A 527,775-nucleotide genomic window follows, 5' to 3' on the forward strand; every position below is an offset into this window, starting at 1 on the left:
TGTTAAGGCTTGCTGGGCTTTATGTCCCCCGTGTGGCCAGGTGTCACCCTATAGATGGCAGCCTTTAGAGATGGCCCGAGCGGTTTGACCGTGAACCAATTCGCGCAAACTTCGGTGGTTCGTGTCCGTGGTGAACCGTGAACTATATGCGAGTTCCACCCGCCCCCTATACTACATCATTAGGCTCAATTTTGACCCTCTACATTACAGTTAGCAGGCACATTATAGCCAATCAGGCTACACTCTCTCCTGGAGACCCTCCCCCCTTATAAAAGGCAGGCAGCGTTTGCAATTTCCCTCACTCATGTGGCTGTAGTAATTAGAGAAGGGAGAGGAAGCTGCTGTAGACATAGGGAAAGCTTAGTTAGGCACTTGTTAGGCTTGTTAGCTTGCTCCTTGCTGATACTTAATGCTAAAAAGCACCCCTCAACAGCTCTTTTGAGAGCTAATGTTGTTCTTGTGATCTATTTTTTTTTGTGTGTCCCCCACTGACACTTGCATATACAGCCCTGTCAGTCAGTCGCAGCTGGCCCTTGGCCCCTTGCTAATTCCTACTGTGCCACTGCCAGGCCCAGCACATTCAGTGCCTACCTTTTCACTGCATGTGTGTGACAGGCAGCGGCACATTTGTAATACCAATCACTGCATACCTGTTCATGTTTACTGCACCTGCATGACAGAAGCACGCAGTGTTATATATCAGTCACTGCACCTGTTCACGGTACCTGTGTGTGTGACAGCTGCACCTTGTATTGATACCAGTCACTGCATACCTGTTCAGTGCACCTATGTGACTGCACACAGTGTTATATTATATACCAGTCACTGTACCTGTTCACTGTTAGAATTTAAGTATTATATGATTGAATTTGTAGGCCTCAGTTACTTTAACCGAGGTTAGTTAAAAGACTTGATTTGCAGAGTATACATTTAAAGAGGATTTCTAGAAGCACTGAAGAACAGTGTGATTCGGAACTCCCAAGGCTGTGTCAGAGATATCCAGTGCAGAGGCCAGACCAGCTGGCGACGAACAACATAAACATGAACCATTGTTATGAAAATATTCTCACAAGAACATTAAACAATGGCCTCCTCAGAACACAATGACAGTTCCTTGGAAAATGGAATTGTCAGGCCATGCGCAGTAAAGACAGTGCTTGTCATGATTGTCATGTATAAGAAGAGCTAACGTTTCTCCAGGGGGACTACTTCTGCTGCTTCTTACTTCTGGCTGATGACTTCCACCCTCTACTCTTTTTGTAATGTATTGTCATCTTATCTAACTGTATGCTGTATATAGGCCTAAGGGCAATGTAGTATAGATGTAACCTAAGAGAAAGCCTGGTCGCAATTCAAAAGGAATGGACCAAGAAGCCTGTAACGCAAAGAAGACTTACTACAGACCAATTGCTTTGCTGAGTTGTAACAACATGTAGAGATAAGCATCTGTATACCTGTTTACGGAATAAACTCCTGAAACTTTGATGACGTCTGAGAAGTCTATCTCCTATGCTGTTGCTGTGATGCGTCGAGTTATCACACTTCCTGTGATATGATGCCGAACCAAGGTGTAGTGGTGTTGCCCATAGCAACCAACGTATAGATTCTTACAATTGGTGCCGAAACCCGGGACCTTCTTCTGGCTACACTATTCCCTGTGGAATGTGCCCATGACATAAAAGCCTGTACCAGGGTGGCAGCGACAGTGCTGCAGTTAGGGTAGATATTAGATATTACCCACTCTTCTAAGTTAATCTGCCAAGTGATCAATTAAAGCTGGGCCTTCATGATAACTGGAGTCGCCCTCAGTTGATTTAACTGAAAAGGGCAACTTTTTACAACTTAATGTGTATCACATGATGGTAGGTGGGGTTCCTGGGTAGTCACTGGCAGGGTGACTACCTGAGCTTTAGGAGTCGTGGCAACCCCCTCTTTTACTGTCACGGTTCCCCTTCTCATTATGCAAGATCTATTTGTACCTTTAAACTCTAGGGACTGTGGGATGCAAAAACCGTATGTCCATGGTCCTACATCCTCCCGGACTAAGGGCGCTATTTTTAAACTCCCTTTTTTAGTCCCATCACCCTTCCATCATAGAGTCCCTTGGGTGCTACCTGCTTTATCCCAGGATTCTACCTCTCTACTCCAAAAAGTCCCCTGATCCATTAAACTCACATCTCATGCTAACTCTTGTGGCCCTCCCCCAAAGAATACTGTTGGTACTCTTTCTTCTGGGAAATTGATTACATAAACAAGCCTATGGAGTGCCATCATTTTCATTTATGGTGCAACCACCTATTCAGTGTGAGCCAAATTGTGGTAAACTATTAGAAAGTAGCAAAAGCAAAAATCTCACAATTGTCTCCTTTGCACATACAAGATTAACCACTTTAATATTGCCATAGCTGGGTATTATATCACTACATTAAAAACAATTAAAATCGCTTTTTTGGCATAACACGCTCAAAGAAACACCAAAAGCTTTGCAATTACTACGTGTTGCGATCGCCCGGCGCTAGCCTATGCAAAATGCCCACACCACTGCAGCAAGAGCTTTTGGATGGCCCACCACCATAAACTTACACCCCACACTGTGGCTTGCAACTATCCCTCCTCTATCTATAGGGGCAATATCCCTTCAGCAAGCCTCTAAGATTCTATGCAGTCCTGATGCGCTCAGACATATTCCTCAGCTTAAACCCAATGGGGTAAGGTCCGCTTTAAGAAAACTTCCAGGCAACACTCTTTTCTTTCTCCAACAGGTGATCTTACCCCCACCTTCCTTGGTGTTCAGTATGGGCTGTCCTATGCTTTAAGTTGCACCTGCTGAGCCTTCACATCTGCAGCCTCCGCCAGGGGGAAGGGGTGCGCTGTCATCAAGGGTATTTTCCGCTGTCCCCATCAACCGAGGGGAGTATGCCAGCGGTCTCTAGTGTGGATGCTGCTGCAGCGTCATGGGTTTCCTACCTGACGCTCTGCATTCTCATGTAGCGGTGGTGTGGAGCTGCGCGTCCTTTAAGCCACGCCTACCAATGTTTCGCCCCGCCTAGGGGCTTTCTCAAGGCACGGATTGGCTTGATTAGCATCTCAATGACAAGAGATGTTCCCAACTATCCGGATTGGACCTTTGTTGTACCCTCTGACAGTGCATCAGTAAAATGTTTGCCATAGGACTACCTACCTACTGGGCATTCAGTGATTCTCATGCAGGCATATGAAGCTGGCATGCGTAGCCCTGAACCCTGTGTAGTTAAAGTGCAAAGCACACCTTCCTACAGGGAGGTAGCCATTTTTGGGCAAGTATAGAGGTAGTAGCATTGGCAAACATTGGTCAGAGGGTACAACAAACAGGACTTCTAGCAGAGCTGGTTGCGATCAATGAAGTTCTAGGTAAGTAAAAATGAAAATGAGTAAGAGCATTGCAAGCTCAGTACATACTGCGGCTGAGTATGTACAGGGGGGATGAGGTAAGAGTTTCAATGAGATAAGAGCTTCCAAAGGGGAAGTCCGTGGGAGCATATTTTAAAAAGGTAAGTACCTATGACATTGTAACATAAGGTAGGGGAGAGGAGTGTAGCTCCAGTCTACCAAAAAGAGTAAACATAGTTCATGAGAACTATAAAGAAACGAGATCAATGATGGTATATATTGATCAATCTAAGGTGTACAAGCCACAGGGCGAAACCCAAATCATTAATAAGAATTTGCTGACTCGCGGCGTAGCATACGCCACATACGAGGGTAGAGGGCAGGAAGGGGGCATTGGGCACAGCGGTGGGGAGGGGGGTTGGACCCCCCCCTCAACTGGGTCCCCCATGTGTGCTCTACCTCCAGCTTAAGCTCAGCAGGAACCCCACCCCCCTCAGCTGGGTCCCCCATGTGCACTCCCCCTCCAGCTTAAGCTCAGCAGGACCCCCCCCCTCACCTTGGTCCCCCATGTGCACTCCTCCTCCTGCTTAAGTACAGTAGCTGCCGCCACTATTAGTAAGGGGCAGGGGGCGGGGATGACTCACCTCTTCCGTGTTCCATCGTGCATTCCACTGTCGTCACTTCCTGCAATGCCGCACACTGTATTGGTGTAATTTGCCTTTTTAAAACAGAAGGAAATCTGCAATAATTCAGCTATAAGTGAACATTTGTGGTTACCCTCAATGCACTGCTGCTAAATATGAAAATGACCCCTTTTCCCCCTTGGTAAGCCAAGCAAGCATTCAGAGCTGCTGGTGTATAGCAAGCATATAGCTTTACATTTTACACAGTCTTATCAAACCCACATGTAGACAGCCTGTTTCAGACTTTTGGTCCTCATCAGTACATGGCAGGGATTGATACGGCTGTATGAGATAGGGCTTGGACCAGTACAACAGAGTAACCAAGCAGCTCAGGGTGACCCAAACCACTTGTAATGTATAGGGGGATAAAAGGGACCAAAAAGACCTCCTACTAAAAAAGCAAAGCTTGGTGTAATTTACCTTCCTAAAACAGAAAGAAATATGCAATTATTCAGCTATAAGTGAACATTTGTGGTTACCCACAATGCACTGCTACAAAATATGCAAATAATTCCTTTCTCCCCTTAGTAAGCCAAGCAAGCATCGGGAGCCACTGGTGTATAGCAAGCATATAGCTTTAAATTTTACACAGTCATATCAAACCCACATGTGACAGCCTGGTTCAGACTTTTGTTCCTCATCAGTACATGGCAAGGATTGATACAGCTGTATGAGATAGGGCTTGGACCAACAGAGTAAGCAAGCAGCTCAGGGTGACCCAAACTACTCGTAATTGGTAAAAGGGACCAAAAAGACCTCCTACTAAAAAAAAGCAAAGCTTGTTGTAATTTGCCTTCCTAAAACAGAAAGAAATATGCAATTACTCAGCTATAAGTGAACATTTGTGATTACCCACAATGCACCGCTACTAAATATACAAATTATTCCTTTTCACCCTTAGTAAGCCAAGCAAGCCTATAGCTTTAAGTTTTACACAGTCATATCAAACCTATTTCAGACCTTTGGTTCTCATCACTACGTAGGCTATCATTCATAAAGCATTTCTGCATGCGGAAATGCTTAAAACAGCTGACTTTCCCGCACACGTAGCAAAATCTGCATTCATACAGGCTCCTTCCGCATCAAAAGCTGACATTACCGAGCAGAGCGATAAATCACCGCCTTGTGCGGTGATTGTTGTAAAAAATATAGCAAAATGTTCATTCATAAAGATCACCGCAAGCGGTGTGAGGTCGGGAAGTACTGCTCCCTCTGATGTGGTGATAACAATGTTAAATAAATGGAGACACAGCTCCCAGGCAGCTGCAGTAGAGCGGAACACTGAGAAATGTATCAACTCGGCAGCTTCCGTGTCTCCGCAAGCCTACCGCCTGCCTACCACCAGTCTAGTTCACGGATTCTCCACACTGCTACCGCACCTGGATACTTTTTTATGAATCAGCAGCCAGAAGTCTAAAACACCATCAGTGGTGTTTTCCCACACTGATTCTCCATACCAACTGCACTTTCATGCATGATAGCCATAGCAGGGATTGATACGGCTGTATGAGATAGGGCTTGGACCAGTACAACAGAGTAACCAAGCAGCTCAGGGTGACCCAAACTACTAAGAATGTATAGGGGGATAAAAGAGACCGAAAATCCCTCCTACTAAAAAAAGCAAAGCTTGGTGTTATTTTCCTTCTTAAAACAGAAGCAAATCTGCAATAGTTCCGCTATAAGTGAACATTTGTGGTTACCCACAATGCACTGATACTGAATATGCAAATTATCCCTCTTTGCCCTTGGTTTGATATGACACTACTTCTTCTTCTTGCTTTCTTGCTTGGACCAGCCACCTCTTCTTGCTTGGACCGGCCCTGGGGGCAGGGCGCTACTTCTTCTTCTTGTTTGAAGGTTGAGACTTACTCTATTATATATATAGATTGATTTGTTTGTATTTCGGTTTCAAGAGTTTGGCAACATGCAATTGAGAAAGCAGTGGTGCTCACCGCCAGGTCGTGATCACGCTTACGCGTGGATTCACGACCATTTTGACGCATTCCGCCTCGGACACGCTAAGCCGTGAATAGATTTTCAACCACGAAAATCTACTTCGGCTTCGCGTGAATGCGGACAGAAATCCGCATTCACGCTCGTGAAACCCGGTGCTGAAGTCGTGGTTTGAGGAAATGCGTCAAACTATGCGGAAGTGACACATTGCAGGCCAATCAGAGTGCCCCAGCCAGGCCCTAGCAACCAATCACAGGAGGGGAGCTATGCCCTCCCCTCCTGAATATAAAGCGGCGGCCATGATGGAAAAGCTCTGTCCTTGCTAGACTGTGGTGCTGAGAGGATTATCTCCAGGCCATTGTTGTTTGAGCAAGTGCATTTATTGTGTTAAAAACAAAGCGTTTTTTTTTTGCTAACACTGCTCTTATACTGTACACAGTTAGCTAGTCAGTGAGTGATTGCTGTAGTTAGTTGTAGTCAGTGTAGTGTAGTGGGAGTGTGGGAGTCTAGTGATTATTTAACTGTGTGTAGTGCAGGCAGGTTCAGTTCTGCAGTGTAGTCAGTGTAGTGGGAGTAGGGATTATCTGTGTGTAGTGCAGGCAGGCAGGTTAGTGCAGCTGCAGTGTTCACTTGCATATTCCAATGACAGTTATACACTTGTACTATTTGCAGGCAGCCAGTCACACCGCCGATGCCGCCACTCTCTGCCAGCGCTGTTCATTCATTCTGTCAGTGACCTTGTGCCGTGCCCAGTGCCCACTGCTCGCTCGCTGGCATATGAGCATCTGATTACACAGTGTGACATCATTGTGTGCCCACTGCATCCTTCAGTGACCTAGTTGTATATCCAGTGCCCACTGCTGTGCCCACTGCATCCTTCAGTGACCTTGTACTGTGCCCACTGCATCCTTCAGTGACCTAGTTGTATATCCAGTGCCCACTGCTGTGCCCACTGCATTCTTCAGTGACCTTGTACTGTGCCCACTGCATCCTTCAGTGACCTAGTTGTATATCCAGTGCCCACTGCTGTGCCCACTGCATCCTTCAGTGACCTTGTACTGTGCCTACTGCATCCTTCAGTGACCTAGTTGTATATCCAGTGCCCACTGCTGTGCCCACTGCATCCTTCAGAGACCTTGCACTGTGCCCACTGCATCCTTCAGGGACCTTGTACTGTGCCCACTGCATCCTTCAGTGACCTAGTTGTATATCCAGTGCCCACTGCTGTGCCCACTGCATCCTTCAGTGACCTTGTACTGTGCCCACTGCATCCTTCAGTGACCTAGTTGTATATCCAGTGCCCACTGCTGTGCCCACTGCATCCTTCAGTGACCTTGTACTGTGCCCACTGCATCCTTCAGTGACCTGGTTGTATATCCAGTGCCCACTGCTGTGCCCACTGCATCCTTCAGTGACCTTGTACTGTGCCCACTGCATCCTTCAGTGACCTAGTTGTATATCCAGTGCCCACTGCTGCGCCCACTGCATCCTTCAGTGACCTTGTACTGTGCCCACTGCATCCTTCAGTGACCTAGTTGTATATTCAGTGCCCACTTCTGTGCCCACTGCATCCTTCAGTGACCTTGTACTGTGCCCACTGCATCCTTCAGTGACCTAGTTGTATATCCAGTGCCCACTGCTGTGCCCACTGCATCCTTCAGTGACATTGTACTGTGCCCACTGCATCCTTCAGTGACCTAGTTGTATATCCAGTGCCCACTGCTGTGCCCACTGCATCCTTCAGTGACCTTGTACTGTGCCCACTGCATCCTTCAGTGACCTTGTACTGTGCCCACTGCATCCTTCAGTGACCTAGTTGTATATCCAGTGCCCACTGCTGTGCCAACTGCATCCTTCAGTGACCTTGTACTGTGCCTACTGCATCCTTCAGTGACCTTGTACTGTGCCCACTGCATCCTTCAGTGACCTAGTTGTATATCCAGTGCCCACTGCTGTGCCCACTGCATCCTTCAGTGACCTTGTACTGTGACCACTGCATCCTTCAGTGACCTTGTACTGTGCCCACTGCATCCTTCAGTGACCTAGTTGTATACCCAGTGCCCACTGCTGTGCCCACTGCATCCTTCAGTGACCTTGTACTGTGCCCACTGCATTCTTTAGTGACCTAGTTGTATATCCAGTGCCCACTGCTGTGCCCACTGCATCCTTCAGTGACCTTGTACCGTGCCCACTGCATCCTTCAGTGCCGTTGTACTGTGCCTGGTGCATCCTTCAGTGACCTTGTACTGTGCCCACTGCATCCAGTGATTCATTACTAGCAACATGTCTGGCAGGGTTTCGCGGGGTGAGAGGAAAGGGAGTTCAATTGCCTCAGCCACTTCTGGGACTGCTCCACGTCCAGGGAGAGGACGCCCAGCTGTACGTGGTCGTGATGCAGCAGAAAGGGGGGCAGCAAAGCCTGGGCCGAGTCAGCGGACACCATTGTCCAATTATTTTAAAGTTTCTGGTCCCCGTGTGGTGGTTGAGCAAATGGAACCTGACGTACTCATGGAGATCATGACTTCCTCCCAGACCTCTACTGTGAGCACCACTCCAAGCAGCAGCAGCAGCCAACGTCCCACGCTTGTTGTGACATCCACCCCAGCACCCACTGGTCAGCAGCCCTCCCAGGATGACAGCGTTCTGTCCCTCAGTCCGGCTTCTGGGAACCTGCTGATGCAAGAAGCTCAGGACTTACTGGGGACTGATGTGGCAGAGATTGAGATCGGGCCACAATCACAAGCGTTGTTGAGTTCTGGTGATGAAGAAGAGGGGTCTGTGTCTGGGGATGTAGGGACAGAAGAGGAGGCGGGGGAGTCAGAGGAAGAGCTGGATTATGATGATGCTGCTGATGATGACGACGTTGTGGACCCTAACTATGTGCAGCCTGCTGAGTCCGTGGAAGAATGGTCAGAGGCAGAGCAGGATGACAAGTCACCTCGGCCTAGGCAAGGATATCGCCATATGTCAGGCAGGGGCAGGGGCAGGGGCATCGGCAGCAGTGGGCGTGGAGGAAGTAGACAGGACACTGCTTCAGCCGGCACCACCACCATGCAACCCCCGGCAACTACTACCACACATTGTTCCGCTGCACCCTCTGCTAGTGGGGGCCGCAGTAAATTAAAGTCACCAGTGTGGGATTGCTTTGAGGAATGTACTGATGACAAAAGGTATGCGGTGTGCAGGTTATGCAGCAAAAGATTGAGCCGTGGGAAAAGTCTGAGCAAGATGGGTACCTCATCCCTCCAGGGCCACCTGAGAAGCCGCCACTGCCGCGAGTATGCGGACTTTAAGAGGAAGCAGGCACTGCTGGCAGGGGTTCCTGAGAGCAGAAGGCCCACCAGCGCAGCAGCATCATCCCTCCCTCAGGGTCGTGAATCCCCCACAGCAGCAGCAGTAGTAGCACGCAAGCGCTCTTCCACCTCGGCTACTCAGGACACAGACATTGAGGCTGGCAGCCAGTGTTCGTCTCTCTCCTCTGTCTCCCCTGCATCCCAGCGTCGTCAGACCCTGCTGAGCGACACCTTTCAGGGTCTGACCAAGCCTCTGCCTCCAAGCCACAGGCGGATCCGCAAACTAAATGGCTTGCTGGCCCGGGCCATGGCATCACAGCTGCTTCCCTACTCCCTGGTGCAGGAGGGGAGCGCCATGCGGACGCTGCTCCAATTTGGTATCCCCGAGTGGCAAGTCCCCAGTCGCCACTATTTCAGCAGGAGCGCGATCCCAGCACTCCACAAGTTTGCGGTGGAAAACGTGGCCCGTTCCCTGGACTACTCTGTGGGCAAGCGGGTCCACGTGACCATGGACTCGTGGAGTAGCAGATTAGGGACAGGTCGCTACCTGTCCTTTACGGGTGACACTGATGGAAGGGAGGGAGGACAAGAGCGCATCAGCCCAGCTAGTGGTGCCACCACGCGGGATCAGGGGGGATGCAGAAGGGTCCTGTCACGACACTCCCTTTGTACCCGGAAAGCAAGCCCGCCCCGGCAGCAGCAGCGCCAAGCCTCGGCACTACCAAGCCCTTTTAAAATTGGTGACCCTGGGGAAGGAGAGGCTTACGGCCACCAACGTCCTGGCCGCCCTTAGGAAGCAGGAGCGGAGGTGGCTGACCCCCAGAGGCCTGGAAGTGGGGTATGTGGCAGCCGATAACGGGGCCAACCTGGTGGCAGCAGTGCAGCAGGGAAACCTCCAGCACATCCCCTGCTTGGCCCACGTGCTCAATCTTGTGGTGCAGCGCTTCTTGCGCACCTACCAGGGGATGAGCGAGCTGCTGCAGGATGCCCGGGCGGTGCTACGCTTTTTCCGCCTGTCAGCCACTGCCTCTGCACTCTTGTCCACCTTACAGCAGCAGTATGGAAGGCCACAACACCGGATGATCATCGACATGCCAGTTCGCTGGAATTCGACTCTTGCCATGTTGGAGCGGCTGTGTCAGCACAGGCTAGCTCTTAGGGCCTACATGCCAGACCTAAGTGTCCCCAGCAACCAGCAAGTCCCCATGATTACTGCCACTCAGTGGACACTGATGCAGCAAGTATGCCTGGTGCTGAGTCCCTTCCTGGAGGCAACCAAGATGGTCAGTGAGGAGCGGGCCTCTGTGTGCCAGTGGGTGCCCTTGGTTTGTCTACTGGAGCAGGCAATGGACAAATTAATTGAGCGTGGGGATGAAGCCCTGAGGCAGTTGGAAGAACAGGAGCAGATGGCAGCACAGTCCAGCTCAGAGGAGGGCTCACAGCAGGTAGTGGAAGAGTTGGAGGTCCCTAACCTGAATGAGGAGGAGGAGCAGAGTGCAGCAGGCGTTGTACGTGGATGGCGGTTTGAGAAGGACAACGACATGGCACAGGAAGAGGACAGGCATGCGTTATGGGACAATGGCGAGGACGAGGAAGATCTTGCTGGCAGGGCCCACTTGTTTCCCATGGCTGTGCACATGTTGCGCTGCCTTCGCAGGGACCCCCGGGTGATCCAGATGCGTTCAAGGAAGGACATCTGGATTACCTTGATGCTTGATCCCCATCTGAAGGGGAAGCTGGGAGACTTAATGATGCCATCCACCACCGAGCAACGCACAAGGGAGTTGAAGGAGGCCCTTGTGCGCAGACTACTGGAAGCATTCCCCCAGCCTTCCACCCCCACTGTAACTGCTCTGCCAAGCCAGCAAGAGGTGCCTGCCATTGCCACTAGCAGCACAACAACAACCACCAGCAGCAGCAGCAGCAACTGGCGCCCCGGAGACCTGAAGAGCCTAAGCAAGAGCCTGTATGCAGTGCAGCAGCCCAGAACAGAGGTGCCCGCCACAGCATCCACCACCAACCAGCACAAGCAACGACTGACCACCATGGTGTCTGACTATATGGGGTCATCCAGCGTGCTCAATGACACCGACAGCCCCGTGGACCCCTTGGAGTACTGGGTCAAGAGACTGGACATCTGGAGCGAGCTTTCCCAGTACGCCCTGGAACTCCTATCCTGCCCTCCTTCCAGTGTCCTCTCAGAGAGATGCTTTAGTGCGGCCGGTGGCGTGGTCACAGAGAAGCGCTCTCGGCTCTCCCACGCCTCTGTGGACAAACTCATCTTCCTGAAAATCAACCAGGCTTGGGTGGAAGGTGAGTTCCTGGCCCCTATTGTCGGACACAGGGGGACATGAAGTGGCTGCTGCATGTGCTGTTGTTAACTATGCCTGCCTTTATAAAGACAGTTACTACCTGCCTAGTGCCTACCTTGGTTAATGTTTTGGTGTTATGGTACTACTACCAGTAAGTTGCCATGGTCCTCCTTCTGAGCTGCTGAACTGACCGTCCGCTTTGTCCTCCTGACTCAGTCGCTACTACACTCTGCGTTCACACTGCCCGGGTCACTGGGTGCATTTAATTTTTGGCCAGCACTATGACGCTGTGATACTACTACTACCACCAGTATGTTGCCATGGTCCTTCTGTGCTGCTGAACTGACCGCCCACATTGTCCTCCTCCTCCTGACTCAGTCACTTCCACCAATGTACTCTGTCTGCGTTATCACTGCCCGGGTCACCGGGTGCATTTAATTTTTGGGCCAGCACTATGACGCTGTGCTGCTACTACTACCACCAGTATGTTGCCATGGTCCTTCTGTGCTGCTGAACTGACCGCCCGCATTGTCCTCCTCCTCCTGACTCAGTCGCTTCCACCAATGTACTCTGTCTGCGTTATCACTGCCCGGGTCACCGGGTGCATTTAATTTTTTGGCCAGCACTATGACGCTGTGCTGCTACTACTACCACCAGTATGTTGCCATGGTCCTTCTGTGCTGCTGCTGCTGCTGCTGAACTGAACGCCCGCTTTGTCCTCCTCCTCCTCCTGACTCAGTCGCTACCACGGTACCACCAATGCACTCTGTCTGCGTTATCACGGCCCGGGTCACTGGGTGCATTTAATTTTTTGGCCAGCACTATGACACTGTGCTACTACTACTACCACCAGTATGTTGGCATGGTCCTTCTGTGCTGCTGCTGCTGAACTGACCGCCCGCATTGTCCTCCTCCTCCTGACTCAGTCGCTTCCCGCTGCTGCATTCTGCGTTCACACTGCCCGGGTCACCGGGTGCATTTAATTTTTTGGCCAGCACTATGACGCTGTGCTGCTACTACTACCACCAGTATGTTGCCATGGTCCTTCTGTGCTGCTGAACTGACCGCCCGCATTGTCCTCCTCCTCCTGACTCAGTCGCTTCCACCAATGTACTCTGTCTGCGTTATCACTGCCCGGGTCACCGGGTGCATTTAATTTTTGGGCCAGCACTATGACGCTGTGCTGCTACTACTACCACCAGTATGTTGCCATGGTCCTTCTGTGCTGCTGAACTGACCGCCCGCATTGTCCTCCTCCTCCTGACTCAGTCGCTTCCACCAATGTACTCTGTCTGCGTTATCACTGCCCGGGTCACCGGGTGCATTTAATTTTTTGGCCAGCACTATGACGCTGTGCTGCTACTACTACCACCAGTATGTTGCCATGGTCCTTCTGTGCTGCTGCTGCTGAACTGAACGCCCGCTTTGTCCTCCTCCTGACTCAGTCGCTACCACGGTACCACCAATGCACTCTGTCTGCGTTATCACGGCCCGGGTCACTATGTGCATTTAATTTTTTGGCCAGCACTATGACACTGTGCTACTACTACTACCACCAGTATGTTGGCATGGTCCTTCTGTGCTGCTGCTGCTGAACTGACCGCCCGCATTGTCCTCCTCCTCCTGACTCAGTCGCTTCCCGCTGCTGCATTCTGCGTTCACACTGCCCGGGTCACCGGGTGCATTTAATTTTTTGGCCAGCACTATGACGCTGTGCTGCTACTACTACCACCAGTATGTTGCCATGGTCCTTCTGTGCTGCTGAATTGACCGCCGGCATTGTCCTCCTCCTCCTGACTCACTCGCTTCCACCAATGTACTCTGTCTGCGTTCACACTGCCCGGGTCACCGGGTGCATTTAATTTTTTGGCCAGCACTATGACGCTGTGCTGCTACTACTACCACCAGTATGTTGCCATGGTCCTTCTGTGCTGCTGAACTGACCGCCCGCATTGTCCTCCTCCTCCTGACTCAGTCGCTTCCACCAATGTACTCTGTCTGCGTTATCACTGCCCGGGTCACCGGGTGCATTTAATTTTTGGGCCAGCACTATGAAGCTGTGCTGCTACTACTACCACCAGTATATTGCCATGGTCCTTCTGTGCTGCTGCTGCTGCTGAACTGAACGCCCGCTTTGTCCTCCTCCTCCTCCTGACTCAGTCGCTACCACGGTACCACCAATGCACTCTGTCTGCGTTATCACTGCCCGGGTCACCGGGTGCATTTAATTTTTTGGCCAGCATTATGACACTGTGCTGCTACTACTACCACCAGTATGTTGGCATGGTCCTTCTGTGCTGCTGCTGCTGAACTGACCGCCCGCATTGTCCTCCTCCTCCTGACTCAGTCGCTTCCCGCTGCTGCACTCTGCGTTCACACTGCCCGGGTCACCGGGTGCATTTAATTTTTTGGCCAGCACTATGACGCTGTGCTGCTACTACTACCACCAGTATGTTGCCATGGTCCTTCTGTGCTGCTGCTGCTGCTGAACTGAACGCCCGCTTTGTCCTCCTCCTCCTCCTGACTCAGTCGCTACCACGGTACCACCAATGCACTCTGTCTGCGTTATCACGGCCCGGGTCACCGGGTGCATTTAATTTTTTGGCCAGCACTATGACACTGTGCTACTACTACTACCACCAGTATGTTGCCATGGTCCTTCTGTGCTGCTGCTGCTGAACTGACCGCCCGCATTGTCCTCCTCGCTCCTCCTCCTGACTCAGTCGCTTCCACCAATGTACTCTGTCTGCGTTCACACTGCCCGGGTCACCGGGTGCATTTAATTTTTTGGCCAGCACTATGACGCTGTGCTGCTACTACTACCACCAGTATGTTGCCATGGTCCTTCTGTGCTGCTGAATTGACCGCCGGCATTGTCCTCCTCCTCCTGACTCACTCGCTTCCACCAATGTACTCTGTCTGCGTTCACACTGCCCGGGTCACCGGGTGCATTTAATTTTTTGGCCAGCACTATGACGCTGTGCTGCTACTACTACTACCAGTATGTTGCCATGGTCCTTCTGTGCTGCTGAATTGACCGCCGGCATTGTCCTCCTCCTCCTGACTTACTCGCTTCCACCAATGTACTCTGTCTGCGTTCACACTGCCCGGGTCACCGGGTGCATTTAATTTTTTGGCCAGCACTATGACGCTGTGCTGCTACTACTACTTCCAGTATGTTGCCGTGGTCCTTCTGTGCTGCTGAACTGACCGCCCGCATAGTCCTTCTCCTGACTCAGTCGCTACCACCACTGCACTCTGCGTTCACACTGCCCGTGTCCACTGACAACTCTGCTGCGATGTCATTGCTAATTGCTGCAAAAAAAAAAAAAAAAAAAAAAATTACAAAAACCTCTCTGGGGCCTTTTTGGCGTCAGCCACTCATCCTCCTCCAGTGGTACCTTCGCCGCCAAGTGCCATTGGAACTCGCCTTCACCTCTTTGACTGCTTAACGCGTATATCCCTTTTTAAAACCAATTATTACCAATTAATAGCCCCATTTAAAGTGTTGATTTCACTTTAAAATCCATTTTCTCTAGAAAAAAAAAAAATTTGGAATTTTTTATGTTGAAGTTATGTTGCCCCTTATCACCTCGATAATCCATGCAATTTGGGGGATTGTAGCATGTATGGGGGCTTTGTTATTAACGTTAAAAGAAAATCCACCTCCGGGCGGGAATCCACGCGTGATTACGCCATTCACGGCAGAAAATCCGCGTGGTTGCGTGGACGCGGACGAAAATCCGCATGCGGCGGGGCCGAATGCGGATTTTTTTTTTTGCAACCACGCGGATTGCCGAATTCGTGGTGTAACACCTCTATAATGCTTGAACTGCAAAGAAATCCTCCAGACACCAATTAAGTTATTTTTAAGAAATATTTGTATTAAATCATATGGATAAAAAAAGTTTAGTGACAAAACACATTCATAAACTTCTTCTTAGCAGATGAGTATAGGTAGGCCTCTGTATACATCCGCCTGCTAGGATCAGGGCTAGTTCAGGAAACATATATGTGATACAGTTTATTTGCATGAACTTGCCAGAATTTTCCTCACACAGCGCTCCGCTAGCTGACAGTTCTTCACCACTGTCTTTTTAAAGTGGACCTGAATTCTTGCACAGGACAGAAGGAAACTTAGAGAAATGTCTGGCGGTTACCTAGCAACATCCAGGATAGGACAGAATATGTGAAATTGATGATTGTGAATGATCACTTAACATATAAGAAGCACCGCTCTCTCCACTGTATTTTGTCTGACAGCTGTTGTCACACAATCTCTTCAGACACTGCACTGCAGTCTTCACTGCTTTTCTTTAATCCTGTCACTTGTTTCTCTGTCTCACTCTTGTATGCTTTGCTGTCCTGCTGTCTCTGTGTCACTGTAATGTCTCTGCTGGTTTCTGTTATCTCTCTCTGTTACAGGTACATTTTAATATCCTTGTCTTTCATTCTTATTGCTTACTGTTTCTCTTCTGGCTTATCTCTCCAGTATTGTTGCTCTTTACCCGTCTGTAGTTGTGAATGATCTCTCTCCTCTCATGTAATGTCTCTGCAGCTCTCTCTCTTCCTTATTTTAGTTTTCAGTAGTGCTCACTTGTCTGTGGCTCTGCCTTGCTCAGACTGTCTCACCAATAGCTGGTCTCTTCTTGTCTCTCTCCTATATCTCCTCACAAATCAAGCTTATATCTTGCTGCCTCATCAGCTCAGTCTCCACGGCTACTTGACTCCTCCCCCTCACTAGCCTACAACTGCCAAAAACCTGTTACTTCCACCCTGCACATGCCCAGCTTCTCTCTCCTCTTTCCTGCTCATGGGCTCCCCCTGGCGGCACCTGCAGATTCCCCTTATAGCAGCCCTCCCCACAAAAAGTTAATGCATATTTTACCCTTGGTGTGTGTGTCCGTTGCAATGACACGCACACAGGGTTACAGTGGATGAGGCACATCCGAGCATCCCTACGAGAAAGCTGAGGTGCTGGCAGCAGAGCCAGAGATAGACATGTCAGTCGGATAAGCGAAAGTTTCCAGAGGCCAATCCTGGTTTGGAGAAAAGCGAGATTTCCGAGATCAGAAAGAGACTAAAAAAACTGACTGAGCAAAGCATAATGCAAATTGCTAATGTTTTTCTTTCCCAAGGAGGTGCTCTCATAATGAAGAGCAGTGGTGCTCAACAGGATTCAGGATATCCGGGTAACCCGGATCTCCAAACTTTTTTCAGCTATCCGACCGGATGCGGATTCCGGATACCTGGGCCAAAATCCGGATAGCTATCTGCCGATAGTTGGGCGCATAACGCGGATATCCACGGATATCTGACCATTGAACTTAGGAGATGACGTCCTGGAGCCAATCAGAGGGCTCCCAGCAGAAGCCCTACCAACCAATCACAGAAGGGAACCCTGGCCAGCCCCACCTGACCTCATTGAGCCAATCAGAGGGCTCCCAGCCTAAACCCTGGCACCCAATCACAGAAAGGAGCACTGGCCAGCTCCCCTGTATAATAAGGAGGGCTGCCATGACAAGATATATCGTCCCTTGCTTGCTAAATGCTCACTGAGAGACATGCTCCAGTGGTGGCCTAGCAGCAAGGGGGCTGTGTACACAGTGATAAACATAAAGCTGTTCAGTGATTAACCCCTTCACTACTATCACTACTCTATTGTTAAATCATTCATTAGCTTGATTGATGTCATAGTGTGACAATCAGAGTGTGCTGCAGGCAGCTGCTAGCTATGTGTCTGTGTGTGCTTTGCAAAGACCAGGCCAGCTGCTGCTTGCTGTTGTGGTAGTACTACTGTGTTAGCTTTCTACAGAACTGCTGTGCTGTGAACAGTGCCAGTGTGATAGTTAGTGTCTTCTCCTCTGCTGTCTGGCTGTCACGTGGCACTTGCCAAGTGTCACGTGGCACTTGCAAGTGTCACGTGGCACTTGCAAGTGTCACTTGGCACATTTCACGTCTCATGTGTCACGTGGCACTTGGCACGTGTCACGTGGCACTTGGCAGGTGTCACTTGCCCCGTGTCACTTGCCAAGTGTCACATGGCACTTGCCAAGTGCCACGGGTCACGTGGCAAGTGCCACGGGACACGTGGCAAGTGCCACGTCACACGTGGCTTGTGACACTTGGCAAGTGCACGTGACATGTGCTAAGTGCCAATTGCCACGTGCCACGTCCGGAATGCTCCTCGCACACTTTACACCTGCTGCTGCTGCATTGCCCTGCTCCTGCTGCCTGTGCAGCTCCCACCGCCACGCCAGGGTGCCACAGGCCACTGATACCACCTATATTTAACCCAAAACATAATTGCTGCATATTTTGTTGCCTTTAAACGCTCTCTAAAAACACACTTGTTCCGACAAGCATATGCGCTACCTAAGGCCACTTCCCTTTGTCCTAAGACCAAATTGCATTCCTACTAGGTGTCCTAAAACACACAGCCTCTATATTTGCTGCATACTACCCCTCCTTTTGTTTCCCCCCATTCCCTTTAGATTGTAAGCCCGCAAGGGCAGGGTTCTCTCCCACTTTTGTGTTTTGGTAACCATTATACATTTTATTCATCATGTTAATTGTATCACTGTCATTACCAATGCTATAATTTGCTTTTGTATCATTCTTTGTATTTTGTCACTAATTATGTATCTTGTATTCTGGTGTATAGCATTGTCTGTATTATTATGTACCCCATGTTTGTTTCTTACTTTGTACAGCGCCACGGAATATGTTGGCGCTTTATAAATCAATAATAATAATAATAATAATAATATTTTTTTGGAGGTGTCTAGGCTGAAAACTGTCATGTCCCATGTTAATTGACAGCCATTTTTTTTATTTTAAGTTCCCACATCATCAATTAGTGTTCCCCTTTAAAAAATAATGATGCTACATGCCTCATTTACCCTTAAAACCGTTTTTAAAGCAATTTAAAGGGCACTTCTGGTTTTCCTATCCAGATATCCGAATAGGTCAGATATCCGCGGATATTGCGTTCGGATATCCGCGTGAATATTACACAGTCCATATTCAGCCACTTATCCTGCTAGATAGGTAAGTGAGGAGGTACTCTTAATTGAAAGATTGCAGAGAGTACATTCTTCCCGACCTAAAGTACGCATTTTGCCTCAGGACATAAGGGGGGCAAAGGTCCAATCCGGACAGTTGGGAACATCTTTTGTCATTGAGATGCTAATCAATTTCCCAGAAGAAAGAGTACCTACCGTATTCTTCTGGGGAGGGCCACAAGGGTTAGCTTGGGACGCAAGTTTAATGGATCAGGGGACTTTTTGGAGTAGAGAGGTAGAATCCTGGGATAAAGCAGGTAGCACCCAGGGGACTCTCTATGAGGGAAGGGTGATGGGACTAAAATGAGGGAGTTTAAAAATAGCGCCCTTAGTCCGGGAGGATGAAGGACCATGGACATACGGTTTTTGCATCCCACAGTCCCTAGAGTTTAAAGGTACAAATAGATCTTGCATAATGAGAAGGGGAACCCTGACAGTAAAAGTGGGGGTTGCTACGACTCCTAAAGCTCAGGTAGTCACCCTGCCAGTGACTACCCAGGAACCCCACCTACCGTCATGTGATACCAGTGGTGCTCAGCAGAGCTCGAATATTCGAGTAGCTCGAATATTCAAGCTCTTTTTTCAGCTATTCGAGCTCGAATACCGAGCTCAAATAGCTGCAGCTATTCGAATGGGCTATTCGAGTTAATTCGAATAGCCCATTCACTATTCGCGCTATTCAAGCAAACAGCGCTATTCGAGCTCGAATACCGAGCTCGTATAGCGTCATAGCCCAGATTGATGTCCTTAGAGCCAATCAGAGGGCTCCCAGGCCCTCTGACGGCAGCCAATCACAGAGGGGGACCCTGGCCAGCCCCTACCCTATAAATAGCGGCCGCCATTTTAGGTTTTTCCGTCCTTGCCTGACTTTGTACAGAGAGAGATCTGCTCCTTTGTGCTTTGGCTTAGCAAGAGCTTTATTGTGGTCAATCACCTAGCGTTTTTGCTCACATACACCTCCTATATACACCTATATTGCTGTTAGTTAGATAGACATTGTATTTTAGTTAGTAGCTTGTGTGTTACATAGAGACAGCCAGCTGCTGCAGGCAAGCTTACACAGCTTTAGGCCTCAGGGCCTTGCCTGTGTGGGCACTGCTGTCCTCCTGTCCTCTGTTAGTTTATTTCTCATCTATACCAGTGTTTCTGCTGTCCTTTACTACTGAGTGATTGTATTTTGTAGTATACTGTAACTGTACTAGGACACTCACTGTCACTGTTTGTTCGTTCATAGCTCCTGCGTGTGTGCGTGCACTGTCTGTACAGTACACACACTCTATTTTCTTCTGATTACTACTGATTATTGTAATTTCTAGTTGTACTTACTGTTACTACTTACTGTACTAGGGACACTCAGTCACTGTTCATAGGCTAGCTCCTGCATGTGTGCGTGCGTGCACTGTCTGTAGTGTACACACACTCTATTTCCTTCTACTGAATCTGATTACTACTGATTATTGTATTTTCTAGTTAGTGTACTAAGGGACACACTCACTGTTCACTGTTCACACTTACTGATTACTGAATTATTGTATTTTGTATTAGTACTGTACTAGTAATCACTTAGCGATCTAATCACTTAGTGATTAGTGTCACCTCACCCACCAACCCACTCCATTAAAGTACCCCACTTTTTCACCCGCCCTTTTAAAAAACTTTTTTGTTTACGCCCAAAACATCAAAGATGTCTGGAAGTGGCAGCCAGCGCGGTTTGGGCAAGGGGAAGGGCATCAAGGGAATCAGGAGGAGAGGGAGCAGCACTGTGGTAAGCCGCAGCCGCGCCACCATGCACAGTTCCGCAGTAGCAGCAGCTGCGTCAGTGGCTAACATTCCGTCTCTAGCCACTGGCCGTGGACGCCTTGGGCGCCACCCAGCAGGAGCATCTGCAACTCACGCTGCAGAGACTCAGCAGCAGCAGCAGCGTGTAGTACCTGCTCCTATTTTCCTCCAGCCGGGTCGGAAACGTCCCATTGAGGAAAAGGATGCAGCCACTGTGGTGCAACTGATGACGGAGGAAGATCAGCCCGCCATCAGCTCTGCATCCGAGGCCTCCACCCTCACTACCACCACCACCCCTGTTCGCAGCAGCCGCCCAGCAGGGCCTGGGGAGGAGGCCAGTTCACCGTCACTTGGCGATCTGTCATTCAGCAGTCTTTTGACCCCAGGCATCATGAGTAAATTGTCTGCTGTTGTTGGCGATTTTGAGGAGGAGATGCTGATGGGCACTTTGGGGGAGGAGGGATTGGACAGCAAGACTGTGGCGACAGTCAAGCAGCCCATCCATGCATCAGGAGAGGAGTTTGGGGGGTCATCATCCCAACAGGACATGTTTCAGGAGGGGGAGGATGATGATGACACGGTGACAGACAAAGACTGGGTGCCACCAGCTCCTGGGGATGTCGTCGTCAGCAGCTCTGAGGAGGAGGATGCACTTGTGGGCCTTGCAAGGAGGCGCATCATTGCAAGCATTGGCAGCAGTAGGCAGGTCCCACAGCCTGCTGGTGTCTCAGGCTCAGCAGCAGCAGCAGCAGCAGCATCTGACAGTACCACCACCAGCCGCACCCAAGCCCCCCCCCCCCCCCAACCACCACAGGGAGACAGGCAGCAGCGCGGCTCCAGGCCGTAGGGGGTTGTTCTTGTCACCAATCTGGCGATTTTTCACAATGCCCACAGTGTACAGCAATTACGCCACTTGCAACCACTGTCAGCGGACGTTGAGCCGAGGTGCAGACCCCTTAAAGTTCAGCACCAGCTCGCTCATCAACCACCTTGCTGCTAAACATTTCCACCAGCATGAGGAGTTCCAGAGGCTGAAGGCATCTGGTGCTGGTGTGGCACCACACCCATCACTGCACAGCCTTCAGCAGCAGCAGCAGCAACAGCAGCCACCCGCCCTCCTGCTCCTCCAGCAGCACCAGCATGAGTGTGGAAACGCACTGCTCCTCCCCCCTCTGCAACTCCTGCCGCCGACACTGAGGCCTGTTCTGGCAGCCAGTCCTCAGTGGCCTCTTCTGCTGTGTCCGCTGATTCCCGTGCTAGCAAAAGGCCACGCCAGAGCCTTTTGAGCGAGTCCTTCCAGGGGGTGGTTAGGGCTTTGCCTCCCAGCAGCCGTCGCGTGCGTCAGCTGAACGGCTTGCTGGCACGGGCCATGTGCTCCCAACTCCTGCCGTACACGCTCGTGCAGAAGGGGAGCGACATGCGTGCGCTGCTTGCTTGTGCAGCCCCAGACTGGCAGCTCCCCAGCAGACACTACTTTGCCCGCAAGGCCATTCCTGCACTGCACCACTTTGTGATGGCCAATGTGGAGCAAGGGCTGGAGCACGCGATTGGTGAATGGGTCCACGTCACCATGGACCCCTGGAGCAGCCGCTTCGGGACAGGCCGCTACCTGTCCTTCACTGTCCACTGGATCAGCTTGGTGGAAGGGGGTGAGGATGGGAGAGCAGCAGCGGGCACAGCAGCAGCAGCAACACAGTGGGTGGTGCCACCCCGCAGGGTCAGGGGAACTGCAGCAGGTTCCTCCGATCCTCTGCCATCCTCCGGCACACCTGGCCAAACCCCCCGCCTCAGCAGCAGCGTGAAGGCCCGCCACTGCCAAGCGCTGCTGCAGTTGGTCAGCCTTGGGAAGACCAAACTGACGGCAACCCATGTGTTGGCCAAACTCCAGGAGCAGGAGAGGATTTGGCTGACCCCCAGACGCCTCAGAGTCGGAGAGGTGGTGGCCGACAATGGGGCCAATCTGGTTGCCGCAATTGACAGGGGAAACCTGACCCACATCCCCTGTCTTGCCCACGTGCTGAACCTGGTGGTGCAGAAGTTCTTGCGCACCTACCAGGGGATGGGCGAACTGCTGGAAATGGCAAGGAACGTTGTGCGTCACTTCCGGCACTCGGCTGCAGCCTGTGCGAGCCTGGAAGACGCGCAAAAGGAGCTGGAGCTGCCACGCCATCGGCTGATCCTTGACGTTCCAACTCGCTGGAACTCCACCCTGGCGATGTTGGAGCGTCTGGTTGAACAGAAGCACGCTGTCAACCAGTACCTTGCCCTGGCCACTGTTTCCTCCGCTCAGAGAAGGGACAAGACCAGCAACATCCCGTCCATCGTCCCCGATGACGACTGGAGGCACATGCAGCAGGTGTGCTTAGTGCTGGCTCCCTTTCTGCAGGCCACTAACATGGTGAGCAGGGGCCATGCTATGGTCTGCGAGTGGGTGCCCCTGGTTTGTCTGCTGAACAGGGCCCTCGATGCTTTGCTGGAACAGGGAGCAGCAGCCTTGGACCAGCAGGAGCGTCAAGCAGCTGCACAGTCCACCTCTGAGGGGGAGGAGGACTTGGTGGAGGTCCCTGACCTTGCTGCTGATGAGGGGGATCAGCACAGCGCAGCTGAGTTGGTGCGGGGGTGGAGAGAGGACGAGGCGGCAGAGGAGGAGGATGAGGACAGCACTGCCGTCGATGTGCCAGCACACGTGGCCCGCCTCTTCCCAATGGCAGCGCACATGCTGACGTGCCTGCGCAAGGACCCCAGGGTGATCCAGATGAAGCAGAGGGAGGACATCTGGATCAGCATGATGTTGGACCCACGCCTCAAGGGGAAGTTGAGCCAGTTCCTGCCGCCTGCAGGAGGAGACCCAGCGCAACAAATAAGGAGCTTGCAGCAGGCCCTTGTTGAGCGCTTGGAGGAAGCCTTCCTCCAGCCTTCCACCCCCACTTTCCAGCCAGCACAGAGGCAGCAGCAGGTGCCTGCATCCAGCAGCAAGCGCCCCACAGACCTGCTGTCTCTCAGCAACGAGCTCTACAGGACTGTAGAGGCTCCGGCAGCAGTTACTAGAGAGGAGGTGCATGCAGCAGCATCCTCCTCCGGTCACAGCCAGCGCCTGACCCGCATGGTGGCTGACTACATGGGGTCCTACAGCGGGCTTGACAGCGATGCCCCTGTTGATCCCATGGAGTATTGGGTCAAGCGCCTGGAGATCTGGAGCGAGCTGGCGCAGTACGCCCTGGAAGTGCTGTCCTGCCCCCCTTCCTGTCCGAGCGCTGCTGCAGTGCAGCTGGTGGCGTGGTCACCGAGAAACGCTCACGTCTTTCTCACAAGTCTGTGGACAGACTGACGTTTCTCAAGATGAACCAGGCGTGGGTGGAAGGCGAGTTCCTGGCCCCTGTTGTCGGCAAGAGGGGGACATGAACTGGCTGCCGGAAGAACCATCGTTAATGTGCCTTACCACCCTTTACCACCTCCTGGCTCCTGCTCACTAAGCCAGCCTGGTTCACTTTGACTATTACGTCGCCTGCAGCCACACATTTTACATCTACAGTGGACTGCTGTGTACTGCCCTTCTGCTGTCTGTCTGTCTGTGTTTCCCACTGCCAGGGTACACAGATTTACCTTCTGCTGCCACTCTGCCACCAGCTATTACGTCAAACAATAGCTATATCTGTGTAATTTGCTGTATAAAAAAAAAAAAAAAGTAAACCATTAAAAAAAAAAAAAGGTTTAATTTTTCTGAGGTGCCCGGGTTGAAAACTGTGCTGTCCCAGTTGTGTATTGGACACGATGTGGGCTGCACGACCGCTGTCTGGAACCTCCTGTTGTATTTATTTAAAGCCCTGGTATCAACGCTAGGTACCAGGGCTATTATGTCATGCTGCCTACCTACCTGCTGCCACACTCACACTACTCCTCCATTCCTCCTGCTGCTGCTGCTGCCTGTCTGTGTTTCCCACTGCCAAGGGTACACAGATTTTACCTTCTGCTGCCACTCTGCCACCAGCTATTACGTCAAACAATAGCTATATCTGTGTAATTTGCTGTAAAAAAAAAAAAAAAAAAAAAAGTAAACCATTAAAAAAAAAAAATAAATTAATTTTTCTGAGGTGCCCGGGTTGAAAACTGTGTTGTCCCAGTTGTGTATTGGACACGATGTGGGCTGCACGACCGCTGTCTGGGACCTCCTGTTGTATTTATTTAAAGCCCTGGTATCAAAGCTAGAGATGTCGCGAACCTCCGATTTTCGGTTCGCGAACCGGGTTCGCGAACTTCCGCAGAAGGTTCGGTTCGCGGAAAAATTCGCGAACCGCAATAGACTTCAATGGGGAGGCGAACTTTGAAAAATAGAAAAAATTATGCTGGCCACAAAAGTGATGGAAAAGATGTTTCAAGGGGTCTAACACCTGGAGGGGGGCATGGCGGAGTGGGATACATGCCAAAAGTCCCGGTGAAAAATCTGGATGTGACGCAAAGCAGCGTTTTAAGGGCAGAAATCACATTGAATGCTAAATTGCAGGCCTAACGTGCTTTCAAACATCTTGCATGTGTATACATCAAACAGGGAGTGTAATTAGAGTACTGCTTTACACTAACACACCAAACTCACTGTGTAACGCACCGCAAACAGCTGTTTGTGTAGTGACGGCCATGCTGGACTACTGCGCAACATGGCGTGATTGCTCTTCCTCACTCAGTGATGTCAGGTAATGTGTGACTTCCTTCTCAACTTTCCATGGCATTGTTAAAAAGCTTACGTTTTGTTTTTAATTTACATTTTCTACTTGCTGTGTACTTGTTCAGTACCGCTACAATGAGAATCCTGTGGAGGCGGGCAAGTCTGCCATTGTGACCCCGGGTAATGGCCGGGGAATGAGAGGTTTGAATCCGGTGTGGAGCCTGAGCAACGGCTACCACTACACATCCAAGGAGGGCAGCGGGCAGGCATGCATGCCCGCCCCGAGGTAGTGACCAAAAATAACAATACAGGAGGAGGACTTTCGAGGCCCTGCTGTGTATTTGAAATGAATGTACTTTAAATCCTTTAACGAGAACCAGTTATGGCGGGCAAAGATGACACCACATTCCTTTCACGAGAATCATATGGAGGCGGGCAAGTCTGTCATTTGTGACCCCGGGTAATGGCCGGGGAATGAGGGATGGAATCCGGTGTGGAGCCTGAGAAACGGCTACCACCACACATCCAAGGAGGGCAGCAGGTAGGCATGCACGCCCGCCCTGAGGTAGTGACCAAAAATAACAATACAGGAGGCGGACTTTCGAGGCCCTGCTGTGTATTTGAAATGAATGTACTTTAAATCCTTTAACGAGAACCAGTTATGGCGGGCAAAGATGACACCACATTCCTTTCACGAGAATCATATGGAGGCGGGCAAGTCTGTCATTTGTGACCCCGGGTAATGGCCGGGAAATGAGGGATGGAATCCGGTGTGGAGCCTGAGAAACGGCTACCACTACACATCAAAGGAGGCCAGCAGGTAGGCATGCACGCCCGCCCCGAGGTAGTGATCAAAAATAACAATACAGGAGGCGGACTTTCAAGGCCCTGCTGTGTATTTGAAATGAATTAACTTTAAATCCTTTAACGGGAATCCGTTATGGAGGGCAAGTCTGCCATTGTCACCGCGGGGAATGAAGGTTGGATTGCGGCCCGAAGTGGGAGCCTGCTGAGACCCATGCTGTAGCTGCCCTGACCGTGCTTTGCAGACCAGGCATCTGTGGTCAGATGGACCCTTGAGCCAGCGGAAGACAAACCAAGTCGAAAGCATTTGCCAAGAATGTTTAACGGAGGGCAAGTTTTTTTGCCCTTTTTTTAAATTTTTTGAAAATGATAGATGGTTGTATTTTTAAATTGTTTGAAAGTTTAGATGGTTGTATTTTTAAATTGTTTGAAAGTTTAGATGGTTGTATTTTTAAATTGTTTAAAAGTGTATCCATTCTTCCTCCCCCCCAGCCACGAACAATACCATGGGAACGTGGAGCAGCAGAAGCCCCCTGCCACGGTTGTTCTCCGCTGCTTGTCTTTTGAGGGGTGCTTCTTTTCCTCAGGTGTTCTTGCCATAGCTGTTTGTGCCTTCTCTCCAGGTGCCTTCGTAAAGCACTTGTCCCTACGTGACAGTTGGCCTTTCCACGGCTCAATTTTTGCTGGCAGAGACAACAGATGGCTTTGCTCCGATCTGAGACACACAAGTGAAAAAATTTCCAAACCGCTGAGGCCCCCTGGGGTGATGGCGCTACGGTGGCATCAGCAGCAGCTGACGTTGAAGGGCATGTGTGCTCCCTGGCCATAGCTGGCGATACATGGCACCGGACACTGCCCCCAGCTGTTTCTGAGGACGAGCTCCCTCTGCTTCTATCATGGAGTCGTCTCCTCCTACTCCTCTCTGACTCCTCCTCTGAACTGTCCCCCTGGTCATCTCCTCTACCGGGAACATATGTGGTATCCGTATAATCGTCATCATAATCCTCCTGGCCAGCTGCGCTTTCCTCAGACACCTCCTCAAGTGCACCAACTTCAGGTGGTCCACCATCATCCCCATCCACACACGTTACGTCCATACTATCGCCACCTAACTCAGACGTATGAGGTGGTGTACCTGCGCCTTCTTGATGTTGTTGCAGTAGTGGCTGGGAATCAGTGATTTCACCACCACCACCAAATAACTCCTGCGAAGTGTCAAATGCAGCGGATGTGGTGCTTGTTGTAGCGCTGGTGGCTGCGGGAGATGAGGTGTTCTGTGTTAAATACTCAACCACCTCCTCACGATTTTGGGAAGTGATGGCACGTGCCTTCTTCTGAGCACTGTATTTTGGGGCAGGTCCGCATGAAATCACAGCAACACCACCTCGCACAGCCACAGACCTGCCGGTGCCTGGTGGCCTTCCTCTGGGTCTGCCTCTACCTCTTCCTCTACCTGGTTTGTCCATTTTGTCCATCTCGGGGGTATGCTAGCTATATGCAGTGAGGTAGGTTCTCACTCAACACAACAGGTAGTTAGATGCAGTGAGCTGGGTTCACTCAACAGTAAAGGTACTTAAGATGCAGTGAGGTGGGTTCTCACTCAACACAACAGGTAGTTAGATGCAGTGAGGTGGCCAGGTGGGTTCACACTCAACACAACAGGTAATTAGATGCAGTGAGCTGGGTTCACTCAACACAAGGCTAGGTATATGCAGTGATGAGGTGGGTTAAGTAAACACAACAGGTACTGGGTAGTTAAATGCAGTGAGCTGGGTTCACTGAACAGTATACAGTAAAGGTACTTAAGATGCTGTGAGGTGGGTTCTCACTCAACACAACAGGTAGATAGACTTAGATGCAGTGAGCTGGGTTCACTCAACACAACGCTAGGTATATGCAGTGATGAGGTGGGTTAAGTAAACACAACAGGTACTGGGTAGTTAGATGCAGTGAGCTGGGTTCACTCAACAGTAAAGGTACTTAAGATGCAGTGAGGTGGGTTCTCACTCAACACAACAGGTAGTTAGACTTAGATGCAGTGAGCTGGGTTCACTCAACACAACGCTAGGTATATGCAGTGATGAGGTGGGTTAAGTAAACACAACAGGTACTGGGTAGTTAGATGTAGTGGTGCTCAAATACCCCTTTTCAAAATTCAAGTTAGGTCGAATTCGAATAGTAAATTATTCGAGATCAGTCGAATATTCAGGTCGAATAATTTTTACTATTCGATTCGACCTCGGAATTCGAGCTCACTATTCGAGTCGGTATTCGAGCTCATTATTCGAGCTGTCTATTCGAAATGGCCTTAAATAGCTTCCAACACTTGTTTTGAGGGTGAATGATGCAAGAAACCTCTTTTTTTCCAAGTAACAACAGCAAGTGATTATGTGGGGATGTTCCTTTAAAAAAAAAAGTTGAAAAGAGAAGTTGTGTCCAGAAATTTGTTCAGTACTGTATATACTTCTTCTTCTTCTTCTTTATCTTCTATATTTTCTTCTTCTTCTTCTTCTATATCTTCTTCTTCTATATCTTCTTCTTCTATATCTTCTTCTATATCTTCTTCTTCTTTTATATTGTCTTCTTCTTCTTCTTCTTCATCTTCTTCATCATCATCTTCTTCTTCTTCATCTTCTTTTTCTTCATCTTCTTCATCTTCTTCTTCATCTTCTTCTTCATCTTCTTCATCTTCTTCTTCATCTTCTTCATCTTCTTCATCTTCTTCTTCTTCATCTTCTTCATCTTCATCTTCTTCATCTTCATCTTCTTTATCTTCTTCTTCATCTTCTTCTTCTTCTTCATCATCTTCTTCTTCTTCATCTTCTTCATCTTCTTCATCTTCATCTTCATCTTCTTCTTCTTCATCATCTTCATCTTCTTCTTCATCTTCTTCTTCTTCTTCATCATCTTCATCTTCTTCTTCTTCATCTTCTTCATCTTCTTCATCTTCTTCTTCTTCTTCATCTTCTTCATCTTCTTCTTCATCTTCATCTTCTTCTTCATCTTCTTCTTCATCTTCATCTTCTTCTTCTTCATCTTCTTCATCTTCATCTTCTTCATCTTCTTCATCTTCTTCTTCTTCATCATCTTCATCTTCTTCTTCATCTTCTTCTTCTTCATAATCTTCATCTTCTTCTTCTTCATCTTCTTCTTCTTCATCTTCTTCATCTTCTTCATCTTCTTCATCTTCATCTTCTTCATCTTCTTCTTCATCTTCTTCTTCTTCATCTTCATCTTCTTCTCCTTCTTCTTCTTCATCTTCTTCTTCATCTTCTTCATCTCATCTTCTTCTATATCGTCTTCTTCTTCACTTATTTCTCTTTTCAAATTTTTTTTTTAAAGAAATGCAGCTATTTTTGAGCGTAACAAATAGCTGGTGGCGCACGCATGTTGGAAGCGCCATTGTATGTGCTCCCTGGCAGTGGAAACACACAGACAGCAGGAGGTAAATTCAGCAGCAGGAGGAGGAGGATGAGTGTGTGGCAGCAGGCAGTCAATGAGGCAGGCAGCGTGACATAATAGCCCTGGTACCTAGCGGTGATACCAGGGCTGTAAATAAACACAGCAGGCAGGAGGTCCCAGACAGCGGTCGTGCAGCCCACATTGTGTCCAATACACAACTGGGACAACACAGTTTTCAACCCGGGCACCTCAGAAAAATTAAACCTTTTTTTTTTTTATGGTTTTGTAGTTTTGTTTTTACAACAAATTACACAGACAGATATAGCTATTTTTTGACGTAATAGCTGGTGGCAGAGTGGCAGCAGAAGGTAAATCTGTGTACCCTGGCGTTGGGAAACACAGACAGACAGACAGCAGCAGCAGCAGCAGGAGGAATGGAGGAGTAATGTGAGCAGCTATTGTTTGACGTAATAGCTGGTGGCAGAGTGGCAGCAGAAGGTAAATCTGTGTACCCTGGCGTTGGGAAACACAGACAGACAGCAGCATCAGCAGGAGGAATGGAGGAGTAGTGTGAGTGTGGCAGCAGGCAGGCAGCGTGACATAATAGCCCTGGTACCTAGCGGTGATACCAGGGCTATAAATAAACACAGCGGGCAGGAGGTCCCAGACAGCGGTCGTGTAGCCCACATTGTGTCCAATACACAACTGGGACAACACAGTTTTCAACCCGGGCACCTCAGAAAAATTAAACCTTTTTTTTTTTTTATGGTTTTGTAGTTTTGGTTTTACAACCAATTACACAGATATAGCTATTTTTTGACGTAATATCTGGTTGCAGAGTGGCAGCAGAAGGTAAATCTGTGTACCCTGGCGTTGGGAAACACAGACAGACAGCAGCATCAGCAGGAGGAATGGAGGAGTAGTGTGAGTGTGGCAGCAGGCAGGCAGCGTGACATAATAGCCCTGGTACCTAGCGGTGATACCAGGGCTGTAAATAAACACAGCAGGCAGGAGGTCCCAGACAGCGGTCGTGTAGCTCACATTGTGTCCAATACACAACTGGGACAACACAGTTTTCAACCCGGGCACCTCAGAAAAATTAAACCTTTTTTTTTTTTTATGGTTTTGTAGTTTTGGTTTTACAACCAATTACACAGATATAGCTATTTTTTGACGTAATATCTGGTGGCAGAGTGGCAGCAGAAGGTAAATCTGTGTACCCTGGCGTTGGGAAACACAGACAGACAGCAGCATCAGCAGGAGGAATGGAGGAGTAGTGTGAGTGTGGCAGCAGGCAGGCAGCGTGACATAATAGCCCTGGTACCTAGCGGTGATACCAGGCCGTAAATGAACACAACAGGAGGTCCCAGACAGCGGTCGTGCAGCCCACATCGTGTCCAATACACAACTGGGACAACACAGTTTTCAACCCGGGCACCTCAGAAAAATTAAACCTTTTTTTTTTTTTTTTTATGGTTTTTTGGTTTTGTTTGTAAAACAAATTACACAGATATATAGCTATTGTTTGACGTAATAGCTGGTGGCAGAGTGGCAGCAGAAGGTAAATCTGTGTACCCTGGCAGTGGGAAACACAGACAGACAGCAGAAGGGCAGTACACAGCAGCCCACTGTAGGTGTAAAATGTGTGGCTGCAGGCGACGTAATAGTCAAAGTGAACCAGGCTGGCTTAGTGAGCAGGAGCCAGGAGGTGGTAAAGGGTGGTAAGGCACATTAACGATGGTTCTTAGCCAGTTCATGTCCCCCTCTCGCCGACAACAGGGGCCAGGAACTCGCCTTCCACCCACGCCTGGTTCATCTTGAAAAACGTCAGTCTGTCCACAGACTTGTGAGACAGACGTGAGCGTTTCTTGGTGACCACACCACCAGCTGCACTGAAGCAGCGCTCGGACAGCACGCTGGAAGGGGGGCAGGACAGCACTTCCAGGGCGTACTGCGCCAGCTCGCTCCAGATCTCCAGGCGCTTGACCCAATACTCCATGGGATCAACAGGGGCATCGCTGTCAAGCCCGCTGTAGGACCTGTAGTCAGCCACCATGCGGGTCAGGCGCTGGCTGTGACCGGTGGAGGATGCTGCTGCATGCACCTCCTCTCTAGTCACTGCTGCCGGAGCCTCTACAGTCCTGTAGAGCTCGTGGCTGAGAGACAGCAGGTCTGTGGGGCGCTTGCTGCTGGATGCAGGCACCTGCTGCTGCCTCTGTGCTGGCTGCTGGACAGTGGGGGTGGAAGGCTGGGGGAAGGCTTCCTCCAAGCGCTCAACAAGGGCCTGCTGCAAGCTCCTTATTTGTTGCGCTGGGTCTCCTCCTGCAGGCGGCAGGAACTGGCTCAACTTCCCCTTGAGGCGTGGGTCCAACATCATGCTGATCCAGATGTCCTCCCTCTGCTTCATCTGGATCACCCTGGGGTCTCTGCGCATGCACGTCAGCATGTGCGCTGCCATTGGGAAGAGGCGGGCCACGTGTGCTGGCACATCGACGGCAGTGCTGCTGTCCTCATCCTCCTCCTCTGCCTCGTCAGCCTCATCCTCTCTCCACCCCCGCACCAACTCAGCTGCACTGTGCTGCTCCCCCTCATCAGCAGCAAGGTCAGGGACCTCCACCAAGTCCTCCTCCTCCTCCCCCTCAGAGGTGGACTGTGCAGCTGCTTGCCGCTCCTGCTGGTCCAAGGCTGCCGCTCCCTGTTCCAGCAAAGCATCGAGGGCCCTGTTCAGCAGACAAACCAGGGGCACCCACTCGCAGACCATAGCATGGTCCCTGCTCACCATGTTAGTGGCCTGCAGAAAGGGAGCCAGCACTAAGCACACCTGCTGCATGTGCCTCCAGTCATCATCGGGGACGATGGACGGGATGTTGCTGGTCTTGTCCCTTCTCTGAGCGGCGGAAACAGTGGCCAGGGCAAGGTACTGTTTGACAGCGCGCTTCTGTTCAACCAGACGCTCCAACATCGCCAGGGTGGAGTTCCAGCGAGTCGGAACGTCAAGGATCAGCCGATGGCATGGCAGATCCAGCTCCTTTTGCACGTCTTCCAGGCTCGCACAGGCTGCAGCCGAGCGCCGGAAGTGACGCACAACGTTCCTTGCCGTTTCCAGCAGTTCGCCCATCCCCTGGTAGGTGCGCAAGAACTTCTGCACCACCAGGTCTACATGTGGGTCTTATCAAACCCACATGTAGACAGCCTGTTTCAGACTTTTGGTCCTCATCAGTACATGGCAGGGATTGATACGGCTGTATGAGATAGGGCTTGGACCAGTACAACAGAGTAACCAAGCAGCTCAGGGTGACCCAAACCACTTGTAATGTATAGGGGGATAAAAGGGACCAAAAAGACCTCCTACTAAAAAAGCAAAGCTTGGTGTAATTTACCTTCCTAAAACAGAAAGAAATATGCAATTATTCAGCTATAAGTGAACATTTGTGGTTACCCACAATGCACTGCTACAAAATATGCAAATAATTCCTTTCTCCCCTTAGTAAGCCAAGCAAGCATCGGGAGCCACTGGTGTATAGCAAGCATATAGCTTTAAATTTTACACAGTCATATCAAACCCACATGTGACAGCCTGGTTCAGACTTTTGTTCCTCATCAGTACATGGCAAGGATTGATACAGCTGTATGAGATAGGGCTTGGACCAACAGAGTAAGCAAGCAGCTCAGGGTGACCCAAACTACTCGTAATTGGTAAAAGGGACCAAAAAGACCTCCTACTAAAAAAAAGCAAAGCTTGTTGTAATTTGCCTTCCTAAAACAGAAAGAAATATGCAATTACTCAGCTATAAGTGAACATTTGTGATTACCCACAATGCACCGCTACTAAATATACAAATTATTCCTTTTCACCCTTAGTAAGCCAAGCAAGCCTATAGCTTTAAGTTTTACACAGTCATATCAAACCTATTTCAGACCTTTGGTTCTCATCACTACGTAGGCTATCATTCATAAAGCATTTCTGCATGCGGAAATGCTTAAAACAGCTGACTTTCCCGCACACGTAGCAAAATCTGCATTCATACAGGCTCCTTCCGCATCAAAAGCTGACATTACCGAGCAGAGCGATAAATCACCGCCTTGTGCGGTGATTGTTGTAAAAAATATAGCAAAATGTTCATTCATAAAGATCACCGCAAGCGGTGTGAGGTCGGGAAGTACTGCTCCCTCTGATGTGGTGATAACAATGTTAAATAAATGGAGACACAGCTCCCAGGCAGCTGCAGTAGAGCGGAACACTGAGAAATGTATCAACTCGGCAGCTTCCGTGTCTCCGCAAGCCTACCGCCTGCCTACCACCAGTCTAGTTCACGGATTCTCCACACTGCTACCGCACCTGGATACTTTTTTATGAATCAGCAGCCAGAAGTCTAAAACACCATCAGTGGTGTTTTCCCACACTGATTCTCCATACCAACTGCACTTTCATGCATGATAGCCATAGCAGGGATTGATACGGCTGTATGAGATAGGGCTTGGACCAGTACAACAGAGTAACCAAGCAGCTCAGGGTGACCCAAACTACTAAGAATGTATAGGGGGATAAAAGAGACCGAAAATCCCTCCTACTAAAAAAAGCAAAGCTTGGTGTTATTTTCCTTCTTAAAACAGAAGCAAATCTGCAATAGTTCCGCTATAAGTGAACATTTGTGGTTACCCACAATGCACTGATACTGAATATGCAAATTATCCCTCTTTGCCCTTGGTTTGATATGACACTACTTCTTCTTCTTGCTTTCTTGCTTGGACCAGCCACCTCTTCTTGCTTGGACCGGCCCTGGGGGCAGGGCGCTACTTCTTCTTCTTGTTTGAAGGTTGAGACTTACTCTATTATATATATAGATTGATTTGTTTGTATTTCGGTTTCAAGAGTTTGGCAACATGCAATTGAGAAAGCAGTGGTGCTCACCGCCAGGTCGTGATCACGCTTACGCGTGGATTCACGACCATTTTGACGCATTCCGCCTCGGACACGCTAAGCCGTGAATAGATTTTCAACCACGAAAATCTACTTCGGCTTCGCGTGAATGCGGACAGAAATCCGCATTCACGCTCGTGAAACCCGGTGCTGAAGTCGTGGTTTGAGGAAATGCGTCAAACTATGCGGAAGTGACACATTGCAGGCCAATCAGAGTGCCCCAGCCAGGCCCTAGCAACCAATCACAGGAGGGGAGCTATGCCCTCCCCTCCTGAATATAAAGCGGCGGCCATGATGGAAAAGCTCTGTCCTTGCTAGACTGTGGTGCTGAGAGGATTATCTCCAGGCCATTGTTGTTTGAGCAAGTGCATTTATTGTGTTAAAAACAAAGCGTTTTTTTTTTGCTAACACTGCTCTTATACTGTACACAGTTAGCTAGTCAGTGAGTGATTGCTGTAGTTAGTTGTAGTCAGTGTAGTGTAGTGGGAGTGTGGGAGTCTAGTGATTATTTAACTGTGTGTAGTGCAGGCAGGTTCAGTTCTGCAGTGTAGTCAGTGTAGTGGGAGTAGGGATTATCTGTGTGTAGTGCAGGCAGGCAGGTTAGTGCAGCTGCAGTGTTCACTTGCATATTCCAATGACAGTTATACACTTGTACTATTTGCAGGCAGCCAGTCACACCGCCGATGCCGCCACTCTCTGCCAGCGCTGTTCATTCATTCTGTCAGTGACCTTGTGCCGTGCCCAGTGCCCACTGCTCGCTCGCTGGCATATGAGCATCTGATTACACAGTGTGACATCATTGTGTGCCCACTGCATCCTTCAGTGACCTAGTTGTATATCCAGTGCCCACTGCTGTGCCCACTGCATCCTTCAGTGACCTTGTACTGTGCCCACTGCATCCTTCAGTGACCTAGTTGTATATCCAGTGCCCACTGCTGTGCCCACTGCATTCTTCAGTGACCTTGTACTGTGCCCACTGCATCCTTCAGTGACCTAGTTGTATATCCAGTGCCCACTGCTGTGCCCACTGCATCCTTCAGTGACCTTGTACTGTGCCTACTGCATCCTTCAGTGACCTAGTTGTATATCCAGTGCCCACTGCTGTGCCCACTGCATCCTTCAGAGACCTTGCACTGTGCCCACTGCATCCTTCAGGGACCTTGTACTGTGCCCACTGCATCCTTCAGTGACCTAGTTGTATATCCAGTGCCCACTGCTGTGCCCACTGCATCCTTCAGTGACCTTGTACTGTGCCCACTGCATCCTTCAGTGACCTAGTTGTATATCCAGTGCCCACTGCTGTGCCCACTGCATCCTTCAGTGACCTTGTACTGTGCCCACTGCATCCTTCAGTGACCTGGTTGTATATCCAGTGCCCACTGCTGTGCCCACTGCATCCTTCAGTGACCTTGTACTGTGCCCACTGCATCCTTCAGTGACCTAGTTGTATATCCAGTGCCCACTGCTGCGCCCACTGCATCCTTCAGTGACCTTGTACTGTGCCCACTGCATCCTTCAGTGACCTAGTTGTATATTCAGTGCCCACTTCTGTGCCCACTGCATCCTTCAGTGACCTTGTACTGTGCCCACTGCATCCTTCAGTGACCTAGTTGTATATCCAGTGCCCACTGCTGTGCCCACTGCATCCTTCAGTGACATTGTACTGTGCCCACTGCATCCTTCAGTGACCTAGTTGTATATCCAGTGCCCACTGCTGTGCCCACTGCATCCTTCAGTGACCTTGTACTGTGCCCACTGCATCCTTCAGTGACCTTGTACTGTGCCCACTGCATCCTTCAGTGACCTAGTTGTATATCCAGTGCCCACTGCTGTGCCAACTGCATCCTTCAGTGACCTTGTACTGTGCCTACTGCATCCTTCAGTGACCTTGTACTGTGCCCACTGCATCCTTCAGTGACCTAGTTGTATATCCAGTGCCCACTGCTGTGCCCACTGCATCCTTCAGTGACCTTGTACTGTGACCACTGCATCCTTCAGTGACCTTGTACTGTGCCCACTGCATCCTTCAGTGACCTAGTTGTATACCCAGTGCCCACTGCTGTGCCCACTGCATCCTTCAGTGACCTTGTACTGTGCCCACTGCATTCTTTAGTGACCTAGTTGTATATCCAGTGCCCACTGCTGTGCCCACTGCATCCTTCAGTGACCTTGTACCGTGCCCACTGCATCCTTCAGTGCCGTTGTACTGTGCCTGGTGCATCCTTCAGTGACCTTGTACTGTGCCCACTGCATCCAGTGATTCATTACTAGCAACATGTCTGGCAGGGTTTCGCGGGGTGAGAGGAAAGGGAGTTCAATTGCCTCAGCCACTTCTGGGACTGCTCCACGTCCAGGGAGAGGACGCCCAGCTGTACGTGGTCGTGATGCAGCAGAAAGGGGGGCAGCAAAGCCTGGGCCGAGTCAGCGGACACCATTGTCCAATTATTTTAAAGTTTCTGGTCCCCGTGTGGTGGTTGAGCAAATGGAACCTGACGTACTCATGGAGATCATGACTTCCTCCCAGACCTCTACTGTGAGCACCACTCCAAGCAGCAGCAGCAGCCAACGTCCCACGCTTGTTGTGACATCCACCCCAGCACCCACTGGTCAGCAGCCCTCCCAGGATGACAGCGTTCTGTCCCTCAGTCCGGCTTCTGGGAACCTGCTGATGCAAGACGCTCAGGACTTACTGGGGACTGATGTGGCAGAGATTGAGATCGGGCCACAATCACAAGCGTTGTTGAGTTCTGGTGATGAAGAAGAGGGGTCTGTGTCTGGGGATGTAGGGACAGAAGAGGAGGCGGGGGAGTCAGAGGAAGAGCTGGATTATGATGATGCTGCTGATGATGACGACGTTGTGGACCCTAACTATGTGCAGCCTGCTGAGTCCGTGGAAGAATGGTCAGAGGCAGAGCAGGATGACAAGTCACCTCGGCCTAGGCAAGGATATCGCCATATGTCAGGCAGGGGCAGGGGCAGGGGCATCGGCAGCAGTGGGCGTGGAGGAAGTAGACAGGACACTGCTTCAGCCGGCACCACCACCATGCAACCCCCGGCAACTACTACCACACATTGTTCCGCTGCACCCTCTGCTAGTGGGGGCCGCAGTAAATTAAAGTCACCAGTGTGGGATTGCTTTGAGGAATGTACTGATGACAAAAGGTATGCGGTGTGCAGGTTATGCAGCAAAAGATTGAGCCGTGGGAAAAGTCTGAGCAAGATGGGTACCTCATCCCTCCAGGGCCACCTGAGAAGCCGCCACTGCCGCGAGTATGCGGACTTTAAGAGGAAGCAGGCACTGCTGGCAGGGGTTCCTGAGAGCAGAAGGCCCACCAGCGCAGCAGCATCATCCCTCCCTCAGGGTCGTGAATCCCCCACAGCAGCAGCAGTAGTAGCACGCAAGCGCTCTTCCACCTCGGCTACTCAGGACACAGACATTGAGGCTGGCAGCCAGTGTTCGTCTCTCTCCTCTGTCTCCCCTGCATCCCAGCGTCGTCAGACCCTGCTGAGCGACACCTTTCAGGGTCTGACCAAGCCTCTGCCTCCAAGCCACAGGCGGATCCGCAAACTAAATGGCTTGCTGGCCCGGGCCATGGCATCACAGCTGCTTCCCTACTCCCTGGTGCAGGAGGGGAGCGCCATGCGGACGCTGCTCCAATTTGGTATCCCCGAGTGGCAAGTCCCCAGTCGCCACTATTTCAGCAGGAGCGCGATCCCAGCACTCCACAAGTTTGCGGTGGAAAACGTGGCCCGTTCCCTGGACTACTCTGTGGGCAAGCGGGTCCACGTGACCATGGACTCGTGGAGTAGCAGATTAGGGACAGGTCGCTACCTGTCCTTTACGGGTGACACTGATGGAAGGGAGGGAGGACAAGAGCGCATCAGCCCAGCTAGTGGTGCCACCACGCGGGATCAGGGGGGATGCAGAAGGGTCCTGTCACGACACTCCCTTTGTACCCGGAAAGCAAGCCCGCCCCGGCAGCAGCAGCGCCAAGCCTCGGCACTACCAAGCCCTTTTAAAATTGGTGACCCTGGGGAAGGAGAGGCTTACGGCCACCAACGTCCTGGCCGCCCTTAGGAAGCAGGAGCGGAGGTGGCTGACCCCCAGAGGCCTGGAAGTGGGGTATGTGGCAGCCGATAACGGGGCCAACCTGGTGGCAGCAGTGCAGCAGGGAAACCTCCAGCACATCCCCTGCTTGGCCCACGTGCTCAATCTTGTGGTGCAGCGCTTCTTGCGCACCTACCAGGGGATGAGCGAGCTGCTGCAGGATGCCCGGGCGGTGCTACGCTTTTTCCGCCTGTCAGCCACTGCCTCTGCACTCTTGTCCACCTTACAGCAGCAGTATGGAAGGCCACAACACCGGATGATCATCGACATGCCAGTTCGCTGGAATTCGACTCTTGCCATGTTGGAGCGGCTGTGTCAGCACAGGCTAGCTCTTAGGGCCTACATGCCAGACCTAAGTGTCCCCAGCAACCAGCAAGTCCCCATGATTACTGCCACTCAGTGGACACTGATGCAGCAAGTATGCCTGGTGCTGAGTCCCTTCCTGGAGGCAACCAAGATGGTCAGTGAGGAGCGGGCCTCTGTGTGCCAGTGGGTGCCCTTGGTTTGTCTACTGGAGCAGGCAATGGACAAATTAATTGAGCGTGGGGATGAAGCCCTGAGGCAGTTGGAAGAACAGGAGCAGATGGCAGCACAGTCCAGCTCAGAGGAGGGCTCACAGCAGGTAGTGGAAGAGTTGGAGGTCCCTAACCTGAATGAGGAGGAGGAGCAGAGTGCAGCAGGCGTTGTACGTGGATGGCGGTTTGAGGAGGACAACGACATGGCACAGGAAGAGGACAGGCATGCGTTATGGGACAATGGCGAGGACGAGGAAGATCTTGCTGGCAGGGCCCACTTGTTTCCCATGGCTGTGCACATGTTGCGCTGCCTTCGCAGGGACCCCCGGGTGATCCAGATGCGTTCAAGGAAGGACATCTGGATTACCTTGATGCTTGATCCCCATCTGAAGGGGAAGCTGGGAGACTTAATGATGCCATCCACCACCGAGCAACGCACAAGGGAGTTGAAGGAGGCCCTTGTGCGCAGACTACTGGAAGCATTCCCCCAGCCTTCCACCCCCACTGTAACTGCTCTGCCAAGCCAGCAAGAGGTGCCTGCCATTGCCACTAGCAGCACAACAACAACCACCAGCAGCAGCAGCAGCAACTGGCGCCCCGGAGACCTGAAGAGCCTAAGCAAGAGCCTGTATGCAGTGCAGCAGCCCAGAACAGAGGTGCCCGCCACAGCATCCACCACCAACCAGCACAAGCAACGACTGACCACCATGGTGTCTGACTATATGGGGTCATCCAGCGTGCTCAATGACACCGACAGCCCCGTGGACCCCTTGGAGTACTGGGTCAAGAGACTGGACATCTGGAGCGAGCTTTCCCAGTACGCCCTGGAACTCCTATCCTGCCCTCCTTCCAGTGTCCTCTCAGAGAGATGCTTTAGTGCGGCCGGTGGCGTGGTCACAGAGAAGCGCTCTCGGCTCTCCCACGCCTCTGTGGACAAACTCATCTTCCTGAAAATCAACCAGGCTTGGGTGGAAGGTGAGTTCCTGGCCCCTATTGTCGGACACAGGGGGACATGAAGTGGCTGCTGCATGTGCTGTTGTTAACTATGCCTGCCTTTATAAAGACAGTTACTACCTGCCTAGTGCCTACCTTGGTTAATGTTTTGGTGTTATGGTACTACTACCAGTAAGTTGCCATGGTCCTCCTTCTGAGCTGCTGAACTGACCGTCCGCTTTGTCCTCCTGACTCAGTCGCTACTACACTCTGCGTTCACACTGCCCGGGTCACTGGGTGCATTTAATTTTTGGCCAGCACTATGACGCTGTGATACTACTACTACCACCAGTATGTTGCCATGGTCCTTCTGTGCTGCTGAACTGACCGCCCACATTGTCCTCCTCCTCCTGACTCAGTCACTTCCACCAATGTACTCTGTCTGCGTTATCACTGCCCGGGTCACCGGGTGCATTTAATTTTTGGGCCAGCACTATGACGCTGTGCTGCTACTACTACCACCAGTATGTTGCCATGGTCCTTCTGTGCTGCTGAACTGACCGCCCGCATTGTCCTCCTCCTCCTGACTCAGTCGCTTCCACCAATGTACTCTGTCTGCGTTATCACTGCCCGGGTCACCGGGTGCATTTAATTTTTTGGCCAGCACTATGACGCTGTGCTGCTACTACTACCACCAGTATGTTGCCATGGTCCTTCTGTGCTGCTGCTGCTGCTGCTGAACTGAACGCCCGCTTTGTCCTCCTCCTCCTCCTGACTCAGTCGCTACCACGGTACCACCAATGCACTCTGTCTGCGTTATCACGGCCCGGGTCACTGGGTGCATTTAATTTTTTGGCCAGCACTATGACACTGTGCTACTACTACTACCACCAGTATGTTGGCATGGTCCTTCTGTGCTGCTGCTGCTGAACTGACCGCCCGCATTGTCCTCCTCCTCCTGACTCAGTCGCTTCCCGCTGCTGCATTCTGCGTTCACACTGCCCGGGTCACCGGGTGCATTTAATTTTTTGGCCAGCACTATGACGCTGTGCTGCTACTACTACCACCAGTATGTTGCCATGGTCCTTCTGTGCTGCTGAACTGACCGCCCGCATTGTCCTCCTCCTCCTGACTCAGTCGCTTCCACCAATGTACTCTGTCTGCGTTATCACTGCCCGGGTCACCGGGTGCATTTAATTTTTGGGCCAGCACTATGACGCTGTGCTGCTACTACTACCACCAGTATGTTGCCATGGTCCTTCTGTGCTGCTGAACTGACCGCCCGCATTGTCCTCCTCCTCCTGACTCAGTCGCTTCCACCAATGTACTCTGTCTGCGTTATCACTGCCCGGGTCACCGGGTGCATTTAATTTTTTGGCCAGCACTATGACGCTGTGCTGCTACTACTACCACCAGTATGTTGCCATGGTCCTTCTGTGCTGCTGCTGCTGAACTGAACGCCCGCTTTGTCCTCCTCCTGACTCAGTCGCTACCACGGTACCACCAATGCACTCTGTCTGCGTTATCACGGCCCGGGTCACTATGTGCATTTAATTTTTTGGCCAGCACTATGACACTGTGCTACTACTACTACCACCAGTATGTTGGCATGGTCCTTCTGTGCTGCTGCTGCTGAACTGACCGCCCGCATTGTCCTCCTCCTCCTGACTCAGTCGCTTCCCGCTGCTGCATTCTGCGTTCACACTGCCCGGGTCACCGGGTGCATTTAATTTTTTGGCCAGCACTATGACGCTGTGCTGCTACTACTACCACCAGTATGTTGCCATGGTCCTTCTGTGCTGCTGAATTGACCGCCGGCATTGTCCTCCTCCTCCTGACTCACTCGCTTCCACCAATGTACTCTGTCTGCGTTCACACTGCCCGGGTCACCGGGTGCATTTAATTTTTTGGCCAGCACTATGACGCTGTGCTGCTACTACTACCACCAGTATGTTGCCATGGTCCTTCTGTGCTGCTGAACTGACCGCCCGCATTGTCCTCCTCCTCCTGACTCAGTCGCTTCCACCAATGTACTCTGTCTGCGTTATCACTGCCCGGGTCACCGGGTGCATTTAATTTTTGGGCCAGCACTATGAAGCTGTGCTGCTACTACTACCACCAGTATATTGCCATGGTCCTTCTGTGCTGCTGCTGCTGCTGAACTGAACGCCCGCTTTGTCCTCCTCCTCCTCCTGACTCAGTCGCTACCACGGTACCACCAATGCACTCTGTCTGCGTTATCACTGCCCGGGTCACCGGGTGCATTTAATTTTTTGGCCAGCATTATGACACTGTGCTGCTACTACTACCACCAGTATGTTGGCATGGTCCTTCTGTGCTGCTGCTGCTGAACTGACCGCCCGCATTGTCCTCCTCCTCCTGACTCAGTCGCTTCCCGCTGCTGCACTCTGCGTTCACACTGCCCGGGTCACCGGGTGCATTTAATTTTTTGGCCAGCACTATGACGCTGTGCTGCTACTACTACCACCAGTATGTTGCCATGGTCCTTCTGTGCTGCTGCTGCTGCTGAACTGAACGCCCGCTTTGTCCTCCTCCTCCTCCTGACTCAGTCGCTACCACGGTACCACCAATGCACTCTGTCTGCGTTATCACGGCCCGGGTCACCGGGTGCATTTAATTTTTTGGCCAGCACTATGACACTGTGCTACTACTACTACCACCAGTATGTTGCCATGGTCCTTCTGTGCTGCTGCTGCTGAACTGACCGCCCGCATTGTCCTCCTCGCTCCTCCTCCTGACTCAGTCGCTTCCACCAATGTACTCTGTCTGCGTTCACACTGCCCGGGTCACCGGGTGCATTTAATTTTTTGGCCAGCACTATGACGCTGTGCTGCTACTACTACCACCAGTATGTTGCCATGGTCCTTCTGTGCTGCTGAATTGACCGCCGGCATTGTCCTCCTCCTCCTGACTCACTCGCTTCCACCAATGTACTCTGTCTGCGTTCACACTGCCCGGGTCACCGGGTGCATTTAATTTTTTGGCCAGCACTATGACGCTGTGCTGCTACTACTACTACCAGTATGTTGCCATGGTCCTTCTGTGCTGCTGAATTGACCGCCGGCATTGTCCTCCTCCTCCTGACTTACTCGCTTCCACCAATGTACTCTGTCTGCGTTCACACTGCCCGGGTCACCGGGTGCATTTAATTTTTTGGCCAGCACTATGACGCTGTGCTGCTACTACTACTTCCAGTATGTTGCCGTGGTCCTTCTGTGCTGCTGAACTGACCGCCCGCATAGTCCTTCTCCTGACTCAGTCGCTACCACCACTGCACTCTGCGTTCACACTGCCCGTGTCCACTGACAACTCTGCTGCGATGTCATTGCTAATTGCTGCAAAAAAAAAAAAAAAAAAAAAAATTACAAAAACCTCTCTGGGGCCTTTTTGGCGTCAGCCACTCATCCTCCTCCAGTGGTACCTTCGCCGCCAAGTGCCATTGGAACTCGCCTTCACCTCTTTGACTGCTTAACGCGTATATCCCTTTTTAAAACCAATTATTACCAATTAATAGCCCCATTTAAAGTGTTGATTTCACTTTAAAATCCATTTTCTCTAGAAAAAAAAAAAATTTGGAATTTTTTATGTTGAAGTTATGTTGCCCCTTATCACCTCGATAATCCATGCAATTTGGGGGATTGTAGCATGTATGGGGGCTTTGTTATTAACGTTAAAAGAAAATCCACCTCCGGGCGGGAATCCACGCGTGATTACGCCATTCACGGCAGAAAATCCGCGTGGTTGCGTGGACGCGGACGAAAATCCGCATGCGGCGGGGCCGAATGCGGATTTTTTTTTTTGCAACCACGCGGATTGCCGAATTCGTGGTGTAACACCTCTATAATGCTTGAACTGCAAAGAAATCCTCCAGACACCAATTAAGTTATTTTTAAGAAATATTTGTATTAAATCATATGGATAAAAAAAGTTTAGTGACAAAACACATTCATAAACTTCTTCTTAGCAGATGAGTATAGGTAGGCCTCTGTATACATCCGCCTGCTAGGATCAGGGCTAGTTCAGGAAACATATATGTGATACAGTTTATTTGCATGAACTTGCCAGAATTTTCCTCACACAGCGCTCCGCTAGCTGACAGTTCTTCACCACTGTCTTTTTAAAGTGGACCTGAATTCTTGCACAGGACAGAAGGAAACTTAGAGAAATGTCTGGCGGTTACCTAGCAACATCCAGGATAGGACAGAATATGTGAAATTGATGATTGTGAATGATCACTTAACATATAAGAAGCACCGCTCTCTCCACTGTATTTTGTCTGACAGCTGTTGTCACACAATCTCTTCAGACACTGCACTGCAGTCTTCACTGCTTTTCTTTAATCCTGTCACTTGTTTCTCTGTCTCACTCTTGTATGCTTTGCTGTCCTGCTGTCTCTGTGTCACTGTAATGTCTCTGCTGGTTTCTGTTATCTCTCTCTGTTACAGGTACATTTTAATATCCTTGTCTTTCATTCTTATTGCTTACTGTTTCTCTTCTGGCTTATCTCTCCAGTATTGTTGCTCTTTACCCGTCTGTAGTTGTGAATGATCTCTCTCCTCTCATGTAATGTCTCTGCAGCTCTCTCTCTTCCTTATTTTAGTTTTCAGTAGTGCTCACTTGTCTGTGGCTCTGCCTTGCTCAGACTGTCTCACCAATAGCTGGTCTCTTCTTGTCTCTCTCCTATATCTCCTCACAAATCAAGCTTATATCTTGCTGCCTCATCAGCTCAGTCTCCACGGCTACTTGACTCCTCCCCCTCACTAGCCTACAACTGCCAAAAACCTGTTACTTCCACCCTGCACATGCCCAGCTTCTCTCTCCTCTTTCCTGCTCATGGGCTCCCCCTGGCGGCACCTGCAGATTCCCCTTATAGCAGCCCTCCCCACAAAAAGTTAATGCATATTTTACCCTTGGTGTGTGTGTGTCCGTTGCAATGACACGCACACAGGGTTACAGTGGATGAGGCACATCCGAGCATCCCTACGAGAAAGCTGAGGTGCTGGCAGCAGAGCCAGAGATAGACATGTCAGTCGGATAAGCGAAAGTTTCCAGAGGCCAATCCTGGTTTGGAGAAAAGCGAGATTTCCGAGATCAGAAAGAGACTAAAAAAACTGACTGAGCAAAGCATAATGCAAATTGCTAATGTTTTTCTTTCCCAAGGAGGTGCTCTCATAATGAAGAGCAGTGGTGCTCAACAGGATTCAGGATATCCGGGTAACCCGGATCTCCAAACTTTTTTCAGCTATCCGACCGGATGCGGATTCCGGATACCTGGGCCAAAATCCGGATAGCTATCTGCCGATAGTTGGGCGCATAACGCGGATATCCACGGATATCTGACCATTGAACTTAGGAGATGACGTCCTGGAGCCAATCAGAGGGCTCCCAGCAGAAGCCCTACCAACCAATCACAGAAGGGAACCCTGGCCAGCCCCACCTGACCTCATTGAGCCAATCAGAGGGCTCCCAGCCTAAACCCTGGCACCCAATCACAGAAAGGAGCACTGGCCAGCTCCCCTGTATAATAAGGAGGGCTGCCATGACAAGATATATCGTCCCTTGCTTGCTAAATGCTCACTGAGAGACATGCTCCAGTGGTGGCCTAGCAGCAAGGGGGCTGTGTACACAGTGATAAACATAAAGCTGTTCAGTGATTAACCCCTTCACTACTATCACTACTCTATTGTTAAATCATTCATTAGCTTGATTGATGTCATAGTGTGACAATCAGAGTGTGCTGCAGGCAGCTGCTAGCTATGTGTCTGTGTGTGCTTTGCAAAGACCAGGCCAGCTGCTGCTTGCTGTTGTGGTAGTACTACTGTGTTAGCTTTCTACAGAACTGCTGTGCTGTGAACAGTGCCAGTGTGATAGTTAGTGTCTTCTCCTCTGCTGTCTGGCTGTCACGTGGCACTTGCCAAGTGTCACGTGGCACTTGCAAGTGTCACGTGGCACTTGCAAGTGTCACTTGGCACATTTCACGTCTCATGTGTCACGTGGCACTTGGCACGTGTCACGTGGCACTTGGCAGGTGTCACTTGCCCCGTGTCACTTGCCAAGTGTCACATGGCACTTGCCAAGTGCCACGGGTCACGTGGCAAGTGCCACGGGACACGTGGCAAGTGCCACGTCACACGTGGCTTGTGACACTTGGCAAGTGCACGTGACATGTGCTAAGTGCCAATTGCCACGTGCCACGTCCGGAATGCTCCTCGCACACTTTACACCTGCTGCTGCTGCATTGCCCTGCTCCTGCTGCCTGTGCAGCTCCCACCGCCACGCCAGGGTGCCACAGGCCACTGATACCACCTATATTTAACCCAAAACATAATTGCTGCATATTTTGTTGCCTTTAAACGCTCTCTAAAAACACACTTGTTCCGACAAGCATATGCGCTACCTAAGGCCACTTCCCTTTGTCCTAAGACCAAATTGCATTCCTACTAGGTGTCCTAAAACACACAGCCTCTATATTTGCTGCATACTACCCCTCCTTTTGTTTCCCCCCATTCCCTTTAGATTGTAAGCCCGCAAGGGCAGGGTTCTCTCCCACTTTTGTGTTTTGGTAACCATTATACATTTTATTCATCATGTTAATTGTATCACTGTCATTACCAATGCTATAATTTGCTTTTGTATCATTCTTTGTATTTTGTCACTAATTATGTATCTTGTATTCTGGTGTATAGCATTGTCTGTATTATTATGTACCCCATGTTTGTTTCTTACTTTGTACAGCGCCACGGAATATGTTGGCGCTTTATAAATCAATAATAATAATAATAATAATAATATTTTTTTGGAGGTGTCTAGGCTGAAAACTGTCATGTCCCATGTTAATTGACAGCCATTTTTTTTATTTTAAGTTCCCACATCATCAATTAGTGTTCCCCTTTAAAAAATAATGATGCTACATGCCTCATTTACCCTTAAAACCGTTTTTAAAGCAATTTAAAGGGCACTTCTGGTTTTCCTATCCAGATATCCGAATAGGTCAGATATCCGCGGATATTGCGTTCGGATATCCGCGTGAATATTACACAGTCCATATTCAGCCACTTATCCTGCTAGATAGGTAAGTGAGGAGGTACTCTTAATTGAAAGATTGCAGAGAGTACATTCTTCCCGACCTAAAGTACGCATTTTGCCTCAGGACATAAGGGGGGCAAAGGTCCAATCCGGACAGTTGGGAACATCTTTTGTCATTGAGATGCTAATCAATTTCCCAGAAGAAAGAGTACCTACCGTATTCTTCTGGGGAGGGCCACAAGGGTTAGCTTGGGACGCAAGTTTAATGGATCAGGGGACTTTTTGGAGTAGAGAGGTAGAATCCTGGGATAAAGCAGGTAGCACCCAGGGGACTCTCTATGAGGGAAGGGTGATGGGACTAAAATGAGGGAGTTTAAAAATAGCGCCCTTAGTCCGGGAGGATGAAGGACCATGGACATACGGTTTTTGCATCCCACAGTCCCTAGAGTTTAAAGGTACAAATAGATCTTGCATAATGAGAAGGGGAACCCTGACAGTAAAAGTGGGGGTTGCTACGACTCCTAAAGCTCAGGTAGTCACCCTGCCAGTGACTACCCAGGAACCCCACCTACCGTCATGTGATACCAGTGGTGCTCAGCAGAGCTCGAATATTCGAGTAGCTCGAATATTCAAGCTCTTTTTTCAGCTATTCGAGCTCGAATACCGAGCTCAAATAGCTGCAGCTATTCGAATGGGCTATTCGAGTTAATTCGAATAGCCCATTCACTATTCGCGCTATTCAAGCAAACAGCGCTATTCGAGCTCGAATACCGAGCTCGTATAGCGTCATAGCCCAGATTGATGTCCTTAGAGCCAATCAGAGGGCTCCCAGGCCCTCTGACGGCAGCCAATCACAGAGGGGGACCCTGGCCAGCCCCTACCCTATAAATAGCGGCCGCCATTTTAGGTTTTTCCGTCCTTGCCTGACTTTGTACAGAGAGAGATCTGCTCCTTTGTGCTTTGGCTTAGCAAGAGCTTTATTGTGGTCAATCACCTAGCGTTTTTGCTCACATACACCTCCTATATACACCTATATTGCTGTTAGTTAGATAGACATTGTATTTTAGTTAGTAGCTTGTGTGTTACATAGAGACAGCCAGCTGCTGCAGGCAAGCTTACACAGCTTTAGGCCTCAGGGCCTTGCCTGTGTGGGCACTGCTGTCCTCCTGTCCTCTGTTAGTTTATTTCTCATCTATACCAGTGTTTCTGCTGTCCTTTACTACTGAGTGATTGTATTTTGTAGTATACTGTAACTGTACTAGGACACTCACTGTCACTGTTTGTTCGTTCATAGCTCCTGCGTGTGTGCGTGCACTGTCTGTACAGTACACACACTCTATTTCCTTCTGATTACTACTGATTATTGTAATTTCTAGTTGTACTTACTGTTACTACTTACTGTACTAGGGACACTCAGTCACTGTTCATAGGCTAGCTCCTGCATGTGTGCGTGCGTGCACTGTCTGTAGTGTACACACACTCTATTTCCTTCTACTGAATCTGATTACTACTGATTATTGTATTTTCTAGTTAGTGTACTAAGGGACACACTCACTGTTCACTGTTCACACTTACTGATTACTGAATTATTGTATTTTGTATTAGTACTGTACTAGTAATCACTTAGCGATCTAATCACTTAGTGATTAGTGTCACCTCACCCACCAACCCACTCCATTAAAGTACCCCACTTTTTCACCCGCCCTTTTAAAAAACTTTTTTGTTTACGCCCAAAACATCAAAGATGTCTGGAAGTGGCAGCCAGCGCGGTTTGGGCAAGGGGAAGGGCATCAAGGGAATCAGGAGGAGAGGGAGCAGCACTGTGGTAAGCCGCAGCCGCGCCACCATGCACAGTTCCGCAGTAGCAGCAGCTGCGTCAGTGGCTAACATTCCGTCTCTAGCCACTGGCCGTGGACGCCTTGGGCGCCACCCAGCAGGAGCATCTGCAACTCACGCTGCAGAGACTCAGCAGCAGCAGCAGCGTGTAGTACCTGCTCCTATTTTCCTCCAGCCGGGTCGGAAACGTCCCATTGAGGAAAAGGATGCAGCCACTGTGGTGCAACTGATGACGGAGGAAGATCAGCCCGCCATCAGCTCTGCATCCGAGGCCTCCACCCTCACTACCACCACCACCCCTGTTCGCAGCAGCCGCCCAGCAGGGCCTGGGGAGGAGGCCAGTTCACCGTCACTTGGCGATCTGTCATTCAGCAGTCTTTTGACCCCAGGCATCATGAGTAAATTGTCTGCTGTTGTTGGCGATTTTGAGGAGGAGATGCTGATGGGCACTTTGGGGGAGGAGGGATTGGACAGCAAGACTGTGGCGACAGTCAAGCAGCCCATCCATGCATCAGGAGAGGAGTTTGGGGGGTCATCATCCCAACAGGACATGTTTCAGGAGGGGGAGGATGATGATGACACGGTGACAGACAAAGACTGGGTGCCACCAGCTCCTGGGGATGTCGTCGTCAGCAGCTCTGAGGAGGAGGATGCACTTGTGGGCCTTGCAAGGAGGCGCATCATTGCAAGCATTGGCAGCAGTAGGCAGGTCCCACAGCCTGCTGGTGTCTCAGGCTCAGCAGCAGCAGCAGCAGCAGCATCTGACAGTACCACCACCAGCCGCACCCAAGCCCCCCCCCCCCCCAACCACCACAGGGAGACAGGCAGCAGCGCGGCTCCAGGCCGTAGGGGGTTGTTCTTGTCACCAATCTGGCGATTTTTCACAATGCCCACAGTGTACAGCAATTACGCCACTTGCAACCACTGTCAGCGGACGTTGAGCCGAGGTGCAGACCCCTTAAAGTTCAGCACCAGCTCGCTCATCAACCACCTTGCTGCTAAACATTTCCACCAGCATGAGGAGTTCCAGAGGCTGAAGGCATCTGGTGCTGGTGTGGCACCACACCCATCACTGCACAGCCTTCAGCAGCAGCAGCAGCAACAGCAGCCACCCGCCCTCCTGCTCCTCCAGCAGCACCAGCATGAGTGTGGAAACGCACTGCTCCTCCCCCCTCTGCAACTCCTGCCGCCGACACTGAGGCCTGTTCTGGCAGCCAGTCCTCAGTGGCCTCTTCTGCTGTGTCCGCTGATTCCCGTGCTAGCAAAAGGCCACGCCAGAGCCTTTTGAGCGAGTCCTTCCAGGGGGTGGTTAGGGCTTTGCCTCCCAGCAGCCGTCGCGTGCGTCAGCTGAACGGCTTGCTGGCACGGGCCATGTGCTCCCAACTCCTGCCGTACACGCTCGTGCAGAAGGGGAGCGACATGCGTGCGCTGCTTGCTTGTGCAGCCCCAGACTGGCAGCTCCCCAGCAGACACTACTTTGCCCGCAAGGCCATTCCTGCACTGCACCACTTTGTGATGGCCAATGTGGAGCAAGGGCTGGAGCACGCGATTGGTGAATGGGTCCACGTCACCATGGACCCCTGGAGCAGCCGCTTCGGGACAGGCCGCTACCTGTCCTTCACTGTCCACTGGATCAGCTTGGTGGAAGGGGGTGAGGATGGGAGAGCAGCAGCGGGCACAGCAGCAGCAGCAACACAGTGGGTGGTGCCACCCCGCAGGGTCAGGGGAACTGCAGCAGGTTCCTCCGATCCTCTGCCATCCTCCGGCACACCTGGCCAAACCCCCCGCCTCAGCAGCAGCGTGAAGGCCCGCCACTGCCAAGCGCTGCTGCAGTTGGTCAGCCTTGGGAAGACCAAACTGACGGCAACCCATGTGTTGGCCAAACTCCAGGAGCAGGAGAGGATTTGGCTGACCCCCAGACGCCTCAGAGTCGGAGAGGTGGTGGCCGACAATGGGGCCAATCTGGTTGCCGCAATTGACAGGGGAAACCTGACCCACATCCCCTGTCTTGCCCACGTGCTGAACCTGGTGGTGCAGAAGTTCTTGCGCACCTACCAGGGGATGGGCGAACTGCTGGAAATGGCAAGGAACGTTGTGCGTCACTTCCGGCACTCGGCTGCAGCCTGTGCGAGCCTGGAAGACGCGCAAAAGGAGCTGGAGCTGCCACGCCATCGGCTGATCCTTGACGTTCCAACTCGCTGGAACTCCACCCTGGCGATGTTGGAGCGTCTGGTTGAACAGAAGCACGCTGTCAACCAGTACCTTGCCCTGGCCACTGTTTCCTCCGCTCAGAGAAGGGACAAGACCAGCAACATCCCGTCCATCGTCCCCGATGACGACTGGAGGCACATGCAGCAGGTGTGCTTAGTGCTGGCTCCCTTTCTGCAGGCCACTAACATGGTGAGCAGGGGCCATGCTATGGTCTGCGAGTGGGTGCCCCTGGTTTGTCTGCTGAACAGGGCCCTCGATGCTTTGCTGGAACAGGGAGCAGCAGCCTTGGACCAGCAGGAGCGTCAAGCAGCTGCACAGTCCACCTCTGAGGGGGAGGAGGACTTGGTGGAGGTCCCTGACCTTGCTGCTGATGAGGGGGATCAGCACAGCGCAGCTGAGTTGGTGCGGGGGTGGAGAGAGGACGAGGCGGCAGAGGAGGAGGATGAGGACAGCACTGCCGTCGATGTGCCAGCACACGTGGCCCGCCTCTTCCCAATGGCAGCGCACATGCTGACGTGCCTGCGCAAGGACCCCAGGGTGATCCAGATGAAGCAGAGGGAGGACATCTGGATCAGCATGATGTTGGACCCACGCCTCAAGGGGAAGTTGAGCCAGTTCCTGCCGCCTGCAGGAGGAGACCCAGCGCAACAAATAAGGAGCTTGCAGCAGGCCCTTGTTGAGCGCTTGGAGGAAGCCTTCCTCCAGCCTTCCACCCCCACTTTCCAGCCAGCACAGAGGCAGCAGCAGGTGCCTGCATCCAGCAGCAAGCGCCCCACAGACCTGCTGTCTCTCAGCAACGAGCTCTACAGGACTGTAGAGGCTCCGGCAGCAGTTACTAGAGAGGAGGTGCATGCAGCAGCATCCTCCTCCGGTCACAGCCAGCGCCTGACCCGCATGGTGGCTGACTACATGGGGTCCTACAGCGGGCTTGACAGCGATGCCCCTGTTGATCCCATGGAGTATTGGGTCAAGCGCCTGGAGATCTGGAGCGAGCTGGCGCAGTACGCCCTGGAAGTGCTGTCCTGCCCCCCTTCCTGTCCGAGCGCTGCTGCAGTGCAGCTGGTGGCGTGGTCACCGAGAAACGCTCACGTCTTTCTCACAAGTCTGTGGACAGACTGACGTTTCTCAAGATGAACCAGGCGTGGGTGGAAGGCGAGTTCCTGGCCCCTGTTGTCGGCAAGAGGGGGACATGAACTGGCTGCCGGAAGAACCATCGTTAATGTGCCTTACCACCCTTTACCACCTCCTGGCTCCTGCTCACTAAGCCAGCCTGGTTCACTTTGACTATTACGTCGCCTGCAGCCACACATTTTACATCTACAGTGGACTGCTGTGTACTGCCCTTCTGCTGTCTGTCTGTCTGTGTTTCCCACTGCCAGGGTACACAGATTTACCTTCTGCTGCCACTCTGCCACCAGCTATTACGTCAAACAATAGCTATATCTGTGTAATTTGCTGTATAAAAAAAAAAAAAAAGTAAACCATTAAAAAAAAAAAAAGGTTTAATTTTTCTGAGGTGCCCGGGTTGAAAACTGTGCTGTCCCAGTTGTGTATTGGACACGATGTGGGCTGCACGACCGCTGTCTGGAACCTCCTGTTGTATTTATTTAAAGCCCTGGTATCAACGCTAGGTACCAGGGCTATTATGTCATGCTGCCTACCTACCTGCTGCCACACTCACACTACTCCTCCATTCCTCCTGCTGCTGCTGCTGCCTGTCTGTGTTTCCCACTGCCAAGGGTACACAGATTTTACCTTCTGCTGCCACTCTGCCACCAGCTATTACGTCAAACAATAGCTATATCTGTGTAATTTGCTGTAAAAAAAAAAAAAAAAAAAAAAGTAAACCATTAAAAAAAAAAAATAAATTAATTTTTCTGAGGTGCCCGGGTTGAAAACTGTGTTGTCCCAGTTGTGTATTGGACACGATGTGGGCTGCACGACCGCTGTCTGGGACCTCCTGTTGTATTTATTTAAAGCCCTGGTATCAAAGCTAGAGATGTCGCGAACCTCCGATTTTCGGTTCGCGAACCGGGTTCGCGAACTTCCGCAGAAGGTTCGGTTCGCGGAAAAATTCGCGAACCGCAATAGACTTCAATGGGGAGGCGAACTTTGAAAAATAGAAAAAATTATGCTGGCCACAAAAGTGATGGAAAAGATGTTTCAAGGGGTCTAACACCTGGAGGGGGGCATGGCGGAGTGGGATACATGCCAAAAGTCCCGGTGAAAAATCTGGATGTGACGCAAAGCAGCGTTTTAAGGGCAGAAATCACATTGAATGCTAAATTGCAGGCCTAACGTGCTTTCAAACATCTTGCATGTGTATACATCAAACAGGGAGTGTAATTAGAGTACTGCTTTACACTAACACACCAAACTCACTGTGTAACGCACCGCAAACAGCTGTTTGTGTAGTGACGGCCATGCTGGACTACTGCGCAACATGGCGTGATTGCTCTTCCTCACTCAGTGATGTCAGGTAATGTGTGACTTCCTTCTCAACTTTCCATGGCATTGTTAAAAAGCTTACGTTTTGTTTTTAATTTACATTTTCTACTTGCTGTGTACTTGTTCAGTACCGCTACAATGAGAATCCTGTGGAGGCGGGCAAGTCTGCCATTGTGACCCCGGGTAATGGCCGGGGAATGAGAGGTTTGAATCCGGTGTGGAGCCTGAGCAACGGCTACCACTACACATCCAAGGAGGGCAGCGGGCAGGCATGCATGCCCGCCCCGAGGTAGTGACCAAAAATAACAATACAGGAGGAGGACTTTCGAGGCCCTGCTGTGTATTTGAAATGAATGTACTTTAAATCCTTTAACGAGAACCAGTTATGGCGGGCAAAGATGACACCACATTCCTTTCACGAGAATCATATGGAGGCGGGCAAGTCTGTCATTTGTGACCCCGGGTAATGGCCGGGGAATGAGGGATGGAATCCGGTGTGGAGCCTGAGAAACGGCTACCACCACACATCCAAGGAGGGCAGCAGGTAGGCATGCACGCCCGCCCTGAGGTAGTGACCAAAAATAACAATACAGGAGGCGGACTTTCGAGGCCCTGCTGTGTATTTGAAATGAATGTACTTTAAATCCTTTAACGAGAACCAGTTATGGCGGGCAAAGATGACACCACATTCCTTTCACGAGAATCATATGGAGGCGGGCAAGTCTGTCATTTGTGACCCCGGGTAATGGCCGGGAAATGAGGGATGGAATCCGGTGTGGAGCCTGAGAAACGGCTACCACTACACATCAAAGGAGGCCAGCAGGTAGGCATGCACGCCCGCCCCGAGGTAGTGATCAAAAATAACAATACAGGAGGCGGACTTTCAAGGCCCTGCTGTGTATTTGAAATGAATTAACTTTAAATCCTTTAACGGGAATCCGTTATGGAGGGCAAGTCTGCCATTGTCACCGCGGGGAATGAAGGTTGGATTGCGGCCCGAAGTGGGAGCCTGCTGAGACCCATGCTGTAGCTGCCCTGACCGTGCTTTGCAGACCAGGCATCTGTGGTCAGATGGACCCTTGAGCCAGCGGAAGACAAACCAAGTCGAAAGCATTTGCCAAGAATGTTTAACGGAGGGCAAGTTTTTTTGCCCTTTTTTTAAATTTTTTGAAAATGATAGATGGTTGTATTTTTAAATTGTTTGAAAGTTTAGATGGTTGTATTTTTAAATTGTTTGAAAGTTTAGATGGTTGTATTTTTAAATTGTTTAAAAGTGTATCCATTCTTCCTCCCCCCCAGCCACGAACAATACCATGGGAACGTGGAGCAGCAGAAGCCCCCTGCCACGGTTGTTCTCCGCTGCTTGTCTTTTGAGGGGTGCTTCTTTTCCTCAGGTGTTCTTGCCATAGCTGTTTGTGCCTTCTCTCCAGGTGCCTTCGTAAAGCACTTGTCCCTACGTGACAGTTGGCCTTTCCACGGCTCAATTTTTGCTGGCAGAGACAACAGATGGCTTTGCTCCGATCTGAGACACACAAGTGAAAAAATTTCCAAACCGCTGAGGCCCCCTGGGGTGATGGCGCTACGGTGGCATCAGCAGCAGCTGACGTTGAAGGGCATGTGTGCTCCCTGGCCATAGCTGGCGATACATGGCACCGGACACTGCCCCCAGCTGTTTCTGAGGACGAGCTCCCTCTGCTTCTATCATGGAGTCGTCTCCTCCTACTCCTCTCTGACTCCTCCTCTGAACTGTCCCCCTGGTCATCTCCTCTACCGGGAACATATGTGGTATCCGTATAATCGTCATCATAATCCTCCTGGCCAGCTGCGCTTTCCTCAGACACCTCCTCAAGTGCACCAACTTCAGGTGGTCCACCATCATCCCCATCCACACACGTTACGTCCATACTATCGCCACCTAACTCAGACGTATGAGGTGGTGTACCTGTGCCTTCTTGATGTTGTTGCAGTAGTGGCTGGGAATCAGTGATTTCACCACCACCACCAAATAACTCCTGCGAAGTGTCAAATGCAGCGGATGTGGTGCTTGTTGTAGCGCTGGTGGCTGCGGGAGATGAGGTGTTCTGTGTTAAATACTCAACCACCTCCTCACGATTTTGGGAAGTGATGGCACGTGCCTTCTTCTGAGCACTGTATTTTGGGGCAGGTCCGCATGAAATCACAGCAACACCACCTCGCACAGCCACAGACCTGCCGGTGCCTGGTGGCCTTCCTCTGGGTCTGCCTCTACCTCTTCCTCTACCTGGTTTGTCCATTTTGTCCATCTCGGGGGTATGCTAGCTATATGCAGTGAGGTAGGTTCTCACTCAACACAACAGGTAGTTAGATGCAGTGAGCTGGGTTCACTCAACAGTAAAGGTACTTAAGATGCAGTGAGGTGGGTTCTCACTCAACACAACAGGTAGTTAGATGCAGTGAGGTGGCCAGGTGGGTTCACACTCAACACAACAGGTAATTAGATGCAGTGAGCTGGGTTCACTCAACACAAGGCTAGGTATATGCAGTGATGAGGTGGGTTAAGTAAACACAACAGGTACTGGGTAGTTAAATGCAGTGAGCTGGGTTCACTGAACAGTATACAGTAAAGGTACTTAAGATGCTGTGAGGTGGGTTCTCACTCAACACAACAGGTAGATAGACTTAGATGCAGTGAGCTGGGTTCACTCAACACAACGCTAGGTATATGCAGTGATGAGGTGGGTTAAGTAAACACAACAGGTACTGGGTAGTTAGATGCAGTGAGCTGGGTTCACTCAACAGTAAAGGTACTTAAGATGCAGTGAGGTGGGTTCTCACTCAACACAACAGGTAGTTAGACTTAGATGCAGTGAGCTGGGTTCACTCAACACAACGCTAGGTATATGCAGTGATGAGGTGGGTTAAGTAAACACAACAGGTACTGGGTAGTTAGATGTAGTGGTGCTCAAATACCCCTTTTCAAAATTCAAGTTAGGTCGAATTCGAATAGTAAATTATTCGAGATCAGTCGAATATTCAGGTCGAATAATTTTTACTATTCGATTCGACCTCGGAATTCGAGCTCACTATTCGAGTCGGTATTCGAGCTCATTATTCGAGCTGTCTATTCGAAATGGCCTTAAATAGCTTCCAACACTTGTTTTGAGGGTGAATGATGCAAGAAACCTCTTTTTTTCCAAGTAACAACAGCAAGTGATTATGTGGGGATGTTCCTTTAAAAAAAAAAAGTTGAAAAGAGAAGTTGTGTCCAGAAATTTGTTCAGTACTGTATATACTTCTTCTTCTTCTTCTTTATCTTCTATATTTTCTTCTTCTTCTTCTTCTATATCTTCTTCTTCTATATCTTCTTCTTCTATATCTTCTTCTATATCTTCTTCTTCTTTTATATTGTCTTCTTCTTCTTCTTCTTCATCTTCTTCATCATCATCTTCTTCTTCTTCATCTTCTTTTTCTTCATCTTCTTCATCTTCTTCTTCATCTTCTTCATCTTCTTCTTCATCTTCTTCATCTTCTTCATCTTCTTCTTCTTCATCTTCTTCATCTTCATCTTCTTCATCTTCATCTTCTTCATCTTCTTCTTCATCTTCTTCTTCTTCTTCATCATCTTCTTCTTCTTCATCTTCTTCATCTTCTTCATCTTCATCTTCATCTTCTTCATCTTCTTCTTCTTCATCATCTTCATCTTCTTCTTCATCTTCTTCTTCTTCTTCATCATCTTCATCTTCTTCTTCTTCATCTTCTTCATCTTCTTCATCTTCTTCTTCTTCTTCATCTTCTTCATCTTCTTCTTCATCTTCATCTTCTTCTTCATCTTCTTCTTCATCTTCATCTTCTTCTTCTTCATCTTCTTCATCTTCATCTTCTTCATCTTCTTCATCTTCTTCTTCTTCATCATCTTCATCTTCTTCTTCATCTTCTTCTTCTTCATAATCTTCATCTTCTTCTTCTTCATCTTCTTCTTCTTCATCTTCTTCATCTTCTTCATCTTCTTCATCTTCATCTTCTTCATCTTCTTCTTCATCTTCTTCTTCTTCATCTTCATCTTCTTCTCCTTCTTCTTCTTCATCTTCTTCTTCATCTTCTTCATCTCATCTTCTTCTATATCGTCTTCTTCTTCACTTATTTCTCTTTTCAAATTTTTTTTTTAAAGAAATGCAGCTATTTTTGAGCGTAACAAATAGCTGGTGGCGCACGCATGTTGGAAGCGCCATTGTATGTGCTCCCTGGCAGTGGAAACACACAGACAGCAGGAGGTAAATTCAGCAGCAGGAGGAGGAGGATGAGTGTGTGGCAGCAGGCAGTCAATGAGGCAGGCAGCGTGACATAATAGCCCTGGTACCTAGCGGTGATACCAGGGCTGTAAATAAACACAGCAGGCAGGAGGTCCCAGACAGCGGTCGTGCAGCCCACATTGTGTCCAATACACAACTGGGACAACACAGTTTTCAACCCGGGCACCTCAGAAAAATTAAACCTTTTTTTTTTTTATGGTTTTGTAGTTTTGTTTTTACAACAAATTACACAGACAGATATAGCTATTTTTTGACGTAATAGCTGGTGGCAGAGTGGCAGCAGAAGGTAAATCTGTGTACCCTGGCGTTGGGAAACACAGACAGACAGACAGCAGCAGCAGCAGCAGGAGGAATGGAGGAGTAATGTGAGCAGCTATTGTTTGACGTAATAGCTGGTGGCAGAGTGGCAGCAGAAGGTAAATCTGTGTACCCTGGCGTTGGGAAACACAGACAGACAGCAGCATCAGCAGGAGGAATGGAGGAGTAGTGTGAGTGTGGCAGCAGGCAGGCAGCGTGACATAATAGCCCTGGTACCTAGCGGTGATACCAGGGCTATAAATAAACACAGCGGGCAGGAGGTCCCAGACAGCGGTCGTGTAGCCCACATTGTGTCCAATACACAACTGGGACAACACAGTTTTCAACCCGGGCACCTCAGAAAAATTAAACCTTTTTTTTTTTTTATGGTTTTGTAGTTTTGGTTTTACAACCAATTACACAGATATAGCTATTTTTTGACGTAATATCTGGTTGCAGAGTGGCAGCAGAAGGTAAATCTGTGTACCCTGGCGTTGGGAAACACAGACAGACAGCAGCATCAGCAGGAGGAATGGAGGAGTAGTGTGAGTGTGGCAGCAGGCAGGCAGCGTGACATAATAGCCCTGGTACCTAGCGGTGATACCAGGGCTGTAAATAAACACAGCAGGCAGGAGGTCCCAGACAGCGGTCGTGTAGCTCACATTGTGTCCAATACACAACTGGGACAACACAGTTTTCAACCCGGGCACCTCAGAAAAATTAAACCTTTTTTTTTTTTTATGGTTTTGTAGTTTTGGTTTTACAACCAATTACACAGATATAGCTATTTTTTGACGTAATATCTGGTGGCAGAGTGGCAGCAGAAGGTAAATCTGTGTACCCTGGCGTTGGGAAACACAGACAGACAGCAGCATCAGCAGGAGGAATGGAGGAGTAGTGTGAGTGTGGCAGCAGGCAGGCAGCGTGACATAATAGCCCTGGTACCTAGCGGTGATACCAGGCCGTAAATGAACACAACAGGAGGTCCCAGACAGCGGTCGTGCAGCCCACATCGTGTCCAATACACAACTGGGACAACACAGTTTTCAACCCGGGCACCTCAGAAAAATTAAACCTTTTTTTTTTTTTTTTTATGGTTTTTTGGTTTTGTTTGTAAAACAAATTACACAGATATATAGCTATTGTTTGACGTAATAGCTGGTGGCAGAGTGGCAGCAGAAGGTAAATCTGTGTACCCTGGCAGTGGGAAACACAGACAGACAGCAGAAGGGCAGTACACAGCAGCCCACTGTAGGTGTAAAATGTGTGGCTGCAGGCGACGTAATAGTCAAAGTGAACCAGGCTGGCTTAGTGAGCAGGAGCCAGGAGGTGGTAAAGGGTGGTAAGGCACATTAACGATGGTTCTTAGCCAGTTCATGTCCCCCTCTCGCCGACAACAGGGGCCAGGAACTCGCCTTCCACCCACGCCTGGTTCATCTTGAAAAACGTCAGTCTGTCCACAGACTTGTGAGACAGACGTGAGCGTTTCTTGGTGACCACACCACCAGCTGCACTGAAGCAGCGCTCGGACAGCACGCTGGAAGGGGGGCAGGACAGCACTTCCAGGGCGTACTGCGCCAGCTCGCTCCAGATCTCCAGGCGCTTGACCCAATACTCCATGGGATCAACAGGGGCATCGCTGTCAAGCCCGCTGTAGGACCTGTAGTCAGCCACCATGCGGGTCAGGCGCTGGCTGTGACCGGTGGAGGATGCTGCTGCATGCACCTCCTCTCTAGTCACTGCTGCCGGAGCCTCTACAGTCCTGTAGAGCTCGTGGCTGAGAGACAGCAGGTCTGTGGGGCGCTTGCTGCTGGATGCAGGCACCTGCTGCTGCCTCTGTGCTGGCTGCTGGACAGTGGGGGTGGAAGGCTGGGGGAAGGCTTCCTCCAAGCGCTCAACAAGGGCCTGCTGCAAGCTCCTTATTTGTTGCGCTGGGTCTCCTCCTGCAGGCGGCAGGAACTGGCTCAACTTCCCCTTGAGGCGTGGGTCCAACATCATGCTGATCCAGATGTCCTCCCTCTGCTTCATCTGGATCACCCTGGGGTCTCTGCGCATGCACGTCAGCATGTGCGCTGCCATTGGGAAGAGGCGGGCCACGTGTGCTGGCACATCGACGGCAGTGCTGCTGTCCTCATCCTCCTCCTCTGCCTCGTCAGCCTCATCCTCTCTCCACCCCCGCACCAACTCAGCTGCACTGTGCTGCTCCCCCTCATCAGCAGCAAGGTCAGGGACCTCCACCAAGTCCTCCTCCTCCTCCCCCTCAGAGGTGGACTGTGCAGCTGCTTGCCGCTCCTGCTGGTCCAAGGCTGCCGCTCCCTGTTCCAGCAAAGCATCGAGGGCCCTGTTCAGCAGACAAACCAGGGGCACCCACTCGCAGACCATAGCATGGTCCCTGCTCACCATGTTAGTGGCCTGCAGAAAGGGAGCCAGCACTAAGCACACCTGCTGCATGTGCCTCCAGTCATCATCGGGGACGATGGACGGGATGTTGCTGGTCTTGTCCCTTCTCTGAGCGGCGGAAACAGTGGCCAGGGCAAGGTACTGTTTGACAGCGCGCTTCTGTTCAACCAGACGCTCCAACATCGCCAGGGTGGAGTTCCAGCGAGTCGGAACGTCAAGGATCAGCCGATGGCATGGCAGATCCAGCTCCTTTTGCACGTCTTCCAGGCTCGCACAGGCTGCAGCCGAGCGCCGGAAGTGACGCACAACGTTCCTTGCCGTTTCCAGCAGTTCGCCCATCCCCTGGTAGGTGCGCAAGAACTTCTGCACCACCAGGTTCAGCACGTGGGCAAGACAGGGGATGTGGGTCAGATTTCCCCTGTCTATTGCGGCAACCAGATTGGCCCCATTGTCGGCCACCACCTCTCCGACTCTGAGGCCTCTGGGGGTCAGCCAAATCCTCTCCTGCTCCTGGAGTTTGGCCAACACATGGGTTGCCGTCAGCTTGGTCTTCCCAAGGCTGACCAAGTGCAGCAGCGCTTGGCAGTGGCGGGCCTTCACGCTGCTGCTGAGGCGGGGGGTTTGGCCAGGTGTGCCGGAGGATGGCAGAGGATCGGAGGAACCTGCTGCAGTTCCCCTGACCCTGCGGGGTGGCACCACCCACTGTGTTGCTGCTGCTGCTGTGCCCGCTGCTACTCTCCCATCCTCACCCCCTTCCACCAAGCTGACCCAGTGGACAGTGAAGGACAGGTAGCGGCCTGTCCCGAAGCGGCTGCTCCAGGAGTCCATGGTGACGTGGACCCTTTCACCAACCGCGTGCTCCAGCCCTCGCTCCACATTGGCCATCACAAAGCGGTGCAGTGCAGGAATGGCCTTGCGGGAGAAAAAGTGTCTGCTGGGGAGCTGCCAGTCTGGGGCTGTGCAAGCAAGCAGCGCACGAATGTCGCTCCCCTCCTGCACGAGCGTGTACGGCAGGAGTTGGGAGCACATGGCCCGTGCCAGCAAGCCGTTCAGCTGCCGCACGCGACGGCTGCTGGGAGGCAGAGCCCTAACCACCCCCTGGAAGGACTCGCTCAAAAGGCTCTGGCGTGGCCTTTTGCTGGCACGTGAATCAGCAGACACAGCGGAGGAGGCCACTGAGGACTGGCTGCCAGAACAGGCCTCAGTGTCGGCGGCAGGAGTTGCAGAGGGGGGAGGAGCAGTGCGTTTCCGCACTCCTGCTGGTGCTGCTGGAGGAGCAGGAGGGCGGGTGGCTGCTGTTGCTGCTGCTGCTGCAGCTGAAGGCTGTGCAGTGATGGGTGTGGTGCCACTGCCAGCACCAGATGCCTTCAGCCTCTGGAACTCCTCATGCTGGTGGAAATGTTTCGCAGAAAGGTGGTTGATGAGCGAGCTGGTGCTGAACTTTAAGGGGTCTGCACCTCTGCTCAACTTCCGCTGACAGTGGTTGCAAGTGGCGTACTTGCTGTACACAGTGGGCATGGTGAAAAATCGCCAGATTGGTGACAGAAACATCCCCCTACGGCATGGAAGCGCTGCTGCCGCCTGTCTCCCTGTGGTGGTTGGGGGGGGGGGGCTTGGGTGCGGCTGGTGGTGGTACTGGCAGATGCTGCTGCTGCTGCTGCTGAGCCTGAGACACCAGCAGGCTGTGGGACCTGCCTACTGCTGCCAATGCTTGCAATGATGCGCCTCCTTGCAAGGCCCACAAGCGCATCCTCCTCCTCCTCCTCAGAGCTGCTGAGGACGACATCCCCTGGAGGTGGTGGCACCCAGTCTCTGTCTGTCACCGGGTCATCATCATCCTCCCCCTCCTGAAACATGTCCTGCTGGGATGATGACCCCCCAAAATCCTCTCCTGATGCATGGATGGGCTGCTTGACTGTCGCCACAGTCTTGCTGTCCAATCCCTCATCCCCCAAAGTGCCCATCAGCATCTCCTCCTCAAGATCGCCAACAACAGCAGACAATTTACTCATGATGCCTGGGGTCAAAAGACTGCTGAATGACAGGTCGGCGAGTGACGGTGAACTGGCCTCCTCCCCAGACCCTGCTGGGCGGCTGCTGCGAACAGGGGTGGTGGTGGTGGTGGTGAGGGTGGAGGCCTCGGATGCAGAGCTGATGGCGGGCTGCTCATCCTCCGTCATCAGTTGCACCACAGTGTCTGCATCCTTTTCCTCAATGGGATGTTTCCGACCCGGCTGGAGGAAAATCGGAGCAGGTGCTACACGCTGCTGCTGCTGTGTCTCTGCAGCGTGAGTTGCAGATGCTCCTGCTGGGCGGCGCCCAAGGCGTCCACGGCCAGTGGCTATGGGAGGAATGTTAGCCACTGACGCTGCTGCTGCTGCTGCGGAACTGTGCATGGTGGCGCGGCCGCGGCTTGCCACAATGCTGCTCCCTCTCCTCCTGATTCCCTTGCTGCCCTTCCCCTTGCCCAAACCGCGCTGGCTGCCACTTCCAGACATCTTCGATGTTTTGGGCGTAAACACAAAAGTTTTTGAAAAGGGCGGGAGAAAAGTGGGGTACTTTAATGGGGTGGGTTGGTGGGTGAGGTGACTGAGTGAGTGTCCCGACTCCCTAGTACAGTAAGTAAGTAGTAACAGTCAGGAAGTACAACTAGCAGCAGGTACAATAATCAGTAGTAATCACAAGGAAATAGAGTGTGTGTACACTACAGACAGTGAGTGCACGCACGCGCAAACACGCGCAGGAGCTGGCCTATGAACAGTGACTGAGTGAGTGTCCCTACTACAGTAAGTAAGTAGTAACTGTCAGGAAGTACAACTAGCAGCAGTTACAATAATCACTATCAGTAGTAATCACAAGGAAATAGAGTGTGTGTACACTACAGACAGTGAGTGCACGCACGCGCAAACACGCGCAGGAGCTGGCCTATGAACAGAGAGTGAGTGAGTGTCCCTAGTACAGTAAGTAAGTAGTAACAGTCAGGAAGTACAACTAGCAGCAGTTACAATAATCAGTAGTAATCACAAGGAAATAGAGTGTGTGTACACTACAGACAGTGAGTGCACGCACGCGCAAACACGCGCATGAGCTGGCCTATGAACAGAGAGTGAGTGAGTGTCCCTAGTACAGTAAGTAAGTAGTAACAGTCAGGAAGTACAACTAGCAGCAGTTACAATAATCAATATCAGTAGTAATCACAAGGAAATAGAGTGTGTGTACACTGCAGACAGTGAGTGCACGCACGCGCAAACACGCGCAGGAGCTGGCCTATGAACAGTGACTGAGTGAGTGTCCCTACTACAGTAAGTAAGTAGTAACTGTCAGGAAGTAGAATTTACAATAATCAATCAGTAATCAGAAGGAAATAGAGTGTGTGTACAGTACACAGACAGTGAGTGCACACACACACGCAGGAGTCCGAGCTAGTAGCCTAGTATGAACAGTGACAGTGAGTGTCCTAGTACAGTTACAGTAGTATATAACTACAATACAAAATACAATCACTAAGTAGTAAAGGGACAGCAGAAATACTGTCTAATACTATCTAATACTGTCTAATACTAATGAGAAATAAACTAACAGAGGACAGGAGGACAGCTGCCCACACAGGCAGGCCCTGAGGCCTAAAGCTGTAAGCCTGCAGCAGCTGTCTGAGTCTCTCTCTATGTAACACAAAAGCTACTAACTAAAATACAATGTCTATCTAACTACACAACAATATAGGTGTGTATAGGAGGTGTATGTGAGCAAAAACGCTAGGTAAATGACCACAATAAAGCTCTTGCTAAGCCAAAGCACAAAGGAGCAACTCTCTCTCTATGCAAGTCTCAGGCAAGGACGGAGATACGGAACATGGCGGCCGCTATTTATAGGGTAGGGGCTGGTCAGGGTCCCCCTCTGTGATTGGCTGCCGTCAGAGGGCCTGGGAGCCCTCTGATTGGCTCTAAGGACATCAATCTGGGCTATGACGCTATTCGAGCTCGGTACCCGAGCTCGAATAGCGCCGTTTGCTCGAATAGCTCGAATAGTGAATGGGCTATTCGCGTTTACTCGAATAGCCCATTCGAATAGCTGCAGCTATTCGGAGCTCGAATACTGAGCTCGAATAGCTGAAAAAGAGCTCGAATATTCGAGCTACTCGAATATTCGAGCTCTGCTGAGCACCACTGGTTAGATGCAGTGAGCTGGGTTCACTCAACACAAAGCTAGGTATATGCAGTGATGACGAGGTGGGTTAAGTAAACACAACAGGTACTGGGGTATATGCAGTACTGGGTAGTACAATGTGCATCTCCCTGTCACACACACAGGCAGTCAGTCACTGAATGTGCAGGCCTGCTGGCAGTGGCACACACACTATCAATTAGCAAGGCTGTGCATGCAACAAAAGTGTCAGAAAAAAAAAATGTACAGGTTGAGCTCTGAAAAGAGCTGTTGCTGGGTGCTTTAAAAGCAATATTAATCAGTCAGGAACAAGCAAAGCAGCCTAGAACCTAACTAATCTGTCCCTAAGAGAAAAAGTCTGCAGCAGCTGTCCCTTTCCTCTCTCTAGCAGGCACACGAGTGACTGTAATGGCCACCGGAGGCTGCCTTATATAAGGGGGGGTGGGGCTCCAGGGCTTACTGTAGCCTGAATGGCTACAATGTGCCTGCTGACTGTGATGCAGAGGGTCAAAGTTGACCCTCATAGTGCATTATGGGGCAAATCGAACTTCCGGAAAAGTTCGCCTGGCGCAGGCGAACGCGAACCCCCAATGTTCGCCTGGAACCGTTCGCCGGCGAACCGTTCGGTACACCTCTAATCAACGCTAGGTACCAGGGCTATTATGTCACGCTGCCTACCTACCTGCTGCCACACTCACACTACTCCTCCATTCCTCCTGCTGCTGCTGCTGCCTGTCTGTGTTTTCCACTGCCAAGGGTACACAGATTTTACCTTCTGCTGCCACTCTGCCACCAGCTATTACGTCCAACAATAGCTATATCTGTGTAATTTGCTGTAAAAAAAAAAAAAAAAAAAAAAAAAGTAAACCATTAAAAAAAAAAAAGGTTTCATTTTTCTGAGGTGCCTGGGTTGAAAACTGTGTTGTCCCAGTTGTGTATTGGACACGATGTGGGCTGCACGACCGCTGTCTGGGACCTCCTGTTGTATTTATTTAAAGCCCTGGTATCAACGCTAGGTACCAGGGCTATTATGTCACGCTGCCTACCTACCTGCTGCCACACTCACACTACTCCTCCATTCCTCCTGCTGCTGCTGCTGCCTGTCTGTGTTTCCCACTGCCAGGGTACACAGATTTACCTTCTGCTGCCACTCTGCCACCAGCTATTACGTCAAACAATAGCTATATCTGTGTAATTTGCTGTATAAAAAAAAAAAAAAAGTAAACCATTAAAAAAAAAAAAAGGTTTAATTTTTCTGAGGTGCCCGGGTTGAAAACTGTGCTGTCCCAGTTGTGTATTGGACACGATGTGGGCTGCACGACCGCTGTCTGGAACCTCCTGTTGTATTTATTTAAAGCCCTGGTATCAACGCTAGGTACCAGGGCTATTATGTCATGCTGCCTACCTACCTGCTGCCACACTCACACTACTCCTCCATTCCTCCTGCTGCTGCTGCTGCCTGTCTGTGTTTCCCACTGCCAAGGGTACACAGATTTTACCTTCTGCTGCCACTCTGCCACCAGCTATTACGTCCAACAATAGCTATATCTGTGTAATTTGCTGTAAAAAAAAAAAAAAAAAAAAAGTAAACCATTAAAAAAAAAAGGTTTAATTTTTCTGAGGTGCCCGGGTTGAAAACTGTGTTGTCCCAGTTGTGTATTGGACACGATGTGGGCTGCACGACCGCTGTCTGGGACCTCCTGTTGTATTTATTTAAAGCCCTGGTATCAACGCTAGGTACCAGGGCTATTATGTCACGCTGCCTACCTACCTGCTGCCACACTCACACTACTCCTCCATTCCTCCTGCTGCTGCTGCTGCCTGTCTGTGTTTCCCACTGCCAAGGGTACACAGATTTTACCTTCTGCTGCCACTCTGCCACCAGCTATTACGTCCAACAATAGCTACTCTCATTACTCCTCCATTCCTCCTGCTGCTGCTGCTGTCTGTCTGTGTTTCCCACTGCCAGGGTACACAGATTTTACCTTCTGCTGCCACTCTGCCACCAGCTATTACGTCAAACAATAGCTATATCTGTGTAATTTGCTGTGAAAACAAACCAAAAAAAACATTTAAAAAAAAAAAGGTTTAATTTTTCTGAGGTGCCCGGGTTGAAAACTGTGTTGTCCCAGTTGTGTATTGGACACGATGTGGGCTGCACGACCGCTGTCTGGGACCTCCTGTTGTGTTTATTTACAGCCATGGTATCACCGCTAGGTACCAGGGCTATTATGTCACGCTGCCTGCCTCATTGACTGCCTGCTGCCACACACTCATCCTCCTCCTCCTGCTGCTGAATTTACCTCCTGCTGTCTGTGTGTTTCCACTGCCAGGGAGCACATACGATGGCGCTTCCACCATGCGCCACCAGCTATTTGTTACGCTCAAAAATAGCTGCATTTCTTTAAAAAAACAAAAAATATATATATACTTTTTATTAATACTTTGTGATATTATTTTTAGAGGTGTCCGGGTTGAAAACTGTGTTGTCCTAGTTGTGTATTGGACATGATGTGGGCTTCACGACCGCTGTCTGGAACCTCATGCTGTGTATTTACGGCCTGGTACCACACAGCCTATTATGTCTCGCTGCCTGCCTCATTGACTGCCTGCTGCCACACAATCATCCTCCTCCTCCTGCTGCTGCTGCTGAATTTACCTCCTGCTGTCTGTGTGTTTCCACTGCCAGGGAGCACATACAATGGCGCTTCCAACATGCGTGCACCACCACCTATTTATTACGCTCAAAAATAGCTGCATTTCTTTAAAAAAAAATATATAAAAGAGAAATAAGTGAAGAAGAAGAAGACGATATAGAAGAAGAAGAAGAAGATATAGAAAAAGAAGAAGAAGAAGGAAAAGAAGAAGAAGATATAGAAAAAGAAGAAGACGAAATAGAAAAATAATAATAAGAAGAAGAGGATATAGAAAAAGAAGATATAGAAGAAGAAGATGAAGAAAAAGAAGATGAAAAAGAAGATGAAGAAGATGAAGAAGATGAAGAAGAAGATGAAGAAGATGAAGAAGAAGATGAAGAAGATGAAGAAGAAGATGAAGAAGAAGAAGATAATAAAGAAGAAGAAGAAGAAGATATAGAAGAAGAAGAAGATATAGAAGATAAAGAAGAAGAAGAAGAAGAAGAAGAAGAAGAAGAAGAAGAAGAAGAAGAAGAAGAAGAAGAAGAAGAAGTAGTATATACACTACTGAACAGAATTTTGGACACAACTTCTCTTCTCTTTCCACCTTTCTTTTTTTTTTTTAAAGGAACATCCCCACATAATCACTTGCTGTTGTTACTTGGAAAAAAGATGTTTCTTGCATCATTCACCCTCAAAACAAGTGTTGGAAGCTATTTAAGGCCAATTCGAATAGTCAGCTCGAATAATGAGCTCGAATACCGACTCGAATAGTGAGCTCGAAGTCCGAGGTCGAATCGAATAGTAAAAAATATTCGACTCAAATATTCAACCGAATTCGATTAATTTACTATTCGAATTCGAACAAACTCGAATAATAAAAAGGGGTATCCGAGCATCACTATGTGATACACATTAAGTTGTAAAAAGTTGCACTTTTCAGTTAAATCAACTGAGGGCGACTCCAGTTATCATGGAGACCCAGCTTCAATTGATCACTTGGCAAATTAACTTAGAAGAGTGGGTAATATCTACTATCTACCCTAACTGCAGTACTGTCACTGCTACCCTGGTACAGGCTTTTATGTCATGGGCACATTCCACAGGGAATAGTGTAGCCAGAAGAAGGTCCCGGGATTTAGCAGATACAATCTTGGGAGGCATGGGTTCTGGAATGGGGGTAGCAAACAGTGTAGACATAGAAGGTATGACAGAGGTCATTCAACAATTAGGCACATTGGGACACCAGAATATGGGTACCCAACATCATCTGAACTTGGTTTTGGAACAGTTAACGCGCAACACATATAGGGCCTGATTCACAAAGCGGTGCTAACAGTTAGCACGCTGGTGAAAAGCCCTTTATCACGCCTAAACTCAGTTTAGGCATGATAAGTTTAGGTGTGATAAGTTTAGGTGTGATAAGTCTAGGCATGATAAGTTTAGGTGTGATAACTATAGCACCAACGTGTTAGCACCGCAGTGCACAGCTGATCAGAAGTTTTGGCTAGCAAAGTCTGGTGCACTTCGCATAGAGTTTAATGGCGCTGCTTTGCGTGCGGGATTTTTTGCACAATCTAAACTTATCTAAACTTATCATGCCTGAACTTATCACACCTAAACTTATCACGCCTAAACTTATCACGCCTAAACTGGCTTTTCACCAGCGTGGTGCAATGGTTATCACGCCTAAAGTCTCTAACTGGTTTAGCACTGTCACAGACCGCTAGGCCGGTCTGCGGATGGGGTAAATCGATCAGCGTCAGAAATCCTCTTACACGGTCATTTGTTCATCACGAAGGGTAACCCGCATTCGCAATTTGATGAACTGACTCGCGAAGGGAGCGTTCTGATACCAACCGAATCACTCCACACACATATAATTCAAAGATCTGCCACCAAGCGAGTTACACAGCCCGCTACTGTAATTTTACTAGGACTTGGAGAACGCTATATTAACCCTTAGAAGTATGCAAGAATCTGGGTCAGATCGTTATATCTGGGCCGGGTTCCCGCATACGGGTTATAAATGTATACTTCTATTAAACACAGGGTAGCGAGTTCAGGAGAATAGGTACGATTGTGTACGTTCAGCAACAGGTCATAATCGCTAAACGATTTTTAAAACGTTTAATAACACAAATGCATTACATACAGTTATATACACTTATTAACATATAAAACACAGAGCTTAAAAATAAAAAGGAATAAAATCAGAAAGTTCTTACTTAGTTAGCTGAGCAGTCCATTTGAAGGATGAAGAAAATAGTCCAGTTTAAAGTAGGCATTCAGGTTAAAGTCTTTGTACACAACATGCGCCCGGTTCTCCTTGAGCACATGTCTAGACCTTCCTGGTAGATGGAAATTGAAGAACTGGGAGGAGTTCCTTGCAAACGCTTTTTACTGACCAGAGTTTTGGGGCGGTCACTACCTGGAAAGTAGGTGTGTTTGAGGCAGGGTTAACTCCTGGCAGGCAAGTTACCACCCACAGACTTGGAGCAAGGAATGTACCAATTATTAATAATTTGTGTAATTCCGCCCCGGATGGGTGCAACGCAAATCCGAGACCGTATTCATGAGCAGCATGCGACTCTGTATTAAATGAGTCTATACACGCCTAGTCTGTCGAATTTGCTCTACGCAGGCCGGATAAAGTGGTTTCTATATGGATCCCTGATAGCTAGAAACGTGCACTTTAGGTGAACGATAGAACTGTTTCCTAGGTATCAGAAAATGTAATTTTGGTCTTGCTGTGCCAAACCTATTTTGAATTATTAATAAAGTAAATGTTCCCATTGTGTGAAGCTATGAGTTTTTGGAGGGAAATTTGAATCTCAACCAGTTTGAGGAGGTTTTCCTTTTGGGGAAAGATGAGCTGTGTAACCAAATGGCCTCTCGGCAGGGAAGCTAGCCACGTGTGACTTTCTCTCCTGACACAGGATGTGGGGGGAAGGCTGTACTCCTGCCATGCTCTCAGAAGAAGAGCAAAGAAAGGCATTTTTTATTCTACCCAGGACTGACAGGAACTGTGCACGACCATGCGAAAGTCGATGGCGATTTTGCGCAAAATGTCCGTCACATCTCCCCCCCTACCAGTCGGACGCACAGAGTGGGTCTGCATGACCCGCTCTACGCGCCGCTTAGCTACTGAACGGGTTCTCGACTTCTTATCTGACTGCCCGTTAGACAACTCACCAGAAGCATAAGGCCTCATGGTCCGGTGTGTCCCAGTGTCCGCTTTGCAGACGGTGCGATGCACACCAACAGGCTGACCTCTAAAGGCTTGGCTGGGTTTGCGTAGCGCTTCCTGTAAGGGAGAGAGTCGTTGGCTGACATCCGGGTCACTTCCTGACTCTCGAGTGTCAGCCTGCGAATCTGGAAGCAGCGTGGCATACCCCTGCTCTAACTGACTACACCTTGGCACAACATTTTGGTCAGCACAACCTAGGTGGACATTAGAGCACATTTTAAAAAACGAATCAGTCTTTACCGGGGTGGCGAGGCTTGCCCCTTCTCCAGGAAGGATAGAGGGTGGACCTCTGGGCAGTTTTGCACTGGGTTGCTTCTGCAAGGGGAAAACATGCAAGGGTGAGACAGGGAAGGCATGGCCTGTCTCCACCAGCTGTTTGTTAACAGCAGGCAATGGTGGAGCACTCTGGCTGTCATAGCAGGAGGGGAGGTCTAGGCCCCCTGCTGCCTGCTCTGACACCTGGCCTGCTTCCACTGCCAAGCACGGATATGACCCAGACAACACAAGACTGTTACCTCTTAGGTTAGAAGCAATCACACTTAAACATAAATCATTTTTAGTAATAGGAGATTCGGCATGAAATCTATTAGCAACATCTGGTACAACATTAACGTCACAGTTACGTTCATTTTTCACATCATGTACACAGGTATCTGGAACAACAGTGACAGGTTTAGAATCAGACAAACCGTGATTAGACAGCTGTCCATTAGAAGCAGGTACCGCTTCCTGGCCTCCTTCCCTAGGAGGGCTAGGTACCATTACCCTTGCTGCCTCCCTCTGTCCCACCCCAAGCTTGTACAGTACCTGAGTGGGTCCAGACTGGCAATCCGGGGTGTTGATCACAGGTTCATAAAAGGATCGTAGGGTGCCAAGATCGGTGCCCAACAGCACAGGCACTGGGATGTCATCTGTCACCCCCACAACTTTTGACTGGCGGCCCCTTCCCCAATCGAGAACAACACGAGCTTTGGCGATGCGTGCGTGTGCGCCACCAACTCCCAAAAGTGTGACACGCTCATTAGGCAGGAAATTCTCCCTGGCTACAAGATGAGAGCGAACCAAGGTAAGCTCTGCGCCTGTGTCACGGAAACCAACAGCGATCTGGTCGTTAACTTCCACGACTTGATGATTTCCGGAAAGTCGAGGATTTGCTGCTCCCATGACGAGGTAGGCGTGTGCAGTAGAGGATGCGCTAGCCACTTCTGCGCTAGGCTCTGGAGACGGCGTCCTCACCTCGGGGCAGGCAGACTTGAGGTGTCCTCGCTGTCCACAGTGGTAACACTTCGGAACATATGTGGCATCAGGCGGATGAGTAGCAGGTGCAGCATCCGGCCTCTGTGGCTGTGGGACCCGATTCCCACGGTTAGCAGGGGGAGGAGAGCTGGGTTGCATAGGTCTCCCCCCTCTCCAGCTCTGGGCTGGAGGTTTGCGGCTGTCCGGCACACGGGTGGCCACAAAAGTGTCTGCAAGTTCTGCTGCAGTTTTGGCGGAGTCCGGCTTCCGCTCCAAGACAAACTGCCGGACGTCTGGAGTGCAGCAGTTCAGCAACTGCTCCTGCACGATGAGGTCCTCCAGACCTTGGTGAGAGTCTTTTTTGAGGCCCCGTGACCACTGCCTGAACACAGTCAGCAGGCGACTCTCCAGGTCGGTGTAAGAGTCGGTGTGGCCTTTCTGCAGGGAGCGAAACTTTTTGCGATAGACCTCTGGGGTCAACTGGTATTTGGCGATAATTGCAGCTTTTATCGCCTCATAGTCATTGTCTTTCTCAGCGGGTAAGTCCACAAACGCCTCAAGCGCTTTGTCCCGCAAGTTGGGTGTCAGATATCTCGCCCACTGCTCCTGGGGCAGATGATGCTGACGGCAAGTCTTTTCAAATGAGTGTAAATAAGTGTCCGGGTCGGTTCCCTTCTCCATTTCTGGGAACTTAAATTTTGGAGTCCCAAACGGGCCTGCTGTGGGCCGGGGTTCCGGAGCACTTTGCGAGGGATTTTGGCCTTGCGCTCGAAGTTTGGCCATTTCAAGGTCGTGTCGGCGGGCGGATTCTCTCTCTGCCGCCTCTTTCTCAGCAAGCCACCGGCGCTCTGCACGGTCCGCTTCCCGTTCCGCCTGGCGTTCTGAGGCTTCCATTTCCGCCTGGCGCTGGCGTTCTGCACGGTCAGCATTTTCTCTGACAATCTGCATGTACAGCTCAGGATTTGTCTCCAACAGCCTTTGTAATCCAGGTTGCATTCCAGCATCAGGAACACAGAACAGGTTGGCATGGGCGGGCTCCTGCCGGCCACCATGCTCCTCAGCAGTTACAGCGACCGGTTCAGATGCGGTACCGTTTTCCTCTGGGTCTGGAAGTGGGTTGCTTTGCTCCAACCGCTCACTTTCCTCTGCCCCAGTTACAGCACCGTCTGAACCAGGAGTGTGCTCTCCCAGCATCTGCTCCGGCTGGGTATTCAGTCGCAACAAGTCCTCGATCAATTGCGATTTCTTTTTTCTATACGTCATAATGCCTTTTTCCTCACACAAGTTTTCTAGGTCTGCCACTGACATTTTCTTGTATCTTGCTGCAGCCATTTTTGCCAAATAAAAGATAGGATAGCAAAAGAGATTGGGGGGGAACTCTGTGCTACACGTTTAGTCTATATAAATGGTAATGCACCGGTTATCGACCACAGATTTTTGATCTGTTCTGGCAGGTTAATCAAATAACGTTGCCGTTGATGTTCTGAACATACACAAATCCCAAAAAGCTGCCAAACAATGTCACAGACCGCTAGGCCGGTCTGCGGATGGGGTAAATCGATCAGCGTCAGAAATCCTCTTACACGGTCATTTGTTCATCACGAAGGGTAACCCGCATTCGCAATTTGATGAACTGACTCGCGAAGGGAGCGTTCTGATACCAACCGAATCACTCCACACACATACAATTCAAAGATCTGCCACCAAGCGAGTTACACAGCCCGCTACTGTAATTTTACTAGGACTTGGAGAACGCTATATTAACCCTTAGCAGTATGCAAGAATCTGGGTCAGATCGTTATATCTGGGCCGGGTTCCCGCATACGGGTTATAAATGTATACTTTTATTAAACACAGGGTAGCGAGTTCAGGAGAATAGGTACGATTGTGTATGTTCAGCAACAGGTCATAACCGCTAAACGATTTTTAAAACGTTTAATAACACAAATGCATTACATACAGTTATATACACTTATTAACATATAAAACACAGAGCTTAAAAATAAAAAGGAATAAAATCAGAAAGTTCTTACTTAGTTAGCTGAGCAGTCCATTTGAAGGATGAAGAAAATAGTCCAGTTTAAAGTAGGCATTCAGGTTAAAGTCTTTGTACACAACATGCGCCCGGTTCTCCTTGAGCACATGTCTAGACCTTCCTGGTAGATGGAAATTGAAGAACTGGGAGGAGTTCCTTGCAAACGCTTTTTACTGACCAGAGTTTTGGGGCGGTCACTACCTGGAAAGTAGGTGTGTTTGAGGCAGGGTTAACTCCTGGCAGGCAAGTTACCACCCACAGACTTGGAGCAAGGAATGTACCAATTATTAATAATTTGTGTAATTCCGCCCCAGATGGGTGCAACGCAAATCCGAGACCGTATTCATGAGCAGCATGCGACTCTGTATTAAATGAGTCTATACACGCCTAGTCTGTCGAATTTGCTCTACGCAGGCCGGATAAAGTGGTTTCTATATGGATCCCTGATAGCTAGAAACGTGCACTTTAGGTGAACGATAGAACTGTTTCCTAGGTATCAGAAAATGTAATTTTGGTCTTGCTGTGCCAAACCTATTTTGAATTATTAATAAAGTAAATGTTCCCATTGTGTGAAGCTATGAGTTTTTGGAGGGAAATTTGAATCTCAACCAGTTTGAGGAGGTTTTCCTTTTGGGGAAAGATGAGCTGTGTAACCAAATGGCCTCTCGGCAGGGAAGCTAGCCACGTGTGACTTTCTCTCCTGACACAGGATGTGGGGGGAAGGCTGTACTCCTGCCATGCTCTCAGAAGAAGAGCAAAGAAAGGCATTTTTTATTCTACCCAGGACTGACAGGAACTGTGCACGACCATGCGAAAGTCGATGGCGATTTTGCGCACAACTTTCCGTAATGTCCGTCACAAGCACCGCTTTGTGAATCGAGCCTATAAAGTTCAGGGGTACACTCAAAGGCACATTCAAATAATTCTTCAGAATATGATTGCACATGCTAGGGGTATGGCATGGGAGACAGCATGCCTGTCTATGCAGACCAAGTTAACCGCAGATTTTAAGATAATGGTTCAAGCCTTATCAGAAGGTAAAATTCCTTTACAACTGAGACTTGACAAGGAGGGATTTATCGATTTTCCTGGGGAAGGATCTTTTTCATGGAGGCACCGAGATGTCTGGATAAACAGGTGGAAAGGGTGCAACAATAGTTTATGCACCGCTACTTCCTTAGTTCCTATTGATGGAAAAACCCAGGTAGTTTTTCTAGTAGTATCACTGGGGACACCTGTTTCTTCCACACATGTCTTACACCATGACCTGAGAGGTCAACATTTTTTTGGTGCTAGACGGGGAGGTGAAACAAGTAGATTTGTCGTTATGCTGGCAATTCTCAGAGAAGTACCTGTGTTTGCCGGGGCAAGTCAGATTTAGTGAGGAAGCATGCTGGCTCAATAACACAGAATGTGCAGCTGCCAGTCAAAAGATCCACCCTAAAGCCAAACCAATATCTCCGGTGGCTGAAGGAAAAATTTGTTTTTTAAACATGATGTCTACTGACTAGTGCTGCTCGGATACCCCTTTTCACTATCTGGATCTGATTCGGATCTGGATACCCAGATATCCAATTCAGTTCGGATATCTGGATTCAAAATTTTCCAATCCGAATCTGAATCGGATATCCGACCTCAGTATTTGGGGTATCCGGACGGATTCGGATATCTGGATCAAAAAAATGGAAGGGCCCTTTACATTGCTTTAAAAAACATTTTTCATGGTCAATGAGGCATGTAGCATCATTATTTTTTAAAGGGGAACACTAATTGATGATGTGGGGACTTTAAATCCCCCCCCCCAAAAAAGGCTGTCAACTAACATCAGGCCTAGGTCCTAGACAGCGGTCGTGCAGCCCACATTGTGTCCAAAATCCAACCGCACAACTGGGACATGACAGTTTTCAGCCAAGACACCTCCAAAAAATTACTCAGCAATTGTGTTTTGGGTTAAATATAGGTGGTATCAGTGGCCTGTGGCACCCTGGCCTGGCGGTGGGAGCTGCACAGGCAGCAGGAGCAGGGCAATGCAGCAGCAGCAGGTGTAACGTGTGGCAGGAGCATGCCGGACGTGGCATTTGGCACTTGGCACATGGCACTTGGTAAGTGACACTTGGCAAGTGCCCGAGCCAAGTGACACGTGCCAAGTGACACGTGCCAAGTGACACGTGCCAAGTGACACGTGCCATGTGCCAAGTGACACATGCCAAGTGACACGTGCCAAGTGCTGAGTGACAGTCAGACAGCAGAGGAGAAGACACTAGTGCACACTAACTGTCACACTGGCACTGCTCACAGCACAGCAGTTCTGTAGCAAGCTAACACAGTAGTACCAGGGGTGCTCGGATAGTGCTTTTTAAAATCCCAATTGATCTGGATTCGGATACCCAGATATCCCGGATATCCAAATCCGACCGTTTAGATATCCGCGTTCACGCGGCTATCCGAACGCAATATCCGCGGATATCCGACCTATTCGGATATCTTGATAGAAAAAAACGGAAGTGCCCTTTAAATTGCTTTAAAGGGAACCAGAGAGGTTGGGAGGAAAGGTTTTATACATACCTGGGGCTTCCTCCAGCCCCATAAGACTGGATCGCTCCCACGCCGCCGAATGTGCGCAGCATTCACCAGAAAATAATCGTTATGTGCGCAACATTCATCAGAAAATAATCGCTATGTGGGGAGCATTTACCAGAAAATAATCGATATGTGCGCAGCATTCACCAGAAAATAATCGCTATGTGCGCAGCATTCACCAGAAAATAATCGCTATGTGCGCAGCATTCACCAGAAAATAATCGTTATGTGCGCAGCATTCACCAGAAAATAATCGTTATGTGCGCAGCATTCACCAGAAAATAATCGCTATGTGCGCAGCATTCACCAGAAAATAATCCTGTAAAGAAAAAAAAAATTCACTCACCTGGTCGGCCTCACATGCGCAGCTCCCTGATGATCCTCCAGTGACGATCCTCTTGCAGCCAATGCAAATCTCCCGCACTGACAGGCAGAGTGCAGGGCTACGGGAAGATGGCGCCCGAAGCCCTGTACTGGAGACACAAATAGTCTCCAGTGCAGGACTTCGGCAGCCATCTTCCTGTAGCCCTGCTCTGCCTCTGGGAGGCAGTCCCCGCAGTGGGCTGCGGGAGATGAACCGGGCGCGAGCGGGCAGCAGCGGGGGAGAGAGGCAGAAGGAGGGGACCCAGGTGAGGGTGGGGGGGATCTTTCCCCCCCTCCCCGCCGCTGTCCCCCACCCCTCCTTCTAGTGCTGCTCTTCCCCTTCCATGGGGGGTCGTGGCGACACCCCCTTGGGTGTCAGTCACCCGGGGCACCACGTCCCCCTGCGCCCAATGGTAGGGACGCCACTGGCCAGGAGCATGCCAGACGTGGAACGTGGCAATTGGCACTTAGCACGTGGCACTTGGCAAGTAGCACGTGGCACTTGGCAAGTAGCACGTGGCACTTGGCAAGTGTCACGTGACACGTGACATGTCACGTGACATGTGTCACGTGACAGTCAGACAGCAGAGGAAAAGACACTAGTGCACACTAACTGTCACACTGGCTTTGCTCACAGCACAGCAGTTCTGTTGAAAGCTAACACAGTAGTACTACCACAACTACCAGCAGGCAGCAGCTGGCCTGGTCTTTGCAAAGCACACACAGACACATAGCTAACAGCTGCCTGCAGCACACTCTGATTGTCACACTATGACATCAAGTCAAGCTAATGAATGATTTACCAATAGAGTAGTGATAGTAGTGAGGGGGTTAATCACTGAACAGCTGTAGGTTTATAACTGTGTACACAGCCCCCTTGCTAGGCCACCAGCACTGGAGCATGTCTCTCAGTGAGCATTCAGCAAGCTAGGGTGATATTTCTCATCATGGCAGCCCTCCTTATCATACAGGGAGGGTGTAACGATCGGTGTAACACAGAGAGGATCTGATTACCGGTGATCTGCAGTATCACCGAGAATACAGATATATACCCGATTATTAATGATCTGCAGTATCACCGATAATCAGATATATCTCCAACCTCTGGACACCAGGTAATATGAGTGTTTGGTGCAATAGTAATACTTTGAGGAGAGCACCTGTATAGAGAGTGCAAAGCAGTAAAGGGTCCTGCCCAGAGAACAGGCTCCTTCCCAAGGCCTGAGGCTCCCCAAGGGGCGGAGTCAGGCTGAGAGTGGGAAGGACCAGAGTATGAGTGACACCAATGGAGGGATGTCGCAAACAGACTGTGAACTATCTCTAAATGAGGGAGATAGTTATCGAGGTCGGACAAGCCAGGTCGGCAACACACGGACAGATCAGATACAGAGACAGGAGACAGATACGGAATCCTAAGGCAAGCAGAGTTTGGCAACAGAGTATCAGATAAAGCGAAGTACCTAATCAGAGGTCAGAAGAGTAGTCAGGAAAGCAGAAGGTCATAACAAATAATCAACAATGCCTAGTCTTGGGTGTGAGCTCCTTGATCATCAACACCCCGGAACTGGTCTGAGTATAACTGGATGGTAAAGCTAATTCCTAGTCTGGGGTGTGAGGTCCTTGGTCATCAACACCCAGGAACTGATCTAGATAATAACACAGATAATATACAGATTTCCTAGTGTGAGGTGTGAGGTCCTTAGTCATCAACACCCAGGAACTGATCTAGATAATAACACAGATAATATACAGATTTCCTAGTCTGGGGTGTGAGGTCCTTGGTCATCAACACCCAGGAACTGATCTAGATAATAACACAGATAATATACAGATTTCCTAGTGTGAGGTGTGAGGTCCTTAGTCATCAACACCCAGGAACTGATCTAGATAATAACACAGATAATATACAGATTTCCTAGTCTGAGGTGTGAGGTCCTTAGTCATCAACACCCAGGAACTGATCTAGATAATAACACAGATACTGACAAAAGGTCTGAGTGCTACCATGTAGTGATCGCAACGCCAGACACCAGAGAAATGACCACCACCCAGTATATATACCAAAACGCTCTTCAGCGCCTTCCCTAAGTGCTGGACCAATGTAAACTGAAAGAATTGTCAGCTGACCGGCTTGGTCAGCTGACACCCTTCTGGCTGTCATAAATGCTCTGCCTCTCTGCGCGCGCGCGCGCGTCCTTCTGAACCGGTGTGGACTATCAGTCCCAGCCACACCAGACATGTGTTGTAATGCTTCCGCTGTGTTGGATGCGGAACCAGCCGCAGCGCTGTCCGAGCATGCGGCGGTTTCTCCGCGTTCAGCAGTACTGACAGGAGTAGGCCTATGCGTGCAAACATCCGCGTCTGACGCGGAATCCGCCGCCTTGTTCTTAAGAAATGCGACGGTTTCTCCGCATTCCGTCATGCTAGTGGATGCAGGCCCACGCGCGCAACCTGCCGCGTTGGACGCGGAATCAGCCGCCTTGCTCTGAGCACCCGCGGCGGCTTTTCCGCGTTTTCTTACAGAGGGATGGCCAGGGCTGCTTTCTGTGATTGGGTGCCAGGGTTTAGGCTGGGAGCCCTCTGATTGGCTCAATGAGGTCAGGTGGGGCTGGCCAGGGTTCCCCTCTGTGATTGGTTGCTAGGGCTTCTGCTGGGAGCCCTCTGATTGGCTCCAGGACGTCATTACCTTAGTTGCAGTATTTCAATGGTCAGATATCCGCAGATATCCGCATAGCCCAGCCAACTGTCCGCGGAATCCGAATCCGGGCGAATAGCTGAAAAAAGTTCGGATATACGGGTTACCCGGATATCCGGAATCCTGATGAGCACCACTGAGTAGTACTACTACTCTAACAAGGACTAGCACTAACTGTAGTACTACAGTACTAACTACACACAATAACACAGTAATCCTATCCCCTAATCCCTAACCTAACCTACCTATACATAAGGCTAATAGCTGGGCAGCAGGCAGCAGCTGGCCTGGTCTGTGCACAGCACACACAAAGACACATAGGTAGCAGCTGCAGCAGCACACACTCTGACTGTCAGACAATGACATCAAGCTAATTAACAATAGTGTAATGATAGTGAAGGGGTTAATCACTGAACAGCTTATCACTGTGTGTACACAGCCCTTGTTAGGCCAGCAGCAATGGAGCACACACTCTGACTGTCATACAATGACATCAATCAAGCTAATTAACGATTTAACAATAGAGTAGTGATAGTGAAGGGGTTAATCACTGATCAGCTTTAGGTTATCACTGTATACAGCACTAGGCCAGGCCACCACTGGAGCATGTCTCTCAGTGAGCATTCAGCAAGCCAGGGCGATATGTCTCATCATGGCAGCCCTCCTTATTATACAGGGGGGCTGGCCAGTGCTCCTTTCTGTGATTGGGTGCCAGGGCTTAGGCTGGGAGCCCTCTGATTGGTTCAATGAGGTCAGGTGGGGCTGGCCAGGGTTCCCCTTTGTGATTGGTTGCTAGGGCTTCTGCTGGGAGCCCTCTGATTGACTCCAGGATGTCATCACCTTAGTTACAGTCTATTTCGGATCCGGATATTTGCAATATCCGCGGATATCCGCGGTATGCGCCCAAATATCCGCAGATAGCTATCTGGATTTTGGCCCAGGTATCTGGAATCCGAATCCGTTCGGATAGCTGAAAAAGTTCGCATTATCCAGGTTACCCGGATATCCGGAATCCGGATGAGCAGCACTGCTACTGACACATTCAAGGTACATTTTCATAATTGTTCCGACAAGGTTGATCTTCCAAGGGGAACTTATTGTAGAAGTGGAAATCCCATATGGATCCAGTCATCAAGGTTGGACTACGTTATTCCTCAAATTGTTAAGTTCTAAAGTTCAAAGCTCCACAGGAAGTGCCTATCCTGAGAGATAAAACGCCATGGGACAAATGGGTACAGGTTTTGACACAAGACCACACTTTGTTACAACGGTTAAACAAACAGAACACTAAACTAGAGTTGATATTTCATCATGATCAAGGGGATCTTAAAGAGGATTTCTAGAAGCACTGAAGAACAGTGTGATTCGGAACTCCCAAGACTGTATCAGAGATATTCAGTGCAGAGGCCAGACCAGCTGGTGACAAACAACCTAAACATGAGCCATTGTTATGAACATATTCTCACAAGAACATTAAACAATGACCTCCTCAGAACACGATGACGGTTCCTTGGAAAATGGAATTCTCAGGCCATGCGCAGTAAAGGCTGTGCTTGTCATGATTGTCATGGGGTCTTATCAGCCAATAGTTGGCGATGAGCTATTGATCCGTCCCTGCTCAGATGATGTCACATTTAACGCTTCAGAGGTTAGTATAAGAAGCGCTAACGTGGCTCCAGGGGGACTACTTCTGCTGCTTTTTACTTCTGGCTGATGACTTCCACCCTCTACTCTTTTTGTAATGTATTGTCATCTTATCTAACTGAATGCTGTATATAGGCCTAAGGGCAACGTAGTATAGATGTAACCTAAGCCTGTAACACAAAGATGACTTACTACAGACCAATTGCTTCGCTGAGTTGTAACAACATGTAGAGATAAGCATCTGTATATCTGTTTACGGAATAAACTCCTGAAACTTTGATGACGTCTGAGAAGTCTATCTCCTATGCTGTTGCTGTGATGAGAGTCGAGTTATCACACTTCCTGTGATATGGTGCCGAATGAAGGTGTAGTGTTGTTGCCCATAGCAACCAACATATAGATTCTTACATTCACTGTACTTGTGTGTGTGACAGCTGCACATTTTTAATACAAGTCACTGCATACCTGTTCATGTTTACTGCACCTGCGTGACAGAAGCACGCAGTGTTATATACCAGTCACTGCACCTGTTCACAGCACCTGTGTGTGTGACAGCTGCACATTGTATTGATACCAGTCACTGCATACCTGTTCACTGCACCTACGTGACCGCACGCAGTGTTATATTATATACCATTCACTGCACCTGTTCACGGTACCTCTGTGTGACAGCTGCACATTTGTAAAACCAATCACTGCATACCGGTTCACGTTTACTGCACCTGCCTGACAGAAGCATGCAGTGTTATGTACCAGTCACTGCACCTGTGCACGGTACCTGTGTGTGTGACAACTGCACATTGTATTGATACCAGTCACTGCATACCTGTTCAGTGCACCTACGTGACCGCACGCAGTGTTATATTATATACCTTTCACTGCACCTGTTCACGGTACCTGTGTGTGACCAGTGCTGCTCATCCGGATTCCGGATATCCGGGTAACCCGGATAATCCGAACTTTTTCAGCTATCCGACCGGATTCGGATTCCGGATACCTGGGCCCAAATTCGGAATGCAAACCACAGATATTTGGTCGCATGCCCGGATATCCGCTGATATCATGCGGATATCCGGATCTGGGTACTGTTACCATGGATATGATGCCCAAGATGTCATTCAAATCATAAAACACTGCGCCAAAGTTCACACACTGGTTACCACTTAGTACAATCAACAGTCAATGGGTTCACTGCAGAAAGTCCAGTTCTTGGATAACAGAGTTCAATTATACTGCTGTGCTCTCCACTCCTGTAATTAGAAAACAGACTCCACATAGGGCAATATTGTTCAGTCTTTTTGTTTACACTACTCCAACCCCTAGAAGTCACTCGTGTCTTGTGCTCCCCAAGTGATATATCACATCTATCTCCCTCGTCCCTTCTCACTATATGCTCACCAGATATATCCACCTCAGTTGTCAGGTGGGTCTTAGACATATCATTATAACTTGCTTCTGTAGAAAGAGAAAAATCTCCACATAGGGTAATACAGTTCAAGCAGCAATACAGTTGAATTATTGCAAACACTGTGCTTCCGTATTCACACCTGTGACCAGTGCCAATCCACCACAATACATGCCACACTGCTCACCAGATGTAGTGTTGGGCGAACAGTGTTCGCCACTGTTCGGGTTCTGCAGAACATCACCCTGTTCGGGTGATGTTCGAGTTCGGCCGAACACCTGACGGTGCTCGGCCAAACCGTTCGGCCATATGGCCGAACTAAGAGCGCATGGCCGAACGTTCCCCGAACGTTCGGCTAGCGCTGTGATTGGCCGAACGGGTCACGTGGTTCGGACCCGAACGCGCTCTGATTGGCCGAACTGTCACGTGGTTCGGGTAAATAAATACCCGAACCACGTCATATCTCCGCCATTTGTCTGTGGGTTTAGCTTTGGGTAGGCAGGCAGGGTAGTTCGCGCTCCAGCCACGCTAGCCAGGGTCCCCCCCAGTCATTGTGTGTCGCTGCTGGGAACAGTAGTACACCGCTCGTTCAGCCACACTATATAGCATTCTGTGTACTGTTCTGTGTCTGCTGGGAACAGTAGTACACCGCTCGTTCAGCCACACTATATAGCATTCTGTGTACTGTTCTGTGTCTGCTGGGAACAGTAGTACACCGCTCGTTCAGCCACACTATATAGCATTCTGTGTACTGTTCTGTGTCTGCTGGGAACAGTAGTACACCGCTCGTTCAGCCACACTATATAGCATTCTGTGTACTGTTCTGTGTCTGCTGGGAACAGTAGTACACCGCTCGTTCAGCCACACTATATAGCATTCTGTGTACTGTTCTGTGTCTGCTGGGAACAGTAGTACACCGCTCGTTCAGCCACACTATATAGCATTCTGTGTACTGTTCTGTGTCTGCTGGGAACAGTAGTACACCGCTCGTTCAGCCACACTATATAGCATTCTGTGTACTGTTCTGTGTCTGCTGGGAACAGTAGTACACCGCTCGTTCAGCCACACTATATAGCATTCTGTGTACTGTTCTGTGTCTGCTGGGAACAGTAGTACACCGCTCGTTCAGCCACACTATATAGCATTCTGTGTACTGTTCTGTGTCTGCTGGGAACAGTAGTACACCGCTCGTTCAGCCACACTATATAGCATTCTGTGTACTGTTCTGTGTCTGCTGGGAACAGTAGTACACCGCTCGTTCAGCCACACTATATAGCATTCTGTGTACTGTTCTGTGTCTGCTGGGAACAGTAGTACACCGCTCGTTCAGCCACACTATATAGCATTCTGTGTACTGTTCTGTGTCTGCTGGGAACAGTAGTACACCGCTCGTTCAGCCACACTATATAGCATTCTGTGTACTGTTCTGTGTCTGCTGGGAACAGTAATACACCGCTCGTTCAGCCACACTATATAGCATTCTGTGTACTGTTCTGTGTCTGCTGGGAACAGTGGTACACCGCTCGTTCAGCCACACTATATAGCATTCTGTGTACTGTTCTGTGTCTGCTGGGAACAGTAGTACACCGCTCGTTCAGCCACACTATATAGCATTCTGTGTACTGTTCTGTGTCTGCTGGGAATAGTGGTACACCGCTCGTTCAGCCACACTATATAGCATTCTGTGTACTGTTCTGTGTCTGCTGGGAACAGTAGTACACCGCTCGTTCAGCCACACTATATAGCATTCTGTGTACTGTTCTGTGTCTGCTGGGAATAGTGGTACACCGCTCGTTCAGCCACACTATATAGCATTCTGTGTACTGTTCTGTGTCTGCTGGGAACAGTAGTACACCGCTCGTTCAGCCACACTATATAGCATTCTGTGTACTGTTCTGTGTCTGCTGGGAATAGTGGTACACCGCTCGTTCAGCCACACTATATAGCATTCTGTGTACTGTTCTGTGTCTGCTGGGAACAGTAGTACACCGCTCGTTCAGCCACACTATATAGCATTCTGTGTACTGTTCTGTGTCTGCTGGGAACAGTAGTACACCGCTCGTTCAGCCACACTATATAGCATTCTGTGTACTGTTCTGTGTCTGCTGGGAATAGTGGTACACCGCTCGTTCAGCCACACTATATAGCATTCTGTGTACTGTTCTGTGTCTGCTGGGAATAGTGGTACACCGCTCACCCGTCACTGTATAGCATTGTGCTCTGTGTCGCTGCTGGGAATAGTGGTACTGTATAGCATTTCTGTACTGCCACTGTACTGCTGCCAGTCAGCGTGTACTGTAAGGATAAGTGAAATGAGGAAGAAATCCGGTGAAAGAGGGAGGGGCAAGGGAAGAGGTGTTTCCCCTGACGGTTCACGTACAGGCCACAGGGGAGCACCCAAGAAAACCCACTCAATACCGCCCATGTTGTCCAGGACAACAACCCTCACAAATCCAAAAGAACAGGACCAGATAATTACTTGGATGACCTCTCAAGCGTCCAGCAGTGGGTTAAGCAGCACCAGCACATCACGCACGAGGTCCGAGTCCTCAGCCAGTTACAAGGAGCCAGTGGGCACAAAGCTGACACAACCGGCAGCGACACCACGCACACAACTGCCAGATAACCAGTCCGATGAATTACCTCAGGACACAATGGGGTATTCGCAGGAGCTATTCCCAGCCCAACAAACTTCCACCTTTCAAAGGTCAATGGAGGAACAGCCAGAAATGTTGTGCCTGGATTCACAACCGTTAACTGTGGGAAATGCACCGCGCACTGAAATACAAGGCGAGTCCGAAGAGGACTCGGAAACCCAAATCCCAGAGCAATTTGGGCAGGAGGGGTTGCAATTGCAGGAGGTCGGCCGACAAGATCTGGAAGACGACGTTGGAGTGTGCTGCGCAGAGGTTGTTGTGGGGAGCTCTACTCCACGGCGGTGGCCCACAATGACATATGACGAGTTTGAGGAGATGGAAGAGGAGGGTATGGACAATGTGGACAGAGACCCAGATTTTGTTTGTGAACGAGAACATCGCCGTCGTAGCAGCAGCACAGATGAGTCTGTTGAAGAACACACTGCTGCACGAGTTCGCCTTGTGCCACAAGGTAGGCGGCGCGCAATTTCAGGCACCACAAGCGTGGAAGTTCAAGTGAGAGGCAAAAGAGGAGCAAACAGAAATCGCCAGCAAGGAGGCAGGTGCTCCAAAGTCTGGGCTTTCTTTGAAGACTGCACTGAGGATGTTACCATGGCGATTTGCAAGGTGTGCAAGACCCGCCTGAGCAGGGGGAAAAATATTAACAACCTCTCCACCACCAGCATGAGCCGTCACATGCTATCCAAACATCCCACTCTTTGGGCAAACGCGTCAGGACAGGGTACCAGAAACAACACTGCCTCCCTTGGGTTCACCAGACCCGCCTCAGCAGCAGCAGTAGCCCAGCCATTGCGTGGTTCACAACATTCACAAACATCAGACGACGCTGACACTGTCACTTTCCGGAGTAGTGCTCTTGAGGTCTCCCAGTGTTCATCAAACACAACAACCAACAGCCCTTCCGTGTGCAGCGCTACGGTTCAGTTGTCTGTGTCGGAGATGTTTGAGCGCAAGAGGAAATTGCCAGCAAATGACCCCCGGGCCGTGGCAGTAACAGCCAGCATAGCCAAGCTTCTGGCCTGCGAAATGCTGCCATATCGATTGGTGGAGACAAACAGCTTCAAGGGCATGATGTCAGTGGCCATCCCACGTTACGTGGTTCCCAGCCGCTACCACTTTGCACGCTCTGCAGTGCCTGAGTTGCATGAGCACGTGGTCAGCAAAATAACCCGAAGCTTGAAGAATGCCGTTGCCTGCAAGGTTCACCTCACCACTGACACCTGGACGAGTGCGTTCGGCCAGGGTCGATACATCTCCCTTACCGCGCACTGGGTGAACCTTGTGGAGCCTGGCAGCGATTCCTCACCTGCTACGGCACGGGTGTTGCCCACGCCACAAACAGCTGCACCGCCGTCCCTCCCACTGGATAACAGCAGCACCTACCTCTCTGACTCCTTCTCCTCCAACGCATCTCAAAGCTGTACCTCATCCGGAAACGCTAACCCAGCAGCAGTAGGATCGTGGAAGCAGTGCAGCACAGCTGTTGGCATGCGTCAGCAAGCGTTGCTGAAGCTAATCTGCCTTGGGGATAAGCAGCACACAGGGGAGGAAATTTGGAGGGGAATAAAGGAACAGACGGATTTGTGGCTGGCACCGCTGGACCTGAAACCGGGCATGGTTGTGTGTGATAATGGGAGTAATCTCATTCGCGCTTTAAGGTTGGCTAAGCTGACACACATCCCTTGCCTGGCGCACGTGATGAACCTAGTAGTTCAGCGGTTCCTGAGGACATACCCAGGCGTGCCCGATCTGCTGTTGAAGGTGCGTCGAGTGTCCAAACATTGTAGAAATTCCAGTACTGCTTCTGGGGCACTTGCCAAGATGCAGGAGCGCTTCAATCTCCCCCACCATCGCTTGCTGTGTGATGTCCCTACGCGCTGGAATTCTACGCTGCACATGCTAGCCCGCTTTTGCGAGCAGAAGAGTGCAGTGGTCCAGTACATGACGGCGCAGTACCGAGGCGCATCCGGCCAGCTGCCAAGCTTCTGTGGATCCGATTGGGCCAACATGTTGGACCTCTGCCAAGTCCTCCAAAATTTTGAGCAATCCACGTTGCTTGTGAGCAGTGACAACTCTTCAGTCAGCATTACCATACCACTGCTGTGTTTACTGAAGAGGTCGATGTTAAAAATCAAGGAAACAGCTGTCATGATGCAACTGGGGGAATCTGAAGGAGAAAACGATCAGCGTGATGGTACCAACATCAGGCCATCCGCCTCAGGGAACGCTGGCCCCAGCAGCTATGACGAAGAAGAGGAGGAGGAACAGCTGGAGTTGGAGCAGGAATTTCATGCCACCACTGACGAGGGCCAGAGCGGTGCACGTTGGACTTCCACAATTCAACGCGAATGGTCAGCAGAAGCAGACCAGGAGGAAGGTGACGACTATGATGCATCACAACAACTATCACAACGCTCACAAGAGGATGATGAGGATTCTGGTAGGACTCTGGCACACATGGCTCAATTCATGCTAGACTGCATTGAACGTGACCCACGCATTGTGCGCATTCTGGACAACACCAATTACTGGGTTTATACCCTTCTGGATCCACGGTACAAACACAATGTTCCAAAACTGCTTGAAGAAAGAGTCAGACAGGTCAAAATGGAAGAATACCAGCAGGCCCTTGTGGAGACTTTAGAGAGGAGATTGACATCCTCCCCCTCCTCTAGCCAGTTGTACGCAGACAGACTGACTTCCGCAAACCCAGGACGACCAGGAGGGCAGCAAACAACGCAAGCCGCAGCTAGTACCCAAAAGGGAATGGTATCGGCAGTGTCCTTGGAGTGGGAAAATTTTCTGACACCCATGCAGCCGCAGCCCACTGAACAGCAAGCGTGCAGATCCACCTCCAACACCGATCGCCTGGAGAAGATGGTCAAGGACTACATGTCAGATGGCGTAGCTGTGTCGAACCATCCATCTGCACCCTTCAACTATTGGGTATCGAAGCTAGACACCTGGCACGAACTGGCAATGTACGCAATAGAGGTGCTGGCTTGCCCGGCAGCCAGCGTTATGTCGGAACGCTGTTTCAGTGCTGCCGGAGGCATCGTCACAGATCGGCGTATCCGCCTCTCTACAGAAAATGCAGACCGTCTGACTCAAATTAAAATGAATCAATCCTGGATTGGAAATGACTACGCAACACTCCAGGACCCCAACCAAGTAACATGACCAATGAACATCTGGGATGGTGTTGCGTTTCCGGGCCCTGTTTATTGAACCTCTCATCTGTATTACATTTATGACTGCATGGCGGCAAAAAGCATTGCTGCTATATCCGCACGCTTTTTGTCCACATGCAAGGCCTGGGTTGTTGTGTCTCACAAAGCGTGGCCTTCTCCTCCTGCGCCTGCTCCTGTTCCATCACGTCTGCTGCTGCTGGGTTAGCGTTGCCGCGTGGTCCCTGTTTATTGAACCACTTATCTTTATTACATTTATGACTGCATGGCGGTACAAAGCATGCTATCCGCACGCTTCTTGCCCTCATGCAAGGCCTGGGTTGTTGTGTCTCACAAAGCGTGGCCTTCTCCTCCTGCGCCTGCTCCTGTTCCATCACGTCTGCTGCTGCTGGGTTAGCGTTGCCGCGTGGTCCCTGTTTATTGAACCACTTATCTTTATTACATTTATGACTGCATGGCGGTACAAAGCATGCTATCCGCACGCTTCTTGCCCTCATGCAAGGCCTGGGTTGTTGTGTCTCACAAAGCGTGGCCTTCTCCTCCTGCGCCTCCTCCTGTTCCATCACGTCTGCTGCTGCTGGGTTAGCGTTGCCGCGTGGTCCCTGTTTATTGAACCACTTATCTTTATTACATTTATGACTGCATGGCGGTACAAAGCCTGCTATCCGCACGCTTCTTGCCCTCATGCAAGGCCGGGGTTGTTGTGTCTCACAAAGCGTGGCCTTCTTCTCCTCCTGCGCCACCCTCCTCCTGTTCCATCACGTGTGCTGCTGCTGGGTTAGCGTTGCCGCGTGGTCCCTGTTTATTGAACCACTTATCTTTATTACATTTATGACTGCATGGCGGTACAAAGCATGCTATCCGCACGCTTCTTGCCCTCATGCAAGGCCTGGGTTGTTGTGTCTCACAAAGCGTGGCCTTCTCCTCCTGCGCCTCCTCCTGTTCCATCACGTCTGCTGCTGCTGGGTTAGCGTTGCCGCGTGGTCCCTGTTTATTGAACCACTTATCTTTATTACATTTATGACTGCATGGCGGTACAAAGCCTGCTATCCGCACGCTTCTTGCCCTCATGCAAGGCCGGGGTTGTTGTGTCTCACAAAGCGTGGCCTTCTTCTCCTCCTGCGCCACCCTCCTCCTGTTCCATCACGTGTGCTGCTGCTGGGTTAGCGTTACCGGTCCCTTTTCCTGGAACCTCTTATATGTATTACATTTATGACTGCATGCCGACAAAAAACATGTTACCTGTGCAAAGAAAACAGACATTTCCCGCATTTAAAAGACAGTTTTCCCTTTGAAACTTTAAAATCGATTTTCTCAAAAACTATAAGCTCTTTTTGCTAATTTTTTTTTCCTCTTGTACCCACTCCCAAGGTGCACATACCCTGTAAATTTGGGGTATGTGGCATGTAAGGAGGCTTTACAAACCACAAAAGTTCGGGTCCCCATTGACTTCCATTATGTTCGGAGTTCGGGTCGAACACCCGAACATCGCGGCCATGTTCGGCCTGTTCGGCCCGAACCCGAACATCTAGATGTTCGCCCAACACTAACCAGATGTAGCCCACCTCTTTGCATAGGTAGAAACTGCACTTTCTGTCAATCCAATCAACAGCCCGATTCTCAGAAGTGTGCAAAAAAGCCTCTTACAGGGACTTTGCTTTATTCTCACTGTTAAAATCACTCATAAAAACATAAAAGAGAAAAAAAGACGCATATAGCGTAACACTGTTGAGAATGCCTCTGTGCGCAATAACAGAATCTCACTTACGCTTTCAGAAGCACTCTGCGCATATCATTATACAGATGACTGCCAATGCCCATCCGTCTGGCTCCCGAGTGTGCCTCTATCAAGCCCACGCTCCCCCGTTCCGCCTCCTCGTCCAGTCGCAGGGTTTACTTCCGTGCGCCTCTCGCTTGACCGGCCGGTCCGTGCGCTTCCTTGATCCTTACGACGTCAGACGTTTAACTCCGGATCAAGTAAGGATCAAGGAAGCGCACGGAAGCGCTAGTGTGTAGCACCTATATAGACTATGTAACTGTCAGGTTAGCTGCTCCCAGCCCCTCCTCCTGAGTTTCCTGTTTGCATGATAAGTAGTAGCAGATTTGCATATGATTTGCATCTGAATTGAATGCGAAGTGTGCAGAAAGTCTATATAGGTGCTACACACTGAGCTGGTGGTCATTTCAGATGCAGCCTTAGTGTTATGCGCTGGCGTTCTCCTCGCTGTTCTACCAAACGTAAGTTACACATTTTTTTTTGCATAGCTGCTCCCGAGGTTTTAAATTCAGGTTAGGTCACTTGCCCGGAGGTCTGCCTCACCGTGGCGCAAGTGTCTAGTATAATATACTTTGCATGCAAACCATATTGGAAGCTAAAGTACCTTCTAGTTTAATAAATGTTAGCACTTGTCTTGGATGCAGGGCATGCATTTTTCAGTCTGGCAGAGGCGGTCTATGCCTGTGCGATTAACCATTCAATCGCAGCATGTGTTTAGGGATGCGCAGCCTTTCCCCCCCCCACCTTTTCTTAACTTTGTAACTATGTAACTGTCAGGTTAGCTGCTCCCAGCCCCTCCTCCTGAGTTTCCTGTTTGCATGATAAGTAGTAGCAGATTTGCATATGATTTGCATCTGAATTGAATGCGAAGTGTGCAGAAAGTCTATATAGGTGCTGCACACTGAGCTGGTGGTCATTTCAGATGCAGCCTTAGTGGTATGCACTGGCGTTCTCCTTGCTGTTATCACTTGCAATGTATGCCATGTGAAGCTGAGCAGAGGGTCTAACCCAGGCATGAGCAAACTTGGCCCTCCAGCTGTTAAGGAACTACAAATCCCACAATGCATTTGCCTTTATGAGTCATGACTGTGGCTGTCAGACTCCTGCAATGCATTGTGGGACTTGTAGTTCCTCAACAGCTGGAGGGCCAAGTTTGCCCATGCCTGGTCTAACCCCTCCACTTATGGCACCTCCAGCTTCATCGACCATCTGGCCAATAAACACCAAACGGAGCATTTGGAATTCAAGAGGCTGAAGGAAGCTGGCGCTGGCCCTTGCAGAGGTCAGAGCACCATAACCCCCGTTGCCACTCCTGCTGACACTGAGGCCTGTTCAGGCAGCCAGTCCTCCTCAGTGGTCTCCTCTGCTCTCTTCTCAGCTTCTCGTGCAAGCCTAAAACGCCACCACCACCAGACCCTGCGGAGTGACTCTTTTGTGGTCAGCTGGCACTACTTTGCACGGTTTTGTAAAGGCCAACGTGGAACGTGGGCTTGACCATGCGGTGGGTGCGCGCGTCCATGTGAAAATGGACTCATGAAGCAGCCGGTTCGGGACAGGCCGCTATCTATCCTTCACTGCACACTGGGTCAGTTTGGTGGAAGGGGGTGCAAATGCTAAGAGTGTTTTAGGTTAAACACTGGAGTGTTTAACTAATTTAAACAAAATCTGGCCATATGATGACATGTTTATTTTATGACAAGAAAATAAATTGTACAGTTTTGACTAATGTGGTCCATTTTGCAAATAATCTGAGGTGTTGTGCTACTTGTGTGTGGTGTTGTGTAAATTGTGTGAAGTATTTTGAAAAATGAGCAATGTTTTTAAAATTGCGCTTAAGCAATTGAAAAAAAAAAACTGTACGAATGCTGGCGGGCTCTGGGCCTACTGTGTACCTACTTACGTTTTAATATTGTTGCAGTTCTTGTTTCTACCACTAGATGGTAATGTACTACTTCTAATTCAGCACAGTTAGTTGTGTTGCGTTATCTAAGTTAATGAATAATTGACAATGTATGCAACAGAAACTTGGGTTATACTTTGAAGACTAGAATGCAGAGCAGAGATGGAATTAGCGCAGCTGCTGGTCTGCTTTTTTCTGCTCCTTCCTAATCTAGGTAATGTACTAGATTAATCATTTTTACATTTATTATTTATTTAAGGAATTATATATAACGGCGAATGTATTATGCAGCTGTACAGAGTATATTGTCTTGTCACTTAACTGCCCCTCAGAGGGGCTCACAATCTAATGCCTACCATAGTCATATAAGGCCCCATTCACATCACAAACGCGGATGGCCATGCGTGCGGAACGCAATGCGTACGAACGCACGCCATCCGCGTTTGTGTGCGTTGCGTGGCTGATCCCATCACTGAAAAGTGAATGGGACAGCCACGCGTTTTTACAATGCGTGCAGCATGCATTCCCGGACCGCACAGGTCCGGAACGCATGCAGTGTGAGCATCAGACATTGCACTCTATGCAATGTCTGATGTCGTGCGTGTCGGACACCTGCACGCATTTCCAAAACGCGGCTGGAAACGCATGCAGTGTGAACGGGGCCTAAATGTTTTTTAAACAAGATAACCGATAAATACATTTACATCTCTAGAAGTGTTGTAAAGAAATATTCCGCACAATACTTGAAGGAAGCAAATGTTAAAATAGCCATAATGGCTTCCACAGTCTGTTCGTCCAACACCAGCTATTCTAAGAATTCAGGATTTTACTTTTGTGTAATTGGAAATGAGTTCGGATCCGTCAATTCTCCAACCTTCTCTTGGAGGACAGCAACAAGTTCAGCTAAAATGAAAACGTGTCCTCTCGTCCAGGTCCTGGATAATGAACTTTGTTCCTAAGGCATTTGTTTCATCCAAATATAGAAGGAACTGCTTCATTGGTCACACTCTACAACAGTGATGGCTAACCTTGGCACTCCTGCTGTGGCGGAACTACAAGTCCCATGAGACATTGCAATACACTGACAGCTCTAAGCATAACTCAGGGAGGCAGAGGCATGATGGGATTTGTAGTTTTGTCACAGCTGGAGTGCCAAGGTTAGCCATCACTGTTCTACAAGCACTCCTTTGAGTACATTCACCATTTTGACAGCGTGACACTGAAGATGTGGTCAGTATCTGGCTATGACTTCACTTTACGAGTATTGTCCTGTCTTTGGCAATGAGATATTACTGCTAATGAAATGCAGATCTCTGATAACCATCCCTCTTCATTGAACTCATGAGGTCTCTCTGATATCTTCTGCATGTATTCTTTTTGAGAGCGATGATCAGTCATTATGGTTATTTTAACATTTGCTTCCAACTGTTACCTGCAAGTATTGTGCAGAATATTTCTTTACAACACTTCTAGAAATGTAAATGTAGCATGGTCATAATGTCTATGTATGTATCGTGTAGTATAAATATCGCAGTCTAGGGCCAATTTAGGGGGAAGCTAATTAACTTATCCGTATGTTTTTTGGGGATGTGGGAGGATACCAGAGTGCCTGGAGGAAACCCACACAGACACCAGGAGAACATACAAACTCCTTGCAGATGTTGACCTGGCTGGGATTTGAACCGGGGACCCAACACTGCAAGGTGAGAGCGCTAACCACTACACCACTGTGCTGGGTTCACATATGACATAGCGTGCCGTGAAAGGCTGCGTTTTAGGTCATGTTGTATGTTAATGTTGAGTGCGTTTTTTGGTGTCTTTTTCTACATTTTTGCTGCATTTGCGATGCGTTTTTCATGCGTTTTGCGTGTTTTAATGTGTTTGCGGTTTGCATGTACAAAATGCATATGCGTTTTGTATGCGTTTTTACTAGCATAATGAACAACATTTAAGTAGGGCAGCAAGGTGCTTAGTGGTTGGTATTACTAGCATAATGAACAACATTCACGCTGGGTGCAGTGATCGGCCGAAATTTCACATGTGCGAAATTTCGCATCAAAATTCGCATTTTCGCATAGTATTCGTAATGCAAAATTTACGAACAACAGGAAACAAAAATACAGAAAAAAATATATATATTGGAAAAAACGCATATAAAAACGCATGAAAAACGCATACCATTGCGTTCCCATTGACTTTCATTATGTGCGCTTTGGCAGCTTTCCTGCATAATATACATCAAAACCAGCGTTTTTAAAAATGCAGGTTTGAAAACGCATGGAAAACGCATACAGTAATCATTTTTATATGTGTTTTTTCCTGCGGCCCATAGACTTCCATTAGTGGCAAAAACGCAGCCTTTTATGCAACGCTAGCGTTTCTGCTATTTGTGCACCCAGCCAGTGATGATCGTAATCAGCAAAATTACGATTTTGCAAAATTTTTTATACATTTTCACAATTACGCCTATACGTAATTACGATTTGAAAACTAAATTGATTTCGTAGTCATTCGTAATTTTGCATAAAAATTTGCTGAATTTTTTTTGTGAAATTTCGCATAATTTTGTGCCAACTTTGGAGGTTAATAGCAAAGCACCCACACATGCTATTGACACCAAAATTGCTACCTATGTTAAAAGGAATAGTGGGTACAAAGGAAAAAAATAATTTTCCTAATAGCCCCATCCATTTGATGCCGGGTGTGAGGAGGAGCCGACGAGGCAGGCCAGGGACAGGTGCTACTGTGGAGCGGGACTGCGGGAGTAAGTTAGAGTGCCGAGCGGAGCCATCAGCCAAATCCAACTTGTCTCTGCAGAGACAAGTAATATGTATGTAAAAGCTCCTTCACCCTCCCAGGAAAAGAAAGAATGATCCGGACCAGAAGAATTCAAAGAGGTGGGGGGCATGTGCTGTATTCTCCTCGCCTCGCTGGAAACCCCGCCCCCGCAGCCTGTCTCGGTGGAAGAGGCATGTTAAAACTGCCTGCTTCCTGAAAACTGGCCCATGCTGCAATGCCCGGCCCACCCACATGTCACAGGAACACCACGGAGATTCTGGAGATGTACGAGGAGGAGTGCAACCCCCTGCCCAGCCCTGCTGCAGCCCCTGACAGGAGAGGTCACCGAGCAACAGCACAGTCACAACTTCCAGGTGATCTCTCCTCATCATCCTTCACTGCTTTTTCCACCACATCATCTTCATCCTTGACCATTTGGTCCTCATTTTCCCACTTCACTGCTCTATCCTCATCCTTCTGCTTCACTGCTCTGTCCTCCTCATCTTCCTGCTTCACTGCTCTGTCCTCATCCTTCTGCTTCACTGCTCTGTCCTCATCCTGCTTCACTGCTCTGTCTTCATCCTTCTGCTTCACTGCTCTGTTCTCCTCTTCCTGCTTCACTGCTCTAGCCTTATCCTTCTGTTTTACTGCCCTCTCCTCCTCATCCTCCAATGCTCCATCCTCATGCTTCTGATTCACTGCGCTGTCCTCCTCATCCTTCTGCTTCACTGCTCTGTCTTCATCCTTCTGCTTCACTGCTCTGTCTTCATCCTTCTGCTTCACTGCTCTGTTCTCCTCTTCCTGCTTCACTGCTCTAGCCTTATCCTGCTTCACTGCCCTCTCATCCTCCAATGCTCCATCCTCAGGCTTCTGCTTCACTGCTCTGTCCTCATCCTTCACTGCTCTGTCCTCCTCATCCGCCAGCTTCCCTGCTCTGTCCTCCTCATCCACCATCTTCACTGCTATCTCCTCCTCATCTGTCATCTTCATTGCTATCTCCTCCTCATCCACCAGCGTCACTGCTCTCTTCTCATCTGCCAGCTTCATTGCTCTCTCCTGATCCGCCAGCGTCACTGCTCTCTCCTCCTCATCTGCCAGCATCACTGCTCTCTTCTCATCCACCAGCGTCAATGCTGTCTCTTCATCCGCCAGTGTCACTGCTCTCTCCTCCTCATCCGCCAGCGTCACTGCTCTCTCCTCCTCATCTGCCAGCGTCACTGCTCTCTCCTCCTCATCCGCCAGCGTCACTGCTCTCTCCTCCTCATCCGCCAGCGTCACTGCTCTCTCCTCCTCATCCGCCAGCGTCACTGCTCTCTCCTCCTCATCTGCCAGCGTCACTGCTCTCTCCTTCTCATCCCCCAGCGTCACTGCTCTCTCCCTCTCATCCGCCAGCGTCACTGCTCTCTCCCTCTCATCCCCTGCTTCTCTGCTCTCTCCCTCTCATCCGCAGTGTCACTGCTCTCTCCTCCTCATCCTCCAGAGTCACTGCTCTTTCCTCCTCATCCCCTTGTGTCACTGCTCTATCCTCCTCATCTGCCAGCATCACTGCTCTCTCCTCCTCATCCGCCAGCGTCACTGCTCTCTCCTCCTTATCTGCCAGCGTCGCTGCTTTCTCCTCCTCATCCGCCAGCATCACTGCTCTATCCTCCTCATCCACCAGCGTCACTGCTCTCTCCTCCTCATCCCCTGCTTCTCTGCTCTCTCCCTCTCATCCGCCAGCATCACTGCTCTCTCCTCCTCATCCCCTGCTTCTCTGCTCTCTCCCTCTCATCCGCAGTGTCACTGCTCTCTCCTCCTCATCCGCCAGCGTCACTGCTCTCTCCTCCTCATCCCCTGCTTCTCTGCTCTCTCCCTCTCATCCGCAGTGTCACTGCTCTATCCTCCTCATCCTCCAGAGTCACTGCTCTCTCCTCCTCATCCCCTAGTGTCACTGCTCTATCCTCCTCATCCGCCAGCATCACTGCTCTCTCCTCATCCGCCAGCGTCACTGCTCTCTCCTCCTCATCTGCCAGCGTCACTGCTCTCTCCTTCTCATCCCCCAGCGTCACTGCTCTCTCCCTCTCATCCGCCAGCGTCACTGCTCTCTCCCTCTCATCCCCTGCTTCTCTGCTCTCTCCCTCTCATCCGCAGTGTCACTGCTCTCTCCTCCTCATCCTCCAGAGTCACTGCTCTTTCCTCCTCATCCCCTTGTGTCACTGCTCTATCCTCCTCATCTGCCAGCATCACTGCTCTCTCCTCCTCATCCGCCAGCGTTACTGCTCTCTCCTCCTCATCTGCCAACGTCACTGCTCTCTCCTTCTCATCCCCCAGCGTCACTGCTCTCTCCTCATCTGCCAGCGTCACTGCTCTCTCCTTCTCATCCCCCAGCGTCACTGCTCTCTCCTTCTCATCCCCCAGCGTCACTGCTCTCTCCTTCTCATCCCCCAGCATCACTGCTCTCTCCTTCTCATCCCCCAGCTTCTCTGCTCTCTCCCTCTCATCCGCAGTGTCACTGCTCTCTCCTCCTCATACGCCAGCGTCACTGCTCTCTCCTCCTCATCCCCTGCTTCTCTGCTCTCTCCCTCTCATCCGCAGTGTCACTGCTCTATCCTCCTCATCCTCCAGAGTCACTGCTCTCTCCTCCTCATCCCCTAGTGTCCCCTAGTGTCACTGCTCTATCCTCCTCATCCGCCAGCATCACTGCTCTCTCCTCATCTGCCAGCGTCACTGCTCTCTCCTCCTCATCTGCCAGCGTCACTGCTCTCTCCTTCTCATCCCCCAGCGTCACTGCTCTCTCCCTCTCATCCGCCAGCGTCACTGCTCTCTCCCTCTCATCCCCTGCTTCTCTGCTCTCTCCCTCTCATCCGCAGTGTCACTGCTCTCTCCTCCTCATCCTCCAGAGTCACTGCTCTTTCCTCCTCATCCCCTTGTGTCACTGCTCTATCCTCCTCATCTGCCAGCATCACTGCTCTCTCCTCCTCATCCGCCAGCGTTACTGCTCTCTCCTCCTCATCCGCCAACGTCACTGCTCTCTCCTTCTCATCCCCCAGCGTCACTGCTTTCTCCTCATCTGCCAGCGTCCCTGCTCTCTCCTTCTCATCCCCCAGCGTCACTGCTCTCTCCTTCTCATCCCCCAGCGTCACTGCTCTCTCCTTCTCATCCCCCAGCATCACTGCTCTCTCCTTCTCATCCCCCAGCGTCACTGCTCTGTCCTCATCCTTCACTGTGCTGTCCTCTATCCCTGCCTTGCATCACTGACCTCATGATCTTAGAGTCTAATCCCTGGCTGATATCGCTGACCTCAGGAGCTTACACCCTAATCCTTAAAATAAATATTCTGAACTCTAATCCCTGTGTCATGTCACTAACTGTCCTTTGGATCTTACACTCTAATCACTCTCTAATGGCATCTTGACCGTTAGTGACATGATGCAGTAATTAGAGTTCAGAATATTGGGGGTGTGGCCTGTGTTAAGGGTCAGGGTTTTGGGCGCCAGTACATTTGTGCCTATAGACTCTTAACTTGTAAATCCAGCCCTGCCCCCCTATATCATTATTACATATTTATATAGCACCAACATCTTCTGAAGCACTTTACAGAGTACCCAGTAATGTCGCCATGTGTTCTCACGGAGCTCTAATACTACCATACTCCTAGTCTAATGTCCTACCATATTATTTTTATGTATTTATACAGTAATGATATCTTCTGCAGCACTTTACGGAGTACATGGTCATGTCACTGACTGTCCCTCGGAGGAGCTCACACTCTAATCCTACCATAGTCATAGTCTAATGTCCTGCCATATTATTATTAAGTATTTACATAGCACTACCATCTTCTGCAGCACTGTACACAGTACATAGTCCATAGTCATGTCACTGACTGTCCTCAGAGGAGCTCATGATCTAAACCTACCATAGTCATAGTCTAATGTCCTACCATATTATTATTATGTATTTATATAGCACTGACATCTTCTGCAGCACTTTACACAGAGTACATCGTCATGTCACTGACTACTGTCCTCAGAGGAGCTCACAATCTAATCCTACCATAGTCATAGTGTAATGTCCTACCATATTATTATTATGTATTTATATAGCACTGACATCTTCTGTAGCACTTTACAGAGTACATAGCCATGTCACTGACTGTCCTCAAAGAATTCAGAATCTAATACCTGTCAAAGTCTTAAGGTGGCCATACACTGGTCGATTTGCCATCAGATCCGACCAACAGATAGATCCCTCTCTGATCGAATCTGATCAGAGAGGGATCGTATGGCCACCTTTACTGCAAACAGATTGTGAATCGATATCAGCCTGAAACCGATCACAATCTGTGGAGCTGCTGCTGCCGCCCGCCCGCATACATTACCTGCTCTGGCCGGCGTGAGTCTCCTGTCACCGCTGTCTTCTTCTTCTCCGCTCCGGCTCCTGCTACTGAACTTCCTGTCCAGGGGAAGTTTAAACAGTAGAGGGCACTCTACTGTTTAAACTTCCTGCTGGGACAGGAAGTTCTGTGTAGCTCTGGAGCCCGAAGCGGAGAAGAAGACCAGGGGACTTGCGCCGGCTGGAGCAGGTAATGTATTACCCGCTGTATTGCGTCGGTCATCGGGCATTCGAACGTCGCTAACGACGCACTCCCGACCCGCCGACGACTGAGAAAAATCTTCCGCACAGATGGGTCAACGGGAACAATCGATTTCGGACGGAAATTGATCGTTCTGTCAGCGGTGTGCGCGGCGATTTCACAGCCGGTTTGATCACTGTGATCGAAACGGCTGTATATCGGCGGGAAAATCGTTAGGTGTATGGGCCCCTTTAGTCTGATGTCCTACCATACTATAATTAGTATTTATATAGCACGGATCTCTCCTGCAAGCACTTTACAGAGTACATAGTCATGTCACTGACTGTCCTCAGAGGAGCTCACAATCTAATCCTTGCCATAGTCATAGCTCCACCCATGACCACACCCAAATTCTGATACGTGGCCAGGGCCATTTTTTTTGTACGGCGCTGGACTGGGAAATAGGGGGCGCAAAATCTTTTTTTGTCCCCGGGCGCTGAAAACCCTAGCTACGCCTCTGCCTGGGCTGTCTCTTGTCCATCCTAATGTGTAAACATCAATATTCAGCAGAGAGACTTCTAGCTGTATACCAACCAAGAAATATTTATCCAGTTGACAAATCAACAATAATTCTACTTAAGTCTGTTGGAATCTTCAGAAATACAACAAGAGGATCCAGAGGACGTGGGAAAAGACGTTCTTCACTGCAGAACCAAAATAACTCTGTGACAAAATCTACAGAGTACACCCAGGCAACAACCCTAATAGCTCCAGCACAATCCAGCAGAGATGACAGCACATCTGGAAACTGTTCTGTCCTGGAGCCCTCAATCTCAGACCCTAGCTCCCAGGGTAGCCCCATCAAGGCTGTCCTCTGCGACGTCAGATCAATAAACAACAAAACAGCAATCATACATGATCTAATAGTCTTCTGATCTGGCCTGCCTGACTTAAACCTGGCTTTCTGAACCAGTTGGCCTCACCCTGGAAGCCGCCGTGCCAACAAACTATTCTGTGATCTACTGCAACAGGAAAGAACGCAGGGGTGGAGGGGTTGCTCTTTGCTTTAGATCAGTTTTGAAAATCAGACCACTTACTGTAGGACCTACCAACTCGTTTGAATGCTTGGGGGTGCAATTTTCAGCTGAGAAAAACATTAACATGTTGCTGATCTACCGCCCACCAGAAAAACGCTCAGACTTCCTTAAGGAACTTGTAGACCTCCTATGCAACCTAACACTGGAACACCCCAGATGGATTGTTCTTGGAGATTTCAATACATGGGTGGATGACTCCTCTTCATAATTTGGAATAGAGCTACCTCGTGCCTTACATGAACTGGGCTTCCTCCAATCAATCAGCTCTGCTACTCACAGGAAAGGTCACACTCTGGACCTTATATTCCATACTGGGCTGTCAATAGCCAATGTGGAAATGAATCCTGTTGCCTGGTCAGACCATCACACTATCCACTTCTCCCTCTCAATACCAGCTGTCAAACACCAGGTCAAGAATCAAATAAAATACCGCCGCTTAAAAGGGCTAACACCTCAACACATCCGAGATAACCTTAGCTTTGATGAATTGACTGACTCCAGCTTGGACCCTGATACTCTGGTGTTTAAATACAACAAATGTGTGCCCTCCACCTTTGAGACCATTGCTCCTCTGTGCACCAAATATCTTACTCCACACCATCATGCACAGTGGTTTAGCGGCTGACTCCGCGTCCTACGCGGCGGTTTGCACGCGTTTGGTTGTGTGGTGGAACGCGGAGAAGCCGCCGCATGTCCTGACAGCAAAGCGGCTGTTTGCATGCAGCAGCATGTGCTTGGTGTGGCTGGGTCTGTTAGTGCATCTAGGCAGATGGAGAGCTATGCTCGCGCGGGCCTGAATTCAGGACCTTTATACCTGCAGAGGAAGTGTCAGCTGATCAGGAAGGTCAGCTGATTCCTGCAGGACTCATGATTGGCTGAATGGTTCGGGCGGGGCAGCAGAGTCCAGCAACTATATATTCTGCTGCTTATTCAGTTGCTGGTTGTCTGGCGTTGTGATCACATATGTGGGAGCACCCAGATCCGTAGTCAGATCCGCAAGTGTGCCGGGACCAGCTGGAGCTGTAATCCTACACTTAGCTAGATTCTGTTGATAGCTAAAGTACTAGTTTGATTGTGATTATCTGTTATGACTTTTTGCCTGCCTGACTATCCTCCTGAACTCTGACCTTGTACCTCGATATTTCTGATACTCTGTTGCCGAACCCCGGCTCGTCCTTAGACTCTGTTTCTGCCTCCTGATCTTGTACCTCGATATTCTGATACCCTGTTGCCAAACTCTGCCTGTACCTAGACTCCGCCTCTGCTTTATGATCTTGTACTTTGTCTGTCCGTGTGTGTACGACCTGGCTTGTCCGACCTCGAGAACCGACCTTACCCTTGGAGGCGGTTCCCCATCCTGTCAGTGACATCTCCTCCTGAGGGTCACTTTCAGACAATCCTTCCTACTGTCAGTCTGACTCCTCCCGTCTTGGAGAGCTCAGGTCTGCAGAAGGAATCTGTGCAGTACTCCTTGCTGCACTAAGGCCTAGTCCTCTAAGTGTTACTGTTACACCAAACACTACACTCTACTCAGGTGAACAGAGGTTAGCTAGTATATCGGATTATCGGTGATACTGCAGATCACGTATAATCTGGTATACATCTGTATTCCCAGTGATACTGCAGATCACCGGTAATCAGATCCTCTCTGTGCTTCACCGATCATTACAAAAAGAACAGAAAAGACAAGGCTGAAAACTTGAGAGACTGTGGCGCAAATCTCAGTCCCCAGAAGACAAACATGCCTTAAAGAGAACCCGAGGTGGGTTTGAAGAATGTTATCTGCATACAGAGGCTGGATCTGCCTATACAGCCCAGCCTCTGTTGCTATCCCAAACCCCCCTAAGGTCCCCCTGCACTCTGCAATCCCTCCATAAATCACAGCCACGCTGCTGACAAGCAGCTTGTCAGAGCTGGCTGTGTTTATCTCTATAGTGTCAGTCTGCTGCTCTCCCTGCCTCCTGCAGAACTCCAGTCCCCACTAGTGTTGGGCGAACACCTGGATGTTCGGGTTCGGGAAAGTTCGCCGAACATGGCCGCAATGTTCGGCATGTTCGGGCCGAACCCCGAACTCCCCGAACATCCCGCTTTTGGGGGCCCTATGGGGTCGCAGGCATAAGGGGGGAGCATGCCCCGATCGCGGGGGGGGTCGGAAATTCCCCCCACCCCCTCCGCTAGCGCTCCCCCCTCTGCCCGCTTCCCCATTCAAAAGTTAGGAAGTGAAACTGTACCTGTGCGGCCGGTAGTGGGTGACTGGCAGTGGGCGGCACTATGGAGAGACTGAGGAGGAGGAGGAGTCCGGAGAGTGACGCGTTGAGGGAGGCAGGGCAGTGGGCGGATCAGCAGTAGTACCGTACTACTGCTGATCCGCCCACTGCCCGGCCTCCCTCAACGCGTCACTCTCCGGACTCCTCCTCCTCCTCAGTCTCTCCATAGTGCCGCCCACTGCCAGTCACCCACTACCGGCCGCACAGGTACAGTTTCACTTCCTAACTTTTGAATGGGGAAGCGGGCAGAGGGGGGAGCGCTAGCGGAGGGGGTGGGGGGAATTTCCGACCCCCCCCCGCGATCGGGGCATGCTCCCCCCTTATGCCTGCGACCCCATAGGGGGCCAGTATTCGGGCGAACAGGGCCCTGTTCGTGCCGAACAGGGGCCCTGTTCGGCCAGGCAATGAGCCGTTCGGGCGAACCCGAACAGTTTGGCCGAACACCACCAGGTGTTCGGCCGAACGCGAACATCACCCGAACAGGGTGATGTTCTGCAGAACCCGAACAGTGGCGAACACTGTTCGCCCAACACTAGTCCCCACCTGCATTGCTTCCCTCCCTGCTGATTGGAGGGAAGGGACGGGGGCAGGGACCTGAGCTCTGCAGGAGGCGGGGGAGCAGCCGAGACTGACACTACAGATGTCAACACAGCCCGCTGTGATTTATGTCTGATTGCAGAGTGCAGGGGGACATTAGTGGGGTTTGGGATAGCAACAGAGACTGGGCTGTATAGGCAGATCCAGCCTCTGTATGCTGATAACATTCTTCAAACACACCTCGGGTTCTCTTTAATCCTCCACTTGAACAACTACCAAAAGATAATCACGGGAAAAAAACATCCTTTCTATCACAAGAGATTGCAAAATGCAGTTAACAAACCAGCCCAATTGTTCCGCACAGTGGAAAAACTCTGCAACCCGGCATGTCAAAAACGTAATATCGAGTCTTCAAAGGACCTCTGTGACCAATTTGCCCATTTCTTCACAGACAAAGTCTCCGCTATAAGGTCCGCCATCCAACTTACAGCATCTGAGCCTAATATAGCGCCGGAGACCATTAGCAGAGACAACGTAACACCTTGGTCAAACTTCAAAGAAATTGATGAAGAAGTCACATCAATCATCCTCCTTCACCTCCGCCTAACTACCTTTGACCTGGATCCTGGCCCAACACAGTTCATGTTGAACTGCCCCGACCTGTTCGTACCAGTATTCGTCAAAATTGTTGTTCCTTACAATCAGGGATATTTCCTGCTTTACTGAAGGAAGCAATCATCAGGCCTCTCCTCAAAAAACCCTCCCTGGACCCAGATGCAATGACCAGCTTCAGACCTGTCTCTAAACTCCCCTTTCCTGGCAAGCTAATTAAAAAAGCTGTTTACCTCCAGCTAGAAGCCAAAATCCTACAAAACAACAATTATGACCCATTCCAGTCTGGCTTCAGGAAACACCACAGCACTGAAACTGCCCTCATCCAGTGGCGTAGCTAAGGAGCTGTGGGCCCCGATGCAAGTTTTACAATGGGGCCCCCCAGGCACTCTATACATAACAATTGAGACGGCGCACCAAAACCTGCCAATGGCAACTACAGTGTCAGAGGTGCAAGAAGGGGATGGAGAAGAACTTGTTAATGTTTGCCACTACTCAATGTATATATAGAATTGATTATTATGAGCACAGGACCAATAGAGAGCTAATACTGTAGTTGAGGGAGGGCCCTTCGGGGCCCCTCTGGCCCAAGGGCCCCGATGCGGTCGCTACCGCTGCACCCCCTATTGCTACGCCCCTGCCCTCATCCAAATATGCAACCACCTGCTTATGGCAAGAGAAAGAGGAGAGTGCTTGATCCTCATACTGCTAGACCTTTCTGCAGCCTTTGATACAGTTGACCATGACATCTTGATAAACAGGCTACAGGAATACTGCGGCATTGATGGCATAGTTCTTCAGTGGTTCCAATCCTTCTTGAGTGGCAAAACCCACAAAGTGTCTATGGGGCCCTTCCTGTCCACCCCTCTATCACTTAAGTATGGGGTGCCCCAGGGCTCAATCCTCTCTCCCCTGCTTTTCACGATTTACATGTTACCGCTTGGAAAACGAATCCAAAAACATGGCCTGACATACCACTGCTATGCAGATGACACCCAACTATATCTTTCCTTCAAGCCTGGTGTGACAGACCCAACTCTAACTATAAACGTCTGCTTACGTGAACTACAGCAATGGATGAATGACAACTGGCTGAAACTAAATGCAGACAAAACTGAAGTCCTTTTGACTGGAGGGCAAAGCATGATAACAAAACAATTTAACGTGCAGTCTTCATCACTGGGAATAGGAGGCACGGATCTACGCAGCTCTGATCATGTGCGTAGCCTGGGAGTTCTAATTGATGGGAATTTAAACTTTAGAACTCAAATCTCTGCTGTGGTGAAATCATCCTATTTTCACCTGAAGAACATTGCAAAAATCAAGCACCTCATCCCCCCAGAAGATCTGCCAACCTTAGTCCATGCCTTCATCACATCCCGACTGGACTACTGCAATGCTCTCTACACTGGCCTTCCAAAAAAGGTCTTGTACCGCCTACAGCTGATACAGAATACTGCTGCCAGACTGCTAACCAACCAACCCCGTCTCTGCCACATAACGCCAGTCCTGCACTCCCTTCACTGGCTACCTATAGAATGGAGGGTCCTATTCAAGATCGGCCTACTGACTTTTAAATCCCTGAATAATCTGGGCCCTGGATACATGAAAGATATGTTGCAGCTGCGTAGCAATCCCCGCATTCTCAGATCCACAGGTTCTAATAATCTAGTCACACCCAGAGTCCACTTGGAAACTTTTGGTCCCAGAGCCTTCTGTCATGCTGCCCCTACGTTTTGGAACTCCCTACCTCAACAGATCAGGACAGCTCCATCCCTGGCCATGTTTAAATCCAGACTGAAAACCCACCTGTTCAGTTTGGCATTTGCAGAATTATAACTTTTGTTGTGTGAATACTTCATCCTACTACCAATTAATGAATCTGAGAGAGCCTAAGCGCTTTGAGTCCTATGGGAGAAAAGTGCTATAGAAATGTTATTGTATTGTATTGTATTGTATTAAATCAGCACCTACATACATCAATGATTCATCTCGGATTGTGCCTGCTGCATGTCAATCAAGTACCCCAGGGTAAGAATCTTGTTCCTAAGTCCTTACGTCAACATATCTTGTCCTGGGCACATAATTCTAAGCTGGCGGGTCACCTAGGCATTCACCAGACTTTTGAATGACTATCCCACAGTTACCAGTAGCCTTCTGCAACCCCTTCCTGACATCCTAACGCCGATAGGCATTGGGAAGGTGGCAGCCCCAGGACCACCTAACACCGAAAGGCGCCAAGAGCATTGGGCAGAGATAATCCCCGCTTGATTGACAGAGCTCTGCTCCCTCAACAGTCTGCCAGTGGCGTTTGGCGCTAGCAGACTGTTAGACGCCGTAAACGCCGTCTATTTTCATTGTACAGTTCTGTGATCCACTGCAGTTCTGCACAGGGGACAGCCATATAACTCGGTTTTCTGCTGGAGAGGCTTGATGCCTATGAGAGAGGATTGCTGTGATTGGCTGTAAGGGGAGGGAGGGGAGGAAAAAAAAAGCCATTTATATTAATAAAAAAATACAAATAAATACAAATAAGTTAATAAAAAAATAAACATGGCACCTGTGACCAGAGCCCACCAACTGGGGGGGGGGGGGGGGGGATCCATTATCTATTTATGTATTAAGTTGTAAGTTTGTATGGCTCTGCAGCGAGCTATTAAAAATGCAGGGCACTAAATTGTAAAAAATAGCCTGACCACTAGGGGGTGTAAGCCTATGGTCCTGAGCTGGTTAAAATATGCCTGCTCTTGTATGCCCAGAATAAAATTGCTAGGAAGGCACCTTCTGGTCCTCTGCTCCTTCTGTCTAGTCCAGTAGTACCTTGAACACATATATCGAAGGACGTTATCACTGATCTACACCTTCCAGTGGTCGCACTATAGTATGAGTGGTTATTGATTATTTTCTAAAATGGCTCAATTTGTTGCCTTCTGCTTCAGAAATGTCTAAAAAAATTTAATGAGAATTTTTTGACATCATGACCTTCCAGGATATATTGTGTCCAACAGAGGGGTGCAATTTACATCTCACTTCTGGATGGCTCTCTGTTATATCACCCTCAGTCCAATGAACAAACAGAATAAATCAAGTCTTACTTGGAACAATTCCTGTGCTTTTTCCTTTCTTTCAGGCAGTATAACTGGACTAATCTGCTTCCTTGGGCTGAGTTTGCACATATCAATCACGTTTCTGAATACATTGGCCTCGGTCCTTTTTTCATTACTTATCGACTTCAGATACATCTTCCAGTTCCTTTAAAGTGTAATGTCCCAGCTGCATCCTCTGTCCGGATTATCCAGTCGCATTCAGCAGTCACCTTTGGGTGCATCCAGTGTGTGTGTGTGTGTGTGTGTGTGTGTGTGTGTGTGTGTGTGTGTGTGTGTGTGCGTGTGCGTGCGTGCGTGCGTGTCTTGGAACTGTGAAACCTGGTTAATTTTTTGATTTTTTTTTACCACAGGTCTCTTTACCTGTACTTGGAGGCCTGTACAAAGTCTAGCATGTTTCCTTGTAAACCCCATGAAATAGCCTTGCCATCAGCATAAAACGGCCCCTTACTTTTATTGGCTTTTTCAGTACTATGGAGAGCTTTGGGAGTCTTGCCATGTCTTTTTAAGTGTATTTGGAGGCTGTACAAGCTCTACACAGTTTTAAATTAACCCAAATTTTCCTCCCATTAATTTTAAAGATGTTCAAATTTGCTTTTCAATAGACCAAAAAATGTTTTCGATTAAAAAAAAAAGTTTTATTTTTTTCGATGAAATATGGTAAAATGCTTTATTACTCTTTTGAATATATAATGATTTTGGCATCTTTATAGTTTATACCTAACATATACTGTAATCTACTTCAGGCTGGGTTTCTACTGCAAGGAGTTTGTATGATCTCCCCATGACTGCATGGGTTTCCTCCAGGCACTCCGATTACCTCCAGCATCCCAAAAACATACAGATAAGTTTATTGGCATCCCTCTTAAAAATTGTTCCTACGATGGACATAGATATGACTATAATCGGGATTAGATTGTAAGCCTCTCTGAGAGGCAGTTAGTGACATGACTATATATTATGTACAGTGCTGCAGAAGATGTCAAGGCTATATAAATACTAAATAATAATAAATATTCTGTTTGCAGAGGAAATCCCCTGAGTCATCTGTAAAGTCTTCACTGCGGCCAGTACCAACAATGACATACCTAGACACAAACCAAGCCTGGGGGGCTGGACCTTGCTTGGCAGTCCTGTCTTTGTATTGTATTTGTAAAGGAGTTGTAGTATTCTGTCAGGATGTGTTCTTTAATCTCAGATTGCTTATGTACAATGATTTGGACACTGGCTTTTAACAGTAAATATGAAGCAAAACATCTGTGTGTGGGGAGTCTGGGGACTATGTCCAGCAGTCATTTCTTTATTTGGGACAATAAAACTGCAGGTTATACTTCAGGAGACTCTTATATATAACTTTCATGAAGCCCATTCAGTTGTTTTTACATGTGTACAGGCATGCATAATCATTTACCTTTTCCTGCAGGTGGTGTATCTGCTCAAGTAGTGATTGAAGCAAATGGAGTATATGGAGGATCTGTTTCTTTAAATGAGTCCATTCCATTCACCAATCCAATAACCACATGGAGTTTTAATCAAACCGTGGTAGTTGCAGTACGAGCTGCGGATAGAGAACCTGAATGTGTGGGTACATATAAAGGAAGGTGCACACTGCTTATAAATGGAACGCTGATACTGGACAGCCTGACAAATATTGATGATGGAATTTACACGATGACTGCACAGCCTCCAGACTTAACTGCTATAAGGGCCGCCACATACCAGCTCAAAGTTTACCGTAAGTAGTAATGTACTTTGTGTTACAATGTACCAGTTGTAGAGATGTGCAGATTGACTTCTATTATCTCAGAAGCGTTTCTGTCTGAATTAATGCCAGCTTTCCTACAGTGACCACAATAGATTATTAATATAAGGTGTTTCAAATCCAGAACAATTTTGATAAATCAAATTGAGAGAAAAGTCTAGCCCCAGTATTTTGTAAATACTCACACTTGACCTACCTGTAGGCCTCTTTCACAGTGGGACGTTGTGTTTGATGCGACGTTAAGGTCGCATAACGTGCCTCTAATGCAACACATTGAAAGACTATAACTTTGACGTTATAGTACCTTCTTTAGCCCTGCGTTTGGTGCGCCGTTTTCATCGCACAGTGATGGAACAAAAGCGGCGCATGTGTTACATTTAAAAAAAAATAATTACTGAGCATGTGCAACACACAACGCAGCAAATGTATTGCTAAACGCACAGCATGCAGCACTGGCTAAATATTGCTACACGTTACACACAACGCAACGTGTGCACTGTGAATGTCGCAAAGACTTTGTATTGCTGTGGGTTAGTCTGCGTTAGAACATTTTCTAATGTGTGACTTTAATGTCACAATGTGAAAGAGGCCTTATACCAACTTTCAAGTATAGCTTCAACACTACCATTCACCCCCTCACAACTCTGAAAGTGGCCAGTGTCACGTTACAATTTTTCTGTTCGATTTTTTTCCAAATTCGATTAAAACAGTTGTTTGTTTTTTTTTTCATGTTGGAAAGTTCAGACCATCTTTACCAAGAACTGTATGGTGTGTAATGGAATGTCAGATTGTATTCAAACAGAATACATTTTATACTCTTCTTAGCAAATAATGTATCTCTCCACTTCTCCACCTGTGTGCACTCATTGTGCGAACAAAGCAAACAGGGATGATTTCAATGGTTTATACAAGTTCATTTTTTTCTGGATAAAAGGCAGTACTACCTTTTATCCAGAAATAAATGAACTTGTATAATCTACTGAAAGCATCCCTGTTTGCTTTGTTCGCACAATGGGCTTGATTCACAAAGCGGTGCAAAGTGTTTGCACGCCTGTGAAAAGCCCTTTATCACGCCTAAACTCAGTTTAGGCGTGATAAGAAGAAACTCGCGCGATCTCCCGCGCGCAAAGTTTTGCGCGCGTAGCGCACCGCGCTGCACGCGCAGTGTACCGTGCTTCGCGCGCAGCGTCCATTGAGCCCTATGGGACTTTGCGCGGCAGCTTCGCGCGAAGAGCAGCACAAATCAGTGATAACTCAGCTTTGCACGGCTTATCACGCCTAAAGTCTTTTAGGCGTGATAACTGAGTTATCACCGCTTTGTGAATCAGGGCCAATGAGTGCACACAGGTGGAGAAGTGGAGAGATACATTATTTGCTAAGAAGAGTATATCTGCGCTGTGCAACTTTAATACTTCTGACTATCTGGATGTTAGGATTCATCCCCACACAGCAGCAACTTACTCTCAGCTAATTGGGGCGCCACGGTTTCTATTTTGAGAATACATTTTATATAAGTATTCAGTACATACAAACCTTTGTTTTATATTGTTTGTATAAACAAGAAAAAGGATGGAATTATGAAATATTGTGTGTGTTGAGACACGAGGGGAGAGGTAGCGGGTGTTTTGCCTTCTGGGACAGGCATGGTGCAAGCAAGTACAATATGAAACAATTTTTATATTTCACCAACTCCAAGTGTATTGCATAAAAGTGCATAAAATAAACACCTTGCCACTTAATGGGCTCTAACTAAACTTAGGCCTCTTTTCCACAGACAGTTGAACTGTGTGATCAGCAAGCAGTTGTCAGGCAGCAGTGAGCAGTTATCAGGCAGCAGCAAGCAGTTGCCAGGCAGCAACAAGCAGTTGTGAGAGTTTGAAAGGCATTTCACTGTCTATCAACTGTCCGTGGAAAAGAGACCTTAAAAGGAACCTGTACTGAGTAAAATGATTTAAAATAAACACATGAGGTAACTTCAAATGAACATTAAATAGTTACCTTGCCATCAGTTCCTCTCAGAAGCTCACCATTTTCTTCTGACAATAATCCCTTCCAGTTCTGACAACATTTTGTCAGAACTGAAATATATCAGTTGCTGTCAGTTCTAGCTGAGTGGTCATCTGATGTGCCCGGTAATGTCCATGTTTCCCTATGGCTCAAGTGGACGATGTTACAGTTTAACAGTGTGCTGACCAGAGAGCTGTTATGGGGTAATGGCCATTTTTTCAAAATGGAGGACGGAGAATTCCCTTGATCACAGTGGACAAATGGGACGTGGGAGAGGAGAAAGGAGTTGAGGAGTAGACTACATGGGAGGTAAGTATGACTTGTGTATGCTTATTTTGACTTTTAATTTTCAGTTCAGGTTTTCTTTAATGGGAACCTGAACTGAGTAAAATTATTTAAAATTAACGCATGAGGTAAATTGAAATGAACATTAAATAGCTACCTTGCCATCAGTTCCTCTCAGAAGCTCACCATTTTCTTCTGACAATGATCCCTTCCAGTTCTGACAACATTTTGTCAGAACTGAAATATATCAGTTACTGTCAGTTATGTATCAGTTGCTGTCAGTTATAGCTGAGAGGACAACTGATGTGCCAGTTAATGTCCATGTTTCCCAATGGCTCAAGTGGGCGGTGTTACAGTTTAACAGTGTGCTGACGAGAAAGCTGTTAGGGGCGCGCGCGCAAAGTCCCATAGGGCTTAATGGGCACTTCGCACGCGCGCCTGCGCGATTGTGCGGGAGCTTCGCGCGAGTTGCTTCAGATCACGCCTAAACTAAGTTTAGGCGTGGTGATAAAGGGCTTTTCACAGGCGTGCAAAGTGTTTGCACCGCTTTGTGAATCAGGCCCCATGTGTGTGGATGTGTGAAAACATGCCAATTTTATCACAGAAGCTAATGTAATTGGTAGAGAAAATGCGTGCAGTGCTTCACTGCTGTCTGTTTTTATCCGCATGGGGAAAACACATTGAAGTGTGCACTAGCCAATTGAATAACATTGGTTCTCAGTTTACCTGTGCAGAAAGAGAGGGGAAGGGGGAAGATGGGACCCATCCAAAGTTTTGCAGGGGGGCTGTGAAGAAACGTGGAAAAGCCGCCGTCCCTCAAGGTGAGGCGGCTGTCTCCGCGTCCAGCATGGCGTCACAACGCGGAAAAACCGCTGCATGCCGCATAGGCAGAGCGGCGGAATCCGCATTGGGAACAGCGGAATCCGCATTGGAACTGGATACATTGCAAGACAGTTCTAGTGTGGCTGGGACTGATAGTCCACCAAGATTCAGACTTGCGCGCGAGCACAGAGGCAGAGTTTAAATAGCAGTTAGAAGGGTGTCGGCTGACCAGCTGGGTCAGCTGACAAATTCCACTGCTCTCATTGGACCAGCAATTAGGGAGGTCCTGGAAAGGTCCTAGAGTATATATACTGCTGGTTGTTCACTTGCTCTTTGTCTGGCGTGCGATCACATATGTGGGAGCACCCAGATCCGTAGTAAGATCCGCAAGTGTGCCGGGACCAGCTGGAGCTGTAATCCTACACTTAGCTAGATTATTGATAGCTAAAGTACTAGTTTGATTGTGGTTATCTGTTATGACTTTTGCTTGCCTTGACTATCCTCCTGAACTCTGACCTTGTACCTCGTTATTTCTGATACTCTGTTGCCGAACCCCGGCTCGTTCCTTGACTCTGCTTCTGCCTCCTGATTTTGTACCCCGATATATCTGATACCCCGTTGCTGAACCCTGCCTGTACTATTGATTCCGCCTTTGCCTACTGATCTTGTACTTTATCTGTCCGTGTGTATACGACCTGGCTTGTCCGACCTCGAGAACCGACCTTACTGTTAGAGGCGGTTCCTCGCTCTGTTAGCGACCCTTCCTCCTGAGGGTCACTTCCAGACATCCTTCCTACTGTCAGTCTGACTCCTCCTGTCTTGGAGAGCTCAGGTCTGCGGAAGGAATCTGTGCAGTACTCCTTGCCTGCACTGAGGCCTAGTCCTCAAAGTGTTACTGTTACACCCAAACACTACACTCTACTCAGGTGAACAGAGGTTAGCTAGTATATCGGATTATCAGTGATACTGCAGATCACGTATAATCTGGTATACATCTGTATTCCCAGTGATTCTGCAGATCACTGGTAATCAGATCCTCTCTGTGCTTCACCGATCGTTACAGGGGCTCAGTGATTTCTAGTTACGGCCCTGGTAGTGTTACTGTTCCTGCTCAGGTTGTTGTTTTTTTTATGCCTGATTAGCATGTTCTCTTGTACTGAAGACAATCCTGCAATCAATGATGCTTTAATGGTAAAATAATAGTTGTGCAAACCCTGAGATTGGAGAGATTAAAGCGGACCCAAACCAAAAATGTTTTTAATTAAAAATATTTAGTTGCACCACTCTGAAACATACAAAGATAAATAAACACTCCTTCAAGCCTATGAGCATTTCAGTGCATGCTTTTTACCCTTCTCTTTTCATAACCAGGGTTATACAGAGGGCAGCCATTAGCAATTCTTCTCTTGCCGGACACCACCTACTTCACCAGTTTGCCGGATTATGTCCCGGCAATATGAAAGGAAGGTAGGGGTTCCACCAATAAATGTAAAATATTTTATATTTTTCATCATGCAGCCAGTGTTGATCGGATACCTCATTAGAGTTGGGCCGAACGGTTCGCCTGCGAACGGTTCCATGCGAACTTCAGTGGTTCGCGTTCGCGTCCCGCAGGCGAACCTTTGCGGAAGTTCGGTTCACCCCATAATGCACATGGAGGGTCAACTTTGACCCTCTACATCACAGTCAGCAGGCCCAGTGTAGCCAATTAGGCTACACTAGCCCCTGGAGCCCCACCCCCCCTTATATAAGGCAGGCAGCGGCGGCCATTACGGTCACTCGTGTGCTGCCTGCGTTAGTGAGAGTAGGGCGAGCTGCTGCAGACTGTCTCTCAGGGAAAGATTAGTTAGGCTTAACTTGTTCCTGTCTGGCTGCATACCTGTTCTGTGAACCCACCACTGCATACCTGTTCTGTGAACCCACCACTGCATACCTGTTCTGTGAACCCACCACTGCATACCTGTGCTGTGAACCCACCACTGCATACCTGTGCTGTGAACCCACCACTGCATACCTGTGCTGTGAACCCACCACTGCATACCTGTGCTGTGAACCCACCACTGCATACCTGTGCTGTGAACCCACCACTGCATACCTGTGCTGTGAACCCACCACTGCATACCTGTGCTGTGAACCCACCACTGCATACCTGTGCTGTGAACCCACCACTGCATACCTGTGCTGTGAACCCACCACTGCATACCTGTGCTGTGAACCCACCACTGCATACCTGTGCTGTGAACCCACCACTGCATACCTGTGCTGTGAACCCACCACTGCATACCTGTGCTGTGAACCCACCACTGCATACCTGTGCTGTGAACCCACCACTGCATACCTGTTCAGTGAACCCACCACTGCATACCTGTGCTGTGAACCTGCTACTGCATACTTGTTCTGTTCAGTGGACCCGCCACTGTATACCTGTGCTGTGAACCCACCACTGCATACCTGTTCTGTGAACCCACCACTGCATACCTGTTCTGTGAACCCACCACTGCATACCTGTGCTGTGAACCCACCACTGCATACCTGTTCAGTGAACCTGCCACTGCATACCTGTTCTGTTCAGTGGACCCGCCACTGTATACCTGTTCATTGAACCCACCACTGTATACCTGTTCATTGAACCCACCACTGCATACCTGTGCTGTGAACCCACCACTGCATACCTGTGCTGTGAACCCACCACTGCATACCTGTGCTGTGAACCCACCACTGCATACCTGTGCTGTGAACCCACCACTGCATACCTGTGCTGTGAACCCACCACTGCATACCTGTGCTGTGAACCCACCACTGCATACCTGTGCTGTGAACCCACCACTGCATACCTGTGCTGTGAACCCACCACTGCATACCTGTTCAGTGAACCTGCCACTGCATACCTGTTTTGTTCAGTGGACCCGCCACTGTATACCTGTTCATTGAACCCACCACTGCATACCTGTGCTGTGAACCCACCACTGCATACCTGTGCTGTGAACCCACCACTGCATACCTGTGCTGTGAACCCACCACTGCATACCTGTGCTGTGAACCCACCACTGCATACCTGTGCTGTGAACCCACCACTGCATACCTGTGCTGTGAACCCACCACTGCATACCTGTGCTGTGAACCCACCACTGCATACCTGTGCTGTGAACCCACCACTGCATACCTGTGCTGTGAACCCACCACTGCATACCTGTGCTGTGAACCCACCACTGCATACCTGTGCTGTGAACCCACCACTGCATACCTGTGCTGTGAACCCACCACTGCATACCTGTGCTGTGAACCCACCACTGCATACCTGTGCTGTGAACCCACCACTGCATACCTGTGCTGTGAACCCACCACTGCATACCTGTTCTGTTCAGTGGACCCGCCACTGTATACCTGTTCTGTTCAGTGGACTCGCCACTGTATACCTGTTCTGTTCAGTGGACCCGCCACTGTATACCTGTTCTGTTCAGTGGACCCGCCACTGTATACCTGTTCAGTGAACCCGCCACTGCATACCTGTTGTGTTCAGTGAACCTGCCACTGCATACCTGTTCTGTGAACCCGCCACTGTATACCGGTTCTGTTTAGTGAACCCGCCACTGTATACCTGTTCTGTTTAGTGAACCCGCCACTGTATACCTGTTCTGTTTAGTGAACCCGCCACTGCATACCTGTTCTGTTTAGTGAACCCGCCACTGCATACCTGTTCTGTTTAGTGAACCCGCCACTGCATACCTGTTCTGTTTAGTGAACCCGCCACTGCATACCTGTTCTGTTCAGTGGACCCGCCACTGTATACCTGTTCAGTGAACCTGCCACTGCATACCTGTTCTGTGAACCCGCCACTGTATACCTGTTCTGTTTAGTGAACCCGCCACTGCATACCTGTTCTGTTCAGTGGACCCGCCACTGTATACCTGTTCAGTGAACCCGCCACTGCATACCTGTTCTGTTCAGTGGACCCGCCACGATAATAAGGTTGTTGCCTCATTGTGGTCAGACCAAATTTGATCAGCTGGACAGTCACTGTTCTGTCATTCAGCTACATCAGCCAGGCGACCATATGGGCTGTAAAGCCACCAAAACCTGCACTCTCGCCATGGTGCGCACCAGTCCAGCACGGCCGTCACTACACAAACAGCTGTTTGCGGTGCGTTACACGGTGAGTTTGGTGTGTCAGTGTGAAGCAGTACCTTAATTACACTACCTGATTGATGTATACACATGCAAGATGTTTGAAAGCACTTTAGGTGTAAGGAAGCGTGGAAGAGCCGCCGCCATGAGCCAGCGGTCGGCGGCTCTTCCCGCATACAGTGGCCGCACACACGGGGAGGCAGCCGCCTCCTCCCAGCGTGAGGCGGCTGTCCCTGTCCCCGTGGAGAGGCAGGCGGAACGCGGAGAAGCCGCCGCGTTAGACGCGGCGGCTGGTGCACACTTCCCCGCTGCGGAGACTCCGCAGAGCGGGGCTGGGACTCGTAGTCCCCTAGAGTTCAGAGTGACGCGCGCGCACTCAAGGGAAACTTATGACACTCTGAGGGGAGTCAGCTGACCAGGCTGGTCAGCTGACCCGGACTCTGCACCTCATTGGCCCATCACTGAGGGAGGTGCTGGGGGAATACTTGAGTATATATACTGCCGGCTGGTCACTTCTCTGGCGTCTGGCGTTGCGATCACACACGTGGGAGCACCCAGATCCGTAGTTAGATCCTGAAGTGTGCCGGGACCAGCTGGAGCTGTAATCCTACACTTAGCTAGATATTTGATAGCCAAAGTACTATTTTGATTGTGATTATATGTTATGACCTATTGCCTGTTTCGACCATTCTCCTGAACCCTGATCTTGTACCTCGATATTTCTGATTCTCTGTTGCCGAACCCCGGCTCATACCTAGACTCTGTTTTCTGCCTCCTGATTCTGTACCCTGATTATATCTGATACCCAGTTGCCGAACCCTGCCTGTACCTTGACTCCGCCTTTGCCCCGAGTGAGCCATGGACCCACTTGTCCATGGATTTTGTGGGGGAGCTTCCGAGGTCGGAGGGCATGTCGGTCATCTGGGTGGTAGTCGACCGCTTTAGTAAAATGGCCCATTTCGTGCCCTTGAAAGGACTCCCCTCGGCCCAGGAATTGGCCGACCTGTTCATCACTAGTTTCCGATCGGGGAGTCCAGTTTGTCTCAAAATTTTGGAGGGCATTCTGTCACCAAATGGGCATGGGACTGTCATTTTCGTCGGGTTACCACCCACAGACTAATGGCCAAACTGAGAGGGTCAACCAGTCTTTAGAGCAATTCTTACGATGTTACGTGGCTGAAGCGCAGAATGATTGGGTCAAATTCTTACCTTACGCAGAATTTGCGCACAATAACTTAAAGAGCTCTTCCTCGGGGTTCTGTCCGTTCCAGATAGTGACCGGGAAGTTACCTAAGTTTTCCCCGTTGCCGGTTGCGTCCAGTCCGTTCCCAGCCTTGGAGGCCTGGCAGAGGACATTTAGGGTCATGTGGAGGACCATAAAAGACAACCTTGTGAGAGCATTTCAGAGTCAGAAAAGTCAGGCTGACAAGAGACGCTCGTTAGAGTGGAAATTCCAACCAGGAGATTTGGTTTGGGTATCAACCCGTCACCTGACCCTGAAACAACCCTCTGACAAACTTGGTCCCAGGTTCGTGGGTCCATTCCCAGTTACCAGGAAGATCAACAATGTCACATACACCGTTGATCTCCCCACCAGCATGCGCGGAGTAAGGTCTTTCCACGTATCACTTCTCAAACCCGCAGTCATTAGGCCTGTCATTTAGTATTCAATGTGATTTCTGCCCTTAAAACGCTGCTTTGCGTCAAATCCAGATTTTTCCCCGGGACTTTTGTCATGTATCCCACTCCGCCATGCCCCCCTCCAGGTGTTAGACCCCTTGAAACATCTTTTCCATCACTTTTGTGGCCAGCATAATTATTTTTTTTTTTTCAAAGTTCGCATCCCCATTGAAGTCTATTGCGGTTCGCGAACTTTAACGCGAACCGAACCTTCCGCGGAAGTTCGCGAACCAGGTTCGCGAACCTAAAATCGGAGGTTCGGACCAACTCTATACCTCATTATCCTATTCGAGTTTGGTCGAATTTGGATAGTAAACTATCCGAATTCACTCGAAGTTCGATATTCAAGTAAATCGAATATCCGATTCGAACTCGGATATCCGACGTCACTATCCGAATCTGTATTCGAGTAAAATATTCGAGCTGGCCTTAAATAGCTTTTAAAACTTTTATTGGAGGTCAATGATGCATGAAACCACCTTTTTTATGAAGAAAAACATCAAGTGATTATGTGGTGATGTAGTAGTTATAAAAAAGGTATCAAAAATAGTAAATTAACTTCATAAAAAGTGTTTGCATGAGAAGGTGTGTCCAAAATGGTTGTAAGTTGGAAGTCTTCATTTACGTCGTCTTCATCTTCTTCTATATCTTCTTCTTCTTCTTCTATATCTTCTTCTTTTTCTTCTTCTTCTATATCTTCTTCTACTTAAATCTTCTTCATCTTCTACTTCTTGTATCTTCTTCAATTATCTTTTTCTTCTTCTATATCTTCTTCTTCTTCTTCTTCTTCTTCTTCTTCGTCTTCTTCTTCTTCGTCTTCTTCTTCGTCTTCTTCTTCTATATCTTCTTCGTCTTCTTCTTCGTCTTCTTCTTCTTCTTCCTCTTCTTCTCTATCATTATATTATGTGCCTTGGTTTTCCTTTCTTTTGTAATATTTGTGGAAATATTTTATTTTAATAACACCATAGTTATATTTGTGTTGATGGCATAATAGGTACTAGTGGCACATTGCAAGCCACAGCGCCTTTTTCTGTGTACCTTGGCGGTGGTAAAACACAGACATCAGCAGGAGGTGGAAGTAGTTGCAGCTATTGTAGTGTGGTAATAGCTGGTAGGAGAGTGGGTGGCAGCAGAAAATAGTTCTTCTTCTGTTCTCCCTGGCAGTGGTACTAGCAGCACACAGACAGCAGAAGCTCAATGCAGCTACAGGAGGAGGAGGAGTGTGTGTCAGGCAGTGTGATGTGACTGACATAATAGGCCCTGGGTCCTAGCGGTGGTTCCAGGGCTGTAAACAAACACCATGAGGTTCCAGACAGCGGTAGTGAAGCCCACATTGTGTCCAATACACAATTGGGACAGCACAGTTTTCAACCCGGACACCTCTAAAATATTTTTTTTTTCAAAATAATGCAGCTTTTTGTGAGCGTAAATAGCTGGTGGCGCATGGGCAGCAGCACCTTGTAATGTGTTCCCTGGCAGTGGAAACATACAGACAGCAGGAGGAAATACAGCAGCAGGCAGCGTGAGGAGGTTGAGTGTGTGGCAGACTGGCAGCAGGCAGGAGGGCAGGTAGCGAGACATAATAGGCCCTGGGTCCTAGCGGTGGTTCCAGGGCCATAAATAAACACCATGAGGTCCCAGACAGCGGTCGTGAAGCCCACATTGTGTCCAATACACAATTGGGACAGCACAGTTTTCAACCCGGACACCTCTAAAATAATTTAATTTTATTTTTCAAAATAATGCAGCTATTTTTGAGCGTAAATAGCTGGTGGCGCATGGGCAGCAGCACCTTTTAATGTGTTCCCTAGCAGTGGAGACACAGACAGCAGGAGGAAATAAAACACGCAGGCAGCGTGAGGAGGATGAGTGTGTGGCAGTGGCAGCAGGCAGGCGGGCAGCAAGACATAGCTGGTGGCGCATGGCAGCAGCACCTTTTAATGTGTTCCCTGGCAGTGGAGAGACAGACAGCAGGAGGAAATACAATGCAGCTATTTGTGAGCATAAATATCTGGTGGCGCATGAGCAGCAGCACTTTGTAATGTGTTCCCTGGCAGTGGAAACATACAGACAGCAGGAGGAAATACAGCAGCAGGCAGCGTGAGGAGAATGAGTGTGTGGCAGACTAGCAGCAGGCAGCGGGCAGCGGGCAGGCAGCGAGACATAATAGGCCCTGGTTCCTAGCGGTGGTACCAGGGCCGTAAATGAACACCATGAGGTTCCAGACAGCGGTCGTGAAGCCCACATTGTGTCCAATACACAATTGGGACAGCACAGTTTACAACCCAGACACCTCTAAAATAATTGAATTTTTTTTTTCAAAATAATGCAGCTATTTTTGAGCGTAAATAGCTGGTGGAGCATGGGCAGCAGCACCTTTTAATGTGTTCCCTGGCAGTAGAGACATAGACAGCAGGGAGAAATACAGCAGCAGCAGGTGTAATGTGTGTGTGCCACTTCATGTCCCCCTCTCGCCGACAACAGGGGCCAGGAATTCGCCTTCCACCCAAGCCTGGTTCATTTTGAGAAATGTAAGTCTGTCCACAGACTTGTGAGACAGACGAGATCGCTTCTCAGTGACGACTCCACCGGCTGCACTGAAGCAACGCTCTGACAGTACGCTGGAAGGGGGGCAGGAGAGCACTTCCAAGGCGTACTGCGCAAGCTCGCTCCAGATCGGCAGGTGCTTGACCCAATACTCCATGGGATCAACAGGGGCAACGCTGTCAAGGCCACTGAAGGACCCCATGTAGTCAGCCACCATGCGGGTCAAGCGCTGTCTGTGACTGGAGAAGGATGCTGCTGCAGGCACCTCCTCTCTAGTCCCTGGCAGCTCTACACTCATGTAGAGCTCGTTGGTCAGAGACAGCAGGTCTGTGGTGCGCGTGCGCTTGCTGCTGGTGGATGCAGGCACCTGCTGCTGCCTCTGTGCTGGCTGGACAGTGGGGGTGGATGGCTGAGGGAAGGCTTCCTCCAAGCACTCAACAAGGGACAGCTGCAAATCCCTCATTTGTTGCGCATGGTCTCCTCCTGCAGGCAGGAACTGGCTGAGCTTCCCCTTCAGACGTGGGTCCAGCATCATGCAGATCCAGATGTCCTCCCTCTGCTTCATCTGGATGACCCTTGGGTCCTTGTGCAGGCACCTCAGCATGTGCGCTGCCATTGGGAACAGTCTTGCCACGTCTGCTGGAACATCATCGGCAGCCCCAGAGCCGACAGTGCTTTCCTCCTCATCCTCTGCCTCCTCCACCTCATCCTCTCTTTACCCCCACACCACTCCAGCTGCGCTCTGCTGCTCCCCCTCATCAGCAGCAAAGTCAGGGACCTCCACCAACTCCAAGCCCTCCTCCTCAGAGGTGGCCTGTGAAGCTGCATGCAGCACCCGCTGGTCCAAGGCTGCCGCTCCCTCTTCCAGCAGTGCATACAGGGCCCTGTCCAGCACACACACCATGGGGACCCACTCGCACACCATTGCATGGTCCCTGCTTACCATGTTGGTGGCCTGCAGGAAGGGTGCCAGCACTGAGCACACCTGCTGCATGTGCCCCCAGTCCTCCGTGGAGATAATGGACGGGAGGTTGGTGGCGGCACGCCCAGTTGCAGTGATGGCGGCAACTGTTGCTTGTGCAACGTACTGGCTGACAGCCTGCCTCTGTTCAACCAGACGCTCCAACATCGCCAGGGTGGAGTTCCAGCGAGTTGGAACATCGATCATGAGTCGGTGCTGTGGCAGGTGCAGCTCCTTCTGCACCTCTTCCAGGCTCGCTACGGCTGCAGCCGAGTGCCGGTAATGACGCACAACCTTCCTTGCCACCTCAAGGAGTCGGTCCATCCCCTGGTAGGTCTGCAGGAACTTTTGGACTACCAGGTTCAGGACGTGCGCCAGGCAGGAGATGTGGGTCAGGTCTCCCCTGCTGATTGCAGCAACAGGTTTGCCCCATTGTCGGACACCACCTCTCCGACTCTGAGGCCTCTGGGGGTCAGCCAATTCCTCTCCTGCTCTCGGAGTTTGGCCAGGACATGGTTCGCCGTCAGTTTGGTCTTCCCCAGGCTGACCAATTCCAGCAGCGCTTGGCAGTGGCGGGGCTTCACGCTGCTGAGGCGGGTGGTTTGGGCTGGTGTGCCAGAGGATGGAAGCGGATCAGAGGAACCTGCTGCAATTCCGCTGACCCTGCATGGTCCAGAATCCTGTGGAGGCGGGCAAGTCTGCCATTGTGACCCCGGGTAATGGCCGGGGAATGAGGGGTTTGAATCCGGTGTGGAGCCTGAGCAACGGCTACCACTACACATCCAAGGAGGGCAGCGGGCAGGCATGCACGCCCGCCCCGAGGTAGTGACCAAAAATAACAATACAGGAGGAGGACTTTCGAGGCCCTGCTGTGTATTTGAAATGAATTAACTTTAAATCCTTTAACGGGAATCCGTTATGGAGGGCAAGTCTGCCATTGTCACCGCGGGGAATGAAGGTTGGATTCCGGCCCGAAGTGGGAGCCTGCTGAGACCCATGCTGTAGCTGCCCTGACCGTGCTTTGCAGACCAGGCATCTGTGGTCAGATGGACCCTTGAGCCAGCGGAAGACAAACCAAGTCGAAAGCATTTGCCAAGAATGTTTTACGGAGGGCAAGTTGTTTTGCCCTTTTTTTAAATTTTTTGAAAATGATAGATGGTTGTATATTTAAATTGTTTGAAAGTTTAGATGGTTGTATTTTTAAATTGTTTAAAAGTGTATCCATTCTTCCTCCTCCCAGCCACGAACAATACCATGGGAACGTGGAGCAGCAGAAGCCCTCTGTGACGGCTGCCGCGGTTGTTCTCCGTGGCTTGTCTTTTGAGGGGTGCTGCTTTTCCTCAGGTGTTCTTGCCATAGCTGTTTGTGCCTTCTCTCCAGGTGCCTTCGTAAAGCACTTGTCCCTACGTGACAGTTGGCCTTTCCACGGCTCAATTTTTGCTGGCAGAGAAAACCGATGGCTTTGCTCCGATCTGAGACACACACGTTAAAAAATTTCCAAACCGCTGAGCCCCCCTGGGCTGATGGCGCTACGGTGGCATCAGCAGCTGACGTTGAAGGGCATGTTGGCTGTCTGGCCATAGCTGGCGATACATGGCGCCGGACACTGCCCCCAGCTGTTTCTGAGGACGAGCTCCCTCTGCTTCTATCATGGAGTCGTCTCCTCCTAGTCCTCTCTGAATCCTCCTCTGAACTGTCCCCCTGGTCATCTCCTCTACCGGGAACATATGTGGTATCCGTATAATCGTCATCATAATCCTCCTGGCCAGCTGCGCTTTCCTCAGAAACCTCCTCAACTGCACCAACTTTAGGTGGTCCATCATCCACATCCACACACGTTACGTCCATACTATCGCCACCTAACTCAGACGTATGAGGTGGTGTACCTGCGCCTTCTTGTTGTTGTTGCAGTAGTGGCTGGGAATCAGTGATTTCACCACCACCACCACCAAATAACTCCTGCGAAGTGTCAAATGCAGCGGATGTGGTGCTTGTTGTAGCGCTGGTGGCTGCGGGAGATGAGGTGTTCTGTGTTAAATACTCAATCACCTCCTCACGATTTTGGGAAGTGATGGCACGTGTCTTCTTCTGAGCACTGTATTTTGGGGCAGGTCCGCACGAAATCACAGCAACACCACCTCGCACAGACCTGCCGGTGCCTGGTGGCCTTCCTCTGGGTCTGCCTCTACCTCTTCCTCTACCTGGTTTGTCCATTTTGTCCATCTCGGGGGGATGCTAGGTATATGCAGTGAGCTGGGTTTACTCAACACAACAGGTAGTTATGTGCACTGATGAGGTGGGTTAAGTAAACGCAACAGGTAGTAGGTATATGCAGTGAGCTGGGTTCACTCAATACAACAGGTAGTAGGTATATGCAGTGAGCTGGGTTCACTCAACACAACAGGTAGTAGGTATATACAGTGAGCTGGGTTCACTCAACACTACAGGTAGTTATGTGCAGTGATGAGGTGGGTTAAGTAAACGCAACAGGTAGTAGGTATATGCAGTGAGCTGGGTTCACTCAATACAACAGGTAGTAGGTATATGCAGTGAGCTGGGTTCACTCAACACAACAGGTAGTAGGTATATGCAGTGAGCTGGGTTCACTTAACACAAAGCTAGGTATATGCAGTGATGAGGTGGGTTAATTAAACACAACAGGTACTGGGTATATGCAGTACTGGGTAGTACAATGTGCAGCTCCCTGTCACACACACAGGCAGTCAGTCACTGAATGTGCTGGGCTGCTGGCAGTGGCACACACACACTATCAATTAGCAAGGCTGTGTATGCAACAAAAGTGTCGGTTTGACACACAGTAAAAAAAAAAAAGTACAGGATAAGCTCTGTCAAGAGCTAGGGTGCAGGCATGGTCGGAATAGCCCATTTCCGTTTCAATTACGCCATATAGAAATTCCGTTACCGTTCCATTCTGACGGTTTACCAGGTCAGTTCCATGGAATTCCGTCGGAAAAATTTTAATCTCTCTCTCTCTCTCTCTCTCTCTCTCTCTCTCTCATTTTCAAAACCACTTATATACCATAGCTGGGATTTGAACCCAGAACCTAGTGTGTAGTAGGTATCTGTCTTAACCTCTAGACCATGAACCACACTGCATGGTAGTAGGTATCTGTCTTACCCACTAGTAAGGCTGAGGCTGGAGAGGCTGCAGCCTCAGGGCGCAGTGTAGGAGGGGGTGCACAATTCATTCAGCTGTCATTCCCAATTGTGTTTGAAGCAGAAAGAAATAAGAAAAGGTGATACATGGCAGCGACTGCAAGCCAGATAAGTAGAGATTAAGGTGTTGGGGGTGGGGTGGGGGGTGGGGGGGGGGGGGTGGGGGGTGGGGGCCCTGGGGCACCTCTTAGTGTAATAGCAATCAGTGTGTGACAGCTGGGATGGGGGGGCGCACTTTGCTGTCTCAGCCTTGGGTGCTGAAGGACCTTGTCGCACCTCTGACCACACTACATGCTAAAGCCTGGCCCTGAGTGTGGTTGATGGTCTAGGGTAAGACAGATACCTACTACACACTAGGTCCTGGGTTCAAATCCCAGCTATGGTATATAAGCATGCTTTTCAAAAAGTACAAATCCTTAATCATACTACTTTTTCTATCGAATTGATCATAATGGAAGTATGGTTTATGCTACCGCCAGCTTTAGCATGTAGTGTGGGTCATGGTCTAGAGGTTAAGACAGATACCTACTACACACTAGGTTCTGGGTTCAAATCCCAGCTATGGTATATAAGCATGCTTTTCAAAAAGTACAAATCCTTAATCATGCTACTTTTTCTATCGAATTGATCATAATGGAAGTATGGTTTATGCTACCGCCAGCTTTAGCATGTAGTGTGGGTCATGGTCTAGAGGTTAAGACAGATACCTACTACACACTAGGTCCTGGGTTCAAATCCCAGCTATGGTATATAAGCTGTTTTGAAAATCTGCAATTCCCTACTTGGATGGATGGAAGAGGAAGAGGAAGAGGAAGTTTTTGTGCTATTCCGGAAAATTCCGTCGGAATTATAAAATTTCCGCGGAATTCCGTTTGAGAGGTATAGGAATTCCGATTTGACTACCGGAATCGGAATTAACCTAATTCCGGCCGGAATCACGGAATTTATAATTCCGCGGAATTTTCCGAGCATCCCTACTAGGGTGCTATAAAAGCAATAACAATCAGCCAGGAGCAAACTAAGCAGCCAAGAACCTAACTAATCTGTCCCTAGAAGAACAAGTTTGCAGCAGCTGTCCCTTTCCTCTCACTAGCAGGCACACGAGTGAGTGTAATGGCCGCCGGACCGTGCCTTATATAAGGGGGGGTGGGGCTCCAGGGCTTACTGTAGCCTGAATGGCTACAATGTGCCTGCTGACTGTGATGCAGAGGGTCAAAGTTGACCCTCATAGTGCATTATGGGGCAAATCGAACTTCCGGAAAAGTTCGCCTGGCGCAGGCGAACGCAAACCCCCAATGTTCGCCTGGAACCGTTCGCCGGCGAACCGTTCGCTACATCTCTAATCGGGACCATCTGTATGTGCCTCAGACCCCGTAAAACATGTTGTATCGTGTGTGTTTTTAGGTACTAAAATCTGCGTTCCCACTAGTGTTGGGCGAGGGATGGGGGGGGCACACTTTGCTGTCTCAGCCTTGGGTGCTGAAGGACCTTGTCGCACCTCTGACCACACTACATGCTAAAGCCTGGCCCTGAGTGTGGTTGATGGTCTAGGGTAAGACAGATACCTACTACACACTAGGTCCTGGGTTCAAATCCCAGCTATGGTATATAAGCATGCTTTTCAAAAAGTACAAATCCTTAATCATGCTACTTTTTCTATCGAATTGATCATAATGGAAGTATGGTTTATGCTACCGCCAGCTTCAGCATGTAGTGTGGGTCATGGTCTAGAGGTTAAGACAGATACCCACTACTCACTAGGTCCTGGGTTCAAATCCCAGCTATGGTATATAAGCATGCTTTTCAAAAAGTACAAATCCTTAATCATGCTACTTTTTCTATCGAATTGATCATAATGGAAGTATGGTTTATGCTACCGCCAGCTTTAGCATGTAGTGTGGGTCATGGTCTAGAGGTTAAGACAGATACCCACTACTCACTAGGTCCTGGGTTCAAATCCCAGCTATGGTATATAAGCATGCTTTTCAAAAAGTACAAATCCTTAATCATGCTACTTTTTCTATCGAATTGATCATAATGGAAGTATGGTTTATGCTACCGCCAGCTTTAGCATGTAGTGTGGGTCATGGTCTAGAGGTTAAGACAGATACCCACTACTCACTAGGTCCTGGGTTCAAATCCCAGCTATGGTATATAAGCATGCTTTTCAAAAAGTACAAATCCTTAATCATGCTACTTTTTCTATCGAATTGATCATAATGGAAGTATGGTTTATGCTACCGCCAGCTTTAGCATGTAGTGTGGGTCATGGTCTAGAGGTTAAGACAGATACCTACTACACACTAGGTCCTGGGTTCAAATCCCAGCTATGGTATATAAGCATGCTTTTCAAAAAGTACAAATCCTTAATCATGCTACTTTTTCTATCGAATTGATCATAATGGAAGTATGGTTTATGCTACCGCCAGCTTTAGAATGTAGTGTGGGTCATGGTCTAGAGGTTAAGACAGATACCTACTACACACTAGGTCCTGGGTTCAAATCCCAGCTATGGTATATAAGCTGTTTTGAAAATCTGCAATTCCCTACTTGGATGGATGGATGGAAGAGGAAGAGGAAGTTTTTGTGCTATTCCGGAAAATTCCGTCGGAATTATAAAATTTCCGCGGAATTCCGTTTGAGAGGTATAGGAATTCCGATTTGACTACCGGAATCGGAATTAACCTAATTCCGGCCGGAATCACGGAATTTATAATTCCGCGGAATTTTCCGAGCATCCCTACTAGGGTGCTATAAAAGCAATAACAATCAGCCAGGAGCAAACTAAGCAGCCAAGAACCTAACTAATCTGTCCCTAGAAGAACAAGTTTGCAGCAGCTGTCCCTTTCCTCTCACTAGCAGGCACACGAGTGAGTGTAATGGCCGCCGGACCGTGCCTTATATAAGGGGGGGTGGGGCTCCAGGGCTTACTGTAGCCTGAATGGCTACAATGTGCCTGCTGACTGTGATGCAGAGGGTCAAAGTTGACCCTCATAGTGCATTATGGGGCAAATCGAACTTCCGGAAAAGTTCACCTGGCGCAGGCGAACGCAAACCCCCAATGTTCGCCTGGAACCGTTCGCCGGCGAACCGTTCGCTACATCTCTAATCGGGACCATCTGTATGTGCCTCAGACCCCGTAAAACATGTTGTATCGTGTGTTTTTAGGTACTAAAATCTGCGTTCCCACTAGTGTTGGGCGAACAGTGTTCGCCACTGTTCGGGTTCTGCAGAACATCACCCTGTTCGGGTGATGTTCGAGTTCGGCCGAACACCTGACGGTGCTCGGCCAAACCGTTCGGCCACATGGCCGAACTAAGAGCGCATGGCCGAACGTTCCCCGAACCTTCGGCTAGCGCTGTGATTGGCCGAACGGTCACGTGGTTCGGGTAAATAAATACCCGAACCACGTCATATCTCCGCCATTTGTCTGTGGGTTTAGCTTTGGGTAGGCAGGCAGGGTAGTTCGCTCTCCAGCCACGCTAGCCAGGGTCCCCCCCAGTCATTGTGTGTCGCTGCTGGGAACAGTAGTACACCGCTCGCTCAGCCACAATATATATAGCATTGTTTACTGCCACTCTGTACCTCGCTCAGCCACGCTATATATAGCATTGTGTTTTCTGACACTCTGTGTACACGGCTTAGCCTGGCTATATAGCATTGTGTGTACTGCCACTGTGCACCTCGCTCAGCCACGCTATATATAGCATTGTGTTTTCTGACACTCTGTGTACACGGCTTAGCCTGACTATATAGCATTGTGTGTACTGCCACTGTGTACCTCGCTCAGCCACGCTATATATAGCATTGTGTGTACTGCCACTGTGTACCTCGCTCAGCCACGCTATATATAGCATTGTGTTTACTGCCACTCTGTGTACACGGCTCAGCCAGACTATATAGCATTGTGTGTACTGCCACTGTGCACCTCGCTCAGCCACGCTATATATAGCATTGTGTTTTTTGACACTCTGTGTGCACGGCTTAGCCTGACTATATAGCATTGTGTGTACTGCCACTGTGCACCTCGCTCAGCCACGCTATATATAGCATTGTGTTTACTGCCACTCTGTGTACACCGCTCAGCCAGACTATATACCATTGTGTGTACTGCCACTCTGTGTACACGGCTCAGCCAGACTATATAGCATTGTGTGTACTGCCACTCTGTGTACACGGCTCAGCCAGACTATAGCATTGTGTGTACTGCCACTGTGTACACCGCTCAGCCAGACTATATATAGCATTGCGTACTCTACCAGTCAGTGTGTATATTGCTGGGATCAGTAATACTCCACTCACCGCCAACCACTATATGAGCTCACCATGAGTTCCTCAGAGACCTCCGCTGTGAGCAGCACTCCCAACAACAGCAACAGCCAACGCCCCACGCAAGCTATAACATCCACCCCAGCAGCCAGTGGTCAGCAGCAGCCCTCTCCGGAGGAGAATGTTGTGTCCATCGGTCCGTCGCCAGAACGATTAATGAGGGCTGCCATTGAGGAGATGATGGGGCCTGATGTGGAGGAGGAGGTCTGGCTCAGGCCAGCATCCCAAGTTAATGTTGAGGACGATGAGGGGTCTGTGTCTGGGGATGTTGGGGTGGCAGAGGTGGTGGGTGGGTCAGACTCAGGAGAAGAGTTGTATGATGAGGATGATGATCGGGACCATCTGTATGTGCCTCAGAGTCCGACCCCGGAAAACATGTTGTATCGTGTGTTTAGGTACTAAAATCTGCGTTCCCACTTCCCAGTACTGCCCGCAGTGCCCGGGTCCACGGATCCATATAATTTTTTGGGCAGCACTATCAAACTGTGGTACTATGAGTGAGTTGCCATGGTCCTTCTGTGCTGCCTGTCACACTCACCGTCTGTCTGCAGATGGATTGTTCAACACAGCTACGCCATCTGACATGTAGTCCTGGACCTTGACCATCTTCTCCAGGCGATTGGTGTTGGAGGACGTGGAACTGCCCGATTGCTGTTCTGTGGGCTGCTGCATGGGTGTCAGAAAATGTTCCCACTCCAAGGACACTGCCAATACCATTCCCTTTTGGGCACTAGCAGCAGCTTGTGTTCTTTGCTGCCCTCCTGGTCCTCCTGGGTTTGCTGAAGTCAGTCTGTCGGCGTACAACTGGCTAGAGAAGGAGGAGGATGTCAATCTCCTCTCTAAAGTCTCCATCCTCAAGGGCCTGCTGGAATTGTTCCATTTTTGACCTGTCTGACACTTTCTTCAATCAGTTTTTTAACATTGTGTTTGTATAAACTGGGTATAAACCCAGTAATTGGTGTTGTCCAGATTCCAGAATAATGAATAATAATGAATAGTGAATAATGCGCGGGCCGCGTTCAATGCAGTCTAGCATGAATTGAGCCATGTGTGCCAGAGAGTCCTGCCAGACTCCTCTGTCTTCATGTTCTTGTAAGCGTTGTGATTGTTGTGATGCACCATATTCGTCACCAGCATCACTTTCTTCCTCTTCTGCTGTCCTTTCCCGCTAAATTGTGGAAGTCCAACGTGCACCGCTCTGTCCCTCGGCAGTGGGGGCATCCAATTCCTGCTCCAACTCCAGCTGTTCCTCGTCCTGTTCTTTGTCATAGCTGGGACCAGCGTTTCCTGAGGCAGGTTGCCTGATGTTGGTATCATCACGCTGATCGTTTCCATTTTTTTCCTTCAACAGAAGATCTGCCACGTTGGAGTGAGGAGGACGCCGCCGACCCCGACACCAAGCTGAACCCCGGCGAACTCCAAGCAGAGGATCTTCAGGAACCCTCAAGGCTTTGAGCAAGCTGAGGAGGATCAGCAGTCCCGACGAGACCTCTCCTCATATGCGACTGAGTGCAGTGGAGCTCCCCAGAACAACCTCTCAGTTGTCACTTTGTCACTGGTCACTTTGTCACTTTGTCATTTTGTCACTTTGTCAGTTGTCACTTAGTCACTGGTCACTTTGTCACTTCTCACTTTGTCACTTGTCACTTTGTCATTTTGTCACTTGTCACTTGTCACTTCTCACTTTGTCACTTGTCACTTTGTCATTTTGTCACTTGTCACTTTGTCACTTGTCACTTGTCACTTTGTCATTTTGTCACTTTGTCATTTTGTCACTTGTCACTTTGTCACTTGTCACTTTGTCATTTTGTCACTTTGTCACTTGTCACTTGGTCACTTGTCCAGATGATCTCGGTACACCTCCTGAGATTCAAATTCCTGCACACATTGCTCTGGGATTTGGGTGTGATGAATGATGCATCTAACTGGCCACCGGAGGCAATTAAGGCCTTCAAAACATTGAAAGCAGCTTTCTGTTCCGCCCCCATTTTGCATCATGTTGAGTTGTTGACGTCATGTTCATCCTCGGCCTCGCCTTGCATTTCAGTGCGAGGTGCATTTTCCACAGAAAAAGGTTGTGAATCCGGGCACAACATTTGTGGCTGTTCCATTGACCTTTCACAGGTAGAAGATTGTGGGGGTGGGAATAGCTCCTCCGAATAGCCCATTGTGTCCTGAAAACTACTCATTGCATTGCTTTGCGCACGCATTTTTTTGTCCTCATGCAAGGCCTGAGTTGCACCTGAAAGCGTGGCCTTCTCCTCCTGCGCCTCCTCCTGTTCCATCACGTCTGCTGCTGCTGGGTTAGCGTTGACGCCCGGTCCCTGTTTATTGAACCTCTTATCTTTATTACATTTATGACTGCATGGCGGTAAAAAGCATGCTATCCGCACGCTTCTTGTCCTCATGCAAGGCCTGGGTTGTTGTGTCTCAAAAAGCATGGCCTTCTCCTCCTGCGCCTGCTCCTGTTCCATCACGTGTGCTGCTGCTGCTGGGTTATCGTTACCGGTCCCTTTTCCTGGAACCTCTTCTCTGTATTACATTTATGACTGCATGGCGACAAAAAGCATGTTACCTGTGCAAAGAAACATGACATTTTCCACATTTAAAAGACAGTTTTTCCTTTGAAACTTTACAATCAATTTTCTCAAAAACTATAAGCTCTTTTTCAAATTTTTTTTTTCCTCTTGTACCCACTCCCAAGGTGCACATACCCTGCTAATTTGGGGTATGTAGCATGTAAGGAAGCTTTACAAAGCACGAAAGTTCGGGTCCCCATTGACTTCCATTATGTTCGGAGTTCGGCGCGAACACCCGAACATCGCGGCGATGTTCGCGAACCCGAACATCTAGGTGTTCGCCCAACACTAGTTCCCACTGCCCGGGTCCACGGATGCATATAATTTTTTGGGCAGCACTATCAAACTGTGGTACTATCAGTGAGTTGTCATGGTCCTTCTTTGCTGCCACACTGACCATATAAGTACAAGGATATATAGTAAATAAATATTTTTGAAGAGACAAAAAAGTTTCAAGATGATAGTAATTTTTAATGTATCAAAGTCCTGGTCGGTTCTTTCTTTTACTCCCACATTAAGGACCAGTGTATCCCCTTCCGTGTCTGCTGCCTTCCTTGTGGTAGCCGTTTCTTAGGTTCTAACTCCGGAACGGAATCGAAGTAGGATTCCCCGGTGTAACGTTTGTGGAATCGTTTCCGTGGTCAGCGCACAAGATGCGCGCTGACACAGCGGAAATCCTCCACAGACATGTAATTTGGAGAACCCAGGTTAGGTGCAATGCACCAGTAGAGGGCAATTCCCACCAGCAGATGGTGGGTCTCCGATCACTAAGTGCTTTATGGAACTTCCTGTTTACACAGGAAGACCGGCCAGAAGGAGGTATATGCTCAGCTTGCCTGCCGCCGCGGCTGCCACGAGCACCACCAATGATTGCTTGCAGGAGGGGAGTGCTGAGAGGAGTGCCCGAGGTGAGGGAGGAGGGGGGGAATTTCCTCCCTCCCCACCGATCTGCTGCCACAGCTTTCCTCTTATGCTGCGACCCCTCCTGCCCCCAAAAAGTCTCCGAGCGGGCTCTAGGGGGCCCTGGGCCCCCCCGCGACGGCAGGGGTCGCATCCTCTATTGTTACGCCAGTGTCCCTGCCGTGCCTGCTGCCTTCCTTGTGGTAGCCGTTTCTTAGGTTCCAACTCCAGAACGGAATCGAAGCAGGATTCCCCGGCCTGTTCGTTACCTGCCGTGGACACCATGGTACTGAGAAAGTACCAAAGAAAGTTTATTGCACAGTTGAATGGATGCCAGACTTGCCCTCCCTAACATTTTCATTGAAGGTACTGTAGAGCCAGCTGAAAAAGTAATTTAAAAAAAATAGATGTAAGCTTTAACTATGGTAGAAAAAGAACCATGGACAGTTGATAAGGCAGTCAGACATTACCTGACATCACTGAGTGAGGAAGAGCAATCTCGCCAAAGATGGAGAGAAGAAAAAGTAGAAGGTGAAGAAGAATAGAAATGCAGGAAAAAAGTTTTTCATCTTTTTTTTTTTTTTTATTACACCTATTTAATAATGATTTCCCTATTTAAAAAAAAATAGCTATAAGGCCATCCGAATTTGTGATCACCAGTTCGAAACCCATATCGATCACGGTCCGAATTCGATTTGAATTGTACTGGTCGTATCACGGCCAAACCCGAATTTGACCCGGACCCGAATTCAAGAGTACTCAAATCGAATTTGGGTACATTTGTGCATCCCTGCTCATGCAAGGCCTGGGTTCATGTGTCAGAAAGCGTGGCCTTGTTCTGCTGTATTTCCACTTCCATCCTGTGTGTTGGGTTAGCGTTGCCGGTCCCATTGGTACTAGGACAGCTTTTCAGGAATATCTCATTTCTATTATATTTATCAATGCATGGCGATAAACTGCATTGGCCTTAAACGTGTAGTTTTTCCCCATACACGTATGCCTTGTTTGGGAGTTTTATGTGTTTTATTGGCAGTCAAGTATGCTTGGAGCGGAATCGTATATTGAAGTCGATTTGCATGAATATATTAGATCCCTGCCGACCAAGCAGGATCTTGAGAACTGTGTAATGCGTATCATGGACAATTACAAACAGGAAATGGCGGAATTTCGCCATGATTTCAGCCATATGACTAAGAGGGTGGAAGATGTGGAAAAACAACAGGAAGAAACTAACACCACCCTGAAAACTCAGCAAAACACCATCAATGCACACTCGGGCCACATCTCCGCCCTATACATGAAAATAGATGACTTAGAGAACCGTCAAAGACGGAACAATATCCGCATCAGAGGGGTCCCCGAGTCTACCCGTGCCCCTGACATAATGGCATCGGCCGAGGCCATCTTTAATCTGTTCCTAGATGCACCGGCTGGGAACAAAATTGAAATAGACAGAGCCCACAGAACGGCTGGGCCCACAAGCACTGACCCGGCCAGGCCCCGAGATATAGTGTGCAGAATCCACTTCTTTAAAGAAAAAGCAGCAATTATGCAGGCTGCTCGCACGAAGGGTGAAATAGATTTTGATGGCGCGAAAATACATCTAATGCCTGATCTCTCAAGCCTAACCTTACAACTACGGAAAGCCATCAAACCGCTGCTTGAGGCCCTCAGGGAACGCAACATTTTATACCGATGGGGATATCCTTTCTCTGTTCACATAAGCAAGGATAGAAAATCCGCCACTCTTAACTCCCCTCAAGACCTGCAAAAAGTCAGAGATACTTTTGATCTCCCAGAAATAGAGCTTGACGAGTGGCCAATCCAAACATCAACTCTGGCCTTGCCGCAGAGAGAGAAATGGAAGAGAGTACCGAACAGAAGCAGGCCGCGAAGACCTAACACAAACCGCTAAGCTAATTAATACCCTCCTGTATTACACTACTGTATTGTTATCCTATGCAAAAAAATGTTAAATAACATTCCCAGCCTTAATATCTTAAAACATCATATTCCCTAGATTCCCCTGACCACAGGGCTGGAACTTTTAGCTGCCACGTACCCTAGCTACCTAGGGTGCAAACTGTTATTCTAGTTCTCTCAAAATGTTACAATAGCATTCCAGGGGGTAAAAACTGGATAGCTGGGTATTTGAACCCAGTGACAAAACTCCCATACGGGTCCATGAACCTATATCAGTCCTTATCACCCACCGCTCCCCCTAATTTTCACTGTGTCACCACGCTACTCAGATATCTGTTTATTGAAGCGGGATCTCATTCCCCATTACAATTACACTTGACATTCGGCTTCGGATGAAGCACCCGACAGTAATGCTGCCCGGTCTTAATTGAGCATCCCTACGACTGACTTGCTAAGGCTCTCCCCAGGGAAAGCGGACCTTAGATCACCTACACCCAAGGTACCATCAGCCCCTACAGGGAACCAGTGTCTTTCCCCCCTGGATATGCTAGGTTTTGGTTCAGTTTATATCAGTATATACCGTTATAATTTCAAATAAGAGCTGTTTAAGATTTCATGTTTTACATTGGAGTCACGGCTTGGTGGGAGTGTCTGACCCGGACGACATGCTTCCACCTCCCACCAAATTGTTCACTGCATCGGTGTTGCTCGCAATACCTATGTGGTGTTCTCCGAAGTTTACTTCACCACAACTCAGGCTGATCTTTTGCCTGATTTTTACGTTGATTGTTATCTGTTGTTGCTTTATCTTTCCTATTACTGAAACTCTTTGGTTACCTCCCCCCCGTCCTCTCCCCCACCCACTGCAGCGCCTACACCCGCATGTATATCTCAAAGATATGTCTCCCACTACCACCAATAATGGAACACTCCGAACCACATTCCCCATAGATACTAAAAATGGATAGATGCCAGATAGCCTCGTATAATGTTAAGGGATTTAATTCCCCCACTAAAAGGGCACAAGTTCTGCACCACATGCACAAGCTCAAAGCTTCCATCTTGTTCCTGCAAGAAACGCACTTCAAAGAAGGCTGTGTTCCCACATTCAAATCAAGATACTATAACAGATGGTACCACAGCACCAGCCCCCTCAATAAAGCCAAAGGGGTCTCTGTAGGTTTCCACAAAAACCTTAACATAACCATCCTAAAAGATCTCTCTGACGCACAAGGAAGATATCTCTTTCTTATAGCTCAAATAAATGAAACTAAATATACCTTAGCAAATCTCTATCTCCCAAACTCAAATCAAGGTCGCACACTCTCATCCTACCTAACTAAATTAACCAACTTTGCCGAAGGCATCACTATACTAGGCGGAGACTTCAACCTCTGCTTTAACCCTCAACTGGACTCTTCCTCACAATGACCATCCCTCCCTAAATCTATCATCCTAGACCTAAAAACTAAATTAGGCTCTCTTTGCCTGGTGGACGCCTGGAGGGTCCTCCACCCTGTAGAAAAAGATTACTCATTCTTCTCCTCTGTTCATCATACCCATAGCCGAATTGATTATATCTTCATTTCTCAAAGGCTTCTAGAGGAGGACATCCAGGCGTCCATAGGCAACAGAGTCTGGTCTGACCATTCGCCCATCTTCTGCTCGTTCGCCATAAACAAGCGAGCCAGACCCCAGAACCAATGGAGGTTAAACAATAATTTATTAAAAGACCCCACCTGTGTCGCAGACATTAAAAAATCTATTGAAAACTTCTGTAGTGACCACTCATCCGACGACACCTCCGACACTATCAAATGGGAAACTTTAAAATGCGTCCTTAGGGGAGTATTTATCGCCCATGGCGCCAGACTTAAAAAAGAGCGAACGGCCCAAATTACCCAACTCCTTCAAAAAGTGAATGCATTAGAACAGGAGCTTAAGGATAACTATACTCCCTCGAAAGACCTCGAACTATCCAACACCCGAAATTCCCTCTTAACTATTCTTGACCAACAAACTTTATCTGCCAGAGAGAGACTTCGCAGTACCCTATTTCACCAAGGGGGGAAATGTGGTACTCTCTTGGCTAAATATTTACATCCCAATCCCTCCTCCACAAATATATTCTCCATTAGGGACTCCAAAGGCCAGACCAAACATAAGACATCAGACATTGCCAAAGAATTCCATACCTATTACTCCACCCTTTATAACATCAAAGGCAGATACCACAACATGGATCAGGCTCACCTAAGGGAGAAAATAACTGAATACATCAACTCTACCCCCCTTCCCTCACTACCCGCAGAAGCCCTCCAGACACTGGACGAGGAATTTACGGAAGATGAGGTGATTTCCGGTATAAGAGCGCTTAAAAAAGGGAAAAGCCCTGGCCCAGATGGTCTCACCGGTCCCTTCTATAAACAATTTTGCTCCCTGCTATCCCCAATCCTACTCAAAACTTTCAACTCCATTGATGATTCCCACACTTTCACACCACAAACATCAACTGCACACATCACCGTCATTCCCAAACCTGACAAAGACCCCACTAGCTGTACTAATTACAGGCCTATTTCGCTCATCAATATTGACTTAAAGCTTTTTGCAAAGCTCCTGGCTGAAAGGTTGAAACCCTTGCTCCCTGAAGTCATTCACACGGATCAGTCAGGTTTTGTTACAGGAAGGGAAGCCAGGGACAACACCCTGAAAACGGTATCTCTAATCCACCATGCCAAAAAAACAAACTCCCCTCTATGCATCATGTCAGTCGATGCTGAGAAGGCATTCGATAGGGTCCACTGGCTCTTCCTTGAGCTATCACTAGAGCAGTTGGGACTAGGCGCCAATTGTAAAAGTAAAATAATGTCTCTATACAAGAACCCTAGCGCAAAAATCAAAATAAATGGGACCCTATCGGATGCCTTCAAAATAGCAAATGGAACCAGACAGGGCTGCCCCCTTTCCCCACTACTCTATGTGATCTGTATGGAACACTTAGCCATCGCACTCAGACAAAACTCATCGATCCAAGGCCTGCATATAAATAATCAGCATTATAAACTTTCCCTATTTGCTGACGACCTTTTAATATATATCTCAAACCCACATATTGCACTCCCTAACGTCCTAACAGAGCTAGAGAAATTTGGGAACATCAGCAATTTTAAAATTAACATTAGTAAGACAGAAATACTTAATGTCAACTTACCTGTACGCACCATAAAAAACCTCCAGAGCTCCTTCACATTCCGATGGCAACTCAACCACATTAAATACTTAGGAGTGCTTATCCCTAACGACCTAACACAGCTCTATCACCTTAATTATCCCAAACTGATAACCAAACTTCAACATGAACTGGACAATTGGTCTAAGCTCAAACTCACCTGGTCCAGCCGAATCAATGTTATCAAAATGGACACCCTACCCAAAATTCTTTACACCTTACAAGCCCTACCCATCAGTCTGCCTACAATATACCTAAAAAAACTCCAATCTCTAATGTTAAATTTCATATGGCACTGGAACACACACAGGACAAAATTCAAAATCCTTACCAGACCTAAGTCCGAGGGGGGTATGGGTATGCCAGACATAAAAGCCTACTACAATGCGGTCGTACTTACTCACATCTTAAACTGGTTCCAGGACAGGAAAAGCAAACAATGGGTCACCCTTGAAGCAGACCTATCCCACCTAGATCCCAGGGCCTTACTGTGGGCGCCCCGATCCGTCAACCGGGGGGTAGAAAGCTCGGCCTATTGGTCATTAATTGTCATTAAAAGATGGAATGACCTCAGAGAAGGCCTGAAACTATCCAATGAATACAGTCCACTCATGTCTCTACTAGACAACCCTCTCCTTGCTGTGGGTGTCAGGGAACGCTCCATATTGGGGTGGGATCGAAATTATTGGCCCCAACTTAGACACATCTTAGCAGGAGGCACTCTCATCTCCAAAGACAATCTGGGCAATCCCGAAACTCCTCCTCGTATAGATTGGCTGCTCTGGATGCAACTCTCCAGGTTCTACAATTCCCTGATAACCAGAGCCAACATCCACAGAAATTTAACCCCCTTTGAACGCCTCTGTGCAACACCTAACTCAATAGAACACAAAGTCTCTCTCATTTACACGCACTTGGTATGTGCCAATAGCGAAAAAGATCTCCTGAAATTAACAGATGACTGGGACGGGGACCTGGGGCAGCCCCTGCCTGCAGAGGACTGGGAAAAAATATTCCTTTTAACTCACAAAACCTCAGTCTCCCTAAATTTTCAGGAAAGAAATTTTAAAATATATGCAAGATGGTATCGGACCCCAGTACAGGTAGCTAAATTTAACAAAAGTTCTTCAAACCTATGCTGGAGATGCTCTCGAGCAGTTGGTACATACTTCCACATGTGGTGGGCTTGCCCCCTAATTCAGGTTTTCTGGGAAAAGGTATTCGGGATCCACCAATTCCTCTACTGCACATCTCTGCCCCTGAAGGCCTCAACAGCATTACTTACTTTACTTCCAGGAAGATCGTCTACCATTAAAAAATCCCTAACCCCACAGTTATTAATATCAGCTAGACTATTAATAGCTAGATACTGGAAATCTACCACAATCCCAACCATTACTGAGCTGTTCAAGGAGCTCAACAACATCATGCGTATGGAAGACTTATATACACCTATACAAGACAATGCTGAGGCCTTTACTAAGAGATGGGCAGTTTGGATAGACTTCAGGGATTCCGAAAGAGGTCGGGCCTACATCTCCTCCTGACTGGAAACAGTCAATGATACATGACCCAATTGTATGTGGCCTTGGGAAACCCCTAATTTCGACAGAAAGTTTCTAGGCGCAGCAGAACCCCCTCCCCCCCCCCCTTCTACCCACACCCTATCCCCTTCCTTCTTTCTGTCTCCTTTCTATCCCTTGTTTCTCTTCCATGAGCACCCGCACACAAAGCACGACTAAACTGAAACTCCGTGCACTAGGGATGAACCACAGTTACCTGCAACTTAAGCTGAAATACTCTGCATAGATCCTCCAATTCCAGCCATCGGGATTTTATACCTCTTGGTCCCACTCAAATGGACTGCACGTGCAGGACCACCTCTTATTTGACTGTCACCGCGGAGAGAGCCTTACCATTCCTTATTTCCTATTGACGATAGTCTGCTTGTTTTTTATTACACCAGCGTAATAACTGTGAATCTAATGCTCTATACTCTTCCTTCGGTTTATTGTCTTGTTATATATGATAAAAAATTTCAATAAAAACTTATTTGACAAAGTCCACAGTCTGTGAACAGTTTCGCCTTAAGCGGAGGTACTGGCCCATAGGGATCCCCCTGATCGTATGGTCAGGGTGGAAACTATCGGCCCGTAGCAATGAATTGGTTGAAGTATCCTTACGGAAAAGCTGGGTGAAAAGGTATCCCCGCTCATCAATGCCTACCCTAATATCCAAAAACGGGATGCTGAATGCATCCCATTGTAGCGTGAATCTAAGATTGCGCTCGTTTGCGTTCAAACGAGACACAAACTTCTGCAAAAGATCCACGCCTCCTGTCCATAAAAGGAAGATGTCGTCAATGTACCTGTGCCACGTCAAAACGTGGCACAGGTACATCGAGAGCCCATCATCCGAAAAGATAATACGTTCCCACGCCCCCAGGTACAGGTTAGCGTACGACGGGGCGCACGTAGTGCCCATCGCCGCACCCCGCACCTGGAGGTAGTGGGACTCCTCAAAAACAAAAACATTGTTGTGTAACAGAAAGCATAGGAGGGACGAGAGGAAAAGATTGTGAGGCACATGTTGTATCCCTAATTCGCTCAGAAAAAGATCAATGGCGTCAATACCCAACCTGTGCGGGATGCTCGAGTATAAGGCCTCCACATCGAGAGCCACAAGCAGCGTGCCTTCTGGCACCTGCATCCCGTCCAAAATTTGGAGGAGGTGCAAGGTGTCCCGAATGTATGAGGGAAGAGACTTAACATGAGGCTGCAGATGACGATCAATATATACACTCACTCTCTCTGTTAACGAGCCCCTACCCGAGACGATAGGACGCCCCGGTGGTTTAGTGGGGTTTTTGTGCACTTTAGGAAGTGCATAGAAAGTTGGAGTGATCGGATCTGCAACCTTGAGAAAAGTACCCACATCACTGTCGATGACATCACGTGCCACAGCCTCATCAATAATAGAAAAAAGTTCATTCTGGCAACGAGTGGCCCTCGAGGAGGAGACCACAACATAGCAATCACGCTCATTGAGGACGTCCATACACATCTCCCTATATGCTGCGGTGGTCATGACCACCACATTACCGCCTTTATCGGCAGGTTTGATGGTCCACCGATTCTGAGTTGACAACTCAGTAAGTGTAGCCAACTCCTCATCACTCAAGTTACTGTGCCTCAGAATCCCTCCATCCAAGCCCCTCAGATCCTTCTCCACAACCGATATGAATGTTCTTAAGTTAGGGCAGAGCGTGAACGGAGGGAACCTCCTCGACCTATTAAAGAGTCCAAAATCCTGTAAACGGGGGTGATAGCCACCGGGTGGAGGAGGACATATCCATGTCTCCTCGTCACCCATGTCCGACTCACCCTGTAGATCAAAAAGATTTCGAAGTGCCACAAGGTCATTGTCTGACCATTCACGAGAAACCGGATCAGGGGCTACCTTTCCTTTAGGGTTCTGTCTCAGCAGTTGCATCAAGACGCGTCTGCCGAACAGGTGCAAATCAACAACCGTTCTAAAAACATCAATATTATTCATGGGGCAGAACCCCAAGCCCTTGCTTAAAATTCTTGTTATAGTATCAGATAATTTTTCTCCAGTGAGATTGACTATCTGTGGAGCACCGGAGGCATGGTCAGGATTCACCAGTGCAGTGTTGTCCTGAGCTGAACAGTCACCCCCACCCACGGTGGGGCCTACAAGTTTAAAGAGGAGGATGATGACGCAGAGGATAGCGTCTCGCCCCCAACTGCTGCAGGTGATCCCCGCGGCTCGCCTATTTCCCCTTTTGTTTTTCCACCACCACATCCTTGGCCCTTTTTGACTATTTTGTCAACCTTTTTCTGCTGACTTTTTTTTCTTTATCAGCCCTGGAACGTGTATAATGGTCTTTATTGGTATTTTTCTTAGAGCCCAAACTTGCTACACTGACTGAGCTTGCGCTACTAACTGAAGAGTCAGACTCCTCCACGTCAGTGGCTGGCTGAGGGGGTTGATCAGGGGTCTCAACCGGCCGGGCACCCGGCCTCCCACCCTTTGGTTTTGGGCCTTGTTTTCTTACTCCCCACCTATACGCAGTCCCAATCCTATAGGAGGTTCTATCTCTCACTAGTTTTTGATCACGCTGAATAATTAGCCCCTTATTAAATTTTTTGATGTGGTTCTCAAGCTCTTCATTACGCTTTTTGTACAAAGGGTCCTCCTGAAATGCCTCCAGTGATCCACACACTGCGTCAATCTCCTTTTCCACCAATTCAAGATCACCCCCATCGAGTTCACTCATTAGGGTAAGACACACCTGGGCACATGTTTCAAAATTCGATTCCCATTTATTCTTGAACTCCTGTGAAATATTGCTCCTATGGGGAAACACTTGAAAGTGCAGCCACATAGGTGCAAAATGATCATCCAAATATCTTTTGTTGTATTTAAGATTCCAGTGAAGTCTGGATTTCCTCTCATACAACTTAGTAAGCTTCCTAAAGCCTCCGTTTATCAACTGTTGAGCCTCTCTGTCGCCGCACGACTGTGAACAATCCCTCTCCACCTGCGACACCAATGCATCCCAGCGCAGCATCCCCAACACTAAATAGGTTCACCATAAAAGGTTTTGTGAACCCCAGACCGAGGCCCCGGGAGTAAATCCCAATTAACCCACACAAATAGGGTATTGCCTCCTATGGGCGACGGTCTGGTCACAATAATAAGAAATTAGTTGGAGTATTGCCTCGCAAACCAAATAGCCCAAAAACAATTAAGGAGGTGCTAATGCGGGGCATATACTCCAAGCAATAGAGACAAATGTAATGAAAAAATATCAAAATATACTTTATTGATTATCAAAGAAAAAAAAGATGCATAAAAAATAGTTTCACACATAAAAACATAGAATAATCTGATAACTGTCAACATACCGCTCATTCATGCCACACACGCAAACCACCATACACACTTAACCCCATAGATGTTATTGCTGACAATTTAACCATAAGGACTCGTACATGGGCAAGCCCAATGTGTTTGAAGCTGGATGACAGTTCCAAGGTCAGAATTCCGCTAGACTGCAGTGGCAGTGAGGTGTCCCGTTACCCCCAATAGCCACGCAATCCGCAAATCACATATACGATGAGGAATAAATGCTCCAAGCGGCACAGGTTTCAGCGCTACTCTGCGTTCACTCTTCCCGCGTCACCGGACGCATCTAATTTTTGGAGCAGCACTATTACACTGTGGTACTGCTACCAGTGAGTTGCCATGGTCCTTCTGTGCTGCTTAACTGACCGGCCTCTTTGTCTTCCTGACTCGGTCGCTATTAGTGCTACTCTGCGTTCACTCTCTGCCCAGGTCATGGGGCACATCTAATTTTTGAGGCAGCACTATTACACTGTGGTACTACTACCAGTGAGTTGCCATGGTCCTTCTGTTCTGTGCTGCTGAACTGACCGGTCGCTGCCATGGTCCTTCTGTGCTGCCGCACTGACCGGCCGATTCTGACTCCGTCGCTACTAAAGTGTGTGTTCACACTGCCCAGGTCCACTGACAACTCTGCTGTTATGTCATTGCTAATCGCTGCAAAAAAAAAACCCAACAAATTACAAAAACCTCTCTGGGCCTTTTTGGCATCAGCCACTCATCCTCCTCCAGTGGTACCATCACCGCCAAGTGCCATTGGGACTCACCCTCACCTCTGTGATTGCTTAACGTGTATTTCCCTGTTTAAAACCACTTATTAAAAATCAATAGCCCCATTTAAAGTGTTGATTTCACTTTAAAATCCATTTTCTCAAAAAAAAATTTTTATGTTGAAGTTGTAGCCCCTTATCACATTGATAACCCATGCAATTTGGGGGATTGTAGCTGTAGCATGTATGGGGGCTTTGCTATTAATGTTAAAAGAAAATACGGATCTGGCCATGGATCCGGCCGTGATTGCGTGATTCCGTGGGCGTGTATCGAAATACGGATCCAATCACGTCGGAGGCAGATTTTTTATTGGGCAACGGCCGTGGTTTCTGAATTTGTGGATCGGGACATCCGAACACCACTGGTGCACACCATGGCAGGAGTGCAGGTGATAGCGGTTTTCAAGCCCATATGGTCGCCGGGCTGAGGTAGCTCCATGATAGAACAACAGTGACTTTCCAGCTGATCAAATTTGGCCTGTCCACAATGAAGCGACCTTATTATCTTGGGCGTGCCCCCCAACACTTTCATACAGCCGGCGGCCATTGCTTCATTGTGATACGCAAGCCCCTTCACCGCAGAAAGGTAACGATTACGAAGGGGAATTGATACATGTGCATGCCTTTTGTTTTGTTGTTGCAGCCGCAGTGCAGCCATAGGCAGGCATGAACACACACCAGAAAAATTATTATAGCGACCGTTGCTAGCAGCGGCCTTAAAATTCAGGAATCCACCTGGAGTCCTGGACCCTGTTGCAGATGGTGGAGAAGGCAATCTAGCGGCCTGCAGGCAGAGATGCTGTGTGGGAACCGACTTAGTCTTGGGGCAGGCCTGACCGTGCTTTGCAGACCAGGCATCTGTGGTCAGATGGACCCTTGACCCAATGCTGTGTGCCAGAGAAGACACCACTTTTAACTTCATGGTATAGTTTGGGTATCGCCTTTTTTGAGAAATAATTGTGGCCTGGTATCTTCCACTGCGGTGTCCCAATTGCCACAAATTTTCGGAAGGCCTCAGGGTCCACCAGCTGGTATGGTAACAGCTGGTGAGCTAACAGTTCCGCCAAGCCAGCTGTCAGACGACGGACAAGGGGATGACTGGCAGACATTGGCTTCTTCCGCTCAAAGATTTCCTTCATGGACACCTGGCTGCTGTGGGCAGAGGAGAAGGAACCGCTCAAGGTGAGAGGCTGAGTGGAGGAGGGTGGCTGTGAAGGTGCAAGGGAGAAAGCGGCTGAAGATAATGTACCTGAAGGAGGGAGAGGACACGGAGGGTGGCTTCGCTTTTGTGTGTTGCTTTTCCTCAGGTGGTCTTCTCATTGCAGTTTGTGCTTTCTCGTCCTCTGCCTTCGTAAGGCAGTTGTCCCTACGTGGGTGTTGGCCTTTCCATTGCTCAATTTTTGGTGGCAGAGAGTACAGATGGCATTACTCTCATCTGAGGAAGACACACACAAAAAAAAAAATGTCCACACCGCTGAGCCCTGGGGTGATGGCACTATCGTGGCGTCAGCAGCTGACGTTGAAGGGCATGTTGGCTGGCTGTCCATAGGTGGCGATAAATGCCACCGGACACTGCCACGAGCTGTTTCTGATGATGAGCTCCCCCTGCTTCTTTCAGCAACTCGTCTCCTCTTGCTCCTCTCTGACTCTTCCTCTGAACTGTCCCCCTGGACTGGTCATCATGTCTATTAGGATCCCACTTGACATCTATGCCAGTATCATCATCATCATCATCGTCATCATCATCATAATCATCCTCCACAGCTTCGCTTGTATCAGAAATCTCATAAACTGCACCAACAGCAGGTCCTTCATCATCCTCCTCACACCTTACGTCCATAGTGATGCCTAACTCAGACATATGAGGTGGTGTAATTTTCTTAGCGCCTTCATCTTGTTGTAACAATAATGGCTGCGAATCAGTTAATACCCCACCAAATAACTCTTGCGAAGTGTCAAATGTAGCGGATGTGGTGCATGTAGTAGCGCTGGTGGCTGTGGAAGATGAGGTGTTCTGTGTTAAATAGTCAACTACGTCCTAACAATCTTGGGAGTTGATGGCATGTGCCTTCTTCTGAGCACTGTACTTTGGTCCAGGACTGCATGAAATCACGTCAGCATGACTTCGAACAGACCTGCCGAGTGGCCTGCCTCTGGATCTGCCTCTGGCTCTGCCTCTGCCTGTTTTGTCCATATTGGGGGGATGAAGTGAAAGGTATGCACTGACTTGACTAATGCAATGTGCAGTCACACAGGTGCAGTGAAAGGTATGCAGTGACTGGTATTACAATACAATGTGCAGTCACACAGGTGCAGTGAAAGGTATGCAGTGACTGGTATTACAATACAATGTGCAGCTGTCACACAGGTGCAGTTAACAGGTATGCATGGACTGGTATATAAAACAGCATGTGGTCACACACGTGCAGTGAACAGGTATGCATGTACGGGTATTACAAATGTGCAGCTGTAACACACTCAGATACCGTGAAGAGGTATGCAGTGACTGGTATACAACACTGCGTGCTGTGATACAGGTGCAGTGAGCATGAACAGGTATGCAGTGACTGGTATCAATACAATGTGCAGCTGTCACACACACCAGTACCGTGGACAGGTATGCAGTGACTAGTATATAACACAGCGTGCGGTCACACAGGTGCAGTGAACAGGTATGCACGTACTGGTATTACAAATGTGCAGCTGTCACACACTCAGGTACTGTGAACAGGTATGCAGTGACTGGTATATAACATTGCGTGCTGTCACGCAGGTGCAGTGAACATGAACAGGTATGCAGTGACTGGTATCAACACAATGTGCCGCTGTCACACACAGGTACCCTGAACAGGTATACTATGCAGTGACTGGTATTACAAATGTGCAGCTGTCACACACAGGTGCAGTGAAAAGGTAGGCACTAAATGTGCTGGGCCTGGCAGTGGCACAGTAGAAATTAGCAAGGGTCAGCTGCGACTGACAGGGCTGTATATGCAAGTGTCAGTGGGCCACACACACAAAAAAAAAAACAGATCATAACAACATTAGCTCTCAAAAGAGCTGTTGTGGGGTGCTTTTTAGCAATAAGTGTCAGCAAGGAGCAAGCTACCAAGAGCCTAACTAAGCTCTCCCTAATCTCTGCAGCAACTCTCTCCCTTCTCTCACTAACTATAAGGATGGGGGGGGGGGGTTCGGCTCCAAGAGGGTGTGTAGCCTGATTGGCTACCGTGTGTCTGCTGACTGTGATGTAGAGGGTCAAAGTTTAGCCCAATGGTGTAGTATAGGGCGTGGATCGAACTCGCATAAAGTTCGCAACTGGATGCAAACGCGAACCACCGATGTTCGCGCGAATAAGTTCGCATGCGAACAGTTTGGGCCATCTCTAGAGATGAGCAAAAAAAAATGTGTTACTAACATCCGTTTCATTTCCTTTGTAAGATTTCACAGCCTTAATTTTATCTCACAATTTAAAAGATTTAACAGCCATAAGCAGAAATTCACATTATTTTAGAGCCTAAGTATGTGTGTAAAAGAATATATCTATTCATAAATTAACAAATTTTGCATTAACAAGTAAATGAAGAAAAGTTACACCTGCCTTGTATGCATAGCTTAAAGAGACTCCGTAACAAAAAATGCATCCTGTTTTTTATCATCCTACAAGTTCCAAAAGCTATTCTAATGTGTTCTGGCTAACTGCAGCACTTTCTACTATAACAGTCTCTGTAATAAATCAATGTATCTTTCCCCTGTCAGACTTGTCAGGCCTGTGTCTGGAAGGCTGCCAAGTTCTTCAGTGTTGTGGTTCTGCTATGAACTCCCCTTTATGCACACTGCCTGTGTGTTATTTAGGATTAGAGCAGCTTCTCTCTTCTCTCTCTTATCTTTTACAAGCTGGATAAATCGTCCTCTGAGCTGGCTGGGCTTTCACATACTGAGGAATTACAAACAAGGGCAAAGCTGTTTGCAGGAAGAAAAGAGCAGCCTGAAACTTCAGTGCATGGGGGAAAGAAACACACAAATGATCTCTTGAGATTCAAAAGGAAGGCTGTATACAGCCTGCTTGTGTATTGATGTATTTTCTATGTGTGGACATACTGTACATCAACCTACTTCCTGTTTTGGTGGCCATTTTGTTTGTTTACAAACAAACTTTTAAAAACGGTTTCTAACCACTTTTAATGCGGCGAGGAGCGGCGAAATTGTGACAGAGGGTAATAGGAAATGTCCCCTAACGCACTGGTATGTTTACTTTTGAGCGATTTTAACAATACAGATTCTCTTTAAAGTGTACCTGAAGTGAAGAAAAGTATCTCTATGGAGTACTCACCTCAGGAGAGGGGAGCCCCTGGATGCCAAAGAGGCTTCCCCCACCTTACTTTGCAATCTCATTCCAGTAGTGAAACCCCAAAAAATCTGAGATTGTTGGCGCTTCACGCATGCGCACTAGCTCCATCTCACTCGGCTCTCTTCAGAAATAGACAGTAAGGATCAGATCTGTGCTACTGCCCAGGTGCAAGCTATCTGCACCTGCGGAGTATCACAGACCTTATCGGGCTCGGCTATTTCCACTGGAGCCCCAGTAGGACGGAGCTAGTACATAGTGATGAACGTAATGACCTCATTATGATTACGCTAAATTTTACGTAGTTTGAACTTACAATTATGGCCATAATAGTAAATTCATGAAATTACGTGACATTTCGCATTTGTGCAGAATTTCGTAATTACAAAGACAAACACTTATATAGCGTTTTTCTCCTGGCGGACTTAAAGCGCCAGAGCTGCAGCCACTAAATTGCGCTCTATAGGCAGTAGCAGTGTTAGGGAGACTTGCCTAAGGTCTCCTACTGAATAGGTGCTGGCTTACTGAACAGGCAGAGCCAAGATTTGAACCCAGGTCGCCTGTGTCAGAGGCAGAGCCCTTAACCATCCAGCCAGCAACATTACAACCAATTTCTGAATGGAAACGAATCAGAATTTCATGTTTAATGCGGACATTCATCCGTTCTCGAAATTGTGTTCCAGTCCAGAGCCTCCTCATAGATTTAAAGTGACAGCACATGCAGGGACCTTTGCATTATCAGATACTGCAAGGCACAAAATCAAGTGCCTCAGCATGCATGACCACTAAGTGCACCTTGGCAAAGAGCACCTGTCTTAGAAGTGGCTACAAGTAGAGCCTCATGATACATTTAAAGCGACATCACATGCAGGGTCCTTTGCATTATCAGTAATGGCAATCAGTAATTGCAATCAATGAGTGACTTTCCTGAGTTTAATAATGACTTAAATTTGCATAATTACTATTAAAAACAAAGTTACATCCATTTTCATAATTAAAGTAACTCTATAGAAAACACAAAATTACAAAATTTTGCGTTAAACACGAATTTGCGCCGAAATGCGAAATTACGTGAAATTTTGCTTACGGAATTGTGAATTATTGTTTGTATGGCAATTACGAATTCACGACGTAGCGGCAAAATTCGGATCTGTAATTACGGAAACATGAAATTAAGCAAATTTTGGCTCAACACTACTAGTAGATACCACACTTCAGGGGTCCCAGTGATGAAATGAGACTGCAGAGGACGAAGGAGGAAGCCTTTTTAGGATCCAGAGGCTTTCCCCTCTTGAGTGAGTACCCTGTAGGGGCACTTTCATTTCTTACAGGTTTACATTACAGAGGAAGAATAACACCATGTAATAGAATAGAATGCAGATAGCCAAAAGAGACAGGAATGGGCACAGGATCAAACAGTAGAGATGAAGCGAACCCGCGGATTTTGGATCGCAAACCGCAAACATGAACTTGCAAAAAAGTTAGCGAACCGGCGAATCATTGCGAACCGCAATAGACTACAATGGGCAGGCGAACTTTCAAAACTACGAAGACTAATTCTGGCCACAAAAGTGACGGAAAAGATGTCTCAAGTGGTCTAACACCTGGAGGGGGGCATGGCAGAGTGGGATACACGCCAAAAGACCTGCAGAAAATTACGGATTTGACGCACAGCAGAGTTTTAAGTGCAGAAATCACATTGCAGTGCTACATTGGAGGCATAAAGTGCTTTAACCCTCTGGGCGATACAATTGCATCGCCCAGGAGAGGGCGCAGCACTTTTTTTTTTAAATTTTTATTATTTTGTAAATCATGTAGCGAGCCCTGGGCTCGCTACATGATAGCCGCTGCGCAGCGGCATCCCTCCACCCACTCCGATCGCCTTCGGCGATCAGAGTAAGCAGGAAATCCCGTTCAGAACGGGATTTCCTGCTGGGCTTCCCCGGTCACCATGGCGACAGGGCGGGTTGACGTCACCGACGTCATGGACGTCGGGACATCAGAGGGAGTCCCGATCCACCCCTCGGCGCTGCCTGGCACTGATTGGCCAGGCTGCGCAAGGGGTCTGGGGGGGGGGGGCTGCGCGGCATGGCGGGTAGCGGCGGATCGGCGGCGATCGGAAGTTACACGCAGCTAGCAAAGTGCTAGCTGCGTGTAACAAAAAAAAATTATGCAAATCGGCCCACCAGGGCCTGAGAAATCCTACTGCGCGATATACCCCGAGCTCAGCTCGGGATTATCGCCCAGGAGGTTAAAATATCTTGCATGTGTATAAATCAATCAGGTAGTGTAATTAGTGTACTGCTTCACACTGACAGACTAAACTCACTGTGTAACGCACGACAAACAGCTGTTTGTGTAGTGATGGCCGTGCTGGACCGGTGCGCACCATGGCGAGAGTGCAGGCGATGGCGGTTTTCAAGCCCATATGGTCGGGCTGAGGTAGCTCAATGACAGAACAGTGACTGAGTGTCCAGCTGATCGAATTTGGTCTGTCCAAAATGAAGCAATGACCTTATTATCTTCTTGGGTCAGGTGTGCCCCTCAACACACTCATATAGCCGATCATTGCTTCATTGTGATTCACAAGCCAATACACAAGCCCCTTCACCGCTGCAAGGTAATGATCACGAAGGGGAATTGACACATGTACATGCCTTTTGTATTGTTGTTGCAGCTGCAGTGCAGCCAGAAAAATTAGGCAGGCATGTACACGCACCAGAAAAATTATTATAGTGGCCGCTGCTAGCAGCGGCCTTAAAAATTCAGGAATCCGCCTGGTGTCCTGGACTCTGTTAGTGGTGACGGAGAAGGTAGTCAAGCGGCCTGCAGGCAGAGATGCTGTGTGGGGACCGACTTAGTCTTGAAGCAGGCAGTCACATGGTGTGCAGGCAGAGATGCTCTGTGTGGGGACAGACTTAGTCTTCAGGCCTGACTGTGCTTTGCAGACCAGCCATCCGTGGTCAGATGGACCCTTGACCCAACGCTGTGTGCCAGAGATGACACCACATGCCTTTCAATATCACGGTACAGTTTGGGTATCGTCTTTTTTGAGAAATAATTGCGTGATTGTATCTTACACTGTGGTGTGTGGCTTTGCTTTTGTGTGCTGCTTTTCCTCAGGTGGTCATGTCATTGCAGTTTGTGCTTTTTCATCATGTGCCTTCGTAAGGTAGTTGTCCCTATGTGGGTCTTGGTCTTTCTACTGCTCAATTTTCGGTGGCAGAGAGTACAGATGGCTTTGCTCTCATCTGAGGCAGACGCACACAAAAATTCCCACACCGCTGAGCCCTGGGATGATGGCACTTTGGTGATAGCTGATGACGGAGAGTTTTATATACCAGTGGGGTGTCAGAATCAGAGCAGGAGGAGGAAGATATGTCACCCTTCCATGCGGAACCGGAGGAAGATGAGGTGTTCTGTTTTAAATAGTTAATTACGTCCTGACAATATTGGAGGTTGATGGCACGTGCCTTCTTCTGAACACTGTACTTTGGTCGAGGGCCGCATGAAATCACATCAGCACGACCTCGAACAGACCTGCCTCTGGCTCTGCCTCTGCATGTTGTTTTGTCCATATTGGGGGGATGAAGTGAAAGGTATGCACTGACTTGACTAATACAATGTGCAGTTACACAGATGCAGTGAAAGGTATACGCTGACTGCTATATAAAACAGCGTGCGGTCACACAAATGCAGTGAAAGTCATGCAGTGACTGGTATATAAAACAGCGTGCGGTCACACAGATGCAGTGAAATGTATGCAGTGACTGCTGCTATATAAAACAGTGTGCGGTCATACAGGTGCAGTGAAAGGTATGCAGTAACTGGTATTATGATACAATGTGCAGCAGTCACACTACGCACTGAATGCGCTGGGCCTGGAACAGTGTAGCAATTAGCAAGAACCAGCTGTGACACACAGGGCTGTATATCCAGTGTCAGTGGGCCACACACAAAAAAAAAACATATCACAAGAATATTAGCACTCAAAAGAGCTGTTTTGGTGGTACTTTTCAGTAACAAATATCAGCAAGGTGTAAGCTAACAGACCTCCTAACTATCGCTTTCTCTATCTCTCCAATGTCTCTCCCTTCTCTCACTAAACCAGGCAGCAGCACACAGAGTGAGAACATGGGTGACGCTGCTGCCTTATATAAAGGGGGGGGGGGGGCTCCAAGAGGGAGTGCTACCTGATTGGCTGCCATGTGTCTGCTGACTTTAGAGGGCCAAAGTTTAGCCCAATGATGTAGTATAGGGGGGCAGGTCGAACCCACATGAAGTTGTTGTTATTGCTGTTCGCGCGAATAAGTTTGCGAGCAAACCGTTCAGGACATCTCTAACTAATACCGGACCACACGCAACCAGCAATGTAAACACAGAGGACGGGGAACACACATCTGCAGAATGACTGGTGATCTCTCTCCTGCCTAATCTTAACTCATCTGCAGCAGGGCTGGGGGTCTCTCTCCTCCTTGATCTCCTCTTCATCGGCAGCACCTGGGGGTCTCCTTTTGGTTGCACTGGCGGATGGCTGAGCAGCATGGGGTCACCCTTCAGATGTAACAATACTTGCAGGCAACATTATATCATCTGAGCGGCATGTCTTTTTTAAAGATTGTCCCTCCCTCCTTTATGATTTGATGGCCACAGATGCACCAGCATTGGCTAATGGGAAGCAGGTGCTGCTGCTACTGGCCAGTCTCCCCCTGCTTGCTGCTCCATTGTAACGATTGGTGTAGCAACACAGACGTCTGATTATGTGTGATCTGCAGAATCACCAATAATACAGACGCTATACCTGATTATGTGGTGATCTGCAGAATCACCAATAATACAAGTATAGCTAGCAGGATAATAAGGTGTATAGTGCTTGGTGCAACAGTAACTGAATAGTTTGGCTAAACCTCACCAGAGGAGCTGGTGGGTACTATTAGTACACAGTAACTGAATAGTTTGGCTAAACCTCACCAGAGGAGCTGGTGGGTACTAACAAAAGAGCACCTCACCAGTGACAAGGGCTCACTGGTGAGTAGAATGGTCAGACAGACTAGGATCAGCAACAGGCGGGCAGGTACAGTACTGAATCGGCAGGCAAGAGAATAGTAAAATATCAGGCAGAGTTCAGTAACAGAGTCAGATGGGCCGAAGTACAGAATCGATCAGCAAGAGCAGGGTCAGAGGTTAGCCAGAGTCATACACAGAATATCAAATATACAAATAATACAATAATCCTAGTCTTGTGTGAAATCCCTGGTTTCCTCCCAGATCAAAGCACACCAGATACTTTTTAAGGTCTGAGTGCTAACACATAAGCATTCGCAACAGCAGACAGGTTGCGAGTGAACACTGAAGGCTTATGAAGCAGAGGAGACCCCCACGGCAGCGCCCACAACAATCAGCCAATCTGGAGCGCCATGAGTCTCCTCTGACAGCAGCCGACCAGCCGGTCAGCTGACGCGCCTCCTCCCCGCATAAAGGTCCTGTCTTCGCGCGCGCCCGCGTAATACAGCAACCCCATGAGCAAATGACAACCCCGTCCTCTGCGTACTAGACGCCAGAGGAACGGGCAAGGTCCCTGAGTAGGAAAACGAGGTGGCTGCGGAAATACCCTGCGTGCCCGCAGCTGCCGCTTTTGTGGGTGTTACAGTAACCCCCCTTGAGGCGTGGACTCTGGACACGGTCCACCAGATCTGTCCTGCATCCTTTCCTTAGGTTCTTCTGTATCCAACATCCCAGGGAGGGAGGGAGAGGAACCCCCCTGCACAACAGATTCAAAGAGAGACGTGTGAGAAGTTTTTACCCTTCTCATTCTGGACGGCAGGGCCCACATTATGTCATCTGGCACAACCCGCCACTCCTCAGAGCGTCCCCTATCTTTCTGCTGAAGTTGATTTAAAGTGGGGACTAAATCCTCCCGAATTACCGCAGCCGCAAGGACTACCTTCTCGGGAAGGATGCCTATCGGGGTAATGGGCTGTACTGTCTCGGGCTCAAAACATATAAACAAAGCATCTGCTTTAATGTTTTTACTACCCGGCCTGTAAGTAATGATGAACCTGAACCTTGCAAAAAATAAGGACCAGCGAGCCTGTCTGGGATTGAGTCGTTTAGCTCCTTCAATATACTCTAAGTTCTTGTGATCAGTATAGACTGTGATAGTATGCTCAGCACCCTCAAGCCAATGTCGCCATTCCTCACAGGCGAGTTTGATGGCCAACAGCTCTCGAGTCCCGATGTCAACATTTCTCTCGGTGGGAGAAAATTTCCGGAAGAAAAATGCACATGGGTGCAACCTGCCCTGAAGCCTGGAGTGCTGAGACAGTACAGCCCCCACCCCTATTTCCGAGGCATCCACTTCAACAATAAACGGAAGAAACACATCCACATGCCTCAGAATGGGGGCGGAGCAAAACAATTGTTTCAGTGATGAAAAAGCAGCTTGCGATTCCGACGACCAATTGTAAGTATCTGCCCCTTTCTTGGTAAGCTCAGTAAGAAGTGATACCACAGAAGAAATGAACCTTAATGAACCTCCTGTAATAATTGGAAAAGCCAAGGAATCGCTGAAGTGCCTTCAACCCCAAAGGTTGCGGCCACTCCAGGACGGCAGATACCTTTCTGGGGTCCATTGACAATCCCGTGGTAGAGACTATGTACCCCAAAAAAGGAACCTCTGAAACTTCAAAAAGACACTTCTCAATCTTGGCATACAAGGAGTTCTGTCTTAACTTTCTCCAGACATATTTCACGTGTTATCTGTGTTTTGACAATTTGGATGAAAAAATGAGTATATCGTCTAAGTAGACGAGAATGAACTGCCCAAGGACTTCCCTGAAAACCTCATTAATGAGCTCTTGGAAGACGGCGGGTGCGTTACACAACCCGAAGGGCATGACACGATACTCGTAGTGCCCGTCGGGTGTGTTGAACGCTGTCTTCCACTCGTCACCCTCTCTTATGCGAATCAAGTTGTATGCCCCTCTGAGATCTAGTTTGGTGAAAACCAGTGGTGCTCATCAGAGCTAGGATATCCGAGATACTCGGCTATCCTAGCTCTTTTTTCACTATTCGAGCTCGAATACCGAGCTCGAATAGTATTAGCTATCCGGGCTGTGCTATCCGAGCGCACTCGGATAGCAAGCAGCTATCCGGAGATATCCTAGCTATCCGAGCTCGGATAGCGTCACGAGCTCGGATAGCATCACAAACTCGGATAGCGTCACGGCAGACGTCACCTCGAGTCCTCACAAGCGAATCAGAGGGCTCCCAGCCCTCTGACTGCAGCCAATCACAGATGGGGAGCCTGGCCAAGCCCCCCTCTATAAATAGCGGACGCCATCTTGCCTCACTCGTCCTGCTTGCAACTTACTGACTGATAGTACTGAAAGACTGCTCCAGTGCTTTTTGTCTTGTGTGCAAGTGCATTTATATTGTTCTAAACCAAGCGTTTTTACACTCCAACACTTGATATTCAACTGTATTGCTTTGTGTTGTAGGTAGATTGTATTTTAGGCAGTTTAGTTTGTGTGATTAGGGACTAGGGAGGGAGACAGTCTGTCACTGGTGATGCTGCAGGCCTGCAGCCAGCAGCTAGGCCCTGTGCCTAGGCAAGGCAGCCTGCCCTGCTCTGTGCTCTAGTCTCTACTAGAGACACATCCACATGCCTCAGAATGGGGGCGGAGCAAAACAATTGTTCAGTGATGAAAAAGCAGCTTGCGATTCCGACAACCAATTGTAAGTATCTGCCCCTTTCTTGGTAAGCTCAGTAAGAAGTGATACCACAGAAGAAATGAACCTTAATGAACCTCCTGTAATAATTGGCGAAGCCAAAGAATCACTGAAGTGCCTTTAACCCCAAAGGTTGCGGCCACTCCAGGACGGCAGATACCTTTCTGGGGTCCATTGACAATCCCGTGGTAGAGACTATGTACCCCAAAAAAGGAACCTCTGAAACTTCAAAAAGACACTTCTCAATCTTGGCATACAAGGAGTTCTGTCTTAACTTTCTCCAGACATATTTCACGTGTTATCTGTGTTTTGACAAATTGGGTGAAAAAATGAGTATATCGTCTAAGTAGACGAGAACGAACTGCCCAAGGACTTCCCTGAAAACCTCATTAATGAGCTCTTGGAAGACGGCGGGTGCGTTACACAACCCGAAGGGCATGACACGATACTCGTAGTGCCCGTCGGGTGTGTTGAACGCCGTCTTCCACTCGTCACCCTCTCTTATGCGAATCAAGTTGTATGCCCCTCTGAGATCTAGTTTGGTGAAAACCAGTGGTGCTCATCAGAGCTAGGATATCTGAGATACTCGGCTATCCTAGCTCTTTTTTCACTATTCAAGCTCGAATACCGAGCTCGAATAGTATTAGCTATCCGGGCTGTGCTATCCGAGCGCACTCGGATAGCAAGCAGCTATCCGGAGATATCCTAGCTATCCGAGCTCGGATAGTGTCACGAGCTCGGATAGCGTCACGACAGACGTCACCTCGAGTCCTCACAAGCAAATCAGAGGGCTCCCAACCCTCTGACTGCAGCCAATCACAAAGGGGGAGCCTGGCCAAGCCCCCCTTTATAAATAGCGGACGCCATCTTGCCTCACTCGTCCTGCTTGCAACTTGTTATAAACTGTTCTTATCACCTTGCTTCGACACCACCGTCTCACAGATTGTGAGATCACTTGACTCTCCACACAGCAAGCAGGAGATAGACTTTTCTCAGGCTTCTTCAATGTTTACGTAGTTTATTCAGGAAACAGAAATACAGATAGATACATTCATCATATCCTAGCCATGCCAATCTTCATGTTGCGTTACAAGCTCTTGATTAGACTTCCTGCTGAAGTCAATCAGGTACCTTCTTCCTAACTACGTTACACTAAACTACCTATGTACAGCATACATTATATCAGATTACAGAAAGGAAGAACATGCTTAGAGGTCCCAGTCAGCCTTGCGAGCTAGGGCGAGAGTAAGAAGCAGAATGCCCTCTCCATCGCTCACTCCGGGTTTAATACCGACTAGGAAAGAGTTAAATATGACATCATCTTCGCCACCCCCTAGATCAGACTATTGGTGGACCCACTCGTGGTGTCATCATACCCACCTACTTGATTAATAATCAATGAGGCATTTGACCTATATGCAGGAATGTGGATGTTTACAAAACATAGCTGATGTTTATTGTTCCATGCCCAGGTCAGGGAGACCTGCGGCCTTGTTCAGAGAACAGCTTCTTGGTATGTTCTAGTTCTGCTGACAGAACTGCAGATTTTCTCTGTAAGAGAAAATCCCCTTAAAGGGCCGATCTGCACTCCAAGCCTTTTTGACTAACTCAGTCCCAATAACTGAGGCCTACTTAAATTATAACAATCCCCCCTAAAAAGGCTTGATCTGCAGATCCCAACTTCTGAACCCACCCGTACCTGGTTTCTTTTCTTTATGTTTCACTTTTCGATGTTCGTGCTCACACACCTTCTCTGCTCTCGGTGGTTACCCCTTGAAGAGAGAGAGCACGACCTCTTGGTCTTCCTGTAACCAGGCTCTCTGGGGAGGCCCTACTTCTAAATCCCTCTATACCACATGCTCAGCATTTGCGTCACTTGCGTATCACTCACAAACTTGCATGACCACAGAAAAGTGAAACTTGTGTGTTTGTTACTCAATGGAGCAGTGCCAGGTGCCTTCTAAAAGAGCGCCTTTATACAATCAGCTCCATCACAGGTACTACTAAACCTATACCCGTAACCCTGTATATCCCTTAATTTGAAAATCGGTTCATGAGATTGTTTATGAGGCACCAATCTCTGGACCAGGTTAATTTGTTTTACGTAATTTTTTTTTTCAATTGATTTTTATTGAAATTTTTCACAGTTTACAAATCCAAAATAAAGGTAATGAGTATCATTCATTTTCAATAATTATTTAGTTGAACAATGAATTGGAAAACCAAAACAGCTATTTACTGTATAGCAATTCAGAAATACTGTATTATAGAACAGTTCTAAATCAGGTGGAATAAGCACCTTCAACTGAGTTAGTCCTTGAAGCTCTAATCTTAATATATTTATAAAGAAACAACAATCACCCACGTAAAGTGGGAATATGCCAAACTAATAACATCAACACAACTAGTAGAGAGTGCATAGTGCCTTAATAGATGCGTAGGGCCGATGGTTACAGCCCGTGCCGAATAGTCAATGAATTTACAGAGGTCTAGAGCTAGATCTCAGACTTGAAGAGGTTCAAGTAGATCTAGTCTGGCCTGATAGTGGGACCTGCTAAGTCAAGCGGAAAGGAGATGGGGGGGGGGGGGGGTTATCATTAGTTTAGGATCTCCATGACTGCCCTTGGGACCAGCCTATTCTGTGGAAGGGAATTCTAGTATTAACTATTTAGTTACGTATTGTTAGAGGGTGACCTTATGGGTTTAAGTTCCAGTCAAAGGACCATGTGTGTTGCCATACATTTTGATTGTTTCTGGATCTTAACAGGTATTCCATTTTGAGGTTATATTCTGTTAGGTGGACTACCTGAGTGATGGAAGGTGTGTCAATTGTGTTCCAGTTCGTCAGGAGTAGATGTCTAGCTGCACATAGGATGTGCGTTATTCCTAATCTGAGATGTGGCTGAAAATTATCTATGTTGAGAAGAAATAAAGCTAGGGTTGGTGAGGGGAGTACTTGTGTTTTGGTGATTGAGGATATTATTTTGAAGATGGCTGACCAGTATGTGGTGAGTTTGGGGCAATCCCATAGTACATGGGAAAGTGTGCCTGTCTGTGAACACTCTCTCCAACAATTTGGGGAGTGTTGTGGGCTAGGATTCTGGGTGTAAGATACCATTTGCATAGTATTTTTTTTTTTGTGGTTTCTGTGTGGGTGACACATTTAGAGTATTTTTTTAGATTGCTTAGTGCTCTTTTGAGGTCTGTTATAGGAATCGCTTCTTTTAGGTCGTATTCCCATATTTTAAGATATTTCAGGATGGGAGAATGTGTTGGGGTGTTTAGTAGATTGTACCAAAAAGATATCCCCCCCTTGGGTGAGGATTTGGGTTTAAACAAAAAGTCCCATACTGCTTGAGGCAATGATTCGTTGGGTAGAGTATGAGAGGTTAATAAATGGTTAAGTTGGAGGTATGTGAAGTAGTCCTTGTCTGATAATTTGTACTTCCACTTTAGGAATTCAAAAGGTTCCAGTCTTTTCCCAGTCATTATGTCTTCAATATTATTGATACCTGCTCTTATCCAGCTATTGAGATTAATCAAAGGAATATGTGACTTTATTGCTGACATGGGAAGGGGGGATTTCACCGTATTGAGATCTAATGGGGAGAGACTTTTGAAGAGTTCCCATGAGGTTAAGGTTTGGTGGATGATTGGGTGTGAGGTTTTATATGGTGGTAGGTTGGCCCATGTTGAATATAGTAAATCAATTGGATCTTCTTTGATTAGGGATTTTTCCAACTGTGCCCAGTATTTATCTTGAGAGTTTTTGGCCCAAAATTGGGACATGTCTAAAATTGAGGCATGATGATATAGGAGGGGGTTGGGGAGCCCAAAGCCTCCTTCTGAGGGGTTCGCAGTTAGAATTTTAAATGCGAGCCTGTGTTTTTTGCCTTTCCATAGGTATTGATTAATTATTTTATTTAATTTTTGGAAGAACTGTGCGGGAAGGGGTACCGGGAGAGTTCTAAAGTAATATAACATTTTTGGGAATATTGCCATTTTGTATGTCGCTATTTTTCCAGATATGGAAAGATCTATAGGGGTCAGTTTTGACAGTTCTGTTTGAATTACTGATAATAGAGGTGGAAAATTTACTTCATAAAGCTCCTTTGTAGTGGATGGTATTTGTATTCCTAAGTAAGAAATGCTTTTTTTGGCCCAGGGGAAGGGGAATTCCCGTGTTATTTTTTCTTTTAATGTTCTGGATATGTTAATACCTAAGAGAGAATATTTACTTTCATTAACTTTATATAGGGATACTTTGGAGAAGTCATTTAGGGTGTTGGAGATATGCCGCAGTGATTCTATTGGGTTGGTGATTGATAGGAGGACATCGTCTGCAAAGAGACTGATTTTCGGGGACATTTGACCTATCTGGACTCCTGTTATCTTTGGATTCGAACGAATAGCTTCTGCCAGGGTCTCCATAATTAGCACAAATATTAAGGGAGATAGGGGACAGCCCTGTCTTGTGCCATTAGATATGGCAAATTGTTTGGATATGAAGCCAGAGACGTTTACTGATGCCGATGGAGTTTTATAGAGGGCCATGGTAGCTTGGTGGAAGGAGCCTTGAATTCCAAATTTTAGAAGAACTTCACCCAGGAAGTCCCAATGGACTCTGTCAAAGGCCTTCTCCGCATCCAAAGCCAGAAGCAGAGAAGGCCTTCGACACAAATCCAAGGAGTGAAGTATATTAATGATTCTTCTGGTTCCATCCGAAGCTTGGCGTCCCCCCGTAAAACCCACTTGATCCAAAGCAATAACCGTAGGTAAAATGTTAAATAGCCTATTGGCTAGAATCTTCGCATATAACTTGAGGTCGCAGTTCAATAATGAAATGGGTCGGAAGTTGGAGGGACTGGTTTGATCTTTGCCCGGTTTGGGGATGACTGTGATTATGGCTTTGGTGTACTCAGGGGGGATCTGTCCTGACGATTGGAAGGAGTTAAATAGGGAGGCTAATTTGGGGGAAAATATATGGGCAAAAGTTTTATAGTATTCATTTGGAAAGCCATCCGGTCCCGAGGCCTTATTGGGTTTGGATTTAAGGATGGTGTTTAAGACCTCCGAGACTGTTATCTTCCCATTTAAGATGGATTGTTGTTCTTCTGATATTTTGGGTAGCTTAATTAGTGACAGGAAGTCTTTGATCAGTGCCGGTGTCGGTTGGGGTGTAGCTTTATCATCCTTTAGGTTATATAGGGCTTTATAAAAGTCACTAAAGGCGTCAGCAATGTCTTGTGGGTTGGTTAAGGGGATTTTTGTGAATGGGTGTATAAGTTTGGGAATTTTTGCTTTGGATTGTTTGTTTTTAATGATTTTGGCCAGCAGCGGGCTGGCTTTGTTATTCTGGTGATAGTGGTTAAGTCTGAGTCTAGCTAGACTGAAGTCGTATTCCTCTGTTAATACTATCTTTAACTTTTGTCTTAAATCAAATAGGGATCGGGCAGTAGTTAGGGAGGGGTCTTGCTTATGTGTAAGTTCCAGGGACTGGATGGCTTTTAGAATGTCGTTGACTTCTTGTTGTTTGATTTTTTTGGTTCGGGCTCCTATTTTAATTAGACAGCCTCTTACAACTGCTTTATGGGCTAACCAAATTGTAGCCTCTCCAACTTCCTCCCCAGAATTCAGTTTAAAGTATTCATTAATTTGATCAGCAATTATTTGTTTGTTCTCCTCTGAAGATAGAAGAGAAATATTTAATCTCCAGGGGGTCTCGCATTTCTTAAATTTGGGCCAGTGATGGTGATGGAGACCGGGGCATGGTCTGACCATGTAATGCTGTGGATCTTTGCATCTTTAATCTTCTGTAGGGAGTATCTGTCAGTGAGGAAGAAGTCAATTCTCGAGTAAGACTTGTGAACTTGGGAAAAGAAGGTAAAGTCTTTTTCATTTCCATGGGTAGCTCTCCAGGGGTCGTATAAATCTAATTTGTTGAATAATTTTGCCAACTGCGGCGAGGATTTTTGTTTGCTGGAAGAGTCCATCTTGCTATCATATATACAGTTAAAGTCCCCTCCTATGATAAGGCCCGGAGGTTTGGAGTTAGTTATTCTGGAGAGAAGTTGACGTAGAAATTTCATCTGACCTTGATTCGGGGCATAAAGGTTAAGGAGAGTGTATGAGGATCCATTAATTATGCAATTGAGAAGAATGTATCTGCCTTGTGAGTCTTTCTCCTGGCTAGTGACTTTTACATCTAGGTCTTTGTGGAAAGCTATTAGGACTCCACACTTCTTTTTGGGATTATTACTGCAATAGATTTGTGGAAAGCCATTATTATAGAAGATGGGGGCTTTCCCTTCTTGAAAATGGGTTTCTTGAATGAACAAGATGTCCGATTTTAAACAAGATGCTTCCTTCCACAAGGAGTGTCTTTTGACCGGGATATTTAAGCCTTTCACGTTAAATGATGTGCAGAGAAGCATTGTGATGAGAAGAGTGAAGGAGCATGTGTGTGACATTGATGTTTGAGGTGAGCTGGTAAGGTCACTGGGTGGCCATAGAGATCTATTTTGACTCGAAGGAGGTAGAGAGGGGGGGGGAAGCAGGTCTGTCGAGTGTTGAGGCTGAGCATGGGTGCTGAAAATTGGCTATGCAACTGTAATAACAAAACAGGTAAAATAAACCAGTAAGTCAGGCTACCAAGCACTGCCCCAAACGAGGGGTGAGTGTGAGGTATTATCCTCAGTGGGAGAAAGCTTGTCTTCATTTAGAAGAGAGATTTAGTGTGGTGGCTCGTGAATCCCTTCACGATACTAGTTTCCAATCCTGCTGGATTTTTGTTGATTGGGCGGGTTTCCTGGGTCTGGTTGCGATTTCTGCTAGTTTTATATTCTAGGACGCTAGCAGTTTGGCGCCTTCTGCGACATTGGATACGATGTATTGGGAACCTGCCTTTTTGATAATTAGCTTGATGGGGAAGCCCCAGTTGTAGGGTATGTTATGATCACGTAAGGCTTTGGTTACTGGCAAAAGAGACTTGAGTTTGGTTAGTGTGGCCTGAGAGAGGTCAGCAAATAGACTGATACCTTTGTATGGCTCAGGAAGTGCTCCATTCTGTTTCAGATATTGGAGGAGAGCTTCTTTTGTGGGATAGAAGAGAAATTTACAGATGACGTCTCTCGGTATATTTTCAGGCAGGAAGGAGGGTTTGGGGAGCCTGTGGATGCATTCTATTGCCATCTCTAGCTCTGTGCATTGTGAAAAGACAGTACGTATTATGGTCTGCACGTATTGCTTAAGCTGTGGCTGTGAGATCGATTCCTCAATGCCTCTAAACTTCAAGTTAGACCTGCGGTTCCTGTCTTCTAGGTCAGCAGCTTTTGCTTTCAGCCAGGCTATCTCACTCTGTGTGTCTTCCATACAGTCTACCATCTTATTATGTTCAGTGTTCAATAGAATCACATTAGTTTCCACATCTGCAATCCTGTCACCCAGCAGGCTTACTGATTGCTGTAAGTGATTAGTGACTGCATTAAACTCTGAAGACAAGGAGGCTTTTAGTGTGAGAATCAGCTCTTTCATGTAAGCCTGTGTGGGGTTTTGATCTGTGACAGGAAAGGCTGCTAATGCATCCTCTTGTGGGGGGAGAGACTGAGACAGTATAGCTGCTGGCATGTGAGGTGCTGTGATGGCTGCAGCTCCTACCTGATCTTCTGCTGGTGATATCTTCTGTCGTGATTAGTGGTGCTCAAATACCCCTTTTCAAAATTCGAGTTAGGTCGAATTCGAATAGTAAATTATTCGAGATCAGTCGAATATTCGAGTCGAATAATTTTTACTATTCGATTCGACCTCGGAATTCGAGCTCACTATTCGAGTCGGTATTCGAGCTCATTATTCGAGCTGACTATTCGAAATGGCCTTAAATAGCTTCCAACACTTGTTTTGAGGGTGAATGATGCAAGAAACCTCTTTTTTTCCAAGTAACAACAGCAAGTGATTATGTGGGGATGTTCCTTTAAAAAAAAAAAGTTGAAAAGAGAAGTTGTGTCCAGAAATTTGTTCAGTACTGTATATACTTCTTCTTCTTCTTCTTCTTTATCTTCTATATCTTCTTCTTCTTCTTCTATATCTTCTTCTTCTATATCTTCTTCTATATCTTCTTCTTTTATATTGTCTTCTTCTTCTTCGTCTTCTTCATCATCATCTTCTTCTTCTTCATCTTCTTTTTCTTCATCTTCTTCATCTTCTTCTTTATCTTCTTCTTCATCTTCTTCTTCATCTTCTTCATCTTCTTCTTCATCTTCTTCATCTTCTTCTTCTTCTACATCTTCTTCATCTTCTTCATCTTCTTCATCTTCTTCTTCATCTTCTTCTTCTTCATCATCTTCATCTTCTTCTTCTTCTTCATCTTCTTCTTCTTCTTCTTCTTCATCTTCTTCATCTTCTTCATCTTCTTCTTCTTCATCATCTTCTTCTTCTTCATCATCATCATCATCATCATCATCATCATCATCATCATCTTCTTCTTCTTCATCTTCTTCTATATCGTCTTCTTCTTCACTTATTTCTCTTTTCAAATTTTTTTTTTAAAGAAATGCAGCTATTTTTGAGCGTAACAAATAGCTGGTGGCGCACGCATGTTGGAAGCGCCATTGTATGTGCTCCCTGGCAGTGGAAACACACAGACAGCAGGAGGTAAATTCAGCAGCAGGAGGAGGAGGATGAGTGTGTGGCAGCAGGCAGTCAATGAGGCAGGCAGCGTGACATAATAGCCCTGGTACCTAGCGGTGATACCAGGGCTGTAAATAAACACAGCAGGCAGGAGGTCCCAGACAGCGGTCGTGTAGCCCACATTGTGTCCAATACACAACTGGGACAACACAGTTTTCAACCCGGGCACCTCAGAAAAACTAAACCTTTTTTTTTTTTTTTATGGTTTTGTAGTTTTGGTTTTACAACCAATTACACAGATATAGCTATTTTTTGACGTAATAGCTGGTGGCAGAGTGGCAGCAGAAGGTAAATCTGTGTACCCTGGCGTTGGGAAACACAGACAGACAGACAGCAGCAGCAGCAGGAGGAATGGAGGAGTAATGCGAGCAGCTATTGTTTGACGTAATAGCTGGTGGCAGAGTGGCAGCAGAAGGTAAATCTGTGTACCCTGGCGTTGGGAAACACAGACAGCAGCATCAGCAGGAGGAATGGAGGAGTAGTGTGAGTGTGGCAGCAGGCAGGCAGCGTGACATAATAGCCCTGGTACCAAGCGGTGATACCAGGGCTGTAAATAAACACAGCAGGCAGGAGGTCCCAGACAGCGGTCGTGTAGCCCACATTGTGTCCAATACACAACTGGGACAACACAGTTTTCAACCCGGGCACCTCAGAAAAATTAAACCTTTTTTTTTTTTTTTTATGGTTTTTTGGTTTTGTTTGTAAAACAAATTACACAGATATATAGCTATTGTTTGACGTAATAGCTGGTGGCAGAGTGGCAGCAGAAGGTAAATCTGTGTACCTGGCAGTGGGAAACACAGACAGACAGCAGAAGGGCAGTACACAGCAGCCCACTGTAGGTGTAAAATGTGTGGCTGCAGGCGACGTAATAGTCAAAGTGAACCAGGCTGGCTTAGTGAGCAGGAGCCAGGAGGTGGTAAAGGGTGGTAAGGCACATTAACGATGGTTCTTAGCCAGTTCATGTCCCCCTCTCGCCGACAACAGGGGCCAGGAACTCGCCTTCCACCCACGCCTGGTTCATCTTGAGAAACGTCAGTCTGTCCACAGACTTGTGAGACAGACGTGAGCGTTTCTCGGTGACCACACCACCAGCTGCACTGAAGCAGCGCTCGGACAGCACGCTGGAAGGGGGGCAGGACAGCACTTCCAGGGCGTACTGCGCCAGCTCGCTCCAGATCTCCAGGCGCTTGACCCAATACTCCATGGGATCAACAGGGGCATCGCTGTCAAGCCCGCTGTAGGACCCCATGTAGTCAGCCACCATGCGGGTCAGGCGCTGGCTGTGACCGGTGGAGGATGCTGCTGCATGCACCTCCTCTCTAGTCACTGCTGCCGGAGCCTCTACAGTCCTGTAGAGCTCGTGGCTGAGAGACAGCAGGTCTGTGGGGCGCTTGCTGCTGGATGCAGGCACCTGCTGCTGCCTCTGTGCTGGCTGCTGGACAGTGGGGGTGGAAGGCTGGGGGAAGGCTTCCTCCAAGCGCTCAACAAGGGCCTGCTGCAAGCTCCTTATTTGTTGCGCTGGGTCTCCTCCTGCAGGCGGCAGGAACTGGCTCAACTTCCCCTTGAGGCGTGGGTCCAACATCATGCTGATCCAGATGTCCTCCCTCTGCTTCATCTGGATCACCCTGGGGTCTCTGCGCAGGCACGTCAGCATGTGCGCTGCCATTGGGAAGAGGCGGGCCACGTCTGCTGGCACATCGACGGCAGTGCTGCTGTCCTCATCCTCCTCCTCTGCCTCGTCAGCCTCATCCTCTCTCCACCCCCGCACCAACTCAGCTGCACTGTGCTGATCCCCCTCATCAGCAGCAAGGTCAGGGACCTCCACCAAGTCCTCCTCCTCCTCCCCCTCAGAGGTGGACTGTGCAGCTGCTTGCCGCTCCTGCTGGTCCAAGGCTGCCACTCCCTGTTCCAGCAAAGCATCGAGGGCCCTGTTCAGCAGACAAACCAGGGGCACCCACTCGCAGACCATAGCATGGTCCCTGCTCACCATGTTAGTGGCCTGCAGAAAGGGAGCCAGCACTAAGCACACCTGCTGCATGTGCCTCCAGTCATCATCGGGGACGATGGACGGGATGTTGCTGGTCTTGTCCCTTCTCTGAGCGGCGGAAACAGTGGCCAGGGCAAGGTACTGTTTGACAGCGCGCTTCTGTTCAACCAGACGCTCCAACATCGCCAGGGTGGAGTTCCAGTGAGTCGGAACGTCAAGGATCAGCCGATGGCGTGGCAGATCCAGCTCCTTTTGCACGTCTTCCAGGCTCGCACAGGCTGCAGCCGAGCGCCGGAAGTGACGCACAACGTTCCTTGCCGTTTCCAGCAGTTCGCCCATCCCCTGGTAGGTGCGCAAGAACTTCTGCACCACCAGGTTCAGCACGTGGGCAAGACAGGGGATGTGGGTCAGATTTCCCCTGTCTATTGCGGCAACCAGATTGGCCCCATTGTCGGCCACCACCTCTCCGACTCTGAGGCCTCTGGGGGTCAGCCAAATCCTCTCCTGCTCCTGGAGTTTGGCCAACACATGGGTTGCCGTCAGCTTGGTCTTCCTAAGGCTGACCAAGTGCAGCAGCGCTTGGCAGTGGCGGGCCTTCACGCTGCTGCTGAGGCGGGGGGTTTGGCCAGGTGTGCCGGAGAATGGCAGAGGATCGGAGGAACCTGCTGCAGTTCCCCTGACCCTGCGGGGTGGCACCACCCACTGTGTTGCTGCTGCTGCTGTGCCCGCTGCTGCTCTCCCATCCTCACCCCCTTCCACCAAGCTGACCCAGTGGACAGTGAAGGACAGGTAGCGGCCTGTCCCGAAGCGGCTGCTCCAGGAGTCCATGGTGACGTGGACCCTTTCACCAACCGCGTGCTCCAGCCCTCTCTCCACATTGGCCATCACAAAGCGGTGCAGTGCAGGAATGGCCTTGCGGGCAAAGAAGTGTCTGCTGGGGAGCTGCCAGTCTGGGGCTGCGCAAGCAAGCAGCGCACGAATGTCGCTCCCCTCCTGCACGAGCGTGTACGGCAGGTGTTGGGAGCACATGGCCCGTGCCAGCAAGCCGTTCAGCTGCCGCACGCGACGGCTGCTGGGAGGCAGAGCCCTAACCACCCCCTGGAAGGACTCACTCAAAAGGCTCTGGCGTGGCCTTTTGCTGGCACGGGAATCAGCAGACACAGCGGAGGAGGCCACTGAGGACTGGCTGCCAGAACAGGCCTCAGTGTCGGCGGCAGGAGTTGCAGAGGGGGGAGGTGCAGTGCGTTTCCGCACTCCTGCTGGTGCTGCTGGAGGAGCAGGAGGGCGGGTGGCTGCTGTTGCTGCTGCTGCTGAAGGCTGTGCAGTGATGGGTGTGGTGCCACTGCCAGCACCAGATGCCTTCAGCCTCTGGAACTCCTGATGCTGGTGGAAATGTTTCGCAGCAAGGTGGTTGATGAGCGAGCTGGTGCAGAACTTTAAGGGGTCTGCACCTCTGCTCAACTTCCGCTGACAGTGGTTGCAAGTGGCGTACTTGCTGTACACTGTGGGCATGGTGAAAAAGCGCCAGATTGGTGACAGAAACATCCCCCTACGGCATGGAAGCGCTGCTGCCTGTCTCCCTGTGGTGGTTTGGGGGGGGGGGGGGGGGGCTTGGGGGGCTTGGGTGCGGCTGGTGGTGGTACTGGCAGATGCTGCTGCTGCTGCTGCTGAGCCTGAGACACCAGCAGGCTGTGGGACCTGCCTACTGCTGCTGCCAATGCTTGCAATGATGCGCCTCCTTGCAAGGCCCACAAGAGCATCCTCCTCCTCCTCCTCAGAGCTGCTGAGGACGACATCCCCTGGAGGTGGTGGCACCCAGTCTCTGTCTGTCACCGGGTCATCAACATCCTCCCCCTCCTGAAACATGTCCTGCTGGGATGAGGACCCCCCAAACTCCTCTCCTGATGCATGGATGGGCTGCTTGACTGTCGCCACAGTCTTGCTGTCCAATCCCTCATCCCCCAAAGTGCCCATCAGCATCTCCTCCTCAAGATCGCCAACAACAGCAGACAATTTACTCATGATGCCTGGGGTCAAAAGACTGCTGAATGACAGGTCGGCGAGTGACGGTGAACTGGCCTCCTCCCCAGACCCTGCTGGGCGGCTGCTGCGAACAGGGGTGGTGGTGGTGGTGGTGAGGGTGGAGGCCTCAGATGCAGAGCTGATGGCGGGCTGCTCATCCTCCGTCATGAGTTGCACCACAGTGTCTGCATGCTTTTCCTCAATGGGACGTTTCCGACCCGGCTGGAGGAAAATCGGAGCAGGTGCTACACGCTGCTGCTGCTGTGTCTCTGCAGCGTGAGTTGCAGATGCTCCTGCTGGGCGGCGCCCAAGGCGTCCACGGCAAGTGGCTATGGGAGGAATGTTAGCCACTGACGCTGCTGCTGCGGAACTGTGCATGGTGGCGCGCCCGCGGCTTGCCACAATGCTGCTCCCTCTCCTCCTGATTCCCTTGCTGCCCTTCCCCTTGCCCAAACCGCGCTGGCTGCCACTTCCAGACATCTTCGATGTTTTGGGCGTATAGACAAAAGTTTTTTAAAAGGGCGGGTGAAAAGTGGGGTACTTTAATGGAGTGGGTTGGTGGGTGAGGTGACTGAGTGAGTGTCCCTAGTACAGTAAGTAAGTAGTAACAGTCAGGAAGTACAACTACCAGTTACAACTTCCAATAATCAGTAGTAATCACAAGTAAATTTAGTGTGTGTACACTACAGACAGTGAGTGCACGCACGCGCAAACACGCGCAGGAGCTAGCCTATGAACAGTGACTGAGTGAGTGTCCCTAGTACAGTAAGTAAGTAAGTAGTAACAGTCAGTAAGTACAACTAACTAATTACAATAAGCAATCAGTTATCAGAAGGAAATAGAGTGTGTGTAGTGTGTGCACAGACAGTGAGTGCACACACGCAGGAGCTAGTAGCCTATGAACAGTGACTGAGTGTCCGAGACTCCTAGTACAGTAAGTAGTAACAGTAAGTACAACTAACTAATTACAATAATCAATCAGTTATCAGAAGGAAATAGAGTGTGTGTAGTGTGTACACAGACAGTGAGTGCACACACGCAGGAGCTAGTAGCCTATGAACAGTGACTGAGTGTCCGAGACTCCTAGTACAGTAAGTAGTAACAGTAAGTACAACTAACTAATTACAATAATCAATCAGTTATCAGAAGGAAATAGAGTGTGTGTAGTGTGTACACAGATAGTGAGTGCACACACGCAGGAGCTAGTAGCCTATGAACAGTGACTGAGTGTCCGAGACTCCTAGTACAGTAAGTAGTAACAGTAAGTACAACTAACTAATTACAATAATCAATCAGTTATCAGAAGGAAATAGAGTGTGTGTAGTGTGTACACAGACAGTGAGTGCACACACGCAGGAGCTAGTAGCCTATGAACAGTGACTGAGTGTCCTAGACTCCTAGTACAGTAAGTAGTAACAGTAAGTACAACTAACTAATTACAATAATCAATCAGTTATCAGAAGGAAATAGAGTGTGTGTAGTGTGTACACAGACAGTGAGTGCACACACGCAGGAGCTAGTAGCCTATGAACAGTGACTGAGTGTCCTAGACTCCTAGTACAGTAAGTAGTAACAGTAAGTACAACTAACTAATTACAATAATCAATCAGTTATCAGAAGGAAATAGAGTGTGTGTAGTGTGTACACAGACAGTGAGTGCACACACGCAGGAGCTAGTAGCCTATGAACAGTGACTGAGTGTCCTAGACTCCTGGTACAGTAAGTAGTAACAGTAAGTACAACTAACTAATTACAATAATCAATCAGTTATCAGAAGGAAATAGAGTGTGTGTAGTGTGTACACAGACAGTGAGTGCACACACGCAGGAGCTAGTAGCCTATGAACAGTGACTGAGTGTCCTAGACTCCTAGTACAGTAAGTAGTAACAGTAAGTACAACTAACTAATTACAATAATCAATCAGTTATCAGAAGGAAATAGAGTGTGTGTAGTGTGTACACAGACAGTGAGTGCACACACGCAGGAGCAGCTAGTAGCCTATGAACAGTGACAGTGAGAGTCCTAGTACAGTTACAGTATATAACTACAATACTAATACAATCAGTAGTAAAGGGACAGCAGAAATACTGTCTAATACTATCTAATACTAATACTGTCTAATACTAATGAGAAATAAACTAACAGAGGACAGGAGGACAGCTGCCCACACAGGCAGGCCCTGAGGCCTAAAGCTGTAAGCCTGCAGCAGCTGGCCTGTCTCTATGTAACACAAAAGCTACTAACTAAAATACAATGTCTGACTAACTAACTAACAACAATATAGGTGTGTATAGGAGGTGTATGTGAGCAAAAACGCTAGGTAAATGACCACAATAAAGCTCTTGCTAAGCCAAAGCACAAAGGAGCAACTCTCTCTCTATGCAAGTCTCAGGCAAGGACGGAGAAACGTAACATGGTGGCCGCTATTTATAGGGTAGGGGCTGGCCAGGGTCCCCCTCTGTGATTGGCTGCCGTCAGAGGGCCTGGGAGCCCTCTGATTGGCTCTAAGGACATCAATCTGGGCTATGACGCTATTCGAGCTCGGTACCGAGCTCGAATAGCGCCGTTTGCTCGAATAGTGAATGGGCTATTCGAGTGTACGCGAATAGCCCATTCGAATAGCTGCAGCTATTCGGAGCTCGAATACCGAGCTCGAATAGCTGAAAAAGAGCTCGAATATTCGAGCTACTCGAATATTCGAGCTCTGCTGAGCACCACTGGTCGTGATTTGACGGGGCTGAGAGAGCCTGGAGAGGCTGTGTTGGAGGATGACTCACCCCCGGGGACTGCTTGTAGAGGTGATGAGTCATCTTGTGTAGAGGAATGTTTCTCGGAATGTTGCAGAGGGAGGGCTGTGGGCACGCTGGAGCCTGCGCCATCTTTGCCTGTTGTTCTGGCCTGTCTCCCTCCAAACATCTCAGGGATTTTTTGCAGCTTCGGCTTCCCCATCTTCCTCTTGAAGGATGTCTCCTGTTCCATCTGTTCCTCCGGCATCTGGAGAGTAGGGGGGTGAGGATTGGAATGCTTTCTAGTAGCTTTTAATTGCTGGGAATCACTGAGCTCTGGAGTTATGCGTCCAGCTTGTCTAAGCAGCAGACACGCCCCCCCGTTTTACATAATTTTAACACGCAACCTCACCTGGATAATGATGCCTAAAGTTGTCATCCCCATCCAGACGACCAGTGGGTGTAGAAAGAACTTTGGAACTGCAGAGGCCCAGTCCGAGTGTCCCTGTAACATCACCGGAACCTTGGTCCACCAGGTCAGACTGGAACTCACCTGCTCATTTTTGTGTTCTACCTCATTAAGATCACCTGTATCATGGTGAAATCTTACCTCTAACTTAGTGTACTGTTTGTTTAACCTTTGTAACAAAATGTGGTCGTCTTGGATCAAAACCTGTTCCCCTTTGTCCCATGTCTTGTTATCTTTCAGGAAGGGAACTTCACGTGAAACTTTGAACTTTAGAGTTCTCTTAACAATTTGAGAAACAATGTCATCAAACCTGGATGACTAGATCCATATGGGATCTCCGCTCACCCAATATGTTCCCCTTGGAAACTCCCCCTTATCGGAACAATTATGAGAATATACCTTGAATGTATCATTAGACCTTATGTTAAAAAACCAAACCTTTCCTTCAGCCACCGGAACTATCGGTTGGGCTTCAGGTTGGATCTTTTGAATGGTAGCCTCGCATTCTGCGTTATTGAGCCTGCAGGCTTCTTCACTAAATTTGACTTGCCCCGGCCACCGCAGGTACTTCTGCAAGAATTGCCCGCATGAGGACAACTCTACTGGTTTCACCTCCCCGTCTAGCACGAAAAAAGGTTGACCTCTCAGGTCCTGGTGTAAGACATGGGTTGAGGTGGGAACTAAGGAAGTGGCGGTGCCTAAAGGAATGTTGCACCGTTTCCATTTGTTCACCCAAACATCTCGAAGCTGCCATGCAAAAGATCCTTCTCCAGAAAAATGAATATACCTCCCCTTGTCCAATCTCAGTTGCACAGGATCTTTAAGCATCTCCCTGACAAAATATGCCCCCAACTGTCCTGATTGGACCTCTTCCCCCCCTTATGTCCTGAGGCACCATATGTACCTGAGGTCGGGAAGACTGTACTCTCTGCAATCTTTCAATTAAGAGTACCTCTTCACTTACCCAACTAGCATGAGGATAAGCGGCTGCATATGGACTGTACTATAGTCCCCTGTGGTGACCCGTGTAGTGTGAATGGGGTTCCCTGTGTTGGCTTTCCCTCCCCCGGGACCGCTCTCCCCACCCTCTTTGTCACCTGGAAATGTGGCTTGATCTCGATTTTTACTTCTTGTTTCGAGAACCACCAACCCTCGGCTTTCCAGCCTTTACGTGTGTATAGTTGTTTCAGAGGCACTCTCTGTTGGTAGCTCCAGAGTGTGATGTTGTCCCCTGCGTATCTCTGGTATGAGAATTGACGCCTCCTGCTCGTTCCTCTCCAATCTGGAACAATCTCACTCTGCATAACCAAGACAAGGTACCCCTGAATCACACACTCCACCTTTTGCATGTACCCATTGTACTGCAATGTACCTTTTAACAAAACTTTGGATCGGTGCATCGATTCTGGGAGTGTGACATTCAATAGCAGATTTACACTGCCGTTCACGTCACACTTCCAGCACACCTGACCCTTCAGACCTTTCACCCACATTGTGCCATGAAATTTGTCTGCACCTGGCACTTGTGTTCTCATTAACCCCTTATTATACACGAGAATGTCCTCTCTTCGTTCTCCTAGTACGAAATGACAACCTAGGATCACCTAGGGATGAGCGTAATGACCTAATTACGAATTTCCGAAATTTTGCGAAATTACTACAATTACGATTTTAACAGTAATCGAAATTTCGTAATTTTCGCAAATTACGCAAATTTTCGTAATTACGATTACGAAATTTAGTATTTTAAAGTTTGCAAAGGTTTCTATCCCTCTAGATGCCTAAAATGAATAACCAACCAACCAACCACTCCTCCTCCTCCTCCTCCTCCTCCTCCTCCTCCTCCTCCTCCTCCTCCTCTCTCCCTCTCTCTCTCTCTCTCCAGAGATCTGTAGTATTTCAAAACCATACTCACATTCATGACATGTCCAGGGATCAAACCCAGGCCAACCACATGGAAGACAGCTATGCTCACCACCATACCACCAAACACACACTAAATAGACTGCTAACCTAAATCTTACTTGTAGACAGTCATATGAGACACATGCTGGGTGCAGGGCTTTGTGATTGGACCATGCGATAGAGTGAGGTGCAAAAATGAAATCATGCCTAGCAGAGGATGGTTTCACAGTGCTAAATGCTAGGCTGGCTGTGGTGCAATTGGTTAGTGTGTCTGGCTGGTAACAGCAAGGTTACAGGTTCGATTCCATCCAGGCATGTCTTTTCCTTTTGCGTTCAACAGTTGTCCAAACAGAGCCAACAGAGCCCCAGATAGCCATGTAGAGTTAGGTCACAGCTAGCCTGGCTGTGGTGCAATTGGTTAGTGTGTCTGGCTGGTAACAGCAAGGTTACAGGTTCGATTCCATCCAGGCATGTCTTTTCCTTTTGCGTTCAACAGTTGTCCAAACAGAGCCAACAGAGCCCCAGATAGCCATGTAGAGTTAGGTCACAGCTAGCCTGGCTGTGGTGCAATTGGTTAGTGTGTCTGGCTGGTAACAGTAAGGTTACAGGTTCGATTCCATCCAGGCATGTCTTTTCCTTTTGCGTTCAACAGTTGTCCAAACAGAGCTAACAGAGCCCCAGATAGCCATGTAGAGTTAGGTCACAGCTAGCCTGGCTGTGGTGCAATTGGTTAGTGTGTCTGGCTGGTAACAGTAAGGTTACAGGTTCGATTCCATCCAGGCATGTCTTTTCCTTTTGCGTTCAACAGTTGTCCAAACAGAGCCAACAGAGCCCCAGATAGCCATGTAGAGTTAGGTCACAGCTAGCCTGGCTGTGGTGCAATTGGTTAGTGTGTCTGGCTGGTAACAGCAAGGTTACAGGTTTGATTCCATCCAGGCATGTCTTTTCCTTTTGCGTGCGCGCGCTGCGCCATTGAACCCCATGGGGTATTTTGCGTGCGTAAAACTTTACGCATGCAAAACTTTGTGCTCGGTGTTTGGACAACTGTTGAACTCAAAAGGAAAAGACATGCCTGGATGGAATCGAACCTGTAACCTTGCTGTTACCAGCCAGACACACTAACCAATTGCACCACAGCCAGGCTAGCTGTGACCTAACTCTACATGGCTATCTGGGGCTCTGTTGGCTCTGTTTGGACAACTGTTGAACGCAAAAGGAAAAGACATGCCTGGATGGAATCGAACCTGTAACCTTGCTGTTACCAGCCAGACGCACTAACCAATTGCACCACAGCCAGCCTAGCATTTAGCATTGTGAAACCATCCTCTGCTAGGCATGATTTCATTTTTGCACCTCACTCTATCGCATGGTCCATGGTCCAATCACAAAGCCCTGCACCCAGCATGTGTCTCATATGACTGTCTACAAGTAAGATTTAGGTTAGCAGTCTATTTAGTGTGTGTTTGGTGGTATGGTGGTGAGCATAGCTGTCTTCCATGTGGTTGGCCTGGGTTTGATCCCTGGACATGTCATGAATGTGAGTATGGTTTTGAAATACTACAGATCTCTGGAGAGAGAGAGAGAGGGAGGAGGAGGAGGAGGAGGCTGGCTGGCTGGCTGGCTGGCTGGCTGGCTGTGCTATTCATTTTAGGCATCTAGAGGGATAGAAACCCTTACAAACCTGAAAAAGTAAAATTTCGGTTGGAGACACGAAATTTGTTCTTACGGGAGTGAAATTTCGATTACGAAATTGTAAATTACGATTTGAAAATTAATTACGAAATTACGAATTTGGGTCGTAATGTTAAATTTCGCATTCGTAATAAAAGCAGTTCGAAATTTCGAAAATTTCGGCTCATCTCTAGGATCACCATCAGCACGGTACTCTTCATTATAAAAGCACCACCTTGGGAAAGAAAAGCATTAGCAATTTGAACTATGCTTTGCTCAGTCAGTTTTTTTAGTCGTTTTCCGATCTCAGGAACCTCGGTTTTTAGTCTCTTTCCAATTTCAGGAATCTCGTGTTTTTCCAAGCTTAGATTGGCATCTGGAACCTTTCGCTTATCCGACTGACATCTCCATCTTTGCTGCCAGCACTGCAGCTGTCTCAATTCCATATTGCCCAACTCCTGAAATCAAAATACAAACAAATCAATTCTTATTAATGATTTGGGATTCGCCCTGCGGCTTGTACTCTGTACACTTTAAATTGATCAATATATACCGTAACTGATCTTGTTGCTTTATGGTTCTCATGAACTCTGTTTACTCTTATTGGTAGATTGGAGTTAAACTTCACCCCCCTACCTCAGTACTATCCTCAGTACTTACCTGTTTAAAATATGCTCCCGCGGACTTCACCTCTGGAAGCTCTCACCTCATTGCAGCTCACTCCACATCCCCCCTTATCTGTCCATGCGCGGCCGTCGCATGCACAGATTACGGATGCCACACCTGTTGCTGCTTTGCAGGTGAACCTGCAATGCTCTTACTCATTTTCGCATTAACTTATCTAGAACTTCATCGCGATACCAGCTCTGCTCGAAGTTCTGTGTGTTGTACCCTCTGATCAATGTTTGCCGTGCCACTACCTAAACTACAAAAAAAATGGCTGCCTCCCTGTAGGAAGGAGCACTTAACACTTAAACTACACAGGGTGCAGGGCTAAGCATACCAGCGTCACATGCCTGTATGCAGATCCCTGAATGCCCACGTGGTAGGTAGTCACATGGCAAACACTGTACTGATACTGTCACTCTGTAAACGGCAATTCTATCATCTGTATAATTGCCCCATGAACCGCTGTCAGTTCTTGTTCTATGTGCTACAATTGATAGGAGCTGGAAAAAACATATTTGACCAATCAGTGGACGAAAAAAACGCACAAAAAAACAGCCCCAGCCCAGCATAGACCTCTTAGTCCAGCTCTGGCCCTGTCCACGACAAAAAAACGGAAAAAAACGTTACCGCTCTGCAGCAGCGGCGACGGAAACCCGGATTGGTTAACTCCCTTTTTTCCAACTCCGGCACCCCCTTGCTGCACTGTTGGGAACTCATGCAACACCCATCAAGGTGCCCCACTTACAGGAATAATCCCATAAGCAACTCAGTACAGACCCTTTCGTGATCTGCGCTGTTCCTTGTCTCCCTGCACCTAGCTGGGAAACATTTCCTATCCGTGACCCTGCTAATCTTACAGTAATAGCTTAGCGCACGTATTCTGGCATTCCTTTCCCTGGACTCAGGCCCTGGGGAAATATTTTGAAATCCGAGACACACAGTAGAATGTCTCTGTATTTCTACCCCCCTTCCTTTCAGCTGCTCTGCCCGGAGCCGCGAGCACAGCCTGACGTGACGTGGATCCCCCAGCCCCTCCTCCCCCCTGCCATGAAGTGTGGGAGCCATGACTCTTGGGGGCAGGCCCTCTCCACTGCTGCCATTTTGAGTCCTGGACTGCCAGCTAAGATGGCTGCTCCCATAGCAGCCTCTTGATCCTATAAACTTTAGGAGAGAAAACAAACTCACACAGAACATACATTTTTTATGCATAGTTACACACAGCATCGATACATTTTACCGAGAGTCAGCCTTCCGCTACCTATACTCTCTGGGATGCATGCCAAACTTGAGACAAACCGCGTCACAGCTGCAATGCTAAATATTTTACATCGTAGCATCACCCAGGGACGAAGAAAGCTCTCTCTCTCCTCACAAATCATCTGCAGCATATCTCCGCCATAACTCAGAACTACTCAAGTGCGCAGCGTAACTCTAAACCATATTAACAGCTAGTACTTCTGAGACGCACATTTATCAGTCCGACATGACTAAACAACATTAAACCTACGCATACATTTATAACTTTTAGCGGCCCTGACTGGAACTAGATAAGCTTGCACCTCTCACTACACTTTTCCACTACGGAGAGAGAGAGGAAAAAAAACACACTGATCGGGCTCTGGAAAAACGCCAGCTCACCGAAGAAAAACCTTACTTCTAAGTTTAACAACTGTCTCAACTTCCCTCTCCTGTCTACTCAGCTACCTCTCTCTCCCCCATCTACTACTAACAGAGTGACACACAGCTGGCTTCTCTCTGCCGCGGGGGACCCCCCCCCCCCACACACACCTCTGACCCATTTCCCAGAATCAGTACGCTGGTCAGACCATAACATACTCTTGTTAACAAGCCAGAGAGAAGAGAGAGAGAAAAAAAACCTCTGCAACACAGGAACATTGCATCCTAAGAAAAATCAAAGCACATAAACTCTGAAAACAGCACTACGTATCTACAACGGAGCTGCTCCTAACCTCACCCCTCCCACCACACACAGGAGAGATGAGAAGCCCGCAGCCTCCACACTGCAATTAACACCGAATGTACATATTAACACATTATCCTCTCCTTGTTATAACACCAAATACAACACAGATAATGCCATATAACAACGTAAATCATACATGCCTGAGCCGCAGATTCTATGCAATTCATCAGCATTCCGCAACGGTTCTCCCACGAAACTGAATGGACACCGGAATTTTCTGTGGGGGCTCTCTCTCCCCCCACAGCGGATCCACCTCTCGCAGCACGTTGCCAGCTGGCCACAGAGGAGTCCGTTCGATCCATATTGAGGCTGGTAACTGCAGTGCACAATGCAGTCACAGTGTAACGTCCAAGAGTTTCGCCGCTGATTTTCTCGAATTGCTGCCGTGTGCTTGGCTCCCGCACACTCTCCACACCACTTATCAGTATCTGCTTGATAAGCTTTACAGTCCGCGTCCATCTATTCCGCTTGTTTTGCTGTGGAATATCTTGAAACTTCTTCTTTGGCCCCGGCCCCTTTAATCAGGGTTTAAATCGGCACCATTGTTATAAACTGTTCTTATCACCTTGCTTCGACACCACCGTCTCACAGATTGTGAGATCACTTGACTCTCCACACAGCAAGCAGGAGATAGACTTTTCTCAGGCTTCTTCAATGTTTACGTAGTTTATTCAGGAAACAGAAATACAGATAGATACATTCATCATATCCTAGCCATGCCAATTTTCATGTTGCGTTACAAGCTCTTGATTAGACTTCCTGCTGAAGTCAATCAGGTACCTTCTTCCTAACTACGTTACACTAAACTACCTATGTACAGCATACATTATATCAGATTACAGAAAGGAAGAACATGCTTAGAGGTCCCAGTCAGCCTTGCGAGCTAGGGCGAGAGTAAGAAGCAGAATGCCCTCTCCATCGCTCACTCCGGGTTTAATACCGACTAGGAAAGAGTTAAATATGACATCATCTTCGCCACCCCCTAGATCAGACTATTGGTGGACCCACTCGTGGTGTCATCATACCCACCTACTTGATTAATAATCAATGAGGCATTTGACCTATATGCAGGAATGTGGATGTTTACAAAACATAGCTGATGTTTATTGTTCCATGCCCAGGTCAGGGAGACCTGCGGCCTTGTTCAGAGAACAGCTTCTTGGTATGTTCTAGTTCTGCTGACAGAACTGCAGATTTTCTCTGTAAGAGAAAATCTCCTTAAAGGGCCGATCTGCACTCCAAGCCTTTTTGACTAACTCAGTCCCAATAACTGAGGCCTACTTAAATTATAACACAACTTACTGACTGATAGTACTGAGAGACTGCTCCAGTGCTTTTTGTCTGTGTGCAAGTGCATTTATATTGTTCTAAACCAAGCGTTTTTACACTCCAACACTTGATATTCAACTGTATTGCTTTGTATTGTAGATAGATTGTATTTTAGGCAGTTTAGTTTGTGTGATTAGGGACTAGGGAGGGAGACAGTCTGTCACTGGTGATGCTGCAGACCTGCAGCCAGCAGCTAGGCCCTGTGCCTAGGCAAGGCAGCCTGCCCTGCTCTGTGCTCTAGTCTCTACTAGTTACCTTACCTGTGCTCTCACCTGTCCTATTCTATCTACTGTACTACTTCTGTGTTAGATAGATTATTGTCCTATTTTGTAGTTAGCAAGGCCCAGCTTTACTGCTATACCTGTCCTGCTGTATCTGCTCTCTGTAATCTAGTCACACCTGTTCTATTATTTAGCTAGATTCTTCTATTGTTTAGTTAGTAGTACTGTAGTGTACTGTACTCTAGGCTGTGTATAGGGACCGTCCGGCGTCCGTCACCGCGTTACCTAGGGTCTTTGTGTGCGCAGTGCACGTCTGCGCTGTCCGCATCCTCTCGTTAGTGCTACACCCGTCCTATTGTTTATATTACTTCTATTGTGTATTCACTGAATTGTACTGTAGTCTGACACCGTCAGTCAGCGTCAGCTAGGGTCTTTGTGTGCACAGTGCACATCTGCGCTGTCCGCACCCTCCAGTTAGTGCTACACCCGTCCTATTGTTTATATATTACTTCTATTGTGTATTCGCTGAATTGTACTGTAGTCTGTGTATAGGGACACCGTCAGTCAGCGTCAGCTAGGGTCATTGTGTGCGCACTGCGCACTCTCTCGTTAGCGCTACACCGATCTCTGCTGTAGAATACACCTATCCGTCACCTCACACACCCACCACCACCACCAGTCCCACCCCATTAAAGTACCCCACTTGTCCCACCCGTCTTTACATACATACGTTTTTTTTTATTTGTATAATATTAAAAATATACGATGTCTGGCACTGGCAGCTGCGGTTTGGGCAGGGTCAGCAAGGGCATCGCCAAGAGAGGAGGTCGTGGGTGTGGCAGCCGTGCCACCACCACCATGCGCAGTTCTGCGTCTGTACCAGTGGCTATTTCGCCATTAGCCACTGGCCGTGGATGCCTTGGCCGCCCATCAGCTGGGAGTCACACTGCAGAGACACAGCAGCAGCAGCAGCGTGTGGCACAGATGTTCCTCCCACCATCAGGTCGTAGCCGTCCTATTGAGGAGAAGGACGCAGACGCTGTGGTGGAACTGATGGTGGATGAGCAGGCCACCATTAGCTCTGGAACCGAGTCCTCCACCCCTGCCACCTCTCCTGTTCGCAAGAGCAGCAGCAGCCGACCAGCACTGCCTGGGGAGGAGGAGGAGGAGTGCAGTTCTCCAGCCCCAGCGGGCGACACCAGCACCCTGTCACTCAGCACCTTCTTATCCCCAAGCACAGCAGGGTTATGGAGTGCTGTTGCGGCAAAATTGGAGGAGGAAATAATGCTGATGGGCACTTTGGGGGATGATGCTTTGGACAGTCAGACAGTGGTGACTGTCCATCCGCCCATGCATGCAGAAGGGGTGTTTGGGGGATCCCAGCAGGAAATGTTTGCGGAGGGGGAGGATGATGATGACAGGGTGAAGGACACAGACTGGGTTCCAGGTCATGGGAGTGGGGATGTCATCAGCTCTGAGGAGGAGGAAGAGGATGCCACTGTGGGCCTTGCTAGAAGGATCAGCATTGCAGGCATGGGCAGGATCACAAGCGGGCGTGCTATGCAGGCCACACAGCGTGCTGATCCGGAGATGAGTTCTGCCAGTGCCACCACCAGCCGCACCAAGAACCCCCCCCCCCCCCCCAACCACCACAGGGAGACCAGCGGCAACAGCACCTTCCAGCCGAAGGGGCAACTTCACCTCCCCAATTTGGAATTATTTCACCCTGCCATATGTGGAGTGCAAGTATGCCACCTGCAACCAGTGCTGAAACCAGCTCAGCAGAGGGAAGGAGCCCTCTGTGTTTGGCACCACCTCTCTGGTCAACCATCTTGCAGGGAAACACTTTCATGAGCATGAGAAGTTCATGAAGTTGAAGGAAGCTGGCAGTGTAAGACCCGCCACCACAGCGAAGCCATCGGCAGCAGCCACCCGCCCTCCTCCACCTCCTCCAGCAGCACCAGCAGGAGTTTTTCAGAAACACACTGCTCCTCCTCCCTCTGCAACTCCTGCCGCCGACACTGAGGCCTGTTCTGGCAGCCAGTCCTCAGTGGCCTCCTCTGCTCCCTCCAGTGATTCCCATGCCAGCAAAAGGCATCGCCAGACCCTGCTCAGCGACACCTTCCAGGGGGTGGTCAGGGTTCTGCCTCCCAACAGCCGTCGCGTGCGTCAGCTGAACGGCTTGCTGGCATGGGCCATGTGCTCCCAACTCCTGCATTATTCCCTTGTGCAGGAGGGGAGCGACATGCGTGCGCTCCTGATGTGTGCAGCCCCCGATTGGCCAATCCCCAGCCGACATTATTTCGCACGCAGTCATCCCTGCACTTCACCGCTCTGTGAAGGCCAATGTCGGGAGAGGGCTTGATCACGCGGTGGGCCAACGGGTCCACGTCACCATGGACTCGTGGAGCAGCCGGTTTGGGACAGGCCGCTATCTGTCCTTCACCGCGCATTGGGTCAGCTTGGTGGAAGGGGGTGAGGAGGGGGGAGCAGCATCGGGCACTGTCAGAGCAGCAGCAGCAGCATCAACAATGCAGTGGGTGGTGCCACCATGCAGGGTCAGCGGAATAGCAGCAGGTTCCTCTGATCCGCTTCCATCCTCCGGCACACCAGCCCAAACCCCCCGCCTCAGCAGCAGCGTGAAGCCCCGCCACTGCCAAGCACTGCTGGAATTGGTCAGCCTGGGGAAGACCAAACTGATGGCAAACCACGTCCTGGCCAAACTCCGAGAGCAGGAGAGGAATTGGCTGACCCCCAGAGACCTCAGAGTCGGAGAGGTGGTGTCCGACAATGGGGCAAACCTGGTTGCTGCAATCAGCAGGGGAGACCTGACCCACATCCCCTGCCTGGCGCACGTCTTGAACCTGGTAGTCCAAAAGTTTCTGCGGACCTACCATGGGATGGACCGACTCCTTGAGGCGGCAAGGAAGGTTGTGCGTCATTTCCGGCACTCGCCTGCAGCCGTAGCGAGCCTGGAAGAGGTGCAGAAGGAGCTGCACCTGCCACAGCACCGGCTCATGCTCGATGTTCCAACTCGCTGGAACTCCACCCTGGCGATGTTGGAGTGTCTGGTTGAACAGAGGCAGGCTGTCAGCCAGTACGTTGCACGAACAACAGTTGCCTCCCTCACTGCAACTGGGCGTGCCGTCCATCATCTCGCCAGAGGACTGGGGGCACTTGCAGCAGGTGTGCTCAGTCCTGGCACCCTTCCTGCAGGCCACGAACATGGTGAGCAGTGACCATAAAATGGTGTGCGAGTGGGTCCCCTTGGTGTGTGTGCTGGACAGGGCCCTGTATGCACTGGTGGAAGAGGGAGCGGCAGCCTTGGAACAGCAGGAGCTGCAGGCAGCTTCACAGGCCACCTCTGTAGAGGAGGGCTCGGAGTTGGTGGAGGTCCCTGACCTTGCTGCTGATGAGGGGGAGCAGCAGAGCGCAGCTGGACTGGTGCGGGGGTGGAGAGAGGATGAGGTGGAGGGGGCAGAGAAAGAGGAGGACAGCACTGTTGGCTCTGGGGCTGCCGATGATGTGCCAGCAGACGTGGCCAGATTCTTACCAATGGCAGCGCACATGCTGAGATTGGCTCAGATTGGTCTGCTGGGAGGGATTCTTTTGGCTGAACAACTGGCATTGCTTACTTAGGCACTTGCCTGGTAATAAATAGTGTTTCCATTTACCACCCCTTTAACCAACCTATACTGTGAAGACCTCTTCTGGTAGACATGGGTCTGCAGTTACCACGGGCTTTTTATTCTTTTTCTTTTTTTTAAAGCTGAATGTTCAAATTCAGGGAATTGCAGTATTTGCTGCATTCCCACCATAAATGAAAAGAGAACAATACTATGTTTATACCAGTAAACTCTTCCTGGGAAATCTCTCCTTTTTTAAAAGTCAGTACTTGTGTTCTTCTCATGTGATTTTTATGGTTGGGTTTTCCTCTTGGCACTGGAAGCAAGTGAAAAAATACTGCTTATCAAAGCTGCCTAGTTGTTTATATAGCTGACTTTGAGTTGGTGGAGGTCCCTGACCTTGCTGCTGATGAGGGGGAGCAGCAGAGCGCAGCTGGACTGGTGCGGGGGTAGAGAGAGGATGAGGTGGAGGGGGCAGAGAAAGAGGAGGACAGCACTGTCGGCTCTGGGGCTGCCGATGATGTGCCAGCAGACGTGGCCAGATTCTTACCAATGGAGTTGTACTTTGTACTGGTTGAACTCGATGGACGTATGTCTTTTTTCAGCCAAAATAACTATGTAACTATGTAACTATGTGCCTGCGCAAGGACCCAAGGGTCATCCAGATGAAGGAGAGGGAGGACATCTGGATCTGCATGATGCTGGAGCCACATCTGAAGGGGAAGCTCAGCCAGTTCCTGCCTGCAGAAGGAGACCGTGCTCAACAAATGAGGGATTTGCAGCTGTCCCTTGTTGAGCGCTTGCAGGAAGCCTTCCCTGAGCCATCCACCCCCACTGTCCAGCCAGCACAGAGGCAGCAGCAGGTGCCTGCATCCACCAGCAGCAAGCGCACACATACCACAGACCTGCTGTCTCTGACCAATGAGCTCTACATGAGTGTAGAGCTGCCAGGGACTAGAGAGGAGGTGCCTGCAGCAGCATCCTTCTCCTCCAGTCACAGACAGCGCTTGACCCGCATGGTGGCTGACTACATGGGGTCCTTCAGCGGGCTTGACAGCATTGCCCCTGTTGATCCCATGGAGTATTGGGTCAAGCATCTGCCGATCTGGAGCGAGCTTGCGCAGTACGCCCTGGAAGTGCTCTCCTGCCCCCCTTCCAGTGTACTGTCAGAGCGTTACTTCAGTGCAGCCGGTGGAGTCGTCACTGAGAAGCGATCTTGTCTGTCTCACAAGTCTGTGGACAGACTGACGTTTCTCAAAATGAACCAGGCTTGGGTGGAAGGCGAATTCCTGGCCCCTGTTGTCGGCGAGAGGGGGACATGAAGTGGCGCACACACATTACACCTGCTGCTGCTACTGTTGTATTTCATCCTGCTGTCTGTGTCTCCACTGCTAGGGAACACATTACAAGGTGCTGCTGCCCATGTGCCACCAGCTATTACGCTCAAAAATAGCTGCCTGCCCTGCATTATTTTGAAAAAAAAAATTGTAATTCATTTAGAGGTGTCCGGGTTGAAAACTGTGCTGTCCCAATTGTGTATTGGACACAATGTGGGCTTCACGACCGCTGTCTGGAACGTCATGCTGTTCATTTACGGCCCTGGAACCACCGCTAGGACCCAGGGCCTATTATGTCTCGCTGCCTGCCCTCCTGCCTGCTGCCAAATGCCAGTCTGCCACACACACTCATTCTCCTCACGCTGCCTGCTGCTGTATCTCCTCCTGCTGTCTGTGTGTTTCCACTGCCAGGGAACACATTACAAGGTGCTGCTGCCCATGCGCCACCAGCTATTACGCTCAACAATAGCTGCATTATTTAAAAAAAATATATATATTTTAGAGGTGTCCGGGTTGAAAACTGCTGTCCCAATTGTGTATTGGACACAATGTGGGCTTCACGACCGCTGTCTGGAACCTCATGCTGTGTATTTACGGCCCTGGAACCACCGCTAGGATCCAGGGCCTATAATGGCTCACTGCCTGCCTTCCTGCCTGCTGCCTGCTGCCAGTCTGCCACACACTCATCCTCCTCACGCTGCCTGCTGCCGTATTTCCTCCTGCTGTCTGTGTCTCCTCTCCACTGCCAGGGAACACATTACAAGGTGCTGCTGCCCATGCGCCACCAGCTATTACGCTCAAAAATAGCTGCCTCCTGCCTGCATCAATTTGAAAAAAAAATTGTACTTAATTTAGAGGTGTCCAAGACACATAATATAATGATAGAGAAGAAGAGGAAGAAGAAGAAGAAGAAGATGATATAGAAGAAGAAGAAATAGAAGAAGAAGAAGATATAGAAGAAGAAGAAGAAGAAGAAGAAGAAGAAGAAGAAGAAGTGTGAGGAAACGCGGAAAGGCCGCCGCATGTGCTAACGGCAGGACAGCTGAGTCCGCGTTCAGCACAGCGGCTGGCATGCGGAGACGTCCGCCAGGCTTCACGAGATAACGCGGAAAGACCGCCGCAGGTACTGTCATCAGAGCAGCTGTTTCCGCGTCTAGCGCGGTGGTCTGTATGCAGCGGCGTGCGTTTGGCGTGGCTGGGTCGGTTGGTTCACATAGGCGGATGGAGAGCTACACACGCGCGGCCCAGATGTCAGGACCTTTATGCCAGCAGGGGAAGTGTCAGCTGATCAGGAGGATCAGCTGATTCCATCAGGACTCAGGATTGGCTGAGTGGCTTAGGCGGGGCGGCAGACTCCAGCGACTATATATTCTGGTTGCTTGTCATTTGCTGGTTGTCTGCCATTGCAAATGCTTTATGTGTTAGCACACAGACCTCAGTCAGATCCCACAGTGTGTTAGAACCAGGAGGACCTGGGAATTCACACTGAGCTAGATTATTCTCGCATTGCTGTGTTATGCTATAGACTAGTTCCAGGATGTTGTGACTACGGACCTCACACCCAAGACTAGGATACTGTGTCATTACTGTGTTATGCTATAGACTAGTTCCAGGGTGTTGTGACTACGGACCTCACACCCAAGCCTAGGATACTGTGTCATTACTGTGTTATGCTATATACTAGTTCCAGGTGGTGTGACTACGGACTTCACACCCAAGACTAGAGATGAGCATAATGACGTAATTACGATTTCGCGAAATTTCGCGTAATTAGTGTAATTACGATTATGGCCGTAAGTACATAATCGTAATGAAGGATTTCGCGAAATTTCGCGTAAGCGTAATTTTCGCGTAATTTTCGCATTACAGTGGGTATTACGAAATTAATGCGTATGGCCATGCTCCCAAGCGGAAAAGTTGACGCATGGATCAATGTTAGGTAGCCGCCGACTTTAAGGGTTAATAGCAAAGCCCCCGTAAATGCTAAGAGCCTCAAATTTGGAGAATATATTAAGGAGATCAGGAGGAATAAGAGGAAAATTTTTTTTTTCAAAAAGACCTTATAGTTTTTGAGAAAATCGATGTTAAAGTTTCAAAGTAAAAATGTATACATTTAAAAACCCGCCAACTTTAACGGTTAATAGCAAAGCCTGCTTAAAGTTGAGGAACACCAAATTCCCAGGGTATATTAAGGGGATCAGTGGGAATAAGAGGAAACATTTTTTTTTCAAAAAGACCTTATAGTTTTTGAGAAAATCGATTTTTAAGTTTCAAGGGCAAAAATGTCTTTTAAATGCGGAAAATGTCAGGTTTTTTTTGCACAGGTAACAATAGTGTATTATTTTCATAGATTCCCCCAAGTGGGAAGAGTTTTACTTACTTCGTTCTGAGTGTGGGAAATATAAAAAAAAAAAACGACGTGGGGTCCCCCCTCCCAGACCTCTTTAACCCCTTGTCCCCCATGCAGGCTGGGATAGCCAGAATGCGGAGCACCGGCCGCGTGGGGCTCCGCACCCTGACTATACCAGCCCGCATGGTCCATGGATTGGGGGGTCTCGGAAGGGGAGGGGCAGCCAAGCTTTCCCCTCCCCCTCCGAGCCCTTGTCCAATCCAAGGACAAGGGGCTCTTCTCCACCTCCGATGGGCGGTGGAGGTGGAGGCCGCGATTTCCTGGGGGGGGGTTCATGGTTGAATCTGGGAGTCCCCTTTAAAAAGGGGTCCCCCAGATGCCCACCCCCCCTCCCAGGAGAAATGAGTATAGAGGTACTTGTACCCCTTACCCATTTCCTTTAAGAGTTAAAAGTAAATAAACACACAAACACTTAGAAAAAGTATTTTAATTGAACAAAAAACATAACCATGAAAAAAGTCCTTTAATATTCTTTTTTTTTTTTTAAACCAAAATAAAGGTTTATTGAAAACCTTGCATGTCATATACAAGGCACAAATAGATTACAGTATTATAGTCATGGTGTAATTTTAGCAGTTGTAGTACATAGGGATTCACATGGATAAGCAGGAGGGATCTGCACACAGAAATCAAATAGACATATATAGCGAAGTCCGTGTATAGGTTATCCTAGCTTCTACATATATGAGATGTGGACCCATCTTGTAGCCTAACCGAAACAATATGGTTCAAGGGGTTTCACATAGAGCTTTCCCTACCATCTTAAATCACCGGTTTTTCCACCTGTCCCATATCAAGTGGAATTTCTTTTGTGATCCCCTGTGAATGTGTACCAGTTTTTTGTAGGGTATTGCAGTGCTGATACGTTTGATCCAATTGTCGTAGGAGGGTGGCGTGGGCGCAAGCCATCTGCACGCCACCTCTTGTCTTCCTATGAATAGCACTTCTGTCAGAAATGATTTAAGTGTACTTTCCAATGCTTCATCCTGGATAACTCCAAAAAGACACAGTAGGGGATCATAGCTTATGGGACAGCCCATCTTATCATGCAAGAATTTAACAATTTGGGCCCAGAAGGATGCCACAGCTGGGCAACTCCAGATAAGGTGGTAGAATGTGGGAGATGGTTCTTGGCATTTGGGGCAGTTATTTGAGAATTGTGGGTTATATTTACAGAGCTGTTTAGGGGTTAGGTAGGCCTGGTGAGGTGTATATATATTTGTGTGATACGTTCTCGGATACATGGGGATACTTTTTTAGGGGCAAACAGGGCATCATCCCAGTCTTCATCTGTGATATCTAGACCGCATGTAACCCATCTGTTGCGTGATTCGATGGTGAGCTCCTCAGCACCAAATTCTAGAAGTGTTTTGTATAGCTCTCCTATCATATGTCTGGTTGGTCCATTTTTAAGCATTTCTGTAATAGGGGAGCCATATAATGTAATGGGTGTTTTAGGGAATTGCTTGCAGAAGGCGTGCTTTAACTGCCAGTATCTAAATTCTTGTTTAGCGGGGATAGAATAGGTGGAGATTAAGTAGGTAAAGGATACTATCTGGCCTTTAGTCGTAATATTTTCAAGGAATACTATCCCTTTAGTTATCTAAAAAGAGGGATCGGGAATGGTTTTAAATTCTGGGAGGTTAGGGTTATTCCATAAGGGTGTGTGCTTTCCTATACCTTTGGTGCTGTATATTTTGGTAATAGCTTTCCATACTCGGGCAGCCTGTAACATAATAGTGTTTCGCTTTCTTTCTTGGGGTATATAGCATCTCAGAGTGTCCATTGCAGGGCTCTCCAGAGCAGGGTCTAAGGGGTATCCAAGTGGTTCTACATTGGTGGTTGAAGGGACTGTAAACCAAGCCGAAATATGTTGCAGTTGTGATGCAAAGTAGTATTTTTGAAATACTGGAAATGCAATTCCTCCTAGGTTCGTTGGGTTTTGCAATAATGCATTCTTAAGTTTAGCCCTGCCCTTGCCCCATAAAAAGCTCAGAAGTGCTGATTTCAATTTTTTAAAGAATACGCTTGGGATGTATATAGGGGAGTGATGTATTATATACAGTATTTTGGGGAGTAGAATCATTTTTATTAAGCTATTCCTGCCCATCACAGTTAGAGGCAGTTTTGCCCAGGTGTTGCATCTGGAGTGCACAAGGGGTAGCAGGTTATATACTTCTTGCTTTAAGTATTGTAGTGGATCAATGTGGATTTGCACACCTAGGTATTTAAAATCAGTGACTATTTGGAGAGGCGGTGGGGTATTTGAGTTGGAGGGAGACCAGGGGTCTAATGGAAGTAGGACTGACTTGGAGACATTGACCCGTAGCCCAGAGTAGTAGCTGGATTCCTCTAAGATTTCAAGGGCACGAGACAGGGATGAAGCCCCATCTGCCAGGAATAAAATAGTGTCATCAGCATACAAGCTAATTTTATCCTCCGTGGATTTAGTCTTAAATCCAATAATATCAGGTGATGCTCGGATACGACAGGCCAAGGGTTCCGCCACTAGAGCATATAGTAGTGGAGACAGGGGGCATCCCTGTCTCGTGCCCCTACCCAGGGGGAAGGATCTGGAAATCCAACCATTAGTACTGACTCTAGCTGAGGGATTTGAATAAAGAATACGAACCCATCTCTGGAAGTCTTCACCTATACCAAACCTGGCAAGGACCGCTGAGAGAAACGACCATTCAACTGTATCGAAGGCTTTGGCCATATCTAATGAGGCGATAACTCGTGCCCCTTTATTCATATGATTGGCTTGTATATTGGTGAATACCCATCTGATGTTTATTGCCGTGTTTTTCCCCGGCATGAAGCCTGTTTGGTCTTCATGCACAAGGGTCAAAATTACCTCATTAAGCCTTATAGAGAGTACTTTTGCTAGTATCTTAACGTCTGTAGGTAGAAGTGAAATTGGTCTGTAGGAATCACAGTGAAGCGGGTCCTTGCCAGGTTTAGGTAGTACGACTATTAATGCCTCGTTCATAGAGGAGGGGAGACTCAGCTTCTCAAAGGCTTCTGTGAATACCTCTAGGATGGGCTGGGCTAGTATTTCTGAATATTTTTTATACAGATCTATAGGAATGCCGTTCAATCCCGGGGCCTTTTTTGAAGGGAAACTAGCTATGGCCGCTTCTATTTCTTCTAAAGTAATAGGAAGGTCTAATTGAGTGCGCTGGGCTTCCGATAATCTAGGGAGATTGATTTCAGCCAAATATATTTCTGAGTCTGCTTGAGAGGCTAAAGTGTGACTAGTGTATAAGTGTTGATAGTAATCCGCAAATGTGGAGTTTACCTCTTGAGGGGTACTAACTAAAATACCTTGGCTAGAGGTAATTTGAGGGATAACTGGTGGGGAGGAGTAGGTTTTGGCCATTTTGGCTAGTAATGTACCTGCCTTTTCACCTTGTTCATAGAACCTTTGCTTATTAAAGAACATTTTACTTAAGGTTAGTTCTTCAATTAGTTCCTTATGGGCACACTGGGCAGCTTTCCATGCCTTTTTGTTAAGGGGGGAGCTGTCATTGTGATATATGGTTTCCGCTTGGGTGGCCTGAATGGCCAAGGAGTTCAATCTAGCTTTGGTGTCGCCCTTGCATCCAGCCATTGCCTGTATCAGAGCACCCCTCAGGAATGCCTTAAAGGTATCCCATACCAGGGCTCGATTTTCTTCATCTCTATGGATAAAAAAGAATTCTGTGATTTGCTTTATAAGCGGGTTATCATTAGGTAGTAGATCAAGCCAAAAAGGATTGAATTTCCAAAATTTAAAGGGGGGCGAAATGCCCCATTGCATCTTGAGGCATAACGGGGAGTGGTCCGACACCAGGCGCGGCAAGATGGAGATATCAATCACCAGGGGAGGGAGAAATCTGGTAAGTAGGAACATATCTAGGCGGGAGAAGGAGTTGTAGGTGCTAGATTCACATGTATAGCCAGGATTTTGCGGATGCTTGATCCTCCAAATGTCAGTTAGATCTATTTCTTTTAAAAACTGGGAGAATTGAGTCTGTTTGTTAGCCTGTGGGGGAGATCTGTCTAGAGCTGTATTGCAGACATTGTTAAAATCTCCCATCCATATTGCGGACACACCTGAGTGCTTGAGCATAAAGTTTAGACCTTCTTTCAATACTTGGGAGCTGTATGGGGGAGGTATATATATTGCCAAAAGCAAAATAGACTCGCTGGCTATAGTACAGTGAATAAATATATAACGACCCATGGGATCCGTCACCACTTCCAGTGCCCTGAATAGGAGATGTCTCCCAATAAGAATCGATACCCCACGTGAATACTGTGAATAAGGAGCATGGAAAGACCAACCAATCCAGCCTCGGCGTAGGGCTAGTAGTTTAGTGCCTGTAAGGTGAGTTTCAGTAAGGGTAATAATATCAGGTTTATGCCCTTTTAAGTATTGCAATACAATATTTCTCTTGATTTTGTCATTGAGCCCACGTACATTCCAATTGATTACGCTAAGTGACTGCATTTTTGCCTATTTGTTGAGGTAGTAGTGACAGATCCCACTGTGTCCATGCTATCCCATTTAAACTGCAGTGATTTGTGTTCTGATGCTTCTTGCCTTGTATTATTGCATTCAAATACAGTTTAGCCCGAACAGTGCCCACCCTGCTCAGCCACAAAACTAGGCCGAGCTTAAACCCAAAACCCAAACAGAACCGAAATACAACTAGGAACAGGTGCAAAGGCACACCTACATACACCTGCTGGGGAACCGGTCGATGTGTGGCAGCCACATCTCCTTTTTGCATTAACAAGCGAGTGTGGCAAGGAAATGGAGAATGCAGAAGCACATGTCTACCGGTGCAGGACACATATTATAGTACATGAATCATTAATTATATTATTTCAACCTTTAACCTGGGATACATTCAGATGGTAGCGTGAGTCTAAATGAAACAAAAGGGAAGAGGGAAAAAGGAGTCCAGTGACGGCAAGAGATTACAAGATCTCTGCGGTGTAGACAAATGGATAGGGAACATGGAGGTTCGACATAGGGTAAATAGCATAGGATTATTATAATGTACCTTATACAACAGAGTTATCATGTATAGTTTCCCATTGTAGTATTTAGAACATATTTCGACATTATTGCAAGGTCAGCCCAATATCCTGAGTAATAGTAGTGTCACAGCAGCAAACTCCATCACCCCCTCCCCCTCCATCCACAAACAGAGCACGGGACCTGCAGCGTTCTTGTTGCCGATTATGTGCTGTGTACACGCCACTGTACTTTCCCTCCCCCCCAACACCTGCCACGTAGTGTATGTTATATAGCTTTGCAGGGATTAAATGCAGAAAAGCGTCACAGATCGTGTCCACTGTCATTTGTACATCCTGGGAGCATTTTCGTGCTGTGTTTATAGTGGAGTATGCGGATCTATGAGAACCTCGCATTTCTTAACATATATTTGAAAGTCACATGGCGCATTTACGGGGGCAGTTCGGAGAACACAGCGCCTTGGGAGTGTGGGGTGGACATCCCATGTGTAGATAGGTATAGAAAGGGACGCTGACTTGGTAGTTCCACGGGTGTGGAGGGGGGGGGGTCCCTCTATAGAACAAGTGGGGGAGGGCTGGGGCGATAACACGTGGATACGCTGCACGGCCTACAAGGCCTTTTCAAATACTCAGGCACGGGTGGAAACTCACGATTAGTGTTCAAGTATGGAGGATGCATCAGTCTTCTTCCCTGGTTGGAGAGCGGCGAGCCTTGGGTTGTGCTTCCAGCCATTTGGAAACGTCTTTAGGGTGCTCAAAGAAGTGCGTTTTACCTTCCACTTCTATACGCAGCTTGGCGGGAAACAACATGGCGTAAGAGATGGAGGAATCTCTTAGAGAACGCTTCACAGAGGCAAACTGCGCACGCCGCTTCTGAACTTCAGTTGAATAATCTGGGTAAAAGGAAATCCTGGTATTTTGGTAAGTAATGTCGCCCTTCATTCTTGCTGCTTTTAGGATAGCATCCCGGTCACGGTAATTCAGAACTTTGAATATAAAAGTTCGTGGAGGTAGGCCGGGAGCCGGTACTCTTGGAGAAATGCGATGGGCCCGTTCCACGACGAACACCGCGGAGAAACAGTCACGTCCAAATGTATCTATTAGGAGCTTTTCGGTAAATTCTTCCGGTGCCGTTCCCTCTGCTTTCTCTGGCAGCCCGACTATACGTATATTGGATCGACGGTTACGGTTTTCAAAGTCCTCCTGTCTAGCGCTTGCCATCTTGGCGTCTTGCTGTATAGTACGTATAGCAGAGGGGATAGGTTTTACCTCATCTTGCAGCTTCCCAATGCGGTCTTCCGTGTCCGTCACGCGGGAACGAAGGGTGGACATATCTTGTCTTAGGAGAGACACATCGGTCCTTACCTCCTCCAGTTCAGTATTTATTTTAGCGAGGGTAGTTTGGCAACCCGTGATGGCCTCCATTATTTGCCGGAGGGAAGGCATGGGCGGCTCCTCTTCCGAGGAATCTTCACTGTCTTGGCCGTGCTTACATTTTTGAAGCTTGGAGGCGGCCTCGGTGTTGCGTATCCGTGACATCTTGGTATCAATTTGTTCAGCGGGGCGAGCGGGGTGCAAATCCAGGATGTTTTACCAGGTAGAGGAGAGATTTAGAGGAATATTTCAGGATTTTGAGTGTCCTGCATGGGAGCTCTCTGGGAAAGCGTCCTCACATCCCGACTTCCGGTCACGCCCCTTCCTTTAATATTCTTAATTAACCATTAATACTTACCTGTCCCTTTAAATAAATGATTCCTCGCAATAGCCTCGGAAATGTTCTATCAGTTACAATGTAACAAAGTTATTACAATGTGACAACTTTGTTACATTGTAACTACGCCGCACCCGACGTCACTCGCCGCTCAGCCGCCGCAGCAATTACGCGTCCGTGCAGGACGCTAAGTCCCGCAGCTCCCGCTGTCCACCCCGCCCACATCTGTCACCCACATGTCACCCACATGTGGGTGACATGTGGGAGAGGCGGGGAGGGCAGCGGGGCCGGCGGGGACTTAGCGTCCTGCACACCCGACAGAGCTCTGAGCTATATAGCTCAGAGCTCTCTAAGCATCTTTGTATTTGGGCTCCAAGGAGCCCCATTGGTCCTTAGCAGACCAATGGGGTTCCTTCAAATCAGAAGGAACCCCATTGGTCTGCTAAAGACCAATGGGGCTCCTTGGAGCCCAAATTCAAAGATGCTTAGAGAGCTCTGAGCTATATAGCTCAGAGCTCTGTCGGGTCCGTGCGGCGGCTGAGCGGCGAGTGACGTAGGGTGCGGCGTAGTTACAATGTAACAAAGTTGTTACATTGTAATAACTTTGTTACATTGTAACTGATAGAACATTTCCGAGGCTATTGCGAGGGATCATTTATTTAAAGGGACAGGTAAGTATTAATGGTTAATTAAGAATATTAAAGGACTTTTTTCGTGGTTATGTTTTTTGTTCAATTAAAATACTTTTTCTAAGTGTCTGTGTGTTTATTTACTTTTAACTCTTAAAGGAAATGGGTAAGGGGTACAAGTACCTCTATACTCATTTCTCCTGGGAGGGGGGGTGGGCATCTGGGGGACCCCTTTTTAAAGGGGACTCCCAGATTCCACCATGAACCCCCCCCCCCAGGAAATCGCAGCCTCCACCTCCACCGGCCATCGGAGGTGGAGAAGAGCCCCTTGTCCTTGGATTGGACAAGGGCTCGGAGGGGGAGGGGAAAGCTTGGCTGCCCCTCCCCTTCCGAGACCCCCCAATCCATGGACCATGCGGGCTGGTATAGTCAGGGTGCGGAGCCCCACGCGGCCGGTGCTCCGCATTCTGGCTATCCCAGCCTGCATGGGGGACAAGGGGTTAAAGAGGTCTGGGAGGGGGGACCCCACGTCGTTTTTTTTTTTATATTTCCCACACTCAGAACGAAGTAAGTAAAACTCTTCCCACTTGGGGGAATCTATGAAAATAATACACTATTGTTACCTGTGCAAAAAAAAACTTACATTTTCCGCAAAAGACATTTTTGCCCTTGAAACTTAAAGATCGATTTTCTCAAAAACTATAAGGTCTTTTTGAAAAAAAAAATTTCTCTTATTCCTCCTGATCTCCTTAATATATTCTCCAAATTTGAGGCTCTTAGCATTTAAGGGGGCTTTGCTATTAACCCTTAAAGTTGGCGGTTTTTTATATTATACGGAGCGTTACGGTTTAACGCGAAATTACGGTAGCGTTTAATGCGAAATTACGGCATGAACGAAACACGAAATTACGCGTTGAAAATTACGCTTACGGTATTTTCAATTACGATTTTAATGGCAATTACGCTACCGTAATTTCGCATCGTAATCGCAAATTTCGCATGTGTAATTATAGTAATGCGAAATTACGAAAATTTCGGCTCAACTCTACCCAAGACTAGCACTGTGTACTTGTATTACTTTAGCCCGCTTCCAGGGTATAGAGAGCTAGTATCTCATATCCAGTTAGGGCAAGTTTGTTCATATTGGCAGCAGGGCATCCTGCAACCAAGCCTAGGCCCCTCTCCTAGGGAGCCTTTAGGTTATAGGGATTCACCCACAGTCTGGGGTGAATTCCCTTCTTCTCCTAACCTCCAGCTCCTCTGGTGGTCTTTACTCAAAGTGTTACTGTTACACCAAACACTCATATCTCAGGTGTCCAGAGGTTAGACATACCTGGATTATTGGTGATTCTGCAGATCATCCATAATCTGGTGTATATCTGCATTACTGGTGATTCTGCAGATCACCAATAATCAGATTCTCTCGCTGCGGGTTGACACCAATCGTTACAGAATGGCAGACCAAACCAAAATGGATGCACTATATAGACATGTTGAAGTCCTGACCACCGCGGTGAACCAGCTTTCCGGGACAGCCTTGAACCAGCAGAACCAGATCGGTCAGCTATTTGGGGCTATTCAGGAACTTCAATCTGCTATAAACCTAGTGCGATCCCCTCTTGTTACAGACTTACGTATGCCTTTGCCCGAGAAGTTTTCTGGTCACAGTTCTGACTTTCGAAACTTTAAAAATCGAGTGTTGTCTTACTTTGAGTTAAGACCTAATTCTTCAGGTACTATCGCACAGAGAATCTCTTTCATTAAGACACTGTTGACGGGGGATTCTCAGACCTAGGCATATGGCATTCAACCTGGGGATGAGGCCTTGACTTCGGTTGAGGAATTTTTTAAAGCGATGGCTATAATTTATGATGATTCGGACATCGCTTCCACCGCTGAGAGGAAGCTCAAATTGCTCAGACAGGGTTGTAAATCGGTAGAGGTTTACGTCGCTGAGTTTAGGAAGTGGTCTGCTTCAGCGAGATGGGGAGGTTATGCCTTGTTAGATTGTTTTATAGCAGGATTGTCAAATGAAATTCACGATGTGATGATTGGATATCCTGAGCCTGAATCTGTGGACCAGGCAATTTCTTTGGCCATACTGATAGATCGCCGTTTGCGATACCAGAGACAGATTCGAGGTAGATATTCTGGTAGGACTACCTTACACGACTCTTCTCGCTCTCCTTCACCCCCAGATGAACCAATGCAAATTGGGTATACAGGTAGAGATGTCGCGAACCTCCGATTTTCGGTTCGCGAACCCTGTTCGCGAACTTCCGCAAAAGGTTCGGTTCGCGAAAAAGTTCGCGAACCGCAATAGACTTCAATGGGGAGGCGAACTTTGAAAATTTGAAAAAATTCTACCAGCTAGAAAACATTGTTTCAAGAGCTCTAATACCTGGAGGCACACCTGATTGAGTGAAATACACATCACTGCTGGAGGACCCGCCCTCCCTCCCTCCAAGCTAGGTCCTTTATACCATTTGACTCAGTTATCTGCCTACACTAATTAGTTATGGGACAGCTGCTACACACTCTGCTAGGGAGATTTTAATTGGCCTCCTCCCTCCTCTACCCTTGTACCCTCCTACCCTTCTACCCTTCTACCTATTCCCTCCTCCCTCCTACCAGAGGGAGAAGGGTCTCATCTGCCAGGGAATTCCAGTATTTCAAAAACCAGCTTATATACCATGAAAGGGATTTGAACCCAGGCCTCAGTGTATGGTAGGCAACTAACATATCCATTGTACCACCAACACTACTAGCTGAAAGTAGCTGAAAGTAGCTGAAAGTAGCTGAAAGTAGCTGAAAGTAGCTGAAAGTAGCTGAAAGTAGCCTAGCATGTACCATTTATGCTTAATGCAAGAGAAAAATTAGACAAGACAAATAACATTTATATCACACTTTTCTCCTGGCAGACTCAAAGCACCAGAGCTGCAGCCACTAGGGCACGCTCTATAGGCAGTAGCACAGATATGTAGCCAGACATGGCCTTGTATTTTGTGTTCAACAGTTGTCATGAGAAAAATTAGACAAGATAGCAGTGTTAGGAAGACTTGCCTAAGGTCTCCTACCGAATAGGTGCTGGCTTACTGAACAGACAGAGACGAGATTCAAACTCTGGTCTCCTGTGTCAGAGGCAGAGCCATTCACCATTACACCATGCAGCCACTGCTTCCCGACATGTAGCCAGGCATGGCCTTGTCTTTTGTGTGGAAGCAGTGGCTGCATGGTGTAATGGTGAAAGGCTCTGCCTCTGACACAGGAGACCAGTGTGATATAAATGTTATTTGTCTTGTCTAATTTTCTCTTGCATTAAGCATAAATGGTACATGCTAGGCTACTTTCAGCTAGTAGTGTTGGTGGTACAATGGATATGTTAGTTGCCTACCATACACTGAGGCCTGGGTTCAAATCCCTATCATGGTATATAAGCTGGTTTTTGAAATACTGGAATTCCCTGGCAGATGAGACCCTCCTCCCTCCGGTAGGAGGGAATAGGTAGAAGGAGGGTGGAGGGAGGACCACAAACAGGCTAATTAAAATCTCCCTAGCAGAGCGTGTAGCAGCTGTCCCTTAACTAATTAGTGTAGGCAGTATAAGGACCTTACGAGGAGGAGGAGGAGGGGGGTGGGCCTCCAGCATTGAGAGCAGTGTGTATGGCAATAATGTGTCTGCTGGCTGTATTATAAAGAGTCAAAGTTTTGCTCAATAGAGCTTTATGGGGCGAATCGAACTTCCGGGAAAGTTCGCGTTTGGTAGGTACTGTGAGGAAATGCGGAAAGGCCACCGCATGTGCTAACGGCAGGACGGCTGAGTCCGCGTTCAGCACAGCGGCTGGCATGCGGAGACGTCCGCCTGGCTTCACGAGAGAACGCGGAAAGACCGCCGCAGGTACTGCCATCAGAGCGGCTGTTTCCGTGTCTAGCACGGCGGTCTGTATGCAGTGGCGTGCGTTTGGCGTGGCTGGGTTGGTTGGTTCACATAGGCGGATGGAGAGCTACGCGCGCGCGGCCCAGATGTCAGGACCTTTATGCCAGCAGGGGAAGTGTCAGCTGATCAGGAGGATCAGCTGATTCCTGCGGGACTCATGATTGGCTGAGTGGCTTAGATGGGGTGGCAGACTCCAGCGACTATATATTCTGGTTGCTTGTCAGTTGCTGGTTGTCTGCCATTGCAAATGCTTTATGTGTTAGCACACAGACCTCAGTCAGATCCCACAGTGTGTTAGAACCAGGAGGACCTGGGAATTCACACTGAGCTAGATTATTCTCGCATTGGGGGCGTGGCTTGGCGCTCGGATGAGATGGCTGCGTGAGAGTGAAGCTCCTCCACTGAACCCCTCTATACGGCCTAACCCAAGCACCTCGCACGATGCAGAAAAGCCAAAACAAGTCTGCAGGAACCTCTAAACAACCCGGCGACCAAGGAACACTCCCTTATCACCAGACGCCAGATACCTAGCATCTTCAAGCCTCAGAAATCGGGGCCTACTGCAACGGCGGCATCCAATATGGCGCCCGCCCCTGCTGATACTTCAGACCAGAGCTGCGCAACACAGCAAGGAGCGACTCCGGCAGGAGGAATAGTGGTCGACATGCTCAAAGATATACCCACTACCTCAATTATGCAGGACATAGAGGCGGACATCAAAAGAACATTTACCGCCGCCATCTCGGATCTGAGGGAGGAGGTGACGAGCATCGCATCCAGGGTAAGCTCACTGGAGCAACGCGAAGTAGACCTCACCAAACAAGTTGGAACACTCCAAACCTCCTCTGACAAGCAAGATCTCCGCATGATGGAGTTTAACAGAAAGCTTGAAGATCTCGACAACAGAGGCCGGAGACATAACATTAGGGTGAGAGGTCTCCCTGAAACCGTCGCATCAGAACAAGTAAGATCAGCTTTATTATCCATCTTTAATAACCTCCTTGGTAGAGACTTAGACTCTCCCATTACAATGGACCGCGCTCATCGCGCACTGAGACTTAGAAGATTCGATGATGATCCACCTAGAGATGCAATTTTCTGTATCACAAACTTTAGCTTGAAAGAAGAAATTATGCAAAAAGCACGCGGCCAAGACGCAATCTTTTTTAACGAGTCTGAGATAAAGCTCTTCCAGGACCTGTCTCCAATAACTTTACAAAACAGGCGCATACTCAAACCTCTCCTAGAGGAACTTAGACGCCGTAGCATTGTTTACAGATGGCGTTTTCCTTTTTGCCTCTCAGCCACAAAAAATGGTAAGACGGCAAACTTACGTCTACCGACCGACCTGTTTGATTTCTGCCAAACCCTACAACTACCGTCCATGAAAATCCCCGACTGGTACACAGATGCGGATCCGCCTCCTACTCCGGATCGTCGTAGGTCAAGACAGCAATCGTCCTCTGACTCCGATGACGAACAAACACACTCAAATCATACGGGTTAAACAAGATCGCAGTTCTCCAAGCCGGAAAAAAGAATCCTACGCTCTACAGCTCGAGCTAATGTCCCTGATAAGACACCTCTTCAGAACCAACAAGAAGATGAGGACTCTTGAAGATGTGGTAACTGTGATATTTCCCTGTTTTAGCACATAAATGTGCGATACACTCATCACTCCTGTAGCACCCACTCCTGTGTCTGATATTAACACCTTCTCGCTTCAGCATACTGTGACTTTACCTCTGAGTTTCATCAAACCACGTTAATAATTTTCTTTTTTAGTAGTATCCGCTTTACACTTCAGTGGATTAATACTCTTTTCTCCCACACCAGCAACAGATTTAGCCAACACCACTTAGTAAAAGATATAACAGTATGCACTAACCAAAGTTTTCTCTTTTTTAGAAGGACTATTTGATATCTGATACTTGATACTTGATGTTTATGCCAATCATTTATTCTTTTGTTGCACTGTTAAAAGCCTTCCTGGCCTGGAATGGTTTATGAGATAGCACATTAATGTGCATCACACTCAAGTTACTCCTGTAATACCCAATTCAGTGTTTGATATTAGCACCTTCTTGCTTTAGCATACTGTGACTCTACCTTTAAATTCCATCAAACCACGCATATATTTCTTAGTAGTATCTGTCTTACACTTTAGTGGATAATTTTTTTCCCCCCCATATTAGTAATAGATCCAACCAAACCCACCTAGTAAAAGAAAAAACAGTATGCACTAAACAAAGCCTCCTCTTCTTTAGAAGGACTGCTTGATATCTAATACTTGATACTTGATGTTTTTGCCAATCGCTCATTCCTTTATTGCACTGTTAAAAACCTTCCAGGCCTGGAGAGGTTTCTGTTTAACTTTCATGAGATAGTGATTAAGGTTGAAATTAACCCGTAAAATACCCTCTCCCTAACTGACAAGGTTCCATACACTGTTCTAAAAAAAATTCTGCATAATACGCTATAAGCCGTGGGGTTGAGTGGTTGATAGGTACTCTCTCCTCCTGACCGACTGTCCCAGACCTCCACCCCAATCAGTGAGTGAGCCTTTGACTCCCTCACTGAATCTCACCGGACTTAGTGTTCAGTCAGAAACACATACATAACTGACTGATCCGAATGTGTTTTAGATCCCAGTTTTTCTATACCTGGCTGGTAAGCTCTCTCCTTGTAGAACTTCCTCATTGTCCCACCTCCAAAATGTCCTCTCCCCCCACCCAACCACAAGAAAGCCAGGTACCATGGAGAATATGCTCCTTTTAACGTTAACGGCCTCAACACCCCTCAAAAACGCTCCCTGCTTTTCTCCAAACTACACAAGGAGAATATATCACTAGCCCTCCTACAAGAGACACACTTCAGAGCAGACTCCATTCCCAAAATGTCCTCCAAGCACTACACTACCCACTTTTATGCAGCGTCTCCTATCTCCAAATCTAAGGGTGTCTCTGTCCTTGTTCACAAAAATTGCTCTTTTGTTAAGCCCGGCATGAAGATCGATCCGGAAGGTCGATATATCTTCTTAAAGGGTACTGTTGAATCAAGAGATGTCACTATTGCCAATGTTTACGCCCCCAATATGGGCCAAATAAGCTATTTACTAAAAATTCTTAACTCCTTACAATCCTTTGCTAAAGAAATGATTATTTTTGGAGGTGATCTAAACATCTCGCTCTTGCCATTGATGGACACATCAACAGGGCATTCAATTCTTCCCTATAAAGCGCTACATGCTCTCAAAATAAAGCTCACAGAATTGTCACTGACTGACACATGGCGTCTTCTCCATCCTAAAGGACGCGACTATACATACTTTTCTAACCCCAATCAAAGATACTCCAGATTAGATTACCTCTTTCTAACGCAGTCTGACCTTGAAATAGTACATGATGCCTCCATAGGCAATATTGACATCTCGGATCACGCCCCTATCTTTTTAACCTTACAGATCTCAACACCTAGACAGGGACAGTTCCGTTGGAGATTAAATCCTCAACTTCTAACTGATGACGAAACACGTGACTCTGTCACCAAGTCACTCACCAACTATTTTAAAGATAATTCCAATACCGAAGTCTCCCCCTTGACAATATGGGAAGCACACAAGGCTGTCATCAGAGGCGATCTTATTAGAATAGGAGCCAGAAAGAAAAGAGAAAAAAAGACACGATATCTGCAGCTAATCACCAAAATTCAGAATGTAGAGCACCAACACAAGCAGACTCTACTAAAATCTATGTTGAATGAAGTAACTCATCTCAGAGAGGAACTTCTAAACTTACTCCATAGTAAGGGCAGGAGGAAATTCATGTTACAGTCCAAGCTATTCTATGAATATGCTAACAAAACAGGACCCCTACTAGCCAGACTCCTCCGGAAAAAACAAGCCTCCCGTCAAATACAAAAAATTAAAGACACCACTGGTAAACTGCACTACTCATTCTCAGATATAGCTAAGACATTCTGCACCTACTATTCACAACTCTATAACCTCAACCCAAACCATACCACTGCAGAAGGACGGGATATTGAAATAGCCAAATTTTTATCAAACTATGGCCTCTCCCCCATTGATCCAGAGATAGCTAAGGAGCTGAACAAGGAAATCACACCCCTAGAATTTCTTGCTGCAGTAAAATCCCCAAAATCAGGCAAAAGCCCTGGCCCTGATGGCTTAACCTCGCAATATTATAAAACCTACTCCTCTCTTCTGGCTCCTGCTTTTATAAAGGCCTTTAATAAATTATCTCCTGGAACTGTCCCTTCTAGCCAATTTCTAGAAGCCCACATCACAATTATTCCTAAAACTGGCAAGGACCCCACCCTCTGACAAAGCTACCAGCCAATATCCCTGCTGAATTTAGACGCAAAAATATTAGCAAGGATATTGGCCATACGCCTGCAAGAAACTGTACAAGAGAAAGTGGGGACTAACCAAGTGGGATTTGTTTTGGGAAGGGAAGCACGAGACAACGCGTACAAAACAATTGGAGTGCACGGCATTCCGTGGAGGGCATGTTTCTCTCCACGGATGCCGAGAAGGCCTTTGATAGAGTGGCATGGGACTACATGTTCGCAGTCCTATCAAACCTGGGACTGGGTCCCTCCATGATGACCTGGCTTCATTTAATGTACTCCAACCCAAACGCCAGAGTTCTAGCCAATGGATTCCTCTCAGAGCCTTTCCAGTTAAAAAATGGAACTCGGCAAGGCTGCCCACTATCACCCTTGCTATATATACTGACCCTGGAACCCTTCCTGAACATGGTCAGAGCAAATAACAACATTAAAGGTGTCACAATAAACAATAGAGAATATAAGATTGCAGCATTTGCTGATGATCTATTATTCTTTATAACTGACCCCATAACATCACTTCGCAACCTTATGGTGGCCTTTAACATCTTTGGCCATATCTCAAACCTGAAAATCAATTATTCCAAATCGTGCGCTCTAAACTTAACCTTAAACCCTTACACCTTAGACAAGTGTAAAGACCTGTTCCCTTTTGGATGGGAACCAGAGTCACTAACCTATTTGGGTCTAAAACTTCCAAATAAACTGGAAAATCTCTACAACTTAAACTTCGCACCATTGGCTCAGAACCTCTCTAAACTGTTTGAAGACTGGAATGGTCTGACCTCCCTGTCCTGGTTCGGGAGGGCAGCAGCAGCTAAGATGACAGTCCTACCTAAGTTTCTCTACATCAGTCAGGCACTACCCATACAACTACCCTCCTCATTCTTCAAAGAGATCCACAAACAACTTCATCAATTTATTTGGGCCAAGAGAAAATCACGCCTGGCAGTGAACATTTTAAAACCTACCACTTGGCCGCTCAACTCTCTAGAATCATAGATTGGTCTGCACACGCAGAGACGAAAGACTGGGTGAAACTTGAACAAAGTTTCGTAGGTTCAGATCTGAAAACTTTCCCTTGGAATCCTGGCTTAGCATCACAAATTAAAGGGACCCATCATCCCCTCATCAAAGCAACAATTAAAACATTTAATGTCTCCTGTAAATACTATGCCCTATTTAACTTGCCAGGCCCAATGACTCCAATACTAAACAATCCCAACTTCCCACCGGGGCTAGATAAAAACTACTTAAGGGGATGGATCCCCCCACACCCCCCACGCCTGAGTGACTTTGTGTGCCAAACGCAAGTAATGAACCACAAATTACTTAAAGCTCTAACTTCTCCCACCCCAATTTCCGCCTGGAAGTACAGGCAACTTTCACACTTTCTCAGATCCAGCGAAATTGCCCCCGCCCTCAAAAAAACATACACCCTTTTTGACCAAAAGTGCAACTCACCAGGCCCACACCGCCATACAGTGTCATGGCTATACAATCTTCTTAGCCCTGTAGACACCACAAAACTTCTCCCTTTCCAAAGAGAATGGCACCAAATGTTGGGTAAAGAATTTACCGATGACCAATGGGAACAACTTTTCCTTAAATCACATAAAACCACCTTAAACACCTATGCACAAGAACAAAATTATAAATTCCTCACATCTTGGTACCGTACCCCAGCTAAATTGCAGAAAATATTCCCTTCTTCTCCCAATCTCTGTTGGAGATGCCAGCAAAATAATGCAGACTTAAAGCACATAACATGGGAATGCCCCAAAATTCGCCCCTTTTGGAGGAAAATTCATGAACTTATAAACACAATATCAGGCGAATCACTTCCATTTCTACCCGAAATTTTCCTGCTTCATGCCTCCTCAGATCATTTGAAAGCCTATAAAAATACCTCTATCTCTCACTTAACGCTGCTAGAGCATTAATCCCATCTATGTGGAAATCCCCCTCCATCCCAACCATCCTTCAGTGCAAACAGAGAGTTGAGCGGACCAAAGAAGTAGAAGAAGCTATTTTAATAGCCCAAGATAAAGCTGACAAAATCACACTCCTCTGGGCAACTTGGTACGACTTCCAAGATACAGACGCCTACAAATTAATCAAGCAACTTGCCTGACAACCCAAACTTTCAGGATGATAATAATGACTGCCAACAGCGAAATGACACATGATATACTGAAGAATCTGATTCCTCTTCAGACATAGGCCTCACCCCCCTAATTTAACCTATAAGGTGACACTGACGATCTTATCCATCACCCTACTTGGGAAACATACAGTACTAGCCAGGTACCAACATTGTTACTCCTCTACCACACTGGGATACACCCACCTGCAGCCAATTCTTCTTTAAACTGATGGTAAATATCCACACTCTCTCTCGTGCCTCCTTAAAAGCTACCAGCTGATCCTAAAACTTCAAACTTTAACCTCTTAATATTGAACTCCTGTAATTCACGAGTGCCTTGAATAATACTACCATCAACCTCCTTTATCAATAAACTGTATAAGTAAGCTGCATTACACTTGTTTAAATGTTTAAATGTTGAATGCTATTGTACTGCCACTTGAAACCTTCAATAAAACGTATTGAATCAGATTATTCTCGCATTGCTGTGTTATGCTATAGACTAGTTCCAGGGTGTTGTGACTACGGACCTCACACCCAAGACTTGGATACTGTGTCATTACTGTGTTATGCTATAGACTAGTTCCAGGGTGTTGTGACTACGGACCTCACATCCAAGACTAGGATACTGTGTCATTACTGTGTTATGCTATAGACTAGTTCCAGGGTGTTTTGACTACGGACCTCACACCCAAGCCTAGGATACTGTGTCATTACTGTGTTATGCTATATACTAGTTCCAAGGTGTTGTGACTACGGACCTCACACCCAAGACTAACACTGTGTACTTGTATTACTTTACCCTACTTCCAGGGTATAGAGAGCTAGTATCTCATATCCAGTTAGGGCAAGTTTGTTCATATTGGCAGCAGGGCATCCTGCAACAAGGCCTAGGCCCCTCTCCTAGGGAGCCTTTAGGTTATAGGGATTCACCCAGTCTGGGGTGAATTCCCTTCTTCTTCTAACCTCCAGCTCCTCTGGTGGTCTTTACTCAAAGTGTTACTGTTACACCAAACACTCATATCTCAGGTGTCCAGAGGTTAGACATACCTGGATTATTGGTGATTCTGCAGATCATCCATAATCTGGTGTATATCTGCATTACTGGTTATTCTGCAGATCACCAATAATCAGATTCTCTCGCTGCGGGTTGAGAAGAAGAAGAAGAGGAAGAGGAAGAGGAAGAGGAAGAGGAAGAGGAGGAAGACGACTTCCAACAACCATTTTGGACACACCTTCTCATGCCAACACTTCTCATGAAGTTAATTTACTATTTTTGATACCTTTTTTACAACTACTACATCACCACATAATCACTTGATGTTTTTCTTCATAAAAAGGGTGGTTTCATGCCTCATTGACCTCCAATACAAGTTTTAAAAGCTATTTAAGGCCAGCTCGAATATTTTACTCGAATATAGACTCGGATAGTGACGTTGGATATCCGAGGTCGAATCGGATATTCGATTAACTCGAATATCAAACTTTGAGTTAATTCGGATAGTTTACTATCCGAATTCGACCAAACTCGAATAGGATAATGAGGTATCCGAGCAACACTGGTGAAAACACCAGCATCGGTAATCTGGGCAGATAAATCATCAATCAGGGGAAGAGGGTAACGATTTTTTACAGTAATCTTGTTCAGACCTCTGTAGTCAAAAAATGGCCGCAGGCCACCGTCCTTTTTCTGCACAAAAAAGAAGCCTGCCCTGGCCGGGGACCTAGATGGACAGATGAAGCCTTTGGCCAAGTTCTCTTTGATGTATTCTTGCATGGCCAGCTTCTCGGGCCTGGAAAGATTATATAAGTGGCCCCTAGGGGGGCATACAACCTGATCTCAACTCAATAGGGCAGTCAAAAGCCCGATGAGGAGGAAACTTGTCTGTTGCCTTAGGGCAAAAAACATCGGCAAAGTCAGAGTACTGAGTAGGCAACCCCTCCACTTGAACCTTGGTGGCACATACCGTGACTTTCTCCAAACAATGATGATGACAATAGGGGGACCAATTTAACAATTGTCTGGAACTCCAGTCAATCTGAGGGGAGTGTTTTTGAAGCCACGGCCTAACAAGGATCACAGTGGAGGTAGCCATTTTGAGGACCAGGAATTGTATTTGTTCTTTATGCAGAACCCCAATCTGACATAACAATACAGGAGTCTGAGAGAGAGATCGTTTCCCCTGTAGTGGTGAATCATCCACTGCGGTAACAACGAGCGGATGTTCCAAAGGAGTAAGAGGGAAACCAAACTTGACTGCAAAATCATAATCCATAAAATTGGCCGCAGAGCCCGAGTCTATAAAGGCCTGAGTGGCCTGTACCTGACCTTTCCACGTAATAGAACACGGAAGAAGTAGGCGGCTCTCCCTTAAATATAAGGCTGGGTCGCCTACAGTGGCACTACCGACTACCACTGAACGATGTAATTTCTCTGTCTCAAGGGGACAATCCAGGACCATGTGTCCTGTCTCTGCACAATGTACCTGCTTCTCATCTTTCTTCACCTCAATGAACCTAGTCTGACCAATTTGCATCGGCTCATCCTGAGGAGGAGAAGAGGCAAGAAAGGTATTATCAGAAGATCTCCCTAGGGCTCTACTGCGAGTCTGCTTGTGACACCGGACTCGCCGATCAATTTTAATGGCTAGAGAAATTGCCTCATCCATAGTCCTGGGCTCTGGATGACCTAGCATTAACTCAGCAACTGCATCAGATAACCCCGATAAAAAACAGTCAAGAATAGCATACTGCCCCCATCTAGCTGATACCGCCCATCTTCTAAACTCTGCGGCGTAAGCTTCAACGGTGTCATGTCCTTGTCTGAGGGTCTTAAGTTTCCTTTCTGCTGTTATAGCTAAATCGGGATCATCATATATAACAGCCCTTGCCTTAAAAAAAATTCTTGGACAGATGCCAAGGCTTCGTGATCATCTGGGAGGCTGTAGGCCCAGGATTGCGAATCTCCAGATAATAATGTCTTAATTAATACTCTCAGACCCTAATGAACTGGGACATAACGCAAAGTATGAAAGGCACCAATTTTTAAAGGTCAGAAAATCGGCCCTATGCCCAGAGAACCTCTCCGAGAGAGGCAGTCTGGGCTTCAAGACCAGAGGGGATAGCACTGGTGCATCAGGTGCTTTAATGGTGTGCACCTTCTCAGATAATTGACTAATCTGAGTCTGTTGGGTGTTAAGCATATGAGACAACTGGTTAACAGCCGAGATTAATATCTAGAGATGAGCGTAATGACCTAATTACGATTTCGCGAAATTTCGCGTAATTAGTGTAATTACGATTATGGCCGTAAGTACATAATCGTAATAAAGAAGGATTTCGCGAAATTTCGCGTAAGCGTAATTTTCGCGTAATTTTCGCATTACAGTGGGTTCATGCCGTAATTTCGCATTAAACGCTACCGTAATTTCGCGTTAAACCGTAACGCTCCGTATAGTATAAAAAAGCCGCCGACTTTAAGGGTTAATAGCAAAGCCCCCTTAAATGCTAAGAGCCTCAAATTTGGAGAATATATTAAGGAGATCAGGAGGAATAAGAGGAAAATTTTTTTTTTCAAAAAGACCTTATAGTTTTTGAGAAAATCGATGTTAAAGTTTCAAAGGAAAAATGTAAACATTTAAAAACCCGCCGACTTTAACGGTTAATAGCAAAGCCTGCTTAAAGTTTAGGAACACCAAATTCTCAGGGTATATTAAGGAGATCAGGAGGAATAAGAGGAAAAAATTTTTTTTTCAAAAAGACCTTATAGTTTTTGAGAAAATCGATTTTTAAGTTTCAAGGGCGAAAATGTCTTTTAAATTCGGAAAATGTCAGTTTTTTTTGCACAGGTAACAATAGTGTATTATTTTCATAGATTCCCCCAAGTGGGAAGAGTTTTACTTACTTCGTTCTGAGTGTGGGAAATATAAAAAAAAAACGACGTGGGGTCCCCCCTCCCAGACCTCTTTAACCCCTTGTCCCCCATGCAGGCTGGGATAGCCAGAATGCGGAGCACCGGCCGCGTGGGGCTCCGCACCCTGACTATACCAGCCCGCATGGTCCATGGATTGGGGGGTCTCGGAAGGGGAGGGGCAGCCAAGCTTTCCCCTCCCCCTCCGAGCCCTTGTCCAATCCAAGGACAAGGGGCTCTTCTCCACCTCCGATGGGCGGTGGAGGTGGAGGCCGCGATTTCCTGGGGGGGAGGTTCATGGTGGAATCTGGGAGTCCCCTTTAAAAAGGGGTCCCCCAGATGCCCACCCCCCCTCCCAGGAGAAATGAGTATAGAGGTACTTGTACCCCTTACCCATTTCCTTTAAGAGTTAAAAGTAAATAAACACACAGACACTTAGAAAAAGTATTTTAATTGAACAAAAAACATAACCACGAAAAAAGTCCTTTAATATTCTTAATTAACCATTAATACTTACCTGTCCCTTTAAAAGCCAGTTCCCACGCAATATCCTCGGAAATATACTAAACAGTTACAATATAACAAAGTTATTACAATGTAACAACCCGACGTCACTCGCCGCTCAGCCGCCGCACCCGCACGCACCCGACAGAGCTCTGAGCTATATAGCTCAGAGCTCCCTAAGCATCTTTGTATTTGGGCTCCAAGGAGCCCCATTGGTCCTTAGCAGACCAATGGGGTTCCTTTAAATCAGAAGGAACCCCATTGGTCTGCTAAGGACCAATGGGGCTCCTTGGAGCCCAAATACAAAGATGCTAAGAGAGCTCTGAGCTATATAGCTCAGAGCTCTGTCGGGTGCGTGCGGGACGCTAAGTCCCCGCCGGCTCCCGCTGTCCACCCCGCCCACATCTGTCACCCACATGTCACCCACATGTGAGTGACATGTGGGTGACATGTGGGAGAGGCGGGGTGGACAGCGGGAGGCGGCGGGGACTTAGCGTCCCGCACGCACCCGACAGATCTCTGAGCTATATAGCTCAGAGCTCTCTTAGCATCTTTGTATTTGGGCTCCAAGGAGCCCCATTGGTCCTTAGCAGACCAATGGGGTTCCTTCTGATTTAAAGGAACCCCATTGGTCTGCTAAGGACCAATGGGGCTCCTTGGAGCCCAAATACAAAGATGCTTAGGGAGCTCTGAGCTATATAGCTCAGAGCTCTGTCGGGTGCGTGCGGGTGCGGCGGCTGAGCGGCGAGTGGCGTCGGGTGCGGCGTAGTTACAATGAACAAAGTTGTTACATTGTAATAATTTTGTTATATTGTAACTGTTTAGTATATTTCCGAGGATATTGCGTGGGAACTGGCTTTTAAAGGGACAGGTAAGTATTAATGGTTAATTAAGAATATTAAAGGACTTTTTTCGTGGTTATGTTTTTTGTTCAATTAAAATACTTTTTCTAAGTGTCTGTGTGTTTATTTACTTTTAACTCTTAAAGGAAATGGGTAAGGGGTACAAGTACCTCTATACTCATTTCTCCTGGGAGGGGGGGTGGGCATCTGGGGGACCCCTTTTTAAAGGGGACTCCCAGATTCCACCATGAACCTCCCCCCCAGGAAATCGCGGCCTCCACCTCCACCGCCCATCGGAGGTGGAGAAGAGCCCCTTGTCCTTGGATTGGACAAGGGCTCGGAGGGGGAGGGGAAAGCTTGGCTGCCCCTCCCCTTCCGAGACCCCCCCAATCCATGGACCATGCGGGCTGGTATAGTCAGGGTGCGGAGCCCCACGCGGCCGGTGCTCCGCATTCTGGCTATCCCAGCCTGCATGGGGGACAAGGGGTTAAAGAGGTCTGGGAGGGGGGACCCCACGTCGTTTTTTTTTTTATATTTCCCACACTCAGAACGAAGTAAGTAAAACTCTTCCCACTTGGGGGAATCTATGAAAATAATACACTATTGTTACCTGTGCAAAAAAAACTGACATTTTCCGAATTTAAAAGACATTTTCGCCCTTGAAACTTAAAAATCGATTTTCTCAAAAACTATAAGGTCTTTTTGAAAAAAATGTTTTCCTCTTATTCCCACTGATCCCCTTAATATACCCTGGGAATTTGGTGTTCCTAAACTTTAAGCAGGCTTTGCTATTAACCGTTAAAGTCGGCGGGTTTTTAAATGTTTACATTTTTCCTTTGAAACTTTAACATCGATTTTCTCAAAAACTATAAGGTCTTTTTGAAAAAAAAAAATTTCCTCTTATTCCTCCTGATCTCCTTAATATATTCTCCAAATTTGAGGCTCTTAGCATTTAAGGGGGCTTTGCTATTAACCCTTAAAGTCGGCGGCTTTTTTAGATTATACGGAGCGTTACGGTTTAACGCGAAATTACGTAGCATTTAATGCGAAATTACGGCATGAACGAAACGCGAAATTTCGCATTGAAAATTATGCTTACGGTATTTTCAATTACGATTTTAATGGCAATTACGCTACCGCAATTTCGCATCGTAATCACGAATTTCGCATGCGTAATTATAGTAATGCGAAATTTCGAAAATTTCAGCTCAACTCTATTAATATCTCCACATGATTGCACAGTGTATCCATTGACGTTTTTGGTCTTTTGTTCTGTAACAATTGGTGTAGCAACACAGACGTCTGATTATGTGTGATCAGCAGAATCACCAATAATACAGACGCTATACCTGATTATGTGGTGATCTGCAGAATCACCAATAATACAAGTATAGCTAGCAGGATAATAAGGTGTATAGTGCTTGGTGCAACAGTAACTGAATAGTTTGGGTAAACCTCACCAGAGGAGCTGGTGGGCACTATTAGTACACAGTAACTGAATAGTTTGGCTAAACCTCACCAGAGGAGCTGGTGGGTACTAACAAAAGAGCACCTCACCAGTGACAAGGGCTCACTGGTGAGTAGAATGGTCAGACAGGCTAGGATCAGCAACAGGCGGGCAGGTACAGTACTGAATCGGCAGGCAAGAGGGTAGTAAGATATCAGGCAGAGTTAAGTAACAGAGTCAGATGGGCAGAAGTACAGAATCGATCAGCAAGAACAGGGTCAGAGGTTAGCCAGAGTCATACAAAGAATATCAAATATACAAATAATACAATAGTCCTAGTCTTGTGTGAAATACCTTGTTTCCTCCCAGATCAAAGCACACCGGATACTATCTAAGGTCTGAGCGCTAACACATAAGCATTCGCAACAGCAGACAGGTTTCGAGTGCAGACTGAAGGCTTATGAAGCAGAGGAGACCCCCACGGCTGCGCCCACAACAATCAGCCAATCCGGAGCGCCGTGAGTCTCCTCTGATGCAGCCGACCAACCGGTCAGCTGACGCGCCTCCTCCCCGCATAAAGGTCCTGTCTCCGCGCGCGCCCGCGTAATAAAGCAACCCCATGAGCAAATGACAACCCCTTCCTTGGCATACTAGACGCCAGAGGAATGGGCAAGGTCCCTGAGCAGGAAAGCAAGGCGGCTGCGGAAACACCCCGCGTGCCCGCAGCCGCCGCTTTAGCGGGTGTTACATTCATGAAAATAAATTTGAGGCCCCTGCAGAGGGTGCGGGGCCCCCTAGAGGTGCGGGGCCTGGGGCGATTTCCCCACTCCCCCCCCCCCCCCAAAGGCCGCCTCTATCTATTGGTATCCCCATTAATGAGTGTGTGTATAGGAAATTTAGGATAGAGTACGCAAACAAACTCCTTATCCTTGCCCAGTTCCTATTGCACATGTCTGTGTTTTAAATATCGACGAGGGCAGGTCTTGCTGATTAAGCCATATTTATTATTTATTAACCCCTCCATGTTCTATAAGTCTTATATTTATCTGAATTGTATGCAAGTGTGTGGCTGCCTGCAATACATGGCCGGATTTACAGCTCAGGATCTTATAGGCACAGAAGTTCTGGTGCCCTAAACCTCACCCCCTCAGCACAGGCCACCCCCCCAAATCATGCCCCTTTTTCTTATGAAATAAAACCATGCAATGTAATACAGATATTACTATGTATCAAACAGTGCAACATTGCGGTTGGATAGATTTTCAGTAGATTTCATGGTGACATCTACTGTATTGTAAATCTGTGTGCCATGTGAGTGGTTGGGGGTGGGGAACAGATTCAGATCAGAAAGGAATCGATCTGTTTGTCACATTGGGCAAAAACCTAAGCATGTATGACTACTTTTAGTGATAAATTTAAACTTACCTCCAGCCCCCTGTAGTCCATCTGCACAATCAGTCCTTCGAGCTGCTCTGTTCTCCCTCAGGAGACTGGGAACCAGCCCACTTGTGCTCCACTGCTCACGCACAGTCCCAGCTGCATGTGCCCCCTGATCATGCTCCCAGCCATGGGAGCCAAAGGGGGGGGGGGGGGTGCATGTGAGTGGGGCTGCACATGTGTAGTGGAGCACAATGGGGCTGGATCGCATGCTCCACTGCAGAACAACAGAGCGTCCCAGGTAGTGTTGGGCGAACACCTAGATGTTCGGGTTCGCGAACGTTCGCCGAACATCGCCGCGATGTTCGCGTGTTCGCGCCGAACTCTGAACATAATGGAAGTCAATGGGGACCCGAACTTTCGTGCTTTGTAAAGCTTTCTTACATGCTACATACCCCAAATTTACAGGGTATGTGCACCTTGGGAGTGGGTACAAGAGGGAAAAAAATATTTGAAAAAGAGCTTATAGTTTTTGAGAAAATTGATTGTAAAGTTTCAAAGGAAAAACTGTCTTTTAAATGTGGAAAATGTCATGTTTCTTTGCACAGGTAACATGCTTTTTGTCACCATGCAGTCATAAATGTAATACAGAGAAGAGGTTCCGGTAAAGGGACCGGTAACGCTAACCCAGCACCAGCAGCAGCACACGTGATGGAACAGGAGGAGGCGCAGGAGGAGAAGGCCGTAGCTTTTTGAGACGCAACCCAGGCCTTGCATGAGGACAAAAAGCGTGCGGATATAGCAATGCTTTTTGCCGCCATGCAGTCATAAATGTAATACAGATAAGAGGTTCCATAAACAGGGACCAGAAACGCTAACCCAGCAGCAGCACACGTGATGGAACAGGAGGAGGCGCAGGAGGAGAAGGCCATGCTTTGAGACACAACAACCCAGGCCTTGCAGGAGGACAAGAAGCGTGCGGATAGCATGCTTTTTACCGCCATGCAGTCATAAATGTAATAAAGATGAGAGGTTCCATAAACAGGGACTGGCAACGCTAACCCAGCAGCAGCAGACGTGATGGAACAGGAGGAGGCGCAGGAAGAGAAGGCCACGCTTTGAGACACAACAACCCAGGCCTTGCATGAGGACAAGAAGCGTGCGGATAGCATGCTTTTTACCGCCATGCAGTCATAAATGTAATAAAGATGAGAGGTTCCATAAACAGGGACCGGCAACGCTAGCCCAGCAGCAGCAGCAGCACACGTGATGGAACAAGAGGAGGCGCAGGAGGAGAAGGCCAGGCTTTGAGACACAACAACCTAGGCCTTGCATGAGGACAAGAAGCGTGCGGATAGCATGTTTTTTACCGCCATGCAGTCATAAATGTAATAAAGATGAGAGGTTCCATCATCAGGGACCGGCAACGCTAACCCATCACAGATGGTCATTGTTTATGTTACTTGGTTGGGGTCCGGGAGTGTTGCATAGTCGTTTCCAATCCAGGATTGATTCATTTTAATTTGAGTCAGACGGTCTGCATTTTCTGTGGAGAGGCGGATACGCCGATCTGTGACGATGCCTCCGGCAGCACTGAAACAGCGTTCCGACATAACGCTGGCTGCCGGGCAAGCCAGCACCTCTATTGCGTACATTGCCAGTTCGTGCCAGGTGTCTAGCTTCGATACCCAATAGTTGAAGGGTGCAGATGGATTGTTCAACACAGCTACACCATCTGACATGTAGTCCTTGACCATCTTCTCCAGGCGATCGGTGTTGGAGGTGGATCTGCACGCTTGCTGTTCTGTGGGCTGCTGCTGCATGGGTGTCAGAAAATTTTCCCACTCCAAGGACACTGCCGATACCATTCCCTTTTGGGCACTAGCTGCGGGCTTGTGGTGTTTGCTGCCCTCCTGGTCGTCCTGGGTTTGCGGAAGTCAGTCTGTCGGCGTACAACTGGCTAGAGGAGGGGGAGGATGTCAATCTCCTCTCTAAAGTCTCCACAAGGTCCTGCTGGTATTCTTCCATTTTGACCTGTCTGACTCTTTCTTCAAGCAGTTTTGGAACATTGTGTTTGTACCGTGGATCCAGAAGGGTATAAACCCAGTAATTGGTGTTGTCCAGAATGCGCACAGTGCGTGGGTCGCATTCAATGCAGTCTAGCATGAATTGAGCCATGTGTGCCAGAGTCCTGCCAGAATCCTCATCATCCTCTTGTGAGCGTTGTGATAGTTGTTGTGATGCATCATAGTCGTCACCTTCTTCCTGGTCTGCTTCTGCTGACCATTCGCGCTGGATTGTGGAAGTCCAACGTGCACCGCTCTGGCCCTCGTCAGTGGTGGCAGGAAATTCCTGCTCCAACTCCAGCTGTTCCTCCTCCTCTTCTTCGTCATAGCTGCTGGGGCCAGCGTTTCCTGAGGCGGATGGCCTGATGTTGGTACCATCACGCTGATCATTTTCTCCTTCAGATTCCCCCAGTTGCATCATGACAGCTGTTTCCTTGATTTTCAACATTGACCTCTTCAGTAAACACAGCAGTGGTATGGTAATGCTGACTGAAGATTTGTCACTGCTCACAAGCAACGTGGACTGCTCAAAATTTTGGAGGACTTGGCAGACGTCCAACATGTTGGCCCAATCGGATCCACAGAAGCTTGGCAGCTGTCCGGATGCGCCTCGGTACTGCGCCATCATGTACTGGACCACTGCACTCCTCTGCTCGCAAAAGCGGGCTAGCATGTGCAGCGTAGAATTCCAGCGCGTAGGGACATCACACAGCAAGCGATGGTGGGGGAGATTGAAGCGCTCCTGCATCTTGGCGAGTGCCCCCGAAGCAGTACTGGAATTTCTACAATGTTTGGCCACTCGTCGCACCTTCAACAGAAGATCGGCCACGCCTGGGTATGTCCTCAGGAACCGCTGAACTACTAGGTTCATCACGTGCGCCAGGCAAGGGATGTGTGTCAGCTTAGCCAACCTTAAAGCGCGAATGAGATTACTCCCATTATCACACACAACCATGCCTGGTTTCAGGTCCAGCGGTGCCAGCCACAAATCCGTCTGTTCCTTTATTCCCCTCCAAATTTCCTCCCCTGTGTGCTGCTTATCCCCAAGGCAGATCAGCTTCAGCAACGCTTGCTGACGCATGCCAACAGCTGTGCTGCACTGCTTCCACGATCCTACTGCTGCTGGTGCTGGGTTAGCGTTTCTGGATGAGGTACAGCTTTGAGATGCGTTGGAGGAGAAGGAGTCAGAGAGGTAGGTGCTGCTGTTGTTATCCAGTGGGAGGGAAGGCGGTGCAGCTGTTTGCGGCGTGGGCAACACCCGCGCCGTAGCAGGTGAGGAATCGCTGCCAGGCTCCACAAGGTTCACCCAGTGCGCGGTAAGGGAGATGTATCGACCCTGGCCGAACGCACTCGTCCAGGTGTCAGTTGTGAGGTGAACCTTGCAGGCAACGGCATTCTTCAAGCTTCGGGTTATTTTGCTGACCACGTGCTCATGCAACTCAGGCACTGCAGAGCGCGCAAAGTGGTAGTGGCTGGGAACCACGTAACGTGGGATGGCCACTGACATCATGCCCTTGAAGCTGTTTGTCTCCACCACTCGATATGGCAGAATTTCGCAGGCCAGAAGCTTGGCTATGCTGGCTGTTACTGCCACGGGCCGGGGGTCATTTGCTGGCAATTTCCTCTTGCGATCAAACATCTCCGAGACAGACAACTGAATCGTAGGGCTGCACACTGAAGGGCTGTTGGTTGTTGTGTTTGATGAACACTGGGAGACCTCAAGAGCACTACTCCGGAAAGTGACAGTGTCAGCGTCTGATGTTTGTGAATGTTGTGAACCACGCAATGGCTGGGCTACTGCTGCTGCTGAGGCGGGTCTAGTGGTGAGTCTGGTGACCCCAAGGGAGGCAGTGTTGCTGGTACCCTGTCCTGCCGCGTTTTCCCACAGAGTGGGATGTTTGGATAGCATGTGGCGGCTCATGCTGGTGGTGGAGAGGTTGTTAATACTTTTCCCCCTGCTCAGGCGGGTCTTGCACACCCTGCAAATCGCCATAGTACCATCCTCAGTGCAGTCTTCAAAGAAAGCCCAGACTTTGGAGCACCTGCCTTGCTGGCGATTTCTGTTTGCGCCTCTTTTGCCTCTCACTTGAACTTCCACGCTTGCGGTGCCTGAAATTGCGCGCCGCCTACCTTGTGGCACAAGGCAAACTCGTGCAGCAGTGGGTTCTTCAACAGACTCATCTGTGCTGCTGCTACGACGGCGATGTTCTCGTTCACAAACAAAATCTGGGTCTATGTCCACATTGTCCATACCCTCCTCTTCCATCTCCTGAAACTCGTTATATGTCATTGTGGGGGGCCGCCGCCGTGGAGTAAAGCTCCCCAGAACAACCTCTGCGCAGCTCACTCCAACGTCGTCTTCCAGATCTTGTAGGCCGACCTCCTGCAATTGCAACCCCTCCTGCCCAACTTGCTCTGGGATTTGGGTTTCCGAGTCCTCCTCGGACTCGCCTTATATTTCAGTGCGCGGTGCATTTCCCACAGTTAATGGTTGTGAATCCGGGCACAACATTTCTGGCTGTTCCTCCATTGACCTTTGAAAGGTGGAAGTTTGTTGGGCTGGGAATAGCTCCTGCGAATACCCCATTGTGTCCTGAGGTAATTCATCGGACTGGTTATCTGGCAGTTGTGTGCGTGGTGTCGCTGCCGGTTGTGTCAGCTTTGTGCCCACTGGCTCCTTGTAACTGGCTGAGGACTCGGACCTCGTGCGTGATGTGCTGGTGCTGCTTAACCCACTGCTGGACGCTTGAGAGGTCATCCAAGTAATTATCTGGTCCTGTTCTTTTGGATTTGTGAGGGTTGTTGTCCTGGACAACATGGGCGGTATTGAGTGGGTTTTCTTGGGTGCTCCCCTGTGGCCTGTACGTGAACCGTCAGGGGAAACACCTCTTCCCTTGCCCCTCCCTCTTTCACTGGATTTCTTCCTCATTTCACTTATCCTTAAAGTACACGCTGACTGGCAGCAGTACAGTGGCAGTACAGAAATGCAATACAGTGGTGGGTGAGCGGTGTACCACTATTCCCAGCAGCGACACAGAGCACAATGCTATACAGTGGTGGGTGAGCGGTGTACCACTATTCCCAGCAGCGACACAGAGCACAATGCTATACAGTGGCGGGTGAGCGGTGTACTACTGTTCCCAGCAGACACAGAGTGGCAGTAAACACAATGCTATATAGTGTGGCTGAGCGAGGTACACAGAGTGGCAGTAAACACAATGCTATATAGTGTGGCTGAGCGAGCGGTGTACTACTATTCCCAGCAGACACAGAGTGGCAGTAAACAGAATGCTATATAGTGTGGCTGAGCGAGCGGTGTAGTACTGTCCCCAGCAGACACAGAGTGGCAGTAAACACAATGCCATATAGTGTGGCTGAGCGAGGTACACAGAGTGGCAGTAAACACAATGCTATATAGTGTGGCTGAGCGAGCGGTGTACTACTATTCCCAGCAGACACAAAGTGGCAGTAAACAGAATGCTATATAGTGTGGCTGAGCGAGGTACACAGAGTGGCAGTAAACAGAATGTTATATAGTGTGGCTGAGCGAGCGGTGTACTACTATTCCCAGCAGACACAGAGTGGGATACATGCCAAAAGTCCCCGGGAAAAATCTGGATTTGACGCAAAGCAGCGTTTTTTAAGGGCAGAAATCACATTGAATGCTAAATGACAGGCCTAAAGTGCTTTCAAACATCTTGCATGTGTATACATCAATCAGGTAGTGTAATTAAGGTACTGCTTCACACTGACACACCAAACTCATTGTGTAACGCACCGCAAACAGCTGTTTGTGTAGTGACGGCCGTGCTTTACTGGTGCGCACCATGGCGAGAGTGCAGGTTTTGGTGGCTTTACAGCCCATATGGTCACCTGGCTGATGTAGCTGAATGACAGAACAGTGACTGTCCAGCTGACCAAATTTGGTCTGACCACAAAGAGGCAACGACCTTATTATCGTGGGTGTGCCCCCCGAGACACTCATCTAGGCGCCGGTCATTGCTCCATTGTGATACGCAAGCCCCTTCACCACGGCAAGGTAATGATCACGAAGGGGAATGGGCGCATGTACATGCCTTTTCTTTTGTTGTTGCAGCTGCCCGCAGTGCAGCCAGAAAAATTAGGCAGTCATGTACACGCACCCGAAAAATTATTACAGCGGCCGCTGCTAGCAGCAGCCTAAAAAATTCAGCAATTCGCCTGGAGTCCCGGACCCTGTTGGTGGTGGCGGAGAAGGTAGTCAAGCGGCCTGCAGGCAGACATGCTGTGTGGAGGGACTGGGAGCAACTTAGTCTTCTTGGGGCAGGCCAGGCAGCCAGTCACACGGCGTGCAGGCAGAGATGCTGTATGTGCGGGGACTGACTTAGTCTTGGGGCGGGCAGCAGCCCTCCGGGATCCATGCCTCATTCATTTTGATAAAGGTGAGGTACTTAACACTTTTGTGACTTAGGCGACTTCTCTTCTCTGTGACAATGCCTCCAGCTGCGCTGAAGGTCCTTTCTGAGAGGACGCTTGCGGCAGGGCAGGAGAGAAGTTGGATGGCAAATTGGGACAGCTCTGGCCACAGGTCAAGCCTGCGCACCCAGTAGTTCAAGGGTTCCTCATCGCTGTTCACAGCAGTGTCTACATCCACACTTAAGGCCAGGTAGTCGGCTACCTGCCGTTCCAGGCGTTGGTGGAGGGTGGATCCGGAAGGGCTACGGCGAGGCGTTGGACTAAAGAACGTCCGCATGTCCGACATCACCATGAGATCGCTGGAGCGTCCTGTCTTTGACTGCGTGGACACGGGAGGAGGATTAGTGGCAGTGGTACCTTGCTGGCGTTGTGCCGTCACATCACCCTTAAAGGAATTGTAAAGCATAGTTGACAGCTGGTTCTGCATGTGCTGCATCCTTTCCACCTTCCGGTGAGTTGGTAACAGGTCCGCCACTTTGTGCCTGTACCGAGGGTCTAGTAGTGTGGCCACCCAGTACAGCTCATTCCCCTTGAGGTTTTTTATACGGGGGTCCCTCAACAGGCAGGACAGCATAAAAGACGACATCTGCACAAAGTCGGATCCAGTACCCTCCATCTCCTCTTGCTCTTCCTCAGTGACGTCAGGTAAGTCAACCTCCTCCCCCCAGCCGCGAACAATACCACGGGAAGGTTGAGCAGCACAAGCCCCTTGCGATGCCTGCTGATGTTGTTCTCCTGCCGCTGTCCCCTCCTCCTCCTCCTCCTCCTCCCCCAAAGAAACACCTTGCTCATCATCCTCTGAGTCTGATTCGTCTTCTGCACACAACTTCTCTTCTTCCTCCTCCTCCCCCCTCTGTGCTGCCGCAGGTGTTGAGGAAACAGCTGGGTCTGATGAAAATTGGTCCCATGCCTGTTCCTGCCGTAACGGTTCCTGGTCACGCTCATTCACAGCTTCATCCGCCACTCTACGCACAGCACGCTCCAAGAAGTAAGCGTAGGGAATTAAGTCGCTGATGGTGCCCTCACTGCGGCTCACCAGGTTGGTCACTTCCTCAAACGGCCGCATGAGCCTGCATGCATTCTCCATCAGTGTCCAGTTGTCGGGCCAGAATATCCCCATCTTCCCAGACTGTTTCATTCTACTGTAGTTGTAGAGGTAGTGGGTCACGGCTTTCTTCTGTTCTAGCAGGCGGGAGAACATGAGCAGGGTCGAGTTCCAGCGAGTCGGGCTATCGCAAATGAGGCGTCTCACCGGCATGTTGTTTTTGTGCTGAATTTCCGCAAAGCGTGCCATGGCTGTGTAAGACCGCCTCAAATGCCCACAGAACTTCCTGGCCTGCTTCAGGACATTCGCTAAGCCAGGGTACTTTGCCACAAATCTTTGAACCACTAGATTCATGACATGTGCCATGCAGGGTATGTGTGTCAGCTTCCCCATATGCAAAGCGGCAAGCAGATTGCTGCCGTTGTCGCACACCACGTTGCCTATCTCCAGGTGGTGCGGGATCAGCCACTCATTCACCTGTTTCTTAAGAGCAGCCAGGAGAGCTGCTCCAGTGTGACTCTCCGCTTTGAGACAAGCCATGTCTAAGATGGCGTGACACCGTCGTACCTGGCATGCAGCATAGGCCCTGCGGAGCTGGGGCTGTGTAGCTGGAGAGGAGAACTGCCACTCAGCCAAGGAGGAGGAGGACAGCGAAGAGCATGTAGCAGGAGGAGAGGAGGTGGCAGGAGGCCTGCCTGCAAGCCGTGGAGGTGTCACAATTTGGTCCGCTGCGCCCTGCTTGCCATCGTTCACCACCAGGTTCACCCAATGGGCTGTGTAGGTAATGTAGCGGCCCTGCCCGTGCTTGGCAGACCAGGCATCCGTGGTCAGGTGTACCCTTGACCCAACACTCTTCGCAAGAGATGACACCACTTGCCTCTCAACTTCACGGTGCAGTTGGGGTATGGCCTTTCTCGAAAAATAAGTGCGGCCTGGCATCTTCCACTGCGGTGTTCCGATGGCCACAAATTTACGGAAGGCCTCAGAGTCCACCAGCCGGTATGGTAACAGCTGCCGAGCTAACAGTTCCGCCACGCCAGCTGTCAGACGCCGGGCAAGGGGGTGACTGGCCGAAATTGGCTTCTTCCGCTCAAACATTTCCTTCACGGACACCTGACTGCTGCTTTTGGCAGAGGAGCAGGAACCGCTCAAGGGCAGAGGCGGAGTGGAGGAGGGTGCCTGTGAAGGTGGAAGGGAGAAAGCGGCAGAAGCAGATAATGCACCTGATGGAGGAGGAAGAGGAGAAGGAGGGTGGCTTTGCTTTTGTGTGCTGCTGCTGCTTTTGCTCAGGTGGCCATCCCATTGCTGTTTGTGCCTTTTCTCCAGGTGCCTTCGTAAGGCACTTGTCCCTACGTGAGTGTTGGCCTTTCCACGGCTCAATTTTTGTTGGCAGAGCGAACAGATGGCTTTGGTCCGATCTGAGGCACACACATTAAAAAATTTCCACACCGCTGAGCCACCCTGGGATGTGGGCACTATGGGGACCTCAGCAGCTGATGCTGAAGGGCAAGTTGGCTGGCTGTACATAGGTGGCAATACATGGTGCTGGACACTGCCACCAGCTGTTTCTGACGAAGAGCTGCCCCAGCTTCTTTCAGCAACTTCTCTCCTCCTCCTACTCTCTGACTCCCCCTCTGAACTGCCCCCCTCTTCATCTCCTCTATTGGGTACATACAGAGGATCCCTATCATCGTCATCATCGTAATCATCCTGCCCAGCTTCGCTTGCCTCAGACAAATCCAAACATGCACCAACATCAGTAGGTCCTTCATCCTCCTTACACGTTACATCCATAATGTTGCCGCGTAACTCAGACATATGAGCTGGTGAAAAATCATCTGGCTGTAACAACAATGGCTGTGCATCAGTGATTTCACCACTAAATAATTCTTGCGAAGTGTCAAATGCAGCGGAAGTGGTACTAGTAGTAGCACTGGTGGCTGAGCAAGATGAGGTGTTCTGTGTCGCTAAATACTCAACCACGTCCTGACAATCTTGGGAGGTGATGGGACGTGCCTTCTTCCGAGCACTGTACTGTGGGCCAGGTCCACACGAAATTACATTTACACGACCTCGCGCAGACCTGCCGGGTGGCCTTCCTCTGGCTCTGTCACTACCTCTTCCTCTACCTGTTTTGTCCATATCGGGTATGCACGGAGTGGTATATCACACTGCGTGCACTCACGTAGGTAGGTGGGTTCACTTAACTGCACAGGTATGCGCACTGATGCGGTGGGTTCACTGAACAGAACAGGTATACAGTGGCGGGTTCACAGAACAGGTATGCAGTGGCGGGTCCACTGAACAGAACAGGTATGCAGTGGCGGGTTCACTAAACAGAACAGGTATGCAGTGGCGGGTTCACTAAACAGAACAGGTATACAGTGGCGGTTCACTAAACAGAACAGGTATGCAGTGGCGGGTCCACTGAACAGAACAGGTATGCAGTGGCGGGTTCACTAAACAGAACAGGTATACAGTGGCGGTTCACTAAACAGAACAGGTATGCAGTGGCGGGTCCACTGAACAGAACAGGTATGCAGTGGCGGGTTCACTTAACTGCACAGGTATGCGCACTGATGCGGTGGGTTCACTGAACAGAACAGGTATGCAGTGGCGGGTTCACTAAACAGAACAGGTATGCAGTGGCGGGTCCACTGAACAGAACAGGTATGCAGTGGCGGGTTCACTTAACTGCACAGGTATGCGCACTGATGCGGTGGGTCCACTGAACAGAACAGGTATGCAGTGGCGGGTTCAGTAAACAGAACAGGTATACAGTGGCGGTTCACTAAACAGAACAGGTATGCAGTGGCGGGTCCACTGAACAGAACAGGTATGCAGTGGTGGGTTCACAGCACAGGTATGCAGTGGTGGGTTCACAGCACAGGTATGCAGTGGTGGGTTCAATGAACAGGTATACAGTGGCGGGTCCACTGAACAGAACAGGTATGCAGTGGTGGGTTCACAGCACAGGTATGCAGTGGTGGGTTCACAGCACAGGTATGCAGTGGTGGGTTCACAGAACAGGTATGCAGCCAGACAGGAACAAGCTAAGCCTAACTAATCTTTCCCTGAGAGACAGTCTGCAGCAGCTCGCCCTACTCTGACTAATGCAGGCACACGAGTGGCCGTAATGGCCGCCGCTGCCTGCCTTATATAAGGGGGGGGGGTGGGGCTCCAGGGGCTAGTGTAGCCTAATTGGCTACACTGGGCCTGCTGACTGTGATGTAGAGGGTCAAAGTTGACCCTCCATGTGCATTATGGGGCGAACCGAACTTCCGCAAAGGTTCGCCTGCGGGACGCGAACGCGAACCACTGAAGTTCGCATGGAACCGTTCGCAGGCGAACCGTTCGGCCCAACTCTATCAGACACCTCCTCAAGTGCACCAACTTCAGGTGGTCCACCATCATCCCCATCCACACACGTTACGTCCATACTATCGCCACCTAACTCAGACGTATGAGGTGGTGTACCTGCGTCTTCTTGTTGTTGTTGCAGTAGTGGCTGGGAATCAGTGATTTCACCACCACCACCAAATAACTCCTGTGAAGTGTCAAATGCAGCGGATGTGGTGCTTGTTGTAGCGCTGGTGGCTGCGGGAGATGAGGTGTTCTGTGTTAAATACTCAATCACCTCCTCACGATTTTGGGAAGTGATGGCACGTGCCTTCTTCTGAGCACTGTATTTTGGGGCAGGTCCGCATGAAATCACAGCAACACCACCTCGCACAGCCACAGACCTGCCGGTGCCTGGTGGCCTTCCTCTGGGTCTGCCTCTACCTCTTCCTCTACCTGGTTTGTCCATTTTGTCCATCTCAGGGGTATGCTAGCTATATGCAGTGAGGTGGGTTCTCACTCAACACAACAGGTAGTTAGATGCAGTGAGCTGGGTTCACTCAACAGTAAAGGTACTTAAGATGCAGTGAGGTGGGTTCTCACTCAACACAACAGGTAGTTAGATGCAGTGAGGTGGCCAGGTGGGTTCACACTCAACACAACAGGTAATTAGATGCAGTGAGCTGGGTTCACTCAACACAAGGCTAGGTATATGCAGTGATGAGGTGGGTTAAGTAAACACAACAGGTACTGGGTAGTTAGATGCAGTGAGCTGGGTTCACTCAACAGTAAAGGTACTTAAGATGCAGTGAGGTGGGTTCTCACTCAACACAACAGGTAGTTAGATGCAGTGAGGTGGCCAGGTGGGTTCACACTCAACACAACAGGTAGTTAGATGCAGTGAGCTGGGTTCACTCAACACCACGCTAGGTATACGCAGTGATGATGTGGGTTAAGTAAACACAACAGGTACTGGGTAGTTAGATGCAGTGAGCTGGGTTCACTCAACAGTAAAGGTACTTAAGATGCAGTGAGGTGGGTTCACTCAACACAAGGCTAGGTATCTGCAGTGATGAGGTGGGTTAAGTAAACACAACAGGTACTGGGTAGTTAGATGCAGTGTGCTGGGTTCACTCAACAGTAAAGGTACTTAAGATGCAGTGAGGTGGGTTCTCACTCAACACAACAGGTAGTTAGATGCAGTGAGGTGGCCAGGTGGGTTCACACTCAACACAACAGGTAGTTAGATGTAGTGAGCTGGGTTCACTCAACAGTAAAGGTACTTAAGATGCAGTGAGGTGGGTTCTCACTCAACAGAACAGGTAGTTAGATGCAGTGAGGTGGCTAGGTGGGTTCACACTCAACACAACAGGTAGTTAGATGCAGTGAGCTGGGTTCACTCAACACCACGCTAGGTATATGCAGTGATGATGTGGGTTAAGTAAACACAACAGGTACTGGGTAGTTAGATGCAGTGAGCTGGGTTCACTGAACAGTATACAGTAAAGGTACTTAAGATGCAGTGAGGTGGGTTCTCACTCAACACAACAGGTACTTAGACTTAGATGCAGTGAGCTGGGTTCACTCAACACAACGCTAGGTATATGCAGTGATGAGGTGGGTTAAGTAAACACAACAGGTACTGGGTGGTTAGATGCAGTGAGCTGGGTTCACTCAACACAAAGCTAGGTATATGCAGTGATGAGGTGGGTTAAGTAAACACAACAGGTACTGGGGTATATGCAGTACTGGGTAGTACAATGTGCAGCTCCCTGTCACACACACAGGCAGTCAGTCACTGAATGTGCTGGGCTGCTGGCAGTGGCACACACACTATCAATTAGCAAGGCTGTGCATGCAACAAAAGTGTCAGAAAAAAAAAAATGTACAGGTTGAGCTCTGAAAAGAGCTGTTGCTGGGTGCTTTAAAAGCAATATTAATCAGTCAGGAACAAGAAAAGCAGCCTAGAACCTAACTAATCTGTCCCTAAGAGAAAAAGTCTGCAGCAGCTGTCCCTTTCCTCTCTCTAGCAGGCACACGAGTGACTGTAATGGCCGCCGGAGGCTGCCTTATATAAGGGGGGGTGGGGCTCCAGGGCTTACTGTAGCCTGAATGGCTACAATGTGCCTGCTGACTGTGATGCAGAGGGTCAAAGTTGACCCTCATAGAGCATTATGGGGCGAATCGAACTTCCGGAAAAGTTCGCCTGGCGCAGGCGAACGCGAACCCCCAATGTTCGCCTGGAACCGTTCGCCGACGAACCGTTCGGTACACCTCTAATGCTATATAGTGTGGCTGAGCGAGGTACACAAAGTGGCAGTAAACACAATGCTATATAGTGTGGCTGAGCGAGCGGTGTACTACTATTCCCAGCAGACACAAAGTGGCAGTAAACACAATGCTATATAGTGTGGCTGAGCGAGGTACACAGAGTGGCAGTAAACAGAATGCTATATAGTGTGGCTGAGCGAGCGGTGTACTACTATTCCCAGCAGACACAGAGTGGCAGTAAACAGAATGCTATATAGTGTGGCTGAGCGAGGTACACAGAGTGGCAGTAAACACAATGCTATATAGTGTGGCTGAGCGAGCGGTGTACTACTATTCCCAGCAGACACAGAGTGGCAGTAAACAGAATGCTATATAGTGTGGCTGAGCGAGGTACACAGAGTGGCAGTAAACACAATGCTATATAGTGTGGCTGAGCGAGCGGTGTACTACTATTCCCAGCAGACACAGAGTGGCAGTAAACAGAATGCTATATAGTGTGGATGAGCGAGGTACACAGAGTGGCAGTAAACACAATGCTATATAGTGTGGCTGAGCGAGCGGTGTACTATTATTCCCAGCAGACACAAAGTGGCAGTAAACACAATGCTATATAGTGTGGCTGAGCGAGGTACACAGAGTGGCAGTAAACAGAATGCTATATAGTGTGGCTGAGCGAGCGGTGTACTACTATTCCCAGCAGACACAGAGTGGCAGTAAACAGAATGCTATATAGTGTGGCTGAGCGAGGTACATAGAGTGGCAGTAAACAGAATGCTATATAGTGTGGCTGAGCGAGCGGTGTACTACTATTCCCAGCAGACACAGAGTGGCAGTAAACAGAATGCTATATAGTGTGGCTGAGCGAGGTACACAGAGTGGCAGTAAACACAATGCTATATAGTGTGGCTGAGCGAGCGATGTACTACTATTCCCAGCAGACACAGAGTGGCAGTAAACAGAATGCTATATAGTGTGGCTGAGCGAGGTACACAGAGTGGCAGTAAACACAATGCTATATAGTGTGGCTGAGCGAGTGGTGTACTACTATTCCCAGCAGCGACACAATGACTGGGGGGACCCTGGCTAGCGTGGCTGGAGCGCGAACTACCCTGCCTGCCTACCCAAAGCTAAACCCACAGACAAATGGCGGAGATATGACGTGGTTCGGGTATTTATTTACCCGAACCACGTGACAGTTCGGCCAATCAGAGCGCGTTCGGGTCCGAACCATGTGACCCGTTCGGCCAATCACATCGCTAGCCGAACGTTCGGGGAACGTTCGGCCATGCGCTCTGTTCGGCCATGTGGCCAAACGGTTTGGCCGAACACCATCAGGTGTTCTGCCGAACTCGAACATCACCCAAACAGGGTGATGTTCTGCAGAACCCGAACAGTGGCGAACACTGTTCGCCCAACACTAGTCCCAGGACGACGACAATTGAGCAGATGAACTTTAACCACAGCCCCTCCCCTAACAACCCCCTCATGCTAACAGGGAAAACAAAATACTACAAGATACTTAATCACAGCACTCCCCCCCCCCCCCCCAATCGTATCAAACACGCTCCATTTATGTATCTGGACCTGCAGCAGTATGATGATGGCTGTGCCCATGGCAAGCCTGCAGAGACAGGTCCTTACTATTTTTTAACTAAATTGAGAGGAGGAACAGCGTTATTTAAAGCGGATCCGAGATGAAAAACTAACTCTAACAAGTAACTTGTCTATATATCTTATCTAAAGTTTAGATAGTTTGCACAGCATATCTATCTGCAAAGAGCTTTAATAGAATATGATTATTTATACCTGTGATACAATGAGGGAAGCTATGTTTTGTTTGTCACATTGTCACAGGCTAAGGGCTGGAGATGCTATCAGCTTGCCTGTGTGTAAATTCAGTCCCCTCTTCTCCTCCCTCCTCCCCTCTGCCTCTGAAATCAATGGCTAGTAACACCTCCCCCTCCTCCTGCCCAGACTAAGTTCCTGTAAGCCCTTGCTACTGTCTGAAAATGCCAAGGCACTCTGAAAAGCTGTGGGCAAGGCTTGTTTACTTTATAGGGAATTTAATTATTAAAACAAAAACAAAAAAGTATTTGGCTTGAGGAATGCCCTATAAACTATATGAAAGGAACACAATTAAACAATGATTAAAAGTTTATCTCGGATCCACTTTAAGCTAAAACAAGGGCGTTGCCTTCAACCACACTTTGCGAGACTCAGCCACACACTAGCAGTCGTCTGTGAATGATTATGCTAGACACCCTACACACACAGATTCCTGCCCTCAAAGGAGATCTGTCCATGTCTATTGTCTATGGAAGTTAATACAAATGCATGCACTGCTGTCTAGCTGCACACACTAAGCCTGGTGTTCATGTATCTTGGGTCAGAAATGGGCTTAAGGCCAAAACTACTGGAACGTCATACACACAATTCAAACTTGCATGGGTAGCAACGGAAAAATGGGGCATACAATATGGCACTGATCTGTAACACAATACTGTGCAGCAGAGCCGGATTAAGGCTAAATGGGGTCCTAAGCAAAGTAACTGATTTGGGCCCCGCATCATGTCGTAATAGAATCAGAAGATGCAGCTGCACAGCAACATGCCGCACACCCCGGGGCAGCGGAGCTACTGGTTGCTATGGGCAACAGCCCGCTTTCCTCTGTGGGTGCACAATGCAGGGAATAGCAGCGGCAAAATGCAGAGTGAGAGATGAATAGCTGGGACATTTGCACTCAGGGGCTGGGGCACCCCTGTGAAGAGGGCGCCAGATATCACAGCAGCAGCACTTTCCCCCTGCATCTCCAGCCTGGCAATAGCAGAAAGCTCTGGACACCGCCAAACCAGAAGCCGTTCCCCAGACAGAATGACATAACCACCCCCACCACCGAACAACCAATTTCCTCCCAAACTAGACAGCCACCATGCAGCCTCCATCCCAGTGAATACGATAGTTCAGCAGAGAAGGCAGCCGCAGCGGGGGAGAATGACAGCACCAGATGACTCACATTCCAGTGCTGGGCCGAAATTACGCGCATGCGTAATTACGCACCGTAATTTACCGTTATTGTACGCGTAAGAGCTACGCGTAAATTTTGTATTACGCGTAAGTATGTACGCGTAAGTCGTAAAGCGGTATTGTAATTACGCCGCCTACCGTAATAGCGTAGGCATGCGTAATTTTACGGCAAATTACGCGTAATTTTACGCGTAATTTCGTGGGCACAACTCCCCTTTTCTAGGAGTAGCCAATCAGTTATCAAGTTTGTTTGGGAGCTACATCCTAAGCAACCAATAGTATCTTCTCCCGCCCTTCAGTATATAAGCTGTCAGCCATGATCTGTGTTCTTTGTGGGTTGCTTTCACTTTCTGAGGAGAAGGAGTGAGACAGAGAGTGATACAGTTACACATCCATATTAAGTGCAATTCTATTGCATTTTCTTAGATCTTTGATCTGTGTGATTGTAAGCCTGTGTTAGGAAGTTGATTATTGTAGTTAGGGCTTTGTTTAGGGTTAGAATTCTGTTGTTTAGTGTTAGAGGCAGGGAAAACTGATTATAGGGCTTGTGATTTTACAGTGAAAGCGTGTAGATTGTAGAGACCAGAGAGGGCCTGTGATATGTAATAGAGTGAAATCAGTTAGATTCAGGGATCGTGTGCTGAGAGTGAATTGTATTTTTTTTTTTTTATCATTTTAATTATTTGATTTGATTGAATTTTATTTTCATTTTTTTTGTGGGGGGATTTATTTCAAGTGCGTTGTCCCAAAGCAATTGATATATAATTTGGACTAGCTCTCCAGTCCTCTCCTCCCTCATTACATTGAAATTTTAATTTGATTTATTTTTCTTTTCTTTTATACGTTTATCATTTGTCACTTTCCCCCACATTTCAATAAAACAATAACGTTTGTCAGTTGCTGAACATATTCCCTACAATGTCTGGCAGAGGTGGAGCAGGCCGTACCCGTGGCCGAGGAATTGAACCCACTGCAAAAAGATGTTTGTTTGACACCTTGACAGGCAGTGATGAAGAACCAGCAGCCCAAAAAGTACATCCCTATTTCACAGCAGGAAGGGGACGCTCTGCACCAAGCAGGGGAAGCACTGTACCCGGCAGGGGTCAGCCCAAAACTGGCAGGGGACAGTCAGTTGGTAGTGGACAATCAGTGCGAGGTAGTGGCCAATCCTCAACAGGCACAGTGAGGAGTGAAGATGTAACTCCAAAAAAAGTCTACAACCTTATTCGCGATTCAAGGATGATGAAGGGCCCACGACGCCCCATTATGGAGAGCCAGGCTGATGATATTGTGGAGTTTGTGACGAGAGATAGCGGTTCTCAGTCCCCCAATCTTCAGGCCCTGGAGAGTAGCAGCAGTACCAGCAGCACACCCATGCCTGCTCAAAGATCTGCCACCAACATCCAAAATGAGCCTTCACTTCCATATACTGCACATATTGCAGACCTTATGGACAAAGCTCTTTTGCAGTCCGACATAAACCTAGAGTCTGATGCCCAGAATTTTTTTAATGAACCTCACAATGTTATCGATGAGGGATTGGCGGGTGATGATCATGATGACAACTTGTACCATGCCCGCGATCAGTCTCAGTCCTCAATGGGAGAACATAACATCCAGGATGAGGGCTCTCCCAACCTTCTTTCTCCCAATTATCCTGATGATGATGAGCTGGGTTCTTATAAGGGATGTAGTGACGATGATCTGGATAGGGACTATGCCCCGCCTGAACATCATGATGATGCCAGCTCAGATGATTCAGAGCCGCAGAGGTTGCATCAGCATACCGTGAGACCTAGTGGAAGCAGTGGCTCCTCTGGTAGGCTTTTTCAAACGAGGCAGCAGCCACAGCCTGAGCCTGCATCTGAAAGCACCCTTTCCCAAATTGTTGTGCCTGATACTGAAAAACCAGTTAAAAAATCATCTAAGAAAGCCCCAGTTTGGAAGTACTTTACCGTTGATGAATCTGATCCCCACATTGTCATATGCAACATTTGTGGTCATAAGGTGCGTTTAGGGAAGGACTTGTCAAGAGCGGGCACAGGTGGACCACTCTCCCACATAAAAAAGCATAAGAGAGAAAATCAGCTTGTTCAGGAAGCAATGGGTAAAATACCCCGCACAGTGCCCCATCCTTCTTCCCATTCAGGTTCTGACATCGGCACCCCTTCCCCCTGCCTTCACTCCGCAACACAGTCTGGCAGTAGAGGCCACATGTCAGCTACCTCAATTGCACGTTTCTCGTCAGTGGCTCACAGCACCCAGCCCTTAATTACTGAGTCGATAAGGTCGACAAAGCCACTGCCTTCCCATCACAGCAGGATCCGGAGGCTGAATGGGCTGCTGTCACAGGCTATGGTCCAGCAGTTATTGCCCTACAGTCTTGTAGAGGAGGGTACAGCCATTCGCGAGCTGCTGAGGTTTGGCATACCAGAATGGCGGATCCCCAGCCGCCATTTTTTTGCTAAAACAGCAATACCTGACCTGTATCGCCACACTGTGGATAATGTGACCCTGTCCCTTGACTATTCTGTAGGCAACAGGGTACATCTCACGACGGATTGCTGGACCAGCAGTCCTGGCCAGGGACGTTATATGTCCTTTACGGCACATTGGGTCACCCTCCAATGTCAACAGGAGGGTTCCAGTCCTGGGGTGGCCAATGAGCTGGTTGCGCCGCCCCGTGGTGTCAAGGGGAACATTTCCACACTTTCCTCTACTCATGTCGCAACCGCTACAGCTGAGGCCCCCAGTAAGCTTGCCCGTGGGACTGGCCACAGCAGAGTGGTACATCGACGCTGTCAGGCGGTTCTGGGCTTAGTCAGCGTTGAGCAGCAGAGACTTACTGCACCAAATGTCCTGGCCATTATCAACGGACAGGTGCAGAAGTGGCTGACCCCAAGAAGACTCCAGGCTGGTCATGTTGTATGTGACAACGCAGCAAATCTGATTGCTGCCCTGAATCAGGGCAACATCCCCCATGTGCCATGTTTTGCCCACATCCTCAACCTGGTGGTGCAGCGCTTTTTACACACCTACCCAGGTTTGAGTGATGTGGTGCAGCATGCAAGAAGAGTTGTATCGAAGTTACGTTATTCTTCAAATGCCAAAGACTCGCTGTCTAAATTGCAGGAGAAACATGGCCTGCCCCCCCCCCCATAGGCTCATTGCAGACAGTGCAACACGGTGGAACTCCACACTTCGCATGCTGAATAGGTTGTGCGAGCAGAAAAAGGCGGTTGCAGAGTACCTCCGAGGAGGACATGGCACCCAGGGCGCACCTGCCCGATTCACCCAGGAAGAGTGGCGGCTGATGTATCAAGTCTGCCGTGTCTTGTCCCCATTCGATCAGGCTACAACATTCGTAAGTGGGGCACAAGTCTGTATCAGTGAAGTGATCCCTCTCGTGTACATGCTGGACGAGAGTCTGAGTAGCCTGATGGCAGCTGGGGAGGATGCGCTTGATGAGCTTGAACAATAAAGCTTGCTCCAAGCCACCCAGACTCAGGCACATGAGGAGGAGGAGCTTACTTTCACGCGCGACTTACTTGAGGTGCCTGACCATTGTGAGGAGGGAGAGCAGGCCAGTGCGGCATCTGTGGTTCATGGGTGGGTAGACATTGGAAGGCAGGACGAGCAGCAGCATCAGTCAGAGGATTTTGATGTGTTGAGCAGACCGGATGATTTGGAGGCGCAGGCTCATCTCTTTCCCATGGCTGTTCATATGTTGAAATGCTTAAGCAGAGATCCCCGGATCCAAAACATTAAGGAGAGGGATGACTACTGGTTGGCCGCCCTGTTAGACCCTCGATGCAAGGGGAAACTGGGTCAGTTCATTCCAGCAAGCCGGCAGGAGGAGAGGATGCGTGAGCTGCAGCAGGCCCTAATACGTCATGTGCAGGAGGCCTTTCCACAGTCTGAGATCACAGCTATCCCCCCTCATCGCACCCATCAAGTAGCTGAGCCTAGCAGACCCATTCTTCCTGGAGACCTTTTTGGAGCAATGAGAAACTTTTACTTCTCTGAGCGTCCAACAATAACAACAAGAACAGTAGAAGGAAGTTTTCACCAGCGGGTGAGCCGCATGGTCAGTGATTACATGGGGTCACTTGGTGCATCTGACAGTATGCGTACAGAGGACCCTATGGAATTTTGGTCCGCCAGACTGGAAACCTGTCCCGAGCTGGCGCAGTATGCGCTTCAACTTCTGGCATGCCCGGCTTCCAGCGTCATTTCTGAGCGTGCATTCAGTGCGGCAGGTGGGGTGGTTACTGAAAAGCGATCCTGTTTGTCTACAGATTCAGTGAACAGACTGACCTTCTTAAAAATGAATCAGTCCTGGATTGATGGTGAATACTCAGCCCCTGCCCTCAGAGACAGAAACTGAATGAGATCGCTTTCAACTCCCTCTGATATACCTATGTGTCTATAAGATAACATTAAATATTTAATGTTCAGTTGTGTTCCCAACATTATTGTGCACTGCACAATTTGATTCAAAGGTACAGCAGTCTTCCCACTTTTATGGAGCTCTATGGTTAACCCCCCCCCCCCCCCCCCCAAAAAAAAAGAAAATATTGATATCGTTGCTCACACCGTTACAGTGCACTGCACAATTTCATTTTTTTCTGCTCCTGCTGCAAAAGTATTTCAGTGTTCCTACCCTCATGGAGCACTGCTATGTCCTGCTATGTTTACTGGTGTCCCTGATGTTGCTGCTGTTTTGTTTATTGGTCTTCCACCTTTCCGGTGACTTTGCCTACTACCTGCCACCAAAATGGCTTGGGCTTACTCAGGGTGATGGTCAACTTACTATATGACTGAGCCGCTGCTCCTCTCAGGGCCACAAGCTAGGACTTTGCCTACTACCTGCCACCAAAATGGCTTGGGCTTACTGAGGGTGATGGTCAACTTACTATATGACTGAGCCGCTGCTCCTCTCAGGGCCACAAGCTAGGACTTTGCCTACTACCTGCCACCAAAATGTCTTGGGCTGACTGAGGGTGATGGTCAACTTTCTGTGTGACTGAGCCACTGCTCCTCTCAGGGCCACAAGCTAGGACTTTGCCTACTACCTGCCACCAAAATGGCTTGGTCTTACTGAGGGTGATGGTCAACTTACTATATGACTGAGTCGCTGCTCCTCTCAGGGCCACAAGCTAGGACTTTGCCTACTACCTGCCACCAAAATGGCTTGGTCTTACTGAGGGTGATGGTCAACTTACTATATGACTGAGTCGCTGCTCCTCTCAGGGCCACAAGCTAGGACGTTGCCTACTACCTGCCACCAAAATGGCTTGGGCTTACTGAGGGTGATGGTCAACTTACTATATGACTGAGCCGCTGCTCCTCTCAGGGCCACAAGCTAGGACTTTGCCTACTACCTGCCACCAAAATGGCTTCTGCTGACTCACCTTTTTCTTGTTCAGTTTCTTGATGTCCCCACCGTTAGGGTGCATCGCACTTTTTTAAATAATTTACCACCTTCTTTTGATTATAGATAGTAGTGTTCCCACTGTCAGGGAGCACACCGGAAAAAAAATACATTACCACTCACCTGTTCCTGTTGAGTTTTTTGGGTGTCCCCACCGTTAGGGTACTCCACACTTTTTATTATAATGTACCACCTTCTTTTGATTATAGATAGCAGTGTTCCCACTGTCATGGAGCACTCCACAAAAAAAAAAAAAATACTCACCTGTTCCTGTTCAATTTCTTGAGTGTCCCCACTGTTAGGGTACTCCACACTTTTTATTATAATGTACCACCTTCTTTTGATTATAGATAGCAGTGTTCCCACTGTCAGGGAGCACTCCACAAAGAAAAAAAAAGAAAAAAAAAATCACCTGTTCCTGTTCAATTTCTTGGGTGTCCCCACCGTTAGGGTGCTCCACCCACACTTTTTATTATAATGTACCACCTTCTTTTGATTATAGATAGCAGTGTTCCCACTGTCAGGGAGCACTCCACAATAAAAAAAAAAATAAAAAAATACTCACCTGTTCCTGTTCAATCCCTTGGGTGTCCCCACCGTTAGGGTACTCCACACTTTTTATTATAATGTACCACCTTCTTTTGATTATAGATAGCAGTGTTCCCACTGACAGGGAGCACTCCACAAAAAAAAAAAAAAAAAAAAAATACTCACCTGTTCCTGTTCAATTTCTTGGGTGTCCCCACCGTTAGGGTACTCCACACTTTTTATTATAATGGCGTACGTACGAAAAGGGCGTCGGGAAAAAAGGGCGCGTGGTATAAACGTTAAATGGAAATATCGTTTATAGAAATATTGTGTAGAATTTTGTTTACAAATAGTGTTTTAAGAATTTATAAATCACTAAATAATGTGTATGAGATCGGCAATTCTTAAAACGTTAATCTTCCCTGTTTGTAAAGTGAAACTTATATTTACGTTTATTAAAAACCCTCCCTGTACCTATCCCTAACCCCTAGACCCCCTGTTGGTGCCTAAACCTAAGACCCCCCTGTTGGTGCCTAAACCTAAGACCCCCCAGTTGGTGCCTAAACCTAAGACCCCCCTGTTGGTGCCTAAACCTAAGACCCCCCTGTTGGTGCCTAAACCTAAGACCCCCCTGTTGGTGCCTAAACCTAAGACCACCCTGTTGGTGCCTAAACCTAAGACCCCCCTGTTGGTGCCTAAACCTAAGACCCCCCAGTTGGTGCCTAAACCTAAGACCCCCCAGTTGGTGCCTAAACCTAAGACCCCCCTGTTGGTGCCTAAACCTAAGACCCCCCTGTTGGTGCCTAAACCTAAGACCCCCCAGTTGGTGCCTAAACCTAAGACCCCCCTGTTGGTGCCTAAACCTAAGACCCCCCTGTTGGTGCCTAAACCTGAGGCCCCCCCTGGTGGTGCCTAAACCTAAGACCCCTATGGATAATAATGTTTCACAGACATTAATAAATAAAAAATGTAAATAAAAAAATGTAAATAATTTTTTTGGGTGGATAATAATGTTTTAGAAATGTTTTAGAAATAGTGATTTAGTATCTTCATAAACGTTATTCGTCACGGGCTCATTTTGTAAAGTTAAATCATCACAAACATAGTTATAAATCCTTAAAAATCTCCGGGCGCCTTTGTTAAAACGTTAATAATCTCCGGCGCCTTTTTTTCCCTGTTCGGCGCCCATTAAACGATATTTATAATGGAAGTGAATGGGGCGCCCTTTTTGTCCACTTGTCTCATGCGCCCAAATCTACTGCTTCCATTATAATGTACCACCTTCTTTTGATTATAGATAGCAGTGTTCCCACTGTCAGGGAGCACTCCACAAAAAAAAAATAAAAAAAAAAAAATCACCTGTTCCTGTTCAATTTCTTGGGTGTCCCCACCGTTAGGGTGCTCCACACTTTTTATTATAATGTACCACCTTCTTTTGATTATAGATAGCAGTGTTCCCACTGTCATGGAGCACTCCCAAAAAAATAAAAAATAAACAACTGAATTTCTGGGGGGAGGGTGGAAGGGGTTCAGGTCTGGTTACCTATTATTTACTGGGGGGAGGGTGGAAGGGGTTCAGGTCTGGTTACCTATGAATTAGTGGGGGGGGGGGGGGGTGGAAGGGGTTCAGGTATGGTTACCTATGATTTACAGGGGGGAGGGTGGAAGGGGTTCAGGTCTGGTTATCTATGAATTTCTGGGGGGAGGGTGGAAGGGGTTCAGGTATGGTTACCTATGAATTTCTGGGGGGAGGGTGGAAGGGGTTCAGGTCTGGTTACCTATGAATATCTGGTCTGGTTACCTATGAATTTCTGGGGGGAGGGTGGAAGGGGTTCAGGTATGGTTACCTATGAATTTCTGGGGGGAGGGTGGAAGGGGTTCAGGTCTGGTTACCTATGAATATCTGGTCTGGTTACCTATGAATTTCTGGGGGGAGGGTGGAAGGGGTTCAGGTATGGTTACCTATGAATTTCTGGGGGGAGGGTGGACGGGGTTCAGGTCTGGTTACCTATGAATTAGTGGGGGGGGGGGGGTGGAAGGGGTTCAGGTATGGTTACCTATGATTTACAGGGGGGTGGGTGGGAGGGGTTCAGGTATATATATATATGTCCCCAATATCCCCCACCTGATGCCGTATTCATGTCCTTGTCGGTTGCTTGAACCGCCAGCAGAAAGAACACACACCTACTCCAAAATTCTCACTGAACCTCCATCAGCATCTTGCAGCCCTCCTGAAACTCCTAGTGGCTTTCTGCCATCCTCCTTGCATGGAAGCCGGCGCGTTACCTGACCTGCCTAGAGTCAAGTGATACGCCTGCTGCCGTGCACAGAGGACGTCGGAAAACCACTAGGAGCATGCTAGGAGCTTCAGAAAGGCTACAAAACGTTGCTGGAGGCTTGGTAAGTATTTTAAAGCCTGCAAACCAGTCCAAACCCCCCCCCCCCCCCCAAAAAAAAAAAGTATACCCAGGTGTATATGAAGAGTATACACTCCCTCTCTTAATCCCTGTCCATCCCGGTATGCCCGCTCTCAATGCTATTGAAATCATAGCTCCTACAGAAAGTAGAGCTGCAACCTGAAAAATGATGTCTGCGTGTCCTTACAGCGCATGCGCAGGCTTTGTCTCCTCTAATTATTTACGACTCTCTGCAGCGCATCATAGTTCCGTGCACTATGACACGGGCCACGCAGAAGGGAGGAAGAAATTAGAGGAGACTGAGCCGGCGCATGCGCTGTAAAAGAGAACTAAAAAGCAATGAATAATTGCTACATATAGGGCCTGATTCACAAAGCGGTGCTAACAGTTAGCACCCTGGTGAAAAGCCCTTTATCATGCCTAAACTCAGTTTAGGCATGATAAGTTTAGGTGTGATAAGTTTAGGTGTGATAAGTTTAGGCATGATAAGTTTAGGTGTGATAAGTTTAGGTGTGATAAGTTTAAGCGCCAACTGAGTTAGCACCGCAGTGCACAGCTGATCAAAAGTTTAACGCTAGCAAAGACTGGTGCACTTCGTATAAAGTTTAATGGCGCTGCTTTGCATGCGGGACTTTGCAAGCGATCTAAACTTATCTAAACTTAGCATGCCTAAACTTATCACACCTAAACTTATCATGCCTAAACTTATCACACCTAAACTGGCTTTTCACCAGAGTGGTGCAATGGTTATCATGCCTAAAGTCTCTAACTGGGTTAGCACCGCTTTGTGAATCGAGCCCATACTCTTCACACTGTAAATTTTTCACACTGGTGCTTTGTGTTGGACATTGAAGATCTAAAAAATGAAGGGATTGCATCACAAGCAATGTGACACATACAACTAAGCATTCTGCATAAAAATATGTTTCAGAAATGCATTGTACTAACAATGTCATTGCATTTCTTTTGCGATTATTTAGTCCAACACAATGGGCCTGATTCACAAAGCGGTGCTAACAGTTAGCACCCTGGTGAAAAGCCCTTTATCATGCCTAAACTCAGTTTAGGCATGATAAGTTTAGGTGTGATAAGTTTAGGTGTGATAAGTTTAGGCATGATAAGTTTAGGTGTGATAAGTTTAGGCATGATAAGTTTAAGCGCCAACTGCGTTAGCACCGCAGTGCACAGCTGATCAAAAGTTTTGTGCTAGCAAAGACTGGTGCACTTCGTATAAAGTTTAATAGCGCTGCTTTGCGTGCGGGACTTTGCAAGCGATCTGAACTTATCTAAACTTATCATGCCTAAACTTATCACACCTAAACTTATCATGCCTAAACTTATCACACCTAAACTTATCATGCCTAAACTTATCACACCTAAACTGGCTTTTCACCAGAGTGGTGCAATGGTTATCATGCCTAAAGTCTCTAACTGGGTTAGCACCGCTTTGTGAATCGAGCCCTATGTGTCAGTGTCAGAGATCGTACAACAAAAGAGAAGAAACGTATACTTGTTTATGAAAAACATTTATTTTTTTGGGTTTGCAACGTCACGTGTATATATATATATTTTTTTTTTGTTTTGCAACTGGCAAATTATTTTTTTTTTTGTAAAAAAATAATGGAAAAAAAAAAAAAAAACTTTAAAGGGGAACTTCAGCTTAAACAAACATACTGTCATTAAAGAGGAACTCCAGTGAAAATAATGTAATAAAAAAAAGGGCTTCATTTTTACAATAATTATGTATAAAATATTAGGCATCACGCCTGCCCCCGGTGCCCATTAATTGGGCATTTATCTCGTCCTGCCGGGCCGATTTTTCCCGCAGCTCCAGGACCTGCTGCTGTAGGAGATTGAACTCCCGGACCGGCACTCCTCTCTCATGCCTCCTCACCCTTGCCTTCAGCCTCCTTAGTTCCCGTCTCACTAGTAAGTTAGTGGAAAGTGGAACTGTGGAAAGAATAGGGAAAATAGGTTAACCTGATTGATACAATGATTATACATTTTACATGTAAACAAAAAAAAAAGAAAAGAAACCTGTAATGTAAAGCTTATACAATAACATTTAGGGCCCTGTTCCACCATAGAAGTAATGCAAAGGTGGCCACCTCGCTGCATCACTTCCGCATCTCCCAATGCAGAAGTGATTACAGGAGATGGGACGCAGATGCAGCCCTGCGAGAATCTGCAGCATGCTGAAGATTCTTGGATCAGTCTACACCGCTCCGCAGAACCTGAACGCAATAGAAACTATACCATTACCGTGCAATGGTCTCAGGACACCCGCGGTGTGCCATATCGTACCGCATGTAATGGAAATGGACCTGACTGTAGTTAACCTAATATGAGATATTACTTATACAGTGAAAGCAGTAGAGTTTTGTACCGTGTTAGCCATCAGAAAAAAGCAAGACATTTTTGATCAGGATGATACCATTTATTGGCTAACTTAAAGGGAACCTAAACTGAGAAGGATACGGAGGTTTCCTTTTAAAATAATACCAGTTGCCTGGCTCTCCAGCTGCTCCTGTGTCTCTAATACTTTCAGCCACATCCCCTCAACAAGCATGCAGATCAGGTGCTCTGACTGAAGTCAGACTGGATTAGCTGCTTGTTTCGGGTATGTGATTCAGCCACTACTGATCTCTTTGGCTGCAGCAGGACTGCCAGGCAACTGGTATGGTTTAAAAGTAAATACCCATATCCCTCTCAGTGTAGGTTGCCTTTAAAAGAATAAGAGCATGCAAGCTTTCAACTGTAGAGCCTTCTTCGGGCTTAAATCCTGAATGTTTACAAACAGATGGAATGGACAGCTATATACATGCAACATCCCAAAAGGGGATACATTTTTTTAAACAGAGCAGAGTTAGTTAGCTGAGATAAACAGAGCAGAGTTAGTTAGCTGAGATAACACATTTGTTTACACAGTACTCTCAGCTAACTAACTCTGCTCTGTTTCCCCTAGGGCAGGGATGTCAAACCGGTCCTACGAGGGCCGAGATCCTCACAAATTTTTGGCACAGCTCAAATAAATTGATGGGTCTGCATCAGGCATCAGGATAGGTGTGTTCCATCAGGTACAACACATTCCTCTCTTTCTCAGTCCATCCTAAACATTGGCATGGATCTGGCCCTCCAGGACTGGAGTTTGACACGTGTCCTAACTAAGGCATCTTAATGACATGTATGTGTGTGTAAAAAAAAATTATGTATCCCCTTGGGATGCTGCATGTATATAGCTGTCCATTCCATCTGTTTGTAAGCATTCAGGATTTAAGCCCGAAGAAGACTCTAGTCTACAGTCGAAAGCTTGCATGCTCTTTTAAGTTTTTTGAAGTTAGCCAATAAATGGTATCATCCTGATCCAAAACCTATTAATTATACAATGCAATATTTTTACCAGTTTGGAGGCTTCCAGCAAATCGCCTGGCCACTCGCTGGCTGCGATACGAGGGGCCTGGGGAGGAAGACCGGGAGGTGCTGGGTCCAGGGGCATCTCCTTCCTGCAGGTCCTGGGGCTGCGCAGCAGACGGTGGGGTCCTGCCCTGTCTGGGGGCATGTCCTGGGCCTTGCTGTGCAGGTGGGGGATGAGAAGCAGATCCAGCTGTAATAAAGAATAATAAATAATATAATGAGAACGAACTATGTCATGAAATAGGTAAAAAGTATTAAGTTTTTACTCAAACTCATTATTTTTTTTAATTGCTGGTGTATCCAACTGCTGGCAGTCTCTCTCACATCACCTCGTCCCTGCGATCAGGCTGCAGCCCGAGCCTCCGTTCCCCGCTCTGCAGCCAGCCCCGTGATGCAGAATATCCGAATCTCGGCTTGATGATGTCATCAAGCCCAGACCCAGTTAAGGGCATCACCGGGCTGCGTGTAGAGCGGGGAACGGAGGCTCAGGCTGCAGCCTGATCGCAGGAACGAGGTGAGGTGAGAGAGACGGCTTGCGATCTACCCACAAAGGGGGCTGCCTGAATGGGTGGGGGATATCTGACTATCCATACTGGGGGATTGAGGACCCCTGGTGAGGGGTGGGGTGAGGTGTTAAAATGTGCAGCTGGGGTGACTAATAAAATAATGTGGATACATATACCCATTTTGGATTTAAAAAAAATATACTGGGTGCAGATCTGGCTATAATGGGGGGGGGGGGGGGACTAATCCTGAGTGCACACACTAATCCAGAGGGCACATCTGGCTATAATTGCACTGGTCCATGAGGGGGAAACAAGGTCTGGATGTGAAGTGTTTAAACACAGAAAAAAGAAAAATTCTAATACCGTTTATTTCTTTATTGGACATGAAAGAATATGACTCTTAAAGTGAATGGGTACCACTTTAAAAATAAAAAAGTCAGATACTCACCTAAGGAGAGGGAAGGCTCGGTCCTAATGAGCCTTCCCTCTCCTCTCCCAGTGCCCGGTCCCGCGCAGGATCCCCCGTAGCAGTATTCGACCAGTTCGGTCAAATACTGCCACTTCCACCGCCGAAGGGAGGTTTCGGAAGCCTTCGGGAGCAATCAGGCTCCCGAAGATGGGCCAATCCATACTACGCATGCGCACTCTGACGCATTCGCGCATGCGTAGTATGGAGTATGGAGTACTCCCGAAAACCTCCGAATTCCCTGCGTTGGCAGATGCGAACGGGGGAGCCAGCACAGCACCGAGGGCACCGGGAGAGGAGAGGGAAGGCTCATTAGGACCGAGCCTTCCCTCTCCTTAGGTGAGTATCTGACTTTTTTATTGTAAAACTGGTACCCATTCGCTTTAAATACAGTAAAATATACATAGGATAGGATATAAAGAGCGCTCCTGAACGTAGACTGGGGCAATGGTTCATCTTTAGTAGGAATAAGCCCCTCCGCACACAGCAAATATATCAAAGGAGTGGCTTTGAGACAACTCTGCGTATGTATGCCCTTGAGTGAGAGGCCAAGCAAGAGCATAGGCATCAATAAAATTTAATAACTCTGGAGAGATCTTAAAATGGCTATGCACCACAGCCGGATCATCCACAAGGCAAACCTTGGCAGTTGCCAAGGTCATGGAGAGGACCAAAGAGCCTGATGGATGATAGCACCTATCAAATCCTTGTAAAAATACCAGGTGATCATCAGTGGTTATGAAGTTGCATTCCACAAAGTATGATATAAGGCCCTTTTTTCCACTAGCTGCGTTTTTGGTAAAAATGCAAAACGCATGCGTTTTTCCAAATTCAATAGTGCAGGTGCATGTCTGCGCAATTACGATGCGTTTTGTGTTTTTTCTTTTTCAATCAATACAACACTTTTCAGCCACAGTAAAAAAGCAAAGCAAACACATAAAAAACTCACTAAAGCATTTACATCAAAATATCTAGATGCATTGCACAAATAACGTGTTTACGTTTGTGTTTTGCAGTGGAAAGGGCCCATACTCTTAGGGCTCAAACCCACTAGCGCTTTTATGCGCGTTTTGAGTGTTTTTGTGCACCGCTATCGATCCGCAAAATGCTATGGTAATGTTAATGGGTGGCCCAAATTCCACTACAGCGGTCGCAGTTTTCTATGTTCGATTTCGGGTGCGTTACCGCTTCCAATAGAAAATGTTGGAGTGCTGCTGGAACGTTTACCTTTTTTAAAGCGCTGGACAAAAAATGCATTTATGATTCCCACAATGCTTTTTTTTGTCCAGAAAATAATAAAAAAAAAAAAAAAAACACCCAATCAGAACACTAATCGATAATCGCAAACGCTGTAGACGCTAGGAACTCCCATACAAAAACCGCAAAACCGTGCAAAAACCGCTAACGCAAACCGCTAAACAACCGCTTGCAAATGCTCCAAAAAAAACAAAACACTCAGCAAATACTGCACAAATATCATCACTATGAACACACAGGAGGCAGGAGCACAAAAAATAATTTAGGTAACCCATTTTAGAATTATTCCATACGAAACAAAATGTGGAAAAAGTGATGAGCTCATCTGTGAATATTAAACGGATAATTTTTCCGTATATAGTACTACACAACTCTATTATAATATTCACTGCACAAGGTATTTTTATAGTATAATTAGATACAGTATAAAAACCCAAGATACACATACATAAACTAGTAGTTTGCTGACTTACATGACAGGGCTCCGCAATGCTCTTGACGAGCTCTTTGTCCCTCCTTTTCAGGTCGCTCCACATCATCTGGACCTGCTTCACCCTCAAGTTCCTGCTGAATTGGGTCCTCAGCAGTAACTGGACCCTCCTCACCACCCGCTTTTTGTACTTCCCCACCACCAGGTCATATCGGCCTCTTGTAAATTCCTGAAAAAAAATTGACAGTATTCATGAGCACTGTATGGATTATACATTTTTTAATTAGGATTAACTTTACTTAAATCATAATGTTTCAACATTATAAAAATGATATAAGTATCCACCCCTACTTATCTGGTCCCCCATCCTTTGGCAAATGTAATTTCCACCCATTAGGCTATCATTCATGAAAGTGTGGTTGGTAACAAAATCCGTGCGGGAAAGTACCGCTTTCGGTATTATAGACTTCTGGTGGTCATTCATACAAATGTTGCCAGTTGCGATATATAGAGTTGGGCCGAACGGTCGCCGGCGACGGTTCCCGGCGAACTTCGGTGGTTCGCGTTCGCCACCCCGCAGGCGAATGTTTGCGGAAGTTCGCTTCGCCCAGTTCGCATCAAAAACAAAATTTTTACCCTCCATTTCACTGTCAGCAGCCATGTTATGGTCAAACACACTGCTTGAGGACCCCGCTCACCCTCCCTGCAAGCTAGGTCCTTTATACCATTTGACTCAGTTGTCTGCCTACACTAATTAATTATGGGACAGCTGGTACACACTCTGCTAAAGAGTTTTAATTCCTCCCTCCTCCCACCAACCCTTCAACCTATTCCCTCCTCCCTCCTACCAGAGGGAGGAGGGTCTCTTCTGGCAGGGAATTATACTACTTTAAAAGCCAGTATACATCATACCATAGCTGGGAATCGAACCCAGATCTCACTGTGTAGTGGACACGTCACCCTAAGCACTGTACCACTACAGTAGTAAGTGAAGCTAGCCGAAAATGTACCATTAATGCTCAATGCAATAGAACCATTAGGTTGCTTAAAGGAGAACTGTAGTGAGAGGTATATGGAGGCTGCCATATTGATTTCCTTTTAAGCTATACCAGTTGCCTGGCAGCCCTGCTGATCTATTTGGCTGCAGTAATAATAATAATAATAATCCAAACATTTGTATAGCACTTTTCTCCTGTCAGACTCAAAGCGCTCAAGAGCTGCAGCCACAGGGACGTGCTCAAGAGGCCACCCTGCAGTGTTAGGGAGTCTTGCCTTGAACTCCTTACTGAATAGGTACTTGACCTAGCCAGGATTCGAACCCTGGTCTCCCATGTCAAAGGCAGAGGCCTTAACCAGTACACTATCCAGCCACTGTAGTGTGAATCCCACCAGAAACAAGCATGCAGCTAATCTTGTCAGATCTTACAAAATGTCAAACTGTTGTTTGTTCAGGGTCTAGGGCTAAAAGTATTGGAGGCAGAGGATCTGCAGGATAGCCAGGTAACTGGTATTGCTTAAAGGAAATCAATATGGTAGCCTCCCATATACCTTTCACTACAGTTCTCCTTTAAAGAGAGTGATATGGCTGTTTCCTGTAAACAATACCAGTTGCCTGGCAGTCCAGCTGATCTTTGTGACTGCAATAGTGGCTGAATCACACCCTGAACAAGCATGCAGCTAATCCAGTCTGACTTCAGTCAGAGCACCTGATCTGCATGCTTGTTCAGGGGCTGTGGCTAAAAGTATTAGAGACACAGGATCAGCAGGCGATTCAGGCAACTGGTATTATTTTAAAGGAAAAATCCATATCCTTCTCCGTTTAGGTTCCCTTTAAGGATTTGTAGCATAAAAGCCAACTCACATTGGCTGGGATTTGAACCTGGGTCTCAACGTATGGTGGACAAGCACACTATCCACTATACCAACTGAAGCTGGCCTGAAATTGCTGGCCTGAACCAGCAATTTCAGGCCAGCAATTTCAGGCCAGCAATTTCAGGTGGGAGGAGGGAGGTGGGAGGAGGGAGGTGGGGAGGAGGGAGGAGGGAGGAGGGAGGAGAGGGAGGAGGGAGGTGGGAGGAGGAGGAAGGAGGAGGTGGGAGGAGGGAGGAGGGAGGTGGGAGGAGGGAGGAGGGAGGAGGGAGGTGGGAGGAGGGAGGAGGGAGGAGGGAGGAGGGAGGTGGGAGGAGGGAGGAGGGAGGAGGGAGGTGGGAGGAGGGAGGTGGGAGGAGGGAGGGGGGAGGGGGGGAGGTGGAGGAGGGAGGAGGAGGAGGAGGTGGGAGGAGGGAGGGGGGAGGAGGGAGGGGGAGGGGGGAGGGGGAGGAGGGAGGAGGGAGGAGGGAGGTGGGAGGTGGGAGGTGGGAGGAGGGAGGAGGGAGGTGGGAGGTGGGAGGATGGAGGAGGGAGGAGGGAGGAGGGAGATTAAAATCTTCCTAGCAGAGTGTGTAGGCAGCTGTCCCATAACTAATTAGTGTAGATAGGCAAATGGTATAAAGGACCTTGCTTGGAGGAGGGAGGGGGTGGGTCCTCCAGCAGAGATGTGTATTTCACTCAATTAGGTGTGGCTCCAGGTATTAGAGCTTTTGAGACATGTTTTCTATCATTTTTCCAGCTGATAGAAACTTTTAAACTTTGAAAGTTCGCCTCCCCATTGAAGTCTATTGCGGTTCGCGAACTTTTTCGCGAACCGAACCTTTTGCGAAAGTTCGCGAACAGGGTTCGCGAACTTAAAATCGGAGGTTCGGCCCAACTCTAGCGATATACTGTAAGTGCGGTGATTCCCCGAAAAAGCCTGGTGGTAGGCTTGCGGAAACAGAGAAGCTGCCCGAGTCCCTCCGTGCGCTGCTCTCTCTGCTGCTGCTTGGGAGGTCTGTGTCCCATTCAGTTACATGTATTCCACATGCTTATCGCTACTTCCTAGGGAGCGGTAATGCCCGTCCGCATAACGCTTGGTCTAATCTTTATGAATTGACATTTTGTTACCTTTTTTTAGATAATCACCGCACAAGGCGGTAATTTATCGCTGTGCTCGGGAATGACAGCTTTTGATGCGGAAACAGCCTTTATATGAATGCACATTTTGCTAAGTGCTCAGTAAAGTCAGCTGTTTTCAGAATTTGCGCATGCAGGAATGCTTGAGGCTAATTTCACACCAGGACGTTGCGTTAGAGGGGGCGTTAAGGTCGCATAACGTTCCCCTAACTCAACGCCTGGTGGTGCTGGATCTGGACGTCAGAGTGAGCCGCGTTGTGCAGCTCACTCTGGCGTCAGTGATGCCGTGATGCGCACTCTTGTGCGCATGCGGCATCACGTGGTCCCGCCGGCCAATCGCCGCACAGAGCGGATGCTCCAGGAAGTAAACACTGCACGTCACAACGCGCAGTGCATATTAATTAGCCATGTGCCTGGCCGCTCTCCGCTCATCCCCAACATTACTGAGCATGTGCAAGCAGTCTAACGCGGCTCAGCCGCGTCTAAAGTACTGCATGCAGTACGTTGTCTTGTGACGCAGCGTTACAATGTAACGCAACGTCCGCACTGTGAACAGCCCCATTGATTGTTCATTACTGTGCGGTGGGCTGCGTTACAGGCTGCTCTAACGTGCGCCTGTAACGTCCCACTGTGAAACCAGCCTTATGAATGATAGCCAATGTGATTGGTAAATATTGTGAATTTGTGTTCGTGAACATGTTAAAGGACTTCCGAGGCCAAAAAGAAGAAAATGACACTATACCTTTTTAATATCTGAATCCACGGAGGACGTCCAGCGCGTCCTCCGCACCGTACCGCCGTCATTGCAGCCCTTTTCGTTCCCCCATGGCTCGGCCCGACCCCACTGAACGGGTCGCATGTATTCCACAAGTAAGATGGCCGCCACCTTGAGCTGCGGCTGCGCAGTATGCTTTGCCGCGAGTGCGATTGCGCAGCCTTTAGCCCGCCTCCCACCGCGTACTGGGTACGGGAGGCGGGCTAAAGGCTGCGCAGTCGCACTCGCGGCAAAGCGTACTGCGCAGCCGCGGCTCAAGGCGGCGGCCATCTTACTTGTGAAATACATGCGACCCGTTCAGTGGGGTCGGGCCGAGCCATGGGGGAACGAAAAGGGCTGCAATGACGGCGGTACGGTGCGGAGGACGCGCTGGACATCCTCCGTGGATTCAGATATTAAAAAGGTATAGTGTCATTTTTTTCTTTTTGGCCTCGGAAGTCCTTTAACAAAATGTCCGTTCATGAGCAGATGAAAATATTGGAGTGCTGCTGAAACCGTTTACCGTTTTTAAAGCGCTGAACAAAAAATGCATTTATGATTCCCACAATGCATTTTTTGTCCAGAAAAAAAAAAAAAATTCAGAACACTAATCAATAATCACAAAACACTGTAGACGCTAGGAACTCCCATACAAAAAACGCAAACCGTGCAAAAAACGCTAACGTAAACCGCTAAACAACCGCTTGCAAAATGCTCCAAAAAAAACAAGACGCTAGCGTCTGCGGGAGCGTTTTGCGTTTTTTAGTGGGTTCCTAGACTTACTGTTCAGGCGTGCAATGAGTGTAACGTAAGTTTACTGTACTATTACAATATAATATCACTAACATTTAGAAAAATACAGTGTGAATGTGTCTCTACTATTAAAGGGACTCAGCCGCGACACTCAGCCAAGCGTCGCCCCCACACTTGCTGGTATAGGAAGAGGCACGTCATTATGTCAGCCGATACGCGTCATGACGGCGGCCGGCATGACAGTCCTTCGCATGCGCAGTAAACCCACGTATGCGCAGGACTGTCACGTCATGACGCGTAGCTCGCAGTCCCTTTAACAGTAGTGGTACAAGCAAAGTTACAGTGACAAATAAAATAAAAAACCCTCTGCAACACCTATGATACACTTTTTAAATTAAAATATAAATAAACGCATAGAAACAATACCAAATAAATGCATTTTGTTCAAAATACATTGCTTACCTCAATCACCATCCTTTTTTAACTCGGGTGGGTTTTTTGGAGGCATTGTGGATGTGCCCTGGACTCCCTGCAGGCTGCAATAAAAGTCTGTGTGGTGTCCAGGTCTTTCCCACGAGTCTGTCTTTTTTTTACAGCTTCCTGTTGATTTTTACGCATTAGCCAATCACAGCCTATGAAGGAGCGCATACGTACGCGTACGTACTGACGCATTTACGCAATAGCTACCATAGTGATAGGCGGCTATTGCGTACATGCTCGCCCGCATGCGTCAAAACGTACGCGTCGGTGGTTATTACCGTAGTACACGTAACAATATATCGTAAGCGCATACATTACGGTACCCTTACGCGTAAGTACAGAGATGACCCGTAGATAATGTAGTACGTCGTAACCGTAATTGCGTAATGCGTAATAGCGTAGAATTACGCGTAATGACCCGTAAGCGTAGATTTTTCCATTACGATCAGCACTGTCACATTCACCTATTGCGATCCAAGCAATAGAGGTCCCGTCATCCGGAGCCCATCTGTCTCCTCTAGAGTGCTGCCGCTCTGTTGCTACTACTATTACTACTTCCTACTTCCTGTCTGATCTGAGAATCAGGAAGTTCAGAGCACTGTAGAAGAGACAGATGGGTTTCAGATGACGGGATCTCTATCGCTTGGATCATGGATAGGTGAGTGAGCATTTGCCATCTGCTGCTATCATTCTTGCTGCAGATGTGGTTTTCTGTGGGAAAGGAGGGAGGAGTGGCAGTGGCAGAGCGCACAGTAGCAGGAGGGGGACCTAGGAGGAGAGCCTGGCTCTGAAGACAATCAGCAGCGCACGGCATCATTTGACAAGACAAGAAAAGACAAATAACATTCATATCACTCAAAGCGACAGAGCTGCAGCCACTAGGATGTGCCCTATAGGCAGTAGCAGTGTTAGAGAGGCTTGCCTAAGGTCTCCTACTGAATAGGTGCTGGCTTACTGAACAGGCAGAGCTGAGATTCGAACCCTGGTCTCCTGTGTCAGGGGCAGAGCCCTTAAAGGGACTCCGAGCAGTGCCTGTGGGTATGCCTTTAAGCATACCCACAACTAATTAGTTACATCCTCACACCTACCAGCATGATGTTTGTAATTACCCTCTTTCCCTGAAAATAAGACCTACCCTGAAAATAAGCCCTAGCTGGAATTTTGAGCATGCTTGAAATATAAGCCCTACCCTGAAAATAAGCCCTAGCGGAAGCTAAAGAGGAGGAAGAGCCAGCCAGTAAGTAGGGACACAGTGGTGCAGTGCACTGATTCTGTCATCCCAGCACACAGCAAGGTATATTATAATCTGGTAAACTGTGTGCAGGGAAGACAGGGCAGGTGCCTGATCAGTACAGTACCATACTTTCAAATCCATGAGCATCACAGTACAAAGGAACAGGAAATGTTCCGCTGAGAGACACTTCCTAATAGAAATATAAGACATCCCCTGAAAATAAGCCCTAGCACATCTTTTAGAGAAAAAATTAATATAAGACACTGTCTTATTTTCGGGGAAAGACGGTATATCCCCCTGGGTTCCTTATATTTCATTGCATTGTGCTGAATCGAGCTGCTGACTTTGGAGAAAAGTCGTCCTGTGTAATACAATGTAACTATGGAAAGATGCATATCATTTTGAAGCTCTCTTTCTCCTCTTTCCAATGATACATAAACTGCCACCCTACGCCTTTTAGCTTTCTCTATTTTCGCGATCGAAATTGCCGTGGCCGCGATTTCGATTGCGACAATTTTGAAAACTAAAAGGCATAGGGTGGCGGTTTATATATCATTGGAAAGAGGAGAAAGAGAGCTTTAAAATGATATGCATCTTTCCATAGTTACTGCACTGCTCAGAGTTCCTTTACCGCTGACAGGATGGCGAGGGCTGGTTTATTTGCTGATGGGACCCTTTGACTCTGAATGGGGCCCCAAGCAACTGCTTTTGTTGCCTGGTCGGTAATCCGGCCCTGCTGTGCAGTCTCTCTAGGAGAAGTACATTCTCTGCTTAGTAGTACACAGACGACTAACTTATTAAAGAAAGATTTAATATTCCAAACAGTGGAACAAATGCAGAAAGACTATATACAAAAAAGTATTCACAAAAACAATAGTAAAAATGACAAAGACACAGAACAAGACATTTGCTTATTCCTAGTGTGGGAGAATGCAATTCTGACAATAGATCAAGATATTCCTAGCTTAGTTAGCACTATCTGCAGAGGAAGTACACTTACTCATCATATGAGCATCTATTTTATAGCCCAGAATTTACAGTAGCTCTAGGCTATTAAAAAAAATAGCTGTGTAAATTCTAGCCTATAACTTTGGTAGCCTATACCTAAGGTCCCTGAAGATTCTCCAGCACCCCCCCCCCCCCCCAAATGCACCGAGTTATTAAACCGTACCTCACATAAGTCTGGAACTTCTGGTGAGAATGCAGGCTCCAAGGGGGTTGGATTGGGCTCATACTGAGCCACTAATTGTCCAAGGTTAGTACCCAACAAAACATTTGTGGGGATGGCATCTGTTACCCAAACTTCTCTAATTCTGCAGCCAGTCCCCCAGTCTAGGTGAAGCCATGCCATGGGAATGGCTAGGGTGATGCCCTAACTCATTTGACAGCCATAGTCTTACTGGGAATGTTCTTGTAATGCTTGGCGGTGTATCCTCTACAGTCAGTGCGCAATGCACATTCTGACGTAAAGGAAACACACGCACAAGACGCAAGCAAGGCATAAAACTATGAATCTCAGGGTATAGTGCGAACGCACTGGTGGAGGAGAGGACTGACTCCAGCAGAATATGTGGCGCACAGAGCAGGCATAGCTCCGAGCAACCACAATGACACTTAACAAAGTTTGCTCAGCGCAAAAGCAGCGCTGAGCGTTCTTAACCAGAACTTAGAGAGAAAAGGACAGATCGACAGAATGAACGCTTGCTAATCTAGTCACTCCTCAGTGACAGCAAGCATTCACAAACAGGACAGACTGGATGGAGGCAGCCAATAGCGACCGCAGCGATGGTCTACTTCGCAAGAACAGGACTAGAAGGATTCGCCGCTCCTTCGCAGGAGATGACGCAATCCAAGCTAAACACAGGATATCAACGGGTCCATCTGAAAATGGCGCAGGGAGAAAAATGACGCAACATTCTGCCGATAAATCCTACTAATATAATAAATGGGAAGGTTCGGATGTTTGGATGTTTGGATGTTTGTTACTCGATCACGCAAAAACGGCTGAACGGATTTGAATGAAATTTGGCACACACATAGTACATTACCTGGAATAAAGTATAGGATACTTTTTATTCCCATAATCAAAAAGAGACAAATACAAATTTCACTGGAAAATGTAAACTGCAGCCATTCTTACACTATTACACTGGAGGTGTGTTTAGCTTCTAAGGGTACAATGGTTAATTTGCATATATTCAGCAGTGATGCCCTGGGAAACATCTCAAGCTCACTCCAACCTGAATTATCGCAAATTTCTGTTTTAAGAAAGCAAACTTTTGTTTTTCTTAACATCTTAGTAAGGGGGCTTTTAGGACCATTGTAGTCCCTTACACACTCCAATGAGTTCTGGGTCACCATGAGCTTGCTGGTTAGTCTGTGCCTCTCGGTGTTACAAGCCCTAGTGCATAGAGCCAAATGACTCTATGCCATGCACTGATGAGGATCAAACAATCCAAAACAGTCTGTGGCTTCTAGGACTTTTGGCGAAGATTAGGTGGAGTTACTTTACTTGGCCTTGCACGGAAGGTATTCTGAGGGTCCTCCTTGTGGGGGCCCTCGATAAACGAGGAGAGGATGGAAGCTGCATCAAGTGGAGGAGGTATGCCAAAGCTGCGTAATTCAATACGCTTCATCGTGAAGGCGGAATGGAGGAGTAAGGGACCGAAGGCGTTTATTGACAAAGTACTGGTGAAGGGGTTGAAGATGACAAAGAATAATTTGTTTGAGATTCAGGATTTTCCTGCACAAGGAGCATATGATGTCACAATGTATAGTGAGGAAGAGGCTTTAAGGGTTCTGGCAGACTATAGAGAGAGCAGAGAGGATTTTGTTAAGTGGCTGGAGTCAGTTACACCGCTGTTTAATGAAAAAGCAAGACAAGTGTACGTTCACATGTATAACCCGTTTGTGGAGCCTGATGTTGTGAGATTGTTTCTGCAGAGATACTTCAGAGATGTGAGTTGGGCAGAGAAGATCTATAATCACATCGGTGTTTATAGGAGCAAGATGAGATTTAATGTGGAGTTCAAGAGGCAGGAAGGGAGCTGGCATGATGTGGTTCACCCACCCCCTGTCTTTTCCATTGCCGGTGAGAGAGGCTATATCACTTACACTGGGCAGACGCTCTACTGTTTTGGGCACGGTGCTGGCAGCTGCAACTCTGAGGAGAGGTGCAGGCACTGTAAGGAGTCGGTTCACCCAGGCTCCAAGTGTTAAAAGGTGAAGGTGTGTGACTTCTGTGGTCTAGCGGGCCACTTGGCCAAAGAATGTGAAAAGCGGGGGAACACCCGCATATATACCTATGCTGCTGCTGCTGGCTCCTATGGCAGGGGCAGGAGGTGGTCACTGGCTACCCGTGTGGAGCCCCGGGACGCTGAGGCTGATGCCGAAGCTCCCCTTTCTGAGGTAGCTGGAGAGGGCGCCGGTGCTGCTCAAACGGGTCCAACCGCTACTGTGATCCCCCCTGTCCCCTCTGCTGAAGAGGTCACTGACTCCCAGATGCTGCAGGCTGAGCAGGCTGAGATGCCAAAGCTGCAGCGTGTCAAGAAAAGGAAACTTGCTGAGCATGTGGATGAGGATGATGATGATGAAGCAGTGGGGAGTGGGGGTGAAGAGGATGCTGTGCCTCCTTCTGCAGTGTCCCCCCCCGCTGAGCAGAACGCTGGTGCTCCTGCCTGTAAGAAGGCTGCTGCTGACGTGGCAGGGAGCAAGGCTGGAGAGGCTGATGTATGTGTACCTGGTGTTGTCCCGTGTCCCCCCGCTGTGGTGAGAGAGGCTGGGGCTGAAGGAAGTGATATTGTGGCTGAAACCCCCCCGGAGAGGCTCCCCGAAGCAGTGCCCGGCTCTCCAGCTGATCGGGATTCCCCTGACGCCGGTGACGTCACTTGCTCAGTTTCTGCTGAGCGGGGCCCGCAGCGCGACAATGGAGAGCGTTCTGAGGCTTCCCTGACCCCTGCCACCAGTACAGAAGCCGCCCCCTTGGTCCCAGAAAGCCAGGCAGATGTGCCTGAACCCTGCAGAGACTCCCAGCTGCCCACCATGGATGCTAGTAGCCGTAGGTCCGCTGGGAGCAGTAGTGCCACAGCTGCTGATGCCAGCTCAGTCGGCGAGAATAACAGGAATGCAGGCGGGGAAACAGCTGTGCAGTCAGCTGAACCGCCAGAGATTCCTAAGCCCACCCCTTCTTCTGCTCTCTCGCAGAAGAAACTTAAAAGTTTGCCAGTAAACCCCAGCCCTGCATCCAGTAAAAGCCCAAAAGCTGACAATGCAGTGAGGAGATCCCAGCAAGGGACTGCCTCATCTCCCTCCAAAAATAACGACTCCCCAAGTTCAAAAAAAGGAGGGAAATCAGCCAGCATGTCAGTCATGATCTCAGAGGAGGGAGGTGGAGTTAATGCAAATGAGGAGGAGGAGTTTGAAATGGACCTGACAGACCCTGGGAAGGTGGAAGGTGAAAAAGAGGTGGAGATAGAGGAGAATGATAGTGATTATCTACCACCTTATCAAGAGAGGAAAGAAGCTGTGACTGAGTCTGAAAGTGATGACACCCGTGTAACAAAAATGAGGATCGTCAGTGACACTTCTGAGGGTGAATTAAAGGTGGATGTGACCCAGTCTCCTGTGCCTAGTAGCCTACTAGCTGGAAAAACACTAGGCCAGCTAGGAGAGTTAACCCGGAGACACCGGGACCGAGTACTGCTGGGGATTCTGGTCCGGAGGACTGGAACACAGCAGAATCAAAAAAACAAAGAAAGAAGAGGAATAGAAAGACAAAGCAGGAGCCCACCACTATGGGTGTACGGAAGAGTCCCAGAGCACCTAAGAAATGAAGATGGCTGAGTGTAGGTTGCTTTTCACGTGGTGTCTTTTGGTGATGGTGCTGTCCCTGCTGTCTGTAAATGTGAGGGGGATCGGCTCCTCATACCGCCGGGCTGCAGTCCTGCAGGACCTCGCAAATTTTAGGGCGGATATTTTTTGTCTGCAGGAGTGTATATTGAAGACGGTACCTGGCTCTGGGGAATGGGCAGGGGGCAATGCCATCTGGTCCCCTGCCTGCCAGAGTAGGAATGAGGGCATTGGCGTGCTGTTTAATAATCCTAGCATTAAGGTTTTGTCACATGCTGTCATCATTCCTGGGAGATTGATGGTTGTGAATTTTGATTTTTGTGGCTCCCAGTACCGTCTTTTTAACTGTTACGCTCCTGCAGACAAAAAAGAGAGGGCAGAGTTCTTGGAGGTGCTTAAGTTCAATCTGCCAGGCCGCATTAAGACCATCGTGGCCGGCGATTTGAACTGTATAAGATCGGTTGGGGATCGAGTGGGGTCAGGAGAGACCAAGCTGGACTCCACCAGTAGGATCCTCAACCAGATTGTGACAGATTTTGGACTGCAGGATGCAGCTTTGGCGGCAGGCAGTAGGGACAAGGAATATACTTACTTTTCGGATTCGGGCACGGTTAAGTCACGCATAGATTACTTTTTACTTTCTAGGTATGTGTTGGTTTCTGCTGTCTCTTTTCACCAGGTCACTTTTTCTGATCACAGAGCCATTCTTTGTTCCCTGGAAGTGTCGGAGAGAGTGGTGTTTGGGAAGGGAGTCTGGAAGTTGAATGTGGAGTTGTTGGAGGATGTGGATGTACTTGAAAGATTTAGGGTGGAATATGCAGGATGGGTGCGCAGGAAGAGAGATTTTGTGGATTTGTTGGAATGGTGGGATTGGGTGAATAGGAGGATTTCTGGCTTTTTCAGGAATCTAGCGTATGAGAAGAGATGTTTGCAGAAAGAGGAGGAAGAAAGTTGGAAAGTAAGGTTGCAGTATTTGGTGAAGATGAAGGAATGGGGGTATGAGGTGGAGGAAGAGTTGGAGGAGGCAAGACAGCGAATGAAGAGAATGTTGACGGAGCGTGGGAAGAGGATTGTGTTTCAGGCGAAAGTGAGAGATTTGGAAGAGGGGGAGTCTTGCTCCCGTTTCTTCTTTAAGAAGGTGGTGTCCAGTAGAGATGTATTAGAGTCAGTGGTGGTGGATGAAAGGGAAGTGGTTGGTTCCGAGGTGATGGAAGAGGTGCGGAGGTTTTATGTGGATTTGTATGGAGGAGGGAATGCTGTGTCACAGGTGGAGATGGAAGACTATTGTGATGAGGTGTTGGAGGAGTGTTTGGATCCATTGGAGGTACAGCAGTTGAAAGAGTTGGTGGCCACAGAGGAGGTATGGGTGGCAGTGGGTGCCATGCAAACAGGCAAGACTCCAGGGAAGGACGGGCTCCCAGTGGAGTTTTTTAGGTGGGCCTGGCCTATCATTGGTGGGGAAGTGGTGGAGGTGGTCCAGGAGGTTTTTTTCTTCTGGGCGGTTGTCCCCATCAATGCGGGAGGGAGTCATCACCCTGATTCATAAGAAAGGAGACAAAAAATTGATAAAAAACTGGAGGCCGATTTCGCTGTTGAATGTGGACTACAAGATAGTGGCAAAATTGGTCGCAAACAGGTTAAGGAGTGTGATAGCATCTATGATTGGAGAGGGGCAGACCTGTGCGGTCCCCGGTCGAAGAAGCGCCGATAACCTGGTTTTATTAAGGGACATGATTAATTTTTCACAGGAAAATAAAGTGCCGATGGTCATTGAGGGTATCGATTTGGAAAAAGCATTTGATAGAGTATCACACTCCTTCCTGTTCAGGGTGATGGCAAAATTAGGGGTCCCTGATTGTCTCCTGAAAGTTATTAGATGTTTTTACACTGGAATTTCGAGCCATGTCTTGGTAAATGGGGTTTTGTCCAGGTCATTCCCCGTTTTGTCCGGAGTCAGGCAGGGGTGTCCGCTGTCGCCTATGGCTTTTATTTGTGTGGTGGAGTCTTTGCTGAGGTATGTCCAGCGGGATAAAGTGGTGAAAGGGTTTGTTGTGCCAGGTGGTGGTGGAGAGCAGGTGAAGTATTTGGCTTATATGGATGATGTGTCGTTTGTGGGTGGGTCACAGGCTGATATTGACAGGGTGAATTTGCATGTGAAGGTGTTTTGTGGAATGTCTGGAATGGCTGTGAATTGGGAGAAGTCCCAACTGGTTTCCTTTGGGAGGCCTGTACCTTTGCATGTGGAGAAAGTGCTAGTGAGTCAGGAGATCAAGGTGTTGGGTGTGGTGTTTGATGCAGAGATGAAAGGTAGAAAGACTTTGGATGAAGTGAAAGGGAAAGTGATAAGAAAGTTGAACTTGTGGAGGTTGCGGAAGTTGTCTTTTTCAGGGAAAGTGTTGGTGGTGAAAGCTGTGATATTGCCGTTGTTGTTGTATTTTTGTTTGGTCTTGCCTCCTGGCAAAAGATGGATGCAAGAGGTGTAGAGAATGTTGTTTGTTTTCTTCTGGGGTTCAAAGATGGAGAGGGTGGCACGGATGACGGTTCACAAGGGTGTGTCTCTGGGTGGTTGGGACTTCCCTGATGTTGCTTCTTTTCTGTCTCTGCACTATCTGGTGTCTGTCCGTAGAGTGTTGGAGTCAGAGGGGAGGGTGAAGGATTTTGTGAGGTACTTGGGAGGATGGTTGTTGAACAGGTTGGGATGGGTCGCTAAGGATTTGAGCAAGCCTGTTGCATTCACTACTACATCATGCTACCAAAAAGTTAAAGAAATTCTGGACAATTTCAATATGGCAGGAGCAGCCATAACAGACATAAACAAGCAGAATATAAAAAAATGGATCACAAGAAATTATATAATATGTTATATAAAAGGAATGACAAGTGCACAAGCGGAGACAGTATGGAAAAGAATGAGTATTAAAGGAATAACAAACAGGCAAGAAGATGTTGTCTGGATGGCTCTGGTGTCAGTGCTCCCTACTAGGTTTTTTTGCAAATTGAGGGGTATGACTCCCTCAGGAAGGTGCCCAAGAGAAGGGTGTGGAGGGGAAGAGGATGTGGACCACGTGTTTTGGGATTGTGATTTTGCAAAGGGTTTTCGGAGGAAGTTGAGGACATTTTTAGAGGTGGTGGTGGAGGTTAGGGTCACATCTCTTTCAATGGTGATGGGTGGAGTGTCACTGGGTGCAAAGGAGAAGAATAGGAAGGGGTGGATTGTGTTCTCTGTACTTAAGGAAGTTTTGTGGGATGCAAGAAACTTAATAGTATTCCAGAAGGAGGAGTTGTCACTGGAAGCAGTGTGCAATATTTTCTTAGCAAGATTGTATGTGGTGTACCTGGCGGGAAAAAAAGGTGTTGGAGAGGAGAAGGCACAAGAATTGTGGAAGCAAAAGGAGTGGAGCTCATTGCTCTAAAATGTTTTGTTTTCTTTTTATTGATAAAGAACAGACTTAATAAAAGCCGGCATGATGATTGAACAGTGAAGGAAGGGCAAGATCGCTGCCAACCTGATGAAGATATCCGCGTGAGGGCTGGTTTTTAAGTGATTTTAATCTGAAAGGCTTAAAAAAAAAAAAATCCAAAACAGTCTGTATGCCTGTTGGATTATTATGGGTCTGTACAAATTAACAAGCTGACACATCATTGCATTCCAGCGGTTCTGGAGGTGTGTTTAGCTTATAAGAGTGACAATGGTTAATTTGCATATATTCAGCGGTGATGCACTGGGAGACATCTCAAGCTCACTCCAACCTGAATTATTGCAAATTCTTTCTGTTTTAAGAAAGCAAACTTTTGTTTTTCTTACACTGTTAATGGTAGGGTTCTCAAACTTTGCACAGTTGGTCGTTGGGTGACTAGGATTATTATTCAGAAAAGTGGTTGGAGCCTATAAAAGCCAATCAAAATTTACCTATTGATTTTCAAGGGGAATATTTACATTTCTGCCATTCTTGCACTGTTAATGGCACAAGCCTCAAACCTGGTATAGTTGATCATTGGGTGACTGGGGTTCAATTTCAGAAAGGGGGTGGAGCCACAAATAGCCAATCAGATTTGTTTCATTCCAATGCAAATTATTGTTGCCACACACCGCAAAGCTCACAAACGTGGTAATTGAGTAATTGATTAATTGTGTGTTAGGGTTAGGAAAGTGGGCACAGCCAACACCAGCCAAATACATAAGTGGGCAACGCAGTGTCATAAGTGGGTGGAGACAAATACAAATTTTACTGGGAAAATGTAAACAGCAGCCATTCTTACACTGTTAATGGTAGGGTTCTCAAACTTTGCACAGTTGGTTACTGGGTGACTGGGGTTAATATTCAGAAAAGTGGGTGGAGCCTACAAAAAACAATCAAAAATTACCTATTGATTTTTCAGGGGAATATTTCATTGCTGCCATTCTTGCACTGTTAATGGCACAAGCCTCAAACCTTGTACAGTTGATAATTGCGTGACTGGGGTTTAAATTTATATAAGGGGGTGGAGCCCCAAACAGCCAATCTGATTTGTTTCATTTTAATGCAGGTTATTGATGCCAAAGACCGCAAAGCTCATTGAGTAATTGTGTGTTAGGGTTAGGAAAAGTGGGCGCAGCAAACACCAGCCAAATACATAATTGGGCAATGCCCGGTCATCAGTAGGCGGAGACAAATACAAATTTCACTGAGAAAATGTAAACTGCAGTAATTCTTACACTGTTTATTGTAGGGTTCTCAAACTTTGCACAGTTGGTCGCTGGGTGACTGAGATTCATATTCAGAAAAGTGGGTGGAGCCTACAAAAGCCAATCAAAATCCACCTATTAATCTTTAAGGGGAATATTTAATTGATGCCATTCTTGCACTGTTAATCACCTGTACCTGGTACAGTTGGCCATTGGGTGATTGGGGTTCAAATTCAGAAAAGGGGTGGAGCCACAGCCAATCAGATTTATTTTATTTCAATGCAAATTATTCAGGAGTCTTATCCACTGTCTTCGGCTCTCGATCCAGCACGAACAGCCGGACCTCAGCAGCACAAGTGTGGAGGAACTGGTCCTTGATCATCATGTCCTGCAGGGCATCAAATGATCTAATTGACAGTCCCTTCAACCACTGCTGGAATGCAGTGCGCAGGTTGCAGGCAGGATCCAAGTAACTGTGATTAGGACCTCACGACAATGTCCTGAAGCATTTTTGATGCACCTCTGGTGTGAGGTGGTATCTCTTAGCTATGGCTTGGTTAATCACCTCAAAGTCATCTTCTTACTCCTGTGAAAGATTCACAAATGCCTCCAGGGCCTTGCCTCTCATCCCTGGGTGAGATGCCTTACCCACTGCTCTCTGAGTATCCCCTACTGACTGCAAGTCCTTTTAAATCCTTGTTGGAAAATGCCTATCAGGGATGCTCTGATAGTACTTTTTAAAATCCGAATTGATTCAGATCCGGATACCCAGCTATCCAAATCCGGTTTGGATATCCGAATCCGACCTTTTAGATATCCAAGTGAACTTGGATATCCGGACCCATTATCCGCGGACATCCGAGCTATTCGGATATGCGGATATTAAAACCGGAAGTGCCCTTTAAAATGCTTTCAAAACGTTATAGTACATTAAAAACACCCTCCTCCTTGTTCATGGATCTTGTCTTCCAGGGATTTGTAGGATGTCAAATGCAAGCTCACATACATTGGCCAGGAATTGAACCCAGGTCAACTGCTTGGACGGCAGCTATGCTCACCACTATACCACCATTGGCCAGGAATTGATCCCAGGTCAACTGCTTAGAAGGCAGCTATGCTCACCACTATACCACCAGCATTACAGGCTGAAGCCAGCCAGTTCACTCATCTCTTCAACTACAAGAAAGGCCCAGGAGTAGTCTTAGCTACCGTAATATCTATGTTACGGCAGGGCCCTTATTACACTTTTTCTTACAGGGCTATGGAAACCGTTTTGCCCATGCGATAAAGTGAGGTGCAAGAATGAAATAATGCCTAGCAGAGGATGGTTTCAATCCATCGACCTCTGAATTATGGGCCCAGCACACTTCCGCTGCGCAACTCTGCAGTCTACTTACATTCGTATACAGTCTTTAAGTTTAAGAAGGGTACATTGGTTCCCTTCACAAAACACAAAGCTATCCCTGGGTGGGCTTGAACCACCAACCTTTTGGTTAACAGCCAAATGCACTAACCAATTGTACCACAGAGACTGTGCACTCAGTTGCTGCTAAATCGCTATCTGGGGTTCTCTTCGGACAACTGTTGAACACAAAAGGCAAGGCCATACCTGGGTAGACTTGAACCACCAACCTTTCAGTTAACAGCTGAATGTGCTAACTGATTGCACCACAGAGACAGTGTATGCAGATGCTGCTAAATGATTTTATGGGGATGTATGTGTGTCTTTTGGAGGGAGGAAGTAAGTCTGCTCCAAAAAGTTTAACGCCACTTTTTCCTACAACTAAGAATTCACAGGAAGGGTTGCATGGCCACCTAGCTTTTCATCCTTCCCACCCTTGCCCTGGAATCTTCCAGACTTCAAATTGCTGTCATTTGCTGTGTGGGGTACACCAGCATCATCCAGGGGGGCACATGATCTTTCTGATTCTGAAGTCTTGAATTGAAGCCTGTAAGCAGTGTCCCACTGCTTTTATCTAGCAAGTTAGGCAAATAAGCAAGCTCATTTTTCTCTTGGATATATCACAATGGTACATGCTAGGCTGGCTTTAGCATGTAGTGTTGGTGGTATAGTGGTGAGCATAGTTGCCTTCCAAGCAGTTGACCTGGGTTCGATTCCTGGCCAATGTATGTTAGCTTGCTTTTGACAGCCTACAAATCCCTGGAAGGGGAGTGAGTGATGCTTTTTGCTATTGAAATAGTAATCGGATTCAGATATCTGGTAGAAATCCGCGGATATCTGGTTCATGCGTCAAACTATCCGCAGATAGCTATCCGGATTTGGGCGCAACTATCTGGAATCTGGATTTGGCCGAATAACGTAAAAATGGTCGGATATCTGAAATCCGGATGAGCATCCCTGGTGCCTATATCAGAGTCATTGTCTATAGAGAGGAACTTATCCAGGGGGATTCTATGGACTCACTCCTCCCTGTACTCTGCGGATGCAGCAGACCTATTCTGCTGATACTGAAGTTTACCCAGCTCCTGCTGGTGTAGCTGGACTGGTGAGCTGTATCCCTCTCTGCCTGGTGTCGATGCTCAGCATGTTCCCTTTCTGCGTGTCGATGTTCCAGGATCAGCTTTACGTGCAGTACTGGATCAATTGAGCCCAGAAGCTCCAGGTTGGCCTCCAGAGATGCCCTCTCAGGGTTAGGTAAGTCATCCTGGGATGATACATTCTCTGACCTGCTGCGAGCTGCTTCTGCTGGCGTTGGACCATGGGCTTGCTCTGCCTCATCATACTCACAGAGGGCACAGACAAGCTGCTTCTTGGTCTGGCTCCTGGTTGTCTCAATGTCTCTGTGCTTACATAGATTAAGCAGGTCATCTTGGCTCTGCTTTACATAGCTATCTGCCTTATCAGACATTTTATAGCCCAAAAAAAAGATAGCCAGTAAAAAAAAAAATCATGAAGGGGAGGGAAAGCAAAATGCCAAGTATGTTGACAATTACACACAAGATATTTGCTTGTCAAAATAAAAGGTAATAAAACAGAAAATGTACTTTACCCAGTGTTAGGTCTAAATTCTGGTGCAGGAGAATGCAATTCTGATGATGAACAGGGTATTCCTGGTGTACTGCTATCTCCAGAGGAAGTACACTTACTCATCCTATGAGCATCTATTTTATAGCCCAGAATGTAGCTCTAGGCTAGTAAAACAATTTCCTGCATAAACTCTATATGTTAGGAGTTACATTCTGTCACTTTCTGCCTGCTGGTGGTGGCAGCATTGACTTGAACTTTCATGGACTTACATTATTCCCCCAGCAGGTGCCTCTGGGGACTTTGCATGTCCTGGACATTTACTGTTCCAACATTAGGTGGCTCTATGCTGTCTGAAAACAGCTCTGCCATTGCAAGGGTTGCTTTGTACCGGCCTTGCATTTCAATCATGCAGCAGGTGTGTCCTCCTTATATAAGATCCCTGTAAGAAGTAACCTGTGCCAGGACTTCGTGCTCACAGGCCTGAGTATCTGGACAATCCTGGTTCTCTGGTGTTATTGTATTCCTGTATCTGGTTCTGGTATTCTGTTGCCAAAACTATATTCTGTCTGACCCGGATTCCTGCCTGCCCTTTTATACTGTGATTGGTATGTCGCCAAATTATGTTGTGTTATGCATAGGCAAGTTGGGGGGGGGGGGGGGGTAATGGTGCCTAGAATCCCCCCCTCAGACCAGGGCCATTGCAGTGTCTGGGGACAGGCACAAATTGAGACACCAGAATGTCAGCAGGCATCCTGCAGCTCACCCAACCATGCTGCTGCCTCCACTATATGTTGCCGTGCCCCCTTTCTTTCCCTGCTACAGTTGACTTTGAATATAGCAGCAGCGTGTGCACAGAGCATGGAGCAGCAGCGTGTGCACAGAGCATGGAACAGCTCTGGGGAACTTGAAAGAGCACAGAGCCAGGTACGAGCACAGCCCTCTGCTCCTGCTGTGTGCCAGTAAAAAACTAAGTCGGGACCTTGCAGAAGGCTTCACTTTCCCCTTCATTACAGATGTCAGCTGTCATTATTATCTGTATGCAAACTGCTTCTGATTGAACATGTTGAAGATAAATTGTCAGATCCAATCAATCGGACAAGAAATTGCATAGTGGTGTACCCAGAATGATGTCCTACCATATTATTATATTGTGGATGGCTGTGGGAGACCTTTCAGGAATATCTACCCTCCCCCCCCCCCCCCCCCCCTATCTCATTCCGAAAATCCTGGGTTTGCCCCTGGTCTGAAGTCATATGTATCTGATGACATATGTTCAAACAAGGGGGCAGATTTATCAAAACAATTACATCCGTCTTTTTCTTCTTATTTCCTACCTATTTCATCACAATTGTAATCTGCATGTGTTCTGAGAATAAATTCAATCTCTACTTACAAAATGAGAAGTCTTGTACACTAGTTTTGCATGAATTTTAAAAAATGTCATACTGGTAGAAAAGTGCAAATCTGTGGTAGAACTCATGCCATGCAAAGCTGCCACACCGAAGGATGAGCTTTTAGCTTGCACTGCATGCATTGATTTTTTTTTCTTTTGCCCACATAACTTTATTAAAGTTTTCTTTCACAGTTGTTAGTCACATCTCTTCCTTGTAAAGCCCAGACAGGAGGTATACTGTGAGAGATTTTTTTTTTTTTTTTTTAATGAAGCAGGAGTATCTGGACTGATTGACATCTTAAGTCCATCCCACCCTAATTGCTCTGACTGCTGCTATTTTAGCCATAAAATACAATTGTGAGTCTACTTTTCTGTGTTCTCAGAGGAGTCTCTCACAGGTCGCACCAATTCAGGTAATCTGTAACGATTGGTCTCAGCAACACAGATTTTTCTGATTATTGGTGATCTGCAGTATCACCAATAATACAGATGCTATACCTGATTATATGGTGATCTGCAGAATCACCAATAATACTAGTATAGCTAGACACAGGACACCCAATGTGATATAGTGTTTTGTGCAACAGTAATTGGAGAGATTATCTCCCGAGAAGTGGGAGATACAAACACTTCTGCAGCCTAGGATTCCCTGAGGGGCAGGGAATCAGGCTGTACTGCAACCAGTGGATACCTGAGGAGCAGGGATCACTGTCTAGAGTAATAATGATGATGATTGGTCTGCAGCTAGGGATTCCCTGAGGAGCAGGGAATCAGACTGTACTGCAGCCAAGGGTTCTCTGAGAGGTAGAGAATCAGACTGTACTGCAGCCAGTGGGCCTTGGATAGGTAGAGACCCACTGACTGTGCTGCATGATGGTCTCCAGTGGAGCTGGTGACCATAGGCCTGATATAGCAGCTAATAAACACCTGAAGAGCAGGCGTCACAGGCACACAGTAAGGCTGATCACCCAGGGGCTAGGTGACAGCCAGAAAGGCCAGACAAGCCAGGTCAGCAACAAACGGACAGACAAAGTACAGAAGCAGAAGACTGATCCGGTATCCAGGTACAAGCAATGTTGGCAACAGGTAAACAGATGGGCGGAAGTACCAAATCAGAGGGCAGGAGAGTAGTCAGGAAAGCCAAAGGTCATAACAGGTAACAGAAATCTCTCTCAATCTTAGTCTTAGGTGTGAGTTCCTTGGTCTCAACACCTGGGATCTAGTCTAACAGATGACAGTAACAATATAGCAATCTCCTAGTCTTAGGTGTGAGGTCCTTGGTCTCAACACCTGGGAACTAGTCTAACAGATGATAGTAACAATATAGCAACTCCTAGTCTTTAGGTGTGAGGTCCTTGGTCTCAACACCTGGGAACTAGTCTAACACATAAACAGTAGCAAACAATAGTACTTTAAAGCTATCAATGGAATCTGACTCAGTGTGAATTCCCAGCTCCGGCTGGTTCTAACACACTGTGGGATCTGACTCAGGTCTGAGCGCTCACACATAAATGTTCGCAACAGCAGACAACTTGCAAGTGACAAGCGAGTCCTATATATACTAAAAGTGCTCCACAGCGCCGCCCCAGTCACTCAGCCAATCCGGAGCATAGCTGGAGTCAGCTGATCGGCATGATCAGCTGACTCCCCTTCTAGCAGCATAAAGGTCCTGTCGCCTGGCGCGCACATAGTTCTCCATCTGTGTGCACTACAAGGACCAGGCAAGGCAGTATCACGCTTCTCCGCGGCAGCAGCCGCCGGCTGGGACGCATAGATAGCCGCCATGCCGCTCTCCCATGCGGCGGCATCTCCGCTATTCATTACAGAATCCTTCCTATTTCCTCCTGGTTTAGAACAGTTTTAGAAGGAAATTTCACCTTCTTAAAATGTTTTAGCAATACTTAATTTCCTTTGTTAATTGTAACATCTGCGGCTGCGGGCACGCCAGGTGTCTCCGCAGCCGGCTCGGTTCCCTGTTCAGGGGTGTTTTCCGTTCCATCGGCGTCTAGCACGCCGAGGACGGAATTGTCTTTCTCACATAGGGTTGCTGTATCGCACGGCCCTGCGCGCGTAGACAGGACCTTTATGCTGGGAGGAGGCGCGTCAGCTGACCCGCTGGTCGGCTGACGTCAGAGGGGACACACACCACTCTGGATTGGCTAATTGTGGTGGACACGGCTGTGAGGTCTCCTCTGCTTCTTAAGCCTTCTCTGTTCACTCGCAACCTGTCTGCGGTTGCGAATACATACGTGTTAGTGCTCAGACCTTAGACTTGTATCCGGTGTGCTTTGATCTAGGAGGAAACCAGGGATTTCACACAAGACCAGGATTATTGTATTACTCTATATTTGATATTCTGTTTATGACTCTGGCTAACCTCTGACTCTGCTCTTGCTTATTGATTCTGTACCTCTGCCCATCTGATCTCGTTGCTGAAACTCTGCCTGAATACTTACTACTCTCTTGCCTACTGATTCTGTACTGTATCTGTCTCTCAGTTGCCGAACTTAGCTTGTCTGACCTTTCTACTCACCAGTGGGCCCTTGCCACTGGTGAGGTGTTCTTTTAATAGTACCCACCAGCTCCTCTGTAGAGTTGGGCCGAACGGTTCGCCTGCGAACGGTTCCATGCGAACTTCAGTGGTTCGCGTTCGCGTCACGCATGCTAACCTTTGCGGAAGTTCGGTTCGCCCCATAATGCACATGGAGGGTCAACTTTGACCCTCTACATCACAGTCAGCAGGCCCAGTGTAGCCAATTAGGCTACACATGCCCCTGGACCCCCACCCCCCCTTATATAAGGCAGGCAGCGGCAGCCATTACGGTCACTCGTGTGCTGCCTGCGTTAGTGAGAGTAGGGCGAGCTGCTGCAGACTGTCTCTCAGGGAAAGATTAGTTAGGCTTAACTTGTTCCTGTCTGGCTGCATACCTGTTCTGTGAACCCACCACTGCATACCTGTGCTGTGAACCCACCACTGCATACCTGTGCTGTGAACCCACCACTGCATACCTGTGCTGTGAACCCACCACTGCATACCTGTGCTGTGAACCCACCACTGCATACCTGTTCAGTGAACCCACCACTGCATACCTGTGCTGTGAACCCACCACTGCATACCTGTTCAGTGAACCTGCCACTGCATACCTGTTCTGTTCAGTGGACCCGCCACTGTATACCTGTTCATTGAACCCACCACTGCATACCTGTGCTGTGAACCCACCACTGCATACCTGTTCTGTGAACCCACCACTGCATACCTGTTGTGTTCAGTGAACCTGCCACTGCATACCTGTTCTGTGAACCCGCCACTGTATACCTGTTCTGTTTAGTGAACCCGCCACTGTATACCTGTTCTGTTTAGTGAACCCGCCACTGCATACCTGTTCTGTTCAGTGGACCCGCCACTGTATACCTGTTCAGTGAACCCGCCACTGCATACCTGTTCTGTTCAGTGGACCCGCCACTGTATACCTGTTCAGTGAACCCGCCACTGCATACCTGTTGTGTTCAGTGAACCTGCCACTGCATACCTGTTCTGTGAACCCGCCACTGTATACCTGTTCTGTTTAGTGAACCCGCCACTGCATACCTGTTCTGTTCAGTGGACCCGCCACTGTATACCTGTTCAGTGAACCCACCACTGCATACCTGTTGTGTTCAGTGAACCTGCCACTGCATACCTGTTCTGTGAACCCGCAGTATACCTGTTCTGTTTAGTCCTGTCAGAAAGGACCTTCAGCGCAGCTGGAGGCATTGTCACAGAGAAGAGAAGTCGCCTAAGTCACAAAAGTGTTAAGTACCTCACCTTTATCAAAATGAATGAGGCATGGATCCCGGAGGGCTGCTGCCCGCCCCAAGACTAAGTCAGTCCCCGCACACACAGCATCTTTGCCTGCATGCCGTGTGACTGGCTGCCTGGCCTGCCCCAAGAAGACTAAGTCGCTCCCAGTCCCTCCACACAGCATGTCTGCCTGCAGGCCGCTTGACTACCTTCTCCGCCACCACCAACAGGGTCCGGGACTCCAGGCGGATTGCTGAATTTGCGGCCGCTGTAATAATTTTTCTGGTGCGTGTACATGACTGCCTAATTTTTCTGGCTGCACTGCGGGCAGCTGCAACAACAAAAGAAAAGGCATGTACATGCGCCCATTCCCCTTCGTGATCATTACCTTGCCGTGGTGAAGGGGCTTGCGTATCACAATGAAGCAATGACCGGCGCCTAGATGAGTGTCTCGGGGGGCACACCCACGATAATAAGGTCGTTGCCTCATTGTGGTCAGACCAAATTTGATCAGCTGGACAGTCACTGTTCTGTCATTCAGCTACATCAGCCAGGCGACCATATGGGCTGTAAAGCCACCAAAACCTGCACTCTCGCCATGGTGCGCACCAGTCCAGCACGGCCGTCACTACACAAACAGCTGTTTGCGGTGCGTTACACGGTGAGTTTGGTGTGTCAGTGTGAAGCAGTACCTTAATTACACTACCTGATTGATGTATACACATGCAAGATGTTTGAAAGCACTTTAGGCCTGTCATTTAGCATTCAATGTGATTTCTGCCCTTAAAACGCTGCTTTGCGTCAAATCCAGATTTTTCCCCGGGACTTTTGGCATGTATCCCACTCCGCCATGCCCCCCTCCAGGTGTTAGACCCCTTGAAACATCTTTTCCATCACTTTTGTGGCCAGCATAATTATTTTTTTTTTCAAAGTTCGCATCCCCATTGAAGTCTATTGCGGTTCGCGAACTTTAACGCGAACCGAACCTTCCGCGGAAGTTCGCGAACCAGGTTCGCGAACCTAAAATCGGAGGTTCGGCCCAACTCTACTCCTCTGGTGAGGTTCTGCCAAACTAGTCAGTTACTGTGTTGTAATAGTTCCCACCAGCTCCTCTGGTGAGGTTCTGCTAAACTAGTCAGCTACTGTGTTCTAATAGTTCCCACCAGCTCCTCTGGTGAGGTTCTGCCAAACTAGTCAGTTACTGTGTCCTAATAGTACCCACCAGCTCCTCTGGTGAGGTTCTGCCAAACTAGTCAGTAACTGTGTTCTAATAGTTCCCACCAGCTCCTCTGGTGAGGTTCTATCAAACTATCTGTTACTGTGTATTATAGTGCCCACCAGCTCCTCTGGTGAGGCCTAGTTCTGTTCAGTTACTGTTGCACCAAGCACTATACACAATTGCATTACCCTGTTAGCTATACTTGCATTATTGGTGATTCTGCAGATCACCACATAATCAGGTATAGCGTCTGTATTATAGGTGATTCTGCAGATCACATATAATCAGACATCTGCGTTGCTACACCGATCGTTACATTAATATTGTTGCAGTGGGTGGAGGGGTAAATGTTGTTTCTAAATGTAAGAAAATTAATTATTGCTATTCTTATTTCTGCCCCTACTCTTGTATCTTATACCTATGTGTTGCATACTTTTTCCTAGTTTTTTCAGCCTCTTTTTTACCTCCTCTTTCAATTTTCTATCTTTTTAATGTTTTACTAATATTAATTTGAATTCTGCACAAGAAGAAAAAGAATCCAGATCAGAGTCAAAATGCATCTTTTATTATTTAGTACTAGCTGATGGCCCGGCATTGCCCGGGTATGTATTTGGCTGGTGTTGGCTCCACCCACTTTGTATAACCCTAACACATAATTACTCAATGACCAAGTTTGTTAGCTTTTTAGTATCAATATTTTGCATTGAAATGAAACAAATCTGATTGGCTGTTGGTGGCTCCACTACCTTTTCAGAATTAGAACCCCAGTCAACCAATGACCAACTGTACCAGGTTTGAGAAAGGGCCTTTGCCCGAAACGTCATGCTGTTGTTTTGCTGTTGTACCGCTGCCATTGAAATGCAATAAAAACACTACTATGCACTTTGGAGGGTCGAGTTCTGACGGGAACGTTTTGTTCGTGTAGCAATTAAATATTCCTCTTGAAAATCAATAGGTGAATTTTGATTGGCTTTTGTAGGCTTCACCCACTTTTTTGAATATGAATCACAGTCACCCAGTGACCAACTGTACAAAGTTTGAGAACACTGCCATTAACAGTGTAAGAATGGCTGCCATTTACATATTCCCAGTAAAATTTGTATTTGTCTCCACCCACTTTTTGGTTATGGGATAAAAAGTATTCTATATGTTATTCCAGGTAATGTACTATGTGTGTGCCAAATTTCATTCAAATCTGTTCATCCATTGATTTTGGGGGTATGTCATTTCTACCTCTGGGCTTTCCATGGATCCTGCCAAAGTCTCTGCCGTTTTGGAGTGGCCATAGCCCTTGGGGTTGAAGGCACTCCAGAGATTTCTGGGCTTTGCCAATTATTATAGAAAATTAATCAAGGGATTTTCTTCTGTGGTGTCACCCCTCACTGAGCTTACCAAGAAAGGGGCGGATCCTTATCACTGGTCAGCAGAAGCACATTCTGCCTTTTCATCATTAAAGAAGCTGTTCTGCTCCGCCCCTATCTTACGACATGCAGATATCTCCTTTCCCTTTGTTGTAGAGGTGGATGCATCAGAGGTTGGGGTTGGGACGGTACTGTCTCAGCACTCAGGCTTCCAGGGTAGACTACATCCCTGTGCATTTTTCTTGCGGAAGTTCTCCCCCACTGAGAGAAACTACGATATTGAAAATAGGGAGCTTTTGGCCATTAAACTAGCATTTGAGGAATGGCGTCATTGGCTCGAGGGGGCGGAACATATAATCACAGTCTATACAGACCATAAAAATTTAGAGTATATCGAGGGAGCAAAGAGACTTACCCCTCGACAGGCTCGCTGGTCTCTATTTTTCTCGAGATTCAGGTTTATCATTACCTACAAGCCAGGTAGTAAAAATGTCAAGACAGATGCCCTGTCTAGATGCTTTGAGGCCGAGACAATTCAGCCAACAACCCCTGAGGGCATTCTACCAGAGAAGGTGGTGTTGGCAGCTACTGAAACATGGGAAGATTGGTCCATCATTCTAGGCCTCTATCAACAAGATATTCCTGAGGGGAAACCTGATGGGGTTCTGTTTGTACCACTTCCTTTTCGCCTGCAGATCTTGCAGTTATTTCATGCTCATAAGAATGCAAGGCCTCCTGGGGTGGCTCGAACACAGGATCTGCTTTCCAGATGTGTCTGGTGGCCTTCTCTGACACGAGACTGTAAGGAGTTTGTGAGAGATTGTTCTGTTTGTGCTAGGAACAAGCCATCCCGTCAGGCTCCTGTGGGCACTCTGCAGTCATTGCCAGTACCTAAGGAACCATGGACTCATTTGTCTATGGACTTTGTGGGGGAACTCCCCATGTCCGAGGGTAAAACGGTCATTTGGGTGGTAGTCGACAGGTTCAGCAAAATGGCTTATTTCATTCCTCTGGACGGATTCCCCTCTGCCAAGGAACTGGCTGATCTCTTCATTCAGCACGTCTTCTGGTTGCATGGCATCCCAGAAAATGTGGTGTCAGATAGGGGAGTCCAGTTTGTGTCCAAATTCTGGAAAGCCTTTTGTCATTATCTTGGGATGGACCTGTCATTTTCATCGGGCTACCACCCACAAACCAACAGGCAAACTGAAAGGGTTAATCAGTCACTTGAGCAATTCCTTAGGTACTATGTGGCAGATACAAAATTGGACTGGGCGAAGTTCCTGCCATTTGCGGAATTCACACACAACAATTTGAAAAGTACCTCTTCAGGCTTTTCCCTCTTTCAGGTGGTCTCGGGAAGATCTCCTAAATTCTCCCCGATACCGGTGGTGTCTTCTCCTTTCCCTACTCTGGAGGAGTGTCAGGGATCGTTAAAAAGAATCTGGTCTATGGTCAAAAATAACCTGGAAAAGGCCTTCCAGTCTCAGAAAAGACAGGCGGATAAGAAACGGTCAGTGGAATGGGAGTTTGTTCCAGGGGACATGGTCTGGGTTTCGACTCGACATCTGGCACTGAAACAACTCTCGGCAAAATTAGGCCACAGATTTTTTGGCCCATACCCCGTGTCCAAAAAGATCAATGATGTGACGTATGTGATTGCACTGCCATCTAGTATGAGAGGTGTAAAGTCTTTTCACGTGTCTCTGTTGAAGCCAGCTGTGCATGTGGATTCCTCCCCCCCCCCCTGTGGTGATTGATGGTGAGCTTGAGTATGAGATTGAGCAAATTTTGGACTCACGTGGGTGCGTAACTCAGTACAGTACCTTGTTCATTTGAAAGGGTATGGGATTGAAGAGAGATCCTGGGTACCAGACCATCGCATGCATGCGGAGGAACTTAAACAAAAATTCCATGAGTTGTATCCTGGGAAACCACGCAGGATGTGTCCGGAGTCCACGCCTCAAGGGGGGGTACTGTAATGAACTCTGGACAGGCGGCTGCGGTAGACAGCGCTACTACTGCAGCTGCATCCATCTCCCTGCCTGGTAGTTTACCCGTGTCTGGGGCGTCTAGCATGCCGAGAACGGGTTTGTCAGCTGCACATAGGGTGGTTCTGTCACGTGCGTGCGCGCACAGACAGGACCTTTATGCGGGGAGGAGGCGTGTCAGCTGACCGGCCGGTCGGCTGACGTCAGAGGAGACACTCGCCACTCCTCATTGGCTCAGAGGAGTAGGCGTGCCGGAGGGGTCTCCTCTGCTTCTTAAGCCAGGCTGATTCACTCGTAACTTGTCTGCTGTTGCGAATACTTCGTGTTAGCTCTCAGACCTTTGATAGCTATAATTATAAATCATTAAAGACTGTATTTATCTGTGTATGACTCTGGCTCGTTCTGACTTCTCTTCTGCCTTACGATTCTGTACCTTTGCCCATCTGATCTTGCTGCCGACTCTGCCTGTTAAGACCTTCCTGTCTTTGCCTCCTGATTTTGTACTTTATCTGCCTGTCTGTTGCCAACTCGATTAGCCTGACCACTCTACTCTCACCAGAGGGGTTCTGAACTGTTAAGACCCACCAGCTCCTCTGGTGAGGTATTGCAAACTGTCAGTTCTTACCGTTGCACCAAGCACTATACTTTACTGTTAGCTATCACATCAGCTGTCTGGCATACTTGTATTATTGGTGATTCTGCAGATCACCATATAATCAGGTATCCATCTGTATTATTGGTGATTCTGCAGATCACCATATAATCAGGTATCCATCTGTATTATAGGTGATACTGCAGATCACCTAATAATCAGAACTCTGTTTCTTACTGAGACTAATCGTTACAGCATGATTAACAAACATCCAAACTATTGCATTTATAATAGTAGTAAGATTTATATAGCGCCGATATCTTCAAGTAGGTAGGATCTATACGTAGGTAGTCATCTACTTGATTATCTACTGCACTGGATAGCACCTTCTGATACTGCTGTATGCATTTTACATGAAATAAATAATATTGCTTGCAGTGCTGACTTCTGCCCTTTTTTCCTATCTATTGATTCAATCCTTGATGTCAGAGAGCATGCATAGCAGTGGTGCTCAACAGAGCTCGAATATTCGAGTAGCTCGAATATTCGAGCTCTTTTTCAGCTATTCGAGCTCGGTATTCGAGCTCCGAATAGCTGGAGATATTCGAATGGCTATTCGAGTGAACTCGAATAGCACATTCACTATTCGCGCTATTCGAGCTAACAGCGCTATTCGAGCTCGAATACCGAGCTCGAATAGCGTCATAGCCCAGATTGATGTCCTCAGAGCCAATCAGAGGGCTCCCAGGCCCTCTGACGGCAGCCAATCACTGAGGGGGACCCTGGCCAGCCCCTACCCTATAAATAGCGGCCGCCATGTTAGGTTTTTCCGTCCTTGCCTGACTTTGTACAGAGAGAGATCTGCTCCTTTGTGCTTTGGCTTAGCAAGAGCTTTATTGTGGTCATTCACCTAGCTTTTTTGCTCACATACACCTCCTATATACACCTATATTGTTGTTAGTTAGATAGACATTGTATTTTAGTTAGTAGCTTGTGTGTTACTAGAGAGCCAGCTGCTGCAGGCAAGCTTACACAACTTTAGGCCTCAGGGCCTGCCTGTGTGGGCAGCTCAGCTGTTCTCTCCTGTCCTCTGTTAGTTTATTTCTCATCTATACCAGTATTTCTGCTGTCCTTTACTAGCTACTGAGTGATTGTATTTTGTATTGTAGTTATATAACTGTACTAGGACACTCACTGTCACTGTTTGTTCATAGCTCCTGCGTGTGACCGTGTGTGTGTGTGCATGCACTGTCTGTAGTGTACACACACTCTATTTCCTTGTGATTACTGATTAATTATTGTAATTTCTAGTTGTACTTCCTGACTGTTACTACTTACTTACTGTACTAGGGACACTCACTCAGTCACTGTTCATAGGCTAGCTCCTGCATGTGTGTGCACGTGCACTGTCTGTAGTGTACACACACTCTATTTCCTTGTGATTACTACTAGTGTTGGGCGAACAGTGTTCGCCACTGTTCGGGTTCTGCAGAACATCACCCTGTTCGGGTGATGTTCGAGTTCGGCCGAACACCTGATGGTGTTCGGCCAAATTGTTCGGCCATATGGCCGAACTAAGAGCGCATGGCCGAATGTTCCCCGAACGTTCGGCTAGCGCTGTGATTGGCCGAACGGGTCACATGGTTCGGACCCGAACGCGCTCTGATTGGCCGAACGGTCACGTGGTTCGGGTAAATAAATACCCGAACCACGTCATATCTCCGCCATTTGTCTGTGGGTTTAGCTTTGGGTAGGCAGGCAGGGTAGTTCGCTCTCCAGCCACGCTAGCCAGGGTCCCCCCCAGTCATTGTGTGTCGCTGCTGGGAACAATAGTACACCGCTCGCTCAGCCACACTATATATAGCATTGGTTACTGCCACTGTGTACCTCGCTCAGCCACACTATATATAGCATTGTGTGTACTGCCACTCTGTGTACACGGCTCAGCCAGACTATATAGCATTGTGTGTACTACCACTGTGTACCTCGCTCAGCCACGCTATATATAGCATTGTGTTTACTGCCACTCTGTGTACACCGTTCAGCCAGACTATATAGCATTGTGTGTACTGCCACTGTGTACCTCGCTCAGCCACGCTATATATAGCATTGTGTTTACTGCCACTCTGTGTACACGGCTCAGCCAGACTATATAGCATTGTGTGTACTGCCACTGTGTACCTCGCTCAGCCACGCTATATATAGCATTGTGTTTACTGCCACTCTGTGTACACCGCTCAGCCAGACTATATAGCATTGTGTGTACTGCCACTGTGTACCTCGCTCAGCCACGCTATATATAGCATTGTGTTTACTGCCACTCTGTGTACACGGCTCAGCCAGACTATATAGCATTGTGTGTACTGCCACTGTGTACCTCGCTCAGCCACGCTATATATAGCATTGTGTTTACTGCCACTCTGTGTACACCGCTCAGCCAGACTATATAGCATTGTGTGTACTGCCACTGTGTACCTCGCTCAGCCACGCTATATATAGCATTGTGTTTACTGCCACTCTGTGTACACCGCTCAGCCAGACTATATAGCATTGTGTGTACTGCCACTGTGTACCTCGCTCAGCCACGCTATATATAGCATTGTGTTTACTGCCACTCTGTGTACACCGCTCAGCCAGACTATATAGCATTGTGTGTACTGCCACTGTGTACCTCGCTCAGCCACGCTATATATAGCATTGTGTTTACTGCCACTCTGTGTACACCGCTCAGCCAGACTATATAGCATTGTCTGTACTGCCACTGTGTGTACACGGCTCAGCCAGACTATATAGCATTGTGTGTACTGCCACTCTGTGTACACCGCTCAGCCAGACTATATAGTATTGTGTGTACTGCCACTGTGTACCTCGCTCAGCCACGCTATATATAGCATTGTGTTTGCTGCCACTCTGTGTACACCGCTCAGCCAGACTATATAGCATTGTGTGTACTGCCACTGTGTGTACACGGCTCAGCCAGACTATATAGCATTGTGTGTACTGCCACTCTGTGTACACCGCTCAGCCAGACTATATAGCATTGTTTACTGCCACTCTGTGTACAACGCTCAGCCAGACTATATAGCATTGTGTGTACTGCCACTGTGTGTACACCGCTCAGCCAGACTATATAGCATTGTGTGTACTGCCACTCTGTGTACACCGCTCAGCCAGACTATATAGCATTGTGTGTACTGCCACTCTGTGTACACGGCTCAGCCAGACTATATAGCATTGTTTACTGCCACTGTGTGTACACGGCTCAGCCAGACTATATAGCATTGTGTGTACTGCCACTCTGTGTACACCGCTCAGCCAGACTATATAGCATTGTGTGTACTGCCACTGTGTACCTCGCTCAGCCACGCTATATATAGCAATGTGTTTACTGCCACTCTGTGTACACCGCTCAGCCAGACTATATAGCATTGTGTGTACTGCCACTCTGTGTACACCGCTCAGCCAGACTATATAGCATTGTGTGTACTGCCACTGTGTGTACACGGCTCAGCCAGACTATATAGCATTGTGTGTACTGCCACTCTGTGTACACCGCTCAGCCAGACTATATAGCATTGTGTGTACTGCCACTCTGTGTACACCGCTCAGCCAGACTATATAGCATTGTGTGTACTGCCACTGTGTACCTCGCTCAGCCACGCTATATATAGCATTGTGTTTACTGCCACTCTGTGTACACTGCTCAGCCAGACTATATAGCATTGTGTGTACTGCCACTCTGTGTACACCGCTCAGCCAGACTATATAGCATTGTGTACAACGCTCAGCCAGACTATATAGCATTGTGTGTACTGCCACTGTGTGTACACCGCTCAGCCAGACTATATAGCATTGTGTGTACTGCCACTCTGTGTACACCGCTCAGCCAGACTATATAGCATTGTGTGTACTGCCACTGTGTACCTCGCTCAGCCACGGTATATATAGCATTGTGGTTACTGCCACTCTGTGTACACCGCTCAGCCAGACTATATAGCATTGTGTGTACTGCCACTCTGTGTACACCGCTCAGCCAGACTATATAGCATTGTGTGTACTGCCACTGTGTACCTCGCTCAGCCACGGTATATATAGCATTGTGGTTACTGCCACTCTGTGTACACCGCTCAGCCACACTATATAGCATTGTGTGTACTGCCACTGTGTGTACACCGCTCAGCCAGACTATATAGCATTGTGTGTACTGCCACTCTGTGTACACGGCTCAGCCAGACTATATAGCATTGTGTGTACTGCCACTCTGTGTACACCGCTCAGCCAGACTATATAGCATTGTGTGTACTGCCACTCTGTGTACACGGCTCAGCCAGACTATATAGCATTGTTTACTGCCACTGTGTGTACACCGCTCAGCCACACTATATAGCATTGTGTTTACTGCCACTCTGTGTCTGCTGGGAACAGTAGTACACCGCTCACCCGCCACTGTATAGCATTGTGCTCTGTGTCGCTGCTGGCAGTAGTGGTACACCGCTCACCCACCACTGTATAGCATTTCTGTACTGCCACTGTACTGCTGCCAGTCAGCGTGTACTTTAAGGATAAGTGAAATGAGGAAGAAATCCGGTGAAAGAGGAAGGGGCAAGGGAAGAGGTGTTTCCCCTGACGGTTCACGTACAGGCCACAGGGGAGCACCCAAGAAAACCCACTCAATACCGCCCATGTTGTCCAGGACAACAACCCTCACAGATCCAAAAGAACAGGACCAGATAATTACTTGGATGACCTCTCAAGCGTCCAGCAGTGGGTTAGGCAGCACCAGCACATCACGCACGAGGTCCGAGTCCTCAGCCAGTTACAAGGAGCCAGTGGGCACAAAGCTGACACAACCGGCAGCGACACCACGCACACAACTGCCAGTTGTGGAGTTCATGGAAGTTCAAGTGAGAGGCAAAAGAGGCGCAAACAGAAATCGCCAGCAAGGCAGGTGCTCCAAAGTCTGGGCTTTCTTTGAAGACTGCACTGAGGATGTTACCATGGCGATTTGCAAGGTGTGCAAGACCCGCCTGAGCAGGGGGAAAAGTATTAACAACCTCTCCACCACCAGCATGAGCCGCCACATGCTATCCAAACATCCCACTCTGTGGGCAAACTCGACAGGACAGGGTACCAGCAACACTGCCTACCTTGGGTTCACCAGACTCACCACCAGACCCGCCTCAGCAGCAGCAGTAGCCCAGCCATTGCGTGGTTCACAACATTCACAAACATCAGATGACGCTGACACTGTCACTTTCCGGAGTAGTGATCTTGAGGTCTCCCAGTCTTCATCAAACACAACAACCAACAGCCCTTCAGTGTGCAGCCCTACGGTTCAGTTGTCTGTCTCGGAGATGTTTGAGCGCAAGAGGAAATTGCCAGCAAATGACCCCTGGGCCGTGGCAGTAACAGCCAGCATAGCCAAGCTTCTGGCCTGCAAAATGCTGCCATATCGAGTGGTGGAGACAAACAGCTTCAAGGGCATGATGTCAGTGGCCATCCCACGTTACGTGGTTCCCAGCCGCTACCACTTTGCGCGCTCTGCAGTGCCTGAGTTGCATGAGCACGTGGTCAGCAAAATAACCCGAAGCTTGAAGAATGCCGTTGCCTGCAAGGTTCACCTCACCACTGACACCTGGACTAGTGCGTTCGGCCAGGGTCGATACATCTCCCTTACCGCGCACTGGGTGAACCCTGTGGAGCCTGGCAGCGATTCCTCACCTGCTACGGCGCGGGTGTTGCCCACGCCGCAAACAGCTGCACCGCCGTCCCTCCCACTGGATAACAACAGCAGCACCTACCTCTCTGACTCCTTCTCCTCCAACGCATCTCAAAGCTGTACCTCATCCGGAAACGCTAACCCAGCAGCAGTAGGATCGTGGAAGCAGTGCAGCACAGCTGTTGGCATGCGTCAGCAAGCGTTGCTGAAGCTGATCTGCCTTGGGGATAAGCAGCACACAGGGGAGGAAATTTGGAGAGGAATAAAGGAACAGACGGATTTGTGGCTGGCACCGCTGGACCTGAAACCGGGCATGGTTGTGTGTGATAATGGGAGTAATCTCATTCGCGCTTTAAGGTTGGCTAAGCTGACACACATCCCTTGCCTGGCGCACGTGATGAACCTAGTAGTTCAGCGGTTCCTGAGGACATACCCAGGCGTGGCCGATCTTCTGTTGAAGGTGCGACGAGTGGCCAAACATTGTAGAAATTCCAGTACTGCTTCGGGGGCACTCGCCAAGAGGCAGGAGCGCTTCAATCTCCCCCACCATTGCTTGCTGTGTGATGTCCTTACGCGCTGGAATTCTACGCTGCACATGCTAGCCCGCTTTTGCGAGCAGAAGAGTGCAGTGGTCCAGTACATGACGGCACAGTACCGAGGCGCATCCGGCCAGCTGCCAAACTTTTGTGGATCCGATTGGGCCAACATGTTGGACCTCTGCCAAGTCCTCCAAAATTTTGAGCAATCCACGTTGCTTGTGAGCAGTGACAACTCTTCAGTCAGCATTACCATACCACTGCTGTGTTTACTGAAGAGGTCAATGTTGAAAATCAAGGAACAGCTGTCATGATGCAACTGGGGGAATCTGAAGGAGAAAACGATCAGCGTGATGGTACCAACATCAGGCCATCCGCCTCAGGAAACGCTGGCCCCAGCAGCTATGACGAAGAAGAGGAGGAGGAACAGCTGGAGTTGGAGCAGGAAATTCCTGCCACCACTGACGAGGGCCAGAGCAGTGCACGTTGGACTTCCACAATCCAGCGCGAATGGTCAGCAGAAGCAGACCAGGAAGAAGGTGACAACTATGATGCATCACAACAACTATCACAACGCTCACAAGAGGATGATGAGGATTCTGGTGGGACTCTGGCACACATGGCTCAATTCATGCTAGACTGCATTGAACGCGACCCACGCATTGTGCGCATTCTGGACAACACCAATTACTGGGTTTATACCCTTCTGGATCCACGGTACAAACACAATGTTCCAAAACTGCTTGAAGAAAGAGTCAGACAGGTCAAAATGGAAGAATACCAGCAGGCCCTTGTGGAGACTTTAGAGAGGAGATTGACATCCCCCCCCCCCTCCTCTAGCCAGTTGTACGCCGACAGACTGACTTCCGCAAACCCAGGACGACCAGGAGGGCAGCAAACAACACAAGCCGCAGCTAGTGCCCAAAAGGGAATGGTATCGGCAGTGTCCTTGGAGTGGGAAAATTTTCTGACACCCATGCAGCCGCAGCCCACAGAACAGCAAGCGTGCAGATCCACCTCCAACACCGATCGCCTGGAGAAGATGGTCAAGGACTACATGTCAGATGGCGTAGCTGTGTCTAACAATCCATCTGCACCCTTCAACTATTGGGTATCGAAGCTAGACACCTGGCACGAACTGGCAATGTACGCAATAGAGGTGCTGGCTTGCCCGGCAGCCAGCGTTATGTCGGAACGCTGTTTCAGTGCTGCCGGACGCATCGTCACAGATCGGCGTATCCGCCTCTCCACAGAAAATGCAGACCGTCTGCCTCAAATTAAAATGAATCAATCCTGGATTGGAAACGACTACGCAACACCCCAGGACCCCAACCAAGTAACATGACCAATGAACATCTGGGATGGTTTAGCGTTTCCGGTCCCTGTTTATTGAACCTCTCATCTGTATTACATTTATGACTGCATGGCGGCAAAAAGCATTGCTGCTATATCCGCACGCTTTTTGTCCTCATGCAAGGCCTGAGTTGTTGTGTCTCAAAAAGCATGGCCTTCTCCTCCTGCGCCTGCTCCTGTTCCATCACGTGTGCTGCTGCTGCTGGGTTAGCGTTGCCGGTCCCTGTTTATGGAACCTCTCATCTGTATTACACTTATGACTGCATGGCGGCAAAAAGCATTGCTATATCCGCACGCTTTTTGTCCTCATGCAGGGCCTGGGTTGTTGTGTCTCAAAAAGCATGGCCTTCTCCTCCTGCGCCTGCTCCTGTTCCATCACGTGTGCTGCTGCTGCTGGGTTAGCGTTGCCGGTCCCTGTTTATGGAACCTCTCATCTGTATTACACTTATGACTGCATGGCGGCAAAAAGCATTGCTATATCCGCACGCTTTTTGTCCTCATGCAAGGCCTGTGTTGTTGTGTCTCAAAAAGCTTGGCCTTCTCCTCCTGCGCCTGCTCCTGTTCCATCACGTCTGCTGCTGCTGGGTTAGCGTTGCCGCGTGGTCCCTGTTTATTGAACATCTTATCTTTATTACATTTATGACTGCATGGCGGTACAAAGCATGCTATCCGCACGCTTCTTGTCCTCATGCAAGGCCTGTGTTGTTGTGTCTCAAAAAGCGTGGCCTTCTCCTCCTGCGCCTCCTCCTGTTCCATCACGTGTGCTGCTGCTGCTGCTGGGTTAGCGTTACCGGTCCCTGTTTATGGAACCTCTTCTCTTTATTACATTTATGACTGCATGGCGGTACAAAGCATGCTATCCGCACGCTTCTTGTCCTCATGCAAGGCCTGGGTTGTTGTGTCTCAAAAAGCGTGGCCTTCTCCTCCTGCGCCTCCTCCTGTTCCATCACGTGTGCTGCTGCTGCTGCTGGGTTAGCGTTACCGGTCCCTGTTTATGGAACCTCTTCTCTTTATTACATTTATGACTGCATGGCGGCAAAAAGCATTGCTATATCCGCACGCTTTTTGTCCTCATGCAAGGCCTGGGTTGTTGTGTCTCAAAAAGCATGGCCTTCTCCTCCTGCGCCTCCTCCTGTTCCATCACGTGTGCTGCTGCTGCTGCTGGGTTAGCGTTACCGGTCCCTGTTTATGGAACCTCTTCTCTTTATTACATTTATGACTGCATGGTGGTAAAAAGCATGCTATCCACACGCTTCTTGTCCTCATGCAAGGCCTGGGTTGTTGTGTCTCAAAAAGCGTGGCCTTCTCCTCCTGCGCCTCCTCCTGTTCCATCACGTGTGCTGCTGCTGCTGCTGGGTTAGCGTTACCGGTCCCTGTTTATGGAACCTCTTCTCTTTATTACATTTATGACTGCATGGCGGTAAAAAGCATGTTACCTGTGCAAAGAAACATGACATTTTCAGCATTTAAAAGACAGTTTTTCCTTTGAAACTTTACAATCTATTTTCTCAAAAAATATAAGCTCTTTTTCAAATATTTATTTTCCTCTTGTACCCACTCCCAAGGTGCACATACCCTGCTAATTTGGGGTATGTAGCATGTAAGGAAGCTTTACAAAGCACAAAAGTTCGGGTCCCCATTGACTTCCATTATGTTCGGAGTTCGGCGCGAACACCCGAACATCGCGGCGATGTTCGGCGAACGTTCTCGAACCCTAACATCTAGGTGTTCGCCCAACACTAATTACTACTGATTACTGAATCTGATTAAGTTGTAATTTCTAGTTGTACTTCCTGACTGTTACTACTTACTTACTGTACTAGGGACACTCACTCAGTCACTGTTCATAGGCTAGCTCCTGCGCGTGTGTGCGCGTGCGTGCACTCACTGTCTGTAGTGTACACACACTCTATTTCCTTGTGATTACTACTGATTATTGTAATTTCTAGTTGTACTTCCTGACTGTTACTACTTACTTACTGTACTAGGGACACTCACTCAGTCACTGTTCATAGGCTAGCTCCTGCTTGTGTGTGCGCGTGCACTGTCTGTAGTGTACACACACTCTATTTCCTTGTGATTACTAATCTGATTATTGTAATTTCTAGTTGTACTTCCTGACTGTTACTACTTACTTACTGTACTAGGGACACTCACTCAGTCACTGTTCATAGGCTAGCTCCTGCGCGTGTGTGCGCGTGCGTGCACTCACTGTCTGTAGTGTACACACACTCTATTTCCTTAGTCTTGATTACTACTGATTATTGTATTTTCTAGTTAGTGTACTAGGGGACACACTCACTGTTCACTGTTCACACTTACTGATTACCGATTATTGTATTTTGTATTTGTACTGTACTAATCAGTTAGCGATCTAATCACTTAGTGATTAGTGTCACCTCACCCACCAACCCACTCCATTAAAGTACCCCACTTTTCACCCGCCCTTTTTAAAAACTTTTGTGTTTACGCCCAAAACATCTAAGATGTCTGGAAGTGGCAGCCAGCGCGGTTTGGGCAAGGGGAAGGGCAGCAAGGGAATCAGGAGGAGAGGGAGCAGCATTGTGGCAAGCCGCGGCCGCGCCACCATGCACAGTTCCGCAGCAGCAGCAGCAGCGTCAGTGGCTAACATTCCTCCTATAGCCACTGGCCGTGGACGCCTTGGGCGTCGCCCAGCAGGAGCATCTGCAACTCACGCTGCAGAGACACAGCAGCAGCAGCGTGTAGCACCTGCTCCGATTTTCCTCCAGCCGGGTCGGAAACGTCCCATTGAGGAAAAGGATGCAGCCACTGTGGTGCAACTGATGACAGAGGATGAGCAGCCCGCCATCAGCTCTGCATCCGAGGCCTCCACCCTCACCACCACCACCACCACCCCTGTTCGCAGCAGCCGCCCAGCAGGGCCTGGGGAGGAGGCCAGTTCACCGTCAGTCGCCGACCTGTCACTCAGCAGTTTTTTGACCCCAGGCACCATCAGGGTATTGTCTGCTGCTGTTGGCGATTTTGAGGAGGAGATGCTGATGGGCACTTTGGGGGAGGAGGGATTGGACAGCAAGACTGTGGCGACAGTCAAACAGCCCATCCATGCATCAGGAGAGGAGTTTTGGGGGTCATCATCCCAGCAGGACATGTTTCAGGAGGGGGAGGATGATGATGACACGGTGACAGACAAAGACTGGGTGCCACCAGCTCCAGGGGATGTCGTCATCAGCAGCTCTGAGGAGGAGGAGGATGCGCTTGTGGGCCTTGCAAGGAGGCGCATCATTGCAAGCATTGGCAGCAGTAGGCAGGTCCCACAGCCTGCTGGTGTCTCAGGCTCAGCAGCAGCAGCAGCAGCATCTGCCAGTACCACCACCAGCTGCACCCAAGCCCCCGCCCCAACCACCACAGGGAGACAGGCAGCAGCGGCTCCAGGCCATAGGGGGTTGTTTTTGTCACCAATCTGGCATTTTTTCACCATGCCCACAGTGTACAGCAAGTACGCCACTTGCAACCACTGTCAGCGGAAGTTGAGCAGAGGTGCAGACCCCTTAAAGTTCAGCACCAGCTCGCTCATCAACCACCTTGCTGCGAAACATTTCCACCAGCATGAGGAGTTCCAGAGGCTGAAGGCATCTGGTGCTGGCAGTGGCACCACACCCATCACTGCACAGCCTTCAGCAGCAGCAGCAGCAACAGCAGCCACCCGCCCTCCTGCTCCTCCAGCAGCACCAGCAGGAGTGCGGAAACGCACTGCTCCTCCCCCCTCTGCAACTCCTGCCGCCGACACTGAGGCCTGTTCTAGCAGCCAGTCCTCAGTGGCCTCCTCTGCTGTGTCTGCTGATTCCCGTGCCAGCAAAAGGCCACGCCAGAGCCTTTTGAGCGAGTCCTTCCAGGGGGTAGTTAGGGCTCTGCCTCCCAGCAGCCGTCGCGTGCGGCAGCTGAACGGCTTGCTGGCACGGGCCATGTGCTCCCAACTCCTGCCGTACACGCTCGTGCAGGAGGGGAGCGACATGCGTGCGCTGCTTGCTTGTGCAGCCCCAGACTGGCAGCTCCCCAGCAGACACTTCGTCGCCCGCAAGGCCATTCCTGCACTGCACCGCTTTGTGATGGCCAATGTGGAGCGAGGGCTGGAGCACGCGGTTGGTGAAAGGGTCCACGTCACCATGGACTCCTGGAGCAGCCGCTTCGGGACAGGCCGCTACCTGTCCTTCACTGTCCACTGGGTCAGCTTGGTGGAAGGGGGTGAGGATGGGAGAGCAGCAGCGGGCACAGCAGCAGCAGCAGCAACACAGTGGGTGGTGCCACCCCGCAGGGTCAGGGGAACTGCAGCAGGTTCCTCCGATCCTCTGCCATCCTCCGGCACACCTGGCCAAACCCCCCGCCTCAGCAGCAGCGTGAAGGCCCGCCACTGCCAAGCGCTGCTGCACTTGGTCAGCCTTGGGAAGACCAAACTGATGGCAACCCATGTGTTGGCCAAACTCCAGGAGCAGGAGAGGATTTGGCTGACCCCCAGAGGCCTCAGAGTCGGAGAGGTGGTGGCCAACAATGGGGCCAATCTGGTTGCCGCAATAGACAGGGGAAACCTGACCCACATCCCCTGTCTTGTGCACGTGCTGAACCTGGTGGTGCAGAAGTTCTTGCGCACCTACCAGGGGATGGGGGAACTGCTGGAAACGGCAAGGAACGTTGTGCGTCACTTCCGGCGCTCGGCTGCAGCCTGTGCGAGCCTGGAAGACGTGCAAAAGGAGCTGGAGCTGCCACGCCATCGGCTGATCCTTGACGTTCCGACTCGCTGGAACTCCACCCTGGCGATGTTGGAGCGTCTGGTTGAACAGAAGCACGCTGTCAACCAGTACCTTGCCCAAGCCACTGTTTCCGCCGCTCAGAGAAGGGACAGGACCAGCAACATCCCGACCATCGTCCCCGATGATGACTGGAGGCACATGCAGCAGGTGTGCTTAGTGCTGGCTCCCTTTCTGCAGGCCACTAACATGGTGAGCAGGGACCATGCTATGGTCTGTGAGTGGGTGCCCCTGGTTTGTCTGCTGAACAGGGCCCTCGATGCTTTGCTGGAACAGGGAGCGGCAGCCTTGGACCAGCAGGAGCGTTATGCAGCTGCACAGTCCACCTCTGAGGGGGAGGAGGAGGAGGACTTGGTGGAGGTCCCTGACCTTGCTGCTGATGAGGGGGATCAGCACAGAGCAGCTGAGTTGGTGCGGGGGTGGAGAGAGGATGAGGCTGAGGAGGCAGAGGAGGAGGATGAGGACAGCACTGCCGTCGATGTGCCAGCACACGTGGCCTGCCTCTTCCCAATGGCAGCGCACATGATGACGTGCCTGCGCAAGGACCCCAGGGTGATCCAGATGAAGCAGAGGGAGGACATCTGGATCAGCATGATGTTGGACCCACGCCTCAAGGGGAAGTTGAGCCAGTTCCTGCCGCCTGCAGGAGGAGACCCAGCGCAACAAATGAGGAGCTTGCAGCAGGCCCTTGTTGAGCGCTTGGAGGAAGCCGTCCACCCCCACTGTCCAGCCAGCACAGAGGCAGCAGCAGGTGCCTGCATCCAGCAGCAAGCACCCCACAGACCTGCTGTCTCTCAGCAACGAGCTCTACAGGACTGTAGAGGCTCCGGCAGCAGTGACTAGAGAGGAGGTGCATGCAGCAGCATCCTCCTCCGGTCACAGCCAGCGCCTGACCCGAATGGTGGCTGACTACATGGGGTCCTACAGCGGGCTTGACAGCGATGCCCCTGTTGATCCCATGGAGTATTGGGTCAAGCGCCTGGAGATCTGGAGCAAGCTGGTGCAGTACGCCCTGGAAGTGCTGTCCTGTCCCCCTTCCAGCGTGCTGTCCGAGCGCTGCTTCAGTGCAGCTGGTGGCGTGGTCACCGAGAAACGCTCACGTCTGTCTCACAAGTCTGTGGACAGACTGACGTTTCTCAAGATGAACCAGGCGTGGGTGGAAGGCGAGTTCCTGGCCCCTGTTGTCGGCGAGAGGGGGACATGAACTGAAGAACCATCGTTAATGTGCCTTACCACCCTTTACCACCTCCTGGCTCCTGCTCACTAAGCCAGCCTGGTTCACTTTGACTATTACGTCGCCTGCAGCCACACATTTTACACCTACAGTGGGCTGCTGTGTACTGCCCTTCTGCTGTCTGTCTGTGTTTCCCACTGCCAGGGTACACAGATTTACCTTCTGCTGCCACTCTGCCACCAGCTATTACGTCAAACAATAGCTATATCTGTCTGTGTAATTTTCCATAAAAAACAAAACAAATAAACCAAAAAAAAAAAAAAAAAAAAGGTTTAATTTTTCTGAGGTGCCCGCGTTGAAAACTGTGTTGTCCCAGTTGTGTATTGGACACGATGTGGGCTGCACGACCGCTGTCTGGGACCTCCTGCTGTGTTTATTTACAGCCCTGGTATCACCGCTAGGTACCAGGGCTATTATGTCACGCTGCCTGCCTCATTGACTGCCTGCTGCCACACACTCATCCTCCTCCTCCTGCTGCTGAATTTACCTCCTGCTGTCTGTGTGTTTCCACTGCCAGGGAGCACATACAATGGCGCTTCCAACATACGTGCGCCACCAGCTATTTGTTACGCTCAAAAAAAGCTGCATTTCTTTAAAAAAACCAAAAAATTATATATACTTTTTATTAATACTGTGTGATATTATTTTTAGAGGTTGTGTGCTTCTTATGCTTCTTATTTTGTGCAATTATTTTTAGAGGTGTCCAGGTTGAAAACTGTGTTGTCCCAGTTGTGTATTGGACATGATGTGGGCTTCACGACCGCTGTCTGGAACCTCATGCTGTGTATTTACGGCCTGGTACCACCGCTAGGTACCACAGCCTATTATGTCTCGTCTCGCTGCCTGCCTCATTGACTGCCTGCTGCCACACAATCATCCTCCTCCTCCTGCTGCTGAATTTACCTCCTGCTGTCTGTGTGTTTCCACTGCCAAGGAGCACATACAATGGCGCTTCCAACATGCGTGCGCAACCAGCTATTTATTACGCTCAAAAATAGCTGCATTTCTTTAAAAAAAAAAATATAAAAGAGAAATAAGTGAAGAAGAAGAAGACGATATAGAAGAAGGAGAAGGAGAAGAAGAAGAAGACGATATAGAAGAAGGAGAAGGAGAAGAAGAAGAAGACGATATAGAAGAAGAAGGAGAAGAAGAAGAAGACGATATAGAAGAAGGAGAAGAAGAAGAAGACGATATAGAAGAAGGAGAAGGAGAAGAAGAAGAAGACGATAAAGAAGAAGGAGAAGGAGAAGAAGAAGAAGACGATATAGAAGAAGGAGAAGGAGAAGAAGAAGAAGACGATATAGAAGAAGGAGAAGGAGAAGAAGAAGAAGACGATATAGAAGAAGGAGAAGGAGAAGAGGAAGAAGACGATATAGAAGAAGGAGAAGGAGAAGAAGAAGAAGACGATATAGAAGAAGGAGAAGGAGAAGAAGAAGAAGACGATATAGAAGAAGGAGAAGAAGAAGAAGACGATATAGAAGAAGGAGAAGAAGAAGAAGACGATATAGAAGAAGGAGAAGGAGAAGAAGAAGAAGACGATATAGAAGAAGGAGAAGGAGAAGGAGAAGAAGAAGAAGGAGAAGGAGAAGAAGAAGAAGGAGAAGAAGAAGAAGAAGAAGAAGAAGACGATATAGAAGAAGGAGAAGAAGAAGGAGAAGAAGAAGAAGACGATATAGAAGAAGAAGAAGAAGAAGGAGGAGGAGGAGGAGGAGGAGGAGGAGGAGGAGGAGGAGGAGGAGGGGGAGGAGGAGGGGGAGGAGGAGGAGGAGGAGGAGGAGGAGGAGGATATACAGTACTGAACAACATTTTGGACACAACTTCTCTTTCCACCTTTTTTTTTTTTAAAGGAACATCCCCACATAATCACTTGCTGTTGTTACTTGGAAAAAAAGATGTTTCTTGCATCATTCACCCTCAAAACAAGTGTTGGAAGCTATTTAAGGCCAATTCGAATAGTCAGCTCGAATAATGAGCTCGAATACCGACTCGAATAGTGAGGTCGAAGTCCGAGGTCGAATGGAATAGTAAAAAATATTCGACTCGAATATTCGACCGAATTCGAATAATTTACTATTCGAATTCGACCAAACTCGAATTATAAAAAGGGGTATCCGAGCATCACTAATGCATAGCATGATACTGAGAAACCAGCCGATCCTGGATGGTACTATTACAACCCTCCTGCATATGCTGCAGTGCCAACATCTGGTTCTTTATCTTTGATGTTGTAAAATCTGTGCCACACTTATGACAGCTTAAAGGAAACTTGAAGTATTAAAAAGAAAAGAGTTTCACTTACCTGGGGCTTCTGCCAGCCCCCTGCAGCCACTTTGTGCCAACTCCGTCACTGGGAGCGTACTGCAGGTGCAGTAGAGATTGTTCCACACTGCGTCTGCACTTGACTCTCCCGGTGACCTGAGCGTGACCTAGGATGCGTGCAGCCAGGGCCGCGCAGGCACAGTGGCCATCGACTTGTAAGTAAAGAAATGGAGCTGTGGCAGGGGACTGGAGGATCATTTGCTAGTGATGCAGGGAACAGGGCCGCTGCAAGAGTCTGGCAGAAGCCCCAGGCAAGTGAAACTTTTTTTTTTTCTTTCCTTTTTTCAATTCCACTTTAAACCTGTTACGACATTGATTTTACTACACCGACTCCATCACACTGGACACAATGGTGTGTTCCCATCCCAATGCTGCTAAAGCTCAGCTACCTAATGACTATTGAGCTCAGTATGCTGGTCAGGAGCCAATCTCATTACTTTTCAATTTAATTGGCTACTGACCCTGTTATCACTGTGAGCCAATCACAGTGTTTACAAAGGGGAAAAATGAAAAAAAAAAGCTCTGGTCCTTACAGTAAAGCGGAACTGAATATCTTTTTAAAACAAAGTGTTTCACTTGCCTGGGGCTTCTGCCAATCCCGTGCAGCCTTCCAGTCCCGTGCTCGTCCTCCACGATCTTCCATTCTCCCGCCCCCAGCTACTTTTGTTACAGCCAACACGGCAACTGCACCTGCACACCCCAAGCCACACATATCTTTTTCCATGTTCCAGCCCGCAATAGCATCTATTACAGCTGGATCATGGAAAAAGATATGTGTAGCTCAGGGCGCGCAGGTGCAGTTGCCGTCAACGTACAAGTCGACGGTATCAACATAATGAAAGTAGCTGGCAGAGGGAGAATGGAGGATCATGAAGGACTGGCGCAGGACAGGAAGACTGCAAGGGGCTGGCAGAAGCTCCAGGTAAGTTAAACACTTTGTTTTAAAAATCAGTGCGGTCCCCAAGCACAGGTGAGTCAAGATTCTCCAGCAACCAAGGCAGAGACACCAAAGTGTGCCCCTCCATGCCTCCCACCCCAGCTGTCACACACTGATTGCTATTAAAATAAGAGGCACCCCAGGGCCCCCATCCCCACAACACCTTAATACGGTGGTTTGCAAAAGTATTTGGCCCCCTTGAAGTTGCCACAAACATGAATTAATTTTTGGGGAATTCCATGTAAAAGACCAATACAAAGTGATGTACACGTGAGAAGTGGAACGAAACTCATACATGATTCCAAACATTTTTTTACAAATAAATTACTGCAAAGTGGAGTGTTCGTAATTATCCAGCCCCCTGAGTCAATACTTTGTAGAACCACCTTTTGCTGCAATTACAGCTGCCAGTCTTTTAGGGTATGTCTCTACCAGCTTTGCACATCTAGAGACTGAAATCCTTGCCCATTCTTTTTTTCAAAACAGCTCCAGCTCAGTCAGATTAGATGGACAGCGTTTGTGAACAGCAGTTTTCAGATCTTGCCACAGATTCTCGATTGGATTTAGATCTGGACTTTGACTGGGCCATTCTAACACATGGATATGTTTTGTTTTAAACCATTCCATTGTTGCCCTGGCTTTATGTTTAGGGTCATTGTCCTGCTGGAAGGTAAACCTCCATCCCAGTCTCAAGTCTTTTGCAGACTCCAAGAGAATTTCTTTCAAGATTGCCCCGTATTTGGCTCCATCCATCTTCTTATCAACTCTGACCAGCTTCCCTGTCCCGGCTGAAGAGAAGCACCCCCAGAGCATGATGCTGCCACCACCATATTTGACAGTGGGGATGGTGTGTTCAGAGTGATGTGCAGTGTTAGTTTTCCGCCACACTTAGCGTTTTGCAATTTGGCCAAAAAGTTCAATTTTGGTCTCATCTGACCAGAGCACCGTCTTCCACATGTTTGTTGTGTCCCCCACATGGCTTGTGGCAAACTGCAAACGGGACTTCCTATGCTTTTCTGTTAACAATGGCTTTCTTCTTGCCACTCTTCCATAAAGGCCAACTTTGTACAGTGCACGACTAATAGTTGTCCTATGGACAGATTCCCCCACCTGAGCTGTAGATCTCTGCAGCTCGCCCAAAGTCTTCATGGGCCTCTTGACTGCATTTTTGATCAGCGCTCCCCTTGTTCGGCCTGTGAGTTTATGTGGACGGCCTTGTCTTGGTAGGTTTAAAGTTGTGTCATACTCCTTTCATTTCTGAATGATCGTTTGAACAGCACTCCGTGGGATGTTCAAGGCTTTGGAAATCTTTTTGTAGCCTAAGCCTGCTTTAAATTTCTCAATAACTTTATCCCTCACCTGTCTGGTGTGTTCTTTGGACTTCATGGTGTTGTTGCTCCCAAATTTCTCTTAGACAACCTCTGAGGACGTCACAGAGCAGCTGTATTTGTACTGACATTAGATTACACACAGGTGCACTCTATTTAGTCATTAGCACTCATCAAGCAATGTCTCTGGCCAACTGACTGCACTCAGACCAAAGGGGGCTGAATACTTATGCACACCGCACTTTGCAGTTATTTATTTGTAAAAAAACGTTTGGAATCATGTACGATTTTCGTTCCACTTCTCACGTGTACACCACCAATTATCTCCTCACATTCACGTGTACAAGACTTCTCACTTGCCTCACCCCTCCTCTGGAATACCCTTCCACAACATATCCACCACTCTCCCACCTTTGAAATCTTTAAACGCTCCCTCAAAACCCACCTTTTCCGACAAGCATATTCTCTAGCGTAGGCCATGCACCCACTAAATAACCTAATTACGCACTGCCGGTACATATACTGTATACTTCCCCACCTCTTGTTTCCACCCCACTCCTTTAGATTGTAAGCTCGCAAGAGCAGGGCTCTCACCCTTTTGTGTCATGGAATGTTATTAATTTAATTGCTGGCACACTGTTAGACATTTATACATTTTAGTCATCATGTTAAATCTGAGGCCATCACAGAGCAGCTGTATTTGTACTGACATTAGATTACACACAGGTGCACTCTATTTAGTCATTAGCACTCATCAGGCAATGTCTATGGGCAACTGACTGCATTGAGACCAAAGGGGGCTGAATAATTATGCACACCCCACTTTGCAGTTATTTATTTGTAAAAAATGTTTGGAATCATGTATGATTTTTGTTTCACTTCTCACGTGTACACCACTTTGTATTGGTCTTGCATGTGGAATTCCAATAAAATTGATTCATGTTTGTGGCAGTAATATGACAAAATGTGGAAAACGTCAAGGGGGCCAAATACTTTTGCAAACCACTGTATCTGGTTATCTGGCTTGCAGTTACTGCTATGTATCCCCTTTTCTTATTTTTCTTTAGAGATGGCCCGAACGGTTCGCCAGGGAACTTCCGTGGTTCACGTTCGCGGAGAACCGGGAACTTTTTTGGAAGTTTGGTTCGCCCCCATAGTGCATCATTAGGGTCAACTTTGACCCTCTACATCACAGTCAGCAGGCACATTGTAGCCAATCAGGCTACACTCCCTCCTGGAGACACTGACCCCCCCCCCCCCCCCCAGCCTTATAAAAGGCAGGTTGAGTCAGGGATTTCACTCACTCGCGTGCCTGCATTAATTAGAGAAGGAAAAACTGCAGAAGACTCTCTCATAGGGAAAGCTTAGTTAGGCTTTTGTAGACTTCTTAGCTTGCTCCTTGCTGATTCTTATTGCTAAAAAAGCACCCCACAACAGCTCTTTTGAGAGCTAATCTTGTTCTTTATATCTATTTATTTGTGTGTGTGTGTGTGTGTGTGTGTGTCCCACTGACACTTGTGTTGCATAGACAGCCTTGATAATTCATACTGTGTGTGCCACTGCCAGGCCCAGCATATTCAGTGACTACCTGTGTGTGTGACAGGCAGCTGCACATTGTAATACCCATTACTACATATACCTACTTACCTGTTGTTCACAGTGCACCCACCTACCTACGTGAGTTGAGTGCATGCAGTGTCATTGGGCCTGTCCGGCTACCTGTCTGCGTGTGACAGGTGCACATTGTAATACCCATTACTGCATATACCTACCTACCTGTTGTTCACAGTGCACCCACCTACCTACGTGAGTTGAGCGCACGCAGTGTCATTGTGCCTGCCTGCTATTTGACTGTGTGTGACAGGTGCACATTGTAATACCCATTACTGCATATACCTACCTACCTGTTGTTCACAGTGCACCCACCTACCTACGCGAGTTGAGCACTTGTGTTGCATAGACAGCCTTGATAATTCATACTGTGTGTGCCACTGCCAGGCCAAGCACATTCAGTGACTACCTGTGTGTGTGACAGGTGCACAATGTAATACCCATTACTGCATATACCTACCTGTTGTTCACTTCGGTGCACCCACCTACCTACGTGAGCTGAGCGCATGCAGTGTGATATACCACTCCGTGCATACCTGTTACCTGCACCTGTGTGACTGCACATTGTATTAGTCAAATCAGTGCCTACCTTTCACTTCATCCCGCCCAATATGGACAAAACAAAAGGCAGAGGCAGGCCACCTGGCAGGTCTGTTTGAGGTTGTGCTGTCGTGATTTTGTGCGGCCCTCGACCAAAGTACAGTGTTCCGAAGAAGGCACGTGCCATCAACCCTCAATATTGTCAGGACGTAGTTGACTATTTAACACAGAACACCTCATCTTTCTCAGCTTCCGCACGAAAGCGTGACATATCTTCCTCCTCCTGCTCTGATTCTGGCACCCCACTTAACACTCAGTCGGCCACCACCACCAAAGTGCCATCACCCCAGGGCTCAGCGGTGTGGAAATTTTTTTGTGTTTCTGCCTCAGATGAGAGCACTGCCATCTGTACTCTCTGCCACCGAAAATTGAGCCGTGGAAAGACCAAGACCCACGTAGGGACAACTACCTTACGAAGGCATATGATGAAAAAGCAACTGCAATGACATGACCACCTGAGGAAAAGCAGCACACAAAAGCAAAGCCACACACCGCAGTGTAAGATAATCATCATGCAATTATTTCTCAAAAAAGGCGATACCCAAACTGTACCGTGATGTTGAAAGGCGAGTGATGTCATCTCTGGCACACAGCGTTGGGTCAAGGGTCCATCTGACCATGGCTGTCTGGTCTGCAAAGAAACAGTCAGGCCTGAAGTTTAAGTCTGTCCCCACACACAGCATCTCTGCCTGCACACCGTGTGACTGCCTGCTCCAAGACCAAGTCGGTCCCCACACAGCATCTCTGCCTGCAGGCCGCTTGACTGCCTTCTCCGCCACCACCAAAAGAGTCCAGGACTCCAGGTGGTGCTAGCAGCGGCCACTATAATAATTTTTCTGATGCGTGTACATGCCTGCCTAATTTTTCAAGCTGCACTGCGGCTGCAACAACAAAACAAAACAAAAGGTAATCCCCTTCGTGATTGTTACCTTGCCGCAGTGAAGGGGCTTGCGTATCACAATAAAGCAATGACCACCGGCTATATGAGTGTCTCATGGGGTGGCACACCAAAGATAATAAGGTCGTTGCTTTATTGTGGACAGACCAAATTGGATCAGCTGGACAATCACTGTTGTTCTGTCATTGAGCTACCTCAGCCTGGCGACCATATGGGCTTGAAAACCGCTATCGCCTGCACTCTCGCCATGGTGCGCACCAGTCCAACATGGCCGTCACAACACAAACAGCTGTTTGCGGTGCGTTACACAGTGAATTTGGTGTGTCAGTGTGAAGCAGTACTCTAATTACACTCCCTGATTGATGTATACTCATGCAAGATGTTTTAAAGCACTTTATGCCTCCAATTTAGCATGCAATGTAATTTCTGCCCTTAAAACACTGCTTTGCGTCAAATTCAGATTTTTCCCTGGGACGTTTGGCATCTATCCCATTCATCCATGCCCCCCTCCAGGTGTTATACCCCTTGAAACATCTTTTCCATCACTTTTGTGCAGAGCTGGGACAAGGTCCTCCAGCACCCAAGGCTGAGACACCAAATTGCGCCCCTCCATCCCTCCCACCCCAGCTGTCACACACTGATTGCTATTAGACTAAGAGGGTCACAGGGCCCAGAACCTCCCCAACACCTTAATACCTAGTTTTCTGGCTTGCAGTCACTGCTATGTATCCCTTTTTCTTATTTCTTTCTGCATTTGCGAACGTTCGTGGAGGTTTGCGAACCCGGTTTGCAAACCTAAAATCGGAGGTTCGGGCCATCTTCATTTTTCTTTGCTTCAAACACAATAGGGGAATGATAGCTGAGTGAAATGTGCGCCCCTCCTACACTGCGCCCAGAAGCTGGAGCCTCTCTCGCCTCTGCCTTGGCCCAGCCCTGTCCCTAAGCAGTTAAAGGGCTTGATTCACAAAAGAGTGCTAACTGTTAGCACGGTCGTTTTCGCACGCAAACGCAAATTTTCGCATAAAAGCGTTACTGTTTCCGCACAAAAATTCGCGTTTGCGCGCGAAAACGATAACGGTTTCGCGCAAAAATGTTTAATTGCACGTGAAAAACAAATGTGCTAACAGTTAGCACTCTTGTGAATCAAGCCTAATATGTCTCTGAAAGTCACTGAGCATATGAGTGTTAGCAGCGGTCTAGTCCTGGGAAAAGAGGTGAGTGGACTCACCCTGAAAACCCCTACGCTACGCGCGTTGTGCCAAAAGATGGGCGTGGCCAAACCTAAAGTGGGCGTGGTCATGGGTGCGGCCAACTATACATGACCTTAGCAGTGATGTAAAAGGTCTGCCGGGGAATTTTGAGCTCTGCCGTAGTGTATTCCCCAAAAATAGATGTAATCTGACAGCATTTCACCAAAAAGACAATCTGGTAGAAGTTCCTCCAAAATACAGATAATATGGCAGTGGTTCACCCAAAATAGACAATGTGGCAGCAGCAGTTCTCCCAGCATACACATAATTTGGAAGCAGTTCCCCAAAATACGTGAAACCTGGCAGCGGATCACACAAAATACACGCAACACCCAAAATACATATAATCTGGCAGCAGTGGTCCCCCAAACATACACAATCTGGCTGCAGTTCCCCAAAATACACGTAATCTGGCAGCAACTGTTCCCCTAACATACACATAATCTGGCAGCTGTTCCCCAAAATAAATAACAACGGTTCCACAAAAATCCCGATAATCTGACAGCAGTTCCCCCAAAATAGGTACCCCCAGCATAGGTAGCCAGGTCTATAGGTGTCCCCAGTATAAGTAGCCATGAGTATACTAGTCCCTAGTATATGTAGCCAGAGGTATAGTTGCCTAGTATATGTAGCCAGGGGTATATGTGCCCAGTATATGTAGCCAGGGGTATATGTGCCCAATATATGTAGCCAGGGGTATATGTGCCCAGTATATGTAGCCATGAGTATAGTAGTCCCCAGTATATGTAGCCAGGGGTATATGTGCCCAGTATATGTAGCCAGGGGTATATGTGCCCAGTATATTTAGCCAGGGGTATATGTGCCCAGTATATGTAGTCAGGGGTATATGTGCCCAGTATATTTAGGCAGAGGTATATGTCTCCAGTATATGTAGCCAGGGGTATATGTGCCCAGTATATGTAGTCAGGGGTATATGTCCCCAGAATAGGTAGTCAGGTGTCGCCCCAGAAGGAGGGGAGCAGCGCAGTGGAAGGAGAGCTGTGGGGACAGTGGAGATGGACAGTGGCCATCTCCTCCCCCCTCTTCCCTCATCTTGGGGCTTTCCCTCCCTCGCTCTCCCCTCCAGAACTAATGTGCGGGCGGCTGGCAGCGGGCGGGACTTACCTCTTCCTCGTTCCAGCGTAAGAGGGAGCTATCCGCTGCTGCTAGTCTGGTCTGGTCTAGACCAGAGCAGCTGCCCGCAGATCTTACCCAGCGCTTGGATCGAGGAAGAGATAAGTCCCGCCCACTGCCAGCCACCACACATTAGTTCTGGAGGGGAGAGCGAGGGATGGAGAGCCCTAAGGTGAGGGAAGGAGGGGGGAGATGGCCCCCCTTCCCCGCTGTCCCCACAGCTCTCATTCCACTGTGCTGCTCCCCTCCACACATGCCAGGGTGGACGGCGTCCACCCTCTGAAAAAAGCAGGTGGACGTCATCCACCCGCGTTCACGCAGGACACGACCCCTGAGTGTTAGTAAGAAAAGTGTTAAATAAAAATGTATGGATTTGGCCTACCACCAATCATTTTTAGAGGCAGGAAAAGGGTTGTACATGTGTCCCCTCCTAATGCCATGAGGGTCTTAGAGCAATACATTCCAATCAACTAAAGAAATAAACCCCATAAAACTTCTTTTTCCTGAATGGGTTGAGGCCAGTAGGTCTTGAGTGTAAATCTACGGATTTATATGCAGTTATTTGATGTCTTATCATTTAGACTGTTGTGGGTTTTCTGTAAACTGTATGTAGCAAAAAAGTTTCTGTACCGTGTTAGCCAAACAAATTATATAGGTAGAAAAAAAACAACGTTTTGTAAAAAATAAGACCTTTTAATGGCTAACTAATAGAGTTAAATGATGCAAGCTTTCTGGGATCTAGTCCCCTTCTTCAGGCATATTTCCAGATGTAAGCTGAAGTAAAACACTGATGCAATCATTAATAAATGGTAAACACGAAGATGACAGTTGTGCTGGTTACTGTTTATCTCCGTTAGGTGTCAGGTGATCAGCAGGCTGGAGCCAGTGAGTTAGTGCAACCATACATGAAATCCAGCAGGTTTCTGAAGATCATGAAGCCAAATCAATCATGTTACATAAGGTGTCATGAATCCTGTTCCACAATTTAAACCTTCTGTTAATGTCTTGAACATTTTCATAAATTTGTACTCAGAAATTTTTCTTGATTGATCAGTTTTGAAGTTACCCTTAACCTCTTGCCGACCGCGTCACGCCAGTAGGCGTGGCCGCGGCGGCAGCCCCAGGACCGCCTAACGCCAATTGGCGTAAAGTCCTGGGGCTCTGTTTTGCAGGAGATCGCGCGCAGGCTGCGCGCGGATCTCCTGCTTAGGGGGCGGAGCTCCGCCCCGCCTTCAGTCTCCGAGCGGCTATTGCCGCTCGGGAGACCGGTAGACGGCGTGATCGCCGTCTATTTACTTTGTGCAGCGCTGCGATCAGCAGCAGCGCTGCACTGGGGACAGTCGTGTGACACGGCTGTCCCCCTGGGGGACAAGAGAGCGATCGGCTCTCATAGGCAGAAGCCTATGACAGCCGATCGCCGTAATTGGCCGGCTGTGGGGAGGGAGGGAGCGAGGGAGGGAAGGGGTTTAAAGGAAGAGGGTTTTTTTTTTAAAAAAAGGCAACAATAATATTTATTAAAACAAAAATAAACATGGGGGGAGCGATCAGACCCCACCAACAGAGAGCTCTGTTGGTGGGGAGAAAAGGGGGGGGGAATCACTCGTGTGCTATTTTGTGAGGCCCTGCAGCTTGGCCTTAAAGCTGCAGTGGCCTTTTAAACTAAAAATTGCCTGGTCACTAGGGGGGTTTAGCCCTGCAGTCCTCAAGAGGTTAAGAACAAGTACTTTTAGATCTTGCATGCTGTGTCCTGGTTCACAGAAGTTGTTGGCCCACTGGTGTGTCCATTTTACCTTCATTGATTTTAAAGCAGTGATGGTTCATTCTTGTGTGCAGCTTTTGTCCTGTTTCTCCTATATAGATTCCTTTTGAGGGGCATTTCAGCTTACATCTGGAAATATAAATAATTAATCAGGGATATACCAAAGACACGGAAGATCAAAAATTGAAAAATTACTTTTTCTTTTTTATTTGCAAAAAGGTGCAGAAATATGTACACAAATTCTTTAATCACGTAAAAAAGTGCATATAATTGATTGAAAAAAAAGGCAACAACATCGATTTGTTTTGGGTTGGTAACCCTTCTTCAGGCCTTTAAATATATAGTGAACATCTGCACAGTTGGAATACAAGGTAGAAACTCATCTGGTCAAGTATAAAGCCAGGGCAGACCACCACAAGATCAAACAAAGAGCCGCATGGCTTTATACTTGACCAGATGAGTTTCTACCTTGTATTCCAACTGTGCAGATGTTCACTATATATTTAAAGGCCTGAAGAAGGGTTACCAACCCGAAACAAATCGATGTTGTTGCCTTTTTTTTCAATCAATTATATGCACTTTTTTACGTGATTAAAGAATTTGTGTACATATTTCTGCACCTTTTTGCAAATAAAAAAGAAAAAGTAATTTTTCAATGTTTGATCTTCCGTGTCTTTGGTATATCCCTGATTAATTATTTAGACTTTGAGCTTGGTGTTTGTGGTGCACCTGCAGGGATTTTTTGTATATTTTGCTTCTCCCAAATACACTAACTACATCTGGAAATATGCCTGAAGAAGGGGACTAGATCATTAAAAGGTATTATTTTTTTACAAAACGTTGTTTTTTTTCTACCTGTAAACTGTATATAATAGTTTCATATCTGCAATAAAGTTCTCTATGTTGTATATCTGATACTGTGACACATTTAAACCTCTTACTTTTTTGGACTGTAATGCGTAGTTTAACATCCCTTTATTCCATTTCAGCTCCCCTCAGTGCTCCTGTCCTTAGTAGTTATGCCACTAACGATAATAAACTTGTCAGTGGTACCTATGTGTCTCTCCACTGTGATGCCGGTAATCAGTCTATAACTCGTTACACCTTTTACCAAGACGGGAAGGATATTTGTTCCGGGCGTAATGTGACCTGCAGGGATTCCTCCCTCTACTTCCAGCCAATCACAGTGAGTGACAGTGGGAACTACACCTGTGTCATCCAGAATAATGTCACCTCCAACACCAGCAACATTCTGCAGCTGGCTGTATCAGGTGAGAATGAATGTGATGTATTAGCTGTGTACTGATATCAATTCACAGGGAAAGGACTGCATTGCCGAGACTAGTGCATGTCTGTGCCCCACTACATGCTCATGTTTATCATGGATCTGCGGAAGCACTCAGAGGAACACAGCAGAACTTGTTTTTATTTATATAGAAGCCTCCATATTTGCTGTTGTCATGTAAATAACGCGTGCCATTTAAAAATGTGATAAATATACAAATGCCAGTACAACAAAAAATTTTAATTGGAGGTATGGAAAAAACATTTTGCAGGCTCTGTAAAGCTGCCAACCCCCCACCCCCACAATCAGCATACATAAAAATTCCATAATGTTGGGTTATTGTTATGTTTGCGCTCATTTGTGCCACAAAAATTAAGATTCGTGCTGTGTTTTGAAGATAATAGCAATTATTTTCCTGGACAATAACATCACCCAGCCCCCATACCACAGCCTACGGCATGAAACCTAGCCTGCTGCTGAACTGTGCTTATTTGTGCCTCAGGCAATATAGAGAAAATGAGATCTACTTACCCGGGGCTTCCTCCAGCCCCTGGCAGCCGATATGTCCCTTTCCGCCACTCTGGTGTCCCAGGATCCCCTCCATTGGAGATGCCAACCTCGCTAGATCGGCATCTTCTCTACCTGCATGAGAACCGCTCGCTGTCATGCAAACGTGGTTCAGGGTGTACTGCAGAATGCTCCAAACCACATGAGCACGATCGCGAGTGACGCCCAGCCAGGTGCAGAAGATGCCGACCTGGCAAGTTTGGCATCTCCAACAGAGGGCACCCCGGGTAGATCTCATTTTCTCTAGATTGCCTGATGATTCCTTTAAACAAAAACCTAATTAAATCTTTTGTAGTTTTTGAGATATTCAAGTTTTTATAAAGGTCAAATGTTTGCAAAAGTTCACCCATCCATTGTAATGCTGTGGTGTGTGTGTGTGTGTGTGTGTGTGTGTGTGTGTGTGTGTGTGTGTGTGTGTGTGTGTGTGTGTGTGTGTGTGTGTGTGTGTGTGTGTGTGTGTGTGTGTGTGTGTGTGTGTGTGTGTGTGTGTGTGTGTGTGGGTGGTGGGGAGGGGGGTGGGGGGGATGTTGAGTGAAATGTTGACCTTTATAAAAACTTCTTGGATATCTTAAAAATTGTAAAAGGTAGAATGATTATTTTTATGGTACAAATGAGCACGAGCATAGCACTATCTAACCACACCGCAGACTGTTGTATGGATGCTGGGTAATGTTATTGTCTGGAAACAAATTATTGCTATTATCTTAAAATTAAAGGCAGCACAAATCATAATGTTTGCTGCACAAATGGGCACAAATCTAGCACTAACCAAAGATGATGGAATTGTTATTGCTGCTGATTGCAGGGAGGCCAGTTTCACGGAGCCCATTTTGCATGGGCATATTAGATTTTGAAACTGTTGATCAATATACTATAACCAGCAACTATGAGTTGTTATTCAACTGATGATCATTTCCTGAGAAGGCAACATAGCACTAGGTAACAGCAACATCTTATTGCAGCACTTTGCCATAGTTGACAGGAAGTTGGGAGTGTGTAGAGGTGCTCAGCACTGTAGTGGTGGTAAGCGGTGGGTGTGTCAGTAGCAGAGGGAAACACAAGCCAGGGGGTGAATCTTCAACCAAGATGACAGATGAAAGAAGAGGAAGATAGAAATGTTCAAAAGAAAGGAGTATACAGAAGGAGATGATAATATAATAATAATAATAATAATAAAGACTTGTGTGACAATAAATAGGTAGGGGTCAAAATCCTCACTCTATACCCAATTATCTGGAAGGGGATGGATATCTCTTATTAAAGGGACCTCCCAGATTCCAAACCCCCCAGGATCTATCCTCACATGTGTGGAAGTAGTTACCATTGTGTGATATAGAGAAGAGGAGAATCGGCACTGCTTAACTTCACTTTTAATCCAGGGTGAAACATACATAACGTCAATTACATGTAGTAAAAGGCTACCATCACAGGAGGAGGAGGAGTGGCACCCACATGGACTGCTGGCTTAAGCAGGGACACATGAAAAGATCTAACCCCATGCATGCTGGCAGGAAGATCAATGGCATAAGTAACATTGTTGATCTTCCTGGTAACTGGAAAAGGACCCACAAACCTGGGACCCAACTTGGGCGAGGGTTGTTTCAGGGCCAAATGACGGGTGGACACCCAGACCAAATCTCCTGGTTGGAACTTCCACTCTAAAGAACGTCTCTTGTCAGCTTGACCTTTCTGACTTTGAAAAGCTTTTTCCAAATTATTCTTTACAATCCCCCAATTGTCCCTAAATGACCTTTGCCATGCCTCCAGAGCTGGAAACTGAGTGGAAGCTACTGGCAATGGGGAGAACTTGGGCAACTTCCCAGTAACCACCTGAAATGGCGAAAACCCAGAGGAAGAGCTTTTCAAATTATTGTGCGCAAATTCTGCAAGAACTTGACCCAATCATTTTGCGCATCCGCAACATAACATCTTAAAAATTGTTCCAATGACTGATTCACTCGTTCAGTCTGACCATTGGTCTGTTGGTGGTAGCCCGATGAAAATGACAGTTCCATGCCAATTTGATGACAAAATGCCCTCCAAAATCTGGAAATAAATTGGACTCCCTGATCTGACACTATGTTTTCCGGAATACCATGTAGTCGGAAAACGTGGATGATGAAAAGATCGGCCAGTTCTTGGGCCGAGGGGAGTCCTTTCAAGGGCACAAAATGGGCCATTTTACTGAACCGGTCGACTACCACCCAAATGATCAACATGCCCTCAGACTTCGGAAGTTCCCCCACAAAATCCATGGACAAGTGGGTCCACGGCTCATTCGGGGTAGGCAAAGGCTGCAATGTTCCCACAGGTGCCAGACGGGAGGGTTTACTTTTTGCACATACTGCACACTCTCTTACATACTCCTTGCAGTCTGTTGCCAATGAAGGCCACCAAGCACACCTAGCAACCAGGTCCTGTGTTCTGGAGGCCCCAGGATGTCCAGCATTCTTGTGTGAGTGGAACATCTGCAAAATTTGAAGGCGAAAAGGCAATGGCACAAACATAACCCCCTCAGGCTTTCACTCAGGAACATCCTGTTGGAAAGGGCTTAAAGTCTCCCTCCAGTCTTTCCAAGTTTCTGTGGCTGCCAACACAACCTTCTGTGGAATAAGTCTCTGGGTCTGAGGGCTGTGCTGTCTCTGGCTCAAAGCTTCTGGACAGGGCGTCTGCCTTAACGTTTTTACTACCAGGAGTGTGCGTAATTATAAACCTAAATCTCGAGAAAAACAATGACCATCGAGCCTGACGGGGGCTCAATCTCTTAGCCCTCTCAATGTATTCCAAAGTTTTGTGATCTGTGTAAACCGTAATAGTATGTTCTGCCCCTTCTAGCCAATGACGCCACTCTTCAAAGGCCAATTTAATGGCTAGAAGTTCCCTGTTGCCTATATCGTAGTTTTTCTCTGCTGGTGAAAACCTACGAGAGAAATAGGCGCACGGGTGCAATCTGCCCTGCAACCCAGAGCGCTGACACAGCACAGCCCCTACTCCAACCTCTGAGGCGTCTACCTCAACAATGAAGGGAAAAGAGGTGTCTACGTGTCTCAGAATGGGTGCAGAGCAAAACAACTCTTTAAAAGTGGAGAAAGCAACCAGAGCCTCAGGGCACCAGTGGTTTGTATCCGCCCCTTTTTTAGTGAGACTGTTAAGGGGTGCTATGACTGTGGAATACCCCTTTATGAACCTTCTATAGTAATTAGCAAATCCCAAAAATCTCTGAAGGGACTTCAGGCTCACTGGCTGGGGCCACTCCAACACCGCAGAGACCTTAGCAGGGTCCATAGAAAGACCCGAGGTGGAAATTATGTACCCCAAAAAGGCAACAGAAGTTTTCTCAAAAATGCATTTCTCCAATTTAGCGTAAAGCATGTTCAGTCTTAGTTTGTTCAGCACAAACTTGACGTGAGTCCTGTGCTCGGAGAGGTTGTCTGAGAAAATAAGTATATCATCTAGATATACTAAAACAAATTTACCCAACACCTCCCTGAATACCTCATTGATTAGTTCTTGAAAAACGGCCGGGGTGTTACACAACCCGAAGGGCATCACCAGGTACTCGTAATGCCCATCGGGTGTGTTAAAGGCCGTCTTCCATTCATCGCTCTTTCTGATTCGCACCAGGTTGTATGCACCCCCCGTAAATCCAATTTCGAGAAGATCTTAGCGTTGGTGACCTGTGTGAATAAATCGTCTATCAAAGGTAATGGATAGCGATTTTTTACTGTAATCTTATTCAGACCCCGGTAATCAATGCATGACCGAAGGCCTCCGTCTTTTTTCTTAACAAAAAAGAATCCTGCTCCAGCAGGCGACCGGGAAGGGCAAATGAACCCTTTGGCTAAGTTTTCACGGATGTACTCCTGCATGGCCACGTTTTCCGGCCCAGACAAATTGTATAGATGGCCTCTAGAGGGCATACAACCTGATCGGAGATCAATAGGACAATCGAAAGGGCGATGTGGAGGTAACTTATCAGCAGCTTTGGGACAAAATACATCCGAAAACTCAGAATATTGTTCTAGTACTCCCTCCACCCGAATCCCGGTCTGACCTAAGGTCACCTTCACTAAACAATGATGGAAACAATGGGCTGACCAGCTGGTTAGCTGACCCGTAGCCCAATTAAACTGAGGGGAGTGAAGGTGTAGCCATGGCATGCCAAGGATGACTGTGGAGGTAGACATGTGTAATACAAAAAACTGTAATTTTTCCCTATGCAGTACCCCTATAGTGACTTCCACCTCTGGTGTCTGAGACAGAGGATGGTTACGTTGCAGGGGGGAGTCATCCACTGCCGTAACCTGGATGGGTGGTTTTACTGGGGTAAGCGGGATACCCAATCTCTTTGCAAATTCGTAATCCATGAAATTAGCCGCTGAGCCGGAATCTACGAAGGCCTCAGAGACTTCAGATTTATTCTCCCATGTAATCGTACAAGGAAGAAGTAACCGTTTATCTTCTAGGGGTAAGAGTCGTGCGCCTAGGGTATTACCCCCAACTACTAGGCAGTAGCGTTTCCCGACTTTTTAGGACAATTTCGCACTCTATGACCCCCCTCTGCACAATAAAGACATAACTGTTCAGAAATCCTACGTCTCTGCTCCACTTGAGACAATCTGGACCGGCCAATCTGTATTGGCTCGGGTGGAGGTGAGACGGGAGGAGATGGAAGACACACAGGAAGGGCAAGCACCATCTACCAATCAATACAATATTACAATAGCATATTCCTCAGAGTGTGCAGAAAGGAACTCAATATAAAGTAACAACTAACGAGAACAGTAGTTCCCTGAATCACCGCACCACTCCAAACCATGTATCAATAATAATGATCTTTATTCAAACAATAAATTAAAAACACCTAAAAACACATATTGAACGCCATGTACATATATAAATATATATATATATAATCTCTAATGAGTAACTCCACAAAACAATACTGAATGAGCAGTGGGAAACAGTAACCACATTACGTTTCCCCTGCCTCACAAAAATGACAATTGTAACATATTAAACCATAGTATATACATAGGCAGTATCAGCCAACAATACAAATTGTGCAGAAAGTCCTGAAGTGCAACAAATATATAGGTTGGAAAATACACAAGTACAAACAGTACGTGAAAAAAGGATGAATATAAAGTGCAATGTGCAAACAAGACTGGTGTACACAACGCCAGTAAAAGTGCAGAGTATAAAGTGTGTGGTGCAAAGGGATGAGAACCATCCAACCAAGATGTGGAGCTGAAGCTTACCAAGAAAGGATTAGTGGAGTATGAGGGACATGGCGTCCGAACACCGCCGTCGCGATTCGCCGCTATTCCAATACAGCGGCTTCCACTGGGCTTGAGGATCAAATGGCGTCCTCGGAGGAGATGGAGTCACAGGAGGCACAGCGTAGGACACCATTTTAATGTTGTTTCTACCCCGGGTCTGCTTTTGATAGCGTAATCTGCGATCAATCCTAATGGCTGATGAAATGGCCTCATCGATGGTTCTCGGTTCGGGCTGACTTAACATAAGGTCTGAGACCTCATCTGATAACCCTGATAAGAAACAGTCTAAAAGGGCATAGGTGTCCCACCTGGCTGAAACTGACCACCTCCTAAATTCTGCAGCATACTCCTCGACCGGACTCTTGCCTTGACGTAACATCTTGAGCTTCCGCTCAGAAGTCGAGGCAATGTCTGGATCGTCGTAAATTATCGCTTTAAATTATCGCTTTATGGCTTTAAAAAATTCATCTACCGAGGTTAAAGCTAAATCTCCGGCGGGTAAACTGTACGCCCAAGTTTGGGAATCGCCTGATAACAAGGTCTTAATAAATGTGACCCTTTGGGCCATAGTTCCTGAAGATCTAGGTCTCAACTCAAAGTATGATAACACTCTACTTCTGAAATTGTGAAAGTCAGATCTGTGACCAGAAAATGTTTCAGGTACAGGCATACGTATGTCTGTGCTAGGAGGGGATCGCACCTCATTCACAGCCGTCTGGAGGGTTTGTAAAGAACCAGACAAGGCGTCAATCATCGTCTTGTGACTTCCCAGCACTTGGTTGATGTTATCCACCGAAGTGGCAAGTGCGCCCAGATGGTCAGTGTGTGCGTCCATTTGTTTTTTGGTCTGGCGTTCTGTAACGATCGGTGTAACACAGAGAGGATCTGATCATCGGTGATCTGCAGTATCACCGAAAATACAGCTATATACCCGATTATTGATGATCTGCAGTATCACCGATAATCAGATATATTTCTAACCTCTGGACACCTGAGTAATATGAGTGTTTGGTGCAACAGTAATACTTTGAGGAGAGAACCCCAATCGAGGGTGCTAGGCAGTAGTGTTAGGTCCCCTCCCATGGAGGAAAGATTTCTTCGACAGTGGGAGGGACGAGTACCTAACAAATTGCATTGCAAGCTGTTAGTGGAAACTAACATCCTCCAAGTGGTAGACAGGTTGTATGTGTGCTCATTGTGTATTTGTATCACATGAGTGGGGTCTGTACTTTTTTGCAGGTAAGCATTCATCTGTTTTTAAGTAGCGCTGTTCATTTCTTTGCTATGTTTGATTTAATTCTGGTCAGCTGCTCCCACTTGTTAGTTTTTCTTTGGTGTATATGCAGAGCCTCTGTTTGGGTTCAAGGTGCGTTTGTAGTTCCTGGGGGGGGCTCAGCGCATCTCTGAGCTGAGGCCATTCAGAGGCGGCCTGGTGATGCGCTGATCCCACTTTTTCTGCGCAATTCTTAATTTTACTGGTAGCGCGCCCAGGCTATGCATATGCATAGGTAGGTTTTAGTTAGTGTTAGGTCCCCTCCCATGGAGGAAAGACTTCTTCGACAGTGGGAGGGACGAGTACCTAACAAATTGCATTGCAAGCTGTTAGTGGAAACTAACATCCTCCAAGTGGTAGACAGGTTGTATGTGTGCTCATTGTGTATTTGTATCCCATGAGTGGGGTCTGCACTTTTTTGCAGGTAAGCATTCATCTGTTTTTAAGTAGCGCTGTTCATTTCTTTGCTATGTTTGATTTAATTCTGGTCAGCTGCTCCCACTTGTTAGTTTTTCTTTGGTATATATGCAGAGCCTCTGTTTGGGTTCAAGGTGCGTTTGTAGTTCCTGGGGGGGCTTAGCGCATCTCTGAGCTGAGGCCATTCAGAGGCGGCCTGGTGATGCGCTGATCCCACTTTTTCTGCGCTAGGCAGTAGGAGATACTGCTCAGAGAACAGGTTCCTTCCAATGGTCTGATGCTCCCCAAGGGGCGTAGCTAGGTAGAGAGTGGGAAGGACCAGAGAGTGAGTGACACCAATGGTGAAGTGTCACTGACAGGTCTGTAAACTATCTCCCAACAGGGAAGATAGTTCTCGAGGTCGGACAGGCCAGGTCGGTAACAGACAGACAGCTTCAGATACAGAGACAGGAGACAGATACGGAATCTTAAGGCAAGCAGGGTTCAGCAACAGAGTATCAGATATAGCAAAGTGCCAAATCAGAGATCAAGAGAGTCGTCAGGAAAGCAGAAAGTCATAACAGATAATAACAATACCTAATCTTAGGTGTGAGATCCTTGGCCATCAACACCTTGGAAACTGATCTAGAATATAATACAAATAACAGGTTTCCTAGACTAAGGTGTGAAATCCTTGGTCATCAACACCTTGGAAACTGGTCTAATGAACACAGATACTGACAAGGTCTGAGTGCTACCACGTAGTGATCGCAACGCCAGACACCAGAGGAATGACCAGCACCCAGTATATATACCCAAGGCGCTTCCCAGCGCCTCCCCTAAGTGCTGGACCAATGAGAACAGCTGGTTTTGTCAGCTGACCGGCCTGGTCAGCTGACTCTGCTCTGAGTGTCATATAAGCTCTGCCTCTCTGAACTTGTGTGGACTATCAGTCCCAGCCACACCAGACATGTTTTGCAATGTATCAGCCTGTTTGAGCGCGGAGCCGGCTGCACCGCCATCCGAGCATGCGGTGGTTTCCCCGCGTTCAGCCACTGTGTCAGTAATAGGCCTATGCGTACAGTTTGCTGCATCAGACGCGGACTCCGCCGCCCTGTCCACTGGGCATGCGGCGGTTTCTCCGCGTTCCGCTCCGCTGGTGGACACGTGCCCAAGTATGCCAGAAGCCATGTTAGACACGGAATCAGCCGCCTTACTCTGAGTACTTGCGGCGGCTCTTCCGCGTTTTCTCACAAATGCCCACTGAAGTGGGCAAAACCTCAGACGGATCTGGGGGGCAGGAGGCATCTCCTAGAAGTTCTGCACCCTTTAGGAGGAGCTTGGAAACCTTCAAAACATTAAACAAGACCTCTGAAATATCATTTCCCAAGTTTTCTGACAAGTATTCTGAATAATCCATGTTACAGGGCCAAAAATCAAATACCTTCTGCGGACAGGGCAGATGTCCCAGGAATGGTTCTACCATATGCTGAGACTGAATTTCAACATCAAGACAAGGATGCACAGGAATATCTAGTGAGTCTAATACTGACTCATCCAGGATACAGGATGGAAAGTCATCACTTTCCTCAGAATCAGACTCGCAAAAGCAAAGCACTGTCCTAGACTCGGCTAACCATGTCGAATTCGAGGAGTCAGCGCGCAAAATTTGTGAATCCAAAATCGCTTTAGGTTGCAAGACTGATGCTTCCAAAGCGCAAGCCTCCGCAATCTGTGGAGCAGACTGCAAGGTGTTCAAAACATTACCTTTGAGGCTGCAAGGTTTAGGAATTTTCCCCATAGCAGGATTATGTGAGAAACAGGCATCAGATCGCACAGATTCAAACTCCAAACAAACAGAAGAAAATCCATCAGAATTCACACAGGTGTCCACAAACGAGGCACACCTATTCATTTCAGGTCGCACAGTGTTTAAACTCACTTGCTTTATCCCAGAAAGGCAGGAATAATCATCAGACAACGGTGTCTCTTTATTGGGATCAATTGGTTGGTGGGTGTGCAATTCATCCAAAATCGTCTGCCACACACAAATCACCGGATCCACAAAACACTCGTCACACTCATCAGAATCAATCAAAATATACATAGAATCAAGACAAGCATTCAGAATATCTTCACTTTTTGCGATGTAGAAATCTCAAAACGATTTCCAATCAAACTCAAATTCCTCCATCAAAGCCCCATTCTCCCACGGAGCGAATGGAGGTTCAAACAACCCTGTATCCAATAAACACTCATATGGGTTGAGATCAGGAACATACACAGATTTTTTTACTGCTTTAATATAATGAATGATCCTACCTATAATAGGATCCACATACGCTCTTGCCATGGGCAGTGACATCTGAAGCAAATCGAACATTCCCTCTACCCTGGGAATTTCGGTTTGGCTGGTTATTCTGTAACGAATGCGGAATACTTTCCGTGGTCAGCGTACCAGATGTGCGCTGACACTGTGGAAATCCTCCACAAACGTGTAATTTGGAGAACCCAGGTTAGGTGCAATGCACCGGTAGAGGACAATTCCCATCTGGCATCTGTGGCAGTGCAGAGGCAGTGCTCGTCTGCACTCCACAGCTCCATCTGCCGGTGGGAAGTGCCCTCTACCGGTGCATTGCACCTAACCTGGGTTCTCCAAATTACAAGTTTGTGGAGGATTTCTGCAGTGTCAGCGCGCATCCGGTGCGCTGACCACGGAAACTATTCCGCATTCGTTACAATACGGCAGAATTTCAAAGGCAATTTCGGAAAGCCGCCGGATTGAAGAAGCAATTCCGTTCCAACCAAACGGAATGGAATGACCAATTTCCGCCCAAAATTGTGGAAAATACAATCTGCGGAAAGCTTCCTACTAGAGAGAGAGAGATATAAATCTACATAGCTATCTGGGGCTCTCTTCGGACAACTGTTTAACACAAAAGGCAAGGCCATGCCTGGGTGGGCTTGAACCACCAACCTTCCAGTTAACAGCCAAACGTGCCAACCAATTGTGCCAAAGAGACTGTGTACCACAAGGACTGTGCATACAGTTGCTGTTGAATGATTTTATTGAGATGTATGTGTGTCTTTTGGAGGAAGGAAGTAAGTCTGCTCCAAGAAGTTTCAGCATGTAGTGTTGGAGGTATAATGGCTAGGATAGCAGCCTACAGAGTGGTAGGCCTGAGATCGATTCCTGGCCAATGTATGTGAGTTGGCTTTTAAAATCCTACAAATCCCTAAGCAAGCTCATTTTTCTCTTGGATATACCATAATGGTACATGCTAGGCTGGCTTTAGCATGTAGTGTTGGTATAGTGGTGGGGAGAGCTGCCTACCAAGCTACTAGACCTGGGTTTGATTCCTGGCCAATGTACAGTGGTGTGAAAAACTATTTGCCCCCTTCCTGATTTCTTATTCTTTTGCATGTTTGTCACACTTAAATGTTTCTGCTCATCAAAAACCGTTAACTATTAGTCAAAGATAACATAATTGACCACAAAGTGCAGTTTTAAATGATGTTTTTTATTATTTAGTGAGAAAAAAAAACTCCAAATCTACATGGACCTGTGTGAAAAAGTGATTGCCCCCCTTGTTAAAAAAATAACTTAACTGTGGTTCAATTTCTGTAGTGACCCCCAGGCCTGATTACTGCCACACTTGTTTCAATCAAGAAATCACTTAAATAGGAGCTATCTGACACAGAGAATTAGACCAAAAGCACCTCAAAAGCTAGACTTTATGCCAAGATCCAAAGAAATTCAGGAACAAATGAGAACAAAAGTACTGTAATTGAGATCTATCAGTCTGGTAAAGGTTATAAAGCCATTTCTAAAGCTTTGGGACTCCAGCGAACCAAAGTGAGAGCCATTATCCACAAATGGCAAAAACATGGAACAGTGATGAACCTCCCCAGGAGTGGCTGGCCGACCAAAATTACCCCAAGAGCGCAGAGAAAACTCATCCGAGAGGCCACAAAAGACCCCAGGACAACATCTAAAGAACTGCAGGCCTCACTTGCCTCAATTAAGGTCAGTGTTCACGACTCCACCATAAGAAAGAGACTGGGCAAAAACGGCCTGCATGGCAGATATCCAAGGTGCAAACCACTTTTAGGCAAAAAGAACATTAAGGCTTGTCTCAATTTTGCTAAAAAAAACATCTCAATGATTGCCAAGACTTTTGGGAAAATACCTTGTGGACCGACGAGACAAAAGTTGAACTTTTTGGAAGGTGCGTGTCCCGTTACATCTGGCGTAGAAGTAACACAGCATTTTAACAAAAGAACATCATACCAACAGTAAAATATGGTGGTGGTAGTGTGATGGTCTGGGGTTGTTTTGCTGCTTCAGGACCTGGAAGGCTTGCTGTGATAGATGGAACCATGAATTCTACTGTCTAGACTCTACCCAAAAATCCTGAAGGAGAATGTCCGGCCATCTGTTCGTCAACTCAAGCTGAAGCGATCTTGGGTGCTGCAGCAGGACAGTGACCCAAAACACACCAGCAAATCCACCTCTGAATGGCTGAAGAAAAACAAAATGAAGACTTTGGAGTGGCCTAGTCAAAGTCCTGACCTGAATCCTATTGAGATGTTGTGGCATGACCTTAAAAAGGCGATTCATGCTAGAAAACCATCAAATAAAGCTGAATTACAACAATTCTGCAAAGATGAGTGGGCCAAAATTCCTCCAGAGCGCTGTAAAAGACTCGTTGCAAGTTATTGCAAAAGCTTGATTGCAGTTATTGCTGCTAAGGGTGGCCCACCAGTTATTAGGTTCAGGGGGCAATTTCTTTTTCACACAGGGCCATGTAGGTTTTGAGTTATTTTTCTCACTAAATAATAAAAATCATCATTTAAAACTGCATTTTGTGTTCAATTATGTTATCTTTGACTAATAGTTAACGGTTTTTAATGAGCAGAAACATTTAAGTGTGACAAACATGCAAAAGAATAAGAAATCAGGAAGGGGGCAAATAGTTTTTCACACCACTGTATGTAAGCTGGCTTTTGAAATCCTATAATTCCCTGGAAGACAAGACCTCCTCCCTCCGCGAGGAGGGAGTGAGGGAGGGAAATAAGGAAGTCTGTCAAGCAGAAATACCTTTTAGTAGGTAAAAATTAGTTTGGTGAGAAAAAAATTTGCATTCCGCAAAATTCCACGGAATTTCGTATTCTTCTGCGGAAATTCCGCCATAGTGATATAGCAATTCCGTTCCGTCATAACGGACCGGAATGACCAAATTCCGGCTGGAATCACGGAATAATAAATTCCGTGGAATCCAGCGACCATCCCTAGTGGCAGAGCCCTATACCGTATGGCTTGGTCATTCTGGCTATACCAACCTGCATAAAGGACAAGGGGGTTAAAGGAAACTTAAGGGGTGAGAGGTCATGCCTTTGTTTTAATAATTACTTTAAAAAAATACATGCCCCACCCACAAAACTTTTATTAGCCTCTTCTCACCCATGAAGCCTTGTGTAGCCAAGATGGCTAAGCCAACCCACATGGGTCTTCACCACCCTAGGCTATACTAGCCTGCACAGCATATGATATGGGTGCTTTGTTAGAGGGGGTGGCAAAGCCTCCCCACCTCTACAAAGCCCTGTTTAAATCTATGCATTACAGGTGGGGCTGGGGGTATTTACTCCCAAAACATGTGGGGATAGATATTAGGGGAACTTATGGTGGTATTGTCCACCATGCATTGTCCCTCATCCCATATAATGATTCCCACCACCACAGCCATAGCAACAGACACATCGCTAGCCTCTAGGCTAGTGACACATTTGTACAGAGCTGTCAGCTGTCATCTGAATTAATTGGGATAGCTTTCAGTTAAAACCAAATGGTTTCTGAATGGCACATTAGATATGAAAAACTTTGATCACCTTTAACCAAACATCATTTTGTAATTTTGAAACATTTAAACAATTATTTTAGATCACTTTGAGATTGTTTAAAACCATCTGCTTACTAACGGCATTCAAATCTACAGTATACTGTATGTAAGTGGCCATTATTCAACAGGTTTTATCAGGTACTTGTACAGACCATTATCCACTTAAATAACAATTTGTTTTCAAACCATAAAAATGTTCCTGATATTACTTTCCACTGACCCTCTCTGCATGAGTTGAAATTGTAAATTATCTGCACAGTAAAGTAGATACACTGGGCCATATGCAATTCACTTTTTCACCTGTGTTTTCTCCAAGGTGATATTTTTACAACTTAAAATAAAATGCCTTTTAACCTATTTTAGATCCTGGACGTAGAGACTATGTCCAGGAACCATGCGCGCTACCGTGCGCTCCCACGGCCGATCGCGCGCATGCACGCGCGCTCCCGGCCTGCGGTTTGTTAGCCAGGCAATCAGTGAATCGGGCTATGGTGCCCGATCACTGATTCCTCTCCCCCGCTGAAAAAGCGACAGCTTCTCTCGGAAGCTGCGCCTTTTCTGGCTGTTACCTCCCCCATGCATCTCTATGAGCGTATGTTACGCTTAGAGTGACGTCATGTAAACAAACTCATGGCCGCCATCTTGTGGCCAAAAAGTAAAACTACAACTAAAAGTAAAAAAAATAAAACTAAACACACATTTACATTATAAAACAATTGTTTACATCCCACTCTCCCAAAAATACCCAATCAAAATGTTTAATATAAAAAAAAAACATTACAATAAAAAAAAAACATGTAAATATTTACCTAAGGGTCTAAACTTTTTAAATATCAATGTAAAGATGAAATATTTCTATATTTTTTTTATTTTAAACTTGTAAATAGTGATAGATGCAAAACGGAAAAAATGCACCTTTAGTTCCAAATAAAATATTGTCGCCATACATTTTGATATGGACATAATTTTAACGGTGTAATAACTGGGACATATGGGCAAATACAATACGTTAGTTTTAATTATGGAGGCATGTATTATTTTAAAACTATAATGGCTGAAAACTGAGAAATAATGATTTTTTTCAGTTTTTTTCTTATTCTTCCTGTTAAAATGCATTTACAGTAAAGTGGCTCTTAGCAAAATGTACCCCCCAAAGAAAGCCTAATTGGTGGCGGAAAAAACAAGATATAGATCAGTTCATTGTGATAAGTAGTGATAAAGTTATAGGCTAATGAATGGGAGGTGAATATTTCTCAAGTGAAAACTACGGAACGCGAATGGGTTAAAGAGACTCCGAAGTCTCTAAAAAAACCAGCTTTTTACTAAACAAATCTGTTTAATACTTTAGCCCTAACTAAACTGCCGCCCCGCTGCTTTAAACTATCTAAATCCCCCCAAACTCCCCGGGGCACACTACGGGGAGCGCTTCCATGTGAGGCAGAGCAATGAGCTGCAGCCCTGCCTCCCACGCACCTGTCAGCGGTGAATCTCCGCCTCTCCCTGCCCCTCTCAGTCTTCCTTCACTGAGAGGGACGGGGGAGAGGCGGAGATCTGCCACTGACAGACGCGTGTGAGGCAGGGCTGCAGCTGATAGCTTTGCCTCACACGGAAGCGCACAGGGCAGCAAAATCCACGACCAAGAGAGTCTTGGATTTTGTGATGGAGAGGGAGGGGCGAGTTTGGGGGGATTTAGATAGTTTACAGCGGCGGGGATGCGGCGGTTTAGTTAGGGCTAAGGTATTAAACATATTTATGAAATAAAAATAAGTTTTTTTAGAGACTTCAGAGTCTCTTTAAGCCACCCGCAAGCAAACAAATACTCAAAATATTTTTACAGTAATGTTTTACCTACTATTTGGTACTTTTTTCCCATTACAAAGTGCTAAAAAGTTATTTTAAACTGAAGATTAAAAATGATCTCCTAGGAGAAAACTCAGGTGAAAAAGTGGCCTCTGAGTTTTGATAGTCTGACATTTGGAGCACTAGAAGTTGGGAGCAAAATGTTTACCTAACATTACCTAACATTACCTAACATACAGGGCCATATGCAATTCACCTTTTCGCCTGAGTTTTCTCTAGGTGATGTTTTTAAACTTGTCAATAAAATGCCTTTTAAGCCACCAGAAAGCAAGAAAATACTCAAAATAATTTTGATAGTATCTTTTCAACTACTCTTTGGTACTTTTTTAGTTGAAAAGTGATGAAAAGTTATTTTAAATCGAAGATGAAAAATTATCTCCTAGGAGAAAAGTCAGGTGAAAACGTGAATTGCATATGATATGGCCCACAGACTTAAGGCCTATGGTTGAAAACATATGCACACTTAGCAAAACAAGAGACTCAGGGCCATATGCAATTCACTTTTTCTCCTGAGTTTTCTCCTGGGTGATATTTTTAAACTTTTCAATAAAATGCATTTTAAGCCAGCAGAAAGCAAGAAATACTCAAAATAATTTTGATAGTACTTTTTTTATTTACTATTTGGCACTTTTTTAGTTGAAAAGTGCTGGAAAGTTATATAAAATAGAAGATGAAAAATTATCTCCTAGGAGAAAACTCAGGTGAAAAAGTGAATTGCATATGGGCCCTCAGTATTCAAAGGTCAGAAAAGGACAAGAAGAGGAGAAGACTATTTCTTTTTCCTTATTAAAAATATATGTATTCCTGAAGAAAAAATAATGCATTGTAATTTCACTACTTGTTTTCTGTGTCAGTCACACATTTGTCTTTGGTTTGGCAGTGCCAGTCTCTGATGTGAGGCTAACCAGTAATGCATCCGGATATCTCTGGCCAGGAATTAATTCAACATCTCTGACTTGTTCAGCTCTTGGCACAGATGTCAGCTACACATGGAGCCTGAAGGGGGCGCCACTACCTCAGAACGCTCGGTACCAGCTCACACAGGGTAACTCAACACTTACAATCAGCCCTGTATCTGATAATGATGATGGACCTTTCACATGTACTGTCTCAAACTGGATAAACAATGAGACCAGCAATATTCTACACTTCAGTCTGGCAGGTGAGCATTAAAAATCATTGTGATTGCTTGCAAGTGTGTGGCATGTACTAAAAAAATGAATGTCATAGCAGAGAAGCTCTTATTTATGGCTGAAGTGGAAATCAATAGCTTAACTACCTGCGGACCGAGCGAGTACGATTCTACGGTGGGCAGGGGGCGCTGCGGTTCTGACCGGACGTAAACTCTACGTCCCATTGACCGCGCGCCCCCGTCCGTCCCAGCCGCTCTCGCTGCTTTCTACCCACCGCAATGTGCTGCCCTGCTGCCTCTATGACGGCAGAGCACTGTGCGCCGGGCAGGAGCCGTTTTCATTGGCTCCTGGCCCTGCCATTACTGTAAGCCATTCCCATTGGCTTACATTGAGTGACAGGGTCAGGAGCCAATGAAAGCGGCTCCTGACCGGCGCACAGCGCTCTGCCATCATACTAACGGCAGAGAGAGCAGCCTGCGGCGGGGACAGAGCGGCATGTTTGTCGGAAGCGGCGGATTTTAGCGGCGATTCGTCGGGTAGCAGCGGTTTACGGGACCAGCACCATCTGTCAGGGCCGGATTTGTACTTCTTACCGCCCAAGGCCGACTATTACCAGCCGCCCCACACACACACCCACCCAATATTTTTGGGCCGCTGGTGTCCACTATTGCGGCTAGTGCCGAGGTCTCCTTTTCAGTTTTCAACGTGAAGTGAATCAATCACGTCACACGGGGGAACTGGTCAATCAAGCGATCTACAGGTGATGGGGGTGGTGGGAGCTGTCCACCACACACACATAGTCAAAAGTGGCTCACAATTGGACATTGGGTGGGGTCAGCAACATGTAAAAGTGAGTCCTGTACCAACTGCTGTCTCCAGGGTAACAGCGCTGGCCAATCAATAATTAAGAAATGGATACTGTGAGAGGCTGCCTTCTGTATTCTGTACTATTTGCTGGTGCTGCCCCTGGTCCTTTCATCCCCTACACCAAGTGCGTGAGACCCGGCCTTCTGTAACTGCCTGCAGCTGCTGCTATGTCATTGGACAAAGTCTGTTTTTTTGCTAGTCACACACTGTTCACAAATGTTTGGTTACTGGACTGCAGCTGCCTGTAGCACAGCACAGGCAGATGCCAGCTGGTACTAATAGTGCAGTTATCCTGATCCTTTTCATTTGTTTGGACACTTGCAAATAATGCCCTGCAAATAATGCCCACTGTCTGCAGGCCACCCCTTGTTTATCTGGTGCCCTAGGCCATGGCCTATGTGGCCTTGCCAGAAATCCGGCCATGCCTCTGGTCCTTAAGGGGGCAGAGGCTGCTGGTACTGAAGTGGTTAAAGAGGAACTTTAACCAGGGATTGAACTTCACCCCAGTCAGCAGCTGTTACCTCCTTACCCATGAGAAATATTTACCTTTTTTTGAATAGATCATCATGGGGTCTGTAAGACTGATATTGTGGTCAAACCCCTCCCACAGTGTGATGTCATGACCATGGTCCTGACAGTTTGGTAAATAACTGTTTTTTCCAACTGCCAAGCAAGCAATATCTCCCTCTGCACATAGAACTCTTAGTAAACAAACATTTCGTACAGATCACCTGGCAGAACTAAAGATGTCACCACCTGTGATACATTTCAGAATGTAAATCAGGGAGAAGAAAGGTTTTACAATGGGCAAACACTGACTAAATAATCTATACATGGATATTGTAGAAATAAGCAGTTTTTGTAACGGTGGGGTGCTGCAACTCAGACGTCTGATTATATGGTGATCTGCAGAATCACCAATAATGCAGACGCTATACCTGATTATGTGGTGATCTGCAGAATCACCAATAATGCAGACGCTATACCTGATTATGTGGTGATCTGCAGAATCACCAATAATACTAGTATAGCCACAAGGATGCTATGAGTGTAATGCTTGGTGCGACTGTAACTTAATAGTTCTGCGAGACCTCACCTGAGAGACTGCTGAGGCACAATCAGTACACTGACAGTATAATAGCGTACAAGCCCCCAGCAAGCTGGAGATACAGATACTGAGGAGATAGAATCTCCCGAGGAGTGGGTGATTCAGACGGTACTGCAGCCTAGTGATCACCTGAGGAGCAGGTGATTAAAACAGTATTGCAGCCAAGAGGGCACCTGAGGAGTATGTGATTCAGACTGTACTGCAGCCTAGTGATCACCTGAGGAGCAGGAGATTTAAGACAGTACTGCAGCCAAGAGGGCACCTGAGGAGTATGTGATTCAGACTGTACTTCAGCCTAGTGATCACCTGAAGAGCAGGTGATTTAAGACAGTACTGCAGCCAAGAGGGCACCTGAGGAGTATGTGATTCAGACTGTACTGCAGCCTAGTGATCACCTGAGGAGCAGGTGATTTAAGACAGTACTGCAGCCAAGAGGGCACCTGCGGAGCAGGTGATACAAACAATACTGCAAATAGCGATCACCTAAGGAGCAGGTGATTCAGACAGTACTGCAGGCTAGTGAACTCCTCACCAGTGGAGCTGGTGGGAATAAAGAGTAATTAACGAGTGCTCATCAGAGGAGCTGATGAGCCTCAGAAACCAATAAAGCTAGGCCCCTTCATAGGTGCTGGCTGGCACTAGCTGAAAGGCACTGCTAAATACGGCCAGACCTACGGGGGTTCTGGGAACGTACTAACAATCACAGCAACTGCATAGTTTGGAAAAACCTTACCAGAGGAGCTGGCAAGGTACTATCAGTTTAAGTGGCAATCCAATTAACAGAGCTCGTGACCAAATAGTTTAGCTTGACCTTTCCAGTGGAGCTGGCAAGGTACTATCGGTCACTTTAAGGAAAAGTAGCGATACCGCACCAAAGGTGCTGGTGGGTAAATAGCACACCTCACCAGTGGGGAGCACCACTGGTGAGTAGAATGGTCAGACAGGCAAGGTTCAGTAACAGAGAGGTTAGTTTCAGAACAGAATCGTGAGGCAGAAGAGTAATCGGTAATCAGGCAGAGGTTCAGCAACTTTAAGGCAGATAGGCAGAAGTACGGAATCAGAAAACGAGATCAGAGTCAGAGTTTAGCCAGAGTCATACACAGGAAATCAGTAATAATCAATACAATCAAATGAGCTAACTATAGATAGATATATATCGCAGTTATTGCATATACATCTATCATCAACAGGAACTTCACTACAATATACAAAATAACAAAAGTCCTAGTCTTGTGTGAAATCCCTGGTTTCCTCCCAGATCAAAACACACCGGAACTAATCTAAGGTCTGAGCGCTAACACACTAGAATTCACAACAGCAGACAAGGACAGAGTAACAACTCCAGGTTTAAATACTGAAGGCAGATTCAAGCAGCCCCGCCCAAGGTGCTGAACCAACCTGCAAGATAGATTGACAGGTAGAAGTCAGCTGACCACAATGTCAGCTGATCTGTCTCCTACGCCCATAAAGGTCCTTTTGCTCCATGCGCAGGCGTGTGGACCTAAGCTGCTGTGCAACAGAGACCCCTGTCCCACCTGAGTCGGGAAACGACACCCGGGATGGCGTGGCCGCAGAGGTGACATCAGGTGTGAAAGCAGCTGCGCTGCTTTCCACCACAGAGGTAACATCTTCGATCGTTACAGTTTTATTCATTATGTTATTTTCACTACAGTTCCTCTTTAATATGTATATGCAATTATCCCAAACCTACGGTATGTGAAACCCATAAACTAGGATGCATAAAAACTTTATTATTATTGTACCACCCAAAAACTGAAAGAAGGGTAGCCTACTAAATGTATCATCACCTCACACTGTTTTAGAAACAACAGCCTTTCTGTTAAGACTTAGTTGCACGCCAGGGGAGATATGGTTAGGAGGATGGTTAAGGTAAGCATCAAAGGGAATAAAGTTAGGCAGGGGTGGGGGTTCTGTGAGAACAGGAAGAGGTTAGGTCATAGTAAAATATTTATTTTGTTTATGTATTTAAATAGCGCCGACATATTACGTAGTGCTGTACAGAGTATAGTGTCTTGTCACTAACTGTCCCGACCCTCAGAGGGATTCACAATCTAGTCCCTACCATAGTCATATGTCTAAGTATATATCATGTAGTTCATGTATCATAGTCTAGGGCCAATTTAGGGGGAAGCCAATTAACTTATCTGTATGTTTTTGGGAAGTGGGAGGAAACCGAAGGGCCCGGAGGTCAAAGAAGATTCCAGCTCTTAAATATAAAAGGCTTTGGATGAAAGTTTGCACCAGCAGTAGCAGCAAATCTTAAGGTTCTTCTGTCTTGTTGTATTTTCTTTTTTGCAGCTAATGTCTCTAACGTGAAACTGACTAGTAACCCATCAGGAGAATCACTTATTTGGGCTGAAGAGGATTCTGTGTATCTACACTGCTCAGCTGATGGTACAGAAGTTCACTTCTCTTGGACACTAAATGGAAAACCATTATCCAACGATCCTCATTATCATATAACAACAAGTGTTTCCTCCCCATCCTCCAATCTTACCGTCAGCCCCATTTCTAAGAATGATACTGGATCTTTCACCTGTGAATCATCGAATCTCATTAGTGAGGAAAACAAAAGTGCAGCCTTCAACCTAGGCTGTGAGTAATTGTTTTGAATTTCTTTTTACATCAATGTATCTATCAGTGAAATCTTTCAGCATAGTAGAAGCAAAGTCTACCTAGCCTCCGTAGAAGCGACTTGCTGCGAAACAGCTGCCAGGGCCACATCTTCCCCCTGCACCCACCCGCATGCCTGCATATTTACAATACGTGACTTTTGCTACACAATTTTACAGCTTGTCACTATGGACACCGAAGTGTGAATAAAGCTCTTATTCGCAGTGCTGACCTTCTCCTCCTTTTGCTATATAAATATAGGATTTACATAATTTGCGAATCATTACATCCTGCTTTCATTTACAATTTTACACAGTGTCCATTTTTGGGGGAAATGTGAATGTTGACATTGAGAGAGCAATAGATGTATTTTATCTAGACTTGACAAAGGCTTTTGACACTGTTCCTCACGACAGCCTAGTGCTGCCAAATAGGATGCAGGGAAAATATGTGTATGTGGATAGAAAACAGGTTAAGAAACATATTCTGACAGAATTCTCTATGGGAATTCAAACGTCTATGGTGGAAGCATTACAGCTGACATTTAAAGAGGGTTTTGGAGGAAATCAGACCACTCAGGGAAGCGATGGGGGCGATGCTAGAGAGAATTGAAACACTGGAAAGAGAGATGGAATCTGAGTCCTCAAGTCAAGGAGCTGAATGGAACCGTGACAACTCACGATCAATTGCTTTGGGATGTGAATTGAGGAGAAATAACATTAAAGTTAGAGGAGTAACTTAATCCATCCCCCCGCAGGAACTCCCTTCTGTCATACAAAAAATGTTTAAGAGTCTTATAGGTTCAGAGGACTAGTGTGATATAGAGTTGGACTGCATACACCGCATAGGTAAAGAAAAAGCAACTAGACATGGTCTCAGTTGTGATGTACTTTGTAGAGTGCATTATTTTCAAAACAAGGAACTGTGACGTTAAAATTTACTCTAAGATTGTAGGGTGACCAGGCGTCCTCTTTTCCCCGGACAGGTCCACTTTTTCCGACCTGTCCGGGGCGTCCGGCGGGTTTTTTTAAATGCCTGGGTACAGGGGCGGCAAGCTAGCTGACATGCATATCACTGACTGATGCAGAGGCTCGGCGCTGTTGTAAGAGCGCTGCCTGCTCTGAAATGATAGCAGCAGCCGAGCAGGCAGCGTCACAGATCTCAGTCCACAGCCTCCAGCTTCTTCCTGTACTGGATGTGGGGCCCGCCCCCTTCCTGTCCCGGCCACACAGCGGCACTTTCAATGTGTCTCTGAGACACAATCTGGTTACGCTATGGATGTTGTGATTTCCCCCGGTACAAAATTTCCAATACTCCAAAGTCTGCAATAACATATTAACTTTAATTTCTAATGCTTGTACAAAAACCCCCCAAATCCCATTAAAAGAGCAGATCTGCAGTGTAATTCCTAAGCTGACTGACAGCCGGCTGTGTCACTCATTCAACCCCCGCATCACTCTGCATGCACACACATGTAAGGCAGTCCTTATACTCCCGGGAGTTACACACACAGGTTAGCAATAAGGGACTATTTCCTTGGTGTTCCGGATTTAACAATGTCTCACATGTGGTCTGCAGCAATAAGTGTTGACAACCTTGGGGACACAACCTTCCCGCTGGCAGGCTTTATGTGGGATTTGCTTGATCTGCGCTTGTGGTTAGTTACAGACGCTGCGTTAGTCCGTGCAAAGCAACAAACACAGGTTGCCACTGAGGGCTCTCACCACCTCCTCTGTGTACTGCTCCCCCAGTCCGGTCTGAATCACAGTCCTTTCATTGCACTCCCCGCTTTTGCTCCATCCACTCCGCGCTGCAAAGACCCAAGTGTCCACCAGCCTGCCGCTCGATATCTCCGTTCCCAGCATGTAACAAACACTGCCGTCGGGGAACTGGAAGTGACGTCACCGCTCTGCTCCACTCATCACTAGTATCGGCCGCCCACCGGCCTTCGTCAGATGATAGTGGGCGGCTGTTCAAACTCACATAAAAATAGTCTCCACGTTCCCTTCTCATCTGCATGCTCCTCCCCTTGCTGCCTTAAAGCCATATTTCACCACTTCTCCATTACATCGCTGTCATGGCCCAAAAACACTCCGTCAGTAATTTACAGGTGGAGGAGTCACATTTTGCTTCATAATCATAGTAGCGACAGGGTTACTTCAATGTACTTCAATGTTTCATTCACAATATCCCCACACGTGCGTTGATCATGCAATCAATTCACAGGCGCACACTAACTAAACTATGACAGTATTTTGGCTGCATGTAATGTAATTAAGTCTTATCATGTAACACCTATTCCCCCAATTACAATCTGTCACGACCTATTGTGGTAAAAACGGTGCCAGGGGAAGTTCAGAGTTTAAACCATGGGGAATGACAGTGCCTAACCTAAAGATCCAACTGGATTCTATTTGGCACAACTTTCTATCTAGATCACCTCCCCTCCCTGGAATCTGCATTTTGACAATACCTTTGAATCTTAGACCTTCTGGGTTTTTATCATGATTTAACATAAAATGTAAACCTAGGGAACTAGTCTCATCTCCTCCTGTTATATTGCAAACATGTTGCTGGATGCGTTTTTTAAGCATCTGTGTCGTTTTGCCAACGTACTTTAACCCACAGGGGCACGTGATCATATAAACTACGTATTTACTCTCACAATTCATAAATGTTTGTATTTCATAAGTTCTCCGTCCTCGTGAGTCCTGAAAGTCGTTTGCCCGGTCACTCAGGTGGCACACACTGCACCGTCCACATCGATGCATTCCACTTGGTCGCATCGATGGTCCGAGCCACATTCGCGTCGATTGCGGCGTAACCGTTCGAAATTCCGACTTGACTAACAAATCACGAAGGTTCGGCGCTCTTTTCGCCGCTATTTTAGGATAATCTCCTACTGCCTCAATAATTTGAGGATCCAACCGTAGGAGATGCCAATGTTTGGCCATTGCTTTTCGTAATTGGTTCCAGTGCGTGCCATACTGCGTCACCATTCTTACATGATTATCCCTAGTTCTCTGTTTACGTGTGGTTCCCGTCAAAAGACTTTCTCTAGGTGTTGCGTCAGCTCTCTGTCTAGCTCTAGCCAAGGTTTCATCATTATAGCCTCTTCTCCTAAACCGTTCACACATGTCAGAAGCTTCCCTTTCATAGTCATCATCGTTTGTACAGTTCCTACGTACTCTCAGTAGTTGTCCTACTGGGATGCCGTTTAGCAATGCAGGGGGGTGGAAACTTGTTGCATGGAGTAGTGTGTTTCCTGCCGTCGGTTTTCTAAAAGTTGTAGTTGTCAATCTGTGACCGTCCTTTCGTATGACGAGATCAAGGAAACTGATCTCCTTCTCGTCAACTGTATGCGTCAGGGTTATATTCCTGTCATTCATATTTAAATGATCCAGGAAAACCGCCAGTTCTTCCCTAGTACCCCTCCAGACCAGGAAGACATCATCCACATAGCGGATCCAGGACGCGGCGTGTGCCCCAAATGCCACATTAGCATATACCTCCTGGCGCTCCCAGAGGCCTAAATGGAGGCACGCATAGGCAGGGGCACACGTCGCGCCCATCGACGTCCCCCTGATCTGCCGGTAAAAGGAAGCATCAAACCTGAAACAATTGCAATTCAAAACCATCTCCAAAAGGTCCATGAGTAGCTGGCACCTACCTCTCTGTATTCCAGCAACGTTCTTTAAGAAGAACTCAGCTGCTCTCAACCCCACATCATGTGGGATCGAGGTATACAGACCTTCAACGTCTATACCAACCAGCAGGTCACTAGGGCCTACTTGTATATCCTCCAATAGGTATAACACATGACGTGTATCTCGTGCATAGGAGGGCAACTCCTCCACTAATTGCTTTAGATTCTCATCCAGAAACACTGTAACCTTTTCAAACGGGCCACCTATTGCCGATACAATCGGCCTTCCCGGTGGACATTCCGTGTTTTTATGTACCTTTGGTATTAGGTATAGCACCGGAATTCTGTAGGTGTCAACCTTCATGAACCTCCATTCATCATGGCTAATGTCACCTTGCTTCAATGCCTCATCTAGTCTCCCATTTAATTTTTTAACTATCTCAGGAAAGGGGTCTGTTGTTAATTTTTTATAAACATCTCGTTCTCCCAACTGTCTCCACACCTCATTCAAATAGAGTTCCCTCCCCCATAACACTACATTACCCCCCTTGTCACTGGACCTCACCACAACAGAATCATCACGTCGCAACTCCTGAAGCGCACGCTTTTCGTCAGGCGATAAATTACCACGTACCGTAGGTTGCCAGTTAAGGGACCTCAGTTCCCTTTCAACTGCCTCGCCAAACGTCCTCAAATGTGGGCTCAGTGACAAGGGAGGAAAATACTTGGATCTCGGTTTCAAATTTGTGTAAGTAATCGGTCGTACATCAGTGTCCTGTGTTTCACCCATATTAGTATCCAGTAGGGCTTCTAAGTCAATCAGAGCTTGTCTGTCAGAGACTGTCAAATCTGTCTCTAACATGTCTGTTCGTTCCTCTGTTTGTTGTGACTTTTTAGCCCACATTGTTCTGAATTGGACCCTCCGCAGAAAAAGTCTCAGATCTTTGTACACCTCAAAATGGTCCCCATGATGCGTGGGGCAAAAGGACAATCCTCTATTAAGTACTTTCCTATGTGCTTCCTCCACCCTAAAGTCCGACAAATTGACTATGTTGAGCGTCTCATGGACGGCGGCCACTTCATGAGCTCCCACATCTATACTTGATTCTTGATTTTGACTGCCCTCGGCAGGTGTTCCCGTTTCAGAATAGATTTTGGATCTTTTTTCTGTCTGTTCTTTTTCTTTATCTTTGGTGTTTTCCTTTTGACTACATTTTGTGCCTCTCCCCCTTCCTCCCCTCTTTCTTCGTCCTCGCCACTGTCGTCTAAAAAACCCACAGATTTATCTGAGGAATCTCTCCTCCCTGAACCTACTGACTCACCAGATTTGGACCCTGATCTCGTTCTAGGCTGCCCAGGTTGATGTTCAAAGTAAGCACCCTCCCTCCACTCCTCCACGTCAATCAGGAATTTCTCCCTCTTGACATTTTTAATTTTTCTCTGAGTGGTCTCTATTTCTTTTTTCAGTTGAGCATTGAACTTTTCGAACTCGGGGTGAGCCCCAAAGCTGTCCATTTGCTTGAGGCTCTCCTCGATTTCCTCCTGTAACTCCTGCACCTGAATTGCCTCCTCTTCCTTCATCATAAGCATTGTTCTTACTCCCCTCTCTATACATTCCTGTCTCCACTTCGGTAAAAATCTCGGGTTCAACAAATGCCCTGACGGTTTAATTTTTTCCCTTAATCCCCACGGGATAACTTTTTTGGATATGTAGGACTCAAGTGTGGCCACAGTCCATTTACGCCTCAACATCTTAAGAGTGAGTTTCCTGTGTTTGCGGAAAAGTGATTTCCCCCGGGCCAGAAGAGATCAGTGCAGCAGCAGCACGGTGAGTGAGGGGAAAGGATTTCTGGCAAGCTTTCTGACTGGCAGGCTAGCAGGGAGAGGTAGCAGCAGTGCACAGTGCTTCACTCTGCAGTTTACAGAAGTTAGCTGTCATTATTGCCTGTATCACTGGCTGCTGTGACACAGAGTGCCCTGCACTATTGATTTATTATTCTGATCAGAACAATGGATCAATAGTGCAGGGCATTCTGGTGTTGCAGTGGCCAGTGATACAGGTAATGCTGACAGCAGACTTCTGGGAGCAGCACTGTGTAAACTGGGGCAGTTTAGATTAGCTTGACTGCCTCCAATCTCTCCTCTTCCAGTGTCCCTTCCCAGCCCCCCTCCTTATCTGCATTTATCAGCATGCTCCTGTCAAACGGGACAAGTGAAGGCTGCAGACCTGGTGTGATCTCCCTGCTGTTCTTCTTTTGTCCCATACTGTGTGTGACTGTCTTTATCTCCTCTGCAATGCCTTCACTTCTTATACCCCCCTTTTCTCTTCCCCACATTTCTCTTCCTTTTGCCACAAAATCATGCATGTGTCCTCTTTCCCCCACACTCCCTGTGACGAATATTACGGAAAGTCGTGCGCAAAATCGCAACGATTTTCGTATGGTCCAGCCATTACTGTCAGTGTTGTGTAACTGTACAAAAAAATGCCCTTCCTTTCTCTTTCCCCCTCTGAGAGCATTGCAGAGAGTACATTAACCTTCCCCCCACATCCTGTGTCAGGTCAGGAAAGAATGTCACACCTAGCCGGACCTCCCGCTGGGCCAGTTGCTGGCACAGCCTTCCCCAAGGAAACTAGATCCAACCAGTAAGATAAAAAAAATTCCCTCCAAACTCAGAGGCTCAAACAAAGGAATCCTTAATGTATTAATAATTCAAAATAGGTTTGGCACAGAAAGACAACAAACACATTTCCTGATACCCAGAAATCAGTTCTATCACTCACATGATTTATAATTTTCTGGCTATCAAGAATCAATAGAGAATCCACTTTATCCGACCTGCGTAGAGCGAATGCGACAGACTAGGCATGTATAGCCTAGTTTAATACAGGATCGCAAGCGGCTTATAAATATAGTCTCGGATTTGTGATGCGCCAATCTGGGGCGGAATTACACAAATTATTAATAATTGGTACATTCCTTGCTCCGAGTCTGTGGGTGGCAACCTGACTACCAGGAGGTAACCCTGCCTTAAACACACCTACTTTCCAGGTAGTGACCGCCCCAAAACTGAGGTCAGTAAAAAGTGTTGGCGAGGAACTCCTCCTCTGTTCTTCAATTTCCATCTATCAGGGAAGGCCAGACACGATCCCCGCCGGCGCCGCTTATCTTCCGCTCGATTCCCTGCCATTGTCCACTCGTGGGGAACGAGCAGGGAATCGGCCGCATCGAGATCGGACCTGTCGGATCTTATCAATCGAGCAGCATCAGCGGCTCAATTGATAAGACACATCGCTCCGTGTAGACCCAGCTTTAGAGTCTGAAGCCTACAAAATGACATCTTCTTTTAGGCAGTCCTCTTCAGCACTAATGGCATAACTGAAATGCCGCTATCCTGCAGCAAAACGAGGCCTTAATCACCCCAAATACCAGGGCAAAAATCCACGACTTTCCAGGTCGTGGATTTTGCTGCCCGGGGAGGCAGAGCTTAGCGCTGTAGCTCTGCCTCCAGAATAGCAGCGTTTCAGTTATGACATCAATGCTGAAGAGGACTGCCTAAAAAAAAGAGGTAATTTTGTATGCTTCAGACTCTCTTTAACTACCTTAATGTTATTAATTTATACAGCACATATGTCTTCTCTGGTGCTTTACAGGGTACATAGTTATGTCACTAAATGTCAGGGAAGGCCCTGTCTAGGGGAACTCACGGAGAAGCATGTGATCAGTTTGAATTTTTTTGGCTACCTATACTCCAGCACCTATAGTTCGCTACCTAAACTGAGGGCACCTGGTGTACGCTATCTCGTATGGTTACCGAGGACTACCTGCATTTTGCTAGTATTTGGCTCCACCCACAGCACATCTTGGCCACACCCAATTTTTCAGTGTGGCGCGCTGTGCTTTGTGTGCCACTAATTTCGGGGAGGGGGGCCTCAAGTCAGTGCGTGCCGCTGGGGCTGATGGAAGAGGAGAGGATGTATGTGTTTAGCTGGAGCTGTCATGTGGTGAGTGACGCACACCGAGCAGACATGAGTGGGAGCAACTGTGCTGAGGGTGGCAGGAAGAGCATTTTGTGGGGAAATGCGCTGCCAATCTCATTGCCCTTGTGGGGAATATGCTGCCAATCACATAGCATTTGTGGGGAAATGTGCTGCCAATCTGATTCCATTTGTGGGGAAATCTGTTGCCAATCTCATTGCATTTTGTGGGGAAATCTTATACAAATCTGATTGCATTTTGTGGACGGCTGGCCCTCCACCATGTGGTCTGGAAAAAAAATGGCCCTCCATGCCCGCGAAGTTGGACAGCACACTTCTGAGGTCTTGTATATTTGGCCCCTCCCATGACCACGCCCACATGCTGTTGTGATCGTCCTCTTTTTTGGAAATCAAAATATGGTCACCCTGAGCTATGAGACTAGAGAAGGTTGAAGATATGGTACTGGGGCATCAACACATAGGCTTTAGTAAACAAAGACAGGCAAAAGACAACATCTATACAGCGGTTAATCTGGTCCATACCTGTAGGTCCAAAGGTAAGGAAGCAATCTTAGTAACTATAGACACAGAAAAAGTCTTTGATAGGCTATCGAGAAGCTTCCTTTTGGACTTAATGAGAAAGATAGGCCTTGGTCCTAGTTTTGTAGAAAGAATATGTAAACTACATACCAACCAATCGGCTAAAGTAAAAATCAATGGGTATCTATCAGAGAGTTTTAAATTATCAAATGGGGTGCGTCAAGGTTGCCATCTCTCCCCAGTGCTGTTTAACTTCTGTCTCAAACCCCTAATTAGAGTATACAGGATGATCCCCAAATCGAAGGTATCTTATGTGGAAGGGAGGAGATAAAAAAATTTGCCTATGCTGATGATATTTTACTTACCCTCTCCAACCCGGAGAAATCATAGAAAACGTGTTTAAAGTGGTTCAATACATACAGTGTGGTCTCTAATTATAAGCTAAATGAACCAAAATCTACAATCCTTAACATAGGTTGTACTGTATAAACAAGATCGGAAATACTAAGCTTTTCAAACTGTATCTGGGAAAATCAAGTGATTAAGTATTTAGGGGTGCGAATATGTGCTGACAATATAGAGTTATATAACTGTATTCAAGATATAGGGCTTGATTCACAAAGCCGTGCTAACTGTTAGCACGCTGGTGAAAACCCCATTATCAAGCCTAAACTCAAAAGTCTTTAGACGTGCTAAGTAGGTTAGCACCACTTTGTGAATCAAGCCCATAATGTCATTTTGCAAGAAATCCTCACAAAACTGGGATCTCCCCTGCTTTAACATATTAGGTAGGATAGCTATATTGAAAATAAAGATCCTGCCAAAACTGTTATTTTTACTTCAGTGTTTGCCTTAGTCCTTTCCTAGGAATTGGTTCATGGATTGGAACCATTTATTCCAGAGTTTTATCGGGGCAAGATCTCGACGTAGGATAACATACAGTACTATTGCCAGGGGTAAAGATGTATGTTAGCATATATCTAATAAGAATTTTGGAATGGAGATTATCTGAAGAGAATTTAATATGGGTGAACATAGAGAGAAACCTCGTGAATTGTGATCTTTTTTTCTCTTGGATCCCAAGTCTGATGAGTTTTGCCTCTATGGACCCTCGCCATCCTTTTATAATGCCTACAATATTGGCATTTAGTAAGTTAGTTAAAACGTGCAGGGCTGCTCATCCAGATTCCGGATATCCGGGTTACCTATTCGAAATAAGTACAATTTTCTCTTCGACTAGCGAAAAATTCGTCAAATATTTTAGCGTTTATTTTTGCCTAATGTCCGCAAATTTTGCGGTAAATTGCAAAGCCCTCTTACAAGTTAGAATCACCAAATTAGCAGAGTGTTTTAAGGAAATCAGTGGGTATAAGGGTAAAAAATTATTTTTCAAAAAGACCTTATAGTTTTGGAGAAAATCAATTTTAAAGTTACGAAAGGAAAAAAGAAGTATACATTTGTTTTTGGTTTTTTTTTTGGTTAAATGCCTCAATATACATTGAATAATTTATTTTATTTTTTTTATATGAAGTGCACGTGTCAGTATTATTATAGTGCCAGGGGAGCAACAGCTCGGTCAGAGTGACCAACTACCCCATAAGTCAGGTCCAGGAGAAGCAGGCAATGTACACATCCCATAAAATGACAGTGGTGGGGGGAACAGCAGCTCGATCAAAGTGTCCATCACCCCCATAAGTCAGGAGAAGCAAGCAGTATACATATTCCATAAATTGACGGCGGTGGTGGTGGTGGGGGGGGGGGGTCAGTGGCTTGGTCTGAGTGACCATCACCCCCATAAGTCAGGAGAAGCTGGCAGTGTACAAATTAAAAAAAAAATGTTTCTTTTAAAACAAAACCAGTTGCTTCGCAGCCCTGCTGGTCTATTTGGCTGCAGTAGTATTTGAATCAAACCAGAAACAAGCATGCAGCTAATCTTGTCAGAAATCTGACACAAATATCAGAAACACCTGATCTGCTGCATGCTTGTTCAGGGTCTATGGCTTAAAGTATTAATGGTAGAGGATCAGCAAGATAGCCAGAGAACTGGTATTGCTTAAAAGGAAATAAACATGGCAGCCTCCATATACCTCTCAATACAGTTGTCCTTTGAAGGACAACTGTAGCGAGATGAGTATGAAGGCTGTCATATTTATTTCCTTTGAAACAATACCAGATGCCTTGCTATCTTGCTAATCCTCTGCCTCTAAGGGCCCATTCACACTTCAAAGTGCAATTGTGTGAGTGATTTTTCAGCAGGAAAATCACTGAACACTGCGGCGATTTTTCCGCGATCGATTTTAGTGCTTCTATAGCACTGAAATGTGATTGCCCGGGAAATCGCCTAAAAATGGGGCAGGCGACGCGTATGCATTTCGCGATTTTGAGCGATTTGCGGCAATTAGCGCAAATAACCCAAGTAAGAGCGGGCCCATAGGGTTTTATTACTCTAGCGCTTTTAAAAAGCGCTAGCGTTTGAACGTTTTGCCAAAATTGCGGCAAAACGCTTTAGAGTGAATGGGCCCTAATACTTTTAGCCATAGACCCGGAACAAGCATGTAGCAGATCAGGTGTTTCTGACATTATTTTCAGATCTGACAAGATTAGCTGCATGCATGTTTCTGGTGTGATTCAGACACTACTGCAGCCACATTGATCTGCAGGACAGCCGAGCAACTGGTATTGCTTAAATGAAAATAAGTATGGCAGCCTCCATATAGCTCTCACTACAGTTCTCCTTTAAAAAAGACTTTTGTTTTAGAATACAACTACAATCCAGCCTGCTGTAGCTTGTATTTGTGGAAATTTTCAAACCACAAACACACAGTAGACTGCAAATAGGTGAGCAGTAGCTAACCGTGGCGTAGCCATGAAGCTGTGGGCCGCAGTGCAAGTTTTGCATTGGGGCCCGCCAAGCTCTCTATACATAACAATTCAATTGATACGCCACACCAAAACCAATCAAGGACAACCACAGTGTCAGAGGTGCAAGAAATGGATGGGAAACAGTGTGTTAATGATCACTACTATTCTAATCATCTATAGAAGTGAATATTATCAGTATAGGACCAAAAAGGAGCTAATACTGTGGTTGAGGGTGGGCCCCTCGGGGCCCCTCCATCCCAAAGGGCCCCGATGCGGTGGCTACCTCTTCACCCCCTATTGCTACACCCCTGGACTAGCTAGCTAAGCTCTCTCTCCTCCTATCACATCCACTAACTTTTCCCAACAGAGGCAGGTGTGTCAGAGAGACAGTCTTCTCAGGGGGCTGTCTGTTGTCTGATTGGTTGTAGTTATGGTTCCTGGGTCAATTCTGCAGCTAAGAATCATGGGCAACCTAATTTGGGGAGATAAGACATTACTTCCTATCAATTTTCTAATTTTCATGCTAAGCACATGTCGAATATAGCAGTTATTTTCGAAATTTAGTATTTGGGCGAAAATATGGCATTTTTCTTTTAAATTTCGCTATTGGGCAAAACTGTGAAAATTTAAGCTAATTTTCACGAAAATTCTACGAAAGGAAAAATGGGATTTTCGATGTGAAAATTACTTTGGCGACAATTCGCAAGCAACACTGTAGGTTAGGTTAGGGATTAGGGAATAGGATTACTGTGTTATTGTGTAGTTAGTACTGTAGTACTGCAGTCAGTGCTAGTAGTTGTTAGTAGTAGTACTATTGTGTTAGCTTACTACAGAACTGCTGTGCTGCTGAGCAGTGCCAGTGTGACAGTAAGTGTCTTCTCCTCTGCTGTCTGACTGTCACTCGACACATGGTACTTGACATGTGGCACTTGGCACGTGGCACTTTGCATGGGGGCCGGTGGCACTTTGCACGTGGCACATTGCCTTTGTACGTAGCACTTTGCACGTGGCACTTTGCACGTAGCATGTAGCACTTTGCACGTGGCACTTGGCAAAGTGCCAAGTGCAAAATACCAAGTGCAAAGTGCCACATGCCAAGTGCAAAATGCAACATGCCAAGTGCCACTGCCAAGTGCCACGTCAGGCATGCTCCTGGCAGACGTTACATCTGCTGCATTGCCCTGCTCTTGCTGCCTTTTCTGCTCCCACCGCCAGGATGCCACAGGCCACTGCTGCTGTGCTGATTTCACCTAGCTAGCTAAGCTCTCTCTACTCCTATCACATCCACTAACTCTTCCCAACAGAGGCAGGTGTGTCAGAGAGACAGTCTTCTCAGGGGGCTGTCTGTTGTCTGATTGGTTGTAGTTATGGTTCCTGGGTCAATTCTGCAGCTAAGAATCATGGGCAACCTAATTTGGGGAGAGAAGACATGATAGAAGCAAAGCCTAGCCTCCCCAGTTACCTTTCCCCATGAACCTGAAATAATACACACGACCACCAGCATGGATTTAATAGGCCAAAGCAGCCCGTTTATTTACCAAAATACCAAATTATAAACATATAACTTTTTAGAGAGCTGAGGTAAGGGATCCGAGATATCCAACACCTTGCATTTCACATTAACTGGCAGACAGCCTATAACCGGCCCCCGCCGCGGTCACCGGCTCAGGGACGGCTGCATGCCACCGAATTCCTATCACCTGCTGAGATGCTAATCTGGTGATTTGCACCTGAGGCAAATCCCCCCAGAAAGACCACGAACCTTCGGAGCCCTTACCCCTCCTGCTGCCATGACGAAGATCAACACTCCTTTTCAACGTAGATTCGTATCAACCTGTATAAAACAAAGAGGGAGGGAGGGAGGGAGCTTTCCGTCTCGAGCCCGTCTGATTAACTCCGCCCCCCCGCCTTCTTCAAACTACCTACTCACTCCGCCTACTCCTTCCCAGCCTCTGCCCACTAACTTAACCCTACACTTCCTGGCAGGCTACTCTATCATGTGCGGCCTTGCAGATTCCTCTGCGCTGCACTTACAGGCCTTTTCTTGATAGAAGCAAAGCCTAGCCTCCCCAGTTACCTTTCCCCATGAACCTGAAATAATACACACGACCACCAGCATGGATTTAATAGGCCAAAGCAGCCCGTTTATTTACCAAAATACCAAATTATAAACATATAACTTTTTAGAGAGCTGAGGTAAGGGATCCGAGGTATCCAACACCTTGCATTTCACATTAACTGGCAGACAGCCTATAACCGGCCCCCGCCGCGGTCACCGGCTCAGGGACGGCTGCATGCCACCGAATTCCTATCACCTGCTGAGATGCTAATCTGGTGATTTGCACCTGAGGCAAATCCCCCCAGAAAGACCACGAACCTTCGGAGCCCTTACACCTCCACCCACGAACCGACGTGACCCCTCACGGCAGAGAGGCCCACACCCTCAAAGCTCTCTGAATGCCCTCCTCTATTGCTAAGGCCCACAAATCCGTACCAATCTCATTGAGGTGAACCCCATCTCTGCTGAGAAGCAAGTGAAGGTCACTCTCCAACTCAACGTGTCTGATAGCTACCCCCCCATTCTGCGTCACGAACCTCGCCACCTCCTTGTTCAGCTTGACCCTAGCCTTATTAATCTTGGTAACGGACCTCGCCAATCTCCACGAGGACCTGGCTACCACGTCAGACCATACTACTATAGTAGCAGGAAATTCACGCTTCAGTCGTAACACATCAAATTTGATGTCACGAATGATGGCCCTGGTTGATCTGGAAGCTATGTCATTGCCCCCGACGTGCAAAACGAGCACGTCTGGGGCTCTGTCCCACCCAGCGTATCTGCTAAACTCTGGCCAGACCCTGGCCCATAACATGCCTGGGAAACCCAGCCAGCGAATGAGAACCTCCTGCCTAGGGAAGCCAAGTTGGCGCCCTTCAGGGCGAACCGCAGCTCTTCTCGCACCCCTAGCGACGTAGGAGTGCCCGAAGATCCACACCAATGCCTGGTTGTCTGAAAAACAAGAATGAACAAGAAAAGCAAACTAAAACCCCATCAACATCACTAATGGAGTCTTAAATCAAGTGTAACCTAACGTAGGACCTATATCTAATTGAATCCCATCTGCCTATCCTCTTGACTACCTCCTCACCGAGGCCCCATCGCGCCGCCTCCGTCGCCGCTCCTATACGAAAAGAGTGGGAGGAGAATTCCTCGGGGGGGAGGCCCGCCTTAACTAAGCACTTTCGCAAAACAGCTGAAAACTGGAAACGTGTTAGAGGGCAACCGTCAGTGTGAACAAGGAAAACATGAGCCGATTGCGGCCTAATCTGCAGAAAGCGCAGAATATTTTCCCTGGGGCACAACAAGCCCCCGATCTGGAAAAGAGTAATGACCTTCCCTTTACCCACCCGGTCTGTTTTTGACTGACGCAAGGTGATGGACACCCCATCGTCCTGGACCGCAACGTCGCCGGCGAGGATGCCTCCCCCCATAGCTTTTGACTTGCTAACCAACTCCCCTACCCTGAATGCCCCGAAAAAGGCCAACACGAATGCAGTACTAAAGAGCACCACCTCGTTTTGTCCCGAACAGACACCCTGCAGGGCCATAACCACCTTACTCAAAACCTCAAACGTGACTGGGCGCCTGGAATCCCTTCCACCCGACCCCACTCCTGGTTACATCCCTTTGACCCCTGAACTTAAACAAAAAGGCCAATGCCGCCAACTTTTTTGACATGGCCGCTGCAGATGTGCCCTCCGCAAAATTATTCCCCACAAAGTAAAGGAGCAGGCACGACCGGTCCTCATCCGTAGTGCAGCCCCCAACTTGCGCCATCAGAGCGTCCCATGCCTTCCAAACTGGCGCGTACGCTGCCCATTATGACTCAGATAGGGACCTCCTAATCAGTTGTGATACTGCCCGAACGGAATCGTCCACATCCTCTCTGGACAGAGAACCCCACTCTCTTCCGCTGAAGGGGCTGCTGCCCGGAACCTGTCCCACTGGAATCGAGAGAGGGCATCAGCAATGATGTTGTCTATCCCGGGCAAATGCGCCGCAAAAATACAAATATTGAAACGTAAACACAACAGAACCAATTGCCTCATCAACCTAACCACTGGCGGCGAAGATGCTGAAAATTTGTTCACTGCCTGCACTACACCCAAATTATCGCAATTGAAGCGAATGCGTTTGTTAGTTAAGATACCCCCCCACAGTTCCAGAGCCACAACTATCGGAAACAGCTCTAACAACACCAGGTTCGCTGTGAACCCGGCCTCAACCCACGAAGGGTCCCAGGGAGAAGCGCACCACTTGCCAGCCATAAAAATACCAAAGCCATGCGATCCCGATGCATCTGTGAATAACTCGATGTCAAAGTTACTCACCTCTTCCTCCATCCATAATGACCTGCCGTTGAACTCGTGCAAAAAGGTTAACCATACCTTTAAATCCTCCCTCATGTCCCGCGTCATCCGAACGCGATGGTGAGGCGAAGAAACTCCCGCTGTGGCGTTAGACAAGCGCCTGCAGAAAATGCGCCCCATTGGCATAATCCTTCAAGCGAAGTTTAGTTTGCCGAGCAGAGATTGAAGGTCCCGCAGGGTGATCTTCCTTTTCTCCACTGCTTTCTGGATGGTTGCCCGGAGATCCCTAACTTTGTCAATTGGAAGGCTGCATTCCATAGCCACCGTGTCAATGTGAACCCCCAAAAACTTCAAGGATGTGGTAGGGCCTTCCGTTTTAGCTAATGCCAGAGGAATTCCGAAGGAATCACAAATCTGGTACATTGTTGCCAGGGAAGAAGGGCAGTAAGAAGAACCTGCCGCACCCATAAAAAGGAAATCATCCAGGTAATGTATGACTGAGCGGACACCTGCGACCTCTTTCACCACCCACTCGATGAAACAACTAAACTTTTCGAAAAATGAACAAGAAATTGCACAACCCATGGGGAGGCAAAGGTCAACAAAATAATTACCTTCCCAAACAATCCCAAGCAAACGAAAGCTGGAGAGATGGACCGGAAGTAGCCTAAAAGCCGACTCGATGTCCGTTTTGGCTAAAAGGGAACCCTGCCCCAGCCTCCTAACCCATCTCAGGGCTACGTCAAATGACGTATATACTACCGACGTGTCCTCTCCCGACAGACCGTCATTGACTGACGAACCCTTCGGAAAAGACAGATGGTGTATGAGGTGAAAGGATCCTGGCTCTTTTTTTTTGGGGACCACCCCCAGTGGTGAAACAATTAAACCTTCCAGTGGGCAATCTTTAAACGGTCCCGCTACCCGTCCTGCCGCCATTTCCTTCGCCAGCTTAGATGAAACGACCTCCGGAAATTCAAGAGCTGACCTAAGATTCCTATGTGAACCCCCGCCCGTTGCCGCACAATGACTAGGTATAATAAAACCCTCCGAAAACCCCTGCCGCAAAAACAATGCGTCCTCGGATCGCGGATATTTACAAAGGAATGGCTCCATCCTTTGAACCCTCACCGGGATCTTCCCTCTTGTTCCCAGCATCCGATGCTCTGCCCTTCTTCTGCTTATAACATCTTGCTGCTGGGTGTGATCCACCGCACCCTGAGCAATCGTGCTTAAATCGACACGAGGACCCAAATCTGCACGTGCCGTCATTAAATTGCCAGCACAAACCCTTCGCCCTATTTCCTGCCTTACCGGTGACACCTGTACTATCTTGTCCCCGAAAGGACTGCTGCCCTGTAGCTGGAATCATCAAACTCATCCAGAGCTCTATGTCTTTATGGTTCCAGCACACTGAAGGCCGAACCGCCTTTCTCTGCCTGAATAACTCATCGTACTTGAGCCAGGCATCCCCCCCATACCTCCTGTAAGCCTCCCCGATTGCGTTCTGATAACAGACGAGCACAGAACAGCACTCAGGGTTCTTCTCCCCGATCACACAAGCCAAAATCTCGAAAGCCTGCAACCAGTTTTGAAACGTGCGTGGTATCAAACGATACCTGCGCCGTTCCTCCTCCTCTTTCTTAGACTTGGTGGATTTCAGCTTATCCAAGTTGAACTTGACAAGTTGCAACAGCGAGAATATTTCCACGAACTCACCTTTCCAGATGCGTTCACGAACTTCCGCCTTCAGGTGAATCCCTAACGGTCCCATAAGGCACACATACATCTCCGATTTCGCCGCATCTGCCATCCTAATTGAGTCCACCTCCCCTGCTGTTGAAACCTCCACCTCAATGGTCTGTACTGCTACTTCTGAGCTAGGCAGCCCCGCCGGTGCCCGCACCCCTGTTGATTGAACCTGGGAAACTACCGGACCCGCTGCAGCTGGTTGCTGCAGAACTGACCCTCCCCCACCTAGCGGTGTTAGATCTCTCTGAGGGGCCACCCAGGGGGAGACTGGTGTCTGTACCTGGCCAGCCCACGCCCCCACAGGTGAACCCAGGGCTACCGAGGGGCCCCCCAACAAATTCCTCATCCCTGACATGAAGGATTCCAAGGCCGGGATAATCACTGCTTGTGCATTGCCCCCCCAGCCCCCCCCCCAGTCTGTGCCTGTCCCCCGTGCACCCCTGAACTACCCCCATATGACATGCTGGTAACATTCAAAGAGTTAGAGGCCTCACCTGGTGGCGCAGGTACTCCCACCTGCCCGACCGCTGCTCCGGATCCTGCCGATGCAGATGCCCCTCCATCCTGGTTTGGTGCTGCGTCATGCGACCCCCCAGCGGCCGCTCCCGACTGGCGTGCCGCGTGGTCTGCCTGGCTGCTCCGTTGCTGGCCCCTGTCCTCTGGCCGCTCACCCTCCGACCTGGCTGCCGCTGTCTCCTCTCCTCTACCGGCGGAAGATCCATCTGCGGAAGATTCTCTGGCCCCCTTCCCCCCGCTCTGCGAGGAGGAGGTGCCCGCACTGCTCGCTCTGCCACCGCCTCTCTGTTTGCTGGAGGTGCGCGCGGCCTGGTATGAAGAGGCCGCCGCCGCCGTCTTGGCCCCATGTCTGCCGCTCTTCCTCCTCTGCCTCCTCCCGCCGAGCCGCTCTTGCCGCCCTTCCCGCTGTTTGACCTCCCGGCTGACCCACCTGCCGTTGCCTTCTCAGCAGGGGGCGCCGGAGGTGCATTCACCGGGCTCCCGCCCCTCCGCTGCGACCTCGAGGTCGGCTCTGGGCTGAGCCGTTCCGGTGGCCTGGAGGTTCTCTGCCCCAGCTCCTGTTGCTGGCCGCTCGTGCTGGGAACCGCCGCCATGGCCGCCATTTGAAGCTGGACCCACTCCGGTCCCCTGGACGCCGCTTCCGCTCGGATCCTCGCAACTAAGGCCTCCAAATCCTCCATGCTGCCAGGCAAGTTGTGTCCTCTCAGCTTTCCGTCTCGAGCCCGTCTGATTAACTCCGCCCCCCCGCCTTCTTCAAACTACCTACTCACTCCGCCTACTCCTTCCCAGCCTCTGCCCACTAACTTAACCCTACACTTCCTGGCAGGCTACTCTATCATGTGCGGCCTTGCAGATTCCTCTGCGCTGCACTTACAGGCCTTTTCTTTACTTCCTATCAATTTTCGAATTTTCATGCTAAGCACATGTTGAATATAGCAGTTATTTTTGAAATTTAGTATTTGGGCGAAAATATGGCACTTTCCTTTTAAGTTTCGCTATTGGGCAAAAATGCGAAAATGTAAGCTTATTTTCACAAAAAATCTACGAAAGGGAAAATGGGATTTTCGATGCGAAAATTACTTTGGCGAAGATTCGCAAGCAACACTGTAGGTTAGGTTAGGGATTAAGGAATAGGATTAATGTGTTATTGTGTAGTTAGTACTGTAGTACTGCAGTCAGCGCTAGTAGTTGCCACATGCCAAGTACCAAGTGCAAAGTGCCAAGTGCAAAATCCAACATGACAAGTGCCAAGTGCCACTGCCAAGTGCCACGTCCGGCATGCTCCTGGCAGACGTTACATCTGCTGCTGCTGCTGCATTGCCCTGCTCCTGCTGCCTTTGTTGCTCCCACCCCCAGGGTGCCACAGGCCACTGCTGCTGTGCTAATATCACCTATATTTAACCCAAAACACAATTGCTGCATAATTTTTTGGAGGTGTCTGGGCTGAAAACTGCCATGTCCCAGTTGTGCGGTTGAACTTTGGACACAATGTGGGCTGCACGACCGCTGTCTGGAACCTAGTCCTGATGTTAATTGACAGCCTTTTGGGGGGGGGGATTTTAAGTCCCCACATAATCAATGAGTGTTTGACTTTAAAAAATAATGATGCTACATGCCTCATTTACCCTAAAAAATGTTTTTAAAGCAATTTAAAGGCCACTTCCAGTTTTTCTATCCAGATAACCGAATCCGCCCAGATACCCGGATACTGAGGTCGGATATCCGATTCGGATCAGAAAAGTTTGAACTCGGATATCTGACCCGGATCCGGATGTATATTAGAGAGGGGGTACTGGTTGAAAATTTTTGAAAACATCTGGAGCATCCCAGATCAGGGGCGCCTAAAGGCACAGGCACACCAGGCAGCTGCTTGGAGCGCCGTTTGCCATCAGGGGGCGACAGCTGGACCTTGTAGTGCACCTGGAACACACTCATTCATTCCCTGCTGGTGTGTTTTCCTAAGTCGCTATAGCCGCAACCTCGTGCGCCCCCTGGACCAATAGAATTAGAGCAAATGTGCTCTGCCTCGCCTCCACCTTTAGCTCTGCCCCCCGCCGCACGGAAGTTAGGTTAACATGTGCCGGGAGTAGCCATAGAGAGAAGAGTCAGCGTTCAACTCCGTGGGTTGCTGTGACCTGTGTGAGTGACCTGAGAGCACTGTGAGGCTGCGGGGACTTGGGAAGGTAGTTGCTCTCTCTGCCTTCACACTGTCACTGTCTTCTGGGGCTGGCTGGGTCACGCGTCTCCAGGGAATAATGTAGGGTCAGCGTTCTGCCTCATTGAGCTCTGGCTGCAGGACGAGGGGAGCTGTGACTGTAGCAAGGAAAGTTGCAGCAGAATTATTTTTCTATTGGCCGGGTGGGGGAGGATGTGAGAGGCAGAGCAGACTGGGTGTGTAGAGCACGGCTTTGATATTCTCTTACTGGGGGGGGGGGGGGGGGTGGCGGGGGGTTGTAACTGCTGTGTAAACAAGCACAGCATGGGCATCTGTGTGCCCAGTGACTCAGAGTGTGTTACTGTGCACTGCAGTGTTTTGTGTTCTGACAGGTCAGGTATGGACTGGTAGTACGTCTTTCTGTCTGTCTGTCTGTGTCTCACTCACTCTTCTATCTATCTCTATTCCCCTCCCTATATCCATCCATCCCTCCCCCCATCTTTCTCTTCTTTTCCCTATATCTACCTATATTTCTCTCTCTCTCTCTCTCTCTCTCTCTCTCACACACTCATTCTATCTATCTATCCATCTATCTATCTATCTATCTATCTATCTATCTATCTATCTATCTATCTATCTATCTATCTATCTATCTATCTATCTAGCTTCCTATATATCTATCAATCCATCTACCTATCTCTCCAACCCCCCCCCCCCACCCCCACCCCATCTTTCTATTTTTCTCCCTATATCTATCTATCTATCTCTCTCCCCATCTATCTATCTCTGCCCCCCCCCCCCTCTCACCCTATATCTGTCCTATCTCTCTCTCTCACCCTATCTCACTCTCTCACCCTATCTCTCTCTCTCTCTCACACTGCCTCTGTCTCCCTATGTCTGTCTAATTATCTCCGCCTTTATCTATCTATCATCTATCTGGATGGAGTAACATGGGATTAGGCCAATGTGCCCAATAACCATTTATTTATCAAGGTATGTACTCTTGGGCCCTAATACCTTAAGTTTGGTTTAGGCTCCCCTCCCTGGTGCCACTTATTCCTGTTTGTGGCTATGACTGGAGGCAGTTACTTTGTGGACTCCATGCTCTCTGTAGGTCAGCTCTTCTCTCTGGCTGTGCACAAAAGTCTCTGCCTGGAGCGTTCAGTAAAACTTCTGAAGTAATCGTGGCAGTGGCTGCTGTGCACAGCCGGGTGGACGCACTGACATACAAAGAAAGCAGAGTATACGGAGCATGCTACACTCTCCTGGATTCAGTTCTAGAGCACGAGTCAGCCACGAACAGAAGGCACAGCATAGCCAGGGAGGGGAGCCCATCCAAACAGGGGTGGTACCTTTAAGTATTTGCTACCCAGTACACTCATTGGCAAAAAAAAAAAAGGGGGGGGGGGCGGCGCCACAGATTTTCCTGCCTGGGGTGACAGAAAGGCCAGAGGCACCCCTGTCCCAGATGCTTACCTGCAATTATCGCATTATAAATTAATTAGTAGATGGTATTTGTCGCCAGTACGAATGGCGAGGTACGGCCTGGTGGCTAGTGACATTTGTTGGAAATGCAATCAGAACTCAGGTACATTCACACATATGCTCTGGGAGTGCCCAGTAGTGGAAAGATTCTGGAAAGAAATAGTAGCTTTTTTTAAGCAATGGTTGAATCTAACGGTTGACCTAGATCCCCTCAGGGGCGTCGCTAGCCCTATTTTGGGGGGGCACATGCCCCCAATCTGTCCTGGGGTGCCACGGATCTCCGCCCGGCCGCCCCCTCTGTCAGCGGCTCCCTCCAGCCGCCGCCGCCGCGTCCTCAGACCTCAGGATCAGGCGGCAAGCCGGCGACCAATCGTGTGGGCGCTAGGACCCAGCGCCCGCACTGATATGCGGAAGTGACATCACTTCCGCATATCGAGCAGGTGCGTCCGGCGCCCGCTGGTACTGGTCGGGTCGCCGCTGATCATGAGGTCTGACTCTGCTGCGAGGTAAGGGGGGGGGAGCGCGCGGCGGCTGGAGGGGGGGCCTCCCTGTCACTCACTCACTCCCTAGGGGGGCACCCTGTCACTCACTCCCTAAAGGGGCTCCCTGGCACTCACTCACTCCCTAAAGGGGCTCCCTGGCACTCACTCACTCCCTAAAGGGGCTCCCTGTCACTCACTCACTCCCTAAAGGGCCTCCCTGTCACTCACTCACTAACTCCCTAAAGGGCCTCCCTGTCACTCACTCACTCACTCACTCCCTAAAGGGGCTCCCTGTCACTCACTCACTCCCTAAAGGGGCTCCCTGTCACTCACTCACTCCCTAAAGGGCCTCCCTGTCACTCACTCACTAACTCCCTAAAGGGCCTCCCTGTCACTCACTCACTCCCTAAAGGGGCTCCCTGTCACTCACTCCCTAAAGGGGCTCCCTGGCACTCACTCACTCCCTAAAGGGGCTCCCTGGCACTCACTCACTCCCTAAAGTGCTCCCTGGCACTCACTCCCTAAAGGGGCTCCCTGGCACTCACTCACTCCCTAAAGGGGCTCCCTGTCACTCACTCACTCCCTAAAGGGGCTCCCTGTCACTCACTCACTCACTCACTCACTCACTCACTCACTCACTCACTCACTCACTCCCTAAAGGGCCTCCCTGTCACTCACTCACGAACTCCCTAAAGGGCCTCCCTGTCACTCACTCACTCCCTAAAGGGGCTCCCTGTCACTCACTCCCTAAAGGGGCTCCCTGTCACTCACTCACTCCCTAAAGGGGCTCCCTGTCACTCACTCACTCCCTAAAGGGGCTCCCTGGCACTCACTCACTACCTAAAAGGCCTCCCTGTCACTCACTCACTTCCTAAAGGGGCTCCCTGGCACTCACTCCCTAAAGGGGCTCCCTGGCACTCACTCACTGCCTAAAGGGGCTCCCTGGCACTCACTCCCTAAAGGGGCTCCCTGGCACTCACTCACTACCTAAAGGGCCTCCCTGTCACTCACTCACTTCCTAAAGGGGCTCCCTGGCACTCACTCACTGCCTAAAGGGGCTCCCTGGCACTCACTCACTTTCTAAAGGGACTCCCTGACACTCACTCACTACCTAAAGGGCCTCCCTGTCACTCACTCACTCACTCACTCACTCCCTAAAGGGCCTCCCTGTCACTCACTCACTCACTCCCTAAAGGGGCTCCCTGGCACTCACTCACTCCCTAAAGGGCCTCCCTGTCACTCACTCACTCCCTAAAGGGGCTCCCTGGCACTCACTCCCTAAAGGGCCTCCCTGTCACTCACTCACTTCCTAAAGGGGCTCCCTGGCACTCACTCACTCCCTAAAGAGGCTCCCTGGCACTCACTCACTCCCTAAAGGGGCTCCCTGGCACTCACTCACTACCTAAAGGGCCTCCCTGGCACTCACTCACTACCTAAAGGGGCTCCCTGTCACTCACTCACTGCCTAAAGGGGCTCCCTGTCACTCACTCACTGCCTAAAGGGCTCCCTGTCACTCACTGCCTGAAGGGGCTTCCTGGCACTCATTTACTGCCTGGAGGGGCTCCCTGGCACTCACTCACTGCCTGGAGGGGCTCCCTGGCACTCACTCACTGCCTGAAGGGCCTCCCTGGCACTCACTCACTACCTAAAGGGGCTCCCTGTCACTCACTATCGGGGTCCCTGTCACTCACTACCTAACTGGAGGCGCCTGTCACTCACTAGCTAACCTGGGGGTCCCTGTCACTCACTACCTAACTTGGAGGGCTACCATATTAAGGGGGCATTCTGCCTATTTATGTGAAATGCTGTCTATTTATGTGCCTCATGACTGCTGAATTTGTCTTGTTGGGAGCCTTATGATTTGTTGGGGGCCTCAAGATTGCTGAATTTGTCTTGTTGGGGGCCTCATGATTTGTTGGGGGCCTCATGATTGCTGAATTTGTATTGTTGGGGGCCTCATGATTTGTTGGGGGCCTCATGATTGCTGAATTTGTCTTGTTGGGGGCCTCATGATTTGTTGGGGGCCTCATGATTGCTGAATTTGTCTTGTTGGGGGTCACATGATTGCTAACTGCGAGACTATGGGAAAAGCTGAATCCTTATCATATGAGACAATAGCATTAAACCTACTTTTTTAGCTTTTTAAAACAGAAAATAAAACTGGGAGGTTCTAAAAAATTGAATACATTTTTAAGGAGTAGGATGGATGAAATTGTTTATCTTTACAGTTTATTTTCAACTTGGATTTTCCATAATGTTCATGTATAAGTTAAAACGTTTGTACAGTATTTAGTTTAAATTGCTGTTGCCACTTTGCGATAGATAAGTGACTTTTGGGTTGCAGTTTGGGCACTCGGCCTCCAAAAGGTTCGCCACCACTGTCATAATCTAATGTCCCACCATTGCTAGGTTCATGTAAATTTGTCTCCACCCGTTACCACACCTATATTCTGGTCCATGGCCCACCCATTTTTCGGTGCGGCGCGATAAGCACGCCGCACAACGTGATCCTCATATTTTTGGCACGCTAGCTGCAGTGTGCTGAATTCTGCTGCCTACAGTATGTACAGTATACGCTGTTCTCTAGTGCCTGCACTGTGTGCTGATTTACCTCCAGTGTGTACAGTGTAAGGTGTTACTCTGTGCCTTTACTGATTGTAAACCAGCTATATTGTATGCTGATCCCTGCTACTTTCAGTATGTACAGTATTAGCTGTAAAGCCTGGTACACACATACAATTTTGATTAGCCAATTTTAGCTCTGTTCATAAAATTCATTGTCTGTTGGCTCACTTACTACACGGGTGTGGTAAAATTGGGGGTCAGTGATTGACCAATCAAAATTGTATGTGCGTATACATCTTTGATCTATGCCTATACTGATTGTAAATTATCCAAATAAAGGACAGGGGGCTCCATCCAATATTTCGATGGGCAGGCCCGTTATCTGTAGCTTACACCGCTGCTAAGTTCATGTACATTTGGCCCCACCCATGGCCACGCCCACTCACCTCATGGCCACGCCCATTTTTGCCGCTGCGCGCGCCGCATATACCTCCCCGCCTGGTGCCCGCAGGTGCCCCGATCTCCAAGGACCCTAGAAACGCCCTTGGATCCCCTAATAGTAATCTCTGGCATTCAAGTTATGGAAAGATCTGCTGGGTGCGGGTCCTTTTGGTCATTGGTGGATTTGGGAGTAAGAATTGCGAGAAGACTTATTACACTAAAATGGAAGGATAGGAATCCCTGTTCTATCTGTGAGTGGAAAGGGGAGATATTGACATTTCTTTTAGAGATAGGGTACATGATGATGAAAGAAGCAACAAGGTGGGGGAACTGAAGGGAAGCAATCAATGGTCCATCTTAAAACAGCAATGGGAGGATATTGCCAATTAGAGATTTAGTCATTTTGTCGATGGGATTTGGGTCGGGGGGGGTGCAGAGTGGGACTGTGGGGTGTAATGGGTGCGAGAATTGGTGAATGGCTGCAGGGAGGAGAGGCATAGTTAAGGGTGGCTCTAGGTGCAGAGTGCGGCGGTCAGGTTACTGGGTGGTACGAGTTTGTTTTAATGGGAGTGTATCGGTATGGGTGAAAGTCCAGGTTTGTTTTCGCTTGTTTGTTTCAGTTCGTTTTTTTATATATGCTTAAAAATGAAAACACAGCAAACTATGATGCATAAATCTTCCCAACATTAGGAAAAAAAAAAGAGAACAGGTTAAGAAACAGGGTAAAGAGTGATAGCAAACAGATAGAACTCAAAATTGGACACTGTTAGAAACGGAGTCCTGCAAGGGTCAGTACCAGGTTGTAACGATCGGTGAAGCACAGAGAGGATCTGATTACCAGTGATCTGCAGAATCACTGGGAATACAGATGTATACCAGATTATACGTGATCTGCAGTATCACTGATAATCCGATATACTAACTAACCTCTGTTCACCTGAGTAGAGTGTAGTGTTAGGTGTAACAGTAACACTTAGAGGACTAGGCCTCAGTGCAGCAAGGAGTACTGCACAGATTCCTTCCGCAGACCTGAGCTCTCCAAGACGTATGAAAAAGAAACAAGTAGTCCCCTTAATATCCATCAATAATGGTATTCTAACCACAATAATCTTAGGTTATAAATTCATCTTTATTACTAAATTCAAACGACATAATGATTAAAAACAATTAAAAACAACAATAAGGATCCCCTGGCCTCTTGCCATCCAATTTCCCTTGTAATATAATACAATAAAATCAAGATCCGCTCAGTAGGAGTGGGACCCGGGGTAGTTGGTGTGCTGATCAAGGGGCTTGTTTAAATAAACAGCCACTGAAATATATAATATTATAAATGTGAAAGGTTAAATAGCTGTGTCAGCGTAACCAACGTCCCAGGGAGCCACAAGGTTATAACATGGTAAGACAATTGCTGCTGGTGGAGGAAATGTGCAAAGATACAAATGCCTAAAATGCTGTACAGTATATTCAATGTAAGGTCATTTAGTAGTCATTAATGTGAATCAAAATAAGTGTTGACAACATTAGAAGTGACTGCAAGGTCCAAGAAGGACTGAGATTAGTGATAATAAACAAAGAGAAATGGTGCAAAAAGGAAAAATGCCCAGTGAATGCTGTGCTGAAAAGAGAACAGAACATGAAATAGATCCAAACAACCAGAATGAAATGACCACGTGTAGCAGACCAAATCCCGCAGTAAAGTAAGATCAAGCAACGTTTGACCATATAAAGAGAGCAGTATTTCATATGTCTGAGCAGAGCTTACCCTCGTGTGGGGAATAAGATGGGGCCGTGGGGATCCAGATCCTACCGGTTGCGCCAGAAGCTACCTCAGGGATAACGCTATCTCTCAGCTAGTCGCTTAAATACTAGACTTCTGCAATGGACGCGGCCGCGTCACCGGCGTGATCAGGCGCGCCGTCGCCATAGCGACGGCGCTGCCGTATCCGCCCCTAAAACTACGGTGGCTCCTGTCAGACATAGTTCATTAGAAAGCATAAGAATCTCAAAATAGTCTCTATAGAGACATCTGGTGGTCAATACTAATAATACAAAGTCAGGAGGAAAATAGACGAAAAAGGTAAATGGAGGAAGACACTGCCTAGGACATCTAGTGGTGAAAAAGAAGAAAGCATCCTTTCACAAAAACTAATAACCATGTATTTGTAATTGTAGCCTATTTCTAAAGACCAAAATGCTGAAAGGACTTCTTGACCTATCCAATAGTTGCTTTTCATAGACATTAGTCACAAACAGTTGAATACAACAATGAGTTTAGCTGTGTTTTTCACAAAAAGATATAAAAATGAAAATGATACTAATATGCTAAATATAAATGTGAGACGTATCCAAAGGATCATATCCCTCCTGGATTCCTTAGCCCATCATCTTGCTGAGGATTAGTCCATGTAGCCAAGCGTAGATTCTTCATCACTTGATACATGAGATATTCAGAATGGAATATTGAACCCTAAAGGTTCAATCAGGGGGACTGTAAAGAATATACAAAGTATTAATACTCATCCTCCAGAGACGCAAATGCACATAGGTAAATTACCACATCTCCCAAACATAAAGAGAGTCAGACCGTCTTACCTCACAGTCCTAGAACAATAAAAAAGAAGCTATACAGATGTGGTTTATGAAGGAGATGAGGTTAAGATAATGTAAAAAGTCAGACCCTCTCACCATAGGGTCTTAGAGAATATCATAAGAGAGAAAACGAAAGTCAAATCTCCTCACCTTGAGATCTTAGAAAAGGAGACAGTATAAATAAAACTATAGATTTCCAAATTTCCAACACCCCCTATACACCCACAAAGGTGATATAGGCCAGAATAGTGTGGTGCCCACATCAGATGTGAAGTGATCCCAGTTTCATATGGTTACACTCTACCCTCATTAAGGTGGTAAGAAGCACCCAAACCCAAATTCCTCATTAAGGCCCATCGGGCATCTCGTACCTAATCTATGTATCCACTGTAACTCTAACTGTAGCAGTTTGGTTGTCTGATTGCCACCTCTATTGTTGAGGGATAATTTCTTGACTCCATAGACTCTCCATCTATCCATGTTTCCCGGTGTACAAAGTAAGGAATGTGCTGCCACTGTGGTGAGCATCTTGCCCTCCAGATTGTCTCTGGGGGCCAATTTTATTGTGGATCTGTGTTTCTGTATCCTGATTTTTAGAGGTTTTTGGGTTTGTCCTACGTACCTCTTCCCACATATGCATTCAAGCATATATATGACCCAAGGGGTTTGGCAGTTTATGAAATCTTGTAAATAGACCCTTCTGTCATCTCTTTGATTAATTATAAATTTAACTGGGGGCATTAGATTACAGATTGAGCAATGTCCACAAGGGTGACTCCCTTTCACACTTAGACTCTTTGTAGGCGACATATAGTGGCTATGGCACAGCTGGTCACGTAAAGTAGGTGCCCTCTTGGCTGTGATTGAGGCTTTCTTAGCTAAATGTTGTTTCAAGATAGGATCACTTTGTAAAATACCCCAATGGGACTGTACAATCTTATATATTTTATTCCATTTATCATTGTATCTTGTTGTTAGTCTGACTATTTGGTCCCCCCTTGGTTTCTCCCTCTTGGTGGTAGAAGGCTGTAGCAAAGTCTCCCTGTTCGTAAATCTGGCTCTTCTCCATGCTTTTCTCACATATTTATTTGGATATCCTCTCTCACGGAATCTACATGACCCCTTGGGTCATATATATGCTTGAATGCATATGTGGGAAGAGGTACGTAGGACAAACCCAAAAACCTCTAAAAATCAGGATACAGAAACACAGATCCACAATAAAATTGGCCCCCAGAGACAATCTGGAGGGCAAGATGCTCACCACAGTGGCAGCACATTCCTTACTTTGTACACCGGGAAACATGGATAGATGGAGAGTCTATGGAGTCAAGAAATTATCCCTCAACAATAGAGGTGGCAATCAGACAACCAAACTGCTACAGTTAGAGTTACAGTGGATACATAGATTAGGTACGAGATGCCCGATGGGCCTTAATGAGGAATTTGGGTTTGGGTGCTTCTTACCACCTTAATGAGGGTAGAGTGTAACCATATGAAACTGGGATCACTTCACATCTGATGTGGGCACCACACTATTCTGGCCTATATCACCTTTGTGGGTGTATAGGGGGTGTTGGAAATTTGGAAATCTATAGTTTTATTTATACTGTCTCCTTTTCTAAGATCTCAAGGTGAGGAGATTTGACTTTCGTTTTCTCTCTTATGATATTCTCTAAGACCCTATGGTGGGAGGGTCTGACTTTTTACATTATCTTAACCTCATCTCCTTCATAAACCACATCTGTATAGCTTCTTTTTTATTGTTCTAGGACTGTGAGGTAAGACGGTCTGACTCTCTTTATGTTTGGGAGATGTGGTAATTTACCTATGTGCATTTGCGTCTCTGGAGGATGAGTATTAATACTTTGTATATTCTTTACAGTCCCCCTGATTGAACCTTTAGGGTTCAATATTCCATTCTGAATATCTCATGTATCAAGTGATGAAGAATCTACGCTTGGCTACATGGACTAATCCTCAGCAAGATGATGGGCTAAGGAATCCAGGAGGGATATGATCCTTTGGATACGTCTTACATTTATATTTAGCATATTAGTATCATTTTCATTTTTATATCTTTTTGTGAAAAACACAGCTAAACTCATTGTTGTATTCAACTGTTTGTGACTAATGTCTATGAAAAGCAACTATTGGATAGGTCAAGAAGTCCTTTCAGCATTTTGGTCTTTAGAAATAGGCTACAATTACAAATACATGGTTATTAGTTTTTGTGAAAGGATGCTTTCTTCTTTTTCACCACTAGATGTCCTAGGCAGTGTCTTCCTCCATTTACCTTTTTCGTCTATTTTCCTCCTGACTTTGTATTATTAGTATTGACCACCAGATGTCTCTATAGAGACTATTTTGAGATTCTTATGCTTTCTAATGAACTATTTCTGACAGGAGCCACCGTAGTTTTAGGGGCGGATACGGCAGCGCTGTCGCTATGGCGACGGCGCGCCTGATCACGCCGGTGACGCAGCCGCGTCCATTGCGGAAGTCTAGTATTTAAGCGACTAGCTGAGAGATAGCGTTATCCCTGAGGTAGCTTCTGGCGCAACCGGTAGGATCTGGATCCCCACGGCCCCATCTTATTCCCCACACGAGGGTAAGCTCTGCTCAGACATATGAAATACTGCTCTCTTTATATGGTCAAACGTTGCTTGATCTTACTTTACTGCGGGATTTGGTCTGCTACACGTGGTCATTTCATTCTGGTTGTTTGGATCTATTTCATGTTCTGTTCTCTTTTCAGCACAGCATTCACTGGGCATTTTTCCTTTTTGCACCATTTCTCTTTGTTTATTATCACTAATCTCAGTCCTTCTTGGACCTTGCAGTCACTTCTAATGTTGTCAACACTTATTTTGATTCACATTAATGACTACTAAATGACCTTACATTGAATATACTGTACAGCATTTTAGGCATTTGTATCTTTGCACATTTCCTCCACCAGCAGCAATTGTCTTACCATGTTATAACCTTGTGGCTCCCTGGGACGTTGGTTACGCTGACACAGCTATTTAACCTTTCACATTTATAATATTATATATTTCAGTGGCTGTTTATTTAAACAAGCCCCTTGATCAGCACACCAACTACCCCGGGTCCCACTCCGACTGAGCGGATCTTGATTTTATTGTATTATATTACAAGGGAAATTGGATGGCAAGAGGCCAGGGGATCCTTATTGTTGTTTTTAATTGTTTTTAATCATTATGTCGTTTGAATTTAGTAATAAAGATGAATTTATAACCTAAGATTATTGTGGTTAGAATACCATTATTGATGGATATTAAGGGGACTACTTGTTTCTTTTTCATGCAAATTGCTCATTTTGGGATCGATGATCCTAGTCCCTGAATATGAATTGTCCTAACAGGGTATAGCTGTTGGTATATTCAACCAAACAGCAAGTTTTTAGGCTCAAAATTTCTGTAGTGATTAATATACTGAGCTCTCCAAGACGGGAGGAGTCAGACTGATAGTAGGAAGGACAGACTGGAAGTAACCTTCAGGAGGAAGGATTACTAACAGAGCGAGGAACCGCCTCTAACAGCAGTGGCGTAGCTAAGGAGCTGTGGGCCCCGATGCAAGTTTTACAATGGGGCCCCCCCAAGGACTCTATACATAACAATTGCTACGGCGCACCAAAACCTGCCAATGGCAACTACAGTGTCAGAGGTGCAAGAAGGGGATGGGGAACAGTTTGTTAATGGTTACCGCTATTCAAAGTATCTATAGAAGTGATTATTAGGCCCACAGGACCAATAGAGAGCTAATACTGTAGTTGAGGGAGGGCCCTTTGGGGCCCCTCTGGCCCAAGGGCCCCGATGCGGTCGCTACCTCTGCACCCCCTATTTCTACGCCCCTGTCTAACAGTAAGGTCGGTTCTCGAGGTCGGACAAGCCAGGTCGTACACACACGGACAGATAAAGTACAAGATCAGGAGGCAAAGGCGGAGTCAAAGTACAGGCAGGGTTCAGCAACGGGGTATCAGATATATCGGGGTACAAAATCAGGAGGCAGAAGCAGAGTCAAGGAACGAGCTGGGGTTCGGCAACAGAGTATCAGAAATATCGAGGTACAAGATCAGAGTTCAGAAGGGTAGTCAAGGCAGGCAAAAGTCATAACAGATAATCACAATCAAACTAGTACTTTAGCTATCAACAGAATCTAGCTAAGTGTAGGATTACAGCTCCAGCTGGTCCCGCCACACTTGCGGATCTGACTACAGATCTGGGTGCTCCCACATATGTGATCGCACGCCAGACAAAGAGCAAGTGAACAACCAGCAGTATATATACTCTAGAACCTTTCCAGGACCTCCCTAATTGCTGGTCCAATGGGAGCAGTGGAATTTGTCAGCTGACCCAGCTGGTCAGCCGACTCCCTTTTAACTGCTATTTAAACTCTGCCTCTGTGCTCGCGCGTGTGTAAGTCTGAATCTTGGTGGACTATCAGTCCCAGCCACACCAGTACTGTCATGCAATGTATCTAGTGCGGGGGTCGCCTCTGATGCGGATTCCGCCGTTACCAATGCGGATTCCGCCGCACTGCCTATGCGGCATGCGGCGTTTTTTCCGCGTTGTGACGCCATGCTGGACGCTGAAACAGCCGCCTCACCTCGAGAGACGGCAGCCTTTCCGCGTTTCCTTAAAGTAACCCCCCCCCCGAGGAGTGGACTCCGGACAACTCCCACCAGGTTTCTCGGGGTGTAAGGCATGAAACTCCCTCACTAACTCATCCGCATGCATACGGTTCCCAGGTACCCATTGCCTCTCCTCGATGCCATACCCTTTCCAATGTACGAGGTACTGTACCGAGTTTTGTACTTTGCGAGAATCTAATATTTTTTCCACTTCATATTCAGGTTGGGTATCTACCAACACGGGAGGAGGAGGAGTAGGACCCACCTGGACTGCAGGTTTAAGAAGGGACACGTGGAAGGACTTTACCCCCCGCATGCTGGTGGGAAGGTCAATGGTATAAGTAACATTGTTAATTCTTTTGGTCACAGAAAATGGCCAGGGGCCCCGGACCTCTCTCACTGGCCGGGGCCCCAAGGCCAATGCGCGATACCTGGAGGGGAGTGCAGGTGGGCCTGGACCTCTCACACCCAGGCTCTGGACCTCTCACATCCAGAAAACCCACCACCACTGCCTCCATACTGAATGCTAAATTCGACACACACAAGCAATAGAACACAGCAATACATGCATGCAGCTACATTTGAGTCGTCAGCAGGTGCTCGTCAGCCAATCAGGATGCACTGTCATACACCCTTTACCTGCCATACCACATCTAGCAGCCATTAGCATTCAGGTGGGAGGCTTCAGTTGGACGGCGGTCCTGCTAGCGACGCAATCTTGCGATTTGCGTCCAACTGAAGCCTCCCACCTGAATGCTAATGGCTGCTAGATGTGGTATGGCAGGTAAAGGGTGTATGACAGTGCATCCTGATTGGCTGACGAGCACCTGCTGACGACTCAAATGTAGCTGCATGCATGTATTGCTGTGTTCTATTGCTTGTGTGTGTCGAATTTAGCATTCAGTATGGAGGCAGTGGTGGTGGGTTTTCTGGATGTGAGAGGTCCAGAGCCTGGGTGTGAGAGGTCCAGGCCCACCTGCACTCCCCTCCAGGTATCGCGCATTGGCCTTGGGGCCCCGGCCAGTGAGAGAGGTCCGGGGCCCCTGGCCATCGTGCGAACCAATCGTGTGTTTTTAAACGTTTTTTTTCAGCTCTAGGACATGGCGGACAGGTGAGCGGTTAGGGAGGGACCCCTGTGGGAGGGATGCCTGCACGGGGCGGTCCTGCTAGCGACGCAATCTTGCGATTTGCGTCCAACTGAAGCCTCCCACCTGAATGCTAATGGCTGCTAGATGTGGTATGGCAGGTAAAGGGTGTATGACAGTGCATCCTGATTGGCTGACGAGCACCTGCTGACGACTCAAATGTAGCTGCATGCATGTATTGCTGTGTTCTATTGCTTGTGTGTGTCGAATCACAGAAAATGGGCCCACAAACCTGGGACCCAGTTTGGTAGATGGTTGCTTCAGGGTCAAGTGACGTGTGGACACCCAAATTAGATCCCCTGGCTGAAACTTCAATTCCACGGACCGTCTCTTATCTGCTTGACCCTTCTGACACTGAAACGCCTTCTGCAAATTCCCCTTAACAATTCCCCAATTGTCCCTGAGTGACCTCTGCCAATCCTCCAGTGCAGGAAATGGAGACGAGATAACTGGAAAAGGAGAGAATTTGGGTGACCTCCCTGTTACAATCTGAAATGGGGAAAACCCAGACGAGGAATTCTTTAAATTATTTTGGGCGAATTCCGCGAAGGGCAAAAATTTCACCCAGTCACTTTGTGCCTCCGCAACGTAACATCTCAGGAATTGCTCCAGAGATTGGTTAATGCGTTCTGTCTGCCCATTCGTCTGTGGGTGGTAGCCTGACGAGAACGACAATTTCATGCCCATTTGGTGACAAAATGCCCTCCAGAATCCAGACACAAACTGAAATCCCCTATCAGACACAATGTCTTCCGGAATGCCATGCAGCCGGAAGACGTGAATGATAAACAATTCGGCCAATTCTTGAGCTGAGGGGAGTCCTTTCAGGGGCACAAAATGGGCCATCTTGCTAAACCGGTCGACTACCACCCAAATAACAGACATGCCTTCAGACCTGGGCAATTCCCCCACAAAATCCATGGACAGGTGGGTCCATGGCTCACTCGGGGTGGGCAAAGGCTGCAACCTTCCTACAGGTGCCAGCCGGGAGGGTTTACTCCTGGCACATACCGCACACTCCTTAACAAACTCCTTGCAATCTGTTGCCAAGGAAGGCCACCAAGCACACCTGGCAATCAGATCCTGCGTTCTGGCCGCTCCAGGATGACCAGCATTCTTGTGGGTGTGAAAGAGTTGCAGAACTTGTAACCGGAATGGCAGTGGGATAAACAAGACCCCTTTTGGGTTTCCCCTCAGGAACATCTCGCTGAAAGGGACCCAAAACCTCTGTCCAATCCTCCCAAGTCTCTGTGGTGGCTAACACCAGTTTCTGCGGGATGATGGATTCAGGAGCGGGGGGCTGTGCTGTCTCAGGTTCAAAACACCTGGAGAGGGCGTCTGCTTTGACATTTTTGCTGCCTGGAGTGTACGTGATTATAAACCTGAATCTCGTAAAAAACAAGGACCACCGAGCCTGACGGGGACTCAGCCTCTTAGCCCCCTCGATGTATTCCAAGTTTTTGTGGTCGGTGTAGACAGTGATCGTGTCCTCTGCCCGCTCTAACCAGTGGCGCCACTCCTCAAATGCCAACTTAATGGCCAGAAGTTCCCGGTTGCCGATATCATAATTTTTTTCTGCAGGTGAAAACCTGCGGGAAAAATAAGCACATGGGTGTAATCTGCCCTGCAACCCAGACCGTTGAGACAGCACCGCCCCCACCCCAACCTCTGAGGCATCAACCTCCACAATAAAGGGAAAGGATGTGTCAACATGCCTCAATATTGGTGCTGAACAACATTTTTTCAATAGAGCAAATGCCGCCACGGCTTCAGGAGACCAGTGGTTGGTATCCGCCCCTTTTTCATGAGACTGGTAAGGGGGGCCACTAACGTGGAGTATTACTTAATGAACCTCCTGTAATAGTTCGCGAACCCCAAAAATCTCTGCAGGGCCTTCAACCCCACTGGTTGTGGCCACTCCAACACGGCTGTGACCTTGGCAGGATCCATTGAGAGGCCCGAGGTGGAAATTACGTATCCCAGAAACGTGACCATGGTCACTTCAAATATACACTTTTCTACCTTAGCGTAGAGCCTATTCTGTCTTAATTTGTTTAGGATAAATTTCACGTGGACCCTGTGTTCGGAGAGGTTATTGGAATAAATTAGTATATCATCGAGGTATACCAGTACGAATCTACCCAATACCTCCCGAAATACCTCATTGATTAGTTCCTGGAAGATGGCTGGCGCATTGCACAACCCGAAAGGCATCACTAAATACTACTTAATGCCCGTCGGGTGTGTTAAAGGCCGTCTTCCATTCATCGCCCCTTCTAATGCGGATTAGGTTGTATGCCCCCCTCAGATCTAACTTAGAAAAGATCTTTGCAGTAGTGACCTGCGTGAATAAGTCGTCTATCAATGGTAACGGATAGCGATTCTTCACCGTGATTTTATTGAGACCCCGGTAATCGATACAAGGTCGAAGACCCCCGTCTTTCTTCTTAACGAAGAAGAAACCGTCCCCAGCAGGTGACCGAGAGGGCCGAATGAACCCCTTGGCTAAGTTGTCACGAATGTATTCCTGCATAGCCAACTTCTCAGGACCGGACAAGTTATACAGGTGACCCCTAGGGGGCATACAACCAGCACGGAGATCAATGGGGCAATCGAATGGGCGATGAGGAGGTAATTGATCAGCAGACTTGGGACAAAATACATCAGAAAAATCGGAATATACCTCGGGAACACCCTCCACGTAAATCTTGGTCTGACCCAATGTCACCTTCCCTAGACACTGTTGGTGACAATGATCGGACCACCTGGTTACCTGACCCGTAGCCCAGTCTATCTGTGGAGAGTGGGCTTGTAACCATGGCATGCCTAGGATAATAGTGGAGTTTGACATATGCAAAACGAAAAACTGAAGTTGTTCCCCATGCAGTACCCCTATCATAACCTTCATCAGCGGAGTCTGGGACAGGGGACGATCCCGTTGCAGAGGGGAATCGTCTACTGCCGTGACCTGAATGGAGGGACTTACTGGAGTGAGAGGAATACCCAACTCCTGAGCAAATTCAAGGTTCATAAAATTGGCCGCTGAGCCAGAATCAATAAAAGCCTCAGTGGCTACAGACTTATTATCCCATGTAATAGTACAGGGGAGAAGTAACTTCTTCTCTTTTTGGGGTGAGAATGATGTGCCTAGGGTGTCACCCCTCACTACTCCTAGGCAGACCCGTTTCCCGACTTGTTAGGGCAGTTTCGCACTCTATGCCCTGCTTCTGCACAATACAGGCACAGTTGTTCTGTTGTTCTCCGCCTACGTTCCACCTGGGTCAGTTTTGATCGACCAATTTGCATTGGTTCCGGTGGACGTACGGCCGGAGAGGGTGACACAGGCGGAGATGCCGTTACTGAGGATGGAGCAGAAGGTGCCACATACGAGGTCACCCTGACCCGGTGACTGCCCCTAGTCTGCCTCTGATGGCGTAGTCGACGATCGACTCGGATGGCCGATGATATGGCCTCATCGACTGTCCTGGGCTCGGGTAAGGTTAACATCAAGTCAGAGACCTCCTCCGACAACCCAGACAGGAAATAATCCATCAGAGCAAAATTGTCAAATCTGGTGGTAACAGACCACCTACGAAATTCTGCCGCGTAATCCTCAACTGACCCTCTGCCTTGCCGCAAAAGTTTGAGCTTCCGCTCAGAAGTTGCCGCAAGGTCAGGGTCGTCGTATATCACGGCCATAGCATTAAAAAATTCCTCTACTGAGGTCAGAGCTGTATCTGTAGGAGATAGGTTGTATGCCCAGGATTGGGAATCCCCAGTTAACAGTGTTTTAATAAAAATGACCTGGCCGTTGGGTCTCAGTCCCCGAGGATCGGGGTCTTAACTCAAAGTATGACAACACTCTACTCCTGAAATTCCAGAAGTCAGACTTGTGGCCGGAAAATTTATCAGGTACAGGCATACGTATGTCATCACTAGGAGGGGATCGCACTGAATCAACTGACATCTGGAGGGTTCGCACAGAGCCCGATAGGGAATCAAAGCTTTGTGCTGGCCCAGTGCTTGATGAATGCTATCCACCGAAGTGGCAAGCACAGTCAGAGGATCAGCGCGTTCCATCTGTTTTATGGTCTGGCGTTCTGTAACGATCGGTGAAGCACAGAGAGGATCTGATTACCAGTGATCTGCAGAATCACTGGGAATACAGATGTATACCAGATTATACGTGATCTGCAGTATCACTGATAATCCGATATACTAACGAACCTCTGTTCACCTGAGTAGAGTGTAGTGTTAGGTGTAACAGTAACACTTAGAGGACTAGGCCTCAGTGCAGCAAGGAGTACTGCACACATTCCTTCTGCAGACCTGAGCTCTCCAAGACGGGAGGAGTCAGACTGACAGTAGGAAGGACAGACTGGAAGTAACCTTCAGGAGGAAGGATTACTAACAGAGCGAGGAACCGCCTCTAACAGTAAGGTCGGTTCTCGAGGTCGGACAAGCCAGGTCGTACACACACGGACAGATAAAGTACAAGATCAGGAGGCAAAGGCGGAGTCAAAGTACAGGCAGGGTTCAGCAACGGGGTATCAGATATATCGGGGTACAAAATCAGGAGGCAGAAGCAGAGTCAAGGAACGAGCCGGGGTTCGGCAACAGAGTATCAGAAATATCGAGGTACAAGATCAGAGTTCAGAAGGGTAGTCAAGGCAGGCAAAAGTCATAACAGATAATCACAATCAAACTAGTACTTTAGCTATCAACAGAATCTAGCTAAGTGTAGGATTACAGCTCCAGCTGGTCCCGGCACACTTGCGGATCTGACTACAGATCTGGGTGCTCCCACATATGTGATCGCACGCCAGACAAAGAGCAAGTGAACAACCAGCAGTATATATACTCTAGGACCTTTCCAGGACCTCCCTAATTGCTGGTCCAATGGGAGCAGTGGAATTTGTCAGCTGACCCAGCTGGTCAGCCGACTCCCTTTTAACTGCTATTTAAACTCTGCCTCTGTGCTCGCGCGCGTGTAAGTCTGAATCTTGGTGGACTATCAGTCCCAGCCACACCAGTACTGTCATGCAATGTATCTAGTGCGGGGGCCGCCTCTGATGCGGATTCCGACGTTACCAATGCGGATTCCGCCGCACTGCCTATGCGGCATGCGGCGTTTTTTCCGCGTTGTGACGCCATGCTGGACGCGGAAACAGCCGCCTCACCTCGAGAGACGGCGGCCTTTCCGCGTTTCCTTACACAGGTCCAATCTTTTTCAGTTTTTTTAATTATTATTTTTTACTTCATTAAAGCAAACCTGAAGCAAAAAAAAAACAAAAAAACAAAAAATACTTATGAGATAATGATGAACTGTATGTGTATTACAGCTAAGAAATAGAACATTAGTAGCAATGCAAGAGTTTCATATTGTTATCCAGTACAGGAAGAGTCAAAAAATCTGTTATCTATGCATAAACTAGTGGAACACATACAGAGTGATGTAACCATCTTTGCAGATGATACAAAATCATGCAGAATTATCAACACTTAGGGCCCTTTTCCACTACACAGCTGAATCACAAAATCACAAATCTCTAGTGATTTTTAAATCGCCAGGGTTGCTACTTTATCATAGAAATCATGAGAAGTATTTTCCACTCTAGTGATTCGATTTGTAAATCGCAATCGCTTTCTGGATTTAAAGGACACCTGAAGTGAGAGGGATATGGAGGCTGCCATATTTATTTTAAACAATGCAAGTTGCCTGGTTGTCCTGCTTAGCCTCTGCCTATAATATTTTTAGCAATAAACTTTGAACAAACATGCACGTTTGATCGAAGACTGACTGGATTTGCCGCATTCTCATTACAGGTGTGTGATTCAGACAGTACTGATGCATGGAAAACCAACAGGACAACTAGGCAACCTTAAACAATTTAAAAGGAAATAAATATGTCAGCCTTCATATCCCTCTCACTGCAGGTGTCCTTTAGACCCCTTACACACCTGTACACTGCATCACACCGCATTATTCTTCCCCAATGCTTTCCTGCCGTAAGGGCCATGCAAGTCTATGGAGACTTGCACACTTCACGCAACGCATCGGAAATATCCCAATTGTTGCAATGCAAACTCAAAGGCTGCAGCACATTTCCACATGATCCGTGTCTACCGCATACATTATGCAGTAATGCAAGTAAATGGGCAACACAGTAAGTGTGCACTACGGGAGCACGGTGTGATGCGGCGCACAATCGCGTAACGACGGGAATCCCAGTGGTGTACTTGCTGGCTGCTCAGCAGGAATACGTTACTAGCAGGGGGGCAGTGCTATGCTATGCATATGACCCTGTTGCCGCACCATGGCACAGGGTCATACGAAAGCGCATCGCTCAGCTGATATTAGGTGTGCAACAGGCCTTAAAGAGAAACTGTAACCAAGAATTGAACTTTATCCCAATCAGTAGCTGATATCCCCTTTCCCATGAGAAATCTATTCCTTTTCTCAAACGGATCATCAGGGGGGGGGTCTGTATGGCTGATATTGTGGTGAAACCCCTCCCACAGTGCGAGGTCAGGACCATGGTCCTGACATTTTCCTTTCTTTGAGCCTTGTTGCATTGTGGGAATATGGAAATAGCTCCTTCCACTGACATCATCACCTGCCACCAGTAAAAATGTCACCATATGATAAATGTCAGAATGTAAAGCAAGGAGAGGAAAGTGTTTACAATGGGCAAACACTGACTAAATCATTTATACATAATTATTGTAAAAATGAAGCACTGTTTTTTATTACATTATTTTTTACTGGAGTTCCTCTTTAAAGTCAGAGGAGGACACAGCACTCATACAGAGAGACACAATTTTATAACATTGTCAAAACATTTTCTAATTATATAGTTAAGTACCAGCGGCAGCGTATAGATGAAGAGGCAACGGGCGGGGAACACTCACCTTTTCCGCATTCCAGTGAGCGCTCCACTGACGTCACTTCCTGCAACGCCGCCCAGTAAAAGGTGAGTGATCCCCGCCCGTTGCCTCTTAATCTATACGCTGTCACTGGTACTTAACTATTTACAGCTGGAGGGGACCGCAGATCGGGGGACCCAGGCGAGGGAGGGGGGTCCGACCCCGCTCCCCACCGCTAGGCCCAATACCCCCTTTCTGCCTGCTACTCCTCCAGCTCGGCAGGCGGCCCCCCACCCACGGACAGGCGGGTTCCGCTCCCCCAGATGTGCCGCCTGAGGCAAATGTTTCACCCCGCCTCATGAGCGGGCCGGCCCTGCACACGAGTGCTCAACAAACACAGTGCAGCATTCCCGCCCCTCCCCCTAATGTCAGCTCACTGCGTGGGGATGGGAAGTAGAGAGGCTTCACACTACAGGCAGCTGCAGAATAGGATGCCTGCTGTGAGTGCAGTCAGTGTCACTGTGCATATTTGTGAGTACCTGAGCTGGAACTAAGTTGTGTTGTCATTTCCCCACTGGCTGCAGCTGATTTTTCAATTTGCATTGCTTCACCCCATACTGATTTCTCCACCCTCCACCTTGTTGACCTTCTGCCCCTATAGCTAGCACCTAGTTTTTTTTTGCCTTATCCTTCCCTGATTTACTTCATCCTCATCACAACTTCACATTTGACTAGTGTTGTGCACTACGAGTAGCTGCAAGTAGGTAGCTACTCGTAATCGAAATTGAAATTAGCGCTGCCTGCAGTAGAGGAGAGGTTTAACTTACCCATGCCGCTGCGTTAGCCGAAGCGTTCCCCATCATGTTCCATGTCACTCCTTTGATTCTTTTTACAATCTGGAAGAAGTAAGCAAGCATGTGAGCGACGGGAAGCGCATTGGCTAAGGCATGGGTAAGTTAACCCCCCTCTGCCGCAGGCAGGGCTATCTAATTTAAATTCCGATTATGAGTAGCGATGTACTTTTAGCTACTTGTAGTGCACAACACTGCTTCTGCCTGCCCTCCTCCATATTTCCTTTCCTCACACCAACCTGACTGATCTCTCTCAACTTTGACTGCTTGCTCAGTTTTAACTACCGCTCTCAATTTATACATCTCCCCCAGTTGTTTTTCCTTAGTTCTAACGTCCTCCTTCCATCCTCACTCAACACTCACTTAACATATACTGTGAGTGTGTGTAATATATATATATATATATTATTTAGAGGGGGGGCCAAATCTGCTATTTGCTTAGGGCGCCATTTGGCCTTAATCCGGCTCTGCCACTAAGTGATAAGGCACACTAATCGGCTTAGCGCCGGTTAGTGAATCAAGCCCACTGGGGCACATGTGTCTTTTCCAGCTGCTACTCCTGATCTCACTATGCTGTCCTGTCCTCAGGCTGGGAGCACACTTGTCTGTTTCTGTGTTTTCTGCACAGGTAAACTGAGATCCTATGTTGATCAATTGTCTAGTGCACACATGAATGAGTTTTCCCTATGTAGATAAAACAGACAGCAGTAAAGCCCTGGGAGCATTTTCTCTATCAATAACATTTTCTTCTGTAATAAAGTGTGCATGCTTTCACACATACAGACACACATGGGGGTTAATTCACTAAAGCGTGATAACTGCTATCACAGCAGTTATCAAGCAATCTGGTGCGCAGAGGTTTGCGCGCACAAAAAATAACTTTGCGTGATAAGGTTTCATGTGAAACGCGCACGTGATCATGTGCAAACCTTCGCTTATCACGTAAAGTAATCCTTTGAGCACGCAAACCTTTGCGTGCCAGATCGGGTGATAGCAGGTATCACGCTTAAGTGAATCGAGCTCATGGTGTGCAGAAAACACATACAGAAAACTGACAGTGGAGTGTGCTTACAGCCTCAGCTTATAGCACTTCACTCTGTGTCCTTTAGTGGGGCAGTAATGGCTCAGTAGATGGGGCAGCATCACTTACAGTATGGTGTGAGGCTAGTTGTAAGGTGCTGTGCCTCCGTACACAAGACGATGCTGTGCATTAATAAGAAACTAGCTGCAAATGTTTGTTTACTAACTTGTCTACAAAACACTCCTGAGCAGACACAGTCATTCGAACAATTGTAACCTTTGTTGTTAGTCTCTCAGGACAGGAAACTTTTTCTAATCAACTCTGTGTTTTGAAAACCTCCAGTATGGAGGGGGGAGGAGAGGCGCTGAGGACCACTATAAATAAAACCTTTTGCTAGGGAGAGTCTATAAATACAAGCTGTGAATGATTGTTTACCAGGGGCTGAGCAGATGTAGTCACTAGAACTATTGTTAAGAAAGCAAAAAGCATTTTCTCTCCAGACCCTTAAAATGTTCTTCCAGAGCAGGGAAAATATATTTTTTTTTACCTTGACTGACAGTCATTTATTGTGCCTTGCTCTATCATTGCGCTGCAAGCCACTGCCTGGACTGTCTTTAGAGCGCCTCTGAAATTGAATAAGTGATATTCTATTCAAACTCACGTCCTGGGATCACATAATTCTCATATTTTACAGGGAGACCAGAAGGAAACATGAGCTGCTCTGCAGAGGCCAGTGGTAATAATGTTAACCTTATGTGTAGCTGGCTGGAAGGTAATCCAGCTGCCAATGTGTCCCTGATCTTCAACAATCAGACAACAACAGAACAGAACAATGTAACCAGGAGTGTGTCCACAAGTAGTAACATCCAAGGATCAAACCTCACCTGCCATGGAGATCAGCTGGGAAAAACATCTCAATGTACAGTGGAACTTGGTGAGTTTCTAATTGGATTACTTGAAGCATATAACTACAGTACCTATAATTTACCTCATCATCTGCCAGATTACTTTCCAGCAAAGCATTTTCTGACCATGCTCTGGGCTCAGAACAATGTACATCTTTGTACGCTTAACATGACCAAATGGTGGCAGGGGCACCTCTAGCCTTTTTGTCACTGCAGGCAAGAAAACCTGTGGCGCCCCTTCCCCATCCCCCCCCCCCACCACACACACAAACACACCCATATGGTACCGACAGGTGTATATCAATGGCATGAATAACAGGTGTATATCAATGGCAAGAAAATACAGATACTGCCAGGCCTTCTGGCATCCTTTTTCACACCTGCAACTGGAACGTGGGTAGCACATTGGGTACACTGCTGCTTAGAAGAGGGCATCATGTCTATGGATGGGGGTTGGTGGCACACTGGTCCTGCAGAAAAAGGGGATTTGGTTTCTCTGCCTGTTGCTGGGAATGTGTGTGTGTGTGTGGGGGGGGGGGGTGAATGTGACATTGGGCGCTGCTGGAAGGAGGAGGGTTACACTGAGTACTACTGGGTACAGGGGGTCCCAATGAGTGCTGGTGGAAGGAGGGGTGAGACTTACAATACCTCAAGGTGCACACATATGTTGTTTTCAAACAGAAAAACTGAACACTGAGCCAGATTAAGAAAATATTTATACATAGTACAGGTCCTTCTCAAAAAAATTAGCATATTGTTATAAAGTTCATTATTTTCTGTAATGTACTGATAAACATTAGACTTTCATATATTTTAGATTCATTACACACAACTGAAGTAGTTCAAGCCTTTTATTGTTTTAATATTGATGATTTTGGCATACAGCTCATGAAAACCCAAAATTCCTATCTCAAAAAAATAGCATATTTCATCCGACCAATAAAAGAAAAGTGTTTTTAAAACAAAAAAAAAGTCAACCTTCAAATAATTATGTTCAGTTATGCACTCAATACTTGGTCGGGAATCCTTTTGCAGATGACTGCTTCTATGCGGCATGGCATGGAGGCAATCAGCCTGTGGCACTGCTCAGGTGTTATGGAGGCCCAGGATGCTTCGATAGCGGCCTTAAGCTCATCCAGAGTGTTGTGTCTTGCGTCTCTCAACTTACTTTTCTTTTTCAACACAATATCCCACAGATTGTCTATGGGGTTCAGGTCAGGAGAGTTGGCAGGCCAATTGAGCACAGTAATGCCATGGTCAGTAAACCATTTACCCATACCTCCCAACTTTTTGAGGTGAGAAAAAGGGACACCTAAGCCACACCCAGGTCACACCCCTGGTCACGCCCACCATGCCCCTAGTCACGCATACCATAAAGATTTCATAAGAAAAATGTGTTGTCTTATGATTCAAACCACACTGGTCCTTTCTATCCTGGTTACCGTATTTTTCGGACTATAAGACACTCCGAACTATAAGACGCACCTAGGTTTAGAGGACAAAAATCAAGGAAAAAAAATATACTAAACCTGGTGCATCCATGGTGCAGGGGCGTCTTATGGACCTTCTGTAACGATAGGTGTCAGCAACCAGAGAGAGAATCTGATTCTTGGCGATCTGCAGTATCCCCAAGAATACAGATATACCTGATTATTGGGGATCTGCAGAATCGCCAATAATCAAATATGTCTAACCTCTAGACACCTGAGTGTGTAAGTGTTTTGGTGCAACAGTAACCTTTGGACCACCGGGGTAGCAGGTGGTCCAATAAGTAGAGAAGACTCTACTGCAGTCAAGGACACCTGGAGTGGGAGTCCCTGACTGATAAGGAGCAGGGTCCCCTCTGTAGCGCAGGGGACCCCTGCGGAAAGGCTGGACACCCTGCGGAGGGTGAGAGCCAGAAGGTCAGACAGGCCGGGTCGGCAACAAAGTATCAGATATGCAAAGTACCAAATCAGAGATCAGAAGAATAGTCAGGAAAGCTACTGGTCATAACAGATATCAGAACAAGGCCTAGTCTGAGGTGTGAGGTCCGTGATCTCAACACCCTGGAACTATGCTAGAGAATAACACAGATGGTATACAGTATTCCTAGTCTGGGGTGTGAGGGCCGTGATCTCAACACCCTGGAACTATGCTAGAGAATGACACAGATGATATACAGTATTCCTAGTCTGGGGTGTGAGGGCCGTGATCTCAACACCCTGGAACTATGCTAGAGAATGACACAGATGATATACAGTATTCCTAGTCTGGGGTGTGAGGGCCGTGATCTCAACACCCTGGAACTATACTAGAGAATAACACAGATGATATACAGTAACTGGCTAAGTGTGGATTCCCAGGTCCTCCTGGTTCCACCACACTGAAGGATCTGACTAAGGTCTGAGTGCTAACACATAGGCATTCGCAACGCCAGACAATCAGCAACTGAACAGCAGGAGATATATATAGTAAAGCGCTCCACAGCGCCGCCCAGCTCCCATCAACCAATCACTGACTGAGCAGGAATCAGCTGACCGCCCTGATCAGCTGATCTTCCTCCTATTGGTGTAAAGAGCTTGTCTTGCAGCACGCGCGCGCGTAGCTCTCCATCTGTGTGCACTACTAGGTCCAGACAGCCCAGACACATGTTGCTGCGGGAAAACCGCCGCACTGGACGCGGAATCCGCCGCCTTACCGTCAGAACATGCGGCGGCCCCCACGCCATTCCTCCCATGTGCACCACCAGTTCCAGACAACGCAGACGCATGCTGACGCGGACAAACCGCCGCATCAGATGCGGAATCAGCCGCCTTACTGTCAGAACATGCGGCGGCTTTTCCGCTATTCATCACACCTTCCCGCCCCGAATTATTATGCCCCCCTTTATGTCTTTCTTGTACTTCTTGTGTCCCCTTGTGTTCACCTATGTCCCTCTGTGTCCTCTGTCCCCCTTGTGTCCTCACCCCCCCTGTGTCCACTGGTGTCTCCATGTCCTCTGTCCACCTGTGTCCTCTGTCCTGGTGTCCAATGCCCTGTGCTCTGTCCCCCTTCCTCTGTCCCCTTGTCCACTGTTTCCTTCAGTGTTTGCTTTCCCTGTGTCCCAGTGTCTGCCTGTCTCCCCATCAGGGGAGGACTGGGACCTGTTGGCCTGGAGGGAAAACACAAACTAGAGGCCCGGTTTCACGGCAGCCCCATCCCAAAGTCACATGCGCCCCACGTGCTATATACCGGTAGTCACATGGTCATGCCAATGCAGAAATACAGCAAGGATACTCGAGGGACAGCATGACAGGTAAAGTATAAATGCACAAGCACCGTGGGGTACATAATAGATTTTGAGGGAAAACACCGGGGTTTCCATTGCGTACATAGTTTGTTATTATCGCACTTAACGAATACATCGGCCTGAGATTTCCCAGCATCTCAGATTGATACATTCAACTACTTTCCACCCAAAATAAGTCAAATTGTTGATTGGGCATGCTTGTGGTGGCACAGATTTTCATCTGATTGGATAATTATCGAAGCAGTTGGTGGATCGGCCAGCCCTAAATCATTAAAGGAGAGGTAGCCTGGGGGGAAATCTCCCCCCTTCCCCTCTGGCCAGTCCCCCCCTGCTCCCCATGTCCCAGTATCTGCGTGTCTGCATGTACTCGATTTTCCCGGTGTCTGCGTGTCCTGGTCTGTGTAAACACCTACACTACTTCAGCAGCAGGCTGTCCCCGGTTTCCCAAATACATACCTGCCTTTCAGCTTTGATCATTGCGATGTACTCTGTGTCCCCAGTGTGTTTGCGTGTCCCCAGTGTCACATATGAGCAGTTGCCACATATTCAGCAGGCTGTCCCCGGTTGGTAGTTGAAGAACTACTTCAGTTGTGTGTAATGAATGTAAAATATAGGAAAGTCTGTTTATCAGTACATTACAGAAAATAATGAACTCTATCACAATATGCAAATTTTTTGAGAAGGACCTGTATACATGAATAAACCCTGCCAGTCTGAGCTTCTGACCAGGGGCAATGAAAGGAGCCAATATTACAAATAATAGTGGGCAGCACAGTGGCGTAGTGGTTAGCACTCTCGCCTTGCAGCGCTGGGTCTCTGGTTCGTATGCCAGCTAGGTCAACATTTCCAAGGAGTTTGTATGATCTCCCCGTGTCTGTTTGTGTTTCCTCCGGGCACTCCGGTTTCCTCCCACATCCCCAAAACATACAGATGCGTTAATTGGCTTCCCCCTAAAATTGACCCTAGGCTAAGATACATGCACTACATGATTCATAGACATACAAGTACTGTGGGGATTAGATTGTGAGCTCCTCCGAGGGACAGTTAGTGACAAAGACAATATATACTCTGTACAGCGCTGCAGAAGATGTCAGCACTATATAAATACTAAAGTAAATAAATAAATGGGAGGAAGCCAGCACTAACAAGGCACCAGGTGTTCTCTCTCCACACAGGGGAAGCAGACTGATAGATAGCAGGAGGGGACTGACAGGTGACATGGACTTCAGTTAGTGTTGCCTCTGTGAACAAACGCTCCACACGAAGCCTCTCCTTACGCAAACAAATTAAAAAACAGCACTCAGCACCCAATGGGGGAAAGTGGCTCCACAAATCTTCAGCTGCTAATGACTTCCACCACCATAGCACTACAGGCACAGACTCTTCCAGCTTAGGAAGGGTTAAAGTACACTGACAGCCAGGCCCAACCCATATAGAGAAACAACAGATGCCATTAGCTGCTTATCAACCCCATCAGCTTCAGCTATAGAGGGTTGTAAAGCAGTAAATACCAGTGAAGCAATGTAATGGCCCATACTCACGAGGGACAATTGTCGCCGCAACACGCGGGGCGCGCGTGTTGCCCGTGAGTATGGGCCGCGCGCACCCCGAACTGTCGCCCGGAACGGGCGCGCACCCCGAACTGTCGCCCGTCGCTGAAGTCACCAGGCGATTGAAATGTTCAATCGCCTGGCGACAGTCGCCGCCGCAACTCCGCCGCAGCTGTCGCTAGTCCGCGTGAGTACGCGGACTAGCGACAGCAACCTCCATTGAGGTACGCAGAGCTTCCGGCGAGCTTCCGGCGGGGGGAGGAGGAACGTCGGCGACAGCTTCCGTCGCGCGGCTGGTCCCTCTTCCGCGTGTGTACGCGGAGGGACCTGGCGAGGAGCTGTCGCCGGCCTGTCGCCCACACGCTCACGTGTGCTGGCGACAGGCCACTTTTATCGCCCGTGAGTATGGGCCATAAGCCTTTGGAGAGCAGAGAGAGGGAGAGGAATATGTTCCTAACCTCTGGACAATCATACCTGAGCAGCTTGTTCTGGGACTCCAGGGAGTGCTTGTGGGGGGTCATATCAGATGCTCTCTAGAAAGGGGGAGATGCTGGGGTTAGCTTGCCTTGCAGTCAGATCTCCCAGTCCCAGCAGGCAGCCTCGGATCAGCAGAGGGCTGTCTCCCAGCCATGGTCCTCCTTGGCCATGGTCCTCCTTGCCTGGCTTTCAAATCTCCCGGGAAGTCTCCTAACTGTGTATGCAGGGGGCGGGGCCTCCTCCCTCCAGCAGCCACATGGTCCAGTACACACAGACAGACAGCCTGGGTTTATAGGAGGAGGGGTGGGGAAGAGCAGTGTTGTTCTGCTGCTCTATTGGCTGAGGGAGGAGGAGGGGGTGTGTATCTAGGCAGAAGCGCTTGCAAGCACATGGTGGGAGCACACAACACTAGGCACACCTGCTGCATCTGCCCCCAATCTGCAGTAGGAATGACCTGGAGACTTGTGGCACTGTATACAGTCTTACCCATGATGTAGCGGGTGACAGCCCTCCTGTGCTAACACAGCCTCTCCAACATCGCCAGGGTGGAGTTCCAGCGAGTTGGCAGACAATCATGAGCGGGTTTGCTGGCAGGCCCTCATTCTGCTACAGCGAGGCAAGGTTCGCTGAGGGAGTGGCGCAGTGGCGGCAATGACTAGTAATTTTCCACACAGATTCCAGCAGATGCAGATTCATGCTGCTGCTGAGGCAGGCATACTTGCGGGGTGTTCCCGTGCCAGTGGAGGAAATGGGATAAGTGTAGGCTGATGCATCTCCCTTGATCTCGCAGGGTGGCACAACCAACTGGACTGCTGATGTGCGTTTCCATGCTCCTGCTGCTGCTCCTGCAAGAAGTATGTGCAAGAAGTAAACCCTCCCGTCAGGCACCTGTGGGAACATTGCAGCCTTTACCCACCCCGAGTGAACCATGGACCCATTTGCCCATGGATTTTGTGGGCGAACTCCCGAAGTCTGAGGGTGTGTCGGTCATTTGGGTGGTAGTCGACAGATTCAGTAAAATGGCCCATTTCGTGCCCCTGAAAGGACTTCCTTCGGCCCAGGAGTTGGCCGATCTTTTCATCCTGCATATCTTCCGGCTACATGGTATTCCGGAAAATATAGTGTCAGATCGGGGAGTCCAGTTTGTTTCTAAATTTTGGAGGGCATTCTGTCATCAGCTGGGCATGGAACTTTCGTTTTCATCGGGCTACCACCCACAGACCAATGGTCAGACTGAGAGAATTAATCAATCTCTGGAACAGTTTCTAAGGTGTTATGTTGCGGATGCACAGACTGATTGGGTCAAGTTCTTGCCGTTTGCAGAATTTGCACACAATAATTTGAAAAGCTCTTCTTCTGGATTCTCTCCATTCCAGGTGGTAACAGGGAGGTTGCCTAGGTTCTCCCCATTGCCAGTAGCTTCTACTCCGTTTCCAGCTCTGGAGGCTTGGCAAAAGTCATTTAAAAACATTTGGGGAATTGTGAAAAAGAATCTAGAGAAGGCTTTTCAGAGTCAGAAAGGACAAGCTGACAAGAAACGTTCCATAGAGTGGAAGTTCCGGCCAGGAGACTTGGTCTGGGTGTCCACTCGTCATTTGGCCCTAAAACAGCCTTCACCCAAGCTAGGACCCAGATTCGTGGGTCCTTTCCCTGTAACCAGGAAAATCAACAATGTTACTTATGCCATTGATCTTCCTGCCAGTATGCGGGGTGTGAGATCATTCCATGTATCCCTGCTTAAGCCAGCAGTGCATGTAGATTCTACTCCTCCTCCCCCTGTGATGGTGGATGACCTACCTGAGTATGAAGTGGAAAAGATTTTAGACTCACGTTATGTACAGAACTCAGTACAGTATTTGGTTCACTGGAAGGGTTATGGCATTGAGGAAAGAACATGGGTACCTGATTGCCGCATGCATGCGGATGAATTAAAGAGGGAGTACCACGCCCTACATCCTGAGAAACCGGGTAGGAGCTGTCCAGAGTCCACTCCTCGGGGGGGGGGGGGGGGGGGTACTGTGAGAAAACGCGGAAAAGCCGCCGCGTGTGCTCAGAACAAGGTGGCTGATTCCGCATCCAACGCGGCGGTTTGCACGCGTAGGCCTACATCTGTCAGTATGGCTGAATGCGGAGAAACCGCCGCATGCCCTGATAGCGGTGTGGCTGGTTTCGCGTCCAGCGCGGTGGGTGGTACGCAAGACATGTCTGGTGTGGCTGGGACTGATAGTCCACACAGGTTCAGAAGGACGCGCGCGCGTGCTGAGAGGCAGAACTTTTATGACAGCCAGAAGGGAGTCAGCTGACCAAGCCGGTCAGCTGACGATTCAACCAGTTCCCATTGGTCCAGCACTTAGGGGAGGCGCTGGAGAGCGCTGGGCTATATATACTGGGTGCTGGTCATTCGCTGGTTGTCTGCCGTTGCGATCACTACGTGGAAGCACTCAGACCTTATTGTCAGAATCTGTGTTATCATTCTGTTATACTTCAGACTAGTTCCAGGGTGTTGATGATCAAGGACCTCACACCCAAGACTAGGGACTCGTGTTATCATTCTGTTATATGTCAGACTAGTTCCAGGATGTTGATGTTCAAGGACCTCACACCCAAGATTAGGGACTTGTGTTATCATTCTGTTATACTTCAGACTAGTTCCAGGGTGTTGATGATCAAGGACCTCACACCCAAGATTAGGGAATTGTGTTACCATTCTGTTATACTTCAGACTAGTTCCAGGGTGTTGATGATCATGGACCTCACACCCAAGATTAGGGACTTGTGTTACCATTCTGTTATAATTCAGACTAGTTCCAGGGTGTTGATGATCACGGACCTCACACTTAAGACTAGGGACTCGTGTTATCATTCTGTTATATGTCAGACTAGTTCCAGGGTGTTGATGATCACGGAGCTCACACCCAAGACTAGGCATTGTTTATTATCTGTGATGACTTTCTGCTTTCCTGACCACTCTTCTGTTCACTGATTCGGTACTTCGCTATCAGGGTTGCTCGGGTAGTGCTTTTCATTACCCGCCCGGATCCGGATCCGGGTACCCAGATACCTGGATCCGGATATCCGGATCGACCTTGTGGATATCCGGATCCGATCCGGATATCCGAATAAATTACCCGCGGGTATCCGACCTATTCGGGTATCCGAATAGAAAACCCGGAAGTGCCCTTTAAATAGCTTTAAAATGGTTTTTAAAGGGAAATACTTCGTTCTGAGTGTGGGAATTGGAAATATAAAAAAAAAACGACGTGGGGTCCCCCCTCCCAGACCTCTTTAACCCCTTGTCCCCCATGCAGGCTGGGATAGCCAGAATGCGGAGCACCGGCCGCATGGGGCTCCGCACCCTGACTATACCAGCAAGCATGGTCCATGGATTGGGGGGTCTCGGAAGGGGAGGGGCAGCCAAGCTTTCCCCTCCCCCTCCGAGCCCTTGTCCAATCCAAGGACAAGGGGCTCTTCTCCACCTCCGATGGGCGGTGGAGGTGGAGGCCGCGATTTCCTGGGGGGGGTTCATGGTGGCATCTGGGAGTCCCCTTTAAAAAGGGGTCCCCCAGATGCCCCCCCCCCCCCACCCCCAGGAGAAATGAGTATAGAGGTACTAGTTGTACCCCTTACCCATTTCCTTTGAGAGTTCAAAGTAAATAAACACACAAACACTTAGAAAAAGTATTTTAATTGAACAAAAAACATAACCACGAAAAAAGTCCTTTGATAGTCTTAATTAACCATTAATACTTACCTGTCCCTTTAAAAGCCAGTTCCCACGCAATATCCTCGGAAATATACTATCAGTTACAATGTAACAAAGTTATTACAATGTAACAACTTTGTTACATTGTAACTACGCCGCACCCGACGTCACTCGCCGCTCACCCGCCGCATACGCGTCCGTGCAGCCGTGCAGGACCCGACAGAGCTCTGAGCTATATAGCTCACAGCCCTAAGCATCTTTGAATTTGGGCTCCAAGGAGGAGCCCCATTGGTCCTTAGCAGACCAATGGGGTTCCTTCAAATCAGAAGGAACCCCATTGGTCTGCTAAGGACCAATGGGGCTCCTCCTTGGAGCCCAAATTCAAAGATGCTTAGAGCTGTGAGCTATATAGCTCAGAGCTCTGTCGGGTCCTGCACGGCTGCACGGACGCGTATGCGGCGGGTGAGCGGCGAGTGACGTCGGGTGCGGCGTAGTTACAATGTAACAAAGTTGTTACATTGTAATAACTTTGTTACATTGTAACTGATAGTATATTTCCGAGGATATTGCGTGGGAACTGGCTTTTAAAGGGACAGGTAAGTATTAATGGTTAATTAATTAAAATACTTTTTCTAAGTGTTTGTGTGTTTATTTACTTTTAACTCTCAAAGGAAATGGGTAAGGGGTACAACTAGTACCTCTATACTCATTTCTCCTGGGAGGGGGGGTGGGCATCTGGGGGACCCCTTTTTAAAGGGGACTCCCAGATGCCACCATGAACCCCCCCCCCAGGAAATCGCGGCCTCCACCTCCACCGCCCATCGGAGGTGGAGAAGAGCCCCTTGTCCTTGGATTGGACAAGGGCTCGGAGGGGGAGGGGAAAGCTTGGCTGCCCCTCCCCTTCCGAGACCCCCCAATCCATGGACCATGCGGGCTGGTATAGTCAGGGTGCGGAGCCCCACGCGGCCGGTGCTCCGCATTCTGGCTATCCCAGCCTGCATGGGGGACAAGGGGTTAAAGAGGTCTGGGAGGGGGGACCCCACGTCGGTTTTTTTTATATTTCCCACACTCAGAACGAAGTAAGTAAAACTCTTCCCACTTGGGGGAATCTATGAAAATAATACACTATTGTTACCTGTGCAAAAAAAAACTGACATTTTCCGCATTTAAAAGACATTTGTTATGGTTTAATGCGAAATTATGGTATGGTTTAATGCGAAATTATGGTATGGTTTAATGCGAAATTATGGTATTACTTTTTCCTACCCGGATCCGGATATCCATCGGATACCCGCGGGCAGGGGCGTCTCACCCACCAGGCAAGTATAGGCGGTTGCCTGGGGCGCCATGAGGTGGTGAGGCGCCATGAGGTGGTGAGGCGCATTTCCCCACTGCTGCTACTGTGACCATGTTTTTTTTTTTTTGTATTATATTACCTCCCGACTCAGTCCCCGGTGCTCGGCACGCTACCATGTGCTCAGCAGTGCCTCCACCTCCACTTCTCCCCAGCCAATAGAGCAATCAATACTGCTCTTCTCTGCCAGGCTCCTTCTTTAAAGCCGTGCCCCTTCTTCTCAGTAGCCACACAGGTAAAGTGTTTACCCCGTGTGGCCCAGCCTTTAACTCCGCCCCACGCCAGTCAAACCAGGAGCCAGCGGCCAGCCAGCTTATGCCCCCGACAGTCTAACCCCCACCTGTGTCACTGGCTGCACACAGACACTGGAGCGAGACAGCCAGGGGACAGATGCAGTCACAGAGAGAAGAATGTGATGTGTCCGTGTTGGAGCCCCGCCCCCGCACAAGACAGCAACACAGCCCGGGAGAAGGGACGTTTCTGCTCCAGAGTAGTGATGGGAATTCCGGCTCTTTTCAGAGAATTGACTCTCCTGAATCGGCTCTTCATTAAATATCACTAAACACCACTCAGAATTGGAGTAAAAGCCCCGCCCCTGTCTCCATGACAATTCCAGACTGCTTCTCTGACTAGGGCAATCCCTCCTGCTACTGCTCTGCTCCGCCCCATACACTCCTACAAGCTGCAAGAGGAGGACTGCATCTGCCAACATGCCTCAGCGCCCTTTATTGCAGAGCAAAGCAGAGCTCTGTGGGGCGGCTGAGGCATTGGCTCTTTCAAAACTGAGAACCGGCTCTTGTCGTTCGCAGCAAAGAGCCGGCTCATTCGCGAATGACCCATCACTACTCCAGAGATGATAATGCATGCACAGGCAGAAGAGAAGGTATGCAGGCAGGCTGCTAAGAACACTTCCTGTCCTGTGTGCAGACTCCCAGTACTGTTATAACTGCTAGAATGTGCCCTGCTCTTTTGATACTAGAGTTTTCTTTGAAAGCTGGTTAGGCTGTAGGCTGGTAAAGCTGTAAACCTGTGCTTTAGTGCTGTGCTGTCTCTCCCTCTCCCCTCTCTGTTCTTCTGCCCCCTCTTCCATCTTATGCTGTCTCTACCCCTCTCTGTTCCTCTGCACTCTCTTCCATCTTATGCTGTCTCTCCCTCTCCCCTCTGTTTCTCTGCACCCTCTTCCATCTTATGCTGTCAATTGCTCCCCCTCTCTGTTCCTCTACCCCCCTCTTACCTCTTATGCTGCCTCTCCCTCTCTACTCTTTCCCTCTGCTCGGATTACGTGTATTTTCTGGTGAAATGCTTCCACATTACGATTATTTTCTGACAACGCTGCCCCATTACAATTATTTTCTGGTGAAACGCTGCTGCCCTATGATTAATTTCTGGTGAAATGCTGCTGCAATAAGTGTATTTTCTGGTGAAACGCTGCCACCTTACGAATATTTTCTGGTGAACTGCTGCTGCAATAAGTGTATTTTCTGGTGAAACACTGCCACATTACGATTATTTTCTGGTGAATTACGATTCTGAATTACGATAATTACTATTATTTTCTGATGAAACACTGCCGCATTATGATTATTTTCTGGTGAAACGATGCTGCATTATGATTATTTTCCTGGGGGGGAGGGGCTTGGGGGGGGGGGGGGGGCGCCACAGGTTTTCTCGCCTGGAGTGACAAAATGACCTGAGGCACCCGCGGGTATCCGGATTATGCGACCAGATATCCGGATAGAGCTATCCGGATATTGGCCCAGGTATCCGGAATCCGGATCCGACCCGGATAGCTGAAAAAGGTCGGATACCCGTGTTAATCCGGGTATCCGGGATCCGGATGAGCATCCCTGTTCGGCGTTCGCTATATCTGATACTCTGTTGCCAAACCCTGCTTGCCTTAGGATTACCGAATCAGACTCCTGTCTTTGTACTTTGTATGTCCGTGTGTTGCCGACCTGGCTTGTCCGACCTTGAGAGCTATCTCCTCAGTTAAGAGATAGTTCACAGATCAGTCAGGGACATCCTCCTATTGGTGTCACTCACGCTCTGGTCCTTTCCTCTCCCAGTCTGACTCCTCCCTGCGGGAGATTCTCAGGCTGCTGAAAGGTACTCATACTCTAACAGTATTCCTTACTGCCTTTGTACCAGTCCTCCTGATATTGTTCTCAAAGTATTACTGTTGCACCAAACACTCATATCTCTCAGGTGTCCAGAGGTTAGTAATATATCTGATTATCGGTGATGCTGCAGATCATCAATAATCAGGTATATACAGTATCTGTATTTTTGGTGATACAGCAGATCACCAATAATCAGATCCTCTCTGTGTTACACCGATCGTTACAAGTCCATTTGGAGAATGAAGAAAAAGAGTCCAGTTTAAATGAGCATTAAGAGTCCTTGGAAAAAAGCATGTGCGGTCCATCTGTGGAACGCATGCTTGAAGCTCTTCTTTAGCAGATGAAATGATGAAGGACAAGGTGGGCTCTGCTGGCCCCAGATTTATACAATCTTAGAATTGGAGCTGGATTACCTCCAAACTAGGTGGGGGAAGGTGGGGTTATCTCCTGGCAGCAAGGTTGCCACCCCCAGAACTCAGAGCAGAAAATGTAACATTTATTAATCATCAGTGTGACTCCGCCGCAGATTGGCGTATCGCAAATCTGAGACTATATTCATAAGCGGCCTGCGACCCTGTATCACTTGAGGCTACACATGCCTATTCTATCGGGTTCGGTCTGCGCAGGCTGAATAAAGCGGTTTCCCGACTGACCCCTGACAGTTGGAAAATTGTAATTCGGTTGGATGATAGAACTGGTTTATGGGTATCAGAAAATGTATTTTTTGTCTTTCTGTGACAAGCCTATTTTGAATTACAAATACATTAAAGTTCTTCTTTGTTTGATTCTAATTTTTCAGAGGGAAGCTCTTATCTCAGCCAGTTCTATCTGGCTTTGGAGAGGGGCTGTCAGCACCGCGTACATCAAAAAAGGGCGTCGGGAAAAAAGGGCGCGTGGTGTAAACGATAAACAGTATTATCGTTTATAGAAATATTGTGTAGAATTTCGTTTACAAATAGTGTTTTAAGAATTTATAAATCACTAAATAATGTGTATGAGATCGGCAATTCTTAAAACGTTAATCTTCCCTGTTTGTAAACTGAAACTTATATTTTCGTTTATTAAAAACCCTCCCTGTACCTATCCCTAACCCCTAGACCCCCTGTTGGTGCCTAAACCTAAGCCCCCCCTGTTGGTGCCTAAACCTAAGACCCCCCTGTTGGTGGCTAAACCTAAGACCCCCCTGTTGGTGCCTAAACCTAAGACCCCCCTGTTGGTGCCTAAACCTAAGACCCCCCTGGTGGTGCCTAAACCTAAGACCCCCCTGTTGGTGCCTAAACCTAAGACCCCCCTGTTGGTGCCTAAACCTAAGACCCCCCTCTTGGTGCCTAAATCTAAGACCCCTCAGTTGGTGCCTAAACCTAAGACCCCCCTCTTGGTGCCTAAACCTAAGACCCCCTATGGATAATAATGTTTTACAGAGATTAATAAATAAAAAATGTAAATAAAAAAATGTAAATATTTTTTTGGGGTGGATAATAATGTTTTATAAATGTTTTAGAAATAGTGATTTAGTATCTTTATAAACGTTATTCGTCACGGGCTCATTTTGTAAAGTTAAATCATCACAAACATAGTTATAAATCCTTAAAAATCTCCGGGTGCCGTTTGTTAAAACGTTAATAATCTCCGGCGCCTTTTTTTCCCTGTTCGGCGCCCATTAAACGATATTTATAATGGGAGTGAATGGGGCGCCCTTTTTGTCCACTTGTCTCATGCGCCCAAATCTCCTGCTTCCGTCAGCACCAAGTGGTCTCAGCAGGAGGTTCAGCCACATGTGACATTCATCTATACTAACAGGACACTGGGGAAGTGGGTGAGGGGTTTTTGCTTTCATTGGGAATGGAGGGAAATCCATCTGTTTTACAAAGAACACCAAAAATGTAATTCTGTTCTGCTGTGCCTGATCGATACAGAATTGCTAATAGTCTCGATTTCTGTATCATTCATCACACCACACATTGACCCTCAGTGCCGAAAATGGGTGCAAATGGTGTCCCCTCTGCACTGTGCCTCCCAGCTCCGCCGCGGACCAGCCACAGACCTGCTGGCGAGGATGGCACTGTCCCTCCTGCATCTGCCTCTGGCAGACATCCTTCATGATTCAATTCAACTTTATTTACAATAAATTCAATTAAAGGTGTGTAATGTGTGGTGTTTTTAAACAGTAATATGCATGTGGTGTGTTGGTGTTTTTAAACTTTTTTTTTTTTTTTACACAGACAAGAAAACACACAAAATAAACACAGGCGGCTCTGCTTAACAACTGAACTAAATACACTACACTAAATCTCTGATGGTCAGTGAGGAGAACTAATGCTCAAAATGTACACTACTAGCAGGAGCTAGCTCACTGATAGGGAAGAAAAATATAGATTTTTACACTACAGATACAAAAAGAGATGTAGTTTGCTTCTTTTTTTTTTAATTCACCAAAAAATACAATGTTTGGGGTGTGAGGGATGGAAGGGTGCACTTTGGTGTCTCAGCTTTGGGTGCTGGAGGACCTTTTCCTGGTTTTGACTCTGGTTAATAAAATAGAGAGCACAAAGACTCAGACTGAGTCTGTCACTGACTTGACTACAGGCAGCAGATTCTGACACTGAATGAGACACCGACAGTACTGCTGCTGCTGGCTAATACACTACAAGTCTAACATTGAATCTAACATTGAAACTAAAAGCTCACTGTAATCAGGAGCATATCTAGGTTATATAGAGCCTATGGAAAACACTGAAATTGCACCTCCCCCCCCTCCCCCTCCCGTTCAGATCCCCCTTCTTCTCTAAAAACAGCCTCCTTTCTTGCGTACATGTGTTATGGTTGCATGTGTTTTTTTGGCTCGGGATATTGCTGAAGTTACTTTTTTGGAAATATCTCTTTATTCCCTCTCTGTCCTCTTTTCTAACACTAAGCCAAGTGAGCTCTACATACATAAATTAAGTAGCCATGTTCCCCAGATAACAGAATTAATCTGATCTGAGTGATAGGGAGACAGGGGCAAGCATGGTGGTGCAGCACAGGAGGAGACATGGCACCCATGTTTCTGTGGTGCCCATGGCCTGAGCCATGACTGCACCCCTCTAGATATGCCTCTGACCCTAATCCCTAAACCCTACTTACAGCCAGGCCTGGCCTGCCCTGCACTACTAAGTACACATCTAAGCTAACCTAACTAAACTCCCAGGGGTGTTGCTAGCCCCAAAGATCAGTGGCACGTGCCCCTGGATATATTCTGTGGTGCCCCGGGATGTCCCTCAGGCAGAGTCAGGCAGCAGGTGGCAGTACTCACCCCCGGCCGCTTGGTCTCCAATTCTGCAGACATCTCCTCTTCTGGACTTCTTTCCCTTCTCCACCACAACACCCAGCATGCCCAAGAGGCACCACTCCACCCAGCATGGCACCTACTAGGTGCTGTGGTGCCATGCTGGATGCTGTGATGCCTTTATGGGGGCATGCAGGGAGCTGTGGTTCTACTATGGGGGCATGCTGGGAGTTTTGGTGCCTAAATGGGAGGCCCCTGGGACCATGGGAGGGGGTCCACTAAAAGGCCAGGGAATGGTATGGGGGGCTGCCAAACCACCTGGCAAAAGGGCAGCACACCCAACAGAAGCTAAACCAGCCAGCACAGAAGCCAGGTAACGGTGTCTAGTTATGTTTAAGTGACACTGCCTATTCATGTGATATGCTGCATTTTTTTGTGTGTGTATTAATGGAGAGGGGAGCTTCATCCAACATTTTGCTGGGCAGACCTACTTAGACCGATGTTAAGTTCATGTAAATTTGGCTCCACCCACACCCACATTCTGGTGCATGGCCACACCCATTTTTTGGCTGGAGTGCCCTTGAGTGTCCCGAATCTCTTAGAATCCTAGCAACTCCCCTGTGAACTCCTATCCCTATCCACACACTGACTGTATAACTAACACAATCACATCACTAGCTAACACTACAGGAATACAATACATGTATAGGCAATGTGGAAATGAGTGAAAACACTGTGTTTGGCACAGTAAACACACTTTCTATCAGACAGAATACACTGGAGATGCTCTCAGTGTAACAGTCGCCCAGCAAGGAGGGAGCTCTAAGATGGCCGCTGCTTTATATAGAGGAAGGAAGGACAGAAGCTCCCCTCCTATGATTGGTTGCTTGGGCCTCGGCTGGGGGCTCTTTAATTGGCCTAACAATGTATTTCCCTGGTTACGACTAGTGATTACAGCCTGTAATCTGGAATTACAGGCCGAATTCCAATGCAATTACCACTGCATTCGAAATCGCCATCTGTGATCGAGGACGATCACAGATGCTGATTTTGAGTCCATAATTGTGCAAATCCTTACCCATAATTACAAGCATGCAGTTGCTAAATGATGAAGGGATGGATACCATTAACTTGCCCCACATTCTCCTGACCTAAACCCAATAGAAAACATAGACATGGGGCCTTGTGTACTGACACGTACCCTCGTACGCATCATCGCGGTACTTCTGCGCTCTCTTGACACGACTTCAAATGTAAACAGGAAGTGCGTCAAGAGAGGGCGGAAGTATCAGATGGTACTAGCGCCAAGCATCTCCGGCTGCCCGCTTCCTGCTCTCCTCCTCAGGTACTTTTGGGGGGCTTAAATTTAACGTTATAGGGTACCGGCAAAAGGGAGAGCTTAGCGGGGAGGGGTGGGGGGCATTTCCGACACCCCCCCCCCCGCGCTCGCCCATCACTAATAGCAATATCACTGGTACTACTGCATGGCAGTGTACCACAAGTTATGCTATTAGTACGACCCGCAGTACTCAAGCACCATGAGTGGTGCTACAGTAAAGCACATTACCTTAGCAAAACTCACGTTACTCGAGTACTGTAGGTCACACTACTAGCGTAACTTGCAGTACACTGTTGATGGTAGTACAGGTAATATTGCTGTGCACTGTGTCCACACAGCAATGTTACCATTGGTCAGTGCATCAAGCCCATTATGTATATCTGTCACCACTGGGTTGCACCTCAGACTGTCTAAGAGCGTAGGGTTTGTTTCCACTACATGCGGCTCTGGACGCAGAAAAAAATGACTCCAATGAGTGCCTATGGGCCTGTTTCCACTAAACACATTTTTTCTGATGCAGATTCGTGCATCATGCATCCGTTTTCCCATACAATGAAAACAATAGTGAAAACAGGCCCATAGGTATTCATTGGAGTCAGTTTTCTGCACCCAGAATCTGATGCAGAAATCTGCAACATGCCATCCATAATTTTTCTACATCAGAACACTTGCGTTTAGTGGAAACAGGCCCATAGGCGTTCATTTTTCTGCATCCAGAAACTGCATGTAGTGGAAACAGGCCCTTAGGGCCCGTTTCCATTACACACAGTGCAATGTGGCTACATAGCTACATAGCCGCATTGCACTGCGGCCGAACTGAAACCAAAGCACGTCAATAGAACAGTTTCCATTGCGTGTTGGTTATCTGGAGTGGTGCAGAGCACTCAGAGAATCTGCAGCATGCTGCAGATTCTCTCACAGCCGCATCTGCCCCTGTCTCCTGCATTGGGGGATGCACAAGTGACGCGAATGGGAGCGGAAGTGATGCGTAGCAGCATAGCATCCCTTCGGCTCCCATTCACAAATGGAAATGGGCCCTAAGTAATGTCCCCTTTCTCTCTCTCATGCTCTCCCACTCTCTCTCTCTCTCTCTCTCTCTCTCTCTCTCTCTCGCTCTCTCTCTCTCTCTCTCTCTCTATATATATATATATATATATATATATATACTGTATATATATATACAGTATATGATGACATGATGTGGACACTTAACCATTATATACTTTTTTTTCATCAGAGCGTCCTAAAGCCCCTGGACATGACAACAATTCAGTCACAGAAGGAATAGCTGGACATACGGTAGTTTTGACACTTACCTTGAGAGAAGGACTTCCATGTGTGTTTAGCTGGGCTCGTCTCACCCCAAACCCTGGCCTCATCCTAAGTGCCAGTGCAAGAGCAACTACTAAAAAGTACGATATAACATCTAGCAGCTTCAGCTCCAGTCTTCATATTTCAGATGCAACTGTGAATGACTCTGGAAAATATGAATGTACAGCTAAGAGTATTATTGGAGCTGAGAATTTCATCTTTAATGTCAATGTGACTGCACAAGGAGGCGGAGGTGAGTCATGTCTATTGCAAAGAGTCCCAAACTGAAAACAAGCATACAGGTCAGATGTTCTGACTTTACAGTGGCCACACTAGTTGCATCCTTGTAACAGGTCTTACATTCTAAAAGTCAGAAGCTCAGTATAATGCTGAAACCCCACGTCTTGTAAACACCAGCCACTGCTACCTCCATAGTGCCCAGTAACACACACCAATGCCACCATCAGAAATGGTATACATTAGCTCGACAACTGATAATTACATCTATTGCTGTATATGTATTTTATTAATTGGACAAGTGATATACAGCAAGTAATTTTTTTTTTTTTTTTTTACAGGAAATGACATAGGTGTCTCCTAAAAGATAATAAGACAATGTACAAAAGGCATTATTGTGAAAGGAAAAAAAAATATCAGCTTTTATTTACATTTGAGCAAAAAGTGTCCAGTCCAAAATTATTCATAGCCTACACAACAGGGATGCTCATCCGGATTTCGGATATCCGGGTTACTCAGATATCCGAACTTTTTACACTATCCGGCCGGATCCTGATTCTGGATAGTTGAGAATAAATCCGGATAGCTATCCGCGGATAGTTTTACAGCCGAACCGGATATCCGCGGATTTCTCATGGATATCCGAATCACAATTTTGGTAGCCGGATTACAATTTTGGTAGCAAGAAGAAAAAACACTCCCTCTCTCTCATATTTGGGTTAGAATTTGTAGGATTTCAAAAGCCAGCCAACATACATTGGCCAGGAATCAAACCCAGGTCAACTGCTCAGAAGGCAGCTATGCTCACCATAATACCACCAAAGCCTGGCTAGCATGAAGCCTAGCATGAAGCCGGCCTAGCATGTACTATTGCGATATACCCAAGAGAAAAAGGACTTCAGAAAGATCATGTGCCCCCCTGGATGATGCTGGTCTAACACACACTGCAAAGGACAGCAATTTGAAGTCCGGAAGATTCCAGGGCAAGGGTGGGAAGGATGAAATGCTAGGTGGCCAGGCAACCATTCCTGGTAACATAAAGCTTACTTGTGTCTTACAACACATTGGCGTAAGACCTTACTAAATCCAATGCTCCAATATGAGAGAGAGAGAGAGAGAGAAAGAGAGAGTTTTTAGCTTCTAAAATGGTTAAAAGCTTTCATAAAGACCATTTCCGGTCTTCAATACGGATATCTGAATCCGGCCGGATACTGGGGTCGGATATCTGAATTCAATTCGGGTTTAAAAATTTCAAACTCGGATATCCGACCCGGATCGGATAGCTGGGTATCTGGATCCGAATTAGTTGCAGATAGTGAAAAGTGGTATCCGAGAACCACTGCTACACAAACTGTCATAGCCTGTCAGCACACTATAGGTAGCGATCTGTGCTACCCACAGTGTGCAAATCAAGCATCCAGCCATCCTAGGGAATTCCACAAGTGGAGCCGGCCGGGCAGAGCAGGTGCTGTATACATAGTGTTGGGCGAACATCTAGATGTTCGGGTTCGGGCCGAACAGGCCGAACATGGCCGCGATGTTCGGGTGTTCGACCCGAACTCCGAACATAATGGAAGTCAATGGGGACCCGAACTTTTGTGGTTTGTAAAGCCTCCTTACATGCTACATACCCCAAATTTACAGGGTATGTGCACCTTGGGAGTGGGTACAAGAGGAAAAAAAAATTTAGCAAAAAGAGCTTATAGTTTTTGAGAAAATCGATTTTAAAGTTTCAAAGGGAAAACTGTCTTTTAAATGCGGGAAATGTCTGTTTTCTTTGCACAGGTAACATGCTTTTTGTCGGCATGCAGTCATAAATGTAATACATATAAGAGGTTCCAGGAAAAGGGACCGGTAATGCTAACCCAGCAGCAGCACACGTGATGGAACAGGAGGAGGGTGGCGCAGGAGGAGAAGGCCACGCTTTGAGACACAACAACCCAGGCCTTGCATGAGGACAAGAAGCGTGCGGATAGCATGCTTTGTACCACCATGCAGTCATAAATGTAATAAAGATAAGTGGTTCAATAAACAGGGACCACGCGGCAACGCTAACCCAGCAGCAGCACACGTGATGGAACAGGAGGAGGCGCAGGAGGAGAAGGCCACGCTTTGTGAGACACAACAACCCAGGCCTTGCATGAGGACAAAAAGCGTGCGGATAGCATGCTTTGTACCGCCATGTAGTCATAAATGTAATAAAGATAAGAGGTTCAATAAACAGGGACCACGCGGCAACGCTAACCCAGCAGCAGCAGCAGCAGCAGCACACGTGATGGAACAGGAGGAGGCGCAGGAGGAGAAGGCCACGCTTTGTGAGACACAACAACCCAGGCCTTGCATGAGGACAAAAAGCGTGCGGATAGCATGCTTTGTACCGCCATGTAGTCATAAATGTAATAAAGATAAGAGGTTCAATAAACAGGGACCACGCGGCAACGGTAACCCAGCAGCAGCAGCAGCAGCACACGTGATGGAACAGGAGGAGGCGCAGGAGGAGAAGGCCACGCTTTGTGAGACACAACAACCCAGGCCTTGCATGAGGACAAAAAGCGTGCGGATAGCATGCTTTGTACCGCCATGTAGTCATAAATGTAATAAAGATAAGAGGTTCCATAAACAGGGACCACGCGGCAACGGTAACCCAGCAGCAGCAGCAGCAGCAGCAGCACACGTGATGGAACAGGAGGAGGCGCAGGAGGAGAAGGCCACGCTTTGTGAGACACAACAACCCAGGCCTTGCATGAGGACAAAAAGCGTGCGGATAGCATGCTTTGTACCGCCATGTAGTCATAAATGTAATAAAGATAAGAGGTTCCATAAACAGGGACCGGCAACGGTAACCCAGCAGCAGCAGCAGCAGCAGCAGCAGCAGCACACGTGATGGAACAGGAGGAGGCGCAGGAGGAGAAGGCCACGCTTTGTGAGACACAACAACCCAGGCCTTGCATGAGGACAAAAAGCGTGCGGATATAGCAGCAATGCTTTTTGCCGCCATGCAGTCATAAATGTAATACAGATGAGAGGTTCAATAAACAGGGACCGGAAACGCTAAACCATCCCAGATGTTCATCGGTCATGTTACTTGGTTGGGGTCCAGGAGTGTTGCGTAGTCGTTTCCAATCCAGGATTGATTCATTTTAATTTGAGTCAGACGGTCTGCATTTTCTGTGGAGAGGCGGATACGCCGATCTGTGATGATGCCTCCGGCAGCACTGAAACAGCGTTCCGACATAACGCTGGCTGCCGGGCAAGCCAGCACCTCTATTGCGTACATTGCCAGTTCGTGCCAGGTGTCTAGCTTCATGCCCGGTTTCAGGTCCAGCGGTGCCAGCCACAAATCCGTCTGTTCCTTTATTCCCCTCCAAATTTCCTCCCCTGTGTGCTGCTTATCCCCAAGGCAGATCAGCTTCAGCAACGCTTGCTGACGCATGCCAACAGCTGTGCTGCACTGCTTCCACGATCCTACTGCTGCTGGTGCTGGGTTAGCATTTCCGGATGAGGTACAGCTTTGAGATGCGTTGGAGGAGAAGGAGTCAGAGAGGTAGGTGCTGCTGTTGTTATCCAGCTGTTTGCGGCGTGGGCAACACCCGCGCCGTAGCAGGTGAGGAATCGCTGCCAGGCTCCACAAGGTTCACCCAGTGCGCGGTAAGGGAGATGTATCGACCCTGGCCGAACGCACTCGTCCAGGTGTCAGTGGTGAGGTGAACCTTGCAGGCAACGGCATTCTTCAAGCTTCGGGTTATTTAGCTGACCACGTGCTCATGCAACTCAGGCACTGCAGAGCGCGCAAAGTGGTAGCGGCTGGGAACAACGTAACGTGGGATGGCCACTGACATCATGCCCTTGAAGCTGTTTGTCTCCACCACTCGATATGGCAGCATTTCGCAGGCCAGAAGCTTGGCTATGCTGGCTGGCTGTTACTGCCACGGCCCGGGGGTCATTTGCTGGCAATTTCCTCTTGTGCTCAAACATCTCAGAGACAGACAACTCAACCGTAGCGCTGCACACCGAAGGGCTGTTGGTTGTTGTGTTTGATGAACACTGGGAGACCTCAAGAGCACTAGTCCGGAAAGTGACAGTGTCAGCATCGTCTGATGTTTGTGAATGTTGTGAACCACGCAATGGCTGGGCTACTGCTGCTGCTGAGGCGGGTCTGGTGGTGAGTCTGGTGAACCCAAGGGAGGCAGTGTTGCTGGTGGTACCCTGTCCTGCCGCGTTTGCCCACAGAGTGGGATGTTTGGATAGAATGTGGCGGCTCATGCTGGTGGTGGAGAGGTTGTTAATACTTTTCCCCCTGCTCAGGCGGGTCTTGCACACCTTGCAAATCGCCATGGTAACATCCTCAGTGCAGTCTTCAAAGAAAGCCCAGACTTTAACTGGCTGAGGACTCGGACCTCGTGCGTGATGTGCTGGTGCTGCTTAACCCACTGCTGGACGCTTGAGAGGTCATCCAAGTAATTATCTGGTCCTGTTCTTTTGGATCTGTGAGGGTTGTTGTCCTGGACAACATGGGCAGTATTGAGTGGGTTTTCTTGGGTGCTCCCCTGTGGCCTGTACGTGAACCGTCAGGGGAAACACCTCTTCCCTTGCCCCTCCCTCTTTCACCGGATTTCTTCCTCATTTCACTTATCCTTAAAGTACACGCTGACTGGCAGCAGTACAGTGGCAGTACAGAAATGCTATACAGTGGTGGGTGAGCGGTGTACCACTATTGTCAGCAGTGACACAGAGCACAATGCTATACAGTGGCGGGTGAGCGGTGTACTACTGTTCCCAGCAGACACAGAGTGGAAGTAAACACAATGCTATATAGTGTGGCTGAGCCGTGTACACAGAGTGGCATTAAACACAATGCTATATAGTCTGCTATATAGTCACCCCGAACAGGGTGATGTTCTGCAGAACCCGAACAGTGGCAAACACTGTTCGCCCAACACTACTGGGAGGGAACGCAGATTTTAGTACCTAAACACACGATACAACATGTTTTCCGGGGTCGGACTCTGAGGCACATACAGATGGTCCCGATCATCATCCTCATCATACAACTCTTCTCCTGAGTCTGACCCACCCACCACCTCTGCCACCCCAACATCCCCAGACACAGACCCCTCATCGTCCTCAACATTAACTTGGGATGCTGGCCTGAGCCAGACCTCCTCCTCCACATCAGGCCCCATCATCTCCTCAATGGCAGCCCTCATTAATCGCTCTGGCGACGGACTGATGGACACAACGTTCTCCTCCGGGGAGGGCTGCTGCTGACCACTGGCTGCTGGGGTGGATGTTATAGCTTGCGTGGGGCGTTGGCTGTTGCTGTTGTTGGGAGTGCTGCTCACAGCGGAGGTCTCTGGGGAACTCATGTTGAGCTCATATAGTGGTTGACGGTGAGTGGAGTATTACTGATCCCAGCAATATACACACTGACTGGCAGAGTACGCAATGCTATATAGTGTGGCTGAGCGGTGTACACAGAGTGGCAGTAAACACAATGCTATATAGTCTGGCTGAGCGAGCGGTGTACTACTGTTCCCAGCAGAATCAGAGTGGCAGTAAACAATGGTATATAGTCTGGCTGAGCGGTGTACACAGAGTGTCAGTAAACAATGGTATATAGTCTGGCTGAGCGAGCGGTGTACTACTGTTCCCAGCAGAATCAGAGTGGCAGTAAACAATGGTATATAGTCTGGCTGAGCGGTGTACACAGAGTGTCAGTAAACAATGGTATATAGTCTGGCTGAGCGGTGTACACACAATGCTATATAGTCTGCTATATAGTGTCAGTAAACAATGGTATATAGTCTGGCTGAGCGAGCGGTGTACTACTGTTCCCAGCAGAATCAGAGTGGCAGTAAACAATGGTATATAGTCTGGCTGAGCGGTGTACACAGAGTGTCAGTAAACAATGGTATATAGTCTGGCTGAGCGAGCGGTGTACTACTGTTCCCAGCAGAATCAGAGTGGCAGTAAACAATGGTATATAGTCTGGCTGAGCGGTGTACACAGAGTGTCAGTAAACAATGGTATATAGTCTGGCTGAGCGAGCGGTGTACTACTGTTCCCAGCAGAATCAGAGTGGCAGTAAACAATGGTATATAGTCTGGCTGAGCGGTGTACACAGAGTGTCAGTAAACAATGGTATATAGTCTGGCTGAGCGGTGTACACACAATGCTATATAGTCTGCTATATAGTGTCAGTAAACAATGGTATATAGTCTGGCTGAGCGAGCGGTGTACTACTGTTCCCAGCAGAATCAGAGTGGCAGTAAACAATGGTATATAGTCTGGCTGAGCGGTGTACACAGAGTTTCAGTAAACAATGGTATATAGTCTGGCTGAGCGGTGTACACAGAGTGTCAGTAAACAATGGTATATAGTCTGGCTGAGCGGTGTACACAGAGTGGCAGTAAACACAATGCTATATAGTCTGGCTGAGCGAGCGGTGTACTACTGTTCCCAGCAGAATCAGAGTGGCAGTAAACAATGGTATATAGTCTGGCTGAGCGGTGTACACAGAGTGTCAGTAAACAATGGTATATAGTCTGGCTGAGCGGTGTACACAGAGTGTCAGTAAACAATGGTATATAGTCTGGCTGAGCGGTGTACACAGAGTGGCAGTAAACACAATGCTATATACTCTGGCTGAGCGAGCGGTGTACTACTGTTCCCAGCAGACACAGAACAGTGAACAGAATGCTATATAGTGTGGCTGAGCGAGCGGTGTACCACTATTCCCAGCAGACACAGAACAGTGAACAGAATGCTATATAGTGTGGCTGAGCGGGCGGTGTACCACTATTCCCAGCAGACACAGAACAGTGAACAGAATGCTATATAGTGTGGATGAGCGAGCGGTGTACCACTATTCCCAGCAGACACAGAACAGTAAACAGAATGCTATATAGTGTGGCTGAGCGAGCGGTGTACCACTATTCCCAGCAGACACAGAACAGTGAACAGAATGCTATATAGTGTGGCTGAGCGAGCGGTGTACCACTATTCCCAGCAGACACAGAACAGTGCACAGAATGCTATATAGTGTGGCTGAGCGAGCGGTGTACCACTATTCCCAGCAGACACAGAACAGTAAACAGAATGCTATATAGTGTGGCTGAGCGAGCGGTGTACCACTATTCCCAGCAGACACAGAACAGTAAACAGAATGCTATATAGTGTGGCTGAGCGAGCGGTGTACCACTATTCCAAGCAGACACAGAACAGTGAACAGAATGCTATATAGTGTGGCTGAGCGAGCGGTGTACCACTATTCCCAGCAGACACAGAGTGGCAGTAAACAGAATGCTATATAGTGTGGCTGAGCGAGGTACACAGAGTGGCAGTAAACAGAATGCTATATAGTGTGGCTGAGCAAGCGGTGTACTACTATTCCCAGCAGACACAGAGTGGCAGTAAACAGAATGCTATATAGTGTGGCTGAGCGAGGTACACAGAGTGGCAGTAAACAGAATGCTATATAGTGTGGCTGAGCAAGCGGTGTACTACTGTTCCCAGCAGTGACACAATGACAGGGGGGACCCTGGCTAGCGTGGCTGGAGCGCGAACTACCCTGCCTGCCTACCCAAAGCTAAACCCACAGACAAATGGCGGAGATATGACGTGGTTCGGGTATTTATTTACCCGAACCACGTGACCGTTCGGCCAATCAGAGCGCGTTCGGGTCCGAACCACGTGACCCGTTCGGCCAATCACAGCGCTAGCCGAACGTTCGGGGAACGTTCGGCCATGCGCTCTTAGTTCGGCCATATGGCCGAACGGTTTGGCCGAGCACCGTCAGGTGTTCGGCCGAACTCGAACATCACCCGAACAGGGTGATGTTCTGCAGAACCCGAACAGTGGCGAACACTGTTCGCCCAACACTATGTATACAGACCGGAGCTGTACGTGGTGTAGGAGGGTGTGTGGCTGCCGCTGGACAGATGCCAGGGTGAGTAAATCTTCCTTTCTCCAAGTGTCGGGGATCTCTGGGGAGGGGGGGAGTTGGAAGCACCATGGCTACCATACCAGGCTACCTAAATCTGACTACCTATACTGGCATCTAAACCTGAATACCTATGCTGCGGCTACTATGCTGCAGCTACCTAAACCTGACTACCTATACTGGCTTCTAAACCTGACTACCTATGCTGCGGCTACTATACCTGGCTACATATTCTGCAGCTACTATACCTGGCTACCTAAACCTGACTACCTATACTGGCCTCTAAACCTGACTACCTATGCTGCAGCTATTATACCTGGCTACCTATTCTGCAGCTACTATACCTGGCTACCTAAACCTGACTACCTATACTGGCATCTAAACCTGACTACCTATGCTGCGGGTAATATACCTGGCTACCTATGCTGCTGAAGCACCATGGCTACCTATGCTGCGGCTACTATACCTGGCTACCTAAACCTGACTACCTATACTGGCATCTAAACCTGACTACCTATGCTGCAGCTACTATACCTGGCTACCTATGCTGTGGCTACTATACCTGGCTACCTATGCTGCGGCTACTATACCTGGCTACCTATGCTGTGGCTACTATTCCTGGCTATGCGGCATCTAAACCTGACTCCCCACATGAGGGAGACTTGGTGGGGTCTTATACTCACCATTGTTTCCCCGGTGATCGGTGTTGATGACACCAGGGTCATGCAGCGTCATCAACATCATGCGGCAATCACTTTTTTTATTGTATACAATACAATAACTTGTATTAAATTCAACATAAAAAAAAATGATTACAAAAAAAGCTTAAAATTTATTTGAAATTAATTGAACCACCTTTTACACAGAAATGCTGGGGAAATTGAATTCTAGGGAGGTTAAAAAATACAAGATGTTCCACACTGTGGAAAATCTCAGAGGCCGTGGTCGGAAGCCAAAAGTGACATCTGTGCAGGCCTGGAGGATAGTGAGAGAGGTTAAAAAGAATCCAAGGATCGCCACCAAGGCCATCCTGGTGCAACTAGGGTCTGCTGGTGGCAATGTTTCAAGGCAGACAATCTAACGGACACTGCACACTGCTGGATTCCACAGATGCACACTAAGGAGGACACCACTTCTCCAGATAAGGTACACAGAAGCTTGCTTGGCCTTTGCAAATGCTCATCTGGACAAAGAAGAAGACTTCTGCTCTTCTGTGTTATGGTCAAATGAAACAAAAATTGAATTATTTAGTCACAATGATGTTTCCTTCATTTGGTGTAAAAAAGGTGAAGCCTTCAACCCAAAGAACACCATCTCCACTGTCAAACATGGTGGTGGGAACCTAATGCTTTGGGGTTGTTTTTCAGCCAATGGACCAGGGAACCTAATCACAGTATACAGCACCATGAAAAAAGGGCAATACATTAGGATTCTCAACAACAACATCAAGCAGCTTAGAAAACAAGTGAACAAAGAGACCGAGAGCCCAATATGGTGTAGTATGTCAATTAACAAATGGAGATGAATTGAAAGTAAGTGGTAGATATACTCACAAATCTGGGTCACCACAAAGGCAACCACTGAAAGTGCAGGTGGGGACAATTCAAACCTGACCCCACTCAGGTATTAAAATGTCGCTCTCTGTAAATAATGGGGAAACACCCCTCCACCCAGGGTGGACTGTATAGTGATAAAACAAAAGTAACAGAGGCGCCAACAAGTATAAGATAGTTAAAAACCGCTTAAAAGGAGGGGTGTAGGTGGACACACAACATCAAGCAGTCTGCAGAGAAATTTGGCCTTGGGCACCAGTGGGCATTTCAGCATGACAATGACCCAAAACACACAGAAAAAGTGGTGAAAAATGGTTAGCAGATAACAACTTTAACATTTTGGAATGGTCCAGCCAGAGTCCTGACTTTAATCCAATTGGGAATCTGTGGAGGGAGCTAAATATCAGGGTGATGGCAAGAAGACCCTGAAAGATTTGGAGCTCATTGCTAGAGATGAATAGGCAAAAATACCTGTGGAGGCATGCAAAAAGCTGGTCTGCAATTATAGGAAGCGTTTGATTGCTGTAATAGCCAATAATGGCTGTTCTATTGATTATTGAGAAGGGTAGGAACAATTTTGGACTGGACACTTTTTGCTCAAATGTAAATTAAAGCTGGCAATTTTTTTCCACAAAAATGCCTCTTATACATCATCTTATTATCTTTTGGGAGACACCTATGTCATTTTCCGTCAAAAAAATACTTGCTGGTTGAATAAAAGTAACTTTAAGTCAAAATTTGCATGAATAAATATGGCAACACTGTATATATATATATATATATATATATATATATATATATATATATATATATATATATATATATATATATATATATATATTTATTTTAATAGTATATATGCTTACTTTACCTCCAAAACCTGTTTTTCTCAAAAACCTCCTGGGTGCAGCCTACTTAGATTAAATCAGATATTTTTTTTTTTTTTTTAAACCTTTGCATTCTTCATCAAATGTTTTACATTTCTTTTCATAGATCCAATTTTATGCCCAGTGTGCAGTGGACTTGGTGGCGGTGAGGTGGCTGGTATTGTGATCGGAGTCGTTGCTGGGATCATCATCATTGAAGTCGCAGTGTATTTTGTACTAAAGACTAAAAAAAGTATGACATTTGTTAATGTCTGTGTTATACTGTATGTTATTGTGATTCTGGGTGTGTTTATCAATGGCATGTACACTCTTCCTAAAATAATTTCAGGGACATAAAGGAATGATTTGAATTTTCACTTATTCGCCGTTATGGGAGTAACTTTTTGCTCCAGTGAAGCTGCATATTTGCAAACTCCTCTGGTTTTAACCTCTTAACGACCTCCTCACGCCAATGGGCGTGAGTGTGGTGGCAGCCCCAGGACGGATAACGCCAATTGGCGTCAAGACTTGGGGCAGAGATTTGCTCCGCCATCAGTCTCCCAGCGGCGATCACCGCTAGTAGAATGTCGTCACCGTCTATTTACTTGGAACAGCGCTGCGACCTAAGGCAGCGCTGTACAGGGGACAGCCATGTCACTCGGCTGTCCCCTCCAGAAGCAGGAAAGTGATCTGCTGTGATAGGCTGAAGCCTATTACAGCTAATCATGCTGATAGGCTGACGGAGGGAGGGAGAGGGATAAATAATAAAAGTAAATTTATTTAAAAATAAATAATACAAATATTTGTAAAAAATAAACAAGCATGGGGGGGGGGGGGCAATTAGACCTCACCAACAGAAAGCTCTGTTGGTGGGGAGAAAAGGCGGGGGGGGGGGGATCACTTGTGTGCTGAGTGGTACGGCGGTGCAGTGGCCAATTCAGTGAAAAAGGGCCTGGTCTTTTGGGGGGTTAACACTGTGGTCCTCAAGTGGTAAGAAGGCAAAATTGTATTTAAAAGAATTTTAGGTGGTACAAAATGCATCAAAGGCAAGCACACCAAAATAAGTCAAAGGCAAGTGCACCGTATGTAAATGATGCAATGTGCCATTTATCATTTTAACTTTTGCTCAGTGTCTAGCTCTTATCTACTATTTTGTACTGTTTGTCTTCTTGTAGCTGTTAAAATTATCCTTCCTTTCAGCTTAAAAAGAGGATGTATTGGTGTTAAATGAAACTGTTAAATGTAGCTTTTAAAATTAGCCTTCCTTCCAGCTTGAAAGGAGAAAGTATTGGAATTAAAGAGGAACTGTAACCAAGAATTGAACTTCATCCCAATCACTATCTGATACACCCTTTCCCACAAGAGATCTTTACCTTTTCTCGAATAGCTCATCAGGGGGCCTTGAATGGCTGATATTGTGGTGAAACTCCTCCCATAGTGTGATGTCAGCCCATAGGTAATGACATCATACTATGGGAGCCTTGTTCCACTGTGGGAACTGCCAAAAAGCAGCATCTCCTTCTACAGACATCACCTAACAGCTGTAAACATGTCACAATGTGATATGTTTCAGAATGTAAATCGGGAAGAGGAAAGGTTTTACAATGTGCAAACACTGACTAAATCATTTATAATTATTGTAAAATTGTCATTTCGTTATTTTCACTGCAGTTCCTCTTTAAATGAAACAACACCTCTCCTGCTGTTTGGTGCTGAAAAAGGTGTTCAGGTTCTAAACCATGTGGTGCAGAATTTGATCACCAACGGTGAAGACATGGCCAGAAGCAGGAGAAGATGATATGAAGGAAGTAGCTGGCTAGACTTTCAAAACAGAAAGTCCAGCAACATTTAGAAAGCTACTGACAGTGGCGTAGCTAAGGAGCTGTGGGCCCCGATGCAAGTTTTACATTGGGGCCCCCCAAGCACTCTATACATAACAATTGATATGGCGCACCAAAACCTGCCAATGGCAACTACAGTGTCAGAGGTGCAAGAAGGGGATGGGAAATAGCTTGTTAATGATTACCACTATTCAAAGTATCTATAGAAGTGATTATTATGAGCACAGGACCAATAGAGAGCTAATTCTGCAGTTGAAGGAGGGCCCCTTTGGCCCAAGGGCCCTGATGCGGTCGCTACCTCTGCATCCCCTATTGCTACGCCCCTGGCTACTGAGACTTCACAGAGCTCCTTTTCTAGAGTGCAGAAAGCTACATAGATCAACCTTAGTTAAATGTTTTGCAATCCTTCACAGGAAAAAAAGATTTACTGTTTAACCACTTCTGGCCCCTGCTAATTGAAATCTATGCCATGTTTGGGACCTGTTATCCCGGCCAGGGCGTAGTTTTCAATTAGCCTGCTGCAACTTACCGCCGATCGTGCTCCTCTTCTGCTGCTGCAGCTCACTCGCCCTGATGCTAGTATGACAGCAGAGCTCTGTGAGTCAGTCAGGAGATGATTTAATTGGTTCCTGACCTTGCAATTACTGTGAGCCAATCGGCTCACATTGATCAGTGTCAGGAGCCTTTGTGGACCATTTTTACGAACAGGGCAGTTTCTAGGATAGATTTCACCCAGGGCGAGGGTGTAAAAATCACGCCCCCTCCCCCCACCACCGTGGAGCCGATATACCACTACCTTCAGCCGAATAGCCGATCCCATGCAGCTTCAAAGTCCTTCCTTTCCCAGCATCTGTCTCTGTAACAGGCAGCGCCCCCTGTGATGACATGCAGTACGTCATCACAGGGGGCGCTGTTACTGAAACAGTGAAACAGATACCGGGAAAGGAAAGACTTTGAAGCAGCTATTCGGCTGAAGGAAGGTAAGTTATTACTATTATGCCCGCTCCCACCGCCATTGTGCCCCCTCCTGCCGCAACAATCCAGCGCCCCGGGCGATTGCACGTATCGCACGCCCATAGAAACGGGGCTGCTCACGAATGCCCAGTACAGTTGCACTTTTCCATAGTTAGTAGAGTAGCCACAAGGAAGAATTTTGTCCTCACTGTATAGGTAGCCAGATGACTGCCTCCCTCCAGTATAGGGAGCTATGCTATACATCTACTTTAGAAGACACAATTATATTTTGTACTCTAATTACCAGTAATATATAATAACTGACTCTGGCCACAGGATTATCACTACTGGCAAAGATCCAAGTAATTATAAACATTACACTTTTTTAATTTATATCTTAATTTTAGAACCTCCTGGAGTTCCATTATATGAAAATGAAACTATTCCCCCATCACACATCTATTCAACTACTCTACCAGGAATTGAGGTAAGCTTTCAATGGCTTCTTTATTCTGAATTACCTTCATTGTCTGGGTTGAATGAAAGAATGTAGACAAATTGCAAAACATTCCGTACTTTACAGTCTTTCTAGAGGCTTTACCAGTCAGCAAACATCAATGCTCTCTCTGTAATAAGATAGAGCTAGTCTTTCCAAGAGCATCAGTTGGGTTATTATGATGGCAGTTCTAATCAGGGACAAAAGTAAAAATGTTTTTACATTTGATTCTGAAAAGTGTGATGTTAGGCTCAGGCTGTTATCACTGACCTGTGTTCCCAAACTATGAATTACCAAAAGACTGTAGCTACAAGGCTCTTTAAAAGGCAGATCATGTGCTTGCCTAAACAGGTGACTTTTTAGATGGTATTTTAAGATTTTAAAGGATACCTTAGTTCATATGAAAATTAAAAAAAAATGAGAGCAGGCATGTGTAGTGGGCTCTCCTCATGCTCACCAATCCCCCTGTTCTCCTCCATCCCCCTCCGTTATGCTGTGAAGACCGCCCAAACCTACTACAGAGTTGCAAGGGGCGGTGAAGACCAGGGATGCTCATCCGGATCCCGGGTACCCGGGTAACCCGGGTATCCGACCATTTTTCCGCTATCCGGGTTGGATCTGGATTCTGGATACCTGGGCCCAGATCCGGATAGCTATCTGCGGGTATCTGGCCACATAACCTAGGTACCCGCGGATATCCGGATCCGGGTACTGAAAGTAAGGAAATTATGTCATTGAGCCAATCAGAGGGCTCCCAGCAGAAGCCCTAGCATCCAATCACAGAGGGGAACCCTGGCCAGCCCCACCTGACCTCATTGAGCCAATCAAAGGCCTCCCAGCCTAAGCCCTGGCACCCAATCACAGAAGAGAACCCTGGCCAGCCTCCCTGTATAGTAAGGAGGGCTGGCATGATGAGACAGATAGTCCTTGCTTGTGTGTCTGGCTGGTCACTGACAGACTTGCTCCAGTACTGTTGGCTTAGCAAATGCTGTATACAGTGATAAACCTAAAGCTTTGAGTGCTAAACACCTTCACTACACTATTGTTCTATTGTTGCAATTGTTTGATTTAATTCACTCAGTTAGGTTCTGTCTGTGTCTGTGTGTGCTGTGCAGGCCAGCAGGACAGTATAGGTTAGGGAATATGATTACTGTGTTATTGTATTGTAGTTAGTACTGCAGTTAGTTGTTAGAGAGTAGTACTGTGTTAGCTTACTACAGATTACTGCAGTGCTGCTGTGCTGAGCATTGTCAGTGTGACAGTTAGACAGATAGGGCCTGATTCACAAAGTGGTGATAACTCAGTTATCACGCCTAAAAGACTTTAGGCGTGATAACCTTTGCACCGCTGAGTTAGCACCGCTTTGTGCTGGTTATCGCGCGCAAAGTCACGCGCAATCGCGCAATACCGCGCGCAGCGCCCATAGGCTTTAATGGGCGCATCGCGTGCACTGCACTGCACTTTGCGCGCGGGAATTTCGCACGAGTTTCATTTTATCACGCCTAAACTGAGTTTAGGCGTGATAAAGGGCTTTTCACAGGCGTGCAAACACTTTGCACCTCTTTGTGAATCAGGCCCATAGTGTGCACTGTCTGTCCTCTACTCTGCAGTCTGTCACTCCGTGCTGATTTGATTTAAAGTCCAACCCCTATTTTATTAAAGTAAAAGTACCCCACATCATCTGGTGACATCATCATGTATAAGTTGTACTATGTCTGCTGGCACCGGCAGCCGGGGGAGGGGCAGGAAGGGCAAGAGGACAGGGAGCAACATTACGGCCACCCTCAGAAGGTCTGCCGTGTCAGTGTCGACCCCAGCGGGCAGCCTACCCTCAGTCAGTGAGCTTTTCACTCCAGGCGCCACGTTTGAACTCAGGGCTGTTAGCCGCAAGGAGTGACGCAAGCTGGCGCTGGCTCCCACCACCACAGTGCCACAGGCCACTGCTGCTGATACCACCACCTATATTCAACCTAAAACACAATTGCGGTGTCATTTTTTGGAGGTGTCTGGGCTGAAAACTGTCATGTCCCAGTTGTGCGGTTGGACTTTGAACACAATGTGGGCTGCACGACCGTCGACCGCTGTCTGGAACCTATCCTGATGTCAATAATTTACAGGCCTCCCCTTTTTTTTTCAATTTATGTTAACCAAATAATAAATTAGTGTTTCCTTTTAAAAAAACATGATGCTACAAGCATCATTTACCCTAAAAACCCCTTTTTAAAGCTATTTAAAGGGCACTTCCGGTTTTTCTATCCGGATACCCGAATAGGTCGGGTATCCGCGGGTAATTTGGTCGGATATCCGAGTTCTCGCGGATATCCGCAAGGTCGGATCCGGATACCCGAATCGGATCCGGGTATCTGGGTACCCCGGTCCGAATACATTCGGGTTTTAAAAAGTACTACCCGAGCATCCCTGGTAAAGACTGCTCAGGCCCTGCCCGGCCATGCACGTCCTTGATCATGCACCTGGAGCCAGGAGCACTCTGGGCATGCACACTGTCACAACAATGTAAACGCGGAGAGCTCCCGGTTGTGGGCACACGATGAAGGACATGCATTGCCGGGCAGCATCTGTGCACTGACTCTCCTGATCCAGAAGTAGATTTTGGGGGTAATTACAGCATAACGTAGGGGGATGGAGGAGAACAGCGGAAGCTGTGGGCATAAGGAGAGCCTCCTACACATGCCTGCTTCCCCTGTGTTCACATTTTCATAAGGACTAAGGTATCCTTTAATGGTTCAGGAGTGATTTATAGAATTAGAAAGCACGAGAGGAAAATAAAAAGCACATGCTGTATGCAATAGTGCAAGTTGTGTCTGGAAATGTATGTATGAGTGTATGGAAGAATCAGATTGAAGAAGTGGATTAGATAATCCCCAGATTAAATATTGACTGGAAAGTTGACAACTACAGTACTTCCCTGGTAGACCACAAGGTATATAATTGCAGTTGTCTAATCAGGATGTAAAGATGAGGGTATATTTTTGCAGTATCCTACAGTCACAATTCAACTGCCAGGCTTACTTCCTTCTACCCCCTATCCAATCTAGGTGTGTGTGTGTGTGTGTGTGTGTGTGTGTGTGTGTGTGTGTGTGTGTGTGTGTGTGTGTGTGTGTGTGTGTGTGTGTGTGTGTGTGTGTGTGTGTGTGTGTGTGTGTGTGTGTGTGTGTGTGTGTGTGTGTGTGTGTGTGTGTGTGTGTGTGTGTGTGTGTGTGTGTGTGTGTGTGTGTGTGTGTGTGTGTGTGTGTGTGTGTGTGTGTGTGTGTGTGTGTGTGTGTGTGTGTGTGTGTGTGTGTGTGTGTGTGTGTGTGTGTGTGTGTGTGTGTGTGTGTGTGTGTGTGTGTGTGTGTGTGTGTGTGTGTGTGTGTGTGTGTGTGTGTGTGTGTGTGTGTGTGTGTGTGTGTGTGTGTGTGTGTGTGTGTGTGTGTGTGTGTGTGTGTGTGTGTGTGTGTGTGTGTGTGTGTGTGTGTGTGTGTGTGTGTGTGTGTGTGTGTGTGTGTGTGTGTGTGTGTGTGTGTGTGTGTGTGTGTGTGTGTGTGTGTGTGTGTGTGTGTGTGTGTGTGTGTGTGTGTGTGTGTGTGTGTGTGTGTGTGTGTGTGTGTGTGTGTGTGTGTGTGTGTGTGTGTGTGTGTGTGTGTGTGTGTGTGTGTGTGTGTGTGTGTGTGTGTGTGTGTGTGTGTGTGTGTGTGTGTGTGTGTGTGTGTGTGTGTGTGTGTGTGTGTGTGTGTGTGTGTGTGTGTGTGTGTGTGTGTGTGTGTGTGTGTGTGTGTGTGTGTGTGTGTGTGTGTGTGTGTGTGTGTGTGTGTGTGTGTGTGTGTGTGTGTGTGTGTGTGTGTGTGTGTGTGTGTGTGTGTGTGTGTGTGTGTGTGTGTGTGTGTGTGTGTGTGTGTGTGTGTGTGTGTGTGTGTGTGTGTGTGTGTGTGTGTGTGTGTGTGTGTGTGTGTGTGTGTGTGTGTGTGTGTGTGTGTGTGTGTGTGTGTGTGTGTGTGTGTGTGTGTGTGTGTGTGTGTGTGTGTGTGTGTGTGTGTGTGTGTGTGTGTGTGTGTGTGTGTGTGTGTGTGTGTGTGTGTGTGTGTGTGTGTGTGTGTGTGTGTGTGTGTGTGTGTGTGTGTGTGTGTGTGTGTGTGTGTGTGTGTGTGTGTGTGTGTGTGTGTGTGTGTGTGTGTGTGTGTGTGTGTGTGTGTGTGTGTGTGTGTGTGTGTGTGTGTGTGTGTGTGTGTGTGTGTGTGTGTGTGTGTGTGTGTGTGTGTGTGTGTGTGTGTGTGTGTGTGTGTGTGTGTGTGTGTGTGTGTGTGTGTGTGTGTGTGTGTGTGTGTGTGTGTGTGTGTGTGTGTGTGTGTGTGTGTGTGTGTGTGTGTGTGTGTGTGTGTGTGTGTGTGTGTGTGTGTGTGTGTGTGTGTGTGTGTGTGTGTGTGTGTGTGTGTGTGTGTGTGTGTGTGTGTGTGTGTGTGTGTGTGTGTGTGTGTGTGTGTGTGTGTGTGTGTGTGTGTGTGTGTGTGTGTGTGTGTGTGTGTGTGTGTGTGTGTGTGTGTGTGTGTGTGTGTGTGTGTGTGTGTGTGTGTGTGTGTGTGTGTGTGTGTGTGTGTGTGTGTGTGTGTGTGTGTGTGTGTGTGTGTGTGTGTGTGTGTGTGTGTGTGTGTGTGTGTGTGTGTGTGTGTGTGTGTGTGTGTGTGTGTGTGTGTGTGTGTGTGTGTGTGTGTGTGTGTGTGTGTGTGTGTGTGTGTGTGTGTGTGTGTGTGTGTGTGTGTGTGTGTGTGTGTGTGTGTGTGTGTGTGTGTGTGTGTGTGTGTGTGTGTGTGTGTGTGTGTGTGTGTGTGTGTGTGTGTGTGTGTGTGTGTGTGTGTGTGTGTGTGTGTGTGTGTGTGTGTGTGTGTGTGTGTGTGTGTGTGTGTGTGTGTGTGTGTGTGTGTGTGTGTGTGTGTGTGTGTGTGTGTGTGTGTGTGTGTGTGTGTGTGTGTGTGTGTGTGTGTGTGTGTGTGTGTGTGTGTCAGACTTACTGGTAGTGCCGAGTAAAACCAGCCAGTCCATTTGAGAGAGTTAAATAGTTCTAGAGAGTTCATTAGAGTTCAGTAAAAAATGAGAATGCACTTGTAACAGTCAAAACTTTACCATTTCAAGGACTATGAGGTTCCATGAAAGTCTGATTTAGGACTAGGAATTTAGATACAAATGTTTCTTTCAATGTGCTATTTTCATTTCAGGTAAGACTTAAAGGTAACCTTAAGTCAGGGTAAAAAAAATAAGTTTAACTCACATGGGGCTTCCCTCAGCCCCCTGCAGCTGATCGGTGCCCTCGCAGCCCCGCTCCGATGGTCCTGGACCCGCTGGAGACCACTTCCAGTTTCACTGTCACCGGCCGACAGGCTGGGAATGCGAGTGATTCTTCGCGTTCCCAGCCACAATAGCACCCCCTATGCTGCTATTGCGGCATTCGGAGCGGGGCTGCGAGGGCACCGATCAGCTGCAGGGGGCTCATTTTTTTCCCTGACTTAAAGTTACCTTTAAGAATAATGTATTTGTGAAGGGCCAATCTGGTGATGGGGCATGGATTGCCTACCATAACTACCCTTAAACATTAAATCAATGTTCCACACATTAAATGTATCCTTGAAAGGGAAAAAAAGGTTCTTTGTGGACTCAAAGCAACCTTTAGCTGTATTAGCAGGTGGCAGAAAATATATTCACCCCACATGAGGCTTGGGTGAATTTAAATAAATTGGAAATAGTATAAATTGGATTATGAACAGTCAGTGTTTTCCAGAGGCATATCGGGGTAATACAGCGCCTAGGGCAAACACTGCAATTGTGCCCCCCTTCCCACTCCCCCATAAACATAGCAGGGTGCTGGTTGTGGTCAGGGTGCTGGCTGTGGGAAGGATGTTAGGTACAGGCTGGGGCAGGGAGCTAGCTGTGGACAGGGTGCTGTGTGCAGGCTGGGGCAGGGTGCTGGCTGTGATCAGGGTGCTGGGTGGCAGCTGTGGGCAGGATACTGGATGTGAGCAGGGTGCTGGGTGCTGTCTAGGGCAGGGTGCCATTACAGACCTCAGATCAGTGGCAATCGGTCCTCGTCACTGTGCTGCCTCCCTGACTGTCCTGGTGCCACAACTGCTGCCGCTGCCTGAGCATCATCTTCATTCAAGCAGGGTTGCTCGGGTAGCAATTTTTAATACCCGCCCGGATCCGGATCCAGGTACCCAGATATCCGGGTCCAATACGGATATCCGGATCCGACCTTGCGGATATCCGGATCCGATTCGGATATCCGACCAAATTACCCGCGGGTACCCGACCTATTCGGGTATCCGGATAGAAAAAACGGAAGTGCCCTTTAAATAGCTTTAAAGAGGAACTCCAGTGAAAATAATTTAATATAAAAAGGTGCTTAATTTTTACAATAATTATGTATACATGATTTAGTCAGAGTTTGCTCATTGTAAAATCTTTCCTCTCCCAGATTCACATTCTGACATGTATTACATGGTGACATTGTTACTGTGGGCAGATTATGTAGCTGTTCTGGCTTTAACAGACAGCTATAAACAGCCATTTCCTGTGTGTGTCATTGTTACATTGTGGCAGTTTGCCCAGAGTACCGTACGGTACCAGAGCCTCTTGTGGGAGGGGTTTCAGCACAAAATCAGTCATACAGCGCCCCCTGATGGTCTGTTTGTGAAAATCATTATATTTTTCATGTAAAAGTGGGTATCAGCTACTGATTGGGATAAAGTTCAATTCTTGGTCAGAGTTTCTCTTTAAAAAGGGTTTTTTTAAAGGGAAACACTAATTTATTAATTGGTGGGCATAAAATGAACTAGGTTCCAGACAGCAGTCGTGCAGCCCACATTGTGTCCAAAGTCCAATCGCACAACTGGGACATGACAGTTTTCAGCCCAGACGCCTCCAAAAATGACACCGCAATTGTGTTTTGGGTTGAATATAGGTGGTGGTATCAGCAGCAGTGGCCTGTGGTAGAGGCCTGCAGCGGGTCGGGTACCCGCGGGAACCCACGGGTAACCCGAAATGCGGGTCGGGTGCGGGTACCCAAATTGATTTAAGCTGCGGGTGCGGGTCAGGTGCAGGTAGCGAGTTGCGGGTGCGGGTAGCGTTTGCCGGTAGCGGTCTGCGGGTGCGGGTCGCGGGTAGTGAAAGAAAGTATGTAAACCTTCTTTAGCTTTGGTTTGTGTATAAAAATAGGTTTTATTAACTTTACAGCTCAATGTTACTTTAAATGTGCACTTTATAAGAAAATGTAAAAAAGCGGGTCGCGGGTAGTGGGTCAGGTAGCGGGCCTGCGGGTCGCGGGTCGGGTGCAGGTAGCTGTTCAGCGGTTGCGGGTCGGGTTGCGGGTATCAAATTCACCAGAAAGTGGGTCGCGGGTGCGGGTCGGGTGCGGGTATGAAAAAGTGGACCCGCACAGGCCTCTAGCCTGTGGCACTGTGGCGGTGGGAGCCAGCGCCAGCTTGCTTCAGCCTCTTGAACTCCTCATGCTCAACAACATGGTTTTTGGCCAGATGGGTGATGAAGCTGGAGCTGCTATACTTGTAGGGGTCACAACCTCTGCTCATCTGTAGTTTGCACACATTGCATATGGCAAACTTGCTGTCCAATGAGGGCAGAGTGAAAAACCGCCAGATTGGGGAGGCGAAGACTCCCCTGCGGCCTGAATGGGATACTGCGGCTTTTCTCCCTGCGGCGGTTGGGGGTTGAGTGGTGCAGCTGGTGGTAGCGGCAGAAGGATGTGGTGGGTCCCGCATTCCACAGCCACTGTCTGCAATGCTGATCCTCCATGCCAAACCCACCAACGCATCCTCCTCCTCAGAGTCAGAGCTGAGATCCCCATCCTGTGGATGGTAGTCACGGTCCTTCATCCCATCATCAACATCATACCCCCCTCCTCAAACTCCTTGTGGCTAACAGCCCTGAGTTCAATCGTGGTGCCTGGAGTGAAAAGCTCGCTGACTGAGGGTAGGCTGCCTGCTGGGGTCAACACTGACACAGCAGACCTTCTGAGGGTGGCCGTAATGTTGCTCCCTGTCAGTGGTGCTCACCGCCAGGTCGTGATCACGCTTACGTGTGGATTCACGACCATTTTGACGCATTCCGCCTCGGACACGCTAAGCCGTGAATAGATTTTCAATCACAAAAATCTGCTTCGGCTTCGCGTGAATGCGGACAGAAATCCGCATTCACGCTCGTGAAACCCGGCGCTGAAGTCGTGGTTAGCGGAAATGCGTCAAACTATGCGGAAGTGACACATTGCAGGCCAATCAGAGGGCCCAGCCAGGCCCTAGCAACCAATCACAGGAGGGGAGCTATGCCCTCCCCTCCTAAATATAAAGCGGCGGCCATGATGGAAAAGCTCTGTCCTTGCTAGACTGTGGTGCTGAGAGGATTATCTCCAGGCCATTGTTGTTTGAGCAAGTGCATTTATTGTGTTAAAAACAAAGCGTTTTTTTTTGCTAACACTGCTCTTATACTGTACACAGTTAGCTAGTCAGTGAGTGATTGCTGTAGTTAGTTGTAGTCAGTGTAGTGTAGTGGGAGTGTGGGAGTCTAGTGATTATTTAACTGTGTGTAGTGCAGGCAGGTTCAGTGCTGCAGTGTAGTCAGTGTAGTGGGAGTGGGGATTATCTGTGTGTAGTGCAGGCAGGCAGGTTAGTGCAGCTGCAGTGTTCACTTGTATATTCCAGTGACAGTTATACACTTGTACTATTTGCAGGCAGCCAGTCACACCGCCGGTGCCGCCATTCTCTGCCAGCGCTGTTCATTCATTCTGTCAGTGACCTTGTGCCGTGCCCAGTGCCCACTGCTCGCTCGCTGGCATATAAGCATCTCATTACACACTTGTATATTATTTCAGTGACAGTTATACACTTCACTTGTACTATTTGCAGGCAGCCAGTCACACCACCGGCACCGCCACTCTCTGCCAGCGCTGTTCATTCATTCTGTCAGTGACCTTGTGCCGTGCCCAGTGTCCACTGCTCGCTCACTGGCATATAAGCATCTCATTACACAGTGTGACATCCTTGTGTGCCCACTGCATCCTTTAGTGACCTAGTTGTATATCCAGTGCCCACTGCTGTGCCCACTGCATCCTTCAGTGACCTTGTACTGTGCCCACTGCATCCTTCAGTGACCTAGTTGTATATCCAGGGCCCACTGCTGTGCCCACTGCATCCTTCAGTGACCTTGTACTGTGCCCACTGCATCCTTCAGTGACCTAGTTGTATATCCAGTTCCCACTGCTGTGCCCACTGCATCCTTCAGTGACCTTGTACTGTGCCCACTGCATCCTTCAGTGACCTAGTTGTATATCCAGTGCCCACTGCTGTGCCCACTGCATCCTTCAGTGACCTTGTACTGTGCCCACTGCATCCTTCAGTGACCTAGTTGTATATCCAGTGCCCACTGCTGTGCCCACTGCATCCTTCAGTGACCTTGTACTGTGCCGAGTGCCCACTGCATCCTTCAGTGACCTAGTTGTATATCCAGTGCCCACTGCTGTGCCCACTGCATCCTTCAGTGACCTTGTACTGTGCCCACTGCATCCTTCAGTGACCTGGCTGTATATCCAGTGCCCACTGCTGTGCCCACTGCATCCTTCAGTGACCTAGTTGTATATCCAGTGCCCACTGCTGTGCCCACTGCATCCTTCAGTGACCTTGTACTGTGCCCAGTGCCCACTGCATCCTTCAGTGACCTAGTTGTATATCCAGTGCCCACTGCTGTGCCCACTGCATCCTTCAGTGACCTTGTACTGTGCCCACTGCATCCTTCAGTGACCTAGTTGTATATCCAGTGCCCACTGCTGTGCCCACTGCATCCTTCAGTGACCTTGTACTGTGTCCACTGCATCCTTCAGTGACCTAGTTGTATATCCAGTGCCCACTGCATCCTTCAGTGACCTTGTACTGTGCCCAGTGCCCACTGCATCCTTCAGTGACCTAGTTGTATATCCAGTGCCCACTGCTGTGCCCACTGCATCCTTCAGTGACCTTGTACTGTGCCCAGTGCCCACTGCATCCTTCAGTGACCTAGTTGTATATCCAGTGCCTACTGCTGTGCCCACTGCATCCTTCAGTGACCTTGTACTGTGCCCAGTGCCCACTGCATCCTTCAGTGACCTAGTTGTATATCCAGTGCCCACTGCATCCTTCAGTGACCTTGTACTGTGCCCACTGCATCCTTCAGTGACCTAGTTGTATATCCAGTGCCCACTGCTGTGCCCACTGCATCCTTCAGTGACCTAGTTGTATATCTAGTGCCCACTGCTGTGCCCACTGCATCCTTCAGTGACCTAGTTGTATATCCAGTGCCCACTGCTGTGCCCACTGCATCCTTCAGTGACCTTGTACTGTGCCCACTGCATCCTTCAGTGCCGTTGTACTGTGCCTGGTGCATCCTTCAGTGACCTTGTACTGTGCCCACTGCATCCAGTGATTCATTACTAGCAACATGTCTGGCAGGGTTTCGCGGGGTGAGAGGAAAGGGAGTTCAATTGCCTCAGCCACTTCTGGGACTGCTCCACGTCCAGGGAGAGGACGCCCAGCTGTACGTGGTCGTGATGCAGCAGAAAGGGGGGCAACAAAGCATGGGCCGAGTCAGCGGACGCCATTGTCCAAATATTTTAAAGTTTCTGGTCCCCGTGTGGTGGTTGAGCAAATGGAACCTGACGTACTCATGGACATCATGACTTCCTCCCAGACCTCTACTGTGAGCACCACTCCAGGCAGCAGCAGCAGCAGCCAACGTCCCACGCTTGTTGTGACATCCACCCCAGCACCCACTGGTCAGCAGCCCTCCCAGGATGACAGCGTTCTGTCCCTCAGTCCGGCATCTGGGAACCTGCTGATGCAAAAAGCTCAGGACTTACTGGGGACTGATGTGGCAGAGATTGAGATCGGGCCACAATCACAAGCGTTGTTGAGTTCTGGTGATGAAGAAGAGGGGTCTGTGTCTGGGGATGTAGGGACAGAAGAGGAGGCGGGGGAGTCAGAGGAAGAGCTGGATTATGATGATGCTGCTGATGATGACGACGTTGTGGACCCTAACTATGCGCAGCCTGCTGAGTCCAGGGAAGAATGGTCAGAGCAGGATGACAAGTCACCTCGGCCTAGGCAAGCATATCGCCATATGTCAGGCAGGGGCAGGGGCATCGGCAGCAGTGGGCGTGGAGGAAGTAGACAGGACACTGCTTCAGCCGGCACCACCACCATGCAACCCCCGGCAACTACTACCACACATTGTTCCGCTGCACCCTCTGCTAGTGGGGGCCGCAGTAAATTAAAGTCACCAGTGTGGGATTGCTTTGACGAATGTACTGATGACAAAAGGTATGCGGTGTGCAGGTTATGCAGCAAAAGATTGAGCCGTGGGAAAAGTCTGAGCAAGATGGGTACCTCATCCCTCCAGGGCCACCTGAGAAGCCGCCACTGCCACGAGTATGCGGAGTTTAAGAGGAAGCAGGCACTGCTGGCAGGGGTTCCTGAGAGCAGAAGGCCCACCAGCGCAGCAGCATCATCCCTCCCTCAGGGTCGTGAATCCCCCACAGCAGCAGCAGTAGTAGCACGCAAGCGCTCTTCCACCTCGGCTACTCAGGACACAGACAATGAGGCTGGCAGCCAGTGGTCGTCTCTCTCCTCTGTCTCCCCTGCATCCCAGCGTCTTCAGACCCTGCTGAGCGACATCTTTCAGGGTCTGACCAAGCCTCTGCCTCCAAGCCACAGGCGGATCCGCAAACTAAATGGCTTGCTGGCCCGGGCCATGGCATCACAGCTGCTTCCCTACTCCCTGGTGCAGGAGGGGAGCGCCATGCGGACGCTGCTCCAATTTGGCATCCCCGAGTGGCAAGTCCCCAGTCGCCACTATTTCAGCAGGAGCGCGATCCCAGCACTCCACAAGTTTGTGGTGGAAAACGTGGCCCGTTCCCTGGACTACTCTGTGGGCAAGCGGGTCCACGTGACCATGGACTCGTGGAGTAGCAGATTTGGGACAGGTTGCTACCTGTCCTTTACGGCCCACTGGGTGACACTGATGGAAGGGAGGGAGGACAAGAGCGCATCAGCCCAGCTAGTGGTGCCACCATGTGGGATCAGGGGGGATGCAGAAGGGTCCTGTCACGACACTCCCTCTGCACCCGGAAAGCAAGCCCGCCTCGGCAGCAGCAGCGCCAAGCCTCGGCACTGCCAAGCCCTTTTAAAATTGGTGACCCTGGGGAAGGAGAGGCTTACGGCCACCAACGTCCTGGCCGCCCTCAGGAAGCAGGAGCGGAGGTGGCTGACCCCCAGAGGCCTGGAAGTGGGGTATGTGGCAGCCGATAACGGGGCCAACCTGGTGGCAGCAGTGCAGCAGGGAAACCTCCAGCACATCCCCTGCTTGGCCCACGTGCTCAATCTTGTGGTGCAGCGCTTCTTGCGCACCTACCAGGGGATGAGCGAGCTGCTGCAGGATGCCCGGGCGGTGGTACGCTTTTTCCGCCTGTCAGCCACTGCCTCTGCACTCTTGTCCACCTTACAGCAGCAGTATGGAAGGCCACAACACTGGCTGATCATCGACATGCCAGTTCCCTGGAATTCGACTCTGGCCATGTTGGAGCGGCTGTGTCAGCACAGGCTGGCTCTTAGGGCCTACATGCTAGACCCAAGTGTCCCCAGCAACCAGCAAGTCCCCATGATTACTGCCACTCAGTGGACACTGATGCAGCAAGTATGCCTGGTGCTGAGTCCCTTCCTGGAGGCAACCAAGATGGTCAGTGAGGAGCGGGCCTCTGTGTGCCAGTGGGTGCCCTTGGTTTGTCTACTGGAGCAGGCAATGGACAATTTAATTGAGCATGGGGATGAAGCCCTGAGGCAGTTGGAAGAACAGGAGAAGATGGCAGCACAGTCCAGCTCAGAGGAGGGCTCACAGCAGGTAGTGGAAGAGTTGGAGGTCCCTAACCTGAATGAGGAGGAGGAGGAGGAGCAGAGTGCAGCAGGCATTGTACGTGGATGGCGGTTTGAGGAGGACAACGACATGGCACAGGAAGAGGACAGGCATGCGTTATGGGACAATGGCGAGGATGAGGAAGATCTTGCTGGCAGGGCCCACTTGTTTCCCATGGCTGTGCACATGTTGCGCTGCCTTCGCAGGGACCCCCGGGTGATCCAGATGCGTTCAAGGGAGGACATCTGGATTACCTTGATGCTTGATCCCCGTCTGAAGGGGAAGCTGGGAGACTTAATGACGCCATCCACCACCGAGCACCGCACAAGGGAGTTGAAGGAGACCCTTGTGCGCAGACTACTGGAAGCATTCCCCCAGCCTTCCACCCCCACTGTAACTGCTCTGCCAAGCCAGCAAGAGGTGCCTGCCATTGCCACTAGCAGCACAACAACAACCAGCAGCAGCAGCAGCAGCAACTGGCGCCCCGGAGACCTGAAGAGCCTAAGCAAGAGCCTGTATGCAGTGCAGCAGCCCAGAACAGAGGTGCCCGCCACAGCATCCACCACCAACCAGCATAAGCAACGACTGACCACCATGGTGTCTGACTATATGGGGTCATCCAGCGGGCTCAATGACACCGACAGCCCCGTGGACCCCTTGGAGTACTGGGCCAAGAGACTGGACATCTGGAGCAAGCTTTCCCAGTATGCCCTGGAACTCCTATCCTGCCCTCCTTCCAGTGTCCTCTCAGAGAGATGCTTTAGTGCGGCCGGTGGCGTGGACACAGAGAAGCGCTCTCGGCTCTCCCACGCCTCTGTGGACAAACTCACCTTCCTGAAAATCAACCAGGCTTGGGTGGAAGGTGAGTTCCTGGCCCCTATTGTCGGACACAGGGGGACATGAAGTGGCTGCTGCATGTGCTGTTGTTAACTATGCCTGCCTTTATAAAGACAGTTACTACCTGCCTAGTGCCTACCTTGGTTAATTTTTTGGTGTTATGGTACCACTACCAGTAAGTTGCCATGGTCCTCCTTCTGAGCTGCTGAACTGACCGCCCGCTTTGTCCTCCTGACTCAGTCGCTACTACACTCTGCGTTCACACTGCCCGGGTCACTGGGTGCATTTAATTTTTTGGCCAGCACTATGATGCTGTGCTGCTACTACTACCACCAGTATGTTGCCATAGTCCTTCTGTGCTGCTGAACTGACCGCCCGCATTGTCCTCCTCCTCCTGACTCAGTCCCTTCCACCAATGTACTCTGTCTGCGTTCACACTGCCCGGGTCACCGGGTGCATTTAATTTTTTAGCCAGCACTATGACGCTGTGCTACTACTACTACCACCAGTATGTTGGCATGGTCCTTCTGTGCTGCTGCTGCTGAACTGACCGCCCGCATTGTCCTCCTCCTCCTGACTCAGTCGCTTCCCGCTGCTGCACTCTGCGTTCACACTGCCCGGGTCACTGGGTGCATTTCATTTTTTGGCCAGCACTATGACGCTGTGCTGCTACTACTACCACCAGTATGTTGCCATAGTCCTTCTGTGCTGCTGCTGCTGAACTGAACGCCCGCTTTGTCCTCCTCCTGCTCCTGACTCAGTCGCTACCACGGTACCACCAATGCACTCTGTCTGTGTTATGACTGCCCGGGTCACCGGGTGCATTTAATTTTTTGGCCAGCTGTGCTGCTACTACTACCACCAGTATGTTGCCATGGTCCTTCTGTGCTGCTGCTGCTGCTGAACTGAACGCCTGCTTTGTCCTCCTCCTCCTCCTGACTCAGTCGCTACCACGGTACCACCAATGCACTCTGTCTGCGTTATCACTGCCCAGGTCACCTGGTGCATTTAATTTTTTGGCCAGCACTATGACGCTGTGCTGCTACTACTACCACCAGTGTGTTGCCATGGTCCTTCTGTGCTGCTGCTGCTGCTGAACTGAACGCCCGCTTTGTCCTCCTCCTCCTCCTGACTCAGTCGCTACCACGGTACCACCAATGCACTCTGTCTGCGTTATCACTGCCCGGGTCACCTGGTGCATTTAATTTTTTGGCCAGCACTATGATGCTGTGCTGCTACTACTACCACCAGTATGTTGCCATGGTCCTTCTGTGCTGCTGCTGCTGCTGAACTGAACGCCCGCTTTGTCCTCCTCCTGACTCAGTTGCTACCACGGTACCACCAATGCACTCTGTCTGCGTTATCACTGCCCGGGTCACCGGGTGCATTTAATTATTTGGCCAGCACTATGACGCTGTGCTGCTACTACTACCACCAGTATGTTGCCATGGTCCTTCTGTGCTGCTGCTGCTGCTGCTGAAATGAACGCCCGCTTTGTCCTCCTCCTGACTCAGTCGCTACCACGGTACCACCAATGCACTCTGTCTGCGTTATTACTGCCCGGGTCACCGAGTGCATTGTCCTCCTCCTCCTGACTCAGTCCCTTCCACCAATGTACTCTGTCTGCGTTCACACTGCCCGGGTCACCGGTGCATTTAATTTTTTGGCCAGCACTATGACGCTGTGCTACTACTACTACCACCACCAGTATGTGGCATGGTCCTTCTGTGCTGCTGCTGCTGAACTGACCGCCCGCATTGTCCTCCTCCTTCTGACTCAGTCGCTTCCCGCTGCTGCACTCTGCGTTCACACTGCCCGGGTCACTGGGTGCATTTCATTTTTTGGCCAGCACTATGACGCTGTGCTGCTACTACTACCACCAGTATGTTGCCATAGTCCTTCTGTGCTGCTGCTGCTGAACTGAACGCCCGCTTTGTCCTCCTCCTGCTCCTGACTCAGTCGCTACCACGGTACCACCAATGCACTCTGTCTGTGTTATGACTGCCCGGGTCACCGGGTGCATTTAATTTTTTGGCCAGCTGTGCTGCTACTACTACCACCAGTGTGTTGCCATGGTCCTTCTGTGCTGCTGCTGCTGCTGAACTGAACGCCCGCTTTGTCCTCCTCCTCCTCCTGACTCAGTCGCTACCACGGTACCACCAATGCACTCTGTCTGCGTTATCACTGCCCGGGTCACCTGGTGCATTTAATTTTTTGGCCAGCACTATGATGCTGTGCTGCTACTACTACCACCAGTATGTTGCCATGGTCCTTCTGTGCTGCTGCTGCTGAACTGAACGCCCGCTTTGTCCTCCTCCTGACTCAGTTGCTACCACGGTACCACCAATGCACTCTGTCTGCGTTATCACTGCCCGGGTCACCGGGTGCATTTAATTATTTGGCCAGCACTATGACGCTGTGCTGCTACTACTACCACCAGTATGTTGCCATGGTCCTTCTGTGCTGCTGCTGCTGAAATGAACGCCCGCTTTGTCCTCCTCCTGACTCAGTCGCTACCACGGTACCACCAATGCACTCTGTCTGCGTTATTACTGCCCGGGTCACCGAGTGCATTGTCCTCCTCCTCCTGACTCAGTCCCTTCCACCAATGTACTCTGTCTGCGTTCACACTGCCCGGGTCACCGGTGCATTTAATTTTTTGGCCAGCACTATGACGCTGTGCTACTACTACTACCACCAGTATGTTGGCATGGTCCTTCTGTGCTGCTGCTGCTGAACTGACCGCCCGCATTGTCCTCCTCCTTCTGACTCAGTCGCTTCCCACTGCTGCACTCTGCGTTCACACTGCCCGGGTCACTGGGTGCATTTAATTTTTTGGCCAGCACTATGACGCTGTGCTGCTACTACTACCACCAGTATGTTGCCATGGTCCTTCTGTGCTGCTGCTGCTGCTGAACTGAATGCCCGCTTTGTCCTCCTCCTCCTGACTCAGTCGCTACCACGGTACCACCAATGCACTCTGTCTGCGTTATCACTGCCCGGGTCACCTGGTGCATTTAATTTTTTGGCCAGCACTATGACGCTGTGCTGCTACTACTACCACCTGTATGTTGCCATGGTCCTTCTGTGCTGCTGCTGCTGCTGAACTGAACGCCCGCTTTGTCCTCCTCCTCCTCCTGACTCAGTCGCTACCACGGTACCACCAATGCACTCTGTCTACGTTATCACTGCCCGGGTCACCTGGTGCATTTAATTTTTTGGCCAGCACTATGACGCTGTGCTGCTACTACTACCACCAGTATGTTGCCATGGTCCTTCTGTGCTGCTGCTGCTGAACTGAACGCCCGCTTTGTCCTCCTCCTGACTCAGTCGCTACCACGGTACCACCAATGCACTCTGTCTGCGTTATCACTGCCCGGGTCACTGGGTGCATTTAATTTTTTGGCCAGCACTATGACGCTGTGCTGCTACTACTACCACCAGTATGTTGCCATGGTCCTTCTGTGCTGCTGCTGCTGCTGCTGAGCTGAACGCCCGCTTTGTCCTCCTCCTGACTCAGTCGCTACCACGGTACCACCAATGCACTCTGTCTGCGTTATCACTGCCCGGGTCACCGAGTGCATTTAATTTTTTGGCCAGCACTATGACACTGTGCTACTACTACTACCACCAGTATGTTGGCATGGTCCTTCTGTGCTGCTGCTGCTGAACTGACCGCCCGCATTGTCCTCCTCCTCCTGACCCAGTCGCTTCCCGCTGCTGCACTCTGCGTTCACACTGCTCGGGTCACTGGGTGCATTCAATTTTTTGGCCAGCACTATGACGCTGTGCTGCTACTACTACCACCAGTATGTTGCCATGGTCCTTCTGTTCTGTGCTGCTGAACTGACCGCCCGCATTGTCCTCCTCCTCCTGACTCAATCGCTTCCACAAATGTACTCTGTCTGCGGTCACACTGCCCGGGTCACCGGGTTCATTTAATTTTTTGGCCAGCACTATGACGCTGTGCTGCTACTACTACCACCGGTATGTTTCCATGGTCCTTCTGTGCTGCTGAATTGACCGCCCGCATTGTCCTCCTCCTCCTGACTCACTCGCTTCCCGCTGCTGCACTCTGCGTTCACACTGCCCGGGTCACTGGGTGCATTTAATTTTTTGGCCAGCACTATGACGCTGTGCTGCTACTACTACCACCAGTATGTTGCCATGGTCCTTCTGTGCTGCTGCTGCTGAACTGACCGCCCGCATTGTCCTCCTCCTCCTGACTCAGTCGCTTCCCGCTGCTGCGCTCTGCGTTCACACTGCCCAGGTCACTGGGTGTATTTAATTTTTTGGCCAGCACTATGACGCTGTGCTACTACTACTACCACCAGTAGTCCTTCTGTTCTGTGCTGCTGAACTGACCGCCCGCATTGTCCTCCTCCTCCTGACTCACTCGCTTCCACCAATGTACTCTGTCTGCGTTCACACTGCCCGGGTCACCGGGTGCATTTAATTTTTTGGCCAGCACTATGACGCTGTGCTGCTACTACTACTACTACCAGTATGTTGCCGTGGTCCTTCTGTGCTGCTGAACTGACCGCCCGCATAGTCCTTCCCCTGACTCAGTCGCTACCACCACTGCACTCTGCGTTCACACTGCCCGTGTCCACTGACAACTCTGCTGCGATGTCATTGCTAATTGCTGCAAAAAAAAAAAAAAATACAAAAACCTCTCTGGGGCCTTTTTGGCGTCAGCCACTCATCCTCCTCCAGCGGTACCTTCGCCGCCAAGTGCCATTTGAACTCGCCTTCACCTCTTTGATTGCTTAACGCGTATATCCCTTTTTAAAACCACGTATTACCAATTAATAGCCCCATTTACAGTGGTGATTTGTCTTTAAAAGCCATTAAAAAAAAAATTTGGGAATTTTTTATGTTGAAGTTATGTTGCCCCTTATCACCTCGATAATCCATGCAATTTGGGGGATTGTAGCATGTATGGGGGATTTGTTATTAACGTTAAAAGAAAATCCGCCTCCGGGCGGGAATCCACGCGTGATTACGCCATTCACGGCAGAAAATCCGTGTGGTTGCGTGGACGTGGACGAAAATCCGCATGCGGCAGGGCCGAATGCGGATTTTTTTTTGCAACCACGCGGATTGCCGAATTCGTGGATGAGGCACATCTGAGCATCCCTGCTCCCTGTCCTCTTGCCCTTGCTGCCCCTCCCCCGGCTGCCGGTGCCAGCAGACATAGTACAACTTATACATGATGATGTCACCAGATGATGTGGGGTACTTTTACTTTAATGAAATCGGGGTTGGACTTTAAATCAAATCAGCACGGAGGAGTGACAGACCGCAGAGTAGAGGACAGACAGTGCACACTATCAGTCTAACTGTCACACTGACAATGCTCAGCACAGCAGCACTGCAGTAATCTGTAGTAAACTAACACAGTACTACTCTCTCTAACAACTAACTTCAGTACTAACTACAAACAAGGGGAGGTCCGCACAATGGCCTCGATTCATCAACACTTAGCAAATTTGTTAACAACAGTTTGGTAAAATACCGAATTTGTTAACTTCATTTCAGGATTCATCAAAGTTATCTACAGCTGTTAGCGAACATTCGGTAACGATTCGGTAACGATTCGCTAAAACGGAATAAAGTGCAATTCATGAAAAAGAAAGTGGGCGTGGTTTAGCGTTACATTTAGGATTAGTTATCTCCTTCACTGCTCTGTCGTTATTCCTGTAAGATCATTGCTGACAGAGAAGATGGAGCCATTTGAAGTGGTTATGTATCAGCTGAGAGTGATTCAAAGGCGCAGAAGGGCAAGAATAAGGTCTGCAACCATATAAATTTGTAAGAGAATAGATTTATTTGCTATAACACGACATATGCATTTCTCTTGAATCATCTTGTAAGAGAACACAGGCAGTGTCTGGGTTAACTAATTTGCTAGCTGCACTATAATTTTTTAGAAAAGGCTCCTATCAAATTGTGGGATTGTCCCAACCACTTTCAGAATCCTGGTCCAGGTGTTAAGCCCTATTCAGAATGTTGCTACGTAGTGCTCAAAGGACTGCCTTTTACCCACAATTCCATGGGAATCTTATGGCCTTGTGTTAAATTACTGCTGTAAAATAAAAATATCGACACGTTACCGAATGTTTACCGAATTGTTATCGAATTCACACCGAATGCCGAAAAACCTTGATGAATACAACTAGAAATCGCTAAACTTTGAATTCGGTAATTTAACAAACTGGAAAAAGTTATCTCAAAGACAATGATGAATCGAGGCCAATGTCCATAAAAGACAAATAATTTTATTATGGACGTATCCAAATCACCACATCATACAACTGACATGTTTCAAACCAGACTGGTTCTTAATCATAGCTGCTAAAATTTGACACACCTCAAGATTATATACCCTCCTCTCGTGGATTGGGCCATCCCCTACAAGGAAAAATTACCTCTGGAGTGAGCATGCCCAAAAACTCCACATATAGGAAGGGATATTTACATTCTGTCACGGACGGTTGCGGGGCCGCAGGCGCGTCCTGGAACCGCCCGTGAAGAAAAGAACGATCGCACTCGATTCCCTGCACCGATTGCGCTTTAGATCAATAGAACCAAGATTTGATGTGTAGTATCCCTCTGCCTAGGAACAGTTGGGGGATCTGTCTTAGCTGAAGTGAAAGCCTGGGGGGGGAGGTGTTAATTAGCTTGGACATATTCCTATGGAAGGCACAATTCCCCTTTCTGTTCTGGGAACCAGGTGACACCTAGCTGATCTCATGTAGATGTTAATTAGCCAAAGGGTGATCAGGATGCCTAGGTGCAGCCAGGCAGGCTACGAATCCTCGGGAGGTCTTGACACCTTGCTCTCTGGTAAAGATCAAAGGGAAGTCAGCTGTTAGCAGCTAGAACACATCCTGAATAACCTGAGTCTCATAGCATAATCCATAACTTCCCAGATCTGTCATATTTCTGGGGTTCCTGAGATGGCAGTTTCGCCAAACGTGGGGGAAGTGTAGCATGAGTCCCGATGCTGGTTCTGAGGAAGTTTCAGAACATTCTGCGGTAAGGACTTCCAGTTACACAGTTTGAAAGTGCCCTGATGATACCACAGGGGTCCCACCCCTCATGTCTGGTATCAGGGCGCTGGGTAAATCGAGACAGACCTGAAAATGTTAATAAATCTGCCCTGACCTGTACGGTTCTGTGAGATAGAGCCCATATATGGGTAGATATGATTTCTGGTCCCCAGGACAAGGGGAGGGCTCATCTCATCTTCTAAGGGGGTGTGTGGCTCCCCGCCCTCACTCCCTCCTACTGAATCAGGGGCATAAGAATGGCAGAGGACCCAAACTCAGAGTCCTCCACCCTGAAAACATCTTGAACTCATCGGTGCCAGCTTGAGGATATGCTGGCATCCACCTGGTCTGAACTCTGAACTTTGATTGAAACCCAGAACTCTGATTTTTCCCACAAAAAGGACATCTTTCCAGGAACTAAGTATTTTTCTCCCTTCTTTTATTTTTTATACTGGCTATTACTGTTTTAATAATTGTTGATTTTAATAATTGTCTGTATATATTAATTATTTATATTGCGTGAATAAACGACTTTCTCCAAGTCATTCACTGTCCGCTACCCTGCTTATCAGCACACACAGAACTGATCCCGGGTCTCTGAAGATACGCTACTGTTTGTTTGTTGTTGGCTAGACAAAATACCGTATGTTTAACCGTTTTATTCGCAGGACTAGTCAGTCAGTAAATCGGGTCCACTGGCCCATACCAGTGGTGGTGGCAGATACCGTGGAATCGTGTGTACGTTGTAATTACCCGTGTCTCACAGGCTCCCTTCTGAGTTGTCTGCGGCTAATTCTTAACGGTTCCTGCGCATTGACTGCGACCAGAGTTCGCACGATCCGTGCGCTGGTACCGTTTAGAAGGCTAAGTGCGGTCAGCCACTAGGGCTCCTGTGACAGTGTTAGGCAGCGGTTGGGACCTGTGTTGTGCTGAAAGTATCTAAGATAGCGCTAGCGCTATCAAGAAACGAACAAATTCGTTGGTGTAGCTGGAAGGCAATATATGTTTTATATATACAGAGAGACTGTGTAGCCAGTACCCCTCCCCAAAAGTTTCATTTTATTTGGCGTGGAAATGTCCGGGAACTACAAGAAAATGTGCCTGGCGGACCTGCAAAATCTTTGCCAAGAGAGAGGCATTGATGTCGGCCGCAAGAAGAAACAAGGGGACCTGGTAGCGGAATTGTTTCAATGGGATACCCAGCAACTGCGGGAGCTGGATGTGTCTGCTGAGGTAGACGCTGACCCATCTGACCCAAGGCAAGGGGAACCAGAGACTGGAGATTCTGAGCGTACAGAGGTTGAGCAACCTGCGGGCCCTGTTGCAACAGTTACGCCGGAGACTGTCAGTGTGGACCCCAATGCCAGTGTTTCTGAAAGTACTCGCCCGGAACTGGCCAGTACTGGACTGTCCATGGGTGCTGACCCGGTAATGCAGCAGGCATTACGAAAGTTGATGGAGACTGACCTGGACAAGTACCTGCAGTACATACAAGCGCAGTTGGAGCGCCAATCTGCAGAAGCGCGGGAGAGACGACAGCATGAGCTCAACATGGCAAAGGTTCAACAGGCCAGCCGGAGTTCACCGCCCAGCCTCCCTGCTGAAGGAGCTGCACCACCCGTAAGTGCAAAATTTAAATTTGCTAATATTGAGAAAGACACAGACATTGACTTGTTCTTGCGATCTTTCGAAAAAGCATGCCGTCAGTATCGTCTGTCCCAAGACCAGTGGGCCAGGCATCTGACACTGTTGCTGCGCTACAAAGCGCTTGATGCCTTCGCAGAATTGCCTGCGGAGAAGGATAATGATTATGCTGCTATAAAAGACGCTATCATTACTAAGTACCAGCTGACGCCAGAAGCCTATCGGAAAAAGTTCAGGGCCTGGCAGAAAAAGTCTTCTGATTCGTACCGAGATGTGGTCAGCAGCTTGCTCACCACACTCCGCCAGTGGACTCGAGGCCTTACCAAAGGGTCTTATGATGTCCTGGAGGACTTGATAGTCCTCGAACAATTTCTGAACATTTGCCCTGCTGATGTACGACAGTTTGTGTTAGAACGCAGGCCGGCTTCAGCCACTGTCGCTGCAGACCTTGCTGAGACTTTTGCAACTACCCGGGTGGCTAATACCCGCAGAACTGTCCCATCCAGCTGGAGAGGAGGTCAGCCCAATACCTCGGCAGACTCTCCTGCCCCTGTGAGCCGTCAGCCACAGAGGCCACCCAGCACAGCTTCTGCACCCAGGGCTGCAGCCCCTGGAGAGGTCACCTGTCACTACTGCCGCCAGCCCGGACACATGAAATTCGACTGTCCGGAGCGGAGACAGACACCACCAGCACCTGGATCATCTGCATCACCTGTACCTCACCCACAGCAGAGGCAACCCGCCAGCGAACCACAGCCTGGATCATCAGATTTTGTCCTGTTTGCCCGCGGAAAGGAAATCCGCGACCGAACCGACCAGCAGCAACTTGTTAGAGTGAACGGCAAAGTTGTCACCGGATTTCGAGACACCGGAGCTGACATCACGTTAGTTCACTCACACCTTGTGCCAAAGGAGAGCATCAGCTCCAGCCGATCCCTTGCCCTTACTGGAGTAGAGGGCACCCTTTTTCACATAGCCCACGCAAGAGTGAAGCTGGATTGGTGAGTAGGAGGAATCCAAGAAAGGGTTGTTGGGGTTATGAAGGATCTCCCAGCCCCTGTGTTGCTGGGGACTGATTTGGGCAAGCTTGTGTCCTACTATGAACCTGCCACGACCGCCTTGTCGCTCACAGAAGGAGAAGGACTCTCCACCCCCCACCAGTTACTTTATACACTTGGGGGAGCACCAGGGGGAGGTGGGTTGAATGTGCCCAGTTCAAGGGTACCAGGTTCAATAGTGCCTGCTTCAAAGGCACCTGAGTTTGAGGTACAGACTGTCTGTTGTGATGATGCCGTAACTGTACCTGAGTTTCCTGTACAACCTGTCTGTAATGAAAAAATGTCTATACCTGTCAATGTCATTACTGCATGCAATGATGATTTGAGTAATGTCCGTCTGTGCCATTCTGACAGTGTACCTGTGCTAGCAGTACCGCGCAGCTGCACTGCTCAGAACCCGAGCTCAGAACAGGTGGAGGGGGTTCCGGCCTCCTCCCCCTCCTCTGACCGCAGGGATGAGACCTTTCAGCCGCTGGCCTCGTGTGACATGAGCCAGTTGGCTGAAACTGACAGCGCTGTACTCACAGCAGCACTACAAAGCGACCCGAGCCTGGAGATGCTCAGGCAGCAAGCCGCTGAGCCCCTCGCAGACGGGGCCGCTTTCAAGGTGTACTGGGAAGGTGGGAGACTGTACAGTGAGTCTGTACAGCCCCCTACAGGTAGATCCCACGCGAATACCAAATGGCTTGTGGTCCCGAGTGCGTTCAGGGGACATGTGCTGAAATCTGCACATGGTAATCCTCTGACAGGGCACTCGGGTGTCCGCAAGACACTTGCCGGTATTCGGAACCAGTTTTATTGGCCCCGGATGAACAGGGATGTAGCAAACTACTGCAGGGCATGTGCCGTCTGTCAGGAGCTGGGAAGGTCCAGGGATTCCCGCGGGGTTCCCTTAGGTCCACAGCCACTTAGCAGGGGAACCCTGCGTGGGCTGGCTGTTGACAGGGGCGTAGCAATAGGGGGTGCAGAGGTAGCGACCGCATCGGGGCCCTTGGGCCAGAGGGGCCCCAAAGTGTCCACCCCCTATCACAGTATTAGCTCTCTATTGGTTCTGTGCTGGTAATATTCACTTCTATAGATGCTTTGAATAGTAGTAATCCTTAACACACTGTTCCCCATCCCCTTCTTGCACCTCTGACACTGGTATTGTACTTGGCAGTTTTTGGTGCGCCGTATCAATTGTTATGTATAGAGTGCTTGGGGGGGCCCCATGTAAAACTTGCATCGGGGCCCACAGCTCTTTAGCTACGCCACTGGCTGTTGACCTAACCAACCCACTGCCCGTTGTCAGCAGTCCCGGCAGACACCACGTCCGACTGCAGTGGTGCAAACGCCCTGTCCAGAACGGTCCATGTCGGGTCAACCCTGAGGGTAGCAGACCGCGACCGATCCCGGGGAACCGAGCCACAGGCTCCAATAGGTTTTCCCGCCGTACCGGCAACTCGAGGCCCGTCAGCCAGGTTAGCGGCGCCGCCACACATCTTGCGGATGTGTGGCTAAGCCGCAGACAAGGGGGAGGGCTGTCACGGACGGTTGCGGGGCCGCAGGCGCGTCCTGGAACCGCCCGTGAAGAAAAGAACGATCGCACTCGATTCCCTGCATCGATTGCGCTTTAGATCAATAGAACCAAGATTTGATGTGTAGTATCCCTCTGCCTAGGAACAGCTGGGGGATCTGTCTCAGCTGAAGTGAAAGCCTGGGGGGGAGGTGTTAATTAGCTTGGACATATTCCTGTGGAAGGCACAATTCCCCTTTCTGTTCTGGGAACCAGGTGACACCTAGCTGATCTCATGTAGATGTTAATTAACCAAAGGGTGATCAGGATGCCTAGGTGCAGCCAGGCAGGCTACGAATCCTCGGGAGGTCTTGACACCTTGCTCTCTGGTAAAGATCAAAGGGAAGTCAGCTGTTAGCAGCTAGAACACATCCTGAATAACCTGAGTCTCATAGCATAATCCATAACTTCCCAGATCTGTCATATTTCTGGGGTTCCTGAGATGGCAGCTTCGCCAAACGTGGGGGAAGTGTAGCATGAGTCCCGATGCTGGTTCTGAGGAAGTTTCAGAACATTCTGCGGTAAGGACTGCCAGTTAGGCAGTTTGAAAGTGCCCTGATGATACCACAGGGGTCCCACCCCTCATGTCTGGTATCAGGGCGCTGGGTAAATTGAGACAGACCTGAAAATGTTAATAAATCTGCCCTGACCTGTACGGTTCTGTGAGATAGAGCCCATATATGGGTAGATATGATTTCTGGTCCCCAGGACAAGGGGAGGGCTCATCTCATCTTCTAAGGGGGTGTGTGGCTCCCCGCCCTCACTCCCTCCTACTGAATCAGGGGCATAAGAATGGCAGAGGACCCAAACTCAGAGTCCTCCACCCTGAAAACATCTTGAACTCATCGGTGCCAGCTTGAGGATATGCTGGCATCCACCTGGTCTGAACTCTGAACTTTGATTGAAACCCAGAACTCTGATTTTTCCCACAAAAAGGACATCTTTCCAGGAACTAAGTATTTTTCTCCCTTCTTTTATTTTTTATACTGGCTATTACTGTTTTAATAATTGTTGATTTTAATAATTGTCTGTATATATTAATTATTTATATTGCGTGAATAAACAACTTTCTCCAAGTCATTCACTGTCCGCTACCCTGCTTATCAGCACACACAGAACTGATCCCGGGTCTCTGAAGATACGCTACTGATTGTTTGTTGTTGGCTAGACAGAATACCGTGTGTTTAACCGTTTTATTCGCAGGACTAGTCAGTCAGTAAATCGGGTCCACTGGCCCATACCAGTGGTGGTGGCAGATACCGTGGAATCGTGTGTACGTTGTAATTACCCGTGTCTCACAGGCTCCCTTCTGAGTTGTCTGCGGCTAATTCTTAACGGTTCCTGAGCATTGACTGCGACCAGAGTTCGCACGATCCGTGCGCTGGCACCGTTTAGAAGGCTAAGTGCGGTCAGCCACTAGGGCTCCTGTGACACATTCCCATATAGGAAAATATAATGTTAAAATGAAAAAATATGTATACATGAACAAGTATAAAATTAAGAGCAACGCACTAAAGCAGAGCGAAGAAAAAAATGCAAAGAAATCAGAAAGAAAAAAATAAATAAATATATATATATATATATATATATATATATATATATATATATATATATATATATATATATACACACCAAGCATTATGTGGCCAGGGCCAGGTCCCACCGAGAATTCAGACCCTTCGGTGTTCTAGTGCCCAACCTAAAAATCCAAAGCGCCTCACGGCTCAAAAGCCGCTTGGCCACAACCCCACCCCTACATGTTGGTAGGACCTTCTCTACGCCATGGAAGGAAAATGAGGACATGTCGCCTTGATGCACCTGACGAAAATGCTTGGCGACGTTAGAGATGTTAGCTGTCAGCCAGGCCGGACCCCTATAGTGTTCACCTATTCTGGCTCGTAGCGGTCTAGTAGTGCAACCCACGTATTGCAGAGCACACTCCCTACAGGTAATAAGATATACAACATTTGGGGTTCCACAATTGATAAATTGTTTAATAGAGAACACACGTCCGTTTGAAGATGACGTGATCGTCCATGATCTACTGTGTACATGGCAGTATTGACATGTTTTTACTCCGCATCTGTATGAACCCTTTAGATTCAGCCAAGTGGAAGATGACCCGTCTTTAGATTCATACAGAGACGGGGACAGGGACCGGGCCAGGGTGGGGGCTTTCCTGCTGGCAAAACGTACCCCCTGCTGTAAGATACCTCTCAAATCTTCATCACCCTCCAAAATAGGAAGGTATTTTTTAAGGATCGAAACTATCCTACTGTATTCTACACTGTATGTTGTAACAAAAGTGGGTTTGTGATTACCCGTGGGCTTAGTTCTTTCCATACCCAGAAGCTGGTCCCTGCTCCTCTGATTGGCCCTATGTTTTCCTCTGTTGATCATCCAACTAGGATACCCCCTCTCCCGTAATCTGCTCTCTACCCTCTCAAAATCCTCTTCAAGCCAATATGCCTCTGAGCAATTTCGACGCACCCTTACGAACTCACCCACAGGGACACCCTGTATGCATGATGATGTCACCAGATGATGTGGGGTACTTTTACTTTAATGAAATCGGGGTTGGACTTTAAATCAAATCAGCACGGAGTGACAGACTGCAGAGTAGAGGACAGACAGTGCACACTATCAGTCTAACTGTCACACTGACAATGAGCAGCACTTCAGTAATCTGTAGTAAACTAGCACAGTACTACTCTCTCTAACAACTAACTTCAGTACTAACTAACTATATAATACAATACAATAACACAGTAATCCTATTCCCTAACCTATACTGTCCTGCTGGGCTGCACAGCACACAAGGACACAGACACAGACAGGACCTAACTGAGTGAATGAGATCAAACAATTACACTAGCTAGCTAAAAAAAACAATAGAACATTAGTGTAGTGAAGGTGTTTAGCACTCAAAGCTTTAGGTTTATCACTGTATACAGGCAGCACTTGCTAAGCCAACAGCACTGGAGCAAGTCTGTCAGTGACCAGCCAGCCAGCCAGCCACACAAGCAAGGACGATCTGTCTTATCATGCCAGCCCTCCTTTTTACACAGGGAGGCTGGCCAGGGTTCCCTTCTGTGATTGGGTGCCAGTGCTTAGGCTGGGAGGCCTCTGATTGGCTCAATGAGGTCAGGTGGGGCTGGCCAGAGTTCCCCTTTGTGATTGGTTGCTAGGGCTTCTGCTGGGAGCCCTCTGATTGGCTGGGAGCCCTCTGATTGGCTGAATGACATCATCTCCTTAGTTACACTACCCGGATCTGGAAATCCGAATGGATATCCGCGGGTACCCGGATTATGTGGCCAGATATCCGGATAGAGCTATCCGGATATTGGCCCAAGTATCCGGATCCGACCCGGATAGCGGAAAAATGGTCGGATACCCGGGTTTACCTGGGTACCCGGATCCGGATGAGCATCCCTACATTCAAGTACCAGACCTCAGATTAGTGAAACGTGCCCAGTGTGCTTCAAATGCAGGAAGGGACCAATTATGTCACTTCCTCATTTGGAGTACATACATCTCGTGTGGGTAGAATGTGTGTCCTCTCTGTCTATGCTGTTACGCTGGTCTGGTACTTAAATGGAGAGGATGCTCAGGCAGGGGCTGCGCCCCTGGGAAAGGGGAGGAATTCAGTGCAGCAGACCGCGGTGGCGTGGGGGCAGGCATGGCGCCCATGGTGTAGTAGCCATGTCTGCACCCTTCTAGATATACCACTGGTGTTTTCCCTCCAATATCTATAGTAATGAATTATACTGTACTTGGCTAAAGACTGTAATAAGTCCGCACAGTGTGCCACTTTTGTGGCTACACCATTGTAAACTAAAATACGATTATTCTACAAGCTAATACACTTTGTCCTTTGCACACAAACCTTGTTATTCAAGCTGGTTTACGTAATAATCGTGTTGATTACATTTCTTATCTTTTTTTGTTGGATTTTTTTCTCCTATGTAGTTAAAAGCAGGACAAGAATCAAATTATGAAGTAAGTATTTATGACTGTTAATGATTGATGAATGGTAATAAAATATTACATCACAATGATTTTTTTATAATTATTCCAGTTGTTGCCTCTGCCAAGTTAAACATTTTTGGATCCAATTGCCTGCTTGATCAAAAATATAGACATATGAGAACTATACTGATATCATTAATAAGCATAATTTGGTAATATCTCTCACTCTAGTGTAAATGATAAGTGGCCAAAAGAAGGGGGGGGGGGGGGTTGCTGGTAAAATGTACTCTCATAGCCAGTTGTTTGCCATTTAAGTCATTTAAGGGGATTGCCTGTTGCCCACCCACATTTTTTGATTCTGGGTGCGGTTTTGTAATTCTCCCGGTTGAAGTAGGGGACTACAATAACTAGGAAAAATAGAGAACCATATGGCTATACACATAGGTAACATAGAGGTGCCCAGGTGAAATAAAATTGTTAACACATTAAAAGGAGAGTAGGTAGATCTGTAAAAGGAGAAACAAAGGAGGTGTATGCTCATACCAGGCAGCAACTAACTTATAATGGCTGCAGACATCTGCCAGGGTATGCAGAGTCTAAAGTAACTGTTCTGCTTTACCTGCTTGGGTCAGCAGGCATAAAAATAATTTGCAACTCAACAGGGTCACCGCAAGTAAGCCTCCTCCTCGTGCCCCCCAAATAAGGGGAACAGCACTAGCAGTGGCCCAAGCACACTTTAGCTGGCTGGAAGCACCACAACTGCATCCTGGGGGGAGGGGGGGGGGAGCAGAGAAACTGCAGACAGTCTGTGCTTCCCCCACCTCCTCCAGTGATTTCACTCCCAGGTTGTGCTGTTTGCATACTCCTGCATCCTGCATTGCTATCAGGTCGGTCTCTTTCCTTTGGGGCACCTGTCATTTATGCCCCCCCTCCGGGCTATGGCCACATTTACGGGAGGGCTGTCTGTGGATCCTCTGCCTCAGTCTCAGCGCTGCCAGGCAGTGAACGCATGCTTGGGACACAGTGCTGCTCCCCTTTTTTAGGGGCAATGAGGAGGTCTAGAGGAGGCGCCCCTGTTTTGATGCGAATGATTTTGCGTGGGCTAACTCCTGCAGAGAAATGCAGTATAGTCAGTTTAGAACCTGCATATTCTGACATGCAGAAGTGTGTACATTTGTAAAGGGCGCCTAATATAGACAAAAAAAAGAGAAATTTGGTTACAAAGGACACCTGGTGTAGCCAAAATGCCAAATTTGGCTACAAAGGGCACCTGTTGTAGGCGAAATGCCAAATTCGGCTGCAAAGGGCACCTGGTGTAGCCGAAATGCCAAATTCAGATAAAAAAAAGTGCCTGGTGTAGCCAAGTTTATAACTAGGATGTTATAGGCAAAATTTGTTGAGCTATAAAAAGGCTCTGGATATAGCCTAGAAAAGTGATATAGCCGAGAAAAGTGATTACTGCGGTATGACCTAACTTCTCCCTACTCTCACAAAGAACTCTCCCTTGGTTGTGCCTAACCCTAAGACCCTCCTGGTGGTGCCCAACCCTAACCTCCCCTAATGGTGCCTAACCCTAACCCCTCCCTGATGGTGTCTAACCCTAAGACCCCCCTGGTGGTGCCTAACTCTAACAAGCCCTGGTGATTACTATGACCTAACTTCTCCCTACTCTCGCACAGAACCCTCCCCTGGTGGTTCCTAACCCCCCTGGTGGTTAGTAACCCTAAGACTCCCCCTTGGTGTGGTGCCTAACCCTAAGACCCCCCTGGGGGTACCTAACCATAACCCACCCGGTGATGCCTAACCCCAACCTGGTGGTGCCTAACCTTAAGACCCCCCCTGGTGGAGCCTAACCCTAAGACCTTCCGGGTGGTGCTTAACCCTACCCCCCCGGTGGTGTCTAGCCCTAATCCCACCCTGGTGGTGCCTAGCCCTAAGTACCCCCAGGTGGTACCAAACCCTGAGACACCCTATGGTGATTACTATGACCTCCCCTAGTGGTGCCTAACCCTAACACCCCTCCAGTTGTGATGCCTAATCCTATCCCCCATGCACCCCTGAATCAAATATTTTGGCTATAAAAGCCAAAATGTAGCAGAATAAAAAACCTTGTGTCCGAAAACCTTGTAACCGAATCAAATAGCTTGGCTACAAAGGTGCGCCCTTTAGTAGCAGAAGCAAAAATCTTTTCCCCAAAATCCTTCTAGCCAAATCAAAAATCTCGGCTACAAAGGGGCACTCTTTTGTAGCCAAATCAAAAACCTTGTAGCCGAAATGAAAACTCAGGCACCCTTTTCACCACCTTGTAGCCAAGATTTGCAGACATAACATTGAAGTTTATGGAGGCGCCCTTTTAATTCAGACGGCTCAGGCACCCTCAGGCACGCTTTTAAACTGATTCCACAATCCACATGTCCTCCTGTGCCTTTAAATTTGTTGAGAGATATTTCTGAAACCATTATAAGTCAGGTGCTGCCTGGTATGAGCACCAGTGGTGCTCACCGAGAGGCCGTGAACACGAGTTGCCGTGATTTCACAACCATTTTTACGCTATCCGCCATGGGTATTCAACGCCGTGGATCAATTTTCAACCACTAAAATCCGCTTCGACAGACCGTGAATGCGTAGAAGCCGTGGTTAGTGGAAATGCGTAGAAATGGGCGGAAGTAACTTCTCTGGCCAATCAGAGGCCCCCAGCCAGGCCCTAGCAACCAATCATAGGAGGGGAGGCTTATATTAATCATCTCATTACCCAGTGATACCCTTCACTTACGTTGTAGTACTGTGCTCACAGCTCACTGGTATTAATCATCTCATTACCCAGTGATACCCTTCACTTAGGTTGTACTACTGTGTTCACTGCTCACTGGTATTAATCATCTCATTACCCAGTGATACCCTTCACTTACTTTGTACTGTGTTCACTGCTCACTGGTATTAATCATCTCATTACCCATTGATACCCTTCACTTAGGTTGTACTACTGTGTTCACTGCTCACTGGTATTAATCATCTCAATACCCAGTGATACCCTTCACTTAGGTTGTACTACTGTGTTCACTGCTCACTAGTATTAATTATCTCATTACCCAGTAATACCCTGACTCAGTCGCTGCTACTACACTCTGCATTCACTCTGCCCAGGTCACCGGGCGCATGTAATGCTTGGGGCAGCACTATTACACTGTGGTACTACTACCAGTGAGTTGCCATGGTCCTTCTGTGCTGCTGAACTAACCAGCCGCTTTGTCTTCCTGACTCAGTCGCTGCTACTACACTCTGCATTCACTCTGCCCGGGTTACCGGGCACATCTAATGTTTGGGGCAGCACTATTACACTGTGGTACTACTACCAGTGAGTTGCCATGGTCCTTCTGTGCTGCTGAACTAACCGGCCGCTTTTCCTCCTGACTCAGTCGCTGCTACTACACTCTGCATTCACTCTGCCCAGGTCACCGGGTGCATGTAATGTTTGGGGCAGCCGGGCAGCACTATTACACTGTGGTACTACTACCAGTGAGTTGCCATGGTCCTTCTGTGCTGCTGAACTGACCGGCCACTTTGTCCTCCTGACTCAGTCACTGCTACTACACTCTGCATTCACTCTGCCCAGGTCACCGGGCGCATGTAATGTTTGGGGCAGCACTATTACACTGTGGTACTACTACCAGTGAGTTGCCATGGTCCTTCTGTGCTGCTGAACTGACGGGCCACTTTGTCCCCCTGACTCAGACGCTGCTATTACACTCTGCGTTCACTCTGCCCGGGTTACCAGGCGCATGTAATGTTTGGGGCAGCACTATTACACTGTGGTACTACTACCAGTGAGTTGCCATGGTCCTTCTGTGCTACTGAACTGACCGGCCGCTTTGTCCCCCCTGACTCAGTCGCTCCTACTACACTCTGCGTTCACACTGCCCGGGTCACCGGACACATCTAATATTTGGGGCAACTCTGCTGTTATGTCATTGCTAATCGCTGCCAAAAAAAGCCAACAAATTACAAAAACCTCTCTGGGCCTTTTTGGCATCAGCCACTCATCCTCCTCCAGTGGTACCATCACCGCCAAGTGCCATTGGAACTCACCTTCACCTCTGTGATTGTTTAACGTGTATTTCCCTGTTTAAAACCACTTATTACCAATTAATAGCCCCATTTAAAGTGTTGATTTCACTTTAAAATCCCTTTTCTCAAAAAAAAAAATCTATATTTTTGGAATTTTTTATGTTGAAGTTGTAGCCCTTTATCACCTTGATAATCCATGCAATTTGTGGGATTGTAGCATGTATGGGGGCTTTGCTATCAATGTTAAAAGAAAATCCGGTTCCGGACGTGAATTCGGCCGTGATTGCGCCATTCACGGCCGAAAATCCGCATTGTGCTGTGGATGCATATCGAAATCCAGATCCAATAATGCGAATGTGGATTTTTTTTGGCAACGACCGTGGTTGCCGGCTTGATGGATCGGGACATCCAAGCACCGCTGTATGAAATATTAATACTATCAAAAAAAGCTTAAATGAATGTTATATACATTTTAAAACATGCATATTCTAGGGCAGTGGTTACCAAACTTTTTTGGGTGAAGGCACCCTTGATGGCTTTTAATTTTTTTTCAAGGCACCCCTCTGCAAAAACAACTACAAAAATGCTGTTATGACCGTTATCAGGCGATGACCCACTAGTAGCTAGTGATGCTTATTAGGTTCCGCAATTCCTCTCATGTTCAACTTCAACCATGGTTGTGGGGACTAAAGGTTAATTAGCAGGTAATGCAGACACATTGTATATCCATGTGCTGTTGCATTACCTGATGGTATTGCATAAAGGATGGGGATGCATTGCCCGAAGCACCCCTGAAAGCCGTGCCCGAGGTGCACGAGGGTGCCGCGGCACCCAGTTTGAGAACCCCTGTTCTAGGGTATTCCCATATGGGCTGCCCACATATCAGTGCAACAACTGACCGTACTCCTAGGGCACTCCGGAACGGCTACCCGTGATCACCCGGCTGTAAAAAAGGGAAGAACGATATAATGATACGCCTTAAAGATAACTGTAACGATTACGGAATAATCTCCGTGATCAGCGCACAAGGCGTGCGCTGACACGGCGGAAATCCTCCACAAGCGTATGAAGGGGGGAACCCAGCTTTGGTGCAAGCACCAGTAGAGGGCAATTCCCACCGGCAGATGGCGCTGTGGAGTGCAGACGAGTACAACCGCTGCACGGCCACAGATGCCAGATGGGGATTGTACGGATCAAGACAATGCGGGGCTGAACAGCCCTTAAAGAGAAAGAGCACAGGTACATTATGAATGTGTGTTCACCAAACTAGTCGCGACCCAGCGACGATGAACACACATCAGCAGAAACAAAGTAAGAACGCAATCGCGAGAGAGGCGATTGCCGGAGGGGACACAAGGCTTAAGCAAGACAGGGGACGAGAGTAGCAAAGGCACAGCAAATCATACAATGAGAAGATAAGGAAAATAACAAACGCTAACTAAACGCGAACACCGCACTCATTTGCAACAGCGAATGCGTTTACAGCGCGGTCTCCGCGTGATAAGCACAACAGAGACAAGCACGCCACCCTAACTAACCACCGACAGACAAACACGAAACAGAGAACGCGAGCGCTTGCTTAACGGTTACCTCACCGAGCCTACAGCAAGCGTTCGTATCAGACAAGACAGACAAACGGAAAACAGGAATAAGCTAGGAAGGATCCACAGCCGCTACCGCTAGGGGCTAGTGCGATCCAAGCAAGACAGGCAGATGAGATAGCTGGTAGCAACCGCTGCTCCAGCTAAACTCCAAGAAAACAGAACAGAAGGATCCACAGCACTAGCGCAAGGCTAGTGCGATCCAGGCAAGACAGATCAGAAGGATCCACAGCACTACCGCTAGAGGCTAGTGCGATCCAGGAAAACAGAACAGAAGGATCAACAACACTAGCGCAAGGCTAGTGCGATCCAGGCAAGACAGATCAGAAGGATCCACAGCACTACCGCTAGAGGCTAGTGCGATCCAGGAAAACAGAACAGAAGGATCCACAGCGCTAGCGCAAGACTAGTGTGATCCAAGCAAGACAGATCAGAAGGGGCTACCGGTAGCAACCGCTGCCCCGGGAAGCACCCAAACAAACAGAACGATTTCCTGTCGACCACCGCTGGGACAGGACAATCGCAACAGACAGACAAAACAGATATGCAATCTAACTGCACTAGGAAACTGCCTAGTACAGTTCCACGAATTACTCTAAGATAACTTTAACAAGAACTAGCATGGCTGACACTCTAGGAGTGTTACAACAAACCCTGAAGGAATGACCAGCAAAGGATTGTGGGTGATTCCAACCTTTATACTGCCAGCAGCTAGATGATTTGCATAACCAATGTATGCAAATCCCTCAGCAACAGAGCAGGTCTGGAACTTACAAGACAAAGCCAGGTCTCTTATCCAGAGACCTGTATCCCTCAGACACAAGGAATGGTCAAACAGCTGTCTGCCTGTGCAGCCAGCCGAGCGGCTCATTACAATAACCCAATAAGTTATTCTCAAACTTTGTATACCCCAGTTATATTAAAAATGTCCACTGGGTATGTTAATTAATTCCTCTAGGATGTATAACATCCAGAAAGTTGATCCAGTGGGCATCCTTTTGAAGCAACAATTTTTTTTGTCGCCCCCTCCAGACTTGGGATCTGTGCTGTCCAGTACCAACCAACGTAGTACACATTACATTACATACATTAGTGTCTCTGATTCTTTTATTACATTATTTTTGTCCAATTCCAAGCTGCATGAAAAATTAATGTAACATTATTATCAATGTACTGATAGTAATTTCACTTCTCTCTTTATCCATACAGCAATTAATGCATAAGGACAGAAACATATACAACAACCTGGTGGCCACTACAGGGAAGCAGTAATGGAACTTACATTTCAACATTTTTACGCAACAAAGAATGTGGACCATAAAATCTCCTTTGCATGGAAGATGCAAAGAGGACACTGGCAGTGCGGAAGATATTGCATGATTTATGAGGCCACCTCAACCCATTACTGTTCAGATTTTTTTTTCTTTTACCATATCAAGTAGCTAAATGGAACCTATTAGGCCAGAAACCCACTAGGGAGCAATTTCTAATCGCTAATGATTTGAAAAAAGCTCTTGCTAATGCAATCCTATGGGGGATTTTTATAAAATCACATCGCTCCAGTGGGATCACACCCATAGCATTACATTAGAAAGAGTTTTCAAATCGCAAAATGCTCAGAAAATCGCTCCTAGTGGGTTTCTGGCCTTACTTTGGTTTCTTCAGGACACTACACAGCGTCATGTTTCAGGATGTCATTTAATAAAGTCCCATCTCCCAAAATGAGCCAAATATAATAATTCTAAGCTGAAGTACAAAGTTCAGAAAAAGACACTGGTCTTCACAGATGTGGAGGAGCTATGTAGTGTGCTTAAAAGGAACCTAAACCGCAGTTAAAAAAAAAAAAAAAAAAGTTTAACTTACCCAGGGCTTCTACCAGCCCCCTGCAGTCACCCTGTGCTCACACTGTTACTAAGTGATCCTCCAGTACCCCACAGAGACCCTCTTTTGCAGCCGGCTGGTAGGTAGACAGCCACTGTGCATACACGGCCATGGCCACAAGAGTTCTTGATCAGGCTTCTGTCCCTGGGAGTATTCTACGCATGCGCAGTAGAGATTTTTTTGTGTTGCACATGCGCAGGGCACAACTGTCTATGGGAGCACGATTAGGAGGCACACGCCCCAGGTAAGTTAAACTCTTTTTTTTCTTTTTCACTGCAGTTAAGTTCACTTTATTTAAGGTGACCCACTGCAAAATGTATAACCTTGTGGCTGTTATTACCACTGCACAAGTGAATATCAGAGTAAAGTATGCATTAAAACTAGTTAGTTCATATTTAGGACTGTGGCTGAAGGGAAGGACGATTTCCTTTTTTTATAGGAAGGTTTTCACAATAAACAGGCAGCAGTTGTCATAGGAAAGTGGACTTTAAAACAAAAAAAAATGAAAAATGTGTTATCATGCCCCACAAAAGCCCATAGAAGCCCATTGGCATAGACCAAGATAATGGTGCTGTAGGTACATGCTACTTTTAAACAGTGATGCTCATCCAGATTCCAGATACCCGAACTATGCAGATATCCAAACTTTTTTCTGGTATCGAACCCGGATACGGATTCCAGATACCTGGATAAATCGGGAATGCACTATCCGAGCTAACTCAGATACCTGTTAGGTATCTGGAAATCAGTCCAGATACCTAGTTCGGGTACCCGGATCCGGATAGCGTAACTACAAAGATGACATCCATGACATCATTGAGCCAATCAGAGGGCTCCCAGCTGAAGCCCTAGCAACCAATCACAGAGGGGAACCCTGGCCAGCCCCTCCAGTGTAAAAGGTGGGTGCCATGATGAGAATCCCGTCCTTGCTTGTGGCTGCTCACTGAGAGACATCTCCAGTGCTATTGGCTAAGCAAATGCCGTATTACTGAGTTAAACCTAGCGTTTTTGCTCCTAATTTAATACCTGTACTACACCGGTATTTTATTGTCTTTTTTAGTTAGCTAGCTTGTATTTTGATTTTAGTCAGTGTGACAGTCAGACTCAGTGCTGCAGCTGCTAGGCTAGGTTAGGGCCTGCTGTGTGCACAGGCTAGGCCTGCTGCCAACCTAAGCTACAGTATAGCTTGTAGGTTATTAGGGATTAGGTTACTGTACTACTGCTAGTCTATCTACTAGTACTACTACAACTAGTCTACTACTACCAGTTATATATAGTTAATTTGTATTGAGTTAGCTTACTTTAATTGCAGTGCTGTTACAGTGTGACAGATAGACAGTTAGTGTGTCAGTGTGTGCTACTCTGCTGTCACTCCATTAGTTGAAGTTCTACTACTGCTACTATCTACTAGTACTTCTGATTTGAATAAAGTACAAGTACCCCACTTTATTTGGACACATATAAAGTTGTACTATGTCTGCTGGCACTGGCAGCCGGGGGAGGGGCAGCATGAAAGCAAGGGCAAGAGGAGAGGGAGCAGCATTGCCGCCACCGTTGGCAGTTCTGCCGCGTCAGTGTCCATTCCGCTGCTAGCCACTGGCCGTCAGCTCCATCACAGGCTCGGCGTCTTTCTCCTCCAATGTGCGCTGACGACCCTGCTGGAAAATGGCCGCTACACGCTGCTGCACCTCTGCAATGTGACTCTCCCTAACAGCTGGGATTCCAGTGCGGATGCCCAGCTGTTAGGGGGAATCACATTGCAGAGGTGCAGAAGCGTGTAGCGGCCATTTTCCAGCAGGGTCGTTGGCGCACATTGGAGGAGAAAGATGCTGAGCCTGTGATGGAGCTGATGGTGGATGAGCAGGCCACCACCAGTTCTACAACAGAGATCTCTACCCTCCACACAGAAGGAATCTTCTGCTGCCAGTCTGCCACTGTCACCAGCTACCACTGTCACGAGCCACTAAAATAGCTGTATTTTGTTGAAAAAAAAAACTGTTTAATTTTTTTGAGATGTCTGTGTTGAAAACTGTGATGTCCCAGTTGTGCATTGGACAATAGTGGCTATCAATCATAAAGCATTTCCGCATGCGGAAATGCTTAATACCGGTGACTTTACCGTACACTCTGCACAATCCACATTCATAAAGGCTCTTTCCGCATGAAAAGCTGACAGAGCGATACATTTCCGCCTTGTGCGGAGTTTTTCTAGATTTATCTAGAAAAAGTTACAAACACGTCCATTCATAAAGATTAGAGCAAGCGGTATGCAGAAGGAAAATACCGCTTGCTCGACAGTAGCGATAGGTGGGCGGATTACGTGTAAATGAATGGGACGGACCTCCCAAGCAGCATCAGACAGAGGAGCACACGGAGGGAATCGGGCAGCTTTTATGTTTCTGCTTGTCTTCCGCCACGCTACCGCCAGCTTCCTCCAGAAAACCTCCGCACTTCTACCGCAACAGGCAACTTCTTTATGAATGACCACCCAGAAGTCTTAAGTACCGGTTGCGGAGAAGAACGGTGTTTTCCCGCACTATCGACTGCACCTTTATGAATGATAGCCAATGTGGGCTACACGACTGCTGTCTGGAACCTCCTGATGTTAATTTACAGCCATTTCGGTTCGAATCCAGATATCTGGATTTATCCAGATTTTTTACTATCTGGATCCGGAACAACCCAGATATCAAAAAGAGGTATCCGAGCACCACTGCTTTCAAAGCAAGTCATATGCAGGCTGATTATTTGACTGTTGTTATGGTGTGCACTAGGGATGGTCAATAAGTTTATACAGGGCTATGCAAAATGTCAATGCAAATTTATGCAACTTGAAAATGAACTAATCCATTTCTACCTTGGCAGGAATTGATTGCTTTTCAAGCTGCAGTCATTTGCATACACAATTTGCATAAGCCAATATAAATGCAGAACTTTTTTTTTATCTTATTGACCATTCCTATTTTACACTTCTTTACCATGTTGCCCCTCAGGCAGTGAGTGCTGTCTCGAGAAACACACATCAAATGCTTATTGTGCTTATTGTGAACACTCTTCTTATTATACTGCTTTGCACTTTTTGTACTTTGACTTCTTCTGCTGTGGTACTCAACTGAGTGTTGTTTATATATCTGTATAGGATGGGCATATGCACCAGACAGCTATGCTAATGGACCTTTCTTTTATAATGTAACAACTGTAATGTTGAGACTTTTATTCTGTTATGCATATGCCTTAATTGTTTTGAAAATAAAAATATATATACACATTTTATATTGAAACAGAACCCTAATTATTTAATACAGTAATTTTTTTTTTTGTATTTTGTTTCAAGTTCCTAAAACACAAATACATAACTTCTTCAGTGTAAACCAATGTGCAATTATGGCTAAATATATTGAAAAAAAAAAATAAACACCTGACTGGTAGGGCTTTTTTTTCCCTCTAGAAATTGCCTAATGCAAACACAAGGGCAAGCAATTGCGATTTTTCATCAATTCTGTATATGCAATTGTGATTATGCATTTATGTTTAAACATTGAAGCACTATCGCAGGTGAAAATCAAATCTCAAAAGTGGAAAATACTTATTTGTGATTTCTATTTTAAAGTTGCAACTCTAGCGTTTTAACCACTTGAGGACCTAGCCTTTACCCCCCCCCCCTTAAGGACCAGCGCTGTATTTTCAGATCTGTGCTGGGTGGGCTCTACAGCCCCCAGCACAGATCAGCTGGCATGCAGAGCGATCAGATTGCCCCCCTTTTCCCCCCCTAGGGGGATGATGTGCTGGGGGGGTCTTATCGCTTCTGCATGCTGTGGGTGGCGGGGGGAGGGGGCACCTCAAAGCCCCCCTCCGCGGTGACATTCTCCCCCTCCCTCTTTTCCTCCCCTGCCCGAGAGATCGGAGGCTGCACAGGAACGGATCTGTCCTGTGCAGCCTCTAATAGGGTCCCCGCTGTCATGTGACAGCGATCCCCGGCCGCTGATTGGCCGGGGATCGCTGATCTACTACAACGCTGCTACTGTAGCAGCGTTGTAAAAATGTAAACAAAGCGGATTATTTCCGCTTGTGATTACATTTAGCCTGCGAGCCGCGATCGGCGGCCCGCAGGCTATTCACGGAGCCCCCGCCGTGAATTGACAGGAAGCAGCCGCTCGCGCGAGCGGCTACTTCCTGATTAATTAGCCTGCAGCCGGCGACACAGTACTGCGTCGCTGGTCCTGCAGTTGCCACTTTGCCGACGCGCGTTATGAGTGCGCGGTCGGCAAGTGGTTAAAAATCACTAGCGTTTTGTGATTTGAATCAAATCGCTCTCAGTGGAAAAGGGCCCTATAAGGCTGCTTTTTACACATTCCTCACCAAGCTTCTTAGTAGCTCTAATAACAATCCAAGAGATGGGGAACTGGAAGTTTAAAGTGTTATTACAGCTCCCCTTTGTACTGAAGCAGAGGCTGTGTGCAGGAATTGTGCTTGTCCTATGTTTGACCCAGTGAATGTTTGAGGACCTGTTTGGTGCAAATATGTTTGGGGACCTTTAGGAACTGACATGCCTATTTATATCTTATAATAGGTGTTACATAAATCATTGAGCAATACTGCATTTATTATGGTTGGGTACAGGATGCAGATGCTAGGTACCCTGAAGTTGTGAGGGTAACTAGGTTCTGCCACCTGGGCACAACCATCTCAGATAACCTGACCTGGAGGGCAAACACCATCTCAACTCAGAAGAAGGTGCAGCAAAGACTCTTCTTCCTACGCCACCTCATCTACAACACTAGACTGCACGCTAGAGCAATGAAATTTGCTGGCGACCACTCCCACTCAGGCCACAGCCTTTTTAGTCAGCACAAATCAGGCCAGAGGTTCCGGTCCATCCCGGCCAAGACCACAAGGCGTATGAACACTTTTTCCCCAATGCTTTTAGATTTTTGAACTCTGCCCTTTCCTAAAATGCCTCCTCCCTGTAGCTGTCTGCTGTCTGCCATCTGACTACGGCTGTTGCTGCTCTGTTCACTGTATTGCTAGAGGTTGTACTAGTATTGCTGTTTTTATCTGTTGTAACATGTGCTGTCTCTGTAAATATGTGTTATCTTACTTCCAATGCTGTATGACTTTCACTGTGTCAAATCTCTGTGCCAAATCCAATTCCAGGCATGGTCCAGCCATGCTTGGCGAAATAAACCAATTCTTTTTCTAACTCTGATCAGGGGCCCATTTAAGGCCTCTTTCACAGTGGGACGTTGTGTTTGATGCGACGTTAAAGTCGCACAACGTGCCCCTAACGCAGCGCATGTAGGTTATAAAATTGGACGTTATTTTACACTGCGTTATGTGTTTCTTGGTGCACCATTTTCGTTGCATACTGATGGAATGAAAACGGCACATGTGTTACATTTAAAAAAAACAACAACACCTTACTGAGCATGTCCAACACACATAACGCAGCAAATGTATTGCTAAACGCACAGCATGCAACACTTTCTAAATATTGCTACACATTGCACACAACGCAACATGTGCACTGTGAATGTTGCACAGACTTTGTATTGCTGTGCGTTACTCTGCGTTGGAACATTTTCTAACGTGCGAATTTAATGTCGCACTGTGATAGAGGGCTTAAAGAGGAGCTGTTAGGTATTGGGTCTCAGAGAAAATAAACACATATATCAGTAGCTAAAGATTGGCTGTACTTACATTACATATGCATTTCACTGTCCACGTTTGGATTTCACAGAATTTGTATATAGTATATGCAGAGATAGATGCTCCTGACAGCTCATGGCAGGCTCCATGTTTGTGAAGCCAAATGTGTCGTCATGTCCTGCCTGCTTCTGATCACAGATAAGCTAGTTCTTGAACAACACGGTGTGCAGTGAATATTAATGAGCCATGTGGCTAGGAACAATAGCTGACTCCTGCAGTGTAGTCTGCCCGAGATTTATCAGTGTTATCACGCTGGACTGATTAGAAGCTCCTGTACCGTCTCATTAGCAGCCGAGGGGAGGGCCCCAGAATGCTTTGCAGTTTAGCTGCGGCTTGCGTCTTTATGGGTCTATAACAGACTTAAGATAAGCACACATCAAAGGTAACTGAAATGTTTATCTTCACTAATGGCTTTTGAGCTTCCTTCTAAACTGTTTAACACAGGAGAATAGAGGTTTAAATTAGCTTCTGCAGCCTGACAGTTACTCTTTAAAGAATAACAGAATTAAACGCCATCCAAATCGGTAGCAGATTCCCCCTTTCACACAAGAAATATTTACCTTTTGGTAATAGTTCACCAGGGACATCTGTGTGGCTGATATTAGGGTAAAACCCCTCCCACAGTGTGATGTTTTAGCCTAGGCTATGACAGCTTCCTGGCTGTTAATCTTGTTGCATTGTGGAAGATGGTGTGTTGTTGCCAAGCATGCAGTAACTCCCTCTGTGTATTAAAACAAAACCAAAATAAAACAATAAACCTTTAGCTGCATTCACAGTGGTCAGTTGCATAATGCACGCGTTATAATGAGTGTGAACTGCAATAGTCATAGACTTTAATAGAAAGCCTGCATGCAGCAAGTTAGATTAACATGATCAGTTACAACGCAGTACTGTGAATGAATAGGCCCATAGTACTGTATGGGCAGTGTGAATGTGAATACACATGCAGAATTACTTTATAACACAACTGAGCACCGTGAACCATCCCATAAGGGTCTTACTTAACCAAAGTAAATGTTTTGAGTGAAGTTTTAATATCTCATTACCTGAGATTGTTTCCTGTTTGGCTTAGCAACAGTTTTAGTCTCACCTTGGGCTGAGCAACTGATGGGGATTTCCTTTATTCCACATCCCTTGTAAAACTTTGTTCTCTGAAATATCTATCTCTGTCAATTATTACTGTAGCAAAAGCGGAAACTGCTCATGCTCATTTTAACCTTTTGGGGACCGGCTGCCTATCCCCCCTTAAGGACAAGGCCATTTTACTAGAGATGTCGCAAACCTCTGATTTTCGGTTCGGTTCGCCGAAAAGTTTGCGAACCGCAATAGACTTCAATGGGGAGGCGAACTTTGAAAAATAGAAAAAATTATGCTGGCCACAAAAGTGATGGAAAAGATGTTTCAAGGGGTCTAACACCTGGCTGGGGGCATGGCGGAGTGGGATACATGCCCAAAGTCCCGGGGAAAAATCTGGGTTTGACGCAAAGCAGCGTTTTAAGGGCAGAAATCACATTGAATGCTAAATTGCAGGCCTAAAGTGCTTTCAAACATCTTGCATGTGTATACATCAATCAGGTAGTGTAATTCGAGTACTGCTTCACACTGACACACCAAACTCACTGTGTAACACACCGCAAACAGCTGTTTGCATTGTGACGGGCGGCCATGCTGGACTGGTGCGCACCGTGGCGAGAGTGTAGGCCATGGTGGTTTTCAAGCCCATATGGTGGCCGGGCTGTGGTAGCTCAATGATAGAACAACAGTGACTGTCCAGCTGATCAAATTTGGTCTGTCCATAATGAAGCAACGACCTTATTATCTTCTTGTATGTAGGTAGGCATAGGTAGGTGTCCCAGTAGTTAGCTAGGCATAGGTAGTAGTCCCAGTATAGGTAGGTGGGCATAGGTAGGAGTCCCAGTATAGGTAAGTAGGCATAGATAGGTGTCCCAGTAGTTAGCTAGGCATAGGTAGGTGTCCCAGTAGTTAGCTAGGCATAGGTAGGAGTCCCAGTATAGGTAGGTAGGCATAGGTAGGAGTCCCAGTATAGGTAAGTAGGCATAGGTAGGTCCCCTAGTATAGGTAGGTAGGTGTCCCTGTATAGGTAAGTAGGTGCCCCAGTAGTTAGGTAGGCATAGGTAGGTGTCCCAGTATAGATAGTTAGGCAGGGCCTGGCTGGCACAGTAATAACAATTACCAAGGTCCAGCTGCAACAGATAGGGCTGTATAAATCAGTGAGCAACACACACAAAAAAAAAAAAACATCAGGAAAACATTAGAGCTCTCAAAAGAGCTGTTGAGGGGTGCTATTTTAGCAATAACAATCAGCCAGGAGCAAGCCAAGAGCCTAACTAATCTTTCCCTAGGAGAACAAGTCTGCAGCAGCTGTCCCTAGTCTGTCTCTAGCAGGCACACGAGTGGGTGTAATGGCCGGCAAACCTGCCTTATATAAGGGGGGGGGGGGGCTCCAGGGCTTAGTGTAGCCTGAATGGCTACAATGTGCCTGCTGACTGTGATGCAGAGGGTCAAAGTTGACCCTCATAGTGCATTATGGGGCGAATCGAACTTCCGCAAAAGTTCGCTTGGTCCAGGCGAACGCGAACCCCCACAGTTCGCCTGGAACCGTTCGCCGGCGAACCGTTCGCTACATCTCTACATTTTACATGTGGGGGAGGGGAGTTTGGGGGGGGGTGTCAGGCAGTCAGATCCCTGGTAGGGCTAGCTGGGCATAGTGTCCCCAGTGTGGCCAGGTGTCCCCCATTTTGCCAGCAGCCTTTACTCACCTCCCAGGCTCCAGCAATGAGCAACTCTAGCCCCCTCCACTCTGGCCGGCATCCTCGCTCGCACTGACGTTAAGTTCCAGGTCGTGAGTTGATGAGGTCATCAAGCTGGGACCTGACATTTATATCATAGTGAGCGGGGATGCTGGCCAGAGCGGAGAGGAGCGTTGATCGCTGGGGGAATGTCAGGACCCTCAGACCGCCACTGCTCTGTTAGTGATCAGGAGCCAATCGCGTTGGCTCCTGATCACTGAGGGGAGATTTCAGCTGTCATATGACAGCTTAATCTCCCCTCTAGGGTGCACACGATCCCGTCTGGAGTGAAAATGACAGGTGGCATCAATCCTATGCCGCATCAGGCTTAGACAACTACAAGTGCGGCGTAGGATTTATGCTTAGCGGTCCCCAAAAGGTTAAAGTGAAACAGTATAAAGGAAATAAGTATATATTCAAGTGCTGTCGTTTTTTTTAAATACAACTAATAAATAATGTACATAGATACTGAACATAACCCATCTGTACTGTACTGTATATCTGTATAGGGATAGAACATTTACTCATTTACTGTAAATGGCAAAACCACTGACACACAGACACGCGCACGCACGCACACACACACTACAAATTAAAAATATGCCTATGCATAATTACGCATATCGTAATTCACATTTACGCATCCTGATTTGTAATCGTAATGTGAAATTATCGGGAAAAGCACAATAAATTTTGTATGTAACTGAACATATTCATAATTACGCATTAATTTGCACATAGTTTCGTAACTATTTTGGTGGTGAATAGCAAAGCCTCCATACATGCTATTGCTACCAAAATTGCTACATATGTTAAGGAGAATAGTGGGTACTAGTGATGGGCGAACACCTGGATGTTCGGGTTCGGGAAAGTTCGCCGAACATGGCCGAGATGTTCGGCATGTTCGGGCCGAACCCCGAACTTCCCGAACATCCCTATTTTGGGGGCCCTATGGGGTTGCAGGCATAAGGGGGGAGCATGCCCCGATCGCGGGGGGGGGGTCGGAAATTCCCCCCACCCCCTCCGCTAGCGCTCCCCCCTCTTCCCGCTTCCCCATTCAAAAGTTTCAAGAAGTACCTGTATAGCGGATGGCCTGGCAGTGGCACTGTGGAGTGAGGAGGAGGAGGAGTCCGGAGAGTGACGAGTTGAGGGAGGCCGGGCAGCGGGCGTGAGGTCAGAGAAAGGGCGGAACTCGCCCTTTCTCTGACCTCACGCCCGCTGCCCGGCCTCCCTCAACTCGTCACTCTCCGGACTCCTCCTCCTCCTCACTCCACAGTGCCACTGCCAGGCCATCCGCTATACAGGTACTTCTTGAAACTTTTGAATGGGGAAGCGGGCAGAGGGGGGAGCGCTAGCGGAGGGGGTGGGGGGAATTTCCGACCCCCCCCGCGATCGGGGCATGCTCCCCCCTTATGCCTGCGACCCCATAGGGGGGCCGTATTGCGGCCTGTTCGGCCGAACAGGGCCCTGTTCGCCCGAACAGGGGCCCTGTTCGGCCCTGTTCGGGGGCATACAGAAGTTCGGGGCGAACCCGAACTTAAAAGGCCGAACACCATGAGGTGTTCGGCCGAACTCGAACATCACCCGAACAGGGTGATGTTCTGCAGAACCCGAACAGTGGCGAACACTGTTCGCCCAACACTAGTGGGTACAAGACAAAAAAGAAAGATTATTCAAAAAGACCTTGTAGTTTTTGAGAAAATCGATTGTCATTTTTAAAACCATTTTTCTTTGCATTTTTAAAATTGATTTTCTCAAAAACTACAAGGTCTTTTTGAAAAATGTTTTGACTTGTACCCAATACAGGGAGTGCAGGATTATTAGACAAGTTGTATTTTTGAGGAATACTTTTATTATTGAACAACAACCATGTTCTCAATGAACCCAAAAAACTCACTAATATCAAAGCTGAATTTTTTCGAAAGTAGTTTTTAGTTTATTTTTAGTTTTAGCTATTTTAGGGGGATATCTGTGTGTGCAGGTGACTATTACTGTGCATAATTATTAGGCAACTTAACAAAAAACAAATATATACCCATTTCAATTATTTATTTTTACCAGTGAAACCAATATAACATCTCAACATTCACAAATATACATTTCTGACATTCAAAAACAAAACAAAAACAAATCAGTGACTAATATAGCCACCTTTCTTTGCAAGGACACTCAAAAGCCTGCCATCCATGGATTCTGTCAGTGTTTTCATCTGTTCACTATCAACATTGCGTGCAGCAGCAACCACAGCCTCCCAGACACTGTTCAGAGAGGTGTACTGTTTTCCCTCCTTGTAAATCTCACATTTTATGATGGACCACAGGTTCTCAATGGGGTTCAGATCAGGAGAACAAGGAGGCCATGTCATTAGTTTTTCTTCTTTTATACCCTTTCTTGCCAGCCATGCTGGAGTACTTGGACGCGTGTGATGGAGCATTGTCCTGCATGAAAATCATGTTTTTCTTGAAGGATGCAGACTTCTTCCTGTACCACTGCTTGAAGAAGGTGTCTTCCAGAAACTGGCAGTAGGACTGGGAGTTGAGCTTGACTCCATCCTCAACCCGAAAAGGCCCCACAAGCTCATCTTTGATGATACCAGCCCAAACCAGTACTCCACCTCCACCTTGCTGGCGTCTGAGTCGGACTGGAGCTCTCTGCACTTTACCAATCCAGCCACGGGCCCATCCATCTGGCCCATCAAGACTCACTCTCATTTCATCAGTCCATAAAACCTTAGAAAAATCAGTCTTGAGATATTTCTTGGCCCAGTCTTGACGTTTCAGCTTGTGTGTCTTGTTCAGTGGTGGTCGTCTTTCAGCCTTTCTTACGTTGGCCATGTCTCTGAGTATTGCACACCTTGTGCTTTTGTGCACTCCAGTGATGTTGCAGCTCTGAAATATGGCCAAACTGGTAGCAAGTGGCATCTTGGCAGCTGCACGCTTGACTTTTCTCAGTTCATGGGCAGTTATTTTGCTCCTTGGTTTTTTCACACGCTTCTTGCGACCCTGTTGACTATTTTGAATGAAACGCTTGATTGTTCGATGATCACGCTTCAGAAGCTTTGCAATTTTAAGAGTGCTGCATCCCTCTGCAAGATATCTCACGATTTTTGACTTTTCTGAGCCTGTCAAGTCCTTCTTTTGACCCATTTTGCCAAAGGAAAGGAAGTTGCCTAATAATTATGCACTCCTGATATATGGTGTTTATGTCATTAGACCACACCCCTACTCATTACAGAGATGCACATCACCTAATATGCTTAATTGGTAGTAGGCTTACGAGCCTATACAGCTTGGAGTAAGACAACATGCATAAAGAGGATGATGTGGTCAAAATACTCATTTGCTTAATAATTCTGCACTCCCTGTATTCTCCTTAACATATGTAGCAATTTTGGTAGCAATAGAAAGTATGGGGTCTTTGCTATTCACCGCCAAAGTCGGCAGGAAATAACGCGTAAATTCATGTGTAATTACAAATGAGTATACAAAATAAATTGAATTAACAATTTGTAATTATGCATAGGCATAATTGCAAAAATGTATGCGAAATTTTGCGTAATCATTATTAGCTGATTATGATCATCACTGATTAAAAAAGTGATTTAGAAAAGCAAGCCCTACCTGGGCTTTCTAAAATAAATAAACCCCCATGAGGAGACGGACTTGTCCAAACCTGTCAGTAATTTATAGATAAATGTACTTCCTAGATGTACTGTATCATCTGTATGCATATGCATGCATTTTAAGTGTTACTCCAATCATGCTCCTAAAGGACCACTATCACAAACAATTTAAAAATGTAAAATACAAGTAAACACATACAAATAGGAAATAGGTTTTTTTCCAGAGTAAAATGAGCTATACATTACTTTTCTCCTATGTTGCTGTCACTTACAGTAGTTAGTAGAAATCTGATCATAGGATGCTTGCTGGATTCCGCGGAATTCTAAATTCTGCAATTCCGGACGGAATTGGGCCAATTCCGATTCTGCCGGTCGGAACGGAATTGCTATAGCTCTAAAAGGGAATTCTGTGGAAAATGTTTTAATTCCGCAGAATTTTACGGAATTCACATTTTTTTTCCTGACCTATCTATTTTCCTTCTCCTTCCTCCCTTCCTCCATATTCCCTCCTCCCGGAGGGAGGAGGGTCTCATCTTCCAGGGAATTGTAGTATTTCAAAAGCCAGCTTACATACTGTGGCTGGGAATTGAACCCAGGCAGAGCTGGGAATTGAACTAAGGTCTCAGTGTGTGGTAGGTAACTGACTTAACCACTATACCACCACCAACACTACATGCTGAAGCCAGCCTTGTATGTACCATTATGATCAATCCAAGAGAAAAATTAGCGTGCTTAAGGATTTGTAGCATGTCAAAAGCCAACTCACATTGGCTGGGAATTGAACCCAGGTCTCAGTGTGTGGTAGGTAACTGACTTAACCACTATACCACCAACATTACATGCTGAAGCCAGCCTAGCATGTACCATTATGATCAATCCAAGAGACAAATTAGCGTGCTTAAGGATTTGTAACATGTCAAAAGCCAACTCACGTTGGCTGGGAATTGAACCCAGGTCTCAGTGTGTGGTAGGTAACTGACTTAACCACTTTACCACCAACACTACATGCTGAAGCCAGCCTAGCATGTACCATTATGATCAATCCAAGAGAAAAATTAGCTTGCTTAAGGATTTGTATCCAGGCATGGCCTTGCTTTTTGTGTTCAACAGTTGTCCGAAGAGAACCCCAGATAGCCAGGTAGATTCATCTCTATCTCTCTCTCTCTTTCTCTCAGATTTATTGAATGTTTTATCGATAAAACATTCAATAAATATATAACACCTTAGTGAATTCAAAATTAGATTCTACCCATGAGGTAAATTATCAAACGTTTGATAAAGTGTTTGATAAAGCTTAGTGAACACAGCAACAGTACTCTATGGATGATTTTTCGGTTTTCCTGCATGTAGCATGTTTTAACACCCATGACAACCAGCATAGACTGCCAGAACCAGGCAGCAGTCTACGCGAATTGTATGTGCATTAAGATTTTATGTGGTGTGTTTTAAATGCACACGAATAGCGTTATAAAAATTATGGAGTTCTGAATGAATGCTCATGTCGCGAATGAAAAGATTGTAAGCTCACAAGGCCGGGGCTTGTCTTGGAATTTGTTATTCCTTTCATACCTGTAGCCTGCACTCTGTTGTACATTTTATTTATCATGTTACATCTGTCATTGTAATCACCAGTGCTGTATTTTACACCAGTGTCCATATTTGATGTTTAGCATTGTCTGTATCATTATGTACCCCTTGCTTGTTTTCCTACTTTGTACAGGGCCACGGAATATGTTGGTGCTTTATAAATCAATAATGATAATATGTGATTGTGTGAAATCACACACAATTTTTAACTAGTTCAATTTCAACATTATACATGTGACCATAAGGGAGGGAGTTAGGGAGAGACTTCATAACAACATACTGTATATGCTGTATATCCTTCCTCAATTTGTCCAAAAAGAAGGTCAGTGTATTGGGTGAAGTGTCACTTTAGTTCTGTTACCTGAGATTGTTTCTTTCTGTTTGGCTTTTGTAACAGTAACTGTGATGGGATTTTCCCCAATTATTCCACATTTCCTTGTCACACTTTGTCCTCTGACTGTGCCTGGAATAATTATCTCTGTCAATTATTACTGTAGCAGAAGTGGAAACTGCTCATTTGAAAATGGTCACGTATCAAGAAAAGAAATACAGTAGAATCTCATTTTAGTAAACTCTGATATAGTAAACCATTGGATATAGTAAACTCAGTCTTCAGGTCCCAGCAAATGCATCTGTATAATTATAAAATATATGACCAATTCTGGTAACCTTCTGATATCATGGGCGTAACAATCCGCCCCTGCGACCCCTGCCACGGCAAGGGGGCCCATTCTCCTTCCTCTTCCCAACTGCAAGTGCAGCCAATTAGCAGAAAACCCCTCCCTATTCGCTCACAAAAACCATGTGCAGCAGCGTGTGTTATTTTTTTCTGCTTCCAGACGCTGCTTCACAGCAGAACACTCTTTGTTGTCAGTCGCCAGCTCCAGATCACGTGACCCGCATGGGGTTCGGGGACAAAGGGGGCCCCATGCTATCATTTTTGCAGGGGGGGGGCCCTATTAAGTCTAGTTACGCCCCTGTCTGATATAGTAAACTACTTCTCCTGGTCCCTTGGAGTTTACTATAAATGGATTTTATTTTAAATAAATGTATAATTACTGTACACATTTTCATATAATTGGCATATATACTGTATACCACCCATCCACATAGGGCAGAATATACTTGCTGTCACTCTGTGCATCAGGAGTAATCATTTTATAGCTCAACCCGAGTCAAAAATGTTTTTCTCTTCTTGTGTAGCAGAGTAGATACGTTCCTAGAATAGTTGATGCTGATTAAACCACTTGAAAAATAAAAATCTGACAAGATTAGCTGCATGCTTGTTTTAGGTGTGTGATTCAGACACCACTGATGCTAGAAAGATCAGCAAGACTGCCAGGCAACTGGTATAGTTTAAAAGGAAATACATATGGCAGCCTCCATATGTCTCTCACCCCCAGGATTCTATATATATATATTTTTTTTTTTTTTTTGCTAGACTCTCACTTGTCATCAAAAGGTAACGTCTTATTATACCACGCAGTTATCATATTTGCTTTTGTGCACAAGTAATATTGTCTACAAATTCCCAAAGTACAGTTTATCAATAAAGTGTTGTGTTTGACTGTTTGAATGGTGTTCTGCTGTTATTTTTTTGTGGTATTAGATTATATGCTGTAAATAATATTTTACAGTAAGAGGAACTGCTGAGTTTTATACTACTTTAAGCTGTATGATAATATGTTTAGATCTGTATCAAGTATTGAGTGTTTGAATATCACTAGTTTTCTTGCCAAATTTATTAGTGTAAAGTCCCAGCTGCTACTGCCAAGGAGTCAGACCATTTGTCACAATGTTTTGTTCTAAGCTTTTCTTACTTAACTGGTCTGACAAGATAAATAGTTATTTCTTGGATTATCACACACCCTACTGACAGCTGGTGGCATTACACACAAGGGGATTTACGTCTGTCAGTATTATCTGAGATGGTGCTCTACAATGAATTAAAGAGGAACAGTAGTGAAAACAAAATGTATTAATTAACTTGCTAATTTTTTACATTATTTATCTGAAAAAAATTTTTTATGTTATTTGCATCTCCCTGATTTACATTCTGAAACTTATCATGGTATTTAACTGTTAAATAATTATCCCCAGAAAACAAACGTTACTTAACTGGTTCACGTTCCACTGTTTTTACCCTGTAAGGTTCCTGACATTTTTGACACTTTAGCTTTGCGTCATTTGGACACAGCATTAACTTTTTAGTTACTTATGCCAGCTTAGTAATATACAGTATATCTTGTTTTTTTCAGTACAATCTAGTCTTTCTTTGGGTAATAGTTTTCTCCCAAATCTGTTTTATTTTATAGTCATTTCTTGGAGAAAAATTAGGGATGAATGCAGAAAATACCCTTTTTTTTTCAATGTTCACCCTATCTAATTTTCACATGACACATCCCATAGTTATAAACAGTGATGCTCAGATACCCCGCCCCGATCACGGATTCAACCAAATTCGGCCATGGCGGAATCAAAATCCGCCGAAGTCATGATTTTGATCCGGATTTGAAATGGCCTTACAAATTCGGCTTGGTTCTTACCCGTGATTGCCTCTAAAATCCGGAATCACAGGGCGTGATTTGTGAATAAAAGCCCGCCAAAACCCACTGACTTTATCAGTGAATAGCAAAGCCCCCGTACATGGTAGAAACACCAAATTTGCCAGAAATTTAACAGATATGTTAAGAAGAATAGTGGGAACAAGAGGACATTTAAAAAAAAAAAAAAGACCTTATAGTTTTTGAGAAAATCGATTTGAAACTTTTAAAGGAAAAATGTACACATTTAAATGCGGTTAGTTAATGAAGCAAAACCCCTTGACTTTAGTGGTTAATAGCAAAGTCCCCTTACATGCTAGAAACACAAAATTTGCAGGATATGTAAAAAAAAACAGCGGGGAAAAAATATTCTTTTCCTATTTTTTTAAACTTTTTTTTCATGTTCAGAAGGTGGGATATTTAAAAAAAATGATGTGGGGTCCTCCGTACAGAGCATATTTATCCCCAGGGCCGGATTTACCATAAGGCAATGTAGGCACGTGTCTGTAGGCGCCTGATGATGGAAAGGCGGCTCACTCTGCTCCCTGAGTGCCTCGGCTCCCTCCTTCACCATGCAGAATCCTGATGATGGTATAAATGAGGGGTTACTCACACAGCTCTCGACATTCCACTGATGAAATCTCCCTTCAGTCGGGAGTACCACTAGCCACCTAATAATTGGAGACACCTCTATCTATTTAATATTGATGGTACTTCTGGCTACCTAATACTAAGGAGCACCTGTAGCTACCTATGACGGGCAAGGTAAGTAAGGGAGAAGTGACAGCTGGGACAGCCAGCGCACTTGCTGGGTTGTTCAGTGGGGGTTTGTAGGTTTATGGAGGGTGAGATCTAAGGTGCCAGGACATCTGTGCCTATAGGCTCCTGTGAGATAAATCAAGGGCCTGTTTAACCCCTTGTCCCCCATGCAGGCTGGGATAGCAAGAATGCGGAGCCCCGGCTGACTGGGGCTTCACACTCTGACTGTACCAGCCCGCATGGTCCATGGTATGGGGGGCTCTGGGGGAGAGGGGCGGCCAAGCCTTCCCTCCCCCCCAATACATGGACAGGGGCTCTTCCCCACCTCTGCGCCCCAGGAGGAGGTGGGGGTGATGACTAACTGGGGGGGTTCATGGTGGCATCTGGGAGTACCCTTTAAGAAGGGGACCCCAGATGCTTGCCTCCGTCCAGGAGAAATGAGTAAAGGGGTACAAAGGGTTAAATGAAATAAAAACACAACGACAAATAAAGTCCTTTAATATCCTTAATTAATTAGAAATACTTAACTGTACCTTTAAAAAAATGTTCCTAACCCAATATCCTCAAAAAGTTCCCACACCAATATCCTTTATCTTGTGATCTTCATTTAGTTGTCTGAAGATCACCACACACCCCCGCCACACACCTTGCCCCCGCCGGACTGCTCTCAGCTATACTAAGTATAGTTTAAAGTGCATCCTACATGGACGCTATACCGCCAATTCCTGCTGTCCTCCCTGCCTCCCACACCTCTCACCGACACCCATGCTGGCACCCAGTGCACCCATGGGTTCAGAAACAAATAATTACCTAAGGATAGGAAAGTCTCTGGATTTTAATGAAGCTTTCCATGGTGTCCTCTGGTCCACCGTAGTTGCCCAGGACCAGACCCGGGCCGCCCATGAGGTGGAGTGAGGCAGGTTCCTCAGGCAGTGGAAGTGGGGGGGGTGATGCCCACCTGGCCATAGGTGGGAGGGGACAGCCAAGCTGGGGGGGTTAGCAGCCAGAAAGGGGGAGCAGCAGGCACAGCGGTGGGGAGGGGGGTCAGACCCGCCTCCTTCACCTGGGGCTCCCCGACAGTGCTTCCCCTCCAGCTATTTTACCAACAATAAGTGTAATCAGCAAGTGGGCCAAGCAGCAATGTCTCACCTTCCTTCTTCCATTCCAACGTTGCGTTCCACCGCTCACGTCACTCCCTGCAATACCACCCACTGACCAGTAGACAAAAAATCAAAGAGTGGAGGAACACAAGAAACTTAAGGGTAAATACATTAAGTACCACCTGGGCCTCCTCTGCTCTAGGGCCCCATAGCAACTGCTATGGCTGCTATGGCTAATGCTACGCCCTTGGGTGTGAACCAGAGAACGCCATGGGAAGCCTCATTATGATCCATAGGTTTCCCTCTTTTTAGGTAAGTATGTGATTTTTCTTCGCCTCAAGTACTTATTAAATATGATGAAGGTTTGGAAATTAACTCTGTACTAACAGGACAAATGACCTGCACCCCATAATGGGCGATAAAACAGAATAACAATGGACAAGAACAACAAGCCTGGAACCTTGATGAATATGGTCCAGCAATGTTTTCTGCACACTTTGCCAGCTCATATTTGGCCAAGACAAATCTCTAGCTTTTCTCTCACTGGAGAGAGTATAGATGATGAATCATGCTGGACTGCATGTAACACTTACCTTGGGGTTTTGCTTTCTCGTGCTGTGTGCTTCATTTCCCAACAGTACTGCAGTCCTATGCTCCCTTCTGGCTACAGTGGTCATGCCCGGGTCAGAGGGGAGTGATGGGCTGCAGGCAAGGGACAGAAAATCACAGCTAAGCTATACATGCCAATCCAACATTCTTCCTCCACTTCCATACTCTGAACTAATACACTAACAGATTGCCCACAGGGAGACCAAGGCAATTGCCTTGGGCCCTGTGGAACCATATGGCAATAAGTGGGCCTGTCTGAACATTGGAGTGCGGAGCACAGCAGACTTAACAGAAAGGTACCAAGCTCTTTGCAGTCCAGCAACACATTTTCGTCACCTCATCATCCCTTCTCCATGGCTCCAGCAGCATCTTTAACTGCAGGTTACATATTGAAAGAAGAAACTGAAACAATAGAGAAGGAACTGAGGAGGCTGGGAAGGTGTGTAGCTTGGCTTTGCACCAGTAAGTATAGCTGGACTGACTGCTTGCTTGACTTACATTGTTCACCGCTATGCGGGACTTGTGCTATTGGTCCAATGTAAGCGTTTGAGGTGGTACAACTGGACTAAACTGCAATCACTCTAAAGCTATGAAAACTGCTGTAGCAATACAGAGTATATCTGTGTGTGGTCACTATGATATGTCTGAGGATGTGTGTGATGCATGGGTGACTGTTGGGTTGCATGTGGGGATTAGTCCTGTCATTCCTGGCAACGTTTTAAACATTTTAAATGTCTGTGATTTTTGATGCTTCCCATTGAGGGCTGTCTGCAATAAAGTTGTTATATTGGAATTGTGAGGCCTGGATCAGCTTCTTTTCTCTAATTACATTATAGTCTGCAGGCATCTAGAACCAGTTGTACGATATCGATTTTGTTTGCTCGAGCGCAGAAACATTTAGACAGTGCATGTGATATAGTTTCCGTGATCAAAGGAAGCTACATGTCGGTGTGTGGGTACCTGGTCAAAGCATCTCTGTATCCCCTTACAGTTCATCATGCAACTGTAAGTGCTTGCCACAAGCTTTACATAAATGTGTAAAAGGCATTGCCAACTTCCTCCTCTTTCTATACATAGTAATGCATGACTCTCTTCCCCTCAGATAGTAGTATTAGATAGCCAGGCATGTCCCTAGATATTAGTATTAGTTTGCCATATATGTATTTCTCTGAGATTCTCCACAGAAAGTATAAAGTAGACAGATGTGCCCACTAATTATTAGTAATGAGTAGTCCTGGGACTCCCATTATTCACAGTATTTTTGCAAGGCAGAAGCATTACCTCAATACGGTGGATTTGTAATATCACCTTCTCTTTTTTTGAATTAGGCTTTCAAATGGCACTTGTATTTGGTAAACTGTACTCCTGTCTTCTACCTCTGTAGGGCAGAATCTCTGCTTCAAAGATATAGATAATTGTGCCGAGGTAATGCTTCTGCCTTATAACCAAAATTTACTGGTTTCTAGTATAGTGTTCTCCAAGTTATTTAGCTGCCTAGTAATTATTTTGCTTTATTGCTACATGTAATGAGCCTGTAGCAGATACACGGCTCCCATACACTGTGAAGTGTGTGAACTGAGATGAAAATCAGTTGTGTCTGTGGGCAGAGAGTGCAGGGAAGGCTGACATGTGATGTAGTGCAGTGGGACTTCATGTTGCTTCCCTGTCAGTAACAGTTGCTGACACAAATAAGCTGTATACAATTTTAAAAATGGTGTTTTTAACTATTTTTTTCAAACAAGCTCTATGGAGAAATGTATGTTGTGTCTATTACACAACTGATAATAGACAATTTGGAACAGCATAATTTCACCATAGTGTCCCTTTAAGTAGCCAGCTCTCAACTGTTTAGCAGTTGCTAGGTTTGATTGGCTCAGCATTAAGTAAGTGGAAATGTACTGGACTTCATCTCCAGTCTTGTCTTGGTGTAACATCTACCAGGTTTTGGAGTTTCGTTACACTCTCTGCCTAGGTATTCACAAATGCCTACACCTTTCACAGGATGTGAAAGAAAATGAGGTTAGCAGTGGTAAATAGGTATACAAAAATGAGGTTTGTGGAGTAAACTTTGTTTCCCCTTTTCTTGGAAAGCCGGTTAATGTCCACTTAAAATTACATGACAGTTAATATTATTTAATTATATTTAAGCATAAAAATATGTAAACGTACATATGGTCTTGAAGAGTCGGAGTCTACTAAATGAACAAGGAGGAGAGGAAGCATAAACATATGGAAAAATAATTTTGAGTTGATGCAGTACTATGCAAATATGTATGCATATTTATGTAGCTTAATGGATCACTTAATGGCTCGCAAAAGATTATAAAATGTAAAATACATTAAAACATATACAAATAAGAAGTATGTTTCTTCCAGAGTAAAATGAGCCATAAATTACTTTTCTCCTATGTTTTTGTCACTTACAGTAGATAGTAGAAATCTGATAGAACCGACAAGTTTTGGTCTAGTCCATCTCTTCATGGGGGATTCTCAACATGGCCTTTATTTTTTTAATAAAGGCACTCCTTGAAAAGGATTGGTATAAAGGTGCTGGCCAACCTCCCTGCAAACTGCGCACTTTTTTTGGCAGTTGGACAAAGAAACTGCTATTCACTAAGTGCTTTTGAAAATAAACAACCCTGAGATTTCCCCATGAGGTGATGGGCTAGTCCAAAACTGTCAGATTTCTACTACCTATGGTAAGTGACAACAACATAGGAGAAAAGTGATTTATTACTCATTTTACTGTTTAAGAAATGTACTTCTTATTTGTATACGTTTACATGTATTTTACATTTTACGATTTTCGCGATAGTGGTTTTTTTAAAAATGGATCAGATGAATTCCAACTTGGTGGGATTTGGTTGGTCCATTTCCAAGCTTCATGAACGTGCATGCAAAATGTGCATAATCCTGCATCAACTCAAAAGGATTTGCATCTCACTGCCCACCCTTAGTCACAAATAAAAGCTGAGCCTTCCACATCGCTATGGTTTTTGCTTTGTGTATGAGCTAGCTTCAAAATTACTCTTCACCATGTCTATTGTAGAAGCATATTTTACACAAGTGTACATTATATTGTTTGTGTATGAGCTAGCTTCAAAATTACTCTTCACCATGTCTATTGTAGAAGCATATGTTACACAAGTGTACGTTATATTGTTTGTGTATGAGCTAGCTTCAAAATTACTCTTCACCATGTCTATTGTAGAAGCATATTTTACACAAGTGTACATTATATTGTTGTCTTTGTATTGTTTGTATTACATACAGTAATTCATTGTGGAACACCATTGAAGGTGATCCTGACAGACATAAACTCACTTATGTGTAATACCACCAGCTGTCAGTAGGGGCTGCAATAATCCAATGAATAACTAACTAACTTGTCAGACCTGTTAAGCTAGTAGGAAAGCTTAGAACAAATCACAAATAAGTGACAATGATATTTGTGATCAGAATTCATTAGCCATTATGTTTTGTTATGTCTATAGTATGAGTACTTTTACTTGTCGACATTATTCAGATTGTGCTAACTGTAAAAATGTAATAACAGGTACACTATCTAGTTGAGAGACTCTGAGTGGTGACATTATTATGCATACATATCTATTTCTGAATTGAGGACCATGACACAGTGTTTTGTAAAAATGACTTTTACGGATCAATACAATAAATTGTTGTTCTGCATTACCCCAGAGTGTACCAGTTTCTTTACTTATTGTGCTGTACAATGGCATAGCTCTCAACTGTTCATCTTTTGGAGGGACAGTCCCTCTTGGGGAGCCCTGTCCCTCTGTACCTTTTCCTCCTCATTTGTCCCTCTTTCAGGACTTTGTCCCTCTTTTTATGTACATATATATACTATACTGAAAATGTACTAAAATATACTAAAAATGTGCTTGATTGACTCTAAACTTTATTCCCATGCTGTAAATTGATATATTACTAATTTTAAAATTTTACGATGAAGGAAAATGAACCAGAATAGAAAGGACCAGTATGGTTTGAATTGTAAAACAACATATTTTTCTTATGAACTCTTTATGGTATGCGTGACTAGGGACGTGGTGAGGGTGTGATCAGGGGAGTGGCAGGAGTGTGGCTTACATGTCCCTCTTTCTCATCTAAAAAAATTTGGAGGTGTGTACAATGGTGTGATTACCAGGGTGCAGCCCCTTCTTGCATTCCCTAAAAATGTGGGTTGATGAAATACCTGAATGTTGGCTCAGCTACATGCAAAGAAATCTTTGTGTTTTAAAGTGATCCTGAGCCGAAGCTCTGGATCAAAATGAGATATAGAGATGGGCCGAAGTATTCGTCAGATGAATAATTCACAGCAAAGATTGCGCATTCACATTCACCTCCTCTGGTGAGTCTCCCCCTATACACCATCATTGAGCTAAACTTTAACCCCTTATTTCACACTCAGCAGACACATGGAAGCCAGTCAGCTATCCCTCCCACCTGCCCCCCCCCCCCCCCCCACCTATCAGTAAGCCAGCACAGAAGCCATTTTGCAGTCTGTATTTGGCTTCTATGCTAGGCAGATGGTGGACTGTGTGCTGTGAGAGAGTGAGGTAGGTCTGTGTTTTGTGCCCTCTCAGTACAAATTATTGCTGCTACCAAATTGCCCTGAACAGCTGAGCCCTTTTTGGGGCTATTACATTGTTTTTCTTGATATTGTATTACTCTTCTGAGGGCAGTGCACAAGTAAGCTGTTGGAGAAAGGTCTGCTGGTGATAGTAATGCACCGACCATAACCTACCTTCAAACCACTGCTGGCATCTAGTATCCACTGGCCCCTATGTAAAACCTCAGTGCTGTCGGAGACAGGTCTGCTGGTTCTAGTAGTGGACCGAACATATCCCACCTTCACACCACTACTGTCTTCTAGTATCCACAACTGCCCCCTGTATAAGGCCTCAGTGCAGAATCAGTGTTTTTTTGGTCACTTAACTGTCATTGAACTTCCTCAGCCTGACCATAGGGGCTGGAAAACCACCATCGCCTGCACTCCGGCGATTGTGCGCACAAGCACGGCAGCCCACTACACACCACTACACAAAGACTGTCCCCAAGAGGACTAATATTTATGTCCAGGAGGTGTCAACTAGTAAAAAACAAAGATATGCTCACCTGACGTAATCACTAAAGGTCTTTGCGGTTGTTTGCGGGCTGCGGTGCGTTAAACACGGTGTTTCGTCTGTCAGTGTGAAGCGGCCATAACGCTTACACTATGTGAGAATCTGCTCAGCTGACTGTGCAGACAGGCAGCTTTTTGACCATTGTTCAGGTCTGCATTCTGCAGGTCTCTTTAAGAGAGACCTTCTGTCAGTTTTGCAGCTTGTGCTTGCTGAGGAATTTGCATACGTTGTCATGCAAATTGCCTGGCCACATTCATTGGAGGCGTGTACTATAAATACTATGTGTTTCCCACAATGCTTTGCTGGTCATAAGGTTTCTTCCTGTGAAACACTCTGGAGAGTGTCAGCCATGCTCTTTGTTTGAAGATCAGCTTAGAGTAATTCCTTGAAACTGCGCTAGGCAGGTTCCCTAGTGCAGTTAGGATTGTTTATCTGTTTTGTTTGTCTGTTGCGATTGTCCTGTCCCAGCGGTGGTCGACAAGGAAATCGTTCTGATCTCTGTTCTTGGAGTATAGCTGGTGCAGCGGTTGCTACCAGCTATCTCTTCTGTTCTGCCTCCCTGGATCGTACTGGCCTCTTTTCGCTAGTGCTGTGGATCCTTCTGTTCTGCCTCCCTGGATCGTACTAGCATCCTGCGCTAGTGCTGTGGATCCTTCTGTTCTGCTACTCTGCCTCCCTGGATCGTACTAGCATCCTGCGCTAGTGCTGTGGATCCTTCTGTTCTGCTACTCTGTACCTGGATCGCACTGGCATCCTGCGCTAGTGCTGTGGATCCTTCTGTTCTGTCTTCCTGGATCGCGCTAGCCACTTTCGCTAGTGCTGTGGATCCTTCTGTTCTGTCTGTCTGAATCGCACTTGCCCTAGCGTTAGTGGCAGTGGATTCCTCTGGTCTGGATCTTGGAGCTAACCTCGGCTGCGGTCGCTGCTGGTTACTCCTTCTGTTTGTCGTGTGCTTGGATCACACTGCTCTGACAGCAAGAGCAGTGGATCTTTCTGATACCTGGTTCGCACTGGATCTGACGGTAAGAGCAGTGGTTCTTGTTTGATCGATTCTCATTGTCTGTCTGTTTACGTGCGCTTGCTGGTGCCTGCGGTAAGGCAATCGTGTAGCAAGCGCGCTTGTGTGGTGTCTGTCTTGTGTTGGTTAGTTAGGCGTGCTTGTCCCTGTTGTGCTTATCACGTGGGGACCGCGCACAAACGCGTGCACTGTTGCGAATGAGTGCGGTGTTCGCGTTCAGCTAGTGTTTGTTATTTTCTTTATCTTCTCGTTGTATGATTTGCTGTGCCTTTGCTATCCTCATATTCTGTTTTGATCTGCCTTGTGTCACGTCTGGCGATCGCACCTCTCGCGATCGCGTTCCTATTTCATATCTGCTGTTGTGTGTGCACTGTCGCGGGTTGGCGACTAGTTTGGTGCACACACATACAATCTGTCCCTGTGCTCATTCTCAATCGCCTCTCTTGCGATTGCGTTCTGCGCTTCGTACAATTCCTGTCTGGCATTTGTGGAGGTACAGAGGATTGGTTCCTCTGCACTCCCCAGCGCCATCTGCCGACAGGAATTTCCCTCTACGGGTGCATAGCACCTTTTGCTGGGTTCCTACAATTATACGCTTGTGGAGGATTTCCGCCGTATCAGCGCACGCGTTGTGCGCTGATCACGGAGAAAGTTCCACAATCGTTACACACTACCTGATTGACATGTACACACGCTGGATATTTAAAGCACTTTGTTCCACAAATTTAAGAATGTAATGTGATTTCTGCCCTTTATTGATTAAAACACGACTTGGTGGGACTTTTGCGTGCTTGTCCCTGTTGTGCTTATCACGTGGGGACCGCACACGAACGCGTGCACTGTTGCGAATGAGTGCGGTGTTCGCGTTTAGCTAGCGTTTGTTATTTTCTTTATCTTCTCGTTGTATGATTTGCTGTGCCTTTGCTATCCTCGTATTCTGTTCTGATCTGCCTTGTGTCACGTCTGGCGATCGCACCTCTCGCGATCGCGTTCCTATTTCATATCTGCTGTTGTGTGTGCACTGTCGCGGGTTGGCGACTAGTTTGGTGCACACACATACAATCTGTCCCTGTGCTCATACTCAATCGCCTCTCTTGCGATTGCGTTCTGCGCTTCGTACAATTCCTGTCTGGCATTTGTGGAGGTACAGAGGATTGGTTCCTCTGCACTCCGCAGCGCCATCTGCCGACAGGAATTTCCCTCAATGGGAAATTCTTTTGCTGGGTGCCTGCAATTATACGCTTGTGGAGGATTTCCGCTGTATCAGCGCATGCGTTGTGCGCTGATCACGGAGAAAGTTCCACAATCGTTACAGTATGACCAGCCCAACCCAAAACCCCAGTGTAGACGCAGTTTCCGATTTGTACGATTTTGTTGAGTATGCATCTGCTGATCAGTTTCCAGGTTTTTTGCCCCAATCCAAAGCTTATGTGGATCCTGCTATAGGTAGGAACGCACACTATATTAAAGCAGTTAAAAAATCTGTTCTTGTTCCTGAACTCCATCCATATGGAGATTATCTAGATACTGGCCTGTTTGAACCCCCATTTGCTTCCTGGGATATTGGGGCCTTGCTGGAGGAATTCGATTTTGATTGGAAAGCCTTTTGCAATTTTTACATCTCAAAAAGCGAAGATGTCTTGAATGATTGTCTCGATTCTATGTACCTTTTCATTGATTCCGATGAATGTGACGAGGATGATGTGGATCTGGTGATTTATGTGTGGCAGACGATTTTGGATGAGTTGCACACACACCAACCAATTGATTCCAATAAAGAGACATCGTTGTCGGATGATTGTTCCTGCCTTTCTGGGGTAAAGCATGTGAGTCTTGACATTGTGCGATCTCAAATGAATGAGTGTGCCGCTGTGGTTGATTCCTGTGTGAATCCTGAAGGATTCTCTCCTGACAGTGTGCAGTTTGAATCTGTACGATCTGATGCCTGTTTCTCGGATGTTCCTGCAGATTGTGATCGGCATGAGTCTGTCGGTTTCCTCAAGCATGTGTGGGATCCTTTTTCATTTAGGAACAGATCTTTGAGATCTTCCGTTTGTGACCCTGCTATGGGGAAAAATTCTCGACTATGCAGCGTCAAAAGTAAAATTAATATGCCTAATAAAGTTTATCCTGTTGATGTCGCTATTTCTTCTGCAAATGAGTCTCTGTCTCACCCTGTTCACACCTGTAGGGGCCCGTTGCCTGGTGACAGTTGCTCCAGTGTTTCGGTCCTAGATGCCTTGCAGTCTGCTCCGCAGATCGCGGAGGTTTGCGCTATGGAAGCGTCAGTTTCACAACCTAAAGGGATTTTTGATACGCAGGTTTTGCGTTCTGATTCCTCGGATTCGACATTGTTAGCCGAATCTAAGAGTGAGACAGCGCTTCGGTTTTGCGAATCTGATGCTGAACCTTCTTTGCCTTGTTCAGAGAAAGTTTCTCTGAGCCTGCCCTGTACCATGAATAACAATATGATGTCCAATCACACTGACATTTGTGAGTCCCTTTCTTGCTCTGAGGGAAGTGCTGATTCTGCACCCTGTACTCTGGATGAGTCAATGTGGCCTTGCTTAGAATCCCCTGCAGTGTCCCTAGAGGCTCGTCTAGGTATTGCCACTATACTCACCTGTTTTTCTGCAGTTTTGGAGTTACAAACTAGTTTGACTGCCACACAGAATTCTGGGTACAGTGAGAATGAAGTTAGGGAGTCAGTGTGTGTTCCAGTAAATATCCCTGTACATCCCGCTAATTATGATGAAGTTCAGTCTCAGGTTATGGTGAAACCATTCCTGGGACATCTGTCCTGCCTGCAGGTATTTAATGTTCAGCCCTGTAACATGGATAGTTCAGAATCCTTCTTAGAAAACCTGGAAAATGATGTTCCTGAGGTCTTGTTTGATGTTCTGGAGGTCTCCGAGTTCCTCCCAAAAGGTGCAGAACTTGTAGGAGATGTCTCCTGCCCCCCAAGTCCTTCTGAGGTGTTGCCCTCTTCCGTAGGCATTGCTGCCTTGCTGGCTACCTTTTCAACTCTGGTGGAGCTTCAGTCATGTGTAGTCAATGATGAATTTCTGTCAGATACCATTACAGTCATTGAGATTTCTAAGCCTGAGACCGAGTCTTCTTTTGAAATACCAGTACCTGTGACCTCTACTCGTGATGATTTTCTGCCCGGTCCTGGTTTTGGTCTGGTCGTGCCGGACTCTGAGGTTGGCAGTTCCCCGACATGTCCTGAGGTTTCTCCTGGGCTGGTGTACCCCAGTGTGCTCTGTGACCCAGAAAGCCCAAGTGTGCCTCGGTTACCAGCGTACTCAGATGCTTCCTCGGTGTAGACATGTTCTGATTTAGCCTGCCTGCTTGCATGCCCAGAAGTGGTCCCTGAAAGTCCTGATCTTGATGGGTGTCCTGCTAATTCTGAATCTGGAACTGTCATAGGTTCCATGGGGGTGCTTGGTAGCTCTCCATGTGAGCCTGGTGAGCGTTCTGGCTTCTTGGAATCTCTGCGGAGCTTCAAGGCATTCTGGGAGATTCCGAGAGAAGTTTTGCTTGGTACCCTGAATACGATCAACAGCGGCTTTTGTTTTGAAAGAGACACTTCGAACAGGTTTTGTGGCAGATTTGGTATTTTCGGACGCTCCTTGGAAGGTGGTGGGTATTGTCTGGAGGGTGTCGATGGCTTCTTCTCTGGTATCCACAGTCCTGATGGGTGTTACGCTGAGATTTGTAGTGCTGATGGGCATGTTTCGGTGGCTTCTGTTTCCGATGAGGTCGGTTTCGGGTGGACTGACTCTGGAATTGGACCTTGTCGGGCTGTCCCGACCTTCATGAGTCTTCTGTTAAAGTGGTTTGGAGATATCAGTTTTGAGGGTCGTCTGGAATTCGACCCTAGAAGGGGGGGTACTGTGAGAATCTGCTCAGCTGCCTGTACAGACAGGCAGCTTTTTGACCATTGTTCAGGTCTGCATTCTGCAGGTCTCTTTAAGAGAGACCTTCTGTCAGTTTTGCAGCTTGTGCTTGCTGAGGAATTTGCATACGTTGTCATGCAAATTGCCTGGCCACATTCATTGGAGGCGTGTACTATAAGTACTATGTGTTTCCCACAATGCTTTGCTGGTCATAAGGTTTCTTCCTGTGAAACACTCTGGAGAGTGTCAGCCATGCTCTTTGTTTGAAGATCAGCTTAGAGTAATTCCTTGAAACTGCGCTAGGCAGGTTCCCTAGTGCAGTTAGGATTGTTTATCTGTTTTGTTTGTCTGTTGCGATTGTCCTGTCCCAGCGGTGGTCGACAAGGAAATCGTTCTGATCTCTGTTCTTGGAGTATAGCTGGTGCAGCGGTTGCTACCAGCTATCTCTTCTGTTCTGCCTCCCTGGATCGTACTGGCCTCTTTTCGCTAGTGCTGTGGATCCTTCTGTTCTGCCTCCCTGGATCGTACTAGCATCCTGCGCTAGTGCTGTGGATCCTTCTGTTCTGCTACTCTGCCTCCCTGGATCGTACTAGCATCCTGCGCTAGTGCTGTGGATCCTTCTGTTCTGCTACTCTGTACCTGGATCGCACTGGCATCCTGCGCTAGTGCTGTGGATCCTTCTGTTCTGTCTTCCTGGATCGCGCTAGCCACTTTCGCTAGTGCTGTGGATCCTTCTGTTCTGTCTGTCTGAATCGCACTTGCCCTAGCGTTAGTGGCAGTGGATTCCTCTGGTCTGGATCTTGGAGCTAACCTCGGCTGCGGTCGCTGCTGGTTACTCCTTCTGTTTGTCGTGTGCTTGGATCACACTGCTCTGACAGCAAGAGCAGTGGATCTTTCTGATACCTGGTTCGCACTGGATTTGACGGTAAGAGCAGTGGTTCCTGTTTGATCAATTCTCATTGTCTGTCTGTTTGCGTGCGCTTGCTGGTGCCTGCGGTAAGGCAATCGTGTAGCAAGCGCGCTTGTGTGGTGTCTGTCTTGTGTTGGTTAGTTAGGCGTGCTTGTCCCTGTTGTGCTTATCACGTGGGGACCGCGCACAAACGCGTGCACTGTTGCGAATGAGTGCGGTGTTCGCGTTCAGCTAGTGTTTGTTATTTTCTTTATCTTCTCGTTGTATGATTTGCTGTGCCTTTGCTATCCTCATATTCTGTTTTGATCTGCCTTGTGTCACGTCTGGCGATCGCACCTCTCGCGATCGCGTTCCTATTTCATATCTGCTGTTGTGTGTGCACTGTCGCGGGTTGGCGACTAGTTTGGTGCACACACATACAATCTGTCCCTGTGCTCATTCTCAATCGCCTCTCTTGCGATTGCGTTCTGCGCTTCGTACAATTCCTGTCTGGCATTTGTGGAGGTACAGAGGATTGGTTCCTCTGCACTCCCCAGCGCCATCTGCCGACAGGAATTTCCCTCTACGGGTGCATAGCACCTTTTGCTGGGTTCCTACAATTATACGCTTGTGGAGGATTTCCGCCGTATCAGCGCACGCGTTGTGCGCTGATCACGGAGAAAGTTCCACAATCGTTACACACTACCTGATTGACATGTACACACGCTGGATATTTAAAGCACTTTGTTCCACAAATTTAAGAATGTAATGTGATTTCTGCCCTTTATTGATTAAAACACGACTTGGTGGGACTTTTGCCATAGACCCCCCTCCGGCATGCCCCCATCCAGGTGTTAGGCCCATTGAAACAACTTTTCCATCACTTTTGTGGCCAGAAACAGTCTTTGTAGATTTTAAAATTCTCTTGTCCTTTGAAGTCTATGGAGAGTTGAAGATTTGCCAGATTCACAATTTTTTTTCAACTTCGAAATTTGCCAACCCAAAATTTGATATTCGGCCCTCTGTTATATGAGATACTTACCTGAAGAGAGAGAAGCCTCAGAATCCTACTGAGGCTCAATGCTACTGAGCCTTCCCTCACTGCTCCGATGTCCCCCATTGCTGAGTGAGGCACCCCTTCAGATCGTGGCTGCGCTCTTCCTCTGTTACGAGGCAGGAGCTCTGTTTAAAGACCTTCTGACTCTGTAGGTGGACCACTGCTGGAACACATTTACCATAAACTAATCTAATAACATAAATTCTCGGCCACACAGGAAAAGAAAAACATTTTTGACTTGAGTTAGGCAATAAAACTATTGCCCCTGATGAGTAACAACAAGTATATTGTGCCAATGGGTACATCATTTTTGATAGGTTTATTTAATCACTTAACCCCATAGGCTATTTTACCCTTAGAGCCAAACAAAAGCCATGTTCTCCTGTCAGTGCTCCTCCCATTCCTTTGGCCCTATCATACCTAAATGATTTATATATATATATATATATATATATATATATGTGTGTGTGTATATGTATATATGTATATATATATATATATATATATATATATATATATATATATATATATATATATATATATATATAAAAACATTTTTACTACAAATTATACTTTGTAGGGGGTAAAAGTGGTTTTCAGTAATTTTTTTTTTTTTTTTTTTTTGCATTTTATAGGGAAATACAAGGGAAAAAATGCATTGTTTTTTCCAATCCCATGCACTATAGTTTTAAATAAACTACTAAACTACTGTAAGTAAAACCCCCACATTTCATATGCCCATTTGTCCTGGTTATTACAACATTTCAATGATGTCCCTAGTATAATGTGTGGTGTCAATATATTATTTGGAAATTAAGGTGTATTATTTCTGTTTTGTGTTTTTTCTTTGTACCCTATCAGTAGTGTTGGGCGAACAGTGTTCGCCACTGTTCGGGTTCTGCAGAACATCACCCTGTTCGGGTGATGTTCGAGTTCGGCCGAACACCTGATGGTGTTCGGCCAAACCGTTCGGCCATATGGCCGAACTAAGAGCGCATGGCCGAACGTTCCCCGAACGTTCGCTGTGATTGGCCGAACGGGTCACGTGGTTCGGGTGAATAAATACCCGAACCACGTCATTTCTCCGCCATTTGTCTGTGGGTTTAGCTTTGGGTAGGCAGGCAGGGTAGTTCTCTCTCCAGCCAGGCTAGCCAGGGTCCCCCCAGTCATTGTGTCGCTGCTGGGAACAGTAGTACACCGCTCACCCACACTATATAGCATTGTGTTTACTGCCACTCTGTGTACACCGCTCACCCAGCACTATATAGCATTGTGTTTACTGCCACTCTATGTCTGCTGGGAACAGTAGTACACCGCTCACCCGCCACTGTATAGCATTGTGCTCTGTGTCGCTGCTGGCAATAGTGGTACACCGCTCACCCACCACTGTATAGCATTGTGCTCTGTGTCGCTGCTGGGAACAGTAGTACACCGCTCGCTCACCCACCCACACTATATAGCATTGTGTTTATTGCCACTCTGTGTACACCGCTCACCCAGCACTATATAGCATTGTGTTTACTGCCACTCTGTGTCTGCTGGGAACAGTAGTACACCGCTCACCCGCCACTGTATAGCATTGTGCTCTGTGTTGCTGCTGGGAATAGTGGTACACCGCTCACCCACCACTGTATAGCATTGTGCTCTGACTCGCTGCTGGGAACAGTAGTACACCGCTCACCCACACTATATAGCATTGTGTTTACTGCCACTCTGTGTACACCGCTCACCCAGCACTATATAGCATTGTGTTTACTGCCACTCTGTGTCTGCTGGGAACAGTAGTACACCGCTCACCCGCCACTGTATAGCATTGTGCTCTGTGTCGCTGCTGGGAATAGTGGTACACCGCTCACCCACCACTGTATAGCATTGTGCTCTGACTCGCTGCTGGGAACAGTAGTACACCGCTCACCCACACTATATAGCATTGTGTTTACTGCCACTCTGTGTACATCGCTCACCCAGCACTATATAGCATTGTGTTTACTGCCACTCTGTGTCTGCTGGGAACAGTAGTACACCGCTCACCCGCCACTGTATAGCATTGTGCTCTGTGTCACTGCTGGGAATAGTGGTACACCACTCACCCACCACTGTATAGCATTGTGCTCTGACTCGCTGCTGGGAACAGTAGTACACCGCTCACCCACACTATATAGCATTGTGTTTACTGCCACTCTGTGTACACCGCTCACCCAGCACTATATAACATTGTGTTTACTGCCACTCTGTGTCTGCTGGGAACAGTAGTACACCGCTCACCCGCCACTGTATAGCATTGTGCTCTGTGTCGCTGCTGGGAATAGTGGTACACCGCTCACCCACCACTGTATAGCATTGTGCTCTGACTCGCTGCTGGGAACAGTAGTACACCGCTCACCCACACTATATAGCATTGTGTTTACTGCCACTCTGTGTACACCGCTCACCCAGCACTATATACCATTGTGTTTACTGCCACTCTGTGTCTGCTGGTAACAGTAGTACACCGCTCACCCGTAGTGTTGGGCGAACAGTGTTCGCCACTGTTCGGGTTCTGCAGAACATCACCCTGTTCGGGTGATGTTCGGGTTCGGCCGAACACCTGATGGTGTTCGGCCAAACTGTTCGGCCATATGGCCGAACTAAGAGCGCATGGCCGAACGTTACCCGAACGTTCGGCTAGCGCTGTGATTGGCCGAACGGGTCACGTGTAGTGTTGGGCGAACATCTAGATGTTCGGGTTCGGGCCGAACATGGCCGAACTCCGAACATAATGGAAGTCAATGGGGACCCGAACTTTCGTGCTTTGTAAAGCCTCCTTACATGCTACATACCCCAAATTTACAGGGTATGTGCACCTTGGGAGTGGGTACAAGAGGGAAAAAACTGAGATTTTGGAAAGTGAAATAGGGAGCCAATGAAATCCTATGGGGGATTTTACCAATTTTGGACCCCTGTAACTCTGGTTTGCAGAGATGTAGGGACCCCATCTTTGGAATCCAAGTCTAACAATATGTCTTCTACCTGCATGAGACATTTCGTGAGATTCAGACTTTGCTAACGGCCATTGCTGCGATTTATGTACGTCACCATCACTACCATTGAAATAGCCCCAATAAACAGGTTTTTGTGACCCTAGGCTATGACCTCTTCGGCCTAGGGGCCCGAAACTCACCAGTCATGTTCCCCCTAAGGGTCCCTACAATGCTAGAAAATTTGGTACTGCTGAGCCATTGCCCTTTGAAAAGATGTGAGATTTTGGAAAGTGAAATAGGGAGCCAATGAAATCCTATGGGGGATTTTACCAATTTTGGACCCCTGTAACTCTGGTTTGCAGAGATGTAGGGACCCCATCTTTGGAATACAAGTCTAACAATATGTCTTCTACCTGCATGAGACATTTCGTGAGATTCAGACTTTGCTAACGGCCATTGCTGCGATTTATGTACGTCACCATCACTACCATTGAAATAGCCCCAATAAACAGGTTTTTGTGACCCTAGGCTATGACCTCTTCGGCCTAGGGGCCCGAAACTCACCAGTCATGTTCCCCCTAAGGGTCCCTACAATGCTAGAAAATTTGGTACTGCTGAGCCATTGCCCTTTGAAAAGATGTGAGATTTTGGAAAGTGAAATAGGGAGCCAATGAAATCCTATGGGGGATTTTACCAATTTTGGACCCCTGTAACTCTGGTTTGCAGAGATGTAGGGACCCCATCTTTGGAATCCAAGTCTAACAATATGTCTTCTACCTGCATGAGACATTTCGTGAGATTCAGACTTTGCTAACGGCCATTGCTGCGATTTATGTACGTCACCATCACTACCATTGAAATAGCCCCAATAAACAGGTTTTTGTGACCCTAGGCTATGACCTCTTCGGCCTAGGGGCCCGAAACTCACCAGTCATGTTCCCCCTAAGGGTCCCTACAATGCTAGAAAATTTGGTACTGCTGAGCCATTGCCCTTTGAAAAGATGTGAGATTTTGGAAAGTGAAATAGGGAGCCAATGAAATCCTATGGGGGATTTTACCAATTTTGGACCCCTGTAACTCTGGTTTGCAGAGATGTAGGGACCCCATCTTTGGAATCCAAGTCTAACAATATGTCTTCTACCTGCATGAGACATTTCGTGAGATTCAGACTTTGCTAACGGCCATTGCTGCGATTTATGTACGTCACCATCACTACCATTGAAATAGCCCCAATAAACAGGTTTTTGTGACCCTAGGCTATGACCTCTTCGTCCTAGGGGCCCGAAACTCACCAGTCATGTTCCCCCTAAGGGTCCCTACAATGCTAGAAAATTTGGTACTGCTGAGCCATTGCCCTTTGAAAAGATGTGAGATTTTGGAAAGTGAAATAGGGAGCCAATGAAATCCTATGGGGGATTTTACCAATTTTGGACCCCTGTAACTCTGGTTTGCAGAGATGTAGGGACCCCATCTTTGGAATCCAAGTCTAACAATATGTCTTCTACCTGCATGAGACATTTCGTGAGATTCAGACTTTGCTAACGGCCATTGCTGCGATTTATGTACGTCACCATCACTACCATTGAAATAGCCCCAATAAACAGGTTTTTGTGACCCTAGGCTATGACCTCTTCGGCCTAGGGGCCCGAAACTCACCAGTCATGTTCCCCCTAAGGGTCCCTACAATGCTAGAAAATTTGCCACTGCTGAGTAATTGCCCTTTGAAAAGATGTGAGATTTTGGAACTGTAAATAGGAGGCCCAATGAAAGCCTATGGGGGATTTTACCAAATTTGGAGCCCTGTAACTCTGGTTTGCAGAGATGTAGGGAACCCATCTTTGGAGCCCAAGTCTAACAATATGTCTTCTACCTGCATGAGACATTTCGTAAGATTCAGACGTTGCTAACGGCCATTGCTGCGATTTATGTACGTCAGACTCGCCACCATTGAAATTGCCCAATAAACAGGTTTTGTGACCCTAGGCTATGACCTCTTCGGCCTAGGACTGCATTGAACGCGACCCACGCATTGTGCGCATTCTGGACAACACCAATTACTGGGTTTATACCCTTCTGGATCCACGGTACAAACACAATGTTCCAAAACTGCTTGAAGAAAGAGCCAGACAGGTCAAAATGGAAGAATACCAGCAGGCCCTTGTGGAGACTTTAGAGAGGAGATTGACATCCTCCCCCTCCTCTAGCCAGTTGTACGCCGACAGACTGACTTCCGCAAACCCAGGACGACCAGGAGGGCAGCAAACAACACAAGCCGCAGCTAGTGCCCAAAAGGGAATGGTATCGGCAGTGTCCTTGGAGTGGGAAAATTTTCTGACACCCATGCAGCAGCACACAGAACAGCAAGCGTGCAGATCCACCTCCAACACCGATCGCCTGAAGAAGATGGTCAAGGACTACATGTCAGATGGCGTAGCTGTGTTGAACAATCCATCTGCATTCTTCAACTATTGGGTATCGAAGCTAGACACCTGGCACAAACTGGCAATGTACGCAATAGAGGTGCTGGCTTGCCCGGTAGCCAGCGTTATGTCGGAACGCTGTTTCAGTGCTGCCGGAGGCATCGTCACAGATCGGCGGCGTATTCGCCTCTCCACAGAAAATGCAGACCGTCTGACTCAAATTAAAATGAATCAATCCTGGATTGGAAACGACTACGCAACACTCCCGGACCCCAACCAAGTAACATGAACAATGAACATCTGTGATGGGTTAGCGTTTCCGGTCCCTGTTTATTGAACCTCTCATCTGTATTACATTTATGACTGCATGGCGACAAAATGCAAATTGCTATCCGCACGCTTCTTGTCCTCATGCAAGGCCTGGGTTGTTGTGTCTCAAAGCGTGGCCTTCTCCTCCTGCGCCACCCTCCTCTTGTTCCATCACGTGTGCTGCTGCTGGGTTAGCGTTACCGGTCCCTTTTCCTGGAACCTCTTATATGTATTACATTTATGACTGCATGCCGACAAAAAGCATGTTACCTGTGCAAAGAAAACAGACATTTCCCGCATTTAAAAGACAGTTTTCCCTTTGAAACTTTAAAATCGATTTTCTCAAAAACTATAAGCTCTTTTTGCTAAAATTTTTTCCCTCTTGTACCCACTCCCAAGGTGCACATACCCTGTAAATTTGGGGTATGTAGCATGTAAGGAGGCTTTACAAAGCACAAAAGTTCGGGTCCCCATTGACTTCCATTATGTTCGGAGTTCGGGTCGAACACCCGAACATCGCGGCCATGTTCGGCCTGTTCGGCCCGAACCCGAACATCTAGATGTTCGCCCAACACTACTCACCCGCCACTGTATAGCATTGTGCTCTGTGTCGCTGCTGGGAATAGTGGTACACCGCTCACCCACCACTGTATAGCATTGTGCTCTGACTCGCTGCTGGGAACAGTAGTACACCGCTCACCCACACTATATAGCATTGTGTTTACTGCCACTCTGTGTACACTGCTCACCCAGCACTATATAGCATTGTGTTTACTGCCACTCTGTGTCTGCTGGGAACAGTAGTACACCGCTCACCCGCCACTGTATAGCATTGTGCTCTGTGTCGCTGCTGGGAATAGTGGTACACCGCTCACCCACCACTGTATAGCATTTCTGTACTGCCACTGTACTGCTGCCAGTCAGCGTGTACTTTAAGGATAAGTGAAATGAGGAAGAAATCCGGTGAAAGAGGGAGGGGCAAGGGAAGAGGTGTTTCCCCTGACGGTTCACGTACAGGCCACAGGGGAGCACCGAAGAAAACCCACTCAATACCGCCCATGTTGTCCAGGACAACAACCCTCACAAATCCAAAAGAACAGGACCAGATAATTACTTGGATGACCTCTCAAGCGTCCAGCAGTGGGTTAAGCAGCACCAGCACATCACGCACGAGGTCCGAGTCCTCAGCCAGTTACAAGGAGCCAGTGGGCACAAAACTGACACAACCGGCAGCGACACCACGCACACAACTGCCAGATAACCAGTCCGAAGAATTACTTCAGGACACAATGGGGTATTCGCAGGCAGAGTCGGGACAAGGTCCTCCAGCACCCAAGGCTGAGACACCAAAGTGCGCCCCTCCACCCCAGCCGTCACACACTGATTACTCTTAGACTAAGAGGCACCCCAGGGCCCCCAACACCTTAATCTTTAGTTATCTGGCTTGTAGTCACTTCCATGTACCTCCTTTTCTTATTTCTTCTGCTTCAAACACAATTAGGAATGACAGCTGAATGAATTGTGCGCCCCCTCCTACACTGCGCCCTGAGGCTGGAGCCTCTCCAGCCTATGCCTCGGCCCGGCCCTGTTCGCAGGAGCTATTCCCAGCCCAACAAACTTCCACCTTTGAAAGGTCAATGGAACAGCCAGAAATGTTGTGCCCGGATTCACAATCATTAACTGTGGGAAATGCACCGCGCACTGAAATACAAGGCGAGTCCGAGGACTTTGAAACCCAAATCCCAGAGCAAGTTGGGCAGAAGGGGTTGCAATTGCAGGAGGTCGGCCGAGAAGATCTGGAAGACGACGTTGGAGTGAGCTGCGCAGAGGTTGTTCTGGGGAGCTCTACTCCACGGCGGCGGCCCCCCACAATGACATATGACGAGTTTGAGGAGATGGAAGAGGAGGGTATGGACAATGTGGACACAGACCCAGATTTTGTATGTGAAGGAGAACATCGCCGTTGTAGCAGCACAGATGAGTCTGTTGAAGAACCCACTGCTGCACGAGTTCGCCTTGTGCCACAAGGTAGGCGGCGCGAAATTTCAGGCACCACAAGCGTGGAAGTTCCTTTGAGACGCAAAAGAGGCACAAACAGAAATCGCCAGCAAGGCAGGTGCTCCAAAGTCTGGGCTTTCTTTGAAGACTGCACTGAGGATGGTACCATGGCGATTTGCAAGGTGTGCAAGACCCGCCTGAGCAGGGGGAAAAGTATTAACCACTTCGCCACTGAGGGGTTTTACCCCCTGACCACCAGAGCAATTTTCACCTTTCAGCGTTCCTTCCATTCATTCGTCTATAACTTTATTATTACTTATCGCAATGAAATGAACTATATCTTGTTTTTTTCGCCACCAATTAGGCTTTCTTTAGGTGGGACATTATGCCAAGAATTATTTTTTTCTAAATGTGTTTTAATGGGAAAATAGGAAAAATGTGGGGAAAAAAATAATTATTTTTCAGTTTTCGGCCATTATAGTTTTTAAATAATGCATGCTACTGTAATTAAAACCCATGAAACGTATTTGCCCTTTTGTCCCGGTTATAAAACCATTTAAATTATGTCCCTATCACAATGTTTGGCGCCAATATTTTATTTGGAAATAAAGGTGCATTTTTTTCAGTTTTGCGTCCATCCCTAATTACAAGCCCATAGTTTATAAAGTAACAGTGTTATACCCTCTTGACATAAATATTTAAAAAGTTCAGTCCCTAAGGTAACTATTTATGTATTTTTTTTAATTGTAAATTTTTTAATTTTTTTTTAATTACAAAAAAAAAAAAAATGGGGAGTGTGGGAGGTAATGAGTTAATTTTATGTGTAAAAGTCATTTATTTGTATGTGAAAAATGTGTAGGGTGTAGTTTACTATTTGGCCACAAGATGGCCACAGTAACTTTTTGTTTTAATGCGACCTCCAAGCTTCCTTCCGGAAGCTTGGAGGAAGAATAAGGAGGCTGGACACGTGAGTTTTTTCTCACAATGATCGCGCTGCCCATAGGAGAGCAGCTGATCATTGCAGGGCTTAGATCAACGAACGGGAATGGATTTTCCCGTTCATTGATCTCTGGGCGAGCGGGCGGTGGCGGTTTTACTAGCGACGGGCGGCGTGTTTAGAGATGAGCCGAAATTTTCGAAATTTCGAACTGCCTTTATTACGAATGCGAAATTTAACATTACGACCCAAAATCGTAATTTCGTAAATAATTTTCAAATCGTAATTTACAATTTCGTAATCGAAATTTCACTCCCGTAATGACGAATTTCGTGTCTCCAACCGAAATTTTACTTTTTCAGGTTTGTAAGGGTTTCTATCCCTCTAGATGCCTAAAATGAATAGCACAGCCAGCCAGCCAGCCAGCCTCCTCTTCCTCCTCCCTCTCTCTCTCTCTCCAGAGATCTGTAGTATTTCAAAACCATACTCACATTCATGACATGTCCAGGGATCAAACCCAGGCCAACCACATGGAAGACAGCTATGCTCACCACCATACCACCAAACACACACTAAATAGACTGCTAACCTAAATCTTACTTGTAGACAGTCATATGAGACACATGCTGGGTGCAGGGCTTTGTGATTGGACCATGGACCATGCGATAGAGTGAGGTGCAAAAATGAAATCATGCCTAGCAGAGGATGGTTTCACAATGCTAAATGCTAGGCTGGCTGTGGTGCAATTGGTTAGTGCGTCTGGCTGGTAACAGCAAGGTTACAGGTTCGATTCCATCCAGGCATGTCTTTTCCTTTTGCGTTCAACAGTTGTCCAAACAGAGCCAACAGAGCCCCAGATAGCCATGTAGAGTTAGGTCACAGCTAGCCTGGCTGTGGTGCAATTGGTTAGTGTGTCTGGCTGGTAACAGCAAGGTTACAGGTTCGATTCCATCCAGGCATGTCTTTTCCTTTTGCGTTCAACAGTTGTCCAAACAGAGCCAACAGAGCCCCAGATAGCCATGTAGAGTTAGGTCACAGCTAGCCTGGCTGTGGTGCAATTGGTTAGTGTGTCTGGCTGGTAACAGCAAGGTTACAGGTTCGATTCCATCCAGGCATGTCTTTTCCTTTTGCGTTCAACAGTTGTCCAAACAGAGCCAACAGAGCCCCAGATAGCCATGTAGAGTTAGGTCACAGCTAGCCTGGCTGTGGTGCAATTGGTTAGTGTGTCTGGCTGGTAACAGCAAGGTTACAGGTTCGATTCCATCCAGGCATGTCTTTTCCTTTTGAGTTCAACAGTTGTCCAAACACCGAGCACAAAGTTTTGCATGCGTAAAGTTTTACGCACGCAAAATACCCCATGGGGTTCAATGGCGCAGCGCGCGCACGCAAAAGGAAAAGACATGCCTGGATGGAATCAAACCTGTAACCTTGCTGTTACCAGCCAGACACACTAACCAATTGCACCACAGCCAGGCTAGCTGTGACCTAACTCTACATGGCTATCTGGGGCTCTGTTGGCTCTGTTTGGACAACTGTTGAACGCAAAAGGAAAAGACATGCCTGGATGGAATCGAACCTGTAACCTTGCTGTTACCAGCCAGACGCACTAACCAATTGCACCACAGCCAGGCTAGCTGTGACCTAACTCTACATGGCTATCTGGGGCTCTGTTGGCTCTGTTTGGACAACTGTTGAACGCAAAAGGAAAAGACATGCCTGGATGGAATTGAACCTGTAACCTTGCTGTTACCAGCCAGACACACTAACCAATTGCACCACAGCCAGGCTAGCTGTGACCTAACTCTACATGGCTATCTGGGGCTCTGTTGGCTCTGTTTGGACAACTGTTGAACGCAAAAGGAAAAGACATGCCTGGATGGAATCGAACCTGTAACCTTGCTGTTACCAGCCAGACCCACTAACCAATTGCACCACAGCCAGGCTAGCTGTGACCTAACTCTACATGGCTATCTGGGGCTCTGTTGGCTCTGTTTGGACAACTGTTGAACGCAAAAGGAAAAGACATGCCTGGATGGAATTGAACCTGTAACCTTGCTGTTACCAGCCAGACACACTAACCAATTGCACCACAGCCAGGCTAGCTGTGACCTAACTCTACATGGCTATCTGGGGCTCTGTTGGCTCTGTTTGGACAACTGTTGAACGCAAAAGGAAAAGACATGCCTGGATGGAATTGAACCTGTAACCTTGCTGTTACCAGCCAAACACACTAACCAATTGCACCACAGCCAGCCTAGCATTTAGCACTGTGAAACCATCCTCTGCTAGGCATGATTTCATTTTTGCACCTCACTCTATCGCATGGTCCAATCACAAAGCCCTGCACCCAGCATGTGTCTCATATGACTGTCTACAAGTAAGATTTAGGTTAGCAGTCTATTTAGTGTGTGTTTGGTGGTATGGTGGTGAGCATAGCTGTCTTCCATGTGGTTGGCCTGGGTTTGATCCCTGGACATGTCATGAATGTGAGTATGGTTTTGAAATACTACAGATCTCTGGAGAGAGAGAGAGAGAGAGAGAGAGAGAGAGAGAGAGGAGGAGGAGGAGGAGGAGTGGTTGGTTATTCATTTTAGGCATCTAGAGGGATAGAAACCTTTGCAAACTTTAAAATACTAAATATCGTAATTACGAAAATTTGCGTAATTTGCGAAAATTACGAAATTTCGATTACTGCTAAAATCGTAATTGTAGTAATTTCGCGAAATTTCGGAAATTCGTAATTAGGTCATTACGCTCATCCCTAGGCGTGTTTACGAGCGGGAGCGCGGGCAGCGTCGGGAACGCGGAAAGTACGTGTTTCTCCGTCCCTGGTTTTTAAAGGATGGAAAAAGGGGCGGAGAAATACGTACGCGCGGGGGTAAAGTGGTTAACAACCTCTCCACCACCAGCATGAGCCGCCACATGCTATCCAAACATCCCACTCTGTGGGCAAACGCGGCAGGACAGGGTACCATCAACACTGCCTCCCTTGGGGTCACCAGACTCACCACCAGACCCGCCTCAGCAGCAGCAGTAGCCCAGCCATTGCGTGGTTCACAACATTCACAAACATCAGATGACGCTGACACTGTCACTTTCCGGACTAGTGCTCTTGAGGTCTCCCAGTGTTCATTAAACACAACAACCAACAGCCCTTCAGTGTGCAGCCCTACGGTTCAGTTGTCTCTCTCAGAGATGTTTGAGCGCAAGAGGAAATTTCCAGCAAATGACCCCCGGGCCGTGGCAGTAACAGCCAGCATAGCCAAGCTTCTGGCCTGCGAAATGCTGCCATATCGAGTGGTGGAGACAAACAACTTCAAGGGCATGATGTCAGTGGCCATCCCACGTTACGTGGTTCCCAGCCGCTACCACTTTGCGCGCTCTGCAGTGCCTGAGTTGCATGAGCACGTGGTCAGCAAAATAACCCGAAGCTTGAAGAATGCCGGTGCCTGCAAGGTTCACCTCACCACTGACACCTGGACGAGTGCGTTCGGCCAGGGTCAATACATCTCCCTTACCGCGCACTGGGTGAACCTTGTGGAGCCTGGCAGCGATACCTCACCTGCTACGGCGCGGGTGTTGCCCACGCCGCAAACAGCTGCACCGCCGTCCCTCCCACTGGATAACAACAGCAGCACCTACCTCTCTGACTCCTTCTCCTCCAACGCATCTCAAAGCTGTACCTCATCCGGAAATGCTAACCCAGCAGCAGTAGGATCGTGGAAGCAGTGCAGCACAGCTGTTGGCATGCGTCAGCAAGCGTTGCTGAAGCTGATCTGCCTTGGGGATAAGCAGCACACAGGGGAGGAAATTTGGAGGGGAATAAAGGAACAGACGGATTTGTGGCTGGCACCGCTGGACCTGAAACCGGGCATGGTTGTGTGTGATAATGGGAGTAATCTCATTCGCGCTTTAAGGTTGGCTAAGCTGACACACATCCCTTGCCTGGCGCACGTGATGAACCTAGTAGTTCAGCGGTTCCTGAAGACATACCCAGGCGTGGCCGATCTTCTGTTGAAGGTGCGACGAGTGGCCAAACATTGTAGAAATTCCAGTACTGCTTCGGGGGCACTCGCCAAGATGCAGGAGCGCTTCAATCTCCCCCACCATCGCTTGCTGTGTGATGTCCCTATGCGCTGGAATTCTACGCTGCACATGCTAGCCCGCTTTTGCGAGCAGAAGAGTGCAGTGGTCCAGTACATGACGGCGCAGTATCGAGGCGCATCCGGACAGCTGCCAAGCTTCTGTGGATCCGATTGGGCCAACATGTTGGACCTCTGCCAAGTCCTCCAAAATGTTGAGCAATCCACGTTGCTTGTGAGCAGTGACAACTCTTCAGTCAGCATTACCATACCACTGCTGTGTTTACTGAAGAGGTCAATGTTGAAAATCAAGGAAACAGCTGTCATGATGCAACTGGGGGAATCTGAAGGAGAAAACGATCAGCGTGATGGTACCAACATCAGGCCATCTGCCTCAGGAAACGCTGGCCCCAGCAGCTATGACGAAGAAGAGGAGGAGGAACAGCTGGAGTTGGAGCAGGAATTTCATGCCACCACTGACGAGGGCCAGAGCGGTGCACGTTGGACTTCCACAATTCAGCGCGAATGGTAAGCAGAAGCAGACCAGGAAGAAGGTGACGACTATGATGCATCACAACAATCACAACGCCCACAAGAGGATGATGATGGTTCTGGCAGGACTCTGGCACACATGGCTCAATTCATGCTAGACTGCATTGAACGCGACCCACGCATTGTGCGCATTCAGGACAACACCAATTACTTGGTTTATACCCTTCTGGATCCACGGTACAAACACAATGTTCCAAAACTGCTTGAAGAAAGAGTCAGGCAGGTCAAAATGGAAGAATACCAGCAGACCCTTGTGGAGACTTTAGAGAGGAGATTGACATCCTCCCCCTCCTCTAGCCAGTTGTACGCCAACAGACTGACTTCCGCAAACCCAGGACGTCCAGGAGGGCAGCAAACAACACAAGCCGCAGCTAGTGCCCAAAAGGGAATGGTATCGGCAGTGTCCTTGGAGTGGGAAAATTTTCTGACACCCATGCAGCAGCCCACAGAACAGCAAGCGTGCAGATCCACCTCCAACACCGATCGCCTGGAGAAGATGGTCAAGGACTACATGTCAGATGGCGTAGCTGTGTTGAACAATCCATCTGCACCCTTCAACTATTGGGTATCGAAGCTAGACACCTGGCACGAACTGGCAATGTAGTGCTGCCGGAGGCATCGTCACAGATCGGCATATCCGCCTCTCCACAGAAAATGCAGACCGTCTGACTCAAATTAAAATGAATCAATCCTGGATTGGAAACGACTACGCAACACTCCAGGACCCCAACCAAGTAACATGAATAATGAACATCTGTGATTGGTTAGCGTTTCCGGTCCCTGTTTATTGAACCTCTCATCTGTATTACATTTATGACTGCATGGCGGCAAAAAGCATTGCTATATCCGCACGCTTTTTGTCCTCATGCAAGGCCTGGGTTGCGTCTCAAAAAGCGTGGCCTTCTCCTCCTGCGCCTCCTCCTGTTCCATCACGTGTGCTGCTGCTGCTGCTGGGTTAGCGTTGCCGGTCCCTGTTTATTGAACCTCTCATCTGTATTACATTTATGACTGCATGGCGGCAAAAAGCATTGCTATATCCGCACGCTTTTTGTCCTCATGCAAGGCCTGGGTTGCATCTCAAAAAGCGTGGCCTTCTCCTCCTGCGCCTCCTCCTGTTCCATCACGTCCTCATGCAAGGCCTGGGTTGCGTCTCAAAAAGCGTGGCCTTCTCCTCCTGCGCCTCCTCCTGTTCCATCACGTGTGCTGCTGCTATATCCGCACGCTTTTTGTCCTCATGCAAGGCCTGGGTTGCGTCTCAAAAAGCGTGGCCTTCTCCTCCTGCGCCTCCTCCTGTTCCATCACGTGTGCTGCTGCTGCTGCTGGGTTAGCGTTGCCGGTCCCTGTTTATTGAACCTCTCATCTGTATTACATTTATGACTGCATGGCGGCAAAAAGCATTGCTATATCCGCATGCTTTTTGTCCTCATGCAAGGCCTGGGTTGCGTCTCAAAAAGCGTGGCCTTCTCTTCCTGCGCCTCCTCCTGTTCCATCACGTGTGCTGCTGCTGGGTTAGCGTTGCCGGTCCCTGTTTATTGAACCTCTCATCTGTATTACATTTATGACTGCATGGCGGCAAAAAGCATTGCTATCCGCACGCTTCTTGTCCTCATGCAAGGCCTGGGTTGTGTCTCAAAGCATGGCCTTCTCCTCCTGCGCCGCCCTCCTCCTGTTCCATCACGTGTGCTGCTGCTGGTGCTGGGTTAGCGTTCCTTTTCCTGGAACCTCTTATCTGTATTACATTTATGACTGCATGGCGACAAAAAGCATGTTACCTGTGCAAAGAAACATGACATTTTCCGCATTTAAAAGACAGTTTTTCCTTTGAAACTTTACAATCAATTTTCTCAAAAACTATACGCTCTTTTTTAAATATTTTTTTTCCTCTTGTACCCACTCCCAAGGTGCACATACCCTGCAAATTGGGGTATGTAGCATGTAAGGAAGCTTTAGAAAGCACGAAAGTTCGGGTCCCCATTGACTTCCATTATGTTCGGAGTTCGGCGCGAACACCCGAACATCGCGGCCATGTTCGGCGAACGTTCGCGAACCCGAACATCCAGGTGTTCGCCCAACACTACCTATCAGTAATAATAACAAGCCCTTATTTGCTAAAATAACAGTTTCAGTTTATACCTGCATTACATACATGTTAAAAAAAAGCTAAGACCATTTTTTTACTTTAATTTTACATTTGGCCATTTGATGGTGGTATACACTCTCCTGGAAGTTACCCGGAAATGTTCAATTGTTTGGTATCTACATTACTTTCACTTTTATGAATGGACATGCACCAGTACGTCCTGTTTGGATTTACAGCGCTCAAACTGGATGCATAAAAAAGTCCAATTTGAGTTAAGTTGTTAAAATAATACAGCACCGCAAAATATATTTCTTTTCTTGATAAGTGACTACTATTAAATTAGCACTTTCTACTCTTGCTACAGTAATAATTGACAGATATTATTTTAGACAGAGCCAGAGAACAAAATGTAACATGGAAATGTGGAATAACTGAGGAAATGTGTTTGCACATAGTAAAATCTTTCCACACCCTGATTTACAGTTTTACATTTATCAGATATGGCCACATCTTTACTACTGGCAAGGTACATCACTACGGAATGTTTGTTGTGTGTTCTGCAGAAACAACATCTTGCTTCCCAAAATGCACTGGGAGGAAAGGCCTTTGGACAGAGCACGTCACAGAGTCATTTCACAGAGTGCTGCAGCCCACTTGTTGGTGTGCAGAGGCAGATGCCTTGGGAATAGTCTTATGGATGCTTTGACAGACTTGTATTGCCCTGATGTAGGGACCTGTGAGTTCCAAAATGCTGGCCGACTGTCTGGACCAATAAAGTTGTCAAAATTAAGGAAGTATCAGGGGTGTAATCAATCATCAGGCACGTGCATGGGAAGCTCTGAATAATTTTGCCTGCTTGATGAAAGCCTGCTCACCTATGTGTGTCCGAGTTTATAGATTAGATCGAACAGCTTCGCCTTCTGGCAGCGAGAACAATTTCCCTTAAAAAAGGGGTGTAAAACTTTGGCCTAAACAATAATTATATTTGGCCCATGAGATCAATTTTGAATTTTTATGGCAGCTTTACTGTGATAACTGCCTGTTCCAAGTTAAAACATTTCCATAAAATGGAAATTACCATTTTATTTGCCTGTAGGCCTACACGTGTTATTTAAAAACAGTTATAAAGTAAAGTCGTGATGGAGCCATTTGAAGAGCTGATTCATTGTTAGTGATGATCATAACCGGTTCAGCACCGCAGTCCGAAAATCTCATGCATCCGAGCAACGTTCACCTCCCATTCATTCGCCTATAACTTTATTGCTACTTATCACAATGAATTGATCTAGATCTTGTTTTTTCCGCCACTAATTAGGCTTTCTTTGGGTGCTACATTTTGCTAAGAATTATTTTTTTCTAAATCCATTTTAACAGGAAGATTAAGAAAGAAATGAAAAAAATTCATTATTTCTCAGTTTTAGGCCATTATAGTTTGAAATTAATATACGCTACCGTAATTAAAACTCATGTATTTTATATGCCCATCTGTCCCGGTTATTACACCATTTAAACGATGTCCCTATCACAATTTATGGTGCCGATATTTCATTTAGAAATAAAGGTGCATTTTTTCAATTTGCGTCCATCACTATTTAGAAGCTTATAATTTTAAATAATATAATAACATACTCTCTTGACGTGCATATTTAAAAAGTTCAGACCCTTGGGTAACTATTTATGTTGTTTTTGTTTTTTTTTTATTGTATTTTTTTTTATTTTTTTTTTAATAAAAAATGTATGTGGGTAATTTTTGGTGTGGGAGGGAAACTGTTTGTTTTACATGTAAAATAATAGTTTTCTTTAATTAAAAATGTATGTGGGTGCAGTTTACTGTTTGGCCACAAGATGGCCACAGTGAAAAAATTCCTAGATGCGAACGATTTCGCATCTAGGAACTAAAGATCAGAGGAATTGTTTCCTGGGGGCAGAAATACCGCGCTCTCTGGAGAGAAAGCGTCGGTATTTCTGCGGGGAGGTTAGATCGGTGAATGGGAATTATATTCCCATTCACTGATCGGGGGGCTAGCGGGGGGGCGGCGGGTACGCGCGCGGGCGCGCGCCCGATCGCGCGCACCACGCAGGGGAAGATGCAGTGCCTATCTGGACGAGAAAGCTCGTCCAGATAGGCCGATCTGGATAATCTGCTAATTATGGATTACACACATTTTTCCATATCTTTTTTCCATTTATGGACATATGTAATTATGATTTGGATATTAAATTGATTTTGTGTAATCCATTTTTAATTTTGTGTAATTATGCAAAATGTTGTATAATTTAATGTAGACTTTAGCGATTACTAGAAATGCCCCCATACATGCTATTGTCATCAAAATTGCTACATAACTTAAGGGGAATAGTGGAAACAACTGAAAAATTACAGTTTAAAAAATATTTTTTTCTTTGTATTTTCAAAATCGAATATCTCAAAAACTTTTTGAAAAAGTAATTTTGAAAAAGTATTTTTTAACTAGTTCCCACTTTTACTCTTAATACATACAGCAATTTTGTTGACAATAGCATGTAGCATGGGGCTTTGCTATTACAATTTTCCTCAAAAATTTTGCATTACGATTTTGCATCATCATGATGAATGACGATGCAAGATTACGATTATACAATATTCATGCTCATCACAAATCACTGCCATTAGATCCAATATACATGTGTTCCCTTCAGTTCCAATCCGTTCCTCCAGACCAGTCCTGGATGCTTCCTCAATGTTGAAAGCTACTCCTTTGTCAGCATGAATATAGGCAGGTCACACTAAAGGTGACCACTAACGGTCCAATTTCTAGCAAAAAATAGTTTGAGGCAGGGGTCACACTTGTCTTTCAGTTTTCTACACGTTGCAGAAAACTGAAAGACAAGTGTGACCCCTGCCTTACAGCAGCTAATGTAATTTATAGAGAAAACTGACAAATTGCGCAAGATGTCAGTTTTTTTTCTGCGTGCGAAATCTGCATTAAAGTGTGACTTTGCTTATTGATTAACATGAGTTCTCAGTTGAAGTCAGTTTTTCTGTGCAGAAAACGCGTACGAAAGCCGATAAGTGTGACCCCTGCCTGAACGATCAGAAATTCTGATCAAATTGGTTGCAAATAATCTCAGTTGATGGGCATAGTCAATTATAAAATCAGTCCCCCGATTGGATTTTCATCAAACCAAAATTTGGATTTTCTTGTGGGTTTTGATAGATAGGAAGCAAAGATTGGTTTGTTGATGGTGAAGTCAACAATTTCACTTCCGATCAGAATTTCTGATTGCTCAAATGATTTTTGCTAGAAATTGGATTGTTAGTGGCCACCTTTATGGTTCCACAGCTGGTGTGGTGCTTAAAATGCCCTTCAGATCCCCAGCCAGTGGCTTGGCATACACTCAATCCCTGGTCTTACTAGCTTACCTGTTTCTTCCTGGCAGCAGTCACTTCTGGGTCACTGTGGTACCTTTGATGGCTCCTGCTCTGGACTGACTAGTTTATTGAATGCATTTTTGATGTCGCTTGGATTTAGCGCTACTTTGTCCACAGCTGCTTGATCTGCCTGCATATCTATCAACTGGATTCTATTTTGCATGGCTTGCTGCTTTACACTACTTTATCCAAATGCTGTGTACATTAATATTCAAGTCATCATATGTATGTGGTACCACTAATTCAGTGTGAATACTGTACCTTGGTTACCTAACTTTGGGTTGCAAGGGCTGCTTATATTCACAACTGTGACATTTGGCTGTGCATGAGGTGGGGTGTATGGCTGGTGATGCTTGTGGGGTTTAGGTCGGGTTTCTGGTGATTCCTCTTTTAATGTAATTTGATGTATGTTTTTGTAGTGTTTACATATATATATTTTTTTGATAAATAAAAAATCTCTTGATATTTTTGTAAAAAAACCAATGTGGTCGTCTGACTCAATTCCCCTCATCATCTACCCTAAAGTGTTTTGTAATGTTAATTAGAGTATACAGTTTTACGAAGAAATATTTGAACTGTGATTTTTTTTTTTTTATAGTACAGCATGGTTAACATACTTTAAAGAGACACTGAAGCGGAAAAAAATATGATATAATGATTTGTATGGGTAGTACAGCTAAGAAATGAAACATTAGGATCAGAGACATAAGTCTCACTGTTTCCAGTACAGGAAGGTTTAAGAAACTCCAGTTGTTATCTCTATGCAAAAAAGCCATTAAGCTCCACTACTTTCAAAGTCGCAAAGAGGGCTGTCTTCTGAAGTTTATTATCTCAACTGTCAGTGAAGAATTTTCTTTTTCTCTGCCAGAGGACAGGTCAATAGTTCACAAGACTGCTCTGAAAAAATAATTTAGAATGCTGAGTAGTGTGTAAACTGCAAATATTAAAGAATGATGCAATGTTATAAAACACACTATATAACTGAAAATAAAAATATCAGACTATTTTATTTGCTACTAATCTTCTAGTAATTATCCGTACTACACAACCAATTCATTAAATCATACATTTTTTTTCACTTCAGTGTCTCTTTAAGCAATATTTTAACAGACCAATGGTAACTATTATTAAAATTTGTGAAGCTTAGCATACTTTAAGTTTAGAATCTTCATTTTGGGTTTTCTGTGCATCCACAATTTATTAAGGAACATCAATTATCTATTTTGTATAAACTGAAACCATTTTCTGGCTTGGTACCAGCAATATCTTCAGGCTACTTGCACACTTACTGTGTTTTGTAGCATACTCTCCTCTGCCACAGCAAGGGCAATGTAAGTCTATGGAGACTTACACATTATGGCAACGTATTGCGGTGCAACAGAGGCAACAGAAGTAGCATAAAAGTCGATCACAAACTCTGCAGTGCATTGATGCATGATCCGTGTCTACCACAATGCAAGTCTATGGCAAAGTGATAAGTGTGCACGAGGGATCACGATACTGACACTAATGCACAGAGCAATGGTAATCCATCGGCATACTTCCTGTCCAGCAGGAAGTACATCACTGAGAACGGGATGGTGCTATTGATATTAATTAACCAACTTTACTTCAGAATAGGAAAAATGATGAGGTATTCAGCAAATTAATGAAAGTATGACCTCACGTCTAAGGTTTTGCATAGAAGGACATAACAAAAAAAAAAAAAGAAAAACTGTGGTAATTAGTCATCACAATTAGGTGAATACAACCTCAGGTCATATGACTATGGTAGGGATTAGATTGTGAGCTCCTCTGAGAGACAGTTAGTGATATTACTATATACTCTGTACAGCTCTGTGGAAGATTCCAGCACTATATAAATGCTAAATGATAATAATAATAATAATAATAATAATAATTAGCAGTAGTGATAAAAGTATCAGTATTTGTTACAGCATGTCCTCATTTATTTAATAAAGACTAGAGCAAAATTCAGAAGCAGTATGTGAAAAATAAAGTATACCTGTAAAGGATAGCGGAGATGCCGCCGCATGGGCAAGCGGCAGGGCGGCCATCTCCGCGTTACAGCCGGCGGCTTCTGCCGCGCAGCTACATGCTGCTGGTTCGCCTGGTCCTTCTAGTGCACACAGATTAAGAGCTACGCGCGCGCGCCAGGCGACAGGACCTTTATGCAAGTAGAAGGGGAGTCAGCTGATCAGGCCGATCAGCTGACTCCAGCTATGCTCCGGATTGGCTGAGTGACTGGGGCAACGCTGTGGAGTGCTCTGGGTATTACTTGCCTGTCAGTTGCAAGTTGTCTGCTGTTGCGAATGCTAACGTGTGAGCGCTCAGACCCTAGTCAGATCTTACAGTGTGTTAGAACCAGCCGGAGCTGGGAATTCACACTTAGTCAACTTCTGTTGATAGCTTTAAATACTATTATATTGTTAGACTTGTGTACCATTCTTTAGTCTAGTTCCCAGGTGTTGAAACCAAGGATTTCACACCTAGACTAGGATTGCTATATTACTACTGTATTATCTGTTATGATCTCTCGCTCTCCTGACTACTCTCTTGGTTGCTGATTCGGTACTTCTGCCTATCTGTCTACTGTTGCCAACTCTGCCTGTACCTGGATACCGAATCAGTCTTCCGCCTCTGTACTGTATCTGTCCGTTCGTTGCTAACCTTTCTTGTCTGACCTTTCTATCCCCACTAGTTGGTCTACCACTAGTAAGGGAAATCTTAAGGGCTGTCACCTAACCCTTAGGTGATCAGTCTTACTGTACTATCTATGACACTTGTTCCTCAGGTGTCTGTTAGTTGCAAATAGTGTCTGTTGATCACCTGCCCCTCAGGAGATCATCTTGCAGCACAGTCAGTGGACCCTGCTCCTCAGGGGTCCACTGGCTGCAGTACAGTCTGGTTCCCTGTGCCTCAGGGAATCCTTGGCTGTAGTACAGTCTTAATCACTCATTCCACCTGTGACCTCACTTGCAGCACAGTCAGTGGTCCCTGCTCCTCAGGTGTCCACTGGCTGCAGTACTATCTGAATTCCCTGCTCCTCAGGGAATTCTTGGCTGCAGTATAGTCTGTATTCCCTACTCCTCAGGGAATCCTAAGCTATTGTTATGCTAATATGGATATTGGGAATGATGTAGATGTGATATACTTGGACTTTGCAAAGGCCTTCGACACTGTTCCCCACAAAAGTCTGGTGCAAAAGTTGAGGATGCAAGGACTGGAGAAGAGTCTGTGTTCATGGATAGGGAACTGGCTAATGGACAGAAAACAAAGAGTTGTGGTCAATGGATCGTACTCAAAATGGGAGACTGTTAGCAGTGGGGTCCCACAGGGGTCTGTTCTGAGTCCAGTGCTCTTCAATTTATTTATTAATCACCTAGTAGATGCAGTAGTGAGCAATGTTGCTATTTTTGCAGATGATACAAAATTGTGCAGAATCATCAACTCTCAGGAAGATAGTGTCATATTGCAACAGGATCTGGATAGGATGGCTCTATGGGCACATACATGGCAGATGAAATTCAATGTTGACAAATGTAAAGTCATGCATTTTGGACGTACTAATGGTCTAGCACCATACAAAATAAATGGGATACAGTTGGGGACATCAAACTTGGAGAAGGACTTAGGAGTACTCATTGACAACAAGTTAAATAATCGTACTCAATGCCAAGCCGCTGTAGCTAAAGCTAACAAAATTTTGGGATGCATTAAAAGGGAAATAAAAACTCGAGATGCTAGCATAATATTGCCCCTGTTTAACTCTCTAGTAAGGTCACATCTGGAATATGGAATTTAGTTCTGGGCACCACATCACAAAAAAGATATTGCAGTTTTAGAGCAGGTGCAGAGACGAGCAACAAAATTGATACGTGGGATGGAAGGTCTCACTTATCAAGAAAGGTTAGATAAACTGGGTTTATTTAGTCTAGAGAAAAGACGCCTTAGAGGGGATCTAATTAACATGTATAAATACATCAGAGGGCAATATAATAGCTTGGCGGATGAGCTTTTTGTCCCTAGGCCTTCTCTAAAGCATAGAGGACATGATCTGCGCATGGAGGAAAAACGTTTTAGCCATTTATTTAGGAAAGGGTTCTTTACAGTAAGAGTGATTAAGATGTGGAATGCATTGCCACAGGAAGTCGTTATGGCAAACTCTATACCTGCATTTAAAGGGGGCTTAGATGCTTTCCTTGCATTGAAAGACATCCATGGCTACAATTACTAGGTAATGCCTAATGATGTTGATCCAGGGATTTTATCTGATTGCCATCTGGAGTCGGGAAGGAATTTTTCCCTTTAGGGGCTAATTGGACCATGCCTTGTAAGGGTTTTTTCGCCTTCCTCTGGATCAACAGGGATATGTGAGGGAGCAGGCTGGTGTTGTACTTTATACTGGTTGAACTCGATGGACGTATGTCTTTTTTCAACCAAAATAACTATGTAATTGTTTAGCCTTGGTCACCTGCCCTTCAGGTGATCATACTCTCTATCACCGCCAGTGGTCCCTGCTGCTCAGGCGTCCACTGGCTGCAGTGCAGTCTGAATCTCCTGCCCCTCAGGGGATCCTTGGCTACAATATTGTCTGTGTCTCCCGCTCCTCGGGAGATAACTTCTCTTATTACTATTGCACCAAACACAATACCACATTAGGTGTCCTGTGTCTAGCTATACTTGTATTATTGGTGATTCTGCAGATCACCACATAATCAGGTATAGCATCTGTATTATTGGTGATACTGCAGATCACCAATAATCAGAAAAATCTGTGTTGCTGACACCAATCGTTACAATACCTTTACCACTTCCATAGGTATTAAGAGAAAAGTAGCAGCCGGGTGTTGCTAGTTAAAAGCACTTGAGTGATTAATCTGAAGACGAGCAGAAGTTTTGTAGTTATCTAGTCAGGAGTATTCAGGTGTGTGTTAACACAATGCCAAGAAGGAAAGACATCAGCAAGGATCTTGGAGAACAATTGCTGCTTCTCGCCATTATCATTTGAACGGTTATAAAGCCATTTCCAAATAATTTGAAGTTCATCATTCTACAGTAAAGAAGCTCATTCCTAAAGGTGGCCACAGACGATACAATAAAATGATCCGATTTTACAGCAATTCGATAAAATGATCAGATCTCCCGAAAAAAATCGAAAGCATTTTTTCATTCGACTAAAAAATCCGATCAGATTTCCCATTTTTAGATTTTTATCTATTCGGAATGCCAGATATTTTTCTTCAATTTCTCTAAAGATTGTATGGTGTGTTAGATTGTCAGTTTATTAATATCAGGGGTGCTCGGATACCCCTTTTCAAAATCCGGATTGACCCGGATATGGATAACCAGATATCCGATCTGGGTCGGATATCTGATTTTAAAAATTTCCAATCTGTATTGGAATCGGATATCCGACCCTAGTATCCGGGATATCCGGGCAAATTCGGATATCCAGATAGAAAAACCGGAAGTGGCCTTTAAATTGCTTTAAAAACGTTTAGGGTAAATGAGGCATGTAGTATCATTATTGTTTAAAGGGGAACACTAATTGATGATGTGGGGCCTTAAAATCCCCCCCCCCCCAAAAAAAATGGCTGTCAATTAACATTAGGCCTAGGTTCCAGACAGCGGTCGTGCAGCCCACATTGTGTCCAAAGTCCAACCGCACAACTGGGACATGACAGTTTTCAGCCAAGACACCTCCAAAAAATTATGCAGCACTTGTGTTTTGGGTTAAATATAGGTGGTATCAGTGGCCTGTGGCACCCTGGCCTGGTGGTGGGAGCTGCACAGGCAGTAGGAGCAGGGCAATGCAGCAGCAGGTGTAATGTGTGCCAGGAGCATGCCGGACATGGCACGTGGCAATTGGCACTTAGAACGTGTCATGTGGCACGTGGCACTTAGCACGTGTCACATGTTATGTGGCACTTGCCGCGTGTCACGTGGCACTTGCCAAGTGACACGTGGCACGTAGCAAATGCCACGTGACATGTGTCAAGTGCCACGTGACACTTTCCAAGTGCCACGTGACACGTGGCAAGTACCATGTGACCCGTGGCAAGTGCCAAGTGCCATGTGACACGTGCCAAGTGCCACGTGACACGTTGCAAGTGCCACATGACAGGTGGCAAGTGCCACATGACAGGTGGCAAGTGCCACATGACAGGTGGCAAGTGCCACATGCCAAGTGCCAAGTGACAGTCAGACAGCAGAGGAGAAGACACTAGTGCACACTAACTGTCACACTGGCACTGCTCACAGCACAGCAGTTCTGTAGAAAGCTAACACAGTAGTACTACTACTCTAACAACTACTAGCACTGACTGCAGTACTACAGTACTAACTACACAATAACACAGTAATCCTATCCCCTAATCCCTAACCTAACCTATACCTAAGGCTAATAGCTGGCCAGCAGGCAGCAGCTGGCCTGGTCTGTGCACAGCACACACACAGACACAAAGCAGCTGCCTGCAGCACACACTCTGACTGTCACACAAATGACATCAAGCTAATTAACGATTTAACAATAGTGTAGTGATAGTAGTGAAGGGGCTAATCACTGAACAGCTTATCACTGTGTACAGCCCTTGCTAGGCTCAGCAGCACTGGAGCACACACTCTGACTGATACACTTTGACATCAATCAAGCTAATTAACGATTTAACAATAGTGTAGTGACAGTAGTGAAGAGGTTAATCACTGAACAGCTTTAGGTTTATAACTGTGTACAGCCCTTGCTAGGCCACTAGCACTGGAGCATGTCTCTCAGTGAGCATTCAGCAAGCTAAGATGATATGTCTCATCATGACAGCCCTCCTTATTATACAGGCCAGTGTTACTTTCTGTGATTGGGTGCCAGGATTTAGGCTGGGAGCCCTCTGATTGGCTCAATGAGGTCAGGTGGGGCTGGCCAGGGTTCCCCTCTGTGATTGGTTGCTAGGGCTTCTGCTGGGAGCCCTCTGATTGGCTCCAGGACGTCATCTCCTTAGTTACAGTATTTCAGATCCGGATATCCGTAGATATCCGCGTTATGCGCCCAAATATCCACAGATAGTTATCCGGATTTGAAAAAAAATCCGGAATCCGAATCCGACTTGGATAGCTGAAAAAAGTTCGGATATCCGGGTTACACGGATATCCGGAATCCGGATAAGCACCCCTGATTCATATACACACCCAAGCAATTTTCTCAGTTACCAATCATTTTTATCATAATTGGGTAAAAAATTGAACATAGTTGTGTGGTACATTGGTCATATTTTTGAAATGTTACAATCAGTCAGAAAAAATTGATTGCAATTCTTAAATTGAACAGATATTTAAAAAATTGTATGGTGTGTGGCCACCTTAAAACAGTTGAAAATCTTGCTAGGACATACCAAAACATCTGCCCCAAGATAAGACTATGCAATGCTCAGAGAAATTACAAATCAGTAGCACTATACCTTATATAGCATGTCAAATATTTAAAAAACATGACAGCACAAATAGAAAAAGATTGAACAGGTATAGCTTGTTTGGAGACTTGCCAGTGGAAAGTTCCTTCTTTCTAACAAGAACATGGCAGCACAACTTAAGAATTGCAAAGTTTCTTCTAAACAAACCATAAGGTTTCATGAACAATGTCGTATAAACAGACAAAATCAAACTGTTTAGCTATAATGCACAGCACCTCAGTTGCTGAAAAACAAAAACAGAATATCATCACGAATACCTTCCACAAATTGTCAGACTCAGTGGTAGATGGGTGGAAAGCTGGCCCTGTATTGCAGTCGCAGAGACTGGCCAAGTTTCATTTATTAAGTCAACCATGACGTCCTCTGTATACTAAAGGTTTCTAGAGTGAAATGTGAATCTATCTGTGCAACAGCTAAAGCTTTGCTAAAACTGTGTCATGCCACAAGACAGTGAAACCAAATCCATAAGCAAATCTAAAAAGAACATATGAAAAATAAAAAAATAAACATTTGCAATGGTCCGGACCTAATCTCAAAAGAAATGCTCGTAGGGCTTTATGAATAAATGCCCAGGCACCTCAATGGAAACAGGAAATTTGGGTGCCCACGGCTAATGGAGGATTTGGGAACAGCCATAGATACTAATGCAAATATCTGCTACTGGCCGTCGGAACTGGAAGCAGATAAAAACAGAAATTTGGTGCCCAATACATTTTAAATTTCAAAATTAGAACCTAATAGTTTTTAAAATTTGTATCATTTTGAAAATTAGAATGTTATAATTTGACATTTTTATTGTTTTAAAAATAAGAACATTATAGTTTTTGACATTTTTATCTTTAAGATTATTAGAATGTTATAGCTTTTGATTGAGGGGGATGGATTGAGGTAGCTTCATAAATCATCAAGTGTCTTCAGCAATGCCGATCTCCTCATTGCTCATTCCATGCTAAAGAGTCTGGGCTTATGGTCCACAATCTTTATTGCATAAAATATAGACGGTAAAAAGCAAGTTCAACTACCGTTACTGCTTCCCTTGGGTTGTGGTATAGGTCTCCTTATGCATTAATCGCTATATGTATAAAGAGAGAAATAAAATTACTGATTCAGTACATTGATAACATTAATTGATGCAAATCAAATTGTATAATAATTGTATGCAAATGTATACAGCTGGGAATTGAATCAATCAAAATAATCAGCTACTGTACTTGTTCAAATTATTTTTTTTTACTTTTTTTTTGTCTGATAAAAGCCTTATGTGACAGCACATGGTGGTGACAGGTTCACATAAGAAACATCAGGGGTCTAATCACATTTGATGGAGATAAGGAGCAGAGAGTTCCCCATATCTGGCACACTGCAGGCAGCATGACACAGACTCAAGCCATTTAGATCTTATAAGGCCATTTCTGATTTTCACACCTGCAGGTGGATGTTTACCAAATATATAAATGGGACACATTCCCACTAGTGACCTAAAAAGTGTACCGGAGTCGAAGCTCAGGTACAAAATCACATACTTACCTAACAAGAAGGAAGCTTCTGGATCCTAATGTGGTTTCCCTCACTGCCCTCTGGTCTGTCGAGCGTAGACCCTCCAAATTTTACCAACAAGGGCTTGTCTGTATTCTGATTGGGGTCATGCTCTTCCTTAAGCTTGAGTACGGCTGTACTGTGCCTGCCCGAGCATGGCCGTACATAAGCAGCTCCATGGCACTGCGCAGGTGTGGCCGCGCTCATGCCAGAAGAGAAGCAAAGCCCCAAACAGCTGGAATATCTGTGAGTGGCAACGGCGGACCAGAAGACAGCCTCATTAGGATACAGAGGCTTTCCTTAGGTAAGTACTGTATGTGTTTCTGACCCCGAACTTAGGCTCAGGTTCTCTTTAATTTTCTTAGCAAAAAATTGTTAAAAAATGCATGTTGACAGATACACTCATACCAAAGTGCAGCCAGTCTGTAATGGAACCTGAGGATGTTGGCAACACATGAAGCACATTGTGTTATGTGCAAATACATTTCTTTAGATCTTCCTCTTACTAGCTGGCTAGTGAACTATCTGCTTTTCCGTTTAATGTTTTAAAGCGCACCTGAAATGAGAGGGATGAGGAGGCTAACATATTTATTTTCTTTTAAACTTTGCACACTGCCTGTCAGTCCTGTCGATCTTCTGCCTCTAATAATTTTAGCCATAGACCCTGAACAACCATGCAGATCACATGTCTCTGACTGAAGACTGACTGGCTTACTCACAAGTTTCAGGTGTGTGATTCAGACACTACTGAAGGTAGAAAGATCAGCAGGACACCAGGAAACTGGCATGGTTTAAAAGGAAATAAATATGGTGGCTTCCATAGCCCTTGCACTTCAGGTGTCCTTTAATTATTTAATCTCATCTGGGCACTTCCATGTTACCTATATAGTTTTCTAGTTTTGCTAGTTATTTAGTTCCCCACCACATCCAGGGGCATGGCCAACCATCAACCAGTTTAGAAAAATCAGTGGGCAAAAGCGAGTCCCCCAAATGCTGTGGTTGCTACTGGAAGCTACTTGTGAGAGTACATTCTACTAACACAAACCCCTTCTCTCTCAACCCATTCACCCCACCCACCTGCCCCCTGATCATTTAATTCTACAGTTAGAAGTTCCTGTGATCCTCTGTGTTTGTCTCTTTCTCTGAGGTTCTTAATGAGTAAATTTGCTACTTGTTAGCAGTGTTGCTTACTCATTTTCACCGAAGTCATTCTCGCATCGAAAAAGCTATTTTAGCTTTCGAGAAAATATTTGCGAAAATACATTTTATTTTCACTATATGGTAATATGAAAATAATTCATATTTCCGATGTAAAAAATTGTGAAAAACACAAAAAAATTTGTTATTTTGAATTTTTTTTTTTTAAATGTGAAAAATCACAAAATGATTGTCAATGCCATTTTCACTCGAAAGTCAAATTTTAAATTACTTTTGCAGAAATGAATGCAAAAAGAATATCAGCATTTTTGCCCATCACTGCTTGCTAGAAAAACAAAAATAAGCAGAATATACTGTATTTAATTCACTTTAATAATTATTTTGTTTATTACAGTTGATAGTGAGAAATGTTCTCCTTTGTCTAAACAATGGCTTGCTCTTTTGGATCAAATAGGAAATTGGCCTCCAAAAAGGTTTTACTTGTCAACAAGTGGATTCATAATAACAATAATAGCTGTGACTCAATATTTTATTACCATAAGGCAAGCCAAGATAAAGTCATTAACGGTCATAAATACTTACTTCATAATTTGTTTCTTGTCCTGCTTTTAACTACATAGGAGAAAAATACAACACAAAAATAAATTTAATAAACAGGATTATTAAGTAAAACAGCTTAAACAATGAGGTTTACGTGCAAAGAGAACAAAGTGCATTCGTTTGCAGCAGACTATATGATTTTAGTTTACAATAGTGTGACCACATACAGTGGTGTGAAAAACTATTTGCCCCCTTCCTGATTTCATATTCTTTTGCATGTTTGTCACACTTAAATGTTTCTGCTCATCAAAAACCGTTAACTATTAGTCAAAGATAACATAATTGAACACAAAATGCAGTTTTAAATGATGGTTTTTATTATTTAGTGAGATAAAAAACTCAAAACCTACATGGCCCTGTGTGAAAAAGAAATTGCCCCCTGAACCTAATAACTGGTTGGGCCACCCTTAGCAGCATTAACTGCAATCAAGCGTTTGCGATAACTTGCAACGAGTCTTTTATAGCGCTCTGGAGGAATTTTGGCCCACTCATCTTTGCAGAATTGTTGTAATTCAGCTGTATTTGAGGGCTTTCTAGCATGAACCGCCTTTTTAAGGTCATGCCACAACATCTCAAAAGGATTCAGGTCAGGACTTTGACTAGGCCACTCCAAAGTCTTCATTTTGTTTTTCTTCCGCCATTCAGAGGTGGATTTGCTGGTGTGTTTTGGGTCATTGTCCTGCTGCAGAACCCAAGATCGCTTCAGCTTGAGTTGACGAACAGATGGCCGGACATTCTCCTTCAGGATTTTTTGGTAGACAGTAGAATTTATGGTTCCATCTATCACAGCAAGCCTTCCAGGTCCTGAAGCAGCAAAACAACCCCAGACCATCACACTACCACCACCATATTTTACTGTTGGTATGATGTTCTTTTGCTGAAATGCTGTGTTACTTCTACGCCAGATGTAACGGGACACGCACCTTCCAAAAAGTTCAACTTTTGTCTCGTCGGTCCACAAGGTATTTTCCCAAAAGTCTTGGCAATCATTGAGAAGTTTTTTAGCAAAATTGAGACGAGCCTTAATGTTCTTTTTGCTTAAAAATGGTTTGCGTCTTGGATATCTGCCATGCAGGCCGTTTTTGCCCAGTCTCTTTCTTATGGTGGAGTCGTGAACACTGACCTTAATTGAAGCAAGTGAGGCCTGCAGTTCTTTAGATGTTGTCCTGGGGTCTTTTGTGGCCTCTCGGATGAGTTTTCTCTGCGCTCTTGGGGTTCTTTTGGTTGGCCGGCCACTCCTGGGAAGGTTCATCACTGTTCCATGTTTTTGCCATTTGTGGATAATGGCTCTCACTGTGGTTCGCTGGAGTCCCAAAGCTTTAGAAATGGCTTTATAACCTTTACCAGACTGATAGATCTCAATTACAGTACTTTTGTTCTCATTTGTTCCTGAATTTCTTTGGATCTTGGCATGATGTCTAGCTTTTGAGGTGCTTTTGGTCTACTTCTATGTGTCAGATAGCTCCTATTTAAGTGATTTCTTGATTGAAACAGGTGTGGCAGTAATCAGGCCTGGGGGTGACTACAGAAATTGAACCCAGGTGTGATAAACCACTGTTAAGTTATTTTTTAACAAGGGGGGGGCAATCACTTTTTCACACAGGGCCATGTAGATTTGTAGTTTTTTTTTCTCACTAAATAATAAAAACCATCATTTAAAACTGCATTTTGTATTCAATTATGTTATCTTTGACTAATAGTTAACAGTTTTTGATGAGCAGAAACATTTAAGTGTGACAAACATGCAAAAGAATAAGAAATCAGGAAGGGGGCAAATAGTTTTTCACACCACTGTATATAGGATGAAGGGTAGTTCTTGTTTGCACAGCGCACTGTGAAGACTTGCAATAGTCTTTAGCCCAGCAGCCAACTATAACTGAGTACTATATGTAGGTACAATGGTCACCCTGAAAGTAACAGGCATTTGCTTTTTACCTTTCATGCACAGTATTTTTTCCATATAATTTAACTTCCACCTGTAAGGTTAACCCCTACTCTCCCTGCACCACTTGTCACATGACTGCAGAATGCCAATAATGGTTTGTTCAGCAGCATTAACATGAAGTGCCCCTCCTTCCCCAGCCTTCCTCAGTTCCAAAGTAGAATGAATGATTTGTTGTCTCTGCTCTGTGGCAGCCTGTAAGTGTCCCTAAATGAAAATACATGAACTATTGACATTTTTCTATCTCCCTCTGCTCTCAGAAGTCCCAGGAAAACGTTAATGGCTGCAATTTTTAATTAACAAGGTACAGACAAGACAGATGTAGTCCCTTCCATGCCTAAAAATTAACCGCTTCAGGCAGCAAAATAAGACAAGTAAAACAGTCTGGTTGTCTATATGTTTTGCATTGTACATAAACCAATGTTTATATCATCATGTCACATGTCTCCTCGGGTACACTTTAAGACTGGATCTCCTAGCAGCACATTGCTAGGTCATTCTGTTTGTTTTTACAGATTTGTGACTCTGCCCATCGGTCCTTTGCTCCTTGTTCCTGTACTCTAAAGCCTCATCTAAACGGTCCAATTTTCCGGGAGATCGGATCTATTAGACGGATCTATTAGATAGTTTCCAACCGGTCTAATCAGATTGCATAGATTTTGGGTGCTTATTAAAGCAAACTCTATCACAAAATTCATCTGAAACAATTTGGACGTCTACACAATATGCAATTTCTTACTGATGGAAAATTGTACAGTGTAGATTAGGCTTTAACCTTTTTTTCCTTGCTAGTCTGACAATTCTTTGCTCATTGATATTATCTGATGTCCTGGTTAGATTCTCAGAAAAGGAAGTTGTGGCTGGGCACACCATCTGAGATTGGGTACTTGGTATTGTGGTACAGGCAAACCACCGAGCAAGTCTATATTCAAGTATACCAGCACTCCAAAAAGTTTTCCAAAAATCACGCTCTTTTTATTGAGCTGACATATCCACAAAAAATGACCGACAATTGTTTTGGGGGCCTCTCAGGGTCCCCCTTTCTCACACGCCTTGAGAAAGGGGGACCCTGTGAGGCCCCCAAAACAATTGTCTGTCCTTTTTTGTGGATATGTCAGCTTAATAAAAAGAGCGTGATTTTTGGAAAACTTTTTGAAGTGCTGGTATACTTGAATATAGACTGGTTCAATTCTCTGTGCTTGTGTGACTTTTTCTCATATATGCTGATTAGGTTTATCCACTCCTGTATTTATTCTGTGTTTGTGTGCATTGTCATTGTAAGTACAGTATGGGACCTGTATATTTTGCTACTTGTGATTCATCGTGTGGCACTGATTATATATGGTGGTATGTGTCTTTACATTGCTGCAATTTTGTAAATAAACAGATATTTTCTTTCAAAACCTTTGTGCATACCTCTATATTTCCTTGCAAAATGATCTTCAGCTCCTGCCTCCTGTCTTGTTTCAGTTGCGCTTTGCTTGCGCAGAGCATTACACATTTATATTGTGCTTTTCTCCTGTCAGACTCAAAGCACTTGAGCTGCAGCCACTGGGCCTTGCTGAATAGGCAGTAGCAGTGTTAGGGAGTCTAGCCCAAGTACTCCTTACTAAATAGGTGCTGGCTAACTGAATAGGAAGAGCCAAGATTGTGTCAGAGCCAGAGCCCTTAACCAGGACATTATCCAGCCACTAAAAAGGTAGTTTATTGGTAAGGTTTGAAAATACCTCCTGTGAGAAAACTCATGCCAAAACATTTCCTTTATTGAAGAATTGAAAACGGCTGTTACTTTCTGGACAAAATCCCTACAGTGATGTAGTTGTAAAAACACTGACTGTATAAAGTCCAGTTCTTGCTGTTCTCAAGTATCAAAATTCACTCAAGTCTCTTGTGGGGTAAATATATTTTCTGGCTAATACAGCTAACGGTTGCTTCAAATCAACAAAAAAAAAAGTTTTTACCTGTTGAGGATACATTCAAGAAAATAGAGCTTTGGTTCAACATTTGAGGTGATTATGAAATGTGATCAATTTGCCCTGATCATAAACACATAAGCAGATTGGCCCTTTATAAATACACACATCTTAAACCAAACCTGAAATTAAAATAAAGTGATTAAAAAACAATGATATCTATAGAGCAAATCATTAATAGGACTTTCCTGGAATCTCTTAGTCCTTTAGCCACTTCCCAAAAACAGGTCCCCCCCCCCCCAAAAAAAAAACAACAAAAAAAAAAAAAACACCAGAGCAAATTTTCACATTACGCTCCTCCCATTTATTCACCAATAACTTTTTTGTTATTTATCACTCTGAATCTGATCTGATAATTGATACTTATCACTCTTATCACTCTGAAATGATCTATATATTGTTTTTTGTTTTGTTTTTTTTACCACAAATTAGGCTTTCTTTGGGTGGTACTTTTATATGCATTTTAAAGGTAATATAAATAAATTAAAAAAATATTATTTCTCAGTTTTCAGTCATTATTGTTTTGAAATAAAATGTGCTTCCATAGATGAATCTCACATTGTATTTGCCCATTTGTCTCGGTTATTACGACATTTAAATTGAGTCCCCAGTGTAATGTATGGCGATAATATTTTATCTGGAAATAATGGTGTATTTTTACTGTTTTGTAATTTTTAATACTATATCAATAATTAGGAGCCTTTATTTTTTTTTGGTATTTATAGGGTAGGGGTGTAAGGGGTTAAAAATGACTAAAATGTATGTAAATCTACATATAAACGTGTATGTGGGTGCATTTTTAGTTTTTAGCCACAAGATGGTGCTACACTTAATTGCTGAGTACTGTAAACAGTACATGCAAGTGTAACAGTGTTTACTTTCACTTTGTTAATGAAAGCCATCTTGCTGACGCTGGCTTTCATTCCTTCAGGCACTAGGATTGGGTTTGGGAACAAGCTGAGGCTCAGTGATGTCTCCCAAAAGTGACACCACTGTAACCATGGAGACGGGACACTATATGCAAAGCTAAAAGAGAACTTCCGGCACTGGAATGCTGAGAGATGAGTAACCTCCCAGCAGTGCTCCAAAGTTCTGTGGACAGGAGGCTGGTGTATTTTGTGGAGGAAGAGATTTGTGATATTTTGGGAGTGAAGCTTTGTGCATTTCGGAGGCAGAGCTTTGCAGGAACTGGGGGTAGGGCATATGTACAAGCCAGAGCACCCCTTCATAGTGGGTACAAGTAAAAAAAAAAAAATTAAATGCAAAGATTGATTTTTAAACTGTCATTTTTTTCTGAGTTAAAAAAACATTTTTTCTTTTTAAATCAATTTTCTCAAAAACGTTTTGGATTTTTTTTTTTGACTTGTATATCATCAAGCGGTGCCCCGATACTGTAGACAGAGATGACCAGATCTGGTGATGGGATCTGCCTGGGCGAGAGGCACCGTGAGTAACAGCACCGGTTGCCCCCCTGCTATGGCTGCAGAGGGAGCGAGAGGAGCAAGAATCGCTGTAAGGAGGTGATTGGGGCCACTGCAGGGGGGATCGCTAATCAGAGACATCTGAGGAGCTCCTGTAGCTAGCTAACATGTGTTAGCAAACATACAACTAGCTAACTTGTTTCAGTAAACCATAGTGCACGAGTATACCTCCTGAGCGGCATGCCCGACTCCATGGGTGCAGCAATCACCCCTAGTGTTGCTGAAATCCGAACTTTGGGTGAATTTGGATAGTTGTTATCCAGATTTCACCCAGTTACCTGTGCGGGGTGGGCGGAGGGGGGTCAATCTTGAAGTCTTCTTCGCTCGTCCCTCGGCGCCTCCCACTCGAGTCACCTGAATACAAACACTTCCTCCTTCAACCCGGAAAAGGAAGTGTTTGTAATCACGTGACCGCCAAGTGGAACGCATCGTGGGAGGCACCGAGGGACTCACCGAAGAAGACATCAGAGAGGTAAGATTGACCCCCCGCCCACCCCGCACAGGTTACTGGGTGAAATCCGGATAACAACTATCCAGATTCAACCAAAGTTCAGATTTGAGCATCTCTGATCACCCCTGCGACCCCTGTTCCTGCCACCCCAAAGGATTTGGGGGCCCCTCCTCCTCCCTCTCCCCAACTGCTAGTCCAGCCAATTAGCATAAAAAGCTCCCTGTAAAAAAACTGTGTGCAGGAGCAGATGTAATTGTTTCCTGCTTCTTGATGCTGCTTAACAGTAGAACACTCTGTGCTGCCATTCAATGGCTCCTGATCATGTGACCTGCATTGGGTTAGTGGACCAAGGGGCCCCATGCTACCATTTTTGCAGGGGACCCTGTTAAGTTTAGTTTCGCCCCTGCTCAACACTGTGTCGGGCATACCGCTTTCAGCAAAATTTGCCTGCCTGACACAGTGTCAGGCATACCGCTCAGGAGGTTAAGGACAGCTGAGGACAGGTGATAATTCCTCACACACTTAAAAGTTATTATCACTTGCATTCCTCTCTGTGAATTGACTTTTCACATGATTTTTTTTTTAATGGACAACTGAAGTGAGAAGGATATGGAGGCTGCCATATTTATTCATTTTAAACTATACCAGTTGCCTGGCATCCTACTGATCTTTCATGCATCAGTAGAGCCTGAATCACACAAATGCAGTCAAATGTAAGTCAAACATCTGATCTGCATGCTTGTTCAGAGTCTGTGCCTAAAGCTGTTAAGACTGATAAGAAGTCAATCCAGTTGGATTGACTTCTTATCAGTCTTATCAGCTATTTCAACAATAGCAAAAATTACTTTGCTTAGGTGTTTCAACTTGTTTCACAACAAAAGTTATGAAAGCATAAAAGACCCCTTTTGAGTGTGCATGGAGCTTAACTGCTGGATTGACCTCTTATCAGTCTTATAAATTGTGTGAACAATAGCAAGCAATGTTTTTTTTTTTGGTTGTTTCAACTTGTTTCACAACAAAAGTTGTTTGATAACTGTGCTGCATTCACTGATAAATAAATAGATGTATGGATGATAAATGCAAAACAATAACTCACAGCCTAGGGGGAAGATTTTATTGTTGTTGGTTACTTTGCTGATGAGATTTGATGCTTCACAGGTGAAGGATCCAATATCATTCTTAGAAATGGGGCTGACAGTAAGATTAGAGGATGGGGGAAAAACTTGTTGTAACGTTATAACGAGAACTATTGGGTATTGGATTTCCATTTAGTGCCCAAGAGAAGTACCATCAGCTGAGCAGTGTAGATACATAGAAGCCATTTTCCTGTGCACTCGCGCAGGCGCAGTAGATTATTTTTTTCACGCTTGGACCTGTCTTTTAGGACATTTTGCACCTCCCTCCTATACTAATGTCAGGTTGCTTGTGTCAAAGATCCTGCTTTAACAGGTTTGTTTTGCTGCTAATTTCTGCATTATCTTGGTGTTCAGACATGTGAGCCTGAGACAGGCTTTAAAGTAAATAGGAATCAGTTAAAAAATAGATACTTACCTAAGGAGAGGGAAGGCTCTGGGTCCTACAGATTCTTACGTCTCTTCTCCTGGTCCCCTTGTAGTGGCAGCAGCTCCTCCTTTTGAATCCCCCTGCCACGGGGGACTTCAGAAGTCCTCGGGAGCTGAGTCCACCCAAAGACAGGCGGCTGCATACTGCAGGTGTGCGAGTGCACGAGAGAGGACGCTCATGCATGTGCAGTATGGAGTGGCTCAACACTCGGGCTCCTGAAGACTTCTGAAGCCTCGCTTTGTTGGCAGAGACAGCAGTATTTGACCAAATTACTGGTATGGGGGAGCCAGTGCTGGAGCGGGGACCGGGAGAGGAGAGAAAAGGCTCTATAGGACCCAGAGCCTTCCTTCTCTTTAGGTAAGTATCTTTTTTTATTTTTTATTTTATTTTTTATTTTAATTGATTCTCATTGACTTTAAGCAATTTAAAAATGGAATTGTTCTGCACGGATATGCCATAACCCAGGATCATATGGGGACATTCTAATTCTCACCTGATACAGTCAGCTGCAGGGCGTTGCTAGTGTTGGAGCTGGCGGGGTTCTGGATGACACAGGTGTAGATTCCACTGTCACTCTCAGTGATTGGCTGGAAGTAGAGGTTGGATACCTTGCAGGTCACATGGGGCTCAGAACAAATATCCTTCCCATCTCGGTAAAAGGTGTAACGAGTTATAGGCTGATTACCGCCATTACAGTGGAGAGACATATAAGTACCACTGACATGTTTATTATTGTTAGTGGAATTACTACTGAAGATGGGGGCACTGAGGGGAGCTGGAAAAAAATGAAATGTCATGCTCAATGTTTTTTTCATAAAGTTTTTTTTTAACCCACAATTGCCCAATGCCCACAAACCATTCTTTAGGAAGCAAAACATAAGGCATGGTGAAGCAATACCAAATTGTGAACTGATTCCAGATCATTTTGTGCCATTGATAGTTGATTCATGGCAGCTTTTCAGCTAGCTCTTAAGTAATTGATGGACTAACTGAAGACTCGCATGAAGCAGGTATTAGTTAGTACTGCACACATGAGCACATGTAAAATAAACATTTCCAGATTAAATCAGAGATTTTGTTGTTTCTATTTTACTTATTTAGAATGACTTAATAAAAAAAAATGTTGGTGTGATATCCCAAAGTAATAGCAGATTCCCAGAGAGCATGTGTGTCCAGGTTAACTCTAAATTAACTTTAAATATTTCATTTAACTTAGCAAAATAACATATTACAGTACTCAAGGTCTTCAGGTCTACTGCTTTTAACACTTATGAGAAAGGGGTAAAGGTCTGAGAGAAAACCCCTGGACTCATTGGCCAGTGTGGGGATGCTTATTTGACTATTTTTGGGGCAATCCAATAGCTCTAGCCATTCATTACTGGAAGGCCCCTTTCACACCCTTTCACAGGCTGCACAACAGTTAATACGTGGCGGTTAATGTTATCCCACTGGCTTACACATAAAAGTAAAACGTAAGTACTGTGTAAAATTCCCAGTACCCTTAGCATCAGAAAGCATTGCTAATTTATGAGCACATTACGGCATTCTTACTAAGCTTGAAATGGTGCTTACTATTTGGCATGAGTACTCTGGGCCAGTGAGGGAGGTCTAGACAAACACCAGAACAACAAAGAGTAATCCACTGCAATACAATTGTTTAAAACACTTGAAATATATAGGGCTCAATTCACTAAAGTGTGATAACTCAGTTATCACGAGTAAAGGCTTGCACGTGCAAACGAGCGTGCAAAGCATTATGCGCGCAAACTGTTTCCACTGTTTGCGTGCTGTTTTATCGCGCAAACGGCGTTACGCTTCACGGGCTAAGTGCAGAATGCCATTGAAAGCTACGGCACTTCACGCAATCAAAAGATAGCATTTGGTAATGAAATCAGCAATGGTGCTTACCTTAACATGTGAGTTAACGTAATACGGCGCGCGCAGAGTTTAACGTGTGTCGCGTAATATACTGTATACACTAATAATTCTTTATCTACATACCGTTTGCGTGATCTGCAGTGACTTCACGTGATAATGTTACTTAGCACGTGATAACGATACTTTGCGCGCGAAGCGTAACGCCGTTCATGCGAAGTCATACCTTTACGCGTGCAAACCTTTACACGCATGATATCACATGCAAAGCGGCTTATCACTGTCTTGCTTATGCTGCGTACACACTGGCGACTATGGTCGTTTGAAACAGCTAATTAACGATCGTTCCGCCGACAATAGGGGAAAATACTTTACCCAACGATCATTAACACGAACGACAAAAGAACGACATCGGGAAGATGGAAATATCCAACCTGACGGATCGTATCTACCGACAATCGTTACAACACTATAGTGTGTACAGACATCTGCCGAGAACGATCGTTACAAGGGCCAATGCGCCTGCGTTGAATTCTGCCCAGCTTCAGTACTTCCTTTGTAGCGCAGCCGTAAAGATTGTTACATTGATCATTTCAATTAAACTGTGTGTTCAAGTTAACAATCATATATTTGTATCTACTGTAACTCCATGATTTTTTTTTATTTTATATAAATATGTACGCAACATTTCCTTCTGATCGTTCTTTTCTGCGAGAACGATCGTTAAAATGTGTATGGTGATCACTGCATCCCATCGTTGCATTCCAATCTTTCCAATATCGTTTGTCTGGTAACTATCGTTCCTTGCAAACGATAGTTATCGCAAGTGTGTACGTAACATATGTGTTAGCACACATTAGTTAATCAAGCCCATGGAGTTGATTTAACCAGTTCACCACTGAGAGGTTTTTCTCCGCATGGACCAGAGCAATTTTCACATTTCACCACTCCTCTTTTTCATTCGCCAATAACGTTATCACTACTTATCACAACAAAATGATCCAGATCTTGTTTATTTGCTACAAATAAGGCTTTCTTTGGGTGATACATTTTGGTAAGAATTATTTTGTTCTAAGTGCATTTTAACTGAAATAATATGAAAAAAAGGAAAAAAGTCATTATTTCTCAGTTTTTAACCATTATAGTTTTCAATTAAAATGTGCTACTGTGGATAAAACCAACACATTTTATTTATCCGTTTGTCCCAGTTATTACAATGTTTAAAATATGTCCCCAATACAATGTGTGGCAGAAAACTTTTATTTGAAAAATAGGGTGTATTTTTTTCAGTTTTGGGGTCATCTAATTGCGAGCTTCGGGTAAGCGGAGATACGTTTTAATGAGTGCTGGGGCTGTAGGACAGAAAATGAGAGAAAAACTGCTAACTAGTGCTGCACATTAGTTGGGTTCAGTAGATGGGTGACTCCTTAGAAAAAATATTTTGTACATGTTTATGTTATGTACATGATTATAGGGTTTGGAGAAAGGCATAATGCAAATGTTTAGGAATGGGTTGGCACTCTGGCTTTGAGTTTTCACGATGCCCTTTGAAGTTGCACAGGTCATATATATCTACGGCCAGCCTATTTAACAGAAACACATTAAAACAGAAACAGAAGCCTTCAAAATATACAGAAGCAACTATACACCTCTCAGGGGAGTAACTAGAAATCACTGGGCCCCCCAGCGAAACTTTGGATGGGGCCCCCTTCCCCTGCACACTGAATAGGGACTGTTTACAAATCTTTGACTACAAAACTTTGCATGATTCCTTATCAGTGGCTGAGCAGAAGCAGTCATTAGAACAACTGCGCAGAGAGCAGAAAGTTTTTTTCTCTCCTTGCCCTTCCTTATCAGTCTCTCAGGACAGGGCCCCCTGTGGCTTCTGGGCCCCCCTGCAGCTGCATCCCTTGCAGGGTCTATTGTTACGCCCCTGACACCTCTCCATCTCCCAAAATAAACTACATGCCTAGCAGCGTGCCTGAGTTGAAAAATTATTCACTGCCCAATGTGCTCATGCATGAACCAGATGGTTTCAGTTACTGATGTGATGTAAAAAAAAATTTTAATGTGCTTTCTTGCTCATCTATGCACTTGACCAACTTCCTTATATTTTAATGCACATTTTTGCATGCATTTTTTGCATGTATTCATGTTTTTCCCTGCGTTTTTGTGTGCTTGCGTTCATGCATTTTGCACCTCTGCTTCTAAACATTCAGGCTGGATTCACACTTTGATGCGCTACATTGAATTGCATTGCTTTGCGCATGCTTTTTTCAATGGGATGCAACGCAACTTGACTCAACTCAATGCAACACATCTAAGTGTGAATCCAGCCTCAACCTTTTTCCTTGTGTTTGCATTTTTTGCATGCACTTTTTTTTTTGCATTTTTACATGCATGATTTTTCACATAAATGATTTCATAATGCTGCACTCGGATAAGCTTTTGAGTGTCTACTGTACAATAATTTTGACTTAAATATGTGTGTTTGTTTGCACTTTTTCATCATTTGTATGCTGTTTTTAAATACTAGAGTTTTAGCTGGAATTTTATATGCATATGTCTTTATTTGTCATGAAGTCTCAAAGGACTGGCACCACACAAAGTATTGCTCAAACACTTTATTAAGTCATGCAAGAAAGTGACAGCAACGACAGCCCGCTGTTTCAGCCTAAAAGACCTTACTCAAGTTGCTTCAATGTCAAGTATTTGAGAGACTTCATAAAGTATTTGAGATATACTTCCTCTGTGTGGTGCCGGTCCTTTGGTTCTTTGAGATATATGTGACCCCTTGGTACAGGGGTGAGGACCTGGGCACACACTGTTTTGGTTGCACCTTCTTTTTGGGTGCTTCTGTATCCACATTTTTGTATGCCTTTATTTAGTGATTGCCATTCATAAAGTTGAAAAAAACGTTTAAAAACTTTTTTTTAAGTTAAAGTGACAGTACCACATAAAAAAAAAATATATTTTTTTCAAATAGTGAATTGAGCTTATTAGGAAGTAGAGTGAGGCACTGCAGGGAAGAGTGGAGCTCCATCACATGGAATGCAAGAGGTGAGTCTGCATTCCCAGCCTGGCCGCTGCTATCATTTCTGAAGGGGGGAGTGTTGAAGGAGGAGCCTGAAGTGAGGGAGGGGGAGCTCTGGCCCCCTCCCTGCCACTGTGTGTGCCTGCTGTGGGCACTCCTGAGCTGTGCTCCGTCCTGCCCCTAAAAATGCCCCTGGTCAGGTCCCAGAGCCACAGCCCCCTTGTGGCTGCCTCCTTGCGGGGGTGATTGTTATGTCACTGCTTAACTGTAAACTAAACAACAGTTTTGCATGCCAAGCAGGAGATGCAAAGTAACGTATCCTGGAAGAGAGTGACCTTTGATTGATTGATTCCATATTGCAAAGTTATAACCTTATAATGTGGGTTGTTTCAGTCTGGTATGCCTTTATCGTTATTGTCTGGGCAACGCTATGTGATGCTGGTTTGTAACATTTGAATTATCCATACCTGTGATGACATTGATGATATTGAATTTTGATTGGACTTGGGACAATGGCTATCATTCATAAAGCATTCCCGCATGCGGAAATGCTGAAAACAGCCGACTTTACCGATCATTTAGCAAAGTGTTTATTCATTAAGGCTGCATGAGAACCTGACAGAGCGATAAATTACTGCCATGTGTGGTGATTATGTTAACAAATGCCACCATAAATCAATTCATAAAGATTAGAGCAAGCAGTGTCAGCATGGAGATTACCGCTCCCTTTGAAGTAGAGATAAGCATGAGGTGAACAGCTAAGCTAATTAGACAGACCTAATAGATTGTTTAGAAAGACTATTAGACAGATTCAAAGACCATTCAGGGCAAGGAGAGGCAGTTTTTAAAAAATGCACATGTAAAGGGATGCTGGGGCTGCCTCTTCTATAGTAATGCTGTCTCTGGAGGAGAAAATGTATCAACTCCGCAGCTTCTCATGTTACACAAACATACCGCCAGCCTACCGCCTGCCTAGTCAGGGGAAAATACCGAACTTGTATCGCAACTGTAAACATTTTTATGAATGAGCACTGTGAAGTGTAAACTACCGAATGCGGTATTTTCCTGCACAGATTGTTTTTACCGCACTGCTTTTATGAATGATAGCCATTGTCTTTACTAAGCAGCGGTCACCTTTTGATTCATTTGCTGGTGCTGATTATTTTAACCACTTGAGGACTGCAGTGTTAAACCCCCCTAAAGACCAGACCATTTTTTTTACAAATAGGCCACTGCAGCTTTAAAGCCTCGCTGCAGGGCCGCACAACTCAGCACACAAGTGATTATCTCCCCCTTTTCTCCCCACCAACAGAGCTCTCGGTTGGTGGGGTCTGATCGCTAAAGATGGCTCAAACCTCCGATTTTAGGTTTGCGAACATCAAACGCAAACTTCTGAAAAAGTTTGGGTTCATGCAAACTTCGCGAACAGCAATAGACTTTAATGGGGAGGCGAACTTTGAAAACTACAAACATTTATGCTGGCCACAAAAGTGATGGAAAAGATATTTCAAGGGGTCTAACACCTGGAGGGGAGCATGGGGGAGTGGGATACATGCCAAAAGTCCCAGGGAAAAATCTGGATTTGACGCACAGCAGCGTTTTAAGGGCAGAAATCACATTGAATGTTAAATTGGAGGCATGAAGTGCTTTAAAACATCTTGCATGTGTATACATAAATCAGGTAGTGTAATTAGTGTACTGCTTCCCACTGACAGACCAAACTCACTGTGTAACGCACCGCAAACAGCTGTTTGTGTAGTGATGGCTGTGCTGGACTGGTGCGCACCACGGCGAGAGTGCAGGCCATGGCGGTTTTCAAGCCCATATGGTCGAGCTGAGGTAGCTCAATGACAGAACAACAGTGACTGTCCAGCTGATCGAATTTGGTATGTCCACAATGAAGCAACAACCTTATTATCTTGGGTGTGCCCTCCCCCAACACACTCATATAGCCGGCGGTCATTGCTTCATTGTGATATGCAAGCCTCTTCACCGCGGCAAGGTAACGATCACGAAGGGGAATTGACCCATGTACATGTCTTTTGTTTTGTTGTTGCAGCCGCAGTGTAGCCAGAAAAATTAGGCAAGCATGTACATGCACCAGAAAAAAATTGCTATTGTGTTTGTTAGCGGCCGCTGCTAGCAGCGGCCTTAAAAATTCAGGAATCCACCTGGAGTCCTGGACCTTGTTGGTGGTGGCGGAGTAGGCAGTCAAGCAGCCTGCAGGCAGAGATGCTGTGTGGGGACTGGGGACCGAATTAGTCTTGGGGCAGGCAGTCACACGGCATGCAGGCAGAGATGCTGTGTGTGTGGGGACTGACTTAGTCTTCGGGCAGGCCTGACCATGCTTTGCAGACCACGTGGTCAGATGGACCCTTGACCCAATGCTGTGTGCCAGAAATGACACCACTTGCCTTTCAACATCACGGTACAGTTTGTGTATCACCTTTTTTGAGAAATAATTGTGGCCGGGTATCTTCCACTGCAGTGTGTGGCTTTGATTTTGTGTGCTGCTTTTCCTCGGGTGGTCATCCCATTGCAGTTTGTGCTTTGTCATCATGTGCCTTCGTAAGGAAGTTGTCCCTATGCGGGTCTTGGTCTTTCCACTGCTCAATTTGTGGTGGCAGAGAGTACAGATGGCATTGCTCTCATCTGAGGCAGACACACAAAAAAATGTCCACACCACTGAGCCCTGGGATGATGGCACTTTGGTGATGGCAACCGACTGCGTTAAGTGGGGTGCCAGAATCAGAGCAGGAGGAGGAAGATATGTCTAACTAAGCATTCCCTAATCTGTGCAGCAACCTCTCTCCCTTCTCTCACTACCTGCGCAGAATACAGAGTGAGGAAATGGCAGACGCTGCTGCTTTTTATTAGGGGGAGGGGCTCCAGGAGGGAGTGTAGCCTGATTGGCTGCCCTGTGTCTGCTGACTGTGATGTAGTGGGTAAAAGTTTAGCCTAATGATGTAGTATAGGGGGCGGGTCGTACTCGCCGAAAATTAACCGAACAGTTCGGGCCATCTCTACTGATCGCTCCCCCAATGTTTTTTTTTTTTTTTATTATAAATATTTATTTGATTTATTTTGTAATATTTTTACTAATTTTTTTAATTTGTTTTATTTTCCTCCCTCCCCTCATCAGCCAATAAGCGTGATCGGCTGTCATAGGCTTCAGCAATAAAAAACGGCGGTTTTGCCGTCTAACAGTCTGTGATCAGTGATCGCAGCTGGGAGACTGCAAACCGCTGTCCCAGGACTTTACGCCAATCGGCGTTAGGCGGTCCTGGGGCTGCCGCCACGGCCACGCTTATCGGTGTGAAATGGACGGGAAGCGGTTAAAAAGGAGTGTATTATTGCAATGCACTGCTGCACAACGCATAAGTAGGAACATCACTGCATTAGGCTTCTGATGTCCTAGCGTACTATACACTATAGGCATTGCTGAAATGCACACAGCAATGTTTATAGGGAAGCGAGTCCTCTCTGAGGATATGGGTAGGGTCTCAGCCTTTCAATCCCCTACTTATCTTTCATGGCTCCCATTCAGTCTCTCGTTGGCAATAGGCCATTAAGGCCAGGAAATCTACATTGAAATGCACCACAGCTCTGCTCTCACATCACTTTTAGCTCAGCAAGGTGAACTGGCCATACCTAGTACCAAATATGCATCATGGTTTGTGCCAGCGTTTTCCCTGTCATGGTCGCCGGTGAAATGATGTAGTGTTGGCCCAGCTCTAATCCAGCCCCAGTGGCTTAGAAAATAAAAATAATATATGTAAACACTTCTCCTGCTTGGCCTTTTCCCACAATGCTCTACCTAAAGTAAGTTCCTTGACCTGCCCCTGGCCAACAACCCCTCTAATACTATTACTCCACATTCTCCTATGCACTTAACCACTTAACCTTAAACATTGGGCCAAGGGTGCTTGGCAAAGATATTCCCAATGTTAAAGTCACTTATGGTGGTATTACTCAGGGTTAGTGTCTACACACTTGTAGGCTACACCATCTTTTAGTTTCCGAGTTGGGGTAATGTGGTATTTTTGCCAAACTCCGATTTCTGAGACCAATTTCAGATTGCCAGATTACCACTGTGGAAAGCCCATTTCTGATCAGAAAGGTGGAAATTACTATTCTGCAGAAACTGAATGAATATCAATATTATCAAAAACAATAATGTCTTTTTGTAAATGTTTTTTCACTCTTGTTCCCACTGTCCTCCTTAACATTCCCTGCAAATTTCGTGTTTCTAGAACGCACGCAGGCTTTGCTATTAACTACTAAATTCAGCAGCCATTGACTTTAATGTAAAAAATGCAAATGCAAATTTTTTTTACTAAAAAAATTGCATCAAATGTGAACAGCCAAAGTTCACCAGGAACTGTCTACTGGCAAACTGTTCAGGCCATCTCTGCTGCTGACAAGTCCTAGTGGTGCAGATACCCCACTAACATTGTTTTATACTATTAATGTTTTGCACTGTACAACACATGTTTATCTCATCATGTTACATGCTGCCTTGGGTACACTTTAAATCCTGTAGCAAAATCATACTGTATGAAAGTGGTGCTGAATATTCATCTGAAAAATTTGTGCCGCCTGCATTAAATAATCCATCCTTAAATTAGTGAGAAAGTTGGTGTTAATGTAGAAACAAATACCTCTAGGATCACATAAGTCAACATTACATCTGTGTAGCTTATACATTATATTATAGAGTATAAAGTTGTTACTTACGGAGGACACTGAGCTCATAAATAGAAGTTGTTATAGGAATAAATGCTGGAGGACGCTGTACAGTCATACCGTAAATTCCACTATCAGCGTATGTCAGGCTGTCCAGTCTCAGAGTTCCATTCATAAACATTGTGCATCTTCCTTTATATGAACCAAAATATTCAGCAGTTCCATCTTTCCATTGTGCTATTGCTGCGACAGCATTAAAACTCCATCCTATTACTGGATTGTCTTGTCTTGAAATGGACTCAATAAAAGTGACAGATCCTCCCAATAATCCATTTGCTGTATGTGATGTTTGAGCAGCTACACAACCTGCAGGAAAACATAATATTATACACTGTAGAACTCTTCAACATATGAGAAATTAATATCCACACTTCACTGCTGCTAATAATAATTTACAGTGGTCATTACACACAACCTTCCCCTACCATTTAAGTTACATATACGTACAGTATGTGCACAAATAATTTGGCTTTACAGAGACTCTGAAGTCTCTAAAAGAAGTCTTTTTACTGCACAAATCTGTTTAATACTTTAGCCCTAACTAAACCGCTGCATCCCCACCGCTATAAACTATGTAAATCCCCCAAACTCCCGGGGCACACTACGGGGAGCGCTTCCGTGTGAGGCAGGGCTATGAGCTGCAGCTCTGCCTCACACGCGCCTGTCAGCGGCAGATCGCTGCCTCTCCCCACCCCTCTCAGTCTTCCTTTGCTCAGAGGGGCGGAGAGAGGCGAAGATAGGCGCTGACAGACGCATGTGAGGCAGGGCTGCGGCTCATAGCCCTGCCTCACGCGGAAGCGCTTAGGGCAGCAAAATCCACGACCAAGAAAGTTGTGTATTTTGCAGGGGAGAGGGAGGGGGGAGTTCGGGGGATTTAGATAGTTTACAGCTGTGGGGATGCGGCGGTTTAGTTAGGGCTAAAGTATTAAACAGATTTATGAATTAAAAATAAGTTTTTTTTAGAGACTTCAGAGTCTCTTTATTTAATAGGGAATTGAAATCTCTGCTTAGGATCCATGAGGAATTTGGTCAGTTTGAATTTTATTTTTGGAGACATAGGGGAGATATATCAATGCATTACCAACAGTTTTTTCTTCTTAATCTGTTCTAACCAGCAGGGAGAACAGTTATGCATGATAATAAGAACCTTCTTAAATCCTAGGTAATAGTGGCAGACTGTTTAGCATGACTTTCTAGAGCAGCACTACAGTTAAGAAAAGTGGAAATCCATCCCTAAACTGGTGCAGATTAAGACGTGCTTGATAGCTGTTCTACATGTGTAGAACTGCAGGCTACACATGATTGCAGAGTGCAGGCTATACATGATTGCAGAGTGCAGGCTATACATGATTTGTGTGGTGCTCCTCCCCCCTGCTGAATTCCTCCTCAAAGCTAGTGTTGGGCGAACAGTGTTCGCCACTGTTCGGGTTCTGCAGAACATCACCCTGTTCGGGTGATGTTCGAGTTCGGCCGAACACCTGATGGTGTTCGGCCAAACCGTTCGGGTTCGCCCGAACTACTAAATGCCCGGCCGAACAGGGCCGAACAGGGCCCCTGTTCGGCCGAATACCGCCCCCCTATGGGGTCGCAGGCATAAGGGGGGAGTATGCCCCGATCGCGGGGGGGGGGGGTCGGAAACTCCCCCCACCCCCTCCGCTAGCGCTCCCCCCTCTGCCCGCTTCCCCATAAAAAAGTTGGCGTAAAGTTAAATATTACCGGTGGTGGCTGCTGCAGTGGCTGGCTGGCAGTGGTGTGAATGAGGAGGAGGAGTCCGAGTATGACGCGTTGAGGCCAGGCAGCGGGCCTCAACGCGTCACGCGTACCATCGTATGCGTCATCACGTAGAGGATGTGAGGTCAGAGAAAGGGCGGAAGTACCACAAGGGTACTACCGCTGAACCGCCCGCTGCCTGGCCTCAACGCGTCATACTCGGACTCCTCCTCCTAGTCCTCACTCACACCACTGCCAGCCAGCCACTGCAGCAGCCACCACCGGTAATATTTAACTTTACGCCAACTTTTTTATGGGGAAGCGGGCAGAGGGGGGAGCGCTAGCGGAGGGGGTGGGGGGAATTTCCGACCCCCCCCCCCCGCGATCGGGGCATGCTCCCCCCTTATGCCTGCGACCCCATAGGGGGGCCGTATTGCGGCATGTTCGGGTCCCCATTGACTTGCATTGAGTTCGGGGTTCGGGCCGAACAGGCCGAACATCTGGCCCATGTTCGGCCTGTTCGGCCCGAACCCGAACATCCAGGTGTTCGCCCATCACTACTCAAAGCCTGCAGCTATCAATACAGCAGATGTGTTGGTTACCTCAGCAACAGGAAATCCTCTCACACAGCACTGTCTGAGAGACCTTTCTAGCTCCTCCTATTTTACAACAGTTTTAGAAGGAATCTGCACTATCTAATGGTTTCATAAGATGCCTGAGACAGTTCTGCATGGATTCTAAAAACCTACCAATATTTTATCTCAGACACTCTTGATGAATTTCCCCCATAGACAATTGGATCATTTTGTGGCGGAAAAGAAGGGAGACTTCTGTAGTAATATGGAAGTGACAGATTTTGAAAATCTATTTATGCGGGAGACTCCTCCTCTGCATTTGATATCTTTATTATATAAAATGTTGATTTCCATTGATACTGAGGATTTTCCGTATTACTTAAATAAGTGGCATGAGGATCTTGGCATCTCTATTAGTGATACCCAAAAAAGGAACGTTTGTGTTATAGCTATGCAATGGGGAGAACATGAAATGGTCGCGCATCTAACCAAGATGCACCTGATAGATACTCACTGCATAGGGCTAAAAAGCCTCTCCAAGGCACAAGTGTGCTCATTGCAGTGAAACAGGTGCATTAAGAACTAATCTCACAATACAAACAATGGAAGCAAATCCATGCATTACACATTATCTGGGGACCTTACCCTTCTCTTATTGAGAGAGACATCTGTTCCACGCTGCAAAGCATGTTAGCAGGGACGGCTCGTGCAGCCTTCTCTCGGGGTCCCCACCCTATCTAAGTTTAAAATCACCCAACATTATGGGAACATGCTAGCAATGTTGACTTTTTAGCAGCAGGCAATATAAAGGGGAAGGGGTGTGGCGTGGGCGGTGCCCCAGGAACTCTCACTGCCCGGGGACACCGCCCACAACCACAACCCAACCCAAAGAGAATGAAATACAATACTATGCAATGGGGAGAAAATGAAATGGTCGCGCATCTACCCAAGATGCACCTGATAGATACTCACTGCATAGGGCTAAAAAGCCTCTCAAAGGCACAAGTGTGCTCATTGCAGTGAAACAGGTGCATTAAGAACTAATGCATCTCATAATACAAACATTGGAAGCAAATCCATGCGTTACACATTATCCGGGGACCTTACCCTTCTCTTATTGACTTGGGAGCAGCAGGCCACACAGCACCCCTTCCCCTTTTTATGGCCTGCTGCTCCCAAGTCAATGTTGCTAGCATGTTCCCATAATGTTGGGTGATTTTAAATTTAGGTTAGGGTGGGGATCCCGAGAGAAGGCTGCACGAGCCGTCCCTGCTAACATGCTCTGCAGCGTGGAACCAATGTCTCTCAATACGAGAAGGGTAAGGTCCCCGGATAATGATAATTTGCTTCCATTGTTTGTAATATGAGATGCATTAGTTCTTAATGCACCTGTTCCACTGCACTGAGCACACTTGTGCCTTTTTGAGGCTTATTAGCCCTATGCAGTGAGTGTCTATCAGGTGCATCTTGGTTAGATGCGCACCAGTTTCATTTTCTTCCCTATTGCATAGTTTGTGTTATAGCTCATACAACCTCTATAAGTTCTAAGATTAGGAAGTTAATTTTAAGTTGTTAACAAGTTGGTATAGAACGCCTAAAATTGTCTTTTATATAGCCATATGTAAGTGATAGATGTTGGAGAGGCTGAGGTAAAAGGTACATTATTGCATCTGGTTTGGTAATGTCCTATAATTTTGAATTTTTGGGAAAAAGTTTTGGAATACATAATAAGATTATTGATGTCTGTGTCAATTGGGATCCTTTTTCAGTGTTATTGCATTATACGTCGACATCTATTAATAGTTAGAAATGATCATTGGTTCGCTAATTGTTGATAGCTGCTAAAAGCTTGATTCCAGCTAAGTGGAGATGTCAGGACCCTCCTGCTTTTAGGGATTGGATAAGTAGTTTTTTTGAAGGACGGGGAGAATCAGATAGCTCTTCAGCAGGATAAATTGTGGGCTTTAATCATAAATGGGATAGGTAGTTTTAGTTTCAAAATTCGTCTGATTACAGAATTATGATAGGGATGTAGAGGAGGAGTCTTTAGGGAATAATTTGGAATTGTGATTTTATTTAAGAGAAGGGAGGTGTGTTGTGTAGCAGGATGTTTTTCTCAAGTTGGACTTTTTATTTTTACATGATATTTTGTATTCAGAGGTACTGTATATGGGGGGAAGAGAGGAGGGAAGTTTTTTTTTTATTTGTGTTTGAATGTTTGTTTAAAGAGAACCTGCAACAAAAAAAAGTTCCCCTGGGGGGTACGCACCTCGGGAGGGGGAAGCCTCATGGTCCCATGGTCCCCTGTATGGTCCCCTGTAGCTGCAGGTAATCCAGCGCTGGCTCCCCCGAAGTGTCCCGGAATCCTCCCTCGACAAGCCTGACAAGCGCTGATAAGCGCTGCTTTGTTTACCTTTCCTGGCTCCAGCGGGGGCGCGGTTGTGGCTCTCCATGCGGAGATAGGCGAAAATAGCCAACAGGCCAACAGCGATCGGCTATTTCCGCCTACCTACAAGTGGAGAGCTGATACTGCACCTGTGCTGAGCCGGGAAGGTAAATATTTACATCCCCGCTGTTCGGGTAGATTTATCTCTGCCGCTGTGAGACCAAGGAGGATGGGGAAGCCTCAATAGGATCCGGAGGCTTCCCCAACCCCAGGTGAGTACCCCCCAGGGTAGGTGTCAGTAATCCTGCGCTTACCATGTCAGTTGCTGCTGCCGCTGCTGGCAGCGCGTCTGGGACTTCCGGTGCGGCTGGCCACATTGGCAGGGATGGTGTCAGCAGCATTCCTGCGGGGATCCGGCCGCATGATGCTCAGACTGTGAATGAGGGCGGATGCATGCGCTGTCAGCGCCACTCCTCTTATGCTCTAAGGAAGCGTGTCAGCTGACAGGCTGTCAGCTGACACGCATGGCTCCGCCTCTGGATCCGGATTGGCTGAGTGGATTGGAGGCGTGTTCTCCTGCTTACCCGGGCTTCTTAAGCGCTGTTCTGACACTTGCTCACAGTCTGCTCTAGCTAACACTTCGCAGTGAAGGCTTCAGACCTTAGTCAGTTCTGTGTGTGGCTTGAACCAGCAGGACCCTGGGGATTCCATACTAGCTCAGCTTATTAATATATTGATTATACTTGTGTTTGACTTCTGCCTGTTTCTCTGACTTCTCTTTGCCTGCTGATTCTGTACCTTTGCCAATCTGATCTGTTGCCGACCTCTGCCTGATTACTCACATTGATTTTGCCTGCCGATTCTGTACCTTTGCCAATCTGACCTGTTGCTGACCTCTGCCTGATTACTCACATTGATTTTGCCTGCTGATTTTGTACCTTACCATTCTGATCTGTTGCCGACCCGATTTGTCAGACTATTCTCTGTATTTAATGAGTTTGAGAAGAAAAAGAACAGTACCTGGCACCAAACGCAGCAGGGCAGACACACCGGACCCAGGAAACAGAGCGTGCTCATCCACAAGTTTGTTGCATCCAGTAGGCTTGAAGAAAGGAAAAGGAGGCACCGCTTCTTAAAATTCCTTTATTCCGGTGGGGGAAATAGCAGGTACACAGCAGTGGGGGTAAAAAAGGCCTGACAGCTGTTTCGCTGGTTTAAACCAGCTTCTTCAGAGGCAGAGTGTACAACAAATGACATAAAAATTGCTTCTTAAATACTAATGTATAGGTGGCTAGTTCCTCCATCTCCCTCCGTGCAGGCTAAGCCTGCCATTGGTTCACAGGACCGACACACTTCCTCCTTACCCCACCATCGGCTGGTCATTCAGCTTACAGCCAATCGCTGTGCACAGCCGTGACCCACCCGGAAGGCTTTGTGTCATCGGAAGTTCCATGGTCCAATCACCTTGGAGCGGAGCTGAATGACCAACCGATGGTGAGGTAAGGAGGAAGTGTGTCGGTCCTGTGAACCAATGGCAGGCTTAGCCTGCACGGAGGGAGAGGGAGGAACTAGCCGCCTATACATTAGTATTTAAGAAGCAATTTTTATGTCATTTGTTGTACACTCTGCCTCTGAAGAAGCTGGTTTAAACCAGCGAAACAGCTGTCAGGCCTTTTTTACCCCCACTGCTGTGTACCTGCTATTTCCCCCACCGGAATAAAGGAATTTTAAGAAGCGGTGTCTCCTTTTCCTTTCTTCAAGCCTACTGGATTCTCTGTATTCAGTCTTAGTACTACCTCCTACTGACACTGTCTGTAGACATTTCCCTTTTAGGGAACGTCTAATAGTTGTCTGTCTGCTAGTGCCCTCACACACTAGCAGATCATTACAGTAGGTTTTTCTCACTAGAGGTTTTCTTTAAGAAGAAATTATGGAAGTGGGGAAAGAGATGTAATATAAAATGATATGAAAAACAAATAATTTTGCTGTGGTTGCACTAGAGACAGAAGAGTTATTTTTTGAATGCGTTGTCTGCAGATACAACACTGGTAACACAATATATACAAAAACAAAGGAACCCAACCAGTATAGATTGCATAAAGAAGATCTGTGATGAATTTATAGCACATTAAATAAACATATTACTGTTTCCCCGTTATTCCCCCACTTAATTTCTACTATTTTTGCCGCTCCCCGCTGCCAATAAAGAACTTAATTAATAAAATATAACTTTTAAACCTTTGGGCAAGATGGCTGCAATGTAAAGTGCTTCTGGTTCAGTACACAGTCTCCCTGTACTGCTGTGAGCTAAGAGATGAGCTGAGCTGAAGCCACAGGAGGTAGATCTCCTCCCTGCTGTCAGCCTCACTGGAGCGAGACAGGTCTTCCCCCTTCTAGCTGGAGCACACAGAAAGGTCAAGGATGACTCATCAGATGACGTGCAGCAGGGGGAGGAAGAGGCAGATAGCAGGGAGGAACAGCTCCTGTATGGTCTGCCTCTTCCTGCAGCACAATATTCGTCTAACTACTAGACAAATAATTTCAAAGGAGCAGGAGAGAGACAGAACAGCTGTTTCTAAATAAGACAAGGGAAAAAAGATTTGTACTTATGAAAGGAACATATCTCTTCATTTAAATTACATTTTGAAAAAGGGCCACAGAACCCCATTAACAGCGGATTTATTTGAATCAGGAAAAAAGGACACAGTAACCCTTATGGAAAAACCGGCACCGCCATAGGCACCTATTATAATAGCAATGATTTGCAGAAAAGAACCGAAATTTGAGCAAGCAGCGGCACCCGCTATCGGGTGCCAAAATGTACCTTCTTTGGAGCAAAAGAAGGTAAATTTCAGCCCCCGGAGTTGTGCGATTAGCGGCAAAGAAGCTAGACTTCGGCACGCAATAGAATTGCAGGGGCCATTGGCTTGCAGCATTGCACAGCAGGTGTCTGCACTCACTATGCAATGCCACAATTTGTATATCCATGAGCCCCCTGCACCCACAATTCTATTAGGTGCTTCCAAGTGCCAAAATGTAGCTTTTTTGCTGCTAATTGCAGCTTTGCAGCGGCCCCTGGAGGCACCCACCACCGGGAGGAGTCTTATGGTTAGACACTACCAGAGGAGGTTAGGCATCGGTAGACGGAGGGATTCTGTTTAAGAGCAGGGTTAGATTTAGCCTTAGTTAAATATTGGTAAACATTACTGATGAATCCAGCAGTAGAATATCACTCATTACAGCAATATTCTACTAGCTGAAATCCTCTGCACCCTTTTTTCAGCATCTTTTTTCATGTATGAGACTTATTGAGGTAAAAATCACCAACAATCACATACATATACAGTAGCTGTGCATTGATTATAGTGCACAGTGGTACTACAGTATAATCAATGCACAACTATATGCAGTTGTTGATGTGCTATGATAACCTACTGGAAGTGTAGGAGTGAAATGTATAAATATGGACACAATGTACAAAGTAAGGTTCAGGAGTGGAATTAATTGTAGACTTCATAGAAATGGTTCCTTTCAATACACCAAAAATGACTTCATTCTACTCTGAAATACTATAATGTACAGTAGAAAACTAAATGTTTACTGTAATACAGCCAATAATTCAAATAAAACTACATGTGTAAATGCAATACAAATTTAATGCAATAAGGCTATAAATGTAATAGTTACATTTAGTTGTAGTAAAATGTCGGTATTACCGTATTTTTCACAATATAAGATGCACTTTTTCTTCCCAAAAGTGGGGAGAAAAAGTCAGTGTGTCTTATATTCCAAATGTACAGCCAAATTTCCCTCATAGGCAGGTGCAGGATGTATTGAAAGCCCTCACCTATCCAGCCACGGACTCCGAGTGCTGCATCCTGCTTCCTCCCTCTATGCGGTATGTATCTGCTCTCCTGTAGTGTAGGTTGGTGACCGGCACTCGGGCTCCTGGACCACCCGTTCATGCTCTATGCTCAGAGACTTTGGATCACGTGGGCCATCAGCTACAGCTGCCCACATAACTCTGGCTCCTGCAGCACCTCTAATGCAATGTCTACCGGTACCAGCTTGGTGGGCAGACAGGGGCCCTGACTGAGGAGCTGTGGACAAGCAGGGGATCTGCAGCTCTCCTGTGCAGCCTGCACGCGGCTCCCCGGGTGCCACAGCACAGGGTAAGCAGATAAACAATTGGCAGCATGGAGTCAAAAGGGCCATCAGCTGGAGCTGCCCATGTGACTCTGGCTCCTGCAGCGCCCTCCGACGTAATTTCTACCGGTACAGGTTTGGTGGGCAGAGAGGGGATAGGTGGCTCTCCTTGAGCTGTAAACAAGCTGAGGATCAGAGTAACCTAGGTACGTCTAAACTGCAGGGGCATCTTATGGAACTTTTCCCCCCAAAACTGTCTAATCTTCTCTATCTACACTACACTGCCCATATACAATACAGTAATCCCTGCTACCCTAACAACTAAGCTACACAGCAATACAATGCAAAAAGACTACACAACACATTAATTCACTTCACTACACAACACAACATATTAATAAACTATGTTACATTACACTATGCTACACTACGCTGCATTAACACAACTCACCACTTCAATACTCTTCACTACACTAAACTGCAATGCACTCACTCAAAGTGAACACTCCACTTCACTACACTACACTGTACTGTACTACACTAACACTAAACTGCACCACAATTTCATATGAATACTACACCTATTCCTGCAGCCGCGCTCCTCTCATCCTCACTCCAGTCACGATCCTCTTCTCCCTCTGCCCGTGCAGTTCTCTGATGCCGCCTCCACCGCTAGGTCTCCCGTTCCTTCTGGCCTCCTGTAAAGAAGTGGCATTTATCCCTTCTCCAGCCGCGATCCTGTCACGTGATGCCACTCACGGAAATATATGCCGGGTGTTCCATCCTCCTGTCTTCCTACTACTTCCTCTTTACGGCACGTGCAGCCGCATCATGCATAGCCCCAGCACAACACAGCTGGGGTTACGCATGATGCGGCTGCACGTGCCGTAAAGAGGAAGTAGTATGAAGACAGGAGGAAGGAACACCTGGCTTATAGCGGCAGAGGCAGCGGCGGCTTTCCGTGAGTGGCATCACGTGACAGGATCGCGGCTGAAGAAGGGGGAAATGCCACTAATGATTGTTTTTATCTTCTTTACAGGAGGCCAGGAGGAACGGGGGACCTAGAGGTGGAGGCGGCATTAGAGAACTGCACGGGCAGAGGGAGAAAAGGATCACGACTGGGGTGAGGAAGAGAGGAGCGCGGCTGCAAGATTGGTAAGAGCTTCCCTGCAAACTCTGCACCAATTTTTTGGGGTATTTGGCACATAAGACGCACCCACTCCCCCCCCCCCTGACTTGGGGGAGAAAAAGTGCATCTTATATGCCGAAAAATAGGGTACATACATACATCTATATATATAAAATTGTATGTACGTATGTATGTGCGAATGTGTGTATGTACAGTATGTGTGTATATATGTGCAGCAATCACTCGAAAACGCCTTGACCGATTTGAATGAAGCTCACAGTAATCAAGCTAAAGTACCCAAACTTGGCACAGTTGGTCAGTTGGTGACCGAGGTTGCAAATCCAGGAAAAGTGGGCAAAGCATAAAATAGCCAATACAATTTCAGCCATTCACTTTTAATGGGAAAATGTAAACTGCAGTAATTCTTACACTGTTAATCGCAGGTTTTTTTTAAACTTGGCACACTTGGTCACAGGGTGAATGAGATTAAGATTCAGGAAAGTGGGTGGAGCCTACAACAGCCAATCAAAATTCACCTATTGATTTTCAATGGGAATATTTAAACTGTTGCCATTCTTACACTGTTTATGGCAGAGGCTTCAAACTTGCTACAGTCGGTCACTGGGTGACTGGGGTCCAAATTCACTGAAGGGGTGGGACCACAAACAGCCAATCAGATTTCCTTGCTATATAAACTGCTTCCATTCACACATTTTTGATGCCAAGGACCTGAAAGCTCACAAACTTGGCCATTGAGTAACTGTGTGTCCAGGTTACAAAAAGAGGGCAGAGCCAAAAACAACTTTCACTGGAAAAATATAAACTGCAGGCCTTCTTACACCATTAATGGCAGGGTTCTCAAACTTTGCCCAGGTGGTCACTGGGTGGCTGAGGTTAATATTCAGGGAAGTGGGTGGAGCCTGTAATAGCCAATCAAAATTCACCTGTTGATTTTCAAGGGGAATATTTAAACTGCTGCCATTTTTACACTGTTATTAGGCGATGCCTTAAACCTGCAACAGTTGGTCATTGGGGCTCAAATGCTGGCGATTGGCAGAGTCACAAACAGCCAATCTGATTTGTTTAATTTTTATGGGAATATACAAATTATTGATGCCAAAGCTCACAAACTGGGTCATTGAGTAATTGTGTGTTAGGGTTAGAAAAAGTGGGCGGAACCGACACCAGCCAAATACATACCCGGGCTACGCCGGGTCATCAGCTAGTACATACATATAAACAGCCTGTCCAAAAAAAAAGGTCATAGACTCTAATATTTTTTGGGGGCCCCTTTGGCTTTAAATTCCAGAATGCATTAGGTATGTCATGATTTTAGCGATCTTCTGTAATATCATAACATTTATTTTCATTATTTTTTCACAAAGATAAAAAAAGATGATGGGAGAGTCAGCCCACTGCGCAAATTCTTCTCCAGCCTATCCTATATCCTATCCTACCTCCGTCTCTTACTATCTTATTTCAGGTCAGATCAATACCGGTCAATTAGTTAAGAAAAGACATAAACATTCAATAAACAAAGAAAAAAAGTACTAAAAAAAACAAAAACAAAACATTAGTAATTGAAAACAGCAAAGAAAACGAAAACAGCAAATAAAAACATTTAACTTTTTTGTTTCTAGATTTATTTTCCTTAGTTTCTAGCATCTTAAGTAATCTTAAAACATCACTATCTAGAGTTGTGTCCTGCTTTTACTAACAGCTCTTTCTAACTAATTGCATCATTCTTTATGTTACAAGATCTGTATTAGTGGTGCTCATTCAGATTCCGGGGAATTGAAATTTCTGCATTTCCGAACAGAAATCAGCATTTCCGACTGGAATTTGGAAATCAGAAAGCGAATATTGAAATAAGAATTCCGCAAAAATTTACAGCAACTTGGTATATGTATCCCAATCACAGAACTCGGAAGCATTGGACCAATCAGAGAATGCAGAACTTTTCTGCAAAATTTGAATGTAAGACAAATCCCAAAAAAGGAAAATCAGAAAAAAAAGGAAAATCGGAAATTGGAAAATCGGAAATTTTAAAATAGGAAAAGCAGAAAATTGGAAATTTGGAACTCACATGGAATCAGAAATTGTAATTTTTTTCTGACCATCCCTAATCTGTATTTCTTAATAATATCCATTCCGATTACACGTGGCTGTATGGTGTAATGGTTAAGGGCTCTGCCTCTGACGCAGGAGATCAGGGTTCGAATCTCGGCTCTTCCTGCTCAGTAAGCCAGCACCAATTCAGTAGGAGACCTTTGGCAAGTCTCCCTAACACTGCTACTCCCTATAGAGCACGCCCTAGTGGCTGCAGCTCTGGTGCTTTGAGTCTGCCAGGAGAAAAGCGCAATATAAATGTTATTTTTTCTTGTCTAGTTTTGAATTTTCTCCACCAGGTGAAATTCTATTAGCTTTTTGAATATACAAGATGAAAATTCTTCTTGCTTGTCTTCAGTTGCTCTTGAGAAACATAAATAAATGACATATAAGCCAAAATACACTGAATATCCACAATAAGCTTAGTGGAACTTACATAAATTTAGCAGCAGGTGTAAAGAAGGGATTAGCAAACAAACTATAGCTGATTTCTTCATGTTTCTGTCACTTGTCTAGAGCCTCCTCTAAGCTGTTCCCCGGGTCCTCTGTCAGTAATGCTCATAGCCAGTGTTTCAGTGGAGAGAAGTGTGTGAAATATTAATTTTTAACCACATCCACTGCTGGAACATTACAGTGTGCCATTATCATACTCTGCTTCCTGGTTTGCTCTGCCAATATCATAGTATTGTTTTTATGTAAATTGACATTGGCATTGAAAAAAAACAAATGAGAAAAAAAAAGGCAACAAACTTAAACTCAGAATCATTTGGGAAAATTTCAGTTAAACCACAAGGATCTGGAAGACACAAAATAGACTTACTGAAATAGGTCTGGATGTCTACTTTTCAAATTGTTATCACTTGTGGTATTTTATTCCAGTTCAGGCACTTTTAGCGCTCTGCAAAGGAAGAATGACGCTAAAAAATAAAATTGAAAAAACCTGCCTGGAAGACCTAGCAGATTCCCTGGCTTCAGTTCAATCGCCATGCCCCAATCTTCATCACAGTCTTTACTCTATGTTGCACATTTCTAGACATGTCTACCCAGCACATGGTTAGACCAGGCCTTATTGCGCAAGGTATAGATACTGAAGGAAGAAAGACAGAGGGGGAGATTTATCAACGCATAACCGACATTTTTTTCTTTTTAATCTGTTCTAACTAGCAGGGAAAACAGTTCTGCATGATAATAAGTACCTTCTTAAATCCTAGGTAATAGTGGCAATTTAGCATGAATTTCTAGAGCTGCACTACAGTTAAAGAGAATCTGTATTGTTAAAATCGCACAAAAGTAAACATACCAGTGCGTTAGGGGACATCTTCTATTCCCCTCTGTCACAATTTCGCCGCTCCCCGCCGCATTAAAAGTGGTTAAAAACAGTTTTTAAAAGTTTGTTTATAAACAAACAAAATGGCCACCAAAACAGGAAGTAGGTTGATGTACAGTATGTCCACACATAGAAAATACATCCATACAGAAGCAGGCTGTATACAGCCTTCCTTTTGAATCTCAAGAGATCATTTGTGTGTTTCTTTCCCCCTGCATCTCTCATCCACTGAAGTTTCAGGCTGCTTGTTTCTTCCTGCAAACAGCTTTGCCTTTGTCTGTAATTCCTCAGTATGTGAAAGCCCAGCCAGCTCAGAGGACGATTTATCCAGCTTGTAAAAGATAAGAGAGAAGCTGCTCTAATCTAAACAACACACAGGCAGTGTGCATAGAGGGGCCTGGAAGTGGGAGTTCATAGCAGAACCACAACACTGAAGAACTTGGCAGCCTTCCAGACACAGGCTGACAAGTCTGACAGGGGAAAGATACATTGATTTATTACAGAGACTGTGACAGTAGAAAGTGCTGCAGTAAGCCAGAACACATCAGAATAGCTTTTGGAACTTGTAGGATGATAAAAAACAGGATGCAATTTTTGTTACGGAGTCTCTTTAAAGCGGAATATAACCCTGCTTTTCAACTTTGCTCTAAAACATTATTTACAGTATATTATATGCAACAAGCATTTTTTTTTTTACTAGACCAGCATTGGAAGGGTTACACAGGGCTTTAAAGTTCCTGGAGATTTCTGCAGACGCATCCAAAGCTGACATAGATACATTTTGTTTACATAAATGTATCTAAGTGTTGAATGTGACTCACTCTCTCTGACTGAGAAGAGCTGGAGGACAGCCAAAGAGTGTGTAACATTTCTCAATAGATACATTTCACTAAATAGAATGTAACAATCTGAACTTCTGCATATCTCTCCACGGAACTTTAAACCTCTGTGTTTAACCCTTCCAATGCTGGTCTAGTAAAAAAAATGCTTTTTGCATATAATATGCTGTAAATAATATTTTAGAGCAAAGTTGAAATGCAGGGTTATATTCCGCTTTAAGAAAAGCACAAATCCATCCCTAAACTGGCGGAGATTAAGAAGTTCTTGATTTCAGTTCTAGAACTGCAGGCTAGACATGATTGCAGAGTACAGGCTAGACATGATTTGTGATGTGCCCCTCCCACCTGCTGAATTCCTCCTCGGAGCCTGCTGCTATCAATACAGCAGGTGTGTTGGTTACCTCAGCAACAGCAATTCCCCTCACACACTGCACTGTCTGAGAGACCTTCCTAGCTCCTCCTATTATACAACAGTTTTAGAAGGAATCGGCACTATCTACTGATTTCTTAAGATGCCTGAGACAGTTCTGCATGGATTTCTAAAAACCTACCAATGTTTTTCTCAGACACTCTTGATAAATCTGGCCCAGAGATACTACCAGAACCCACAAGGCAGAGAATGCTAAAACTCAGGCAGTAGTGCAGGATACATTGTGGAGGATATAGCACAAATCCAAGCAGGAGTAGTTAGACATGAGACAGGAAGAAAGGTTGCTCAGAGTGACCACAGCTCTGAGCTTCTGGTAACTGACACAATAACCAAGACAAGGAAGACAGGAGAGAATGTTAGAGCACTTTATGCTTCCCTCTGCAGACAAGCTTTATGGAAATAATGAATTAATGTTCCAGCTGTAGTTGGCACTTGCCCACATTGCCAAAATCACAAAACCTGTTTTGAAGTGAATTGGAAGCCCAAAACAAACAAAAAAAAACAGATAATTACCTATGGAGAGGGAAGACTCTGGGTCCTATAGAGCCTTCCCCTTCCTCTCATCATCCTCTTGTACCATTGCAGGCTCCTCCTTTGAAATCTCTTAGGCTGTACACTAGCCCTTGAAATGTCCCTGCATCAGTCTCAAATCACTTCTGATCACAAATGTTAACAGATTTATAAATAAGAGTCACAGAACAAAAATGAGAAGCACAGAGATAAGAGAAAACGCTTGCATGTACAATGCATAAAACCACCCAAACAAAGTCGGTGGACCTTGTGCGGTTTGTCAATTTAGCATTAACCACTTTAGCCGCAGGGATACGAGACTCACGTCCTTGCAGCTTGGGTGGCTGTGTTTGCAACCCTGCGGTCGAAAGCCTGTGATCGCGATGGTCCCGGCAAGAGGGGGAATTGGTGGCAGAAGACAGAGGTCCTCTGAGCCAATCCGTTCTTGTCCGTCGGGATTCGGGAATGATCACTGTTTATGTTCAAAAACAGTGATCATTCTTAAATAGTACCACCGTGCTGCCTCCTGCTCGCTTATTACTGCTGCCCCCACGGCCGATCATTAGATTAATCCATTCATCTCCCTTCTAGGCCACCATGAACCCAGGCATCAATGAGATGCCTGTGTCACTTCCAAAGTAACACAGCCACGCATTACTTCCTATTTAGCATACTTCTTGTATGCTTATAGGAAATAATGCGCCGGTTAGTGAGCCCTAATGCTTTGTGGGCGCAAACCAGGGCGTTAGGTGGTTTGCGCCCACACACTGAGTAAATCGCCACTCGCGGGTAATAGTGCGCGGTGCGACATCGCAGCCGCTGCCCTGCAAACCTTGCACCCGGTGAGTCAAATACGGTGCATCGGATGCCCCCCGAGCGGCGCATTGATGAGCCGTTTCAGGGGCATCCGATGCGCCATTTTTTTCGCACTGCGACGTTTACAGGGCAGCGGGTGCAACATTATTGTCGCACCACGCACTATTACCGGTGATGCGCGCTGAGCGGGGCTGCAGGCGAAGTAGCTTTGCGCGACAGTTAGTGCGCGCAAAGCTACTTAGGGGGCACAAAGTGGCTTTTCACACCGGCGCTAACACTTAGCGCTGGTTAGTGAATCAAGCCCCTTGTGGCCAAATAGTAAAATTACACCTACATAATAGGGAATAACATTTTTTTAATATGTATGTCAAAAGGGTATATGATTATTAAATTATGTATTGTGATTTGTGATGGATGTAAAACTGAAAAAAATTGCACCTTTATTTCCAAATAAAATACTGTCACCATACATTGTACTAGGGATATAATTTAACCACTTAAGCCCACAGGGTTATACATTTTTTTGCATCTGAGCATCTTTCACCTCCCATTCATTTACCAATAACTTTATCACTACTCATCACAATGAATGGATCTCTATCTTGTTTTTTCTGCCACCAATTAGGCTTTCTTTGGGTGGTACATTTTGCTAAAAATTAATTTATTCTAAATCCATTTTAACAGGAATATTAAGAAAGAAATAGAAAAAAATCATTAATTCTCAGTTTTTGGCCATCATAGTCTGTAATTAATACATGTTACCGTAATTAAAACCCATGTATTTTATTTGCCTATTTGTCCCACTTATAACTCCATTTAAATTATGTCCCTATCACAATGTATGACGCCAATATTTTATTTGGAAATAAAGGTGCATTTTTTCAATTTGTGTCAATCGCTGTTTACAAGCCCATAATTTAAAAAAGTATATTAATATACTCCTTTGACATGCATAATTAAAAAGTTCAGACCCTTAGGTAACTATTTATGTATTTTTTTTTTTTTTATTACAAATTTTATTTGGGTAATTTTTGGTGTGGGGAAGTAAACAGCAAATTTTAAAATGTAATTTAATGTATTTAATTATTAGAAAATATATGTGGGTGAGGCGCATGCGCAACGTCATCGGGAATGGCCGCCTAGCTCCGCAGCTCCAGCCCGTCTCCGCATAACACGAGCCGCCACAAGCCTCACAGAAGCTTCTGAAGCGCGGCTCCCACCAGGACAGCTTCCGCACACCCTTCCGCTGCTGATGCCCCCAAAAGCCCCCGCTAAGATGTCACAACAAGCGGGTACGCTGAATCGTTTTGTCCGCCCAGCCAAATCACAAGATGGCGCCAGACACCAGGACAGCACAGACTCGCTGCAGAATCAGGCTTGTATAACCCCTGACACAACTCCTACCACCACTGCCATACTAGAGTCTGCCCTGGATAAACAATTTTGTACCATTAACGAATCATTTCAGAACGTAATCCTATCTGCCGTTAAAGAACTCAAAACAGAAATTGCAGGCTTAGGAGAGCACACGAATGCCCTAGAAAACAAAATGGACACTCTAACACAGAAACAGGGAGAGCTAGAAGGTGAGCAGCGCATTATACAATCAGATCTGAGAGCGCTACACACAGCTCAAGAAGACTCTGAAAACAGGGATAGGAGACAGAACATACGGGTAAAGGGGGTCTCTATGTCTGTGAAACCTGACCAAATCAAGGCCCATCTAACTGAACTGTTCAAATCACTAGCACCAGATATCCCAGACGAACTTTGGCACATGGACAGGGCCCACAGATCCCTGGGCGAACGCCCCCCTCAGCTCAAAGACCTAAAGACATAATAGCCAAAATGCACTACTATGAAGCTAAATAATCCTTATTGCAAGCTACCCGCAAAATTCTTTCTATCTCATTTAAAGGGGACGAGCTCCATATATATAACGATCTATCACTGATCACCCTAACAAAGCGCAGAGCTCTAAAACCCACCACGCAACTTCTGAGGGACTCAAACATCCCCTACAAATGGGGTTTTCCCTTTCGCCTCATAGTCAATCGACAAGAAATGACTTTTACACTATCGGATCCAGATGATGCCCCAATGTTTTTGAAACAGATTGGTCTCAGGCCCCCACCCCCTACCTCGACTCTGCATCTCAGATCCCCTCCAGCGATATCCCCACCAAGAAACCCCCGCCACATCTCAGACTGGTCAAGAGTCCCGGTCCTGGCTTTAATGTACACCCAACACCCTGAGGAAATGGAAGCCCACCCAAGTTAACTGAGAGCTATTTACTCCTCTTACCATCATTGGGGCTCCACATTTTCTAAACCTCTGCTTATTCTAACCAATATGTGATGCCAACATCCTATTATATAATGTACCTTAATTTGTCTTGGTCACACATGTTATTATTTCTGGTCCTTGTGGTCCCTGGGCTGTCACTTCCCGGTGACTCCACATGTACCTCAGGAGATCCATACTCGAAACTGCCCGACCCATGATTGGCTTGGACATTTCTGAGGTGATCTCACTTGGACAGCTACTTTTAGCTGTCCCCTTATGTAGCCACTTGTTACACAGTGGCATTTTGTAAGGAATAGCGGAGATGCCGCCGCTGAGACAAGCGGCATGGCGGCTATCTCCGCGGATCAGCCTGCGGCCTCTGCCGCGCGGTTACATGCTCAGGTTATGCCTGGTCCTTTCATTGCTCACAGGCTAAGGGCTATGTGCACACGAGCAGAGCGTCAGGACCTTTCTTGATACCACCTGAAAAGGGGAAAATCCTGAAAAGGAACTCTTCAGGTTATTATGCGCGAACTCCGCGAATGGCAGGAACTTTACCCAATCTGACTGTGCATCTGCCACATAACACCTGAGGAATTGTTCAAGGGACTGGTTAACTCTTTCGGTCTGACCATTGGTCTGCGGGTGGTAGCCTGATGAGAAAGAAAGGTGCATACCCAACTGACGGCAAAAGGCTCTCCAAAATTTCGACACAAACTGGACTCTCCTATCTGACACCACATTCTCCGGAATGCCATGCAGCCGGAAGATGTGCTGAATGAAGAGATCAGCTAATTCCTGGGCCGAGGGGAGTCCTTTTAGGGGGACGAAATGAGCCATCTTACTGAACCTATCAACGACCACCCAAATGACCGTCTTGCCCTCAGACCTAGGGAGTTCTCCTACAAAGTCCATTGACAAATGAGTCCAGGGCTCATTTGGCACCGGTAGAGATTGTAACGTGCCAACTGGAGCATGGCGAGAGGTTTACTTCTAGCACAAACTGAACATTCCCTCACAAACTCCTTACAATCGGATGCCAGTGAAGGCCACCATACACATCTAGCTAAAAGATCCTGAGTTCGGGTAGCCCCTGGATGCCCAGCATTCTTATGGGTATGGAATAATTGTAAGAGTTGTAGGTAGAAGGTGAGTGGCTCGAACAGAACC

At 47.3% G+C, this 527,775-nt stretch overlaps 2 protein-coding genes and 1 pseudogene across 2 annotated transcripts; 1 reads left to right on the forward strand and 2 right to left on the reverse strand.

The window, feature by feature from the left end:
- The first annotated feature begins 92,016 nt into the window (after positions 1-92,016).
- LOC137522896 (carcinoembryonic antigen-related cell adhesion molecule 1-like) lies at positions 92,017-432,679 on the forward strand. Its single transcript, XM_068243031.1, has 11 exons — positions 92,017-92,068; positions 108,228-108,539; positions 298,006-298,287; positions 314,460-314,741; positions 319,007-319,303; positions 361,940-362,179; positions 380,467-380,793; positions 391,266-391,391; positions 394,341-394,420; positions 423,478-423,507; positions 430,353-432,679. The coding sequence occupies exons 1-11, from the start codon at positions 92,017-92,019 to the stop codon at positions 430,413-430,415; spliced, it is 2,091 nt and encodes a 696-aa protein (XP_068099132.1). The 3' UTR covers positions 430,416-432,679.
- On the reverse strand, positions 92,681-93,058 carry LOC137522895 (general transcription factor IIH subunit 5-like; annotated as a pseudogene).
- Positions 432,680-488,818: 56,139 nt separating the features above from the next.
- LOC137522897 (carcinoembryonic antigen-related cell adhesion molecule 1-like) lies at positions 488,819-520,951 on the reverse strand. The gene is made up of 5 exons (XM_068243032.1): positions 520,834-520,951; positions 508,334-508,648; positions 499,181-499,462; positions 491,260-491,289; positions 488,819-489,055 (listed from the first exon to the last, which is right to left on the reverse strand). The coding sequence occupies exons 1-4, from the start codon at positions 520,892-520,894 to the stop codon at positions 491,261-491,263; spliced, it is 687 nt and encodes a 228-aa protein (XP_068099133.1). The 5' UTR covers positions 520,895-520,951; the 3' UTR covers positions 488,819-489,055; position 491,260.
- Positions 520,952-527,775: the final 6,824 nt, after the last annotated feature.

This window comes from Hyperolius riggenbachi, chromosome 6, assembly GCF_040937935.1.
Source record: "Hyperolius riggenbachi isolate aHypRig1 chromosome 6, aHypRig1.pri, whole genome shotgun sequence".
NCBI classification, from domain to species: domain Eukaryota; kingdom Metazoa; phylum Chordata; class Amphibia; order Anura; family Hyperoliidae; genus Hyperolius; species Hyperolius riggenbachi.

What these genes read in the sequence shown, in the direction of transcription:
- LOC137522896 (XM_068243031.1), top strand. Translation starts at nt 92,017, where the DNA reads ATGGAATTAGCGCAGCTGCTGGTCTGCTTTTTTCTGCTCCTTCCTAAT. An exon ending in ATACCAGCTCAAAGTTTACC is followed by an intron (nt 108,540 to 298,005) that starts GTAAGTAGTAAT and finishes ATTCCATTTCAG; the next exon opens with CTCCCCTCAGTGCTCCTGTC. An exon ending in TGCAGCCTTCAACCTAGGCT is followed by an intron (nt 319,304 to 361,939) that starts GTGAGTAATTGT and finishes CATATTTTACAG; the next exon opens with GGAGACCAGAAGGAAACATG.
- LOC137522897 (XM_068243032.1), bottom strand. Translation starts at nt 520,894, where the DNA reads ATGAAGAAATCAGCTATAGTTTGTTTGCTAATCCCTTCTTTACACCTG. An exon ending in ACACCTGCTGCTAAATTTAT is followed by an intron (nt 508,649 to 520,833) that starts GTAAGTTCCACT and finishes GTTTTCCTGCAG; the next exon opens with GTTGTGTAGCTGCTCAAACA. An exon ending in CCTGCAGCTGACTGTATCAG is followed by an intron (nt 491,290 to 499,180) that starts GTGAGAATTAGA and finishes TCTCCTATGTAG; the next exon opens with TTAAAAGCAGGACAAGAAAC.